The 518,517-nt window shown below is 40.8% G+C and overlaps 8 protein-coding genes and 2 long non-coding RNA genes across 28 annotated transcripts; 7 read left to right on the top strand and 3 right to left on the bottom strand.

The window, feature by feature from the left end:
- The first annotated feature begins 13,782 nt into the window (after positions 1–13,782).
- LOC138104731 (uncharacterized) lies at positions 13,783–19,687 on the top strand. The gene is made up of 3 exons (XR_011148239.1): positions 13,783–13,925; positions 16,936–17,089; positions 17,244–19,687. It is a non-coding gene; the product is annotated as an uncharacterized lncRNA (long non-coding RNA).
- A 12,502-nt stretch (positions 19,688–32,189) lies between these two features.
- On the top strand, positions 32,190–261,478 carry TBXAS1 (thromboxane A synthase 1). 9 transcript variants are annotated; one of them, XM_069003041.1, is made up of 15 exons: positions 68,545–68,626; positions 85,305–85,398; positions 88,061–88,150; positions 111,950–112,002; positions 122,245–122,464; positions 133,337–133,433; positions 160,583–160,699; positions 167,914–168,002; positions 170,436–170,584; positions 172,557–172,687; positions 194,702–195,016; positions 254,651–254,739; positions 257,159–257,296; positions 259,180–259,342; positions 259,951–261,478. In XM_069003041.1, exons 6-15 carry the CDS (start codon positions 133,356–133,358, stop codon positions 260,023–260,025), a joined length of 1,344 nt encoding a protein of 447 aa, XP_068859142.1. In that variant the 5' UTR covers positions 68,545–68,626; positions 85,305–85,398; positions 88,061–88,150; positions 111,950–112,002; positions 122,245–122,464; positions 133,337–133,355; the 3' UTR covers positions 260,026–261,478. The 9 variants fall into 9 exon arrangements, with proteins under 9 accessions (XP_068859138.1, XP_068859142.1, XP_068859143.1 ...); XM_069003042.1 differs by lacking the exon at positions 88,061–88,150; XM_069003040.1 differs by lacking the exon at positions 122,245–122,464.
- LOC138104730 (uncharacterized) lies at positions 34,145–38,087 on the top strand. Its single transcript, XR_011148238.1, has 3 exons — positions 34,145–34,229; positions 37,822–37,928; positions 38,034–38,087. It is a non-coding gene; the product is annotated as an uncharacterized lncRNA (long non-coding RNA).
- Positions 261,479–266,011: 4,533 nt separating the features above from the next.
- LOC138104168 (protein mono-ADP-ribosyltransferase PARP12-like) lies at positions 266,012–283,824 on the bottom strand. 2 transcript variants are annotated; one of them, XM_069003033.1, is made up of 12 exons: positions 283,217–283,824; positions 282,447–282,588; positions 280,476–280,770; positions 278,664–278,762; positions 275,764–275,887; positions 274,811–275,000; positions 274,080–274,200; positions 272,696–272,792; positions 271,651–271,729; positions 270,031–270,161; positions 269,239–269,390; positions 266,012–268,291 (listed from the first exon to the last, which is right to left on the bottom strand). In XM_069003033.1, exons 1-12 carry the CDS (start codon positions 283,822–283,824, stop codon positions 268,023–268,025), a joined length of 2,307 nt encoding a protein of 768 aa, XP_068859134.1. In that variant the 3' UTR covers positions 266,012–268,022. The 2 variants fall into 2 exon arrangements, with proteins under 2 accessions (XP_068859134.1, XP_068859136.1); XM_069003035.1 differs by having other exon boundaries at positions 282,447–282,582; positions 283,217–283,608.
- Positions 283,825–306,255: 22,431 nt separating this feature from the next.
- SPIC (Spi-C transcription factor) lies at positions 306,256–314,312 on the top strand. Its single transcript, XM_069003956.1, has 4 exons — positions 306,256–306,406; positions 308,024–308,136; positions 309,086–309,194; positions 312,826–314,312. The coding sequence occupies exons 1-4, from the start codon at positions 306,256–306,258 to the stop codon at positions 313,251–313,253; spliced, it is 801 nt and encodes a 266-aa protein (XP_068860057.1). The 3' UTR covers positions 313,254–314,312.
- A 28,020-nt stretch (positions 314,313–342,332) lies between these two features.
- Positions 342,333–413,318, top strand: MYBPC1 (myosin binding protein C1). 5 transcript variants are annotated; one of them, XM_069003029.1, is made up of 33 exons: positions 342,333–342,444; positions 361,783–361,815; positions 364,718–364,759; positions 370,715–370,750; positions 371,412–371,447; positions 373,725–373,829; positions 374,859–375,007; positions 375,367–375,484; positions 376,322–376,373; positions 377,926–377,982; positions 381,518–381,684; positions 382,799–382,931; positions 384,523–384,647; positions 385,725–385,830; positions 386,131–386,297; positions 386,907–387,069; positions 387,822–387,928; positions 389,170–389,303; positions 390,427–390,583; positions 391,545–391,649; positions 392,289–392,477; positions 393,086–393,220; positions 396,787–396,840; positions 397,944–398,111; positions 398,602–398,690; positions 400,065–400,260; positions 402,081–402,220; positions 403,963–404,122; positions 405,600–405,736; positions 406,638–406,824; positions 409,157–409,215; positions 410,649–410,688; positions 412,590–413,318. In XM_069003029.1, the coding sequence occupies exons 1-32, from the start codon at positions 342,420–342,422 to the stop codon at positions 410,667–410,669; spliced, it is 3,552 nt and encodes a 1,183-aa protein (XP_068859130.1). In that variant the 5' UTR covers positions 342,333–342,419; the 3' UTR covers positions 410,670–410,688; positions 412,590–413,318. The 5 variants fall into 5 exon arrangements, with proteins under 5 accessions (XP_068859130.1, XP_068859129.1, XP_068859131.1 ...); XM_069003028.1 differs by having other exon boundaries at positions 396,772–396,840; XM_069003030.1 differs by lacking the exon at positions 396,787–396,840.
- Positions 413,319–418,113: 4,795 nt separating this feature from the next.
- On the top strand, positions 418,114–439,626 carry CHPT1 (choline phosphotransferase 1). 2 transcript variants are annotated; one of them, XM_069003025.1, is made up of 9 exons: positions 418,114–418,442; positions 427,577–427,724; positions 428,572–428,713; positions 432,112–432,196; positions 433,853–433,984; positions 434,373–434,531; positions 435,400–435,525; positions 436,015–436,125; positions 439,442–439,623. In XM_069003025.1, the coding sequence occupies exons 1-9, from the start codon at positions 418,200–418,202 to the stop codon at positions 439,484–439,486; spliced, it is 1,191 nt and encodes a 396-aa protein (XP_068859126.1). In that variant the 5' UTR covers positions 418,114–418,199; the 3' UTR covers positions 439,487–439,623. The 2 variants fall into 2 exon arrangements, with proteins under 2 accessions (XP_068859126.1, XP_068859127.1); XM_069003026.1 differs by lacking the exon at positions 436,015–436,125 and having other exon boundaries at positions 439,442–439,626.
- SYCP3 (synaptonemal complex protein 3) lies at positions 439,437–447,184 on the bottom strand. Its single transcript, XM_069003027.1, has 8 exons — positions 446,875–447,184; positions 445,679–445,754; positions 444,648–444,682; positions 442,859–442,976; positions 441,792–441,891; positions 440,938–441,036; positions 439,657–439,761; positions 439,437–439,521 (listed from the first exon to the last, which is right to left on the bottom strand). The coding sequence occupies exons 1-8, from the start codon at positions 447,002–447,004 to the stop codon at positions 439,468–439,470; spliced, it is 717 nt and encodes a 238-aa protein (XP_068859128.1). The 5' UTR covers positions 447,005–447,184; the 3' UTR covers positions 439,437–439,467.
- Positions 447,185–448,960: 1,776 nt separating this feature from the next.
- GNPTAB (N-acetylglucosamine-1-phosphate transferase subunits alpha and beta) lies at positions 448,961–502,538 on the bottom strand. Of its 3 annotated transcripts, XM_069003019.1 has the most exons (22): positions 489,861–490,032; positions 485,686–485,771; positions 480,063–480,182; positions 478,370–478,411; positions 477,431–477,636; positions 476,686–476,750; positions 476,358–476,492; positions 470,263–470,424; positions 468,393–468,572; positions 467,169–467,339; positions 465,384–465,507; positions 464,471–464,674; positions 462,215–463,323; positions 460,958–461,157; positions 460,475–460,694; positions 459,316–459,429; positions 456,974–457,059; positions 455,999–456,097; positions 453,005–453,172; positions 451,360–451,450; positions 450,714–450,771; positions 450,130–450,216 (listed from the first exon to the last, which is right to left on the bottom strand). In XM_069003019.1, the coding sequence occupies exons 1-21, from the start codon at positions 489,975–489,977 to the stop codon at positions 450,724–450,726; spliced, it is 3,747 nt and encodes a 1,248-aa protein (XP_068859120.1). In that variant the 5' UTR covers positions 489,978–490,032; the 3' UTR covers positions 450,130–450,216; positions 450,714–450,723. The 3 variants fall into 3 exon arrangements, with proteins under 3 accessions (XP_068859121.1, XP_068859119.1, XP_068859120.1); XM_069003020.1 differs by lacking the exons at positions 450,714–450,771; positions 489,861–490,032 and adding an exon at positions 502,453–502,538 and having other exon boundaries at positions 448,961–450,216; XM_069003018.1 differs by lacking the exon at positions 450,714–450,771 and having other exon boundaries at positions 448,961–450,216; positions 489,861–490,030.
- A 106-nt stretch (positions 502,539–502,644) lies between these two features.
- DRAM1 (DNA damage regulated autophagy modulator 1) lies at positions 502,645–518,080 on the top strand. 3 transcript variants are annotated; one of them, XM_069003022.1, is made up of 7 exons: positions 503,262–503,517; positions 509,473–509,540; positions 510,747–510,889; positions 512,685–512,862; positions 513,888–513,946; positions 515,291–515,383; positions 517,579–518,080. In XM_069003022.1, exons 1-7 carry the CDS (start codon positions 503,360–503,362, stop codon positions 517,588–517,590), a joined length of 711 nt encoding a protein of 236 aa, XP_068859123.1. In that variant the 5' UTR covers positions 503,262–503,359; the 3' UTR covers positions 517,591–518,080. The 3 variants fall into 3 exon arrangements, 2 of the variants coding, with proteins under 2 accessions (XP_068859123.1, XP_068859122.1); XM_069003021.1 differs by having other exon boundaries at positions 516,755–518,080; XR_011147959.1 differs by lacking the exons at positions 512,685–512,862; positions 513,888–513,946; positions 515,291–515,383; positions 517,579–518,080 and having other exon boundaries at positions 502,645–503,517; positions 510,747–510,834.
- The last annotated feature ends 437 nt before the right edge of the window (positions 518,081–518,517 follow it).

The following is a 518,517-nucleotide window of genomic DNA, read 5'->3' as shown; positions in this document are numbered from 1 at the left end:
TCTCGTTTAGCTTACTTGCAGTGTAAATATTTAGCGGATGCATTTAAAATAAACATACGTTGTTGCTTTTAGGAGTCAGGTTGTGTTTTTGTTTTGTTTTGTTTTGTTTTTTTTTAAAAAGGAACCACATCAAAGAAGTGTTTACTAACTGAGATTGACAGCCTATTCTCCCCCTCCCTCTCTTCCCCCCCCCCGCCCCGTTTTTTTAAATTTTAAATCATCCATCTCTCCAGTTGAGCTCTTGCTGTAGGAGCACCAGCCCGACGAGCATCATCATTTTTGTCCGTGCATAGAGGAAAGCTGTAGGTGAAGCCACAGGAACCCCCTATGCCTGACAGGAGCTTTACAAAGGAAGGTCAGTCGCCAGGTACCCATTAGGCAGGCAAAGGAAGCTGAGACTCATGCAAAGCCTCTGGCAAAGGTGGAAACAAAACCTCGGGCTGTGATCCTGCATTAACAGCCGTCTGGATCTGACTGCCTGGAGCTCCTTACAGATGAGCAATCTGGGACTGGACCAGTGAAGGCATAAACTCTCTTTGTGCCTGCTGTTACTGCTGATCCCCCAAAACGCTGCCTCTCGCTGCTGCTGGTACCACCCAGACCTCTCCCACCGCAGCACTTGGTCGCACCAGGGCTCAACACCCGGCTACTCCCACTGATGCCTCGAGGACGAGGCAAGAGGTAACTTTTGCTTGGGAATTTCAGTGCGAGTCAAGCGCTCCAGCCAGCCTGGCCCTTGTCTCGGGGTGCTGCGGGTGCCTACGCTGGCAGATAAAAGCAGGCCAGGGAACAACCCATGCTGACCAGCCGATGGAGCAGGATGGCCATGGTTGCACTGCGGAGGATGTGATCCCCAGGCTCCTGTGGGCCATCTTGTTTGCAAGGTATCTTCAGTGTTTTGCATGATTTTTCTCCCTCCACTGAAAAATGCCTGAAACTACAGGAGAGCTGTCTCACGCCCCATTAGCATTCTGTTTGCAACATGAAGCTGAGGATACATTTTAAATGTGTCGGGGAGTGCCATTCAGGGCTGGTGGAGGTGATTGAGGGCTCAGAAGTGGGCTGGGATGGCACTGGGGGAGTATGTACACCAGAGGGAGCAAAACCTGCTCCCATCTCATCCCTGCTTCATTTTGAGAGTGATCCCGAGATCAACCATCACTAAATCTTGGAAAGAAATGGAGCTGCCTCCAGCTGGACCACTGGGGAAGTCCAGGCCAGAGGTGGAGGGCAAGTGTGTGGATGACAGCAGGCACAGAATTTGAACATGCTTCTTGTCCCTCTTTTGTTTAGCTATGGTGACCTGCAGGGTTCAGCTCTAGGCATGAGTCGAAAGCCTCATATTTTACTGAGACGTGTTTCTGGTCATTGTAATTCTGCACTGCTCTCTTCTTTATGATGGAGAACCCTATCTGCTTTCCAAGACTACTGATGCTTCTGATCCCAGCCTGCCTCCCTGCTCTTGATCAGAGCAGCAGCCATGGAGCCCTGTCTCAGAGAGACAGAGGAGATGTGGAGAAGTGTTGGAGAAGAGCAGAAGACAACAATGGAGGAGCAGGCTGCTACAGGAACCAGCTTCATGTCTTGGCGTTGCATTCTGCTGCAGTGTGGCTCCAGGTTAGTCACATCACCCTCACTCTCCTCAGCTGCAGAATGGGGGCAGATGTACCAGTCTCTGCTGTGTGAGACTGCACTGATAGTTTCTTCTCCTTTTGTTTCACCCTGACCTATCCCATAGCCCGTGGGGTCTGTGTTAACGCCACGTCCATCAAAACTGGCATGACACAGGAGCTTAAAATACAAACCAAACTCACTCCTTGCCAGAAGAAAAGGAGGAAGGGGTCATCAGTGGTGTCTGCAGGACTCACCATGTGTGGCCTGGGCATGGAAGTGGTGCCTCCTAGCCCTATGGCTGGCATGAAGGGGGACACAGGAACATCCAAACCTGCATGTGACATACTTAGGCAAATGCTAATGCTGTTGGCTTCAAAGCACTGGTTATTCTGCTTGTCTTAGGGAAAAGGTGCTGAACTTGATAGACTACTTGGCTGGTCCAGGACATCAATTCTTGAATGTCTCTCAGGTTCAGTATTGCCAAGGACATTACAGACTCTCATCCACCCACAATTTGTCCCAAGATAGGAAAATTAATGGGCATGTTTTTAACAATAAGGACTGTTCTGATCTTACGTATTTTTAAATGTTGTTGCCAAATGAGGTGATATTTGGTAAATAAAAACCAGCCCCAATATGTCCTGACCTTGGCCCAGACTGGCTGCCACAATGTGCTGCATAGAGGATGCTGGTGTTTTGTGGGCATGCAGGGGGAGCAGGGATTTGCCCAGCTGGGCACAGCCTCCCTCCCCAGCTCACACAGGGGCCTCCCCCTGAGTGTCTCTTTCAGAGAGAACTTAGGGCACATGATTGGAGCTAAGGGGGTACAACTCCTTGCTGTACTTCCCCACTGCTGTGAACAGATGGGGATGCACTCTGGAGATGGCCCACCTCTGAGCCTACAACCTTCTCTCCATTCTCCCCAAAACTGAGCATCCATGCAAGGATGTTACACCCTTGGCCATCCGGGCCCCTGAGCCAAGGCCAAAGCTGTGGTGTGAACATACCTGTGGTGTGAACATACATATGGTGTGAACATACCTGTCGGGAGCCAGTCGTCAGCAGTGCAGCTGCAACAGCCCTGGGGCGAGGCCATTCTGCTGGAGAGATCATGGTCCACTCTCTGCGTGCCTGAGACTGGAGGAGGTGTCACTGAAATTTTGAATCCTGAGAGACTTTCTAACCTTAACAGATTACTTCTTCTCTCTGTCCCCTTCACTTGTGAGAGGAAGGAAAACCAGCACTGGAGAAGCACCTTTTAATGCCTCATCTTCAGGTTTTTTCATTTCTCCATTTGCCTGTTTGGGTCTCCTATAAACATAGCCGTAGTCTGGGTACAAGTATGATGCTCAGCTGTGTCATGGAGTACCACCAAGGCAGCAGCATCCCCAGCTATGTCCAACGTGGCTGCTGGGTGGTGGTGGCAAACACTAAGCCAAGAAAAGGAGGGGTGGCCTTTTCACAGCATTGGGCTGGCACTCAAAGGGGCTCCATTTCTGCTCCACATTTTGGAGCACAAATTTTGGTGGTCTTGGCATGTAACTCACTTCTCCAGAAAGGCACATGGTGTTTCACTGGTGTGTCTCAGGGGCCTGCTGGCACCAACTGCAGCGGGAGCAGCAGGAGTTGCTGTTTCTTGCTGGAAATTGTGAGAGTTTGGGCTTTTTCGTCTTTTCTGTTAGAAATTACTATAGATTTTGAAAGTCAAGTTTAAGAAGGAAGGCAGATGAGTTTTAAAACATAGTTTTTGGTCATGATTCCCATTTTAGGGGGGTTGTGTGAGTGGACAAAAGAAGCCCTTTGGTCTCTCAGAACCAGAAACTCTACGGCACCTTCACCACCTCTTCTCTGGTGCCTCCGCCAAACCCTTGCTGTGCTAAGAGCATGCCAGAGGAATTGCCAGAGGTGCCTGCTGCTGAGATGCAATTTTTTCCTCTTTCCCCCAAAGCTGCGGGGTCTGTGCCTCCCAGCTTTCTTGGCTCAGTGTCCATCCACTGCAATTATTTCTTTGGAGAGATTGAGCCTAAAACTGTACTAATAAAAGACTGTATGGTACATTAAAAACAACGACAACAACAGCACAACAAACCAAAAAAACCCAAAGAAAAAGCAGAAGAGAAAGGCTGTAAGCACACAGGGTGAGCATGTTCCCTTCAGTGACAACCTTTCATACCTGTTTGTGTTCATGGTGGAGCTGGAATGCAGCAAGTTGTTAACAAGGATCAGGCTCCAAATCTTTCACATTAAGCAAAGCAAAATATTTTTTTTAAACACCAGGGGAAGGTTTCCCAGTGAAATACACACAGTTGTTTTCTTTTTAAATGTAAATCAGTGAGGGAATGGACAGTTTAATTAAAAGCAAAATTATTAGGTAAGTGCTGAGGGAATCTACATTATTTGCTAGGTACACTCACATATTTTTACTGGTGATTCAATTGCAATTTTTAATTTCTTTCCACCTAATAAGACCAGCTCAGAGAGTAGCCACTGTGATGTGGAATATTTGGGGAAGGATTTTTCCATGGATAGCAGAAATGTCTGCTCTGTGTGCAAGCTGTGGATGCTGAGGCAGCCTGCTATAGTATGTCCATTACATCTCTGCTAATCACAGAATATTCTGAGTTGGAAGGGACCCACAAGGATCCTCATTAGCAAACACTTGCTATAGGCTGCCTCTGTGGCATCACCTGGAGGAAATCCTGTCCTTTGTGACAGGGATTTTGGGTCGCTGCTAGTGACTGAAACACTTGGGCTTACAGCTGGCTGGATGCTAAGTGAAAGGTGCTACATTGTTAACTGACTTTACACCCTGCTGCTGCTCTGTTGCTGGACCCTGCTCCCTTCAGTGTCACCTGTCCCTCCACACACAAGCCTTTTTGCAGGCAGGTGTTTAGTGGAAGCCCCCTGCCCCTTCCCTCAAGCCCATGTGTCCCTTTTGTGCCTGGCAAATGATACAGACGGACTCCCAAGCACATCAGAAAATAGCCAGCACACTGGGCTGGGGCAATGACTGCTTATTTTGTAAGGTTCTGAGGGAAGGCCCTTATCTTTGAACACATATGGAAAATACGCTGCATACTTGAGTGGGGTGGGGGACTGATGGCTCTGTCACAGCTGAAGTTCAAAATAGGACCACAAAACCCTACAGCACAATTATCCCATGCACCAGCAAGTGGGACTCTGTAAGAACTCGGGTATTTTTACTCAGTCTGAACATCAGTGCCTTCCTCAATGCAGTTCACGTGATGTAAATGCCCCTTTCAGGGGGTAACAAATGGATTTACAGCGCAGACGTACAGAGGGATGAGGCTTAATTCCCAGTATGAAACCAGATGATGCTGATAAAACCTTAGTGGCTTCAACAGATGTACCCTGATAGAGACGGGAGTGTGGTGATGAGAAACAGGACAGATGTTGTAAAACGCTTTAGGTACTACGGATGGAGGAAAGGTGTGATGAAAGCACACAGCCTGATCAGTGCCCCGGGGAAGGCAGAGATCTGGGTCACCTCAGCCAGACCTACCACCACAGCTGATCACATTCCTGAGCTTGCTTCCCCATCAGGAGTATCACTGAAATAAATGCCCTAAAAATGATGTGGCCTCTCCGTTTGAGGGGTTAAACACAATTTCCCATCGTCGAGCTTTTGCAGTTGGCTCAGGTATTGTTGCAGGATCTTGGATCCTTCTTATTATTAATAAAAGAAACTTTGAAATATATATTAAAAAAGTGCTTATCAGATAATGAAATTCTAGCTGTGGTTGTCTTTCAAACAACCAGGGCCATGATTTAATTGGAAGTAATTATAGTCTTTTCTGAAGTATAATTTTTAGGGTATTTTTTCCCCTGACATTTGCAGTGTGGAAATTAAAAATAAAACGATGTCAGAATCATGAGATTTCAATCTGTCTTCAAACAATAATGTGGGCTAGTGTCAGAGGTTTGTCCTTGGCTGGAAGGAAGAAAAACTCACTGAAGAAAATCCTGGTGAAAATCACCAGTAGCACCTACTGGTGCCTTTGCTGTGCTGAGGAATTCCTGAGAGACTTCTGCTTCCCAGAGCTCACTAGAAACCCTCCTACCTCTGCTGCAGTGGGAAAGGGCACATCAGTACCTAGCTCCTGAGAGCACCACATCTGTGATGCAGGCTTTGTTAATTATTCTACCGGTAAAGCTGTATTAAAAGATACACTTAGAGCAAAGAAAAAAAAATTTCCATACTTCTTTTTCCCCCAATATTTTTTTTTCAAATTTTTGAACAGGAAATTTTTCAAATTATCTCTTTCTAAATTTTACCCTGTTTTCACTTTGCAATTCTTCATCTTCCTTCAGTGTAGACCCTAAACTTTGACTCACACTCTGTGTCTTACTGAAAGTGCCATTTCCAAAGGAGGGACAGTCTCTGCCAGCATCAGCTCAACCTCTTTGGTGGCCAGTGGCATCAGCAGGGCCCTGTGGGCAGAGGCTGAGCTCCTATCAGCCTTTGTGGCTCTATGGGTACTGGTGATGCTGTGATGCCCCTGGACACATATGCAGCTCTAAATACAACCACTCAGAGGACAGTTTGGCTCAGCCTCCTAAATCCCATTCTCCAGGCTTCAAATCATTCCTGTAGGGATGTGGATGCGCATGAGGAATCATCTTGCACTCCGAATTCTCCGCTTCTGGATCTGAAATTTTATATCTAATGCCCATTTTAAGTCCATTCCTGAACGTCAGTCAAAGGTAAAGGAAGGAACTATTTCAGATTAAAAGGGCAACACTTATAAAAAGCTACCTATGAGGCTATGATTCATTGTATAAAGTGCTGTAGAGGATTGTATGAGGGATGCTTAGTTCTGCAAAGTGTGTTGACTTTTTGATGAGACATTAGGTGAGGTCCCCTATCATTACAGACTCTATGGAGTTACTAACAGGATGATTTACAAGCCAAATTCCTACTGGGCAATGCCTGCCTGGCCCACTCATGTACCCCACCTCACTGCTCAGCTTTATTTATTCCATTTCACTGTTCACCTTAAAAAATCCCATTGTGTGATCTTTCCAGTGAAGAACATCTATGTTTCATCTCAGACAGGCTTCAGCAACAAGGGAAGGGATTTCCCTCTACTCTTCAGCCTCTGAAACAGCCTTTTCAAAGAGAAGTATTTTATTATATGGGGAAAAAAATTTATACAGACTGAGGTAAAATTTTGGTCAGGCCTTATAAAACAAACTCAGTGACTTTAAAATAATAAAACTTTCTGTGGCACTTTTCCAGAGCTGATCTTCTATACTATACGTCAGGGATAAGTACGGATGTGCTGACAGAAACCTCGTGGTTCCAAACCATAGGCTGTGTAGAGCCTCAAGGGATTTTCTGGAAAGCAACTGCTTTTTCAAAGTTAAACATTTTTATCCCCCTTCCCAAAATGGCCATCAGACCAGCAGTGTTTCACAGACGAGCACATGTGTTTACTTCCATGACTTTCATGCTGTCAACAGAAAATATTTGAAATTGCAGGCAAAGTTTCCAAGAAAGCAGAGATGGAGATTTTCTTTGCTTTAAATTTCTGAGGACCTTCCAGCAGTCCTTCTCCTGTCTTTGCACCACTCTCTTGCTCAGCTGGGAGCCTGGAGATCTGAGCCCACGACTTGAGCACAGATCTGTCTGGGGACTCTCGTGTGTTTAGGTGCTGTGGGCCAAGGAGTACCTTTGGTACATGCAGTGCCAGCCACAACACAGTGCTAAGCTTGGAGGGACCTTTCTGGACAGGGGTGGAAAACCCTTCTAATATTTACACTTATTTGGCTATGCAGTGGATATTATATCTTTTTCCAGCCCAGATCTCTATGAGAGCCAAACCTGGCCATGATGTTTGTCACTGTTAATGCTGTACCAATAGCTAAGCTATTGGTGAAAGGTTGACACAAAAGCATTGTGCCTTGCTGATTAGTCACAGCCTGTAACTATCACAGCTTTAAAAATTGTGATCATGAGGCCTTGCCTTGCGACCCTGCTGCCCACCCACTTTCACACAGAGAGAGACGAATAAATATTTACTACTTCTCAAAATAACACCCAGCCACACTCACCCTTACTGCTGCAGAGTAGTTCATCTAATTGAAATAAGAACATAAGTAAATTGTTTGTCAAGGCAGTTTATTAGGAAAAGATTGCTGTGTCAGGAGCTCCCTCACTGTGAGAGATGCTGCGTTGTCTCTCTTAATATTTAATGCAATTTTAATAATATTTCCCAGTTAGGGGTGCAGGCTGATGCTATAGACTAAAGCCTGCCAAAGTGGGGAGGAATAAAAGCTTGAGGTCAGCCTCATTCAATTGACTTTTCCACCTGGAGGCTGGGCAAAGAGCAGTGCTGCACTTTTTCCAAGGGATTCAGCCACTCCCAGGTACTTCTCTCATCAGCAGCTTTTATCTCTTATTTGTGGATTTTGCCTTTCACTCACTCAGAATGACACTTTAAAAGGTGAGGGCCATATCCTGAGGAGGTAGTTATGAGAAACCCACCTTTCTTCCTTTGACAAACCCATTTCTCTTTGCAATGTTGTTCTGCTTGGGCTCATTAATCAGACAGTACTATAAACTACTGAATTTCTCCCAAGCTTGTGATTGCATCTGCAGCTACAGCACTCCTGACTGTCAACAGCAAGTCTTGTTTTGGAAACCTCTGGGTTAAAATCAGAAGTGTTTTAGCTCAAGGAGTGGGGATATTCAGCTTAAGTATCAAAGGTCCCTGCTAGTAAAGTGTCCCCCGATGCTGCCTTGGTGTCACCCTCCAGTCCTCACAGACCTGTCTTGACTGCAAGGCTGCTGCACTGCTGGTGCCCCAGTCCCCATGCCATTCCTCCAGATGTCTTCTGGCAGCAATGCCCAGCTCAGGCTCTTCCTTGTTGTGAAAGACTCCTGGCTGAAGGACCATGGAGTCAGAGCCTTTTGAAGCTGCTGCATAATAAGCTGTATTCTTTTCCCAAACACCACTAGACAGTTCAATAATAATTACATGAACTTTGTAATCAGCCAAACCAGCATAGCCATCTACCTGACCTACAGGTTGCATTTGTGAGTAATTTTACATAAAGGGCAGGTACTTTTGTCCTTAGTGCACGGCCTTGTGCACAAACAGCTATAGAAGAAGGGCCCAATTATAAATAAACCGTCCTTAGTTGTCACTTTGCTGTCTCTGACTTCCCACGCATTCAAATGGTGAGACTGATTCATTTAATCTTACTCTAAAGCAACAAGCCACAGAGTCAGTTTCCTGACAGTTGCTTAAAAAAGTGTAGCTGAGCTCTCTTAAATTGTCTTCCCTTGTATTATATTTAGACATTGTGATTAGAGTATCTGTCACGATATGCTTTTACTTTAAGGCAGAAGTTCAAGCCGTTTTCTGAAAGCAAAGAGATGCTCCTGGGAGCTAAAGGGGCACGAGTGCTGGGGTTCATCATTTAGGAGCAGAGATCTTCAGCAGCACTTGTGCTGCTGGCTCCCCTGCACAGCCAGCCTTATGAAAACCTGAGTTTCCAAGTAAGTGCAACATTACTTACCATAATGAGACTACTGGGAAGGGTGGAGTCAGTGAAAGACTTAGCGGCTGTTTCCAAGGGTTTAGAAATATCAGCTGAGCAAGTGTTACGATCTTCCCTTCTCCCCTCCTTCCCTCTTCTCCCCCCCAAATCTTGTCAAAGGCTTGGATGCAAAATCTGGACACTCTTGTCTTATGAACATGCCTTTTATATGTTTGTGTCATTGCAAAGCAGATTGTAATGACTACACTTCATGCATTTTACCCTAATTAAGTCAGTGGAGGTTTCAATGCAGATACAAACTCGACGTGCAGCTCTGCCCTTGACAATTGCCTACCAAAGAGAATACCTGAAAGCTCTTGTTTTGCTAAATATGCTATTTAATATTTTGTAATGCTCGGGTAAATATAGTCAGTGAATGTAGAGTCTTCCACGTTTCTGTAGTATTGTGGAGGGGGTTATTACAGTTATGCTGAAGGAGGTTTCCTTGTTCCATGCTTTGGCAGAGCAGTTGTCAAATTCTGACCTGCAGGTTCCAGTCTGCTGACCACCGTTGGTGATGAGGAGACCCCCAGACTCCAGCAGACTTTCAGGCACTTCTCTGCTGGGAGGAGCTCGCCAGCAGCCTGGCAGATGTGACCAGAATCTGGCAGACAGGACGAAGTGAAAGACCCGCTGGGCTCTAAGGTACAAGGGGGGACAGGAAAGGCTCTTTGTAGAGGGGGAACAGCAGAGAGCAAATGCCATGCTTCTGTTGTGTTTTGTTAACCTGAAATAAATAGAGCTGTGGAATTTAACACACTGGACTGAAAGGTGAGTTTCTCCCATGTGCCGTGTATAGGATGCCTGTCTTCCTCTAGCTGATCTACAGAGATTTGTAAATCTATTATTGCTTCCACATACCCTCATAGAAACTTGTGCTTTAGGTTTAGTGTGTAGAAAACTTCAGGTCCTAGGTCCACATCCAAGTGTTTGTCTAAATGCGATTGGATTACCATTCCTTTAAGATTGGTCATATTCCTTTTCCCTCAGATAAAAATGTCATGCTAGAAGTTTACCACCATCCCTGTGTCTCTAGAGAGAATCTTGGAGACTTGAAGGTGACTTTTCTGAAAAATGGTCTCAATATAATTCCAAAAATACTTTATAATTTGGAACCTGCTCCTCAACCTCCAGCAGAGATCAAAGAGATCCCAGAAAAAAAATTAAGCACCATGCATTCCTAGGAGCTGAGCCTTTGGCTGTAATGAATCAATCAACTACCCTTTTATCAGCCAGGTATAAACTGACTTAGGGCATTTTGGAGCCAAAGGCTACTAGTACAAGGCTGCTGGTTTAGGCTTTGTTTTCATTAAAAAGTTTGACTCCAAAGGAAGGTCTTTGTTTTCAGATTTTTTTACATCTTCTCGTTATTTTCACCTTCGAGCTTGCTCAGCCAGTTGGGTATGCAGAACGTGTTCTTGCTTACTAGATTGTCTTCCTAGATCATCAAGATCATCTGTTGAGGGTATGTATGGGGTGATAATTACTATCTGTCATTGGTATTTATGGGGTTCCAATCACTACAGTACTGTGGTGCCAGGTACACTATTGAGATAAGCAGATAAGTTATTGAACCTGGACTCTGGTCTTCCCACCCTGGTGCTTGGCCCCTTTGACTTGGAGACTTTGTCCTCTCGCTCTTGCTCAGATGCAGGGCACCTGAGAAAAAGTGAGGTTTGTGCTTTGCTGTGAAACAGCCCTGGCCTGTGAACTCAGCTGGGCTGTACCTGGTGCCCATGGCTCCATCTGGGATCATATCCTGCTTCTGTCCCTCATGCTGACCCAAGGCACCGGTGCTGTGACCAGTGGCACTGGGAGCAGAGCCCACAGAGCCCACACCCTGCACGCTGGCTGTTGCGGAACTCTTTTCCATAGAACTTTTTCCAAAATCCAGCTAACTGTGGCAACTGGGAGAGCTGAAATCAACTGAGGTGCTGCTTCCCAGCCTGTGAAGGGTCACAGAAGGTGTCCCAGTCAGACAGCATGGAAAGCTTTGATCTCTTTGGACAAGGAACTGCTGTGAAGCAGACAGCTGCTGGAGCCTGGCTGGCATTAATATGAAGAATTTCTTCTGGCTACTGGTACTAAAGAGAGAGTTTGCTTCTCAGACAAACTCAACCCTTTGACCAACTTGACCACAGCTGTGGCCAGAGACTCAGTCTCAGCCTGATTCTGAGAAAAACACATGCCTGGAACTCCATTTCTACCACTACAGAGAAATTAATATGAACCCACAAGAAAGTGGAGATGAGATGAAAAAATGCAGGTCACAGTAGCAGCTAGTTCCTAAGTGGGACAGGCATAAATTTCTTTAATGTGGATATAGAAGGGGACTTATTTTGTTTCTATTATTACTTGATTGTGGGAGGCTAAAGGAAAATTTCCTCACAACCTCAAGAAAGAAGTGTTCAAAACAAGTTTTTAAAATGTGAAAATTAAAACAAAAAATTAGGAAGGAAACTGTAATGGAGGATCTGTGTAAAATTTTTTCCCCCTTCTTTTTGATCAGCTCTGATGGTTCTAATTGATGTCCAAGGAGAAAGCTTGATGATTTAGAGATGAAGAAGAAAGGAATCACACCCTTGGTAAGCCCTGCCTATGGGATGGCAACCCCGGGACATGCTGAAAATGTTTAAATAAGGAATGTGCCATGAGCCAACATTTATCTCCTGCTTACCCTTACAGCTATTTTCTTACCCTCAAATTTTCAGGAATGAGGAGCTATAAGGATCAGTAATTACGCTGAGACTTTTCCTTTATGTATCACTGCTCACTCAAGAATTTCAGCCCATTACACAAATAGCAGTGACGTGCTAGGCAGGGGCCCTTTGAAGCACAAAGTGCCATTGCTGCCAGCTTGGTTTCCTCAGCAGAAGAGCAGTGGCAGAAGGAGATGAAGGGATGGAGGCTGCAAAGCCTTCCTTGCCCTCCCAAGTCACTCGTGCCCTTCCTGCTTTGCCCCCATGGGGGTTTCTGGCCTCACAGCCCACCTGAGGCCAGGCTCTTTTGGGATGACAAAGCGTTTCCAGATGCTTAGGTGCACCAGGCAAACAGGGAATGGGCACCCAGCACCCAGTGCTCAGTGCCCAGGGCCAAGCAAGGCAGTGATCCTACTCCTTAATTGCCAAGAGCTGCTCCATGACGCCAGAAGGTTCACAGAGAGCAAACAGGGCTGGAGTCAGGTTACATTGACTCCCAAGGACCAGGCAGAGGCTTCCCAGGGAAAATACATGCCCAGGTAAATAAAGAGGGAAATAATTATAAATAAGTAATTACCTGAGCAGAAGTAAAAGTGGGAAGCTGAAAGACTGAAAGAAAAGAGAAGTACATGAGCTTTTTGTAGATGCAGAGGCTTGCATTTTACAGCTAAAGAAATACAGGAAGAAATTTAAATACATATTTAGGGAAAAAAAATCCAATGGGAAATGTGAAAAGAACCACTTTTATGAGGAAGCCTCTGAAGAGACAAAGGTATAAATGTACAATTCCAAAGATCAACTATTTCTTCTTCAACAGAAAAAAAACCCAAATAATTCATTCTGTACAGAGTTGAAGTAAACTCTTGGAAAAGCACCTGGGAACAGTGCTGGGAATTGCCCACCCAATGATTTTTGCTCCTGTCACTGGGAAGTGTAAGTGAAGTGCAATTTATTCCAAGAAACTTTGCATTCCTTTCTTCTCACCACTGTCTTGCTTATGGTCAGGTATATTTATAGAAACCTGCTCAAAGACCTGAGATGCACTGCCATCAGTCTCCCAGCACCATCCACTCAGTGGTCAGTGGAAGGATAAAAGACTCCTATCCAGGGAAATACCCTTTCCCATACAATCATAGAATGCTTCGTGTTGGATGGCACCTTTAAACATCATCTCCCCTTCCACAGACAGGGACATTTTCATATAGATCAGGTTGCTCAGAGGCCTGTCCAACCTAACGTTGAATGTTTCCAGGAATGGGGCCCCTCTCACCTCTCTGGGCAACCTGTGCCAGTATTTCACCACCTTCATTGTAAAAAATTTCTTCCATTTATCAAGTCTGAATCTATACTCTTTTAGTTTAAAACCCTTGCCCCTTGCCCTGTTGCTACTGTTCCTACTAAAAAGTCAGTCTCCATCATTCTTACAAGCCCTCTTCCAGAAGGCCACTATAAGGTCTCCCAGGAGTTTTCTCTTATCCAGTTGAACAACCCCAGCTTTCTCAGTCTTTCCTAATAGGAGAGGTGCTACAGCCCTCTAATCATCTTCAGATTAAGCAGAAAATGGCTTATCAGGGAGGCAGGATCTCACTTAGAGAGCTCCAGACTGAAAACCCAGTCTTTAACTTTCTCTGAAAGACAAGATGGAAAAGAGATATAAATATGCTTTCTTTGCTCAACCACCACAAGGTACCTTGTGTACCCTGCTCTCTCATGTTTCTGGACGAAAGAAAATTCAGGGGCAATTTATCACCAAATTAAGGTCACCACTATCAAAATCATTCTGGATCCCAAAGAGCCAAATAAATTTTATTGTACTTCTAGAAATGTATTTTGGGGAATGATAAGGAGCCTGGGCCAGCTGTTGCTCACTTAGCTCTTACATAGGCAACACCTGCATGGATTGCAGTTGGGGATGGCTGAACGAGGACTGGATGGGGTCATTGCAGTGCCATGAACTGAGCTGGAGATGGAGGGGCTGGTGCTTGGAGACTACATTACATTCCTCAGCTTGGGATAATCCAGAGTGCCCAGAGACAGGGCAGCCAGGTATGTGCTGCCTTTTTTTCCAGCCTGTCTAGGAGGTAACTGGAGTGATACTGTAGGGAAAAGATTCAGGCAATGGGATTGGAAAAAAAAAAAAAAAGGAAATAAAGTTCCTTTATGATTCCTCTATGATTCTGTGGCTCTCAGAGCACGCTGGGTGGCGGGACTGGAAGTGTGGAAGTGCAGCACACAGACAGACTTTATTAGCCTGATAAACTAGAAAGACTGGTGTGTTTTGGCACTCCATCACTGTAACTGGCCTTTGGTGAGACAGTGTCTTTGGCCAATGCTATTTTCAGGGAGGATTTCTCTGTCCTTATGTATACCCTGCCTATTGGGCACATGAGAGCTGTGCTATTTAACCCTCCTTCCCCTTGTTTATATTCCCCATTCCCACATGATCCGTAGGCAATGTTCTATGGCATTACTCCCCTCCCCCAAACTTTCCCTATTTCAGTTGGTGTCACCACAAAGGAATAGATTATTACTGACACTGATCCCAATTTAATCCTTCCAATAATCTGATTTTTCCAAGCCTATTTATATCCTTGAAATGACAGTAGGGTTTAAAGTGATACAAATACCTGAGCCTAAGCGCTAGTACTATCCACACCAGTCTGTTCCAGTTTTGACCCTTCAGAATAAACTGTAACCCCAAATATTATTTGATAAATCCCTTCCCAAGTGTTTGTAGTGCTAGACTGGTCCTTGGTTCCTCCTTTTGACTAGCTTTTTCAAATTACAGGTTTATTTTTCGTTACATTGGTATCAAGCTGAAGTCCCAGAATAAGTTTTAAAGCTCATATAAATGTAGAATTTCTTTTCCCTTTGTGGATTTTAATAACTTTCTGGTGTCTGGAAATGATCTAGAAGTAAAGCTTTCATAGCAGTGTAAGAAGTATAAATCCGTTCTAGTTTGTTATTTCATCCAGCAACTTGAGAACTTTTTTTATTTTCCTGGGCTTTAAGGTGTTCAGCCAATGTTTTCTCCCATCCCCAATCTCCTTAAGAAGCTTATTAATGTTTTACATTGAAAATAAAGACAAAGCAATCTGAAAGCAAAGCCATCCTTAGGGCTGCATACTGTAAATGTGCTTGCTGGACTATTTCCACTATTTGTAACCAATTCATTTTAATATTGCTCCTGCTTCTTGCTAGATCTGCAGAACTTCAGTTCACACGTAGCCAAGGAGTAGTTACACCAGCAGTCAGCAGGTTTTTGTTCTTTTTTCCCCCCCACTCTTATAATTCAATGCAATGACTTGTTTATATAACCGGATCCTGTTGTTTCTCCAAAAGGGACTTGGCTATTTCACTTGAGTGACAACACCCGTGGTAGGTGATGGTCTGTTTTTTCCAAAGCAAAGGCCTCAGTTTTCAGCAGAATTTACATTCCAGTAATAAATATTTAAAGGAATTATAATGGAACTGAAGCAAAGAATGTCCCTCTGAAGCACACACACACACACACACACACACACATATGTATACACACACACACACACAAATACATGCACACTCACTGTCACTTAGTCTGGGGTCCCTCTGGTGCAGATGGTGCCTCTGTTCAAACCCTGAGATATTCTGCTTTTTCAATTAGGAAACTTGGCCACCTTGGATTTTTAATACCCCATAAAAACCTTACAAAATATTATTCTTTACTGTCCGCGTAGCAGATCACTCAAACACCTATGTCAAAGGCATTTTCTGCAGCAGGATCTCTTTCTGCCCCTAAAAAAATGTAAACAAGAGTACAATCCATGCTGATTTCTTGGTGTCCTTTCTCAGGTATGAGCTTTAGGATTTTCAATCATCTCCATTTTATTCTATAATAGACTAAAATAAATGACACCAGAATGGCAGTTTTGGAACATACCAGGGCTAAACAACTATGTATTGGCTTCTAATGTGTAGATTATTATAAAGCAAATGAGACACTGATGTACTTTTCCATTTACAAAGCTTGGATTTTCCCCTATGGGCATAACACTAGGTGATGTCTTAATTAATGATGGTGACGATCATATATGTGACATAAACAAAAGAGCTGCTTTTTAACAATAATAAAAAAAGAACAAAATATTCCAACTCTTTTGAGAAGAACTGATGAATGAACTGATGAATGAACTAATTCCAAAAAGTAGAATAATGAAAACCAAAAGGCAAAAGCCGGAAGAATGCAACATAAATATTGGAGTTACCTGCAAATGTAACCTTTGCCAACCAGAAAATATTTATTCTGTATATTTTACCGTATCCTTGTCTCTTCCTGTGCACTGAATGATGCCCACATTAGCAGCACTACATCTGTATTAAACTGCCTGATTATAATGCTCACTGAGCACTGCCCACCCATCAGAGCCTGCTTGTCCTTTCTCAAGCCAGTGCACGTGCAATATTCATAAAATGACACATGGATCACCCACTTTGTCCACATTTACTACATATATATGTTTCATTATCTATGGAAAAAATAAGCATTGAGTCTTAACAATAAGTGCACAGAAGGGCAGCTTTGTTGTGAGGAGGCCTGCGACCTGCAGAGGAGTTACCTGTGCAAAACTGACCCTCTGACACAGCATGCTGAGCTGGACTCTGACATGTCCCTCTTCAAACTGGCAGATGAAAATGCAGCGGCCAGTGCTCCTCTTGTTCTCACCCCTGTGTGACCTGCATCTGCAGGAATCTTGGGATGGGAACAACACACTGATGGGTGCTTATCAAGGGACAACCATGATTATCTCTGACTTTGAAAGATTGAAACATATAGGATGTGTGGGAGCTGCAGAAGGACCTGTGTCTGACAATCTCACCAAAAAAGCAAATTGAAGGAATGAAGAAATGGGTGCTAGGGGTACTGGGAATTGGTCTTGGCTCTAAGGGTAGGTGGAGGGTTACATGGGGTTTTTCCATTCATTCCTGTGTCCAGGGCTAAGCAGCAAAACAGTACCTCTCCATTTCCCCCTATCTCTGTATTTTCACCTTTGGAATCTGGTTATTCTTCGCTCACTAGGTTTAATTTGCTGACCTGACATGAACATATCCATCTTCCATGTTGATCCTGGCTTAAACTCAACAGAAACGGAAGTAAGAGTGGAAAATTACCCTTCTGACAGCTAGAGACAATGACACAGAACCAGTTCAGGAGAAATGGAAGGCGGTCACAGGTATGTAGAAGGTCTCTGTCTACTCGAGGAAGTCCACACTTTAGGAGCGAAAGAGTGGGTGTTTGTTGATATGAGCATGGACATGCAGACACCAGTGGAGATGTAGGGAGGAATAGATGCTTTTATACTCATCAGCCCTCGTTGCTGTATTCAGCTTTCTGCAGACATCACTGCAGGGGAAGCAGCCCTGGCAGAAGCTTACCTTCATCGAGAGAGACCTTTGGGATGGATCCGCTGGCCAGGAGAGGGAACGAGAACCCTGCAGCAGGAAAGGGGAGACCATCTAGTTCAGGAGAAGCTCCTGGGAGAGGGGCAGGTGTGGATAGAGGCAGTAGGGCCTCCCGCTCCTGTCGCTCACCCTTCCCATGCCAGCCCTGCTCCATCTGCTGGCAAGAACAATGCGGAGCCGCTGCCGTTTGCCCGCCGGGATCCAGCCCCTCCTGTCCTCCTCCCCAGCCCAGATTCCCTCCATGTCTTCATTTCATCGGCCACAAGTGCCGAGGGAGAGAAGAGCAGAGCCTTCCCCAGACACAGGAGGGAGAACAACCCTTAGTTTTGGATCCCTGCTTTCCCATGAGCTTCCTTCTATTTTAGCCTCTAATATGTCAAAGTTACAAATTAAGTACTGTGCATGCCGTATATTTGCTATCTGATCTACTGGCTGGGAAGTTGACTTCTCTGCTCGCCCGTGGTCAGCAAAACCCAATGGAAATACCCTGCAAGTCCCCTGAGGCTGCACATTGGGATATTGATGGGAATGGAGTGCAATGGCAGCACCAGCTGCTGCCTCAGCCAAGCGCCCAGGAAACCAGGGTGCAGCTCTGAAAGGTGTTCAGGGGAAACAGGAGTCCTTTGGCTCTTTGCTTTGCTGCTCAGCACTTTGCAAGGGTGTTGTTTTGGCTCTGCTTCCATTTTCCCCTTGCCTGCTAGGTGTTTAAGAGAACATGCTGAGGAAAGCTCTGATTTTTTCAAAATATGGAAGCAACATGGAAAGCTTTTGCCGTGTGTGAGCCTGCATGACATTGTGAATTTGACTCACTCTTCTCTGTACATGGAGATGAAGGGTGTTCACAGTTCTCCTGTGAAAGGGTTTTTCAGTTCTGGCACCATGGGCGTTAAATGCTTTTTCCTCTTGTCCTGCCTTCTGCTTTTGGGAAATCATCTGCACCTGGAATTTGCATCTCTTTTCCATATGGGAAAAGAAATATGTTCATCCTGCTGTGGTCCTTACAGATGGCAACTCTTTCAGCTCTGGGTTACAGGCAGTCAGGTGAATGGGGTGGGCTGAGCTTCCCCATCAGTCGGCCCCTCAGGGAGCGAAGAAGGGCAGCCAGCGTCAGACCAATGTTTACAGAAAATTTAGTCTGCAGTGGATTTCCCTATTCCAGTGAAACAATAGGAGGGTCTTGTGCTGTATTATCCATGCTTCCTCTTTATTCTGATATTATCTGTGAATTCTTGCAAATAATAGATGACCGAGACCATTATTGTTCTGGGAAGTAGGAAGATGAAAACATTAGATGGACCTTAGCAGTTTCAATAGACTTATTCATGGTGTTTGTAGTTATGCAAGTCAGAAACTAGCAAAATACCTGTTGGAGTAAGTAATAACCCTGTGCATTCACAAAAGCAGTTCTCTTACATCTAGTTTTTAATAAGAGAGGCTGCCTCAGTCAACCAAGTGCTAGAGAGTTCAAAACAAAAGAAGAAAGCAAACATAATTCCACTCTTAATGCCACAAGACCTTGGGAAGCAATCCATTGCAGTTCTTCCATGTATCTGCTTTAATACAGGCATTCTGATATAAATTGCATGATTGTGATTAATAAATCTTCTATCAATTGAACTAGAAGTCAAAAGAACATATTTCTTTTTTTTTCTTTTTCTTTTCTAAACCTGCATTAAAATAGATTATTCAGAACTCTTGGAATGAAAAGTCCTAGGTCAAAACTCACATTTTTCTGGCAAGTCTATGAAAACTTACTATAAAAAGTCACATACTGTAGAATCTCAATTATCCTGGAAGGCTTATCCGGGTTATGGCTTAAGTGTGCTATTCATGTGCTGCCAATTTGTTCTAGAAGTACAAGATGAGCTGTAGTGCCTTGCAAAGCAACTAAACCCTTCCCTGGGCCAGATGGAATCCAGAAGCCATTCAATGGATTGATCTGGGTGCAGAAGTCCTGCAGCTTCCCTTCGGTCCCGCGCAGAACTGGGCTGTGCCTCAGAGCTGGAAGCCACAGAGCAGTGTGAGTCCTCTGCAGTTCTGTCAGGACTCAGTATCTGCCTCTACATCATCTCCTCCTCATCTGGGAAGTCTTTTTCATTTAGAAACGTTGCCCTGCAACTGGACAGAGATGGCCATGATGTGGTCCTGCACAGAAGCTAAGAAGTCTTTATGGGTACCACTTGTCTGGACACTAAAACCTCCTGCATCACTCATGTTTTATTATTTCCTATTACTTGCCTTCTCTTCTTCACCTCAAGTAAAGGGGACCTGTTGATATACCCATGGGTTTAATACCTACTGGTCTTGGAAGAACTTCTCTGGCTCATTGTACATTGTTGACATTTTTTATGCATATTCAATTAATAAAAACTGGGCAAAACTTTAAATCCTTGGCTATATTCTGGACAGATTAAAAATTTTATGTTCTCTGTGAAGAATTGCTAAAACTTGCTACCCACAAGGACTAATTAATAAGAGTAGATTTTACTCTGGAAGGAGAACCTTCTCTCCTCTGCACAGCCTTGTGTTAGAAAAACAAACATTCACAGTTAGGCAAATAGGGCCATGCTCCCAAAGGGGTTTTTTGTGAGTCTCGTGGTGTGTAGTGATCCTATTGATCTCCCAAATTCAGGGCAGCAGTGACTGTTGAGAAACTTCACCTCTAGTTTTCAAAAGAAATGCCTAGCTTTTGGGAACAAATGCCTAAATGAATGCTCAAACACAAGGTGAAAACAGAACATGCAATTTAGGCTCACCTTGCATGAGTCCATCCATGTGGGCAAAGGGAGCTTGTGAACTGAAAGCTTGAATAGGGCAAACTAGTTCAGAATAAAGCAGTGTTAGTGTGAAATACATGTCCAGCAAAGGGAAGGGGAGTTACGCAAGAGAAGCTATTCCGCAGTGACTCCCAATGTGGATAAGCCCTTAATTACTTTTAAAATCTCAGCATTACTAAGCCATGCTTATAATTTCTAGAGGCCCTGAGTTTCTGGAACAAGTGGAGTATGAGATTCAATTGCATTCCCTTCAGTGGAGGATACAGTTAAATATCGGCACGTTTGTAGGCTTGAGGCCTACAAATACCTTGCAAATTTACCTTGTGGTAAATACCTTGCAAAATTAACTAATTAGTGTGTGGGAACATTTAAGTTTTTCCCATCTGATTTTGCAAAGCTTTTTGGCAACACTGGCTTATGAGCTTTTATTTTTCACTTTTTCCCCTCTTTCTTCACAGCAAACCTAAGAACCCCCACCAGAAGCAGAAAGACAATTGGAAGTACGCTAACTTCCCGTTTCCCCCGGCTGGAGATAAGAATATTTGCTGAGTTTTGCGCCTTTTTTTTTTTTAATTTTTAATGTAGACATATATATATAGACTTAAAAAAAAAGAAATATATTAAAGGTTTCAGAGTATTTGCGGCCACGCAAAGCCTCCTTTCCTTGCAGGAGCATGTCAGTGGGAGAGGTTGGGGGTGGTGGCGGAACTACAGCCCCCAGAGGGCGTGGCGGGGGGCAGCCGAGGGGGACAGGGCAGGGACGCGCGGGGGCTGCTGGGAGCTGTAGTCCCGCGGCCCTGCCTGGCAGCTCTCCCAGCACCTGTCTGTTGTGTGAGGGGTGGCGAGGGCTCGGCGCCTCACTGCTGCCGAGGTCAGGCTGCTGGAGGGCAGCTGCTGGCAGGCACCCCAACCAGGAACCTCTGGAGGAGGCATGGGAGACCTCTGAAGGTAAAGATCTCCTGGGATTTTCTGTGTAAATCCTGTAGTCCATCCTAGTTCTCCTTGCCCCGTGCTTTTGGCTGGGAGGCTTTGCCATGTCTTTCCTGTGGCACATCCTTGGGCAAAGTTTGGCTTGGCTGGCGGCACTGTCTGCAGTGTCAGCATGTGGGATCAGGTAGAGAAGCCATTCTCCCCTGCAGCCATGGTTAGAAGTGTTGGCTCCTTTAGGTAAAGGTTAGTGGGATAAATAATCATTCAGTCTTAGAAAAAGTGAAGGTAGGAATCCCACTCCCTAGAGGGACTGGGAATCTTTCTCTAGTGAATAAGGGTCTTATAGCATCCAGCTTTTTGCTGAATTTAAGCTTGCTTTTTAAGTATTTTTTTCCTTTTAAGTTGATTTTCTAGGTCTTAGTAGAGAGAAATTGACAAATACACGTTTTGCATATGTGGCTGCAATAGGCTGTGTACATTTCCTTCTTCCTGTGTATCTGCTGATAGCTGAACTGGAGGCAACTCAGTTTCAGGCTGTTCAGACCACTACAGTGAAAATCCGTGGAAGTACTTCCATTTCACCCTGTTGCTTAATAAAACAGAGAAGTGGTGTTATAATTGAACTGACTTGAGTTGGTTTTCGTAGCTGAGAGAATGGTTAAGGGTTCCCTGTTAATTGTTAATTAGTTAACCACGTATTGGTTATTAATGGTTTTGTCGGTTGATTGTTAATTGTTAGGAAATTCGTTTATTAACCATTGCTAAGGGGAAGTAGTGTTAGGAGCATTTTCTGTATCGATGTTAGGATGTTGGGCGGGTATGCAAGTTGGTAACGAGGGAAAGGTCCAGAAGAAGGTCTGTGCCAGTCATGTCTCCTTAGCATAAGGAATAAATACCACCTCCTGATAGGACCGAGACCAGCGAATCACCCCAGTGACGAGAACCTGTCCCCTAGAGATGACATCCTGACAAGCCAATCGGACTATGGATGGTGGGAGAGCCTGGGGTGTAAGAGGGTGGTGCCTCCTGGGGAATAAGAGGCAGCGTCCCTGAGGGGACAGGGATTTCTCTGCCCGCACGACCATGAGTGGAGGTTTCAGCACGCGTCCTTTCTCTCTAACTGTTGGGCTAATTTGCCAAAGAGATTCTTAATCATCTCAACTTAAACATTAAACTCTAAAAAAAGACAATTGGCTGCTGTGGAGCTAGCAGAGACAGGAGAAATGGTTTTGTGTGCTTTGTGGGTAAGATAAAACACTTCTGAACATTTTGGCTGTGATCCTCTGGCAAGCAGGTGCCTGGGAAACTATTCCAGCCTTGCTGTTAGTCCTTACACCTGAGTATAAGCACCAACAAGAGAGCTGTGGTAAACACCTTGCAAAAGAACACACTGCACACCTCCCAGGGCTAAGTGTCCATGAGATAGTAATGCCCTGTGCATAGAGACTTGGTTCAGTGACACAATTAGACCCTGCTGGTCCTTTCCTACAAATAATTTACTAATTAGTCTGAAGACCTGTGATTTTTTGTATGCATTACTTATGGTCAGGGTCACTGGTTCTCAGCTACTGCTTCTGGGGTGAAGCAGCAGGCAGTGGGGAGGCTGAAAACTGTGGGAGCAGAGTGAGAGTTTTTAACTGAGGCTACTTGTGCAAGACCCTATTTAAACAAAAAAGGTTGAAGCTAAGACAGGAGACCCTCCTAGTAAAAGTGTCGCCCAAGAGAAGATGTGAAGGGGAGTTCTCAGTTCTGCTGGGAATTGCATTGCCCTTTTAATGGCAATAAAGTAGCTTTGCTGTTGGTCTTTGCAGATGTTGCCAAATGCTGAACTGAGCAGGTCTGGACAAGGAGGCAATTCCCTTCCTGTTGAGAGGCTTGGGAGCTCTGGGTCAGTGTGAGGTACGGCTTTTGGATATGTGGGGCTTGCACACCGTGGCATCAGGACTGCTGTCGTACAGAAAGGCAGAAAGCAGAAAGCTGAAGAGCTGGTGTCCTTCGTGAATCAAACATGCAGAAAGGTTAAACGCAGTGCCCTCAGATCTGAAATGAGGATGATATAGCTAGTGTTAGAGGTGTTGGTGAGAAATGCTAGACTTTCTACAAACTAATCCATTACCTTAAAAATCCCAGCATCTGTAACGGGGAGGTCTCACGGGCTGCTTTCCAGGTGAAGTTTTTCATACACCTCATAGACTGATTAGTGGCACTGCTGATATGTTTGTAATAGAAAATAACTTCTGGGCGCATCTGAAGTGGAATAGAAATTAATTTATGGGGGCATCTGAATCTGAAAGTGTTCCCTACACATTCCAAAAACTTTCTTAGATGTGAACAGCACTAGTACAAAAAGCAGGGATCATACCTGCATGCAGCCTTGCTGAGCTTTGAGTGTTTCTCTGTACGTGGACAGTACATATGGCAGCTTAAGCTTTGAGTGTTTCTCTGTACGTGGACAGTACATATGGCAGCTTAAGCCAGAGTGTCAGAACTCCTGCAAGAATGTCTCCAGAGAAGTATGTTGGCTGGGGATGCCACTGAAACCCTGGGGCAAGGCAGGTGCCTGAGGAAGAGGATGGTGGTGGCACCAAGCCCCGTGCAGGCAGCAGCAGTAATGGGGGCCTCTGCCCCCTCCCTCCTGGTGCTGAAGGTGGATGGAGCTCCCTACTTTACCTTTCCCCATCTGACAGTCAGGCTGCAGTGTTTAAAATAGGTGTGGATTTTCCTGTTTGCCCAACATCAGCACTCCTCCCAGCAATTGTGTCAGTTTTATTTTCCTTTCCTCATACACATCAGAAATCAAACAGTGTGATATGGCTAATGGGATTATATTGACCCACCTCTGCAGTTGCTATTAATATCTAAAGAAATCCTCAAATGCCTCAGCCACAGTGGTAGTACAGCTGCATGCCCATCTTTCTCTTACCAAACAGAGCGGGGTTTTTTACGTTAGCAAGCTAGTCCAAATTTCGCTTCTTGGTAGTGTTAAGAAGATAGGCACCAGATTATATGCAGAAGAGAATATATATAGAGTATCTGTTTTTGAATGGATAGCAAGCTGATTTGCAATGTCAATTTAAACAGCATCATAACAGGCAATTCTTTTTTAAAAACAAAGAAGGCTGAGGGGGTTTGAGGGGGCTCATGTCTTTTTCTTGCTGACCACAGAAACATAACCGACCCTTTCTGAAAAAAGCTCATTCGAAAGTCAACCCTGGTGCACAGGCTACTAAATTTCAATTGCTGGGTTTATGTCATTATTGCAGTTGCATTAACTCTAAAACACAAGAAGAAAGGTTGCTCTTTTCACTGTGAGCTCTTTCCATCCTCCACCTCCACAGCAAAGGTTACCCTAAGCAGTGTGTGTGTCTGTCTGTTGTAAGTGTAGAAATACATATTATTCATAACTTGCCAATGTGTATGCTGGAAAAGAAAAGCTGAATTTATAGCTATATTTCCTCTCTGCTGGGGTTTTTAGAGTTGAGTGTTTCAGTGTTTCCATTATAAACCCCTGTTTTCTGAGGTTTATAACAGTCTTGAAGAGCGGAGTGGTCTTGAACCATAATAGAAAGTGTGTAATGTTGCATTTACAGTACAGCTGTAACTGCGCATTAAGGAGTGTAATCTTCTCAGTGTACCCTCAGTGCTTCAGTAAGGTTCATTGGAGTTACATATACTGAGAGAAAAACAATATTTCATGTTTGGAGTTGGTGCTGCCCCTCCACAGAGCTGAGTGCATCACACGAGGACAGAGAGCATCTACCTGCACCAGACTTACAAAAATTCCTTGCTACACCCTTAGAATACTCAGGTGCATCCGCGGGGGCCCCTCTGAATTACAGCTCACCACAACCTCCCTCTGTCCCTGGGCTGTCTGAAGTAGACCCAGCTAGTCTGTCACGCATCTGGGTGGTTCCTGGCATTTCTAGTTAGCTTGAGCTGCCACAGAGCAGAGGCTCTGGAGGAGAAAGTTCCCTATACCCTGAGAAGGATACATATTTCCTTCTCGCACTAGCCCAGCTACAATATAAGGCCAGGCTTATCTGCCACTTGGTAGAAGGCATCAGAAGGTAGGAAGGAGGCTGGACTCTGTAAACTTTAGGCTAAGATCCCAACTACAGCACACTTTGAGAGATGAAGTTAAAAAGAGTGTCAGCAGGATTGAAATCTTTTTGAGACTAAGTTTTTCTTGCTGTTTCAACTCATAAAGTCAGGTTATTTAGTCTCCCACTTAACCTCTCTTCTCTTGGCTAATAGGTCAGCTTATTGGGTTCATGCCTTTTGCAAGTATTGCTAACCTCAAGCATTCAGAAATCACAAATTTACTCTCAGATTCATGAGACTGCAGGACAAACATACAATTTTTTAAATTGAGCAATTAAAATAGTTTAATTAGTATTTTAGCCCTGATCCTTAGAGTTTCACAGCTTTTGAGCACTTTTTTCCTTGCTTTGAGCTTGACAGTCTTTTCCCCCTGTATTTGTCCCAGTTGCACAAATGAACAACCAGTGCTGTAGGAAAAAAACTAAACCAAGACTTCAGAAAGAACTGGGGATTTGGAAGTGCTGGTTTTGTGATTGCATAATTTTTTTCTTTTTCCACTTTCTCTTTCTTTTCTCTCCCCTTACTGGTTAAGCATGCCCACGTTACAGCATATCTGCTGAGAATGAGATAGCTGAAGGGATTTCTGATTTGGTGAATTAGTGTACAAGCGGCCAGCAGAAAAGTCTGCAGCAAAAAAGCCCAATGAATGGGAAAGCACAAAAGACTGAAGTAAAGCTGCTCCCTGTATGTTGCATGTACTCCTCTGCTGTGTATAAGGGGGCTGCAGTTTGCATGTTAGTTATCTGTGCTCTCTTTCCTATGGGTAAGAAGGCCTTTGAGAATATTTGGCATGATCTACCAAGAAGTATTCATCATGTGATGCATACATTTAGGCAGCAAATATGCTCTGTATAGGGAGGGGTATTAGTGAAAATAAGGCGTTTCAGTATACTTTATATTGTCCTTGCGTTTGCCCCACAGTGTGAAGGTTTTATGTATCTTCCTGTCTCAGCTTTGTGTGTTTCAGTGCCCCATAAATTTTGTATTCTTACTGCCATCTGAAAATATTCATCATGGTTGTTCACAGTGCAGTTATTGTCATTTTGAAATGCTTATCATGGGGAACATTTTCAAAGGCAAGTGAGGCAACAGGGCAACAGCTTCCCCTGCCACACCTACAGAAGTCAGAGGAGCATTACCAAACCCTGCACCTGGTGTTCTTCAGGAGAGCGTCCTGTGAAGGGGTGTTTCTGCATCTTAAGAAGTGGTTCTGTAGATGCCACTAAAGAATTGCTGAAGAACTGGTCCTCAGTGATTCATTTTGCTGCCAGTTTGAGCTTCTTTGCAGTCAGGTTGCATTTCTACATGTGGATGTAAACTAATAGCTTCTGGGCTTTTTGAGGTATGAAAACCATTGCTGTGGCAATAGTATTAGTCTGACCTGCTTCATTGCCAACTTTCTTTCTCCTTTTTGCCAGTTTACTGCCTCTTCTGTGCCGAGACTAGTAGTGGTAGTGCCTGAGGTGTAGTACCTGTTCTGGTTTTGGCGTGTTTGTATAATCTAATACATTGCACATTCATTTGCTCTCTCTTTTTGCTCTCTAACTCATCTCAGAGGGACAATTGCATCCAAACCCTCTGATTTTAGGCAGTTAGAGGTAAGGCATAAAGAGAGAGCTGATACTGCCCACAGTTCCCAGATGGGAAGAATTCTAGCATTCTTGTCAGGCTGAAGGCCATAACCCATGGGCACATTTTCCATTCACATCTGTGGAGTTTCTTCTGGGAGCATGTGATATTTGAAAAAAGCAGTGGTGGACCTCAGGTGAAGAACACTTCTTTACCTTGTCTGAGGTTCAAGTTTTTTGAGACTGTTGGTGCCTTTCCCATTTGTGATTTTGAATTTTGACAGGGTATTGATAAATGTGTTGTATTAGTCAATAAGTTTGTTTAATTAAGTTATAGAACAAGGTACTTCTGTTAAGTTTTTCACAGTTCTTTTGACCTGTGATCCAGCACCAAAGCATAGTTTGGAGAATTCAAGCCTGGAGTTTGTTATCTACAGTAGGTTTTCAATCAGACAAATAAGGTTAGGTATTTTTCGTGGTGTTTTATGAACTGAGCTTCACCAAAGAAATTTTAACTTAGCAGTTCTTACCATAATATTTTTACAAAGGCAAACATTTATATGTCTCTCTGCAACTACAAGACTAGTCTAGGCAGGGTTTTTTGGCTTTCGCTGTGATTGTGGAGCTATTGATCCATGAACATAAATCCTTATTTATCTCCAGTCAAGTTTATAGGACAATGAAATTATAGGATTGCTTGAATCAATCAATGTTTCTACAGCAAGCTATAGAAATATAAACAAGTTACCAATTATTTAATAAAGTCAATTTGCTTAGAAATGCCTGGCGACAGGCAGCAGATGTTACACTAATTTCTGCTTTCTCTGGAATTTCACAGGGGCTGTAAGATCTTAATGTCACTATTAGCAAAGGTAACTTTATTTTTGAAACTCATTCCGAACTCTCACAGCAAGAGGAAGAAACTGTCATTCCTTTTGACCACAAAACCCGTGCTATTTCTAAGAGGAGTTCTTTGAAATAACTAGGATATCTCACAGCTTGTTGCTTTAGAGAGGACCTAGTACAGTGGCACTACATTTAGTTAGCATAATGAGTTTTTTTAGCCTCTAAGATACTGGCTGAGTTTGAAGCACCATAACTTCTAGTCACCTAAGATTAAATTTGTTAATGAAGTACAAGTTTGCATAATATTTTAGCTTTCCTAGAATTTTAAACTGTGTGCTTGTTTCCTGAGAAGCATTTAGGTTAATATAACCAGGTTCTGACTTGGCAAAACAATTTAAGTGTAGAAGTATGTCTTTCTGCTTCTCAGTTGGAAGTGTCATGAAAGTGGCCTCCTCAGTGTAGTTTTACCCTGTTTGCCTTTTGAGATCCACTTTATTGGAGTGACTTTTTTTCAAGGTGACTCAAGAATCTCCTGTGAGCTCATGGTGTCCTTTTGGTGCTCCTGTCTGTTTTGAATGTAGAGCAGGATCTTTATTAGTAGGCTCTGATGCCTTGGTGGTCAGTCTGTTGGGTAGTTTGTCATAGTTTATCATGCAGGAGTACAGAATCATCTGATTAATCTGCTTAATCAATCCTTGAACAGGGATAGTAATAATTAAGTCACAGATGGCCATTGTAAATCCTTCTATTCCAATACATTAATATTTCCAGTACTTTGGATATTAAGGTTGTTTTAAATTAAAAAAAAAGAAAAAGAAAACCTCTGTGCAAAGTACCTCTGGATTTTTTTTTTTTTGATTGGTCCACCTTCAAGACACTGAGAATTCATTTTGGCTCTGGAAAGGTTTTTGCTTTAAGGTAAATTATTTTCATATATACTTCCACATTTCGGTACATGGGCTTTGTTAAAGCTTATACATAAACTAGTCACTGATTAATCTCTTTTTTAAGCTGTTCTGTGGTATTTGTCTGCAGTATTCCGTGGCTAAGCTGTCTGTAGCAGGATTTTGTTGATCTGAAGACTGTGCTATAAATTTCTATAGACACAAACTGCTATAAAATTAAAACTCAACATCTTCCCTGACTTCCTTCATCTGTCATAAAGTTGGTGTGGCTCAGCCTTAATTAGATTATTATAGACCTAAAATATATGAGGTAGAATAGCACAAGAAGAATTGAATTTGGTCATTAGCAGGAGTGTGTGGTTAGTCTAGCTGGTGTAGTCAGTAGCTCCTGAAATATGAGACTACACTTTCCATTTGATATGCTTTGAAGACAGGTCAAAATCCTTAACGTGATTTAGGTTTACTGGGAAGGTCTATAGTCCTGCTTTTTAATAAACTCTCTATTTCATGTCCGAACAATACCTGTGTATGTCAGGCATTGCTGAGGCTCACAGCCACAGCTGTATTCCTTTGGAAGTTGAAATGCATTGTTTTGGAAGAGCATTTACAGAAAATATTACTGGACTCAGACAAGGCTCTAAGGCACGAAGGCTTCCTGTAAAACCTGGATTGTCTGGGTGCCAAGTTTTTGGTCTTTTTCAGCCGAGTTCATCTTCTCAGACTTTGAATGCAATTGTGTACTTCCCTGTTTAATAGCTACTGCTGCGAATGTGCGTGCAGGCTGCAGCTCTGGCTGTTCAGCATTGAAATCCTTCTGTCTGGGAGGTCTCTCATTTGCCAGGGAGCTCCCAGGCAGTGGTGGGGAATGAAGGAGAGATGGGTGTCTTCAGTGCAGGTTTTAGTCAACATCTGTGACGAACAGGGTGGTGGTTCCGTGGATTTTAATTGCTGCGTAAGAGAAGAGTGTGGATGGCACCGTGTCGAGGAGCTGCAAACCTTGGTAGAGGCAATCTTGAGGGAAGCCTTGTGGATTCAAATACAAGCAGTGCTGACTCACAGCAGTCTGACAGGAAAAGGCTCTCTTCTGCTTGTCTCTGGCTTCCTCCAGCATGCTGTTAGGGAGGAAGGACTTTGTATCTGTCTCCCTAGTTCTTTGATACCGTTACTATACTGGCCAGCGCGACTCCACAAACGGAACTTGGAGGTTGGTGAAAAATATCTGTGCTATTAACTATTAGTTAGGATGACATTTCTCATGTAAAAAAACTTGTAAAGAGAATCTCAGGATTGATAAATAGCTTGTTTTCATTGCTGTCTGCATCCCTGACTCCTTTTTTCCCCACCCTGCAAAGCATCATGTGGGTTTATGTGATTCCTCACAGAGCCTAGGTCCCTAACTCTGAAATGATAGCTGTAAGCTCCTCTGCCTGTGATGGGAAGTGCTCCAGGTAAGTTTTAGAGTCAATGCTTGCCACCCTTCTTAATGGTTGGTGGTGCCAAGTTAAAATCCTTCAGCAAGAAACAGGGGATGAGGCTTAAAAAGTAACACAAAACAAAGCCCAACATCAACAACAGAAAAGGACAAAAAGAAAAGAAAAAAAAGCTTGATTATGTGTTCTCTTCCAAACTGGAAACCCTATTTTCTTTCTTAAGTGTATGTTAAGAACTATTCATATGTCCTATGTCTCAGTGTGACTGGGAAAACACTCCAGTGCTTCTTGAAAAACAAGTGAGGTCTGTACTTGACCTGTGTGTGCTGATAGGAGTCATGCAGGTGATTTTAATAGGAAAACATCTGTCCTCTATGAACAGAAAAATGTCTTTTAGTAAAAAGCCAAGTAAATGAAAGTGAAATTGGAATATTATTTCTTGTCTTCTACCCTTGTGATGGTTGGTTTAGTTTTTTGGACACATATCAATGCTTGATTTTTTTTTCTTTTTCTGAAAGTCCCACAGGATTGGTTGCTGGTTGGGATTAGCTTGTGCCCACTGATAATTCCTTGTGTCACTGGTCTTGAATCTTGTTACAGTTGTTCTTGGAGAATTTGCCAGCAGCAGCAAGCCAGCAAAGCTGTTATTGACCTAGAATAGCAATGGAGTTGTTAATACATGAAGCAAGGTTTTCTGTGAACCACGTTGCTGTTCTGTGGAGCTGATGAGCTGGTTAACACCTTTTACTTACTCTGTAAGGATCTGAGGCTGGAAGGGAATTAATGCAGTTGTGAAGCACAGGGAACCAAAATAGCACTGATTCAGTTAGAGTAGAGCCAAATCTTCTTAAAATTAAACTCCATTGTGTTAGAGACTTTACTTTTTTGATACCTATATTATTAAGTTCTCTGATAAAAGCAGGAAATGTAATACAGTGATATTGGAGAAGCCTTGCACATTAAATCTAAGCTATTGTCTTGGGGTAGTAACAGAAGAAACCACTCTTCATCGGGTGTGTTGTGAGAATCAGATTTTACAGAATTTCTGATTCTCAAGGTTACCATATAATTCAAAAACTAAATTTTTGCATAACATTGATTTCCTTAACTTTCAAATATGTTTTTTAGGATGGGTGGGAACTCTGCAGCACATATATGAGTATTCATAGTTTCATAAGTAACAAACAATACTGGACAGTTCAGGGAATTTTGTCATGGGCAGAGGTGTTTACTTGCAAGCTGCTGCTTCTGATGTTGTCCTGAAGAGTTTCTCGCTCATGGAATTTGGTTACTTTACTGTATAGCAGGTTGGTGGACTGCTCTCATAGAAGTGCTTCAAGGTGTGTTTTTTGGTTTACCTTTCTAATTGGACTGGATCAGATGCTTAAAACAGGATTGAGGTTTGCAGGCAGGAAAATATGGAAGAAAGCTGAAGAATTCATATACGGAGAACAAACCATTTCCAGAACTGCAGTCAAAACTTGATGGTTGTGTGCAGGTTGTTCAAGGGGCTGTGGCAGCCTGACTGTGCCACAGTGCAGAGATAGTAGATTTGACCATATTGATGTTAAATCTGACACTAGAAATACAACCTAGGGGTAGCCAACATATCTCTGGAGAGACTGGTTAGTGATACCCCCAAGGGGGAAAGTGCACTGAGCCAGGAAAATTTGCTGTAGGACTCATGAACTTGAGATGATACAGCCAAACAGTGCTGTCAGTGTGGACTCATCAGTGTGGCAGATACTGACTTATGGATCTGGTACTACCCCAAAAAATTGAGGTTTTCTGCTCATTATTTCTATCTTTATATGCATTCTAGAAGTCACATTAGACCAGTTTTCCTCTAATTCCTCCTTTTGGTTGTGGTAATTTTAAGTTTACTTTTTTCCATTCTTACAAGGTATAACCAGCTTGGAAATTAAGTGCTAATGAAGTTTAATATTGCAAAAATGCTCTGTTTTTGTTACTTTAGAGAATGCCACTGTGTGTATGTCAGGGCACCCCTGAAGTGCCTTTATATTTTTCTCCCATGATCTGTAAGATGGTCAGGCTGTCTTCCCCATTACTTTTCCCCACACATTCCCCAGCTTCCCATACTTGAGGTCTAAAAACCTATTCAGCAACACTGATGTCTCAAGCGGTGGGTATGTAAATATTTACTGGCATGACAGTCAACAACAGTGGGAGGGGGGAAATTGCTACATTCTACCATTCAGGGAACCTTCAAGTTCTGTCTCAGAGTGTGCAGTTGATGAGAAGAGGAAAGGTTTGCAGTTTGTGCTTGACACGTTTTTGCTCTCTCGGTTCCTGTTTTGTTGCAGATGTCATTCATTTAGCTGTGGAAGGCTTTATCAGCCCTTGCAGAGGCTTTCCCCTGCACACACCACTCAAGGCTGGAGCTGTAGTGGAGGAAAATGGAGCCTGTAGATCTCCTGGCACTTGCCTCCCTAGAAATGAACAGTACCACAGTTACCCTGGCTTTGCTGGCAATCTTCCTGGTCCTGCTGTATTGGTAAGTGATAATGGTGATGTGGGCTGCACATCAGGCACAAGCCCTGCTGAAGCTCCACCAGCATCTGTAGAGTCTTTTATCCATGAGGGGAAACTGGAGGGTGATTGCCTAAGAGAGAAATGGAGGGGGAGTTGGTTTGGCTGCAGAGGGTGCAATAAATACTCAGAAAACTCATGATGCTTTTAGAGAATTTTCTCCTTGCAATACTGTCTTGTAAGTGCTTTACCAACTGCTAACAAAAATTAAGAACTTATTCTAAATTAAGAACTTATTTGTTGGTTTCTTATTAATTTCTTTGGGCAGCAGGAACATTGGTCCAGGTCAGAAAGAAAACAAGTACTTGTTGGTTCTCTTTTCTGTACTATGCTGCACTCTTGTTCTTTGGCTTAAGTGTACAGACACTTTAACTGCTGCTTGAATTTCCTCTCTTGTTCTTTCCACACTGACTTGTGGATACAAATCAGAATAACAGCAGCCCTAATGGTTAGCACCATTAGTATTAGGCATTGCAGTGAGCTGTGCTGAAATGAAAAAAACCCCACCCTCTCCTGACAGTTTATTTCAGAAATTAAATTACCTGAACTGGGAGTGTTTTTCTAACTTTTTTTACTTGTATGTCTCTTCAAATCCTGCCTTCCAGTAAAAGAATGGGGTTTTTTTCAGCTGTATGAGTGTTCAAGAAAAGGTTTCAGGGACTGTTTCAGAAAAAAAATCCAACAGAAATCCAAAGGTAATCTGGAAGAGAATAGTGGTGGCACCATGAGTTCAGCACAATTGTTGTAGCAATGTAATTGACAGATCGCTTTGCATATATTTTGTCATTCTTTCACCCTGTTGAGCTTTGTTCAGCTTCCTTCTGTGTCCAGGGAGGGTCTAGGGAGACTAAAAAGGGTCAAACCCATATTTGACGTGTGTTGCTGTATGAAATTGGTGGGTGAGCCTGCTTTCTTAGCAAGATCTGCCCAAATCATCACAAACATCCAAGTCCTACTTCCTCTGAATTTTACTGGGAAAAAGAATGGCAGCTCTAGGTCATTAAGTAAGACCATGCTGTTTAGCTGCAGACCTGTGCATCTCTGGGAGTGTAAGGGGGAGAGAGGGAGGACAGAGGCACATCCACAGTTCAGAAAAGCAGCAGATCAGCTGCTGAGATCTGGCCACCTGTGAGTCATTTGAAATAGCCTGATGCTTCCACATAGCACATGTCCAGATGTGCCAAGACCTCTGAAGACCTGGAACTGCTCCTTGTAAATGTCAGGTACTGTGTGCTTGCCCAGGGCCTCATTTTCTGGTTCAGTTTAGGGAAGGCTATTCCTCCCCTTAAAGTTAAGACATGGTGGTTTAGTGCACATTTGGTCTGGCCATTAACAAACATAGCTCTAATTGCAGAGTTAAACCAGACTCATGGCTGTGGTCAGTTACTGCTGAATGGAGTGCCTACCATAAAAGTTTCAAAAAGTTCAACTTAGCAGTGAGGTGGGAAATTGTCTAACAGTAGGGACACTCCATTCAGTGTGTCTGGTGGAAGGTGAGTTCTGTGAAAGCACCAAGAAAAGTATGCCACAGTTTTATGTGGGGAAAGTGTTTTATACTCTTAACTGCCAATGGTTATTACTAATCAATCTTGTTGATCTACAGATTCAAGTTGATTTTTAAGTAGCTTATTAAATACAGGTGTGTATAGATCACTCTTCCAATGGGAAGCTGGTGATTCTTAAACCTGCAATGAAATAAGCTATGGGCTGTTGGTGTTTGCCTGGTGGCTGAGCTGTTCAGATCTATTTATCTCAGTAAAATGCAGTGACTGAGCCCATAAGGTTGAAGTCTTGAAACACATCTGTAAGCATGGTAGTTGTTGTTCAAACTTGTCAGCTTTCTAATTTGAGTCTATTTTGTTAAAGTTTTTTATACTGCATGCTTGTTTAAACAAATCAGTAAAACTCAATGCATGCTCACATCTTCCTTTATTCATGACAATGACTGAAACCTTGGGTTCAAGGAATTATTTAAACAGTGTGTAAAATGGTTGCTAATAGAAATGCAGGTCTCTAATTCTAGGGAATGTTTTTATTACAGATCATGTTGCATACCTGATTATCTGGCTCTTCTAGGAGTTAGAAAACATGAGTGTTGTGTATGGCAGGAGTAATAATTAAGTAATAACTCTTAAAGTTCCTTTGAGGTTTTCCTTATAAGCCTTATCCTAATTTTTTAATAACTACTGAATTACTCTTTTTTTTAGCTTTTTCTGCCAGGATTGTATCTTTTTAGAAGGGCAATCCTGGGGAAAGGGAGGAATGAATATTTGCTATTGTAAATTTTGTTATGATTGTAGCTTATTGATCGGGGTCACGTTGTGTCAACTGTTGTATGAGTGCAAAGAACGGGCAGTTTGTCCACCTTATTGGCTGTGAAAGGCTTAGTAAGGCTCAACAGAAGGCAGCTGCAGGTAGGGGAGAGAGTCAAAAGTTCTAATGCACACTAGAATAGGAATGTGGCGATGGCAATGTTCATGTTTTTGAGCTCTTTCCTTAGCATGGTTTTTGTGGATGGGGGTACTCAGTGATTTAAATGACAGCCTTGAGCTGCTGTCCATTGGCTCAGCCTCAGTCCCTGTTCGTGTGTGTATTGTAAGGCCAGCTGGGATTTGTCACAGTTCAGCTGGCAGGTGGTATCTTGCTAAGCTGTGATAAGACCAATCTCTTCACATTTTTGGGTATGGTGAGGTCATATGAAAGAGGGAGAGAAGAAAGAGTTGATTGGGAAAGGGAGGAGAGGATGTAGCTGCATAAAATAAACTTGAAGTTATAAGTCTTAGGAAGAAACTTGGATGATTTGATAATTTTTTAGGCAGTTATTTATGGTACAATGAAGATCATCAAAAACTCTTTATAACAAATCATGTAATAGCACATCTTTGATTTCTCATGCGTTGTCATCAGTGTAATATGAAGGTATTGCTTGTAGCGTAATGTGTCAATTTTAAATCAGTGGAGCACCTATAACTTTTCAGTGTTTTTCTTCTACATGACCTTAAGTCAGCTCTAAGGAGAGGCTTTTTATGGTAGTTGATTTAATGTTGGGAGTAGAAAGAACTACAAAGCTTTTTGGGTACATAGTCTATTTGGATTTGAACGGGAAGTTGTTTTTTGGTAATCTGTTAAGAGGCTGCTCAAGCCTCTTTGCTATCCCCCGTTCCTGAAGGATTTAGTTATCTGCTTCTCTCCCCATTCTTACTACTTGTTCTCTCTAGGTAAAAGTCTCTTCTTGCAGATTTCTTATCATGGATTCTTCGATGTCTGCTGCTACATCATTATTATTGTGATCAACAGGCTGCTGCTTTATCGACCACAGAAAGGCATATTATGGCTAACTACCAAAGTTCAGTAATACCAGTGGAACAACAGTTAGCGCTCTAAAAAAATGTCTTGTCCATGTCCTGCCTTGTGATTTCTTCCACACAAACTGATTATCGGAGCAGTTTCTTTTAAGAGCACTTGCTTTCTCAGTTGTGAGCACTGCTGTCTCTATTTGCCTAATCTCTGTGAATCTCAGGGGGTTTTTTTAGGCATGAAATAAACCCAAACTCTTAAGGGAAGACTGAGCTTAACATTTACAAATCCTAGTGATATTCTCCATTGAAAAATACAGTAGTATATCTATGCAACATATTGTTCATTTTAATTTCAAACATATGCTGAGTTGGATATCCCATACTTGGCTGTAGCTGCAGACATTGCTTTGTGTCTTTCTTTTTGCTGTCTGGGTAGATGTTTGATAAAATGAAAGCAGGAGTTTATCTTGCTTTAAAGTTTAATGTACCATAAGCTGAGCATTATGAAGAAGCTGTCACAGCATTCAGATACCTGTGTTCAAACTGGATTATCAACCCCTTGTCTAAACAAACCTGGGGTTTTTTAGAAACATGGAGGTTGGATGGGAGTGTTTGTTTATGTTTGCAAGATCTGTGTCTAATTGCATGCTTTCAAACATAGCAAAACATAAACTAGTGGTGTTCCTGTCTGTTTCTGAAAAGCTAAGTAATTCAGAAAGATGTCATTTTTACATTGAAGTAATATTAATGATTGCTTGTGCTACGGACAAGTATAGAGAGACTAAGGGATTGGGGTCCCCGTGGATCAAGGTACTGTCCACCCAGTGCAGAACAAATCAATCCTGACCCAAAGAATTTGCAGTCTCTGATAAAAACGAATGAAAACTGAACTTAATATTTTTCCTCTTCTGACCTTAAGTGTAGACATTTGCATACAGGTGGATGGGGGACATTCTTAGACATGGGACACACATGTTAGAGTTTATCAGTTGGTGCCATACCTGTACTAACCCTCACCAGAAGTTGATCTCAGGACAAGGAAGTATTTCCATACAGGTGACTTCAATACCATTGCTTGTTTGGCATTACTTTGCGTCTTTGGTTTTGGAAAGGGCTCTAAAGGGAAAGTTTAGAGGTAATCTTTTTTCAGCAAAAGCTTAATTCTGGTTTTGCATAACCTTGCTCTTTGGGGTTGAGTTAGCTAAACCTTCTTTTTTTTCTAAAGTAAATGCCACCTAATACTAGACCTTGGACCAATTTTTGCCCCTCAAAAGATCACTGTTTATGAAAGATGTTTGACAGCTAGAGATCTAGGCTTATGGTCTGAGTGCAGGCATAAGAGAAGTAGATTATTCCCGCTAACACATCCAGATAATGCTTCTGGACAGATCCAGGGACAGGCAATACAAAACTTGGATTCTTTCTGGGTAGGTAGGCCCTAACTTTTCAGCCTGCCACTGCTGCCATCAAAGGCACAGGGCTGCAAGGACCACTCTGGCTGGAAACAGGCCTGGGTGTGGAGCATCAGCAAACACTCAGAAGGATGTACAGCTCTGCTCTTACATCAGGCTCTTTGAGGTGAGGGGTTCAGAGAGGCATCCTAATGCTCAGGTGTCAAAGCCTGCTCGTTTCTCTTTCTTGCAGAAGGCACAGCTCTGTAGGCAGCGAGTGCTCGGGGGCTGGTGCTCCTGTATTGCTCCTGGGCTCTGGCTGCTGGATTTGTCTCCATCTCCCACATCCTTCTGACCAGCAATGTCTGACCTCTGAGCTGGGACCTAAGGTTATGGTCCCTAATGAGTCTTCTCCTATGACAACCTTGTAGCTTCTCAGTTTGCAGTGAACCCAGCATCAGGTTTACAGGGTCAGAAGGCTGGGAAGTTTTGGGGTTTTTAATATTCTGTTAACCCCAGCTGGTGGTTGCTTTGGTTTTTTCCTAAAATGGCCATTATGTCAGTGGAAATCATTCTACTTCCCTCCTCTTTATTTGAATGTCCCATTAGAAAAGCTAGAAGGATCTGACTCAACAGGAAACATCAGCAAACTGATGTTGATGACATAAAAAACCTAAAAAGATTCTGAATTGTCTTTGTCATGCAGTTTCACATCAAGCAAATCTGGAATTCCCATGAATGTGTCAAACATAATTTGATCCCACAGCTGTGCAGTATATGGCCTTGTCTTTGAGCTAAATCAAGCATCTCTAGGTGAGCCTGAGGAGCAGAATTATACTGCTGAATTACTGAATTATAATTTGGAAAAGTGCCATACCACAAGTGACTAAACACTTTATTTCTCTGAAAACAAAGTAGATTTGATCATCCGGAATGAAGTTCACTCAGTGCCCTGATTATGCTGCTTTTAGGTAAGCAAAGTTATCTTACATTTTGGGGAAGAAGCAGAACAGTTTTCTGTTGTTGCTGTCGCAGCTTCAGAGCTAGGTTCTCTGGGATATCCTCAGAGGCTGTTATAACACCTTGGTTATCCAGACAAATGTAGCTGGGTCTTCAGTGCTGTGCAGCTTTGGTTTTCCTTGGTTGCACTGCACTGCAAAACTCAGAAACAGTCTATGTTCAAGTTTTGTTTTGTTTTCAATTTAGAGATTACATGTCCAGCAGTGTTTATTTGAAGGCCCTCAAGTAGTTGCTGAGCTTTTTGCTTTTGTGAAGGTGCACTTTACCCTAAAAACACTGTGTAAAAAAGTCAATCTCCGGCCTATTAATTCCTTGTGGTCTTCATTTTTCCCTGAACTTTTTCATGCCTTTCCCCATTAAATCCCAAATTAAAGCATAGTTTGATTTTAGTGTGTGGAGATTGGAGCCTTAATAGTATGTAAAGGCAGACAGGCAGGGATAGGATGGCTTCCTTTCACAAAACAAGTATATTTACCTGTGTTCTGCTGTAATCTCCAGATCCATGTCCAGTGGAACAAGCTGCAAAGCTGGATAATGCACACAAATGGCTCAAGAGCAAATAGGAGCTGGACACAGCCCTTGAGCCATCCCATTTCTGCTTCCCCCTCCTGTGGGGCTTGTAATGGCCTGGGTCTGGTCTCAGCTGGGTTGCACAGGCAGGAGAGACCAGCACGGGAGGGAAGTACTCTGACTTCTCCATCAGGCAACTTCTGCCTGAGAGTCTGCTCTGGAGCTTCACTGAGCTCTTCTGGACTAGCAGTTTGGGTTTAACTTTTGATTTGCTTTTTGCCTTCAGGCAGGTTGCTTTGTTTAACTTGGGGATATTTGGGTCCCTCTCAAACTCATTTTGGGTACTCCAAATGATCTTCTAGGAGCTCCTGCCTCCATCTACTGACAGTATTAGGAACATGAGGAACTTAATACCCTGCTGGTGGTGCTTTCAATGGAATTGAAATTAGATGGTGGGAGAAGGCAATGTAAACAACTTCCTCAGAGAGAAAGCTCTGCAAGCAGTGGGGCACTCCATCCCATTGCACTGGCGCTGTCCCTCGCTGTGTCTGTGCATTTAATTGCCAGGCTCACAGGGGCCTCTCAGGTCTGCTGCAAAGTCTTCAAACACTGCCATGAGCTCTGCTCTTCCCTGAACCTCAGGGGTGCATACTGGCCGTTCCTGTGATTGCCCTGCACTGGGGGGATTTGTTGTTCCCCCTGTGCTTTAAGGTGTGTGGATTTTTGTCACTCCACTTTCAGATAGCACACTAAGTGTCCTGCCAGCCTGCCTGTGTTCCCTCTTAAATGAAAAGTTAAAACAGTGGGCAGCTTTGACAGGTTAGAACTCCTCACAGTGCTGAAATACAGATCTATGTTCTCTCTTTTCTTGTCTCCTTTAACATTGCTCCCATCATTTAAAAAAAATTTCCCATATTCGTCTTCACTCCTTTTCTTCTTTGCATCAGACTTCATCCATGCCAGTGTTTGTTTTGTCCTGTCTGCTGGCTCACAGGTAATTTATGCCTTTGATTGCCATGCCTTGATCTTCTGTAGGGAAGTTTTTATACAGTATTTAATGGAGCTGTCTGAAAAATATTTTAAAATATTGACATATTATTGAGAGATTGTTTTTTATCAGTTCCCCTTGACATACCCAAAGTCTTTAGATGGATTTTTCTCTCTCTTATCTCCTTGGTTCTGTTTTTGTTTTTTTTTTTTTCTCTATTGAAAACAAAGTTTACTGTTCCATGAGCTCAGTATGTGCTAAGTACTGTGAGACAGCTGAAAGAGCTCAAAATATTTTCTGGTTTGGGTTTGGATATGCATTTATTTCACTTACCCAGGAATAGCGGAGGAGCTTGAGAAAATGATGTTCCATGTCTGCCTCTTCCTTCCCTCGCTTTCTATGCCATTGCTTACACTGTTGACAATTTCTTTTAAGCCTTACTTGTTTATTTGACGTGTTATCTATGACTGGAGTGATGTGCAGGTCAATAGGAATACAAGAGTTTTAATGAAGGGATTATCTAGCATGTGGGAGATTCTCCATATCCATTCCTTTGGTAGTTTCTTTCCTAGCTGGTTGCTGCTTTCATGGTTCTGCAGAACCTCTGAAGCTGTTGGGGGAGCAAGGAAGCGACAAACAAGGAAAAGGGCAGAACTTGTTATATTGCTTTTTTTGCTTGGGTGGGAAAAGAAGCTGGATGCCCAGCAATGGGTGGGAAGGGACTGGGAAGAATGACTGGGAACAGCAGGATATGACTCCATGTGAATTTGTAGTGGGTTGTTACAGATTGAGGTCAAGTATGTTTGGGTAAATTGAGGCTGGAAGAAAGGAGCTGAACTGAGATGTATGTTGGGAGTAGGAAATGGGGCAGTGGCTGTGTGCTTGCTTGTATGGACAAAGTAAAGTCTACTTCCTTGGAAGGAATAATCCCTTTCAGCTACTAAAAACCTTGTGATGCTCTTTATGAGTTGAGGGGCATGGGAAGGATGAAAAGGCAGTGGACTTTAGAGGAGATGAGTAATTGGTAACTGTCTGATCACAGGCTCCTGCTGAATGAATGCCCTTGGATGAGAACTCTTGGCGGAGTTCTGAACCTGTAACCCTCAGTATTGTTTTAACTTACTTGGTGGCAATAAATCTGATGTAATCTGTGCATGCATGTTTGTGGTTTTGCATCCAAAAAGCTCCAAAGAGCTTTTATGTAAACACCCTCTCAGTAGAGTTATAACAATTGAAGAGGTCGTCGAGGCATGTGGTTTGAAATGTGGGAAAGACATGAAATAAAGCCATCCTGGGAGAGGAATGAGCAGCTAAAGGATCTTCAGTGGGTTGCATGCTAGCATGACAGACAGAGAATGATGGTGGTCAAAACTACAAGGGCCCTCTTCCATCTTTGAAATATCAATATGATCTGTTTGTTCTCCAAAAACCTGAACAAATCTCTGTTTTAAGATTTTCTGAAATACTCATCATGGCTAGAGATGAAGCAATCTCTCCAAGAGAGTTCTCAGTATAAGCTTCATGGTAGCAAAACTGAGAAGCTGCATGTTTCTCTTAGGATAGATTTCAGTGACTATGACACTATTGTGCTGGATTGATTAATGTCTCTGAAAGCTATGATGAATTGTTCTCAGTATGGGACCCTGAGTTGACCAGTTGTTGCTCAGTAGCCATTCAGGTTAGAGCTCTGGCCAACAGCTTTAGGAAGAGCAAAAAACCTCTCGGTGGTTCCAGAAAGACTTCAGATCCCCTCTGTAGCTCATGAAACAGGGTTGTTCTGGAGTAATATTCAGCAGCCTTCACTTCTATGTGTCTGGCTTGCTCTCTCTCATCTCCTCTTCAGAGCTAGGAATAGGTGGTGCAAAGATAAAGAATCCTCAGTTTTAGGAGAATATTCCTAGCTATGGCAAAAAACCTCGAGCCTTTCCCATTTCAGAAGAATAGTATTTTAAAATTTGTTTCTATACTAGAAAGATTTAGTCCTCAGGTAATTTCTCACAGTTTTTGTAGTTGTGTCTCTCAATAGCTGTGTTTTAAAATTTTAAAAAGTTTAAATTTTTAGCAGTAGTTAAGTATTCAGTGGTTTCACAATATATTTTCTTTCCTGAGATACAACTTTTGTGTAACATAAATGGATGTGCTCTCAATTTGAGTGGAAAACCAGCCATCTGGTGTTCTCCTAGGACACAGAGCTCTGTTATTGACTGAAAGAGACCATCAGACCTGGGGTGTCAGGCACAAAGGAGTGAGGAACCTCCCCCAGCCAAGGTTTCAGAGCAAGCTTGGAATTTTAACTGTGGGCACAAGATGGTGGAAGGACTGTCGGAACCTGTGCCTTCACAGGCCATGAATCTTGTAAGGACAGGGGTATTTACAGTGTAAGTATGTTCATCCTGCCAGGACTCAGTCTCGGATTTGAGAGTTGGGATTTAGGTAGTTTATCCCTACCTGCCTCCTCAGATTTAGGAGACTCAAGCCACTAACAAACATGGTAAGGAGGCCTTTATTTCCATGGTAGCTGGTGACTTAGTTCCTCTTTCAAGCTGTAATTGTGTCACTGGTGGACATTTTCTATTTAATTTTTGACATTGCTAGGGATTCTGTGCAGTAAAGCCTTCTCCCTCCTTCTCCCCCTTTTTATTTACGTTCCTGAGTGAGAGCATAGCCAAGCAGTGAGCTCAGTGCCATGGAAGCATTTTATATTTTGAGCAGAGATAAAAATCTCATTCCTTCTATAAACAAAACAAATCAACAGATGATGCCCAGGAGAACCATTTCTCTATAGCCATTTTCCTCCAGCTGCTTTCTATTCCGTGCAGCTTGCAATGCACCATATGAAATACGTGTGTGCCTTTCTGTGTGTGCAAAGCACAGGTTTCCTCCAGACAGTGGCAGCTTCATCATAAAAAAACCAAAAACCACCCAAAAACCCCACTTTTTTTGTCTTTTACAGTGCTGTATTAATAAGATTACTAATAAAGTTGAGATGCTTGGTTGTTTAATAGTGTGTAATTTAGCAATGCTAGAGGATATGCTGGAGGAACTCTGCAGTCACAGCCACTGCATCTTCCCTCTGAATGGGTTTGGACTATTGTCTGTGGGAGGATGAGTGAGTCTGAAATAATCTGAGTGAGTCTGAGTGCCTCATAAACATGGCAGAGAGGAGAGTACAGTGAAACTGCTCAGAGTTTGCTGCCCTGTGTTTGCTTGCAGGTGTCCCTGTGTCAGCGAGGAGATCTCTCCAGTGCTGCAGCAGCTTTGTGACTGGGCACAAGCTTGTTGCAGGCATGAGACTGGTGGAAAGCAATAGGAATTGGCCCCTTCAGCCTGTTGTAAGCCCTTGGTTGATGGCACCTCTTGCTTTCCTATTTTAGTTTGGCCGTGGTGAACAGCTCAACGGCTCAGGTGGATGGCGAAGAATTGCAGGGGGGTGGGGGTTGAGACCGTGAAGCACCATGGAAGGAGATCATGCAAGGGAAAGAGCAGAGGGTTGTCTGGATGAGGAGCTGGTAGATAAAGTGTATGGCAGGAACTCAAGAAGGAGTAGTTGCAGGTCAGCCTTTGGCAGAGGTGCAGCTGGAGGTATATCTTATCTCAGCAGAATCTTTCTGCTCACCTCCCCCTCCTGAGATGTGCTTCTGTACAGGAGGAGGGTGGCCAAGCCAGATGTTCCTAAGCTGGAGCCTGGGGGAGTAGTATCTTGCAGAGGCAGAGAAAGGTGATAAAAGTTTGAACATTGCTAGGTTAATGGACTGTCTGTTTGCCATCAATAGTAGCCTCTGAGACGTGAAGGAACTTGGAACTAGTGGGGGGGGGGTAGGAGGGCAATAAAATTTGGCAACATTACTTTTGGTCATCTTGATAAAGCACAGTTTAGAACTGAGGGAAAATATTGTGGTTTCACATCCAAAAAGCTCCTGAGAGAGAGCTTTCATGTAAACACCTTGCAATGTATGTATACATTTACACCTATAGATAAATACATAGCGAGTGACTCAGAACAAACAGCTTCTAAGTAAGCAGCCAAACGTAACTGATCTGATCATTGGATAGATCATGTTCAGTGCCCAAAGCAACCCCCATATCCCATCTCCAGCCAAATGACTCCTGGCAGCTAAGGAAATAACCTTGGGTAAACCCAATAGGATTTTTATAACAGAGGCATTAGCTATTGGCCCTGAGTGTATTTTATGACGCTGCCTCAGTTTTGCCTTGTATATCTTCATTCTGGTGTTGATGTGTTGTTCTGTGTTTTTGAAAAACTGCGGTCTCTCCCCACCACTCCAGGATCTGTGACTGCAGCAGCCGGCTGCGGGTTCACACTCATCAGCACCGGATCATTCTCCAAGGCAGACCTCATCTGGACAGGGCTGGGCACATGACACCACTTTGATTTGTTTAACTGGAGTGCAAGACAAGTAACTGATACAATTTCTGCTGTGCTACTGGGAGAACAAAGGCTGTACCTGATCGGGTTTGAAGTTCAGTTTTCCATATTAACCAATTTCAGTTAAAAGAACTTTTTTCTACCAGATCAATTCTTTGGGTGGTATGGCTGAGATGGTTTTGATCAGAGGCTTCTTGCCCTAAACCTGAGTTTGCTGAATCATTGAAACAGGGTCTCAAATGTGTGTGAGAACTGAGTTCTGTTTACTTTGCTCAGTTGCCCTGGTAAAGTTAGGGAGCCGCAAAAAAAGTTGAATAGAAATTTCCCTGAATGATAAGTGCACATGAATCAATTTTTTTTTTTTTTTTAACTTATATTTGTGAAGGTACTTCCCAAGGATATTTGCTTATGTCTGAGCATTTAGGCTTGCAGCATCTATGGAGTTTGAACTCAGAGCTTTAAGGAAATGAAAGCTGTGTTGTAACATAGCTGACTTCTTCTTCTTTTTTTTTTTTTTCCAAAGAAGTAAAATATTTTAGGTGCTTAGTTCTTTCGAAAATCTGGATTTAAAGGGGGTGGTTAATAGTGGGAAATTTTGTCGCAATTGTTGGCAGCAGTGGCTGATTGTTTTTCTGTGTGACACTATTTTGGGTCAACTTACAGAGCTGACTGTAAGATGTAAAACCATTTTGGTAAAGTTTACATGGACAGCTTGTCTCATTAATTATCCAAGAAATTCTGAACTCTTAAATAACAGCTCTAAGCTGATTTACTAGTGCAAGCCCTTTAAATTCATAGGCTGAATTTGGCTTGCATTGCTTAGACCAGTAATAAAACAGTATTGTGGGGTTTTTTCTTTCTTACCTGAGAACATAATTCTCCCACCTTTCAACTTTCACACGGTCATTTTTCTGACTAAAAAATGTTGTTGAACATAATATTGATACAGTAAAAGAGCAACCCACACAGAAACCCAAGCTGCACCATAAATCCTTCTCTGAAGTTGCTCACACTGGTTATGTAAATAAAAGAAAATTGATGCTGTTTGCAGAATGTGATGATATAGGGGAAATTTCTCTTTCGTGATAGAAATTGTCTGTGTCTGTGTGTGCCCCTGTACCTGTCCCCCCACCCAGCTCTTTGTTGTTTTGGTTAGCTCTGTAGCTGATACAGACACCAGAGAACCACCCCCCGAGGCGGAAAATGTCCTTTCTCAAGGTTTCACAGAGGATCATTACAGTGACTGTTTTGTCTTTTCCTTGCTTGGGAAAGACCTTTTGACTGAAAAATATATTGTTCAGTTCAGGAGGAATTACTGTATGTAACCAGACACTAATGACTTTCCTTTGAATGTGGTGGGTTTTGGTTCCAATTCCAAATAGTGAATTGTATCTCTACGAACTAAGGGATGTTTCAACCCCCGTGACTGTTGATCCCCAAGGATGCAGCTGATCCATCTAGGGGGGGTTTTGTTTGTAAATTGCATTGCATTTGTAAATAGCTGGTGGCCAAAATCATTATCATTGTGTTAATTTAAAGATCAGTCAGCATTTTCAAGGGCTGGGCAGTTTCAAGAGCTTTCTCTGAGCAAGTTGGAGGCTTTGTCTTGGAGGCTGTGAACAAATTGTTACAAGACACAAGAGAGCTGGTAGGAGTTTGTGGAATCATAATTAATTGACAATGGTTTTTCAAAAATGACATTTTTCAATTTAAAATAAGCTGTTAAAACAATTTAGAACAGTGTTGTGATAGTCCCTTGACACATGCGGGGAGCTTTGGGTTAAACATATAAATAATGCTGAAAAGACTATATTTAGTTCCAGACTGATCCAAGGACAAGTGAAAAATTGAAGGTCAAATAACAAAACGAAGAAAAGAAAATTATAGCCCTCCTTGTTCTGTTCTGCAGCATGCTTCTTGGCAGCCGTGAAGGTTCAATACTGGGAAATTTGTCACATACAACTATTTATGATTTGTACTTCAAGCAAAGCAAGTAAGCATGAAGTGTATGCACTTATTGACAACAGCACATCACTGAGTCCTGTCACACTGAATCTGGAGAGCAGCTCTGAAGTACTGCAGAATTTTGGGGGGCTGGATATCAAAAGATCTATGAAAACACAATCAATCAATCAATCAATCAATCAGTCAGTCACAGCTTTCCCCATGCTCTGTCTTGACCCTTAGGCTCTAGCAGTTGCTTGGAACTGAGCTGAAGTGTAACCAGGTTCTAAGTGGTGGGCCAAGACCATTGCTTGTTTTACTGTTTTTATTTGTACAAGCTATTAAAACTATGGAACAGGAAGAAGTTCAGTTCTCTACTAGCTGGGGAGAGCTTTCAGACTGTGCTTGAGCAGGAGTTTGTTTATACAGCCCAAGCACAGAGCTCAGTGCTTCCAACTGCAGAGACAAGGCAATGAGCTTCAACCCATCTAAGTTATCCCTCTGGTGGTGGTAATGGTTCTTTTCCTCCTTTACGGACACACCTCGAGCATTGCTGAGCCGGTCAGGATCCGGGGTAGGTGCCAGGCTGTACTCCCTTCATGTAAGAATAGTACCTCACCTGAGGGGCTGCAGGTAGCACAGGCACTGTTGGAGCCGCAGCACCACATCTCAGCAGGTCATGCCTGTTTGTTCAGCTGAGGATCTGCACAAGAACGACGAAACTCTGAATGCTCAGCCTGCTGATGGAGATTGCCAGTGATACTATTTCTGCAGTCATGTTTATGTGATGTTTCACTTGACCTAATCTTGCCAAGCCTGATCATGCCTGCATGTCCTCTTGCACAGCTCCCAGCATGCCCAGAGCACTTTCCTACTGGCCAACCAGGCCACAGTCCTGGGGCCAGATCCCCTCCCTGGAGTATCTGCTGGCCACTTTGCTTCAGACATGTTCCGACTGTTCTGTTTTTATTAGGAGATCTTGGTAGTACATGGTGTAATTAATTATTTTCTGAGGCTTTATTTAATTTCAACTAGTCTCCCACTAGCCTTCCTCTCCTTGAACTGCTTATGAAACCTTATTCAGTTGAAACTACAGGGTATTATCTCACTGAGTAGTGCAGTCTTCAAATTGAATAATATACTTTAAATTAAATGCATGCATTGCATGGACAATGTCTATTCAGACAAAGCTTTGGCTACCATTTGTGTGAAAATCCGATGCATTTTTAGCAGTGTTCAAAAATGAGTAGGAATACATGTGGTCCAGCTTGGCTAGCAACTTGTCCCAAGATGGGTGCATTCAACTCTGAAACTGCAACATTCAGAGAAACAGACTTCTTTTTCTTAGATGGAAGCCACGTCTTGCATAATTTGTGTTTTTGCAATTTCACTTCAAATCTAGGCTTTGCCTGTCAGAGATAATGGGAAACAATTATTTCTTTCAATTACTAGCTGGCTGTCGTTTACATTTCCTATGAGCATCCCTCTCTCCCTCTCTCTCTCTTCCCTCTCTCTCTCCCCCCATTCCCTCCCTCCCCCTCTCTCTCTCCCTTAAAAATATTTTTGTGCATGCTTTATCTAAAAAAAAATCAAAGTGGAAGCCCAGTAATTAGGGTCATTCCTTTAGCAATGAGTTAATCTCTTTACAGAAGCAAAAAACAAATTGGGATTGTCCTCAGCTGAAGTCCCAGATGATGCATCATTTTTTGTCTGGTTGTTTCTTCAGCTCCTGAATTTATTATGTCTTTAATCTTGACTGTTTTGCAGAATAAGATGTAAACTCAGTTATGGCTTGGACTGGTTGAAGTCTTATCCTGGTGAGGGCCTGTATAAACTGAAACTTGAAATTTGGCCTAAGAAAGTTGTACAAAACACTGATTCTTGCAAATGTGTCTCTTAATAGACACGTTTCTAACAAGTGTTCACCCATCCTTTCTTTTAATATTAGAAGGAGCAGTTACATGAACAGTGTATCTTTTCATTAGGTCATTTGTTGTGCTATTCATTTATAGCTTTATTTCCCTTACCTCCAACTTTTACACATTATTTACAGAATAATTCTGAGTTCATAAACTTGGATATACAAACATATGATTTTTTTTTTTTTTTTTTAAACCACCAAGGCATTCATGGTTTGTGTGAGGAATTCCCTAGGCAGAACAGAAAGTTCAGCAGTGGCACAGGTAAATATGGGTACAGCTCTGGCTTTGCTTTAGTATATGAAGTTTGACACTTGGATATGAATGCACAAGAAGAGGGAGATAAATTACTGAAATCTTCATTTTCCCGACTGTTGACTACCAAAAAATAAATTAAAAGGGAACTCCCAGCCCTTACTATTTATAGAATGTCACCACAGCACATTTTGGAGTTGTTTTTGAAGGGTCATTAACCTCACTATCTAAAAGCAAGCAAGTAACCAGCATTCTTCTAGCTGTCAAATACAAGTTAAGTGGGTTCTTTTAAATTAGTTTTTGTCTCTGAAGAACATTTTGTTGTTTATGCTTAGTCTGTAAGGGTGCTCAAATTCCCCAGTTAAAGTCAGAGCCGGCCACATCAGGAGAAGTAATCTTTACACAACGTGGTATCTAGCTATGCATGCCTTTGTGATGAGTGGAATACACCTTTCCAACATGATCAAATAAGAAATACCTTAGCAGCATGGAAAGCTTGATTATGATCTTTATTACCTTGCTGTAAAGCAAGATCAGCACCGCTGAACTCCGTGGAGTTGCTCTAAATTGAAGTGTGAACTCTGAAATACAGAGCAGAATAAATTCACTTTATACCCTTTAGCTTGGAGAAGGCAAGTCAGTGTGGCAGTCCCAGCAGGATTACCAGCATTCAATCAGTTTCAGGGCTTGTACATCCCAGCATTGCAGGTAGGCTTGGGAAGCCTAGTTTGCAGTAGAAATGTCACTGCTCTTCCACAGAATGCTCTGGTAACAGCCAAACCTCCTAAATAATCATCATCCCTACTGTTAAGTGTGTGAATGCTGGGAACAGAAGTGTTGGGGGAATCTTTTGCAGTTCTGGCAGGAAATGTGTCTCTTGGAGAACGGGAGACTTTCCACTGGCGCAAGTCCTTGCTTTTCAAGACCTGTCTCTTTGCTGAGACAGCCATCTGGCCATCTCAGGGGGATGGCAGTTTGCAGTGCAGTGCTGCTGGGGGTGGGTGTTATCTTTCCAGGTGGCAAGGAAAGCCTCTTACACTTGCCATTGCTATCGGCAGAATGCACAACTGCAGGGTTTGAATGCTTAAATTCATTATTCAAACTCCAAAATATTGTGCAATCTTTTTACAGTTTGGTTTTTTGGTTTTTTTTGGCAAGGAGTAGGGGGGAACCCTAACCCTGGTGACTCCCACTTTTACTATTCATGCCATAAGCACGTCGGTACTTGCTCATAGGTTTCAGGACTTTGAGATTGCTTTTGGTTCTACCAAACAACCACAAGCCTAGAAATAAGCTCTGCTTAGGGCTCATTATCTGTGCCCAAACTTCACTTCCTTATGCAATCATGCAGTTTTAATATTGATGCTTTCAGAAAAATCCAAATAATGAGGGATTCATGATAAAGCTGTGAGATTTTGTTGCCAGGTTTATTGTTGTGGAGCAGAACTAATAAAACTTTAAGGAAGAAGCCTTAGCCAAGTTTTTAAAAGTAGGTTATTTTTATTGTGAAAAACAAAATTAAAAACAAAGAAAGAAACCCAAAGCTTGGAGATTGAAACTCAAGTTAATTTAATTCATGTGGTCAGTGAAGGCTTTTTGGTGAGCTGGAACCGGGCAAACACGTGTCAGGTGCACAGAAAACAAAGTAGTGTCAGTATGTTGGCTATGAACTGATCTTGGATTCCTCCTCCTTGCTTGCATGATATTACAATGAAAGTTGGCAAAAGGAAATATGATTGCACGTGATTAGATGTTGACAGCCAAGGAGCCTGACTTTCTGTTTACAGAGGGGAAAATGAGAAAAAAAACTGGGGAGTAAATCTTCCTATGTGTCTTTACACAGTCCTGGAAAACATGGGGTAAAAAATGTAAGGGAGGCTGTAATACCAATCTGATTAAAAAAAAAAAAATCTCCAAAGTGTTCTAATGAAAAAAATACTCTGATTCAGATTGCAAAGGAAAATCCTTTCTCCCTCCGGGTGTGTGCTGTATTCCAGAGCAATTGAAAAATGTATGCTAACAGGAGGGGGGGGACAAGTATTCCCCTTTCCTGGACTTTTGATATAATTATTTAGCCAACACTGAGAGAATCTCTGCATACTCTAAAACTTCAGTCATTTCTGAAATATTGATCTGGGAAGGTCACTAAATTCCAGAGCTGGTGAGATCAGGGTAATGAGATCAGGTGACAGGCCCAGCGGTACCCACTGATTTAGTTGTTTAGACACTGTAACCAAACCATGACCTTCTTGATCCACAGCCTCTTTGATCTAACTGTGTGAAAACACAGCTGCTTACTGGATATCACACGTTAGTGTGCATGTAGGCATTAGGGGAACTTCTCGTGACATTTATGTTAATTGTTCTGGTGTCAGTTTATAAAAATGAGTATCACCCACTGGCTGGGCACTAGAACGGGCTCCCCAGGGACGTGGTCAGGGCACCAAACCTGACAGAGTTCAAGAAGCATTTGGATAATACTCTCAGGCACATAGTGAGACTCTTGGGGATGATCCTGTGCAGGACCAGGAATTGGATTCCATGATCCTTTTGGGTCCCTTCCAACTCAGCATATCCCGTGACTAACCGTGGATCAAAGTCTCTTCTAATAGATGGGTGACTTCAGGTCACTGTGACTCGTGTGCACGGGCAGAGGACCCTCTGGCTCCCAGGCTTTGCGTGAAGGGACTGACGGATGCCCCATTTCCATGCTCAGTGCCAATTCCTCAGTGCCTGCTTTCCCCTGCACCTCTCTGTGCCATGCAGCCCATGTTACTGGTGTTGAGCAAAGAGGCCAAAGCCTCCAGTGTGGGACCCGGGTCTGCCCTGGGTTCCACTTCTGTGTAAAACTGTCTGTGGTCTGGGTCTGTTCAGGGATGAACCTGTGTTTTGCTATTTTTTTGTCAGTCTTTGTATTTCTCTCAATTTTGGGTAGCTGTTTGGTTTTCAGCGTCTCTATAACACAGTGGTTCCCTCTGGAGATACTCTGCCATCAACTCTCCACTGCCTGTGCCAGAGCCCACATGGCATTTCCTTCCCCAGCAGACAGATAGGTATGGAGCAGAAATTAAGCCTGCCAAAGCTGTACCATGCTCCCATGGAAATATATGCCCAGATCCATATGAGATCATACGTTGGAGCCCAGCTGCTTCCTGCCCCAAGTTTAAATACCGTGAGCACAATAGTAAAGTTCCATGATGTATGGATGTGACCTGGAATCACTTAGAGCAGAGGAACGGGATGGAGAATTTATGTCTAGCCCAGGGCAGAGCACATGGGCTCCTGGCTTTTGTGTACTGTTGCCTTTTCACTTGCACACAAGCTTATCAAAATGTTTTTGCAGGCATTCTCCAACTTTCCTGCACAGCTTTTAACTCTTCACTTGGGGACCTTTGTGAACTAAGCAGTAGCAGGCAGTGTGCTCAGAGAGGGTGAGTAGTGAGAGCCAGGCAAAAAACCCAGGCTGCTGCAAAACTTGGCAGGAGCTGGGAGCCCACAGCACTGTCTCTGCAGGCATGCTGGCTTGTCTCGTTTCCCCACAAGGCATAAGAGTAGATGCATTTAAAAATAAAGAGGAAGACAGTGTGGAGTGCCAGTGTTGTGTCCCTCTGAACATGATCTGAAACTACATACTAGGGAAGTTTAAAGTTGATTAGACATGTGGACTGCCATTAGAAATCTAAAGTGCATCCAGAGAGGCACCACAACTATAAAGTCAAGCAAAAATAATCCCATGATGCTTTCTCTCCCCATAAACAAACACGTCCATGGAGACTGTCTATGGGGTAAGCAGACCTGACTCCACAGTACTGAGTGCTAAACTAAAGATGAAAAGATGGCCTAATAATGTTGAATACATTGAAGTGCAGGTTAGTTCATAGTCTCTTTCATGTGCACAGTAAGCAACAAGTTACAGGTCCTTAAAGTATGTTTTGTGTTTATAGAGAGATGGTTGTGTTATTTGAGGAAGACAAGACATTACCTCAAGCTTTCATCCAAACTGTAGTAAAGAACTGAAGCACCTCCTTTTTATGATTTTTCTGTTTGTTTTTAAAAAACACTCTCACCCACTTCGTATGTAACATTTGCACAGTGCAGGAATAAAAAGTGATCAGGAGAACGGCCTCTGCAGGCACTGGCAGGTTTTTACAGTGTGCACAAAGGTCTGGAAGAAGCACGTTTGGGAACATTTTCCCCTGGCCATAAAATGCCGCTTATCTGCAGAAAAATGCATTACTTTAAGGTGGGAGCTTTTTATTTTTTTCATGAGTGTGTAGATGTTTTATCGTAAAATTAAGTAATTTAAATGCTCTGGGGTTTTTTTTCTTGTGTTTGGTTGTTTCTTGCTGTGGTTACCTATCAAGCACCAAACCAAAATGCTAAACCAAAGCAAAACTGCCAAACATAGTCCAAATTCATAGCAAGGCAACAAGTATAATTATTTTTTATTTTATTGTGGATATCTGAGGAATCAGCTGAACATTTGTAAAGTACCTCTCTGTGCTCTTATCAGGCTGACTTCTAATGTGGATTTCTATCAGAATTTGTATTATGAAGGTGTGTGGAAAGAATTATTTCTGCTGCTTAGCGTTATCTATATGAAATACTCACCTAGAACAGAAAACCTAGTTGAACATTTCAAAGAAAAATAGCTTTCAAAGCATGCACTTTCTCTCTTCTGGGTTAAAAGAATTATGTAGAGGCTTAAGTAGTTAGCTGTATTCTGCCCTTTCGTATAATGCAATAGGGAATGATAATTTACTTTTGTGTTTAATATTGTGCAGCTGTGGGTTGGCTGTAAAGTCTGGAAACATGCTTACACCCGTATGAGAGGCGTGCTCCAATTGCACTGTCTGTTAGAGAGATGGAAGAAGTATTGCTAGAAAACTCCACAGAGTGCTATAAAACTGTGTCAGGAGTGTGTTGCTTCAGGGATCAAATAACTAAACCTGCAAAAAGCTGCTGTCTGTTCTTCCGGTAGGATGCATGTAAATAATTGTGTACTTTCCAAAGAAAATTTTTAAAAGGCCAAATTTGACTGAGAGCGTAAAGTCACCTTGAAAAGTAATGAACAGTTTGTGTTTACTGGCTTTATTACTTGTATGCAAATTGGATACCCACACATACAGCAGGAAAGGTATGGCCAGAGCATTTTCACATGTGACTCTTGAGGTGTTAAATCAGCCAGCACCTTAAATGGCTGCAGGGCAGGAAATTGGAGCTGGGTCCTGGAGCATTGCAGGGTGAGGCTGGGCTGCCTAGGGTACTTCTCACGGGAGTCAGAGGGAGCTTTCATGGAACTCTCTGTCTGTAGCACATGGTATCATGGCACAGCATGAGTGAAGGAAATGGATTTCAAAGATGGTGTAGTCAAGGGAAAATTGGGAGAATCAAGGAAGGAAGTCAGTCAGTCAATACTGAGGTGCCTGAGCAAGTCACTGAGAAAATAGTGTTTCAGTAGAGGGTGTTGGGTAACTGTGGGGAATGCTGGTAGTATTTTCTGCGTTACTAAAGATGGAAACACTTTGTTAAATTTAAACTCCTCTAACTTTCAGCTATCTGGTTCTTATAGCAACCCAGTGAAGTGCATATGTGATACTGAAATGGATTAGATGGGTTGTGATGGAGTCTGTGGGATTAGAGTTCACTTTCCCACAGTGATCCTCTCGCTCTGGGCTGCATTTTTGCAGCCTGTACATCTGTACTTGGCTATGGGCATGCTTCTGCTCAAACGCTCCCTGGAGTTCAAAACGCCACAGTCTTGCTGCCATGACACTGCCAGCCGTGGGCACGTGTCACCCAGCAGGCTGTTGGTATACCTCCTCTTTTCTTGGGATCTTGGTGTTAGGCAAAAAGTAAACGCACAGTGGGAGCCAGGCAGGAGAGGGAGGGATGCCCAGCAGGGAGAGGGTGATGCTATGAGAGGTCACATTTCTGTAGGCTTTTCTGTGCACTTTGCTCTTCCCCAGTTTACAGGCTGTGCTGGGGAAAAGGGCTGATGTACAGAGAAGTCAGACTGTGCCAGAGCAGAGCTGTATTCTTACATAGCTCAGTATAATGCTGTATCTGGGAAGAAAGCCTGAATTATTCCCTCACTTGCATAACTGTGTGTAAGAGTGTTTATAATCAAGGACTTGGGCTCTGTCCATATTTATGAATGACCAGGGCTGAGTCTGGGCGTAATTCCAGCACTGATACTGTGTGTGAGTTGCACAACTGTTGTGAATACATGACATTGCTGCTCCATGCGAGGCCATGGGATGGACGGGACATCTGGCAGAGTTTGTGCTCCCTGCTTTGAGCAGCTCGTGCGCAGTGGGGACTGCTACTGTACAGGCACGCAAGCCCGGCACACTTAGAAGTCCTTGCACTGATTGAGCCACTGTCTTTGGCCAAAGCAGACATCCTTCTCCTTCAGACAATTTAACTAGTTACAAGTCACCCCTTGAGTTTACCAGGAGCCTATCTCCAGCAAAAATAATAATCCCCCCACTCCAGCTATTAACTCCCTTGAGTACTAATTGTTCACTCTTTTTGCCTTTTATTAATGGCATATGGATATAGGGTCTTTACTGTAGTTAATGAAATGTTGGGCAAAGTGTTGCAATTAGTTCCACAGCTGCTTTGGTCATCGATGTGAAACACTTGTACTTCTCTAGAGGCCACTTTAAATTGGAATCTGATCCAGTCCATTATTACCAACCTCTTTTGCTTTCACCTTCAGGTGAAGGAGTGGAAGCCTTGATGTTACCTTGGGGAGAAAATTAGCAAAACTGCTGTGTTTGTTTCACTCACACCTCAAGATTCTGCTCCGTAATGTGCTCTTCCCACACCCCAACTGGACTCCACCTCACAGGGGATCGTTCATCCCCTAGTTACCACTTTGCAGTGATCTAGTCACAGGCAGTCTGTTTGTTCTATTTTCCTCCTCTTCAAGTTCCCCTGTGTCAGGTGGCTGGGTGAGAGCCCCTGCTGACAGGACTAGTCCCAGAGTAGGTCTCCAGTCCCTCCTGGAAGTAATGAGGATCCTGTCAGGCCCCTGTGTCTGATTGTGTGAGGCACGAAGCAGCAAGGCCTTCCTGCTGCTTCGTGCCTCCTGCAGATCCTATGGTCTAGAGCAGAGGACTGCTGGTGCTGTTGTATTCACTCCTGGCCAATAGCTGTTGGCCAGTGTTCTGGATGAAGGCTCTGCCTGCTGTATTGACATCCATCCAATTTGGGTAAATGCTGGATTAAGCAAGAGCGGCAGTGAGAAAATGTCATGCTGATCTCCCAGAAGCAGTGTGTGATGTACAACTTCCTTGCTCATCCTAAATGAATTAACACTGGTGTAGAAAATGGAAAAAGCCCAAGCATCTCTATTCTTTCTCCTTGTACATAATAAGAGAGGGAATTTGCCTTCCTGACTGCATGTTGGCAAGTCAGTAGATCCCTTCTGAAATTACAAAGAATTAAGGATGTAAAATAATGTTCCTGTAGTTGCATCACACTCTAATTTCACTTCCCTACCCAAGGTAGTCTTTTCTCTTAGGAAATGCAATTTCAAGTTAGTGAGAAGTTCTCCTATTTTTTTCTAGCAACTGTGTGTAACTTTGGACAACACGAAGAGTTTGATTTAAGGAGGAAGCATCGTTCCCAATTGTAACATGTCATGGGTTACTTGGTCATAAAAATATTCTATTGTTTCTCTTCTGGAGATACAACAGAGTTCCCTATGTTGCTTCTAGAAACGTGCATGTACAAAACACACGACATTAGAGCTCTGAAGGAGCTCACCTTCCAAAGTAGTTGCTTATTCAGCTCCTTTTCAAGTATATTTTTGTCCAAAGCCAGGATACACGTTGCTCATGTTGCTCATGAGCTCTGCTTGCGGAGTTAAATTCCTCATAGTTCTCCAATGGCTGGATGAGGGCAGTATGGCATTGTCTGCATCTGGCAGCAAGAACACAGTCCAACCCTAAATCCTTGGGATAGTCTGTCACGTTACCAGGAATGGCACTTCTCTTTGAAGACTAACTCTCTTTGGGAGGAAGATGGTGGCTGCCATTTATAGAAAGCAAAAAGAAATGCAATTACCTTTACCGAAGGAAGGGAGCAGCTCTAACAGGATTTTTTTATCAGACTATTTTTTCAGACTATTTAGGTATTTCAGTGATTATTACTACACAGCTCTCTTTCCTTAGGGGATGCTAGATTGTTCCAAAAGCATTTGTTAGTTTACTTAGGCATTAAAGGGGTCCTTACGAATTTCGATTATCCTAAAGTACTTCAAAGTGTCCCTAGAGGCTCAAGCTGCTTTGAACTTAACCTTTTCTGCTCAGTCTTGTCATATGTGTGAGCCCAAAGATTTTAAGCAAGAGGTCAGTGATTCTCAGTCTTTTTAATACTTTGACCCATGTTATAACAGGAAAAAATAAACAAACCAGATTCATTCTGATCTATCCAGGAAGAAAGAGAGGGGATGGTTCCAGTGGGCCTTTGTAACCCTCTCCTGAACCTGCTAGCTCTCCTGACCCGTTAAATAGAACAAGCAGGAAAAAAACCAACAGATCCCAACTTTTAACACTCATTGCCTTGCTTCTAAGTGCTTTCCTTTAAAATGTCTTTGGTCCTCAGGGCACCTTGAGATCTTAATGGTTTCTTTATATAAAATTTGAATAATGAAGCATGTGAGACACTTGCGATTGGAAAAATATGAACTTTAATAAAGCTGGTCACGCTGCTTGTGAGCTGTGTATATCACACAAAAATGTGTGGCGAGATCCTCCGCTGGGACTGTTCAAAATAACTGCAGTGACTCCAGCAGTGCTCTGCTGATTTACGTGAGGTGAGAATCTGGCTCACATCCCGTATTATCTTGCAGTGTGACTGTGCAGCTGTAACACAATCTTATTCAGCTCTTTGGGTTTGGGGGTAAAAGAAGTGCCCATGGTTATTTTTGGAAAAACACGTCATCAGACGGGTTCATGTGATTGTCTCTCTCGTATATTTATTTTTTATTGCTGTTGACCTTCTGTTGTGGTTTGACCCCAGCTGGCACCTAAGCCTCAAGCAGCCACTCGCTCTTTCCCGCATTGGTGGGCTGGGGGAGAGAATCAGAAGAGTAAAAGTGAGAGAACTTTTGGGCTGAGATAAAGTCAGTTTAACAGGTAAAACAAAAGCCATGCACACAAGCAAAGCAAAACAAGGAATTAATTCACCATTTCCCATGGGTAGGCAGGTGTTCAGCCATCCCCAGGACGGCAGGGCCCCAGCACACATAACAGTGACTGGGGAAGACAAACACCATCACTCCCAACATCCTCCCCTTCCTCCTTCTTCCTCCAGCTCTATACACTGAGCATGGCACCACATGGCATGGAATGTTCCTTGGGACAGTTGGGGTCAGCTGTCCTGGTTCTGTCCCCTCCCAACTCCTTGTGCACCTCCAACCTCCTTGATGGTGGGTGGGATGGTGTGAGGGGCAGAAAAGGCCTTGACTCTGTGCAAGCACTGCTCAGCAATAACCAAAATATCCCTGTATTATCAACAGTGTTTTCAGCACAAATCCAAAACACAGCCCCATGCCAGCTACTGTGAAGAAAATAAACTCTATTCCAGTCAAAGCCAGCACACCTACATGAATTATTTTGGTGTTTGGAGACTTTAAAAAGAATAAGTCAGTATTTTTCTTCCCTTAATGGAGCTAGATAATTTGTCTTTTTCTTGTGCTTCATGGTGTTGGTAGCTATACAGGTAAGGCATTATTTTGCACATGATGCAACACAGCTCTTGCTTTTCTTGAGAGGTGTGTCTGACCGCACCTCTTTTCACTTTCTAGGTGTCTCGACACAGCCTGCATTCTCCTTCGCTGTTTAAAATAGAAATTGGACTGCTTGAGGGTTTTGTGGGTCACGTACTTCTCATTTTCCTGTCTGAAATATGAGCCCTCAGACCTTACAATCATCTTGGCTACAGATAATCTTGACAGTTCTTTTTCCCATTTTGATCCTTTGCTTCAGTCCCTGGGCTGCAAAGGGAGCATGAGGGCTACTGGTGTCCTTGATATCAGGGTCTACTACTGATCCAAAAGCCTCTTGAACATATGCATCCTGTTTGTATGCCAATGTCTCCTCTGATAGCGTTAGGCAGAAGGAAATGTGGAGAATCAGTTATTTTTATAAGCACAAAGCATTGCCTATTTCCCTGTAAGGGACAAGCAGCTCTTAAAGAACATTTGGAAGCATGAAGCAACAAGGTACAACTGGGTGTTATCACCAGCATTCTTGAAACTATTTTTATTTGCATGCGCTTTATCTGCAGCATTTCTCCAGTCTGAGAAGATCAAGCAGACGCCACATGTACAGTGTAGCCCAGACAGCCAGATGACACAGTACTGTTTTGATTTGAAAGTCAGACTTCTGCTAAGCATCAAGGGGCAAACCTTTATCTCTGCACGTAGTGCTGAGGGGTGTAGGGAAGAATTCATTCCCTCTGTCAGTGGAGCTGATCTAGACTTTCCATTGCAGTCTTTAACTGCGAGTCTACTTGCTACAAGGGTCTTTTCTCCAAAGCAGCTCTCAGACCCCTGCCACGAAATGGTAGATCCACCAGCCCTGTACAGGTTCCTCTCCCTCATCTCTTTCTCCTCTGAAATTCCATTGCTGTGAAGCAAGTGCAGGAGCCTCTCCTTGGTGCTCACATAAAGGCAAATGAAAAGGCTTTTCTTCCTTTTACTATCCCACACCTTAATGATGTGCAATCGTGACCTTGGTCCTGCTGGAATGAAGACTGCCAGTGCCCCAAGTTACTGGCTTGCTCCCAAGAAATATGTAAATGATAAACGTGGGTTCTTGAAATGAAGAACTTTGAAATAAGATGTTGTCAGTAGATTGTAATGTATTTAGTCATTTGGACTGACATAGGTTCTGGGTTGTAGCTTGCTGGTAAGGGCAAAGTCTTGTCCCTTACAAAAATCCTTAAAATAAAATTTATTTTAAAAGCATGAGGTCATCTTGTTCTGTGGAAAATTCGGTTCATTTGTCTTCTCTGCTGCAAGGTGTGCATAAATCAGACTGTGTTATGATAGAGGTGCTCACTGAAACAAATTCCTAATAAAAGAATAAACATGGAAGCAATCCATCTGTACCTCCACATTCCTCAGTGAAGCCTTGCTTGAATCACAGCCTGGAAGGGAACTGGTGGGGTTGATGGGGGTTACCACTTGCTAGTAAGCACTGAGAAACGAGGATATATGTTCAAGTTAATTCTGTTTCCCAAAAAGTAAATCAGATTCCCAGTATACTTTTATTTTGCCAGCCAAGCTAATCCAGCCCCCACAGGTCTTTGCTTCCAAAAGCTGGGGCACTAATGCAGTGTGGAAAGCTCCTTTCATTAACTCAGGTGTGTCATCTGGTCTTGTTGGTTGCAGTATAGTCTTGAATTTAGCTGTTGAAGCTGGCAACCCTGTGTATTTTTAAATACCTTTGTTAACCTCCTTCCCTGCTTCCTCTTTTCTCTGCTTCCAAGAAAATCCTGCTGTCAAAAAAACCCCACCTCATAGCATGTCCAAATACAAGCATGCCATTCTATCTAGGTTAAATTTTGCATAGGCTTTGCCTGGGTTTGTGTCTGGACTGCAGTCTGTCTTATCCAACCAGATTATATTTAAATAACACTTGATAAATGGATACGTATGGCAAATGTCAAGAGCTTACAAGGTATTCCTTGTAAGCCATGGAGGAAGCATAGGAGAGGTTTGACCAGTTTCATCCACATTTCCAAGTTATTGATCGTAAAAATTAAATTGACTGCAGAAAAGTGCTTAGATTTGAGAGTGTGGGGATTGAGAAAGAAGAGGGAAGTGGTTGTCCTGTAGGGAAGAGGAGTTACTCTAAAGGAGCCTTAGCATAGAATTGTACTTCTTATACTGGTTTCTGCAGTCCCTTTTGCTTTAAGACTTCTAAAGCTCAATAGACAAACCAGGAATTCTTGCAAGAGTGGTGTTTTTTCCATCTGAGGATGGGAGAGCTTGTACACAGAGAATTGATTTGCCACTGGTGCACAAGTCCACATCAGAGCTAAGAGTGGGCTCAAAATTCAGGCTTTCTTTGCAGTGTGCTAGCTCTTAAGCATTATATTGGACTTGTGTGAAGAAGGAGTAGCATGGAACTATTTCTCCTCCCCAGTGTAGCTGCAGTGCTTCCTGCATTTTGAAGACAAAGTGAATCCTCTAGAATAAATTCCAGGAACCTTATTTCAGTTGTTCTGGAGACAGTGATTACAGAATGAGGGGAAAGTTGTGGTAGCCACGAATGCCTTGTCACTGTCTGAAAGCTGCCTTGGCTTGTCTGTGCCTTTCCTGCCCTGTATCATGAGGACTCAGGCAAGTTCCTAGTGAGTTTGATGCATGTTTGGTCTCCATGCATATGATGTGAACTGCAAGGAAGAATACACAGTACTTATCCAAACTTCATGCCCATCCTGGGCTGTTTTTGAAAAGGCATTGCCAGCATTAAATGGCTGCTGTTAGAGAAAACAGATTTTTCTGATGTTTCACTGCCTGCTCATCTGCTGCTGCTCTGTGTGTCTTGTTTTCCCACAAGGGGCCCCGTGTTGAATGATTAACACAGGCATTTGCCCTTGCAGTCTGGGGCAGGTACCTGGAAGAGGTAGTCTGGAACCATGATGGGAAAAGGAGGAGGCTGTGGCCTGGGGTTTGCTGGTACACTTCATGCTTCTTCACCCATGTGAGTTGCCTAGAGGAGCCACCACAGACCCTCCAAGGTGTCCTTTGTGCCTGTCTCTGTCCTTGCTGGCTCTCGCAGCTCTGGCACATCAGTGCCCGGCCCTCAGCACCGAGGTGTGACTCCCAGCTGGGCATGAATCCTTTCCTTAGTAGGATCTGCTGGTGCACTTCCAACCATGCCTCATAGTACTGAGAAACCTTTCAGAAGCAGCATCTGTATGGGGTGGGGAGTGTGGAGGGAGAGAGAGGGGAGGGTTGTGTAAACTGTCTCTAAATAAAGATTTGCTCCCGCTGTCTGTGGTTAGTATTGATTTAACATATTTTTGCTACAACTCAATTTAGTCTTTACTCTCATCCAGCTGTGGGATCTTTGGTTTGCAATTGCCTGTGTGATTAATCCTTTTGTGCATTTCTTTCATTGTATGCATAGTGTCAACTCTCACCTAGCACATCACATGCTGAAAAAATCCAGAAACCTGCCTTGTTTTCATTTGCTCTGTTGCACATACATATCAGTGTATTGTTTTTGGTGGTTTTTTTTTTTTTCCCGAACAAAATTATCCATGGAAATAATGCTGTAGTGTTAAACTTACATCCCTCCTTCCTTCCCCTTCTCTCACACCCTTCCATCCTTCCTAAACCCGTTAAAGGTATACATAATCATTTGGCTTTCCTGGCCTACTGCCATATTTTTTACATGAACAGCAAGGCACAACATTAGCTGTGAGCCTTATAAAGGTCTTATTCATCTGACGGGCTTGTGTAGCACTCGGTGTGGAGAGGAGGAATACATGCAAACAGAGCAGGAGGAAATACTGAAGGTGTGCTTATAAGAGAAACTACGATGAGCACAGGACGTCGGGTGAGGGTTTGTTTGAGTTGAGGCCCTCTTTGTGTACTTTCTACTGACTGATGATGGCAAGTGCTCACCCCAGGTACCACCCTCAACTCTGCCACATACATGCACATTTGTGTCTATAGATCATTGTCCCCATCTTGTCCTGTCAGCTCTGACCACTGTCCTGTGCCTGCTGGGCAGGGACTATATCCTCCTGCTGCCTCTCGTGCTCGAGGGAGGTGGCAGTGGGACATGATGTCTGACTTCATGTGCACAGTCATGCTTGTGCATCAGCATTCAAACAGGACAGTAACATTTGTTGTGTTTTACTCCTCCTTTTTTTGCTCAAATAAATAGGGGATCATATGGACAGGAGAATAGTTTGTGGCAACTTTCTGTTTCTATGGGTATGCACATCCTGCACAGGTTTATCTTGAAGTTTGACATTCTTTATGCTGAATTATTAGTTGCACATTTTTGTTGGTAGTTTTGAGAAAACTTCTTGCAATTTTTTTTGTCTGTCCCTTTAAAGAAAGCCAAAGTGGTATAAATTAATCTAGAGCTGGTATGAAGGTGCCTGTATGATTTAATGTCTTGTCTGTAATGAATTTAATCAGTGTAAGTTTTATGTGAAGGACAAGACCTATTGAAATTAAATGCTCAACACTCCTCCTGTATTCTGCTCTGCTCTCAGTGTTTACATGCAGGTGACCCTTATTTTAAGATCAGTGAGATTTTTCTTGCTTGCAGAGAACATGATTAATTAACCGAGGGGCAGTAATTCTGTAATCAGTAACCAGTGCAGTGTTAACAGCCCAGATGAATCGGCCTGGTTGTGCATCCACAAAAGCACCATCATGGGCATTTCTTCTTCCACAAAGGGAGCCTGTGCTGGTGCTCTTGGGCACAGAGTCCATTTCTGGAAGGGGCAGTGAGATTGTGTTATGAAATACCCAAGGCAGACACTGGCTTTGCCAATGGGAAGCTGGGCCTGAGTCTGAAGCTCTGCAGTGATGCTTCACCCCTCTAGTGTGAGTTCAAACTTTGATGGAGGAGTATTTTAATTTGAGGCAAAGTGCTTAAAAGAGCTGTGGATTTTTCTTCCCCCTGCCAGAAAAGAAGTACCATCTAACTAGGGTAGCATGTGTCCCACCTTTTCATATCAGTGCTCCTCTCATGCTCTGGAGAGATAAACTGGGCTTAATGCATGATTCTGTACTACAAGATGGTGATGTGCAGGGAGTATGAAGAGGTCCTTTATGGACACAGCTCTGCTGTCAGAGCTTTGAGTGCTCTGGTTCCCTTGGTAGACCTCCCCTTGGTCCTGGGCACGGTGGCTTTACCATGCTGCAGTGGCACACAGCTTTGCCAGGGTAGGGTGTGATGCCTGAGATGAACCTAAGGCATCAGGTGTGTGGTCAGTTTGGTGTACAGGTAGTCCTGTAACAGTATGGATTTGGTCCTACAGTCATACTTTTGCCATGGCTGTTTGAGGTAGAACAGGAAAACAGTGTAGGTTGCCTCCCCTCCCACCCCAGGATCTGGCCAGCTGTAGTTGTGGGTTAAATCCTCAACAGACAAGGGGAGGCTGTGCTTTTTTAAACACAGTGTTAGATAATAGGAGGCTGTAGAGTTTTTTGAGAAGCAGTTATGTATTTCTTTTTCCTTTAAAAACATACCAGATTAATTTGTTTCCACAGAAGTCAGTGGAGCTCTGTTGCTATAAAATCCTATTAAGAAAGATCATACTTAAACTCTGGTCTCTGGTATTAGTGGGGTTTTCCAGGTCTTTCTAAGATTGTGTTCCTGTTGGTATGTCAGTAACACAGATGAGCATTTAGAATCTCATGTTGTTTAAGAAGCCTTGAAGGTATTTTCCACTGGATAAGGTCTGTTTTTGAGAACATAATGTGTTTATCACAGGTTATCAGATCAAATCCCTTATAATTTTCTCAAAAAAAACCCCAATTTTTTAGAATAAAATGGCATTGAAAAAAGAATTTGAGTGTTTCCTAATATAGTGCCCCTTAACCTATCTGTCAAAGTATTTTTTTCCTTGTAATATGTATTTGCATACTGCCTAAGTGCTGAAGTGCATTTTCCTAGTGTTATGGCTTGCATGAAATGTAACTCAGAAAAAGCACAGCACACCTTCTACAAAGGCTTAATATAAGACTTAAGCACTACTTAGAGTTTAATGTAAGCCCTGTTTTGATGGGCTGAAGTAGGATACCTGCTGGCTTTTTGCACAGTGATTAAGTTCACCTCTGAGGCTGGAGTCACAATTGATGTTGATAAGGGGATGGCTTACAGGGAAAGCAGGCAGCATGAGGACAAGTATGGAGGCCCTGCCTTCAACTGGATATGGTAAGAAGTGTGGTGGGCTAAATTGGACATGGCTTTCTTATAGCTTGTGATATATAGGAATGGGTAGGGTTGTGAAAATACAAATGAAGGCCTGTTTTCTGCTTTCTAATGCTTAGAATGCAGCAATAAACAGCAGTAAGAAAGTCAAAGGTATGGATGAGAAAGTGTCAGAGTAAGTCTGGGAACTCCTGAGATGCCGAGCCCAATCCCCAGCGACTGCAGGCACCTGAGTCTTTCCATAAACTCATAAAACTTTAAGGCTCCATCTTATTAGGTGAATTTGGCTCCTCTATGCAAATAAGCTCAGTTAACACATCCTTGTCTTCATGCCTCAGACCTCATTAATTTGAGGCAATTTATTTAGGAGACCAGTAAGAGGTGTCGTTAGGAAAGAAGGTAAAAGGGCCAAGATACTCAGTTTAGTGGGTGGATTTTGTGAAAACTTTTGCAGAGTTGTAGATTTCTTTCTCATATCTTGGGAAACAGGAAAACAAAAAAAGATGAGAAGACTGATGCCTTTGGAGGAGAAGAGAGAAGACACAAAAAGAGAGTAAGTGAAAGATGTAGGAAAGTGGTGTGTGATTTTTCACTCCATAAAAACAAAGATGAGAAGACTTAAATTTTTAATTCTGTTTGCAGAATATAAATACCACGTTGAAGGGGAGGGGGCTTTTAATTCACTGATTATAGCTGGAAACTCAGGCACAGTCTCATGAAAGCTGATCTTGGAGCAGAAGCCAGCACTGTGGGCACTTGTGTAATATGTGACAGCCAGCAGATACAGAAAGCCAACATCTGTTTCATTGCCCAGCACCCATGAGCCAGCTTCATGCCTGAAGAACAGGCCAGGGTCTGCATGTATATGGTAAGACTTTTAAATGTCACTGGCAATGGGGAAGGGAACATAGCTGAGGCTTCTATGTCACCTCCATGGAGTGGTACCAAAGTGGGGAGCATGCACCCCAAGGGATGTGCAAAATAATCCATTAGAGTGCAGGAAGAAAATACTTCTGTACCTCTAATTAAAACAAAAAAAAAAGGATTAATACATCTTTATCTCACGCTTTCTTAATTTCCATTTTTGTATATGGTTTATAATGTGCATAATTGTTAATAATGTACTACATGTATATAATTATAAATAAGTACCTACCCATATATTGGGGGGATGTGATCAGAAATGTTCTGCTGAGAAACAGGAAAAAGAACTAATTGATAAGATACAGTATGATGAGTTGGACAATGCATGTTTTAATGCAGATCTACAGTGTGCTGTGGACATTACTTCTCTGAAAGTCTTGCACAGGGATGTTCATCCATGAGAGAAGGACAGAGGTAAAAGGACTTCTTCAAACTGTTTTGGGATATGGCTGAGCACAGCAGTGAAACTGGAATGTTGGCATTGTCCATTTCTACATCTGGTTAAAGCATTATAAAGGAGAGGGTATTGGGAACAAGACCAGTGTTGTCACAGTAAATTTAAGAAGTGTGTTCAATCACTTATTTGGTAATTAGGAAGTAATCTTCATGTTTCCCAAATTATTCACATAATAATTCTTCACCTTCAGTCACTCTACTGCCTCTACAGCAAGGGCAAAATCCTGATATTGCCTTTACAATGCTTAAGCCTTATTTCTGCTTTCCAGAAATCAGATTTTGTCAGTCCTTCTAATGCTCTGCAATACTTTTTTATTCTAGCAGTACAGCCAATTAACACAACCATATCAAATGAGATTACTTGCAGAGTGGGTCTGATCCAAACCCCACTGTGGTCAGGGGAGGAGCTCCCGTGGTCTTCAGCACATTTGCTACAAGGCCCAGCATAAAAAGCTTGTTGAAATCGGGTGGTTGAATGCATCCCTATCCCTTTTCAATAGATTTGATTGAGCTGTGCTAACAATTTTTTCCCAACTGGGAAAAAACAGATAACAGCATGTTTGCATACGCGCTTGTGCTCCCCTCCTTCCTTTCCCCCTCCTCCCTGCGTGCACATGTATTTAGCACAGAGGCAGACGCGTGGTTGTGTCAACTCACTGACATGAAGCAGCACATCTCTGATAAAACTGGGACTCTGTTTGATGTAGTTGCAGTCAAATGTGCTTGATTTGAATAAGAGATTTTTTGAAATCTATTTTTATGCAGATTTTTAAAGCCTGCAAGGTAATGAGTCAATAAGACAGCTATTAACACTTCAATCTTTCTGATACCCAGGATAAGAGAAAGCGATGGATGAGATCTGGCTGTTGTAGATTTAGCCAGCTTTTTCATGCTTGGGTTCAGTTAGCCCTGGTTTTATATGCTGAGTTTTGTGTTTGAGTAGTTCAAGATTTTTGCAAATGTGAGGTTCAGCTACATGAAAGACTGTTTAGGTGTGCTGAGAAGTGCATCCTTCTTCCACTTCCACCTTTATATTTCTCTTAAAATGTTTGTTTTTTGAGATAATCACACAATAACTTTCACTGACCTTAAAAATCATGTGAGAGGACTGCTGCTCATGACTGTCCTTGTGTTTCCTCTGTATTGATCACAGCAGGCTTGAATAATGAGCTTCAATTTCTCTCTTTAGTGTAGGCCATGGAAACACCGTGTCCAATTATTTGAAAGAAAAAAAAACATAGAAAACACTTGATTATATATTTTAGAAAGAAATTTTCTTTTTTTTCATGGATGGTCCTGGCGTAAATGACTGACACTAAATATTTTGTTTATTTTGCTTGCCCCTTTCAGGGTATGATCTTAGTTATGCTCACTGAGAGTTGCCTGTGTACAAACACAGGATGCTATTGAATGTATGAAGTGTGCCTAACATTCCCATATTTATGAATACTACATGTTCAGACTCGCTAATTATACATGACAGTGCAGATAATTAGGGGTTCGTGTAGGCACGCACTTGGTAAAATGGTACAGACAGTTGTGAGTTTCAGCTGTGTGAAAATTGTGTCTCTACTCTTCAAATTACAGCTTTTGAGGGCTAAAGAAATTTTATACACAGAGCAGGTAGGGCAAACCCAGCAGTTCACTTGTTGCCTTGCAGACACGCAGCAGACAGGCAGCAGTCTGCTTCCTGCTGACTCGGCATTTCTCAGGGGTGACCTACAGGCCTGTGTGTTGGTGAGATGCTCTCTCAAAGCCCTGTCCCCCTTTCTAAGATGCAGACAAATCCCTCATTGTTCATCTCAGGCTTCCTCTCTTATATTTTCCCTTCCTCCTATACACTGTTATTTCTTCCTTGTGTTACTAGCACAGCAGCCAGCAGTTTCAGCTGGGTGTTTCTGTCAACTCTTTGGGCCAATGTGATCAAAACTTATTTCCTCTGCTACCTTCAGGTACCTGTGTTTGGACACATACATATACCTAATGTGATGATTTCTTTTTTTCTTCAGAAAAAGCTGTGTGCCTGCAACTTCCCTTTGTTTCTTGATAATTTCTGTGTGATACCTAATTAAGAGAGAGCCCCTGTATTTGGGTAACTGAGTGTTGATTTAGGAGATTTGTCTTTTGGCAGCCAAGTTTTAAAAATGTGGCTGCAGGCAGCAATGCAAACGATATAATCTTTCTCCTTTATAAGGAGAGAAACACTGAAATACGTTTCTAATAAGTGGGGATAATGGGATGTGGAATATGCAGCCTCTGGGTTATTTCTTGTTGTTTTTTAATTAAATCCAGGAAAGTTTGTTTTGCTTAAGATCTTTGTAAGCTGAGAGTTGTGGCGTACAATTTGTGTGCAGAACTGCTGTTTCGCTGCCTGAACAGAAACAAGACCACATCCAATTCACTGGCAAGGTGGATAAACTAGGGCAGCTAATGTGGATGCTGTAATTACTGCATACCTGGAGTTCCTTGGTTTCCTGAGCTGCCATACCATCTTCCATAAGCACTAAATTATCTTTAAAAACGAAGAAAAGCTGCCACATGCTTGCAGCGTTTGAGAGACGCAACCTATTTTATCACCAGCCACAACTTGCTAATGGAACAATAGGAACCACAGTAGCCTCGGATAACTGGTCTGAGGATGTTTCATAAGGGCCTCTGAGTCATCTCCCATCTATTTCTTGTAATGTTTCACCAACCAGGTGCAGGCAAGTCCCCGACACCCTTTGACCAACATGCCAACAGCTATAACTGTAAAAACCTCTTTTTTGTTAGCTCAGACACAAGTAATTCAGATAAGCCAGTTCCCAAATTTTCTCCCATTGCCATATATAGTGCATTTGAAAGCCTGTGCCAGTGGTCAAGCAACCAGAGGCACACCTGCAAAAAAAAGGGTTGTACTGTGCTGTAAAATACAACTGTTCAAATAGACTTGCTTCAGAATTAAAAAGCAACTCTTCTCCTGGCTTTGCCCTGTCAGGAGAGAGGAGTAATAACTCAGCTTTACTTTTCAGGAGGTTTAAGCCCACAGGTGGCCTGGCCATAGTAACAAGTCTCAGGTGCAATATAGGCTGCTAATAGAAAAATTGGTCCTGCTTGCCAGCGTCTTCTAGAGTAGTAAACCAGTGTAGGCATGGCTGCTGAAGGATATGTGGTCTCCTCTGGATGTTTGTGTTTTGAAGGTGAGATTAAGCCTTCTGAGGTCTAGTATTATGAGCAGGTTAGACCAATGAGCTGTTTCTCAGTTTGTAGTGGAGAGGAAACTTTCTTAGAGATTCACTATATCAATATGTCTTTTAGAAAGTGCTCTGTGTCCTGGACAATGTGTTTGGGTGTGCTGACTTTGGAATGGTAGGTTTTTGCCACTTTTTCTCTCCTTCTTTAAAAGGTGCTTTAGGTTACTGGCAGTTACTGTAAGTTGGAAATTTTTCTTTACAGCTGTTCATACATCCACACGTGCTCATTCCCCTGTACATCTAGAGGGTGGCACGGAATCCTCTAATGATGTGCTGGAGTGGTAAGCTTCAAAATGATGACTGCATTGTGGTCTGGTATCTCTGTCTGTGACTGTGCCCTTTAGTAATAAGTATTTCCCTGTGAGCATGAAGAAGTTTCTTTTGGTGTTTCCTCCCTTTTCTTCAAAAATTACTATTTCCAGTAGTTTTATTGGTTTTTGTTTTTTTAAATTTGATGATTATTGTTTATTTATTTATTAAAAATGTGAACGATTTGTGGAATGATTTGTTTCCCAAAGAAGCTTTATTTCATATGAGGAAGAGAGATTTGTCTCTCCTCCCAGAGGTTTTTGTGTTGTTTTTAGATAGAAGGCTACCTGTCCTAAAATATATTTAATGAAACTGTGTGTTACAATAAGGTAACAAATGCTAGATTCTAATAAATGTTTCAGTACAGAAAGGCTTAAATGTGTCTGGGACTGCTTGGCTAATTGTTAGATAGCTTGGTGTCTTTGCTTAGATTTCCATTCAAAGAGGCAAAGTATTTGTCTTTGCAGATAAGCTGTGGGCAATTTCTAGCCAAAGTCTTTTTGTTGCTGCCCTTAGTTGAGTGACAATTTTCCATTGCTGTGGAAGGGGCCAGTGCCATGACTTTGTCACTGATTTGTATTGGTAGCACAAACCCCTCCCTGATGGGAGAGGACAAAAATACTCCCTCTTCCATCAATAGCAAACAACAATTAGAGCAATAGTTAATCACTTGTTTATTTATAGACCAGAATGAGCTATGCTTCCATCTAGTTTGACTTCCTGTTTTTTAAGGCTCTGCATTATCCTTTAGACTTTGTAGGGGGAAGTGCTCTGTGGTGCAAGGTTTTGTTTGGTTGTACTTTTTTTTTTTTTTTTTTAAGAAAGAAAGGGGATTCTTCTGAAAGCTGCAGTGAGTCCATTAGCATCCCTGGTAAGCTGTTTTAGTCTTTACATTCCTCAACCCCAAGAAATGGCATCTGAATTCAGGATTTCATTTCTGTAATGTATATACCCAACTCTGAATATTTTGGCTTTGTCCTGGAAGATGGGGAGCTGCTTGCTGTTAGAGCTTGTTCCAAGTGTAAGTATTTGCAGGCAGCAGTCAAGGCACTTCCCAACTTTCTGTTCAATATACTGCACTGACATTTAATAACTTGTTTTTTATTTTCTTCCCTATCCTTAGAGCTCTTGAAAAATGCCCTTTGAGCTCCGCCCACTACTCCCATGTCTTTCCTGAGCAGTACTTTGTGCAGCAGTAGAGTGGTTCTATCACCAATGCTCTACATGTTGTTTCCTCACTTGCATCTGGTGGCCCCTTTTTGAAAGGAGGTTGTAGTGGAGTGGGGGTCTGTTCTCTCAAGGAACAAGAGATAAGACGAGATGGCCTCAGGTTGTGCCAGAGGTTTAGGTTGGGTATTGGGAACAATTTCTTCACCAAAAGGATTGTCAAGCACTAGAATTGGCTGCCTGGGGAAGAAGAAGAGTCACCATCCCTGGAGGCATTTAAAAGACATAGATCTGGTGCTTAGTGACATGGTTGGGGGTGGAATTAGTGGTGGTGTGTTGATGGATGGACTTGTTGATCTTGGAGGTCTTTTCAACAAAAACATTTCTATGGTTCTGTGACCTTTCCAAGCAGAGACTTCCATCCTGGACATAGGGTATATGTTCCTGCTTCCAAGATGTATCAACAGGCTGCCAGGTGACTTCAGTTCCCTGTTCTGGTGCTGAGGCATGTCCTTTTTTTTGTTTTGTGCTGTCTGACCCCTCTTCATGTCAGTGATTAACTTTGCCAGGAGAGAGCTGTAGAGCCACTGTGTTTAAGGGTAACATTTCACACAGTGGCTGAGCTGACCCTCATCACTTGCAGCTATCAAAAGGGGCATTCACCTTCCCACCACCCACTTCCTGGGGCTAACTCAGACACTCATTTGTGCCCTTGGGGGACCTATCCAGGTAACTATGTGAGTACTCCTCTCTCCTTCTAGATACAAAACCACCAGCAAAATATTTTCCTTTCTAGTTTGCTGGTTTAGTGGCTGCATCAGCTTCAGCAGGGGTCAGAAGAACATAGAGAAAGCAGTAGGAAGGAATATGTGGAGGTGGGCGGTATGGAGAAGGGTGCAACCTGTTTCAGCAGCAGTCAGCTCTCAGATTGTCTCAGCTGCCTCCTGCAGTCCTACTGTAATAGATGAATTGGACCCTTAGAAATGCCATGGCCAGGGTGGATTGGTCACTATTCAGGTGAGTGGGACCATTTCTGCTGGTGTTTGATGCTCAATAGCTATCAAACAGCTGCTGGAACAGATTTCCAGCAATCAAGTCCCATGGCCATGCCTATGGCCATGGCTCTATGGCAGCAGGATGCTGCAGACAGACCCTGGACATACTCCTCAGCACAGAAAATCTGGGGTCAGATTTAAGTGGCTGTAACTCATGATTCCTTTTATTAGTGTTTAAGAAACTGTCTGTAAATCCTCCTAGTAAGAGTCCTGTGGATCAATACCTCATGATTATGGGTCACATTTTGTTTTCAAGCATTGAACCAACTTTTAGCTTGTCTAGGTTAGTGTCATGTTAGTTCTCTGTGTAGTGTGCAAAATGTCTTTTGGGCAGGATGTTGTGTACTCTAGTGTTTCTAGCACACTGGACTAGCCCAAGCAGATTCTGTTGGGAGAGTTGTATTTATCAACCATACTCCTATACCTGTCAAGAAAACTAAGCCTAAACCCACCCCAACTCAAAATGAAAGGCTTGTTTGACAATATTGAAATGCATTAATTACATTCTCCTCAATTAATTATTCGCAAAATTCTTATGATAGTTTCATTACTTTATGTAAGGATGATGTCAGGCTTATTGTTACTTCTATTTTCTTCTTGCCCTTTTAGATTTTGGCATTATGCTTGTACTCTTTCAAAGGCTCTGAGTTGTGCTAGTGTTAAAGATCAGTATTGTTGGTACAGAGCACCTTAGCCATTTTGCTAGGTGTATGTTATGTGATGGTACTTAATTTTGAAAATGTTCATCTTCAGCAGGATGCTGCCTTGTTTTTTCTTCAGTTGTAAGTTGTGCCTTTTCTATTGTATAAGTGCAATAAATGATTTTGGTAAGTATTGTCTAAATGCTGATGCCTGTAGATACAAAAGAGAAATCAAATCAATCAGTCTTCTAAACCAATTCATGTAGGCATCCACCCAGTTCCTTCCTCACATAACTTCCATTTTCTTCTTTTCTCTTCTGATACTCTTTAAAGTTTGTTATCTTTTTTTCCTGTTTTATCTTGAGGACAGGGAAATTGCCACAGTAGGGAGCCTTTAGTCCAACTTGCAGGTCCCTAGGCTAATGTGTGGTCATGGGTGGGTTCTGGTCCTTTACATGGATTGAAAATAGAAAGAATTGAGAAGGAGGTTCTCCAGTGGGCAGCCCAAATAATAGAATAGAACAAAACTAACTGTAACTATTGGGACCATGACATGAAGATCTTCAGTCTTGTGTATTAGGCTTTCCTTGAGCATTGTTCAGTAGGGGAGCTTCCCAAGGGGGAGGAGAACAGTCCATTCTGGGGGGGTGGGGGGGAGATGGGGCAAATGATGTATAGCAGAGTATCATCCCCACCTCTGCTGCAGATGCATCTTCGAGGGATAGACTAATGTTAAAGATGGATGTTTAGTGTGAAAAACCCATCAGTGGTGTATAACAACTCTTGTGGAAAATGACCAGTGTCCAAAACATAAAGAATGTTTAAGTGTTCATTTTGCTCTGTGGGAAAATGAACAGATTTAGAGTGTGTGTATGCGTGCACATGAATGTAAATATATGGATATATAAATAAATACAGAAGTATGGTTTCTTAAGGGATTCAAAAGTATCTCAGCTTGAGTTAGCTATTCCTAGTGTAGTATCAAAGTAAATAAGGCAGCCACTGTGCAGTGTGGTGTGCCAGTATGGGACTGCACCACGTTATGTGGGCCTTTACATTGCAACCACAGTCTTCACTTATCACTTGAGGAAGAAATGAAAAGTAAAGATTATCTTCAGTGTTCTGGTAGTGGCCAGTGAGGGTCACCTTTTTCCAGGCTGCACATGGTATATTAGATATGTGCACCACTCTACTTTACATGGTTTGAGCAGATTGTGCTAACGTTTTCCTGAGTGTCTTTTTTCATATTCCTCCAATTCAAAGTTTTCTATCCGTTCCCTTTTTTTTGGCCATCATTGGATCTTCCTATCTAGCCTCTCTTACAGCAGGCACTAAACTTCAACTCCCCAGAGATATGTAAAAGTATTTTTCTTTAGACATCCAGCTTCATGTCTTACGGTTAGCTCCTTGGAGACAAAGTAAAGCTGGAAATAATGATGCAGGTCTGTAATGAGCCTTAAAAAAAAAAAAAAAAGATTGTTTTAGTTAGGACAAGAAATACACAAATTCCACTGCAATAATTAATGTATTTCATAATATCAGAGTTTCTCCTTCATATCTTGCTCAAGGTGGTGTTGAGATCTTGTATCTCCTTTCCAGTAGGTGACTTCTCTGAGACTTCATCTGCCTAAGAGGCTGTTTCCCTCAATGAGCCTCTTTCTTCCTGCCAGGATTCTGTCATTTGTATCACATCTTGCTCTCATTCTCTTCTGCTCTCAATCCCAGTTCTGTTGTCAGCCCTTTTATTTTTATAAACTTTCTAATCTCTTTTAAAACCCCTGTGTATCATCATCTAGTGTCTTTGTTCTGCCTTGGAAAAGATCACTGATCTGCACCCAGGTGCTTGCAGAGAGAGTGAAGAAAACTGGCTTCTCTGGGCTTCAGCTCTCCTCTTGCCTCTCTGAAGGTGAATTGCTCATGCTAATGACTCACTACCTTTACTTCCCTGTGGAATTTTAGTTCATTGTGGTAGTTAAAAAGTAATCGAATGACAGTGCACAGACTTCCCTCCACTTTAGGGGACCTGGTGCTGCTCATTTATCATTTTTGTTTCAGCAGGAGCTGCGAACCCCTGTCAAAGATCAGGGCTCTGCTGTGCACATGAAGGGTGTGGGATGTAATGGAAAGATGGTCTCTGTCTCAGTGAATTTGCAGTTGAGGCGTTGAAGTGTTTTGCTTTCATGTGCCGGGAGCATTTGAAGCTGTTTAACTGGAGGAGAGAGGGTGAGCTGGGACAGGGGTGCAATAGCAGGTCCTTTGAGAGATGCTGGGAAGGGGGTCCTTAATGGATTCATACGGTACATTACTCGTGCAGTGGTATGCCAGATGTTAAAAACCCTGGAGTCAAAGGGACGGGCGACAGTCATAGACTTTTCCATTGTTAGCAGGGAGCAATGACTACAAATTGCATCCAGGAGCCTGCCAGATAAACAGGTTGGGAGAGAACATGACCAATACAAGAGCAAAGAGTCTTCATTAAAATTAGTTCTTCCTGTCATGTGTGCAACTGCTGCACAGAGAGGGGGACTGTGGCTGTCTGGATTATGGAAGATCCAGACAAGTGGGCTGCAGAGTAAGCTGTCATGTGCTATGACACCGAGTAATGCAAATCAACTCTGTTCCAGGAAAGCCATTTCCACATCAGCCTCTACATGAAAACTATCTGACTTGAACAAGGGTTTCTTCATGAAGTTAAGAGAATTATTCCTAAGGATTGGAATTTGTCTCTGTCATGGAGGAATGGCCAGAATGGACTTCAAAGTGCAGTCAAAAGATGAGATAATGTGAAACAAGCACTTTTTTTTAATAGCCAACAGTCCAGAGAGAGGAGCATGTCAGCTTAAAAAGTATATTGCTGTCTGAACCATCCAACCTGCTGTTTTACAACTAATGCATAGCGTTACTGCATTTTTCAGTGCTTAAAGAAGGAAAATACCTCTCAGCCCATTCTGCTCAGGGCTTGACACTTCATGCATACCCAGTGTTGCTATTCCTGTGTGTAGTGGGTTGCTCAGTCTCCTTAAACTTGAATGGGTGATTCAGAGCTCCAGGAAACCCCAATTGCCTTTGTTTTGCTTTTAATCTGGATGGCACTTGGGAGTAGCACTTGAGCCTGCTTTTTTTAGGCAGTTTTTCAAGTTCAGAGGATCTCCTTGAAGTTTGCTTCCTGCAATACTTTCATCCAGTCTGTTTGAAATTCTGTTTTTCCTCTGGCTTTGTTTGGCATCTATTCAACTATCTTCTGTTTTGTAGGAACGATTTTCTGTCTTTGTTAGTGGCCCACGATAGCTTACTTGGGCTGGTGATGGTGGTTGACTGCTCAAGTACACTGAAAGGTGATTGAAATAATTTTGCTGCTCCTCCTGTCTCATGCCTGTGGTTGCTAAAGGGTATTCTGCTAGTCCTGGGGTAGGGAATATGCTATACATATTCCTTTCTTTGTCTGCTGTGTCTCTTTATAAGATGACCTCACATTATGAAAAGGACTGAATTACTCGTCTTCTCTGTGAGCTCAACTCTTGTCAGTCCACAGGTGCTCAAGAAGTCATGAATAAGATGCAAAGGAAAAAAGGAGGCTGAGTTTATTTTCTGTATTGCCACATTGCTTTGAATCCCACTTCTATACTTCCCCTCACTGTTCATGTGTTCATGAGCCCTGAGGTTGGAAGGATTTTCTCTTCTTCCCTTCAGAAATTAATGATGTTTCTCCCTAGTGACTCCAGTTCTGTGCTTTGCTTTTCATGAAAGGAGCTCCAGATATCCTTTACTTTAATTCTAGTGGTATTAAATCATGCAGCAAAGTAGAACTCTGGACTTGCACTATTTAGATGCATGCGTGGTAGCTTCTCTTGTTCAATTCTGAGGCTTTGGAGCCAGCACCAGAGCTATTTCGTAGCACGTTGCCATTTGTTCCCTGAAGCAGTCTCACTTCCACTGGGTCTTTCTATGCCGCTTCAGGTCCATGGCTCAGCCACCTGCCAGGACATGGGATCACTCCTCCAGAGGTGCTTGTGCTTCCTCTGTACCCTAAAGATGTGAAAATGAAATGTGTATATGTGAAGTATAATTTCACAGTTTGTGGTAATTTGGGGTGGTTGTTGTTGTTACAAGGAAAGATGAGAGAAATGGGGGAATGAAAAGCTGAGCAAGAAAAGAAAGATAAAGAGGCATCTTATCTCTGCATGGCATCAGAGTACTCTTGGTTTTCGAGTCATGGGGAGCCGGCAGTGTCTCCAGTATGAATTTCAAGTTTATCATATGCTGTCTGGTATGTACAGACATTCTAGCATCTTTCCTGTAATTAAGGGTCAGACAACGTTGTCATTGTCACCCCTGTACTATAATGGATTAGACCCTGCATAAAATAACTAGCTATGAGCTGAGATTTTATGTGTGCTCTCAGACTGAGAGCCAGCACTTCCTTTATTTTCAGTCTGGCTTAGTTAATTATAGGTGGGTCTGAGAGCACCACAAATTAAGGCTGTGTAATGCTCCCATTATACAACTCTATTTTAAATTGCTTATTGCTTTATAAAACTCCAGGCAGCCAGGATTGAAGTTTTCTGGGGCTGCTGTCTGTCTTAGGTAGAATTATTGAAAAATTTCAGTTAAGATGAGCTCTATAATTTCTGAGACAAATGCTAAGGAAAAATGTTTGGTTTTATTTTGGGAATCTCTTGGTGTTTGGGGTTTTTTTCTTTATTTTATTATTCTCTAGAAGTGATATTCTGATTTTTACATTAGCTTTAAAGCAGGGTTTCAATATTTGGTGAGAGGAGGTGGGCTTTTGTCAGTGGATGTACTTTTTACCTTTCTCATGCAAATTTGGACAAATGTTAAGGCTTTGAAAAATTACAGTTAGCACATGTTCACCGGAATCTCTTCTGTTTATACATAATTTTAAGCTAATGTTTTCTGATTCTGTCTTTACTAAGAATGTTCCCACCCTGTGTGTGTGTGGAGGGTTGACCAGGTTGGTTGCTCTGAGGGACTGAGAGAAGCCTTTCTCTAATGGGATTGTGTTGTTGTGTGATAGCATCAATGGGCTTGGGCGTGCAAGAACTGCAAGCAGGGAGCCTGTGCAGTCTGGTGGGAATGGGGTTAGGCAAGGAGAAACTGGGATAAATCGCTGCATGGAGGAGGGCAAATGGCTGATACAAACCAGGGTGGGACTGTGTTGGGAAGGGATCTTTTGGGGAGCTCATGATGCAAGGTGCTGCAGGGTCTGGGTGAGGGTGGCAGTACAGTCAGCTCCAGTGAGAAGCAGAGGCTGGGACTGGTGGCAGGTCCATGGATGAGGAAGAACAGGGATGTGGCAATGGTGCCAGAGTGATGCCTTAGGTTTTACCTTTTATATTTTTCAAACCCTGTACTGCCTAGTGTGTAACTCTGCAGTTTCTTGTAGCCTGTTAATTTCTGCTCTCTTGTGCTAGGTAGACATAACAAAGCCTCTCCAGGCCTGCTCTCCAAGAACACCCAGACCGTCCCAGGCCCAGAAAGTATAAACCAAAAGCTTCTAAAGAGGGGGCAAGCTTGGGGAAATTACATCATTAACTGAAGCTTTAACTGGAGAATTAACTCTGATATGCAAATGAACCAAGCCTATAAAAGTGTGAAGAACTCGTGACCTGTCGTCCATCTTGGTGTCCATCTTGGCAGTAGCCTCTGGCTCCCCAGGGGGTACCTTTGAAGGCCTTTCAAACAAATACCTACCTTTATTCCCTTACTCCTGTCTAGCCTCTGTTTCTAGGAGGCCTCTTCAGGCATCAGAGGAGCAGATGAGGGCTCACTGGTAAGATGTCAGCACCCAGAAAGACGCCTTGCATTTTGGTTTAGGAACTCATCAATTCTGCTGTTTTTTTCTCTCTGAGGAAGTATTGAGAGACTCTCTGGCACGCTGTGCCTCACAGCTCCCTTGTGTGAAAGACAACCTGCTTCTTCCATCAGCTCTTCCATTAGCTCACTTGGCAAAGGTCTCTGCCATAGTCTAGGGTCTTTTGATGACCCCTGTGGATGCAAAATGATGTATTTTTAATGAGTTTTTTTTTTTTAAATGAGAACTTGCAAAGAAAATTGCTTAAAGACACATTATTGAGGTCGTGAAGTCAAGCCCACACAAGTTAGGAAATGCAAGAACAAAGTTGGCCTGTGGACCATTAAGTCAGGCTCTTTGAACACCATGAAATGATCTCTGGTGCTCTGATCATGTATGTTTCTGGTCGATAGGACTTCTGCCACATTCAGTGCACTACATGGATGGTGGCTCCTTGGGGTTCACTTAAATAAATAGAATTAGTTCACGTGCTGTGTAATCATGAGGTCTGAGCATTCATCCAGAACTGTCTGCAGGGAGGTGATCTCTCCCTGCAGTCTGTCAATGCTGCTCAGTTGAGATTACAAGTGGGGAAGATGCCTGGAGTTTGCTCCAGTTACTTTGCCCCTGCTTTGGTACCTGCCATATATATACTGGTCTCAAAAAAGGGGATAGGAATGTGTTCCCCACCTCACCTTCAGTTAAGGGAGATGTCTCTGGCCCTAAAGCACTGGGAGGTATTGGGCCTCTTGAAGCTTCCCCCCCCCCCCCCCAGGGCTTTCTTGGCAGGGTGTGACTTCATGCAAACCTTGTGCCAGCTAGTTCTTAATGGCGCTGAGTGGCTCTGCATGTGCTGTTGCTGTTAAGGAATGTGGTACAAGACCTGAACTCCAAAACCAGTTCCCTGACAGCAAGAGACATCAGGCAAGTTGTGTGATAGACCACAACTGCATGGAATAAAATATGAAAGGCAGCTGAGGTAGGTCTAGAGGGAATGCAGTGTGGCTTTGCCTGCACAGCACATCACTACTTGATGTGTTGCTAAATAATATTTTGGGAGTTCAGCCACCATAGCACTGCAACTTCTTTTTGGCCTTATGAAATAATGGACCAGTGGCCTAGTGAGTACCTTCTTTATGTCAATGAGAAGCCAGAATGATCAGTCTCCCAAAAAGACTTTCCTTCCTCAATTTAAATATGAAACTGTATCCTGCATCCATACAATTCTTAAGGGTATGTAGGAATGGCTGAAGTGCATACAGAAACTGATGCCATGTTTTCTGCAAAGGGAGTTGGATCACTAGAATATGAACTCGCAGTACAATTAGGAAGGCTGGTAAGGTTGAAACTTCATGTCCTTTTAATTAAGATGTCCATTTGCAAAATTAAAATGTGTATTAGTTGAGGAGAGAGGAAGAAAAAAGTAATGAAATTTCACTATAGTTTCTGAATGCCAGGTTTCTAGCAGTGCACCTGTTTTTGCAAACTTCAGTCTTGCTGGCTGAAGCAAGAACATTTATGGCCTTGAGGCGGAACCATTTTCTTCCGTATGCCCCACAATATCTGTCTGAATAAACAGGCACTTGAAGAAATTACTCCCTAATAAAGGTATGGTGCCAGTGGTCCTAGGGAGTGAAAGGAAGGCTTGGTGTGTGGTTCAGGCAGCGGGGCTGGGACGTGAGCTGAGCTTAGCTATCAGCTCTGACCCAGGCTTCCTGCAGACAGTGTGTATGGCCTCATGGATGCACCAGACCTCAGATCTGCTGTGGACAGTCCTCCTGGTGAGGAGACTCCTCTTTGTGGTCATGTGGGATGAGGCTCCAGCCTCCTTTCCCAAGGTTATATATTGCTATAAGGAGCCAACAGCCTCTACTGCTGTTGACCTCCATCGTTTTGTTTAAAGGTGTTGAGCCAACAAAGAAGGGCTGAAGCTGTAGATTTATGACTCTTGTTCATTTGCTCTTCATTTGGAAAAGTCACTGCCCAGTGTGAAGAGGTTGCACTCTGAGAGAGGTGATGAAATATTGTCATTGACCTGCTGTACAGACCATCTGTCTCTCCCAGGGCTACTCTGGAATATGGTGAAGTGTTGCTTTTTCTGTGTGGGCTTTTTCATTTAATTGGCCTTGGTTCACTGCTAATTTTTAAGAACTTTAATCAAAGCAACCCCCAAAACTTTAAATACACTGTGACAACCTGAAGCCTTATTACAACCAGTCTCTTGAGACTTGGTTCCCTTAAGAGACACTAAGGAAATTGTTTGACAGACCAGAACGGTATGGATTAAAAGATGATTGTTAGAAGATAGATGAGGTATAAATTTAATATTGGGCATATAATTTTGCCTTTTCTGCACACTGCTCCTGATGTATTTGCAAATCTTTCAATGAAATAATGTCCTATGATAATTTAGGTTTTGCAGCTGGAAAACATCTGCCCCTGTGGAGGCAGATGGTGCAAGTGTGTGCAATGTCTTTCTTTTTCTTGTGCAATTATGTCAAAATTAAGGCACTGTGAGTGCATGCAAGTGATTAAGGAGAGCAAGTGTCACATGGAAGTTCTCATTATCCCTGAAACTGTTATTACAGCCCTACAAATTCATGGTTAAAAAGTATAGATTTGTTGAGCTTGAAAATTAAATTGCAGTACTCAAATATCCTTATCCCAAACTGACTAAAGTGTCTCTTGAAGATTAATTTCAGTTCATTCTTAGAGGCATACTTGTGGATATTCAATATCTCTTTTTGGAGGTATAGTAATAATTCTAATACTCTGAGCTTGATATTCTACACATCCAAGTGTATTTTTGTTCAGCAAATCCCTCCTTTTCCACCACAGGTACTGCTGGGTAACAGTAAAGGATAATTTGGTAACCTGTGTTGACCAAGGAAGAAGGATTTACTTTCCCCATTTATCTCTCTTCTGTTTTCTGAGAGAGTCCTTCACCTACCTGTCTTTTGGGGATGGACAGCTGATTTAATGTCGTGGTTTTTATTTTTCTTCCAATGAGTACACTTTCTGGAGGTGATAACCAGCCCAGGGTGTATCCTTCTGGGATGGTATCCACTTTGGCTGCAATACTCACCCACTTGCAAGACCTGATTTCTGTGTGTTCCTTTGTCAGAATGGTACCCGATAATGATTTTCTACCTTAAATATCCTGAGCAGCAGACAAGAGGAAAGGCTTAAGTAGTGGCAGCTCTCCAGTGACCCTGCTGCAGTATTCATAATGCAGAATTTCTCAGTGAGGGCAGGGAGCAGAAAGTCTGTAGGGAGCTTTGGGATGATATCAGTGTTTTAGTGAGACTGGGCTCTCAGGGATGCTTGTGTATTTTTTCATGAGCCATCATTGTAATGGTGGGAAGGCTACCTTTATTTTGTGTATCATCACTACTCTGTGAGCACACTACATCCCAGTGTTAACTGGAATCTGGTATGGGTATATGTAAATAGACACAAATAGGTAAAAATGCATGGTGATTGTCTCTCATTTGGCAGGAGTGATTTCTATTATCTCAGCAAAATACTTTGTTTTCCCACTCAGTCTTGCAAAATAATGCACCTCCCAACAATGAGATTAAATAACATCACTTTTTTTTTATCTCTGTGTCCCAGTTTATAGCTTTTCAGATATTATTAGGTTGTGTATTACTTAGATGTAGAAGGAATGACGCACTTTCTCTATTGAAATTTGGAGTAATTTCAACAGTACGTTGAACTCCACAGTGCAGAATTGGAAACTCTGCAATCTTGTCTGCTACACAAATTGATGACCCTGAATGGTAGACTGTGTAATACTTTTTCTCTCAGTACTGTTCAGTACTGACCTGGCTGGACAGATGGCTAGTTCTGTTGATTATATATCCTTCATGACTTATATTATCTGTTTCTTTTTTTTTTTTTTCTTTTTTCTTTTTTTTTTTTTTGCATGATGTTTTGTGGAGAGAAGTTAGTATTTCGGAGAGTTTATATCTGCCATGCTGGCCTACAGGAATGTATTTGGCACTAACTTTCTTTTAACAGTTGTGTTTAATATATACAGGGAGCATTTAGCTCTCAGAGGCCATCTGAACATCTTCAAAGGGTTATTGCATTGTTTATAGATCTACTTCATTACTGTTGTTCCTTGGTTCTTTTTGATGTCTTGTCACTTCATTCAAAATATAATGCCAAGCTTTTAAATTAATACTTGTGCAGGAAGCCACACTTGTGTAAATATTAGGGTGTGTTTCTCTTTTGAGGGAGAATGTGCTAGATTGTCCAGTAAGTATTGCTGCCATCAGAGTTTTATCCTTTTCATGCCCCTCACTTTGCACTGACTCATTCCTCTCTTCCTCTTAAGAAAGCTGAAGTGTCTGGGGTTTTATCTTTTAGGTTTTGTAACAGTCTAATCTCTTATTCTGCTATTAGAAGCTTACAGAGTAGTCCCCTGATTAAGAAAATAAATTTGATTAATTTCCTTTCCTTTCCTTTAATATTTTCCATGTATTTCTCTTACATTTGGAAAATTTACTAGCTAAAAGTGTCTGTTGATTCCCTCCCCCCACCCCCATTAATTTATTCTATCGCCTTTTGAAGCTTTTTAAACTTCTGGAGTAGACAATAGTCTGTGGCAAGGAGTTCCATAGTTAGTATATTTATTTCTTGGAAAAGTGTTTCATTTTTAATCCTGTCACCTGAATATTCATTTGTGGATTTTCATACTATATTTTTAATTTGTGGGTAATAACTCTTCATTTATTTTTTAAGCCTTGCAGGATATTAAATGTATTTGTCATAACCTGCATCAGTTGCTTCTTTTTTCCATGACTAAGATTATAGCCTGTCAGCTTGTACAGAAGTGGTTCATTATCTTTGGTTATCTTGGTCACCTCTTAGTATCTCTTCTATTTCTAGACTTGATTTAGCCTTTCTAGTCCACTGGTTGGTCTTCTACTGTCACTGTGTACCCACAGCAACAGCAGGAGGTTTCCTGATACCTGATTGATTTTTGTGATAGCGTAATATAGAAGTGTGTTAAGTGGCAGAGTGAGAAATAAGACTTCCCACTGGTGATAAGGCAGGCTTGGAACTGTTTCATTTAGATGTACAGCTTCTCCAGACAAATGGCTTTGCCTACAAGGCCACCCTTCCTGTATGCACTTGCCCAGCTTCTAGCCCCCTTTCCCTTCCCAGCAGCAAAACCTAGACACTGTTTTCCCAGTGCCCTTTGGATGCTGCTCTGAGTTAACTGGCCAAGTGTGTGTCATGGGGGTGCTGAGTGACCAAATCACATAAATTGGCCTGTATGAGTTATCAGCCTCTTCTGGCTCAAAAGGCAGAGGTTTGTGCCACAGAGCTGTCAGATTCATGTGTTGCTGGTGTTCACTGTGTGTTATACAGGACAATTTTTCTTTTCCCTTTTTCTTTTCCCTTTTTCTTTTCTTTTTTTCTTTTCCTTTTTTTAAAGAAGTCCATAAGCCACTCTTTCCCCTCTCTGTCCCCCACCCAAAATAATGAGAATGAGCTGAAACACTGCAGAGATGAGGGGAAGCTTTTAGTATTTAAGGTTGCAGAAAGTAAGCTGTTCCATTAGAAGTGGTCAAAGTTAAGGCTATGTGTGCAGTGTTAGATCCTTCTGTGAATGCAGGCCTGTCAGTCTCTGGTCACTTGCATACTGTTTTCTTCTCTGTAAAACATCAGGTATTTCAACAACACAAGAAATGTTGTAAAATCATAGAGTAGAGCTAGATATGTTTATTGAGATTTTTTTTTTCTTCTGCTGGCTTTACCCTTTTGTTGTCATATTTCAGTCTGTAGCTTGACCATACTGCTTCTCTCTCCCATCTCATTGTAAACTGTTGTTCCCTACCTTTCGAAAACCTACTTCAAATGCAACTGAATAAAAAGCAGTGGAGAAAACCACATTAGGAGTGGGAAAAGGAAAGCAAATCCTCACCTGTATGAAGCTGCCAGTAGTGTTCAGAAGCTGACAATGATGAACTGTTCATCTAAGCATAAATAGTCTTCACAGTCTCTGTGTTTCTTGCCTTGTGAAATGGTACTCATTATTTTTTTTCCTTTTTAAATATTTGGTGATCACATCATTTACTTTGTCTAGTGTAAGCCTCTGTTGCAGTCACTCTTCACTTTGCTGTACATGAAAACCAGGAGTCTACAGATGGTCTGGTGTGCAGTGAAATGAGCAGTTAACTGTAGCCCAGCCTGTTGTTTTGTTATCTGCCATGTATTTTACAGTGAAAAACATCAGGATAGAATACTGCAAAATTGACAGGTTTCCATTGACAGGGATTTTAATCTTTTTTACTGTTTACATACTGAAGATGAGGACTTTGCTATGACACAAAGACACTTCAGGAAGGTTTCAAACAGCAGCAGCAGCAAAAACAATCCTCTCTTTGAGGAAGAAAATGTATCATGTAGGCTGTTTTGTCATTTTAAAGTTAAAACATTTCTTTTCCCAAGAGTATTAGCTGAGGAAAACCTCATACTTTTTAAAGCAGTTAAGTAGCCAAGAAGTCAATAATATGTATAAAATGTGTAATAAACGTTGACTTCTGTGCCTTTACTCCCTGATACCTTGTCATACTTGACATAATGTCCCTGCATAGACTGAAGACACATCATTGCTGTTGAGAGGTTTGTGTTTGTGAAGGTTTGTACAGCCCCATTAAAAAAGGAAAATGATTGCTATTCAAAAATGATTAAACCTCTATCTCCTGATTATGATTTTTGTAAAATATCGTCACAAAAGAAAATCCATTAAGAAAATAGGTACTGTGCTGCAGGAAATATCAGCAAATGGAAGTGCACAACAAAAGTTGTGTCTTTGGGTAATCAAAGCTGCTGCTGTTAGCTCCTGCCCTTTCAGGTTTCACTAATTGAAGTCCATTGACTTAAATCCATTGTTTGTATTAAGAAAGGGGGAGGGGAGGAGAAAGAAAGGCTCTGGGGTTGGGTTTTTCTTTTTTCCAGTATTGTCCCTGTCAACATGCCACAGTTTCATCCGAAACAAGGGATGCATGAAGCCTTTCAGTCTGGGTTTTGTTTCCCTGTATTTTTTATATTTGTGTAATTTGCTGACTGGCAGCTCTAAAAAATCACTTCATCAGCATATCTGGCCCAAATACTAGACTTGACTTGAACATACTGACAGTGTCTTGGCTCATGGACAACTGAGACTGGTCTGAATTTTTATTCTGTGTATAGGTAGAGGTGATGGAAGAAGAAAATAAGTCTGAAAATCTGTCTTGTTTCTTTCCCAGCAGTGCCACAGAAGTCAAGTCCCAAATGCTTCTTTTGATCTCGTTTGTAACCTCATGTAGCTTTGGAGAGTCACTTCTGACTTACAAGACCCTCTGTGGGAAAAGGAGCAGCTCTCTAATTCCACTGCTCAATTTTGCAGGCTTGTGTTTGAGTCCCTTGGTCCTTTTGCCCTCTCTGAAGCACCAGTGTATTGCATTTACTTTTGTGACCGGAGGAGCTGCCAAGCAATGTAATCTCATTGGCAGTTCTGTTTGGCCAACAGAGAAAGCATCTTCTCCCTCTCTGAATCCAGGGAAGTCATCTGAACTAGTTACTGTGGCAAGTCCTATCATGGCAAAATCCAAAATTAATTTACTACCTTATCTTTTTTCCAGGTACTCCACATCTGCATTCTCCAAACTAAGCAGAGTAGGGATCCGACATCCTCCACCTCTTCCTTTCATTGGAAACCTGCTCTTTTTCCGTGAGGTAGGATATGTTTTTCTTTGTATCAATCAAAGTGATGGGAAGAGTGGATAGGAGGCAGGAGGAATTGAAGGGAGTCCTACAATTCACTGGTACCATCTCTTCAAGCATGCCCCTCTGGAAAGGTGAAGCAAAACTCAGTTTTTTGAATGAATGGGTAGAAGCAGTCATGTGTAAGCAGCTCTAATTCCAGGGTGAAGTAAACTTGAGGGAAAGAAAATGTGTAAGCTCCTGCAGTTAATAATTTGAGCTTTTCCAAGAAAGTTCATACCCTCCGTGAAACACACTTAGTTATGTGAATAGAGCAGATTATGTTAACTAGCCCCAACTGGTTTGTTCTGAGTGGTTTTGGCTCCTACAACCTTTCTGTTTGTTTGCACTTTTGCTGATTGTACACATTTATTTTAAAGCCTTTAATGTTGCTTGCTCCTAAGTAGTAACTGGAATTAGGTACTGCTGACTGTTTTTGCTCTGTGCTGCAAATACTAGGGCTGTGAGGAAGAGGTGGGATTTTGCCTCCAGATTTTATTCCCTTATTTTTCTCACCTATCCTCTTTCAATAGACTGCTAATGCTGTGTTTTGTTCCTTGTTCAATTTTGGTAATGTTGCTGAGGGTCCAAGGTACCTTAATAATGAGGAGCTGCCATTTCTCTGGTTGGATTTTACAGTAAAATCTCTCCAGTGTGTGTCTGTTGCAGCCCAACAGCTTTTGAAGAAATCTGGGCCAACTCCAGCTGCTGCCCAGTTTTCCCTTTTAAGTGCATGGTCATCAATATCCATGCTGAGATTTGAATTATTAATGAGAATATATTGCCTCTTACCTTGGTCTTCATGGTGATTGTTCTGTCAATATCTGACTCATTATTAGATAAAACCCTTTTAAATACCAGTTTTACATGTACATCTGATTTCATTTAGAAAATAGCATAAAAGGTAGACTTAATCCGCTCTAGATTAATTTGAACTGGAGTTGGCAGGGTAACTTTAGTTTACAAGGGATTCTGGTGGTATGGAATGCAGACCAGTTCACCTTCACTCTTCTGGTTTCAATTCAGCTGGATGGCAGAAAGCCACTCATCCTGTAGCTCCTTGGTGGTGAAATCCAGTTATCATTAGTCACCTACTAACACTTGCTGTTAGGTAAAGGTGCTAGAGACGAAGTTATTTTGGTATGTTCTAGATAGGCTTGCCCTGTACCAGCATACAGGTGTAAAGGTTTTGGGAAATGACCCAAAATGATCCTATGATCTTTTAGGCAAATTTCATTACTAGAATAACATTCATTAAATTAACTTAAAGCAGAGTAATGCAAAAAAGTTAACCTTGGTTTTGCTACCTTTTAGGAAGAAAAATAAAGTAAAGGTAGCTGAGAAATTGTATCTTGGGATACCAAGAAATAGCAATTTCAGACAGAGTTTTGAAACAGAGTCGAGTGGTAGAAAGCCCCAAGCACCACCAGGCTGGATGTCCAGCACTATGGCATTTCACCACCCGTCTTCTCCGCCACGCTATTGCTGCCAGTACAAATGGGCAGGGAGGAGTCCAGGTTCTTGGTAAATTTTCTTCTTTCCATTGTATATTTTGCCATTTTTTCTGAATCTGCTCCTGGGGCTGCTTTCTTAGAATAGTGCCCATAGCAATGTGCCAGTACTGGGAACTCTGCTTTTATACTGCAGGCTCTTGTCTAGGAGAGCATTTGCAGGGACATAAGTACTCTCACTGCAGTCAGTAGAGGACATCATCCACTTTCAGTTTCCCAGCAGGGGAGATCCAGGGCTTGCCCATCACCTTTCTGGACCTAGGGATGGTTTTAGGGGCTTAGCGCCCCTAAAACAGAGGGACACAGCTGTGCATGAGTAGTGGCTTGTTTACTATATATATATATATTTTTTTTTTTAATAGGAAATAGAAAAGGGTTGATTTGTTCTGTTGCTACACATGTAATATTAAGAAGTTCTTGCCCATCCATGTTTATGCAACCATTCTCTTTCCACTGAAGTAGCTGTTCAGAGAGTCTTGCTTTTAAACAGGCCAGCCCTTTCTTAGTATTGCTAATCTTGTGCGGGGAAAACACAAGATCCACACTCCCATTAAATCATCAGACTAGTGCTTTTCAACCATGAACATTTATTTCCAAGGAATTAATGAATGGTGACTAAGAGGAATGAATTGATATGTGCCGTATGGGAATCTGCATATGTGTGATTCATACATTTCCAGTGTCGAATTTGGTCTGCAAATTAGCACAGGTTGAAAAGCCCTGAACACAAGTGAGATTTGGAAGATAAAAGGAAATCAAGAGGCATCAACATATATAGCCTTGCAGTCCAAAAAGTGTCCTCATGTCATGACTTCAGGCTTTTCTCCTAGAATATGATTGCTAGAAATTTAAGGAAAAGAAATAAAGCAGGAGAGGAAGTCCCTTTGACATAACAGAGTAAATATAGGACCTGTGAATTTAAGAAAAAAACATTAAATATAAAAAATCTCAACAAAATTGTGTAAGCAGTATTTTACAATTTGTAATGGCATAAATTCAAGGATTTGCTTGTCTTTTCCCTTACTTGGGTGTAAATCACTTTTACTGAAATAAATGGAGTTTCCTGTTTTGCTGCACTGTACACGTGAACAGAGCTTCAGGCCTTATCCTTTTTTTTTTTGCAGTTCTTCAAATGGGCCTGAAAACAAAGGAACAGTGCAAGCAGGATTTGACCAGTAGTTCTGGGTTGTGGGGTACTTAATAAACTCTCAAAGGTATTTTAAATAAGAAAATATTTCGTTCATGACATTTTTTTTTTTTAAGAATTATTTCAGGGATTTCTTGAATTATATATTTTTTTGAGTAAAATAGTAGTAGCTGTTAATACAGTATCTCTGAGAGAGGAAGTGTGGAAAGTAAGGGGACTAAGGAAAATGCAACAGGAAAGACTTACCTCCATCATAGAGAAGCAGAGTTTAAAAGCTGGCTTGGGGAAAACCAAGTTATTTTACTGTAAGTCACCCCTTCTCTCTCAAGTACAATAGAGGGAGATAATCACACTCTGAAACTAAAACATATCCAAGTTAATCATCTTATCTCAACAATGAGAAGATAGGAAATTATTGCAGTTCTGCAGCTGGGAAATTATCTGAGTCCAAGATATTAGATTAAAAATTCTTCCATTGCATGAGAACAATTTCTGGTGGGTAAGTCTGATGTAATAGTAAATATGATTAGGCTGCTTAAAAAAAGCAGCATGTTCAATTTTTTCCAATAACTGAGCAGACTTGCAGCCGACAGGCTGCTGTTTTGCTACAAATTCCTGACTGTTCGCTCACCTCTCCATGTGCTGCGTTTTTCCTATGAGTCTGGAAAAAAGTGAGGGTTGTTTGTGATAGCTGTGTAATGGTTGATGCAGGGGTACCATACACGTACATGGACTTTCACACATGGGTCTGTATGGGCTTTATAGCAGCAGGTTGCAGAAAAACTAAGCCAAACTCTTTTATCAATTCCCAGGCTAATGATTTTATTACGTGACAAACGCTCTGAAAACCGAGAAGCCACATATCCGCATCACCCTTTCTCTCTGGCAAACACTTGACCTGTTGCTATGGCTGTGCTGTGCTTTTCTCCCCCTTCCCCATGCCTTTCCTAAAATGACAGCTGTGCTGTTTTTAAATGTCATTGGCTCTGACATTTGCACGGCCCTGGTCGCCTGGTGCTGTACCTGTGTGCACTGCTCCCTAGCCAGCCTCCTGGAGAGCCACGTTGTGCTGCAGTAGCCTCGGGGCTGGCCCCTGATGTTTTGGGGGGTTGGTAGGTGTGGGGGTTGCTGCCTTGTTTTGGTCCTTGGTAGGTGGGATATGCAGTTGCGTGCAGCTGAGTGATGTGCTCTGGGTCCTCATAATGGCGTGATCATGTGTTGCTTCCCTCCTATTACTCCTAGCAAGCTCCAGTGATGCTTTTGACTGTCTGTGTGCTTGCATCCCTGCCTTGCATGTTAATGAAAGACATAACTCTCTTTAGCCCCTCTCAGCTTGGACAGGATACTCTTTGTTTACTCTGTTTATTTCAGTCTGGCCTACTTGTAGATCCTGGGCTACCCCGGAGCGGCCCATTTCTGCTGAATGGAAGTGGGGGCTGTGTGGGTGCTTTGTCTTGCTTTCAGTTTGGGATCTGGCTGGGCTGTGTTGTTTTATGGCTGATGGGTGGGAGTAGAGAAGGGGGGAGTGCAGGGAGGAAGCAGAGAGCAAACATTATTTTTTTTTTTTTCACTACACATCTGCCAAAAGCATCCTTTGAGTTGGACGTAAAGAAAAATAAAAGGCAGAGTCCTTGCAGGAATGAAATTAACCCTATGTCTATTTTTTAGCCTAGAAAGCAATGTGTGGGTGCTTAGAGAGAGAGGCTGCAGTGTTTACTGCTCTGGAATTTAATGACACAGCATTCAAACCTAAACAAGGTTGGAGAGAGGCAAATGGTGAGGGGAGCAAAGAGGGGGGAAAGGAAGGAAAAGGAGCTCTCAGGCTCTGGACCTGGATTGAATTACAAGAATAATATGGCTTATATTGACAGTGAAAGCCTGCATATGGTTTTGTGTTTCTTTGTGCAGATAAACAAGAGAAGAACGAGATAGGGAGTGTGTGTTTTGCAACTTGATAACCCTTTGTGTGGAACCAGAAAGGATGGCTGTGGCATCACCAACCAACCTGTCTTTATCTCCCCCAGACGTCTGTGTGCATCTGCTGTGGGCTTCTGACTGCCAGAACAGACCTCTTGGGGTGATCCAGGTCTTCTCTTACGTCCTGGGAATGCCATCACCCTAGACTGGGAGGCATGTACATGCATGTGATGCAGATCTCAACCTAGCCATGTCACTGTCTGCAATATGACAGAAAACCTGGGGTTAAATGTGTGTTTATGTGTCTATTTCTACATCTATGAAGCCAGTCTTTCTCCCCTTTAAAGATGTGTATTTTCCTAGTTTCATGTGATATTCTGTGCTGCCTCCTTTGATCAGATGTTAGCATTGTCAGATAACCTGACAAAGTTGGTGCAGTGTCTGTTTGTGGGAACTGAAAGCTGGAAATCAAGACAACCGGCTGTTTCCCACTTGACTAAATGCTATTTGCAGCTTTCAGCAAGAGCTGGACCTCAGTTTCTGAGATGAGCATCAGGTAGAGCTGTGCTGTAGCTCACCCCAACTTCTCCCTGACCTGTTGGGATCTCATCAGGGTGAGCCTGTTTCTGGGGGAACAGTGTGTGTACCTTGGAGACCCTTCTTTAGAGACACAATTTCCCCAGCTTCTTTGCACTTGCAGTGTTTCCCATAACTGTGTTTGCAAGATACCCCTGAATGTGATGCCAACTTGAAGTAATATTTATGGAAGCTGAGACAGTATTAGGGTGCACAAAGCAACTGGTAGGTTTTATGTGACAGAAAAATGGGATGAATCATCACTGCCTTGCTGGTAGTGAATAATGGTGACCCATGCAATGAAGGTGGTAGTGGCCATGACAGATGCCTTTGCTCTTCTGGACTATACCATTTTTCCTTTGAGGGAAGAAACAATTCCTTTTTCTATTACAAGAAGTGGTGTGCTGGCTGTGCAGCTTTTGCCTGGAGCTGCTCTAACATCTGTTTTTGTGCAGGGCTGTGTGAATGCTTCCCATAGACCTCAGCAGCTTCCCCTAGAAGGAGATGCAGACTTCACTGATGAGCATCATCATGATTTTGGTACTCCTTAACCCATGTTTTGGTTGTTCCTTTTGACATACTTCATACTTGCTTTGTTAAATGCTGCATGAGGGGAAGAGGCAATGGCTGGGGCAAGTGGTAGCTGTTAAGTGGAAAGGGGATGATGTTGTTTGTGGCAGCACAGCAAGTGAGAAGAGACTCCCTAATCATGCTCTTGGCTTTCCTCAGACTCTCTGTGTGATTTTGGGCAAGTCTGACGGGGGAAAAACTTTCTTCTTTTCTGGGTACGCAAATCTCTTGCTTCACCTTGAGCCTCTTTTATCCACCTGCAAAACAGTAAAGATGGTGTTCTGGAAAAGATAGGTCTGCTTTTTGATTAGGTTATGGTGAAACATTTTGAACAACTTCTCTGGGGCCTGTTAGATTTAGGAAGGCTGATATCACTGCTGTCTTAAATGGATTGGGATGCTCAAGGCCAGAGGGAGTTCAAATGTTTTTGCAATATTCACAGAGCAAGTGGGGCTGTGAGTTAATGCCAGGCCTGAGTTCTGGCCTAGGAATGAAGGTATCTGAGTGTGGTGGGTCCCCAGCATAACAGCGCTGAAGGATACTTCTCTGCTCTTCTATGCTGTCCTTGACCACTGCCCTTTGATGGGTTTTTGGTGGCACCTGCCAAATGGCTACCCAAGATCTGTTAGAGCAGAGGTCTGCATCATTAAAATGACATCTGGCTCATGAGAATGGTGTAGGGGAACTTTGCCATGTGTTATGCCTTTTGGAGAGTATATTTGCACGCTCATCACATAACTCTCTGGAATTTGCTATGTAGCCTGCTCTTCAAGCAGCGTGTACTGCTAAATTAAAGCCAGCTCTGGCCTGACATGCAGCAGCAGTGAACCCAGACAGCTGAGCTACACAGTGTTTGGGCTGAGAGAATGTGTAGTTGCAAAGGTAGTAGCATGCAGGTAGAGCCTGTGGACTTTACTTTGGACTCCAGAAGAAGTCGGGACCTTCACCTTGAAGAGCAGCACAGTAGTGGTATGTTTGAACAGGAGGATTCCAGTAGCTGTTGTAGTAAACTCAGTGGGCTTTTACACGTGAACTTAAAAAACCAGGACTATTTCTTGGGTGTGACTGTCTTCTCTTCAGTTTTGTCTGTAGTCACACTGGCCTGGAAAGAATGAGATTGGAATAGATAAATTCTTTTAGTTCTTGAAATCAGGAAAGAAAGCAACAGAGTCAGGCTGTGACGAATAAGAGCAACTCTGTTATTTTACATGAAATTGTAATTTGCTCACATTACCTGCCAATTTGGAGTTTAGAAGCATCCTATGTTGTTCATCTTCTTATTGCATGTGGAGAACCCCACATTCAGAAAGCCAGTTCTTCTATGTCAGTAAGACCACTATGTATAATAATGGCCAGGTATCAGTTGTAATACTAAAATTTTAGCAGGCCCAGATTGGTTATTGTGAACAGTTGTTATCCATGAGCCAACAAATTTAGCGGAGTCTTAACTTCATTAGCAATGTCTAAATGCATTAGCCATATGCTCCTCAGCATATGGGTAAATACATAACAATTTATTTTCATTAGAGTTTTCTTACACGTGCTGCTAACCCAAGCTCCACTAGAAATGTTTACAGCATGACATGTCTTTTCAGATGAGAAGCTGACTTTCTGTACAGCAGGTCATCCTGAAAGGGTGACAAGCAAGATAGTTCCCTGTCCTTTCCGGGAATAGGTGGGTACAGCTGCTGTGGGTCTGATCCGCTGCATTTAGCTAGGCTTGGTTTCTGCAAGGCTTTATATTAAAATGAATAATAGAAGGCTTTGGAGACCTGCCTGTTCAAACACGTGCTGTTAAATCCCTCGTATTCATTGTGTGCTGCCCTCTGGTTGCCTGTGATGCACCTTGGGTGGCTTCATCACCTGGTAACTTCATAAGACTCATGACTTTCTGGGTTCTTCCCACTTCCCCGCTCCCCAGGCAGGATGTAGAGTCGAAATATAACTTCACTGAAGAGGGACCGAGCATGAAATTAGGTGGTACTCATGGCCTGTAGTCAAATGGATGCAGTGCTGGAAAGGCAGGGTGAGTTTGCAGGGTAGACACTGAGCAGGGCTGTGAGGGCTTCAGTAGCTGCACAGATGTAACCTGGCCATTGTGTGCTCAGGGCTCTTCTAATTTCTCAGAAATAAATGAAAAGATATTTTCTTGAGAACTTTTCTAAAAAAAATTTTGATAAGCATTTATTCAGCTTGATCCAGAAACATGAGTTGCCTAGAAAGACCTTGATGTGTAAGAAAGGACCGATCTTATTAGAGAGGTAGAAAGTTCAAAAGTTAATCTCTTGCTCCACAGTCTCAGAGGCCTCGGTGCATATCTAAATTTAGATGGTAATGTGAAACAAGAACCAACTGGAGTTGGATTCTAATCAGGTTTTTTTGAGACCTGACTGTTTTTTTTATTGTGTTTGGGTGGTTTTTTGGTTGGTTGGTTTTTTAGAAAACAAAAATCAACAGAAAGCCTAAACAAACCTGTGTGCTTTGAAAAGAAATGTTTCAAATTGCTGTATTTTCTTTTTGTCTTGGTCATCATGCAGTGCTGATGAATGGATGAGTGAACCAAACAGGAAGTCTTGGGTTGTCCTTGGACTTTTAAACTGTTCCTTTTGTTTATTAACTATAAGCCTTTTTTCCTGCTTAAATTTTCTAATTTTGTAATACTCTATGAATTTTAGAAGATTTATAATAAGGTAGAGGGAAAAGTGTTCTTTGGACAGTTGCACTGGGACAGTTAAATATTCAGGTACCAAAAACAACTCGCTGAGCATTGGTAACTTATTTTACCTTACTACAAGAAAATTGAAAATTACATGCAAGAGAAAAAAAGAAATTGAAACTGAGCTACATGTTTCAAAACATTCTCAAATATGTATTTTCATAATAAACTATGCAAGAAATAAACCTTAAAATAATAGCAAATTAGTCTTTGCTATTTGCTGAATTTCCGTAGTTTTTGTGCATTATATCTGATGGCTTTTTTTTGTTTCTGTGAGTATAGAAAACTGTTGGCTTTCATAGGCAGGATGATGCCTGGGGTGATTTTGGTAGGATTAGTGAAAGTTGGGCTAAAGGAGCCATAAGAAGTCACATTCAATGATGAGTTGAAATATTCTCTGTGAAGTTGAGTGGGACTTTAAACATGGTTGTTATTTTTCTGCCGAACAGTGCTTTTCCTGTTCTACTCAAAAGGGAAAGAGGGGAAAAATACATGGAAAGGGCAGGTGTTGAAAGGAAGTCTCTCTTTGGACACAGAGAGAAAGGGGATGGTGAGTCCCAAAGTCTTCACTTATTTGTCTCCATTTGCTTTTATTTCCATATATTGAGAGGAAACAGTGGGTGATAAGCCCTAGATAGGATTAGGGACGTTGTGGCTCTAGAGAGTAGTCTAGGAAAGAAGCACAAAGAGGTATGAATAAGAAATTGGTGCTTCATCCATGATTTTTGTGAAGGTGTGAACACCTCTGCCTTGATCTGTTAATACACTGCAACATGTGGTGTGTTGTAAAAAGCATGTGATGAGGCAGAAGGAGCAAGGGTAGCATTTGATTTATCCTTATTTTTGTTCCACTTCTGAAGGCAATCTAGGACAGGAGCACCTTGCAGCCAAAGTAGAATGGAAAAGGCACTTGATCACAGAAAAGGGGGAAATGGGAGAGCTTTGGGGGGAAAAAAAGCTGTTGGTGACCTTATACCGGAGGTCTCTATTTTAATAAAGAGTCTCATTAAGTTCATCACAGATAGAATCAGGGACCTTGCAAGTATCTTGTACTTATATTTGTGTTTATATTTTTCCCTACCTCTTTTTTTTTTTTTTTTTTCTCCCCAATGCCCCAGGGACCCATCTCTAAGACCTCATAAACGCGAGATTTCATTTTCTAATGCTATTTCATTTCCTGGATGGAGGACCTGCCACGAGAAGACCAGACCTCAAATTATAATAGCCCTATAAATAACTCCCTAAGGCAGAGGGGAAAAAGAGAAAGCCTTTGAAAGACAACCACAAATGCAAAAATGGGGGTTTTGGGTTCTTGCAGAACCAGACTAAGCAGTTCTTAGTTAGGACATGGTTAATTTTTGGGTTTCCCTGTTTATCTCTTTGCATTGTTTACTTACAAAATTATATCTCAAAAGTCCTCTGAGGTCTTTTGCTTGAGCTTAATTTTCTACAGTTTTGGTGCCTTTTGAGCTGTCTTTAGATCCTGCTAGAAAATGGAGTTTCCAGGTAAAATTGAAAACAATTCAACAAACTGACTAAAACAAATACAATGATGGATTGAGTAAAATTAGTCTGAAAATGCAACTTTTTCTTCTTTCTGGGTGAAGTTGTTTTAATTCAGCAGACCCAGACAGTCTGCCTGCTTTCTACTGGAAATCTGTGCAGAATTGGCACATCGACTAGAATAAAAACATTCCCGAGGAATCGGCGTGTTCTGTCAAAACATTTGAACAGCTCCTGTCTCCCAGAGCACAGCATTGCTCCAGAGCCGGCAAGGGAGCTCTGCAATGCGTGGTGCGGGCTTCCCCTCCAGCCTCCCATCTCAAATCCACCTTTCTGCATGAGCATGGGCCAAGTGTTTCAGGTTCAATTATATTTAGCTGTGGAGGTAGTAGAGAAGGCAGTTTACAAGAGCCCCTTGCACCATGGTGTGACCTGGGTAAGGCTGTCCTTCCTCTGCTCCCACTAAGGCTGTGTTGTACACGGAATCTTTCAGGTTGCAAAAGACTCGAGTCCAACTGTTAACCCAGCAGTGCTAAATCCACCACCAGACCGTGTCTTTAAGTGTCACATGTCTTTTAAATACCTCCAGGGATGGTGACTCAACCTCTTCCCTGGGAAGCCTGTTCAGTGCTTGACAGCCCTTTTGGTGCAGAAATTTTTCCTACTGTATGAGGGAAAAGTAATGAAGTTAAGGTTGGAGGATCCCAGTATCTTCCTGGAGCAGGCTGGGTCAATATAGTGGCTGGGGACAGGTAGGCTGGCAAATCTGAGCTCCAGAAGTCCTGCTGTGCAGGGATGGGATTCCCCCCTGACAGATGTCTCAGTACCATGTCTCTTGCTGCTGCATGACTCTGTTATGTGTGAGGCTACCCTCTGGCAGCAAAGTTCAACCTCTGTGTTGTGGAGTATTAATAACAATAATTTTTATGATTTGATCAATTAAAAAAAAAAAAATTGTAGAAAAAATTTGGCTAGAAAGTGGTACACAGCAATTACAGTGTTTAAAAGAGCAAAGTGTGATGAAACTCAACCTTTTCAGTTTGACACTGATTGCTTTACTTTTGCTAAGTAGTATCTTAGTCCCCCAGCACTGAGGTGAAGGGGGTCTTGCTAGTGGGCTCTGCTCGGTATGAATGAGACTGGTAAAATCAGGCCTGCAGACAATTTACTAGAGATACTGTCTGTCTGTTATTGAGACTAATTGCTTAGGAATGTAATTGTATCATTCCTGTTACCAAAATTGATATTCCCTGCCTGACTCCAGCTAAATGAGTTTTTATTTTTGCAGAATTTCTGGGCTGTTGCATGATAAGGCATTGTGGTGGACAGCCGGCAGTCAGTGTTTGAAACAAATTTCATGCTTGACACAGAGGTGTGTCTTAAGCAGTACTTTACTGTGCGGATGCACTAGCAGATGGTGTCCTTTAAGGCTGTACATGTGACAGTAGCCTGTTTGAATGAGTATCTATGCTGGTTTTAACACCAGCAGGAAAGCAAAGTCCAAATAAGCCACTTCCCTTCCCCTGCTCCTTCCGGTAAGCGAGGGACCAAAAAAGTGCCTGGCTTTTCCTGCTGAAAGCACTCCTCACAGCAATGATGTGGCTGGTATGGAATAACTGCGTGGTCACACCCATACGGTGCTGAAACTCTACACCCTTTCTGAAACCAGGGCAGTCTCCTACCTGCTTGCCTAAGCCCTGTCCAGCAGAAAAACCATTTATAAATTAGCATAAAAGTAAACAAGGTGGGGAAGGCAAGCAGCCCAATATATGGCTTAACTTTTACTCCATGGCACATGCCCAGAGAGCAATTCAGTATCGTGTAGGTACAAGTGGCATCACTGAGAAATGTGATGGAAGACAATGACCTGTGCCAGCCACATCAGGGAGGGCAGAGGTGGCTCACAAACCAGCTCTAGATCTGCATGGATTAGTGTCAGCACAGCAGACTTGCAGGGGATGGGCTGTGAATGTGCATTCCTAACTCTATTACTTATCCCCTGGGCCAGAGGGGCCAGATGTATTTCATTGCATAGGCAACACACATAATCTGTGAATGATCATTCCTGATGGATCCCCTCCAGACAGTCCAGAAGTTACATTACTGAGCTCCTTTGTGAGCCCTTCTACTTTGTGTAGAAAGACAAGACCACCCCATCCAGTTCCTTTAGGGAAGGGAGAAGGTGGAATTGCTGTGATTTCATATTTTATCAAGCAGCTGTATGCTCCATGGACAAAATGCTTATATACTAGTGTTTAACCAAAGGCAGCTAAAGCCATGCTTTGGTACCCAAAAGTGTAACCATATGATTTGTCACGGGAGTTAACAGGTGTTGGTACTTTTAAATGTTGCTATAACTCCTTTTATTTAGTTATGCAAAGTCTAGGCTGCTGCACTTAATTTTGTCTTAAGCATATACTATGCCGACAAAATACAGTCACCTTTGGGACTTAGGTTTCTAGAAACTGAGGTTTCCCATCCCTGAAAACCTGGGATAGGGCTCTGAGCAACCTGATCTAGTTGAAGGTGTCCCTGCTCATTACAGGGGGGTTGGCCTTTAAAGAATGCCTTTAAGGGTCCCTTCCAACCCAAGCTATTCTATGATTCTATGACCAAATAGATGAAAAGGTAATTCATCACAGGATGGCCATATGGGAGGGGAAAGCATGTTAAAATCCTTCTCTGAACAATTATGGTAAATACATTTTAAAAGGCTTTAAGACCTTGCACAGTGACGAGCCCATCTTTTCATAGGAGAGGTCACTGACTGCAACAACAGTGTCAGAATTGAAGCCTCTTGATATATTGTATTACTGTCTTGCAAAGATCTGAGACTCGGGTTTGTGCGGACTTACCGCTGTCCTAACACAGGGGCATTCCCTTGATATGCTGGAAGCTTATCATCTGGAAAGGGAGACTTGGAAGAAAGGAAGTGTACTTGCAGTTTTGTGGGCAAGGAAACTGAAGGCTGTGGCTATAACAATTTTGAATTTTTCACCACCCACTGAGATCAAGAGCCAAGTGCCCTCTGTCTTCACTGGGTGCATGGGAACAGGTAGCCAGTGATTCCTCTGAGCTTGTGCAGAAGAGGTTGTGACAAAGGCTGTGGACTGCATCTGCACCCAGTGGGCTTTGACACAGTGCCACAATTGATGCCACCTTCCCAGAGTCCCCTGTTGCTGCAGGAAAAGCTTATATTACATGGAGGAGGAGAATGCCTCAAAACATCCCCACTGGAATAAATAAGTACCTTAAGCTGAGAGTTCAAATCCAACTTGCTTTTCTACTACTTTTGTAGTCAGTCTGGTAATTTTCATTTGGCCTAGGAAAAATAGAAATAAGTGTTAAATTCATGCTTAAAAGACTGCCTCTCTTTGGAGAGATTTGTTATCCTTTTTCTCATTTTCAACAAGTAAACTTGCTTTTGCAGTGGAGATTTTGACATTAAGTGTCTTGATAGAATAATAGGCATGAGATGGATTGCAATCTATTGCCTCAAGACTTTGCCAATCATAAACTAAAATCAGTTAATGCATTGAGTTAAATCTTGCTATATTGGGCAATGTGCTAGTAGTATTAAAAAAATCAATCCAGAAAATATATTGATTATATTATCCCCATAGCAACAAACAATAATAGGATAATGTTAGCTTAATAATTGTGCTTTGTGAAAACCTTTCAGAATAATTACTGCATTGTGATCTTTTCACAATGTGGAATGCAATAACACTTCTTCCTTGACTGCAGTCACCATCAGCACTGCGTCAAGAGATGCTGTTTTTGTGTGCATGCATATGTATTCATGGGTAATTTTGCTCCGGGTGAAACAATTCCGCAGACTATTTTGGGATCCATTTTTAAATGGTCAAGACCACAAATTGGCAATTGTTTTCCGTGTGGCTTGTTTTCTCCCACCCCCTCTGACAACTGGCTACTGTAAAAAGAGGTCGTTAACATTCCTTCTCCTGCCTCTTTCTTTACAAGACACAAAGATTTTGGCATGTAACAAAACTAAATGTCCAGCTTCTCTGTTAAGGATTTGTGTGAGAGAGGAACTCTGCTCTAAAGACAGTGCTTCATATCTGTTCCTTTAATTGAATTTAATCTATCATCCTCTAGGAATGACTTGTTCTGCAGGAGCTGAGATATTTGCCTGTATTTTAGGGGACCTGGTTCTCTTGTGCATCCTAGATTGTCATATAAATAATAACCTGAGGTTGTTATGAATATATAGAGATACTTTCTTACATATAAGCAGGGAGGTGTACATATAACATTTTTAGCCTGAAATTTTGGCAGGAGAGTCAGAGGACTGATATATACACTCTTCATCTGGGTCTTGCTCTTTACTTCTACATGAACCCTGTAATTTATATCTTGAGTTAAAAAGAGGCATTAACACAAATCCATGATGAAGGACCTAAGTTTTTAGAGTGGCTCTGTGTAAGCTCTCCTCAGCAATAACAAAAACATCTCTATATTATCAACCCTGTGTTCAGCACAAATCCAGAATATATCCCTGTACTAGCCACTGTGAAGAAAAATAACTTGCCGTAGCCAAAACCAGCACAACTGGTAAAACCTCCCAGTTTAATCCATGAAGTTTAAGCAGGGCTTAAACCATCCTGCATCTGTGAAAGGTCTTGGGGTCCAGGCAGTAGATCCTGGAGTCCGTTCTCCTTCTGGTCATGCCAGTATTTCCTGCTGATCAAGGGCTGGGTTTAGAGATCAGCTGACACTGCTGCTAAATCTTGCACTGGCAAGAGCTTCCCTATGGCTTTTGCAGGGTGCCCTGTGCTATTCCCAGTGGTATCGTGGGATTGCCGCTTTACTTCCAAGGACACGAATAGATGTCACATTCTCTAGTGGTCACTCTTCCATCCCTTTTTCTGTGGGACAAACACTGATGTCAGACAGGTTAAACTTTTAGCACCTCTTCTAACTGTGCATCGTTTTATTTTGATTCTTAATTCTGGAGAGATTTTGTCATTCAAATGTCCCATAATTTGTCTTCTTACTGTTTAGCAAACAGGGATCCCCTTGTCTTCGAGGACCTTCAGGAGAAAGTCCCTGCTTTGAAAGCACTACCTACAATAAGTGACCCTCTTTGGACCTGGGAATGTGCAAACCCTCTGCTCTGTACAGGTGTACTGTGTACATAAGAAAAGCAGGAGAGTGCAAGAGTGCTGACAGTTTTCTGACATGACATCTTCATCAGGAGCTTGGTTGTGCTGTTTTCCTCTCCAGTCCCTCCGGGTGGTTGCTTTATGGGGAGGATGTGGTAGAAAGGTTGTTTTATATCCCTGGCAGTGGTTACTTTCTGCCACTAGCCCAGCCTCCTAGGGATGTGGTTAATTCACAGGGAGAGGGAGGAGCAGTGGTTGCTGTCGACTTTGTACCTTATGCCAAAGCATCTAGTCCTGCATAACTGTTGTACTGAATGAGGGTGCCAATCGCCTCGCCTCTCTCCTTTCCTGTGTGCAGATGAATTCAGTTATGAAAGGACAGCTAAATGCATTGGTTCCTCTGGAAAATATCTGGTATTTGCAGGTGTGTAGCATCATTCACTAAAAAAAAAAAAAAAAGCAAAAAAGAAAAAAAAAAGCAAGCCCAGATGGCTTGACAAGGTGTTTTTTTTCTGGTGCTGCTGCAGAATCCAGCCCTGAGTGATGATCTAGAAACAGAAATGAATGGCTGACAGGAGCCAATTCAATCCCCACCTCCAAACCTCAGTTCTTCTGTTTATGAAGTTGTCACAGTTGAAATTCTTGTGCATGACACATCCTGTGCTTGCCCTAGGTGCTGGCCAGTGATCTTACTGATTGCTGGAGCTCCCAAATTCTCATTCCACTGCAGTCTCCTGTTTAGTTTCCTTGTGCTATCTCAGCTCCTGATGCTCTCTGCAATCCTCTCTCCAGCCCACACAGGGATTGGCAGTGTGTGTTTCTGTCTGCCTCTTCCTAATCCCTTTCCAGGGAGGCCTGATACGGCTTTCTAGTGTTTCTGGTTTTTTTGTGCTCAGATCCTACCAGCTACCACATGGGTGGTTTGGGTCTTAAACAGTGTTTGGCTTCAAGACAGAAAAGGAAGAGTAACTTACCTTACGAAAACAAAGAGATTTTGCTAGAACAGTTATTTAAAAATAGGTGAAGAGTCAACTGCCTGCTGTAATGTGGTTGTTTGGGCCACAGCTTGTTGTATTCCCAAAGTGATAAAACTATTCTCTTCTGCACGGGATCCTACAGCACATCTCTGTCTACAGTGGTTTGGGGTAGGTGTGTCCTACCTGGTGGCATGTCACTCTGGGAGCAGGATGAAGCTCAGGGAATGTTTGTTCCCATGGCTAAGCTGAAGATACTGCTCCGCAGACACATTCCCCCTCCTGCCCTGCTGAATGTATGGGCTCACTTCAAGCCTTGCGTGTGTCAAGCTGACGTGTCTGCCCTTAACCTTGTGGCTTTTACAGAGGTGCCATGTGATAGATGGGAGTAAAAGGGGACCTGTCACGCCTATGCCTGGCCTGTCCATGCTGCAGATAGCAGCATGCCCTGTTCTCTGTCAGAGGCCAGTACAATCTATGGGGACATTTTTTCTGTTTTCATGCTTGAGAGCTGCATCCATACAAGGTGGGAATTAGACAAGAGGAAGCTAAGCTTGTCTGGCCATGTTAAAATACAGAAATAGTCCTAGTATCTTTCAGTAATGCATTAAGTGGCATGATTAATATCTGTCGCATGTAATGATCTTTCCAGGTCTCTTCCCTTGATGCAGTACTCTGCGTGCTGTCTAGTGCTTTGGTTTGGATACTGTTTTGTGTCTTAGCGTCCTCACAATAAAAGATCAAAATTTCAGAGCTGAATTTGTGATTTTCTTTTAGGTCTTTCAGGCGTATGTTTCATAATTTCAAACTCGGTGGTCACAGATAATTAAGTGGCATTGATTTTATAACCAGTTCATAAACAATGGCAGAGACTCCTAGCAGTATACAAGGGGAATGTCTCTGACGAGGCCAAGATACTGCCCACTGAATGAGTAATCTTGTGTCCCATAGATGAGGTTTTCTTGAAACCCACCTGTCTAAATAGTACCCACTTAGGCACTAATGAGCAGTATGAGATGGCCCAACGCTTGCATCAGAAAAGAAAGTTTAATCACTGTCATCCTAATTCTGTGAAGATGGAAGATTTGCACATGGATGCGTAGTTTTTGCAATGCTTATTTCAAAGTCTGCTTGCATTCTGTGGCACTCAGGACAGACTATTTCACAATGGGTTCAGTTAATATATTTTGTCCTTTAAAATGACGTTTTCATGGTCTGAAGGAATCTGCTGCTGATAGGTCTGAGAAGGAAGGGAACACTCTTTTGAAGTGGAAAAACTCCTTGGAGGAAAGAGTCCCTGTCTCCCTTTCTTGGGAGAGAAGTCAACTTTAATTTCTTCAAATGCCACTTTGTTGCCCCCTGAAACAGTGCTTTTGACAGAGTGCTCCCCAAACCTTTGTTTTCCTTTGATTTAGCTACTGTGTCTGTCTGTCTTACAAGAAGCTGTTTCCATTTCTTCGAATTACACAATGACTGTTTTGCTTCTCTTAAGGAAGGCCAGCAAAGAAAACTGATAAAGCACATTCACCTTTAGTGAGATGTGCTGAATGCTTATGCTAATCCATCTGAGACATTGAGCTCACAGTGAAAATCCAAATAGCAGTGGTCCCCTATTGTCCAGTGAATTCCCTCCTACAGAGAGCACTGTAATTCTCTCTTTTCCTGTTGTAGTTTGAGGATGTAGTAATATTAAGGCAACAAAGGTGGTTAGCCATCCAGTGGAATTACATGTAAGTAGAGATTGTGTAGGAGAGAATTACACTCAGTTTGGAAGGAAGACAACTTAGAAGACGTTTAGTGGAAATTACATACTTTAGTAAAAAAATAAATCCCTTGTTCCTTTCTATTTTTTTCTAGTTTCTCGAGTTATTATAAATATATGTTTATCAAAGGATCAGAAACTGCAGTGAGTCTGTAAGACCTCATATGGAGCCTTTCATGAACACACATTGAACAAATTGTAATTTTCTTTGTATGTGTCTTCTTAATGACATGTTTTCTGGTTTTGATAAAGGTTCCTAGAAGCCTGAATAGGTGTCATCTGTGACATTTACTATGAAGTAAAATAAGGGCCTAGCAGGAGTAAGTGTTATCTAGACAATAGTCCTAGTAAAAATAGTAAGTTTGCAATTATATCTCTATAGCAGGTATAAACAAGGTCTACGGTAACAGCAGGTGACTTTCAAATAGATAAAAAGAAATATTATTCAAGCCAGTGTAATCAGACTGGAGAATTCATCATTGCAATAATCAGGGAGTCGAATACAGCAGCTGGAATAATTTTAGGGTCTAGCTAATTCTATGACTAATTACATTTGTAGCTATGCATACTATAAGAGTAATTCAATCTTTAGCTAATAGTTGGATGAAGAAGAAATCTCCCTCTACTTAAAGCATTTTAGAGTTAGCCGTGCATATAGGGTTCTTTTCCTTATGCCTTTCTTCAAAGCCTCAGGCATGTGATATGTCTGAAAACTCAGAAACAGATAAAATTTGTTGATATTCCTTTCCTTTCTCATATACTGTCTGTGTTTCTGTGGCAGAGAAGGAATGTTTTTGTAAGCTACCAGGGAGGAGGATTGTGAAACCTTCAGCTTGTCTCTGGCTCTACCATTGACTTCTTGTGTGGCATTTGGCAAATTGCTTAATCTTGAGTACTTCCAACTCCCCACCTGTGACAGATGGGCATTTTAACATCCCAGAGATGTTGTGGAAATGAAGTTTGTAAAGTGAAATGAGATTGAAAAAAGAGAAAGACAAAAAGAAAGCAAGAATCTCATTGCAGTATGCCAAATTAATGTATGAGACTATATCTATATGAGAATGAGTTGGAAAGTTAAGGTGAGTCAACTGGAAGTGTGAATGCAGTGTGCACACGTGGAAGTGTAGTAAATCTTTTCCATGAGAAGAGTCCCTCTTATTCTAGAAGTGGCTGTAGATCTCCTTGAGGGACTGGTGTAGAGGAGCTGCGTTATTCATCCTACACTTCTTTTTTCGGAAGCATCCAAGTCTTGCCTCCTGTGCCTCAAAACCCTTCTTGAGGTTCTTGTCCCCACTGTTCTGACTAGAAGGCTGCTCTAAAATCTTGCTAGTTTCTTTGATAGTCAATAAATTTTAGATAATTTCAAGCAACATTTATCTACAGCCAGTTTGTACTACTTTGATCTTTTAGTAATGTAGGCCTCTATATTAAATAGCTATTTTTCTCTCCCTGGTGATTCCTCCCAGTACAGTTCTAGACAGCAAGCATGTCTCCTCCCTTTGGTCTCCTAAAAGGAACCTTTCGTTAGCTAAAATGGACTCTCCTAATTATGACTTGTAAGACAGGCCTTCTGTTCCCTGAAGATCCTTGTAACCCTTTTCTCCACTTGTTCCCTTTTAAATTCATTCCTTTTGAATGTGGCAGCTCATCAGATTTACAATGCAGCATTCCAGAGAAAGCCTATCCCAGATACTCTACATCTGTAGTTTCCATCATACTTTTTTCCGTCATACATTTTCCATCATCTTTATCTTATGGTTAATGTGTCCATCCAGGTTATTCATTTCTATCTTATTTTCAAGTAATCACCTGCTACTGCAGAAGTTCTTGGAGTTAACATAGTCTCTGTCTAAGGGTCTGAAGCTTTGCTTTCAACTAAAGACTCCCCTATTCTGCTGTTGTTCAGGTTCTTCAGATTATCCAATTCTTCTGGTATGACTGTCTCAGTTTCTCTGCTTGCTGAGGAAAGGATCTGTCTTTTTAGAACCATGAACTTCACTGAATCCTGACTACCTGTTGTGCTAAACTCAGTCCTCCAAACATTGAACAAGGTTTGTTTCAGGATTGACCCTTGAAAAAACTGTGGATTTCCTCCTTTCCTGGCTGTATCTTTTCTTTCTCCTCAGTCCATACTCACTTCCCTACAGCTTCAATATTTACTGTCTTTTCTCTTTTATCCTGATTTTCATCCTTTTGCGTGTGACGATGGTTCACCAGCCACCAGACCAAATGCATTACTGAAATCTTAGTGCATCTTTAATTGTTCTCTCATCTACAAAATACGTTATCTTCCCTAAGAGAGATAGCAAGCAGTGTATCCCATTTCCCATTCCTGTGACCCTCTTTCTGTTAAGTATTTGCTGTGAAGTGGGGTGCCATGGGGTGCCTGAGGGACTGTTAACTGGCTGGAGTTGCTCCATCCAGCCATGCCACTTGGGCAGTGCAGGTGCTTTCGACTCTGATGTTAAAAACATATGGTGGGGTTTGTGAGGAAAATCTGAGGACTTGGTCCCACTCACTGAGAAATCTTGCATGCTATTGAGGTCAGGCTTGCAACCGTGTGTTAGCTAGCTTGTCTTCCCCTCCTTCCAACTCTTCAGTTACCAGCCTATTAGAATCAGCCATTAACCTGGTCAATGGGGAGAAACAGCAAATACCAGAAAGAATGATGTGCTTTTCTTAATTCCCGTTTGGAAATCTGACTGGTTGAAATGGTAAATGTCTCAAGAAAAGGCTGAAAAGGGTCCAAAACATGTCTTGCTCTTGTAATGCCAACACACCCAGGTGAAGAAGGATGAGATGAGTACTTCGCTGGCAATTGGTCTTTGGGGGCAAGAAGGTAGTGCTCTGCCAAAGCTGCTGAGGTGGCTTTAAGCTGGGGTGCTGAATGGGCATGACTGAACTGTATTGTGCCATCTGATCCTTTTGGGTGATAGGATTGGTTGAGGTGATATCTGGATGCATTCTTATCCTTTTTGTGATACGACTTGAACCCAAGAACCTTGGCCCTTTCTGAGTGGGAGAGGTAACAGATGACAGAAGAAGAACAGGGTAATGAAAGGCACAGAGTAAGGGCAGAGAGAAAGGAAGAGCTCACACAAGAGGGGAAATAACCATGTTTCAGGGAGGGACTGAAGCAGTTTATCTGAAGTGAGACAACAGCTCTTTTTTAAGGACAGCAAGGACTAATACAGCACACAGTAATAAACCTGCCCACTTAGGTTTTATTAAAGATCTGAAAAGGTAGAAGGAAAGAAATTTACAATTTGTTTGGTGTTTAGTTCAGGTAATTTTTAAAAAAATTGTGTAATGAGATCACGTTGTCCAAATTTTCATATGCAGATTCAATTAGTGTTCAGTTAATTAGCCTTTACAGATGAGATTAACTTAATTACATAACACTAACCTCTCTTAATAACTATTAAGGGTACGAAGGCTGCCTTTAATAAATTTAGAAGGGCTATATGTGTTTTTTAAAATCTGAAATGACACACACATAAATTAAACCAAATTACACACAGAGGACAACCATTAATGGTAACGATCAAAGGAAACAAACTATGTACATTGCTCAGAATCAGGCTGCTTAGAAGTTCATGCTGTGTTCCTCCTCTTGTCTGCTGGCATCCTAGTGATTTCACTAGGATTATTACTGGAGATGATGTACAGTCTGGGGTCATTCCTTCAAAGAGAGTTGCAGACTGATACAAAGTTGCTCTAATTAAATGTTAGCTTGTGTTAAAAAAATAATTTTGGGTGCTAGGTTATTAGCAATTTTCTTTTTCAGGTGGTCTAAGGAAAAAAGACATGTGGAAGCCCATTGAAGGCTAAAAATCTGATCCATAAATGTCATTCATTGTCATTATGTACCATAAATAACTGTATAGATTTTTTATCTCTTGATATGAGGTGTGCACTCAAACAATGATGCTGTGCTTATTAATATCACAATGAAACAGAGCATCACACATCTGATATAGGGTAATAAGTGTGGCGCATATATGGGACTAGTTATGAGGTATGGCATCTTTGGCTTCTGAGTCACGAGTTGAATCCAGGGTGTCTTGGTAAAGTGACTGACATCAGATAGTATCTGACTTTTCAGAAGGCAGCAACAAAAGAAGCCTTTTTCCCTTGGCTGTTCTTGCATGGGTAATGTTTCCCACTTACAGTGAATTTTGATGGGCTCATCACATCCATCTCCCCAGAGCTCAGTAGCTTTTGTGACATTCAGTACACTACAAAATTCAAGGGCTACCCTCATTGCATTCTCTAGGACCCATTTCGGAGTCCAAATTTTGAGTAACTGTCAGGAGCATGCATCTGCTGGATCCCAGCTTTGTGGCCTTCTTTAAACCATTTTATCTCATGACCCTGAAGGACTATACTGAAGTTCATAAACCACATCATTTGTTTTCCACCTGCAGGAAGCTGAAATGTTCAAAGCATCCTCCATACAATTTGAGTCATTTTCCATTTGCAGCCACAAGATCTGCAGGTATTGAGCAACTAAAAGGAATAGTTTGGGTATGCCTCATGTTAAACACCCCAAAAATCAAAGTGCATTGCTTCTCTCTGAGATACTGCCTCTTTCTGAAAACTTTGGCTTAGTGCCTACAGCCATTTTCAGCAAGGAGGGAAGATGACATTGCTGCAGATTTTTTCCTTGCTGTGAGGAACTAGCAAGGTGAATATGCAATGAGGAGGAAATTGCTGAAGTATCTGTCTTGGAGTGGCAGCATCTATTGAAGAAAAGGAGAGGAGATACTTGAGCAATTGCAGCCCTTTCACGTATGCGGCTCAAGCTGAAGCTTCAACATTCAGTATCTCAAGAGAAATGCTTGGCAATTACCAGACTGTGCTCTTGTCTGATGCAGACCCAAATCTTGTTCTCTTCCATGGGGTTTGTACCTGTATCCCTGAGAGCAGGATTTGGCCTTGTGAGTGGTTCTATCCTCAGATGCAGCTGATGATACGTGCTCAGAGGAAAGGGAGAATGCAAATTTACTGCAGGGAGGCAACTGCCAGCCATGTAAACAAAGAACCTTCTGGGTGTGCAGCAGTCAGCCCACTTGAGCTGCTGTTTCTATGGTATACCAGATGCTGTAAAATATGCTTTCTTAAGGGGAAGAAGCTTTTCCTACTCCTGCATTATCTTGTTTGATGATGGACTGTCCTCAGGCTGGTACCTCACTGTATGGGCCACAGCGTGACAAGTCCCCACTGGCCCAACTGTTTTGTGAGTTGATGATGTTAATTCACATTCTGAAGCTTCCAAACAAAGAAAAACCTAAATGATTTTTTTTTTAAACTTGGAACATCATTGCTAACTATGATTTAATTGTTACTAGTGAGTGTTTAATGTGCTACAGTTCTTCCTGATGCCCATGGCGTCATACCATCATACTGTGTAGTGTTTTACTTTTCTGTTTCCTTCTTTTTTCCTAAAAAATCAGAATACATATTTTTCCCTGATTGTCCTCTTCCTAATACCCATGTTGCTTTGTTATGATTCCTGGTTTAGGGAGGTTAAAGCCACTGGGTACAAGCCAGCAGGTACCATTTCTGAATTTGACTGAAGACTACCCAGTGGAGAAATATGAGGAAAGGAAGCAAAGAGAGGTGGTCTCTACTTCCATTTTCTTGTAAAACAGCAGCTGATGGTGAGCTGGTGCTTGGTTATATCATAGATACTAAGTACAAGTGCAATTATAAACATTGACAGGTCTTCAATAATTGCTTGAAGCAAACCAACCTCAGCCAGTGTAAATAAGTTACCAAAGCACTTATGAGGCTTGCTGTGCTTCAGACATGACTCACAGGAGGAGGAGGATGTTTTTAGGGTGCCTGTCTATTGGAAGCTGTGTTTGGGGATGATGCCGCAAAACTGGCAGAGCTGTGTGCACGTGACATATCCCCTCACTCTGTTCTGAGTCCATGCAAGTTCATTGGCTTTCCTCATGGCTATCAAGAGCAAACACAGGTGCCTTTTTATGACTCCAGCTTCCTCCAGCTGAAGGGTGTGCCTTGGTGTGTAAGGGATACACGCACGTCCTCTCTGCCTTGCCTACACTCTGGCCACCACAGCTCCGTAGGGTTCTGTGTGTGCTGTTGGCTTCTCTGTCCCAGGCCTGCTACCACAAGATCTGCTACCAGGTGCTTACCAGGCCCCTGAAGGAGGCCAGGACAGTAGTGGGTCCCAGGGTGAACCTGGGAGGCAGGTAGTGGTGAGTGTGTGTGTGCAGGGCATGAGAAAGTGTCCTGGAGCATGGAGAATGAAAGCTGCTTTTACTCCTGAGGATGCTTTCTCACAGTCTTTCCCAGGTGCTTTTCAACTCCTTCTCTTCCCCCATCCTGCAGGCTTGTACTTCTCACTTTAGGGGAAAAAAAATTAAGTGTGGTTAATTTTAAGCCAGTGCAATTATTTAGGAGTCCTGGAGGTGGAAAACCGGTTACTGGTTAACAGACCTGATTTGAAATGTGTTCTGCCTGAACCCCCTACTGTAGTGAGCCAGAAGCAGTTCTTCCAAGAAGCTGGGTTTCTGGAAGGCTTTTTCACTGAATCATTTAAAGCCTAGGCTTCTTGAAAATGTTAATATCCTGCTGGCTCACTGGAATGCAGCTGGTGGGTACAGCAAGTGCAATACCTATGTGTGTGCTTGCAATCCAAAGCACAAGTGAGCAGGCAGGGTTCATGCTGCAGTGTGGGTGTCCTTGCTGAAGGCTTAGGCTAGGAGGGAAGCGGGCTGGAGAGCAGAGCTGATTTGGCATCGTCCCACAGGACTGGAAGTTCCTCTGCCCTGGCCAAGCAGTGCAGCTGTGATACAGCAGCGCTTTGCACCCCTTGTGTGACTGTGCCCGGTGACCTCGAGCTGTGCCCTGTGAGGCGCTGGTGCCGCGGCACGGCTGGAAATGTCAGCTGTGCTTGTGCAGGTTGGGGCTGCTCTCCTGGGCACAGCGGTCAGAGCGTGCCCATGGGCTGAGCCTGCTGTGCCAGCCTTAAACAGCCGCCTGGAGATCAGCGCTGCGGGAATTTGACCCCAGGATTCCCCCTTGCATCAGTAGACAACCTTTATAATGCTGAAATTATAGCAATTGCAGGCTGAAATCCTGCAGTGGCTGGAGTATCTCTATAGCAAAAATGCAGGTCGGTGTGAATGTATATGTGCCTTTTCCCCTCCTGCAGTGTCTGCAGATAAAAGCCTTTCTGAGTTAGCTGTATGTGTATTTGTGGTATTACAAAGGCTTTGTCCACCTTAGTTTGCTAATGGTTGAGGCTTTTCTGCTTACCTTAGTAGTAAAGAATTTTTCAGGGGAGAATGTATATTCTTTTCAGGCAATATACATTCTCCTCAGGATGTCATCTAATCCACCTCTTTCGTAATTTTATCCTTAGTGTGTCTTCTTACATGTCATCCAGTGGTTTTTGTAGCTAAAGGAAAACCTAGAGTTCTTACCTTAAGCTGGAGAGGTATTGTCCTGCAGAATAAAAGTATTACGAGTCCAGGATTTAAAAAAAAAATAAAAAGCACAACTGTAGTATAAGAAGAAAAAAAATAATTGAGGGTCTCCATGAGAGGAGGAGTGTAGGTGGTGGCAAGTGCTTTGCTAATTTGGACGATAAGTTAGCACCCAAGGATGCTAAGTCAGATCATTACCTTTGGTTACCAGATTTTCTTTTGCTTAGTGTGGTAAAATGCTCTCAAAGCATGCACACATGACATGGGCTTGTTTATCTATGTCAGCAGTAGATGTATTTACAGTAGTTTGTATTGTTCTAGCTAATATTCTGTGGTATGTCATAAAAACTAAGAAAGGTTCAGTATGAGACATAAGTATTCTACATTGTTAGTGAGTTTTCTCTGAAGAATGAAGATAGATCACGATAGTCTTTCTTCCATTAATATAAATGCAGATTAATGCAATCAAATGTGTTACTTTTTCCATAGACAAGTTACAAACACAATGGAGTATGGTTCTCAAATACTGAGGTTTCATTAAAACAGATTTTTTTATGTTCACTTTCGGGGATATAGTTTGCACACCTTCTCTAGATTGATCAATTAGAATTCATTTAAGACACTAACAATTTAGTATAGTGGCAGGTTTCTTTAGATAAATGGATACCAATTTTCATCAATTATGAAAATGAAACACAGTAAAAATACAAAAAATTTGTAAAAATTAAAGCTGTTTACTATTCTGTAGAGTGTAGCAGCTGACTGCCTTGTGCTAAACTCTGACTTGGCAGGTTTGGGATTTTTTTAAAATAATGTGACTAAAACCAAAACAAGATGACCTTGCCATATTCCCTGGGCTTCTCTTTTGTGTAGTAAGTCATATACTTATCCTCTTATTAATTTCTCTGTTAGTTTTCCACCCATTTGCATCTCCGAAAAACATTGAGTCAGGACCAAAATGATGAAATTAGTTTAAAAAGAATAAATCATGAAATGGTAACAGATTTTGGAGTGTAAAACCTTGATGAAAACATGCTTCATGGCTGTCCAAGTCTTTTTTGGGATTGGGATTTGTTTTTCCAGCCATCATTTCTAGACTCTATGTATGTCACACGTGGACAGTGATAGAAAGGTGAGGTTATGAGTTAATACCATGGTTCTCCTGGATGAGGTTAAAAGCTTTGTGTGTGTTAGAAACAGTGTGTAATAGAGCTTCTGCTGTGCACTTCTCTAAAATACTGTGTTATTTTTCTTTCTTCCAGGGTTTTTGGGAAAACCACACAAAACTCATAACGGAGTATGGACCTGTTTGTGGGTAAGCTTAGCAGTGCTATCAGCGTTCTTCTTTCTGGCTCTTGCTCTTTGAGTTTGTGGGGTGGGAAAGGAGAAAATATCAAGATGTTCATCAAAATGCAGAGTGCAGTGTTTCAGTCTCGGCGACAGAGGTGGAGGTGGTTTGATTACATGCAGCAAGTACTTTTGGCTTATTTTAGTTCAGCATTTGGCATTGGACTTCATTTTTTCTCTCTCTTATTTTAATTATGCACATAAAGTTTAGTCCTTTTCAGAACTGTACAAAGCTACCAGCCTTCAATATTCTCTTTTTATCTGCATATTCTTTATACTTACAGTGAACAGTGGAAATAATAATTTGTCATCTTAAAAACCCCTCAGTTTATGAAATAGTATGAATTTGATTCAGCTGTTGCTATCTATATTTATGCAAAATTCCTAAACTTAAAATACAATAAAGTACAGATTAGAAATAAGGCATTCCTCTCTCTATAGCTCAGCTGGGCTATCTTAGCAGTTTATTGGAAGTAAAGAGGGTTTAAGCAGTATATCTCTTCGTAGAAGCCCTTCCACATTTCTCTGAATGTCATTTCTGTTCCAAGAACTACTTACTTTCCAGTTGTCATCATTTAAAGTGGAAATGTAGTTGTTTTGTGGTATCTTCTATTGTTGTGGACAGTTGGTGTTTGTAGCATAACTATTATTTCAATATATAATTATCAGGCAATATCCAAAAAATATAGAAAATGTAGATTTTTTTCTTCCCCCCCCTGTGGTCTGCCAGGAGTTTAAGACACTTGTAAGGGAGCATGTATGAATGTCTGGGTGTGTACATATGTGATTACAAAAGATACCAATATGCTCTTTATGCTCTTCCAGCAAAAAAGCTCTAGCAGAAAGAAGTCAGGCTCAGGCATTTGATGCTCTAGTCACAGCCACCTTGTGGCATTTATGCTCAGCCCTAAGGACAAAGTGCTGCAAGAAGTGATGGAAATAATGAATTCCAAGGGTTAGGTACTTGTCTAGGAGAAAATAATACAGTGTCTTGGCTAGCCAGGAATGGGAAAAGATATTCATTAATGTGGTGGCAATTTGTATGTTGTGTAACAAATGGAAAGTGACTGAGGCTTATTATCTCCATGACCTTTGGTGTGATGCCCTTAAATGACAATAATGTAAGAACACTGGCATTCATTCCTCAGTATACTTCCTTCTTATTAATATCATCCCTATTTTTTCTAAGCTGCATTTGAGACAAGTTGCTATTTAGTCATCTGTCTGCTCACTCAGCCAGGCAAGGCTATGTCACTGGAGAAAGAGATGTATAATTACAGTGTGTGAGCAGATAGAAAGTTTCATTTCTCCAATCTACTTACAGACTGTTAGGGACTGAAACCTCTGTGAGACTTGTATGGACTGCAAAGCTGGATGACAGTGGTCGTGGTCAGCCAGAATAGTTCTGCCTCTTTGGGATTCTCTAGGTAGGAAGTGTGAGCAGATTGAGCATAAGTATGCTTCATTTATTGCATGCATGGAAAACTCAATTTGTGAGGCATCTAGGAGGCTAGCAGAGAAAAAATGCTGCTTTTTGATGTCTCCCAGGAAAACAAAGCTGGATGCAAACAATCCTGTGGTCGAGGCAAGGTCTATTTGTAGTTGAAGGAGGATGTTTTAAAACCTGGCTTGCGAGCTGCTGTTCAATAGGTGGGGTATGTGTCAGGGGGTATTTATCACAGTCCTGTCAATTAAAGAAATTCTTTCTCCTTCCCTGTAAGTCTTCAGTGTGATTCTTTCTGTGGTTCTTTGAAATAGGCAAATAAATGGTAGGTGTGTTTATGTGTATACTCCCAGCAAAGTATTGGATCTGGCAGATGGAAGAAGATGTGGCATTTTTCTTTTCCCAGATTGAAAACTGCTTTCCAATAAGCATAAAGAGCAATGATCTTTATTTCTACAGTGGTGAAGTGAGTTGAATACAAATCTTTGGAACTGAAGCCTTTTTTTCTTCCTAAGGTCACTTGAATAGTCTGAATGATACCATCACAACTGTTTTCTTTTGTGTGTGAATTGGTTTCCTTGACAACAGGATGTCAAATCAACTTTTCAGCTTTAATCAAGTCAAAACAATATATCCCTTCCATTCCAAAAGGCCTCAAGTCGGAGAGAATTATTTCAAGTAAGGCTTTTGTAGGTCACAAAAGCTTTTTTTCCCTTTCGCTCCCGTGTGCAAATCCAAAGGAGAGGTGAGGGTATTGATATTTTATAAAGAGAGACAATGCAAATAGTCCTCAGTTGTCAGTTTGTGTATGAAAACTGTTTTCATACAGAGGTGGCCCAAGATGGAGGCCAAGGCAGAAACAAACAGCTCTGGTTTGGTGCAGAAGCAGAGATGGAACATTTCTATTCAACAGGGGAATCCAAGCCATTGATGTGACTTTTGAAGAGGTCCTACAACAGAGTGGTAGTCTTTGATTTAGCTGTAATTTGGAGTACCTTCTATAAAAATGCTTCCTCTACAATATGTGTGCTATTTCATCATAGCAAAAATAGAGTTGAAAAAAATCCTACTTGGAAAATAATGTACTGATACATATTGAGATTTGCCTTGAATATTCTTCTATTCACATAGGAGTTCTGCAGAAGAGTAGCCCTGTTTGCTGTGGAAATTAGTGATTTACACCACTCATTTTTTGATGAATATTGATGATTTGATACTTTATTTTAACCTCCACCACACCCAATTGTTCCATTTCAATTGCAAGTTAATGGCTACTGTTTGCAAATAGATGATAAAAGCAGACAGAGAAATAAAGAGGGACAATATATTTTATGGAATCAGAGAAGCAACTACTACAAAGTGAGCAGAGGAATAGAGAGAGATAGTTTTACTTTCTGTATACACTTCATATGCATTTGACCACTCTACTGCAATTGCATCATTATGGCTTTACAGAACTGTAAGCATGTATGGCTGATTTGGAGTTAAAGAAATCTGTCAAAATAACTAATATATTCTTGGCCCAACAACATACTACCAGTGATAGTAGAAAATATGACACAGCCCCAGGTGGGCAACTGATTGCTCTGGGATGATGGAACTTATTCTGCCTTTGACTGTAGCAATGCATTTGGACATGGGGAAGAATGTAAGAGATCATAACACAGACCTCGCTGTGTGTAATCGAAGAGTGAGAACAGATTAAAATTCAGTGCCATTTGTGGGGTGACACTCTTTATGTTGTTTTGCGTCTGAAATAGCTTGCAGCAGGTAAAACCCTATTCTTACTCTGGCTTGACTTGAACACTCAACTTCAACCTGCTGTGAGAAGTCTGAAGATGTCTGTAGTAGAAGCTCTGTTTTGTCACTGGTGGGGCTTGGGGCTTTCCCCTTTAGTGGATGGAAGAGGGACATGTGTTTCTGGGATTTGGCATCTGGAACTTACTCAAAGCCTTTTCCTTCCTTCTGCCCTCATCAAATAACTTGGGACAAACCTAAGGTGGATAGGGCAGGATCTCCTCCTGCAGGGAGCAGCTGATGTCTTCATCATGTGCCGAATTTAACTGAAGAAACAATGTCTTTATTGCTATTTTAAGTTCACAAAGTTTTTTAACCCCTCTATTTCTAGCTTTATTCTGCTTTCTGTGGAAAAAGTAATTCCAGGACAAGTGTTCTCATCTTTGTTTCTGAAGGCTTACATGAAGAGAGAACTTAGTTTTATGAAAAAATTTTATCCTGTTTAATTTCCTCTTTTGCACTGGGGTGGTCAATGGACTCACTACCTCTCTTGTGGTACTTCCTTTAGTTTGATATTTTAAAGAATTTACTTTTAATATTTCAGCTAGAGAAAATCACACCTGGACAATTATAGGGAAAAACAAGCTTCATGTTGCTGTTTCATAGCTCTTCATAGTTTCTCTTTCACACGTAACATGACAAGAATTTTGGTAGCCTCACTTGCCTGGATTTTTGTTTTCTGAAAGAGCAGTATATTTTTTGGCTGGTGTCAGGTCTTTCATATTTCATCAAGATTTATTTTCTTCTCACTGTTTTTTCCTTTATGTGTTGTGATAAGGTTCTTTGACTCTATAAGATTGTTGACCAGCCCCAGAATTGCTGTTGTGGCTTAGAGTTATCTCTTTCTTTCATTAACTATCTGCAAATTGTACGGTACAGCAGAACCCCTAACTTTGAACACATGAGTAATCACATTAAAGTCAATGGTATTACTCAACATGCTTCAAGTTAACCAGAAGTCTGTCTAACTTGCTGAATCAGGTCCATAAAACAATTGCATCTGTGCCTTAAAAATATTTTTAGTGCTGTTGGTACACATAAACACCTAGTTCTATTGTACCTGGAAGAAGTTAATGGGGAGAAAAATATTTCTCCTCCCTCCCTACCCTCTTTTGATAGCACTTTGTATGTAGACAATTTAGTTGCTCTTCTGTGAAATGTGTTAGCCATTCCCTCTGAAATGGAAAATATTATTGCATAAATGGACAGAACAATAGGACAATCTTAATGTTTTTAAGTTAAACTTTCAGGTGCCTTTTTAAAAATTATTGTTATTATCACTATGAGGATTTGTTAATAGTAGCCTATTTTTTTAAAAGTTGTCTTTTAAAAAAGAACTGAAACCCAAAAAGAACTGAAACTCCTGGCAGAAACTCCAGGGCAGAATTCATGGTACAATGCTACATCTCCATCTGAATCCACACACTTAACCATAATTAGGTGTTGGTTATAGTTGGCTCCAGTGGTTAAATCAAGCTGCTGGAACAAGCCCTGGGAGTCACTTTTGGGTATATCATCATCAGCTTCTCCTCTTGTCTCTAGAGTTAATTGGTCTTAAAAACATAGCCTTCTGTGAGACTGATGCCTGAAGATTTACCCAAAAAGTGGCATACCACACTGTTCTGAGAGCTGGAATCCGTGTCACTGTTACAGGTGGAATAGTTTTTGTGGCTGCCTGATCATTATTGGAGTGTTTTACATACTGCATAAGCTGATCTGTGGGCTGCAGTTTATCGGCCAAATTTACAGTAAGTTAGTTGACTAGTTTAATTCTGGCGTGTTTTAAATGTACTTAGTTCTCTGGAACATTGCAAATTGATACCTAGTGTACTAGTAATGTCAAAGGTATTTATTAATGAGCAGCTCATAGCCACAGACAAATCTGCTGTGTAGACTGTGACCTCCCATGAGAACTGCAACTTGAGCTTGTGTACTCTGTGATGGTTCTTGATTTGTTACTGTAGCCTCTGACTGTCCCAGTAGGGTCCAGGGACATTTGTGTTCTATGTATACACAGACAGAACTCAAAAGCCCACCAATAAGTCACAGTTCCAGCCCTCAGGGCAGGGAAAGCCATTTGGGTGGAAACCTTTGGTGCAAGTGTTGATCTCTTCTGTGTGCAAAGCTCTCCCACTCCTCTCTGAGGCTCCAGACGTGACCCTGGGGTGGCTGAGCTGCAGGCATGTGCTCGCTGCAGCGCTTTCTCCCAGGTTTGTTTCCTCCATCCAATCCCTCCCCGACTCTACTGCAGCTGTTTAAGCCAATGTAAGTCAAAGACCTGATGTACTCTTTTACACTTCGGGAAAGAGAGTGCGAAGTCCAACTGTATGAGACAGGCGTTTTATGTGCTCTTGGCAAGGCAGCAAAGGACACTGCCTGTCGCCTGCATTGTGTTGCTGATGCTTGTTTCTGTAGTCACAGTGCATGCAAGCTGCTGTGGTCGTAGCTCCAGCAAATTACTGTTTGTATAGGGGAAGCTCTCCTGGTTGGTATGGCTCCACTGATGGATTTGGCCGGACATGGGATGGCTCTGAGAGACTGGCCAGAACTGTGTCAGCTCCTATGATTGTACCATATCTTAGCATCTGAGGAATCTGATTAAATCTTGGTCTGCTTCTGTGTGTGCATATAGCAGCCTTGGCTAGGAGAAGGTTTCACCTCCATTTTCTCCTGCAGAAGTGTTTCTTCTTGGTTCCTTGCACGCTGGTGCTATGCAGCATTTAGCTGTTGAAGCATAGTCCTTGTGAGCTCCCTTTTAGGATTATTTGAAAAGTGAAGTCTCTTTTGAGAATGTGCTAAGGAGTGTTTTACAGCTAATATACAGCACAGGTGATCTTTGATCTCTGCTGCCTGCTTCTTAGCTAATTAATGGTTAAAATCATCGTTTTAAAGGGAATGAGACTGCTAAACAGATTGCTTCTTCTTATCATGTTACACCTGCACACCACAATGTGTCATCCTCATTCAAGGAAGGGGGAGGAAATATTCTGAGTTACAAAAACTAGTTCCTTAGACTCAATTGCACATTGCGCTACCATCTTCATTATCTACTGGAGCCTGTATTTGTTAAACTTCTTAAGAAGGTGTAAAGTCCCCGTTGTCATTTCCCCCCCGCCCCTTTCCACCATTTGGAAAGAAGCAGGTGGGGAGCTTTTAAAACACTGAAAAATCTAAGGCATTATTTCAGTATACCAATCCTCCTAGAAGGTATGGGAAACAGCAGCGTTGTAGATTTAGCTGTGCATATTAAATGCTTTCATTAGAATTTCCTGCAGCACTCAGAAGTATTGATGCAAACCTAAAGCAGATACATGCAGTATGCCATGTTCAGTAGCTATTAATGGTCTCTGACTTCACTCACTGTGTATCTGATTATGAACTGGTGTTCCCAGTGTCATGCATGGTAATTTTTTAATGCATTTCCTGAATAATTTCCCCTCAGTCTGCATAGAGGGAGGAAAATGCATTATGCCTCCCTCTGTCTGTGTGTGTGTGTGTGTGTGTGTGCCCTTCCCATTCTTGGCAGCCTTTGAAGGAGATCAACTTTAATGCTCAATTCAGGTACTTCTCCTGCCTGCTTTGGTCACTTCACAGGAGAGTCAAATTACTGCCTCTCCAGGTGACTCCCTAATGCCAGTTTCCCCTTCTTTCTGCCAGCCCAAAGAAATCCAAAAGCAGCTTGTGACTGTTTTGTGACTGTGCAATGAGAAGCCTTGTGCAAAGGGGATTTCCCTTTTCCATAGAAGCCACACTGGAGTCTGAGAAGGATTCAGAGAAGGAACTGCAGATCAGCAGCCTGTTGTATTTGCCTGTTGTCTGCAAGCCTAGTACAGGCTGTAGCATCCATGGCGCTGTCCCCTTGTCATGCCACCTGCTAGGAGCTCCAGGATGCATGTGCTGGTTAGACCTTCTCTGCCCATGCTGGGGAGCTCATGGGGCTTCTTCCCCTTAGGACAACAAAGTGCTGCACAGGAATGGATTTGGGATGTCTATTAGTTTCTTAAAAATAGTTGTATTTTCCTTTGTGAGGATGACTACCCTTTTCCAGCTATCTACAGAGGCAGTTCCTATCAAGTGCTGCCCTCAATGCTGTTGCTCAATGGTGCCATCACTTCATTGGGGTTTGTTCTGGTTTTGGCTTTTTCCATTCACAACCTTGACTTGTAGGATCTGTATTTATGCTTTTTCATACTTTCTTCCCTCCCCCCACTAAATATTTGCTCTGGATTTTTCTTTCTCTTACTTCTCTCCATCCTCTTTAGCTCTATGCTATCTTTCCTCCATGCTCTAATTTTTATTCCTCCCTGTTTTTCTCTTCCATGTTGAGTTGAAAACAGTAACATGACCTGACAATTTTAACGTTATTCCAAGGTTTTTATGTAATTCCATAAATCTCTTCATTACTTTTTTATTGTTTTGTCATATATAGGTTTTAGTTTTTCCTCTACCTTATTAGTCTGGGGATCAATTTTAGTCTACTATATTTTATTAGTAGAAAGGGGAACAAAATATCTCCTTTTTCTTTATTGGTTTGGCACCATCTTAAAATTGCCCTTTTTCTCTGTTTGACTACCTCTCTTCTTTCCCTGGAGAGTCTGCTTTATGTCAGACCTTCTGCTGGCAGTGAACTGGGTATGATTTCATCAGGCGATAGGCAAAAGTATACCCCACTGCAGAGGAAGAAGTTGTTTTCAGCTGTTACTTTGTTCATTTGTTTTTTCCTGTCTTGGGGAACATGGAATGAGCTGAGCCACCATTACCCTGGGGATTGTGAATCTTTCTTTCCCTCCAGTAAATTGAGTGGCTAAACCTGAAGGCTTGTCTTGAAGGAGGATTTATTTTAGTCATACTGATAAAATTCTACAAGTATAATTAAAAAGCTATAGTAATGTCAAAAACCCTCCCATGCAGAGACACAGCAGGTCTGCAATGACAGACACTGCATCAGGGATAAGACTGACCATGACCCCCAGCAATTATAGGGGGATGCTCCCACAGGAGTTTTTTCTAGTCTAACTTTATTAAGATTCAAATCATGTCTTGTCCCAGAATCTCCTCTCTGCCCCATGCAAACAAGCCTGAAAACAGTGGTCTGGACCTTCAAGCTGTTGTTTACTTCAGTGTAGCTCCATTACAGGCATAGAGTCATGACTATTGGAGGATCTTTACCCAATGTTTTTAAGTCTCTCTCATGTTATATAACTTCAAACCTACTGAATAAAATTAGGTTTTGTACAGCAAATTTTAAGACATAACCAGACCTCTTAAAGTAGTTTACAGAAAAAGGAGTGAGTTGGGAGCAATGTTCTGACTGTGTAAGGTCTAGCAGCAGAAATTTTATCACTCAGCAATAATCCAAGCTTTTCTGTCAATGTTGGAATCTATTTTATTGAAAAAGGATCTTGGCAAGGACACTGGGAATTGCTGCAGAGTCTTTCAAAGTGACATTATGAGAGGATCTTGGTTCTTCGGGACCTTTTATTGTACAGAACATCTTATGAAATACTCTGTGTGAGGGCCAAAGTAAATGTTACCAAAGCTGCCTAACAATTTTATATGTTCACTGGCTGTCCATTTAGGCCAGTAGGAAATAAGCTATGTTTGGGGCAGGAGAAAGAGAAAGTAGGTCTTCAAGTGCAGTACAGAGACAAATGTTAAAGTAGGTCAGATGGTAATGTAACATCACATGGAAACGCATTCATTTTTAAATATTAAATTCTATTAAAATAATTTAAATTCTTATTTTTGAAATAGAGAAGTATATTACAAAATGGGGAGATTAATATTTGAATTACCTAAACTTATCCTTACTACAGACCCATATTTTCTCCAGTCTCAGTGGCATTATATTTGCTCTTGTCCTGTAACTAATACAACTGGATTTTCATCAGTAGTGAAGAACAGAAGCTTGTGAAACTACCATAATTTTCATCCTATTCATTTCCTAAGGAAAATATTTAAACAAACATGCAATCTGTAAGCCTTGGAACAGACCCTGACACCCCTTTGATACACCACTGTGTTTATACCTACTCACAGGACTGCTCTGGGCATTGCATTCAGTGTATTTCCCAATCTTTTGCCTCTTCTGGGCTCGCCATTTTGGATATTGGATTTCTGCAGGCACACATGCATTCCCTGCACTGGCTGGCACGTGCACATGGCTTCCCTGCACTCTGAAATCCACAGGCTGTCCCTGCTGCCGGAGGAGCGGAAGCAGTGGATCACACTGAGGTCAGAGGACAAGGGGTGTTGCTGGCAGTGCTAACCCTGCCATGCAGGCAGCATTGCCTATATACTGGAAGGTCTCTGCTGGATTTAAAAGGCTCCAGGTGAGAAGAGCCTAATCAATAATGGCAGATATTAAAAGTGGTGTCTTCTCGTGCTTTCCTACCTTTTTCCCCTTCCTTCTTTGCCTACAGGACACGAAGCATCTGAATCCCCCAGACGATTGCTCATGCATTTACATTTTCATTTGCTTGGTTTATAGCAGGATTGTTCCAGCTTTTGGGAGGGGCAGCTATCAAAGATGTACAGGCACTGCCATTGTGTTTTATTGTTCCAGTCTATTTTTCCCTGTGAATGTAGGTGGGAGTTTTTCAGTGGGTTGGTTTTCTGTTTTTTTTTACTTTCTCTTTCTTCTAAGAATTTATAACCCTTTTATTGTCAGTCTTCAATCATTTTTGATAGATCAATATATTTACTTCAATGATGGTTCATCCTACAGTTGTGCTTGTATTCTTTTTTTTTTTTTTGCTTTGTTTATAGGGGTTATGAATAGATTCAGGGATTGTATCTCTGCTATACCTCTGTCATTGCATGAAGATCAAGTTGCTTGAACTTGGTCCAGTATCTTTATATTTAGAAGGAATATTAGGTGTATACGTTTCTCTGTGTTCAAATTGACTGCTTTTTCCTTTTTTCGAAGTAGACTTTGAGCAATTAAAAATGCCTTTTTTTTTTTTTTAGAAATTTTCTCAGGATTCTTAAGTATGACTACTGGTGTTTCATGTACACTCAACTGTTTGGAGGCAAGGACTAGAGGAAACTGCTCCTACAGACTTCAGAGATCCAGAGGGTTTGGGGAGTAACATAGCAAGGCAGTGTGAATGATAACATGGACTCAAAAATGAGGCAGGTCCGTGGGAATCCTGTGGTCTCCAGCCAAGCAGCTATGACTGAAGCAGAGGTGAGATATTCTTGAGGCTACATGTCACTCATGTCCCCAGGCAGCCAGATGTGGGCCTAGGACAGCTGTTCAATGCAGCTGTGAAGAGAGCTGAGGAACTGAGGTGTGCAGAGCAGTGTCAGTGTGATTTGCTGTGATGTAGGTGGGGGTCAGTAGAAGGAGTGGGTGAACAGGACCTGCTGGTGAAGGTGAAAGGATACGCCTGTGGAAGAGAGGGCTACCTGTACTATTCCACCCCCAGGGATTTGGGTTGTTTCATGAGATAGTGAGGTATGTGCCATTTGTTATGCAATTGTCCCCTTCTCCCACCACAAAGAAGGGAACAGCAAAGGAAGTGTGTTTGTTACAGCTGATAATAGGTACAACATGGAAAACGGAAAATATGTCAGCTAGGCAGTGCTCTCACTAATATTACTGTTTGAAACATGATCTATATCTTATGACTACACATTAAATATGAGGAAAACCCCCTGAACCTGCACAGATTTCAGCGAGGTTTAATAATTTAAGCCAGGTGAGCATATTAGCTGTTTGTAGGATGTAATCCCCATAGTTGCTTTACCAGAGCCATATGCACTCTGGGGTTTGGTACATTCATTTTTAGGCTGAAATAATTTTCCATGTTATGAAAGCCGTGACTCAACTACCTCTCAGCAGCGCGTTGTCCATTTGTAGTAGCAGATTTTCCTGGAAGTCATTACTTTGGAGTGCCATTGTCAGCTGTACACATCACTCCTGCTCTTCTTGTCCTTTGTGGTGCAGATTTGCTCATTGTTGTTAGTGAGGATGTTACTGCTGATACACAAGCTATCAGGTTTTTCTGTTCGTTTCTTTCTTTTCTATCTCTGTTGAATTGCAGTTTCCTTTGTCTTCTGCGTGGTGCACTGAAAGAGGTTAGGAAATTTATCATGGTTATTTTTAATGGGTTTTTAAAGTCCCCCACAACACAGATTGAATTGATTCAGGAAAATTTCCTGGAGCTGTAGCATTGTACTATTAAAAATAATTTTATCATTGCAATTTTTCTGTAAGAAAATACATCTATTTTTTTCCTTCTATCTTATAACAAAGCCCTGCTTTCTAATGTTTCTACATGGTCAGATATTAGCCATTTCCCTAGATAATTTAGGTTGGTCATGTGCATTTTTATTGTAAAGAATTCTGCTAGTGGTTTCATGATAAATGCATCAAGCATTGGGAAATTACTTTTATTAGTGTACATTTAATAATGCATTAACAAAATAAATGGGTTTGTGTGTGTTTATCTTAAGAATGTATAGAAAAAGTACGTGCTGCTATAGGTAAAAAATTAATCTTTCCCGTGTGCATTTTGTATGCTGTAGCATAAAAAAAGTACATTCCCAAGAGCTCAGTAGGTGGTTACTGCCTTTTTTTTCTTTGTTTAGACATATTTTTTTTTTAGGCAGATTGTACAAGAAAAGCAAGTCCCAGTGACTGTCCCCCTCGTGGCCAGTCTGACAAGCCTTTCCTTCCCTGAGTAAGGCTGTGCATTGTTGGCTGGGATCTGTGTCTTTATTGCACGCAAACCAAATGAATGAGTTGCTCATGGCTTCCCACTTATGAAACCCTGCTTTTAAACTTCAGATATTTTCAGGCTAGTAACCATGACCAAGTTAAATGTCACTTCTTATTTTACAAAACAGTCTATTACGTGTGTAGTTACATGAAATTCAGTTTCGCTTACTCATTCCATCATGCTGTGTTTATGATGCAACCCCCCCATCTATTTAGTCCTATCTATTATTGAAGAATTAAAATATTCTAATATTAAGACAGTATTATTTCAGAAATGCATGCATCTGCATTAACATAAGCAGAGCAAAGGTATTAAGAGGGATAGTGTACAATATAATGTAACTCTCTCATTGATTTAAGATCAAAGTCCCAGTAAGAAAGAGTAGACTGAAAATTATGTACATGTTTATTTCAGATACATTCAAAAATAAAATATTGTTTTGTCCAGCACTGCTGATCCTATTTATAGGAGGCAGATGAGCTGTCTTGCCTATAAAAAAGTGAAAGATAAAGTGCAGAATTAAAACAAACAGAAACAGCCTGCTGATATTGAATGTCTCTGTTCTGAATGCTGCTTTTGAAGATATGTATGAGGACATGACTTTTTCAGCAGACAGGGGTACTTGGTGAGTTCTGAAAGCCTTTTCTTTCCTTCAGGGCTAAAATGGCTAAGCAAAACCAGAGAAGTGAAGAACTCCAGTTGCACTTGAGTTCTGGCCATGATAAGTAAAGCATACATGAGATGAAGGTCGCAGAAAGGCAGAGTTAGGGATGGCTTTTCTGTGTACCCTGATGTCAGGTCTCAGGGAGGAATAATAACACAAACCTCAATTTTATCATAGTCAGAAATGCTTTATGAGAGGCGGAAGTCAGATCACACGGGTTTTGTTTTAGTTGCCCTGAAATGTTTGCTTATGTGAAGTTTAGTGATGGGTGTGTAACTATAAACTTTATTACACTTGTGCTTTTATTGTAGTCAACCTGCTTTATCGCCTGCTGTATCTTGTGATGTCGTAGTATCACAAATGATATTTAAATCCTTTGACCGCCTTCCCATTTCATTTTCTCCGTATGGTCGCACATATGCTCTCCTCCTTTTGTCTCCTGGCCCCAAATTTTTCTTGGATCCTGCACAGTGACACACAAATGCTCCCCGGCTATCTGGGACGCTGAGGATCCTCCTTGGCTTCATGGACACGTGTTCAGATATGTCCCCCATACTTTGCTCCTAACTAGAAATGAGCATAAGCATTCAGCAGATCCCTATCCCTTCCTTATGCGGAAAAAAAAAAAGAAAAAAAAAAATTGAGAAAAGGTTACCCTTGTTTAGACCAAGTAACATTTTCTGCTTATCCTCCTCAGCCCTCTTGTAAGTTTTTTCGTTTCGCTCCACTGTAAAAACAGGTATCACTGTTGAATATAAATATTAGACTCATACAAATCCATACAAATGAACACTGTGTTCATAGTAGCAAGTAAAGTTTGGAGACACAGAAAGTTCGCTATCTTCCAGAGGTAGCCTTCCCTAGAAATAATAATCCAGTGTTCTGGAAATAGTAACCTGATGGGTTTTCCCTCAGGGTATGGCAAAGGAGTACTTTAGTAGTGAATTAGGTGCAAAGAGCAAGAGATGAGACTGTTCTCATGCTGCATCTCGAAAACCCCCAGAAAGGCCGGGCACAGAAATATGCTGAAACCCACAGGAAACGCCTGCTGCACCATCACATGAGGTCAGTCAGGCGTAGCGCACTTTAGTGAGCGCAGACAAAACAAGCTCTGGTGAAAATGCCACAGTCTAAACGCGAGTAACAAAACACAGACTAATGCAGCCCAAGCTTGGTGGGAAGCACCATGGGAAAAGATTTAGAAACATTCTTCTGGCACTCTTGCTGAGCTGAAGAGCTATGAGGACTTTCAGTGTCACCCAGTCACAATAGCACCACGCACCCACACAGGAGGAGTGACTGGTTTCTTATTAATATCACAGTACTTCTCATTTCCAGTAGCATCCTGTAAACGCAGTACCCTATTTACAGCTTTCATTTGGCATTAATGAAGTGGAATACTGATGCAGCTAATCAGCGCTAGCGGTATGATGCAAGCACGCGGAGCGGCGGCAGCAGTGGTGGCAATCATCTTAGCCCAGTTGGCAGGATAAAAATAACCCCTGCCAGCCCTGGGAAGCGGCAGCTCCCCGGCTATGGAGGAGCACAGCCCCACGACCCCGTGGCTCTGCGCTGCCCTGGAGCCCAGCTTCTGCTGCAGCCCACCTGAACAGAGAAAAGAAACAATTGTTATCCATGTCCATCCATTTTGCTGCTTCTCTCCCCAGCCCCTGAACGTGGGCATGAGTTTTTGTACTTGCACTTAGGTCTGGACTCAGATTGCCTCCAAAAATCAAGTGGATGTAGATTGCCGAATATGCTGTATAATTCAGAGGTGGGGTTTTTTTTCCCCCCCTCTTCGTGGCACTTTGTGAGCTTAATTTAATCTCTGTCATTTCTTATACGTGGGTAAATGTCATCTACTTCATTTCATGAATGAATTAACACAGCCATGCAGAGGCTGTGTCTCCTGCACTGCTCACTTGGAAGGGGGAAGGGATTAGTAAATGTGTGTGATACCCTCAAGCTGCTAAACCCCAGGGTTAGAGATGCTCAGAAACAGATTTCATTTGCACTCTGGTATAAGTTACTTGAAAGACTCTACCAGCTCTGTACCTTTTAATGGCCTCAATCAGCCCTCCTCCTTATTGTCAACCCCTAAATATATTACTTTCTTACCTCAAGTCTCTTACTGCACCTGACAAGGGAGGAGCTCCTTTAAAAATAGCTGTGCTTTTAGTGGTGGGGAGAAGATAAATAATCACAGAATTTTCTTCCCTTTTTTTGATACTTCCTTAAGCACGTCAGAAAGCAGAGGCCTTTTGGCAAGGTGCGAGTTGGAGATAGCGCAGAGGTTCTTGGTATGTGGAAGATAGCATTTTTAATCCCGGGTGTGTGGACAAAGAGTTGGGTGCATAACCATACAGAGCAGCGCAGGAAGTGTGTGTGAGCAAGCATTTTATGTTACGTGATATTTTTAATGCATCCAGGAATTAAATTAATAGTCCTATGTGCTTATTTTAAAGCTTTCACAACATGAAAAGAAACATAGCTCATTGAAAAAGGAAGTGAGGAATAATTTAGTCTTAAATAGAAATTGCTGTGGCCATGTCTCTTTTTTTTATGAATTTACACAATGGGTTGGATTAGTCTCTGGATGAGGTGCATGAGAGTGTGTGTGTGTGTGTGTGTGTGTGCGTTGGCAGAGCCGCGCTTTGAAACTTTTCTCTGTGCCTAAGACTTCTCAATGCTACCAGGGCTTCATTTGCATGTGCAGTAATTTCACCTGTTTCTAGGGTGTTGTGGTTTTGGGGTAGTTTTTTTGGTTTTTCTTCCCTTAAGTGTTAATGGGTGCTTCATGGTTCTCTAATCTGGAGATACTCAACTTGTGAGTGCTTTATAAAAATAGTCCAGGGAAGCACCTTGCCACGTAGAGTTACAGACTGGGATGCAGAACAAGTGGCACAGGAGTTAGTTCCCAACCTTCCCAAAGAAAGCTGGCATGGAATTTCCAGGTGTACGTAGCAGCTGAGAAGCTCTGTTCTCACAGGGTGTCAACAGGAGAAAAAAATGGTGATTGCTGGCAATTCCCATCTCCTTCACACCTGCCTGTCCCCCAGTCCCTCAGATGGAAAATGGAAGATGTTACTTGTTTTCCCCACTGTCACTCCAGGTTATTTAAGTTGTAGGCTCCACAGGCCTAGAATAAGATTTCTACTTATGAGTAACTCCTGTCAAATTAGGGCATGGGGATCTTGGAGACCTTTAGCTGCTAATATAACACAAATAATAATGGGATTTGTGGTACTTGACAAATTTGTCCCTCCCTTTCCCTTTCCCTTTCCCTTTCCCTTTCCCTTTCCCTTTCCCTTTCCCTTTCCCTTTCCCTTTCCCTTTCCCTTTCCCTTTCCCTTTCCCTTTCCCTTTCCCTTTCCCTTTCCCTTTCCCTTTCCCTTTCCCTTTCCCTTTCCCTTTCCCTTTCCCTTTCCCTTTCCCTTTCCCTTTCCCTTTCCCTTTCCCTTTCCCTTTCCCTTTCCCTTTCCCTTTCCCTTTCCCTTTCTTGTTTTGCAGCTGTTCATTATGTATTTCTTATTCCTACTCCATCTGAATTGCCTGCGAGCACTGAAAGGGGACAGTGCTATGACAAATCAATTTGCTGGCCTCTGAAATAATTAAGCAAGTAATGCTGGGCTTCAGGCCTATTTTAAACAAGCATTGTGCTATTCGTTTTTATGTTTCTCTGCCTGCAGTGAAAGGGTGTCTCTAAACAAAAGAGGCTAAGTGATTGAGGAACTTCTTTTAAGGAAAAGTGTCCTAAGAAAATCAGCCTTTTCCCACTGTATCTCTGTGTCTTTGTACTCTTCTCCTTCTCCCCCCTCTGCCTTTTTTTTTCTTTGTTCTTTGCTCTTCCCTGAAGAAAATAGTGATAATAACATATTCTATTTTCATATGGCTCTACAGATGATCTTTGTGTACTTAACCAGACCACAGCATTTAGAAAACAAAGCCTTGCTCATTGCCTAACAGCATATATATATTTTATGATTAATGTGTTTGTAATACATGGGACTGAGATAGGAAGATCAAAGTCTTCTGTGAATTGACAGCAGCACTGTAAACAAGGTGAAAGGGTTGCAGGTGTTTCCCACATGGATGTTATACAAAAACATATGGCCCTTTGCCATAAGGTACTGTATGTGCTCTCCACCTTTTCCTGTGCAGCAAGGCAGTATTGCTGCGAGCTTTGCTCAGAGAGCATGTCCATGGCTCAGGACCTGGGAGATGCTATTAGCAGCAGATGACCATGCAGTGTGGCTAGGATGATCTTGGGAGCATGGAAAGGCTAATGCTAAATTGGTCTTTTGAATTAAAAGTAGCTGATTGATCCTCTGTGTCATCTGAGAACAGAAATCTGCATTCTGGGGGGATCCCTGGCAAACATTGGGAAGGAAGATGATGGTCCTAAGTGTTTCAGGAGGGACCAAGCAGTCCAGTGTGCCCCTTGTCTCGTTGCTCCTACTTCAGCTCAGAGTTGGACTTGGCAGGCATCTCTTACCTCCATGGGTTATCTTCTGTGGCCGTGGCCATGGCAGGCACTAGGTGTGGGGTTGAGATACCTAGGCCACATCTCTGTAGAAAGCAACGGTGGTGCATGAGCAAAACTGCAGATATCATTGCTGGATTGCTGTTTATTCTTGGGGATAAAAGAAAAGTTGCATTTATTAAATTACTACATCATTGTAAATAGGACTGCAACATCCTGGGTTGACCCTGAACACAAGTCCATCATCTCTGTCCTTCTCATTAATTGCCTTGAGAGTGGTGCTTGTCTGCTCTTAGGAATGAAACTGCTGCAGCTGGGTGTGGTGGGTGTTTGTAGCCTCTTCAGTTATTAAAACACTTCTGATGAAGTTTAGCTTATTTTGTTCGGTACCCTGTAACATAACCCGCTCCTTCACCTGCACGCCCTTTGGCAATCTTTGCTTTTTAAACAGCTTCTGGGAATAGACCCATGCCCTCTGCTGAACACTTGTGAAAAGCTTTTTGCCTGGCCATCCCAGCCTGCTGGGGCAATGGCTCCTCATCCACACTTTAATCTGCTGGAGGAAGCTCACACTGTCCTTGTGCTGTTGATGTACTGGTATCAAGTCTTTCCTGCCTCACCTTCCAATGGAGCTAAAGCTACTAGTCTAAAATGTGAATTTCTTTCTCTGTTCTGGAGGGCTGCAGTTTAAACTGAAATATAATAGAAAGTGCCCTGCCAGCATAATTTAATGAAGCCATGCCTCATCTACCCAGGAAAATTTGCCTCCATATGTGGGTCATGAAATTTCGTTTTGCTGGTGTGGCAGTGCTACAGCTGATTTCCATGTGGACAGAGGTGCATCGCCCCAAGGGTGCAGTGCTACATGCATGAATTCTTGCTTATTTGCAGGACTGGGCTAGGTATTCCCAAGTATTTGCTTTCCACCCTGAAAGCCCTACATGAAAATATTATAAAGTATTGGGTCAAGCAGTGTAATGGTACTGTAGCCAAAGGTAGGACTTCTGTGTGTGAATGAGCTCTGTGAAAAGATTAGCCTAGGAAAAGTTAATAAAAAGTGCTGTCCTAAATTATTCATGAATCCATTTGTGATATACTTGCCCAGAGGCTTTTGTTTTTCTCAAACTCTTATTTATTAAAATCTGACAAGAATATCGGGTTTTGTTCAATAATAAATCTAAGTCTATTTGAGACTAGTGATATCCTCATCCAGTAATACAGCATCAAAATGAAGTTACATAGCAGGGGTGAATATGTTATTTACTTGGGAAGAATAGATTATTGTTCAGGAGGATTTTATCTTTTACTTGCTATTTTGAAACAAGTGAAAAAACCCCAAAACACCTAGTTGAGAGATAGCCTCTTGTTTTGTGACTGAGGCCTTGATCCTGCAAAGGATTTAAAATATATTAAAACTCAGTTAAGCATCTTTCTGGTGGCTTTTCAGGGTCTGAACCTGTGTTTGCTAAATGAAATAGCTCAGGTGATCTTGTTTTGTGTCTAGTTCTACTTGTCCTTTTTCCTTTACTTCAGGGAAAGACCATGGAAGTCATGCTTCTAGTGTATGGATTTTGACTTCCAAAGTGTGTCCATACAAAACCTCATTTTTTTGTGTCCTAAAAAAGGTTAGAAAGATTATATACAGCAAGTAGGAGAATGGAAAAAAGGTGGGAAGAGACCTTTTGCTGTTTGGGATACAATAACGTGTGTGCTTTATAGCAGTCATTTCTTTAAAAAGGCAGAACTTTGCTTAAAAATCAATTTAAGTTTGTTTGTTTTTTTTCCCCCCAGCATTTTCAATTTAGTAGTTGTAGGGGTTTTTTCCCCTCCCTTCTTCTCCTTCTCTGCCCTAATTTATAACTGGATAAAGAAAGGAAAAGCAGGTGCCTATAGCTAGAAAGTTAGAGAAGAGTAAATGAAAAAGAAAGCACTTAGCTGTGGAAACAGAACTGGGAGTTCGGGTGACTGGTCTGAGTTGGAGGATGATGAATAGATTTGTTGGATAAGCTTGGCTTGTGAGTCACTTTCTCATAAAAGCAGCTTGAGTAGATGCTCCTGTCCCAAATTTTTAGTCCTGAACTCTTTCAAGCACAAAGTGCTTGTGACATAAAGACTCCTGCTGTGAGTACCATCCTGTTATCCCAGTGGACAGGAGCTGGAGATTTGCAATTTCCCAGGTTTGAAATAAACTAGAAGTGTGTCTCTCCTACACACACATGTTTTGCATGATGTGTCATGGGGTGCCCCTTGCTGGTCAGAGTTAAGCTGTCTGGGTAGAAGACATAATCAGCTTCTGGTTCAAATTTGGAATCTGGTGTCAGGAAATTGGTCCCTGTGGAAAGCTGTTTGTTGCAGGACCATCAGTCACTAACCATTAAATGTGACAAGGAACTTGCTAAACTTGGAGGGAGGAAGAGAAAAGCAAGGTGTGAGCATGAGACGTCAGTATTTGTGGCTGGTCATCCTGGGTAGGTTCAGAGCAGCACGTATCTTTGCCTTGAGAGCTTGTGTTGCCTCTCTGATGCCAGAGAAACTGTACAAAGTACATGCAAAAGGTGCATGTAGGGAATTATCCTCTTTTGCTAAAGTCTGTGATCAAAACCCTCTTTAAACTGAGGCCTCAGCTCTTTCGTATGCACCTATGAGGATTCAGAATAAAAGTTTGACCATTAACAGACAGCTGCTTTTGCTGCGGTTGAGCAAACTGGGAAAGTTGGAAAAGGTTTACCTCCACAGACCACACCACCCATATCTAAGGTTCCAGTAGAGCCTGTGAGTTGAATTTGGGAAATAAAAGTTCCTTCTGGAAACCCACCAGAGAAGAAAAGATGATGTCTTCCCTCCTGAAGCACACTGTGTTCTTGTTCTTCTCTGCCATTCGTTTGTTACGAGTTTTGGTGGTAGGGAGGTCAAGTTGGACTGTGAAGCCTTGCTTTGGAATCAAGATATTTGTCTGATTTGTTTGCCCTTGAAGAAATCAGGCTGCTGCAGCCTCATTGCCATGGGAACCTCTAGTTACTATATTTAATTCAGCCTGGGGTTTGCTTGTCTGTTCAGTTGCTGCAGTGTAGACAGGTGATAAGCAATATATCAATACTGAGCTATATCATACCAAAACGATTAGGCACAGATATTACCACAGTATTGCAGCATCTGTGGTACTGCTCTTGTGTTCTGCTATGAGCTGCCTGGTCTTCCTGTGGCTGCCTCCAACCTCTTCTTCCTCTCTCCTGGTGGAGAAAAGACAGCGCTGCCTGAAGAGTCTTTCAGCAATCAACAAAGGTAGGGACTGCGAGCAACCTCTGCTTGCTGGCGGTGCTTCTTCCTCCCCCAGCAGAGCAGCCAAGCATCGAGTGCCTGTGGGCCTTGGAAGGAATGGGGCTGGAAAAGGGATCTCTGCACCCCTAGAAGTTGTAGGGTTGGGATGGGTCCCAGTACCTCTGCAGCATCCACAGTGGTGTGAAGACCCAGAAGGTCAGACTGTGGCTCCACAAGGTCATATTAAAATCAGGGCAGGGAGATAGAGGGTGTACAGGCAGAGACACCCCTATGACCCGTTCTTCTTCTGAAGTTTGACTAATTGCCTTAGACTTAGTAAAGCTTCTTTTGCCCCTTTTTTTTTCTCTCCCTATTAGTGTAACCTAAGATTTGTGCATGGCAATGCAGAACCAGAGTTGCACTCTGCTCCAGTGCTAGTAGAAGTGGTGGAAGTGTGCCTTTATTGCAGTCATGATGGGGGGACTTCTGGAAAATCTCATTAGAGACAGGGCTTAGCCATGAAAAGACATTTCATGTGGCTGATGTCAGGAAATTCAATTTTGTAGGTGTTTCATGATTATTTGAGTTGGTTTCTAATGTTTTACTCCTCTATAGTTTGGTTTAGCGATACTACATCACTTTGTACAGAATTCAGAGTGAGCACAGAGTGTGTAAACCTTTACGTTAAAATGTTGGCTGAGTATTGATTAATCAGTAAAAGATTTTAAGCTGTTTCCTTTAAATTCCAGGACCATGCATCTTAATTTAACAGTTGATAGGGCTGGGGAAAGATACTGCTTTACCTAAGGGAATACATTTTCTGTGGTATTTGTTCACAGCAAGTATATTCAAGCAAAAAGTGATGTTTTAGGGAAGGAGATGGTTCTCTGTGGTCACCATCTGCTAAAATGGTTCTCTATTTCTTTCTAGGTATTATATTGGTCGCCAGATGTTTGTGGTGGTCTCCTCACCAGAGATGATCAAGCAAATCTTAGTGACAGATTTCAGTAACTTCACCAACAGAACTGTAAGTACACATAAAAGTTGACTTTGTGGATGGAGTTGGTAGCATGGCTAATTTAAGCTCAGACCAAAAGTGGCTACAAGGAAGCCAGAAATAGAGAGAGGCAAAATTACAAGATGGTTCAATAAGACTTTGTTATATACACTCAATATATACATTCAGTCAATGACTCTTGTTACCAGTACACTCTAAGGATGAAAGGGAATGTCCTTAGAAGAGACACACTGTCCTTGTGACTGAAGCACCAGATGGATGTTGAAGAGAGAGGGTTTCAATATCCAGTTTTGCCACTGCCTTCCTGTGCAATCTTGGGAAAATCACTTACTAGCTCTCTTCCTCAGTTCTCAATCTGTAACATGGAGATGGTATTATTTGCTTTCTCCCACACATGGTCTGTTTTGAACTTTTAGACTTCACAGGGCAGGAGCAGTCTGCTTGGGACAAGGACATGTCTCCCACAGCTATTGTATATTAGTCATACCTGAAAATAATAAATAGCAAAGAAGGAAGTTGGAGTTACCAAGAATTTATACATATGCTCTTGGTTACACTCATCTTGGAAAGCTCATTTTCAAGAGCTGCTTAGAACAAATAATGAGGATGAATGGCCAGAGGGATAGTAAAGAGTTCCAGCAGTTGCTCAGGACTTTACAAGGAAATACTGTCACTGCGTGCTGCCTCGGTCCCATCCATTCCCTGCTTCCCTCTGGGCCCTTTGTATGCTCAGATAAACTCACATGTATTCAGGAGGGTTGTTTGTGCCCTCAGGGAACATTTCTTCTCTGATCAGCTGTCTGTCTTCTCTGTCCCTCTGATCCTGTCTGCAACCAGTCAGTTCGCAGTCTGCTTGTCTCCTTTGCTTGCTTCTTTTGGTACATGAGTTTCATCTTGTGACTGCCTATATCTGACTTAATAACTACTGGTACCAGTTGCCCCCCATTCTGCCCATAACTCACGCTTGAAAGCAAGAATCTGTTTTTAGACTTGTTAGGCTGAAGTTATTGTGACAAGGGGCTTTTCCCCATTTTCTCTATACTTGAAGAAATTTTCCGTTCCTTCCCTTCTTCCACCTCAAGAAAGAACCCTCTTTCTTCCTGTCTATAACTTGTCCATGCTTTTTTTCTTTATATTTGGTAGTAGTAGATTGTACCCCCTACTCCTAGCAGTATCTGGTGATCCAGTAACACCTCCCTCAAATGAGAGAGCTTTTTTTGAGGGGACACTCAGAGATTTGTTCTGCTCTTAACTTTAGTCAGCCTGGTTGTTTGGATATATCTTTCTCTGTATTGTCACCCTTCTCAGTTGGTGAAATTTTTCTTCCTCTCCAGGCTTTTTGTGTTCAGAGGTTTCTCTCTTTCTTGTGGCTGTATGTCCAGCTGTCATGGTCTGTAACATCTGTGTTACTCTCTAAAATTCGGGTAGGTTATGTCACTATAGCCACTCTCTCTTTCTCTCTCCTTTGTTTTTTTCTTCATCATGGATCTGTTAGGTATAGCTGTCTCTGCAGGTTCATATCTTGCCCTTATCACTTGGCTGCCCCCTGAATAATTTGTGGCTTTTCTGTACAACATCCTGCTTTATTGATGAGGAACTGAGACATTGACAGAGTGACATCCCTGCCACTAACCAGAAAGCCTATGTCAGATGAGAAAATTTAACTCCTAGCCTCCCTTTAGCAAAATTAGCAGTTTCCCTCCAGTGCAGGGTTGCTATTTCTCTCTTGCTTAATGCCCATGAGTCTAAATCAAGTGAACTTCCTTCATTTTATATGGTCTCATATGCTTGTTCTATGGTCTTCTCACATACCTACAATCTTTGATAATTTCTCACTTTCCACTTTGTTCTCCCCTCTTCCAGCCATTGCTTTTCACTTGTTGGAGACAAGCAGCCCTATGTTTCTGGGTCCTTCCACATCTAACCTGGGCATCTTTTCTCCTCTGGAGTTTTCACACTGGAAGCTGTCTCCTCTTTAATTTACAGTCAGCTCTGTTGGTGAAGTATTCAGCTATCCTTTACACTAATAATTCTACATGAATATAAATAATGCTGGATGGTACGTAAGAAAGGCCAGTGGAAGTTATTCAGATGTGATTTGGGTTGTATGCAAACAATGATTGAAAGGTGAGAGTGAGAAAAGTGAGAAAAGCACTTTCCAAGTAATAGAATTCTTTCTTATCACATTGACTGAATAAATGTCATTTTAAGACTTTTAATAGGGTTGCTTCTGTTTGTATATTTTAAAATTAGTCAAATGTTCCAGTTTTGTCAAATTTAGAAATACATCCTCTGAGAGAAGGCACAACCACCCCTCCCCCCACCAGGTTCAGGAAAAATAAATTTTCCTTAAAGGAAAGTGAAAGAGAGAAAAACTATTTATTTAACAAACACATGGGAAAAGGAAAATAATACTAAATAATAAAATCTTTTGCTGTGAAGAAAAAAAACCTGGGAAAGTGTTGGAGTCCTCCCTTTGGTCTCCTCGGAGCTGGGGCTTGGCCCAGGGCCAGGCCCTCTGTGCCTGGTGGAAAGTCCTCCCAATGTGTTCTGATATTGAAGCAGTCCACAGAAAAAGGGAAAAAATCTGAAATTCTAGGGAAGGAAAAAAAAGTTCAACTCTCAGTCTCTCTCCGGAGAAAAAGAAACTGAACAACTGGCTGAAAGCTGGCTGGAAAAAAAATGTCACTATCTGTGTGTGACCTTGAACAAGCTGCAAACTGCTTTGAAAAAGTTTTGCTCAGTCTTTTCCTTCCTCCTCTCAGGCTCAGTTTAAAGGCATAGAAAGGCACAAGAATTACTTTCTGGGCATAGGGCAGTGATATGGGATACGCATCATAGTCACCCCAAGACATCAAAGAAAGCTCCTCTACTTCAATTGAAGGCTTCTATTTGCTAGTGGGGAATTCAAAATAGTAAAGAGATCCCCCTGCTTTATTTTACCAATTCCTTCCCCAGTGATGAGTGGCTATAGACCTGACTTTGGAGTCAATGCTGTTCACAAAGCTAGGCTAATGTATTCCAGTCCAGACATGGCACAGGCTTATTATTTCCACCCAAAGTCTTTTTTTCAGCTTAAGAGTGTCAGCCTTTTAGGCTGAGAGGATGGGAAAGCAGGTGGGTTTGAACAGGTCTTAGGAAAACACACTTGTGCTTTTCCTCCCTCTCCTCCCCATGTGCATTTCCAAAATCAAGATTTGTACTTCATTCACCAGAGTGAAATGTGAGTTGTCTAATCTAGAATGCCTCAAACAGAGATTATTCTCTCTGTAGCAGTTGTAACTACTGTGACAAACTGTCACTGAGTTTCAGGATGTGCAGGACTAATTCTAAAAGCTAAATGTAGAAAAAGTTTATATTCCACGTTTCTTTTGTCGCTTTTTCAATTAATTGTAAAATATATACATATTTGATTAGGAGACAATGGGAAATTTAAATTGTGAAGGGATGAAAACAGTGGGTGTATTGGTAGAAGCCAGTAAGATGATGATTCAGTGAGTTCTGACAGCTTTTATTAAAGCTGTCTGTAATGTGGTGTTATGCCTTTGAGTGCTCGTAAGCAGGATGACTTTAATCTGGGATTGTGCATTTGTGGACTACCTTCTGGGAAGTCATCAGAAGGCCTTTATGGAATGAGAGTGGTTTTAATCTGCTGAGAGGATTCTTTTGGAAGCACCTTGTGTCCTGTCTCTACATCCTGAAAGACCTAGACCATTTGTGCACTTGTCACACATTAAACCTGTCTGCTCACTCATTATATAGACAAAGTAGATCTTGCATGTGAACACAAGCTAAACTATTCTTCATTTTATGTTTCCCTTTGATACTGTATATTTCATGTCTTTACTATGGATATCTTTTGAATATCGCTGTAAAAAGTCTTTTATATTCCCCTGCCATCTTCTCTTGTTTCTGAATTACTAGTTACTAATTCTTGCAAAAGAATTGTATGGTGACTGCAGATCAAATCTGCATTAAGGTTCACTTCCTTATAGAATAAGCAACCAAGTCTAGCACACAGGCTGTTATTGCCTTGTAGGCACAGGCTGTATGTATTGTTACCTGTATAATCACAGGAAGGCAATAATGACACTCTATTTTCCCATTTAATTTGATCTCAACTAATGTAAGCATTGTAGCCATTTAAAACCAAAAATGTCTGCTGTAATATACCTTCATACTTGAAGCATATGAAGCCTTTTCCCCATGTTTTAAATTATAGTTGAAGAAGAAAATATGAAAATTAGTTTATAGACCTTCTGCCAAAAAATGTGGAATTAATTTTAATTTAGGTTAACAATGGAAACCTCAGCCAGCATTTTTAGGCAGGGCTGTGCTGGAGTAAATGATACCTTTTTCTCACAACAGTGTTAAGTTGTCTCTTGAATAGAAGTTTCCTTTTAAGAGCACTAAGACCATTTTTAACTTCATTACTGTCTTGTGAATGAGAAGATTATGATGGTTGTTGCTTTCTTCCAGGTGGGATAATGATACATAATCTGTTGTCAGATTGTTTTCAATTTCTGCATTGAAAATTTGTTTTTCAATTAGTGCTTGAGAATCATTAAAGTGTACTTTTAAAAATGTAGGAGCAGAATGTTAAGATGGAACAATGTGAAGAGAAACATGACCTGGTACATAATTAAAATAATTCAGAAATTGTCGGTAAAAATATTTCCTAAAAATGTGGATTCAATGAGCCCTAAGGCAAAGGTAAGTACTGGCTAGTCAAGGTTTGCTAGGCTGCTGGAGCCAGTGCTCTGCCAGGATTCATGTGTCTACCACAAGTGAAAACTAGTGGTTGATTCAGACCAAATCCTTAAATCTGCCTGCCAACCAGCTGGGGGAGAATGACATTTTAAAATTCAAAAATCTACACCAATTCCATTTGCTGTAAGAGAACGTTGCTGTTTTCTCATCAGAAGCTTTCCTGCTACAGTGGAGCAAATAATAATGGATTAACAGCAAACAATAATGAAGTGGTAAAAATAAGAACAAAAAAGTACCAGGAATATAATGTGATACAAATTCCTTGTATCCCTTTTGAAGGAAAAATGAATTGCTTGAGCATCTTTTTGTTTTCGGTTGTGTGTTTGTCCTCATCATCTTCTAGTTCATCCACATAAGATCTGATTATTCTTTTCACGTGTAGAATTTGTCTGTTACACTAAGCTGTTTCATCATCACCACCTTTATTTTGGTAAACCTATAATTATTCAGGCTTACCTGGGGCATTAAACAAATAAAATGCAACCACCAAGTAGGAAGGAACCTCTTTTCTGCATTTTATTCAGTTGTGGTCCAGGATGCCTGACATAATCCTGAACTGGCTGTTCTTTCTGGTCTCTTGCTAGGGGAAAGAAAATTGTATAATACTGTATCAAAAGATCTATCTAAATTTGATACAAGATGCCCTCCAGAGGTCCCTTCTAAACTCAACTATCCTGTAATTCTGTGAATTTTAGGTCAGGCCCTCAGTCAACAGAAATCAACATATTAACTTTAGATGACTCTACACTGACTGATAATGATTATGTGTCTCCAGAGCAGGACTGGGGTGTAACAACTGGCTTCAAACAGCTCAGCTCAGGAACTGGTCTATGTGTGTGTCTGTGTTTTTCACCTTTTGCAAGTAAAGGACCACTTGCATGTCTTGTGCAAGATCTTTCTTGCTGCCTTCTGCCTTGATTTTTAGAGAACAGGCATCAGCCCCACTGATGTGCTGACTTTCAATAAACAGTGGTAATCCAGTTGTGTATCCAAACCTGGAGTCTGATCCAGTTTATGGGCTGTGCTGTTTCTTCAGTCTCTCTCTCACAAATACAGTTTTTATTTTGAAAAATGAACCCACCAACATACTCTTTTGGAGACATGTAATGTGAAAATAGTTAAGGAATGAAAAGTTCTATACTGTTGCCAAAAGACACACAGGCATGCTGTCTTGACCGTGTACCCCTTGGTTGTTTGGTTTAGAAATGTTTCTTTTCTTCCAAGTTAAGCTTCCTAGGATTATTTCCAGTTGTGTTGATGCCATCATCGTCATCCTTTCATGTGAATTTCTTTGTTAACGTAGAAATTGTTGTTGTTAAGTGCAATGAACTCAGCTTGTAAACAGCTGATGAATGAACTTTGCTGGAAGCTTACCTTTGCCTGGGCACACGGTTCGGAGCCCCAGTGACGCAGTATGACAGCAGGCAAGTCGGTACTTGGAAAATGATTCAAACAAATGAGAAAACATGGTAAATATATATATAATGAGGTCTTCATTTTTCCACCCTTTGAAATGACTGTTCAGTGGGATGGCTTAATACATGAGTGATGATCTGGGGTGTGTGAATAGTCTGATTGTGATATTTAGTTTTTGAATGCATGCTGGGTTTTGTGCCTGCAGAGAGAAGGAATGTGCTTTAAATTTTTTCACTGCTTATTCTGTTTAGATTTTTTTTTTATTTTTTCACTCCTTCATCCTGTTTCATCTTGGTTTTTGTTTGGTTCATATAGGACATGGAAGGTGACTGGCCTAACACCTCTGGAGCCACCATGTCCCATGATTAGTTGCTATGTCTGCATGTGAGCTTGAATACATATCTGTATATATTTATGGATGCACATATATTGATTTGGGATTTCCTTGTGACTTGAGGAGAGGCTGAATCTCTATTCCAATCTCTAGAGCACTGTAGACATCAGTTGTGCCATCTTATTATGGAAACTTCACAAAATATCTCTCTGTACATGCCATGGTGGCATTTCAGTTTGTGATGCAGTAAAGCCCTTGTGCCTGATGGCAGGCTGTGCCTTGAACATCCAGTTGTTTGTGATTTTCCTCCCTCCCTGGCTTTGTAGGACAAATCCAAGCATCAATCCTGCCACATGTACAATAAGCCTTGGTCTCACTGAGCTGAGGATATTCGGTGCTTCCAAAAATCATTCTCTGCCTTACAAGGATAAGTGAAAAGGTGTCCAAGCAGTGAATTTATTAAGACTTAAGTTTTTTGCCTACTGGTTTGATACAGCTTCTAGATCATAGTTGTTTTGAAATCTTGTCTGGTACAGCATCATTATAGAAAGGCAGTCATGTTAGCAGGGAATGCATTTGCCTGTATAGCACTTATCTGTTTAATATTAATTTGTTTGACTGCATATTTGTGGGTGCTGTTATACAGCCACGTGAGCCCAGATGCTTGAGTGGTTTTCCAGTGCCAGGAAGCTGAGCAAGGGCTCTTTTCCTTGTTTTGACCTGATGGCTCAGGAGCACTGAGGGTAAACAACCCTAATAGCTGCTTTCTTTCCCAAGTGTGTCTCCATGACTGTCTTCTAGACATACTAGAATACCTTTCTAACTTGGCCTAAATATATATATATATATATATATATATATATATATATATATATTGCTGCTTTCTATACCTCATAAAACAGCTTTTAATTCAGGATTTCTTTTTTTTCTTTCCCCTTTTTGCTTAGAGAGCTTGCAGGTTAATTTTTCTGAGCAATTAAATTCAGTTTTGTTTAAATGTTTTAAAGTAGCAGAGCTTATGCTTGCAATGGACACTTGAAAATTAAAATAATAAATATCAGGAGGGTCATTTCTTTCACACTATGTAAGTCTTTTTATACATGCACAACAAATTGTCCCTTATTCCCCATATGCTGAAGCTAATAGCACAAAACTAATGTCGTCAAATGATCACTGCTATTGACTGTAAATTTAATCAGACTTTGGCTTCAGTTACCCTTAAAGAAGGAACTGATATATTAGTAGACCATGTTCTGTGAACCACCTGTTTCTCTGAATCCCAGTGAGAAGAGGTCTGGTTTGGTGATTAGGGCTCTAGGTCAGGATTTAGGAGCTCTGAGCTCAGTTTTTGGCCTTGCTACAGAATTCCTGTGTTCACAAGGGCAAAAGCATTTAGGAAGTGCTTTGTCACCTTAATAAATGTAAAAGAGTATGTTGGGAATTTCCAGCTGAAGAGTATCATTAGTGAATGTGAGTGCTTCAGGACTGATGGCAATGGGTTGGGATTTAATTTATCTGTTAATTTAAATAGTTGTGGTGGGAGGGTTTTTTGTTTGTTCTTAAAAGAAGCTTCAGAAATGCAGATTTAAAGTTTTAATGAAAAGCTCTTTTTTTTTCCCTTTTAAGTAAGTTTCTATTTTGAAGTATTAAAAAAAGCTAAAGTAGGAAAGTTAGTATTATCAGATTTAATTGAGTGTTTGAGGATCATCATCTCAAGTTTGTAATTTTTATTTGTGATTCTAATTCAGAACAGGAAACCAAGTGAAACCTATGTCTTGTGAAGTGGGAAAGCTCATTTGCATTTACCTTTGGAATGCCTGGCACTTTTTCCTGCTGACCACTTGTGCTGGTTCTAGCCAGGACAGGGTTAAGTGTTTTGAGTAGCCAGGAGGGGGCATGGCCAGGACCCTGAGGTTATTCTATACCACATCATTGCCAGTTGTGGAGGAAAGGGACGCCCTTCCTGGGAGAAGGGGTTCCTTCTGGTCAAGTAAAGGTGGTGGAAGGAGCTGTCTGGTATTGTTTATTGTTGGAAGGGTTTCCATGTGAATCCTTTATTTTCTTGTACCCTCTCACTGGTATTGTTGCTGTTACTGTTCCTTTTCTTATCTCACTGCTGTTTCCAGTAAATTGCTTTCATCTCAACCCATGATCTTTACCTTTCCTGCCTCCTGTTCCCCTCTGCATCCCACCACAGGGAGAGGGGAAAGCAGGGGAGCAAGAGGGCCGCAGTGTGGTGTGGGGAGTCTCAGTGGGGGCACAGAATTGGGGAGTACGACTCCTAAACCAGGACTCCACTCTTCATAAAAAGATGTCAGCATTTGCTTACTTCTATGCACGTTCTTACTTCTCATTTAATTCAGTGGGCCATGACTGTATTTACATACTTATGGGATATTCCCTTAAATGGGAGACTTTTGTTTTTTTCTTTACCTCTCATGGAAAAGAGGGTGAACACAGTCTCTCCTCAAACATTTGAGTGTTCAATAAAGACTTGTGAAAGTTTAGGAAGATATAAATAACAGTAGACTGGAGTGCCACAGAACAGCTTACAAGCAGTCAGTCTTTAAACACTGTAGTTAAGTCAAATTCATTTGAGGATGGTCCTGTTGACTGACTTGGAGACACCCTCTAATTGACAATGTATTTCCTCTGAGTGGTGACTTAGGTAGTTTGCTGTTTGAGGAAGGTTTCCTGTGTTGTTGTGGCTGGGGGAAGCTCTCCGCATACTCCCCAGCAGTGGTGACCAGGCTGTAGCTGGGTTTGGAGAAAGCCACGCTTCCAGTGAGGCTGCTGTTTTCACTGGATAACATATTGTTGTCCAGGTAAGTCATATGAATTTGTTTGCTTGAGACTTATGAATCTCTAATTGAGTAAATGAACATTAATATTTGTCACATTTCCAGGTGAGATTGCAAATAAAACTGTCTGATTCCTCCTATATGAAGGGCTAGCAGCGATGGTGGAAACGTTACACACAGATGAAATACAAAATAAAAACTTCCCACTTTTTCTCTTTTCCGAATGTGGGTTGTCTGTTTTCAAATGCTATGGGCCATAAACCTTGGCAATATAAAGGGAATGCAATGCAATTGACTGTAAGGAGGCCAGAAGACTTAAAAACAAGTTTCCTCTTTCCTTGCCTCCCCATGAGGAAATGATGAGTCAGCAGGTTGAGACCACAGCTGATGTTGAGATTCACAGTCCTCGTATTTTTCACAAGAGTTATTATGAAATGAGTTGTTTTTCAGCTTGGGTCTAAGCGTTCAAATCTATCCTTGAGTCTTTCTCTGGTTTATTAATGGGCTGCAGTGCTGCCATCACCATGGTATCCTGCTACCTCTTCCCCTGTGAAGACTGCAAAACCACTTGATGAAATTTACATTTTTAATTCTCCACTCTCCATGCCTGTACATATAGAAATGATTTGCAAAACCATGGGAGAACACAAATGCAAGGACAATTCAGTATCAAGGAACGACTCAGGCTGCTGTGTGGTTTTGTTAGTTTTTCACGCTCTCCCTTTATGCTTTTATACTGCAGCCATCCGTGGTTCAATACCTGCTCCTAGGTAGACACCACAACGCCAGATGGATTACGTACTTTACAGCACTAATGATAGTGGCTGATAATGTGTGCAAATCTCCCTTTCACTGCTTGTTCAAGGCAGTCAAGAAATACTGAATACAGCTGTACATAATTACGCTTCTTTTGAAGCTAAATCAGCCTGTGAAATTTCTGTTCCTGGAAAATGGTCAAAATTAGTCAATAAAAAGCCCAACAAAACAAACAAACAACAAAACCCCAAACCCTTTGCATGTACTTAGTTAATGGTATATTGTGACATTCTGTTTCTTAAATACAAGGCTTCCCTGCCAAACTATTGAGATTTAAAGGGAGGGGGGCAGGGGAATTCTGCATAATGAAACTCTGAAAAGGTAGTTTTGCTGCAGGTGTAGGAAGATGTTGATTTGACAATATGCTGTGCGTGTGCACTTGTTTGTGCCATGAGGAGTTTGTGTAGGACTAAGTATGTGAGTGTCTTAATGTCTTGCAGGTATGTGAAGGGTCCCCCTGTCTTTTTACCCACTCTCTGTTTCTTTCACATGTTTCTTTGAGTTACTGTAAGGTCAACCTTTGAAATTATCTGTTTTGGCTTGTTTATCCTCACCTCTATTTTCTTCTTTATTCTATCATTCTGCAAGATTTCCTTTTCTAAGCAACTGAAGAGAACAAGATCAGAGTTTCATTAGGTTTTGCCTTCCCTTCCCCCAGTTTTTTCTCCTGTTGAAACTTGCCAATCACTTTTAAAGCCTACACTGGGCTTTTCTGCAGCACAGGAGATATCATTAAGGCTTTAAACCCACTAATGAGGGAAATGTGCGCTGCTTGAAGGCTCCTGCAATATTAACTACATCCAATTATGTTAGGTAAACGTATGAGTATAGTCAAAACAGGATGAAAGCATATCTTTCTATTCAGGCCAAAAGCAGTCTTCTGAGCCAATCTTTCATCAAACCTACATTGGCTATTTATTTACTGGGTTTGCAGCCCTTTTTTTTAATACTGAATAATAACATTGAAGAGAAACAACACTTACAGGCAGGAAAGGACTATCTGTTCCTAGGGCTCTGTTCCTTATTTAAAGAACATGTTCTACTGCTGGATAAAATATGTGAAATCTTAAGTCCGATGAATATTTTTTCTTGTTTAAATACTTTATTGCTTCCTTATCTAATCCTGTCCTTAGCTGACTGTGTTATGAGTAGGTGGAGTGCAAATGCAGATTGTGCTGGTCTTCGCTGGTCCTGACCTTTGATTTCTGTTGATTTGTTGGTTTTTTTGTTAGAGGGAAATTAAACTTATCCTACTTCTTTGGACATAGGCTGTGAGAATACTTTTTTGGGAACTTACTCAGTCTAATAGCACAGGTTTTTAACAGTCCCTCATTTCTGACTTCTGAAACTGTTACTTGACAGTAGCAGATTGGTTGTTTTGTTTATAGTTTTCTTAATTTTCCCTATTCTTGACATATAGTAGAGTGTCATGTCCTTTGATTCCTGCCTTTCCCAGTCTGCTTTTGTTTAGAAGAGTAATTAGTTTGTCACTTGTTCCAGAATTGACATAGGCTCAGATCACAGCATCTGAGTTGATGCTTGAGCAATCAGAGTTCAGACCCAGTGCTTTGCTTTGTTTTCATGTCTTTAACCACATTTGGAGGTAACTCAGCTGCTCATGTACAAAAAGTCCTTTTGAAGCATCTGATGATACAAGAACCCTCTTAAGCCTATGCAAGTGATGTTTCACAGCGCAGAGAAGTGATTTACATGTACGTACCTAGGAGTATGGTAGTTCAGCACTGGAGTAGATGTGACATGGCAATATGTGATATTTGAATGGTTGTCATGTATCATGCCTAAGATCTGTTTAGCCTGGTTGAGTGTGCTCTTCCAAAGGTGGCCAGCAGCAGAATTCCAAAGACTAACATAACAGCAGGACAGACAGTGACAGTAATCTTCCTTCTGGCTTATCTGCCCAGCCTCTGGCAACCAGTGCTGTGGTGACTTTCCAGTGCCAGATATTGCATCTGAGCATCATTTCTCCCATTCATTCCATTGGCTACAAGTCTGTTCCCACCCCACCCCACCCCATCCCACCCCATCCCACCCCATCCCACCCCATCCCACCCCATCCCATCCCATCCCATCCCATCCCATCCCATCCCATCCCATCCCATCCCATCCCATCCCATCCCATCCCATCCCATCCCATCCCATCCCATCCCATCCCATCCCATCCCATCCCATCCCATCCCATCCCATCCCATCCCATCCCATTTTGAGTCCTTTCTATTAACTCTTATGCCAGCAGGTAGGGGTTTTTGTTTTGGTTTGTTTTTTTCCATGGATAAGCTTTTTATTTTGAGTGTGATAGTTCTGTCTGGGAACTTGTGTGTGTGCACAAGTTCATTCCTCTTCAGTGAGAGTTAATGTGGTACATGTGGGCATTATTATACTAATCCTTGCAAGATTTTGCTCTTCATTTCAAGTATTTTAAAGGTAGCATTATATCTTCCAAATAGTGGGAATAATTCTCTCTTTAGACATTCATTCAGATAGCTTAATCAATTTGAATTTGCCTGCCTTTATGTTTATATTTGAGCTTAAAAGTATGAAAGGTCCTTTTTTTTCTTTTCTTTTTTTTTTTTTCTGATATAATGATAATGTTCTTATCTAGCCCAATGCTCACAACCTTTTGTTAAGATGTCTAAACTGGACTCAGCATTTCCACAGCAAGGCCTACAAAATGGATCAAATGAGCATTCCTCATCTGGTTCAGCTCAGAAGCTAATCCATCTTGGTTTATGTGTCAGTGTGGACTTTTTCAAAACTATGCAGGCTGACATAGCACTGAGGCAGATGAGTGCTCACAGGCGCTCTCCACCATCTCCATTTCAATGGTGGTTATCTCCAATAGATGGGGAGTGGTGAACAGCTGATGGGTTTGTAGCATCTTCTATTGATGCAGCTGGTTTGTAGTGGTCCTCTGACCAGAGCCTGGAAATTTCTCTTCTACCTAGCAATCACCTCTGGTAGATGTGTGCCAAGTGAAAAATTTTGCCACCCCCTTTTTTTTTTTTTTTTTTTTTTTTTTTTTTGCTTGTAATCTACACTATGAAACATTCAGTCTGCAAGAATGAAACCTCCACAGGAAAGGATATTCAGGGACTGTGCCCTCCTCCCCACTGGCAGCGTGTTACAGCTATAAATCTGGAGGATCAAAAGTGAAGAATGACTCGGCAGGTATTATTTTACTCTCCAGTGAGAATTCTTTATATAGTAACCACATATCTTGGCACCATTTGTTGTGAATAATTGATAGCAAATAGCTGGCTGATCCAAGCCTTGGGGAAGGGAAGGCGCTGCCATGTGTTATTGGGGGTGCTGTGGAAGCACAGCTCCTGACCATGACCAAGGAAAGTCTCAGGACAGTTGCCAGTCCTGCTGATGTATTGTCAGCATTTAATTCACCACACTTAGAAGGGAAAGGGAAGAAGATGAGGGGTGTAAAATTCAAGTTTTTACACTGCATGGCTCACTCACAGCTCTCCAGCATAATGAGTCCTCCTTACTTTGAGCACACCTGGGCACTGCACATTTTCATGTTCATTCATCTGTTTCCAAAGTGATGGCTCGAGGAGACTCCATTTAGCGTCACAGACAGATATTCAGCAACATATATACAGAGATCAGGAAACAGGTGTCCTGCAGCAAAAGTAAGGGATTGTCGATCATTGTTAATTATTTACTCCTGCCAGCCTCCTCCCACTGGTGTTAAGCAACAGAAACAAAAATAATGACATTCTTTACTGAAATAACATTCCATTCCTCTTCTTTTCCTTCCATGCTTGCTCTTGCAGTAAAGGGTTTGGGGAAATAAGTAGTAAAAACAAGAACTATCTTGCACTCTTCTCCTCTGCTAGATTCGTTGTAAGTTGAAGGTACATAAGATGTTACTTTTTTTCCCTTTTCAAGGCAATCGCAAATGACAGTTTCCCCATTTCCTTTTCCAGTCTCAGTATGTGCATTTAGATGAAGCTAAAATTGCACTCTTGCACTTTTCATGCAGCTTTCCTAAAATAATTCTGAATAATTTAACAATGGCTCAGAAACATTCCAGTTTAACCAGTCATTGACCTTCAGTCAAGTTTTAATGTCCCCGGGACTCTATTGGTATTTCATCAGTTCCAAAGAAGCTGTACTGTCACAGAGGCAATGGTGAGATCTATAATTAAAGTTGCCCAATGTCTCCCATTACAGTGTTTTCTTTTCAGTAGATTACCATAGTTTAACTGCTTCAATTAGTATTTTCCATTTACAATTTTTCAGTCAAAATGATCTTGCTATTTTGGAGATGATGCCTAGGGAAAAGTTCGGGTTATTTATTGATTGTGAGGAAAATAAACCCAGAGTCTATTTCTTTGGCTTTGGCTTTGTTCCCTCTAGTGTTAAGGGCTGGATATAAAAACCACTTTGAAAATCTGACCAAACTGCTTAAGTTTATAAGCCCCTAAAGAATCTCAGTAAACACAGACTCAACAAAAAATTATTAAAGGAGACTGACTTACTACTATCGCTCTCTGCTGACAGAACTCTACAGATGACTAAGAACTTCTACAAGTCATCATGTGAGCATTATGTCTGAAGGAGGAGAAACCTGCATTTGTGACTGATTCATTTTACATGAAAGGCTTTGGGGTTTTTTATGTGCAGTGTTAAATCGTTTCAGGATATTATTTTCTCTGGAAATCTTAAATTTGAGAAATCAAATAGAGATCCTGTGGGGGTAAAAATGGTATATGATAACATAACTGAAGAATTGGACCCATTTGGACCCATTTCTGCATATGCTTTAGGATATGAAGAATGCACTAAGCCTTAGATTTTCAAACCTCTTAATGCTTTATTTTGCTCTCTAGTATCTTCCTAATATGATTGTAATTGACTGCAGTAGGAATTGATGATATACTGCATTGTCAGCAGTAAGAATAATAAAAAAAAAAAGACAGCCTTACCTTAGTGATTTCTGAGATTTGATTAGGAAATGTGTGGAAGACAGAATTTTCCTGTCATATCTGATTTTGAAGAGTTGAAAGCCAAAATAAAAATAAAGAGTTGATTAAAATAATTTGTTTTAGTTACAGCTTTGAATGTAAACAAAAAGTGGTTTCAATTTACAAGGTAAGGTTATTTTGTTCCAAAAACATATTAAAAAAAGGTAGTTTCTTGGAACTTTTCTCCTCCTTTTCTTCCAGAAAGCCTAGAGAAAGAAATTGATTTTGCAGTATTTCCAGTTTCTTGCAAATCTCATGGCTTTATTTAAGTTTCTCTAACCGGCTCTGGTTTTATTTTTGTTTAATATTTGATTTGAATTTTTAAAAGGAATGTACCCTCCTTAGCTGGTGTTTCACGGTGTCATTTTAGATGTTCTTTAAATGCCCTGGCTGCTGGATGGCACTGCCTTGGTTTACCCTCCTTGTGGTCAAGTGGGGTAACTCTCATTTTTTCACTTTTTTCAACTCTTCCGTTTGCACTTGTGGTAGCATTTATATTATATTGGCAGGGGCAGTCACTCTTGGTTGTAAGAACTTAGGTTTGTCCTAGGGTTAAGATTTATTCCAAGTAAAAAAATCAGCAGGGTTTTAGACATGTCACAAGGGGTTATTTTTTTCAGTTTCAAGATCCCTTTTATTTTTCACGCTGCTGGGTGCTGAGGGTGTTCAGTGTGAACCTCAGGTGTGAGAGAAGCAGCTGTACAGATGCAAAATGAGTTCTCGTGATGTGGGAGTGTGTGCTGTGCTGGCCAACACTGATGGTTGGGAACTACAACTCCCACCCACCAACTACAACTTCCACCCACCAATAAAGCTTGGAAGTGGGGGCTTGGAAGTGCATCTACCAATAACTTGCAAGTAAAAATAATATGCTGGGTGTATGCAGTCAAGTGTGATGTGTGTGCTCAGTATGGGTACAGCCTGGCAATTTCACTGGTGTGTGGTCCTTCCAGAGAGTGAAGCTTCTTTCCTTCTTCATTTAGGAAACCCCAGCAGGCAGAGCTATGGCAGCCTCCAGTCAGGTTTCCCGTTGCCTTTCTGTGTGTGCCTGGCTGTCTGGGGGTTAATCCTCAGTGAAAGGTTGCAGGTGTCTCATTCTCATGGCTGCCACATGCTCCTTCCCTGGGCACTCGATAAAAGGGAATCTAAATCCCAAATCTCACTCTGTCCTTGCAGGTTTGCTCAGCTTCCAGCTTGTCTGTGCCTGAAATGCTGGTGCTGGCTTTTTGGGCACCATGAGTGGGCAGAATTCGGGCTCTGATCCATCCCTCTGATTTCACGTCATGGTAACAGTGCACTAAAACTGAAGCAAGAGTAGTGAAACAGGCCCCCCAAATGCTGCATCAGCTGAAGGAAGCCTGTTTGCCCAGAACGAGATCTGTGAGCTCTGTGGCGTGGACTACAGTTTGTGGGGGTTTTGTTGTTTGTAACATTTTATCTTATCCTAGAACTCTTAAGATAACAAGTTCTGGTGGTATGCTTTATGTTTCATAATCCGCACTACTTCCTATTATAAGTCTAAATGTTTTAGAATGCAAAAGTAGCTGATACTGTTAATTTATTTGAGTGAGGTACTTGCTGAGACTCAGAGGAATGTTCCAACCTTTCTCCTTGAAGAAATCAAATAAGAGTAATGTGAGCAACAGTCTGCTTACAGGTTGTTTGTGAAGTAAGGCTGTTTTACAGAAATTGTGAGCTCCAGGGAACTCATGATAAGTCCTGTAATGTTATCTGTGCGCAGTAGGACTTTATTACTGTCGAAATTATCTTATGACAAACATTTAATTCTAGATATGCTCAAATTAATTTGTAAGAGGCAAATGAACACACATTATTTCATATAAGCATGTCAAAACATGCTTTCATAAATTAGGATTGTTTTATTTATTTGATTGAAACCAAGCAATAACCACAAATGTGAAATCTTGGAAGATAAAATGCTGAAAGTGTGCTGTGCAAACTCCTGAGAAAGTTTTATAGCCTAGCTCCTCTTGAGGGACAAATAAGTGAGGAACAAAAGCAGCTACTGCTATCAAGAAAATGCACTAATATTTTGACAGATAGATGTGGAAATCTTAATATATGAAATTCGGATTTTTTTCCCTGATGTGTAAATATCCACTTAATGTAATTAGCAAGAATTGTGAAGTAGCAGGCAGGGAATTCAAATTCTTCCACTGAGCAGATACTGCAAATGTGATTTGTTTGACAGCTTGTCATTCTGCCATTAGAGCTGACCTGGGGTTTTCTTTCTGAATGACTTTTCAAAGGAAAAGTAACATAAAAAGTTAATTATTTAGCCAGGCAACGTCCTGACTTGGACTAGCAGCATATGCTTAGACAAAGAGCAGAACAAGAGCAGAGCAGTATTTCCTATAGAATATCCCTCTAACGTCTGACTGCCCATTGTCAACTTCCTAAGCTGAAAGCTGTATTCATGGTTTTAATTTTTAATAGCCCTTTTCTTCCAGTAGTTTGATTTAAATATCATCTTGAACCCATTTTTTTGTTTTTTAAACCTTTAGGAGGCTTCACAAGAAAACGTCTATCGGCTTCGTTTGACATTGTTTTGAAATTTTCTTCTTGGCATTGCGGGGAAAAGGTGAAATACTTCTTCCTTGGGTTGTTTTGCACATATTGGAGATCATCAGTTTGTAGTATAAGTCTCAAATATTCTGTTTCAAATTAGATAAATGACAGTTTGAAGTTTATTTTGAATATCAGGATGTTGTCACGTGGGAAATGGGGAATTAGGCAACAAGTTTGAGGTGCTACATGGGAACTTGGAAGACTGATAGAAACCTTTTGAAATGTCTTTCACCTTTTGGTCATAGTTTGCTACTTAGCCTCTTGTTTATTTTCAGTGTTTCTCAGTGCTTTGAGATTTTAAGCTAGCCAGGCCTGTATATAATTTTATTTCTGTATTGCAGCATCAGAGTGGAAGAGGTCAAACTGAAATTGTCAATAAAATATGAAATACATGAATAAGTGACATTTCTTATATACACTCTTCTCAGAATAAAAATGTTGCATTCAAGTGGTATTTTTAAACTAAGCCATTGGTAAACCTCCCCTTCACCTAGCTAGCTTACCTCTGCTAGTGAACAGAAGGTCCTAGGCATTTAACCCCTATCTGAGGAGCTTAATTTGACAATACAGATGTAAAACTCTTCCTCAGACATAGCTACTGTTCTGAAGTGCCTTGAATCCCTTGGAGATGCTGATTTCAGCAGCTGAAATCACCAAACGGAAGCTTAGCAGCTTTGACTCTTGTCCAAGGTAGGAGATCTATGAATATGATGTTTCGAGAGGAGATGGCCCTCACAGGTACCTTTGAAGCTGTTTGGCGGTTCAGGCACTTTAGAAAATGTGGCAGCAATAAACGTGGTTCTTTGTAAAACAAGGTGGTGGAGCCAGGCTGCTTTGGTACAGTCCCCCATGACAAGGGGAGCTGCCCAGAGTGCAAGAGCAAGGCTTTCACATATTTACCTGCTGGAAATCATTCCGAGGCACTCCTCTCATCTCTCTGTGAAGTGCCCTACCTAGAAAATTACAGGTGATTCTTTGAGAAGATGCACTTGTAACCTTATTTGTTGAATTGACACCACATTCTATGTGGTTTATCGCATTCATGATAGAGAAGTTAGTGAATCTCTGCAGCCTGATAGGTCTCAGACTATCCATCCCTCCCTCTAACCTGTACTCCTGCTGTAATAATTCTTATTTACTAACTTTTCTTCCTATCCTTATCCACAGGAAGGAGTTACAACTTTTTTCCTCCATTGTGAGTTTTGTTCTGTCAGTGACTGTTTGAAAGTGGGTTAATTCCATGACTTCTTTCACTTTGCAGTTGTAAGAAAGGGGGTGACCTCTCTTCTGCAATACATTTTGTTATTACGTTCATGTGAAGAAGGGTAGTGAGACCTTAAGGAAGTGTAGGACTCTTCCTATGTTCCTGTCCTGGCAGCTTTGCCAGCTCTGTGCTCATTTTGGTGAACTCTTTTTCTGAGGTATCTAACTCCATACCCAAGGTATTTGGGTCAGCAGCCAGGAGGACAAGCAGTGGGAGGCTGGGTAGTACTTACAATCTCTCTTGGTATTCTTCAGAAGCTTCAGGGTTGCTGCAAGTATGTGCCTGGATGAGCAGAGTATGGAATATGATGGTCCTGTGTAAATAAAAGGTCTAGCCAAAGTTCTTATGGGCATTGCCTGTCTTTCCTACGTATGCCAATGACTGAAAGCATGGCAATATATGTGTATCAAAAGTTACTGGGGACTGCTTTCTTCCAAATACTCCTTACAATCTGTAAAAGGAACTTTCTGGTCCTCAACCCTTCCTCAAGGAGAAGTGTGTATAAACAGAGAGGCTTTTAATAGTCTTATAACTTTATCCAATATTAAAATGGCCAGTTATGTCAGCTGGAAAGTGGATTTAAACATTTTTAAAAACTGCTTCTCAGCACAGCAGGAACTGTGTATGGAGTATGGCTTCTCTAGTACAGCCTGGGTTTGTTTATAATACCAAAATTCCTAATTAAATAAGAGCAAGTACTTTTTTCTTTGGTTTGATTGTTTCAACCCCAAATATGCAAACTAACCACCATATGCAAACTCATGAAGGCATGGACTTAATTTTGGTGTTGCTTACTCCAGCAAATGGAACGTGTGACTTGCATCAGTTTGGGTCAGACTGCAGGAGGCCATATGTGTTTATTTTAGCATTTATGAATGGTTATATTTACCTCATTGCAATGACTCGCTTTGGTTTCTATTGACAAAACCATGACTTAAGAGAATGTTTGCAGAGACAAGAACAGATGTTTCCAGGCTGTTTGCCACAGAGGGGAAAAAAACCCCAGTATTTGCTTGTAAGCTGGTTTTGGCTGTGCCATTTTTCCAATGAGTAATTAGGAATGGTAGTTATTAGTCAGTTGCTGAAGATCCTGACTTGATGACAAAAGAACCTGCTTGGAGATGCCTTTTGTATAGTCTGATCTATAGAGTAGAATGATAGACAATGGCTGTAATCACTGAAACCAATTCTACCTTGTCACACTCTCTTGAAGTACCTTAATGACCAAGGAGAACCTAAAAGCTTAATGAAATAGATAATCCATGGGCAGTTTCTCCTCTTCTCTGCAGGCATGTTGCTTTCAAATTAAGCTGAAAACTTTTACTAGATGCTTTTATGAAATTGCAAAGCAACATGAGTTTTTGGAGTTTGTTTGGTGTTTTTTTTTTTTTTCCCCTTCTGGAGCCATAAGATCACCTTATGTATCATACATACTAAAATCAAACTTGTTTTAAACAAAGAGAAAAGAGGGGACAAAAGTGTAATAGAGTATTAGCAGGGTTGGTGATCTGGGAGGGTTTTGAGTAACGTGTTTGTGAAGTAGTGTCTGTCCCCATAGTTTTAATGGGCAAGGAAAGACTGATTTCAGCTACCTGGGAGCAGCAGTGTGGGGTGTATGGCATCTGAGAATTTGGAAATGGAGTTTTGGAAAGGCAAGTGAGGAGCAAGCCTGCTTTGGGAGAGACAGCTCCTGTGTGTAGTGATTGCCTCGGGTGTTATATGGATGGGAGGCCCCTTGCAGGCACAGCAGAGGAGTGAGAGTGGCCCAGTGGTCTCCCACACTGGGACACAGCCCTCAGTGGGCAATGCCAGCCCTTTCCCCCCTGTGAAGGCTTTGGTCCTGGGGGGAGGAGTTGGGTCTTGCTCCATTGTGAGATGATGATTTATGAAGAGAAAAATTTTTACATGCTTTGAAGAGATGTGGCTATAACATCTGTGTATGCAAGGGCCTTCCAGATGGAAACAACCAATGAACTCCAGAGTATATGACATAAATGAACTCTATTTTGGGTTTTAAAAACATGCAACACAGTGCTTTCTTGGTTCAATCAAAAGCCACTACACAATATGTCATTGAATGTCATGAATACAGGGAGATCTGAGCATGACTTAAAACACCAAGGAAGTTGGAAGGAATATGCTGTTATCAGTTTACCAACAGGGAATTTTAAAATCTAATATATGGAGGCATCTCCTGCCTTCCCACTTTCATGATCTACTTACTGCAAGCTTGGTAAGATGTATTCCTGGAGATATCGCAGGGATTTTTTTTTCTGTTTCTTTTTTTAATAGCAAGTGTTATGTTGATCTGTTAAGTGTCATGCCACTGCCACTGACTGGATGAAATACCATATGGGAAGTTCATGGGTTTACTGGTTCCACCTGCTGGCTGGAGGTGATGACCTGTCAGTCAAGGGGAGCTGAATGAGTAATCTTAAGAGATTTTATTAATAGCTATTGTATGAGGTATGGGGATAGTGTCTTGTCTTCATGCTACACACTTTCTGTCTCTTTTTTTTTACTTTTTATTTAATTAAATTCAATTTAAAAATGCAATTTCTTAAACAGGATGGCAATGCCTAATCACAAGTGCATTTTTAGTGAGAGAAGGACAGCAACCCTTTTTGAAAATAAGAAGATGAACAAGTTAACCCAGTGATGTGCAAGCACTTCTGCCTGCTCATCGCTTCTGGAACTTGCCTTGGGGACAAAGCCATCCCCCACTAAAGCTCACACAGATAACTGCACGGCATTCATGACGACTGGGAGAACGATGACCCCTCACATTGAGAATATACCCCAAAAATTTCCCCAAAGAAGGAAAAGGGTGGGGGTGGGAGGAACCCAGAGTTAGACTTAACTCTGGATACTGAAGCCCCCATGGGTACCAAAGAAAGGCTGAAGGAGAGAGGAGCAAATGGCTCTCATTAGTGTGGGTTGTAGGGTTGAGATTAGGGCTGAAGTTCAGGGGATAGTCGGCATGGGATTCCAGTTAAAGCTGGATCCCGCAACAGCTGCGGGGCTAGAAGAAAGCTTACATGAAGGCAAATGGTGTTTGCTAGGGATGAGTAATGCCAGAATTAGTGCTGGAGTTACTGTTTGGATTTGGGATTTTTGGTGCTCTAGAGCTTAGTTCCTTGTTTGAATCTTAGCAGACTGAGTGCTGAGGTTTGACTCCTGCAGAAGTAAATTGTTTTTGATTGGTTTTGTTAGGAGTGTGGGGTATGATGAAGTCTAAGATAACAAATTGTCTGAGATCCCATTTTCTGGAGTTTCATTTCTCACCCTGTTGTCAAAGCACATGGAGAAGATAAGCAGCTGGTTCTGTGGAGGTGAATGGTTTTTAAAGGTCTTTAAAGGTACCTGTTAGGTTTTTTGAAGATTCGTCTATTCAGGATACTTAAAGAGTGCATGGCTGCGTTAACTGCCTTCTGATGGCCGCAAACCTTTATCCCTCATTTTTCTACCAAAGAAGAGGTGTCTAAGGGAACATCATGGTGCTGTTACCATTCTTTCTGCTCTAGGCAGTCATTGGTGGCTGCCAGAGGTTGTCTAGCCTGCTAGTGACAAACTTGGAAAAGGAACAAATATTGAAATACATAAATACTGAATCACGGAAGGCTACAGTTTTTCTCCAAGATAAAACAGGGACAGGATTTTAGTGCATGAATAGGTCCTACAGATGTTCATAGTGACACACTTCTTGGCATGGTTTTGTTGTGTATTGATTAGTTGTCCCCCAGGCACAGTCAGGAGCAGAACATGTAGCATGACCAGAAGCAGTTTGGATATGTCCATTCTTTTTGGGAAAGGGATTTAACTTTCGGGACAGGAGGCCTCTGAGTTCTACTTGGCCTCAGAGCCAGAGAAGATTCACTTGCCTGAATTATTTAGTAATACTGAGGAAGTCAAATTGACTAAGGGATGAACAAGCCAATAACTGGGTCTGAAGGGTCATCCTGAGGAACACCTTGTGGGGGAGGGAATTCTTGCATCAATTGCAGAGATGCCACTCATCTGCAAATATTATTTTGTTTTCTCTTTTAAAAGCAGTGATGTTTTAAAGGATTTGTTTACAAGCAAATCCCTGCAATTTTCCTTGTTGTGGTCGATGGCATGTCTATGATTGCAGGAACTCAGCAGCACTTGCAGGTAGACTGCAAGAGATAACCATGCTGCCAGTGATTTTCATGCAGCATTGCTGTACCAGAAATGGTTGATTACACAGGAGAAAGAAGCGCAGAGCAGTTGTTCAGTATTTAGATAATGCTAGATGGAGCATGATCCTGATTGCATTTGACTTAAAAGCAACCTCCTTTGCTGCCCAAAAGCTGAAATTCCACCCCTGAAAATATTACAGCTGCCTCTCACAGTAATCTTTTTTGTGATTTTTATAAGCTCAAGATTTTTTAGATACATCTAGTACTACATCCATTTGGAAAGAGGTGACACTTCATCTTTCACTGAGATACTTCAGACTCATTCTCGTACCAAATCCATTTTCATTCCTACTATATGAACCTGTAATGCAGGTTATGCAATTAGGAGGAAAGTGTTTGCAGAAACTATAAGGAAAACCTGGTAAATGAAATCCACTATACACTGTCAGTCATGCTGATGGTATTCCAATAAACACAAACGTATTTTTGCATGCCCAGTTTTAAAGGTACAGAGTAAAATAATTTATGCCCAAAGTTGTTTTTCCTTCCTTGCAGCATTTATATATATATAATACTGTACACACCAGAAATATGTTAAGGGAGCATTACTGACATAAAGTAGAGTGCTAAAAAGGTAATGCTATAGTTAATGTCATAGTTATAATATTATAGTTAGCAGGCTCTTTGTTCTGTAACTGGGTTCCTCTCTGTGAATGTGCTGTATACAGTCTTTATGCAATTAGGAGCACTTTTTAGGGCAAATGTTTGGTTTTAGGAAGGGAATTTGCTTTCAAGACAAATGCAGTGAGATTTATATCACATCTGTTATTATCTGAGTGGAGCTTTGTCTTGCAAAGGAGATTTGTCTTATAGAGTGCACAGTTTGGGCAGCCTTCAATTTAGGACTGGATGCAAAATACTTCTCCGAGTGTTGCCCTGTAATTTTTTCTGTTTTTCTTTTTTTTTTTTTCTGTATGCTATTTAAACCTTGCTTGGAAGATGAAATTGGTCATTTCCTTGTGGGAATTGTTATTCTGCTCTTTCACTGTAGTTGCTGAGTGCCTCAGAAATGTTAATGTATCGTTAGCATTTCTGAGGAGGTGATGTGATATCTCCACTTTATAAAGCAGAAGTGAAGGCTGGTGGTTGAAACACGGGTCTGAGAGTGTTTGCTAATTTGGGGGCTGCATTCAGTGACCTGATTTCTTGGACTTAATGCGTTTGCCAGGATCAAGGCACATTCCCTGTTGTTGATTTTGTTGAGTGCTCAGGAGCACTGCAATCTGGGCCTCAGGGTTTGAAATGAAGACCGAAAACATAAGGAAGACTCATTTAGTGACCAGCTGAGTCAAGATTTAGTGTAAAAGGCTGCTCTAGCAGCACATAAGAACTGTGAAGCAGAGGGTAGCATACAGTACTTTCTGACAGGATGACGCTCATTTCCAATTGTCTGGAGCCTCTTTCTTCTGATTCTCCTGTGCCTTTGAATATTTGTAACAAATGATGGAGCGCTCCACCGAGTGATGGTCTTTCTAGCTGCACTTCTGATCCTCAGGAGAGATACCTACTGACAAGTTAGAAAACAGATCATTTATTTAAAGAGGCTATTCAGAGAAAACAGTCCAAGATGTTTCAATTTTGACAGCCTGTCCAAGGTTTTCCTTGTTATTGTACAAAATAGAATAGCCTATATATACATTCAAAAAGTGCCCTTATTTTGTTTTACAGTAGTCATCTGATGACAGTACCTAAGTCAGTCTCTTCCTTCAGCTTAATATGTATTTTTCTACCTGAAAGCTGCTCATCTTTGCTCAAAACTGGTCGGTAGTGTCAGCCCGGTGACATTAGTTTACTACACTGGATGGTGTTGCTGAGAATGTAAAACTATCCCATTAGCCTGTTTGCAATATAAAATAGGCTTCTGCATTTTACAAGCTTATGCAGTGTAGTAAGAATTTGGCAAGTGTAAAGGAAAAAGGTGTTAAGGAGAGCTGGCAGCTCCTTAAAGAAACGATATTAAGTGCAAACTCTTCCAGTAAGGAGGAAAGTTAAGGAAGTGCAGTGGAAGACCAGCATAGCTAAATTGCCAGCTCTTCATGGCTCCTGAGGAGAAATTGTTTTTTTACAGAGTAGAAAGTAGGTCAGATTTCCAAGAAAAAGGATAAAAAAATAGCGTGTAGTGGCAATAAAATCAGAAGTATTGAGGCACAAATGAAATTAAAGTATCCAGGTGTGTAACAGGTCGTAAGAATTGATTTTTTCATGTACATTAGTACCTCCTGGTAACTGGAGAAGTGTACACCTTCTGCCCACACCCACTAATCTTAGTGTGGTTTTTCTGGAGGGCATTGCTGTACAATGCCTGAAATGTATTTTGGAACAGTCCATTGTTGGAAGGGAAGGGAGAAGCCCAGTGTGCCTTCTTTGCAGGAAGTATTCTGTACTTTTGTTAATGATTTAGATGATGGTATGGAGTGCTCTAACATTTCATGTAGAAAGCTGGTAAGGATAAAAGATGCTATGGAAAAAAGGGCTAAAATTCAAGGTGGGCTTGATCAATTGAACAAATAGTCATAAAGGGAATGGTCATAGTTCAAAAGGACATGTTCTAATGTGACTCTTGGGAGTAACCAGCTTTAATGATAAAGGCTGGGAATAACTTCCTAGAGAGTGATCATTCGGACAGAAGTCTGAAAGTTGCAGGGAACCACAAACCAGTACATGAGTACAGTGTCATGCTGTGGTATGTAATATTCTAGGGTGAATAGAGAACTGCAGAATGTCTGGAGAAAAAACATCCATCATTGCCTGGAGTACCATGTCAGGTCACAGGGACTGTTACCTTGAGAAAGAAGTAAATCAGCAAGACTATGCAGAAGAACAGTACCAACACTGAACAAACAGTCCTAGATAATATAACTGATAAGTATGTATTGAGTGAATTGGTGTTATGTGGGGTAGATGGCTGAAATATGCTTAGTGGTTATTATAGCCTTCTGTATGTATGGGTTGCTGCAAAGATGGGGAGAATAACCTGGTTTCTATGCCTGTGACAGCATAAAGACTAAAGTTCCAGCAAGAGAGAGAGATTGGGCTACCATGGTAAAAGTAGTACAGCACTGAAAGAGTTTGAGTGGGGAGGTTATTGAATTTCTGTTATTGGAGATCTTCAGGATCAATTAGGAAACATCTTCTGATAGAATATAAGATGTAATATTTTCTGCTGTGGGGCTGGATGTCTCCTGATGCTTCTCCCAGGCAGAAGTGTGTTGTTTTCTGACTCACTTTCTCTTTTGTCTTTTATATCTTTTTACTCCTTGGTGAATATCACTGTTCTCTGGACAGGAATTTCTTAGATGGCGGGGGAGGTTAAAATTTAGTAAATTCACAGTAGTCATTTTGGTACAGAACTTCATGGGGCAGTGCTTTGAGCTACTATATTTGACCAACTGCTGCAGCTGTGAGAGTCACAGGCCACAACTTCTTAGTGAGAGTGTTCCTTATCAACAGAGTAAGGACTGGGACTTGCTTTCTAATCAACATATTTTCTGAAGACTTTTAAAATGCATGTAACAATTTGACATACCAGCTGTCACCAGAAATTGTGTCCCCCACCAACACCGGCATGCGATGCGTTGGCACTCATGTCACACGGAGAGGGAGTGTTGACAAGTCCTCTTGCTAGTCACCTTAGAAAGAGAGGGAAGAAGCCAGGCTTCAGTGAAAGTGGTCTCAGGAGAACACCAGGAACATCAGAACCAGAGCAGTCTGAGAAAGGAGTTACTGGGTTGGTCCAGGACTTTTACAAGCCCAAGAGAAAATGAGTGCAGCAAAAGAGAAATTTTCTCTAGCCTCATCCATGTTTAGCTTGCTGTTTGGGACTGATTTGAACCTCTCTTCATGGGACAGCAGGTGTGATACCATTCCTGAGCAATCTTCCCAAGCTCCAGAGTCTTGAGTAGCTGTAGTTGCATTTGTGTTAAAACTGAATTATGTTTTCTGTCGACTTAGAAGCCGAACTTGATTTCCAAGCCAATGCTTGATAGCATCCTTTGTCTTCGTGATGACAGATGGAAGTACGTGCGGAGCCTCCTGACCCCAGCCTTCAGCGATACCAAACTGAAAGAGGTAAGGTGTAGACATTGCTGCTTTCATAATTTAGAAGACTTGTGCAGGCATCTGCTTTATGTAGGTCCATATTAAGGATAGGTAAAACATGCTACTTTGTGCCACTTTATTTAGACCTGAAGAGCACTGCGGCAGAGCTTCCATACGGCATGGTTCAGATCATAGACTGGTGAAAATCAGAATAGCTCATCTGAGGATATGATCCTCTGTCTTCCTCTATATAAGTCAGTTTGTCCATGAAAGTGTAGCATACTCGAGAAGGACCCTTACCTCTTCCTCTCCCGTGCCCTGTTAGGAGTAAGCTTAGGTCCAGGAGAGGTTATTGCTCCCAGTTGGAACATAGCTTTTCTTGATGTGCAGAGTCAGCAACTCTCATGTTAACACAGGAACTGCTGTCAGTTTGTTTTCATTTCTCCATCTCCTTCCCCTTCCCTCCTCCTTTTATTCTTTAATCCTTTCATATAATAAAATAAGTCACTGGAACAGAATGTCATTGCCAGATAAATACCTCTGACTGAAAATAAATGTCTCTGCGCTAACCTGCTGCTAATTTCCTATAAATGTATCAGCATTTGCTGAGCCATGGAAACCCATTACCCAGTAAAAAAGTCCTGTGATACGATATCTCTTAATTAAATGTATATAAATGATTAACTGGTTAAAGTCTTCTCTCTAAGAAAAATACAAAATACAATCCCACAACAAAAAAATCACCTCTTCCTTTTTATGTTTTATTCTGAAGGGGAACCATGCTCACTCTGGTGCCCAGTCCTGGGTTGTAAAATTTTCCACTGGGCAAACGCTTGTGTTGTTTTGACATGCCGCTGTCGAAATCCACAGTAACATCTAAATGTGTCTGGCTCTCCCAGCTCTATAGACAGCGGTCGCTTAGCAACGCCGGCTGTCACCTCCTTATTATGGTAAATTCTAATTGGCTGCGAGCCTGGCGGAGATGCTGATTAATCACGACTGACAATGCCATTGGTTATACGCCCTGACATTTGCTCTGTCACCAACTCCATCACGAAATTTCAGCAAGGCGAGGGTGTTTAAATATGCAAGCGATTAGTTGCACATGGCATGGTGGCGAGAGGAGAGTTTTGCATTTTCCTAGCGGAAATTAATCTGCCTTACTGCAGGTCATCGGCTCTTTGCTCGTGGACTAACAAAAGATTACGCCGCACTCCCCTCAATTTGTGGAGAGCAACCTCTGCCGGCACCAGCCGGGCAGGCTTGGCTGAGGAGCACGGTGAGGGCAAGAGAGGGGAGCCTCAGGGATCCTGCTCTGGGGCTGGGCACGCGTGGCTTTACAGGGTCTGGCTGATCAAACTGGGCTGGGAGGAGAAGTCATGGTACTCCCTTTGCATGGCTTGGTGGTGGAGCTGGAATGCAGGAATAGTGGTAGGAGGTAAAATGAAGGGCTGGCCAGTGCCTGGTAGCTGTCTTGCATGCAAAGATTGAGATCTTTAATTTTAGCCTGATAATCAGCTTTGCCCATGCTGCCTCTTTCAAGCTCTGTGGAAGGCATGTGTGCATGGGCTTAGGGTGACCTGGAAATTGCCACTTTCTCCTCCTATTCTACAGCAAGTGGGAAAAAGAGGACTGGGGCAGGTGTCTCTGAAAGGTTCAACTTTGCTTTTCTCTCCCATGCCTTCAACAGAAGTCCGTCCATCCCTACACAGACAGACACTTGCAGCAAGCCCATGTGAGATTAAGAACCGCTGTTGAACGGATGTGCTCCTCAGCCTTGCTTTTCATTTTCTACCCAAATACATTAGCAATCCTGGGATTTGAAGTTAATGCAACTTAAGTCCTTGCCCATGTGCTTTTCCTGCTGTTGCTTAATTTAGAAGCCATACCAACACTTCTCAAAGGAAATCAATGCTCATTAATTATGATCTCACTTTTTAACTCTCCCATATTTGGTACTCTCTCAGAACCTCTACAGCAGCATGGAAACAAAAAAACCATGTTCTAGTATTGGCCATACTGCAGAGTATTCAGCATTATCTGCAAGACATCCTGTTTATAATAAACCCTTCCTCTCTACTTTGAGTTACAAACACAAATTTGGTACTAATTTATTGCATAAAAACCTAGATATGCTATTTTATACATGTCTATAAATACTACTAGGACATTCCTTATTTCTTCTTCCAGGATATTAATTCCTCTGACAAAATCCCACACCAAAGTCTTCCACTCTGTTCACTCTGTCTCCCTTACCTTTGTTCCTCTATGAAGCTCCCCAGCGGTGCTGGAGAGACTGCAGACCTCGTAAGTGTCTTTGGAGAGTGGTTCCCCTTGAGTGCTGCAGCCCCTAGTGCCACTCCATAGACTTGTCTGTCTGGATGCTGTGAGAGAACTGGGAGCTATTAGCCTGTGACAGAGCAATAAATGTTAACAACTCTTTGTGCTCCCCATAGCAATCACTTCAGATGAAAGATGCACTGAGGGACAGAGAGCTCAGCGTAGGTTCCTGATGTCTCCATTTCAGAAACACAAGAAAGGACAGTTTCAGGGCTAGCAAGAGTGAGAAGTGAGAAGCCCCTTTGGCCTGGCTGCTGGAGGACAAGACCCAAGACAGAGATAATGTGTGTAGCTAAGATTTAACCTGCAGTGCTCCACAGAGGCACCTGCGGCTGTGGGCAGAGGCGAGCTTTGCCCTTGTCACTTCAAAGAAGCGGCATAATGTCACTGAGGAGTTCACTGAGCTTGAGGAATTTCCCTGTAGTTTGGCAGATATCTCCAACAGTCAGCCAGCAAATGATGAAGAGTTGATTCCAGAAATTTTGAATTTTTCAAAGTTAAAGGAAATGAACTAAGGTTATAGAAGAGGTTATAGAGTTGTTGGATAGCAAATATAGTGATTTCTGTGTGTCTACAGAGAGTTGTTTTTGTAACGTTTTCCAACAGTTTCTGACATCTTCTCCAGCTTTCTCTCTGTCTTTTCTCAATTTGTCTTTAAAAGCCATGTACTGTTTCACTGTTGCTTTTATGGATTTCTGTGTGTTGTGTGTTCTCCCTTTTTAATTTTCTTTTTCTAACAAGCATTAGTAAAGGAATCCACTCCAGCTGAAGGAGAGTTTGGCTCTGGATATCATTAAACACAAATGCTATTGTGGTGCTGAGCATAGCATAAAGCGATAGACTTGTAAGCTTGATTCTGCAGTAAGATTGGGTAGCATCCCACGTGAGATGGCACTGGAGTTGGTAGCAGATCTAATAGTAAGCTCTTTCCAGTAAGACCCCTGAATGAACCTCATAGTGCCATTGCTGTGGGAGCGCTAAGAATGAGAATTGAGAGACAGGAGGCAGGAAACCCAAGAAATGTCACTTCCAGCACTGCCACTGACTGCCTGTGGGTGGCCTGACAGAAGCTACTTAAATTCTCTGCACATGAAACAACTTTATCTGTTAAGTGGGAACAATACCAATCACTGAAAGTTGGTCCAAGATGTAATTCAGGAGGAATTGTTGAATTATAATACCTAGAGGCTCTAAGTAACAGAAACATTTCCCGGTGTTCCTGTCATGCTCCCCTCAGCTGTTATGTATTGAAACAAGCTGACATGTTAGTGATCTTGCTGTACCAATCTTGATTCTCTATTTAGTATTTCTTAATTTGTTCCTCTTCTTTTTGCTGTGGTGCCTGTGATGATCCTGCAGTTCTGGACCCCTTGTCAGACTTGATAAATAGCTTTACTCTCTTTTACAGCCAACACCAGCAGAAAACCTATTGATTTTTATTTATTCTGATGGTGCTGCAGTAGTCTTGTCATCTCATATCAGTGTGCCAGGGATCCTTTCCTCCATTAACAAACTATTTAAACAAAACAGAACACAAAAATTAAAGAAGAGAGCACAGCCTAATGTAGCATTGTCCTAAATAACCTGTGAAGTGGAGTTTGTGTTGAGGCATTTCTTTCAAACAAAGGGAGACACAAAGCAGAACTTATAATAGCATGGCAGAGCAGTGCAGAAAAATCCTCCAGTGTCACTCTCAGGCATGTAGATCTTTCATGTCCCACTAGGACATAAGATCTGACAGTCCAACCATTAAGGTTTCCTTGATTTGCTGTTAGAATGTACACATTGGTCAAAGGCATTTTGGGAGTGTCTCTGGAAATTGCTGTTGTTGGTGGACAAAGCAAGTGTGCTCACCTGAGGAAAAGCATATCACTAATGTAAAAAGTGATACGTGAAATGTGCATAATCTTGAGCCACAGGCCGATGTCTTGTTGAGTTGCTCATTGCGGTAAGTTGTGCCCAGGAATGGCAGAGCTCCACTCTCGGGTGATGGAAACAAATCCTCTCACAAAACATCTTTCTGACACTGCTCTTTTTCTGGTTTTATTCAGGGACTTGAAATCTGGAGGAGAAGCAATTCCTGTGTTAGGGATGAATTCTTTTTCCTTCTCCTTCCTTTATATTTCATAACATTTGTGGGACTAGAGGCCCAACACGACTTCTGCTTGCTGTATGTGAACAGTACAGTCTCCAGTGCATCTGTCTACAGTGAATATGATCCAGCCTTCTAGTTTTCAGTTTGGATGCTAATAATAAGGGGAGTAATAATACTGATGAATACTGAGGACCACATCTAACTAGAGGAACGTGACTCTGATGCCTTTGAACAGTGCAAACTTCCACATGCACTGTGCATACGCAGAATCAGAAGCTAATTGTTGTTATGTGCCAAATAGCATATTGGCAGGATTTATACAGCAAAGCCCCTGGCATCATGAAAACCCTAACCCCAAATGCTCTTCTTTGGCAAAAAGAAAGAAATTTGGACTCTGGGCTACTCTTGCTATTAGATAACTGTCAGATCAAATATTTACAGGGACCATATTGTTTAGATTTTTCTTGATCCTGTTACTCTCAGCCAATCTGAACACAGAGCAGCTGGGGTTTGTTTACCCACCAAGAACTGAATCTCAGGCAGGTTATGCAGGTTTTATGTTCTGACTGGCAAATGAGAATGTATGGGAAGTCACTGACACCCAAGGCAGTGTAGATCAATGTGTCTGTTTTTGTGCCACTTTCCTACGCTTGGTATAGTTCACGTCCCCTGACACTACTTTATTTTTCTTGACAATTGGACAAAGATTTTGGGGTGTTATGAGACTTGAGAATGTTTCAGTCTGTGGTCTTTGTAGTTTGCTATATTGGACTAATTTATGTCCCCCAGGGGAATAAAAACCCAAACCCAACCTAGGATTTCAGAGTCGATATACTCTGTAGCTTTCATATACAAATAATTGTTTTATTGTCATATCACGCTAACAGTAAATCAAATCCATGTCCCCCCCCCCTATTTTCCTGGTTATATTTACTAATAAAAATATCTTGTGGCTAGGAATGAATTGCAACAGTATTTCCAAAGGCTGGTGGAACGTGCAAAGTGCAGAGGTGCTGTGGGATGCCCTGGCCAGACGTACGTCCCCCTGACGTCTCTGCCAGCTGTTGAAAAGTGATAGCAACCAGCTGGCTGGTTACAGATCTAGTGATATGATGAGGAATAAAAGAGAAAATAAGGCAATAAAAGGAAAATCTGAAATGATCACCATCTGTTTCGGTAACATCATACCTGTTAAAAAATGGATTTTGATTTTGTTCTCCTTGGCTGGTTCAGTTCATTGGTGGGGCTGGACCTAGAGATTATGAAGTATTTCACCTTCATTCAATCTGTTGAATAAAAATGTATTAATTTTGTTGAACCATTTGAGAAGAAGCTTGCTGCAGGGGACCTTCTTTGGAAAACCAAAAAAGGGAAGAACCCTGCCACATAATGTGGTGTGCACCTCCCAAAAGCGTAACAGCTGCTTTTACCGAGCACTAATCTGGTATCAGAGTTGTCTTGTGAGACTGTGGCAAAGCCCAAATCGACCTGGCTTTGCAATGCAATTTCTCTCGTATAGACATGGGACCTTGAGAGCAGCTAGACACATTCTTGACTCAGACTTCTGCCTTCGGAAAACATATTGGATGCTCCCGCGTTGGCCTTTTGACTGCGTATAGTCTTGCCCATGTGTTAAGATGGCAGTGTGCCTGTGCACAAAGTGTTATGCCAGTTTCACAGAGGTAGAAGTGCCAAGCAAAATGGACTTGGCTGGGCAGGCTGCATAGCTCTGAGAGTGTGCTGTGAGGCTGCAGTAAGTCTTTTTTGATAACAAGAATGTCAGAGGAGTAGGATAAGTCTGTTCTCATGTTTGTTGACATCCGTATGCTGAAGGAGGTAGTTCAGGAAGGAAAGGCAAGCTTCTGTGTGTGCATTGCTGATGCTTGGCATAGTTGTTGAGGCAAGACTCTGGTATTAAGTTGTAGGCTGCTCTTGGTAGTCCATATGGGAAAGAGCCATAAAACGTAGTTCCTTTTGGCTCACGGCTGGAACCACATATTTGGTGTAATCAGGGAAGTGTCTGATTCCTCTCATACGTAGAAACTAAAGGGACAGAAAGAGAGACTTTATGAGGCCTTGATGTTTGCCTGTGCTATGGTTTCCACGAAGCCCTAAAGAAGAGACTATTGCACTGTTGGCTACAGCCAAGCTGTGGGTAAGTCTACCAGAGCAGCATGTGCCAGTGACTGGAAAGAACCCTTAGATGAATAATGATGCCATTTAATGGCATCACCACTTCAGAAAAGCCTTTCCTCGTATACCAATAGCAGTTTGCCCTCGGCAGCTTGTAGTGGTATCCAGGGTGGTCTTCTAGTGTACATGTTAGGTCCCTCAAACTGAGAGACAGCAGGGTAGAAGTGCCGGGTCTCTGATGCCAATGCCTTTACAGGACTTTGGAAAACATTATTCCTTCTGCCCTGGAGCATATGCAACCTAAAAGTCCATATAGAGATCATGATAAATCATTATTTGGAACAGGGAATGATTAAAAAGAGAGGGGGATATTTTTGCCTGATAGCTCTCCGTGTATGTAGCCACAGCAGGGCAAGAACCATCAGCCAGGTAAGTGACACAGCCTCTTGTATTTAGGCCCAGAGCTGCAAAGGCATCCCTGTATTGTGTAGGTTTATTTTGAGCTGAAAGTGCCAACATTTCATTTCAACTGTGCATAAGTGCCTAACAACACCTGCGGAGGCACCTGAAAGCTCTATCCCATTTATCAGATCAAAATAATTTTAAATAATTATTTTTGTTTTTTTTTTTCCTTAACATTTTATGTTTTTTCACAATTCAGTATGTTCCTTTCTAGATGACACCACTGATAAACCAGGCCTGTGACGTCCTGCTGTGTAACTTGAAAGTCTACGCAGATTCTGGCAAAGCTTTTGATATCCAGAGGTATGTTCAGCATGCCAAAAATTAGTAGCAGGTTAAAAAAAAAAAGCAGAAAAAAGTCAATAGCAGCAGTTATTCTAAATTCACACATACTGTATAAAAGATTTTTTTCCTTTCTCACTTTTAAAAGTGGAGATCATAGTTTAATAGAGGGTGTGTCTGATAAATGCCTTTTCTTCCTGGGGACAGCCATTGCATACTTGAAAAGTAATTTTAGTAAAGCATCTAATGTATTTCTGGCAGTTATTTAATGAAGTTTTAACAGCTGGAAGCACAAAGGAAGGCTGCATCAGTCCCTGTCCAGTCTGTTCTCTACAGGCTGCCAATAATGTACAAACACAAGAATTGATCTAGTATCAAATATATCTAGTCCTTCACCCTTTTGCTTTTTTTTTATATATGAGGTTTTTTTGAGCACTTAATCATTCTCATCACATTCTTCATAACCCCCTCTCACGGCACGCTATCTTTTTTTGTGAAATAATGGCATCAGTACTCCAGATGAAAATGCACCATTGATTTATAAAATGACATTTTAATATTTTCCATATTCTGCTTTCTCTCATTTGTTATGCATTTAATATCCTATTATCTTTTTTGTTGCTCTGTCATCAGAGGTCTTCACTGAGCTGCTCACAACACTGTCTAGTCCCTTCTCTGAGTAGATGCATTTCCTCTAAGACCCTGGGTAGTAATTCAAATACATCCTTTCTAATGGGCACTATTTTTGCTTCATTTTTCTTACACTTCATCTGCTGGGTCGGTCAGCACCCTCTGAGGTTCTTCATGATTTTCCCCAAACTGCAGCAGCACAAATAATATTGTTTCATCAGAAGAAATGGATATTTAGCCACAATTTATTAATCTTTTTTCAAGTACATGTGCACGTGCAAGTGTGTGTGCGCACAGAGATTGCTTTATTAAATGGCTGAAGAGATGCTATGAAACCTCAAGATACATTATACTAGCCTAGTGCTGGGATGAAAATTGACCTTTCCAGTTCTTCCAGCCTTTTCCTTTTTTTCCATTTGTCCTTTGACTGGGCTTTTAGCTATTAATCCATTATAGGGTTTCACCTCTCAAGAGACACTTTGGAAGAGACCTTTTGAAAGTATAAATGAATGATGTTGACCATCTCAGAACATGATCTTCCAGTTTTTTTTTTTTTTTACCATACTACCATTTCAGCAGGTTTGACGTATTTATAAATGTGATTTTCGTTCCACTACGGTTTCACAAAATTGCTGTGGGAGCTGGTTTTTTGGATGTAAAGACCCTAGCTGTAACCTCCTGTGACCTTAGTTGTCTTTAGCCATTTTGTGTTTTGCCAACAACTCAAGATTTAGTTTTTAAGGGTTTTTTTTTCAGTACCTTGGAGAGGTAGATATTATTGTTTTATAGGAATGCCCCCTCTTTTAATATTTTAACTTCTAATAATGCCTTTTTGTGTGTGTGTGTAAGAGTTGAAGACCAAAAGAAGTTACTTAGCTTTGCAGTATCGTTGTTATCTTTCAAATCTGCTCTGGTGTGATCAAAATGACAGCTCACAAAGATCATAGTTTAGAAATACTGATTCACATAATATATGCAGGATATAATGGGCCTGACTCCTGTTCTTCTCTTCATACATGCTCACTCAGGTTAAAACATCAGAGATTGATATTAGCCTTTTGTAAGGATCGTGGAAGTAGTCATTGCTTATTTTACCATAGATCAGAAGAATCAAATTCCAAGGATATTTTACATTCTTGGTCCACTTATCTCAAAACTTAATAGAGCTGCTAAAGCTCACTAGGAAAATAAAGATGGTAAGACAACTGGATAGATGGTCAGATGTGCAGGGAGTGATTCAGTAAATTCTGAAGTTTCTAAATCGTGGTCCACAGATCTTTTGTAGTTCTCAAAGCACTGACTGCTCCTCTGCAGAGATACAGATTTCACATAGTGTCAGTTCCTCTTGGTTTTATCCACAGGGTTACATTACAAAGGAGGCATGAAGAAGAAGAAGGAAATCCTTAAGCACCTCTTGTCTCTGAGAGTTTAGACTGGACAGGTAGTAGGTGTGGTTTTTGCAGTTTAAAATGACAAAGGAGTGATCTCATTTATTAGGATGCATACTAAGAAAATGCTCATGAATCTCTGATGTGTTGCATTTGATTTCTGGATAATAACAAATTTAATTGTTTTTAATAAATTTTTAGTGGATTGATTGAGCTATATGAAAATATGTCGCATTGTAGGTGTAGAGAAGGTGATCATTATCAAGCATCAGCATTTTTCAGAACGATGGAAACATCTCTTGTTGGCAAAGCTCAAATCTAAAACCAAAAGGAAACTCAGTGGCAAAAACTAATGCTATGTGATGTTCGTAGAAGCAAGATAGTAATGGATATGTGATTTGTAGATAATTATTTATCATTCTTCAATTAAATGCAGGTGTTACAACTGCTTTACCTTGGATGTTGTTGGTAGCGTAGCTTTTGGTACTGAGGTGGATTCTCAGAAGAATCCTGATGACCCTTTTGTTAAGAATTGCAGAACATTCTTCGAAATGTCTTTGTTTAAGCCTCTTCTCATTCTAATCCGTGAGTATATTCCACATTTGTCTGCTTTCTTGTCGTAATTTCCTAAAAGTCATTCTCAAATTGCAAAACATGCTGAAGCCAGAGCAGAAAGTTTTGTAGCTGACGTCATTTCAGAGGTGTTCAGAATGCAACCTACAGGCCAATTCTACCCTTGAGAGTTCCATCATATCCTCTACACGTCTTGTCACCATTAATGAAACTTACTCCAGAAACTGAGAGTCCAGGAACACAATGCTCCAGGTTCATCTGAGAGGAAAGTTTCTGGGTCCTGCCATTTCTACAATACTTGTTTTAATACACTTCTCACTAAAACAGAGTAACTGCCCTTCGGAACTTAAGTGTAAAGTTTCTGTGCACTTGGTTTGCTTAGTAGAGACTGAAATCCCATCCATTAGCAACCCACTAAAGAAAAGAGGTGGAAAAGCATAAAGAGACTGTGTAAGTACTCCCAATTCTTTTTTGAACAGCACGCACAGCCTGGTTGATGGCTCTAAAGGATAAAGATCACAAGTGTCATGAAGAGAATGCATTTATTTTAGATGAATAAATAGGCAATGCACGAGTGGAGTATAAAGCTACGTAGTTCTAGGGCACACAAGCTAAGGCTTTGTGGTGGTGATGGTCTTGTTACTTCAAGGGCAGTAAGAATCACATCTGAGGAAGTCACAGCATAATCAAGGCTTTTGAGGTTTTATCATCTTGTTATCTAGACCTGCACACAGTAATATCAGGTGGCAAAGTTTCCTGTGCCCATCTGATCCTGCTGGCATTACAGATTGCACCTGTACTCACAGTGCATCAACTGTTTCCTTCTGGAGTTGTGTATCCAAATTGCCCTGGGGTTAACGTTAACCTGATTGCAAAATGTGATTTGTGACCAACTTCTTAATGGGGCAGAAATGTGCCCCTATACATCTAAGAACATGTCCTTCATTAGAGAAAGTTTCTGTAGTGTTTGGAGTTGGATTCCTTGATTCATCTCTTTCTGCTCGCTCATTAATGTGGCGAGAATTCCCACAATGTATGTACTCTGTTGGCAGAACAAGGTTTTTCCAATGATTAATTTGTTAGTCTTAAGTTGTTCATAAGTTAATGAGGGGTTTATTTAGGATGTAAGACTTCACTCAGGCTCCTAGGTCGTGACTATAAAAGTCATGGACTGGAGACCATCCTTGTGATAACGTCCCACTTCCAGACTCTGTGGCCTATTTAGAGAAGCAAAATAAACAGAATCATAGAATAGTCTGTGCTGGAAGAGACCTTTAAAAGTCATCTAGTCCAATCCCTGCGATAAGCAGGGATGTCTTCAACGAGGTCAATTTGCTCAGAGCCCCGTCCATCCTGACCTTGAATGTTTCTGGGGAGGGGGCATCCACCACCTCTATGGGCAACCTGTACCAATGTTTTACAAGCTTCATTGTACAAAACGTCTTCCTTATATCTAATCTGAATTGGCCCTCTTTTAGTTTAAACCCCACAGCCTTTGTCCTACTGCAAGAAGCCCTGCTAAAGAGCCCCATCCTTCTTATAGGTCCCTAATACTGGAGAACTGTAAACAAGAATGGAAACTGCACTGTTTCATGGGTTGGTGCCATAAGCTGCTAGGGCAGTTCAAGATCCCCCACCTTCCCTATATAATTGTCTGAGTAGGCAGGGGAAACAATGCTCCCCTTTGTTGTGGTGGCTCCATGACATCAAAAAGCTGAACCAAAATCCCGAAGCATTGTGGAAACAAGCTTGGAAGGCATCTGTCTGGCAAGAGAGTCCTGGCCAGCAGGACATTTCTAAAAGGAAATCCTTTTTTCTTCCACCCCCATAGGCTGGTAAAGGGAGAGGAAAAGAAGAAAAATCGGTTTTCATAAAAGGAACACATCCCACTTGATAAGTTTTACAATATTAAGGAAGAGTGGGGCGGACTATTTTATGCCTTCAGAGTCTGATTCAACGTTTTCTACTTTAAAATCTCTTACAGTTTCTTTCCCATTCATAATGATCCCATTGCTACGCATTTTTCCCAACAAGAAACAAAAGGAACTGAATGGATTTTTTATCCAAACGATAAAAAATGCAATTGTCTACAGACACCAGCAAGATGCAGCTGAGGTAAGGCTATTTCTGTGATAAATATACGGATAAGTAAATATTCTGAGGAAAAACTGGAAGTGGCATAAGCCTCAGTTTCATTCCAGTATTGCTTCTCTTGGAGTAAGGATGCAGAAAAGTTACATCTGGGATGACTTTTCAGCTTAGTTTCTAGACCCAGAAGGAAGGATTCAGCCTGTGGAATTTTTTTCACATCTTAAAGTCAGGTGTCATGTCTGCACTACTTTTGTTTAAGGACCAGGGGAAAAGGAGCCCTCACTGAGTGTTTCAACTCAGTCATTCCCTAAAAGCTGAGGCGGGTATTATATAGTCCTGTGACAGTTTCTGCTGCTTTGGAACATGGAAAGAACCTGAACATCTGGTTAGAGCAGTCACTTGATGTTGAGATGGCTAAATTGAAAGGTAGGAAATACCACCTGAAGTATGCAAACAAATGGCTACCCATGGTTAGCAAATCATTTGTTACTTCTTTAGTTTGGACATAAGGCACTCTGAGGGGGTTTTTTGTGTTTGTTTTTAATCACTCTTGTGTTATGAAGTATGTGAAGGCACATACATTTTTATGAAAGTCTCTATTTTTGGTATACGAAGCATTTGGAACGTAGGCCTCTGCTTTGGTTCTGTGATACAGAAGTTCTTCTTTTGTCCAAAAAGACAAGCATGAAAGGAAATGAAATCCTAAGATCTTTTTAAATTTAATTTTATTTTTCCTTTCTTTTCCTTTCTTTTCATTAAGTTTAATTTTATTTCATTCCTTGACTTCTCATTTCATTCCTTTCATGAAATGAAATCCCAAGATTTCATTTTATTTCATTTTGTTATATTTCATATAATTTCATTTTTTAATTTCAGTTTTTTAATTTCATTTCATTTCATTCTTTGATTTGGCATTTCATTTCCTTTCACGATATGAAAACTCATTTTGTGAAAGGAAAGGAAATGAAATCTGGAGATTTCATCTAATTCCGTTTTGTTACGTTTCTTTTAATTTCCTTTCATTCCATTTCATTTCACTTCATTTCAATTCATTCCATTAAATTTAATTGACTTTTCATTTCATTTTCATTTATGACATGAAATCCCAAGATTTCATTTAATTTCATTGTTTCATTTAATTTCTTTTCACTTTTTTATTTTGTTTTTTCTTTTAAATTTCATTTAATTTCCCTTTATTCCATGATGTTTAATTTCATTTAATTTTATTATTTGATTTTTCATTTCATTTCCTTTCATGAAATGTAAGTTCATTTCATGAAAGGAAATGAAATCTTGAGATTTTGTTTAATTTCATTTCTTTAGGTTTCCTTTCATTTTTCTTCATTTTTATTTCATTTTTTTTCATTTCACTTAATTTCCTTTTATTGCACAAAGTTTCATTTCATTTCTTCTCATGAAGGAATATGGATGTGTAGTGAGAAACAAAGAATATCGGTGAGAATTCTATTTTTAAGGTAACTGAGACAAAGTTTTGCATAACAATTGACATGAAACACACAACATACACACGAAGGAAGCTGTTAATATTGAAGTGTAAGAGATGTTTCTTACCACTCTGAGATGAAGAGTAATGCTGATGGAGTTAACAGCACAGGTGAGAATGGATCCTCCCTACTTACTCTCAGAGCCTCGCCCCACGGCTGCCACTTTTCAGGATAAAATGGATTTTAGTTTACTCTACATTACTTCCAGGACACATTTAAAAATAAAATCTACATTTGAAGATATCACTGCTCTTTGACTTTTTCTGCAGTGATATCTCACTTCTCCATTTGTTGCCGTTTATCACTACATGCTGCTTGTTGTTCCTTCAGCCCACCTTCATCAGTCTTTGTTTTTCTTTACATCAAAAGATGGTAAGCACCACTGACTGGCCAAAACAACTCGTGATTCATAAACATGGTTCCTGGCCCAGGCTGAGTGCTGCAGGAAGATCTTCTGACAGTGATGATGTGTATAAACTGCTTGCAGGCACCTCATTTCTACTGCACAGGTCCAGTGTGAACTTTTAATGGCATACAGATGTGGCTTTGATTTTTAAATCAAAGATTTATGCCAAAGGGGGCTGCATGGAAAGTCTATTCTGTGGATCAATTATCAAAGGATAAAAGGGACAACAAAACAACCTAATGTGGATTAAAAGTGTTTGCTGTATTAACCATTACTAATAAAATGCAATGTGTTTCTGTGGCAGTAGCACTGAGGGGATCGATCATGGGCTTCTTCACTGTGCTAGAGCTGGTCACTCCCTTAAACAGGGGACAGCACAAAGAAAAGCAAGATTGTAGTGACAAGATCAGGAGGCAGAAATCTCTGCATAATGCAGCCTGTTTGCAGGTTACAGTGGTTGATGGACCAGAGGCTTAAGGTTCTGTTGGAAGGGATATTGGAGGTGCTGTAAGAGATAACACATGGCAGTAGCTGCCCAGCACCAGGACAACGTGGAGGAAAGTGCAAGGTCCATGTTTGCCTTAGCAGTGTATGCACAGCTCCATGACTGCCTGTGGACCCGTCTGCTCCTGGACTTTTGCCTAGATTGCAAAACTGGTGTATGGGAACTATTTCAGGTGCTGGGATTTAGACACTTAGGGCCAAATTTCTGAGGGCAAATTAAGTCCCCTTTGCAGTTCAGTGTCATTGTTGTTCAAAAGTGACTGGAAAGTTTGGAGCTTTCTTTTTTCCCCTTTTCACTGCCTGTCTTGTTACATACTCTTAGAATTTTAACTGTTTTAGGTTGGTGGTACATGAGTCTTGTTACAAATATAGGCAACTAGTATTTCCTGGACACATAAAAATGGTGTGTGAAGCAGAACAAAATGCAATTTTTTTCAATTTAACACAGAAATTAAATCTGTAAAGATTAGGTACCCCAGATAGCTGTGCATGTGAAGGAGAATTATGTCCTCTGTCCTAGGTCTCAAATGATGAAATGTACCCACTGAAACCAGTTGGAGTTTTGGCACTGAATTTTAATAAGGCCAAGATATAACTAGCAGTCACTGGTTCTTTGTGCTAATAATGAGAGCTATAAGCAAAGTCTTATGGTCTCCCTGAGGTGCATTAGGCCAATGGGTATTCCTTAGTTTGCCACATTCCTAGATGTTACATTGTGTGCATCTTTTACTCCCCATTGATTTTATCACCATTAAAAATGCTTTTGGGTTCTTTTCTTGAGGGGAGGGGGTGGGGAGGATAAAAAAAGCCTTTGGAACAAACTGTAAAACAATGAAAAGCTCCACGACAGTGATTCAGCTGAAGCTTGTCTTCCTCTCATCTGCAGCTAATGTGAACAAAGAATAAAGAAAGGCCAAAAAACAATGTGACAAGCAAAGTCAGCCTGTTATCATCCCTGTTCTATCAGTAAATGAAACAATGCTTCTGAATGCCTAAAGATAATCCCATGGGTAGATAGTAATTTTACAGCCAGGTTTACATCTAATAATACGCTTGCAGCTTATATGAGATCTGTGATGTCACTTTCTCTCATTCCATCGGTTAGTGGTGCAGATGTCATTTTAATTATATATTATCTTTCTGTGGTCACTTGAATAATTTTAGTCCTGGATATTCCACTCATTTGGCTTATGTAAAAAAACATTTAATGGTTGTACTTTGGAAATTTTAATATATTACATTTATTCATAGATTCAAATTATTGTAAAAGGCTTTTCCCACTATTTACAGAAGAGCAAATTTACCCTGCTCAGAAGAAACAGCACAAATTTAATGCACCACTTAACATCTACTTTAAAGACTCCAGCAAGATTTAAGTGTTCAAATACTTTATCCTGATTATCTGCCCAGGTTTAAATTTTTCCCTGAGGCAAAATGCTTCCAAAGACAGGGCAGATAGACTAGTTGTTTACTTCAATAAATGATACTTTGATAGATTTTCATTTAATAATCTGATATGCAAATCTTTTTCATGTTAAAGCTATTTTTATATCATGTTATAGCTCAGTTCTTAAGCTACTAGTTTCTTTTAAATTATGATGTCTAGATGAAGGAGTCTTTTATAGTGCTCAAAACTAAGACTCCTTTCTAAAACTGTGTTGAAACTAAGCCTGCTGTCAGCAGATTAAAGTCCAGAGTTTCATTTGTAATCCATAGTAATAACAACAATTGTAATGTAACAATTTAAGGCTATTGTAAAATACTGTTTTTGGAAAACCACCACAGATCTGTGGGAGAATCCACTATTGAAAATACACATCCTTTAACAAGGAGAATTGAAGAATTCATAGAGGCTTCAACACATTCTTCTGACATTGTCTGATTTTTCCAGTCATACTATCTGCTGTGAATGCATAATTCAAGGTCACACATCCATGCCAGGCTGGTAGTGATCTGATGATGTTTCTGATGACCATCAGCTGCTTCCTGGTGGTTTCAAGTCAATTTGGAATGAGAGGGTGGCAAAGCACAGGCAAGTATCACCAGAACTATTCATTGGCATTTCAGTTTGCAGTTCAGTCAATCTGGCTGCAGACCTATGGACTACTTGAGTGCTTTTAATGCAAATGCAGACCAGGCAGAAAGAACAACAGGAGAAGAGTGTGAAGGCTGTGCTGCTGTGAGCCACGCTTTCCATTGAGCCCCATGGTGTAAAGCCACACAGAAATTGTACAGCGTTGGCAGTCCTGGTAATGATCTGGCCCCCTTTTAATTGGTGTGGCTTTGGGATGCTCTGTAGTCTACTGTGCCCAGGTATAGATCAAAAGAGGCTGTCCTCTGATCAAGTTGCAACCCCCTCCAGTTTTCCCTGCTTGCCATCCTGGCCAGTCTTTTCCCTGATCACCGGTAGCTACAGTCAGTGGCTCTGCTTCTCCCAGGCTGCCTGTACACCTGGGCAGGCATGAGACATTCCTGGTGAGTGGAAGTCCTTTGCTTTATCAGCATCAGCCATGGGAGCCTAAAAAGGTCAGAAAACTGAATTTTGACTAACTCTGAAACTAAGGTATTTGAATACTTGCAAGGGCGAGGGGTGGGGGGGGGGGGGGGGGGGGGGTGGACTTCTCATGCTCTAGGGACTAGCAACAGAAATGTGTGATAAAGAAGGGGTATCTTTTAATATCTTTCTGGGAAATTATGGCCAGGTTAGAACTTTAATCTCTGGAACACTGATTCCCAGGGAAAAACATGCAATGATCTCCCCTAAGGGGAAGAGGGACATGTGTGTGTGTACCTGCATTCTGGAGGATAAGCGACAGTCTGAAAACCTAATTACTGTGACACTCTCTTCTTTTCTCTTCCTTCCCCAGTAGTTCCCTGGAGTCCTTCCTTTTCATGAACTAATGAACTATTTTATTCAAGAGCTGCTTGAAATGAGTTGAGCAGAGGTAATCCTCCTGAAAAAGTCTGATCCTCTCCTTGTCAAGGGAAAACTATACAATTACAAAGAAAACTTAGTTAAAAATTTGCTAAATACTATGTACATTCCAGGAGCTATGTGTGTGTTTGAACTGTGTAAATGCAGTACAGATGTTAAAAAGTAAATATTTTTCTACGGAAACAGCAGATGGGAGGATTAGACACCTAATAGTGTGCAGTATTCTTATCTTTGTAGAAAACCAGGCAAAATTTGTTTCTGTTAAGAAGGTGGTGTCCATTTAAGGTTACACACTATATGGCAATATTAAATAATCTATTTTTATTGATTAAAATAAGTCAGTAAAACTGAAAAACTAAAACTAAAAAAAGGAGCAGTCTGATCCTTTTGTTTTTCTAAGTCTGTTGGAGGAATGCTGTGATTCTGTTCTGCTGTGCTGTTCTCACAATTTGATCATCCCATTACCCGCTGCCTTTGTCAGGTGGAAATGTGGACTTTCCAGAAAGGTAAATGTGTGTCTTAAAGATACAGAGGAAATTTGGGCTAAATATGGAGATGAACACAACTCTCAAACCTCAATTCCTGCTGCTTTTAGCAGAATGGTATAATTGCTCTAGAATATGTTAAAAACCTTTTGAACATTAAATCTGGTATCTGTGCTTGGGCAGCACACAGTGACGAAAAGAATGAGGAGCATTATATTAAAAAGCATTTTAGTTATTCACCTTCTTCTAAAAGTCAAGCCATTTGCTTGTGGTTTAAATTGTGTTCCTTCCTTCCCCCATTTGAAATTTTTTTTTTTAATTATTTATTTAATTTATTTTTCTTAAAGATGTAATGAGTTTTATAACTTTCTCAGGATTTCTGAACTGGGTATTTAAACATAACAAAGCTACAAAACCTTGAATGGAATTGAACTTGAAATCCCTATTACTTTTGGGCACCAGCTGAACTTTCTTGCTCACCCCATTGTTGTCTTTCCAAGGAGGAACTGCAGACTTACCAAATGTGATCTTTGGGTTTCAGGCCTGGGCTGAAGTATCTGGCTGAGGTTCTTTCATCATGAAATGCAGCTCTGCAGTCTCTCTGCTCAAAAGAGAGCAAGGACAGAATAAGTAACAAGAGTGGTGTCTTTCTTGCCTCCCCAAGGCGTGCAGGAAGAGTTTTGCATTACTGCTGCATCTGTCCCAGTTCTACAGCTCAGAACACCTTTGAGCCCAGGGCTTTATGAGCACTATGGCCACAAGAAGTTAGCAAATGTCTGCTTGGTTACCTGCTGCCAGCAAGCACGTGGCAGGTCTGCTTGCTATTGCTCACCCTTTGCTCTTATGCACCATTTTACTGTTTCCTTGGTTATGGCTCAGAGTGCTTCATGGACTCTAGACAAGGAATAGGCAGATGGTATCATGTATGCTTTATCTGCCCCACTCCAGCAAACCCTGCAGCAACCCTAACAACATAATCTGGCATCTGTGATTCTCTCCACTCACTTTTGGTCTTTCTCAACCACTGCAGTGTATCTCTGTTTTTTCTTCTGGAGGTGACAGGAGTGATGTCTCTATCTCATATTTCACAGATCCCACCTCAGCTACACTCTGGAATTTGAAGTGCCATCATGCACATGAGCCATCTCCATGACTTCTTGGAGCCCTGCTCGCATAGAATCACAGAATTATTTAGATTATAAAAGGCTTTTAAGATCATTAAGTCCAACCATTAACCCAGCATTGTCAAGTCCACTCCTAAACCATGTCCACCAAGTGCCACATCTACATGACTTTTACATACCTCCAGGGTTAGTAATTGAGCCCCTTCCCTGGGCAGCCTGTTCCAACAACTGACCACCCTTATGGTGAAGAAATTTTTCCTAATATCAAATCAAAACCTCCTTTGGCACAACTTGAGGCCATTTCCTCCTGTCATATTACTTGTGAAAAAAAGACCAACCCCCACTTGACTCCAACCTCCTTTCAGGTGGTTGTCGGGAGTGATAATGTTCCCCCAGCCTCCTTTTCTCCAGGCTAAACAACTCCAGCTCCCTCAGCTGCTCCTCATCAGACTAGTGCTCCAGACCTTCCCCAGCTCTACTGCCCTTCTCTGAACATGCTCCAGCCCCTTCAAGTCATTCCTGAGGGGCCCAGAACTGAACACAGCACTCAAGGTGTGGCTTCAGCAGTGCCAAGTACTGTGATAACCATGCTTTAGTTTGCAAAGAACATAGACTTGTACTAAAGGACAGATACTAAATTGAAGCACCAGCATGTTCATGCTGATTAGTCTGGTTAAGTCTTTGCATACCCACAGTTGCCAAGAATGATCTTGCAGATAGTACCAGGAAAATGTGAGTATCCATGCAGGAAAAGCTAACTTCACTTTCTAAGAGATGTGTGGTGGAGCTCATTCAGAGGGCCTTCAAAAAAATTTTAGGTTTGCCCTTTCTGGGCAAAACAGGAGAGGTTCAGATACTCCCTGTAGCAGCATCAATCAGCAGGAAGTCACTAAGCCAACAGGATGCCTTCAGAGTTAAAAGGAGGAAGGACTTAAATGCTTCTGTCAATAAGTTTTGGCATGTATTTTCCTCCTGTTTTCACCAGCCGGTGTGGGAAGTGAAAATGGACATTTGGCTTTGCCAATGTACAGCATATGAGAAACATCTTTTATTGGAGAAGGTGGGATCTTTAGTGCTGAAAAAAAGCTTTTTTATCTAGACTGAAAATAAATAAACCCACATGCTCAGTTGTTGGTAATGTCAAGGTTTTTAGTGACTTTTAAAAATTGTGTTTGCATGGTAAAATCAATCTCTTAAAATACTGTTTACCGAAAATCCAGGTCAAAAGATAGCTTAAGGACTCTTCAAATAATGTTTGCAGTAAAACTTATCTGAAAAACTGAAAGAGGAAAGAATTGAAAGGCAGACCTGCCGTTTTCAAAGAAGCTACTCCCATCACTGAAAGAGAGATGAAAAGTCCTCTTATTTTTATTTTTTTCCTTCTTCTGGGTGCTGGTTGTTGTGGCTATATCCTGTTTCTCCTCTTCTTGATGCTGAAGGGCGTGAAGTGGTCAGAGCTCTATTTTATGTGTCTATTAAAATAAGGTGACCAAGAGCTCATTGTGCTTTGAAGGTGGGATCCAGAGAAAACTGGCCTTTGTTGCTGAGTTTTGTGGTGGCTTGACCAGCACAGGCAAAAAAACAGCAGATGAGAAAGCAAAAAAAATTAGGTGGTTGCTCCTTATAAGGGCCTGGGTCTCTTGCTTCTCCTCTGCAATGTAGACCTCGCCCACCTCATCATGAATTTTTTGCTTTACTCTCCTTTATGATCACAAAGGGACCCTGTGCTTGCTGTGCAGAGTGAGGTTCAAACATTGAAAATCCTGTTTATGCCTGTGGTAATTCCCTGTAGGCAATAACGTCAGTGCTGGCCACTTGTCCCAGCCTGATCCTGTGCTAGTAATGAGTATTCGCAGCATGCATTTCAGTGTCTGATTAAATCTTTCTGAAAGGCCATCTGTTTGAGGAGGATGTGGCATTGGCTTTAATACTTTTTATACCTAGTACTCAATGCTGCTCTTTCATGACCTTAGACATAAAGTTTGCCCCCTTGGTTAGTTAGCAACTTTCCTGATACTCTTATCAGAAAAAATAATTGAATCAGGGCTGTTGCAACCTGGTGGGTCACTGTATATATTTGGGGAAATGTGCATGCTCAAGCCACAGAAATTTCACTTACCCAATGAGACTTTGTTGTGTCCAGGGCTGAGAAAAAGGTCTCTGTTTTCTGGACAGGGAGTAAAGCACATCCAGCTGCCTTTCTTTTATAGTACTCAGACTTGAATCTGATGTGGTCATATATCTGTTGATACATGCCAAATCAGTAAGTAATCTGGCCTTTCTGCTGCATGCTTTCAACTGTGCAAAATAGCCAGCTTAAGCAGTGTTAAATCTGTCTTTCGGGGTCATCTTCCTATAGGCTTGGAAACACAGTTTCCCTTTGTGATTCTGTTGGCATAAAGCAAATCTTGCCCAGCCTATCTTTTCCCACTTCCTGCCATTTGTTTTCCTTCATGGTATGGTCTCAGTAGTCAGCTCTTCAGCTGAAAGGGAAAATTGTTACCCTGAGGTTGTGCACATTCCCTTTCTTTTGTAGTTTGTCTCCCTTACTGTTCTTCATCTCTTCTTTACGTTACCCTTTCAGTGTGCTCCCCAAAAGTTTCTCAGAAGATGCTGCTTGAGGTCACTGAAAGCCCTTTCTTTTCCTGCTTCATCTGTGATCTGGGTGTGGGGTTTTCAAACCAGCAAGCAAAAGGAATCTTGTATTGAATTAAATAATCTGGAGATTAACTTTCTGCACAGCAGAGTCTTTAATGCCAAGGTGGGATATAAGATCTAATCTTTGTTTACATAGTCTTTTTTTTGTTTTGTTTTTTCATACTCTTCATCTAAATCTGCAAGGGGCCTATTGACTGGGACCAGGAATTTCATGTATTAATTTCCCCTTGCTGTTTAGACCAATAGCATGTTTGGGCACTTTCCCACTACAAACAGGCTTTCTTCTGACATGTGTAACTAGAGCATATCATCTAAATTCTCAATATAGGAAAAAAAAAAAATCACGGATTTACTGACCTCATTGCAGCAACAGAGCTTTCCCCTTCTCTGTCAATTTTAACAATTTCAGTTTTGTCTTTCCCATTTCATCCTTTCTTTTTTTTTTCCTTCTGTCTGTTGTTGGTTCACCATTCTTCCTTACTGAGTCACTTCCAGAACCAGAAGGGGAGTTGCAGCACTTGTGGTATTAGAGGGTGATCTTTGAATTTGTCTCTTCGTCTTTCTGTGTCTCTGTTTGCCTACAGTGACCTCTCTCAGCCCCAAGCAACTGCCTCCTTTTTGCAATACAGTGTGACCTTTTCTGAAACAGTTATGAAAAAGCTGTTCCATGGTATTTCATTCTTGTTCAACCATCTTGTCCATCTTTTGGTGTGTTTTGATCTCTGGAGGTTTTTTTCTTGATCTGTCTCAGCTGTTACCGTCTACTTTGCACTCCTTTGATATTTCTCCCTTTTCTCTTGTGTCTACTTACCTTAGCAGATCCATACTCCTACTTATAAGAGGCACTGACAGTCCATCTTGCCAGCAGGAGAACCGTTTAAGTGGCCAGCATTTGGATGCCAAGTGCCTGAAGTTGCTTTTCTTTTTAACGTGATGACGAGTCAGTCTGACCGTCTCCGTGCACAAAGGCAACCAGCTTTGTTTGCTGGGGCAATTCTCTTCTTGCCACCGTGTCCAGGCTGCCCCAGGGGCTGCCTGTCTCCACCTGCCCTTCCCTCCCCCCAGCCTTCTGGAGCCAGCAGAGCCGGAGGCTTTCGCTAGACCCTGTGTCTGGATTTTGAGGAGAATTTAACATTCGCGTTCCTTATTATGGAAAACGACAGCTTGTCTGTCACGGGTAACCTCGAGGAGAGGCTTGCCGAAATGTGCCCTCGATGTCAGCCGGCTACAAGGCAGGAATCTCTGCATAGTGTTTTCTGTCTGCCTTTTGTTAAGAGCAGCCTGAACGACGGTGGTGATTCCCTCCCGAAAATCCACCTAGAAAATCCTGCATCCGTGGCAGTCAATGCTGCCTTGCCCTGGCTTCACAGCCTGTGAGTGTTCAGGGCTTTCTCTTCTTCCTTCACAGCAGCTACCCTTCATTTTTCCCTCCCGCTGGGATAAGCAAGCTATATCTAAGGGAGACAGAGACTAAAGGGGAGCTGAGCACCTCCTTTCTCTCTTCAACAGAAATTTACACTTTTTAATAATGTAATCTCAATTAAAAACATACCAATTAAAATGGGCTTTTTAGTAGCTCTCTGGGGAGAGGGAGCTATAATTCACATTAAAATGTAAAGCTTCAGAAGCAGGGAGAGCTAGGTGCATTGCAAGTGCCCGAATATTCAGTGATTTTAATTACAGTGGAAACTTGATAAATTGCTTTGTGCCACAATCCATTATTAACAGCTTAATGAATATCACTGCTGCCTCTTTTAAACTGCTCCACGGTGAAAATGATTGTCAGTATTTCAGTTGTGAACTCTGACTTTTTGGTGTGCCTGTATATTTGCCCCTTAAAGAGAGAAGGTTGGTGAAAGTCTTCAGGCTTGGCTTTGGGTCTGGGTGGGTTCTGCTGGCTGCAGCATCCTGGGAAAGAGAGACAGGTCGTAAGATGGGGCTTTGGTGTTTCACCGCTGTTGGGACTGGCCAGGGTTTAAATCTGCAGCTTGCCGTTTAGAAGCAATGTCTTTGAGCATGCAAAGAGCCAAAGAGGGATCAGCAGATCATGAGGCTGCCTTTACATGTGCTGTTTCTCTGCATAATGCACATCAGGTACAGAGGACTGCTTGGGGTGTCTGCTCAGGGTTAAAGGGAAGCAACAGTGTCAGCCCATGGTCAAGCATGCTGCTGCTGAGCTTATTTTGGAGTGAGCAAGGTGCCAGTTGGTTTGAATTTTCCAGGTTTTAGACAGAAAAAAAGCTGGTTTGAGGCATGGAATTAGGCAAGTCCTTTTGGAATGCTGAAATGTGACCGGTGATTGTGCTCAGCTTTGAACAGAGATAAAACAGTTATTTTTTTTTTGACAGTTATTATGTCTGTAATTGTGCCCATGCTACGATGCTAATGTTAAACATATTTATATGTGTATTTGTAGTGAAATGATACCTTCCCCCCACTTTTCAAAGCAGCTTAATGTTTCAAGGACAAAGGTTATTTTTAGGAATGATACTATTTTAGATGCTAACAGCAGGTATAGGAGGCTCATACTTGTGTCCCATTGAAGTGTTAAATCATGGGATTTTAAATAGCCATGGTCTGGCTTCCATGCAATTTATTATTTATTGTGGGTGTTCTGTTTTCACTTGATCATGTGGTCAGACCAGAGGGTTACAATCCCAAAATGGGGTTACTGCCAGCTGTTGACAGGATCTTGACAAGATCTGAGTGAGATGCAGGATAGATCTCAGGACAGAAATGACTGGGAACTGCTCTTTTAATTCAGAGAAGTCACAAGTGCCTGTATGGGATAAATGTGATTTTTCTGAGTATCTTGGGGGCTTGCTGTTATGATTCTAATTATGTTTTTCTGTAAAACAACAAAAATGTATTCACTTTCACCGTCTCAGAAATGCTGACATTACTCATGATGATGTTAACTTGCACCCTGCCAATTACACAGAACTCTTCTGGATCATTATATCGATAATTATTTTTTATTTTTATTTTTTATTTTTTTTCTTGTGGAAATTCTTCTGTTGACAGAGTAGTAATGATGCCTGTAAGTTTCTTAAGTATTGCTCAGTCAGGGATATGTAAGATGTGGGAGATGTCCTCATAATTTTGGGGAGAAAGACAGCTTGTGTTTGGCGTGCTGGTAATGTTTCTGTAGTTGTATTTTTTAAATTTTTTTTAGTTTTACTTTAGGAAGCATTCCAGGCTGTCATTTTTCATGCATCCCTGTACTGGCAGAGGACAAAGTGGCAGGCAGTATATAAAATGTCATCTAATTTTTCTTTTGTTCTTTAATTCACACACACGTGCTTCTTCTGTGTGTTTATCAGTGCGCACAAAATGCCTATATTTGCAAGATAATAGCTGTGTAAATATTAGAAAGTCATATTGAAACTCCGTGAAGGAAAGGAGAGCAGGGGGAGAATCCTTCCTGCTACTGAGGAGCCATCTATTGGATAAAACCCATAACTGAACCGAGCATCCATGAAGCTGTGGAGGATAACACAGTTTGTTATTGGTCACTGGTTAGCTGAAAATAATCCTTTCCTTCCCAGTGCTTTCTCCCACTGTGTTAGAAACCTGTATCCCTTCACGCACACAAGTCATGGGAGTCATATATAGATGTGATTTATGTACTTTAGGTAAAAGCCAGTTTAATATAGCTGAAAATCCGGGATAAATCCTAATGTAGGGTGCAGGTGTGATCATGAATGGATAAGCCGGCAGTAGGATTGCCTACGAGCAGTTGCTTGAAGAAGTGATAAAGACAATTCCCCCCCCCCCCCCGTATTGTTACTAGAGAATAAAAATAACATTAACTGTACTTTTTTTTTTTAGCAGTACGTGCCATTTATGTCAGTCTGAAAACCATGATTAGTTTAGTTAAAAAAAATGGTTTTGTAGTTTCCTGAAATTAATTAAGGGCATCACAAAACCAAATAATGAGCTGTTCCTTCCCTCAAAACATATGCAATCTATATGTTGTGTGATGCAGAAAGAAAGGATCTTGAACAAACCCTGGGGAGAGATGAGGGAGAGCAGGATGTGAGCAGTAAATTCCCTGAATGGCCCCAAAACATCCTGATGGCTCTTCAAAGTGAGTGGTGGGGCTTTGCAAGAATGTTAAAAGGAGCATATGGGGCAGGAAGAACAAAGAGTAAGAAAGAAATAATGAGATTCATGTGCATTTTCTTGAGTGTCAGACAACTGCTAAACCAAGAAATTATTATTAATCAGGAATTAAATATAAGCAAATAAAATTGTAATCTGTGGCAAGTAGAAAGGAACAGAGGACTGCCTGCAACCGTAGCCTTTAGTCAGCAGTTTGAGTCAGCAGAGGGTCAAGCTTCTGGGTGTCAGACACTTAGCCTAAAACACTCCCTTCCTGCATCCTCCCTTCCTCGTGCAAATAACAGAGGGGAGGAGTGCCAGAGGGTTTAGTGGGAGGCCAGATGAGCTTTGGGAGAGGATGCATGCATACAGTGTGAAGTAGGGTGGACAGCTTGCTGCTGGTTTGGGGTTGGGTGCCTGTTCCACATGCTGGCATGCATGGCAGTGCCTCGACCAAGCTGTTCTTTCCCCTCATCACTCTGTTATTTCTTGCCTTGTGTTTCCACACTGTGTATTCTGACAATCTCACTCCTCCCCCTTCAAGCAGCAAGACACATGTGGGGCAGGAGAAGCTCAGCTACCGCACACACAAATCCAGTATTTATTGTTTGCACTGTGATAATGCCAGGACTCATTATCAGAGTGGTGTTATCCTAAATGTTTTGCAAATACAGAATGAGGAGGTTGCTGTCCACTGGTATTTGCTGCCCATGTCTCTTGCTCACCACGATGCAGAGACTGGGAAAGCTGGATGGGACTCCGTAGCCACTGAATTTTGGGCTGCTTTCTGAGCCTTCCCCATGTGTGCACGTGATGGAGGGAGCTGTGCTGGTTATGCTGCTGTGCTGTGACCTGGGCTGAGGCTGCCAGCCCAGTGTGGCAGAGCTGCCAAGCAGCTGCCATAACCTGCAGGACACTTGTTTGCTATTAGACTGAATTTCATGGTGAAAAACTTAGTGCTTGTCTTAGATACCTGAGCCTGGTGCTGGAGGAAAACTCCCCAGAGTCAGAGACAATGGCCAGTTCATTAGGGGTGTAAATGGACCCTGCTGTAATCCCTTGATTTTACACTGAAGAGCCACTGGGAGGGTTTCCAGCTCTGTAGGCAAGCTGCATGTTTCTCTGTGGGCCCACACAGTTAATGAAACAACCAAATAGGACTGTATCTTCTTTCCCACCCATAACTGTAGTATCTCTTCATCCTACAGATCACTTTAGCCAAGTCAAGCCTTTGGCTAGGATCTTAAAACCAGTCTTCTCTTGGAAGAGTTGTAAACACCTGTATTAACATTATGTTAGCTACAAACAGCTCTTTGCTTTCTCCTCCTTCCCTAACAATTAATAAATAAAATAAATTCAAATTTATTTTCGTCCCTGGTTTGTGTGGGACCATCTGGAGAAGGAGGCTGCTGTCTTTCAAGATATGAGCCCTCTAGTGCCACTTGCAGCAGTATAAACGGAGGGGAGATAGGTCACTAACAAAATCTTGGATTTAAGAATTCCCTCCAGGTTTATTTTCAGGCTGAATTAGGCTTACCCATCTCTCTGTAAGCTACTAATGCTTTTACTTTAACTTTGCTTTTTGAAGGTCAGAAAGGTGCAAAATTTTTGAAGAAGAAACTATCAGTACCTGTGCACTCTTCTCTCCTGTGAATGGAGGCACTACTGTGTGAAAATAATTTTGTATTTTTCAGCAGTTTGATTTTTATGTTATCATCATGCTTTATTAAAGATATTTTGAATATATATATATATATATATGAAAACATGTACAGCTTGTGGAGTTGCAGACTTTATGGATGTAGCTGGTGAAATCTAATGATTTACAATATCTGTGGTAACTCACTGGAGGAGGGGAAACCTCTGCAGTGACGAAAAAGGTCCAGTGCTGGGGTGGAGTGCCTGGGGATGCTGTGGGAAGTCAGGGTTTGCTGGGTTTTTAAGAACAGGTTAGACAAACAGCTGTCAGTGCTGGTTTGGCTGATGCTGCCTTGTGGCAAGGGGATGAAGCGGATAACTTGCTGAGTTCCTTGCAGGGCTCCTTCCCCTCTATGATGATGCTTTTGCCTTAAACTCTTTGCGTGTGTGTAAATCTGTTTTCATCCTAGGTCTTAAAGGGTTTTCTGAGATCATCATTAGCTTCTCTTCACGGTGTTTTATAAGATTTGATGTCTGTTGTTCCGATTTTACAGATGGAGAAGCTGCACCAGATATAACTGTGCTTTACAGGCAAAAAAGGGAGTGCAGCCTAAAGCATATCTGTGGAAGGGCACTGCTTTAACCAGTAAATCAGATTGGCCACTATGCAGATTTAGTGGTAAACTTAGCCAATAAAACCCATATCATATTCTAATTTAGGGTTATTCTTGGTTTTATTTTTATCTTTTATTTTTTAGAACACTGGTCACATAGAGAAGATATGTTTTGTTGCCATGTTTAACATTTTCTATTGTCAGGTGCCTTCCTCTATTTGCTGACTTACCTACCCTTCCTGGGGGCAGCTTTCATTTTGCCTTTTGCAACACTATTGTAGGGACACTTTTCTTTCAAGTAGCAAGCAAAGGCATTGCTGTGGCTTCTGACATTGAATGCAATGTTATTGAATGCTCACAGGGTTCTCTTATAGATGTGAACTACGGTCAGCAGTTTGCATACAAGATTAGTGATGGTAAGATACGAAAATATCCAGTCCAAAGTTACACAAAATCATCTCAATCTGGGGTTTTATTATAAATATTAAAATCAGATCAGGCTGGCAAAAGGCTGCTCCACCTTCCAAGTCAGCACTCAGTGAGTTTTTCTTTTTTGCTTTAAATTTAGTAATTTTTTTAATGCGAGTTATATCACTTTGTAAGACCTGCCTGCCCTCAGACACTCAGCCCATTCACAATAAAATTATTGCAGTGTTTTCTTCTGCTGCTATTAGCAAATGCAAACAAAAGGGTTTTACCTGCCAGACTGAAACGTCTCCTGGCCACTCTTGAGCAATGGCCATACCCTGCAGTCCAACAGAGTCCAGGTCCTTCCAGAGCTGAGCATCACCTGTGAGAACACCTTGTCCTCAACCTTCAGACACACAAATTTGTGGGCCTCTCAGTTGATTTCAGCTTCCGTGTTCAAGCACAAGGCAAAAGGACATTCTCTCTGAAATGTTTTGGACTTAGATGTATTAGCAGAGAAACTGGGGTTTTTTTGTGATTTCACTGAGAAACCAAATCAAACCTGCAAGTGTTAGAGGTTGAATTTGATCCTTTCAAAGAAGTTTGGCAAAATGATAGTTTTAGTGGGGCTCCATTTTGTGCTTCCTTTTCAAAAGGATCTGGGTAGCTGCCACAGTGCTTTACTGATAACTTCATGGTGACACAGGTTTGTCTCACCTAAAATGAGGGTTGCCAAATCAAGCTTATAAAAAGCTTCCTGGATATACATTGATAGAGCAGTGTTTGTACAAGTTTGCTGAAATAATATGAGATGTGAGCTTTCTACCTGCTAGATAAGGATTCTGAAATCTATCTTTTTTGAGTTTCCATCAGATCATTTGAGAAAGACCAGGAGAGTCTGTACAGTTTATTGGGAATGGTATTATGTTAGCAGCATCACATTTGTAATACTTTCACACCACAGCAAGTGCTTTACAGACTACTGACCAATTATGTCATTTATTTTGATTCCTTGATTCATCATAAGGTAGATTTTTGTGTTTCTGGGTTCTTTTGAACTCAAAATGCAGATCTGAACTATCAGAGTGGTGCAAAATTTGAGCATAATTTGCAGAAAACATGACTGAAATCAAAGCATTAAGAACTAAAATTGTAACTGATATATATTTGGTAGTTTTCCTTAAGTAATTTTTTTATTTCAGCTTGCATAGAAGTCAAACAGCTTAATCTCTCTACCAAAAGCATGACCCAAGGGTCCCCATGATCCCCAAAGCATGGTGAATTTGCCAGAAGGTCAGCTGGCATGTCGGTCTTAGATATGAAAACACAACTCCCTGTTTAGGATGGAGAGAGCTGGAGACATCTCCCACCCCCCAGGACCCTGGCCTCCTGTGAGAAAAGTCACACTGAATCTCTCCTGTGAGCAGTACAGCTCTCATCTTCTGACAGCTGCAAAAGTTGCAAGCCGTGATTTGAGGAGGGGAGGTGGATTCTGGCGCCTGGCCTTCCCCAGCACCGCGCACGTCTATTCTTCCAGCACGGAGCACATCTCTTGTTACGCCTCTGTGCAGAGCGATTCCTCTGCATGGCCAGGTGATGTTTAAGGAGACTAATGAGAGGAATGATACGGCCCAGAACACCGGTGTCAGGAAATATATTGCAAGGTGTCTATCTTGGGGAAGCTGTAAGCGGGGCTTGTCTTATTATATATTTCAAAGGGGATGTCTGTGTCACCACCAAGTTAGGCATTCACCCTGTCCCACACTGCATTCAAATGATTTTTTTTTTTTTTTTTCAAATTGTAGCTTTCCATTCAATTATCATTGGCTTAATGACAGGGTCTGTGTTGTACAGGGGCAAATCAAGAGCCCATTGCATTAGCACGCCATTCTTTTGTGGCAGGAATTTGTTTCTGAGGCCATTGTAACATAACTATGCAAGTGTCAGAGGACAGGATGGAGGCTATTATGGGCTTCTGCTTTTTGTGAGGGAAATCAAACAAATGTCCCTGATGGAAAAAGGAAGCCAGCAGCTGGATGTGATGACCAAAGAATGTTTTTGTGCAGTGGCACTGTAAGTACTTGGTCTGTTGTCAAACTGAAAAAAATGCCTTTTAAAATTTTTTTTTCCTTCTGCTGTCAACCAAAGTGGAGAAACCCCCCCTCCCCCCGTGAATTTTCATGAGATGCCTTTTCCTTATTTCTAGCACTTAACAATCCAGTTCTATTTGGGTTTATGCTAGTATTTGCCTCTATTGCCATTGTTAGGTTTTGGAATCAGAGCGATTTTTCCATCTTGATGGTGCGGAAAAAAATATGTTTCATTATGACTTGTTATAACCCTGGAAATCTCTTCTCTCGCTTGGGTTGACGACGATTTTTTATGTAGCACTCTATACTGATGCCTAAAGTGAAGTAGAATGAAGCATAAGGGAGAGAAGCTTTGCTGAAATATCGCTCCTTCCACCGTGTAGAATTATCTCAGAAAAAAGCTTGCTTCTCCCTAATGTTATGCTTTTTTCCCCCCCTACTATTATTCAAGTAGTTTTTCCAAATGAATGTTGTTTTTGCAAGGTTTGTTTATGAGGCCATTTCTCTTAGCAACCCCTGCTCACCTGTGAGCAAATTACATGGCACAGATATCCAGTATCCGGTTGCTTCTGGATAGGATGACCTTAAAAACAGATTCTGCAACAAGACAAGCTTTTAAATTCCTAACCAAATATATTACGTGAGTAATAAAAAGAGCTCCTCAAAATGGCCACAGAGGCATTTCAGAGCACATTCCTGGGAATATCCACTTGTGCTAGTATTCATTAAGTTTGCTTTCAGCAAAAATTCTCATGAATGAAATTTTATTCACTAGTCATTATGATTATAACTTTGCTATCGCAGCAATAACCCGATGCTTTGTATAAGGCCAGGACCTGATTTTGTTTAAGGCTGGAAAAACATCTTACAGGGTCTCCAGAGAGTGTATTGTCTAAATATAAGACCAGGCTCATCTAACAGCTCATGACTGGGAACAGCAAACCCTCAGAGGGCAATGGGTTTGTTTACAAGAAAATTCACAGCTAGAGAAGGATGGATGCAGAACCATAGCAAATGTTACACCTTTCAAGCTACAGGATGCTCCAGTGTTACAATTCCACTGAATAGGAAGGTAATTATGCATTTTTATGTTGTAAAGGTAGTTTAGGTGATGGTGGCTAGTCTTGCAGATAAAGAGACTATCTCTACAGATGCAGTTCATTACTACATTGAGTTTATCCACACACTAATGAACGCACTGGAACTGGACTCTCTTGGTTGTTGATTTTTTTTTTTGGTTGGTTGGTTTGGTTTTTTGTTTTGGGGTTTGTTGTTGGTTGTGGGGTTGTTGTTGGTGGTGGGTTTTTTTATAATTTCACAAATGGCCTAATACAAATATATGTACCAGGGAAATTCCTGAAGCACAGGCTATGCCAAAGAGTTGGACTCTGAGTTGTGCAATACATGAACTCCCAGGGTGTGAATTCAGCCCTTCCTGGAAAAGTTAAATGGGATCTTTTAGCTATTCACAGCTGAAGTTTGCATGAAGTCTTGCTTCCTCCAATCTACAGGAACATAGTGGAGCAGAGGTATCCTATCATGCTGGTGGGAATTGTGCCTAAGTCTATGTTACAACGGGGATTACTGTAACATGCATATATCAAACCAGGAGTCCCGTGGGAAATATATATAGAGATTCTTGGTAGATGTTTCAGAGATGTTTATTTTTCCAGCCCCATGGCCGGGGCTCTGCCGAGGATCTCCCACAATCACGGGACCCGAGGGTCCTTGCCCACGCAGGGGAACACAAAACAACCAATGGGGAACGAGGCTGACCAGGGGCAGGGAAACCCCGTGTCTCCCTCAGGGCCCCTCTCCCAGGGCTACATGGCAGGGGGAGGAGACCCCGACAAGTCTAGGCACAAGGAAGTATTTTCAGAACTGCAGCTCATTTTCAGAGCACAATGTCTCTAATGTTTTTTGTGTGCCTTCACCTACTGTTGGAAAAGCACATCTCCCATGCCTTGGAGGAGATTCAGTCTGACTGGTGAATGTGTAGAGTCCTTCAGCCGGCAGTGACTGGCACTGGCTGCTATCTGGAGCACTGATTTTTGGGTGTACCAGGGTACAAGATGCTCATGGGTAGAAGGTACACAATGGAAAGGTTCTGTGGGGTGGAGGGAAGGAGCTGTTAAAGAGGCACTGAGCCAATCCCTTGTGTTATTCAAACCCCAAAATAGCCATTCCTCTCTGCCTGTAGATCGGTCAGAACAGTTTGTTGGCAGCAGAGCTACATACAGGACACTGAGTATTCTCTGGTTTTGTCTCACTGCTTTCTTTTCCCATGTCATATAAAAAATAAATAATCTGATTAAGCCGTTTGACATTTATAATTAATTAGTTCTTCCTTACTCTTATCTTGTTTGCCTGTCCTTTTCTCTGCCCATTCTTTTTTCTATTTTATCTCTCAATCATCAGATCCAAGAAATCATTCAAATGATTTATTTTTAACACATAAATGCAGCTTTACAGCATATTCTTTTCTTTTGAAGAAAGGCTTGGTCCCTTCTTTTGTCCATCCCACTGCACAAGTTGTCATGTTCTGGCACTGCAGTCACTTCTAAGTCCTTGAGCTATCATGTATTCTGTTGGTATTTGAGGAATTGAAAATCAATCACACAGCCTTATGGCTTAGGTTCAGCACAATTCTATTATGCCCACTCGCAAAAGTCAATTCAAACCTTTTGGGCTATATTTCAAAGCCTAATCAAGCTTGCTGTCCACACTGGTTTGGAGTCAGCTCACTCTTGGCCATAGGTCTGTTTATTAGAGCTTTTGTGTCAGAAACTAGTGTGAAAGAAAACAGTTCTCATAGCAATGGAATCATTTAGTGGGCATTTTGCAAAGGCAAACCACCCAAACAGGTTTAGTGGTAGGGGAATGCTTACTGTTTTAATATGCTTCTGCAAATATGTTTTTAAAAAATTAAATTATTAAAAAAAAAAGTTTTGAAACAAAGCTATCTTGGTAGGAGTGTTCATAACTGTACTTTCTCATAAAAAGATGTCCCAGTTTACTGAGATTAGATTTCAGTCCTGTCATGCTAAACTGGTACACAAAGTATTGTAGATGCAACCCTGAACTTAGATAATGACTTTCATGCCTTGGACCATATGAACAAATGAGGATGGTTCATCCAAGCAGATGGACCATCTCCTCCAAGCATGAGTTGTGCTGCCTCCATCTGGCAGGTGCACATGGGGCCTGCATGTACAGTGTCTGTGTCGGTCCCCCAATTTCCAGCAAGTGCCAAGAACTCACTCTAAGAATGAAAGAAGCTCTGGAATGAAAGAGCTGGCCGTTAGGAATCCTCTGTGAAGATATGTACCTGTTATGAATTAGGGGCGGATCAGTCTCATCTCACTGGGAAGAAAGCAATGACAGGCTCTTAGTTACAGCATTTCCAGCTGATTTATGGAAGTCTTCTCATTTGGTGAAAGGCTGGTGGCCGTTCTGTGGGAGCCAAGTGTATGCTGTAAATAGGAAGTAGCTCTCTGTTCTCATCCCTGTGGAAGGCATTGCTCTGTGACCCATTCCTCACATTCCTTGTCCTGCTGTGTTCTGCAGAGGCGCAGGGATTTTCTCCAGTGGATGCTTGACGCCTGTGATTCAGCCAACTCCCTGGCAGCCGGGTGCTCGGATGTGATCGGCCCATCTGCTGCTCCCAGACAGAATGAGGCGCCTCTGGTTGGCAGGGCCTCATCTGGAAAGGCTCAGAAGACGCTAACAGAGGATGAGATAGCAGGCCAAGCTTTCCTGTTCCTGATCGCTGGGTATGAGACCACCACAAGCACGCTGTCCTTTGCCACCTACTTGCTGGCCACCAACCCAGAGTGCCAGGAGAAGGTGCTTCGGGAGGTCGATGAGTTCTCTGCAAAACACGTGAGTATGATGTGCTGGCCTGGGGCTTCCTGCTGGGAGCAAGGTGATGTGACTGTATCAACACAAGAGATGGCCTAGAAACTTCATGTCATGGTGAATGCTTAGCCTTTAAGAAATATTTTCTGTTATTGAAATCAACCAGCTGTTGTCAGGCTCTAAAAATACATATTTCTATTTTTTCTCCTCTTGTACGAATGCTTTTACTGTTTTTTGTGGTCAATTTTATTTACTGATCTTCGTAGGAGCATAAATAGTGTTCTTACAAATTATAAACTTCAAATTTTTGCTTCAAATGTTCATAACTTTGTTTTCCTTTAGCAGCAGAATATATGTGTAAGCTTAAAAAAAAAAATCACTGTATCGAATTCTCTTATACTGTGTTCGAATTACTTCTCCTTCATTATCGGTATTTGCCAAGGGCATTTTTGTTTCTGGGACTGGAGTTATTTACTTGTTTCATTCATATATGGCAGGCCCAATTGTGTCCTCATGTCTGGCGAGTTCAGCTGACTTCCTTAAGGCCTGCCTAGACGTGGAGGTGCAGCCTGGCCTGGAGTATGGGCAGTTTACTGGGTACTGCTGGGGGCAGAGTTGCACACAGAACCTCCTGCTATGCAGCCCCAAGGAAAATATGCTTAATCTCCTCACCAGGTCCTGAAAGCTGACAGCCTAAGAAACCAAAGGGAAATTGCTGGGAGAGCTGTCCTATAGGATAGGTGTGTGATGTTGTTCGTATCTGTCTGTAGACAGGGATGTGAAATAGTAGTCTTTTCCATGCAAGTGAACAGAAATCTGAGTGCAATCAGTGATTAATTGTCTGGTTCCTGTAGTAGGGAACTGTAGGGAGTCCATGTGTATGGCCATGTCTACATTAACAAGTAGTGTGCTCCTGTAGGCACAGGTTCATCACCCAGCACAGCTGGTAGTGGGGACTGTTGGGTACACACTCTATGCACCTCAGGAGTTTATTCTGGGGTGGTTACAGTCTGGCTTTGTGAGTACCAAATTTCCCTTAGCTGTTGGTCTGGTCTAGTTCCAGTTAAAGGAGCCCTTGCTGTGCACTTGGAAACTGCAGTGTGAGCCAGTGCAAGAGGTTAAAATGTGGGTGTGCTTCTGATCCAAGCTAGAGAACTTAATGGACCCTGGCTTGTATATGGCCTGACTGAGCTGCCACTCACCATTGGTAATGTTTCAATAATAATCAAATTCAAGTGCTTAATTCTTGACTCTTTCAGCTCTCTATCAATATTTTTCTGATATTTTCAGCTTTTGCACTGTCTAGGAGAGGTTATGAAGCTAGGGACACTTGTGGCAGGGAAGTCAACGTAGAGAGTTGGCACTCAAATTAATTTCTGCACGTCACCCCTGTACAAAGTCTGTGTGGTGCCTCGAATCAAACTGGTGTCCTCATCCCAAATTGTGCTGTCCCATGTCATATATTGATTGGAAGCACCTTTCACATAACTTCCCTGTACTTTGTGAGTTGTCAAGTTTAGCTTTAGACGGTGCATATACATCTGCATGGCCAAGGAGAACAGAGAGAGAAGGATAACGATTTATCTGCAGTCCCTGATAACAGGAAATCCGTAGATCTGATCTGTGCAGCCCCATCCTTCAACAGATTTCCTTTTGTAAACAGTTCATGATTTGTCAGGGGAGTGGGAGGGGGCAATACACTGCTCAAGAAGCCCACCCCAGAATAAGGAAAAGGGTGCAGCAGTTCAGTCCCCTTAGTGACTGTAATTAACTACTTTTAGCCTAGAAAATGAGATCTATGTGAACGGTTTGCAAGTTACGGGAGCAGAAGCTATTTTGGAACTGGGTATATATAGATGCTGTGTTCAGTTGTCATGCAAGAGAGAGGGAGGGAGGGAGGGGATGCAGAAGCTACAGGCTCACAGTTAGTTATCAAGTCAGTTGCTAAGAAATTTGATTAGGTTATTGCTTGTACTCAGCACATCAGCTTTGCTCTTATCAAGGTGCTTTGCAATTTTCAGAAAGGAAGGGCTCTAGAAGGCCAAAACGGGGGAATGGTAGAGTCAGATTGTTTTGACATGTGGTGGAAGACTGTTTTGAATTGCAGATATGCAAGTATTAAACACAGTACCCTCTTCAGCCAAATGTATACTCAGGTAATTATAACTACAAAATGCCCTCCACCACGTCCCCCTTCCATCCTCCAACCACTTCAGTTGCCTGATGCAGCATGTTTTATTGCCCTAATCTGTGGTGTGGAGCTGCAGTCTGATTTTACAGCCGCTGCTGTGTATCATCCCAGAGATGATTGTACTTTGATGGTGAACAGAGTGATTTATATACTCATTTACCAAAGTTTATAAAGACATGTGAGAGCTATCTGGGAAAAGGTACTATAAATGACAGGCACAATTCCAGCTTTTTGGCACACCAGTCAGAAAGACAAAGCATGGCGACCTTGTGATAGCCAGTAATGGAGCAAGGTCCATCTGGGCATACAGCAGTATTTTGGTGGCTCTGGGTGTTGTATGTGAGGATACCCCTGCATTTGCTGTGATCTTCATTTGTCTGTCTTGCACAGCAGGTGCACTGGCAGGATGGGAGAGCATAAAGGGGATGGAGAAAGCTGAGACACTGTTGTGTTAGAGATCCCTGCGCAGGCGTGGTGCAGACTGCTGCAGTGTGGTGTGGAAATGCAAAGCTAGGTGCTGGAAGTGGTCTAGCCCCAGTGCTGGGAGTTGGGAACCCAGAATAGAGACAGGAGCATGTTGTCCTGCTCTGTTGTGTCCAGCTAAGTTTGTTTCAGAGCTGTCCTGGGAGATCTCATAGCTAATCTTCACCACAGAGCCTGAATACACTGTGGAGATGGCACTTCCAGGCAAGTGTCCTCAGAAAACAGTGTCTGAGTGAGCCATGGGTTGTCATTTTTTCTTTTTACCTCCAGGACCATCCTCATCTGCTTGCTAAAGGACTTTTTAGGTCTTTTCTTGACTGATAGCTAAGTGTCAAGGCTTCATGATGTCTCTTTCCCTCAAAGCGAGAAGACCCACCTGGCCCGTTTCAGAGCCTGGGAAGCAGGAGAAGCCTCTAGCCTCAGTTATTGTAGAGGGCCAGGCACACAGGTTATTGCCCCCTCACCTTTATCTGGGTCTTTAGGGTGTAGGGAAAGGGTGGGCAGAGCTTTTCATCTCCGGGGAAGCAGAGAGACAAAATACTCTGTGGTGACTACTTGTCCCCACACACTGCATCTTCCCATACTACTTTTGAATCCCTATGTCTGCTCCAACTGCACTGGAAAAGACAAACATAATTCTTCTAACACACAAATAAAAATTCAAATTTTAGAGACTTTGACCTGACCCTCTTCATAAATCCATTGGGAGTGTAGTATGTTCCCTGTGAAGGTCAGTCTGCTAAAAATAAGATGCACCTATTTGCTGCAAGCTTGTTGCTGGGTGTGCAGCTTGCTTTGATACCATGAAAGCAAAATAAACAAGATGAAAAGAGAGTTAAATATGAACTAGTGGGGGCAGGACGCCTACCTCTGTGTCTGTATAAAATAATATTACTTTCTGCAGAGGCCGCAGATCTGGGACAGCAGAGGGGGGTCACATCCTGAGATGGGTTAAACTGGTACATGTCTGGTATTGGTAGAGGTATGGTGATATGCATCAGGTGAGAAGCAAGCCTGGTATACACCAGTAAAGGAGGACATGGGGGGAAAAAAGGAAAGGTTGCTATTTCAAGACCAGATTATTTTTATAGCGTTTGTGGCTAACCATCCCTGAACTGTTAGAGGCTATACAGTTGTGAAAGAGATGTTTTTATCCACATTCACCAAGTGAGAAAGAATGCACCCATGGTCTTCACCTCTCTGTTTCAGTCAAAAATGATCCCTGTGTAGAGTTTTAACAAGCCCTTCACAAGACATATTTAGGAATGGGTTTTGCACTTGTGACTGATTATTTTATTGTAAAAGCAAGTTGACTTTTGTTTATTTGTGTGTGTGTGCTTAGCAAAATCATGGCAAGCCTGGAGCACACATTCATTCTGAGCAGATGGATGCTTGCTTCTGAGTGCTACTGTGTGCTCTGAGCTGCTCTGTGTGTTATGTTCTAAGCCACAGAGCTTAGGGCATGAAAAATTGCATCTTCTGTGCTGGGGATTCCCTTAATGGTGGGGCCTCTCTTTTTTACCTCTATTCCCATTTTAGCATTTAAATGTCTGTCTCTCTTCCCTCTCAAGCCTGAATCACTCACAATTATAAATTTTTGTTGTTGTTGTGCTACCGGACTGCGTAATTTTGGACAGGACGAGTAGTGGCACAAAACAGAGTGCAAAAACATAGGTGATCAAGCTAACTTCTCATAAGAAGTTGTTTGTTACCCTGAGGTGAAATGTGGTGAGTGGCTGTATGTATGTGCTCCTGATCTATTGCAAAGTAAACACCTCAGGTTAAACCAGTGAAACTAGGTCATTTTCTTGAGGGGGGAAAGCAAGCGTGCTAGGGACAGCTAAGGAGGCCAAAAGAGGTGTGAGAATGATCTGCTCTGTCTCCATGCAATAAAGAAATCCATACTTGAAGGTGCAGAGCATAGAAAAGCCTGGAGCAAGAGCTCCCTGAATTCTAATCTCACCTTCAGGAATAATTTACTGCATATTCTCAGTAACAGACAACCAAGCCTTGCATTAACAAATGAATGGACTTGGTGCTACAAGTTTTGGGATTTTTTAGGTCATATCTATACAAACCTATTGTTACTTAAAGCACCACAGAAAAAAGTTGCATTGAGGGGTTAGTGCTACATACAGAACTGGAGATGTGTTGCTGCACTGATACGTAAGGTTTCAGGTCTGGTGAAGGACAGAGTAGCAGCTCACAACTCCTTGCTGCTGATGCCTAGGAATACTTTCAGGAGCCCTGACAAAGGTGAAGGAGAGCACAGGAGTCAGGAGAAGTAAATAAAAGTGAATACATGAAAGAGCAGCTATTACCATAAAACATTCATTGGAGACTGCAGGATTAACTGTGTTTTCCATTCCATTTTAAAAAAGCTTTGTATTACTCTTATCACTGCTTGATATGACATTTAGAAACATCAGTGTGAGAGGAATGAAGAGCAGGATAAGACACAGCATGTCTCTACTCCATCCAATTTCGTATCCACACAAAGTACTAGTGTAACAATTCAGTGCTGGTGTGACATAGCAACATTTTCACCTCTGTCTAGAGACTGTAGAGAAACTTCAAAGTCCTGCCATACTCTCTCTCTCTCTATTTAAATGGAGACTTGGAGATTTTTCTTTATATTAAAGACATTTTCCTGATCCTATAAATACTTGGTTTTGTATAGCTTTAGGGCCTAAGGAATATTTTCAATATGTTTAATTGAAAATGTTGACCAGACTGTTCTATCTGTATTCTTTCTTGTCAAAAATATTGAATGATGCTACTCCAAAGTCATTGCAATCTGTAACTTTGTTTATGAAAATATACTGTTTAATTCCTTTTTAATTGCTGTGTGTAGTGAGTTGTGAATGGCCCAGGTTGAACTGGACTGATGCATAAACTATTTATAGCTGATGATTTTGGTGCTGTAATCCGTCACATATACTGGGTGTGGCAGTTGCTCATCTGGGGTAATTGTCATCGTTGACTTGAATGGAACTGCACTAAACTTTACACTGGCTTGTGATTCTGCTCTTCACACTGAAAAGCTCCTTCAATAATACCTCTGCAGTCTAATGGAGATGGCTTATTGAAAAGAGATTTTGCCATTTCAAAACTTTCCCTTCCCATAAAATTTCTCAAGCAGAGAGAGGTAGGACCATTTTTATGGTGTCTCTGTGCCTGATTGAGTACTTTAGATTTTTAAGCAGTCTATGCGGAGAGTCTCCTTGGTAGCACAGACGGTTTTCTCCGAGCATTAGTGAAAATGAGAGGTGAAAGTCAGAGAGATGTCACTGTCAGGGAATTACTACAACAATTTGCATGAGTTTGGTGCCTTTCATGCAGTATCTCAAGGCACTGTGCTCTCAGAAGCTTGCAACTACAGAGACTAAGCTTCACTAAGGAAATATTGCTGACAGTGAAGGCTTGCGTTTATCAAGGGAGACTGAATTGTAAATAGTGTGCAGAAGAAAGTCTACAGAAGAGAGTCACTGTTACACATGCATACACATACACACACAAAACATACAGAACCAGGAAGCACAAACAATATTGTGTGTTGTTGCTGTTTATTCTCTTGAAGGAAATGACACTCTTTGATTTCTCTATTTGTTTAAGAAGGTGTTGCAGAGCCTCGCATCATTTATGAATGTCAGCTGTCAGCAATCAGGTTTGTTTTAAACAAATAGGGAGATGCTTTTAAACATGTAGAGACTGAGGACTTAGGTTGTGTTTATGCAGTTCTTCATGCAGTTGCTCAGTGTCTGAAATCAGTTATTTTTCTTAGTCTCATGGTGCTTCTGTACATACTGGTCAAAGGTTGCTAAGTTAGGAGAAGACAATAAGCCTTTCTCTGAATTTCTCCTCTGCTGTAAGTATCTAGAATATACTGATTTGAAATGCAGGCTTTGGACTCAAGAGACCCAAAATCACTTCTTTTGGGCAGAGGTTATTTTGGCTTCTAACTTTCTTCTTCCTGACTTTCAGCCACTTAAGCACCTTTGAGACTCAGGGCTTTGGTCTCTTTACCATCTTGAGTCCCTGCTGTGTAAGGAGAGGTATTCTGAGAAAGTCTTGAGTCCAAGCCTGCCAAGTATGTGCCCACTTTGCCACAAACCTGTTCCTAGGCCCAAATGCTGAGGGGAAGCACTGAGGGGAAAGATCTTGGGCTCAGTTTTCTAACTGTGTGAGCCATAGCAGGTATCTCTTTGTACAGGTTGCTTTCCGTCCCGGGCACCCTCCCAGCACCAGCCAGAGAAGTTGTCCTAGAGGCCGGTCTGGAAGATCCCTGTTGCTTGTTCCTGCTTTCTGAAGCTGGGATTTTTAGGCAGCCCCAGTCACCCTTTGTCTGAAGCGTGAGCAGGCAGGGAGAACATGACCAGCCAGGAGCCACATGAGAGCAATTCTTCTTGCTTGCCATGTATTTGTAGTTCTTACACTGTATCCAGAGGTTCCTGCTCTCCAAAGGAAATAAAGACTTTAAAAAACAGATACTTTCTGGAGAGGCAGCTTATTTATGATATGCAAAGAGTTGAGTCAATCAATTGGTAAGTCAGGGTATCTTTTAGGAATGGTTTGGCTTTGCTACTTTGAAAAGTCTCCTGTTAGCTTATAGGAACAAATTCCACGTTTTAAACCCCAGTTGCATCTTGACATTGTAGTTCTTCCTTGACGTTTCCAAGAACCCTATAAAAACCACAATCTGAGTAGGAAAAAAACCTTACTTCTCTCCTAGGAAAATCCTCTTCACTGCTGAGAAGTGGTAATTCTACGTGTCCTGGAATGAGGTGTTGTTGAGATGATTAATGTACCTTTATTTCAAGGAACTTCTTGTTGTCGTTGACACTGTAGAGTTCATTTACCCCTTTTCACCCAAGTAAAAGAAATAAAAAGAAAAGAGAAAAAAAAACCTTTTATTTTTCCATTTTTTCAGACCTATCAGTCTCTTGCCCATGAAGACTAATTTATCTTTTGCTTGCAATGTCACATGTTGCTCAGTGACTCTGCCGTATTGCTATTCTTGAGCAAAACTGAGTCTCATGTAATGCATGCTAGACAGATACTCATTTTCACCCCTGAATTTTCCTGGTATTTTGCCATCCTCATAATGATTGACCCACCAGCACTGCTGCAGGGTTCTTGTTAAAGAATAAATTTTTCTAGTGACATGGAACATTTTATGGTGAAGATGTTAATAATGCAGCACTTTAAATGTGATTAGACAGATTTGTTTAAAGAGGAAGTAAAGGGAAGGATGCATCTTCCATGTCTTTCTATTCCTTCTCCCCATCCTTTCCCCCCTCTCACTCCAGGCTTTTACGGAGAAAAAAAGCATATTTGCTTTTAATTTAAGGAAAAATATCATGCTGAGCAAGAAACTGGTTACAGTTTTCTTCAGGATCTGTATCCCAACTGCTCCTGTATATGCAGTTAGCATGCTTCCTCCAGGGACAAAGTAAGCCAAATTAATACCAATATCAATGCCCAATCAATATTTATATTTATATCAGTGTTAACCTTTTAGCTGCAGATAGGTAACATCATTTGGAGGGTGGAACATAGTTCCAGGTAGAATTGGTAAATCAAATTTTTGCACTGGGCAGTTGATCCTTGCAGAAGGGAGCAAGGACATAAGCTCAAACCACAGTAAATATGACCACTGCTCCTCTCCATGACATTGGGGGACATACTCTCACCAGGCTAGCCAGAGAAGTTACGTATGGCAGGAAAAGAGGTGAACATGCCATGACTTCTCAGGAATAGAGATGCCTTTGCAGGTGTAAGTGCCTGTTCTTTGAGTGGTAGCCTGTCTAGCCCTCAGCAGTTTTTCAGTGTGAAGTAGGAGTCAAGCCTAGAAAGCTATTATACTAATTTATTTTTTTTCCCATGGGAGTTAGGCACTAAAAGTTTCCATAAGGTAGGTGGTGCTGTATCATAAATACTTAGCAAAGAAAGAGAGACCAGCTAGCAATAGGCACAACCTCAGTGCAAAAAAATCAGAGAAACTAAACCATCTGGCCCTTGAAAGAACTTACAAATGAGAGAGGGTGGCCTTGGACATCTGTGTCAGGACCCCCACTCTGTGTCTCAGCATTAGCAGCCAATTGTATTCATCAAGCAGGAACTTGTCTCCTGGGAAATAATAAATACTAAGCTAAACAAAGAAGCATGTTTCAAGCTTTATGTTAGTTAGCATTCATTTGGAATGAGATCCCTCTGTGTCCCCAGACTGACAGGCAGATTCTTCAGAGCATGAAGGTGTTGGCCCAGCCCTGGCATCCTCGTCTGCTGCAGGAATCTCCACTGAGCTGTGTACTTCAGAGAGGCTTTCAAGACCAAGGGATAAAATCTTGCTTTAATAGCATTTTGCCTTGTGAGGACAATAGTGACTCTTGAGACTGCAAAAACAAGAGCCACTTTCATGATAAGGGCTTTCCATGGAACCTCCTACAAGGGCCTGTAGTGACAGGGCAAATGGCTTTGAACTGAAAGAGGGTAGGTTTAGGTTTGATTTTTTACTGTGAGGGTGGTGAGGCACTGGAACAAGGTGCTCAGAGGAGCTGTGGATGCCCCATCCCTGAAAGTGTTCAAGACCATGTGGGATGGAGTTCTGAGCAGCCTGGTCTAGTGGAAGATATCCATGCTGATGCCAGAGGGGTTGGAATGAGATCGTCTTTATGGTCCTTTCCAAGCCAAACCATGCTATGCTTCTATGGGCAGAGGAAGAGAAGGACAAGTATTGGGGAACAGTTGATAAAACAAGTCCTGTTTGTGTACCTGTGGCTGCATGAGAGAGAGAAGGAGGGAGAGAATAAATGATGACTGATTTTCATCTGAAAGTTTCACACAGACTCCTGAATTGCACATATTATATGCATAAGGTGCAAAAGTTGAGCTGAGGAGAACACATGCCTAATTTATTAAGAAACAGCAAATCCCCAGCAGCAACCAAGAAGAAATTAAAATTGTATTCATCAGATTCATAGCTTAAAAATGATCTTAGCTTATATGAATGTAAGGTCAAAATGGAATTTTTCCTCCAGGTATCTACCTAAATTAGGAAGCATTAATAGGAAGTAACCAGTCCATTTGTTTGTCGGTAAGCATTCAAAGTGAAGGCTGAATGAGCTGGTGCCAGAAGGAATGGAAACTAGTTTGCATTTCATGATTATGTAAAGCAGTTTTTTGGTAGAATGAACTTATTGTGACCTCCCCTCCCTTTTTTTTTTCCTTCTTTACCACCCTGGCAGAACATATGTATGTAAATAATTTCCATTTCTAACAATATGTTTGTGCTACTTTTAATCAGTGTGAGATGTCATTTCTATTGTTTGCTCTGCTTCATCTTACGCTTCTCTTTTAATATGGAAACAAAGAAAAGGTGGTATTTCTGGGTGTGCCCTTGCTCTAGAAGTGTAGGGATCTTCCAGTGATACAACTGAACATTTCCTTACTTAACCAGATAGAAAGACTGGAGCAAAGGGAGTAGTCAGGAAAACCCAGAGAATTATAGGAAATGCATCCTGTCTGAGGACTGTTCCATTTCAAATCAGTTAATATATTTTACTGTCTCAGAGAACAATTTTTCACTAATATTTGTTGAATTGGTCAGGTTGGAAGGGACCACAGGTGAGCCTCTGATCCAGACTCCCTGCTCAAGCAGGGCCATCCTAGAGTGCAAGGCCCAGGATTGTGTCCAGATGGTTTTCGAATTATCTGCAGTGAGGGAGACTCCACACCCTCTCTGTGCAATCTGTTCCGATGCCTGGTCACCCGCACAGTAAAGAAGTTCTTCCTCAAATTCAGGTGGAACTTCCTGTGCTTCAGTTTCTGCCCACTGCCTCTGTTTTCCTTTTGTTATTGATGTATTTCAAAAACCTTTCCTTGTTGTCCTTGACATTCTTGGCCAGATTTAATTCTGGCCCCCAGATGGGCCTTGGCCTTCCTCGTCTCATTTCTACTTACTCTGATATCCTCTTTATATTAATTCTAAGTGGTCTGACCCTGCATGAATCTCCTGTGTATTTTCTGCTTATGCTTGAGTAATGAAAGGAGTTCTTTATTCATCCATGCAGATCTCTTTCCCCCTTTGCCCAATTTCTTGTTCATTCTTGAGCTTGGAGGAAGTGATCCTTGAATATCACCCAACTCTCTTAACCCCTCTTCCCTGTGGGGCCTGTTCCCAAAGGATTTTTCCAAGAAGATCCCTGAAGAGGCTGAAGTTAGTGCTCCTGAAGTCCATGGTTGTAATCTTTCTTATTACCAACTAATTTGATGTTTGGTTTTCATAAGACAGGTTATGGGACTTTTCCAAAATCAAATCCTTTAAAGAAACAAAATCTACCTGTACCTCAGTGTAACTGGTCATGTTTGCTTTGGTCAGTGTCCCACAGGGGTGTTTCTATGCAAGCAGTCTGGCCAGAAGTGGAATTTCACCACTGCAGTAGCCACTGGGATAGGCATCTGGGGCCTCGATCAGGGGAGGCTTAGAACTGTTTTACACCAGAAATGCCAGTTGCTAGTACAGACTGGAATGTTAGGCTTTTAACCAACACTGACTGGATGAAGAGATGCTTGCATGAAGGTTCATTTAGTAGCAGTCACCATCCTTAGTCAGGTCTCAGATGTAGTGAGACTGAGAACTCGGTTACTTTCTTAGTCCGAGGAATTACCCTTCCTGGCTGTCACTGAGGCATAGCACATTACGGCATCTTGTGAAAGCAATTCACTCTTTAGCCCTGTTGACTCAGTGTTTTCCACCTGTGTGAAATCTGTGCTTTCAGAATTCAACAAAGTATTAGTATTATTTTGTATGTAAAACATTTTATATGTAAAACATTTTGCTTTTACACACATCTTAACAAATGGATTTCAGAAAAGTCTCTGTTAATAAGCAGGAGGGAAAAAAAGGTTTGGGTCGGGCTTGTTTGTTTGCTTGGGGTTTGTTTGTTTGTTTGGGTTTTTTGGTTGTTGGGTTTTTTTTGGTTTTTGATGTTTTGCATACCATCAGCTTTAAAGATGGAATGCAATAAGATGATTTTGATCTTCTGATTCAACAGAGATTTTGAATAAACTTTAATATCTTTTTCAATACTCCTAGCTACACTTTAAATTTACAGGAGAAAATTGAGAAGTGAAAAAGTTCTGAACATGGGGCTATTATTCACAACCCCTTACTGCTGTTGATCTAAATGAAGGAAAAAGGAAGAAACAAGATGTCAGAAAGTCATTGCTTTGTGAACTGGAACAAAACATGTTTAAAAGCTCTTGCTTTTTGGAACTTGTTTCATCAAGTTCATGTGCACTCAGGATACAATAGGAAGACGATTTTGTGCAGTCACGAATTTAGATTTAATACCTGATAAGTACAGAACTTTACAGATAATTTCAAGGTGTTAATCTAACCTTGCTGTGCCTTTAATCTTTTGGCACAGCCAAATTCTAGAGAGTGAAAAAAACAAAAGCTGACTGTTTTAATATCACAGAGGAGTCACGGAGAAAAATTTCCTCCATCAGAGCAGCTTTTAAATAAATTATTACCTTTTTTTTCCCTTTGGTGGGGAAAAATAAATGTAAGATGAATTTAAACAGAAGTGAATTTACTGAATGTCCTGCATCTTTCTCTCTTGTTAATTAGTAACAGTCAAACGCTCTTGTTCTGCAGACAGTGACTACAAAGAAAAGGATAAAGAACTTGGGAAAGATTCTAGAGCTGAAATAATTAGGCAATTTATCATTCAGGGTAATTGGACTTGTACAAAGCAGCATTATTTACCATGGGTTTCCATTTCTTCTAACTGGTTGTGAAAAATACAGCTACATTGATTGGGAAATGTTCTTAGTGCTTTCTTTTTCCAATATGCATTGTGCCAGGGACGTTCAGTTCAAAGTGTGGTGTTCCTCCCAGTGATTTCTTTTCCCTCAGTGATCTTCAGAAGCAGCCTTCAGCTTCTAAAACCTCAAACCAAAATTAGATTAAAGTGCCCAATATGGGGTCAGAAATGGGAGGGAAAGAGAGAGGGGTTTCCACCGGGGAATTTTCACTTAACAAATGAAAGCTTTTGCTTTGTTTCAAAGAAAAAATTGCAAAGTGGAGGCACATCTTAATCACATTGGTAGCCAGCTGAGATGTTTATGCTAATTTCCAAAGGTATATAAGTATAGGAATCAGGGGGTCCAAAACTCCTGCCTCTCTAATGTGAAAAACACGGGCATTTAAGCACCACCAGCAGATAGCTCTGATGTTGTTTCAGCATCAGGGAAGGCGGGGGAGTAGTCACAAGGGGTTACTTGAATTTCACTGCACAATTTGCAGGCTGTATGAATGCCCCTTCACCCAAAGGTGAGTTTTTCCACTGTTTTTCTAAGGAGGAGAGCCCAGCTACTTTTTTGCAGTTTGTTGAGTTACAGCACTCTCCCAGCTTTGTGCTGTTCCCTTCCACTCTAGAAAAGTACATCTTTGCAACCGGCTCTGCTTGTGATGGATGTTCCAGAAATGTTCAAACTCCTTGGATTTCACCACCAAAGTCTCTGAATGTGTTGACCCCACAGCTGGCTTTCTGCCAGACCCCTGGGGTGGTCCAGGGTGTCACATCCTGCTCCAGCATATTTTGCTTTGAGATGTGGGTACTTTGTGGTGCTGGCATCCTAGTGTTCAGATATATGTCACCAGGCTTTAGGGCAAGGAATTCAGGTTGTGGGAGAAGTTATTATTTAGAAGTGATCTTGCTCAACCTGCTTGGTAGAAACCAGCCAGCGGAGATCCCTGCTGGGAGGAGCATCCACTGGGGAAATAAGATGATGTTTAAAAGCATTTTACTCCCTGCCTGTGATAAATTCACAAATATGCACTGCCAGGCTGTCTTAGGTGGGTGCTGAAAACATGCTTTAAGTCGCAGAGCTTGACACGAGTTGCATGGGTGTCTTCAGATAGTGTCACAGGTTGTGGGTTTTTTCCCAAAACGGCTTGTTATTTTAAAACTTTTGTGTGTGTTTGATGCCTTCTGTAATAAGAAAGTCATGACTACCAGCAATTTTCTATGAAGACATGAGGAGCAAGAAGTAGTTACTGAAAATACTGCCTGTTGCCTGAGCAAGCTCAAAGTGAGACAAAATGCACAATCTGTGTGCAAACTAGGAGTGCTTGTTCCCTTGCCAAAGGAGTGTTTGAACTCCTGTACTGAGAGGCGCACCTCTGTGGATGTGGCCACGTTGTCAGCTGAGAAAGATGCCAACATTTGTCACATTTTGTGCCATGTCGTAATTTGCTGGCTGTTCACACTGCTCACCTGCGGTGAGCTGAGCTGCTGGCTGAAATTTCAGGGCCTTTGGGTTGTTTGGCTTAGAGCCAAATATCTTTGACGTGACTCTACTTGTTTACAAGGACTGTGCGCACTCTCCTTTTGCCCATCCCAGCAGGAATTGAGCAGCAGGATGTGGCTCCTGTGCTCACAGCTCCATGGAGCAGCGTGGACCGTGGCAGTCCCTCACCAAGCCGTGTTTGCTGTACTGAGACGGCGCCTGGTGCTTCTTGTCTCCTTTGTTTTCCTTTTCTGATTGTTTCCCTTCCTCCCTGAGCACACGGCTCTGTGCAGAGCACTGCCTTGACAAACCACTCTGCCCGCAGGTGCCGTGCAGAAAACCTTGCCGGTCATTTTGCGTGGCAGCAGTCGCCAGCGACTTTGCACAGGGGCTGTAAGCCTCCTGACTTGTCCCTCTGGATAAATATCACAATCAGATAAGCTCCATTACAGAATCAAGTGGCTGCTTTTCCTACAGGTTTCAACAATGCTTAACCTGAACAGTCACTGTCACACAACTGAATTTTTTTTTTCTTTAGGTTTGGTAACCTGGTGCCACTTGAGCACAGCAGACAGTGGGACTTCTGACAGTGGGAGCAAAGATACCGTATCTTTTCTAAATAGTTTAGGTTATTTTAGCACTTTTCATTTGATAACATCCAAATGATACATAAATACTAACCTCCAAAAGTACCTACAAGCCTGTAATATTAATGGTCCTGTTTCTTCAGGAGGTATAGAGAATTTAAAAGTTTTGGCATGGGAAATAGAGAACTCATGGAGCAGTATTTGCATGATCTGGTTAACTTAGGTTCCACAAAAAATCCTTTGCAAGATCATTTGGTGTTTCCCCCATGGGTTTAAGTGAAAATACAGTGATTTTCATCAGAGATCTGAAATGCAAAAGTCAACAGATCTACTGGTGTGCACAAATTGAAGTATGTACATGCATCACCCTATGCAAGGACAGAACTGCAAATTGCTTTCAAGAGTGTTTTGAGTAGTCCCTACAAAGCACATTCTTCTTCACTCTGCAGTGGGGGAAAAAGTGTTATTGTCTATGAATTCATTAAATGATAAATTTTAAGTTTAGGAATTTGTTATTGTGCAGTCTAATCTTGTGTATAACCAAGGGCACAGGACTTTTGTGTTAATTAATTAGTATATCTGTTTAAGAAAAAAAACCAAAAAACCCCAAACCCTCCCAGTTGTTTTAATTAGATGGCACAAAATATCTTTCCTGACTTGAAAATGAGGGATCCCAAGAAGAACAAGCAAAACAAAATGCTTTAGTAATCTTTTTAATTGTTCTTGTTCAATTGTTGCACGTTTCGGTGTTCTAGAAATGTTGGGCAGAACTGTGTTTAACATACTGTTTTCATAAGACACCGAAGGTTTCTACCTTTTGCACTAATTAAACATATAAATCCTATAAACTGTATCCAGGGTAACTGCAAACCCAGATTCCCAGTTTACATTTATGCCCTCTTTCCTGTTCCTGTAGTGGGAACGGACCATGAAGGTGTGTGTACATCAGCCTCACCCTTCATCTGCAGCAGGATCATCATCTCCTCATTTCTGCTGTTACGTTAACAAACAAGGGCTTGCAACTTTGGCAAGGCCTGTTTCTGCTGCCCTGGTAGCACCTTAGTGAAACTGAGAATCAGGCTCCAAAGACACATCCCTTTGTTCTCACAATCCAGTTATTTAAAGGAAAGGAGCAATACTCATCATGCTGGCAAGGAGCACAAAGCAAAACCAGTTATTCAAAAACTGAGAAAGACAAAAAAAACATAACACACTCCATTAAGTTTTTCTCCTGTATTAATGGGAAGAGCATGGATGTTTTCATTGTGCTGTGTACTGAATTTGGTATAAGAGGAGTTATCCATGCAAAACAATAGCTTTTCTTATAGAAGTTAAAAATTGAGACAATTTTTTGATTCTTTTTTTGTTCACACCACCTACTTTCATAATCTCTGTTGGTTCCTCTGAAGTAGGAACGTTGATAGAGGAATGCAGATAATGTGATTAAGTTTTGGATCTTACCAGAGGTAAGGTTTACCTTGTGACGTAGAGGTACCTGTCATTTAGGAAATCTGCAAAGACTTGACCCAAAGCCTTGGGAGGATGTTGTTTTGGTTCAGATCTTAATTGAGAGCAGGGTTGTACTTTAATCAATCAAGAGGCTGCTGTTGCTGGGCTGAGGGTTGCAGTTGTGCCATCAGCCCCGGAGGACCAGCTGCTCTGCTGCAAATTCGGGCTGGTACTGAGGGGGAGTGAGAGGCACAGTAAACACACAGAGTAGCAGTAAATGACAAGAGGCTATGATATGTAACATTAGCCAGGCTCACTGTTTGCTTAGGTTGTGGAATGGTCTTTTAAATCAATCTTTTATTATCAGTGGAGCCTTAGCAGTGCACTTAAATGAGAGAACAATGCAAGGACACAGAGACTTGGTGCAAAGCAAACATCCTGCTTTCTTTCCTAGCTCTGATTTTACAAGAAAAACCATAGATAGACCCTGGCCACAACATTCAGAAGGAAACTTTTTAAATGTTTGGTGACCTTTGGAATTGGGCTCTGTTTTGATCCCCATTGCTGCTGTATGGGTTCATCTCACCACCAGTCCTGACATACTGCATAAAAATAGCTGGGAATATGTCATGCCCTCCTACTTCTGCCCTAATCTTCCTGGCAATGGTGAATTTACCACAGTTTTGTTTAATCTCTTCTCCTAAGTTAGTTATCCTTCTCCTAAATAAAGATTAGGATATCATCTGTAAACCACAGTGATACCACCTGTTAGTTGTTTCTTGTATTAAAACTGTACATTCCTAAAATTCTTTCTTTTTTAAAATTTGTTTTTATTTTTTTTAGAAGTTAGACAGTATATGTGCCTGCTTTCAGAGGTTCTCCTGTGGGTTTTTAACATCTTTTGGAAAAAATGTGGATATTAGAATTGGATAGAGTATTCTAAAAGAAGTTTTCCACTGGTGTGAAATCTCACTGGTGTGAAATCTTTGTTAATCTTATCTTACAGACCTGGTTTTCCTCAGTGGGCCCTTGTTTCAAGTGTCGTAGTTGTCATTGCAGTTAAGTGGTTTTAAGTGATGTTAGATCTTTTTGTCAATGTATTTATTCTCTACTTCTATAGTTCTATAAATGCACAAAGAGAAATTAGATGGGAAGTGTTGCCTCAAGTTGGGGGTTTTGTTTTGTAGGAACCAGATCTTTTAAAGCCAAAGCTAATTGCTATAGTGGCTGCTTGAAACTGAATAGAAATTTGAATACTGTCTTTCGCATTTTTAGCATTTCAGGTTAAGGAAGTAATAATTTTAATCCTACTTACACTCAGACTTTGCAGAGAAATGTGGTAGCCATGAGACCCTTGCTGTGCACATGCAGATATGCAAATTCTAAGCAGTGAGTGCATTGGCAAATGCCATCAAGCCCTCACGTGCATCTTTATGCATCTAAATATATGTACACTGGTATATCCTTCAACACTGGACTATGCTATGAGATGATAATTATAGACCAGGTCATTTTTGGTAGTACATTTTTTTAAAAAGCTTTTGGGAGAACTTTTTTTTCAAAGCCAGTGATGGGGAGAAGAGGTTTAATTTCAATGTGTTGTCCAAAGCGGACAAACTCTTCAGTGGCTCAGTACATCTTGTCTCCTGGTCCAGCTCTGCATTTCTGTCAGCAGTGCAGTAATCAAACCAAGGCATGGGATTTTAATTCTTTATTTCTGGACTGCAAGAGCCAAATGGAGAGTCAAATAAGCCCACATCACCAGCTGGAGCAAGCAGGTTTCTCCACTGTGCTAAGAGATACTAGACAGAATGCTGGTCCAGCCAGTGAACACTAAAGATCTTAGCTGGAGCTGTCTGAGTCTACTGCAGGGGGCAAAGCTGTAGAAAATGGATTTACATCCATTACTAGGAAACAGATCTCTAACCTAAAAGTCAAGCAGGGCTTGTATTCAGCCTGGATTCAGAGCAGGGAGAAGCAGAACCACTAAAGGAACACTCAGAGCTGTAATACCCAGTTAAACCCACAGCAATGGTAGGACTGGACAATCACTAGTTAAAGGTAGTTAATTATTTAAGAAAAAAAAATTATGAAGTATAAAATATTCAAAATGCCTGTGCCTGATGCATGCCATTGCCACAAAGGCATGCGCATCTGGGTTTTGAATTCTTGCCTGTTTATTACATTTTTCTTTTGAAGTAAGGATATTTTAATACTAACGATAAGATAATATTATTTGTGAAACATTAATAATAAACAAAATATGGGTGAGAAACTTTGCTATTTACTTCCTCCAGAGGGGAATATGTCTGCTTTCTTTAAAGTGAAAATAATTTACAAGGCTTCTTAGCTCTCTCAGAAATGAATAACTTACTAAGTGTTGTGATAATTGTGCAGAGAACCCGTTACGGTAACACAGTGTAACTACAAAGTGACTGGGAAATTGGTGCCTTGAGTCTGAAATTAGATGTTGCAGTTACCAGGCGTCATTCCAGATTAGCTGTACCTGTCTCGTGGGCAGCTCCTCGAGAGCCGCGCAGGTGACGCACAGGGACCCACCATTCCCCTCACTTAGGAGCTGGCCTGGCATAGATGGCTTAACTTAGAAACAAAGATGAAATAAAAATCAGGCTCTGCTGAGCTGTTGAGCCCAGAGACAGGGTCTGCTGGAGAGCTGGCTCGTTGGAAACCTCAGCAGAAAATAAAACCTGCCTCCTGCAAAAGCTTGGAGATGGTGTGAGGCAGCTCACATACCAGTGACGATTCTCGAGTACCTGGCACTCGCCTGAACTTGCTGTCGACATCTGTACACCTGCTCTTAGCAGGCAGAAGGCAGCATTTCTCTGACTGTACCTAAAAATGGCATTTCTCACAAAAAAGAAAAAAAAAACCTGTTAGTTGCGGTATCTTTGCCAAAACCCATTTACATGTTGGCTGCTTAAAGACCCATCTGCAGTGTCGATCGCCTGACACCAGTTCACTTCCTGTCCTGAATTGCTGAAAAATCCCAGTGCATAAACCGCTGGTGCCGTGTTCTTTTTGTCAAATCCGTGACCTTATTCCTCCCCACGTCTGCTGTGTGCTCTGTTGTCTCACCTTCCTGTGGCTTGCCCTTCTTGGGTGCCTGTGGTAGAGCTGAGTTGGCTGAGACCTCAGGACCTGGCCCTGCAGGCACCAAAGCTGGCACTTCCCAGCTTCTCTGCTCGCCATGCCATTTATACTCATATTTCTGTCGTCATGATCTGAAGTCCTCATCCCTAATTGGGAACCTTTGCTGGGTATGCGTGAGTAGTTCGAGTCACCTTGGGGAGTAGGGCTATGTAGAGGCACATGTTTTGAAGTGCACTGAGATTCTTCAGGGTATAAGTTTTATAAATGACTGATATTATAAATCCTGACTGCCTGATGGTAGGCACTAGAGTGGAACATTTTGTCATCAGTGCTTATTATCTCAAGATTCTTAATTAGTTTCATTGATAATTTTGTCGCACTTGAATGTTTCGAATGATTAAATATTTCAGTGCTTCTTTAGTGGCAAGTCTCTCCGTTGTGTACAGCAGGACATGGTGCCGATTCCAGACAGTCGCTGGTGCTCACTGTTCCTTTTGCAGACCCTCATGGGAGCTCCTCTCTGAGTGCTGAGGTTGGGTCTCATCATGGCCAGTTACAGAACCCTGAGGTGGGTGATTTAGGGGTACCAGAAGGAGGAACAGTGGAAATACCTAGTTTTTCCTCTCAGCTTTGAACGCAGTGTTTTTCTTCTCCTGCCTAGTCCACTATTCAGGTGTCCCAGCTGAATGCACAGGACTCGTTTGCTCTATTCCTGCAGAGAAAGATATTTCAGCTAGATGGGTTTCCCAGATTTAAAGAATTATACCTGGAGGAGGCTGCCTGCAGTTTTCTTTCCATCTCCTTCACACTTGTGCTGATGGCAGCAGGTTCCCGTGTCGTGGCTGTGGATCAGTGAGTCTCTTTTGCTGTGCGCTTCCTCGACTCTTGCCTACCCTCCTGGCCAGGGTGAGATGTGCCTCAGCACCTGCTGGGGGCCAGGCAGATGTTTGTGAGGTGGGTGTACACACACACACAAACCATCTCCCCCCCAACCCCACCAGCCAGGAGAGCACGGGCCATGTGCAAAACCCTTGAAACACTAACCACAGTTTATTTCTAAGATAAAACCTGTCAGGAATTACAAGGATTTTCAGCACAGCATGTGGTATGTCTAGTTCATATAAAAGAAAAAAAAATTGAAACAAAGCACCAAAACCCTTTAGAATACCACGTCTCATAACTATTTACTTACTCCATAGGCCTGAATGCTGAATGTGTGTTGTAAATTGGTGGTATAAATATTCTGTTTGCTTCACAAGACAATTTGGGTCTTTGTCTTGAGACTTGTAAGAAGATAATGCTTTTAACCTGTGGTTGGGAGGCACAGTATATTCATATCATTACTTTAATCAGATTATTGTTTCCATTTTTTTTCCTTCTTTTTAGGCCAAGTTGTAGGGCTTTTTACCAGACCCCCATTTCTTGAATGTTTCCCAAAGGCGGAATGTAATTAAGCTCCATTGGCATCTCCTCCTGCTGGGATTTAGGCTAGGGACAGATCTTTAGGGAGCATAAAACAAATAATGTGAAACCTTGTTGGAAGGTTTGCCAGAGAATTGGCTCTACTTCATTTACAAGCTGATAGTTTTGAAAATCTGCCCTTTCTCATTTTATGAATTGCTTTCTAGAAATTGTTAATCAATCATTTAAACACTGTGGGGGTGGGGGAAGCCTGTGAATCTTTTGTAGCTCTCACTCTGCTCATGTGCTGAGAGTTCACATGTCAAGAAGCACTTTCTGTCTCAAACCCTGGCTTTTACTTAAAATAATTTGACAAGGAAGGCTGCACCCTGGCAGTGTTGAGGATGGAAGGCTCTGAGAGCAATGGCAAGTGCAGTGGATACTTGAGCCCTCACCATACTGGTGTGACAGTGTCCTGTCCCCTGGGAAGCTCTCCAGGCTGAGGATGTGGAGCAGCTCCTTTCCCAGCTGGGTCAGAGCTTGTTCCCCTTCACGCAGGCCTGTGAGCACAGCCTTGTGCTACTCCTTTCTAAGAGGCTATTCCCATGTTGTACCTCAGCTCCCTCCAGCTGCAGAAATGAAATAAAATATGAGACCTACCTCTCGGTTCTAAGGGTATAAATATGGAATAACCTTGTCAGCTCAGGGGTTTACTGTGCTGTAACCAGGAGGAGAATCTGTCCCCAGGTATTGAATGACTAATGGCTGTCAAAGGCAAAAGTGAAGTGATAAGAATTTGGGATCAGTGCCTAGTGAGCTAATATCTATATTGCAAAACAAACTGTGGTGTAAGTTGGACTGCCTTTGGTGATCCTCCTGCCTTAGGATTTCAAATGTTCTCTTTGGAATCAGGAAAAGACCTAATGCTGGATGTGAGGTATTTCTCACCTGCCTGATGTAATACTGCTTCCAGTTTCTATATACTCTTGCAACAATGAAATGAGTCCTTACTTCTTAGTTTACCAAGTCTGCTGTTTGGATGTTGATGTGTGTGGTGGAGCAGATCTCTCATCCCGGTAGAGGAGAAAAATGTGCTGCTCTCCTCACAGAGCAGAGAGTGCAGTTGCTGAGATCCAAAGTGAAAAGTAAGTAATCTTTTAGTAATTCTTTGGTAGGTGGTGATGAGATAAGCAGTACTAAGAGATTTTTTTAATACCAGTTAGGGAAAAGCATACAGCATGCAATGTAATGGCTAGGAAGAGTAGTCAGTCAAAAGTATTTTTAGTAGTTTATGTATTAACTCTACTAACTTGCTTTTTTGCACCATGTTTTTTATCTATACCAATGGCTTTAGCATGTGGGTGTGGATATACAGGTGATTACCACACTGCTGTACTGTAAACAGAGTAGAAGTCATCACAAAGTCATTGCTTTCCCTTCTTCCCTCTCTTATCTGTCCTCACTTCCAAGCTCTGTGCCTCGTATATGCTCTCCTTTGTATTTTTGATCTCACTATGACCCTTCATCCATTAAGGTGCTGGGCTCTGATCTGCTCCCAGTTTGGTGAGGAAGCTTTCTTTGTGTCAGTCACATGTGGCATCAGAGTGATTACATAGGAGAATAAGAAACAGAATAGGATGTTCCCCTAATTGCTCTGATCTGAAATCACCCTCGCTCCAGAGACCACACATAATTTACAAAAAATAAGTACCCAAGTTCAATATGGATAAAACAGCCCAGTTTGTGCATCTGTTTGCTATTAGGAGTATTAGTTTTCAAGAGCAATCCATTATACTGTGAAGTACCTTACTTTGTTAGACAAACAAGAAAACCCACACTTTTAAATCTCCTGAAGCTTTTAATGGCATCACAGGATGCAGGTACTTGAGATACTGATACCTACAGCAGAGGAATGAAATGGCCTTAGCTTCTTCTTACTGCTGGCCTGAAACCAGCAAAAACAGAGCTGAGCCATTTTAAGAGGATTTTGCCAGCAAGGACATTTTTTGTAAGCACATCAGGTGCATGCACTTGGGCAATAAAGGCTATAGAAGAGAGAGAGGTCTGTGCTTTGAGTGCTCTGGATTCTCTATAACTGTGTGTTAAATTCAAAATAGCAGTCTAAAGAGTACCTTCATCAGCAGAGACTGCTGAAGGGGAGAATAAAGTGCTGTGGGAATTAACTGAGGCTCTGTCACCTCAGAGATACAGTGTGTGGGGGCCAGGGAGGCTTCAGCATCATCTGCTGAAGTATGGCAGGAGAAAGAACAGCAGCAAGCCGGGGAGGTGCTGCCCACCTCTCTGTGTAGCCAGAGATAAATTGCTGCAGCAAAATTGTGAGCAGTGTCTTGTAAAGAAAACAGAGGAGCTGCTCAGAGGCTGAGGAAGATGAGCTGTTTTTTAGGGCTGTCTGGAGCAGAGTGAGTTCAGGGTGTTCTGACATGTTCCAGCTGCAGCAAATGTACAAAATGGGGGCAAGCAGGCTCACCCACAGCCAGGCTATTATTATTATCATTTTATTATAAGTGGCTACACTTCATTAATTGTCTTTTTCTCTTTGTGTACAGACTGTTTTTGTGGCATGTGCACGGTGTGGGGATGTTTCTGTGCACACAAAGTGGTGAAGCCAGTGTTTTGCTGCCATGCTTCTGCATCTTCTCTAACGATTGCTGTAAATTTGCCTCTTCCCTTTTTCAACTATGCAGCCAGCACTGAAATAAAATGTTCTTTGTGAAGAGAATATTGAAGAGCAGAAGAGAAAAAAAGAGGGCATGGGTGTGCTTAATAAAAAAAGATTCTCTGCACTATCGCAGGTGCAGTTGATGCTGTTTAGAGCAGTCACTCATCTCACTCCAAATAAATAGTAATGACTGTTTCCTGTGACTGTGCTGTGAATCATACTCAGTCCATGCAGGGGAGTAGAAAATAAAGCTGCATGCAATCCACACGAGATGATGGCTCTTGTAATATTCAGCAGTTGGGCCTGGTTAGAAGCATTTCATTATCTCAGAATTAAGAGAGAGCTTCCTGCTGTTGCAAAAGCTTGTTTATTCTTCTGCCTTCCCTCCCTCCCTTCTTTCTTTCTTTAACATCTATCCCCTCTTCCTTTCTCCCATCTCTGAAATGTTGGCTTAATGTTTGTGAGCAGAACTGCAAGGTCAAATTAGGGACAGTGGCCCTGGAAGTACATTAGTCATTTTTAGCATGGTTTTTGCCTTAATAGGCGGGCACTTGAATTTTCTTTTATCTTTTGCCCTCTCTGCTTCTTTTCTTAGCTTATACTCAAAATTTATCAGGAGGAAGCAGAAGAAGCTGACCTTCTTTCCCATTTCTTAGTGAACTACAGAGTTTTTCCTTATCCTTGGCTTGCTCCAAAGTTAATCAGTGGAGGTCTTTCAGTGAACTGCAGTTGCTGCTGTTACCTTAAGCCACGACAGAGTCACCTGTGGCAAAAAGGTGTTCCGTGGGTGCAGGTCTGTTTGTGCTTAAGCTGGATGTTAGAGGTCAGCTAGCAAATGCATAGTGAAACCAGTCAGATTCCCTCCTTGACTGGAGGGCTGAGCCAGAACTCCTTGCCTAGACCCATCAGGAGGAGGCCAACAGCCAGAGCCTGCTGTTCAGGCTTCACCATCTCTGCAGAGTGGCAATGTGGGGTGAGTAAATCTGTGTGAGGCTTGTGTGAACCCTCATCATGAGCTGCCTTTGTAACTGGTAGGGAAAGGCTCCACTGCTTCTGAAGCTGTGGAGGATGAGACACATGCCAATTCCCAAAATCCCTGTATGTCCTCTTTAGCACAAGTGTGGATAATGTATCCCTGTGTGCTGTGCCTCACTGCAGTCAGGATTGCTGGGGCACCCCACTTGTGTGTATCAGTTCCAGTCAGCAGAAGCACACAGCTGGACAGTGGAAGGTCCATCTCAAACCAGGTGTGATTTATAAAGCATCTTATCTCAACAAGAGCTCTGATTCAGGTTTTCTCAACTGGATGATCACTTAGATTCCTTACGGGTGAAGTTGGTTGTGTATCCCTCCAACACAGCCCTGCTGTGTTTAGTGGCCAGCACATTAGACACTGAATGGGTGCAGCCGGTGTCTTTACAGGGTATCCAATTCCAGCTCATAGCTGGACTGATGGAGGGACCTGTGTGATCCTTCCTGGCTCCTCTCCAGCAAGTTCTGAAACTAGAGAAAGTGGTGTGCTACCTAAGGACACTGACTTACATGGACCGCGCCCTCCTGGAGGGTGAATCCGTGAATACTAATGAATTCATTAGACCTCCAAAAGCATCTCTGTTTCAGTAGTGTTTGCCTCAGCAGTAGTCAAGATGGTTAAAAGGCAATTGCAGCCACTGAAATATGTAGCAAAACTATTATCAGAAGATGTCATTTTTCGTAAATGTCAGTATGTAGATTTTTTATGGAGATATGGTGACAGGTAGTGAATAATTTAACATAAATTTACATAATATAGTGCAGCTGTTAATTTATGGCCATATTAGACTACAAGGTTATGTATCTAATGGCTTTTGGTCTCCTCTTTTTTTTCTTTTTTTAAAGTTAAAACTTTCCCTAAATTGTCCCACTTTACTCATAATTCATGAGACACCTGTCTTCCCTCCCTCGTGCCACACAGAAGGCTGTGCATGTCATACCCTTTTTGCAGCCATGTGATTCACAGCAAACTCATTCCCATCTCCCAGCCTCAATTATTTCAATTCAGTGTATCCCTGTTTTTATTCAAAGCAGGCCTGTGAGGGTCAAGAAGTGCTGTTGCTGCTGGTTGACTTGTATTCCTCAAGGCTGAGCCCTTGGATGTAGCTAGAGACACGCATTGCTTCCCCTTGTTTGAAAAGCTGGAGATGTGCAGCCAAAACTGCTCCATAGGTCAAGGTCTCCACCTGCCTTCCCTCTCCAAAACAGTCAGAGGAGCTGGCTTCCATTCAGTGCTTGGCATCTGCAATTGAGGATAGATTTTTTCCCAAACATTTGCTTGGTGGCTTTCCATGGTACAAATATTGGCCTAAATTTTACAGAGGTGTCCATGCAGGATGAAAGTACAGAGGTGAGGCTTTGTACTGGGTTTGCGTGACAAGGTTTTGGTAGTGGGGGGACTACAGGGGTGGCTTCTGTAAGAAGCTGCTGGAAGCTCTTCCCATGTACAACAGAACCAATGTTAGCTTGCTCCAAGATGGATCCACTGCTGGCCAAGGCCAAATCTGTTAGTGATGGTGGTAGTGCCTCTGGGATAACAGAGTTAAGAATGGGGGGGAAAAAAGCCTGTGCAATAGAAGCAGCAGTCAGACACAAGGAATAAGAACATGGAGAGGAACAGCTCTGCAGACACCCAAGTCAATGGAGAATGAGAGAGGAGGTGTCCAGGCACCAGAGCAGAGACTTCCCTGCAGCCTGTGGTGAAGATGATGGTGAGGTAGCTGTGCCCCTGCAGCCTGTGGAAGTCCATGGGGGAGCAGAGACCCACCTTCAGCCTGTGGAAGACCCCGTGCCAGAGCAGGTAGATGTGCCCAAAAGAGGCTGTGACTCTGTGGAAAGCCTGAACTGGAGCAGGCTCCTGGCAGGATCTGTGGATCTGCAGAGAGAGACGCCCAGGCTGGAGCAGGTCTGCTGGCAGGACTTGTGACCCTGCAAGGGATCCATGCTGGAACAATCTGTTCCTGAAGCACTGCATCCTGTGGAAGGAACCAATGTTGGAGTAGTTCATGAAGAACTGCAGCCTGTGGGAAGGACAAGTTGGAGAATTTCATGTAGAATTGTCTCCTGTGGGAGGGACCCCATGCCAGAGCAGGGGAAGAGTGTGAGGAGTCCTTCCCCTGAGGATAAAGGAGCAGGAGAAACAATGTGTGATGAACCAGCTGTAACCCCCCTTCCTCGTCCCCCTGCACTGCTGGGAAGGAGGTGGAGGAAGGGAACTCTAGGGTATTGAGCCCAGGAAGAAGGGAGGGATGGAGGAAGGTGCTTAAGCTTTGGTTTTACTTCTCATTATCCTACTCTGATTTGATTAGTATTAAATTCAATTAATTTTCCCAAGCTGAGTCTCCTTTGCTTATGATGGTAATTGCTGAGTGATTCCCCTGTCCTTATCTAGACCCAAAAGCCTTTCTTTATATTTCCCCCCCATCTAGTGGAAGAGGGGAGTGGTAGAGAAGCTTTGGGTGGGCACCTGGCAGCCAGAGGGGCTTAAGCCACCCGAGGCTTGAATCTAGAGGGGTTGTCAGGGCATAAGTGGTGGCAGGGCCTCTTGGAATACTTGATCTCTGGATCAAGTATTAATGGATTGTGTTGTTCATTCCAAGCCGGCCTGAAGCTGCTGATTCCAAGCCAGCCTGCTGCTGTTTTACCCAGGTGATGTCCAGCTTGTGGGGCAGAGCAAGAAAGGTATGTGCCTAGCTGTACTTGATGCCTCTGAAAGTTTTCTCCATTTAGGCACTCGAATGAGACTCGGGCTTTCAGGGGAGCTGTGTGCATCTAGCGCACAGTGATACCAGTGTGATACCAATATGCCCAGCTGTTTGTATCACAGGTCTTTGGCTGCCCCTTGCAGGACATATAGGTGGGAGGTGAGCTCTCTTTGGAAACCTTCTGCAGAAGTCAGACCACCTGAACGCCCAGGGCAAACATGGATCATAGTACAAACATGCAACTCAATAGTGAGGAATTAGGATTAGGAGTCAGTGTTCCTAATTAGAGCAGAGGTCCTTCTTGTGAGGCAAGTAAGTTTCCATCCAATGTATTGTGAATATTACTTGAAATATTTTAAAAATGTTCAGCTACAGCTTTCCTCCCCTCCATACACTGCCAGATGGATGTAAGGAAGCATGATTCATGTCCAGAAGATAGGTTGGCACCAATGTGTATTAGAATAAGGTTAAACTGTGTACAGTTTTACTCATAAACCTTTGCAAAAGGTAATTGGGGCAAAGGGTGGATATTTGTCCTTTTGTCCTGGGTAGTGGAGGGAAGGGTTTTTTTTTTTGTTTTCTGAAGAGAATAATAATAATCAGCTTTTTTTTTTCAGATGTTGTACAATGTGTCCAGTTGCACACCCCCTCTAGAGCAGTGACATACACTCTTTCTTATTTGGAAGCCTGTGTAATCCTGGAGGTGGGAGAAAAGACTGGTTGTTCCATTTCAGCTTTGTTCCTGCCTTCCTCATTGTGTCCTTCTGGTGGCTTTTCAGAATTGGAAAATCCTGTGCCATTGACCTCAGGGACTATGTCAATTCTGTATGGAATCACAAAAGAAGTCATTTCCTTTGCCAAGGCAGGTAAAACCCTAAGAGCAGAGTGACCACTGTTTGTCTTTCTGTACAGCACTTTGGGAAAGGGTTGGTGTTTAAAGAGCAAGTAAGAGAAGTGTAATTGTGCTCTACTGTGTTACAGAGGAAGGGAAAGCAAAGGAAGCATTTTGTTACATACAACAGGGTAGTTCATGTTCTCTAAAGCGAAATATTGTTCCTTTAGTTTCAAATTTCCAGCAGACACTGACTTCTTATCTCTCCTCTTCCAACCAAGAAGCAAGTTGCCCCATTTTGCCACAGTGGTTTTCCATATGCTTTGTTTCCTCATGAAATATGAAGCATCATGTGTTCTGTTACCTCTCAGAGTCTGAAATATTACACCGATGGCTGTCCCCCAGGCTCTGTGCAGAGGTAAATTGTGCCAGTGGAACTCCAGAGACCTTCTCTTGGAGCTCACCACAGTGTAGTGACAGCAAAGGAATGTCTATTGGCCTCTCTAGGAAAGGGTCTCAGTTAAATCCTCAGTATGTTCCTAATTGCTCCATCTTGCTGTCCCACCTCTGGTTTGAGCTTCTCATCACAGCCATATAGCAGAGAGAGAGCTGTGGTTAAACAAGATATCCCTGCCCCCCATGCCTGTTGTGTCTCCAAAACTCCCGCTTCAATAATGTATTAGCTTGATTCATAGAAAAGCAGTGGACCAAATGCCTACCTCTCTTCTCATGTTTCCACAAGCCTTCCAGGAATGAAAAGAATTAGTGCACAGACAGCCGATTTCCCTAGCACACCACAGAGCTGTATTTAGTGTGGCCTTAACCTAGACTGGATTCCCACTGGACACCATACAAATGTTTAATAATTAATATCTCTTTTGAAAAAATCAAAGAGGGTGAAAAGAGGTTGATCTATCCCAGTGATTCTTAACTGAGGGATGGCAATGGATTGAAGTAGCCTAAATTCTCCTACCCTCTAATATGCCTTGTCAGGAACAGTAAACAAGCCCCACATTTTTGGTACAGTGTTGCTCAGTGTTCCTGGAGCACTAATGGGAATATTAAGTATAAGACATCTGTGAGTCACTGTGGTTCTCATTCAAGTCAAAAGCATAAATAGCACTTCTCATATATCCATGCTGTGTCAGTCAAAGACACTGCATTTCCTTTCCCCTCTGCCTCTAATAAACATCCGCCGACCTTAAGCTGCTATATACAGGAAACAGCCTGTTGGTTATTGTGTAAAACTGATAAGGTCCCCTGGGATGCTTTATCTGTCTCTGTTGTGCGTATAAATTTAGCTTCAGTCATTGTAGGTTTTGTTCTTTTACCCTTTTTCCTCTCCTCCTTTTTTAATGCCTGCTAAGTAAACATGGCACTGTGGATAAGGGGATAAAGTAATTATCTAGCATAGTAAGATCAACACCCAGAGACTTAAGATTCCATCAATACGCTTTGCCTTTTGCTTTTTTTGCCTGCATTTTTCTTGCAAATAATGGGTTTCCCTGTTTTGAAATGTATACCTGTTATTTGTTACAGTACCCTCCCCACACCCCCATTTCGTGCAATTGTAAACTGCAGCAGACCAGAGTGCCTGTCACTATGATTTTACTCAGAGACATGATGGTATTTACAGAAATGCTGTATTTCCTCTCCATTTATGGCAAGTTATGGAGGTTTCTTGCTCAGCACAGTGCTGTGAGATGGTAGCCAGAATTATCTTTTAATGTAATGCTCTCGGGAAGTTGGGTTCTTGAAGATGGAGAGCAATTAACATTCTTAATACTTCCAGTGCTGGTTAAGGGTTTGGTGTCGGGAGGGTGGAGCTAAGGTTTGGATTTGTTGTTTTATATTTAGGAGAGTCCTATCTTTCATTCCTTATTATTGGTACACAAGCCAAAAATATAACCAGTGGTGTTTCAAAGGTGGCTCAAACTTCTGGGTGTGATCTGTGTGGTACAGCACTATTGTTCCTTACTTTTGTCTGCAGTGTGCTCCATACTGAAAACATGTTGGAGAGCTGAAGGATGTGTCTGGATGCAGTAATCCTTTCCTACTCTGCAGTCTGTTGGGGGCTGTTTGAGTTGAGTTTTCCTGAGGTGACTCAAGTTCTTTTTAAGATTCACTTACAGCCTTCTGCTATCACTCATCTTACATTCAGGAGCTGGTGAGCCTGATGCCCTGGAGTATGTCTTTTGTGTAATTCCTTCTTATGCAGCTCTGAGGTAAGCACATCAGGGTGCATTTTATGCTTAGCTTGTAAAAGTACAACAGTTTTGGCAGGGTGCTGGACAGAGGAGATTCAGGCCAGACATTTTACCAGCTTTTTCTTAAAAGCTGAAGTGGTAGCTGGGGAGACAAACAGGCATTCATGCCTTGAAATATCCCCTGCAATGTCCTAGTCTAGTTCTCACTAGTTACACACCCCGTGTGTGTGGTGTAGTGGCTGCAGCATAACCAAGAGAAAGGGTTTGCTTAGCTTTTGTTTAGCTGAGTGACCATGGTCCAGATGACAGGACAAGTTAATTACCGGAGCACTGCTCTAGTTACTCAGGTGAATTTCAGTTCTCACTGACCTTTCTGCTTCTGGTGTGGTTTCCATTACTCTTAGCTGGCTCAAAGCTGCCTCAGCAGGTACATCCACAACAGTAGTGGCCTTAACTGCATATAGACTGTAAGAAGCTTGGTGTGGTTTTCAGAACAAAGGGGATGGGATCAAAAAGTCTTTAAAAATTGTAAGCTAAAAAATCCCCGAAACATCCTTTTGGCACCTTTGCTTATTTCAGCTTCCGGCAAGGGCTACACCTTCTTTAATATTGAGAGACTTAGGAGATCCGACTGAAAACAGGATCTTCAGTAAAAGGCCGGATAAAGTCTTCACAGCACTGCTGCTTCACAAATTTCCTCTGCAAGGTGGTACTTGCATTTAGGCTTGCAAGGCAGTTGCTGGAGATCTTCCATAATGTTTGGATGAGGAATTCGTCCAAGCCAGCCAGGGGCAAGGATCTTGCCCCGCTTTCTTCAAAGATGATTTTGTCGTGAGTAGTACAAAAAAACGCATTAGCGCTTTTTGTCAGTAACGAACTTCCTTATTCATTAGGTTAACATTGGCTGCTGTCACTAGTAAGTACATTTTAATGAGGAAGAGAGCATTCTGAAATGGTGGAAACCTGGCACTCTCGGGTCTAATTCACAGCTCACTGAAGTCGGTGAACAGATAGACTCCCACCGAATTCAGGTCCCGTTCAGAGCAAGGGCAATTTACCCTGGCTGAGGACCTGCCCCTGGTTTCCCCAGTGGCTACTCAAGTGTAAAGTGCAGCTGCTGCTGGCAGGTTTTTTTCTTCCCTTTAGAGTTCTCAATCCATTCAGCATTATTTTTAAGGCAACAACACAGCAACTGAAGTTTTGTTCTACCTCCCCAAATTAAATAATTCTCTTACATCATTTACTTCCACTTGCTGGTTTGCTTTCATTTGACCTGCTAACCATGTCACACAGCATTAGCTTTGTAAATGCTGTCATGGACTTGGTTTGAAGGTTTGTGCCAGGTCAGTTGTAATTCCCTGTTTTTCTCTTGTGTGCCAGAACAAGCAGAGAAATGTATATTGTGGGTGCGAGCCCAAGTAAAATGAACTTTGATAATTTAAAGAGTTCTGTGCTGGTAAAATAAGTGACCAGGTTCTTGGCTACTGACATATTTTACATCTATTCTTTTGCTTTTAAGTCCCCCAAACTTTCTTTGTACTCCCATTTCTGGTGTTTCTGATTTAAAAAATACATATTTTTATAGAATGAGCAAAACCGCTTTTCACAGTAAATAGTTCTGTGAAAAAATTCCACTTGTTGCTTTGTGGAAAATATACGGATGTGTTTTTAAAAACCCCTTCTTCATTATTTCCTTCTCTTCTTAAATAACAATTGTACTTATTTTCATACATCTTCTTTTCCTGCATGGTACATTTTAATAATTTACACATCCCTGCTGCATGGGAACCAGAGAGCAAAGCAGACTTCCTGAGGGAATGTCTCTGCACTCCTTATTCCTGTGATTATTGCTACAGTACCACTGAGAATTTCCACCCTAGATCTGGATTTTATTGTAGCATATGATGTTCAAAAAACCTGATAGGACACAGATACATAAAAGCTTATGGTGTGTACTTAAACTGACAGAACAATGTGGATTTAAGATTGTATATTGCTGTTAGAGATGTTGACTTCTCCTAATACAGGAAAAGAGGGTGGGTGGGCCATTGCTCTGCAGTAAAACAACACTGGCCTGATTAGGACCCTCAACTAATGCTCAGACTTCCAGTGTGCCTTTTGTGGTATTAGAGTTTGGATATTTCTTAGGGTCACCCTCCCAGCTTCTGACTGTGGTCATGTATTTCTTTAGATGCACTTGAGCTGAATGCAGGACAGCAGCAGTTCATCAACCAGCCTTTTCACCTCCACCACAGTTTACATTCCCTTCAAACCTGCAAGCCCTCATAGTTGCGCCCTCCCCCCCCCCCACCTGCCTCAGTCAAAAGGACCCTATTTAGCATGAAGGAGTTTTAATTTAGTGTGAGACTTCATCATAAAGCAGCAGGGATTTTGGACTGAGTGGAGAGCAGATGTGCTGTGAGGTTCTGAGGGGCTGGTGGATGGACTCAAGGGTGGTGATGGGTGATGGAAGCAGTGAGTCCATCCTGCTCAGATGCACACAAAATGCAGTGTGCCCCGGGCCCAGCCATGCACTGACCTGCCCAATGTTCTACCACAGGGCAGCACTGCCTCACAAAGCTGCCTCCAGTGGCTGCCGTGGTGCACCCGTGGGAGCGTGGGCTGCTGAAATAAGTCCACTGCTCGTTCTGAGTAGATTCAGGAAGTTTAAGAAGAGATGAAGGGAAGGGAAATTGCAATCTTAGGCTTAAGAACCCAGGAAGAACACGTGGGTCATCATAGCATGTGCCTTCACAAGGAAGCAGACACTCACAATCTAACTTGAAAGGATCCACAAAGCTCCTTCTCCACACAGCACCAACATATTGTGGATTGTAGATGTCCCAGGCCTTCATAAACAACTAGAAACCTCTATTAAAACATCACTAGCTGCAATTATAATGTATCACAGGAAGAAAGGAAAAGAGATCAAGATCTCAAGTCCTGGCAGTAGCAGGGCATTTGTTAAATAAAACTCGTCTTCAATGATCAAAGCTGTTGTTAGTACATTGGTGAGTGCAGATATCTTTTTAATGGTTTTCATTTTCACATTAACCTTTAGATAGTGAGTGAAATCTTTCTAAACTAGAGAGAGAAATTATACATTCACAGCTTACCAAGTCAGTGGAAGTCATAAAAAGAGGACCTTTTCTGAGTGGTAATTTTTCTGAAAATTTAATTTCCAAGGTGCTCCCATTAGGCAATGGTGGAATCACACAATCCAAAGTCACTTCCCCAAAGCCATCAGTTTATGCAAGGTTTCCCTTGGATTCCCATCGACAGCTGCTGCAAAGGATTCTTGCTTAACTCTCCAGGCTCATGTGTTTTTTGGTTGTTCATTTAGTACAGCCTTGACCTCCAAGGTCTTCACACAGGAACAGTGCACTTCACAGTTGGGATATGTTTTCCTTAAGGATATTATATTGTGGCTCTTTTATATGAGTGGATTGAACTTAATTTAGGGGGAGCAGGAGTAGAATGAAAGGCAAGTTTCAGTTTCCTAAGGGAAAATGAAGTGAACTGTGTAATCTTAATGGTTTGTTTTAACTCTTGCCACCATCTCTGGCTTTCTCTAAAGAAAGTCCTTTGTCTTCTGGCAGTGACTGCAGAGTGGTTTATAACTTTCCATGCTTTAGCTTTGTGCCCTAGGAGCAGTGGTACATGTAGGCGGTGCTGTAGGCAAAACCTTTTATGTTGTGGTGGGGAGTGTTTTCTCCTTTAAAGATGTCAAGCTTAATACAGTGATGCAAAGGAGCGGGGCCTCCATTAACCCTCTCCAACAAGGAATGATCCCAAGATCCTACTAGTTCTTTCTTAGAGCAGTGGGGTTTCCCCATAAGGCATCATTTGTTATATTACTTCCACCTTTTTTTGTTGTTCTTGTTTTGTCTTTTTTTTTTTTTTTTTAATTATGTTCTGGGGAGGCAAGGGGAGGGAAGGGACAAGGTATGCCTCTGAATTAGTGTTTAGGGGGTGTGGGGAAGAAAGGAGCATAGTGAAATACTTTCCATCCAAACATAAGGAATAGAGCGGGCTCAAGAAGGAGAAATTGTCCTGCAGAACAAAAGAATTTTAAGAGAGGTTTTGAGTCAACTGCATCAGGGTTATTTTTTCAGCCAGATAAAGTGCTTTTTTGGAAACCTATTTTGTTCACACCTTTATTTTCCATGTAGTTGATCCTCTCTTATATTCTTGGGAGGGATCCCATGACTTGTTTCATTCTACAGACAGAAAGCCAGTGATGCTTCGTGCTAAATGAATGAACTGCTTTGTTGGCAGTGGTGAGATCTGTGGTGATGAATCTGGCATTTCTCTTCCCTCTTGTGAAAGCATGCTGAGGTTGTCAGGCTGCTCAAGGACTACTAAGACTGAGGACACTGATAATCAAGCCAGAATGAAGGAATGGATGTCTTAGGAAAAATAATGCATGTAGCATCTGTAAGCCTGAAAACATTTCTGAACAGCTTCTTTAGCCAGTATCAGAGTCCCTTCATGCCTCCTTTTGCAAGCCGAAATGAAAGCAACCTTTCAGAAATGAAAGCAAGGGATAAAACCCAGCCAGCATTTTAGCAACATCTGTCTTCGTAAGATGTTGACATGTATAAACATGGTCACTTCCTTTTTCCCTCCCTGGATACTATTAACTTAGATGTGGTACTGTGATGTAATGTCATATAAATCAATCTTTATGCATCCACTGTTGATCGATTAGATGACAACTGTTAACTATTTATCTGGTATTTTTCCATTGATTCTACAGTTTCAGCATCCAAGTTCCATATGAAGTGTAGATAATCTCAGTGACCTCTATGTATGCCCAGTTAAATTGATTTTTTTTCTGTATGTGTCACTGCTTTCAAAGGAGCTATGCTGATTTGCACCACTTGAAACTGTGTCCCAAAGCCTCAGGCTCAGAGGGTTCACAATGGAGAGGGATGTGTAGCCCAGAGGCAGAGGACTACCATCTTTACTGAGGCAGGCTTTGATTTTAATGTATTAGGAAGGCTTTTGAGATCTTTTAACTACTTTTAAAAGTCATAGTGTTGAAATAATGAAGTTTAACAGTGCATATTTATTTCTTCATCGTCATTGAAAATAATGAGTACTGGATCTTTAAAATCCTGCTAAGGTAAATTGTAATTAATCATGAGCCATTCATCAATAACTAATTATTCAATTACATTAAAGATAATCTTGTTTTCAAGGAATATCAATCATTAAATGAACAATTATTTATTTCTAATTCATAAGATCAACGCTATTACTTCTGTAATTGCAAGTGTCATGAAATGGCCACAGCATAACAAAGCATACCTGCCCTATAACCTCCATATTAAATCAGAATGTCATATTGACAGATACTGTGGCATTGCAAATAAGTCACCTTTTGCAGCCACCTTTTTCCAGTTGCAACAGCTGGCATTAAATGAGGAATAAATACTGTCTGTGTCCTAGTTAAGCCTGTTTGGAAAAGTCTAAAGAAGCAAACTATTAGTTAGCAGACTGATAATTACAGATGTTTAAAAATAGATACTCAGCTATATATGCTGTCTGAAGTATTAATAACTTTATTTACCTTTGGAATAAAGCTCAGCTGTGAGAGCCAACCCCATGTGACATTTCCATGTGGTAGCAGAGGTGGCTCTAATATTTTTAACTAGTGAAGATTTCACCAGCAAAGTTTGTGGCAGATCTTGTGCTTACATGCATGTACAAATAAAGCAACGGAGGTTTGAGAGAGCATTATTGTGCAAAACAAAAACATGCAGTTTATTCATTCATTATATTATTCATTCATAATATAATATTTTAAACAAGATGAGAATAGTTTGTTGTAATATGCTGGCAGAGAGAAAAAAAGGAAAGCCTTGTAAAGGAACTTGTAAGGTTCTGCAATGTGCCATGTTCACTCTCAGCCCGTGGTGCCATGTTTTGTCTTTATGAGCTTGGAAGTGGTCAGGGAAAACCCTGCTGCAGGCTGCTCTGCAAGTTCTACATCCTGCCCACTGTTGTGGTGCCAGGCTGGGTGTTACCAGAGGCACTGTATCCCCGTCAGGGGGAAAATGGGGCTTGCAAAGATTTTACGGAAGGTTATAAAGTTCTGGTGGGGTTGGACCTCACCTTGCTAAAAATAGGAGCCCACTCCATGGTGGGAGTAAGAAAAAGGTTGAATTCATGCAGGATTATCAGCATTAATCTGGAGGCTCAGGAGTTCATTCAGGTGAGAGGGACTTGCAGGTCAGGCGGATCTGAATCCCCAGAGTTCTGTTCCAGCTGTTTGGTGACCATAGTAGCAGCCCCAGCAGCACAGACAAGGAGGCCTCAAATGTCATCTGTTCAAAGGCTGGTGCCAGTGATCTTTTAATTCCTCCATGAAATTGAAGTAGACATACCCTTCAATGCCTGGCTTTGCTGCTTCAGCAAGGCAAGCTGTTTATATTATTAAAAGCTGGATATTTGAATTTGCAAAAGCAGTTTTTCCCTGTCTCATTCAATCTTTCTGCTGCAGCAGTTTTGGTCACTGAGCAGGATCTGTGTGTGTTGTTGATAGTTGCTCATGGAGAAGGTTGAAGGAGCAGAGGAGAGGGTTGTGGGAAAGGGAGGGCTGACCCTTTCCCATCCACAATCCCCATCACCGCAAACTGCTTTAAGCAAAACCAGCCAGATGCTACGTGGAGCAGCGCTGTGCTTTCCAGGAGCCATCCAGGACTGGTGTGCAGCACACTCCCTGCTCTGCTTGAGGGCACCTGCATGACTGGGGGAGTTCAAACCTGCCATTTGGGTTTAAACTATTGGAGCCAGTGGGCTCAGCAGCAACATAAGGATGGACAAAAATAGGGCTGGGAGGAAGTAGCTTCTTCTGTCCATTATGCTGTCTGTTTTCCAGATGAGATGAGATTTATCACTCTGTTAATGAGGGCTTAGTGCTTTCTCTGGGCCATGCTGCTGTAGTGGCAGGGGTTTGTCCTGGCCCCAGGTCCAGAAGGTGCCTCTGCATCCAGTACTGGATGCGTATCCAGTCAGATCATTGAATTAAATTCACAGATCTTCTTTCTTGCTCCCTGAACTAGTCAGAGCTAAAGCTCCCACAGGAAGAGCCCAGATGGTTTGCTATGGGGAAAGACTGCCTGGCAGGCCTGCAACTGCCCCTTGACTGACCTGGGGACAGTCCCAGAGACCTGGCAGGAAGCCCATCACACCCAGCCTTTCCTCCTGGCCAGAGGAAGGTGCCAGCAATGACCTTGAGTGGGAGTCTGCACACAGCTCTGGCTGTGAGTTCCTGGCAGTCAAACTCTGAGTGTATGGCTCCAGTGGGAAGAGTGTAAGATTTCGGGGGGGATAAACCCCTGCATCTTGAGTTTCTAGAGTGTGTAAGAAGTCACGTAGCTGTAAAGTTAATGATTGCTGAGACATCCCTTAGCTCTCTTCTCTATCTGATGCATGCCACTTTGGTGCTGTCGGTGTATCAAAGAACAACAAGGGCTTTGTTTGTTAGATTGATACAGCAGCATGTATTTTAACTGCTTAATCAACAGTACTGCTCCAGAAGCTGTAATAAGCTTGTCCTAGTAGCTGCACCCAGGTGGCATCTAAGTGATTAATCTTGATAAAGAGAGATGGTTGCCCAGCAGAGTGGCAAGTCAGAAAGCAGACCCACCATTTCATGGCTTAGTTGTAGGAAGTAAGAGCTGGAGTGAGTGACAGAGATAGAGGCATCTTCAGAGTCAGGAGAAGATGTGGGCCAGGCTTTTTGTGCATGACTGCCGCTCTTACCCTGTGCCAGCTGGCACTCAGATCATCAGCAGAAGCATATGTTTGACCAGCCCTCCTGCCAGGGGAAGGTGGTACCTTGGGCTGGTTTAAGGGGAGCGAATCGGGAAAGAGCACAGTGAGCAATACAATAATTTCCTTTGTCAGTATGAGGTATTTTTTAGTAAGCTCTACACTGAAAATATTGTTACCTTTTGATTCAGCTTTGGCATGCCCTCAGGCCTGACCGGGGCATCCATGATCATAGAATCACAGAATAGTTTAGGCTGGAAAAGACCTATAAGATCATCGAGTCCACCTGTAACCCTAACGCTGCCAAGTCTATCACTAAGCCATGGCCCTAAGTGCCATCTTTTAAACACCTCTGTGGATGGTGACTCGACCTCTTCCATGGGCAGCCTGTTCCAATGCTTGCTTTTCTCAGAAGGACCACAGGAAGCATGCTGAGAGTCGTGCTGAGAGTCATGGTGTTCCTCTACCTCAGAACAGAGAGGGAAAGGGAAATGGTAGTTGGCTAATGGTGCTTGAAGTCCTTTCTTTCTGAACTTCTGACTTGCTCTAAGACCACAGGCTGTTCATGTGGTAAATGAAGCATGCTTATATTTATCTTAATGGGTGTTTGAGATTCTCAGATAAAGGGCATTAGGGAAGAGAACATATTATTATAATTTTAGTATATCTCCTACTTTTTCATGACATTATGGAAAGCTCGTGGTAGTATTTCAGCATCAGCCTACACAAATAGTATTTAGCAGTGGTATTTTCAGTCATGGGTGCCTAAAATTAGTCCCCTAACTCTATATTTAGGCACCTAAATAGGTGCTTAAGTTTGTTAAAGGGACCAACCACCGGCAATCTCCACCAATGTGAATGATAGCTTTACACCTTCAGTGCCTTTAACACACACACAAAAAATATTTATGAGAGCTGTACCAATCTGGCATCTCACTCAAAGTTTGAATTTGGTATGTCATAGCTGATTTTGCATTCAGCATCCAACTGCAAAGAAACAATAGCTGAGTGTCAATGCAGTTTATGCAGTTATCAAAGACAGTTGGTGCCTCTTTGGGGCTTCTACTTAAGTCATCCACTCCAGGAAATACAATTCGCATGTTTAGCAGTCTTAATGTAAAAAATACTGTGTATTTTTGAATTAAGTCAGGCCCTGAAGTGTTTTCTGATTCTAGTATCACTTATCTTCCCCATCAAGGTGCACAGCAGAGAGGGCAGCCAGGCTGTTATTGCTTTTACTGTATTCTAAACACGCACAGGCGTACACACACATCTGTATCTTCAAAATCTGCCAAAAGTATTTGTTGTTCTCTCTAAGAAGGAGTAATGCTCTCCTACAATGTGCAATTTATAGGCACTAGTTTTTGCTGTTTCTTATTATAAAAACAATTCATCTCATTGCAGAATGTGTGCTTAATTATAATTTGCTAATGCCCTTGAGTTTTTTAAAGTCAAATTTATTGCTCAAGTGTACTGTAGCCAATATAATCTGGTGACAAAGCAAGGGAATTAGCTTAAGGAACTGATTTTTCTAGCACTGAATTTGTGATCTGTGACCTTATGCAAAACATTTTACCTTTTTCATGACTCAGCTTTCCCATCTGTTTTTTAAAAAATGGCTGGAGATTACTCGGTGAAAGGTGCCATATTTTTATTTTGTTAAGCACCAGAGCACAGGATACATTCAGCACATTATTTATAATGTATATCTCTGCATTCGAAACACCTCATCATATTTACACTTTTAATTTGGCTTTATTTTTGCCATGGTTGCTAAACATTAGCCACCCACACAGATTAAGGACACTGATGTTCATAGTAGTCAATTCAACCTAAACTTAGTGCTATAACCAGTCCAGTACTGCCAGTGGTCTTGGGGTTCCATCACAACAAAGCAGTGTGGAGAGTGAAACTCATTTTTCTCTTGGCTTCTGGTCGACACCAAACAGACATGAGCCTGCTCGTGCAGGGTCTGAGGCACATGGGCTGTGTCCATTTGGAATATGGGTCTTGTCTTTGCTCCTCATCAGCTCCAATGACCCTTTATCTGCTGTGCCAAGGGAAAAGAAAAGATGAGGATGCTGTGTACAATAGAAAGAAGAGAGGTCATTTTTTTCCTCCAAAGACATGAGTTTTCTCTAGTTTGTGGCGACTCCAAGGAGCGTGCTAACAAATCGGCCCTGCTGCTTCTGCAGCAGAGGCCCGTGGATGTTATGTCAGTGACTGCTTTCAGAGCAACCCCAGGGGTGTTTGAGCAAACATTTTCTCCAACTGTTGACATCTTGGTGGCCTCAGAAAGCTGGCCCCCTGTGGCTCATAATGGGATGGTGACTGGACGAGATGGAGCAGGGTGTTTAAACAAACCACTCTTGCTTTTCAGTTCTTGCTTGCATTCCTGCTTAGCTGTGTATGTATCATATCACATCACACATCTGCATCCTGTGAGGCATTCGTAGTTGATAGAAAAATATCTTTGATGGGAGTACGCAAAGAAACTCCACTGTTTTTTAAGCTAAACAGCTCCGAAAACTTTGTTTTGCTGCCCGCAGCACGGAGATGTTTTCTTTTACAGCTACAATATGAGTACCACTGGGAGAATAGTGTATGCCCCAGGGGTGCACATAAACTCCTGACCCTGCTTAAACTGTGTGGCACACAACACCGGGCACATGTCAGCAACATTTGTGTGCTCGGCACTGCCGTACCAAACCCTGTGTTGTGACACATCATTCACATCCAGCTGACCACGGGTCCAGCAATAATATTGCAATCACTGGTCCTGGTCACTTCCTGACAAATAGCAAACACAGCCTGTCCTCCCTAAAAATAGAGACCTTTCTCACTGCACTGTAATCCCAGTGCCAGCACCAGAACCATACTTCTCCACAGTCACTTTGAGCGATAAAAAAATTTTCTCCTACTTTCTTTCTGGCATAAAGCAGAGTTTGGGAAATCTATTAGGGCTATTAATTTTGTTTCAGGGAGCGCAGGGGTGCTAGTGTTTTATTAACACAGTAGCTCTGCTCAATGGCAACATCTGGTTTTCAGTGAGGTTTCAGGGTTGGTTTTTTTAACTCCATTTTCCAGCTGTGTTGACTCAAGTCAAAAGGCAGTCAGCCACTTGTGAGACTGAGGTCTCCCAACACTTAAAGAGCTGAGATATTCTTTGAAACCCCTGGATCTTGGAAAATTAGGGCAGAATCTGACAATACCAATTTTTCCTCCGGAGGCTTGCAGCATTCACAGTTCTGGTTCCAGCCAGGATCAGGAAATTAAAAATCACATGGAACGTTCTGCGGTGTTTTCAGGATGGCTGTAGGTTACATCTCCACAGAGCAAAAAGTGCAGGAGGGACACTTAGTTTTCCTAGGTCATTTGTTTTATGTTGTTCATGTATCCTGAAAGATGATTTACCTTGCTCGACAAAACATGTAAGTCAAAAGAATAAAATCTAGGTTGTCTGGAGCAAAGAATGGAAATACAGCTTTGGTGTCAAGGCATTAACAATTCATTAGGCTTACCTGTGTCCCAGCAGTGGGGCCAGAATGAGACACATACTCTTGTAGCTGACACCAGCTGCATTCTTGATGCGCGTTATAAATCCCATCCCTCTGGGACTTTTGTTAGCCAGGTGTGGGTACATGCCTGTGGCTTGAGCTCCCACACAGCAGGGTGTTGGAGCTCAACACCTTCTGGGTGGCCAGAAGGACCTCCATACCACTCCTCACCAGCTCTCCTGCTCTCTGCTCCCACCACAACCTGGACCCCAGCCTTCTCCTAGCCCAGGAGCTGTGGTTCCCTGCTAAATCTCAGGGGAAGGCTGAGGTACCTGAAAAGCTGTGAATGCTGTCAGGGTGGCTTCCCTGCCACCTCATCCACCTTTGCTTCTGTCCTTGCTTCCTTCCCTCCCTCCCACAGCACTCACTTTGAATACATCTCTCCTGTTTTCTGCTCCTGCATTATTCAGCTCTCATTCTCTGGCAGTGTTTTTGCCCCCCTCTTTTTCACCTCTCAGCTCCCCATGCTCTGTGTGCAGGAGGAAAACAGCAAGCCATGCAATACAGCCTTATGAGCCATGAGTAACGACAGATTGAAAGAAAGAGGAGGGAAGGCAGCCTTAATGCTTGGCATCCAAAAATGAAATGTTTGCTTTTTCTGCAGTCAGTTTTGTTAGAGGTGGTCAGGATTCCTTGTTCCTGTCCCAGTAGCCTGACTGAAGCAGGAGGCTGTGCCAGCTTGGGATGTGGACTTAGAGTCCAGACTCTACCTCTGTGGCACTGCCCAAGCCCAGAGGAGCTTCACTGATGCAGCAGAAATCTGCGCGGTGCCAAGCTGACATAGCTGGCATCCATAGCCTGATGCCTCATGTTTTAAGTATTTAATGTTGCCCTAACTTTTGCCCTATTCTCAGCCCTCTTTTTTTTTTTCCCCTGAAAAAAAAAGCCTGGCCAAACTGAGGGAAATCACTCTGTGAAACAGGAACCATTGAGTTGTTTTAGGGTTAAGTTACAACTGTGTTGTTTTTTTCCATGCATGATTTTTTTTTTTTTTCCTTTCCCAGACTGCTTGAGTCCTAAATTCCCTCTGTAAATCTGCTTTCTGTACCATCAGTTCTCAGAACAATGAACTGCTTGATATACCTGATAAGAGTTAACATGAAAAATGAATAAATCATTTGCTACTCCCTTCTTTTTTTTGCTGTAACTGGGTGTTGGTCTATAAAATGAAGGAAGTTACATTGAGCAGGAAGTTTAAAAAATGCTTAGACAGATGTCATTTAAAAAAAAAAATCAAACTTGGCTTCCTGCCAAGTGTCTGTAATTAAAATTATTCTTCTTAGTGAGAAAAAAGCAGATGCAAAGGGAGGTTTCCTGTCTCTCAAAGTAGGAAATACAAATAACTGTTAGTCTTGCCTTTGTGTGTGCATGTGTGCACGCATATGTGTTTGTGTGAGTGTACGTCGTGGTGTGGGACTCTGATGCTTATTTCTGAAGTGGCTTGTGATAGAAAACTTTAGTCAATACCGTGTGGATGGGTGCTTTATTATAATCTGTGCTCTTTTTGGTCTTGCTTTTAAATTAGATCTTTGTTGAAAAATACTGTATATAAATTGCCTTTTCCATATTCCACATTACAGAAATGGCTGGTCTTACAGAAAAGAATAGTGAATTTCTGTGTACGGTGTTGAAGGGAGAACAGGATGTGGGTGGGTGTACACATGTGTATGTAGCTATACTTATCTATACACATCATATAGCAGAGCTGATAGCTGTATTAACTTAGAAACCAATGCAGTTAATGTTGTGCAACTTCCCAGCATACGTGGAAGTATGCAAATATAAAACTGCTTCTATCAATGTAACTTCTTTCTTTCAGTACAAGCATCTTTAGTTTGATGCCTTTACATTGTATTTTTATTTTGTTTCTTGCCTGATATACAAACTCTGAAACAGTCTATTATCCAAATTAGGCAAGTCTACCATCAGGGAATGTGCTCTGTGGCTCTTTTCTGTCACCACTGTTTAAAAGGGGGCTGATTCCTTTTCTCTCCTATGCATAGATAGACTTACACAGGTTGAAGAAATTCTATCAATCCATTTACTGTTTTTTTTTTCAGATGTTGCCCTGAGGTTTGTAGTTTTGTGTCTTTTTAAAAATAAGCTCTTTCTGAGGAATGGCAGACAAGGCATGGGCACATGTTCCAATGCTGATCCATGAGAATGGGCAGATGCTGGTGGAGCAATACCCCTTGGTGGTAGCAAGGACTCCTACCTATTGCACTCGTTTGTGTAGTGTGTGTTCCATGTTTATATCTGGATGCTTTTTAGCAGCCCCACATTTACACAGGACAGATGTACCGTGTGGTTCTTCCACCAGCACTGGTGATGAGCTTTAGTTATTGTATATCTGCATTGAGACATACCATAGCATAGATACAGTTCCCTGGCAAAAGTGTTCTGGTAATTTTGTTTATTCTCCTTGCTATATTGGGATAAATGGGTCCAGGGAAAGGGGTCAGGAAAAGTGTACTTGTACTGATGTGGAATTTTCCTAATTTATTTTGCTATCCTATGCTTTCTTGCAGACTGTGCTTGAATTTGCCTCCAACTCTGAAAGTGAGGTATAGCCCCAATCCCATTGTACCAATCAGTACATACTGCTCTAACATATATCAGATGGCAATCAATACAAACATGCTGTATGCTGTACAAATAGTAAAGGGTGTAGGTGTGTGGGTGCAGGGCCTCTGTCTCATCTTAAGCACATGAAATGAGGAGAAGGAAACAGCAGATGAGATCCCTAGTGTGTTTTGGGTGGTATACCTCTCCTTTTCCATGAGCCCATGACAATACATTGGAATAGTTTAATTTTACTGCTGTTTTCTGCAGGACTCCACAGCTGCTTGGCTTCTGCTTGTGGGCTGACTGGTCTCAATGAAATTAGTTTCCTACAACAAGAACTACTACTTACATTGATAAACCCTGGCTGACCTGAGTATCAGGAGCTGGTTGGCATGCTGGTGCAGTGTGTACTGACCTTTGTAAACAACTCTTCTGTGATTCTGGCATCTTTGAGTGCTCCTGGAAAAACTTCTCTTGGAACAGATAACAGAACTCACTTCTGTACTTTGAGTTGCCAGATTATCTGGCAAGAGAGCTGCTAAAAAGAGGTTTTGAGAACAGCTGAAAAAGAGCAAGTACACACCTGCTGCAAGCAATAGAGCAACTGGTACCCACTGAGCCAGAGTAGTGGCGATCTGAAAACACAGAAGAGGAATAGGGACGTGTACCTCCTATGAGTGTTGCAGGGATGTGAGAACCAAAGAGTTCTTTATTGCTCAGAGAAATATGGAGGGCCTAGTCAGAATGGACAAGGACTAATGCAGGCTTTGGAGATGAGATCAGCTTACAAAAGCTAAGCCCAAGAATGCTGTTGGAAACTTTAGCAACCGCTAAGCTTACAGTTCTTTCAGAAAATGGAAAAGAAACATTTTAAACTCACAATCCACTTTATAGCACAGCCCAAGGCTATAGTAATCCATCTCTACCAATCCTAGGATGTCCTCAGTAAACACATGTTGAAAAATAGCTTTGCAAGAAACCTTCTTGTGTCCTCCTTGAAAAGAGATTGCTGTTTCTGTTGAAACCCAGAGATCCTATGAAAAGGTAGGGAAGATCAAATGTACAGCACCAACCATGAGAAATCCCTGGTTGTTTCTCCAGTCCTGACTCTGTGCTCTTCTGGAGGACAGTTTGCCTAAATGTAATCTGGCTGGGTTTGCAGTTATGTCTGGTATTCCTGGGATAAGACTACCAAATGCACTTTTCAGAGGCCCCAGGCACATAGCAGGAGAGGTTTTATTTCTGCTTCCCAAGTAGGAAGGGGAGCCACGTCAGGATTAAATGGCCTAATCTGTGGCAACACTTGCAGCTCCCAAACTCTCATCTGATACCCTACTCTCCTAATCAGCAAATGTTTAGACTCTTGCTTTACTTTAAGCTGCTAGGCCATTACATGGAAAAGATAAGGCAGTCTCTGCTGTTGGCAGTGATGATGTCTGCTCATGCTTCCCCCTGCAGTGGTGTGGTATGTCTGCACTTGGGGAAATGAGCTGTGAGGGGAAGGCAATGGGGAGTTTTACTTGGGCCAGGTGGAGGGAAGACTGATCCTTCTTGTACTAAGAGTGTCAGGTAAATACACCAATGGTTTTCACTCTTGTGCTGCTCTGCTGCAGACATTTTGCAAACTGAGAAGGAAAGCAATGGTTTTTTTTGTTGGCATCTTGACAAAGCATTTTCATGAGCATGGCTGCTCATGAAGACATCTGTTTAAGTTCCCAGCCCGGGATAGCAAACAGATCTGGGCAAATGTGTGGGACAGCATTTTTCCGGCAGGTTCACTAATGTTTCACACACGTGAATCCAGGACAAGTAGCAGATGCCCTGAGCAGGCTTAGCCAGTGCTTTCAGCTGAAATGTGTGTTTTGTGTCCGGCACATTCTCAAGGAGCTCTTTTGAGGAGTTCTGAGTAAACAATAAATCTCTCCACAATGGAATTCATACTGAGTGAATTATCAGGGTTAAAAAAATATTCTGTTGCTTTCAGCTCTTATCTTTGTTTACCGTATCGCCAAGGACAGTGACCTGCCTTTGTGCCCTAACACTGAACTGTCAGCAAGAGAGACAGGAAATGCTGCCTCCTCTATAGGCTCAGCGTATAGCTTAATGAGAAGAATAACATCTCAGCAGCAGCAGCTGTTGGTTTTGCTCAGTTTGGTTTATTCTCTTTTGTTGTCTTACTTCAGCAAACCTAGATAATCTTAGAGAAAAGCCTTTGTGCCAAGTTTCTGAACTCTAATTTAGTGACCTTCAGATATTTAAACATTATTAAGACCAAGTCAAGCTGACAAAAGAGTCTATATCCTTTTCATTTCCCACCGAACTGAGCCTGTTGCATCCTGTGTGGCGCCTGGTTGTGCACAGCACTCTGAACGTGAGCCATCTTTCAGCTTGAGGGAGGAGGGAGTGCACCAACCCCAAGCAAAACACTGGCTTCATCCCTCACTGTGGTAATGTTGGGTTCAAGGGAAGCCCCACCACTCCTGGGCCATATGATTAATAACTCCCCTTAATGAAGTGAGAAATGAATGATGGAAAAAATAATCAAATAGGAAAGTGCTGTCCAGAACAGAGCAGAAATGTGCTGGTAGTGCCGCACACAGTGGAGTGGCCCTGCCTTGTTTCAACAGCTGACCCTCTAGATTTTGGGAGCAGGGGGCATGAGAGCAGCATGAGCCTGGCTTCTACATCCCAGCACCGGCTGCAGGAACCCATCCTGGTGTCTGCTCAAGGAGCAGCTTTGGTGCAGCTCCTCTTCCACAGGTCTAATAGCAGCTGTAGTTTCCCTGCATGGTTCCTACTTCATAATTTGAGATGGCAGAGGTGCAGGGAGCAGGGAGAATTCCCATGGATCCCAGACTCTGTTTGGAACCCAAGGACATCATAGCTAGATAAATCTTCAGAGCAGATCCCTTAAACTTTAAATTGCAGCTATTTTTCCCATGCAAGTAAGCAAAGAGTGTGTTCCGTTGCTGGTGTGTGGGTGAGTGTACAACACACTTTACAACCGTTTTCCCCCAGCAATTGCATGTTGTAAAGCAAAGCATTAATGGCGGGTTAAGTTCACTTCTTTATTTACACAGAAGGAATGTGTAAAATTTCTGTTCTAGTAGTCTGTCCACAATTTTGTTTTCCATTCAGGATTTACCTTTATTTTGTATAATATTAGTATTAGCTGCCAGGGTTTACCTTGCTCATGACATAAAACCTTTTTTTAAAAAAAGCAGGGGATTTGTTGTTAGTACCATGTAATGATCAGGCTTTAAACAGGAGCATCATATGCTGCCGTCCTCTGAGCATGCCAGCAGTCTCCACACAATCTCATGATTAAGGTTTATCAGTCTTATTAAGAGTGGTGGAGGAGAGGAAAAATCTTCCAGAAATTTGCTTGGAAAGCTGCGTCAGGACTTGACCTTCTGCTAGCAGGCCCCGTGGTTTTGCCACACAAGGGCTACTCCCCGCACTCCTCCTGCCCTCGCAATAATGTGCCTGGAATCTGACCCCACATTTCCCGCTGTCATGTTGGTATCAGCTGGAGATAAATGAAGCCTTTTGTTAACTTGTTCCTTGCTTTGCAGGGTGCTCTTCTCTTCTGCTTTAAAGAAGAGCTAGTGGTGATGTGGCACTGAGGCAGAGCTACATATAGGCACTGTCGGCATGGTGTTTGTAATATACCAGCCAAAGCATCTCTTGTGGCAAAAATGAGACAAAACTCCATTATAAGGAACACAAAAGGGAATTTTCTATCAAGTCCATGGGAAGCAGGGAGCAAGCTGTCGTGTTCCCTGGCTCTTCAGCTCCCAGCCTGCGTCGTACCAAGGAGCAAAAGCGGTGATGTACATATGCAGAACACAAAAAAAGTCTTCCCACATCCTGACCTAGATAAATAGGACTTGGAATGAATTTTCTGACTTCACAGCAGTGACACTTTGAATCTTCTGAGATTTAAAGAATATATATATTATATATTTTTAGTCATTTTTATGCCACTTCAAATGGATGTGTTACAGAAAGTCCACATGTACACGTGTCCGTGCACATGCAGAGAGGCCAAAAGTACTAATACCAGTCTCTCTTACTGTGCCATAATGTGAAATAGGAAGTGAATGTGTTAGCAAAAGCAGTGGGTATGGACAGAAGTGCAAGATACTCTGGCTCTTCTGAGCTGTGTTGCAAATACCTTGGGAGCTGAGGCAGGAAAAGCCATGAGGTTGCTCTAAGTTAGGCTGGCAGAAGGCAGGTTGAAGTAAGCAAGGGGTGCAAAAGGGGATCACATCCACTCACAGTTTTTACCAGCACGTTTCTTACGAGAGGTGTAGCTCTGGCAGAATATGATCCCAAGTAACCTGCTTTCCAAAATCTTTTCTTCATAATCAGCCAACTTTCATGGCCTTTTTTTGGGTTTTTTGGTTTTTTTTTAGTGTGACATAAGTATTATATGACTGGGACTATGACTTGGGCTACCAAGATATTGCATGGTATTGTTTAAACTAGAGCAGGGAAGTTGGAATAGCAGCAATATGCCATTGGCTTTTTTGATCATCCTGCTGGTTCACTAGAGAGTATTAGAGTAGATTTCTTTAAGCACATAGAAGTCAAAGAAATAATAAGCACCCTTCATCCATCAGATAGTCTCTATTTATATATCAGGGTAGGTGTGAGAAGCAAGAAGTCCTGTCTTTTTCTCTTTTTTTTTCCTGCTAATTTTAATTTTTTTACTTTTTAATTAAATTTCCTCAATTAGAGTCACACAGCTGTCTGGGCTTCTGCCATAGATAAGTGGATCTTCATCTGACAGCAACAACCAGAATTTATCTTTCTTTTCCCTCTCTCCCCCTCACTTGCTCCCTTCCCCACCTCCCCCCTTGTACTCAGCAGAAACAAAATGCTATATATAAACTCAGCACAGTTTCCCCCCCAATTACTTTGTCTGCATGTTTCAATTTCGTTCTGTGTCAGGCTTTGCCAAGGTACCAAGTTTGGCATTTTCAAAAAGGGGTTGGATCATTATTCCTTGAGGCCCCTCTTGTAGTAACACCCCTCACACACCCCCGAAATGTGTGCTGCTGTACTCTAGGTACTCTGAGGGGCATGCTTGTCTGATGTTTATTCACATGAAGTTCCTGGTCTTGTAGACTTTTTTCTTTCTTTTTTAAAAAGTCTGCATGATTCTAGGTGAGTGCTAGCAGCAGATGGCCAAAGGACAAGCAGGGATGGCCCATGGTGCTCTGTAAATGGAATATTACCAGCATCCTGCCATCAGGCTGCAAGTCTCTGTTATTTGTTTTGTATTCTCTTAAATCACTCAACACTGAAGTCAGGTGTATAACTAGAATCTCACATTTCATTATGAAAACAAAAGACAACCAGTAAAGAAAAAATAAAGAAAAAAAGGTTTATCATTGAAAAGGTAAGACTGAAAACATGAATTGCAGTTCAGAAGCCAGAAGGCATATGAAGTTCAAAATACTGTTATTTGTCATAAATCTCATGTGTTTTGCAGCCAATTTCAAAGTATGTTGGGGCCTTGCTCATAATGTTTGAGCAATCAGGATTGGTAATATGCTAGCTGCTCTTGTGTGTGTGACAGGCCCTTTAGAGAAAAAGCCTACAGCTGTGTTTCGTCTCAGTACTCAGAAAATCCCTCCCCACAAATTAGCCCATCTATAGATATCTATAGATCTTTGTGCCTCAATTCATGATAAAAGGACAGAGGATACCATCCTTTATTAGGTGTTTTATATGGGTAAAATTGCTACTGAACCCCCTGCAGAACACTATGTTTTATGCAGTTTTCTGGGTTAAAAGCACTCTTTTGTGTTGAATGATTCTATCAAATGTGTCAGTTTGTGGGTGCCACCTTTGTGGCTCAGGGGTGTCTGGATCAAGTGGCCTACTTGTCAGGGCTGGCTCAAACCCAGCTGCATGCCCCCGTGTTGGCCAGGTTCCCCTGTACCCCAGAACTTTTGAGACTTGATGCTTTTGATCTTTGAAAAATAACGATAAAGGATAAAATACTGGGCATTAAAGTAGCGTGGCCATAAGTGAAATGACTGCACAGAAGCGAGGTGTTGCAAATTGTAAAAATAAGGGTAGTCTTGGAAATACAGAGATAAACAAGTGATGTGGCCAGGCACTGAGACAGGAAAGGGTCAGGTTCAAGAAGCAAAAGTATCTCTGAGAAGCAATAGAGAAAGAATGGCAAATTGGTCTTCACACCAGGACTGGTGTGGGACTGTGAGGTAATAAATAAATAAAGGCCAAAGCAGCTTACTCATAAAGCAGAAGAAATTGTGAGCAATACTTTCCATTTGCCTTCCCTGTAAAGCCTTATATCATCCTAAAACATGCTGGAAATGACCTTGTTCAGACTACAAATGCATTCTGTATTTTCTCACTGCTGACCCTGTGACTTCATCCTGCAGCTCTTTGAGTTGTTCTTTTGTTCCCCTTTGCTTCCATGTGCTCATGAGGGCCAGTGAGTCAGCACATGAGGGAGGGCTTTACTACCCCTGGCACTACGTGGTGCCCCCCAAACAGCTGCGCTTTTGAGGCTCTGTCCTCAGCTCCTGCACACGGGGGCAGGTCCTCTAACTCAGGGATTCAGGTATGTGCTAAAGGAGACCATGAAACATGTGGCCTCCTGCACTGAATACTGTTCTTTATAATCTGTTCTCAAATATACATCTTTAAACATCAGAAAGGCCCAGGCCTCGGTTTCTTTTCTTGTCTTCTCTTCATTTTTTGTGGATCACTTGGACACTGATAACTCCAAAAGAATTCCATATAAAAAACTAAGTTTTTGATTATACTTCCTGTGCTTAAGGACAGGAAGGCTCTCCTTGGGGAGGAGAGCCTTTTTCCTTTTTTTGATTGGAAATGTTCCCATAACTTGGGTACAGTTTGAGTGTCATTACAGAGGTCCAGTTGGCCCTCAAATAACCTACTGTGCTTATCAGTGTAATCAGGACCAAGCCATTGGGAGAAGTAAATCATAAACAGATGGACAGTCGTGCCATGCTGGTCTACGAAGGGTAGAGGAGAGCAAAGACACAAAACAGCGCCAGAACATGACACCACGATGGCTTTACTAAATCTAAGCATGAACAGGCTTAGGGAAATTTTTGTGTTCCCAGATGGAGAGAGATAGAGTCAGGGAATAAAAGGAAAGGGATCCTTGAATAGACATCTGCCAGGATTCTTTGCAGACAGCTTTATCTGAGTATCTAGAGAAGTTTGTCGTAGGTTAGTGTCATAGTAGCAGACACCCCTGCTCACAGCCAGCTCCCCACTGAGCTTGGGGTAGTGCATTTGGGGCCAACAAGCTGCATTGTTTTGGTTTTTTTTACTAAGATCCTTTTCTGGAGGCAGAAAACACAAAAGCTGTTTCAAGTGCTATCAAATCTTTTCACATACCAGTTGTAAATTGCTTTGTTGTACCCAAGGCAGTCAGAACTTTCCAGGGGGAGCAAAAGAGGAAAAGACACTGAATAGCTTTGGTTAGAATATACTTTTTTCCCCTTTCTTTCTCCATTTTTTTTATTTTCAGTTGAACTGTGAGAAGTTTCAACAGGAACAAACTTTTCCTTTGTGCCTTGTAGAAAGGGTACATGCTAAAATTTGGAGCTTGGACTGGACGTGGCTTTTACTGGTAAATTTTACCTGTGTTAGGTAGAAGGTGCAGAAGTCTATGCCAAAGAATTGGAGCTTTGGCACCAGAAGCACTTCTTTACCTTCTGTACTTTTAATACCATCAGTTCCTCAAGGACAGCCTGAACCGTGAGTTATGATTTTGGCAGCTGAAAGCAAACAAAGCTCCTTTTTGTTTAAGTCCTATTTAAATGCCATGCAATGGATTTCTTTCTTTTTTGGTCACTTTAAGTCTATGCATTCAGAGCAGCGCTTGTCTATTTATGAACAGGAGTCACATTGAGGTTGAAAAATAAAAATCAGGCTAGTTAGGAAGGCTTGAGCTGGTGGGTGCTCAACTCTTAAGGTTGTAAATTGATGGTCTCAGTCTTCAGCACCTTTGCTGGCCCCTTGTGTTTAGGGGAGGGATTATTTACCAGGAGCACCTCACACATGCATTTGGAAGATGACCAACTAATTAATGTTTGCTAAACGCTTCGCGAGCCTCAGGGGAAAAACAGCCATGGAAAGGCAAAGTCTTATTATTGTTGTGCTGCACCTAATGTACGTTACATGTTTTCAAGGCATCAGGCACTCCATAAATGTTGTGTGGTATTAAAACTGACCTGCCCTTGTCAGAGCAAATAATAATTATGCTGAGTGATGAGAGAATCTTGCATTTTCTCTGCTATGAATGTTTTCCTGTTTACTAATTCAGAAAAAGTCTCATCCAGCAATTGCTGAAGCCAGTTGACTTAAGCAGCCACTGGCTCAAGAAGGGCAAATTACAGAAGTAATTTATTTTGTGTAAAGCTCTGATCTCCTCATAGGTTGGACTGTGCTCTCTAGGGCATATTTCCCCAAACTGCATGCCTGGAGCTGAGTAACCTCTCAGTCCATAAGGCTGCCATGGAGATGGAGAACAACCAAAGACAGCCTCAGCACACAGACCATAAGATAGCCTCTATTTGCAGCATGAAAATTCATGCTGATGCCTTTTAATATAAACATAACGTGAGGAACATTTGATTAAACCAAACACACCTTTCATATACAAGGCCCTAGTTTAAAGCACTGTCACCTCCATAGAGAAAATACCAGCTGGAGCAGGAATGATTAAATTAAATCATCTGGCTCTTATGTGATACCATGAATGTCTACTGAGAGGAGAAAAAAAAAAAAGTCTCTCCTCTTTATTCCTGTAGATCTGCAGCAACTATCAAGAGACACTTCTGTAGCAGGAAGGATTAAGTCTTGCACAAACTTCAGTGGTTAATGTGCTTTGGACTGGTGACATGCCCTTCGGACAGACCTACCCCAGTTTTATAATTCTCTTTCTCAGCCTTTTGGGCCTCTGGCAGTCCTTTCTCCTATTTAATTTCCTCCTTGCTTCCCTCCCACTGGGATCCTTCACCATTCAGCGTTTCTGCCACCCAAGTAGAAATTTTGATTGTGTCAGACAAGTGTAGAAAGAGAGACTTTTGAGCCTCGGTGGGCTGTGGAGAGAACTGGGGCAGATTTCCTGGGGGGTGAGTGTTTTTTAAGGAGTCAAGAAAGATGCAGTCTCTGTGCCTCTGCTGAGCTTAGCCTGCTGCAGTGCATGGGCAGGGATTATACCACATCACAAATAGCTGGAGCAAGGCATGCATTGCATACAGGTAGGGAGCCACTTCTAGAGCGGAACTACTTTTCCCCATCCAACCTAAGTAAAATAATAAAAATTAGTATAGTGAGGGTACTTATGTATGAAATGCTGCCTGGCCTGGCAGTATCAGCACACTGGGGACCTGCACCTTCCTTTGTGACAGCAGAGCATCCCAGGCTCCCAGTCTCACAATTATTTAATTGATTTTCATTTGAAGGCACACACTTCTCTTGGCAATCTGGGACTAGGGGAAGCTGACAAATTTACAAAACCTAAACAGAAACAGATTTTATTTCTCTTTTCATTTGTAGCTTGCCTGGTAAAGTATTTCCTCATAGATTTTCTTCTTTTTTCCTGACTTTATTTTTTCTGGATCTTCTACCTGATGGCACGCGTTCTGTTCTTGCTGATCACCATGTGTCAGTAGTAATGTAGGTGGAAGGGAATTTCTGACTGTTTTGGTTGCAGCTTTTATGTTTATCGGTTTGGCTTTGGGACACTGTTCAGTTTCAGGAAGTATTTTTATCTCACAGAAGTTTCCTTGTGAGTAGTGATGCTACAAAGACCTTGTTTTAGCACTGTGGAAGCTACTGGAGGTAGTGCAGGTCTGTCTTCTGTCAGGAGCTGAATCCTTTGATTCAAAAAGCAAAGTAACATTAAAGTGAGTTGACATTGGTGTAACCTTATACCTTCTGGCTCTTTCCCCAGCGCTGTTTGGTACATCCTTAGAACTGCATTTTCCTCTCCCTTACACTGACACAGCCCCAGGGAGCTGTGTGGATTTGCACCAAAGGGGTGGAGGGAATTTGGCTGCAAGGTCTGTGTGTAATGTGGTTATCAGTGCGAAACTGGTGCGCCAGCCTTTCCCAGCAGCTCTGAACTCGGCCTGCAAATCAGCACCTTCCTCTGTGTGCGGTCAGTTGACTTGCATGGTGGTGAACCCAGAGAGAGGTGGAGTTGAAGGTGAGGGTGACTGGCAAGTGATTTGAACAAAAAGCTGTAAGATTAAATTTATTTGGCACTCACAGTCTTTAGGAGGAGCTGGGAGGAGTTTGTTTGAGGTGTCTGAAGCACTGAGTGTTGTCACATTTTGAGATGTGCTTCAATGAGCAAAGAAGCTTTGCCAAAGCCAGTGAGCAGCCACCAAGGGTGGGGGTGAGAGCCTGACAAAATTCCATTTGAATAACAACCCAAGCAGATGAAAAAGGTGGCAGGTGACCCACATGGAACAAAGAAATAAATTGAAAGCTTGGTAGTGAGTTTCGGATAGCTTTTTCTTGCTTCTGGGGAAAGATGCAAGAGGGGATGGAGCTGAGAACTTTAACGTTGATTTCTGAGAGCAAGTGAGAAGGCACAATGCTGATGGTAGATGCTCTGGTGCTACCAAGGTGTGCTCTAAGGCTTTGAGAGGTGCCAGGCAGCTCAGAAAGTCTCTTAATCTGGAAATCAGGCTTGTTGCCCCATTTTTCATTCCTGAACCTTGTCCTTAGTTCTGTAGTCAAGAACTTAATATTTTGCTAGAAGGTTCTGTAGGCCTCTGTCACTAGAAGTGGCCAACAGACACTTAGTGATTTTAGGCAGACTCTTCTCTGTCTTGAGGCCATGATTTGTCTCCCAGAGCAAGTGGGACTCAGGAGCTTCAGGGTTGTGTTTCCTGAGCAGCACAGACTAGTTCTGCCTGGTGCCTTGGCTCAGAGACACATCTCACCTGGCAGGTGCAGGCTGGACCACAGACAACAGAGAGGAGCAGGAAGTGTTGTATGAGGACTGCCTTAAGCATTTTTGAAGTGTTTGGTCCAAGTTCTGGGGATAAAGTTAAGAAATTTTACTTGATCAACTTGGTCCCTATCCTGCTGCCTGAGATCGTAGGGAGGCTTTGGTTTGGTGCTTTACAGGGGTTCCAGCATGTTGTCATGGAAGGGGTAAAACATGAGACAAGGTTTTTTTAAGTGAGTTAAGGATAGGTACCTGTTAAACCAATCCACCCCTTTGTTTCATTGATCTGCATTTTGAGTGCAGTCCTGTCTGTAACCTGTCCTTTGGTGATATGGTTGTTGGCAAAGTTGTTGTGGGGCAACCCTAATTTGACTTTCTTGTACTTAACATTCTTGCATTTTTTCCCCCTCTCTGAGGCTGAGTGAGGCACTCAGGCTCTAGTTCTGTTAGTGTATCCTAGAGGTGGCCAGAGAGGTCAAGAACCCAGGCAGATTCTTTGATCTATTTGCAGCTTTTGACCCATTTGATCAAGAAACACTATTGACCTGCTTGTGAATGGCTGTGGTCTGAATAGCCCTTTGGGCAATTTGAAAGGGAGTTGGGTGAGAGTAATTGGGGGGGTGATATTGGCTTTTTTTTGACTCCTATCCTGTTGCTATCCAAAGTCTACATTTTGGGGAGGAGCCCATGTGGGCTGTGTAGCTATGCATACGCAATAACTCATGGATCTGCATCTGTGCTTAAGCAGATCTGCACGTCATCTCTCTGACCTGGACTTTGTCACAGCCACACCTGCCCATGAGCCATTGGATTTGGATTGCAATTTCTCAGAAACCTCAGCTGGTTCAATATCAGGCCATGACTCAGCAGTGCTCCTTGTGAGGAATGTGGTCTCCGCAGGCTTTGCTGCTTCTAAATTGATTTCAGGTGCACGTCACACTGTCAGCTGCACAAAATTTTCTCTGATTTTTTTCATTCCTGGATGCTGAGCATCACTAGAGCATGGCCAATAGGATAAGTGGAAATCTCTTATTCACTGATGTGTACTTTGAATTACCATTCCCAGAACAGAGGCGGTAGAGGAGGATGATCATCAGCTACTTTGGGGAAAAGTTAGTGTCTCGTCTTGAGCTGTCACTGAAGATGGGTTCATGCTGGACGTTGTATGGAAGCTACTGAGGTGCAGGCATATGTTCCCTTCTGCTGACTTGGCTGTGGTGACACCAACCACAGCCAGCAAAGAAGAGCCAGCAACTGGGAACAGTAACATCTCAAACTGCAGCAGAGTGATTGGCCAGACCGCTCCTGTCAGCACTTGGATTCCCTTGCTGTTCATTGAGGAATTAAAAGTTAACTGAGGGCGGTGGTAAAAAATAGGTTTGCCTGCCTAGAAAACGTTAAAACCAATATTGAAAAGCAGAGGTGGATCTGAAGGTAGTTATCTCTCTTGGAGTTTATATGAGGATTAAAACACGCGTCATCCTTGTAGCACATAGGCAATTTTATAATCACTGCTGGTATTTCACCTCAGGGTACTCTGTGGGATGAAGAATTAATTTCCCATCTTTTTCCAAGTAATGGAGGCTTGTGATTTTCTGTCAATCATAAAGGAGAGTCTGTGGCCAAACTAGATGCCAGAAGTGATTGAACAATCTGGGATTGGTAAGGGTGTACCACCACCCTTCCAGAAACCAAACTGGGGAAACATGCATGCAGAGAAATGCCACAAGATGTTACATGGCCATTTCACTTCCACATCAACAGGAAAAGACACTACGAGGCTATGCAAAGCACAAGAAAAACTGCTGTGCAAAGCAGTGGCTGCAAAATTAAAATACAGGATGTTTTATTATATGCAATGTCTTTTTCCTCCCTCACACCCCCCCATCTCTGCTTGTTAAAGACAGGAATTTTTCTTAGTGAAAAAAACATCTCATCTTGAGTACAAGGCAATTTAGACAATTTTTTTTTTTCAGGGGGTTAAAGTGGCATGTTTGCACAACACCACCCTCACCCCAGCAAACCTGCCAGCAGTTGATAGATATAAATAGGGACATTTAGGGGAGAAAAGCATATTTATGTTCCTTTGAAATGTGCTTGGCTAAAGGCATATTTTTAAGAGAGGGAGTGGAAAAACAAATGGAAAATATTTTCTTTGAAAGGGGGAAAAAAGCAACAAACTGTCCTTCCTGAATAGAGATGCTTGGCTTGTGTGTACTTTATGCAGCTGCAGGTCAGACTTTGCAAACAACTACTAAATTAGGTCCAGCTACTTTGATGCTAAAAGCATGGAAGTGCCAGTAATTAAGTTGCATCAGATGTAGGAAATGACTGATGTGTCTGTCATGCTCATGATAGCAGAGTTCACTGCTGCCATTTGACTGACCCCTCCTTTTTTATGTAAGCAAAAGGAATTTTCTTCTAAAGAAAATCAGCTGATTTTACACCTTTGTTTTGTTTTCTGAACTGCTAATCCCCTGAAGGTATAGAAGCTATTTGAAAGAGCAAATCAAAGCTCCAATAATTTAGTGTTATATTATTCGTTGATGTATGGTTTGATTTAGTGGCTACTTATTATATCAGGTTACCATATAATTATCTTAATTATTGACTCCAGAAGTAAGTAGAGGGATTATGAGAGAGACAGGAAGGCCCAGTGGAAAGAGCATGGTTCAGAGAATCAAACCCATCTCGGTGTGCTCTTGGCTCCACCACTCATTTTCTCTGAGCCTGGACTGTTCTCTCAGCCAGCCTGGCCATGAAATCATGAGGGATTGCAGGAACAGGACTCAGATGCTGACTCAGGATTCAAAGAGATGCAGGAGAGCAGTATAAAAAGGACAGGGGAAAGTTCTGAAAGAGAGCTGTAAAATGGGCAAAAAAAATAAAAGAATGCACACCACAGCATGCATTTGCATTGAGGAGTGGAGCACCTCGGTGGGCATGGAGAAGGGGAGTGAAGACCTGAAATTTGAGACTACATTTCCAGCCTCTGCTACTGATTTCCCAGACAAAATTAGGCAGCCCTCAGATCCCTTTCTGCAAAACAAGGGTGACAAAAATAATTCTCCCAGCTTTGGTTTTAGTTATTGGAATTATTGGAGCACTGTTCCTCACACAGCCTTCAGCCATGGTTCTCACGTGGCTTTTAGTTTCCTGGTCCTTGGTCTGATAATCACTGACCTAAGCCAAAGGGTTGAGTTAGCAGGCACCACTACAAGATAAAAGCCACACTGCAAGACTGGCAATGCAGTCCATACTTCCTGTATTGATAATATTTGTCATAAACTGACAAAATACTTCATCTATTGACAAGCTGAGTTGCATTTTTCCCCCTGAGAGAGGAGCACACACACTGGTTCTACTCAGCCCGTGCAAATTACTTTCTCTGCTTCTGCTTTTCTTTCCTGAGCCAAAAAAATGGGGATAATAGAATGTATCTATTTCCTTCCTAGAAAAGATCAGTTAATGTGAAATGGTGCGTGGTGGCTTAGTGCTGAATAAGTGGGATACTCTAATCCAGCAAGGTATCCTTGTTCTATTGTATGCCTTTTCTGCATACCATCTGGAGTTGTTCTCTGCTCAGTATTTTCAGTATCTACCATATGTTTTTGCATGAAAATTCAATAAAATATGCATTATACATGAAAAGTGCTGTAGTAAATAAAGGAAGGATGGAATCCAGTCCCCTTTGTGAACGGCAGGGGCCCCAAATCTTCATAAAAGGTTTAGTCTAGTCTGACGTCTGTGCTTTTCTCCAATTTTCTCTGTGTCAGTCTTTAGGAGATGCTCTAATTTAAAACAAAACTCTACTTTCCTGATGAGGTTATTTGATGTTCTTCTGCTGCCCTCTGCTGAGAGCACTGAATAAAACAGGGAAGATGTCCTTTTTCCAAGGAAGGTAACAGTGGAAGAAATTCCCTGTTTGTCCGTGTGCTGAGTCGTGTCATTGCTGCTGTTTGGTGTCTCTCGTTGTCTGTTTATTGCCAGTCAGAGGGCAAAGCCTTCTGAGCTACAGCCCTGTTGGGGTTTTAGTGCCCACCACTCCTTGTCAAGGGCTGAATGGCTTTGTTGGATTGTGAAAATGTGGGCTCAGGCATTGACCACCATGAAAAATTAAGCAGCATTAAACAAGGGCTGGAGGAAACAGGCTTCTCTGCTCAGGCACTGTTGCAGTCCTGCCAGGTGGGATTTGAGCTATACCTCAGCACCTCCCTACCTGGCAGATCAATTTAGCACTGCTTGCTGTTCCTCATCGGGGTGCCAGCTCTTGCAGTGCCATCTCCATCCCTCCACAGGCATCACAGCACTAGCACTGTGCTTTATTTCTACAGCTGGGAAAGTGCAGAGGGGTTGTTCCAACTTCAACAGCAATAACTGAAGGACTTGCTGTTTCTTGTGAATGAAGTGTGAGCCGTGCTCTTGCCCTTGGGAAGAAACAAGGGTCCTGTGCAGATTTTGGTACACGTGTAAGACAATAGCTCTGTTGTAGCTGTTGATTCTGTCTGTAATGACCTGCTTTTAGTACTCCCTAGCAAGTTGATTTATTATTATATCTTCAGCTGGGCTGTGCACCAAAGCGTTTTGATGATGAAAGGAATGTTATACACACATTTAATTACTGCCCACATTTTTGTATAATTTTATCATTTACTGTTTTAGATGAGACATCGAGTTCTTCTACAGGAAAGATGCCCAGTAAAAAATAGATGATTTAAAAGCTAATCTGAGATGAATTTGGCACTTAACATGTGAGAAAATGTAATTGTTCCTTTCGTCCTGCCCTTTCAGATGGTCCCTGATTACCAAAATGTACAAGAACTCCCTTATCTGGACATGGTGATTGCAGAGACATTGCGCATGTACCCACCTGCATTCAGGTATTTTTTTTTTTTCCTTCTGATTCCACAGGATAGCTCTCTGGCTCTATTAAATGGAAATCTGATGTTGGAAGACCAATGGTCTCTCAGTCTCTGTGCCAACATCAATACTGCTTTGTGCATTTGAAAGATATAATGCAGCCTGTTGAAGGAAAGCTGGAAAATTCTGGTATTTCTAAAGCACATTTTTACAGTGAATTGGCCAAGGTTGCTTCCTCACCATTCTTCACATCCCCCAAGGTTAGAGGATGGAGCCATTTTGAAGCAGGTCTGGCCTTAGAAAGCCAGAGGCTGCTGCTTCCACGTGCCTCAGGCTTCAGGGATATGTGTCCCTACCCTGTTGGTTATTAAGGCCCTGACCTGTGGAAGGGTTGCAATTCAGAAAGTTGTATTTTACATGTGTGTTTAACTTTGGCCCATTCACACTTAGCACTGCATTACACTAATAGAGCTAAACTAATGGTTAACGTCCATGAACTTTCAAAAGTTTTGTCCCAATTCACACCAGACTAATTCAAGTATACTGATGAACTGAAAACAAGGGAAAAAGAAATTAGAAAACTGTTTGATTGTTAAAGTTCCAAGTTATCACAAGCATAAATACAGATATTAAGAAATAGAATTTTTCAAAGTGATCAGCCAGTTGCAATACTTCTCATGAAGCAAATTCATATGACTGGAAAGAAGTCGAAGCTGAGCTTGTTGTGAGAGCTTTTGAAAAATTTAACCCATGACTGCAAGCACCTTAAAAGAAAAAAAGCTTAAAATCATATTCTCTGCTATATGTTCATTAAGATTGGAAGTCAAGATTTTTTTCATGGGCATCTGCAGGATTGTTCAGAGACTAAATATCAAAGAGATCTGCTCCTGGATGAGATGATGGGGCTTTACTGTGTTAAACTTGGGGTACAGGTGGAAATGGTTTTGCTGGTTAAAGTGACAGGGGTCTTTGAGTTTGGGCTGTATCACTGGGAAACAATCTATGTTTGTCAGATGGGAGACAAAACTAGAATGGAGCAAAGTTGTTCTGAAGTTTTGTTTGGTGTTGTCAGTGCTGTTTATTGATCTGGCTTTTACTCTGATAGATGTGGAATGGATAGAACAGCCCAGTGACACTGAAAGATGGTAATTGCCTATGACAAGGCTAAAGCTGAGTTAGGGGAAAAATCAGCAGCAGCCAAGCTTGTTATAAAATGAGTTGGTTTTAATTTTTTTAAAATGAATTTGCTATCCAGAGAACTCTCTCCCCCAGAACTCATGTTTCTGTTATGACCAAATTCACGTAAGAATGAGAAGGGTAGCTTCAATCCTTTTTTTTTTTTTTTTTTTTTTTTTTTTGGCATGCCAGTGTTTTGTTCCAGGTTTGGAGCCTCCGTTATTTATTTGTCTATGAGAAAGAGAGATGAGTGACAGTGAGGAAAGAATGTGTTCCTGTAATGATACCAGACTGACAGCCCTGAAGCTGAAATCTTTGTTCAGCTTTCTAAGCAGAGTGTGGGAAGCAGCAAAGGAAGTTCCTGCACATTGTTTCGCCCCTGTGCTTGCAGCTGGTGCCAGGGAATAGCTCCCCGACTGAGATAGCAGGGCACCCACCTGGTCTGGGCTGATTTGGGATCTGTAGTGACCACCCAAGCACCAAAAGATCTGCATCAGAACCTACGACCACACATGCACACCGACACTCAGTCCTTTGTAAGGTTTACAGAGACAAGTTTGGCTTTAGCAGGCCGCGCTCCTGAGTGATTTTTTTGTCATTATGAGGTTCCTAAGGACACCTCTGTCACCTATCACCACAGGGTGGGAGAAGACTGCAGAGTTTTGTTGTTAACATCATGCCTCTCTTTGATGAGTGTATGTGAAATGTGGTTTTCCAAGGCTTGTGAATTGGTTGTATTTCTGGAGTAGCAGCAGCAGCAGAACACTCACCCCTAATATTGAAACCATCCCTTGCTAAGTTTCAGGTGCTGCACCAACAGGGGGAGCTTCTCAAATAAACAAACTCAAAGCTATATTTACTATCCTTTTTTTTTTCTGGAAGCCAACCAACGTGTTCTTTCTACCTGTCATTAGAGGTGACTGAGAGATTTCATCAGCAATTTTCATAAAGAATGAGTCTAAACCCAACTTCAACAGCAAAATTGCAGTTTAGCAGTTAATGCTTTGGAAAGCAGTACACAACCAGAAATGCTTTCTTGTGAAAAGGGCAAAAGTCAGCCAGCTGGGCTGGAGTTACGGACTTCTAAGTGGAGATGATTATAACCTGAGAAGACACTGGCATCAGCAACAGTTGTCGCATTTATCTATGAGGAATTGTTACCCCAGCAACTGTATGGTCAGATGAAGACAGATACTTTTATAGATCTCTCCTGCTGTGTTTTTAACCTTTTTTAATAATCTGGGATGCATGATGTTGTTGCAGATTCACTAGGGAAGCAGCTGGAGACTGTGTAGTGCTGGGGCAGCATATTCCAGCTGGAGCTGTCATTGAAACTGCAGTTGGACACCTTCACCACAACCCTGAGTTCTGGCCAGAACCCGAGAAGTTCATTCCTGAGAGGTACGTGGAGTAATGCTTTTCATTCTTAAGTTGAAGTCCTTACTTGGGCCTGTGGGCACAGAACTCCAACCTGTCCAGTGCAGACACCAGGTTTGGCTGCTCTTTCACAGCCACAGTCACCCACTATTCGTCCAAACCAGCATTACCACTAAGAGGAGCACAGATTCATTTAGACCATAAAAACATGTGATTTCTACTGAATCAGACAAGTGATGATAGTGGTGTATCCCGCAGAAGGTATGAGATTTGGTCAAGGTTGAACAGGTTTTCAGACCTGTTTCCAAATCAGATACTGTGAAATGTCACTTCTGGGTGCCAAAATTCTGAAGTGGGATAGTATATTCACCTGGGAATGTACCTGGGAAACTCATCCAGCTCCTGGCTCGTTTAGAGCACCCTTTTCACCTGAAACATAAGAGTGTGGCTGCTCTGTGAGTGGGGAATCTACCCCATCTCCGACTGGGAATTTGCTGTCTGTCTGTAAGTCAGGATCCTTGGTTCTTGTTTGGCAAGACATAGTTTCACATGGAGCATTTATTGTCTTCAGTGGGTGGGGAGAACCCTGTCAAGCTGTGGTTTTGTACATGCCCTGTGTTACAGGTGCTGCCTTGAGCTTACAGGGAGAGTTTCAGCTGATGTGGTGCTGTGTGGAAGCGCAATTTAGTCTTGTGGGCAGCTATATTTTTAAACTGTTTTGTGGGCAGATGCATTTTAAGCTACCACTACATTGAAAAGTTTATTAAAAAAAAAGTGCCTGCTCCATAAACAACTGGGTGTGAGGCAGGCAGCCCAGAACTATCTTTGCCAGTAAGACAACACGTGTGTGGTGTAGGTGGGTTTGCCTAATGCTCCTTCTGGAGCAAATCTAGGCATGTGCTCCATCAGACTCTTTTGGCCATGAAGAAGAGCAGTGCCAGGGTTAGAGAAGCCCAGAGATTTTGCTGGAGAGGAATCTTAGCAGTAACTGGAAGTCTGGGGTGGGTATTTTTAGTAATGCTTCTCTAGAAATGCTTTCTTAATTGTTTATTCACCACTTTAACAGTAGTATGAAAGGATAAAATGGTTAGTGGGGGCTGCAGTCCCTTTGACTCACACAGTGCTGTTCATTATGAATCTGAGATTAATTCCCTTTTGAACCTTCCCTGAGGAATGATGCATAATTACTAACACTCTGCTCAGCTTGTATCAGTTGGTAATGTTAGTAAGAATGATAAGAGCATAACAAAAAATAAAATAATTCAGCTACAACCCCCCCACCACCATTTCATTTTGAAATTGGCCGTAGAAGTTAAAACAAGGGAGACTTTAAATTTACCAGAATGATATATGGGGGTGAGCAAGGCAAGAACTGCCTGAACCTGTTTGTATGGGATATGCAACAGTGCTTAGTACATGAGTTAATGGTCCTTCAATCTCAAATTAGGGGCCTCTACAGTACTTTTTGGAGTAGTGTCTCAATCTTACTTAGGTTATCTAAGCATAGGGATGAAATTAGTGGAAATACACAATATTATTTTTCTCCAAAGCTCGAAATAGCTTGTATTGCCTCTCATCTCTTTCTACCCTGCATGAGTTCTCTGGGCTTTAGCAGTCTGAAGTTCTTAGAAAGTGAATCCAAAAAGATGAGAGATTTTCATGAAAGATAGATTGGAAGTAATACTCATGTCTCCACATCCTCTCCTGAAATCACCAGCTGACAAAGGCTGATGGCCACAAGTCAATTATCTGTTTATTTAAGATGTCAGGACATAATCTGTCAATAGTCCCCTTGAACTGTCCATTAAGATCAATTGAAATAACCAGCATTTGAGATTTGAATGAAAAACATGGAATCAAAAGAAAAAAGCATTTCTTGAACTGGTTTCCATCTCTGCATCTTTTAGGTTTACAGAGGAGGCCAAGAAGGAACGACATCCCTTTGCATACCTGCCCTTTGGGGCAGGACCCCGTGGCTGCATTGGCATGAAAATGGGTTTGTTGGAGACCAAAATGACTCTGCTGAGAATTTTGCAGAAGTTTCAATTCAAGACCTGCCCAGAGACTGAGGTTTGTAAATGCAGAGGCTTAAAGATCACGCTTGTTAACTTGAGGGAGTTGACAGTGTGTCTTAGGACAACTGATTTGCCTTTGTGACTTCTCTTCATTTGAGAAAATTGGTAGAGACACTTCCATAATAAGGAGGGATAAGAGGCCCGGACTGCATGTTTTAAGCAAAATATGATTTAAGATATACAATTTTCCAACAAAAGACCTGTTACACAGCCTTGCCTTAGTGGAGAGTAGTATGGCAGACCACAGGCAAAATGCCAGGATCCATAGAGGGTGAGAATGTGTGTACATATCTCACAGGAGCTCAGCTCTTCAGTATAGGCCTATTGCTATGGAGCTTGCACCCAGCTCTAGAGTTTACAGAGTTAATTTCTTTCCGTTCAGATCTACAGCATTCCTGGGTAACCACTGCCTCAGCCTCTGGCTGTAAATTCTATTTAATATTATACTACCACAGCTGACTGTAAAACAAGTACTTTACAGCTTCCACAGTAATCCTGGTATGAACTGGTCCTCCAGCAAAAATGTCTGTGTGTATGTGGGGCTGTCATACACACATAAACAAACACATACAACTGCACATAAGATGCCCTTTTTTCTTTCAGATTCCTTTGCAGCTCAAATCAAAAGCCACACTTGGACCAAAAAATGGAGTCTACATTATGCTGGAATCTCGCTAAATGGAAATGTGCATCCTGAAGCCTTCTGGGATGAGGCCCTTTGTTAGTGATTCACTGGGTATAATTGTTTTTCAAAACTCCAAGGACAGGTTGGAGCCTAAGTCCCTCTGATGGTCAGTAGATGCTTCCTCACTGCCCTCCTGTGGGACAGCCTCCAGTCACTTTTTAAAATGGGCTCCACAGTCTTTTTTGGAGGTTTTCAAATTGCTGTGAATGGTATCTATGAAGAAGCATCCCACTTTGACTTGCTTTTCTACATCACACTTCTTCTCACTTAATCTTTGAGAATGCTTTCCTCATGCTCGATTTCCACAATTTACAGTAGATTTTAATTTCAATTCATTGCATGACACATCCTTCTCATGCACTTGTGAGTCCCTTCTCTAGAGAAAGCCCCAAAGACACCACAGTTACAGCAGAAGACCTGGGATGCAGTGCATTGTATTTTATCATGAGCTCCACTAACAGTAAAAGCTGAGGCTCCTGCACAGTGCTTAATCTCTCCCTGTGTCTGTAAAGCAGGAGGAGTTGCACCTCCTTCATGCTTTGAAGAGATTTTCAATACACTTAGATTAATAATTTGCACTTGGCACATTCCATCGACATGACAGAAGAAGAATGAAGAGCTCCCTGGCTTACTAGTAAAGTTCCAATAGCTAAGACCAAAGAAATGAGGTGACAGCCATTTTGGTGGCTGCTGAACTGCTGTTAGAAAGGTGGCGTCAAAGAAGATATGAATTCAAAGCAAGCAGGAGGACTGGAGGAAATTTAAGGGTAATCAGAAGGTGTTGGTACATCTGCTTCATGGGGAGGCCTTTCCTTTCCAAGCATTGCAGCTGGCACCATCCCTGTCTAGCTCCTTGAATCAAGGAAATTAAGAGCATGCATGCACTAGAGCCAGTGGCAAAGGGGTGGGATCCAGGATCATCAGACCCAGCAGTTCTCTTGACTCTGTCTGAGACACTGGAGCAGGTCATGTCCCAAGTGCCTCACTCCCCTCAGGAAGGAACTTGTCTGATTTCCAGCTGCAGCAGCCCCGTGGATCTGTTCTAGCTGTGTGACTGTGCACGTGCATCTTCTCAGCCAAAACAGCCATACACTTCCATTCCTCACATTCCCTCTGTCCTACTCCTCTGCAAAGCCTTCACCCACCACACTGCTAGTGTTGCACAAGAAGCTGGGAGGGGACACAGCTGGGACAGCTGACCCTCACTGACCACAGGGACATTCCATACCCTATGGCACCATGCTCAGCACATAAAAGCAATGGAAGAAGAAGGAAGGGGGACAACATTCGAAGTGGATGGTATTTGACTTCCCAAGTCACTGTTAACACCTGCTGGAGCTCTGCTTTCCTGGGGTGGTGGAACACATGCCTGCACATGGGAAGTGGTGAATGAATTCTTTGGGTTTTGTGTGGCTTTTGCTTTACCTATTAAACTGTCTTAATCCATGAGTTTTCTCATTCTTACAGTTCTTTCCCTTATCCCACTGTGGGGGAGTGAATGAGCAGTTCTGAGGGGCTGAGCTGCTGGCTGGGGTTAAACCACAACAGAAGCATGAGAAGAGATTGGTGCAGTCAAGACCCTTTTTAAAATTTTATTTATTCTCATGTTTTTTCTTTAAAATTCTTGTATATAACAAAAATTCTTGCAGCATTATAAAAATAATGAAGCACCTTTGGTTCTTTGCAAGTCTTGACCTTCTGCCTGCTTGGCATAGTCTGCTTGAGGTTTCCTTAGGTACAGCATCTCTCTTGGTGGTGTGCACAGAGAAATGTTGCAGCAGCAGGAGGAAGAGACTGACTGCTCAGCTTCACTGCAGGGATGGAGCCATCTGCTCACTGATGCCTGGCTAGGTCCCTGAGTTTCTCTCCAGCAAGCATCTTTTGCTGCCTTCTTTCCACATGCTGCCTGAACACTGATCAAATTACTAGATCTTGTTCCTCAAAGATTGTCTCTTTCTCTTTCATGTGGTTTTTTTTTTTAAACATGTATCTATAGGTAGTAGTGGTGAAGTACTGACTGGGGCAGTCTTGGAATTGTTCCTTTTTCCACGGAGCATCTCTGGCATGCTAAACAGAAGTTCCCTGTTACAGACACACTGATTAAATGAATTGCTGATGGATAGATTGTTATTCATTTGAAATGCAACATGCTGTATTTACCTTAGTTTCTTCACATTATACATAACTTTTTCCCTCCTAAAAACAGTATGTTGGAGGCTGATTTACTGTGCAGCTTATACACAGAGTTGGCAAAAAGCTGGATGGGCCTTGCCTAAAAACTTCCCACCTGCCTGAATGAGCAGCAAGTTTATTCCATCTAAAGTCATCTGTCAAAGGCTTGTTTGTATTCCTTACATGAATTAGGAGGTTGTCATGTGCTTCATTTTTGACAAAATACTCCAAGCCTAAATCAAGCTTGTCCCTTTCTTACACATGATTTTGTATAAACTCTTCTTGCCAGTCCCTGCCTCTGCAACGTGGGTAGTGTGGCTGGAGCACTTAGCAGTGAAGACTGAGGCAGAAGTCATGGAATATATCAGCCTTCTTCATGTTCTGGGTAACCAGATCTCCTGTTTCCTTCTAGAGAGGGCCCACAGTTTCCTTAGTCTTCCTTTTATCACTGACATACCTATAGAAGCCTTTTTTGTCGCCCTTGACATGCCTGGCCAGATTTATTTCCATCAGGGCTTGCTTCAGCTTTCCTAACCTGATCCCTGACTGCTTAGACAATTTCTCTGTATTCCTCCCAGGGTACCTGTCCTTGTTCCCACCCTCTTTAGACTTTTTTGTATTTGATTTGTTCAGGAGCCCCTCATTCATCCATGAAGGTCTCCTGGTATTTTTGCCTGACTTCCTCTTTGTTGGGATGCATGACTCCTGATCTTGGAGGAGGTGATCTTTGAATATTAATGAGCTTTTTTGGGCCCCTCATCCCTCCCTTTAATCCTGACCTGTAAGGTCTCAGTCAGCTCCTCATCCATCCCTAGGTGGAGCTCCATGCACTACACCTGGTCACTGACAGAGGGTGACACCCCTTCTCATCTCCTCCAACAGTCCTTCCTCAAAAGCCTGTATCCTTCCATTCCAGCCCTCCAGTCACAGGAGCCATCCCACCATGGCTGTGTGATGCCAGTGAGATCACAGACCTGCAGGAGTGCACATCTCTAACCCCATTTTTCATTCTGCATGCTGCATGTGCATGCACAGAGACAGTCAAGATGGGCCCCATCTTACTGGCTGGAGTGGCTGGAATTCCCTTGTGCTGCTCTTCAGGTGATCTCCTGCTGATCTGTGATCCCTCTCCAGGCTCTGTGCATCTCTTGCTGGCACTGGCATCAAACTGGTACGACTGGGATGCATTGAGGTTCCTCTCCACCAGCATCATTTCAAATATTGATTCCACTGGAAAAAACCAGTCCTGCAGTGGCTGCAGCTGTGCATCACATTTTACAGGCTTGGGAAGTGAACCAAGAGTCTTTCCCAGCTGCATCCACGTTGAACATGGACAGTATGTGTGCAAGTAAACTCACTTGAGTCTGTGCTAACAGTCTTTCAACTGTTCTGCAGGCTTCTGGTTAGGAAGTGTTATGTGTTTTCACCTGTCAGTTTGTAGCACTGTGAAACAGAGAAATTATTTTTTGCATCTGAAGGCAGATTTCTGGAAGTGCATCAACCCTTGTTCTACATGCAGGCTGAGACAGACAGCTAGAGAAGACAGAAAAAAGGCTGCCAGCTTTCCAGTAATACAGGAAGAGCCCCAAGCCATTTGTTCCTTCTCAGTAACAGTTGGCGATACAGCCACCAGACACTGCAGACACTGTACCAGGACACTCAGGGGTGCTGGACCTCACCCTGGCTGTGTGAGCTCAGCAACACACCTGCAGAGTGAGCTCTGGCTGGGCTCAGTGAGCCTCTGGAAGCACACATTTCCAGAAAAACAAGGCATGAGACTGGCAGCAGCTGTCCAAAACAGAAACTGGTAATATTGCCGTAATCACAGTGTGTTTTTGCACCTATACAACATGATCCTGAGCAGAGCTGGTTTTAGAATTAATTAAAAAAAAAACCAAACTAAAAAAAAAAAAAAAAAAGCTACCAAAAAATCCCCCAAACAAAACCAAAACAATAACAACAAAAAACCCCACCCCCAGCGTTATGTTTATATTTGCAACAGCAAAACATAGCTTTATATCCTTAAGTAATGGTAACTATTTAGCATTTCTGGTACAACATGCTTCAGTCAACAGCAGTTGGGTCTAGGGAGGAACAAGGGAGCTGGTTTAAAATAATTCCTCTCCTCAGAAACAGCAAGTGTGTTGTCTTGCATTGCTGAGCTGTGAGTTTGTTTAAAATTTGGCACGTCTGTGTTAGAAAAGGGTTTTAGTCATTCTCTGACAGCTGATACCAAGCAAAGGCTGCTTGGTAAAGGAAAGCTTCTATTAAATGTCTTCTGGTCTTTGTAATGATGACAGAAAGCTGTCAGTGTAAAATGGTATTTTTAATGAGGCTGCTGATAGAAAAAAGGCTTTACAGTTTTGTACTTTATAAATAGTATTCCTAGAAAAACAGAGTTGGGTGGCAGAAATCATTATGCTTCGTGGATTGCAAATTTGAACTATCTATTCTGACCTGGCATTAAACTGCAGAATTTCCTCTCTGTGTGAGATACTTCAGGAAATGACCACCTTCTCATTTCCCTTTGTTAAACACCCTGGACATAGCTTCACCTGATACCAGACTCTTCCACGTGTTTACAGTAGAAAGCATGGTAAAAGAATTTAAAGCTGATTATAAATTGTTTCATTGCTTGGCTCATACTGGCCCCCCTCACTTTCTTCTGACCTTGAAAAATCTCATCCGTCTCCAAGATGTTTTTCTCCCTGCACTGCTGGGAGCTGGGGCTACTTTCAAGGAGGGAGAATTTCCTCATTTGCTAGGATTTCTGCAATAGAGACAAATTTGTGATGGGCCTGAAGCAAGAAGTGCAAGGGGAGCTATGGAGGCCATGAAGCCTATCCTTTGGTGAAACAGGGAAGCACCAGAAATGCTGCCCATGTAACACCCATGCCACCTGGATTTTCTGCTGGATGTACTCCAAGTTAAGCAGCATTTCTGCAACTCCTGCTTGCCCTTTGGCCCTAAGGCATCTCTGAGCATGGGTTCCTAGAAGCCACGCTCCTTCTCCAAGGCCAGCAGCACTGAGCACACCACCACAGCCGGTATGTGCCATCCACCCAAGTTCCTCTCACCCACCAGCCCTTACTTTACCAGGCTGCAGGTGTCTGCACCAGATACTGCCACTCCTTTGCTGCCAACACTTAGACAGGATTTTGACATCCACATCTTATAAAATCTAGTCAGAACATCATGAGAAAGCTGGCTACAGGTAAGCCTCCTTAAAGGGTGCAGTGTATTGCCTTTGGCTGGCTAGCTGCCAGCCCCCTTCCCAGCCCAGCAGGTGTGGGATCAGGGTGTATAAACCCCCATGCTCCATACCCCACTGCTAGCACAGCAAAGCTGTTTGGCTTCTGCTGGCTGTGCAGTCTGTCTTGCCAGGATGGACCTGCTACTGAAAAAGGAAACAATCTTCTCAGCTTATCTTTCTCCTCACATTGCATGGGAGTGAGTGACAGATTACTGCACTCTTCCTGCTCAGTTGCTTAAGTAGCCAAAAGAGCTCCTCCTCACTCAGAAAAGGTTCAATATTACTTTTTGTCCAAAGTTTGGATTTAATGCAAACATCTCTTTAATCTGTTCATTTCCAAATGCAATCCAAACAGCTGTAGCTTCCAAAAACTCACAAGTGTATTGAAACATTGTACTTTCAGTATTGTAAGAGAGAAAACTATCAGAAGGAATTTAGTGGTTTGAATACCTGTTTATTTACTATACACAAGAAAGTTACCCCTGCAGTTTCAAAAGTGGAAAACATGGCAACTTTTATTTTTCTGTGGTAATAGAGAAATAACAGATGACAAATTACTACAACCAGGCATTTTATTCGCTGTTTTACTTACACTCATACACACACACAAGCATACACACATCCTCTCCAAGAATCAAGTTAAACATTTTAAAAATACAATAAAAAATGTCAATAAAAATATCTCAACTTTCTTCCTTGAAAAAGGATGTTTGTTTCAATTTTCTGACAGAAGATTAACATAATTTTAGCTATCCTAGTTCTTACCTGAAATTCTGGTTATGTTCAGAGGAAGAAAGGCATACTACCAGTATTCTCATTTGCCATTAACATGTAGATGAATATGGGGGTTTTTTTGGCAGAAAAACCTTATTCTGCACAGGTAGGAAAGCTTTCCCACATAAATGTTATCCTCCTCAATGAATGTACTATTTGCTGACAAGCTCATTTGCTGACATGAGATTTATCATTTATGTTCTATTACAAATCTTTCAGAAGAAATAATACAGTCAACTTGCCTTTCCCTGTCCTGTGTCTTACTGGGATTAAACACAAATAGGAGTATTTTCCTTTAGGTATCATGCTGCTAGATTTGCAGGTCACATAAAAAGGGGTCTGCACAGCCTTACTCCAGCTAATCATGGCCGAGCTCCTGGCTCACAGTGCTGAAGTAATAGAGTTACCCAGTGTACACCTGTCAGTCATCATCCAGATGAATTAAAAAGAAGTACACAGAATGCAGCTAGAGATGAGCTTTTTTAGGTCATATAGAAAGTATTTTTTAAGGCTTTTGCAGTATACTATAGCTGACTTATAGCTAATTTAGCACATTAAACCTATGATAAAGTATCTATCTATGCATCAGCAACTTTAATCTTAAAAAAATATTTGCCAGCTCAAGTTTTTTGATTGCACACATGTAAGATGACTGCTCAACACTATTATCTTATACTGATGGGCATAATTAAATATTCAACCAGATCTTCACATTTTAACGGTTTCAGCTCTGTGGCTGAAGACCACTTCCTTAGTAAGCACATTTTTCCTGAAAAAACTCCAAAGATAGCTTGATTACACAGGAAGCCTGTGAATCTCCTGCACCCAAAGAGGCAGTACACCTGATGAGAGACAGTCACTCACCATCCTTCCCAACAGCTGTAAAGGAACAATAAAGTTCATCCACAGAAACAAGGTACCGATAATCAAGCAGGACAAGCCGTGTATTTCACTCCTAAGTATGGTATTAAATAACAGTGTGAGTTGCCTCCTCTGCTTCCTCCCCAGCACCTGCCAGCACTCTTTCATTTGTAGGCACAGTGAAAGTAATGAAAAACTTGTGTTCTCACAGACATAAAATACAGTATTTATTTGATAGAGTACATCAACTGAGTCACACAGCACCAAGCGACCCCTGTTATGCTTGTATCTTTGGTACTTGTTTCAAATGAGAAACTCAACAAGTGAAAATAAGTCTCTGTTCTTTTTCAACAAGCAAGTTTAATTTTTGAGGTTTTGTTGGTGCAGATTAAATGGGACAAAAAAGAAGAGTGCTACTAGTAATTTATGCAATGAGTTGAGCACAGAGATTGTACACTCATATTTGCAAACACCTGAATGTCTACTGTTACAGGAGGCAGATTACTAAAACACGTGTTTTATCCACTTTTGAGTTAAAAGATAACCAGGTAGAGGGACAGAGCCTCTGACCAATGAGCATGTGTAAAGATCCTGAAAGAGTAACTAAAAATTGTTTAAACTTGGCAGTCATGGCCAATCCTCATGCTACAACCATCAGCAAATTCTTCTAATAAATTTAGGAAGGGCTCTCATAATGCAGGGAAATGTGAAAGCTGCTAAAGATAGGATACAGACACAAGATTTTAGGAATTCTAAAACATCCTGTCTTTTTATGCCTTGTTTTCTCTTGCACAGAAAGGATAGAGAAAAAATGTTTCTGACCACTCACCTATCTGATCACACAGCTTCTTCGAAATCAGTTTCTCTCTCTTAAGCCAAAACTAAAAAAATGTTTAAACCAGTTAAACATAAGGATGACAGGCTTGGCTGCTATAGATATCTTGCTGATGCCTGGTATTCTATGAGATACTCTGGATAAATCTGCTGCTTCTCAAAGATGACAAAGATAGAAGGGTTTGAGGAGTTATTCACACAACTGTCATAGAAGTTTTGGCTGTCCTTCATGGGAGGCCGAACATAATCAGAACTACCAACAGTGAACTCCCCCACCAGCACTCGTGCCAGAAACATGGTCTTGGTGTGTGAGTCTGTCCCACAGTAGTTGTCAGAATAAGATGCATCCCTTGCAAAATAGCTTCCTGCAGAAGAGAAACCAAGACAGAGTTGGTAAGACATCAACATTGCAGGAACAAAATGATACTGTGTGAAAATGAATTAATAAACAAACCCATTTATGCAGTTCATGAGCAGCCTTTCCAAAGCCTTCACTTGTCCCGTATATGCCTCTATGTGAAAATGACCACTATGCATTACCTCCACTTTTTAGTTTTCACAGCACACGTATTAAAAAGCCATCCCAGCAATGTTTTAAATGTTATCACAATCATCTAAAGAATTTCCTCCTGATCCTAGATGTCCATCTTCCCCAATATCACCAAATTTCCTCTCCTGGCAGAGGCTACTAATATTCATCAGCACAGCTGTGGGTTCCATCCCCATACGGGCCATTCACTTAGGAGTTGGACTTGATGATCCTTGTGGGTCCCTTCCCACTTGGAATATGCTGTGATTCTCTAACGTTTCTGAGGGCTACAAAGTATTCAAGCAGAAAGGTGGGTAGTCAGCCAGGCAGCCTGTCTCAGCTATTCCACTCCGTGTGCTGGTAATTTCCTGTACATGGGACAATGTAAAAAGATATAATTTGCTTAGAAGGCAAAAAGCCTGTAACCAGAATGGCATTTACATTCCTGGGGGAGAAAAAAGAAAAAAAAAAGCCAGGCTGCTTTCTTATAGGAGTTGGGAGAAACTGGAACAGCACTAAGCCTGGAGTCTAGCAGAAACCGTCTCTACAGCTGACCTCCCCTAAGTCTGTCTTTTCTTGCAAGGACTTAGGAGAGCAGAGCCCAAGGCCTTTCAGTGTGCCTTAGCTCCAAATGACCCTTGTGAAACTCAGCTCTGTTGCCCACATCACAACAGAAAGAAGCCCAGGACTGGCCAAGTACTGCTTTCGAAACTTTACAATTCTGAAGTGAGTACTGAGAATTTTTTAGCAAGTCTAGGATTACTAAAAGAGGTGGAAAATAACCTTTGCCATAGACTGTCCCATGAAGGCCGCAGATTCTCCAGTCAAAGTTTTGCTGACAGATGGCATCAATGTCTTTTTTACTAGTCCCATGAAATAAAAATCGCTCATCTGCAGCCTTTCCACCATTGGTCTTCTGCATTAGGTCCTTCTGCCTGCAAGGAGAAGCAGAATCTTTGCAGTTCCACAGTGGCCGTCCCCCCAGGTTCCAGCCATAGGGGCACTCAAACACAATTTTACAGAGTATATTCTCAAAATCCTTACAGTAAAGCCTAATTTGGGCATACAAATCTTGCTGTCAGGCTGCATACAAATGTGCTTTCATTATACACAAATGCATTAATACTACAATGTTTTCTTTCATTCACTGCCTTTGAAGAGAGGGCGAAAAATCTCAGCATTTTTTTTTTTTCCCTGAACACAGGAGTTCATATTAAGGCTTGCCCTCCATGACTTTTCCATTTAATTTTGAAGGCTGTTTCACTTTTGACCAGCTGCAAAACATTGTGGTAGATGTGGCTCATTACCAGCTCCAAGGTTTCACTGGAAGGAAGCTGTCATGGACACAGGCCTGGCAGAAGTCAGGAGCAAGGATTCCTTCCACATAGCTCTGAATCTGACTATTTTAAGCTCTGTGTCTTGACAGAGTTTTGGGTTAGTTGATACTAGGCAGGTAGTTCAGTGGGAGAGTGGAAGCAGAGGCATTTCAGGAATGTGTGTGTCTAGCATACAGCACACAGCTAACTGCAGCAACAAACATCATGCATACATACCAGAGCAGTGTTTTACACGTACCATTGATACAGTTCCCAGAGGGATGGGTTCTGAACTCTACAAATCCTTTTAATAGCTGCTCTGGGCATTGTGCGTTGAAAGTCCACCTTGACTTTCTTGTATTCTTCAGAAGAACAGTCAAGCTCAATCAGCTGCAAGGAAAAGTTTGAAAAGCTACTCTCCTCTTTTATTTAATCATAACAAAGCCACCCTACCTAGTGCCCTACTCAGACTTTTAAAGTATTTTCTGTGAAGCAGAGGTATGAGCAGTAAAAATAATCTAGGAAAAAATGCAGATTGAAAATCCCCACTCTGGTAAAGTGAGCTCTAATCTAGGGAACTTGCAGTGTTTATGACACACAGGTTGCTCTCTCACAGGACAATAAAGGATCTGCATGCTTTTGTGCAGCCACTCAACCACTCTTAATATTTGGGTCAAGATATATTTGCATGCATCAAATGGTATCTAAATAAATAGCAGAAATGAGCACATAAATAAAAAAGGAGCTGAGAATTTACATTGCAGAAAACCAAAGAGGATTTTTTTAGTTTACACTCCCTACAGCCAGTGAACACAAACTGCACTGCCTGTTGTGTTTGTAGACCAATTAAAGAGGCTTTATTTGAACAATTTTAGGGAAGAGCATGATCACACTACTAAAAAATCAGTTCATTACATGACAGTCCTGAAAGGAAGCAAAGTTTACTTGCATGTTTTCATAGGAACATAAAAAATATCAACGTTAGTCTTCCCTATTTCTTAGTGACAACTTCTTGAGGATTTGCATTTTGCAAGATTTTTGAGCATCAGATAACACTTTTTCTGTAGGTACAGTTACTGGAGTTAACAGAGGAGCTGGTGGAAGCAGACCGGAAGTCAGAGAAGGTAAACCACGCAGGTATTAACTGGGTGTGTTACAAAGGTAAACAAGTTTTACTCCACTAGAGTGAATAAAATAATAAAAAACGTAATAATAAAATATCCGTAATAATAAAATAATGAAATAAAATATAACGTAATAATAAAATATAAAATAATAAAATAATAAAATATTATCTATTACTGAACAAGCTGCCCTGAGAGGTTGTGGAGTCTCTCTGGAGATACTCAAAACCCATCTGGACACAATCCTATGTGACCTCCTCTAGGTGAACCTGCTTTAGCAGGGGGGTTGGTCTCTATGATCTCTAGAGGTCCCCCCTTCCAAGCCCAGCCATTCTGTGTGACTTTGTGAAATCTGATGGTTTCAGCAGCTCTCCATAGACATACAACAGTCTACAGCTAAGAGAATGGCTACCCTGAAGTTCAGAGGCATCATTTACCTCTGATGCTTCAGCATGTGTTGGGACTTCAAAACAACAAATTTTGGGCACCAGTAGCAGTCTTGTTAACACAGCAAATTTGCCAAGGCAAGGGATTTAATAGTAGCCACAAAAGTCCATGTTGCCACTGTTTCACTACCACCATTTGTTTCACCTCAGGTCTGCCCAGTGTGATATCAGGCTCAAATTTACCAATACCTCTGTATTATGCTACATTAGAAACAGTCATTTACAAAGCCAGAAGAAACACTGAACTTGTAATGGAACAAACCTTACATGACAAAACTGACAGAAAAAAAGCCCCAAAAAGCTCCAAACCTTAAATCCCAGTTCAGGTAGGGCAGATTTGTCCCAGTGAGCTGGAATGTTCTTAAACCCTTCTGTATGTTTAAAGCCCCTGTAGATTATAAGACATTACAAAAAGACAAAATAAAACTAAACATGGCATTTTATGTACACATTATACTTAACATTTCTGTCAAGCTTAGGGAGACTACAGGCAACTGGACATATTCAAAAATATTTCAAAACTGTCATTTCTATTCAGCACATGAAAATATTTGTTTCAAGTCATCGTGTCAAGATTTATGTCAGGAAGCAAGATGCCAAATTAGAAAAAAAAAAAAGATATACTCTGAACTAAACATGTAAGGATTTCTCTTGCAGAGGTGAATGTATATATAAAAGCTCTGCTACACCGGGGTAGGTAAATACAAATGCATCCAGTATCACATCAGTTTGACAAAAACAGGATAGACACAGTCCTCCCCTCTACTTCCACCCCAATTTTAATTAGCGTGCTTAGCTGTTCTTTTCAGTGTTCAAGCAAGGACTGTGTGCTGCAAGGCAATGTGCATAAACTGGCTGTTACATGCAATTGTATTTCCTTGCAAGCTCCCACCTTTTGCTCTACCCTTAACAACTACTGCTTTCCTTTGATTGTCTGGCTGATCTCATACGAATTTTTCTAAACTTGCACTTAGCTTTGAAAATTACTCAATGTACTAGCTCTCAGAAAGAGCTAATACACATAAACATTATTGATTCCATCTGTATTCACTGTTCAAGTCAGCAGCTCCCTCCAACATTGCTACGTGTTGAATTATTTCCTACATTTCCACACTTCCTGTGGCCAAGCCCAAATTTTCTTCACTGTAGAGGTTCCTGAGTTGATTTGGGAACTGCTGGCCAGGCTGCAACACTACCCTGGCTAGACATGGTTGTAGGAAAGGTATGTCCCTTTCCCTCTCCCTCTTTCACAATTGCCTTAACAGCTATTTCTTCACCCTACTTGCACCCATGGAAGATTCTGCATTCACAAAGCACTAAACCCATCACCTGAGAATGAGCAGTTGTGGTTTACCTGGCTCTTGTGTTTTCCACCTCTGTCTGAGAGACAAATTTAGGTCTTCTGCAAATCTTTCTCTCTGTTCTGTAGTGAAGGTTTTTCTGCATCATGGCTGGGAAAAAAAAACAAACAGAATCCCATGAACAATCAAAGATGTTTTTGAAAGCCTTCACACTGCAGCCACATTTGCCTCTAAGTTGCTTTGTCAAAAACATCAACAAAAAGGCTCCTTCCTCCTCATTTTGCAACTGAGATACTTTCTTCCTACATTTATTTGTACATTTCAAACCCTGTAAACAGAACTCAACATCTATCACAGACCATTAATTTTTATTGACCACCAACAGAAACAAGTCACAGCAACCTATATTTTAGAGGCATTCCTTCTGGATCTTGGAACCTCTGCAGCTACTGCGACATCATACTAACAATTAAGAGTCAGTACCAGCCAGGACAATGAGGCCTCATCCTCAGAGACACTCAGAAAAACAAACAGACAAAAAAATCTCTTGGCATCATCAAGCCTAGATATTAAGTTTTGGAAGACATCTACACTGCATATTTTTGCCTAAGTTACTAAAAAAGCCCAAACCTTAGAAAAGGGACTGCTTTACTGTGCAATTTTCACTTCTAAGCCGGACAAGTTTTTCAGCATTGCTTTTGATTGAATCACAAAGAGCACACAACATGCCCTTGCTGGTTTTTTGGTTTGGGGTTTTTTTGTTAGGCTCCTTTTCACGCAGAACGAGATAGTAATGGAGAGCTGGATCAAAGACAACTACACCAAACTGACAGCCTAGGCAGGCTGATTCCCACCACTGTTCCCTGTAATTTTTGAAAAGGATACCAGAAAAGGCAACAGCTCAGGGATGACAGTGCCATCACTTTGGTGGCTTACATTTCCTGAACTCTTGGAAAACACTTCTTCCTACTTTGACATACTCAAGGTATTTTCTCAGCCTTTCCAGACAGGATGAAAAGAAAATATCTGCAAAAATCTTGCAATGCTGAGGATTGTCTGGACCCTACACCTTGTCCAAGCATTTGTTTTCCTGCAAACCAGTGATTAAAGCAGACCAGAAGCTGGCTTGTCATATCTTTCAGAAGTTCCTCACCATTTGTGTTGGTGCCAGCATCAGTGTCATACTTGGACTTTCTGGCAGACATTTTGAAACCTAGCACAAGAACTTCTCAAAAATAAAAGCTTTGAAGGAATAGAATGCCACTCTGCTTATGTGAACAGCTCTTATCCTGAGAACTTTGATAGAAGCTCTGCCTCTGTAGCATTGCAATTCAAAGTCCAAATTTCTCTCTTCTATCTTCTGTAAAAGATAGTTCAAAAACACAGGAGACCTAGGAGGCAGGAACAAAGCAAAACAACAAAACAAATGCAACCTACACTCAAAATTTAGTTCATATTCATGTCTTCCAGCTTTGAAGGTCATCTTTGGAGAACTTTTGGCCAAATAAGCCTTCTCCAGGTCATCACTGGAGACAGTAGCAGCTGCATGAAGATCATCCTGTCAGGCCAAAAATAGAGAAAAAAGAAGTTTCTCCTGGTCTGTTATAGACAAGGAAGTTTAAAAACCAACAACTCTCATATGTATTGTGGGTGCAGGATATATCAGCATATGAGAAATTCTTGATTTAGAGTGAGCACCACCTAACAACTAAAATCTCACTGTTTTTATTCATGTTATTCTAATACTAAATGCAAACACAGCACTGCACCAGCTACCAGGGAGTAAATTAGCTCCATCCCAGCTGAAACCAGGACAGACCACACATTCACCAACTAGACCAACAAAGATGCAGAGTATTACTGGAACTTCAGAGAAGGAGGCTTTACTCAGAAGCAATGGAAAGAATGTATTAATGTGTTCCTATCCAACACAGCTCACTGAATAGTTATCTGTTGATAATATTTGTGACTCACCAGTGATCAGTCCTCTACCTGAACCAATCAAAATCTCAGGGAAAAGACCCCATTAGGCCTTTAATGTCCATCTGTACAGTATGAGTGAGAGGAAGAGGGTGACAAAAGAGGGGGAGGATAAAAATGCTGTGCACTTTTCAGAGTTCTGCGCTTCTCACACAGAATTAGGAGTCTCCCCATTTCTCCACACTTACTTGTTTTCCATACTCCTGCCACATGTCATATTCATCTTTCCAGTACCAGATCCATTCTGTTGTAAGAATGAAGTGAGGGGGTTTGGTCACAGAGGAGGCTGTAGAAAGACGTCTGACTTTTGCAAACCCACAGCACATATTTTGAAAACCGACACAGAATGAGCCACTTTCAGTAACAGCATAATCAAATCTATAAAAAAAAAAAGGGAAAAAAATCGGAACTGTTTGTGAAGCTTTATTCATAGGTTCAGAAGCCCACTGCAAATTTGCAATTTAAGTTGATCTCACCCAAAAGCAGAACACAAAAGAACACAAAAGAACACTTTTCACAACAACGTGTGCTTTGCACTTTGCACTTTTCACAACTCTGTGTGCTAGCTCTGTTTTGTACTTGTACATATTTTGCATTTCAGTATTCTCTCTCACATTGGTTCTATGGGCAATAACCATAACCCACTCCTAAATTAGTGAGTTACAGAAGATAAACAGGAACGGTGGAAAACAGGCACTGCCTCCTTCTTGCTGACCAACTATATTGTAAAGAAAACACTGTCCTAACTTAAGAAGGGCTTCAAAGAGGCTGTAACAGAAGAGGAACAGGTAATTTTCCAGCATGGGACATGGCATACTGGTATGAGCCCCTTCCAATACTCTCTTCGTGCTACATAACGAGTTCCAAACTCTGAAAGGTATTGCCATATTTTTCATGTGCTCTGCACCCAAGAGTATATATCTCTCACTCTCTCTCCAGGTATTCTGCCAGTTCCATGATACGGACTGTGGGAAAAGGGGGAAGGAGGGCCAAATCTCATGCAAGGTGAGGTCAGCAGAAGAATGCCAAATGAAACTATTTATATAATGACTACAGTAGAATTGTAGCCATTTGTAGCCACTAAGGGCCTGGTACAATATAGCAAACTCCAAACATTATAAATTTTTGTAAGAGTTTGTACCTGACGTTCTTTGGGTCACAATATGCTTTTTCTATTTCTTCCATATTCTTGAAGTCCTTCCAGGTTTTACCATCAGAGACCTGCCATCTATATGGCAAGTGAAAATGGGTTCTGATACACTTTTCTGTAAAGGTTTTTAAAAAAAGAATTAGGAGATGCATTATTTTAACAGGCTATGAGAGAACTCCAACATTTCAGGGCTGTACACCTAGCTGGTGAAATCATCAAAAGGATAGTTAGGGGAAGTGTTCACCTACGGAACCATTACAAGCAGTAGTTCAGAATTTTTCAGCATAAGCAAGCAACACTTAATTTTTGGGCTTAGGTAAAAGGTCAGTTTCTGTACATACTAGATTCTCTTTGCACATTAAAATTGCACAGATCGTTCTCAGTTCCAGAGGAAAAAAACTAATAAAGATGACAGGCTCATACAAGGCTATTATTTCATAAATAGAAAAAAATGTATTTATGCTTAACAACTACATCACAAAGTGGTATTACTGAGGAAAAATCCAAAGCACAGCAGTGCTTAGTTTTAAGATAGGAGAAGGACTGCCATGGTCAGATGGTAACTAAGTACAACACAGCCACTTACTCCCATTTGCCCCAGCAAGATGGGGAGAACAGGAAAAAGGCAAAATCTGTGGGTTGAAATCAGAACAGTTTAGTAACGGAAATAAAGTACAATATAATATAAATAAAATAAAGTACAATATAAAGTGTAAGTAGAAGTATATATATGTAGATATACACCTTCATATGTCTATAAGGAAGTTAACAAAAAGCAAGAGAGGAATAAAGCCCGAGAAAGAGAAGCGATGCACACTACGATTGCTCACCACCCAGTGACTTATGCCCAGCCCATTCCCAAGCAGCAATCAGCCCCTCCCAGCCAACTCCCCACAGTTTATATGCTGAGTATATGTCTTGGTTTGAAAGACAGGTGTCTGCTAAGGAAGGCAGGAGCCTCCCTTGGAATGCGAGTTATTATAATTTTGAAGTCAAGGGGCTTTTAGGCGAAGATGTGGGAAATAGGAATAACAGTTCTTTACTATTATATATCTATATGTGTATAACCAGTCAAACAACCAACAATAACTATGGCAGTAACAGCAAACAAACACAAACCCAGTCCCAGCCTTCTCGGCTGTCGGGCCCTTTCCCCTCGGGTGCAGTTCCGCTCGCAGCCGGCAGGGATCGCTGGCGGCTCCCGGTGAGCAGGGCAGGTGCCATAGTTCCCCCGCGGCTGCAGGGGGCGCTCCGGAGCGAGCTCGGGGAGCACGCGGCACTGGGGCCCTGGGATCCCGGGAAGGATGGGACAAAGGCTTCACAAACCCCTGGGCAGCTGATCCCGGTGTCTGGCCAGACCCTCGGGAAGAGCAGGCTGGAGCGGCAGGGAGGAGCACAAATCCTGGGTGGCTGACAAGATGTCTCCAAACAGGGAACCCCCCGGAGGTCTGGGCAGGCAGGGTGAGAGGGGGCTACAATGTAGCGAAGGCTCGAAGCAGCGGTTGGGCAGGGCGGCCATGGCCCGGCTCCCATCAGGGCAGGGAAGGTGGGCTGGGGATCCTGGGGTTTTTCTCCGCAGAAGGAAAAGCAGCCGACAAAAAACAGCCTCCCTCTCCCTCTCCAGCGTTCGACTGCCCACACACCCAGGTGAAACAAAAGAGTAGCCAGATGCATCCCACCCCCAATGGGTAGCTCTTTTTTTCTTAAATACCCAGCAATTTGTCCCCCTAGCAACACGTATGGGGAAAATTCCTTTAACAGAAAAAAAACCCAAAACTAGGAGAATTCCTAAAACCCCAACAGCATTATATTCTAATGGTATGGAGTAGCCCTTTGACAAGTTCAGGTCAGCTATCCTGGCCATGCTCCTTCCCAGCTTCTAGTGCACCTCTTCATTTGCAAAACATGGGCAGCTGAAAAGTTCTTGGCTTTGGGTAAGCACTACTTAGCAACAACTAAAACATCAGTGTGTGTTATCAGTGTTTTTCTCATACTAAATCCAAACCACAGCACTGTACCAGCCACTAGGAAGCAAAGTCACTGTCCCACCATGCCTAGGTCCCATGCTTTCAATACAACCCAGTTAACCACCATCACCTTTCCTCTCTTTTGATAAATACACAGATATCATTCCATTAGTCTCAAAGTCCTTTGCCCTTCAGCAAATCTCTGAGAGGTCCAGGCCCCACGAAGAAGAACAATGGTAGCAGTGAGCCAGGTATCACAAGTGTTACTCAGAGTTCAAAGTCAGTGTGCAGTCACTCCTCAACAGGAGTGAAGGTGACATCACCAGCACACATGCACATAAACCCGAGGTCAATTTGCACAGCAGAACAAAAGGAAACTTAACTACAGGGAAAGTCAAGGAGAAACTGCACCACACAATTCATATGAGAAGGTGTGCAGTACTTCAGGGAGCTACCACAGGTCAGAACATCAAGAAGGAAAAGATGACACAAAGTCAACAAGAAAGCTGGCACAGCAGCCTTTTCCTGCACACCTTGGAACATTCTGAAAGGCAGACAGCTAAGACAGATGGAACAGAAGAGTACTAGAAGAAACAAGAGAGAATGCAGAATTCAGAATATCTTTTGTATCTTTCCTGTTTGGAAATGTGACTCCTATCATTCAGCAATCCCTTAGGTAAACACAGGTAGAGTAGCCAATCTCCAGCACGGGCAGATTCCAGAGCAAAACAAAACACTTCCTTTGTTTGGTGTGCCAGGTCAAACATTTCCCTACAGTACTCAAGACAGTGGTGAGATTTAATTAAACATAAATAGAAACTCTGAAGTTTCTCCTTTCTGTGAAAGATGTCTACCACTTCTTTATGAGAGAAGAAAAACAGGCTGGACTTGACACAGTCTGTACTGATACTTGAGACAACCTACCTTTAAAGCCACAACTTCTGTACAGATGATGTAAACATATCTGTTCTGGTTCATCATCGTTTGTAGCTGAGGAATTCCGTCTAGAACTGGGTTTTCTGTCTAAGGAGGGAATTATAAGACTTATTAATACACTTCGTATCAACAAGCCCTCTTAAAAGTGCTCCTATCCCTAGGGAAGATGCCTAAAGGCAGTGTTTGTAACTACCTAACTGCAGTCAGCTCCAGAAAGACACTGAAGCCTTTGATAACCTTGTATACTCCAAGTCTCATCCCTGTATCCATCCTTTCTGAACGTGACTTCCCTGTAACTGCTGACTTCCTCGGATACAGTTTTTAGCTATCATCACAGAATGAGAATAGAATCCAATGCCTTTACACTTCCAGATGGACTCAAGTTAACTGTGCATTCCACACAGCTGATCATACACTGGCAGCTATAAAATATGAAGTTTCAAAATTTGATATTCTATAAATTAAAGCACATTAAGGAAATAAAAAAGGGGAGAAGGAACTGCAGGCACAATAGTGGAGGTGAACATACACACTTGGATTCTCCATTTTGTTATCCTTTTTTTTTTTCCTGCTAAGCTATACTTAACTTACAATTCTAAAGAAAGAACTTCAAAAGAAAAGTTTAAACAAAATATCACACTTCTAAGAAGTGACTAGAATAGTGCCATTTGCGAATTCTTGTGCTAGACAATTGTTACATTAAAGAAAAGCAATTAAATAGTTTATAATCAGACAAGTAACCACCACTCCTATTCTTAAACAGAATACCTTTAGAACCTTTATTCTTAAACAGAATATACCTTTACATATTTTACCAAAGAAACCCCAAAATTATAGAGCTCCCTATTTCCAGTTCCTGTTATGCTTTTTTAACCCCAAATTTAAGAATTTTATGAACACCAGCACTCTATTTCTCAGGAACCTCTCCTGACTTCACTTGTCAAGACAAAGATCTCTGAGATAGGTACGAGGTTGCTCCTAAAAGACAAATCAAGATGTGCATACTGATTTGTTAAATCCCAATATCCACAGACAAAAGACCCTCTAACTAATTAAAGTTAGAAAGTGGTATGTTTATTCAGGCACTGGCGGGCGGCATGGGAGCAGCCTCCTAAAGACACGCCAGCAAAGTAAAGTACAAGGTTCTTCGTTCTCTATTTATTACACAAAGTTTTACATCTTCTACATATGTATGACCCCAGACCTCCCATCCTCCACTTCGTATTAAAATGAGATCATCAGTCTTTCACACATGCGCAGTTTGTCTCTAAAATTGGGTCAGTGGTCCTGAAAGATGAAGTCTGGTATGTCTTCCTCACGGTAACCTTTTTACCTTCGTGCTGTTGGCAGGCCTTCATGACCTCTTGGCACAGCCCAAGATCTCCTACTTTTGATTCATGCTGTTGGCAGGCCTTCATGACCTCTTGGCACAGCCCAAGATCTCCTACTTTTGATTCATTATTACGAAACCCAGGTGCTGTTCTTAGTTCTATTGGTTTCAATTAGTTTCAATTTGTTTTGATGACAGTTCATTTAGTCTGTTTCCTTCTACAAACAAAACTTAAAATATAATGGCAAATAATACATCACTTGGCTCTAGCTTAGGTATCTACTAATCATTAACTTGTCTTTTGTTTCTCTACTCTGTATCTTAATTAATATAAATCTTCTTTTAACTTTTAGCTAAAATTTTAACCTTTCAGAACCTTGACTCGATACCATTTTCTTAATGACACCTGGGAAAATATTAAATTCACTACAGTGACTCTTCTGAGGTATTCAAAAGATGGTATTATTTACCTTTGCATGGTGAAGACTTGGCATCTTCTATGTCATTCATGTTCCTGTTGCCATTTTTTATGTCATACATGTTTCTATAAATGGAAGGTAGTTTCTCAATAATGTCTGAGCTCATTCCCTGTCTCTCCAGTTTCTCAAAACATTCTGGATTTAATAAGTCATGGGACCGTTTGCAGTTGCTGCCAAATCTGCACTGGCCACGCAAAACGTACTGGCAAACATGCAGTTTGGTGCAGGATGTTTTAAAGGTACAAGATCCGTGAAGTCCATCACCTTTGTTATAATGCAAGCAGACCTTGGGTAGGAGAAGAAAAGAAGAATTTAAAGATTCAAGTACAATGTGCTCATTTAGACTGTTTGAATCCATGATTTTTAGTTTTGTATGGCTATGTGCATACATTTGCTTTTAAAAGATACATTTCTTCTTTCTTCTTGTTTTCCAAATGATTACTTGATAGCTTTTCCTTTGCCCTGCTAATGTTTAGAAAGATTTTTCAACAGACAACATTCTTACAGACATTCTCAAGCAGATAAGATTTAGTGCTAAGTCACATCTCCTAATTTTCTAGTTTTGGAATAGTGAATTTTTTTTGACCTGATTTTGATGGTAAGACATACTGGATCTGGCTGGGATGGAGTTAATTTCCTTCACAGCAGACCATACCGTGTTATGTTTTGGGTTTGTGACCAAAACAGTGTTGATAACACATCCCTTTGGTCTGTTCAGGTCAGCTGTCCTGGCCATGCTCCCTCCTGGCTCCTTGTGCAGCTCCTCACTGGCAGAGAATGGGAAGCTGGAAAGTCCTTGACTGAAGGTAAGCACTACTTGGCAACAGCCAGAATTTCAATGGGTTGCCAAAGTTATTTTCATATTAACCCCAAAACACAGCACTGCACATGGTACCAGTAAGAAAATTATGTCAGCTGAAACCAGAACAGATAAACACCACACAGCTCGCTGACTCCCTTCAGGGAATGTGGGAGAGAATCAGTAAAAAAAGTAAAACTCGTGGGATTCAGATAAACACAGTTTAATAGGGCATAAAAGAAAGAGGAAATAATGATGATAAAAGACTAGACAAAACAAGTGATGCACAATTGCTCCCCACTCACTGACCAAAGCCCAGCCAGTCTCCATCAGTGTGCTGCCATCCCTGGGCCACCTCCCCCCAGTTTTAGTGTTCAGAATTATGTCATATGGTATGGAATATCCTTTTGTCCAGTTTGGGTCAGCTGTCTTGGCTGCATCCCCTCCCAGCCTCTTGTGCACTCCCAGTCTATGGGCTGGCAGGGCAGTATGAAAAGCTGAAAAAGTCCTTGACTTAGAGCAAGCACTGCTCAGCAAAAACTAAAACATGAGTGTGTTATCAACATTGTTCTCATCCTGAATCCAAAACACAGCCTTGTACCAGCTACTAGAAAGAAAATTAACTCTATTCCAGCTAAAACCAGGAAACAGTCCAAACTGGCCAAAGGGATATTCCACGCTATATAATGTCATTCACCAAAAGTGGAAAAAAAAAATAGTGGGGAAGGGGACAGAGGGAAGGTGGAAGAAGGGGGAGATGGGTCTTACAAGGCAGCGCTTGCTCAGAGACTTGTTGGGCATCAGTCTGCTTCGAGGTGGTGAAGCAGAAGTGTTCCTTTGCAACACTTGTTTTCTCCCTGCTTTTCTCCACTTGCTACACTGTCTTCATCTCCATTCACAGGTTTTGTCACTTTTGTTCTTCTTGTTAATGCTCACCTCTTCTGCTTGTTACAAGGGAGCGAGGAGTGGGTGAGCAATTGTTCAAGAGCTTAGCTGCCAGCTAGGGTGAACCCACCACAGGCGAGAACAGAGGATGAAGATTTATTTTAAGATTTGCATTAAGCTAACTAGATTGATGTCCAACATCTCCATCTCTGTCAAGCGTTTTCCACTTTGTGCTGCTCACTGAAACAAGGCTCAGAAGCTCGCACAGTAATACTCACCTCTGGTAAGAGGGAAGGGTCGTTTTGAAGCAGAAGCTGGCAAAGTTCATCATGGTTTAATTTCTCAAGTCCATATTGCTTTAGAACACGGAGATTGTGGTCTGAGTAGAAGTTGTGAACAAACCTGCATTCCTTCCTAGAACTCAAGAAACCCAACAGCAAAAGGAGTGTAACAGACTGGCACTACTTTGCTACCCCATGGGCATTACACTGAAAAAGCACACCAAACTAGCTAGTTTCAGAAAAATCCCTACTGCTCCTCTATAAAGCCATTATGTGATTTGCAAAACAGAGTACATAATTACTCTGAGAATAATTGCCACGCTACTTCTGATTCGCAGTCATTATAGCCTTAGCGCAGTCTGACAATATCGGCATTTTTGACCTGCAGCTCACAACCACGAAACCACCAAAGCTCCAGAGCATCGCTCCCTCTGAGCCGATGAGTATATCCCCCCAGGGTCCCGCAGCACAGGGACGTGCGGGGACACTCAGCTTTCCCTTGGCACAGCCCTGCTCACGGGAAGGGAAGCGCCAGGGTGACGATCTGGGGAGGAAGTGCTGAGACCCAAAGCTGTGAAACCACCGCCTGTGTCTGCCTCCTTTGCAACAACACACGCGCAAATAAAAGGAGGCGGGCAATGCGCATTTCAGACGCGGAAAGGGCTGCGAGGCCTTTACTGAGAGCTCCTTCCCCCGAAGGAACACACCGTGCCCAAGGCCGAGCCCCGCGGCCGCCCGGCGATGGAAGCCGCCCCCCCGCCCCTCACCTGGCCAGCTGGTTGCGGCAGAAGCCCTTCAGGTGGTACTTGCAGAGGTGCAGCCGCCCGCACTGCCCCGGACAGCCCGCGCCGTTCTCCGGGCACAGCCGCACGGGGGTGGTGGCCACCACCACGGCCACCTCGGCCGCCGCCCCCGCCCCCGCCTGGCCGGGCCGCCGCACCAGCGTGAAGCGCTGCGCGTCCCGCAGCACGGCCGCCAGCTTCTCGGCCGAGGGCCAGCCCGGCAGCCGCCGCTGCAGCTCGCCCTGCTCCATGCAGCCGCCGCTGGCGCACAGAACCCGCAGCGCCTGGATCGCCAGCGCCATGACCGCGGCCCCGGGGCTACCGCGCCGAGGAGCCCCGCCCGGGAGAGCGACGGAAGCGGAAGCGAAAGTGAAAGGGCCCGAGAGGGAGCGGGGCCACCTCGGCTCGGAGCCTTGGCTCTGCCCCCGCAGGGGAGTGGCGTGCTCTGGGTGACCCGGCGGCGGGCAGTGAGGCACGGGCGGGGGTACCGGGACAGGACCCTTCGCCTCTCTCCGCTGCCTGACTTGGAGGATGTATTGACCGTTTCTAATCAAATGCCACCAAAAAGGGATGGCAGCTGGGAGATCACACATTTCCTGTAGGAAAAAGTGGGCGCAGGGATGAATGGAGCCATCAGCCGAGTCTCCTTCACCATCCTCAGTTACAAGCAGCAGGGAGGAGGCTGGTGTGCGACTTCTGCCGCCTTTAGGCACCAGAAAAACATCTCAGTTAAGGTTTCTGAGCTGTGCCAGTTTGATGGTGATACATCATGAAGGCTGCTCTCACACGCATTTCCTTTAAATATCTAATTTAAAAGCTCAGTCATGGTCAAACGTATCGTGGATACGTAACTGCCCTGCTTGCAGTGCTCATAGCACCGCCTGCTACACGGGTGTCACTGCGTCTGCCCACACAGCAGCCACGGCAACAGTGTGGCCAAGCAATGGTCACACCCTCTAGGAACTCACAACCATTCGGAAGGGTGCCCATCTTTTAATTAAGTGCCTTTGGATCATTTTGACACTCCTGGTGCTGCATTACATTCACTCAGAAGCATGCTTTAAATATGGCAGAACAATGATATAAAGTGCCATCATTTAAGTCAGACTGGCAGTGGAAGGCACGGGGACTCTCACTGATAGTGGTTTTCATTGAACAAAAATCCTGCCTCCTTCCTTCTTTTGCCAGTCCTGTTCTCTTGTGCCTTTCCCCATGTCTCGTCTTACTTCCTGCTTGCCCTGTGAGATCAGGAAGGGAATGACAAAATGAGAAGCTTGACAAGTGCACTGAACAGAAAAACTGTTACAGCGGGGATTCTGTAACACAATGTATCAAACCAGGAGGCCCGTAGAAAGAAGTATATAAGGACAGATTCTTGATAGATGTTTCAGAGATGTTTATGTCTCCAGCCGCATGGCCGGGATCTCCTGAGGATCTCCCACAGTCACGGGACCCGAGGGTCCTTGCCCGCGCCGGGAAACTCAAACCAACCCATGGGGAACGAGGCTGACCAGGGGCAGGGAAACCCCGTGCCTCCCTCAGGGGCCCTCTCCCAGGGCTCCATGGCAGGGGGAGGAGACCCCGACAAAAAACAGCTCTACTCAGTCACTTATAGGTTCATAGAGATCTATCTGTAGCTTGCCTGTGACAGGACATCAACAGATGCTTAGGAGACAACATGGGAGGCCGGAGTGTTACTGTCCATCATCTCTCCTTTCCAGTGTCCACTGATTAGCTTTCCTGAAACAAAGGAAAAGCGCTATTTTAGTCATTTGTTCTATGGAAGTAATTCCATAGCTTGGACTGTCTTTGTCCTCCTTTGTTTCTTAGGACAGTCTTTCCTTGAGGAGCAGGCCTGCAGATGGCCACATTTGTCACTGACGGTCACCTGGTAGGAAGGCACTTTTAAGAGAGAGATCACACACCACTGGTAGTGACTGACAGTATCACAGAACAGTTGAGGTGGAAAGGGGCCATAGGAGGTCATCTGGTCGAACCCCAAATTCAGCTGTTCCATCACTGGAAGAGAATATGGGTGGAAGACTCCTAATTTTGGTGTTTTGTCTAATGGTCTCAAATTACTGGATACTTATTGAATGAGGGCTTCGGTGAATCGATGCCACGTATATTCCACGGGATCCTTCATGGAGACGCTCAGGCAGCACTCTGCCAGCACCTACGAGTGCACACAATCTCACCTTTGCAGGTGGTCATGAACAGCCGCTCACACACACAGTCTGTGCACGAACCAGAGACAAAGAGGCGAGAGGGGTTCTCTGCGTGCAATTCCGAGGTGTTTAATGACAACACACCTGAAAGGTACAGAGGCATGAAGAACCAAGGACTGAACGCCCATGCCAAGGGGTTATCTGTGTTTTTTCTCATGTTCTCAGGAGCTGTTGTCAATGATCCAAGGTAGGGTTTGATATTCTTTCCCAGCACCCACTTCAAACCTGCTGGAGTGGAAACATAAGCATATCCCCTTCCCCAGGTGATGAGTAGAAAGGGTCCCTGAATTTGACAGCTCTCTGGATCCTTGACCAACACTGGTGGCTGTTCTTTTAATTTAGCCTGTGTTGAATTGGTAAAGTGTTGGAATACAGAGGGGATGGGTTCTGAAAAGGAGTTAAGAAATTGATGGTAAAGAGAGCCTTGCAGAGTCTCACAACAGGAGAATTAATCTCTGCACTGCGCCGGTTTTCTCCCGAAAACTCCCAAAGGCAGGCAGAGCATCCAAAACCAATAGTCTGAGGGCTAAGGGGCAGAGGCAAGGTTGAGTGACAAAACGGGGGCCAATGGCAAAAGGGATGGGGGGGGAGAGGGCCAGTGACCAGCAGAATCTAGACAAAGGGAGAACTTGCTAGCGCAGTGTTGTAGGGAGAGATCAGTTTTAGGGTAACTTGGGCGGTGTAAAGTGAACTTAGCCACCGCAACAGATACTGTATACTGCTCCGTCAGTAGGAGCTATAGTGGATACAAAAATGCTGCTGGCAAGGATTTTCTTGCTATTTTCTAAGTCCGTGAGAGACTTTTCTCTCTCACAGAAGAGGTAGCAAAGTTCTGTAAACAAGCAAACACCTGCAGCCTTGTTTATAGTACAGTAGAAAAATATTTTGACAATGGATGTTTTAGGATTTTAGCTAATCACCCCCAAGGGGTGGCTGGTCCTTTGTCCAATTAGACTATGAAGAAAAAAGTCTATAAAAGAGTTTGTAAAATAATTAAATAAATCAATCTTGCTGCACAATTCCTGCCTGCTGGATCTTCTCTCCTCCTCCTCCCTATGGCTGCGGGACACGGTAATACACCCTAGGGTTTAGGATTGCAGTAATAAGCTATATTGACTGAACCAAAACTCAGGGAACCCTTTAGCATAAAAAGCATTGAAGCAGGATTGTACTCAACAACTCTCATTCTCCCCACTATGCATCCATTTACTTTTTCTGTCCAGTGCCCAAAATCCATCCTATCAAATTAGCTCCCAACTTTTTACATCTTAAAGACCTGTCCCAGCATCACTGTGCTGTCCAGCTGGCTGTTTCAACTGTATCTCCCTTTCACACTTTCTTTCCTCATGCATCTGAAAAAACCCACTCATTTGGCAGAAATATGGCATTTTTTGGGATAAAATTTATATGAATGACTACGCCAATGTCAACATTATATAGAGAGGAGTACCAAGAAAGAAGTGCAGTGTAAGATATGGTTTGGAGGGATGTTTTCAGGTAGCTTTACACCATTACAATTCACTCCAAAGTGTTGGTGTGTGTATCACAGGGAAGTTCACATGGCTGTTCCTGCTTTGAAGGAACTCTTGAGTGAGTTTTTTGAGGCTCTGGAGTAGAGCTATCATTCTGTCTCTTTTCAGGAGAACAAAAGTAAAACTAGGAAAACAGGCAGTGATGATGCAGGGAGAAGGTTTGCAGAGCTGCCTTTGAATTACAGCACCTTCCCATCCCTGAATTCGTACCCAAAGTAAATCATAGCTTATTCTTTCTCACACAAGTTTCTTGTAGTTTGTTTTGTGCCATGTTCCTCAGGAAGAATAAAAGTACCCCTTTGATTTGATAGAACTTCCCCACCTATGAATTATATATAGGCAAAATTGTACTTTCTTCTTCAGAAGAAGAATTTTCTGCTTACAGAAAAATCAATTTTCATTTGTAAAATTAAGTGCCTCCTATGTATGAAAGTTACATTAGACATGAAGGGCACCTAAGGCAAGTGACTCCTCTTCACCTCTCAAATACTGTAATTAAAGGTAAGGCTGTTTTCCTAAATGTCATTGTAGCATAATTGCAAATGAGCTCTTCTGCCTACAGGTAATGACTGCTGTGTGCATTGGTCCTGAAATAAGCTCCCTCTAAGCAGTTCCTATGATTTCTGAACAGATGCTGAACTCAGAGCACATGGGGTTTTAATAATTGTGGGACTCCAGGTACTTCAATTTCAGTGAGCCACCTTTGTTAACATCTGATGTATTGCGCGGTGAAAACTTTACTCTAGAAATTTTCAGACGTCAGTCATTAGAGTAATATCTTTATTTTTAGGAACAGTTTATGGATAATTGTGTTAATTTGAACTGTGGCATAATTTCTTAATCTTGCATCAATCTTCAAAATGTAATAATGATTTTCCTCTGAATTTTTGTATGCATCTTTAAAGCATCCATAGTTATTATAATGCATGGTGTCTCCACTTCCCACTCCATTCACATGTTTCAGTTTTTCTCCTCCCTAGCATGGTGAAGCTCCTAGCTTTGTATAGTGTGTCATGGAATATAAGGATATATGGATGTAAGGAAAATGCTCACAAGAAGACAGAAGTGTGATATGTTTGCTTGCAGATGTTTTTGGTTGCCTCTCAACCTATATTTAAACACACATTTGAGAGTTAATTGTTGTCCCAGTGATGGTCTGACAACGTGGTTGAACACTTGTCTAAATTTTCCATAATTTTGTCTGCAACTGGATGGTTTATAATGGCTTGTATTTGCTGTTTGTCAAACATAGGTAATTTATATATGTTCCTCTTCTGGGTTAAGTATAGGTGGCCTGTCCACCTTGGTCACAATCAGTAGAATTTTGTCCCAAAGGGTTGATATGTTGGGATTAAATGTTTAATTTGTTCTTTGCTCAGAATTGTTTTGATCATTTTGTCTGAGGACCATGCAGTCTTTGGGCTTGTACACTTGGAATCAGTCCCATCAACCTGTTATATTATTTCTATGTACTTCTCTAATTAATTCACTTATGACTCGTATTTCTGAAATCTGTACTAATTAACAGCATATTGAGCTTACAGCTGCAATCCCAAGAGTTTCCTAGTGACATGCTAGCCTAAAAATCAACCATCCAACAGGTAACATGTGCACCCACAACTTGAAAGCAAGAAACAGGAAACTCCGTTCTGTTGCAGTATGTGAGTAGCACCAGACTGTGGGGCTGTTGGCTGTCCCACGGATCCTGCAGCCTCTGCAAAGAGCAGGATAAATCTTCATTTTTTGCTCTTGCCTCAGGATACAAATATAAACATATATTTTCTCATGCAAACAGTATAGTTTGGACAGGATCTACGACAAGCTGTCTGTTTTATAAGAATAAACCAGCCTAATATAACATGGAAGAAACTGTATTGTGTATAGTTTGGTTTGTTGCATAAGTATGTTTCAAGCGGTCTTGCTTGTGAAAATAAAAATAATTTGGGGCTGAAAATTCACAGTATAGTTAATGATGCTGGTATTTGTCATTGGCACACTCCTAGTCTTATTCTGCTGAACATTTTATTACTTGGTGCCAGTGTAAATGTCTGTTTATTGCATAAGCCTTAGGCTTTTGTTCTGTTTCATACCCTCAAAAAGGTAATATATTCACACACACCCATCATGGTGTACACTGGCTTCCTCCACCTTTCAGAAACCGCCTTAGAAGCTCCTTTAAAACTAGAGTGATCCTCAAATGAGCAGTAAATGAACCATATTCTGAGCAGTAGTGTTCTGATTCACCAATTCCCTGTGACAATGGTAACACATATGCTGATTACAGCTATATAGAATACCCTCAGCAAGTGGCTCTGTGTGATTTTGTCCTAATGTCTTGTCACGACCAATTTCATACCACAAAGTAATTCCTTTAAAGGATGGGGAAAACGTCATGATTGTGAGGGGGGTGGGGGAACCAAGTCCATTGATTTAAGCTAAGTTTTCATGTTCCTTTTTCTCTAAATATAGAATGGAAATTCAAGGTGAAACTCGTGCCAGGTGGAGGGGGAAAGCGTGGGAACTAACCAAAAGACACAAAGTTCATTGAAACATGAAAATGGAAGAAGCAAAGGGAGAAGGCCAAAGTCAGGAAGCCTATTGCTGCTCTCACAGTTTTGCCTGCATTTGCCACAGTATTATCCACTGTCTATATTATCTACTGTTCTAACATACTGAATCTCAGTGTGTCTGTAAATTCTTCCTTTAAGCATTCTACTTTCAGATGGGAGTGACCTCTCTTGGCAGATAGTGAACAGCAATTCTATTTTCTTTAATGTAGGAGTTGCCACCAAACCACTTATCTTTGTATCACGATGATTTGCTTAGCATGCATGCATTTAAATTAGCAGATCTAACAGTTAAAAGGTCCTTTCAAAACTCAGCACTTTTTCTAAGTTTCTTGTGAATAAAAAGAAAAGTAACTTGTCAGGAACCAGGACAGTTACTGAATCCTGTCACATTTTATTCTGCACTGCACTCAGCAACAATACAGAAGTTGGCCTCATCATGCGGTGTTCCATCCTGTCTTAGACAAAATATGAAATTCTATTGATAAGGACTTACCTCTATCAGCTCTATGAAGAGGTATGTTCGTGACAACATGAAATACTTAGGAATGAATATGCGATGTCTCCACACAGTAGCTCAAAAAAGCCTTGCTATTTTAAGGCTAGATGATTGTTATTTTTATAAGGTTAAACTGATGGGGAACACGAGGCTGAAGGGATCAAATGGATCCTCAATTCTAGCCATTCATAATCACAAGCAGCTAAGGTTTTAGACATCTGTTTCAGAAATGTCCACAGTATAATCCACAGACACCCTGAGCCTCAGAAAGCTCTTCAGCACTTTGTAACAAGTGTGAGACCTGGAGTGTCTGAGCACACCAAGGAAAAAGCAGGATCATTGTCACCATAGGAGAAGACAATATCTTTCAAAAGGAGTGGGTATGTTTCCCAAAGCCTTTGAAGATGGCAGCCAGCTGCATAAGGGAAAGACTGAAAGCAAATATTAAAAAAAAACAAACAAACAAAACCTTAAAACCACTTTTGCAAGAAATCAGAAACTTGTAGCTTTATTTTCCAGCTGCTAGTGCCTACTTTTCATTGAAACTTCCTCATTTCAGTGAAAACTCCAAAGTTTTCTTGTGACTTTTTCTTCTGTGAGTTAATTTTCTTCTCTCTGTGTTCACTGTCTAAATTCACAAATGTTCATGCACTGACACATCACCTAGGATGTCACAGGGATTGATTTGGAGATCAGTAGCAGCTACTTATGGTGGCAGGAAATAAACAAAAGGAACAAAGGATCCCATCAAAAGCAAGCAACAATCAGGTGCTTTCAAAAGCTTCTTGCAACAGTGTACTAAGATGTACAACTAACATGTTCATGTTATCTTAAACACCTGCCTCGACTCACAACTAGAACAGATGCTTGGTAAAGGGGGACCTCGCTTGCATATTATACTGAAGAGTGTATGGTTTAACTGGAAGTGTAGCAGTGAAATGGGAGTTTATTCAGAGATATGCATCAGATAAAGGGCTTTCTGCAGAAAAATACTTCAAGTAGGACCAAAGCCAATATGCTCTGTAACACACAGTTCACTGCTGGTGTAGAAAAAAGCATCATTTCAGAGGAGTCTGCTGCATTTTTGGTTCTTCAGTTAAATCATGACACATGAGAGAGGGTTTTTTCCTGGGTACCTATTCCAACCAACAAGATAGCCTTGCCAATATGAATTATCTGTGGTTGATCTGTGCAAGGCAAATGTTCTACATGGACCTAGAGCAAGCATGGTTATCAGCTAAATTGCTTTTAGTCCTTTTTTTAGCCCTCTTGCCACACTAGGGCAATCTGCCTATGTAATCCTTTATAATTTCTGTATAAAAATACATTCTGTATATTTTTGGCGTGACAATTGCATTTACACCTTCAAAAGCGTCTTAAAATAAAAGTGGTATGTCTGCTGAAATGTAGCATGTTAAAATACTGCTTTTGTTCTGCAAGGATTGTGCTACTGTATGTTAGCAAGTTTCAAGCTCTATTAAAAAAAGAGGAACTTATTTGCAATAAGCATTGAGTCATATAAGTCTTCTAAAAGTAGATTTACAATTGTTTCCTAGCATTCTCATGGGAATTCCGTACTTGCAACAGATATTATTTTAATCAAAGCTGCTGACGTTTTTCCAGGCTTATTTTCCTTTCATTTGGTGCCTTTCAGTTTCCAAGTTATTACTGGTCTGTGTAATTTTCTCAAGCAAATGTTTTTTTCATCAGTCTTTGTACTTTGAAATAGTAAAAAAAAAAAAGAACTCTGACAGGCCGCTTGTGGGATTTATTATCACTGATGCTTAATATTTAACTGTAGGTACATAGCAGTGAGTAATAGACAGTCTGATTACTCTGAAATTATACACAGAGGAAAAATCTGCTTTTTTCTGCTTTCAATTTTGCTCATAAAAAAAAAAACAACACCTTATTTCTCTCTTTCCTCATCTGTATATAAACTGATTGGTTTTGCACTACACATATTAAGATTTTTATGTCATGCTTGTGTTAGAAGGCATGGGGCTGCTGAAAATGAATGAAAACATGGAATATGGTGAGCAGAGAACTCTCTGGCTTCTTAGCCATGGGCACCTTTCAAGCTCCCACAGCATCCCATACCTAGCAGGAGTTTCTATGAAGACAAGAGGCTGTTTAATCCTGATTCCTCACATGGTGCTGCTGAGGGAAATTTATTTACAAGCTCAGCCCAGACCACTTCACAAATGGAACACTAGCAATCTTTGCGTCTGAGCTCCAAACACTCTCAGAGATTCCCCTTCCTACAGCTTTCTGGATTATGCTGTATGTGCTTTTTGCCTCTAATTATTCCGAGATTTTGTTGTATTAGTCATTTTTAGAGATGAGCACTGAATATCTGAGAACTGAGGGAGAGGAATTTTTAGCTAGTTACAATTTTTTAAATGTTTTATATGAATACATCTATCAGACTCAAAAATCTTCAAAACATTATAGGAAAAAATACTGCTGCTTTTAAAGCACCTCTGGTGAAGTCCTTGACTTTTTTTTTAAAGGAAGATGAAACTATATTCTACAGTAACAAACTAGTAAAAAAAATCGCAGCAGTCCTGTCTGTGCACACAGTGACATCTCCTTTAAAAATTGCAAATAAAGTGATCAAAAGTTAATTACAACATGGCCGAATTAAGTTGACTGGTATAGCTTTAATTTTTCCTCACTGAGTACAAGTGTTATGGCACTGTTATGACACGTTCACCAGCAGTTTCTGCTACGAGGCTTTCTTTCATTCAGTACATAAATGAGTAGTGCTCTCTTAGTGACTAATTAGCCAGTGGGATTTCAAACCTGATTGCACCCCCAGGCCTTATTCACTGCATGGTCAGACACCACTTTCAAGAGAGAATTGTTAACCTCTTTGTAGATTTTTTTTTTATGCTTTGTCCATTAAAACATGTGAATGCTACATAAGGACTAAGACATTTATAAGAGCATTGTGATGTGAAGATAGTTTTTTATCCCTGCTTTACAGGGATGATGGCACAATGAGATTAAATTGGAAAATACCCACTAATTTTGTGTATTTGATCTATGATACCCAAGAACTCCTGTTTTGGAGAGTTCAGCATTTGTGGGCAGTTTGTGGGGTCAGGCCAGTGCTCAGTAACTACATTTGCAGCTGGTCCTGCTCAGCATTTCTGCAAATCTGATACTGGGGTCTCAAGTCAGAAGTCCCAAAAATGAGGAACATACAGTAAGGGACCACCTGTGAAAGTTTGCTCGAAGGGACTTGCCTCACATCATTTGGGAACTCTGTGGTAGAGACAGGCTCAGAACCCAAACCCACTTCTCCAGGGTAGTCTTCAGCGACTTTAACTTTGAGAGCATCTTCTCTCTTCCTTGTTCACTAAACAGTTTATAACTTCTGCAACAGATGCAACAGGGTTTCTGCACGTGAAAGTCTCATTTACTGAGCAGTCCTACCTCACTGATAGAGCAAAATTTATTCCATGCACATTAAAAAATAGGGGCCTTCAGAGGAAAATGTTAAAATATACACTCATGGAGGAGGAAAGGGAGATGATTATGTTTTGATTTTATGTTTTCTGCCTTTGGAATGCTCCCATATTCTCCTGGAAGAGGACCCCTCATGCCTCACTTTCAGATGTCTCAATTAACAAAAATAACATTTAGAAAAAGCCTGGCATAGAAAAAAATTCCCTTCAGTCTGCCACCTGCATCTCCACCATTTGAGTTAACTGCTCAGCTGATGGCAATGACAGGTTGTTATCCTCTTGCTTCACTGGAGAGCTTCACCAAGATTTGCTGCAGCAGGGAAGCATTCCCAGTCCAGGTGAAATCTTGGCCTCCACTGTAGTCTTGGGAGTTTGGGAGTGGGAAGATGACATTGATCCTTCCCCCTCCATTCCCCAAGTTTGTTCCCTCCTTCCCTTATCTCTGAAAACTCAGTCTTCCCTTTCCACTTTTCTTCTTTCCCCCCTCAATCCAAGATATGTTGGTCCAATCCTACGCTCTTCAGCCAGGTCTCACAAAATTAGTGCAGATTCTCATATGAATCTCAGCCTTCTTTTTATCTTCTTGTCAAACAGGTTCAAATACTCTTTCCATAAATCCTGGTTATATCTCTTTCTGGCACTTCTCCCCATGATTCCACTGAGCACACTGGAGTTCAGAGGCAGTGTTTGTGCAATCATCTTGCAACTACGATGACCTCCAGCTCTCAGTCTTAATTCCCAGCCTCTTCTGCTCTTCCCATTATCAATCACAGTTTCCTTCTTGCTTCTCACCTGGTGTCCTACACAGCAATCTCTGGTACTGCTCTGGCACTGCTTCCTCCCAAATTTATCCCTTCTTGTGCCTGTGTTCCAGTCAAGCAGCTACTCATCCTGTGAAGTTTCAGTGCTTTCCAGGTGTCAGTAGAAGTTGATCTGAAAGAGCAGGAAAAAGACGGTTCTTGAACTGGAACCCAAACCCACTTCTTTAGCGTTTCTTTAACTCTCCTGTAACTGTGACACTTTGTGCCTCCAAGAAGCAGCATAAATAGAGAGTCCTAAAGGTGTTTTTTAAGGCCAAGGCCATTCTGCTTGCCATGTGTTTCAGTTAACACTGTTGAACAAATGTTCAACATGAGACACACAGTGGCATAAAAATGTAACATCTACTCAGTTATTTCTGTCATTATTTGTGCTTACAGACCTTTTCAACATATATTTAGAATCAACCTTATCCCCCATGTTGTTATAACTCCCTGACAAGGGATGGAGTAAAGTTTGATCTCTTAGGGTTTGCATATGAAATATGTAATGCTACTGTCACACTTAATTTAACTGAGTAGTCGCTATATTCCCTGAATCTGAAAGTTGTTCAACACGTATTTTGCACGTGAGCTTGGCTTAAAATGAGATAAGTATGGCAGACAGGTGAAAAATACCATTTGATTTGAAGATTGATGGGGAATGTTTGTCATTCTCCTGTGAGGCATTGTGTTAACGATGTAACTTGCAGGCTGCATTCTCTGGAATCCTATTTATATTTGTTTCTGGAAGGTGTTTGACATCATTTTGGGGAGCTATAATGCAAAGCATTGCCTCTTACCACACATTAATCAGGAGCTCAACTTGTCCAGGCATGTTAAGCACCTGCTCAGTTTTAAGTTAAAGTATGCTTCTGATTAGGTGTGAGTTTAAGATTATAGCTGAATGTTTTCTAGAACTGGGTCCCTTGCTCTAAATATCTTTGGAGTGATCTTTAAAGAAGTCACTATAAATCAAACCTCTCCTGTCTTATTAAAGATTTTTGTGTAAGACTGAATTAAGCACTAGGCTGCCCAACAGCTTAATAACAAGTCAGGAGTCTTAGGCTGTAAAGGATTTCACTTCTCAGTTTTTAAATTTTATGTTCTTTTGTATTTACCTTTAGCAGATACATTCCATAAAACATGAGGGAGCTAAACTCACTGAGATTACATAGATGTGGGTTAGGGGAATTGCATGGGGGACATTTCCAGGACATACCTAAGGCCAAGGTATGGTGTAACTGCCAGGCCTCTTGCTTTTTTGTTGAATTCAATAATTCAAAGTGCAGGAACCTCAAAGAGAAAGTGAAAAGAGTGTGAAGCCATTGTGACAGTTTCATTTGAAATCTAAAATTAAAGACCACTCAGCTTTGGAAAATCCTCTTTCGAAAAAGGTTACAGGCCAGGAAACTCTTTTACTGGCATGTCTCCTACCTTACCACCAAGATACAAGATTTCTGTAACATCAGTTTGTAAAAATCCCCAAAGCCTAAATACTTCTTCAGCACTTTCCTGATAATATAGGAAGCATTTATTTGCTAGTCATAGCACTTTATGCCCTCATCACTGTTTGCCTCATCAAAGCATAAAACCCCATTACTTGGGACAGCTGTTTTTCAGTCATCTTTAGAGTTTAGTAGTGACAGGAATTCTATTTCTAATGAATTTCCTTTACTGCTCTGCAGTTCCTTAAAGTGTATTTTTTAAATCTAGAATTCTGGCAGAAATCAGACCTCATTCTACTCCTTCAAAGACAGAATGTGCTGGATTTTTGTTTGATTTGGTTAGGTTTGGTTTTTGTTACATGACAATTATAACACCGAGAATGGCTGTAAATAGTTTTTGTATTCTAACTACTTTTACTCAAGAGCCTTTGATTGTAAGGTCAGATATATTTTTGCATTCCCAGGTGAACTTGGTCAACTGTTTACCTCCCAGAACTGTTTATTACCATCTTCCTCACAACCTTACAGCTTCCTTCATTTCAAATGGCCTGTTTTCAAGTCTTCACTACTTTTTTTCCATCTCAGTCCTGTGTGGGAAATATTTGCCCAACTCCCTGGTGGGACTAAATGTAGATGTCTGTCCCTGAAAATGGAGATTCTGTCAGGGACTCAAACAGCCCTGCTTTTGGTGGTTGCATGCTTAAACCTTTTCTTAACTTTGTGGTACCAGTCATGTAGTATGGTAATAGCTTCCATGGAGGTGATGTCAAAATGTGATTCCACATTTTCCTTTTAAGAGAAAAAATAAGAGCATATTTGCTTTGCAGTGGATCTGCCTGGGAAGGGCATCTGACCTTCCTGTTGCGTGTGGCAGAATTTGGTGCCGCCTGTCAGGGTACCCTATTTTTAATTATTTAAGACAAAAGTACCTGCAGCAGGAATAGCTGTAGAAAAATTCCTATGGAGCATTTCATGTTTTGGTCGAAAGCCCAAAACGTTTTCTCTTTTCAATTTTGAGGAGATTAATGCAAATATACAGTTGGTTTTTCTAATTCTTGGTCTTCTGATGAAATCACACATTTTCTGTGAAAGATGGTGCAGAAAACTTTTAACATTTCCTGCTCTTTTTAAATGGCAATTTATTTCTTTTATACTGTCTCATACAATTTCTACCTGTTTCAAGGTTATAAACGAAGTAAATATACTTCATAGGCCTTATGCTATAATCCTGCAGATTGTTGCATTTCATTTCAGGTGAAAGCTTTTATTCTTATAGTGAAAACAGCATGTTGTATTCTTATAATGCATAATATCAGTATTTTCATTAATAGTGACATGTTGTTTCTATCCCCAACAGACTTGGGAAGCCCAGGCTGACCCTGTGATTTACTTCCACTGCTTTTTCTTATGGGCATATTCCTCCATTGCTGGTAATTTACAGAGGATTTAAAGATAATTTAGCGCCTACTTAATAATGAATGTTGATTTTTCTTCCTGTTCAACAACTACAGATGCAGTGGTTCAAAAGAGGCTTACATGGTCTTTCTGCCTGAACTTGGGATGTATCTTGTCTTAAAAATGTTAGAACTCCATTACATTTATTCTGTTTGCTTCTATATGTCTGCTACAGGTCTTTTAAATGTGATTTTTTTTTCATCTGCTGCAGTGTCTATAACTTTTTTTTCCTTTAAATTTCTGTCCACTCTTTTTTTCCAATTACATATGTTTAGTCATAGCTGTCATCATTATGTCCAACACCTTGATGCAGGTTCTCTAAAGTCAATGATTCTGAGATTTGATAATAGCTATCAGTGATTATTCTGCTTTTTTTGTTTTAATGTTAGAGTAAGAAATTAATGAAAGCAAATATGTTAGCCACAAGGTCTGTGAGCAATTGATGACTGGAGGAAGATGTGCTATAGTCTGGATTTAACAAACAGGTCTGTTGTTCAGGGCCTTCTCCTGAATGGTGGGGAAAGTGAGGTGAAACTCCTGAAACTGAGGAGGTACCTGAACCCACATCACTGTTGTCTGGGGCAGCACTGTGATAACTCAAGAGTCATGCACATCACTGCCCTATTCCCCAGTGGGGCTTTGAAAGAAAAGAAGGGGCTGGGATCTCAGCATGTTTCTAATAAAGTGCTTTTACTTCCTGCATGGTGCTGATTCGATTTTGAGACACAAAACTGCCCCCAAGGGCTTCAAAGGAAAGTAAAGTTTTGAGTTTTGGAGACACCAAGGCACATGTAGTTCAGTACCTAAATTGTAAACTCTGGTTTTTATTGACCTGGACATAAGACTATGCAGTGGAAAGGCAGAGTTTCTAAATTGTAATATGGTTGCAGATGCTACAGCAGTTATTATATATCTCTTTTTCCATCTTTTCCAGAAACAGACACAATTGCTTCCTTCCATTCTTTGTAGTTGAAGAGGCTCTGTCACCTAGTCTTAACATTTTTCAACTCTCAGCTTTATGATTTAGGGGGAATGGAATTGAAATGGAGTGTTGAATTAATTCTGTGTGATTTCAGTGACCCTCAAATCTGAAAGTGTTTCTTCCACAAATAGCCCAATTACTTGGGAAATTGTTAGTTTATATTTGGCTTCCCCAGTTTCACTATTAAGGGTTATTAAAATACTGTGTTCTTCTTTATATTTGCTTTCTTTTTCAGGAAAAGACTTTCACTTTTACCCCTTACCAGGCTCATCTTTTAATCATAGTCATAGAATGGTTTGGGTTGGAAAGGGCCTTACAGAGGATCTAGTTCAAATCCCCTTGCAATGGACAGGGACACCTTCTACTAGACCAGGCTGCTCAAAGCCCCATCCAACCTGGCCCTGAACACTTCCAGGGATGGGGCATCCACACCTTTTCTGGACAACCTGTTCCAGTGTCTCACCCACCTCACAGTAAAGAATTTCTTCCTTGTAACGAATCTAAACCCATCTTCTTTCAGTTTAAAGGCATTCTCCCTTGTCCTATCACTCCATACCCTTGCAAAAGGTCCTTCTCCAGCTTGCTTGCAGGGCCCCTTTAGGTATAGGAAAGTGCTGTAAGTTCTCCATGGATCCTTTTGTTCTCCTGGCTGAATAACCCCAGCTCTCTCAGCCTGTCTTTGTAGCAGAGGTGCTCCAGCACTCTGATCGTCTTCATGTCCCTCCTCTGGGCTTGTTCCACCACATCCATGTCCTTCTTATGCTGGGGATCCCAGAACAGGATGCAGCGCTGCAGGGGCGGGTCTCACCAGAGCGGAGTGGAAGGGCAGAATCTCGTCCCTCCACCTGCTGGCTACACTGCTTTAGATGCAGCCTAGGACATGGTTGGATTTCTGGGCTGCATGCACATATTGCCAGGCCTTGCTGAGCTTCTTGTTTACCAACACCCCCAGGTCCTTCTCCTCAGGGCTGCTCTTGTTCCATTCTCCACCCCTGAGCTTTACATCCTCACCAGCCACTCCTTGGTGAGAACAAGATCTAGCATAGAGCTCGTTCCTTTGTCAATTGCTATTTTTATGAAATGCTCTCATATTATTCCCATCTTGCTCTGATAGTTTTCTGATGAAGTATTATTGAGTTTTATTTATCCCAATATTTGACAGTACTCATTTTACCTGTAAATTCAAAATTATTTGTTCATATTTCACTTCAGAGTCTTCTTTTAGTATAGGGTTGGTTCTTGTTCTTTTTCCGAATGCACTTTTGTTATTAGTTCCTTGTGCTTCTGTTGTGGTTTCTGGTTTTCTATCTCAACGGGGTTTCCCATCAGAAATTCACTTCCTTTGGTTAGATGAAGCCAAAGAAGAAGCTCCCTGAGAAACCTTGCTGACATGAGCATTTGGACTAAATATTGGGTCTAGTTGTAAAACGGGGGCTTTAGATGTGGGTTTTCCATTGAAAAGCTGATCTGCCCACTCATGCAACTTCAGCTTCCCTGCTGCTCTTCTCTTTTTAAGCCCTAGAAGAGGTAATTCTGTGCTTAGACCTAACCTCTGCAGTAATTTATCCAAATACATCATTTTATGACTGCAATTATTCAATGGTTCTTAGTGAAATTTATTACAGATCTAATATTAGCCAAATACATAAATCTTAAGGTTGGATCATAATTTACAATCCACATTGAATTCCACATTGAGATGGGAATCCAATGTGATATGCAAATGTTTCATATTTAATGGTAAGGAAATGAGTCTGATGGAGATAATCTCTCATTTTAGGCTTAAAATTCAATTGGTAAGACATTTTCAATATCTTTTGTCTTTCTTAAGGTATAAAGCTTCACACATGAGATGTACTTGGAGAGAATAGTTGGGCAAAGCTCTTTCAAAAAACGATGCCCAGTAAATAACTATAAAGAGCTCTTACGAGAATTAAAATGCCAAAAATGCCACTCTTTCTGGTAACCAACTGCAATGAGTTATGAGGTAGACAATTAAAACAAATCAAGAATTCAGGGAAGTCTGTGCAACATTAAGGCTGGCACAGCAGGTTTCCCCTTACTGTAGTGAAAATAAAAGTGGTGGCAACTCTGAGCCAGAACCTCTGTTTGCAGAAATCATCAGCGATCCTTTGGCTTTGGTGGCTCTACACCAATTTCCACCAGCTAAGGAAACGATACTATAACTCTACCAATTAAAATAAAAGTCTATATTTTGCATTGCAGAGAGTTTGACATTTGTAGAATTATTTGTAAGGCAAGTGAAGCATTTGAAATGATGAGATATCCTCCTTTTTTGGTATTTGAATAAACAACTGTGTGTTTTAATGTACAGACTAAACTTTTCCAACACAAATGGGAGACTTTTAGAGTCAGTTTCATAATCTGATTTGCTAATACGATATGATGCCATAATTGGATTTTTTGTTTGTTTATGTTCCTTTTCAGTTTGTTTGGGGTATTTTTGTATGTATTCTATGCTAAATTATCTGACCAAAATCATGGTAAACAATAGTACTTAGACTAGTACGAAGCTGCATTTATTTCCTTTTTGTGTTTGTTTGGAGGTCTGGTTTTGGTTGTTTTGTTGGGTTTTTTTAAAGGAGAGTTTTCTTTGTATTCCAGGGCTGGGAATGTAAATTTAGGGATTTTTCTCAGTGCACTGATTTGAAGTTCAGACTGCAGACTCATTCACTGTGAGATACTCATGCCTGGATTATCACTGCACACTACGTGTAAAAGAAGAGACCTCTCCTTGAGTTGATCCCTGTTCTTCCTGTGCAGAGAAAAGGCTTCATCCTTGCTGCAAGAAACTTCCCAGTTTCTTTCGAGCCTTGAATGGAGCATAATGGCAGAGATTTTAAAGTTTACTGGTCAGCATGGTTAGACTCAGGAGGTGAGCACAGGCATGTGATCTTTCAACCTTTCCACTTTCAGGGAGACAACAGCTGTGGTTGTGTAATTATTGTGAATCTACACCCATGAGGATTCATGGCAAAGGTTATTACAGAGCTGCATGGCCAGGAGAGGAGTGGCAAAGGCATCTGACAAGGGCCAGAACAAGTGTGGAAACAGAAAATCTCTGTGGCTGTCACATTCAGGATGGTTTTTTTTTATGAAGTGCCTTCTATTGTGAGGGGTCTATTTGGGCAGTTACAAATTGCCTGATGGTCAAAAAACTTCAAGAAATCTACAAATGCCTGGTGAGAAAACTTGCCATTTCAAGGTTTATATTCCTTTAGGAAGGGAGAGACTGTTTTTTATTCTATATTTGATCAATGCCTCATGCAAGAATCTTTATGCTTTCTCAAACTCTTTTACAAGTGCTGTAATACAATATTTAGTTCTGGATTTTATTCAGGGGTGAAAATGCTTCTACTGTACCATTACTGTGAGGTGTCTTTTAATGCCAAGCAGGGATGGAAGAAAATTCTGAAGCTTAAACAATCATTCTGTTGTTTGAAGTTTATTTTTAAAACATGGAGGAAGGAGAAGAGCTCGATGTTGTGGTTTCTAACGGATACTCAAATTTTGTTATCAGGCACATCAATTGTTTGAGAAATTAAGATGTGAACAGTAACTTCTCTTTCTCAAACCTTTATCTGGAATCCATCCTCCCATCCAATGCAAAAATCAAAGGAGGCTTTCTTCCCTAATATATTTCTTGGTAGAGGTCGTCGGGCTGCTGGCCTTGGCTGCACGGTGATGTGTTGAGGAGTGAGCAGTGAATGTCAGCTGACACTCAGTCCTCAGCTGCACCTTCCCCTGCCTCTTCTGAACACTTACAGAGAGGTAGGCTGAGCCCTTGCTCTAAGCTTATGATGGGACAGTTATTCAATGCACAAATGGGCTGCAGAGTTTAAAACTCCCCTATGAGACAGCATTTGCTCGCTGTGTGTTTGTGCTGTGTATGGCTCTCTCCCATTTCCTCTGAAAACAAACCTTTTGCTGACCTGCCTTCTTGTGTAGCCTGTCATTTGAAACGAGAACTTTCTAATAGAGCAATTTGATTCAGGAAGATGGATCATTTTAGTGGTGGTAAAACCATTAGCTTTCCTCTCTTGACCTTTGCCCAGCCAGCAGCCACACACCCACACAGCTGCTTGTGCACTTTGGGAATTGAACTTAACTTAACTGCTGTAATATATTTAGTTGCTGATTTGGGTATTGGGAAGCAGAGAAGATAAACATTAAAACATTTTTCCTTCCCCTTTCCCAGGCTCAATTGCACTCCAGATACATCTCCTCCCCTCTTGTTATCTCCACAGGTTACACTCAGTTCCTTTGGTGAGGCAATGAGTGGCACAGGGGTTTGGGGTCAAGACATAGTGGTTTCTCTCTGCTGCTCCTTGTTTCTCACCTTTTTCTTCCACTGCTGCTTCCTTCTTACTAATTTCCTCTACTCCACTGTGGTCAGTCTGTGGGCCACAATCTCTTTGGTGTTGTGGCCTCTCCAACTCCTCCTCCCTTGCTGTCCTCTCATTCCCTTGTTTCTCTCCTTGTCACATTCCCTCCCTGTCCCCTCTGGTGTCCCCTCCCAGGTTTGTCTTCTCCCATTCAGCACTTTCTGCCTTGTCCCCAGTATCTTTTCACAGAGGCAACTAAAGTGCCTGATGGGCTCTGCTTTGGCACGTGGTGGGTCCCCAGCAGAGCCAGCTGGAATTGGCTGGGGCCAGCACAAGACAGCCCCGACCTCCCTCCTCCACAGGGGCCACCCCTGCAGTTTCATGTCCAGGAGGAGTGGGGAGCACAGAAGGCCAGAATAGTATTTGCTCTGCTTCAGATAGAGATGTAAGACTAGGCAGGTCAGATTGCATCATCAGAGGACTTATTTGAACATAATTTACTAGGAAGAAACCCAGAAGGAATCTTGAAGCTCATTCATAATTTTAAATCCTATACATAATTCTACCTCAGGAAAGAACTGAACCATGAAATCTATGTTTTTCCATGTTGTAAAGTAAAGTTAACTAAGTGGAAAGGAAGTTGATTGTGTAGTTGTATTTTGGCCTGAAATTCAGTGCTGAGTCACAATTTGACATTTTAAAATTACAGTTGCCAGGTAATTTTCTTTTATAAGCCCGAGTCAGACCAGAGAAGTAGTGCAAAATAGAACCTGAAGTTCAAAAAATACATACATATATTAATTTATTTCACTACAAAAAAGATATCCTGAAACTTTTTGGTGCAAATTTTGAAAAGGCATCTTGCGTCTGAAAACAGCAGAAATGGTTGACAGCTTCATATTGCTTTTACTGAGCTTTCATAACCAGGCTAGTTCTTGACTAGGTTCTTGGTTGAGAGAATATACATAAATAATGTAAGAGCTGATTACTATTTTACAGCAGTTTTATGGCAAATGCTGAGGAAATTCTGCAAAATGTGTCTCTGAAAGACTTGGCTAGAAAGAGCTATGGCACAGGCTAGATTTTGTCAGCAATAAGAAGCTCTGAGCTGAAAACCACGGAGTTCTGTTCCTGTAGGATGCAACATCATGTCTTGGAGCTGCTCAGAAAGTGTTTGGCAAATCATCAACTACAGCTTGTCTGAATCTGTAGTGAATGCTGTAGTTAATGCTTTAGAGCTGGGCTTGGGGTGCAAACATGAGCTTTGAAGCAGAACTATGAAATTCCTTCAAACTCTTATTTTGAGATCTGGTTTGGTCCACTTGTTACACTGAGCTGACAAGGAGGTTCAGATAAAAGCTCCAAGTCCACTGCAGTCTATGTAGGGACAGATGAGGGATGTAGCAGTTTTCCCTGGATTCACCCTACCATGATACCAGTGACAGATTTGTTAGAAGGTGCTGTAGACAAAAGGAATCTCTCCCAGTGCTTATATCCCACGTTTTAGACAGTAGATAAAACATAGAATTTTATTTGTATCAGTATAAATCACCCTCTTTTGTGCAGAATGAAGGGACATGTTAGCAGTTTACCTATACTCTCAAAAAAATCCCTAGGCAAAACACTTCCCTAAAATCAGCTATTTAATGCAGCCCCTTTGCCAGCCCTTTGCTGTGGGAACTCAGTCTTTCTTTCATTTACAACACGAGACAGATTCTTGTTGTGTGGGTGGAACTGAATTTCTAGGTAAGTGTCCAGAATTTTTTTAAGGTTACTTAAGGTGTGCCTTTTTTTTTTTTGGTATGTATTCAGTGGTGTGAATGGCATGACCATTCAACAGCACCTTGCCTATACTTGTGCATTTTAGACTTTGCAAAGCATTGAAGTGACTGTAGATGTTTCGTTGAGGTTACCAGATGTTTGCAGTGTGAGCTAGAAAATATCAGTTTAAGGAGAGTCAATTACTTAAGATTACAGGGGAACTATATGGGCATCTTTACAAAGCAGAATCATGTGTTTAATTTCTATAGCCCTATGCCCCAGGCATCTGTGGCCACCACTGGAGCTAAAGGATTAACATTGCCCATTCTGGTTTTAGAATAGAATTAGATCAGATCATTCAAATACTCAGAGAGAAAAATCTCACTGATTTCAGTGAGGTGGTTTACTGTATTACTAAGATTCCACAATATATGTCTGGTTGTCAAGATTTAAAAAAACTTTTGCAAATTTTGACACTACCCTTACATAACTGAGGAAAATTTCCATCTTAGAACATTCACAGTTAATGTTGGATAAAATTCTTCCTCAGTAATTTTTTTGTATCCTGTCTCTCCCTTTTATTTTAAAATATCACACACAAAAATCAAATATTTAATGAGTAAAATACTGATATGTTGATTATTATATTTACAATTTTGAAATAATAATGTAAATGATAATGGGGGAAAAGCCTGCAAGGCAACAAAACCTGATTATGGTTTTCTTTAAGAAATATATATAAAAAAGGAGGTACTAACAATATGTTTCTGAGTAATATTGTTCATGTTAAACTGGCTGAAAATGTGTCTATTTACATTGTTTATTAAACAATCAAATTTGCCTGTGGAACTCACAATTAGTCTGAGTGTTTATGTATGTTCATATACAGTCATATGCTAATCTGTATTAGAAAAAAAACTCTAAGCTTGTTTCAACTGGCTGTGAACCAAAGGGACTTAAACACTTGCATTTAATGCAGGTCAGCATTTTCTTGGGGAAATTAGTATTTATGGTGACTAAGAATCAATGCCAACAATAACACATTTTCACTTCATAATGTCTTTAAAAATGTATTTGCAATGATGTGGATAATAATCCAAAAGTTGTAGTATTAATAAAACTGGAAACTTATTAACAAAAAATAATTTGAATTTTAAAAATACGATGTCACAAGTCTTTAATTTAATTTAAATATCACCTTATAATAATAAATCGCTTTTATCTGCGTTATTAAAAATATTTTGCTTTGTAACTGGAAACAATACTGAGTTGTTTCATTTAGTTAGTTTTATTTATACTCAGAGAATTATTTGTTTTGAAACATACAATTTAAAAAAATATTGGTTCTTTTAAACAGGATTCAAGTCTTGATATCTTAATAATGGTAAGTCTACAACGCCTTTATTCTCTTTCATTATTGAATGTTTCAAATATGCTACAGAAGACTCAGTCACACTCAAATTTGAGGATATCTTTAGCTTTTTACAACAAGGTGTTCTAAAATTATAATAATCAATTTTCTGAAAATCCACGCTTGGTTTCCTGTAGTGGCATAGTGTAGCATTTTCTCTGCAAAAGTGCTTCAGAAATTATGTGTAATTATTTTTGTCATGTCAATTTTATTGAATGATAACTGTAGCTTCATAAACCACTGGTGATACAAACATCTCTGTATTACAGACTATAAAACTCTCCACCAGCAGTAACACCCTTTATGTAAACTTCTGTTGCAAACTAAGGAAATGAACCTTGAAACATTTGACTGAGTGTGTTGAGTAATGTTGCCTGTGTGAATTGTCCCACTGACCTCAGAAGAGTGAAAACTTTCTCATAAGTAAAAGATTACGGTAATGCCTCGGTGCCTGCCGAAGATCTATTCCAGGAGGATGTGTATTCTATACCACCACTGTATTTACTTAGCATGGGCTGATTGACTATGTTGAAAGAACCAGCCTGGTCTTTTCTGGGTCCTGACAGAAAAATGTTCTTGCAGAGCTTTCCTGACCACGACGTGCTGGGCCAGGCTTTTGAAGATGCTCTAGAAGTGCTGCAGCAGCACTCTGACAGAGAAATGCAGTGTCCACCAGGTAACAAGCACCCTGATTCTACTTCATTTCCCAGCTCCTAGTTCTACAGGAAGGCACATCTTGAAACATACAGGTGGGAGAGTAATTTCCCAGAATTTGATTAATGGGATGTTTTGGGAGGATGAAAAGGAGGAAGACTATTTGGAGCGTTTCCAGCCCTCCATGAGTACTGTGGTGAATATCTTCCAGGTCACAGCACAGGAAAACTGTTGGACTGGCCCTGCTTACCCTCCCCCCAGCACCAGCCCAGGTGCACTGAGCTCACTTTTCCTATAATCAGAGAGTGTATGACTGTTGTGAAACAGCCTTTTCCCAATTTTAATGCTTTAACTTAAAAGTGTCCTTCTGCTCTGCCATGAATCCCAATGCAAAAGAATAATAATAATAGAAAAAAGACCAACAAGTGAAATTAATTTACTCATTTAATTTTTTTGTACACTAATATGTCTATCTTAATTTTTTTTTTTAATGCAGGAATGATAGTTTGAGTCTGGATAATTAATAGAAAATTGTTTTTCTTGGCTTCAAGAGTTGTATACTTTACAAAACTAAAATGCAAGAAAGCTGTAAATTGTTCCAGTTCTGGCAAGGTTTTGGTAACTAAATTACTATAAAATTTAAAATTTGTGCTTGTTTTTACACTCTAAGCAGAAATGCAAGGAAAATAGGAGGCTACCTCACAAACCCTCTAAGCCCAGAACAACGTACCTGCTGTCCTTTGCATGAAATACATGTCATATGAGGAAGTATTTTTTACGTATTATCTATTATAAAATGAAATGTAAATAAGACCAGTAGGGCTGTATCTTCAGCTGTTGTTAACAAAGTTTTGGCTCCACTGCACTGGTAGTTTACACATGCTGGAGGACTCACTCTGTATAATTACTTGCAATCTTCTTCCTTGTGTATGTTGTTAGGGCCCATGGAGAGAGTTATTAAACCCTTGCAATGCAGTGTTTAGACTGTCCCACAGCTGCACCCACATTTCCACTTGCAATAGATACCATACCCTCCAATATCTTCTTCTGACCACCTGCAGTGGGTAATTTTTTCTAAGTGTCTTTAGTCTGGTGTTTTCCTGTGCTTCTTTTAAGCATCCCGAAGTCTTGGGTTCCTTCTGTGTCATTCTTCAGGCACTGTAGATGTTCTGATGCTCCTTCATTTGTGATTGGAGACTCTGACTTGCATTGTACTAATGGCCTGCAGAACCGCCTGACAGTCCCTTTTCCTTTCTACATGTATTTTAGAAGTCTGTAATTATCCAAATCATTATGTTTGATGATCTGTATTGCCCTCTGTTATCTAGTAACCAAACAATTTCATGATGCTATGAAATATCTGACATTTTATCTTTTTAAAAATTGGTTTTGATCCTGAAGGCTAACAAAACCAGCCCAAGGGTGTGATCAGCAGTAGCAGTACAGATTTTGCTGGATAACTTGCTGATGTGGAACATCTTGGCTCTGGACACTTTATTATCTAGAAGGCAGCCATAGGATAAATGCTTTTTGACAGGCCAGCACAATGTTAAATTATTTGCTATTGTGGTTTTCTTTTTTTCCTTCTTCTTTTTTTTTTTTACTCACTTGGTTTTTGCTCCCTTCTCCTAATTCCCAGGTTATAAAAACTGCCTGACTTTGATCAACCATCACCACCACCTCCGAGCAAGTCCCAGTTACTGTGCAGCACCATCTGTGGAGGAGCAAGGGTATAGCTGGAGAAACGTGATTGTGAGTGAACTCATTGCTAGTAATAGTCAGACATAATTGGAAAACTGATTGCTCATTTGGGATTTCTGATACAAATCATTATGCTACCACTAACAGAAATTTGGTCTGGCCGAATTTCAGGCATGATTCAGATGAAAATACCTTGGGAAATATGATTGCAAATGTGGAAAATGTGATTGATAACATATTTTTAGGAGTCAGCTGTTTGCTTCTGGTGTTCTTTTGTGGTTCATCACATGACAACTAACAAGCAAAACTACTAGGGAATTAGTTACATGGGAAAGGGCTTCTTTGTATTGCTTGGTAACAAGCAGAGAACAACTTCCAACCCTGAGGTAGCTTCTGCCACTGTGAAAAAGAACCATGACTTTGATTTCTCCAACAGAAGTTGGCTTTAAAAGTTCTGGAAAGACCAGCATTATCTGGACTGAGCACAGCTTCAGCCATTAGAGTCCATATGCATTCTTAAAAGTACTGGCAGTGTGGTCTCCAGGAGTGATGGGAAATGAAAATTGCAGGGGAGATAATTTCAGGGAAACAGGTTCCACAAAAGCACATTTTCAACAGCAGATTAACAACAACATGGCATGGGAACTACAGAGCCATGTAGGGGTTACAAAACTGTCCAGGTGGTCCTTATCTTTTCCTAACTCTGAAAAATGCTCCTCCTCTGCTTCCAGCAGAAGGGTTGAAGGTCCAGAGTGAGGCAGTTACGCTGTTTTCCATCTCAGTTTCTCCTCTGGTGGGCAGCTCTTGCCCCTGGACATGAATTAGTGCTGCTTGTTACTGGTACACTACACTGAGTGCCTTCATGGCTGAGAAGAGTCTTCCACAGGTGACGTGATGAAAAGTTGCATTTTGAAGGCTTCAGGCAATTAATTACCACAAGTTTCTTTTTTTTCAGAGAATGTACTCTATTAGTAACTTTTTGTTGTCTTAATTCTTGAAGAACAGTGCAGCGGATTTTTACACAGATGAGACTGTCTACCATACACTGCAGAATACTCCAGAAAGTCAAGCTATGCATGCTGCTGCTGGCCAGCCAAAAGCAGGGAAAGGTCTGTAGAAAGATCATATCTTGATGGGTACATTATGCTACTTTAAAAAGTCTCTTGGTAAATCATGCTTCCTTCTTTTCCTATTTTTTTTTAACTTTTAACAGGAAAAAACATGTGAACATTTAATAGTGAGTAGGATACAACTGCTAATTCCCTTCTGCTAAATCTTATAAGATGTGATAAATCTATTATTAACTTGCCATCCATCTTAGTAAATGGAAAAACAAACCAGAGATTTTTTTCACTTCAAATCATTTGGGATGAAGTCTGATGCAGAGAAGTAAATCTAGCTAGCAATAACATCTTTATCCACTTCCACAGACTTCTTTTATTTTATTTTATTTTATTTTATTTTATTTTATTTTATTTTATTTTATTTTATTTTATTTTATTTTATTTTATTTTATTTTATTTTATTTTATTTTATTTTATTTTACGTGGCCCAACAAGCAGTGATTTTCTTAAAGGTTTTTTACATATGCAAATGTTTTTGCACACCTGATTTCATTTCTTTGTTTATTTTTTGAATCACATTTTAGCTTTTGTCACTTCCAGTGTGCATTTTTATGGCTATTTTTCTCCTCCTTCTGGTTGACTTTACTCAAATGGATATCTATTTTGCAAAGAATCGTGTGACATTGGTCATTGCAGTTCTTTATTTTTTTACTGCGTTCATTATTTGGGTTGTTTGGAGGGGAGGGACTCAGCATCCTTTCTATGACTTCTGGGTGAGAATTTCACAGCTTCCACTCTGAGCTGTTGTACCTACTTTTGACCATGAAGCCTTTTGAAGTAGCTTCCTGATTTAGCTGCTTTTTGAAATCCCCTTTTCTCAACTTTAACCACATGGTGCCAGTTTTTGGTGCTGTCTCTTCCCATTGATGCTGAACACTGGTCTCTGTTGCTTAATAGCTACTACTACTACTACTACTACTACTTCTACTACTACTGTTTCTACCATAGGCTCCTTGGGATGATGGGAGGAATAACCTCTCTTTTTAAGTTCTCTACTTCAGATATCTGAAATTCACCATTGCAAATGAAAACTTTTCAAATCCAGAAATGTTTCTTTTCCAAGTCTTACCCAGTGTTACACTGGAAAATTTTACATGTCAGTATCTGATTTGACCTTCAGATATTACTGCTCTGTTTAACTTCATTTCCTATTTCCTATTTCTTTTACACTGTCCTCAACCTATTTTTCCAGAAGACAACCTGCACAAATTTTCAGAGTGACTAACTATTCTTATGGTGCTATTTTGTGTCTTCTTACAGGTTTCTTTATGTCCATGGTGATATTCCTGCTAGAATCTGTGATTTGGGTGACTATTTCTTCTATAAATTTAGTCCTCCTAGTTTCTTATTGAGACATGAGAGGTTTTCTGTACACTAACAAGTGGTGTGGCCCTTTAGGAATAGATCTATAGATGAAACCATCAGCACTGAGGGTCCAAATCCCATGCTTAAAGTGTTTCACGGAAGTTTATTTAGGGCAATCTTTAGACTGGTCACAAGTTCTGAAGGGTACACTGACTTAGATATGCTTTTGGAAAGCATCTTTTGAGTTAAGTTTCCTCTGAAAAGAGTCCAGTTCGTTCACAACAAAACCATTCCATGATCTGAAGTCAAGCTCAGTGGAGGGGAGGCAGCCAAGAGAGGTACTTCAGAATTTAATTAGATGCATTGTCCCTGAGAGATTTAGGCTGCTTCAGGACAACTCAGCACTGAAATCTTACGCGGATACTCTGAAACACCTTCTGGAGGAACCTGCTTGTCTCCAGTCACCACACTAAGAAACCTGCAGGCACTCACCTGCTGGCTTAGACTGATGTTTAGGGCCTGCTGCTGAACAGCACTGGCTTATGCAATGAGGTGCAGTACAAAGATTTGTTAACTGACCCCATCTCAAGCTGGTGTGTAGCACTTTGGAGATAACAGCTGGGCTCTGGAGACAGCTGCATAAACACATAAGAGCAACTAAGCCAAGACAGCAGCTAAAGGTGATGTGGCTAGAAGTAAAAGCTTGGGCAGAAATGACAGCTGAACTAAGAGGGCAGACAGCACGAAATCAGGTGCTGCATAGACTACACTATCCTTTTGCAGCAGAAATTTAGTCAACAATAGTCTGTGGATTTTCCCCTGTTCTTACTTGTTCTACCATGGGTTTATAGGATAATTCAAGTTGGAGGGGACCTAAGAAGGTCACCTACTAAGAAGTGTCCACTGTGACAAGGCAGTGTCCTTCGCATACTATATGTATTTCTAGTAGAATATGTACTTCCAGTCACAGGCCAATTTTTATTTAGATAATGAAACTTCATTAATTTTTTGGAAAGTACCTCTGATTTCAGGCTCTTCTTCTTCCCAGTCCGACTGTTACTTCTCTCCTCTTTCCTTATGACCAGATACAGAATTACTGTCATCCCTGACAGATGTCTTGGCTTGCCCTCAGTGTTCCTTAGCAACTGTCACTTTTCCCCTGTTCCTAGTTTAAAATAGCCACACAAGACAAGACTTTATGAATTTTAGGTGCAGCTGCTTATTTCCACTTTGGTTAAAGTGGAAGATGTTCTTCTGCATAGATTCTCTCTTCTGCAAAATGTTCCTCTTTGTCTGATAATCTTAAATTCTTCCTCCTTACAGCAGCTTCTTGATCACCCTTAGCTTTGGAAAGGGAACTAGAAATACTTCATAGAGGAGGATCCACAAGATCTAAGTGAAACTAAAGCCTCACTAGGAAACTGAAGTTTGAGAACTGAGCCTGTGGAGAGAAGCATTTACTTAACTGGCAAATATTTCAGTACTAAGCTTGCTTTATTCTGCATGGGAATGCAAGCTGACATTTCTGCAGATTTTTAAAATATCACAGGGTACCAGAAGATCTAGCTCCTTTATGACTACATGAGGTTTCTGGTTAAAAACTTGCCTTCTTTTCCTGCCCACCCACTTGCCCTTTCTTTTATCAGAGACTACCTTGCATCCCCAAAACATTCTTGAAACAAACCTGACAAAACTGAGCCATCTCAAAATCTCTGAGTTTTGATTAAACAGGGAAAACATTTATTCAAAAACGTTCAGATTGGCTATCCAGAACCTCTCTCCTGCCCTGTCTGAGGATGTCATTTCCTAGTGTGAGTTCCTTGACTGTGCACCTGCACAGCAAGTGTCTGAAGACTGATGAAAGTCGCTTCTGAGACCTACCTCACAGTCAAGTCACCAGATACTTGTCATGATCCCCACATAACCTGCTCTTGAAACTCTGATGACCAAATCCCTTTCTTTCACCACAGATCTGTACTCACTTCAGAACTAGACCATGGTGCTGATAATGTCAAGGTTGTGGGTTTGATCCCTGTAGGGATCATTCACTTAAGAGTTGGACTCGATGATCCTTCTGGGTCTCTTCCCATTCAGACTGTCCCGTGAATCTGTGTTGCTCACATCTCTGTGATCCCATTTGCTGTTGCTGGTCTTCCACTGAATAATTTATACTGATCTTTTAATTTGGGACAGGGTACTAGGTTTAGCTATGCTTTTGCCTATAAGACCCTTTCCAGGAAAAAGACAACTGCTCATCTTTTAAAGCAAGCATGAGTTCTGTTCTGACCTTTTGCAATTTATTTGTTCATAGGTAGAAAAAAACTTCGCCTATTTGAATACCTCCATGAGTCTCTGTATGATCCAGCTATGGCAAACTGCATCCAGTGGGTAGATAAACCAAATGGTGTCTTCCAGTTCATCTCCAAAAACAAAGAGAAACTTGCAGAACTGTGGGGAGAAAGAAAGGGAAACCGCAAGATCATGACTTATCAGAAAATGGCCAGAGCACTGAGGAATTATGGAAGAACAGGTGAAATCATTAAGATCCGTAGGAAGCTGACATACCAGTTCAGTGCTGTTGTTTTAAAGAGACTTGCTCCGTCTTATTTCCTGGGGAGAGAAACAATTTATCATCCCTACATTCAGTCTAATCAAGAATATCAGTGTGCAGATGACTGGACCAGTTACAATAATTACATGTACAACAATGGTTATGCATTACAGCATGCTAACAGCTAGACTTACCTGTCACATAAACAGGCCTTTGTTATCCAGCAATACTTTACAGCACAGAAACTCTTTTCTGTACATAGCTTTTCCTTTAAGATATCATACAAACACGTGAAGAGGAAGGTTTAAAAATTGCATTGGCCTAGTTTTGTTCCTTTTGAAGTTAGTGGTATACAGTCATTGCCTGTTGAAGAAATCCAGCAGCTGTAGAACACATTCTATTCCCCATGATGCTAGTCAAAGGAATTACTGTAGTTTCAAGCAGGTATATTCAAGAACAGGATCAAGGCTTTTGTCTGTCAGTGGACATCAAAGATCCTATTGTGACAACACTCACTGGAAGTTTTATGCATATCTCCAATCAGAATTTAGATGATGTTGTACCATGGTTGCTGCACTCCCTAAACTAGAAAGGGAAAGATTTGCCAACTGCATGAAGATGCTGTCTGCTTTTTTCACCCATGTTCTTTATAAAAGGACATTTTCGGAGTGAATGCCTGGGTGAATGATAGAGTCCACATGCGGGTGCACCTGTTGACCAAGTTGTTAATCCTTAATCACTTAAATTAACATATCTTAGCACAGAGCCTGACATGTGGTATTAGGATTGCCAGGTGCACATTTTACTGTTGGTAATTGGGATCATGAGAGAGTTAGTAAAGGATTGTGCTTCTCACTAGGTTTTGTGCAGTTCTTCCCCAATAATATGAGAAAATCCACTTTTATCCAGCAGTTCTGTACTCACCTAACAAACATAGCTTTGCCATTTATTTTAGGAGTTATGACTTTATAAATAAAATTTCACTTCTCCAGCTCTTTTTCTAAATGGGAATGTAGCTGAAAGGCTCAGTGATTTTACACTCTCTTCCTGGGGAAGAACGAAATTTAGGTAAAGGAGTAGCCCCTTATGTCAGGATAATACCTATAAATCTATTTTTTCTCATACTTCTTTTACCTGATCAACTTGTATCATCATATGAGTTGTCTTTTGTGCTAAAAATATTTCCATTCAATTGTGTTCAGTTCCGAGTTCTGCATTTTGCAGTGTGTAGGCCTGGATATTAATAAAGACAAAAATATTTTGTGTGGAGAGGTATAAATGGTGGCCTCATATGTTTGATGAAACTCATTGACTTTAATAGTTGCCCCTTGCTCTGACTCCTGTTTACTTGTACAGGGTTGTAATTTTATGTAGTAGACCCAATGCAATGCACTCTGCCTAAGGAAAATTCAAGTTTTAGGGTTGGTACTTTGGTAAGATGAAAGTTGTCTGATCTTAGAATTATGAAGCTCGTTAAATAGCACTAAAAAGAGACCCAGACTTTAAGTCAGGGGGATTGGACCTTGGTGGAGTGAGCTCTGCCTCTGGAATGGGCGGTGGCTCTGGACCCACAAGATGGCACCAGTGGACAACTTTTCACACCGGGGCTGTGCCACTTGCAGACCTCCACATCATTTGTTCTCCCAATGTCCCTTTAGGTTTTTTTTTTCCTTCCCCACCAGGTTTTGGCTTTTTTATCTTCCTGCACAGCACTGCCGTAGATGTGGCAGAAGCAACACTGTGCCTTTGAAAATCACCACCTGTCCAGTTCCAGCTGTGGCAGATACAGAAGGTGTCATGACACAATGGTGACACGAAACCCACGAATTCAAGCAGATGGATTATGTCAGCAGATCACAGCTCCGTGCTGACCACCCTGGACAATGGTCAGTTTTACATGTGAAGCTCAACCTCTTCTCCAAAATAAATCTGGCTCAGCCAATATGGCTGAGGGTGATGCATGAGGAAGAAATAAAGCTGATTTTTCTGATTTAGACTTCAGGGCTCCTGCAGAAATTACATCAAGAGCCTTACAGACTCTGTGAAGGAGGCAGAACTTGAGCACTTCAGTAACATATTTTATCTACCCCATCTTGCCCAGCATATGCAGTACTTACATATGTGTGTGCTGTTCAGTAGACCAAAAGCAGGAGAGATTCTTAGCTTCCAGATGAAAAATAATTTGATTTAATTTAATTTGGCTTGAATTTGACTCCAGTGAAACTTTGTCACTTTGGCAGCACACTGAGCACCCATCAAGTACCTGCCTCCACCTTGTCAGACTCCAGATGTGCATTCTGGTGGCAGATGGGTCAGACTGCCCTGCCATCCCACATGCAGATGGAAGCTGTCTCACAGAGAACATTGGGTTACCAATTCCCACTGCTTACAAGCTGAGATCTTCTATCACATCACAGACCTGCATGTTTGTTTGTTTGGTTTGGTTGTTTGTTTTTTTTTGTTAGTGAGAGCTGCCCCTTCGTTCTTGGTAAGATCTAAACAACCAGAGTTAATTGCCTAATAGATGACTGACTGCAAACACACACTGGTGTATCAAGGTAACACTGAAGCTCAAGCTGGCTGTTCAGGCTACTTTCTAGCTATGTTTCATTTCATGGCAATTTCCCTAGTTTCCAAATTTTCTTTTATGGAGAAGGTCAAGGCAAAAGCCCACATTGTCTCTAAACTGCAGGAGCAGATTCCTACACCCGTGACTAAGCTGAGGGCAATGACATTGCATGTGCCTGCTGCTGTCTGCATGAACAGATTTGATGGAGAAACTGGACGGAGTCTGGGATCTGAAAACAAAATTTGCATTTGAACTATATTTTTGGATAATGGTCTTCAGTTTTCCTTTCACTCTGCATTTCAGACTGAAATATTTCCTGTAAAATTCCATTAAACACTGTGGTTAAGGTCTCACATATTTTACAGAAGACCTGGCAAACTGAATAGCGAGTGCACTATGCAGGGAAATCTCTTGTTGATAGTGACAGCAGAGGGCGTTTGCCGAGAAGCATCGTTTTCTTGGCCTTCTTAGGTCCAGCAGAGCTCCCTGAGAGTTACCAGCAGGCCTCCTGCAAGTGAAACTTCACAGACACTTCACTTCTCTTCACTTCCACCTGTGTGAGGACCTCTGATGAAATCTGCCACCGTTTTAGATCTTATTTCACTGAACTTTTAGCTGTCTTATCTGCTGACTTGCTGTGAATTTCATGTGGCATAATTTGGACCATAACCTGGCAGCAGTACCTGTGAACTCATCCTTGGTTTATAAATGTGCATCAACCAGCAGCACAGTGCCAATCTTACGATATTGTCCTGTCTTTTACTGTATCACCTTCACCTTTGCTGGTAGATTTCAAAGGGCTCTGTGAAAATCCCATTATCCCCATGGTATCTGCAGTTAGAGCAGGGCATGCATGAGGCACGGTCAGATGCACATGGATCAATGGCAGGTGAGGAGAATTCCAGCATCCAGAGCCTGTCCTGCAGCCAAAAGTAAGGCCTGCCATGTGCTGATCCAGTTTCCTGCTGTTTCTGAGGCATCAAAAGAAATAAGTGAAATAATTAACAGAATCCAATCCACGCATTGAAAGTGCCCAAGAGAGAAGTGAGCAGTGTTCCACTGACTCATGCAGCACACCTGGAGGCAGCACTGTTGGGGTTCCTCCCCCCTGGTGTGGGGTCCTGGGAGAGGTTAAGTGGTGCCATCTCCTCGCAGGGAGCCCAGGCCGGATCCGGCAGCACCAGCAGCTCCCTGGGATGGATCCCTGCTCCTTCCCCTCCTCCTCTGGCCATCAATTCCTGCTTGATCTCCACCCTGAGATGGTCCTTCTTCAGTATCTTCTGCAGGGAGGGAGGAGAGAGGCCTGGGAACATCTTCCTGGCCGTGGGATAAAGATCCCTCAAAAACATCTATCAAGAATCGGTCCCTATTTCTTTCCATGGGCCTTGCTGTCTGATACATGTTGCAGAAATCCCCACTGCAACACAGCACAGGCTTTTTGTGTAACTCAACAGCTCATATGAGATTTGAAATGTGGGATCATAGAATCATAGAATTGTTGGAAAAGACCTCCTAAATCATTGAGTCCAGCCATTAACCCAGCACTGCCAAATCCACCAAGAAACACCACATCCAAACGTCTTTTAAATACTTCCAGAGATGGTGACTCAACAAGTTCCCTGGGCAGCCTGGTCCAGCACTTGGCAGCCCTGTCAGTGAATAAATATTTCCTAATATCCACTCTAAACATTCCCTGGAACAACTTGAGGTCATTTCCTCTTGTCCTATGGACACCTTTTTGCCTGAGCAGAGAATTTCTTTTGCTTTTTTCTACTGAAGGAAGTTCTATCTGATAATGACAGTTGGGAACTTCAGACCAGGCAGCTTTGATGCTGGGCATACATTTTAAAATGCCACTCTCCCAAGGCAATCCAGCACCTAAGAGGCACCAGCCACCTTGTTAGGAAGTCACACATTGAACAGTCAGTGTTGATACAATGGATTATAAGGTGAATTACAGTGCAACCAGGCTGTATTAGCAAGATGCCATCAAACTGCACGCAGAGTGTAAACTGATGGACGGACAAGTAGATTCCTTATTTGACATTCCAGAAACACATAACCTGAGCCAAGAGTTCAAGAACCACAATGAAATAAAAAAGACAGGCAGCTGCTTGTTTGTCAGGATATCTCTGTGTAGAATTAGAGGCTTTAATTACATATGGGGAATATTAATAACAGTTCAAAGTGGAATGTAGCTAATCATTACAGTACTATCTCCAAGCAGAGTGATGGTGAAGCCATACAAGATATTTTTTCAGAGGAAATGAAAACTCAGCAAATCTATTTAGAGTACTAGCAGGGTGTAGTAGTCTGAGGATCAAGGTTGACTTTTTTGCCTCATTAGAGCAGAAAAATTCAATCACAATTAGAAGACACAATTCTTTACAGATTTGGCTAATCTCTCAAGTCATCCTGAGATCCAGAAAACACAGGAGATAGCTTAAAAACAATGAGAAGAAATAATAATAATAATAATAATAATAATAATAATAATAATAATAATAATAATAAATAGAATTAGGTGGTTTGCCTTCTAGTTCTTAACCTTTTTAATTTTATGTTTCCAGTCTGTACCCAGTAATGTTGAGGCCAACACCCTTCAGAAAGGAATCAACAGCTGGCAGAGCTGAGATTGTTGGAAAAGCAGCACAATTGAAGAGATGCAGAATAGTGAGGAGAACTCCATCTTTTGTACAAGCATCAACATGCTTCATAATGAGGCAAACTCATCCACTACCAGTGGTCATTGACTTGCAGAGAGGGATGAAGGAATTGCATCTTCAGGGTATTGTTTGGCATATGGGAAGCATTTAATTCCCTCTCTGACCTCTGTGCAAAAAAACCACATCTTACATAGCTCTGGTCTACAGAGCTGAACTATGTGCCAAACTTTAAATTTAAATCCCTTTTGTTACATCAGTATTTCTCTCTCCTCATGTGAGTTCTTATTCCTTGTGGGTCTCTGAGAAATCCACATTTACTCTGGAATATGCCTTCCATGAGTATACTGCCAGGGGTCAAAGGGGAGGACTTTTTTATCTGGGCTAAGCAAAGAAATGTTTTAATGAAACAGCTCTGCAGGATTTGGACTCTTGCAGGCTGTAAGTAACTGGAAGCATAAGTCTTTCTGCTTTTGGTATTGATTTCTCTCAGATACAGAATGCTTTAATTTTCAGTGTGTATCTGTCAGTTTGATTTCTTCTTGTATTTTGGAGCCCCCAGGTAGCTGTAATTTAGCCCTTGGCCTGCTCTCTGACATGGTGAGGACAGCAGCACACAATCAATGGCAGACTTGCTCCTATTAATCTTGTTCAGTAAGGGCCTGATTCTCCTTCTGCAAAGGGCAAGAGGACAGTTCACACCATCTTCAGAGTAGGCAGGAGGGTGTCCCAAGCACTAATGGCTTCAGCAGCAGGTGTTCCAGGGTACCCACATTAATCTTCCCCTTTGCTGAGATTTAGACTTTTGCCACCCTCTACTTGGCTTTAAGTCAGATCTCCATGAAACCTGACCCTCCAGCATAAGGTGTGAAAGGTGTTGCCACCTGCTATAAGCTCTCCATTCATTCTAATTGCAAGAAAAAATAACAACCAGCTCACTTGAAAAAATGACACCTTTAAAAGTGCTTAAAATTACCTTAAGCTCTTATATTAATGATTTTTTCATGAGACTGGAAGGAAGAAGAACTAATCTACCATGAGGAAAGTGAATTTCTTACTTTTCAGTGGCAAAGCTCTGCCATTCTAATGTTTTTTATGTTTCCAGGTACAGATGTTGGGTTTGGGTCAGAGAAATGACTCATCAGCCTGAGACTTGGGCCAGAACCTTTTGGAAGCAGAGGAACCCTCATCTGAGAGACACAGTCTGCCAAGGCCACGAATGCCTGCACTGGGACTGGACATGAACATGTGCCTTCATACTACTGTGTCATAGTTAATTTTTCAACAGCAGCTGTTAAAAGATATCCAGAGGCCTGGAATGCAGCACTACTTCCTGGGAAGGTAGATTAGGCTTCAGTCCTGCAGGGATTTCCACTGGTAAGTCTTAATTTTGTATGGTGGAAAACTCATTTAAGTCCTTCTAGGCACAGGCTTGTACAGAGGAGACCCCCTGGCTAAATGCAGTCCAGCTGGTCAGGAGCTCAAGAAATATGTAATTTATGTGATGACACAACCAAACATGACATTTATTTCATGTGGATTTTCAAACAGTTGGGGCATACATGTATGCCTAACTCAAGCACTCAAAGTGATGTGTTTGAAGTTTTTGTATATTTGCATCATTTATGTTGATTCATACAGGACATACGCATGCACATAAAAGTTTATGTGGGATCCTTGGATACCAAAATAGTAAATATTTAGATTTTCTGTATAGATTGAAACAGAGAAAAAGCATGGGCTATTTGAACCCTTTCTACCTCTTTAATATATCCATTTGTTGCTGTTCAATTGTTTGTGTGAGTGGTTCATCAGATAGGTGAATGACATCTCATGAAAATACTTTTCATATCATGTTGCCCTTTGAAAATTAGTCTATTTTTAATTTTTTGTATGATTTATGTGTGTTGGACAGGATAAATTTTTAATTTCAAGGTAATGAGATGTGTGAGTAGAGACACAGCAACTTGCTTACAGGTATTCATTCCAACTTCTAGTAGTACTCAGAACTGTTACTGTTTTAATTGTTTTGAGGACTTTGCATTATGGTACAAAAGGAGTAAAGCAACTCAAACTTTATTTTTACCTGTACTTTTGCTAATATTTGATGACAGATGAAAAACCTGTTTGTAGAATAGTTAGAAACAAAATGAAATATAATTAGATATTTGCCTAAAAGTTGAAGACAGTGCTGCTTTGAATTGGTTGGAAATAGTTCTACTCAAATGCAGGATAGAAGGGATGTTCTTTCTCAGTAAATACATATAAAGGAACCACTTTCATAACTAACAGACCCACTCATATCATCTTGCAGATAAAATATCTCAATAAAATTTGTGTTTTCGTAACTTTGTCCTGATTTTAACATAGGTTATATTCTTTGCAGTGGCTTAGTATTTCATTAGGAAATTCAGTTTTATTTCATGTTTCCCTCGGCCCTGCATTGACCCAAAGTGACTCCAGTCACCCACCTCTGCAGGGATAGGTCTCTCCTCATCCCAATTTGTCAGAAGTGTTGCTCCAGTTGATCAAGACTTTTGTAAGCTGGGAAATATTAGTCCAGGGCATGTTTTGTGAAAAAACACCTGCATGGGAGTTATCATGCTGTGCTTCATGCATCCACCTGTAAAGGTAAAATCATCCCCCTCTCAGCTGCGAGCTGCAGGAGTGCAGAAGAAGAAGGACACTGAGGTTCCCAAAAGCATGTCAATGCTCCCAGAGCATCCTGGTGGGGTTGGTCCAAGCAAGTACCAGGGTGTAGGAGTACAGGTTGTTTTTTTTTCCTTCCCTGTCTCAGTAGCTGTGACTGCCTTTCCATATTGCAATCAGCCCTCTTGACAGGATTGCAGAAGTCGATGGTGCTGCTGGGCCACTTCAGTTTCTAGTTTCCAGCAGTGGGCCATGCCAAATTCCTGGGGAAAGGTGCAGGAAAGGCTGGCATTGTTTGATGGTGAGGATAACCTGCCTTGCAGGGACACTTCTTCTTTGGTGCTGTTTGGTAGCTGCAGCATTGCAGGAGGGTTGGAGCTCTTACCCAGTCCCAGAGGAGTCACAAGTTTAATCAGAGCATTTCAAAAAGAGGCATGCAAAGGCTTCATATACTGCTTTGATCATGATCTGAATACTCCCAGTTAATTAATTATCATGTTATGACCAGTCTGGCCTAGGAGTCAAAAAATCGACGTTTCAAATTCCAAAAGGCATTGTAGCTTGTCTGCTCCATTTAGGGACAAGCACATTGGGAAGTCTGTGCTCAGACCCAGCTCCCTTGTACTCCATGAGAATGAGGGTCATTAAAAATTGGTGTTTGCCTTTGATTGTTTCTTCAGCTTAATGTTGCCAGGAAGCACTCTTTTGGGAAGGAGTATTTATTGCTGTTTGGTTTTCAGCCTTTTTCTCTCTTGTCCTGTAGGAACATATGTCATGCTCCTAATACCTTGCAAATATACTCACTAGGTAACAGAGAAACAATGCAGGCTCTTGCCAGTTGTCAATCATATGATCAAAAAACTTAGCACTGTCTGTCCCAGGTCAGTGATTAATTTATGTCCAGACTTGTCTGACACTTACTCTGGATATTAAACAGAGTATTTAGATGTGGAAAAACTGGACTCAGAGTCTTTGTCACCAACTTACGAGCTTAAGTCCTTCACAAGTTGCTGCAGAGATCAGTTCTTTTTTGTCTGAGCCAGGTAGAAGCAATGTCACCTTCACCACTTTACCCTGCATGTGACTTCAGTTGATCTTGATCCACAGCCAAGATGCTGAGTGCTAACTTTATGATTCAAGCTTTGGTATGCAGAAGATGGGAACAAAAGTGTAAGACTTCAGATTACACTTTGGCAAGGTCTCTAAAATTCAACACTAAACCCCTTTAAATCCTTTTGGTTAAAGCTTCATTTTTTAACGGTTAACGACCTTTTGATCACCAGAATGAGTTGCTGCTGCAAATAAAGGGCATAAATTAGATCATAGTAGAGTTATTAATATTCCTTTCATGCTCTTTGTACGCCATTTAAGATTTAGCTTTAAAAGATGGGTTTACTCACACGGACAGAAGAACTTGCTCTGCTATCCTCTTTAGGAAAAATGTGAGATGTCAGCTAATTGACAACCTCTGCTTGTAGGGAGCTGAGAGCTCCATTAGAAGTCATTGTCCAAGGACCTTGGGTTTATTGTATTTGCAGGAAGAACAGATAAGATGCAAACAACGCTCCTTAATTTTGCTGAAGCTTTATTTCAGAGATCTGGGAACACAAATACCTATGGGAAGGAAAGATTCCGCTTTTGGTATAAATCAATTGTGGCAGTGTTCTAACTGTGTCCATGAGCTCATACACATGGCATTTCTGTAAGGAACCTTAGGCCAGTGTGTGCTCAGCTCAGTGTACTGTTAACATAATTCCTAATGCCTTTCCTCCATCCTTTTCCCTCCTCTCTGGTCATCTCCTATATTTTGGCCCTTTCTAGTCCCATGTTCCTATCAGCCATTACTTGCTAATGTTATTTCTCTGCAGTCCTTCCAGAAGCTTCTAGCCTCACTGTCTACCAGCCTTCCATGGTATGGGTTCATGTCTTACATTGGATGGACCTAGAGAAAGTTTTAGCATGCCTTTGATCCAGGACAACTCCGTGCTCAGTGTGCTAGCAACACTAACATATCAGCTTTTCCCTTTTCCAGTAACTGTACCACATACCTGTGTGTAAAGCATATCTCATCTGTTTCCTCTTGCTAGACATGAATGTTTTATAGCTTTGTATAGAAATTTTTCAGCAATGAAAATAGAAACACTGATGTCAGTTCTTGATAAGTTGCTCGTATCAAATCACATCCCACTGGTAATGTGGCATAGCTGTTTCTTACAGAAGTATTATGTGAATGGATGCCCAAAATAACATTTGGTGTTATTAGGAGTATCAAGGTCTCATCTGTAATAACAATAACTACTGAAAATCCTGCAGGAATAAAACAGATGATGGTTCTTAAATAAATTTTAAAAATGGCATGAATTTCTTTTTAATTTCCTTGTGTGGCATGACTTACTGAGGTTGTTGCAACCTCATTGTTAAATGTCACCAGTGATAACATAAACTTCAGAAAAAGCAATCTTCATGAATGTTTCAGGTCTTTTCTCCAGGTAAAAATATTATATAAAAGTAATTTCCCAAATGCTAAGATAGAGTTAAGAGTCCATTACTTTCTTCCACAGTTTCCCTGTAAGTTTCCCTGAAAACATTTTTTCTGCCACCTAAAAGTCAGCATTCGCCACTATGGTACCAGGTAAATTAGCAAGCAAGATTCAATTCAGTTGTTAGGAAAAATTTTGGGAGCATGAGGACAGTGAAGCAATTCAGGACATCTCTAGGGAGAGTACACATTCTTCAGCCCTGGAGGTGTTTGTGGTCAGGTTAGGAAAAAAACCCCAGGAATGATGCGATGGTAGGTGATTTTGCCTTAGGGTAGGGACTGCGTGAAACAATCTTTTGAGATTTCTTTTAGCCCTGGTTTTTTTTACAATTTTAAGTTATAGTATTTGCTAATGCAAAAAATAATTATGGGAGTAATAAGTAATCTTAAGTAACAATTGCAGGACAGGAGCTGTCGATAAACATTGAAACCTGTAGGTACAAGAGAAAAAGTGTCAAAACTTCTGAAAAGTATGAAATAAATGATTACTGTGGCTTATTTAATTAAAATTGAATTAAATCCAACTGAAGGAAACTGAAATAAAATTCTGAGAAGACCATTCTAAACTTAGTGGTGCTTCTGTTTACCTCTAAGCACCCATTGGTACATGTGTGTAAATATTCATACAACATATGTGCATATGGATAGGGATCTTTATTTGGACTGGGTGTAACCGTATGAACATAGGTCCTGAGTGTCACCTTTGAGAATAGCTTCTCAAATCATAGGCTGGAGGAAAGAATATTTGGGTAATGTAGGTTCTGTCCTCACAATATGCTAAGGCCCTGCTCTGCTTAGCCGAGCAATACATGCAAGAGGAGGCTCCCTTAAGTCTGGCAGGGCTCTGACTGCTTCAGCACAGTTGGGAATCAGCTGGGGACGAAGCCTCGATCATTTGGGAAGGCATCGCTGCGCTCAAGCTTGGAAAACAAACTGATCCTACTTGATTTTGAGGATTTAATTTCCACCATTGGTCTCTGGAAGTGACAATGTGCTCTGAAGGAACAATTCTGATGCTCAGAAATCAAATAAGCCTTGGCAGAGAGGGGAATTGCAGCATACCTGTGTGGTTCACAATTCTTTCTCATTTAAGTGTTTGCAAGATTTTCTAGCAGGGGAAGAACTTCATGGTTTTTTTGCCAGCTTATTGTGTCTTTGGTTTCACTCGCAATTTCTGCAACAAAATCCCCATGCATGGAGAATTATTCAGTGCTCACCTCAGCCTCTAGCCTGAACTGTTGCTCTCAGTTTTGACTGAGTAGCAAGTCCCACTCTGAAACTGCTAAGCAAAGAAGGCAATTGTACATTCACACCAGAGCAGGGAGCACGACCTTTCCTTCATAAACCATTGCACATGCTACAGCTGTGACAGCTTCTCACACTGGGTCCTGCATTAAACACAAGGCAGGGAGAACTGCCCTGCAAACACTTGCTCCAGTCAAAATACTCATTCCCATGGAGAGCCATCAAAGCCAATTTTGCTCAGGATTGTCCTCAAGGAAGTAAAACTGGCACTCGAAGCAGCCTGGGTGAGCATGGTTCTGGGAGGACTCATTCTCAGAGCTCTCTGCAGCTCTGCACAGTGCTCACAGAAGGGACTGCATAAATTTTGCCGTGCTAGCAGGGATTAAATCCTCTGTGCCAGACACAGACAATTTTAGAACCTTATTCTTCAATATTTCTTTTTTTCTGCCCATCCTTAGATCATAAAGGGCAAAGACATTGATAGGCAGCAGTTAGGCACAGAACTATGCCTAATAAGGCAGTCTCTATGTATTAGATTTCCATATACAAATTCGTAAGCAATGGTGACATTTCAAGAATTTCCATAACCTTTCTCTCTGTATCTGCTGTGTATGCTAATGGACACATGAGTACATGAACTATAAAACCAACATTGCTGTTCTGAAATTATGCCTGTGGTCCTATCCATCCAGCCATTAGAGGCATCCAGAAATCCTAGAGAAAAATATAAAGCTCTCAGAATCCATCTGTGAAAAATTCTTAGAGCAAATATGTTGTGTCAGAGAAACTCTAGATATATGAGAAGCTCAGTTGCTCAGGAAGACTTAATAAAATTTATTGGATCTTGATCAAATGCACGTGCAATGGCCTTGCATTGCCAGGAGGAGAGAGCAAAGCAGAGTGCAGCAGAGAGAATGGGGACCTGCCAATGGCTGCTGCCCTGCTTTGTGTGGGGCATGAAGCTGTGCCACGACACACAGATAACGCTGTGCTCGAGGAGAGTGGGGAAGCGAGATCAGCCAGCCATGGATGAGCTGTGGCAGCAGCTGAGACCAGAACATTCCTTTTCAATTGGATTTTCCTGGCATGCAGCTTCTAATGTGTTCTCCCCTAGAACTGCAAGGAAAAATCAAAGTGGTTTTATTGCCTTCCAATTTGAAAAAAAGAGGAGACATTACCATGCCATGCCATTGCTTTGTTGGCTTATGGAAAGAAAGAAGAATTTCTTTTGATCCCACACAAGAAGAACCATGTCTGTTTCTCATTTTGAATTCAAAACCCATGCACAGGGAGAAGGAAACCAAACTTGCTGTAGCTCTGTCCAGGCAGGTCCTACAGGCTCTGTCCAGGTAGGGGCATACACATATCACCAGATTTTACCAAGAAATGCTTTCTAACAAGCCCATCCCATACATAGTGGAGTGGAGGAGGTCTGTTCTGATGCAGTTTTGAGTCACTTCAGTACTGCTATGGGTTTATCCCAGTAAAATGTTTTGTGTGAACATACTAATCCATAGGTATAATCCATTAGTAAATTAAGTACTGATTCCATCTCTTGAGACACTGAATATTGAGTTTCTCTTTCTTTAAAGTTCTTCTAAGTGTGCCCCTTCAATGTAGCTCATCTCAGCAGCCTGTGGTCAGCATTCCAACAAAATGGAAGGAAGCATGAAAGCATGACTTTATATGCAAAGCAGGTATGAGAGGGCAAATAGAGGAGAGAGAAAGAAAGGGAGAAATAGAAAGCGAAAATGAGAAAAAGAGAGAACAGGTGAAAGAGAAGGATGGAAGGAAGAGAGAGACAGGAGAGGAAAAGAAAGAGATAGAAATGTCAAGCAGGAGAGTCTACTGTATTTTACTATGTTTATCCCATTTTTAATTTCTGAATCTTGTGGATCAAAATCCATTTTGGGTTGTTATGAAGAATATTTGGGCAAAAAGATACCCTTTAAAGAAGTACAAGGACTTTCTGTAAGGACACTTTATGTGTGTAAAGTGTTTGCTTGTCACTTTATTGAATTCTTATCCAGGCATTATTTAAACTTTTTCCATAGGGCACAGGTCTTTTTTATAAAAAACCCACCCACTCAGATACCATATTAAAACAGGCTATCAGATTTCTTTGGCATTGTCTCATTCACAAATCCCCCTTGGCTTTAAGCCAATATATTTGTCTGCTTTATCCAAGTAAAAATAGATGCTCCTCTCCGGTTTTGCTAATATTCTACCTGGAACTGAAGTCAGGCTGCCAGATCTAGAGTTACCCAATTTTCTCTCTGGCCTGTTTGATGATCACAACATTTCTGTTCTTTTACTTTGTCTCTTTTCCAACTTTTGACATTTACAGAAGCTTTGACATTACAGAAGCTTTCTTCTGAACATGTGCACAAGTGCCAGTGCTGCTAGAATAGTTGTATGCTACCACCTCTTCAACAATAGCCTAGGCTTCTTTTTTTCATTATTGTACCCTTGTAAGAATTAAGAATTAATGAATTATAAATCTCTTGTTGCTGTTGTCCTCTTGCACCATTGCTATGCTGTGCTGTCCTCCTCTACAAAGTTAGAGTTTCCATCTCTTTTTTTCCCTTTCTCTTTTCCTGGTGTAACAGGACTAGGATGTAGCTTTTGTGCAGAGCTCTGAGGAACAAGGGATAGATAAGCTGGGCTGGGACAGGAGTGAGCTGGCAGTCTGAGTTGGAGGCAAACCTCTGAGCAGAGGGATCCTCCTTGCATCACCCTTGCTTCCAGGAGCTACAGCGAAGAGAGGAGGTAGTCTGTTACTAATCTGCTTTCTCATGCTAGCTTAGCCACTCTGCGGGGCAGACAGCGGTGAGGGGGCAGAGCCAGCCACTGCCTGTCTCTTCCTCCCCAGCTCTGAGCTGGCCCTACTGAAAGCTGCTCTCTGAATCCATGGACCCAACCACCCCCGTTGTGTGGAAAAGGCTTCTCGTTTCTCTGATACTTACTCTGAATTAGACAGCTAGAGAAGTGTCTAGTTGTACTTTAAATAAGTGCCAAAACTGCAGTGATTATTCATGTCTTGTCAGTGTCTTGGCTGGAGTTATCATGAAACCTCTCATTAAACAGAAATCCCGTGTTTTTGGCACAAAATATGCTTCTAGTTTCTAGCAGGGAAACAGCTGTCCTTCCTCCAGAGGTCTGGCCATAGCCAGCAGTGGGGAATAAAGAGATAAACACAAATTAAAGAGACCTTTAAAACAGCATGCAGGAGAGCCTCGGGCTGTGCAAAAGCTTGGACCCACTCCTGTTTTATCTGACTTTAGATATGTCCTCTCTGATTTCCAAGAGCACAGTGACCACTGTGCAAAGGAGCCCTTGCCTGCGGCTGCCCAGACAGCGGGTGTCTCCTGCCTTGCAATTCCAGGGATAGTATGAAGACTTCCATCGTGCCATCACCTTGACATCATCAGGAACAGCAACTGCTTGTTCTCCTTGTGATATATTACTCTGAAGCAACATAAATGTCAACTGGCTGCCTGCACATAATGCACTGGGAGAACACAGCATTGCTCTGAGCCTCCGGCTTCGTTCTGGGCCAGCTGAAATGCTGGTATCTTTAAATGATTAAGCAGAAGTAGAATATTGCAACGTAAGTAAGAGTCAAAATCAAATTAGCTTTTTATTTCTTGTGCTACCTCCTCTTTCACACTGCTAGGAGGATTTTCCGTGCATTAATACCTCTTGGTGCCAGCCAGTTTCACGTTGATTGTGCTGGTCCCGGTCATTGGCCTAAAGCTATATTCATGTGACTCAGAATTCTGTCTCAGAAAATAGTCCTAAATAAAAAATACTAAATGCTGCTTCCTCCCGCACTGCAGTGGGTGTCTTGAGAGAGTGTTTGGTTTTGAGGAAAATTGTTTATAAAGAAAGTGAGAGTCAGTCTTTGTATTATTGTTAAACATCAGTCAGAAAGGGAACCCAGGGCTTTTCTTGAATGACAGAACTATCCTTGGTGAAAAAATATATAAAAATTCTAAAATTAAATAGGAATCTCTGTATGCTTCAACAAAGAGTTGCTATTTTTCTGTAAGCTTTCAACAATTTTGTAAAAGATGAGTTCTTTTCACAGAAATGTGAGTTTGATACACCATAATTATATTAGTTTGAAATCGCATAAATAATTGTTCATGATAAATCTGGTTAATTTTGATGGAAGAACTTAGGAAAACTCAAGTTGTAGAGTTGTCTCTTAAGTAGGCATAACCCATGTTCTAGTCTTGACAGTAGACCTATTACTTTTCTTCAGTTCCTGGCTGGGGTGGTGGAAACAGATTTGTGGCTGTTCTCAGGACAATTCAGAAACAGCAGATTAGAGCTGAGCCACCAGATATTAAGAGATTAAGTCCATCCTGCCATGGCTGCAGTTTTAAGAAAACTATTTCAAGGACTGAATACAGTATAGTCACGGTAACACAGAGCTCTGTACAGCCTGCAAAACCCCTCCAAATATCCATCCAACCTCTTGTGTGGGTTTTGCAGCCTGTACTGTATTCCTGCCTGCCACAGCTAAATCTGCTACCACTACCCAGTTTAAATACAGGTGCACATCCTTTAAAAGGGTAAGTTTGCATGGCAGGACCAACAGTGCACTCATCACGAGAATGCAATTTCTTGTATTTAAGTTAGAGGACCAGTTCTTGCAAACCAAGTTATTCACACACTTACGTGTTCACTCGGTGCTGATATTGTGCATGGGGCTCTTTTTAATACACGGACAGAGTCAGCATTTTGCAGAGCTTGCATGTGCATATCTGTAAATTTGATTAATATGAAAAAGTGTGCTTACCATGCATAAAACTGGGATGTTAAGGCTTCCAGGAATAATGCTGAAGTAAGAAGTATTGCCTGTTATTGTCCTCTTAAGAAAAAAATTACAAATGAAAGGAGAAAATACTATACTCATGAAATGCTCCCATTGCACAGAAAAATAAATTCAAGTAATAGCAAAAGATTAAGTTGTAAAGATGTCTGCGTTACACTATGTGTTATACTGTATTTTGTGGTTCTGTTATATTTTCTGTCTAAGTAGTTTTTCTTTTCACCCTGCAACAGGGTGTTAGCTTTTGTTTTGTGGCTATGAATTCCTGTGCAATTGCTCTAAGTCAAATAAGCCTGGGGAATCATGGTCATACTGAACTGCAAGAGACTTCATTTTCTGTACCTTTCTTCTAACACCATGCAGGCTGTATTTACCAGAATAATTTAGCAAGCACAGTTTTATCATAAGGCTTCGAAGTAACAGCAAACCTCTGACAGCTGCAGCTGTTTTCAGACCCTGTAATGAAATGGAAGATGAGTCAGACTGACACTGTGCCAAGGGATACTGCCAGTGCAATACAACCTCCGTGATACCTCCAGTGAGGAAGGCAATGTCAGTGAAGAGGAGGTGTCTGGAAAGGTTGAGCCAAAATATGCCTCACTGACAGATCTCGAGAAAGCAGCTCCATCCCCCAGAAGGGAAGTCAGTAGATCTAAAGCTGTTCAGCTGGATTTGACACTATCAGCTTCCCAGGCTGAATGAGCAGCCTGTATCTGCTGCACAGCTCTCACTGGAGAATGTGCTTGAGGACGTGCAGGTCTGCTCGTAGCAGAATCAGCAGGTTTGAAGGGCCCCACTGACTCAGAGGTGCATCCTCCAGTGCCTTCTTCCAGCAGCTTCACTGCACAAAATGTTGTGAAATAGAAATCTGTGTGGACTGGAAAAGTGAGACATATGAACAGCATTAAAGTGATGGACTGCACATGCAAGGTAGCAGATTCTAAGATGGAGATTTTTTTTTTGCTTTAACAAAAAAGAGAAGGGAAAGTTTAAAAAGCAGCTGTGATAGGTTCCATCAATACCAGAACAGCATATAGGGAATTCAACCCATCAAAATCTAATGACACAATCCAGTAATCTTTGCTGTAGAGAAAATATAAGAAAAGTACAAGGTTTTGTAAGAGTATTGCTCAGCAAGATCTTGGCATTATAAGCTTTTATGAAATGGTACGGACAACCTGTTAAGAAGCTCAATAAATGTAATCCGAGATACACATGCAAATGTCCAAAGGGCATCCCAGATAGGGATTACTACAAATTTAGGTATTATGCTGTTATTAAGGAGGAGAGAGACCACATTTTGATCCTCCCCTTGTCATCTAAGTAAGCACATTTTGATATGCTCTCAGTTGCTGAGTAAGTAAAATAGTGCTTGGTGTGAGCTTGCTGACTCCTGGTAGCACCATTTACTAAATAGTGACAAAATTAAGGACAAGTACTATTAACAGTAGACCTTTCCCCAATAAGTTAATCAGTTTTTCCATGCAAAATGATAAGGGCAGAAAGGTTAATTTAATGTCTAGGGCAGATTAGAAACCAGCTTTATAAGTATACAAGAACCCTGCATTGTGTCAGAGCCCATTTAGTCTGCAGTGTTTGCTAGCATGACATCCCACAGACAGAGGGTTAAAATCTGGTTTAAGTCAATTTCTGGCTATCTGTGGGCAGTTGGATGTTCTTTAACATCTGGGAACACAATGGCTGATACACACTTATTTTTTAGCTTGTATAACTATGGATGAAACTATTTAGACTTCTGAGAAATGGGCAACAGAGACAGAGACAGCTGAATTCTTTTTTGACAAAACTTTTTCTCCCTTTGTAAGAATCAAGAGCTGGCCACTCTTGCCCTTCTTTCTGTAAGTGCTAGGAAATTACACCCTTACCTGGAGGGTAGAAGAGTTTCTTTGGGATGGATGATGGATTTTTGCATTCTCTTTGAATTCCCAAAGGGCCTCTTCCCACAGTCCCACCAGCACCTGCACCAGGGAGCACTGCTAGGTTCAGTGGGATCAGTAGCTGGGCAGAAGCACACATGTGTGTAAATGTGTACTCTTACACCAAAACTGTGATGAGTATGCCTGACTGAGCATGGTGGTTGTATCATGCTGCCTTACAGTAGAGCTATTTCACTTATTCAGTCATTCATATCATGTTTAGACTAAATATCCCTTTATGCTTTAACCTCATTTTGTAACCCAAGAGAAGCTTAAGTTATCAATAAGATCTCTCGAACCCTTGGTACTTTACACTGGTTTGAATTTTTCACTGATTTCTCCTCCCTCATCTTGCCAAATTGCATTTCATGTTCTCACTGTCCCAAGCCCTGAAGGTGCCATAATCCAGATTTAACTCTCTTTGCTTGCATCTCTGTCATCCTACCTATCACAACATCCAAATGTTTTCTTTCACAACTCCATCTTTTTCTGAGACCTCTTGTAGAAACAGAATTACAGCTTAGTTATAGTTCATGAGTCTTTCATCTTCTTGTTTAAAATCTTCTTTAAGATTGTTGTCCTGAAAAGACTATCTCTCTCTGAATTAAGACTATGTGTGCCAGTACACATTTTACAGACATCTGACTCTCAGGACAAAGACTGTCATCCTAAGATTTATACAACTCCCAGATCAGGATAAAATTGACCTGTGCCATGTGCCAGAAACCTGTGTGGCAACAGGGAGAAGAACACAGGATGTTAATTTTCTAATCCATTGTATAAACTGCTCAGTTCCTGAGGATGCCATATCTACTCCAGCTGTTTGGTTTATCATCTCTAAGTGATGAGGAATCCAGAGGTAGACTCCTCCCAGTTAAATGATTTTCATTATCAAGTGGAAATGGAGATTTTCACCCATTTTCCTCAGTTATTTAGGTATGAACACTACAACAGAGACTGGATTGTTCAGGGTGACAATGATAGAGGATGGGATTAGAAATTCTGCTCTTCATATTCACTATTAAGATGTATAAGCTCTCTTGGCATACCTGCTCATTTTCAGTACATTTTAGTGTTGAGCACTGTCCAGCTGAACTGGCCAAAATGTCCATAGGAATGGTTCATGAGGAAGAGTCATGAGGAAGAAACATTGCAACAGTCTGGGACTCTGGCTGCGTCCTTTTGGGCAGGGAAAGGGCTGGACTGCCACTGCCTGCTTGAGAAGTTTGTATAAAAAAGCATTTTCAACTGTTTAAATGATCAATTTACTGCTGAGATATTTCAAGCCACTGAATTTTTTTTTTTTTTTTAATTTAGCACTTGAAAGAAAGAAGTTTATCATGTTTGTTAAGGTGCCAGTAGATAGCACAAAGTATTCCTGCTTCTGCAGTTCATGTTCAGGGAAAAATTCCTGTGGAAGAAATCCCAGAATGGTAATTGAACTGGTAATAAGAAAGCAGTGGTGGCATAGTGCACAAATGCTGTCCAAGCCCATTTGGGCTTCTCATGTGTTTGTATTGTTATGGTTCCAGACTGCTAATACCCTAAGCCTCAGGCTCTAACTTGAGCAGGAAGGATTTATTTTTGGAAGAAGAATTTTTCCCATAGAGGAGTGCCTGCAATACCAACTTTTTTTCATAAAGCATACAAATTAAATCAAAAATTTGCCCCAAAGAATCGTTGTACCATTGAGAAAGGAATAGTCAGAGCCCTGACTGTAAAGTCTGTGAAAGGTGCATTGAGACATCTCTGTATGCCTGGATATCTCTGGAGCAGTGACAAATGGGCTGGTCACTGTAAGCAGTCTCACCATCAAATTCCAAAATATGAGCTACCTTATCCTAAAATTCTCTTCTGCATTGCCCTGTAAACCCCACTTGATAAGTGGTGGTGCCTCAAGATAGGTGTCTAGTGCCACCAGGGGTGCCTGCAGTTACTAAGTCATCTGAAGGAGATGGATTTGACACTGATGACCCATGTACTCCGCAGGGGCAATGGGAGCTGTGGCGGATACCAGAGGGCTCTCTCAGATGGCTGTGTGAGATCATCTCTAAGGAACTGAACTGAGACCTGTGACCAGAACTCCACTGCCTCCATGGCTGGGAAAGATGAGTTCAGATGCAGAAGCTGGCACTGCACTCAGCAAAACTTAAGCACAAGGGATCTCAGCCCAAAAGCAAGTGCCTGTTCTGAATGTCATATGTGCAGGCCAGGGCAAAAGTGAAATATATCCCCCTGGGATTACTCTTCCAGGTTTTAATTCAGGAAGCAGCGTATACCTCAGATTAGGGGTCAAGGACAAAGACCGAGAATCAGATCTCTGGGTTCCTGTCTTTGATCCAATACCTCACATGGATCTTCAAATACCATTGCTTATCTCTGTTTATTCCTTTATATATAAAATATTATTTCTAGATTATTTTAACCTGGCTGTTTAGCCTATTTTCACCAGGCTGTTTGTGAAGCTTAGTTAATGCAGTAAATCCTTGCTAACTGATTCTAACAAGTCTTTTTTAATTTTCAATCTTACCAATGCATGTAACTTTTTGAGCTACAGCCTATCTTTAAAATTAATGCTGGATGATGTCCAAAACCTTTGAGTCAGAATCTTCTACACATGGGGTTTTCCCCAAGGAAATCTCATCACTTATTTAAAAGACATCACTAATATGCAGCCCAGTGCTGACTCAGAGTGAATAGAGGTTACAAAGACTTTGGAAACACCAGCATAGAGACGCACTGCGTGAAAGCTGAAAGGTGCTCATAAATGCAGCTAGGGTGTTGCCACCACATTCTTGTCATTCAGCCATTTAGATTAAGTGTGTCACATAAAAGATGATATTTGTTAGTGCAGAAGGGGGGTATGTCATTCCTTTCATCACTTAATGTGCTTAGGAAGAAGGTAAATCACCAGCATCTGTCAAGCTCAAGGGGAACTACAAAGTTCTGAAGGCTCACAGAGCAAATGACAAAAACTGAATAAACCCTGGATTTTAGTGAGAAGGTGAAGGCCTCCACCAAGGCAGAGATTCAGAGCTGATTATTGCAGGTTCGCTTTGTGTCCTGCCTTTTCAGTCATGTCCCCTGCAGGCCATGCTCACTCTCCTCAGTGAATCAATAGGACCCCCCAGTGGTTCACTGAAGTTTGAAAGGAATTTGGCTTTTTTCATCCAATACAAAGGAAAAGAGATTTGCATAAATGAAGAAAATCTCTCCATGAAACAGATGTTTTTGGAGTTAAGAGAGCAGTATAGAATAATTCACACGTATCTCTATTATCTTCCGAATAGGAAGTGGATGTTTATAAACTGTGGACCTTGGACACAACAAGGATATAATTTCCTGTTAAACTTAGCACTATGTGTGTGTAGGTTGCAGCTAGGAGAGATAGTCCCACTCTCCTGCCGTGTGCTCCCTTTTCCTCATGTCTAGTGATCACAGGGCTGACAGAGGGCATTGCTTCAGCAGGCTTAGCCCACATAAATAAAGTACCTCCTGCTCCAAAAGAGCAGGATCCACTCAGACCAGTAAGCAGAACTGACTCCTCCTGCATAGCTCCAGCACAAGGAAAGGAACACGGCCTCCTGCCTGAAGAAGGAGGAAGAGGGAAGGGAAAGGAGAATGGGCCCATCCTGACTGCAGCAGTCCACAGCAGCACTGGATGATGTGTATCAGGAAACTATACTGTGAATATGTCAAACAAATTAGCTGAGTGTTATAACTATATGGCACTTATGCTAAGAACAAGTGTTTCAATAGATACAAGATAATACCAGCCCCAGCACTTGGCACCTTTTATTCCATCTGTTCATATGCAGCAGTATCTTTCAGGCATTGTAGATAGTAATAATATGGCATAGTAGCAACTAAGATTGAGGTTCCACTGTGCAAACTGGTACCAATGCACACTCCATAGGTTCTCAAAGGAAGCAAAGAAGGTGTGATGAGAGCTGTGGGCTGAAAGAATGGGATATCAACCCCAATCTACCAAGAGAGGACTAAGATATGTCCCAGTCAAGGAAGCTGCTTAGGAAGATGTGCATGAACTACTTTAGGCACCTGGGAATTGAATATATTTCTATTAAGTACCTTCATGGGATCATTATGACAAGGGTTACCTGAGATGGCGGTAATCTCAATAAGCACAGCCACAATAAGAACAGCCATTTTCACAATATTTCCAGGTTATCAAATAGTTAATTTCAAAGTTTTCAGCCCCTTTATGCTGGGATTTGGGTGTTTGTCTTTGAATATTAATGAATCATTCATTCTGAGTAGTTTAAATACGTATCTGCCTCAATGAAGTAGTAAAACTTGTAAGTCTAAAATAATTAAATTTCTAAAGGAGAATAAATAAAATAAATAAAGTTTGTTTATATCCATATATTTTTAATATTTTCATCCAGAGGCCTGGTGCAAGCATTTCCTATAATGGAGAGTGTGCATCTTTGGGTACAACAGGTACCTGCAGAATATTGGGACTGGAACATGTTAAATGTAACCAGTAGGGAAACAGACCTGGAAAAAAGAATTTGGGAAAATCTGTGCTATTTCTGGGATAGTTACGGATTTCAGGACTTTTCAGGGCTAAATTTCAACAACTATGTTTTTGAAGTTGTTCAGACTGCTAATAAAACACATCAAATGAACTGAAAATAACTTAAAATTAATCCACCAGCTTCAATGGCGAAATGCTATATGCATATTAGAAAACAAAAAAAAAAATTGCAATTGCAATTGAGAGAGGAACCAGGATCAGAGCCCTTGGTTTTCAATGGTGAAGGGATGTTTACCTCATCCCAGGCCTCATTGGCCAGTGCTGGACACACCATCCCAGCATGACACACCATAATCTGCTGGATCAAACCACATGCTCTTTATGAGCTGCTGAGGTAACTTCACATGCTTAACGAAGAGGTTAAACCAGGGCCAAAGAAACCTCTGCTTGATACCCTGCATCAGGCATTCCCAATCAGACAGATTCCAGGACACTGGAGCATGTAAACCCAGCATGGGTCTTGCTTACCTAGGCATAGCTCAGGTGAGGATCTGCTCCCAGTTTCACCTGTGGAAGTAAGAACAAAAACCTGGGCTGCAAAGTCTCTCTCCTCTCCTGGCTGCATGGTCATCTTTCAAATTTCCTCCTAAAACCAGAGTGAAATAAGGTCTGCCTCTCTTGAAGAGCAGTGGCAAAGTTCCCATCGCTTTTCCTTTCTTATCAACCCTCAACTTAACTTTTTCTGACTGATCCAGCCAAGCAGTTGACAGAAAGAAGCTGTTCTCCTTCTTTCTCCTGCTGTCTTGCCTGCTGCCCTGACCTAGGCACCAGCTCTTGACTTTGGTGTTGAGTGCCTCAGAGTGCTGGAATTTACTGTCAGAAAGGAAACACTCTGACTGCTATAGGACACCATGGGGCATGTGTTGCTTACACAGTAATGTCACCCTCTGGGTCACTGTAAGGCAGAAGGTAAAGCTGACAAGTGGTGTTTATCTGTCAACGACATCTTGTACATGCCTTGAAGTGTCTCCAAGCCAACTGCCTTGGAAAAAAAATCCAGTGTAGGCTTTAAAGTTTAATCTTCCCTCATCTTGCTAGATAGAGTAAGGCCCCATTTGTGGATGCTACATCAATACAGAAAGTATTTCTTAACAAAGGTCACGTCTCATTTACATGGAAGAAAAGTAGAGTGCAGGACAGGGTAAGAGAGGTTTTTTCCTGGCAAGTCTACAGTGCAAGGCTGTGATTAAATTGAGCTGGCCAGGTAAATCCAGGTGTCTTTCATCAACACTAGGAAGTTCAGCTAAGCTACCAGACAAAAAGGAATACCTTCACAAATTAGATGGGGACTTAAAAGGTAATAGATATTCTAATACACAACATTCTTCCCTTGTAAAAATACAAGTTCTGCATTTTTTGGTTGCTCATTTTTTGGTTGAACACTTCTAGCTTTCCACTTGCCAGCATGGTACAAATTCAAAAAATGGATTTTCTATTTTTATTGGTAGAAAAGAAAAAAATACCAGCAGATATCAAATATCATTTGTAACAATAAATGAATTCACCAAAATCTATAACGTCCTACCTATGATTTAAAGAGGCCGTGTGGCAAAGGCAGAATTGGAGCAGAAAATGTCACCACTATGATGCAATTCTGCTGTAGACATGGAATGTTAAGGAAACTTTCGCATTCTGACCATTCTTTTGCCTCGTGGGAGGGGATTTGGGACTGGGATGGGGCTTGGACACTGTCAAACCTCATTCCAGTGTCCCCCTGGATAAAGGTGTTTATGTGTTCCTCCTGATGGGAGGGGAAGCTCTTCTGCTACTGCTTTTTGTCCTTCATTCTTCTGTAAATAACTGTTTCCCAAAGGCTCCAAAGGTCCAGATATTAAGACTGATGAAAAATCACATTCTGTTACATGAGACTTCAGAACTCTGGATTCTTTATTAAGAACAGCCCAAGATGCTGTTTATTTTTTAATATAAACACATATTAGAGGACTCGTTCTCATCTTCACTGATAATTTTTGCCTGGCATTCTTATTTTAATTGATTGGCTTTTCTCAATAACAATAAAACTTATAAATTGAAAAATTTTGAATGGAGAATCTCAAGTTGGAAGGGTTCCATAAGGCTCACAAAGTCCAACTCCCTGCTCCTCACAGAACTACCTAGAACTAAATCATATGACTACCATTTGGTTAAATACTTTGGTCAAAGATTTGTCTCTGAGGCCTTCTGGGAGTGTTCTGATCCTTTGGCTTGGTGACAAGGTGAAGATTTTTCTCTGGTAACAAGCAGACAGGCACCTAATAGACTAGAGACTGAAGTAAGTGAGAGAGTTCAGTCCTTGAAATAGCAGCAAATATGAAGTTATTGATGCAGATCTAGCAGCTGCAACTGCAAATACAGCTCTGGATGTTTGACCAAGGGAATTTATTAAAAACAGACAAGAGAGAATGATTTAATTATCTGACGCCCTGATTGCAGCCATTTGGAAACTGCTCAAGGAGCTGGAGAGTTAAAATAGGATAGTCATGCTTTGGAAAGAGACCATAGGAGATTAATTGAGGCAGGCATGGAAGGGAAAGGCTCAGGGAGTTTCGCATGTTTGGCCCCTGAGGTGGCGGAGGAAGAGGGCTTATGGTGGTACACAAAAGCCACGCTGTGCTGAAGATAAATTTTGTTCAGGAGACATTCACTTTGTGGGACGGGTAAAATACAAGGGCACAAGGCAACGTGTGGAGGGACAGTAGGAAGTTATGAGAAGGGATGTTTCCATCGAGAGGCAGCCTGTGCAATAGTGTGAGTTAATGAAAGGATGGCGGGGCATGCCGGAGCCTTTCGTTCTGTCTGCTGAGGTCCAGGCAGTAGGCTAGGAACAAGGTGGAGCTCAGCTCTTTCCACCTCAGAATTTCTGTGAAGGCTTGCATCAGTCTTTGGTAAATAGGGTTGTGGCTGAGTCCAGAAGTGGTTTGTGGCCCTTTCACTTGCTCAGAAACCGCATGTTCAGCATTGAGGAGTTAACTGCTTCCTCTTCTGGTTCAGCTCCTTCACGAGATGAGTTGCAGTCAACTGAGGGGAGTGGTTGCCATACATAGGAAAGCAGAAGAGGATGGCAGGAAAAAATGGTTAAAAATTTAAACTTCATAAAATGAATAGACAAATGCATTAACAGAGAATGTACAGGTTGTGTGGATGGATAATTCTAAGTATGTTTAGACATCTCTGTGATCAAAGAAGCATAAGCTTAGAAATGACCACCAGGCATTTCCTTCTTTTCAGTATTTTTCTTTCTTTATTTTGGCAGTCTTAAAGCAACCTGGACAATTGTTGGCCAAAATCAACTCATCTTTTCTATGCAGTGATAAGGCAAGCTTGATGACTATCATGCAGTCTGCCAGTGTGGAAAAGACGTATAAGAATGGAAGTCCCAGTAGCACCAAAGTACTAATTGTTACAGCACAAGCAAGACGGGGTCACAGTTGTGGCAATATTTGTGCAGGCAGAAAAATGAACTGAAATGATTAAGTTGTCTTAGATCAGAGTATGAAATAGTTGTAGGTGCTTGAGGCATGGACTCATCTGGGAATTAGACTGAAACAAATAAAATATGGATTACTTTCTTAGGAAATAAACTACTTTCCCTGTCAACGCTAGTACTAAGGTACACTGAGATATCACAGTCTAAATCTACCCCAGCAGCACCTTCTATAAGACCACTACAAATTACATTACAGTACAGTTGCAACACAGGAATATTTTATCAGAGTAAATGAGAACATGGCATAAAGGCAATGAATTATGCAAGTATAATGTAAGGATAGGAAAGAATTAATGGACGAGCATATTTTCAGATGGCTGCTGCTCCACAGATTCAATTTACTTCATGCAGCTGAAGAGCCTTTTGCTTGCACTCACAGCTGGCCCTTATGAAACAGAGACCTGTAGAAGCCCAGATCTTTCCATTGACTGCAAAGGCAAATACAGTACTTCACTGTTTTTTCTACTCATAACCAGTCTTCGTCCCCTCCTGCCTATCAGAGGTTATAGAGCCAATTTAATTTTTCTATCTATGTCTATATCTGTAAATAAAGCAGGGCTAGGGCATGAGTTCAAGTGTTGACCTGTGACTATAACCCTGGGAGATGGTTAGATGCTCCCTGGTACCATTTTGGGCCAGCCAGCATTCTCCCACCTATGCCTAACCACAACACAGGCACATCCAGTAACCATTCCCTGTAGAGATTTTGACTGCAGTCTCACAATTTAACGATGGAGAAGAAGTTTTGCTGTGCAGATGAGAAAAACACACTTTCACTTGGTCCAGCAAACAGTCTCAGTACTGATTTATTCAGTAGCATGAAGGTAGGCTATGAATAAGATTTTCTTCCTGAATATCCTTCTTCCTCTTGCTGTAAAGGAATCCCTTTAAGGCTGTAAGGATAAGCAGCTGCTACCAATCCTTTCTCACCGTGAGACTGCGGTGGAGGTCCTCTCTAACCTCTCAGTACTAGAGTGTGACATAATTTAATCCTGTTTGTACTAACAGGAATCTCCAGAAGCACGATTCTCAGCACGTCTTGGCACATGATGGGTGGAATGCAAAGCAAAATATCTTTGCATCTTACAAAGGACCATTGAGGAGCCACCACGCTGGAGAGCATCAGCAGCTGCTCCTCATCCCCCTCTGGTTCCAGCCATCACAGAGTTCTGTGCCTGGATGTGGGCAGAAGAAAGGGGAACAATAAAAATGCATCTCTGCCATGTTTTTAGGTCTGTTCATACACTACTTCCCTACTGCCACCCCACTCACACAGAGGGACAAAATCCCCAGTTACCCTTCCAGGGCAGCACTCTTAGCTTTCCAAAGACAGGAATTATTTCAGTGATATAAGCAGCTTTACCTAGATAATGATGTGAAACAAAGGAGGAAGATAGCTTTAATATTCCTTGTTTAAGTTCTTGTAGGCAGAAGTCTTGCCTATGTCTGTATTTTGCAGGCACATGAATCAGTCAAATAATAAACACCACAACGAATAGAGCAGAAGAATTCAGATGATGGTCTTAAAAAGAAGGAACAAAATGCCCATCCTTTATAAGATGTCTAAATAGCCAGGAAAAAACAGATTGCAGAGGAAACTCTCATGCATTGGCTATAGAATATCCCAGCGCATGACCACTGTTACATCTCCAATTCCTATTCAAAGATGTAAGATAGGTTTTCCATAACATTTGGGTGTATTCCTACACTGAGCAATCTTTCTAGTAGTCTGGTTCTTACTGATACCTGATAATGGTATGAACATGTGCTTCAATAGCATGAAATCTTTGAGCACCATTTAATCTATTGTGCTAATTACTACACTTTTGTCTCCAAGTCCTAAAAGAGCATAAGAAAGTAAATCCTAGTACCCTCTGATTAACTTGACCTGCCTTTCTCTTGCCTACATGTTTGTAGTTTAAATGGGAGTCTAAGAGGACGGCAACCCTTAGTTTAGTGGTTCTGTGCATGTGCTACAGATAGGATTTCCATTCCTTCTGCCTGGTTTCCTGGCTTGGCAAAGGCAAGCAGTGTAGGATCTCCTGGATGAGTGGAGAAGAGAATAACTCAACTCTCAGCAGCAATCTCTCCAGTTAATGAATTACTCATGCTGAAAGGAACATTATAATCTCTACCAATGCCAAAATGAGAATGGCTACATGGAAAGGACCCAAGAAAGTGTAGGAAAGGACCTAAGAAAGTGTAGCAAATGTAAATAGAATGGAAGTATAGAGGATCTTCACTGCTGAAAAGAGCAATACAATAATCCTTTTCATTAGTACTGAGACACACTCTGCTTCTCGCTTTGTCTTTGCTTACCACACTCTCTTAAAGGAAGAAAATTAGGTTTCACTGCAGGCATGCTGTCTGTACCTGTACTTGTCACTTTTATGTTGTGGGAAGAGGCCTAAATGTATACAAGCATTTCCTATAAGTTTTGCAGGCAGGAGGGGCTCTTTAATAGCATGGCAGTCACTTTTTCAGCCTCTGTCTGCGTGTGCATACGTGTCTGCATGTTACAGAGAAGGACGCAGAGAGCAAGCTGTCCGGCTGAATTTAGAAAGTTATAGATGTTCTCATCAGCCCCATGCAATGCAGCAGAGATTCCTTCCAAAAGCCAAGGGAGCAGAGGCTGCAGACAACAGATGTGAAGGGTTTCCCATAACTGTCAATTTTCAAAGTGTTTGCATTGAAAAGAGAGGAGGTGCTATTTTGATTGATATTTCAGCCGCAGTATATAAAGCAGAGGAATTCTTCTTACCCTCTGCTTGTCACACTGATCTCACACACTCTCCGCTGGGCTTGGGGCTACTACTGGCTGCATCTGAAAGGCTGAAACTCTCTGGGAATAAAGAATCCTTGTAACAATGCCGGAACCCACCAAGAAGGATGGTAAGCATGACAGAACATTACCTGAGCATTTCTTAAATACAGGAATGATGAGTACGCTCACACACCAAACACCTTTTAGACCACCTTGCAGATATCAGCCACAAATAATATTGAGAACAACAGCCATGTAACATCACTGAATCATTAGAGATCACCAATCTTTTTAGATTAAGAAACTACCTTCAGGCAGGGCTATAGCACAAACTGTTTTAGACAATAAACTATGACTGTGAATGGATTTTGAGAAGCTACTTGATTGGGCAAATGCTGTATTCATTTTTTAAAGACTACAGGATTTCTGTAGTGCAATTTGTGGTTTCCCTCTTCTAAGCTATCTAAACTCTGGAAAAGAGGGAATAAGCATTTCTTATGATTTAAAGAGTCAGGACATTGATATGTTTTTTGTGCAGTTTTCTAATAGTTGTTGAATGGGAAGAATGTGCTTATGAAACAGTTTTAAGGTTCTGATGAAAATGTATTCTGTAGATCTGATGCATAAGTGAAGAATATAGTAAGTTATTCTGTACAGCTTGAACTGGAATGATTCATTCTGGCACATTACAGAAATTATTATTTTATGTTTCAGAAGGATGGATAAAGTCAGTAATGCTGGCCCCTTCTGTGGTGCTCTTAAGTTCATAGCAAAGAAACTGAGTATGTAGTCTGCTACTGAGACATGGAATTGTCCATTGGAGGCTGAGGAAAAAGGTGAAAAATATTCAGAGTCTATTATTTAATATTTTTTAAAAGCTAATATTTATTTTTCTACCGCTTTGAAAATTTAAGCTAAATAAGCTTCTTCTATTTACATTATTTCTATAGCCCTTCCTGTATTTTTCTTTCAAATCTGTACGTTTTGGTAAGAATTTTTGATTGTTATTTTTTGACATTTATTATATAAAGAGCTTTTGCAAAGCCATAATATGCAGCCTCTATATGCTTTTCAAATATTGGTGAAGGAAAGCTATACACACAGCCTCCCTAATTCATTCCCATATGCAAAACTGAATTTAATCTTTAAGGTATGGAAAGTATAGAAGTCATCAATTAACATTTATTTCCCATCAATTCTGAAAGACCTCCTGAAAGGCCAATGTGTGTAGCTTGAAAAGGCACATTTGATTTAACACTGACTTACCAATAGCATTGGCTTTTTACAAGTTTACAAACATTTTACAAGGGTTTTTTTTTTTTAATATTTTCTGGTTTTAGGGAAGGCAGGAGCAGAGCAACTGTCAGGAACATTACTCATTTTTGGCACCTTCTTCAGCTGGGCACACATGAAAACTAAACTTTTTGCACTACTGAGTCTTAAGCAAGTAGTGTTGACAGAACAGTGTGATCACTTTACTTACTGGCCCTCCTCAGTGCTCGAGGACAATGATAGATGAAGTAGCCTTCTGAAAATAGCTACACCAAGTGCACGTATTAATACAAGAGCCTAATCCTCCATATCAAACCTAGAGCCAAGCCCCTTCTAGAGTGTCTTATTTGTAATTCAAATTATTTACACATGTATTAAGTGTCCTTTTTATTTGATCTGTTATTTAAATGGGTATTATACACTTTAATCAGAATACATTCTGTGTCTGTCAGCTCGAAAAAAAGCCAACCCTAAAATATTTGTGCACTTTCAAAAGTTATGCGCTTTGAAGAAAATTAGTTTGGAGGCTCATGTTTCTTATTCTGTTTAAAATAAGATTGTTTCAAAGATGTTCTTACAATGCAGTGATTACAAATGCAGCTCCATGGTTGTGTTACAAAATAAGTTTAGCAGCTCTGAACAACATTATATTGCTGGTGGAACAAATGGGATTTTTGATGAGTCAATATTAAGGACCTAAAACATGCTGAAGCATTCTGCCTTAAGAGGGCTAGAATTCACAGGTAGTAGTGAGCTCTGGAGAAGTGATACAGTTGGGTTGTACACTGGTTGGTCCTTGTTGCACTCAGTTTATTTGCAGCCAGGAGATCAGGGGAGTAGCAGGTTTATATTATCATACTTTAGGGAGTAGCTGCTTCCTGAAGATTTTTTTGTTGATCAAGACTTTGCTTGAGCTTTTGGCAGCACTTGTATTGTAAGTGTGAGCACCTACTGTATCAGTGGCAGGAGAATTTGGTACCAGTAACAGTGCAATACTGCTACTCATGCAAGCCCCACTAATACCAGCTCTACCAGTAAGAATTCAGAACCTCACATGTTCATCCAATGCCTGTTCTCATGATAATTTCCAAGGCATCAAGGGCTGAAGGAAATTAATCAGTGAAGGTGAACCTCAGACTGACTGATTCTGGAGATTACCACTGGAAGGACTCTCTGAGAAACCTTTGGTGAGCTTGTTGGAGGACTACAATAGAAAACAAAGGGGGGAAAAAAGAGGCTTAAGGTTTCTGCATCACATGGGCACCTAAACAGTGTTCTTCTGACATTTCCAACAGAAGCAACCTACTTGAATTATCCCATACTCCTCATTTGCATAGGCCCTGCAAATTAAAATCAGCACACACAAGCAAGTAGTGAGAAATCAGAAACTGGCTAACACTTGAACATTAAGAAAATCTCAGCTTTGTGTGTTTTTTGTCACTACAGTCTTTGAAGTATGTAGCTTAATTTTTCAGAGGCAGTGCTATAGCAAGCTCCCAGGTTGTTTTTTCAGGCCAAATGCTCTTTGAGCTATTTTAAGATTATTAGATTAACAAAGTGAGAAAATTCCTGACTTGGTGACAGTGTAGCCTCACAAAGCACTCTTAACAAATAGGATCACCAAATTAAACACACCACTCAGTTCAGAGAAGTTGGCTGGAGAGCTTCAGCCTGATGGAATTTGTCACTGTAGAAACAGGCTTCCATGACCAATTATTTAAGGCTTTTATGGTACTCCTAAAAGTCAAGTCCTGTATATAGGATCAGATGTAGCTTCTTTGTAGATGGTCATGGTGTTGTAGGACAGTTTTTTTCTAGCTGCCTCAAAATATATGTGCAAGGTGAAGTTTACATCAATGGGTTAACTGATCCCAGTTAGTGACTAGGGTGTGACTGTGTTGCCAAAGACCTTAACCAGTGCATTTAATTTTAACAGCCTTTAGCTTTCCTGGTGACTAATAAAATAACCCTCCCTCACATAATTACTTCCTGCAATTTATTGCAATCACTCAGTCAATCTTTCCTCTCCCCCCTTTCCTTTAACCAATACTCATAATAAGAGCTGCTCATTAATTAGGTGCCCTCTTAAGCTGTCACAGGCCATGGCATTTGGATACGCTTTTGTAAAGGTGCCAAGTCTCTCAAGAGCAACCTTTTCAAACTATTTGTGGGCATCATCCCACAGGGACAGGTGCAAGTCTGTTCCCAGTAGGCAGCTCTGTAAATTTGCCTTATTTACTCTCCCCAATCTAGGAAATAACTCATGGCCATGAGTTAAGCGACCATTCCAAATTTTGAGCCAAAGCATTTATTGACTGTCTGCCAACTTCATTTTCCAAGTGTTTGCAAGCTCTGCTTGAATGATGCTGCCTGGAGCACCCACATTTTGGCAAGGAATCAAAATTAAAAGCAGTGTGTCTACTTCAGACAGAGTTTGAGTAAAATTTTATTCAATCTACAAATAGCATAGATGTAAAAGTTGTGAAGAAAACTGCTTGCATATACTGTCTGTTAGGAGAAAAATCTGTAAAACATGAAGCAATTTGTGAAAGGAGGTAAACAGACATAAATACCAGTGCAGACTGCTTTGGAGATATGGTAACACTGCTCCCCATGAAGACACCCAGTGGAAACAGCCTTTACTTCTATTTGCTTTTAAACATAATTAGTTTCGTTTCATTGTGAGATTTTTTTCTATCCTTATATTTGCATTACATTTACAATATTCTAAATAATATGACTGTCTGGTGTATCAAGTTAACAGTCACTGTCAAACAAGTCACTTAGACATATAAATCATATAAGTAGAACTGTAGATCAGCATTCCAATGAGAAAATAATCTAGGCATGAAGGTTGATTAAGAGCTAATTAATGTCAGATTTCTTTTAATATCATATTTTCAAGGCTAGACAATTTCTCATAGATGAAAAAAGAAGTTGAATGGGAATTCTGCTTTACTGTACAGATTTGGCTTGTGACAAAATTAAAACTGCTGATGGAAAGTTTTCCTGAAAGTTCAAGATCCCAGCATGTGAACATTTTACAACATTGTTTAGTGCTTTCCACGCAGAAGACTGGACCTGTATAACCATTTTATATGGCACCACACTGGGTAGTGCAGCTGTTCTCTCCTTGCTGCATAGTGGTGCAAAAGAAAAGCATACAGACTTCCATCTTCTGCAATCATCTTTGCTCCTCTGCAGAACTGTGGAATGTATTCCCATTATTTTTAACTTCCTTCAGTCTCAGAGCCAAACCACGCTCAAAGTCAGGTCCATATGTATCTTTTGCAAGCTCCGTATTCAAAACGCAGGTAAATGAGTTTTGGTGGATGATGAAAGACTGAAACCCTAACTCCTAATCTTATTTTCCCTCTCAATTCTTTAGAAAGTTTCTCTTCATCACCTGTAGCTAATAAATTTTAAGCCCTCCTCAAATGGAAAACAAACTTACGCCTCACTGTTGTTATCAGATCTGTGAGGGTGGGCTGCGCTCCCGTCCCGCGCCCCACGGAGCAGCTCCTCCTGCACAGATTGTGTTGCACGCTGGGAACTGAGTTGTTCTTAGATTGCCTTTGCCCTCCCATTGCTAACTTCCAAGTGTTGCTCCCACACTTCCTTCTGAGATGCCAGAGCATCTCAGATTTATTCTTTGACCTTCTGCCTCCATTGTTGCTAAGTTTCTGACAACTTTTTCAATCAGATTAATGTGACTGAAAATTCACCATGATTTATCTTTGTGCTTTTTTGGTTGGTTTTTTTTTTTGTTTTGTTTTGTTTTGTTTTTTGTTTTTTTTTTTTTTTTATGGTGTAAATTGAAGGCACTACTTTTTTTCTGATACAGTGCATTGACTTTATTTTAATACTGCTGTAGGAGGGTAATGCAAGATTGATCTGGCTTACTTGCTGTTGTTCTTACTTGAGTTGAAAAGCCTGTCCACCCTGTGTGAAAAACAGTGCATCTGTGCACAAGAATAAAATGTTTAATATGGTCACACTAAAATGAAAACCTCATTGAGTTTAGGAGGAAAGCAGGGAACAGTCTTTCAGCAGATAAAAGAGTGCTTTGTACTTGGCAAAACTGAATTTAGCAAATGCTGCCTTTGTGCCTCCCTGTACTGCACCTGTTGGGAAGATAAATAAAGGCCAACCCAGTTCTTTCCCCTCATACCTCCTAAATATATCACTTTAAGAGAGCTCTAAAAAAACCAACAATGCTGCAGTACTCCTCTCTTCCATGAAAAACTGAATGAGTTTTTTCATATTAATTTCAGGGGTCTACCAAACAAGGTGGTTGCATAACCGAAAAATGGCACAGAGATCTGGGGGGACTTCAGTTGTGAAAACATTTGTAGCTGCCCAACACATCAACAATCCTTGGAAAATAAGTCATGGAATGTATTTCATGTTTCATCAGGGGACATCCAGAGTGTTCCTTAAAGGGGAACAGCAAATCAAGTTTGAAAATAAATTAGCTGGGGAAATTTCCCTTGGGATAGGGATGAATACTAGACTCATCATTCATGGGAATGCAGAGATTCCAGTAAATTAGAGGTCCTAATTTAATAATTGCTCTAGAATGAAAAAGAAAAAAAATTTCTTATTCAGACACTAATGTGACTTTGCCCTGAATGTAAAAATCTGTAAAATGAAGGACAAGTGGATAGGATTGTTAACTTCAGTTGTAGTTAGAGTTTTCTCAGTCCCATCACAAGCAGTTTTATCTCTCGAGTCTGAGAAACTGTCTGACTGAGAAACAGCCCCTTCTTGTCCCACCCAGCTCACTCTCTCTGCTCTCAGTCACAAATTTCTGAAGATTCCAAACAAAGGTTTCTCTTTTTCACTGCTGTTAGAGAATCGATAGTTGAAGCTATTTTTCCATCATTCCATCATCGTTCACTTTATGACACCAGGAGGTTTTGTTCTTTTGCTTTGAAGAGTTGCTGGTGTTTTAAGCATTAGGGACAAGAGGAATTGACTGAGATTAATGTCCATGTTAGTTCGTTGAAAATGTTGGTAACTTTGCATCTTTGTAAAGATCCAAATGGTCTTTACACTGTCACAGAAGATCTCTGGGTTAGGAACCAGATACCCAACTGGAAGCATGTGCCAGTGAACTTGGTGTTCTTGCTGCCAGTGGAGTCAGGGTCAGACACTCATTAAAGTCAGAGGTCCGCTGCTACTCAGCTGACCCAGCAGTTGCCTAAACATAGGTGCCTCACTGCCACATAAGATGCCCTGGGATACACAGAATACCCATCTTGGGCTGGCAGATAGGACTCAGGACCTGTGGGAAGCCTGCAACACCATAGAACAGCAGCTAGAAAATAGATGGCCATCCTACAGGATCTGCGTGTCCTTCATCCCCTATGTGTATGAAGATCGAGCCATAAGCAGCTATTTCACAGTGAATAAAAATCTGATTCCATTGATTATAATGGCAGCTTGGACTCCCACTGCACATCATAGACACATTCATGTGCCTCCCTTTTTCTGAGCACCTTAGAGGTAAGTCTGCAGGGCTGCTCTACAGTTTATTCAACTGCTGTTTAAGGATTTTCTTCAGTGAGTAGTTTTGTAAGAAGACAAGGAGAGACCTACATTCCATTATTATTTGCATGTGATATTCAGATGCTCTTCCCCAATAAATAAGGGAGCACATTAGGCCCAGATTTCCTTGAGTAGAGTGCACCCTTCTGTAGGTAGTGCACCCTTTATTTGATAAAAATAAAATAATACCAATGAAGAAAGGTTCTACTGCCACTCTTTTGTTATTTTGGAGAATCTGATGCTTTTACTTGTTTTATTTTCATAAGAAGGGATCAATATCCCTTAGTGCGTGGCTGAGTGTTTAAATCAACTCAGCATTAAATTTTTGCTTTCCTTCAATGAGAGGGAACAGAAAGTTGCATTCCTGTTCAAATCAATAATAATTCATCTTCTTCCTTTTTTTACAAGCTTACTCTCACTTCCTCCAGCAGCTTCATGCTGTTAGATGAATGACTGGTTACATCAGTGATATTTGTACCTATGAGCAAAAAGCACTTTTAATGTTAAATAACGCAGTGTTTCTGAATATGCTACAAAGTGTCAACAAAACACATGTAGGAAACTCCAAGAATTCCTGTTTCTGGAACTTTCTAGTTTGTTTGGTGTGGTCTTAGCTCCTAGAGCTCACTGAACCAGCAGATGTTCAGCCAAGATGAAGCAGCTTAGAGAACAGAGTGAATTAGAGTAAGAATCCAGTTCTGTGTCCAACAGGACTTGATGTCCTAGGAAGCCATTCTAGCAGGCATGCTTTGGTGAAAGTTTCAGTTAATCTTCACTGGGATGCTGGAAGGACAGAAAGTTACTCTGGATTCAAGAAGTCTGAAGATAAACTTCTGCTCAGAAACCTCTCAGACCCTGAAATATGCAGCCTACACCAAAGGGAGTGGTTTCTCTTTGACTTCTCTCACCCATTTTCTGTGCCTGTATTGCTATCAGCATCTCCACAGAGGAGTCACTGGGACATAGACTAAGGTGATACAGGATGACTTACACCCACATGGCTTAGAACAGCCTCTTCTGAAGACCAATCACACCCACAACCCTCTCTTCTGGTTGGCCAAGTGTCTTTATGTGTATTTTCAGTTCAAAGTGACAAAATACTCTGTGGTCTCTGCTGCAGTTAGCCGTGGTGGTGTTAGATGTCATAATACTGAGATACTGCATGCCCTGCTCTCTCCTTGTGCTAGATGGAGGTTAATTCAGGACATTAGACCTCCTGCAGTAATGTTGAAGGGTTGCTGAACAGAAAGTCAAATATGACAGAGTCTCAGGAAAGTTCAAAAATTTGAAAAAAGCCACCATCTTAAAAATTGCTTCATGAAGTGAAGTTTGCCACAGAGTTGTTTGCTCCAGGAAAGGCCATCATCAATATGACAACTTGTAGATCAGTCAGTGCAAGTGTTTTCCAGAAGGTGGGAGCATGGTTGGGTAACTCATTTCAGAATTTAGAGCCCCTCCACATGCCCCCTCCATGTTTCCAAAAGTGTACAGACCGTGCAGCAAGAAGGAAATCCTGCTGTATTCTTGCAACAATGGAACATGATCAAGACAGTCATTGCTCTCCCTTCCCCGGAGATTAGGAAATAGGTCTCTCATAATTTGCCCTGTTACTAATTGAAAATGGTGTGTGATCTACTTCCTAGGGCAGTTGTCCTTATATGTGACAGCTCCAGCAAGTTATTTTGATCAGATGATTATTACAAAAAGTTCTGTTCTAATTTAATTCTCTGTAGGATCAAATGGTGGTTTTAGGAAGCATCTGAAAGCATTGTTCAGTAGCAGCATGATGCTTCCTGAGACGGATCTGTATTAAAATACATTCATCATGTCTTTGCAACCCCAGAATAACTTCCTAATTTTGGTCATATGTGCTAAGAGTAGGCTGCAGTCAGCCACAGATATAGATGAAGATTCCCTTTTCCTACAGATTTTGGCTTATAGATCTCACCTCTGTGTATTTAGACTTTAATTGCAGAGATGTTTGCTCTATATATTGACAGGATGGAACATGATAGGCAGTGATTGAGCAAAAGCAATTCACACCAGAGCACAATTACTTTTTTCTTAAAAGGGAGTCATCCTTTGCTCAGCCAGCCTGCAAATCTGGTCCAAAAGCCTATTCCAGATTTTTCCTTCTCTCAAAGCCCCGAAGTTGTGACAAAACTAAACTGAATACAAATGCAGCTAAAACTGAAAGAGACCCCAACTGAAAAGTTTATTGACTAAGTTGGTGGGAGAGGTCTTACTCCTTGATACTCACCTACTACAGAGTGTTGGTGGACTAGAAAGAGCAGTAAAACAGTTGTGAACAGCTGTTGAATTCCAACTTCCAGGTATTTTTGTGTTTATTTTCATAGCTCTCTGCCACGAGATCTTTTTGGTGGAAAAGAAATGCACCAATTATGGCCTCTAGTTCCAACAGTTCTAGAAGGAAGAAAATCTTCCTTTTATCAGTCTGAGCTGATTGTGTGTGTGTAGTAGGAGCTTTCACTGTTTCCTGAACTGAAATGAAACATGTCTAACCATTAGCACACCTCAATGTACATAGTATTGCATTTCCATCCTTTTTCAACAGCTTTCTTCATTTCCAGTGCCACTAAATCATTGTTCCTATAAAAATTGCAGCAAACACTTATTCCTGGTGGTGTGGAGAATATCTGTGGCTTGAGATATCTAGGAATGACCACATGAGAAATGTCATGCAGATGGAGTAATTTATAGACTAATAGCTTCTGGGTCTCATCCTGTGATACTCGTAGGTAGAGATATACATATGTACACTGTAGCACATTTGGTATGTTGTGTTTTTATAAGAACATGGTATCTAGGTCAAAAACCTTATTTTAGACCCAAAGAAAAGTGTAATTCCAATGGAGACTGTGGCTGCCACTCCCCCACAGATGCAGACTTCAGTGAAGGCACAGAGGGTCAGATGCCTGATGACATTTTTTCCATGGCATTCCCTCCAGCCTTACTAATCTTTCATCTAAGCTTTCCTTAGCCCTATTTTTAAAGGGGAAATCTGACCTCTGTCCTGTGCCCCTTTTTCTTTGCCCTTGTTTTGCATTTCCATGTTTTGCAATGAAGTTTTCTCTCTTACCCGACAGCTTTTTTTAGCTGGAGAGGAACCATATGCCGTGAGCTGTGACTGTAATTCACAACAGCATCTTAAATGCATTTTGCTGTCAGGCTTTGTAAGAGCTTTCTTTCATGCATATCACTTACTGATTTACTGATACAAACCCCCACAGCTTGTCTGCAAACATCCTGCTGTGTGCAAACGTTCCCTAAAGGCAGAGATAAGTGTCTTGGGTTTTTTTTTAAAGTGAATGCATAAAATTCTCACAGTTATCCTCATTGATGCAGGATGAGATCGAGAGGTAGAAAACGTTAACAGTGGTAACATGGAGGGATGTTTGTAATTCCATATGTGAACAGCCACAAAGGGACATACATGATTTCATGTAGGTCTCCTAAATTTCCACCTACAGAAAGAGTCCTTTCTTTCCACACATGCAAAACAGTCCTAAACGTTTCCCAGCACAAGGTTGAATCCCAGGAATATCTGAACAATGATAAATATTTACATACAAAAAAGTTTACAAAAAGAGAGAACTCCTTAAGTCAGTACACAGAAATCTCAATAAAGAAGTAAGTTTCTGAGTTTTAGGGCAATTTCTGATTCTTTCTGTGTTCCCTATCAGCAATACTGCAACTCTGATACAAAGCTTTCCTGTATTGCCAGTTCGGTTTTTTTTTAAATTCTTCTCCAAACTTAATTACAAGTCCACTTTGCTTAGCATGTACTGGGACATTGAAACTCACAAAAAGTAGTAGTAACTGAATTTTGTAGTCTGTAAGTTTGAGTTACCCTTAGCAAACTAAAAAGTGGATTCTACTACCCTCTTTTTCATCTTGAATGAAATGTATTCCACAAGTCTGATGACTGAAAGTCAGAATTGGATAGAAAATTCAGGGTGAAGTAAGTAATGGGTTATTAGTGATTAACTACTTGGAACAATCCCTAATCACGTAGGCGCCTGACAGCCCTGAGCCTGGGCTCCTGTTACAATCCCATTCTGTAAGACACTGCCTCTCAAGAGGAGGCTGAAGGCTGAAATGCAGATGACAGGAGAGTGCTCTTATCTGAAGAAGTCTAAGACTCTTCCTTCTTGAAAAGATCACAGAGTATCAGATTATCTGTCACCCACTGTCAAATAGAGTTTAGCAAATGTTTTTCTTATTTGGTATTTGGATATGGTTGTGACAATGTTTAGACCCAGTTGTAGCATATATTACTCTGACAAAGAGCTGATAACAAGCTGATATATTCAGTCCTTGGCAAATCCCAACATGTGAATGGCTGGTTTTGCCCTGACATCAAAGAAAAGTTTTTGATCAAAAATCACGGAATGGGAATACCAACGGGATTTCATTTTAAATCACTGAAATGTTTTCATCTGAATTTAAGTGAAAATGAAACCCATTAGCATGTCTCAAATGTTTCCTTGGGACTGACTGAAAGAAGACAGATTGCATGAATTCATGCCACCACGGCCTTATGCTGATGTCATTGCTTTCCCTAAGAGTCAATCTCCCTGTGTGGAATGATTTCCCACTCTCTGCACACAACCACATGACTCTCAGGATTACTCTGAATGCACTGAACATCAGGAGACAGTCGTTTGTGGAACTCACTACGATTATGCAGAACATCAGGTCCATGCTGTGATTTCCATAAAACAATACTGCAAATGATTTTCTTAATTCAGAGTGAAATATTTCAGAACAGCTCAGCAAAACAACTGTGTTGTGTTTTGGGTTGAGCAAGACTAAAGACATTTTTCCAAACTGGCAAATGTTTCCTGAGCTGGTCGGGAAATTATCTGGCAATCTGAAAGGAAGTTCATTACTGGTTAAGTACTCATCTCCTGAAAGAAATGACCTTTCACCTTTATTGCTGACTTTTATCCTATAATTAGAAGTGCAACTGCCATCGAAAATAAATTGTTAAATTTGAAGAATAGATTACTGTCATTCCTGAGCAGCAGTTCTGTGGTTTAGGAAGTTTTTTATGTGATAACCTTGTCTACTTTATTACCTTTTGAAGCTTTCAGAAAGGATGTTGGCATTAGTCACTGTACTTCTATCTCTGGTATTACACTGTGGTGTCTTTTGCTTTCAATTTGCCGTTGGGAATCTCTTGAGATAAATGAAAATATTTGCTTCTAGAAAAAAAATTAAGAAACTATTGCAAGGAGGGATAGGAAACTGAGAACAAAGGCTAGGTATTGTCATACTTTTTAATATGGGATCAGACTAGTCTGATGAGTGAAATTGATTTTGGTACATATGTATTGAAGGTGAATTAGGATTGGGTTATTTAAAAGAAGAAATTTATTTTGGTACATACATATCAAAGGTGAATTAGGTTTGGGTTATTTAAAAGAAGAATTTCTCGTGGCTGGAGTAGGAGTAGAAAGAAAGAAACCCAAACTACACCGAGCTCCTGCATTTTGTGTTTACTCAGCGCAGTTCCTGAGCATCGGGACTAACCTGGCTCGCTGTGGCTGGGCTGTCCTACGTCCCTGCGGATACTAAAGGGCTGAATTTCCCCTGGGAGCCGGATCCCTGGTTTTTCCCGGAGGCAGGAATCAGATCGCCCCCTGCGGGGCAGGAGCGGGCACAACGCCGAGCCCAGCCCCAGGTGGAGGGGGGATTGATTCCCTTCACAGACCTCAACCAGGCATTTTAAATACAAAGAGGCGGAGTAAATACTGGGCTGTGGTACAGGGCAAGAGGCTCTGCAAAGCTCCTGCCTCCAGCCCCTCCAGGAGCCTGTGCCGTCTCTTGAAACTAAGAGCAAGGGCTTTCAGGTATGGCACTGCTGGAGTAAATCTGTGAGGTTCACAAGTCCGGCTCATGTTTTTCAGGATTGCTTTTGTTGTTGTTGTTGTTGTTGTTGGTTTTACATGTAAAAATAGGAGCGTTGCTTCTGTCCTTCAGACATAAGCACCCATCTTGTTGGCGATATTTCCACAGCCAGCTTTCTCCTTTCTGTTTAACCAGAGCCAGAATTGTGTAGTGCATCCTGTGAAGCAGGGTTAAAGAATGGCTCAGATGACTGAAACAGGTAGGTGAGGAACACAGAATGTCAGGAGCTGTGAATCATTTCAGACTCACCTTAAGCTAGTGGCATACAAACTGAGATGGTGCCATAATAGAGGAAAATATGAGGCCCTCTATCATTTGTAGGAAGAAGCTGATTCTGTGTGGGATTTCCACCATTTTCACTGCACATTTTAGGAGGAAAATGCATACTAGGAGCTTCTTTCAGCAGCAGTTTTTTTCAACAACCTCATTGTATAACAATTTTTGCAGTGACATTTCAAAGTAGAATGTTTTTATTTCCAAACATGGAAATAAAATTTAACACATCAAGATGTGGAATAAAAGATAAATCAATGTCACCCTGAATAGTCTCAGACTCTGCAAGTGCAGTTGTGCTGACAAAGCCTTCTCATGAAGGTGTAGTAATGACGGTAAGCTGAATTACCTGAGTACAAGTCACACTGGTAAACACTGTAACACATTTCAGTGAAATCCTATTGTTTGGTAAGTGGTTAACAAGCAAAACTTTACCTACCAGATTTTGCAGGATAGATAACATCACAAAATTTTAGTCTTGGAAGTTAAAAACAACCCCACAAGTTGAGATTTTTGGTTTGGTATGGTTTTAATGATGAAATAAATTAGAAAACTGTGATTGTGAAAAACTCAGTGGAAAAAGATTTAGTCAAAAATTTCTATGATATTTGGCACTCAAATTGTAGTCTGTTCAGTGTGAGGTACCAGCATAGATACTCATTTTTTCTCTCAGCTGTACAAGTGCTCAGGAACTAACATTTATGGATTGTTTTCTTTGATATAAGGTAAGAGAAGAAAGATATCATGGAAATAGAACGGAATTCAATTACTCCATCCTGGTGCCTTGTGGACTGAGTAGGCTAAAAATGAGTTTAAGAGTGCAGGGGAACTTGATAACCAGACTATAGCCACTTAACTTTACCCATCTGTCTTAAATACTGTCAATGCTTTCAGCCCTCAAGTCAGGGAACATTCTTACACTTAGCCTGTGATGGTTTGATTTGCTCCGGTGGCTGATGAAATCTTTTATATGGAAAGTGTTTAGATTAGTTCTGAAATGGGACTACTCTCAGTGAGATTATATGCTGGGACTAGTTATTATCCTCAGGCTTTTTGGGTTTATTTGAATTTTAATCATATGCAAAACTAAATTTTTAAGCAAACTCTTTATTAATTTTACTTCGTCTTCAGTCCCTACGTAAAGATGCATCACTGGACTGTGACACTTTTAGCTGCTGGAATATAAAATAATTTCCTCTTCAGTGAACAAGCTGATTTGTTCACTTTGTCGCAATAAGAGGGAGTATTTAACATGTTGTTTTCACCTTTAAACACTGTCACAAGTCAAACCCAGCAGTTTATCTGTCCAATCCATCACTACAAGTGGAAACAGAAACTAGAAATACATTATGAATCAGTTTGGCTCTATCACACTGCTGGCCACAATAATAGACATTTGACCAGCCACCAGAGCACCAATAAGCCACCAGAGCTTATTTACTTCAGTCCTTTAGAGCAACTTTTGCTTTCAGGACTTAGGACCAATGTCTGTTTAGAACAATTTCTGTAGGTATATTTTAAAAACAACATAACAAATGTCCATGGAAATTCATAAAACGTGGTAATGATTTCAGCTGATATTGTAGCTCCTTGCTGCTGCTCTGATTGGGAATTGCCTGTGGAAGTTGCACACAAATCAGATTATTTCTCAGTGGAGAACAGTCTCATGAGGCACCAGGCAGACTCTGCATACATGACTGTGCTCTGTGTTTTGCAGAATGATAAGCATTGCTCTCTTTTTTTTTGAGTAAGAATTGTATTTACTTCAGTTTAAGTCCAATTGAACACACTTTTATTGATTATAAATGACTTTGAACCTAGCCCTCTTCCAGCTCTTTTAGTCTGGGATCTGCTAACTGTACTGTTTCCCAATGACATGTTCCTGATGTTCTGGCAATCTCTCTAGTTTGTCGAGTAAATTCCTGCCTTCCAAAAGGTGAGGCTATGGCTTTTACCCACATCACTGATGCCACTGTTATCTGAGTGAACTGATCCACAAAAAAGAGTCCAACCATTTTGAGCCATTTCTTTTCTTCAGAGCACCTTTTTTTCTGGGAATATAAGGAATGAAAGGAATAAGTTTTACTGCTTTTGTCTGGTCTGGAAATGAGGTCTGTCAAGCAGCCATTCCACATCTTAAGTCCTTCCCTGCCGACCTATTTCAATGGAGCATCTATCCCAGGAGAAAGCCTTGTGCCACAAGGACAGTTCTCGTGTCTTACCGGGGCCAGGCAGAAGGGACAATCCTTACACATGACAACTGCACTGGGGCTGAGGTGAGCCCTGCTCTCTCCCCAAACCAGCATTTTGTCTATTTTTGACTGACTAGCAGAGTCAGCACTTTAGGAATGCCTACGTAATAGTTATATTGGTCTGATCCCTCGAGGCTATGTCCACAAGATTAATCCACCTACTTAAATTTGACACAAGTTGACAGAGACAGGTCTTTGTGACAAAAAGCATTAAGTGACTATCCTCATGTTGTTTGACATATGAGAGTCTCTTTAATATGTTGCTGTTGCGGACAGATATCATACCTGTGTCTGTGATGGTGCAGCCATAGTCCTGCTTTCCAGGTAAAAGGGGGATAAATCCTCTGCTCAGACTGGGTGAGATCCTGAATCCCTTGGCTGTTCTTTGCTGGGTTGTAACTGATCTGTATACAGCTGCAAGGAGAAATGAATGCAGGAGACTTTCCTCCTCCTTCCTGTGAATGTTCCAGCCCAATCACGACGAAATGCTATCTTTAGTCTTTCTGCAAGCCCTTTCTGCTCTAGGTCATTTCCTTTACTTACCTAAGGAAAAAAAAACAAAAAACCACCCACTACTCATTATCTAAAATGATTGAAAGTTCTTAAGCCTTAAGCCTACCCAAAATAAAGCTGGTCATGAGAACAGAGTTGAAGGATGGAGAGTTATCCAGCCAGACCTCATTCCCAGTATATTTGCTGACAGGTTATAGTTCTTGAACGGTCTGAACTGCAGGACTTCAGGATACTTTGCTTTCAGAACAGCAGTAGAGTAGGACCTGGAGACTGTTTTAGAACAATCATCATGCCACATTATGATTGCACTCCAGTGTGAAAAGTAATATATGTGATGTCAGGGAGTTTCTATGCTTGGCGCTGTCAGAGAAGCCAGTGGAAGTGGGAATCCAGAGCCCTTGAGGACTGGCCACCACACACAAACTGACATCCATATGTCAGTTCCCTGCCAAAGCTTCTTCTGGCTGTTGCAGGTTGGATGCCAGTGCAACCAGACCTAAAATGGAGTTGAAATTTTAAATAATGATAGCCTCAATTTAACATGGTTCTTAAGCATTTCCATAACTTTAGCACATCAGTTAATCTCATGCAACTTTTTAAAGCTTTGTTATCTATATGCAGAGCAAAAGATTTTAAGTCTTATTTTATCTGAAGAACTGAACATAGTAAATGTGAAAAAAGAGACGGAAAACTGTTGGTAATGGGTCAAGTTGCATCTCCTGCTGAGATGTTTGCATGAGCGCGTATATAATTATAAATTACAAATAAAAATGTCTTGGCTCTAAGTGCTCATATCCTGTGTCAGACTGGATCCTGAATGCATCTCATGACATGGCTGAGGCATGAAAGCATTTCTGGAGATATTATCTAAGTGACAGTTGTGCTTTCATTTTATTTGCTCACTGCACTTAATACACTCAAATAATAAAATAATATCTTTTCTGAGTAGCTGTCTAGAGAGGACTGCTAAGTTTATTCCTATTCTTGCTGTAGAATCACATATAGCCAGTTAATTCCTACTCTTGCTGTAGAATTACATATAACCTGATGCATTGCCAGTTTCACAACCAGTGATTAAACCAAGGTCTGTGTTTAGCATGACACAACCCTCTGAAATGCAACATTCTCAGTTTCTCAAATAAAGAACTGCAACGAAGAGACCTTTTGTTTCAGAGACTCTGAAGTAGAAGTTAACTTTAGTTGTTCTGTAGACGGTGCACTTGACATTATGGTGTCAATTCAGTGGTAACTAGACCTTCAGCAGCCTCTTTTCCCTTTAGCTCAAGAGGCATCATTGCAACCCAGTGAACTGCACTTCTCCAAAGAGATTGAGGACTGCATGCTGGAGACCTTCTCCACCAGCAGCCCCCCTGACAATGCCGGGACAGAGCACCATATTAGGCAACAGGCCGCAGGGAATGGCATCTGGGGACTCCAGGGAGCATGCCTCCTAGGGAAGGAGCACAACCATAAGCTGCTGGTTGAGTGTGCAGAGCCCTGTCCTGGCTGACAAGCCTGTTGCAGAGGTCAGCCAGAGAGGGCTATCATTCTTTGGGGAGGTGGAAACTACTCGGAGCTATTAATGGTTTTTTTCCTGGCTGTCCTCAGGAATGGAACTGTAAGCCAGGCATGACCATGAAAGGGGTTGCACATGGCCAGAAGATTATGCTGAAGTATCTCCCATGTCTCTGCCACCCCCAGTGCCTGGAACTCTCCCCGTTTCTTTTTTCTTCCCACATTATACCTCAGGTCTCTCGTTTGAGATCCATTCTTGCCTCGGTTTTCTTAGCAACAACTTGAACAGTCTTGAATTATGGTTTAGGAAACAAACCACTGACTTCTTGGTCTGACTTCAGTCATCATCCCATCACAGAATAGCTGAGGTTGGAAAGGACCTTTGGAGATAGTCTAGTCCAAGCTCTCTGCTAGGAACAGGGTCCAATAGCGTAGGTTGCCTAGGAGAGTGCTCAGGTTTTGAATGTCTCCTTTTGTTGTCTGCATGCATGAGATGAAGTTTAGACCATAATAATAGTGTTTCAGGTCTGGTGTGTGCCACAGACTTTGGCTAACATCTGTGCTGGCTATGGCAGGACTTGTAAGATGTGTGATTGCTGAGCAGCAGTGCACTGTTGGTGAAGCCAGGGAATACCTCTCAAAAGGAAAGAAAAACTCAAGGCAAGTCCCTCAAAAGTCTCATAAGCCTTTCATCTGATAGTGGAAAGTGTTTTAGTGCTTTATTTGTTGAGTTTTCAATTAGAAATTTGTAACTCTTACTGGTGAGCCAGGGAGGATTTTCTAATCCAGTGTTCATAAGAACACTCCCTGTTTCTAACTATTATATTTCACAAGGAAAATTATACAATCAATAATTTTCTGTTATTACTTTTCCATACAAGAAACATACTTCCATGCCACAGCAATTTCTCAGCGGAATATTTTACTCTCAGTGGAAATAGTGAGAAATGTCATGGTAGCAAAGCAAATAGGTTCCAAGACATACTTTTTGTGGTGCAATTTTTATGTTTTCATATGAAAAATTTTCATATTTTTCTAGGCTTCAAAACAAAACTTAGTATGTCAGTAATTAGACCAGAAAAAATAAATTGCTATGAACCTAAGTAAAGATATTTTATTATTTTCACACTCTGTGTGTCAGTCTTTAATACACTTCCTTCCATTCTGTGTGATGGGTGCTGTGATCAGAACGTACAACACAAGCTCTTTCCTTGTAGCAAGGGATTCTCTTTGGAACCTCTACAAGGATTTGCTGTTATATCTGTGTATGTGATTGGTAGTTCCTAAACCATATCAAATCCACACAGTCAGCTTAAAATTATATTTGCATTAGAAATATCCCTCCCTTTTAAGCATTAAATGGATTTATTAAGAATGAGAATTATGTTTTAGCTGTATTTAGAACTGAGGGTAAAGGAATAGCCTTACCAGCATTTCTGTGTGACAGAAATTGAAATTTTGTTTCCTGAATCTGACCTGAGGTGGGGTCCCAAAGGTTAATGCTCGTAACATGACAAAGGTCAGTAAGAGCCATCTACTGTTACAGTTCAGGGTTTCGACCTTTTAAATCTTTGCTTGTTATAAGTAGTTAAACTGTAAATCAATGCACTAGTGCCAATAAATATTGCTGTTTTCAACGCATCTGGACTCCTAAAGCTTTTAAATGTTGAAAATAAGCTTCCTTCTCTGTTTTAAAAATATATTTTAGCTAGTCAATTTGTTCAATCACTGGAAGAGTTGCTGAGCACTGGAACAGGCTGCCTAGAGAACTGGAGTCAGCATCCCTGGAGGAATTTAGAAGATATATGGATGTGGTGCTTGGAGATGTGGTTTAGTGGTGACTTGGCAGTGCTGGGTTAGTGGCTGGACTCAATGATCTTAGAGACCTTTTCCAACCTAAAAGATTTTATGTTTCTAAGAATATTATCTATCTCCACACTAAACAAGTTCACTAACCTCTCTTTGCAGAACAAGAGCTTTAGATCTCTGACCTTGCCACTCTGAAGTTGTCACATGTTGTGTGCGTGAAAGCAAAATAAATTTCATAACTGCATTCAAATATTGAAGAACTCAAAGTCAACAAATGTATACCAAATGTATGAAAAAGATTCGCTTGGATTTGAAGCTCAATGTCTGTCTTCTTTCCTTATTTTTCAGAAACTGAAAATGAAAGTGCACCACCACCTCCAGGTTAGTGTAAAAAATGCTAATTTGAGCTGTGGCACTAACAACGGTTGCATGAGACTAGATACTGCATAGCCGTAGTATGGTTTGTGCTCATTGTCTCTTTGAAGGTAAGAGGACAGTAAGAGAAGTTTAAAAAGCCTGCCCAAGTAAGATATTCTCACTTCACTTTGCCTGAATACTGATTTTTCAGGCTCAGTTTTTGTTTGCGAGTGACTAGCTGTTTGCTTAACATTGCACGTGTCCTTCAGGATACAGGGAAATGATGGCCACTTAAATTCTGTGGCCTAATGGTGCTGTTCTCTTTGATGTTGGACAGCATCTAATTACCAAAATATTTCCTTTCATTTTGCCTCAAAGGTACACTGTGAGTAAAGTTGACAGAATCAAGCATGATATTCATTTCACTTAGTCCTTTGAAAATTATGTATCCCATCTAAGTAGTTCAACATTGCTCCACCTCTGACCAGCAGAGCACATCCTCCATCATCCAATGGGCATTTCCCAGATAACCTATCTAAAATGTCACTAGATATCTCTGTGCAGGCAATTGCCCTGAAGGGTCTGATTGTCTAGAATGGAGTGGCTGAGTTCCAGGAAGCCAAAGTTAGGTGAGGTGAAACTCATTCATCAGGCTGAGGGCTTCAGGTAAAGCTGAAGCTCTGCAAAGCACAAGGGTTCTCTTAAGTGGGAGCTGGAAAGGCAGGCAAGCTTTTGCCTTGTGCCATTGAGTAACTTGAATTATATTCTCAGATAATGGTTAATACATATATCTGCAATATGCATGTCTAATTTAACCATTTGGTGAGTTTAATTCTCTGTATAGCAACCTCAACAGCAATTCCAAACAGAACAAATATTCTCACTACAAGTGTTAAATTTGCTTTTACTTACAGTCTTGCTAACTGGCATTTCATGAGGCTGATTCAAGATGTCTTTGTTCCAACAATACACTCTTTCCTTAAAAATGACAAAGGTAGTAGTATCAATTGCCAGGAGGAGTTTCATGGTTAAATTATCCATATATTATTTTTATGTGATGAACTCTTTCATATCGCATACATTTGTAAAGAAAGTTAACTGGTATTTAATTAATGATATTCTAGTGAACCATTAAATTTGTACTGTTAATATTAAACTAATTAATTTCACCCTTAGGGTCTTACCTGATATACTTTGTACTGGAATTCATGTTTTTAATCAATCTTAACTTTCAAGAAGAACTGAAATGAGAAACAACATTTTGTACACAGAAAGGAATAGCATCTTTGAAGCATTACCTTAAAAATATCTATTAACAATTTCAAAAAATTAGCTTCTGCATTTCTATTTAAAAACACAGAATTAAATGCAAAATCACTTCTGTAACCTCTTTTCTTTTCTCCTTACCTGTTTTTCTTCTGAAAAATGAGTAGGGTGTCATTAGGCTTTTATGGTTAGGCACACACCAACTGGGATATTTCTAAGCTGCAAGTGTCAGTCACTTCTAGCTTCCTTCTGCCTGACTGAAGATGCTGTCATCTTGGATTATCAAGTGCTAATACACAAAGAGGGAAGTTGGTTTCAAGATTCCAAATTTTATAACTTATAAATATTTTATTGGCCATAATCAAGCATCTTGAACTGCACCAGGAAATTTTTGGGAAGTCATTGTGAGAGCTCCTTCCAGATCTTGATGTCAAGCCACAAGTGTGGAACACTTTGGCTGATGAAGTTTTCAAATGGGATGTAGACATGCTACCATCTGCCAAGAATAGTGAAATCTCCTATCCCAGTTCCTACTGGGAAAATGAAGTGTTACTGTGGCAAAAGCCCCATTAAAAAGGAACAGGTTTGACCATCTGGCCAAGATGGGGAACCTGACAACTGGAGCTTGGGAATTTAGGGAATCCAGACAGAAGGATCCAAGAGTCTGTCACACTACCAGAACATGGATTTTCCTATTAAGTTTCAGGTTTAATTTTCATAGTTACTGTGGCTGCACACACGTCAACAAGAAATCAGGATAATCAGAGAATCAACTGGCTCTTGCAGATGTTTCCTCCATGGAGCTAAAATTATCCTAACTCCATCCTGACAATGTTACTCTATTGACCATCACCCAAACCCATGTTCTGTCAGGCAGTTGACAAGTAAGTTTGCCACAGAAAGCCATAGTTCACAGGCAATAGAATATTGACCGTTTATACCTTGAAGACAGCACAATTCATGTGATTTGACAACATTCTAGATTACTTTGTATACAAATTGAATGAGGTAGGAAACAAAAAGGAATAGGAATCCTATCAAATCCTGAAATAGAGAATATGTGGAAATGGTTTTGTTCAAAGCAAGTCCAAGTTTTCTCATACATATGAGGCCAAAAATAATTCACCTTCACCTGCTCAGAGTAGAGGACAGGTTGGCAGTTCTGATCAAGAAAACTAAATACAAGTAGTCTTGGAAAGACTATGTTGATAATGATGAAGGTGATGATAAAGAATTAAAGAACATCCTCAATACACTCTCTGTAATTTTCCTTAAGGATAAACTGAGTGGCAGTAACTCATGTCTGATCCAATTTCTTTCCAATTAACAGTGATATGTAACTCATTTCAAAAGCTTTTACCAGTTAGCCCAAGAACAAGAGACTAACAATTGCTGCTTCTAAAAAGCCTAGCATTTTTTTTCCACTGAGTCCAGGAACATCAATCTTACACGACTTGTTCAAAACACAGAAATTGCATTGATATGCACAAGTTGTAAAATGCTTTACAGGATTGCAACTGTACATTACATATACACATGTATCAATCATTCTTTAAACTTGTTTTTCCAATACCAGCAGAACCTGTATTGTTTAATGCTGTGTAAGTCTTTCTTTTTACTTTAAGATCCTCTCAAAACTATACTTGTACTTCCTACACAGAAAAAACAGCACCACAGGAGGGTGGAAATGAAAAGGGTAAAGGTAAGTCTGAAACTATATTTTAAAAATGGGCAATTAAGGCAACATTCCTAAATGCTGTTCTGATGCTGGATTGTTTGAGCTTTAATTCAGGATTTTGATGCTAAATTTCAGAAGTGTGATGTGAGGCTTCCTAAATCCTTTTTCTGCATGACTTAGCCAGCACGAGGAAATTATGATACTTACGAGTATCTTCAAAAAATCTGCAAACCAGACTGATACTTTAGCAATATTTTTTTATATTGACTGTTTAATTAATGTCTCACATTACAAGTGATTTGCATGAGCAGAAAGCTGTGTTTAAATGAGCCTGGATGTCGCCCCTGACCAAGCTTGCTTAAACTCAGATACTTTAAATAAAGTGGACAATGTCCTACTGCCATTCTAAGCTGTTTCTGTTCTACCACAGAAACTTGATATTTTACCTTTCCGAAAGCTCCATAGATTTTTTTCATCTGAAATTAAAAATCACACGTTCACCTTTCTGTCCTTATTGGAGCCCAGCAGTTGAGCTCATTACAGGTTCTGAAAAGTGTGTTTGAGGAGTGTCTGTTGTGAACAAATAGATAGCTGTTCCACTAGCAATGCGTGCAAAACTCAGCTCCAGCTTTAATGTGTATTTTTGTGCTGCTGAGATTAGATTCCAGCTCTGTTGTCAGTTCTTCTGATTCCAAGGATATATTTTGAGGCAACTGGGCCAAATTCCCCTACTTTTTTGTAGGAGCCCTGCCAAAGTAGAAATAAAACACCCCATCAGGTTATTTTGAAAACAATAATCTTCTGATCAAAGGCTAAAACAGACCAAGATATGCTTACAACTGATGCAATGCTTGCTTTTCATCTGGCATGGTGATGCTTTTTCATGGCAAATCAAGAAATGGCTTGTTTGAAAAGGTATTCTGGCTTTTGGTCTCTTCCAAACAAAATCTTGTCCTTTAGACTGACTGGATGCATACTTGATACTTGAAGATTTATTTGGCAAAGGCATGCATGGCTATTTTTCTCAGCAGAGTCAAAATATAAATACTAAGAGTGTGTGATTCAAGTACCCTTTTGAAAATGAAAATGCTGAACCAGGCTTCAGTGCATGCTATTTTGCCAGTTATCCTTCCATCGAGCAATTATTTTGACACATAGAATTTTGTGTGAGTAATCAAATCTGTCAACTTGGTAATGGAAATGCAATTCAGAAACAATTTGCATGCCTAATGATAGGAAAAAAGATGAAGGTCTTGCCTCAAGCTATTCCAACAGTTAGTTCTGCTTGCTTTAATTTGGATATGAGAGAAATGTTTGTTCCCAAACTGAACATGAATAGTGATTTCCCCACTGCTTACAAGCCTACATTTCACTGAATAAAAACGAAAACATGGTAGGTAACTTATCCAATACTTCTGTTATCTTCTTATACATTATTATGTTTCTGTTTGGAATTTAGTAAGTATTTTCTAGGAGGAAAAATGTTCTTCCTGAGGGAAACCTCTCAGCACTAGGAGGATTTTACTACCAAAAAATATTGTTTGAGATCCTACTATGGAAATATTTTCCAGTTTCAGTCCATGATGGCAGCAGTTGCCTCTGTAAAAATTCCAATGAAAGTCTGAATATTAATACTTAGATGACCTTCTGCCATGCTCCAGTGAAACTGTCACCTCTGCAAAGCAAAGTAGATGACATTGCCAGACACTCAGTAGTAATACTTTTAAAAATTACTTACAGTGCAGTTGTTCCTATTAGCACTTGTTTTATTGCAGAATATCACCAAGCAAGGGAAAATATATTTTCATAGAGTGATTCCTTCATGTTTGTGTGCCAGAAGAAAAAACTCTTTGTAAGGGTGAGCATAACTCACAAAAAAGGAAAAGATTCCATTCTTCCAATCTGTCCAAAGTCATTTACACTTGAAAATTAACAGTTCAGCAAGCAAATTACTACAGAACCAGCTAGATGTTAGCTTTTGTATAAACTATATGTAAAACACTTTCTGCAGCCTCAGAAGTAGCAGATTTGGGTACTTCCCTGAGTGGGAATGAGATGGGAGAAATTTAATATCTGAATTCCACAACAATTCTACAATGCTTGTGTGTCAGCAGTTGTGACCTGTTTGCTGATAATTTATGAGATTGAGCACACTGTAGGAACCTGAGATGGGCCCCTGCTGTAGCACAGTCCAGCTGGGACAGTGCTGGAACCTGACATTTAGGAAGGGAATCTTGGTAGTCCATGTAAATCCCATAGTCCCTAATTTGCACCTCATCCCTAAGACAAAATTAAGAACAGAAGTTAGGAAGATGGAGTATACCTACCTGTGTGTCTGTTTTACTGTTTTATTTCTTTTAAGTACTTACTGTCTGTGTAAAATTACATATTTATATTCCTTTGTGTTCACTGTAAAGTTATGAAATGCAAAGCAGTGTAGTAAATTCTTTGTATCTTGTGGTTATTTTTCTGTAAATTAGTAGCTCAGAACAGTAAACATAAAATTTTCTTTCATAAAATAAACCATTTAAAAATATCGATAATAATGTTGTAAAAATTCAGGATATATATGATCATCCATTTTATTTTCAGAGAAAAAAGTGAATCAGCACAAATTCCTCCAAATTTACTGCATTATCTTATATTCTTTCAATTTAAATGGTTGTGTCTTTGTTTTTAATTTTAGCATTATCTTACAGATTGAATGTTATAATTTTGTTCCCACTTGCTGGAATAATGATAAAATTTTAATATAAATTTGCTCATTCCTTTTTTTAGGTCCCATCCAGCCATTCAGAGAGCTACTAAAATTTCTGCATGTTTTACTGATACCTTTCCTCTAGGTTTCTTCCAATCATATACTAAAATGTTCATTGCACGTGTCATCCTTGTGTTTTTCCAGGTTTCACTTACCCATTCATCTCCCTACTAAAACTTCCCTTCTGTAGGTATGTACTTCATTTACCATTTCCAAAATGCCAAGTCCCCTTGATGGGACTGCTGAACACCCTTTGAAAATCAGATTGGTAAATTGAAGTCAATTTGAAACTCTCAGTCTTACTGTGCTCTGTAATTTCAGCATAAACAATGGAATAGAAAAATAAAATAATATGCAATTAATAGGTTTTTGCCACTTCTGTGAAACATTAAGTTTGTCAACAATGTGACTGGTGGCAGAATAACAGCTTCCATTTTGTGTGGTTTGTTTCAGATCAGGGGAAAGTAGGTCTAAAGTTCTTGATACCAGCAGTTCATATATAAATAAGTAATTACTTTTATTTTTGGACAGATTTTTCTACATTTGCTGTGCTGCTAGTCAGGAATTTTAATATTAAGGTTACACCAAGTGTGAGTATAACAATATTTTAGGTTAGCTTCTTCTGAGAGATGGAGAGTTCTTTCATCCAACAAGACTCTATTCCTGATGAAGCTCAGTCTGCTCCACAGTTAATGGTATCATTTAGAAACAAGGAAAAGAAACATAAATGCAGTATATGTTAATGAGAATGTGCCAGAGACAAAGAATAAAGATTTATATGGAGTACTGCATCTTATCAACCTACTGTCAAATGAATCAGTTGATTTCTCCACACCAAACTCTTGTCATGCTGCAAAACATATTCCATTAAAAGTTTATTTGCAGAAGATAAGGATAGTGAATAAATTATCATACTTCTACTGACAGATCTGATATTTTTGCTATTTTTGTTATCTTTAAATAGACTTTATTGCTAGCATAAACAATCATTCATCACAGAAAGTGAATTGGCTATAGCTGTTGAACGAATAGTCAATCAAGTTTGTCCTAGGAGCCTGAGATATAAGGAATGATGGATTGATAATGACCCATTTAGCAAAACAATCCTTCCAGCATGTACTGTTTTCATACTCTTTCCATTTCTAACACGTTCAATTGGGCTTTCGTCTTGATACTTCTGAAATGTGTTTTTGTTTCCTTGGTTTGTCTTTGATGTTAACATTTTGTTTGAAAAGTGATAGATTACCCTGGAGAAACCCCAGCAATCCCTCTGCAAAACTAATAACATCTTTTTGGGTTTTTTTAGTTTTTCAAATGATTGAATGAAAGTGGAATCTGAGTGATCCTTTCATAACTCGATTATTACACATCATCATCATCATGTAGGATGCAGCACATCAAATGTTTTAGGCTGTTCTTAATTATTTTTTTCCAGCCAGATGGCTCCTCTAGCCATCATCAATCCCAATGGTGACATCATTGACAAAAAGAGCTGCAAGTACACTTGATGCTTTTAGGAAATATGGAGAAAGATTTGCAGTGGAAGCACACAGCCTTGCATCCATTTAGTTGCTAATACAGTATGTTCAAACACCTGACTTAATGGATGACTTAATCATTACTGTGCTTTTGCTGAAAATCAACATTTCCAACACCTCCTTATGGCATTGGATGATGCAGGTCATGAGAACTCTTCCACTATGCTTTTTTTTTTCTCTCTCTCTGTGATAAGAAAAGATACTTGCAAGATAACACATTAATCCTTCGTGTGTAGGCATACCTTTTACAAGTGTCATCCTCCTCCCAAGAGATCTTTAAAATGAAGTTTGATGAATCATGAAAAAGGAATGAGTAAAATGTTATGGCTAAGTAGATCTATTCTATTAACAGACTTTTAATTTGCCTTCAGTAGTTAAACAAACCCAAAAATTCAATATTGCCAGTGTTTATGAAAATGCAACTATATTTCATACTGATTTTGTCATAGTTATTACATTTTTCCTTGAAAAATATAGATACATTTTAACTTTCAGGTCAAAGTCAAAGGATAACTTCAGATTTAAAATGTGGTTATGGAAACACAAATATAAGACAGAAAAAAATCCAAACCTAAAGAAAAGTATCTTTAAAGATGTGGGTTAATATTTTTCAAAAGATGTTCTTATTCAATTCTGTTCTTCGTTCTGAGATGTTCTACAGATTATTTTCTGATACAGTATAAAACCATGTTATCTTCACATTCCTTATATATTAAATCCTAAATCGATCTAATTTATTCTTGCCTCTCAAAGGATACCTTGGTTATTTTCTTTCTTTTTCACCAGTAGGCTTTAAGACACTATTTTATTATCAAAGCTGGTATCTGAGGTTTCAACATTTGAAATTCAAAAAGATGTAGGTGACTCTTGTAGAGATGGTCTTTACCTTATTCTGGTTTTCTAATAATCATGATTACAGTATTTCATTTTAATGCCAGTTTCATGGTTTTTTTCAGGCTTTTGATTGATAGAAATATATGCCTCAATGTATTCTATGTTATTAAACATTTTAAAATAACTGGGTAACAATTGCTTATAGTTTTTTAATACCTGGTGACAGTCAACTTTTAGTGTGATCAAAAGGAAAATCCAGCATGATGATAATAGTTCTTTTTTAAAATTATTCTCCTGTTGATACGAGAAAAAAAGAGTTGTCTATTCCTTGCATTTTAAATTAATATTATAGTATAGAAATTTAAAAGTGTAAGTCCAGGAGACTAGTTTTAACTTTTTCATACCTTGATTTAATAATGCTGAATGCATATGTGGTGCACATTTTAATTGCAGACGTGGTCATCAGAGAAATGACATCTTCCTCAGGTTAGATCTGTGATTGACCTTCATTTCATTGTGGCTTTCTTATTGTAATCACTTTGGATTACATCTCTAACAAACAGAATCACTCCGCACCTCTCATATAAACTCATGATTTAATAATAGATCACAGTCCACATCTCATTTTTTTTTACTTGCTTGAAGCATTAAGGTTTACCATTTCAGCTACTGAATGATGCAAAGCTTTCCTCATCAGTTTGAATCTTCCATTGTGAATGCTCCTGAATATTGCAATTTATTTCCCTTTCTTTTGCAGGTTTTACATTTTCATGTGGTTGTTTTAAAGCAGATGATCGTCTGTGCTTTCAGTTTCTTCATGTGCTTTTTCATTTGTATTTCTTTTCACAGATGAAGATGACACCTCAGTTAGTACTCCACCAGCAGGTTAGGACTGTGAGAGTGCTTTGAGTGTGTATGTATGTATGTATTTTTCTCTTGACTATTATTGAAGAAAGAGTCCAAACCAGTGGATTGAACTCAAAACATGCCACTTAGAAAAAATTTTAAAGTGCCCTATATTATATTGATCTCTGTTCAGAAGTACAAGACCCTTAGAGCAGTTAAGTCCCTTTCCAATCCTCTCTTGAGGTCTTTAGTAGATCTTCTCCCAGTGGAAGATAAAATATTGGTTAGTAGACCCAAAAGCAACTCCAGATAAGTAAGTATCAGAAGTTTAAATTTAATATAAGTTTAAATAATCAAAATGCTGTCCCTCAGGTAAATACTGAACAACATAAATTCGTCTGTTAATGGAACTACACAAATCATGGAAAAAACATCAGCCTCATATAACCTTTTAAAGAACATCTTGAATGGAATTAAACTAATTTAGATTTTCTAGAGAAAAGTGGGGAAGATTTCTGTTTTTTTTTTCTTAGCTGTTCACTTTTTTCTGGTAGTCAACTAGTTCCTCATGGATATGGTCCTAAATATTTAGTCTAATCTTCTTGTATGAAGAATCAATGCTCTTAAAATCCCAGTGATCTGAGGTCAGTTAAGCTGTGATCTCTGAGCTGGTGTCATCTAAATTGCTCTTCCCTTTCAGATGGGATGTCTAAGCCAGCGGAAAGAAAAGATTCAGGTGAGACCTCCTGAAAAACATGATGAACACTCCCAAAATTCATAATAAAAATACTGTTTAGACTTTCTTTTTAAAAGATAATACTTTATTTTCATTGTCTAGACAGTAGCAAACTCCAGCTGTTGAAATGCGTCAAAGTACCAGGGCAAAGAGGTTTCTAGCAGCTAAAGCAGGAGTGAGAGAAGGCTCTGCTGCACAGAACAGGACATGTCTAGCAGTATTTGACACATACATACATACCTATCTATCTATATCTGTTTCTGTATAGATAGATACATAGCTGTTCCATTCCTCCTTCAGCCCACAGGAATTCCGTTCCTACATTCAGCCTCACCCGAATCCCACACGCAGGTCCCAGAAGACTGTAGGAGAATGGCTTCTTCTCACACCTCAAAGGACGGTGGGGAAAACTTAGCAAAATCCTCATAACCTCTTTCTTCCTACCCTGGCAGGTAATGCACATTGCACCCCCTCTTGTGGTTTCAGGATTTGCAGCCTCTGGAACAGAATGAGCAGCTGGTACTTCAACCATGGTTCTAGACCTGGCATAGCCGCCTATGCCAGCCCGCATCAAACCCACCTTCCCTTCTGTTTGCTTAATAAATAGGAAAGTGTTAATATCTAAAGGTGATGATAATATTTAGGTGTTCTTTTATGTGGTACCAAATTAATGACTCTGTGTAAGCTTTTTCCATTTATTAATATCCTTTTTCCATTTCACCCTGTGGCATGTTAGGTTTATTACTGCACGTGACCAGATCCTGTACTATCATCACTTCATCGTCTTCCCACCAATAACTTTCACTTGTTCTCATGTTGTTTCCATACATTGCCATGTTATAGTGATATAATCTAAACATTTAGATTATAGAGAGTATATATAGATATGTATCTATATATATTTGTTCATTTCTGTCTGTGTAAATCACTTCATATGTGTGTATATATATGTGTATATACGTGTGTGTATATACATGAATGTCTTTACCTGTGAGAAAAACTGTACAAGCAGACATACACATAAGAGGTGTTAGGCACACCATCCACAACTGACTGAAGGACAAAGATTTTATAGCAAAGCTATCTAGCATTTCAATACCTTTTTAAAATTCCTAATAGACTTTAGGATAATAAACCCAATTTGATTGCATTTTCCCATGGCTACCATGAGCTGTGTTGCATTTGTGGGTGGTGGAAATTTTCCTGAGTTCAAACGATTCCCACAGCAGTAATTGCTACATATCAGAAAGACTATTCTGACCTCTAATCAGTTTCCCCTCTGTACTGGCAAGAACTCCTCAAAAAATGGAGATGTGGCATTTGGACTGCAGGTTGGGATATGAGTCCTTTGCCTCTTTGCAGAAAGTGAGCAGAAAACAGAGAGGCATCCCAATCCACTGCCTTGCTCTCCTTGCACTTTCTGCTAGGAATCAGTTTTGACCATGGTTTTACCTGAGATGTCATGGCATAGCACAAAGCCAGGACTGTGCAGATAAAGAGGAAGACCAGAAACACACAGCTGTACAGTGCTCTGCCCTGGGGAGACCACTCATTTGCTGCTTCTCTCAGTACAGTTCCTTTTCAGTTCCAAAGTCCCAGTTTCCAGAAGAGAAGCTGCTGTGTCTGAGCATATGTCACAATCATTTCCATTTGACAAACTACTTTTCCCATAGAATGTCACCTGAATCACATGAAATGCACATGGCAGGACATGGTATTGCCCGATTCCCAAATTCTCTGCTTCTGTCATGACAGAAAAGAACAAAGTTCAGAAGTGAGCTTCATTCCTGCCCTGCTTTGCAGACATAGAGGAAGAATCAGCTTATACAATGGACTTAGTTTGGGTTGAGGGAGATCCACTGAAACTATGCATCAAATGTGGGGATTTTTGTGCTTCTAGCTGTTTGTGTTTTCAGAACCTCCATCTCCTCTGAAAAACAAAGAGCTGACCTTTGTGCATCGCCTCTGTAAAGCCTCATGGTTGAATGCTGGTGCCATTCAAGTTGCTCAGTGCCCATCCTGGCTGATCAGGTTCCCCCTCTTCCTCCCTGAGAGTTTAATTTTCTGTCACCACAGAGGTAGCGTTCTTGCAGGAACTGTACACAATGTGACAGCCAAGCAATGGATGTCAGTGTGAACAAAAGCTTACATATCTTTCAGGACATCTGAAGAGAAAGGTGCTAGGGCTAGAGAGTTTAGGAAGTTCAGGTAAGTGCACTTTGGCGGGAGTAAAACACCCTCAGCTGATTGATATTTCCCCCTCTCTCTGCATCTCAGTATGGTCTCTTGGAGAAGGAGCTCCAGAAGAGTCAGAAAAACGCGATGACACCCAAAGATCCACTTTGTTCATCGAGAAACCTCAGAGTGGGACAGTGAGTGTTGGTAAGTGCTTAGGAACAGAATCAAAAGCCACTGCCAGAGACACAGAGGCTGAGGCAGAGCTGGGAATGGTACCTGCAGTTCCTGTGTCACTCAGGTTCTGCCCTCAGCTGCAAGTACTGCCTCTGGTTTCAGCTGGATGTGAACTCCGCTCTGAAGGCAAAAGGACTGTATGGAGAGAAGCAAAACCCAGGGACAAGCTCAAAGTCTAATAACTTACTGAGCATAACAGTAAGGGGTATAGTTTCTGGAGAAGAAAGCTGGTTATCGTGACACTGTTGGCTGTACTGTTATTGATCTATCAGGAAGACCTTATGCAGGGTATCAGCAAGGATAAGAAGTTCAGTACAGGCTACTTAGTAGGTCTATTATCTCCTTGGATACACAAAGATGTGGTCAGATGTAGGGATTTTTTTATTCTTGCCCCTTATTTTTCTCAGTTTCTGAGTAGAAAAGAGGATTGGGGGAAAATTTATTTGGGAAAAAAATACAAGTAGTTGTATTTTCCTCTAGATGAATGTTAGGATGGAAATTCAGCAGGGGCTGTTCAGCGGTCTTCTGAAAAATGAGAACTTTTACTATTCCCAATTCACTGTTGAGAGATGATTCTTTCCTCTCACTTCTCAGCTTAAAGAATTAATGACAGAAGTGCATGAAGAGCTCTGGGCTTTCTTTTCCAGACTGCAGTTTATCCCTGGCTGGCAGACCCAGCACCTATGCTACTTTTGAGCAAGTGAAGTCAAATATTAGGAACAATTCACCCACGAGAACATGGACTTTTGCCCCAGATTTATCCTATTTCTCAGTACCTCAAGCTCCACACTGACACGGACAGAAAGCTTACAGACCCCAAATCATTAACCTCTGTATCACTGCAGTACTTTCATAGTTTGTGTGACTCCATCTGACTCTTAATGTTGTGATAGAACATGTGGAAACTGAATGGAGCAGAAGTGAAAGAAGCTCGTGGAGATATAACTGACCAACCACACGTTCCTCAACAGCTGCATTATTCTTTTCTCTTCTTGAAAGGTGGGAATATTACATTTATAGCCAAAGTAGAAGCCAAAGACCTTCTCCGGAAGCCAAATGTGAAGTGGTTTAAAGGAAAATGGATGGACCTGGCCAGTAAAGCAGGGAAGCACCTGCAGCTGAAGGAGTCCTTCGAGCGTCACACTAAGGTGTGTCTTTACTTTCCCTTCTTATGGGGGCAAAGCTCCAAAGGGAGATTAAAGACCAGTTTAAAAGAACAGGTGGAAGCTCAAGAGCAGTGGAGCCTAAGCCTGGCTTCCCCACACAGATTTCAGTGGTGATCTCTGACCCTCTGCAGAAGCAGACTTTTCTGCTCTCCCAGCACAGGACAAAGAATGGTGGGAAAATCAAAATTTTCCAATGCCATTTCTGGGTTCCAGTTTCTTTTCAGAGCCCATTATTTGAGTTATTCCTTCTTTCTGGTGCATGTCTGAAAGACTCATGTTTTAACTCCTGCTTTGTGAAAATGCATCCTTCACATGAATGAAAAACTATGCTTGATTTTTAGATTCACACATTTGAGATGCAGATCATCAAAGCTAAGGAAAACTATGCAGGGAACTATCGCTGTGAAGTATCTTATAAGGACAAATTTGATAGCTGCTCTTTTGACCTTGAAGTCACTGGTAAGGTTCCACTTGTGTCTGTAAAGATTTATAAGGATTTCTTTCTCTTTTTTCTTTCTTTTTTCTTTTTTAAAATTTGAAATGACACTTCATTTTGCTCAGACCCTTTAAATGAAGCAATGCTTAAAGTGAACATCTTTAGCACAGAGCTCAGAATACTTTCTTGTGTCTGTAATTTGTTGTCTAAATGAACACTGGGGTAGATACCATGTAAGACATTTATCCAAACATTAGAAAAGCCAGCAGGTAAAACTAATACTGAATTCAAATCAGGCTCTGGCACACGAGACTCGGGGCTGTGTGTGTGTGCTCAGAGGTCAGCAGCGTGGGGGCCAGCCTGGCTCCATCCACTCACCGGCTGTGGATCAGAACCATTTAATGTGATTCAGACTGTCCCAAAGGGGTAACTCACACAAGGAGGATCCCATCTTGGCCCGAGATTCAGTGTTAGTCCGTAGCTGTAGAGGAGACTGTCTCTGTCTCTTCCCTCTGATGCTGAGCGTACTGAGAGAGCACAAGGTGCCAGCAGGGAAGAAAGCGTAGGAAGTGAGAAGACAAAAAGGCCAGAGCCTGTGAATAAGGCAGGAAGGGGAATGGAGAGAAACATCAGAGCAACAGATCTCCTATGCAGAACTGCAGAAAGGATTTTAGAGAAATGGTACACTTAGCACTGAGTGTAATCTTTGCAGTTATCAGAACTTAATGCCAAAGGGAAACCACAAATGCTGGTCACTTAGCAGGAAACTTAAAAAGTTCATATTCAAAATTACACTGCTTACATAAATTATGTGAGCTTCAAATTATGTTTTTAATTCCTGTATTACTGTTATTTCATAGAATCTTCCCAAGCTGCTCCATCCATTGACATCAGATCTGCTTTCAAAAGAAGGTAACTTCAGTGGTCCTATCAAGCTGCTCAGTAATGGATACTGGTAGCATGCACAGAACTTGTGTCAGACAATTGTATCAAGTACTTTATAAAATTGTTTTTGTACATATAGATGAAAGAAGTGGAATTTCAGGTAATTGGTGGTGGGTAGAATTAAATAGTTACAGCACATAGTACATACAATATTAAATACCCCTACTGTGAAATTACAAGTGTCATTAATTAAAGGGAAGATTGAATATTTAAGGCAATTAAATATATGTTTCTTTAGAGGTTTTTAAAGATGTACTTTCATTCACTAAAAGAGTCTACTGCATGTTTCCTGAAAGCTGTCAGCCACAATACGAAAGTTCTGGGTCCCAATCCTGCACTGATTAAAAGCAGAGAGAAAATTCACATTGACTTCAAGAGGACAGGATATGACTTTGTAATCTTACAGTAAATAGTAAATACCATCAGTAAGGAAAAACAATAAAGGGTATATTACAGAGAATGTAAGAAAAAGCATTGTGTCTTAAGGTTTGTAACCTTTCTGATAAAGCAGCAGTTCTAACCAGTATAAGTGTCAGGTTTTTATGATGAAATATAAAAAATATATAGAATGAAAATATTTTACAAACACATAATGAATGCAGTTTGTTAATCTAGAAGTAAAACTGGGATTCAGAGATAACTGCTTTTATTTAGAGGGCTTTAATTTAAAGAGACAATCAAAAGATATTACCTTCAAGGTGCATTTCCTTCTTTAGCACATTCTAAAAAATGCAGTAACTACTCTGCCCAAGCAGATGAAGATATCTCAGTATTTTCTGGTTTTCTTAGTAATATCTTGATGTAAAGTCTCGATTAAACATTGGCATCATTTCAGTTAAGATGTGCACTATTTTGCCCTTTTAACAAATATTTAGGGCATTTCTTTTGTCTGTAGGTGCTCTATGATAAGGTAATTCTGCTAAAGATTACATTCTAGAAAGAAATGCACCTTCATAGGACTGTGATTTTATCTGTAGAAATGGACAATGTACTGTTTTATTTTTCTTTATAACTGTTTTCTCCCTTCATTTAGAGAAAAGTTAAATCTTTAAGGCTAAGTACTTTTCAATCAGTATTTGACAGAGCTATGCATTGTTAAAAGCACCACCCAGCAATGCAAATCTTTGTTTTGTATTCATATAGCAAGAGATCAGCACAAGCCCTTTGTTTTTACACATGTCCATTACGGAAATGAGAAACAAAGCTGCTTGTGATGAGTAGCTCACAATTGTTTGTGTTACTGAAATCTAACACAAACCTCGGCAAATTGATGTATGCAGTTACAAAAATTTGCCATCAGAGTATAAGAAGAAGCAATACAAACCTTTGTGTTATTTTTCACAAGTGCCTACAGAAACAAAATCCATGTGAAAAAGCATACAAGTTTGTGTTGATTTTATACAATTCTTTGTGTGTCTGGACTGTGTTGAGTATATGAGAAGTGTAGAATGTTTGCAATGTGTGTTGTCTGAGTCTTCCTGTATTAAACAAAGATTTGATCTTTTTCTGTCAATAACAGCGGTGAAGGACAAGATGATGCAGGAGAACTTGACTTTAGTGGTCTCCTGAAACGTAGGTGAGAACCAAGTGATGCAATGAGCAGGTGTGGATTGCAAACCATTAGGTTCACACACAGAAACAGTCAGGTGTAGCATTAATAACTTCTTAAGAATTTTATGACCTTTCAATTTTCTTAATGTTTCTAACTTATTGTTCTTATAGTATAATATACAAATGTTCAGTTAATTTTACCTCTAAGTGTGCAGAAAAGAAACCTCAGATTTGAGTGCTCTGGTAAAAAAAATGAGCCCCAGCCTAAAGAGGCCAATAACATTTAGTTCACTTGCTATTTTATTTCTTTTGTGTTTGCATGGAAGGCAGAGGGGGGAAATTTCCTACACAGGGATGAGCAGCTCAGAAAATTGAGTCTGGTGCAAAAGTAAAAAACCATCCTGATATGAAAAAATCATATTTTGTGTTTTCAAGTCCTAGATATTGGTATAATTCTTTGTAGCTTTTTTTTTTTAATATGTGCACACAAATGCTCAATCATGTTTTATTTGACTCAAGTGTTTTGATGGAAAAAACCTCGGGTGCATGTTTCTCTGGTTTGCCTTGAAAATCTGGTGTTATGATAGTTATGCCTCTAGTTCTTTCAGATCTTAAACCTAATTTAGTCTTTTACCAGATTAAGACAAGATGGTTAATTCACCATCTTTTAAAATCAAGCAGAGAAATTCTTTATGCCATGGAAATCAATGGCAACTGATCACAGAGAACTGGAAAAGGAACTACATCCTTTATCTCATCTACCACTTACTCTGAAAGAGGAAAATCTGCAATATTAATTACATGAAAAGGTCACAATGGGCTCATTGGCTGTGAGGGAGAGAATAGCATTTAAGCAACTAAAGCACACAGGAAAAACTGAAGCTAAAAGTAGACAAAAAATTACCTGAACCAATTCCAGTCCACCAGGTCTTTGGTTTTTCAATCTTCTCATCCCTAATTAGGATCTTCAGTTTGTCTTTTCATCCTACTAATACAACTTGCTGTGCTAGTTCTCATGACCACCTGCATGGTGTTTCAGTAGCCACATGACAGTTGCATGTAAGAGGTCTTGGTGTTTTTGTGGAAAGATAAATGTGGTTCAAGAGACATTATCACATCACATTACTAACAATTAACTCTTAAGATTTGTAAGATAAATACTGTATAGTCATATAAACATAGTATACCTATTGTGTGCTTAATGGATAAAGCAAATATTTCATTTTTAGATACCATTATTTGACTTTGGTCAAATTGGTTCACCTTTCTTCAGGCCTTGAAATGCAACTTCATATTTCTGAGCTTAATTGAATAAAATTGTTAATTAAGCCACAGTGTGGATATTAATATCCATGTCAGTGGATATTAACATCCATTATTTAGAAGACAAATCCATGGTTTCATTTCAATTTTTACAACAGGCAATGTTGGAGGTGCATTCTTTCTCCTTTTTTTTTTTTATGGTTGTATGACCAAGGAAAGACCTAGAACTTTTCACTTTTGGTTCATACTACTTGAAACATGTTTTTTTTTTTTTTTTAAAAAAAAAACAACCCTAAATGCATAGAATCAATAGACTATCTATTTTCCAATTTTCTGCTGGTTGGCAGGCAGACATATAGTCTTGTCTCAGTAAGCCACTCCATGACTGCATTTGCTTTGTCAATGCAATGGATCAGTAGCAGCACAAAGTTCCAAGAGGCATAAGAGCTAGAAACCACTCAAATATTTAAGTCTTTGTTTATTAAAAAAAAAAAAAAAAAGTACATCTTGCAACAAAACACACATTTTTAGGGAAGAGATCTGAAAATGATTTTGTGGTGAGGTCAGTCTGCTTAGGAAATACCATGCTCTGTTTGACCCCTGGCCTCAGCTCAAACAACTGAGGTGTGAGAACGAAGTTGGCTTGCTCTAAGCATCAAAATTCGTACTCCAGTTATACAAGAGAAAAGTGAGCCTGAAATTAATTCTTTCAATCTGGTTGAAAATCAGGATCCTCATTCTCAACCCCTGCCTGATTTAAAGGGGAGCTTTATTTTGATTGCCATAGAGTGCTCATCTCCTTGACATTGGGCAGACGCTGCCTGGTGAGCAGCCAGTCCTGGGGGAGGACAGTGCTGCCCCAGGGGGAATCTCACCTTTTACCAGTGTTTGCAAGCTGATCTCAACCTGCCCCCATGCAGAAGGAATCTCAATGAAATGGCAGCATTCGCTGTACAATCACCCTTGGGAAAGCGTCAGCACGGAGAAAAGGAACAAAATATAAAATGACATACCTGAGATTGTCTAACTTACATTGCTGTCTCAGAATTATTGTATTTGAAAGACTACTCAGGGGGAACCTCTCTTGCTTTTTAAAGTAACAGACATATTATGAAAATTAATAAACCTCATGGACTTAACAGCACAGCAGTTTCCATGGCTTCTTATCCAACCATGCAGAGATTCTCAGGGATCTTTAGTGCTATTTCTGCAGATGTCAAAGAAAATCCTCTGTTGGACTCCATAAAGCTCAGCTCTAACTGTGTCTAGGTGAAAAGCCTGGTATTTTTTATTTGTCAAAAGTTTATTTTCTCACTCTGTTCTCAAAAAGTACTGATTTTGATAGACAAGGTAGATCAAATTGGAATGTTCCTGGTCTGATCCTAATGATACTACAGGAGGAAAAATCTAGATTTGTTCTTCAGTTCCAGTATTGTCCTAGAAGTTCACTTTTTTGTGCTGAATTGCCAGTCTGAAAAATTATCATTTTGTTTAGGATGCTTCCATTTTTCTATCATTTAATGGCTGCCATTGTGAAAATAATTATACTTCTCTTTATTGGTTGTCTTATCCTGGAATTGCAGATAGTAAATACGATATTGAAACTTCTGTGTGAAGGTGATTCCTCACACAGGCCTCTGAAAACATTTCCTGCTCTTAAGACTGAGACACACATGGAAGCAAACAGATCCATCCTTCAAGTCCAAGCTGGTGTGGAAATCTTCAGTTCCTATTGATATGATAACTTTAAGTAATGCTGAGAAGCACCGGTGTAACTATAAACAGACACAGATTCCCCTGTATTTCAATGTCCTGTTGTCAGTCAACCCCAGTAGCACTTACAGGGACTCAGGATTTGAAAACACTTTTTAATTTTGAAATGTACAGATTAGACTCAGTGGTGCCATCATAAATTGTAATTGATTCCACTCAAGTTATAGCAGATAAAATTTATTTAAGTGGGTTTAGCCTGTATGCTATTAAATTTTCAAACTGCCTTTTTTTTTTTTTTTGGAAGCAATTAAGCAAAATAAAAAATCTCATAACTGATTGTATCAGAAAAGGCCAAATTAAAACTTACATCCAAATGCTGCCTTGAAGATGTGTAAAGTAAGGTGTGAATGTCATTCTGAGCTATTCCAACCATACTGGGTGAAATAAAAAAAAAGTATGATGGCAGCCTTCAAATTTTGGTTAAAACAATGCTAGCCTTACCATAGATTCAGCTTCACCTGTTTTTTATGGTGTGATAAAGCCTCGCTAACTCTTGTCCCATAACTGTATTTTGCTAACATAAGGGAGATTAAACAACAAGAGGAAGAGCCTGAGGTGGATGTGTGGGAACTCCTGAAGAATGCAAATCCCAGCGAGTACGAGAAGATTGCTTTCCAGTACGGCATCACTGACCTGAGAGGGATGTTAAAGCGGCTGAAGCGGATGCGCAGGGAAGTGAAGAAGAGTGCAGGTATGGCTGTGGCAGAATATTCCTGTGCTCATCCATCACAAGCAACCATTCACCTTAAAAACCCAAATAGACTTCACTTCCACGCAAGGGAACTTTCACACTCCAACTCAAGCCTCATTCCTACAAGGAGTTAATCAGAAGGCAGCTTGGATCCATGGTGGAAGTGTAAACACCTTATCCAACTTAGTGCTTACCTAAAGCATCCCTCCCTCTCAGACAAACATTGGTTCCATCTGGAACAATGTCCCCCAGGTGCGTGGAAAGGTGTTACCTGATCAAACAATGCTTGTGTTATCAATATCTTCTGCACTAAATAGAGGTCACTCCAAACACCTGAAGTGTTTGCTCTTCATGATTTCGTTTTGCACTTAATCTCCATTGCTCAGAAATCCCAGCTGTACTACAGACCCTCCATCCTGCACTGGGTGAGGACATTCAGGCTTGTCTTTCCCCATCTACCCTACCGAATAGTATGAGAGGTGTAATTACATACAGAAATATAAATATGTGTTTCTTTGTAGAAATATATAGATATGTGTGTGTGTATATAAAATAATGTATATGCCACGGAATATGTTTGCACACACATATAAATACAATACAGTGTCCATTATACTATTGTGGCATCTGCTTGTTCCTGGACAGCATTTCAGAACTGGATGCAATATATACATTTGCTGTGTCACTGGTTTCCTGGAGGCATCCCTTTTATGTAGGTGAAGTCCTCCACACATTCAGCTGTAATCCAGCTGCCTGATATACCCTCTCTCCTTGCCCATTACCTCATAACATATATTATGTTACTCGACATTAATTTTTATTTGTGTATTTCATTTGATGCACCTACTCAGTCCTATTTCAAATACAGTCACACTGCAAAGTCTTGAAGACATACCAGCTTGAACTTGCCTGGGATAACCAGACCTGCACAGCTTTGTGCTTATTCTAATGTTTCTAGATGATTCCATGCAGACTAGTGTGAGAATATCTTGTGATGCATAACTTTGTGTGCACGTATTCTGACAGCTTTGATGAGATTGATGCAATGTCATTTCAGCATTCATATTCTTGTTTTCTGATCCCATGTTAAAATAACACTTGTCTTCCACAACAGCTTTTGCCAAAGGCCTCGATCCCGCATACCAGGTGGACAAAGGAGGTAAAGTAAGATTCATGGTGGAGCTAGCAGATCCAACAGTGGAACTCAAGTGGTATAAAAATGGCCAAGAGATACGACCAAGTGCAAAGTAAGTGATCTTAGCATATGTATGCAATAAAATGGGTACACATGCATTCCCTTGACAAGTGTGTTGCACAGATCTCTCTCTTTGCTCAGGTTGCACCAATTTCTGAATTTCATTAGATGTGGAAGGCATGTAAATGATGCTACATTGCTCAGGACCCAGAAAAGTCCACTGTAGGCTAAATGTAATCTTTGTCTCAAGATAAAAGTATTAGAGATCCTCAAAAAAAATGTGGCATGATTTCCTACTCAGTAGTTTTTAAAATATCAGGAAGCACTGCGAGTAAATAGATCACTTGTCCTTGGTCCTGTGTCTGGAGGTAGACACAGTCTACAGTAATTATGTGCTAAGAGCAGAGATGTTGACATCACACACTTACCCACCTGGCTCATAAACCATCCAAGAAAAGGGGTGTGGGGTTTGTCTCATCTTCCTCTACTCATTAACTTTGACACACTGAAGTCAACAACCTGCACCATCAGTCACGGGCGACAGATCCAGCGTACACAAGCTTCTTCATCTGTACCACCTGCATATTGGTTTCTTCTCTAGCTCTTCCAGAAAGTGGTCTTTTAGGTGCAGACATTTTGAGTACTTGTAGAGCAATGCCTGGAAGTTGAGCCCAGTCCTTTTGTGGGCACACCCAGCTCTTTCAACCCGGTGCAGAAAACACCATTCCACAGTCAGACACAGCTGGGAAGGATGTACATAAAAATGTAATGCTGCTCAAATGTTTCTCAGCAGTACAAAATCCTAGCCTTTTTTCCTCTGACCCAGTGAAAAAAAATAGTAATTAACAAAAGCCCTCTTACAGAAACGAGGCAGATTTCCTTCATTCTGTTGCTGTAGAAATCAATGACGGATTTTGGTTAATATTCATGATTGACCAAAAAAAGGATAATAGAGTACCTTTTCTTTAGCCTCTATATCTGGCATGAGCACCTCAGAGCTGTTTTTCAAGCAGCTCTATGGATTCCTCTCCAGCAGGAGGGGCTGGATAAGGTGCTCCAGTGCATTTCTACCAGGCTGCTGAAGCAGCTGTCAGATGCTAACGAGCTTTGGTCATTACAAACCTGGAGCAGATCTAAACTGGTGACATAAAGGTGAAAGGCTCCATATCCCATTACCAAAACCCCATATCCCATTACTGATATCTTGTGCCATCTGGCCTACCAATAATATTAACTTCTTAACTTTGGCTATTATTATACTTCACAAAAATTTTGGAATGAGTGATGGTGTCCTCTTACTGCTTATTTTCAGCTTTCCTCATCTAGAGTTTCAGACTCCATTTTATTTGCCATCGTTCCACTCCAGCTTCTTTTTTTTTTCTTTTTTTATATTTCTTTTTTTCATATCACCCAACCCTGGCATCTTGGAACAAGCCAGAAGCAGCTTATTGTCACTCTACACCACAGCTCTTTTTGCTAGAAGTCTGACAGCTCTGTTGAAACTTGGAAATTGCTTCCAAGGACAATTTTTCCAGTACTGTGTAAACCCCAGAATTTTTGCCTCTAAAAATCCCTAAAGCATTTTCTACATAAAACAAAAGGGGTCCAGAAGTTTTGCTAATGTGTCTTTGCTGTTCAAACAGATACATTTTTGAGCACAAAGGTAACCAGCGAATTTTATTCATCAATAACTGTACGATGACAGACGATGCTCGCTATTACGTAACAGCTGGTGATGAGAAATGCTCCACAGAACTTTTTGTGAGAGGTAACTATGTCAGCCTGATGCTGTTTCAGCTGTGCTATATTTATGTGGCTTCTTTGGCTGCAACAGAAATTAACAGGGAGGACCTGGTTCGGTATGTTTTTGAATTTGTATTTGAATTTGTATTTGTATTGTTAGGATCACTTGGTATTTCTGTGATCCCTGGCTATTTTTTTCCCTCATCCTGTACTTAGCAGCTTAGTGAAAACCCTGAAATGAGCTTATAGTTGATTCCATACTGTGCATTGGGATCTCCTGGGGCTGTGGTCCCTTCATAATTTTAAGCCCTTTTGTAGGCTTTTGTGTTGTAGCACTGGCTTTCCCTAACACCACACTTGATACCTGAGGACTCTGATACTGTCCAAGTGCCCTCAGATCAGGCTTTCTAGAAGTCAGTTTTCATTCCATTTGCATTGACTTGAGGGAAGATTCTATCCAAAGTTATGAATGGGTGGCCATATCTTCGCTCTGTTTGCTCCCATGGTGTTGATTACCCCCACATGCACAACAAACCAAACAGAAAAGCAAAGCTTATAGTGAGAGAAAAAAATCTTCAAACATTTGAAAGATACTTTTAGAATAGCGGAGCCCATTGCCCCTGAAAACAGCACAGAGTAACTGTTGTACAGTCTTTTGCTATTAAATAAACTTGAGTTATGACATCAGGAATGGATTAAACAAATAGGTCACCACAATATGCCATCAGGTCATCTTATAATATGGGTATATATCTCGTAATGGGCTGTAGGACCTGATGAAAACACAGTTTTATAAGAGGGATTTGTGGGAAGCAAAAGGGGAATGTCAGCTTCTCATGTCAAGCTGCCTGGACAAAACTGTCAATAAAATGGGATGCAAAGCATGTATTAATATGAAGAAATGTTCTTTTTCTTTTATTGAGCAAATTTCCTACTAGCATACTAATGAGAAACCACTTTTCTGATTTAAGGCAGAGAAGGCTGCACTGATACTCATATTAGAATTTTAAAGTAATCTTGCCTTCTTCAGCATGATTTAGAAAATCTCTTCCACTTAGTTTTCCCTCTGAGATTGGAAATCTGTAACATTTTCTTCCCAAAGATCCTCCAATTTTGGTGACCAAAGGCCTAGAGGATACCAGCACCTATGTTGGTGAACGAGTGGAACTGAGCTGTGAAGTGTCTGAGGATGATGCAAACGTGAAATGGTAAGCCACACTTTGAACAGCTTCCTTGAGAATAAAGCCAAGAAGCTTTTAATCACGGGCAAAAACATGGGCAGCTTTTCCTACACCAGTAAACCTGAAAATTGTTAAGAAAATCTCAACAAAACTCTATGCAAAAATGTAGCAACAGCAGAAATACCCTTATACGTTCATGGATGAGTTTGTTTCATCTTTCTAGTGCCTTATAGTCTTGTAAAGTCTTCTCTGGGAGTTTCAGTCTATGGAGGTCTCATTTTCACAGGACTTCCTTTGGAAAAATAAAAATTCTTTGTTTCCCATTAGGTTTAGAAATGGTGTAGAACTTTCCAACGATCCTAAATCTCGGTATCGAATTAAGGTTGAGGGTAAAAAACACACTTTGGTCATAGAGGAAGCTGCCAAAAATGACACTGCAACTTACTCAGTAATGACAACTGGAGGGCAATCAGAAGCCAAGCTTTCAGTTGACTGTGAGTATCATCCACCTTGGTCTCGAATATCACAGAGTGCTGGCATACAGAAATAAACAATTTTCTTGCCTTTCCCTGGGGGTTTAAAAGGAGTCTTAACTTCCATACCAGTTTTTTAGCTGCAAATCTCCAGAACAGTGGCTTCCCTTTAGACACTGTTTCCAGTAGCAGGCCATGAACTAGTTCTGCTTGAATACCTCCTGTCACTCCATTAAGATGGAAAACAGAGCAATCCATGCAAAGATACAATAGGTCAACAAAGTGAATTTTCAAGGGAAGTATCTGCTTTTCTTCAGTCCTTCCAGGTTTTCACAGGAAAGTTAAATCTAGGCACAAGCACATGACTGTGTAGCCCCCTCACCTTTGTTTGTGCAGTATCTCTTTAAAATGCTTGTGTTTTCAAACAAAATGTATCTGATCCATCCTCTGAAGTTATCTTGCGTTCTGCATAAATGTACACTTTTATTTGTAATACTCATTCTGCTCTTGACTATTTTGTACAAATTGGCACCCTGAGCAATTCATGCTCTTTCATTATCAAGTTGGAAATTATTCCCCATGGTTACTGAGCTCCATCACCTTTCTTTAATCTGCTTCTGTTTCCCTAAGTGAGACCACTGAAGATATCACTTGCACTAGAAGACCAGACTGTGAGGCTTGGACAGGAAATCCACTTGAAGTGTGAGATATCTGAGAATGTGGAAGGGAAATGGTACAAAAATGGGCAGCTGATTGAAGCTAGTGACCGTGTAAAGCTTTATCACAAAGGAAGGTAAGCCTGTTGTGTATTGACTTGGCTTTGGATGGAATGACGCTGTGGAGATGTGCCGATATTTGGCTTACTTCACTAAAAATTATCTGCTAATCAAGCCTAACCTCTGTCCCTCAAGACATATTTATTTTTTGCCATTTTAAAAGCCATGTCTCCTTGCTCCCTTTAATCTTGTGTATTTTGGCTGTGGAGGACAATAATCAAATCCTTGATTCACCTAACTGCTAGCTATTGATTTTTCTTGACATTGCTGTTGCTCTTAGTATGGGACATTAGACAGTAAAATAAAATCATTGTTAGACACTTTTAAAAGTATACAGCTTTTAAATGCCTTTTTTTCTCATAGCTCCTGTTTGTATCAACTCACAAAGGTGGTCCAGCAAAAGTCAGAATATTCCCACAATGGGATCACCTACAGATTTTTTTCTTGAACAACTGAATTGCTGTTGAATGGCAGCAGCATAGAATCCCTGTGTCAAAGAGATTACACTCCTGCATTTTCCTTGTCCTGTGTTCAAACAAACAATATTAGAATTGGTTACGTTATTTGGTGGTTGTCTCAATGATATTTTGTACAAAGCACACAGTATTTAATTGTCTAAAATATCACTAAGCAACAAGCAAAGGAATTTTAGTCAGTAATTTTACGCACTTGCACAGATCTCCTAAAATTTTCACAGATTTTTCCTTATAGCTTCAAGCAGTCTTCAAAAATATAATTTACATCGATTTCTTTTTCAATTCTTTTACAGAATCCACAGATTTATTATACCAGTTTCTGCTGTTGATGATGAGGGTGAATACATGTTTGTGCCGGATGCCTACAACATTAATATTCCATGCAAAGTACATATTGTGGGTAGGTACACTGCACAGTGACCTGTATATAACATCTTCCTGGGACCCTTGGAAATTAAAAGCAGTGTGAAATACCCCTGATTACAACCACTTTGTATCCTCTGAGCAGGCATGCACCAGAGAGAGCAGACCTGCAGCTTTGGCAAAGTGCAGTAAAGCTGGTGGGAGAGTCCTTTGCCTGTGCTCAGGACCTGCTCCTAGTTTATGTGCTGGGGGGAGCTCCTGGGGGAGGTTTCTTGAGGCTGAGCTCCTAAACCATTATTAAGAGTTTGTGTAAAACACCTGCTGCTATCTACTTCTAGGATACACACTGCTATCTTTGAAGAACTGGCTTGCTGAGATTGCAAAGTGTGATTTAGTTTGGTAAAAGAGTAGTAGAGTAAATACATATTTACCTATTCACCAAAAACATTAAACGCTCTCTAGAGGGAAAATTGTTCTGCCCAGCTTTGATTCATTCAGCAAAGCAGAAGGCTTGTTAATGATCCCAGTAATTCAAACAAAAATAAAACAGGGCATTGACTCTTCCCACAGCAATACCTCACCAGCTTCTAACTGCAACCAGTAACTTGGAAGTCGAAAGGGGAGCAATATAAATGACCAAAGTTTTAGAAAACACGATCTTTAATTGAAGCTGAAAGAAGTGGGATATCTGTGTTAGAAAAAGTATTGGTGAGATTTCAGGAGAATGAAAAGGGAAGTGGTACTAGAGGGGAATGACCATTGTTATATTTCTAATATGTTAAAAAAAAGTTGCAAGAGGATATTAATCAGTTGTTCTCCCTGCACACGGAGTATAATAAAAGTGATAATTTCTTTTTCAGAAAAGGATTTGGGTTAATAAATTTTTAAACTGTAAGAAGAGTGAAGGCCTAAGCTTGGTAAAAGGTGCTGTAAGAAAGCCTGCAAATGAAATTTTCAAGAGCCACTTAGAGGAAATCTCTCTCAGAAGTTACCTGAATATACATAATTCTGCCTCAGGAAAACAGTTGTGGGTTTTTTTAATGTGGTCTTATTATTCCAAAATGTCTATGGTGCCATGATTTCTTTTTCATCAGACAACTCTTTTCTTAAATAAATTTTTCTTCACAAGTTTTCATTGAAACAAAATTCATTTGCTTAAAAATACCAAGAAAATAAAACAAAGGGCATGTTTCTGTGCGTTGCAGACCTGTGCCAGGTCACTGAACTGTCAGAGCAGCAGCTACATGGCAAACTCGGACAATCTCTCTCCTTTTTCAGATCCTCCTAAACTTCACCTGGATGGTCTTGGCGAAAATAACACTGTGACAGTAGTGGCAGGAAACAAACTACGACTTGAGATCCCCATCACTGGTGAACCACCCCCAAAAGTCTTTTGGAGTAGAGGGGACAAGGTACATTGTCATTGTACATGTATCTTTAGCTTAACAAGGAGCCTTTTTCTTCAAAAAAGAATGTTAGCCTTTTGAAGACATTGATTTTAATGGCATAAAATAAGTGGGAGATGTCCTCTATCTAAAAATGCTTCTTGCTCAAACAAGAAGGGCAAACCGGACAAATAGTATTTAGTATCTTTTGGATCTTTTTAAGAAAAGGCTGAAATTAATAAGGAAAAAGATATGGGTTTGCTATTAAAAAATGGTAGAGGACAAGGATATATGGGATGCAGAAGAAAACCTGTGAAAATTTACCAAATGGCTACTACTTCTATACATTCAATGCCCAGAATGGCTGCCAGGTTTGGGCAGGAAGCCATGATATGGTTTGGTTTTGGAAAATGAATGATAAATTCTAATGGAGTTCAAGTCTCAAATGAAACAATAGGTTGGGCAACTGGGCTCTTGCATCTGGTGTCTTAATGCAAAACTTTTGCTTAGAGCAATCCCTGGCTGTGTAAATACCAAAAAACTCACTTTCCACATTTAAATTTTCATTGAGCAATGTGGAAGCTGGGACATGTTGCTACTACTGCATTCATCAGACCTGTCTGGTCAAATCTGTGACCACTATTTTTCAAATATTAATTGTAGTGTCACCACTGTGGTCCTATCCAAGCAGGGAATTATTCTAGGAGAGCTCCCACTCCAAAATATGTGACAGCACTTGAAATCAGTGAGGAAAAAGTACTGACCATTACAATCACTCTGACCTTTAAAGTGAATGACTCAGATTTTGATCTGACTTTTGGAAGAATACCCTATTCTTTTTGCATCAAATTGATGATATGTGGTGTTGACAAAAGTGTGTCCCTGCTCACAGGAGAAGCCTAGTGCCTCATCCTGTCTGATGCAATGGCTCAACTGAGTACTAAACAGTTACTGTATTTTACTTATTTTAGTTATTCTGCCATTTTTGTCATTAGGTGACTAAAGTTCTGAGTTTTAGTGTGGGTTTTCTTACCTTGCTTTAATGTTTTTGTTGACGTGACCTGTACTATTTTGAATTTCGATCTTTTGAGTATTTTGATTCTCAAATCTAGAAAATACGACTTTTCCCTCTGCTTACTGTGCTTCCTAGATGGTCACAGACAGTGGAAGAATACGGGCAGAAACATACCCAGACAGCAGCTGCCTGGTCATTGATGCAGCTGAGAGGGAAGATTCGGGTCCTTTCAGAATAACTTTAAAGAATGAGGCTGGAGAGGACACAGCTCTAATCAACATTAAAGTGGTTGGTAAGTCATGTGAAACAGTGCCTATGAGCCACATCTTTTATCACCGTTGCAGATTCTCAGGAAACTTCCATTTCCTGATTTGTTCCCATTGTGAGGTGTGGAATTGAGATGCAAGGCTACTAAGGCTCGGTGTTACTCAAGGAGTAGGAGCTTGGCATGGGATTTAAGTAGGAGTTAATCATCACTGCTGCCAGGGGCCAAACTTCTCTGGTTGCCTCAGGCTGCCCCTCTCACTCCTGCTGATGCCTGAAGAGGCCTCCTAGAAACAGAGGCTAGACAGGAGTAAGGGAATAAAGGTAGGTATTTGTTTGAAAGGCCTTCAAAGGTACCCCCTGGGGAGCCAGAGGCTACTGCCAAGATGGACACCAAGATGGACGTCAGGTCACGAGTTCTTCTCACTTTTATAGGCTTGGTTCATTTGCATATCAGGGTTAATTCTCCAATTAAAGCTTCAGTTAATGATGTAATTTCCCCAAGCTTGCCCCCTCTTTAGAAGCTTTTGGTTTATACTTTCTGGGCCTGGGACAGTCTGGGTGTTCTTGGAGAGCAGGCCCGGAGAGGCTTTGTTATGTCTACCTAGCACGAGAGAGCAGAAATTAACAGGCTACAAGAAACTACAGAGTTACACACTAGGCACTACAGGGTTTGAAAAATATAAAAGGTAAAACCTAAGGCATCACTGGTTCTCCCCTCTCCCTGTGGCTGTGGGCTCTGCCTTAGCACATGCCCTCGAGTGCCTCTCAAGTGTCTTGACCACGCAGAAGGCCTTGGCATCCATCCACTTCTAACCACCAGCCAGGATCCACTAACTTTCTTTTCTCTCTCTCTCTCCTCATTAGGAATTCCTGTTTAACCTCAAAAATTATTCAGATTTGTTTCTTATTTGACATTTTTAATTTCAACCTATGCAAAAAGAAGAAAGATTTTTTTTTTTTAATAATATTTATTTTGTTGACAACAGATGTCCCTGATCCTCCTCAGGCACCAAATGTGACTGAGGTAGGTGAAGACTGGTGTATTATGACCTGGGAACCTCCAGCAAATGATGGTGGATCACCCATTTTAGGTACTCTTTTTTCTTTTTTTTTTTTTGGTGGTGATTCTCTAATATAGACAAAAGAAGCAAACCCTAAAGAGTGGATGCAACAGGATCAGAGTTTAGCTCAGGCTCTGGAGATTTGCACTGCAACTAGCATCCAGTTGCTAGAATGTTCTACCTACTCTTTGACTTTATCAGATACCTGTTTTTCTAATGCTTTGAGATTTGTTATTTTGTATGTTGTCACAGTATCAATCCCCCTACTCGAAAGACAACCTCTTGTAAAACCAAACTTTGAACTGTTATTAGCCTCTTTGAATGTTAGAAGGAATTTCAGAAACAATTTACTGAGTAAATTGGAATATCTTTTAATACACAGAACCAAGCAGAAGGTCAGAGGGGCCCAGAGGTCAGTAGAACCAGGCCCTTTTCACCCTAAACTAAACACAGAAGACTTCTAAGTCCAAAAAAAGCTCGTATATGGCCATGAAAGCAAAATAGGTGACTATATAATAGCTTGCAATAGGGAAAATTATCCCTAAATCACTCTGAAGCTAGAAGGGGATATTGAGATAAAAAAAGGTCATTGGGCAGTCAAAAAATAGACCCTTTATTACTGACCATTATGCCATCATTTATTCTAACAAAATCTTTTCTGGTCTAAAGGATATTTCATTGAGAGGAAAAAGAAACAAAGCTCCAGGTGGATGAGGCTGAATTTTGAACTGTGTAAAGAAACAACTTTTGAGCCAAAGAAAATGATTGAAGGTGTTGCTTATGAGGTCCGTGTGTTCGCTGTCAATGCCATAGGCATGTCCAAGCCAAGTATGCCTTCCAAGTCCTTTGTTCCTTTAGGTAAGTAGCCAAGAGCACAGAGATAGGTATGCATTTAGAAAATAACCATTAATATGCTATTATAGTAATCTAATGATACAATTTTTATATTAGTGTGAAACCTAGAAGGCTTTGTCATTCACACTGTGACAGTGGCCTTTTCACATAAAGAAACTGATTTTCAAACTATTGTGACAGCCACAAGTCCCTGGGTCTTGTTCTGTAGATAGCAAAAGGTCCCACCTTGCTCAGCAGCACCCCCAGAATACAGAGGAGGAGAAAGGAGGTGGCTGTTACAGCTCCAGCATCCTCCCTTCTTGCCAGAAAACACCTGCTGTGCTAGAATACACTGCTCCCAACTTCTCTGCTCTACCTTCTCCAGCTGTTTGTCCTTCCCTGTCCTCAGCAGGAGGAATTTATCTCTCGGTCAGGCTGTGAGCAGATATGGGATGAGGTAGCTGCTTCTCCTAGTGTGGTCCTAATTAGGAAAGACGTGCCAGGGATGACTGGAAATCATCCTGGTAGGCAGGATAGCCCATCACCTGTGACACTAAACTAGAGGAATACAGACCATAAACGTAAAGCTTTCATTGTAACACAGTTTTCTTCCTTCTCCCTGCTTGCTTCAGCTGTTACCAGTCCCCCAACTCTGCTGGCAGTGGACACCGTGACCGACACCACGGTGACAATGAAGTGGAGGCCACCAGACCAGATCGGGGCAGCAGGGTTGGATGGCTACGTGGTGGAGTACTGCTTTGAAGGAAGTAAGTGAGAACGCCCGGGGTACCTTACTCACAGTGAAAGTGGGTGAGACTTTCTCCATTTTTTCTCTACAGGTATCAGGTGCTCTGGCTGTCAGGCAGAGACTAATCAGGCAGAAAACCTCAAGCAGCAGGGTTTTGTGCAGGCTCCCTTTGGTTTGTATTCCAGATGCCATCCACTGACTGTAGTTCAACATATCTTACATTTGATTTGAAATCCAAATCAAAAGCCATATAATCTGTTGTAGTGTACCAAGTACCACGTTAATAACTATTCTCTTTTAGATGCTAAATGAGAGTCAGGGCAGTAAGGAGTTCATTGTTGGATGAAGGTGTAGGAAATAACGAATGGCTACAAGTGTGGCCCGAAATATGTTCAGGTTGGCTGGGTTTTAGGGACAGGAGGTCCTCAGTGTGGTAATCCCTATGCTGACATATTACTAACTGGCTACTTCAAGTGCTGCCTGCCCACGCTGAGAACAGCCTCTCCAATAGATCCTGTAGGTGTCATCTAGGCATGCGAAGTCCACGTCTAGATATTTAACTTCTCCAACATTTCAATGCAGTTATGGGGACCTTTAACTATGTCCATCTAAGATAAAAATATTTAAGATCTGAAGGAGGAAGATAAAGATATGAGAGACTGAATAAGCTTTTGAGAGTAAAGTAAGAAGGAACAGGGAAATATAAATTACATTTTACAACTAAGAGTCCTTGGTGATCAAGCAGCAGAAACTTAGTATTTTCCAGAAGACTTTCTTCTGAACTGGCATCAAATGAAGACTATTTTCAAAAGGTAAAATCCACCAGCACCTGGGTAAGTATCAAATAGCCTGGAGTGGTATGTGCAATACCCAGCCTCTGTGGACCAACAGCATCAACTGCAGCAATGTCATGGATGTGGATGAAGGGAACACAGTTATCTTCAGCTCCACTGCTGTTGCTCTTAACTGTGCTGTAAACCAAGCAATGGGTCGACTACCTTTTTTCCATGAAGGCATTTATTTCAATGAAAGCTTTTCATGAACACAGTCCATAGCCTGGAGACAAAAGGTAGAGGACAGAACCTGTCATTCATGCTGTCACATGTTTCAGATTCAGACAACCCAGGAAAACAGTAGGTCATAAATGTGGTCAGGTGCCACGGGATCAGAGTACACTCAGCTCTCTCTCAGGCGAGTGGGAGAGGGCGTGAAGAAGAACCACTGGCTTTTCTCAGGAGCACTCAGCATCTTGTAGTATTGAGAGGAATATCTTTAAGGAGCAGGACTGCAAGAAGCTCAGAGACCTGGAGAAGAGTACCTGAAGGCAGACACAGCTGGAATGGTAGGAAGGGTTTTCCTTATATGTTGGGAGGGAGCTGCGGGAACAGCTCAGAACAAGTAAGCGTGCAGTTTTCCCTCAAGATACAGTGTTCTTCTATTGTTTCCACTGCACAGGCCAGATGTAGGGGAATGTAAAGGGGAGTGTCAATGGGAGGACTTCAGTTTATGCTGTTATTATGCTTTGTTTAGCATTGGTAGAATGGCAGGGAAAAGTTAAAAGTGCTTGACATTACAGTATGTAATGTCCAAATTAGGCAGTAAGAGAGGATGAGAAATATGTTAATTCAAACTATGGTTTTCACAGGAATCTTCCAAATCTGTCTTTAAAGGGCTGTTAGACAGAAGAACATTGTGTACCTGTTGAATGGAACAAATTCTTTACTTTTTTTTCCAGATAGGTTTTAAACTCATGAAGATACAACAAAATGGCAGCTAAGTCTGTCATTTTACTGTTACTCACCTCAGTTAAAATACAATGGGTACAATGTATTTTACACAGTTTTGAGTGTTTATGTATATGTATATCTATATATGCCTCCTATATATGAATATACATCTATATATACACAATTGACATTATGTATATATGTAATGAAAATGCCTAGGAAGAAGCAAGAGAAGTAGAAAATACCAATTTTAAAATGCCAATTTTAAAATACCAATTTTAAAAATCATGTTATTGGATTATTCATCTTTTTCTCTCTGTTCAGCTGTTTATTTCCTTTTTTGCAATATCTTAGTGCCTCTTTTTCTCAGCCCTTTCTGCCTGTTCTGCCTCAAACTAATTTTTTCTGTAATGTTTAATAACTCTGTTTAATTTCAAGATACTTTTTATGACTGTCTCTATTCATTCTCCTGCTTTTTTCACTTAGTTTTCTGTTTGTAAACTCATCTGTCATTACATTCTCCATTCTTTCATTGTTGTCACTGAAGTAGCTTTAATGAAGGCTTTTTAGAGTCTTCCTTAACACAGCTATCATTGGGAGAAATCACAGGCTGAAAATAGGAAGACAAAAAAATATATAGAAAGATAATTTAGAAGAATAATGTATCCTAAACATTGGTTTGGCTTTGCAAAATTGGTATTTCCCTCTAGTCTGCACCTCAGAACTTGATCAACGTGATGGATTCTTGGACTCCTTAACTATGTACCACTTCTCACAGCTCTCTGTGCATGTTACTGAACTGGAGTCTCATCATAAGTATCCTGATCCAGCACTGCACAGTGTGAAGAACAAGAATATAGAATACATATATATAAAAATATATACAGAGAGAGAAATCCCCAGGCCTAGTTTACAACATCCAGCTTTGGCCCTCTTGCTGTGGTGATGTGGAGTAGACCGAATCCCGTTGACCCTGGAGAAGTCAGTCCTAGTAAAGTGTGCTGCTGACTGGTTCTTGTGTGGTATTTTGGGGGCAGCCTGGGGAGCATGACCTGAGTGTTCCCCATGATAATATCCATGATAATATGTTTATCTGCTTGTAGAGGCTATTGTACCTGCAGATGATCTGTTTTCATAGCTAGTAAATAAGCACATTGCAGAGTTTCTGTTGGCTGAGATCTTTCCCACCCTACTCATCCAGGACCATGCACAGATACCAGAAGAGTATTTTTATTATCCCAAAAATAGCCAGCTCCAGGATTACAGGATATCCAGGGCAGAGATAACTGTCCAGGAAATAAAGCCTTAGGGTTGATATCATATCTGTCATCATCCACGGGTTTGGTCTTCTTTAATCTTCTATCTATGTTACCTTTAGCTAAATGTGTTCTCTTCCTCTGTTTCTTTCAAGTTTTATTCCAAGACCTCTTTTTTCTGTCTTTCTTACTCAGAATTTATCTCTGAATTTCTTATCTCTTCTATGATGTGTTTTCTTCTCCTTCTACACTTTCTCCCATAATCATTTTGTTTCATTTCTCTCTTCCAAGTGTTCCTTTTGTCTCTTTTCATATTTCTGGGGCTATGCTCAGGCCCAAGAAACTCATACAACTTTATATCCTCCTCTTCTTTCATCCTTTAGCTTTCCTGTGGGCATCACACATAACTGTTCTGTGATCTAGATGCCCTCTTTCCATCTCTTCTCTCCCTGTAGTATTCCGAAATATGGGTTCTCTAAATTTCTAAAGCCCAGCATCTATCTTTGCATACTTACTAACAGAAATTGCTAACCACTGACAAAATGCTCCATCTGTGTGAAAGTGGGTGTCTCTGATTAATTTTAAAGATGGATTCTCTCAAGGTATATCGACAGATCTGTCTGAGGAATTGGGGGAGCCACCTTTTAACCTGGAAGGTACAGTATTCCACAAAGGATATAAGTCTTCTTTAATGAAAGAAAAACTCTCTTCATAAAAGTAAAGATAAATTCCTGACAGTGAATTCTAAGGGCAGCAGTCTACGGAATTTTCTGTGATATAGGTGTAAGGGGAGGGGGAGGTTCTTGGGAAACAGTCATTGATTGAAATCCTTTTCTGCTAGAAGCTTGAAGGAAAACTTAATTCCTAAAAGCAAGACACTCAGTTATGAAAATATACCACAGCACTACGCTCTACATCTGCAGGGCTCTCCAGTTTATAAGAGTTCTCTTGTCTTCTGTGCCCATTTTATAGGGCTATCTTTACATGAAGTGGAAAGTATCGATCCTGACTTGCTAGTTCCTAAATCCGGCTCCAGTGCCCAGGTGCCAGCAGTTAGGGCACTGTGCTGGGAGGACAGGGAGGATTACAAAGTATGGGTTTGTAACTGAAGCTATTCTGAAAGACTGTACCCTTATGATCTCTCTATGAATTTCATGTGACTGCCTGTGATAGAACTGAAAATCTGAGAATGCTGTAATTATGTGAATAATTCTGACACAGCCTTCCTTTTTTAAAGGCATGAGGAGAGATGGCATTTCATTGCAATGTGTAAATGTTCTGTGTTTCTCTTATTCCTCAGTTATACTTTCAAGGGTACACAGCACTGCTTGAAATTAATTGCAAAACCCATTTCTCTCCAAGGAAGCTGTTAAAGCAATGATGACTGCTTTTGGAAATATATTATTTGTGCCCCTTGTTTCATTCTAGCTGAATTAAAAAATCTAACCAGTTTTCTCTCTGGTACACTTAAATTACAGACATATTCTAATAGCATTTGTATCACTATATAAAGGCATATAAATATATGAATATACAAATATGTAATCAACAAAAACCCCTCAGGGTTTGAAACGTTCTTCCCACGTATGAAAGTGAATCTATATTGTGTTACAGCATAATTAGAAAAACAAAACAGAATTATTCATTAGAATCTAACGAATCTACTACTGTTCTGTAATTTTCTACATCCATTATGTGAATGTATTAATAACTGGCAATTCTTTGGATCTGTCCTCCTCTCTTCATTTCCCTAAATCAGCTGATGAATGGATCGTGGCTAACCCAGAGCTGACAGACAAAACGAAGTTTACTATCAGTGGCCTTCCAACTGGCTCAAAAATCCTTGTGAGAGTAAAAGCTGTGAATGCTGCTGGTGAAAGTGAGCCCAAGTACTACCCACAGCCTATTTTAGTCAAGGAAGTGATAGGTAAGATCCTCCTGCCTACACTTACCCACAAATACACTCTTCTTCCATACTGATACCTGCTTTTTTAAGGCTAATACTTACTTGTTATTGGTAACTGATGATATGGCCTTACGAAGCCATTGTGTGGTGGCAAGAAATCATGAAACCATCTCTAAAAAATGCATAATTTTTTTTTATTTAGTTCATTTTTGAGCCTTTATTTTTCAGGTTTTCTGGGCTTTTTTTTTTCTGCAGGACTTGAAGTTGATGGTGCTTTTTTTAAGTTGCACTAAGCTTCCCACCTATTCCTACCATCATAGCATTTGGTGTTATAAAAGCTGATGGTGTCCTGAATGTAATGCTGGGGGACCAAGAAATTTAAGACACCTCACTCGTTAGTCACTCCTGGGAATTGTAGACCACACTGTCATCTTTTTATATTGATGCACAACAGTGCTGCTTCAGTTAGAAAAGAAAAGAAGTGATTAACACAAGCTTTTGTTTTGTCCAGAACCTCCAAAGATTCGTCTACCAAGACACTTAAAACAAACCTATACTCGAAGAGTTGGAGAAACTGTGAATCTTGTTATTCCTTTCCAGGTAAGGACTAAAAACACTGACAGAAAAGTTCTCCTTGCTTTTTTTTCCCCTTTTTTTGGATACTGCTGCTTTTTGACTCATTTCTCTGTAACTTTGGCCAGAGAGCTGACTTAAGCAGATGTGGAAGCACTCTGGAGTACAGAGCTGCTTGAAAGTTTTCGGTTTGATGTGTATAACAAACGATGCTCAGCCAAGTAATGAATTGGGTAACTCAGTCATACTGAATGGTCACCTGTCACCCAAAGGACACTTGCAGATCTTCACAGGAGACATTGCATGTGAGATAATTGCTAGCACAATGCAAAGGCATTGCACTGGAAGCAGTTAAATATGGTTATCAAGAATGGAATGGTTGCATTTAATAATTTCCTCATCATGAGAGAGGAAGAGTGGGCAGACTGCAACTATTCAATCCTTGAGATCACAATTGTAATATGAGTATTTCTAAATACATAGCATGCTTTCCCACAGCATCATGTTAACCTTCATTCCCATATCTTTTAAACAGCAACGGCCTCTCTCCTTGCAGAGTCCTTCTTCTGAATACAAGAATCATGGAAGAATTCATTTCTGTTTCATGTCTGCACATTTAAAGATAGTGGGTTGGCATAACTCAGTTTCACAGAGGCTGTTAAAAGCCTCATAAAAGCTTGATCAGCAATATGCTGCAAGATATATTTCTCTTGAGAAATTAAAGGGATAGTCTATGGTTATTCTCTAAGATAAGGTGTTCAAAATGGTGTGAGATTACCCTTTTCAGACAGCAGCTGCAAACTGTTTGCCTGTGGAAGGAAAATCCCATGGCAAAGCAGGTGAAATTCACTCTACTTTAAGTACCTATATTGGGCACTTAGACACACAAAAAATGGCACACAAAAGAGATCAATCCAGCCTTCCTAACAGCTATTACAACTTCCTTTGCAATGAAAGAAGAGAGTTTAAAACCCCTGGAGGTTTAGTCTATTACTTTCCTCTTTCTGTGGTAGTGTAGAGAATTAAAGCATTTCCAGAGGGTGAAATACTTTGTTCTGTATTTTCTGTGGGTTATTTTTTTTTCTCCCTTTTCTTTCAAAAACTGGAAATTATTTGTCAAATTTAGCCAGAAAGATAATTATCCAAAATAGCCAGAAATTGCAAATATTTTCAGTCTCTTGGGTAAAAGAAAAAAAAAGGAAAGAAAGTTATATTTTAGGTGAATTGGCATGATTGTATCTCTAAATGGTGTATAATTTTAAAAAGAATTCTGTTTCTTTCAGGACAGTTTTTATTTCCTGTTTGGGAAAAATGGGAAATAAACCTGTTTTCTTCTCTTCCCTTTTCTCTCCAAAAAAAAAAAAAAAAATCAGATAAAAATTCTTTCCTGGCTCCTTGCAGGGAAAACCAAGAGCAAAAGTATCGTGGCAGAAAAACGGTTCTCCGATCGACAAGAACGAAATCAACATCCGCAACACGGAGAACGACACCATCATCTTCATCCGAAAGGCAGAACGGGGGCACTCCGGGGAGTACGACATGAAAGTGGAGGTGGAGAACTTGGTGGACAAAGCTACAATAGATATTCAGATCGTTGGTATGTTTGAAGAAACAGAAAGAAATCCAGCCGTTCCCAGGCTACAGGAAAACAGGAATCCCAAGGATCATCTTTCTTGACAGTGATAACTCTCCACATCCAATTACTTGGCTGTTGATTTGTGGTCTCTAGGGAAAGCTCCACACACAATAGCATTGTTGGAATGTGTCAGTCTCTTTTTTTCACTGTTATGCCCCTCATGGTCTTGTTCATCCAGGATGCAAGATTTTTCCTGTTCCCATAGACAGAAATGGCTGCAAATTCATAGTAAGTTTGTCACAAGTGCAATGTAGAATGTAGCGGGTTCAGTTCGTAACCGGGCAGAAACACAGTTTAGTGTAGTGGTTTGGCCCAAAATACTCATTACTGCTTATCTTCTGTGAGATAAGAATTAGGAGAAATGCAAAGCAGGCACCAAACTTGAAAGAATATAAAGAGAAGTTTATTAACAGACCTAAAAGAGGGGGGAAAAAAATTATACCACCTTCAGAACTCTCCTCCTCCCCCCACCTTCCTCCCACTGACAATGTAAAGACAACCCTTAAGATGTTCAGTCTGTTTACCACACTTCCATAATAACCTTGTTCAGTCCATTTAGAAAGAGAAGTCTCTTCTTGCTCGTGCTATGAAAACAGTATCACACCGAGACAGCCACCCACTTCCAAATATTGTTCAGTCCATTTAGGAAGAGGAGTCTCTCTGCTTGCGATGTGAGTCCCTTCCCCCGACTTGCAGCTTTTCCCACAACTGCTTTCGAGGGTCCACTCTTGAAGTTTTTGGGGTACAATTTTAAGGTTGAGCTGTTCAGAAACAAAAACAGAGGCCCTTCTCCTTCCCTGGGAGTAAAGGGTCTTCTTCATCTTTAGGACTGTCTCTGGGAGCATCTCTAGGAACTGAGGTTTCTCCTTTCCCATTTGGAGCAAAATTCCTCATTGTTTCCATCTCTCCCTGTTCAAACTGCTCATGAAATTACAGCTGCGTCAGCATCTGCCTATCTCAGCGCAGGTGCTTTTGCTTACAAGTTGAACACTCCACCCCCCAGATCTTCATGAAATTACAACAGGATACTCTGATATATCATAGCTTCACAACAGAATTTCAGCTTTAAGCATCTCCTCTTTCTCTTCCCTCAGGTTTTCAGCTCAGCTGAAATCTTGGCCGAAGTGGAGGAAGGGGGGGTTCTGAGCTGCTCTGGCTGCCCACAGCCCTGCTGGAGGGGTCATCCTGGAGCCGTGGCCCAGCCCAGCCTGGCCCGAGCAGGGGCTGGGTCCACTGGCCCCCGCTCGGGCCCCGCAGCCACCTGTCCCAGCACCAGAAATGAGAGAGAGCTTGGGGGGGAGTTTGTCTATTCTTAAGTGTGGATCACAGAGGCGGTCACAACTTTAAGTGGCTTAAAGAATTGTCCATATTCAAACTGGCCAGCTGCTGGGTTCTGGGGGGGGCGGGGGAAGCTGTAAGCACCCCTTGGCACAGACATCACTTCCGAGACTCAGCTTGCTAACCTATGAAAAGAAGAAATCCTAAATGCTGAAAGGACAGGAAGGTAGGAAAGACAGACAAGAAAACACATTTACTTTTTGTTTTTGCCATCTATTTCTTTACATAACAGGCAACACTGGCAGCACAACTTTAACTATTGAATTTATTTTAATTCTGATATGCCTTCACTTGGGAAAGTTTTATTTTGCAACCACATCTTTCTTTTGATGTTGTTTTTTTGTAAGAAAGAGAGAGAAATCAAACTAATTGGAAGATGTGTGTGGGAAAGAGATAGGGAAAGAAAACAGTAGAATATGTCAGCTGTCATATTTTTGTTACAGATCGCCCAGGCCCACCAGAGGTTGTAACTATTGAGGATGTCTGGGGAGAAAATGTAAACTTATCATGGAAGCCACCAAAAGATGATGGTAATGCTGCCATTACTGGGTACACTATTCAAAAAGCAGATAAAAAGAGTATGGTAAGTAATAAGGAAATGTTGAAAAGCTGGATGGGAATTCTCCCTTTTAAAAACAAAAAGCATTACATGCTTAAAATGATGTAGGTGGACAAAGCACTGATTTATCAGCATTCAAAAAATCTCCAAAGGCATCTCTAACAACTCTAAAAATCTCTTGTTCACTATAACTAAAGCCTAGAAATGGAAATATTTTCATATTATGCCAAAGAGGAGGACTAAAAAAGGAAAGGATAGGTGGATTTGAGAGAAGTAATTCTGCATTTTTCCTTTGCCTCAGTAGAGAAAATAAAACCCCAAAATATTAATTCTGAATTCAGTAGGCTGCTACTAGAACAAGTGTACCATTGCTGCTGTTTTCAAACCTGCAATGTCACGTTATGTAAGTCACTGCCACTCCTTAGTGCCCACGGCAAAACAGTACATACATCACTCCTAAACTGCTCTGAGATGTGCAGATGAAAAATGCAATACAGAAATGTTAATTATTTTTATTAAACTAACAAAAATTTTACACATTCTTAAAAGACAGTAGTTAGATTCTTAGATTTAACATTTACTGCAAATTTAAACACTGGACATCTAGGCCAATATTTTGGGAGTTGCCTTATCCAAGAGAATCTTTTGCTGTCCTTCTGCCCCTCACATTTATATGCTGGTCTCCTTCATGGTCTGAACAACTCATTCTTCCCTTCCCGTGCCACTATTTCCCTTTGCATCTTTTTTTTTTTTTTTTTTTTTTCCTCCTTCTCTCTCCCCTCTCTTGGGACTGTAAGAAGATACTGTCTCTGGTACAGTGACCAGAACAATGGCCCCTCTAAATTACTGTGATAAGGAGAAAATAGCAACAGCAGTAGTATCCAGGGTCCAGTGTGACATGGATCATTCAGGTCACTTCCCTCACAGCATCTGTGGTGGTCCATTTTGCAATTCTGCCACCACTGGTCTTCTGCAAAAAACTGTTTTCCCAAAGGACCTCTGGCTCTTAAAGTTGACCAAATATTAATGCAAACTGTGGTACAGGGAACTCAGCACAAGTTCATCTTTAGAAAAGCAAGAAAACTATGTAGGGCAGAGCAAAGGAAAGCAAAATCATTGCTGTGGTCATATTGCACTTTATATTGATTGCATTTTTAGCATTAGCCTCTTTCATCTCCTACTGTTGTTTAGGTATGGTGTAACGGGACAGAATTCACAGGTCCTGTTACTGCTGCAAGACCAAAGCACTAAAACCCACTTCCCCATCTCAGCCTTTAGATATCAGAGGACCACCAGCACAGAACTACATTTCTCATGAACACTCAGCCTGTGATAGAGAGGGCAGATTAGTGCAGTGGCCTCTTGTGAGTGCATAATACTGCAGAACAGCACATGCTATTGCCTTCCCCACAGGAATGCAGTTTTCCTATCTGCAACTGTACTTTCTCTGTCAGCAGCGTGGATTAGGAATGAGGGAGCGGAGCCTGCCTTGCTGGCACAACACAACCTTTGTAATACTGGATTTCCTAAAATGAACCCTCCTGGCTGCCAGTGTAACAACTCGTAGGGTTCACTTTCCATTCGGCCTTCACTGCTCAGCAGTGAACTCTGCAGTATTTCCATTATCGCTCGTTTCACTAATTATTGTTACCTATATTCTCTTCAGAGAAGAACCTACTCCCAGAAGCTTGATGATTCTTCCAGTGAACGTCTGGGAGGCGCAGGGTGCTGGGGGGGAGCTCACCCTCTGTGTCTGTGCCTTTCAGGAGTGGTTCACCGTGATCGAGCACTACCACCGCACCAGCGCCACCATCAACGAGCTGGTCATAGGCAACGAGTACTACTTCAGGATCTTCGCTGAAAACATGTGTGGCCTCAGCGAGGATGCAACCATGACCAAAGAGAGCGCTCTGATTGCAAAGGATGGTTAGTTAATTACCCGTTCTTTGTCAAAGGGTAAGGGGTGCTCAGAGGCGGGAAGGTGACTAAAGGTAAAGACATTCTAAAGCATTCAGAGGCACTCCCAGCCCCGAGGCCAGGTACAACTAACAGAGGGGCATTTCCTATTCAGACTTCGTGGTTTGTCCACCTAGTTCATAGTCATTGTTTTTAATCAGGAATGGGACATTTTTCCCATGATTTGATATTTTCTATGGTCTTGGATCGCAGACTCACGTCAGCACCAGCAGATATGAGGTGGCAAGAGCTGGAAGACAAGTAAAGCAGCTGTTCTGTTAGAAGCAGTGGGTCACTGCCCTCCACTGGAGACTTGGCATCAGCTGTGCAGGCGCTCCCTCCATTTCAGGCAGGATGCAACAGAAGAGCATAACCCCTGCTTCACATCTCTTGAGGGTGGGGTTGGGCAAATTCTGATTCTGCAGTCAAAAATGCTGACATTTCAGAAGTTGTCAGTTTGAAATGGCACAGCAAAATTAAAAAAAAAAACCAACTTTCCTGTGGAAAGGAAATTCTAAAAGCAAATCGCTTACAGGAAGCAAATCAAAGCAGTTTGTCTGAAAGGAAGGAATACATGACTGCCATGATGCAGAGGACAGACAACCTGTCCAACCCACGTAGCCGGGCTGAAAGACTGAAGGTCTTTTAGAAGGTCTCTTTTAGAAATGGAGTAATGAACAACAGAATGGCTACAGGAATTCTTTTTCAGCACTGCTTACTTGCCCTTCTCACGAGAGAAGTATTAGGCCTAAACTGCACTGAAGTCAGCATGAGAGCTTGAATCAGCTTTCAGTGAAGCAAAGCTGTTTAATGACACCTGTGCACAGGAATAGATGTCTGTTTGTCCAACCATTTTAAATGCCAGCTGACTGTGTGGCTGAAGAGGATTTATTGGTGGTAATCTGCGCTGCAAAGTGGGCATAAACTGGCCCATTACATTTTACTACCATGCTTTCCTTGTTCAGAAACTGCATCCATTCAGGTATCTCTATTGTCAGTACACCGTTTGAAGCAGAAAGAAAAAATGGATTTTCAGATACAGAGCCAGTTTGTAATCAGAACAAACTGTGAAAAATAATTGCCACCAGAGTGAACAAGGCTTGCCAAAGACAGGCATCCTGCAGCACACAGGTCAGGATCCATCCTGCTCTATAGCATGCAAGGCATGCAGGCACAGACATGGAATAAACACCTATTGTTTAGTGTACCACCTGCACAGGAAACAAAGGGAAGCTCTCAGACATCAATGCCATAGCATGACCAAGGGCTACAGTCACTGTGCAGCCCCACCTCCAGCCTCCCCTAAAAGTGCAATTACTGGAGTCACACTGGTACATAAAGCAGTGCAAATCAGAACTAACTCTCTGCAGCCATTTAATATGCTTGGATGTTTAGCTACGTGCCAACAGATGCTGATTTTATAAATGTTTGATTTTTCGTTTCACAGGTAAAGTCTACAAATACCCAGTTTATGATGACTTTGACTTCAGCGAGCGACCACTGTTCACTCAGCCCCTGGTGAACACGTTTGCTGTAGCTGGTTACAATGCCACCCTGAACTGCAGCGTCCGGGGCAACCCCAAGGTACTGCACAGCTCTGACAGCATCACTTGAAACATGAGAGAGTTTAACCTGACAATAACCTGACAATAACTTTTACCATTTAACTCCTGAGCCAGACTGAAGGCAGACATACTGGTGGGGGTTCTAAAGAATACAAAAAGAAGGGACCTGCTTACCTGTGCTATAGGTACTATAATAGTTAAGGCACAGATAACTCAGTGAAGGGGCAGAACCTCAGGAGAAGGCTGGGCTTTAATTGGGACCCTCACTGAGCTGTATAGTTAATGTATCAGTAAAAGTTGTTACTAAAATAAGGCTATAATTATTCTATAAAAAGCTAATTTTTCTCTAAGTAAGTACATTGCAGGAATGCTCAGTGTGCCACATTGCTTCTCAGACCCACTGCATGTTATGTTTTGTGGTTTCTTTTGAATTGTGTCTTTTTGAGATCTTTTTTCTGCTGTGAGAAACTGATCTGGCCTAGTAAAATGAGAAATCTGGAGTGCTGCTCATCCTTCACCTTCACAGTTTCTCGCTGTGCAAATTACTGTGGAAAAAGATGATTTTCTTATTGACTTACAGTAATTGGATATCAAAAGCTAATGATCAGATGTTTGCTATCATTACACAGTCCTTGTATTGCTAACAGGCTTGTACCTATGACTTTAATTAGATGATAAGAGCTGCACTGATAAAAAGAAGTGCTAGAAAACAGATGCATGATGCAGGCAATGCTTATCTTGAGTTAAGAGCTACAGTTTCTTTTCTATCACTACCTCATCTATTTTCTATTATTTCTGGATTACTCAGCTTTAACTGAACACCACAAAAAAAGGGATAAAGTATTTCAGTTCACAGGTTTGTGCATTGGGCTTTCTTTTGTTTATTTTTGTCTGTGTGTGTTTGTTTGTTTTTACCACAGCCCAAAATAACCTGGATGAAAAACAAAGTGCTTATAATGAACGACCCAAGGTACCGAATGTTCAGCAACCAAGGTGTCTGTACCTTGGAGATCCGCAAACCCAGCCCCTATGATGGAGGCACTTACTCCTGCCGAGCAGTCAATGAACTGGGAGAGGCAGAAGTGGAGTGCAAACTGGAAGTAAGAGGTAAGGGCTTTAAAACATTGCAAACACCCTGTTTGCCTGAGCATCACCTACATTGGAGTTGAAAAGATGCAAGGCAAGTGCAAAAGGGAGTTCAGCTTTCTGGAATTAAATCCAAATCTCTGTTAGAACAAAATGATATTGGTTGCTTCCTTTTGTTTTGTTTTCATTAATGGATAAATGTTATGACTTTCAGGTAGTTTAGAATTAACTGGGATACCATGAATGGCAACAGGACTTGGATTGGACTACTAATGAATAATCTCATGTTTTTCAGCAAATTACTTCCTAGGAAAATATAGGTTCATATTCTGCTGGACTAATTCCCACCAAAGGCTTAGTTTCAGCTGTGGAATAAACTAAGTATTGCTCAAAAAATTAATCTGAGGTTATAAGTAAGGAAAGCTGCCTAAAGCCAGCTGATAGGAAGTGTCCAGTTAAGGAATTTAGAGGGAATTTGGGTCATATCAATATGGCTCTAATTATATTACTTCCATCATGCTAGTCTATAATGAAAACCACATTTAAAATTTTTATGGATTGTATTGCGTTTATTTTCTATTTCAGTTTCCATTTTCTGTATTTTCTGATGTATCTTGTCCCACAGATCAAATTTGCCAGCAAGAAGACATTTCAATAAATGTTTGGTCTATGTTAAGCTGAACACTTAACTAATGTAATGAAAATATGCATAATGTATTTCTTAGTTTTTATTTTTTATTTTTGAGATACTGTCTTTAAAAGGTGATGTCCTCATCCTGGAAATAAGGTTTCTTTCCTTAATCACAAACTTTCTATTTCACAGCCTAACAGAAGACCTCTACACCTGAGAAGGTTGCTTTGTCTATTTTTCTTTGCACTGAAAAGTCAAGTTAGGTTGCTAAGTGAACACAGCAGCTGAAGCTTAGCAAACCAGGATAGGCTCAGGGTTTGCTCTAGGCAAATATAGGAAATTACTCTTAAACAGCCAGAGTATAAAGACATCATTCCATCTTCCATCTCTCTTCTCTCGACTTAGATGTTGATTTATCATCCCCTTAAGTTTCCCAGCCTGTTTGTTCATTTAGGAGGGCTCCCCAGATGACTGCTCCTCATGCTGTCGCAAAGCAGAGACCTGTGGATCTCAGACACTGGAAATGAATTGCAGCGTGTGTGTGTGTGTTTGTTTTCATGTGCATAGCTTTAAACTCCTTCAGCTTTATTCCTGCAAGTAACTATCAAGGTCTGGGTTTGTAAGATGATGAGATATAGCTGAATGTTGTCTGAATAAGACTAACAGGCTCAAGGCCCTGCTGCCTGCCTGGTAAATGTACAAGCTACAGTGCTATTACTACAGGTAGTAGGTATGACTTACTAGTAAGTCATGCAAGAGAGCTTTATGCCATGCCATGCAATAGTATTTATTATAGCAAGCTATGTTTCCTTATGCTTGCTAGAATTACTTTTAGCCATCTATCTGTGACATATTGGAAAACTTAAGTTTATTGTGCACACACAGATGCTCAGCCCCAAAAATGTCTGAAAAGCCTAGGATTTCCGAGTGTGCATAATATTGGAACAACTGACTAGTTAGGAATACTCTGGCTACGAATACTATCAGAATGCTACCATCGTCCACATTTTTAGCCATTTCCTTACATGATTTTAGGTGTAAAATTAACCCCCCTAGTTGCTGCTAAATTTAATGCTCGTTTCCTGAAAACATTTTAGGTATACTTATAAGCACAACAGTTAAAATAATAAAAACTTATGCTGTCCTCAGAAGAGGTTTTTCATGTAGTGATGTTATTTCAGATAGACAATATTTTGTTCTTTCGTTTTAAGTTTTGCTGAGTGAACTTAAAAATGGAAATTATGTAACCTGCTCAGTAAAATTGCACATAGAGTGGCTTTTTTTATAACTGTGTGTGTTTGTAAAAAGTCATGTAATAGATGACTCTTTCTCATCTATCTTGAAAGATCACAACATATGCAGAATCTCATTACGTTTCACACTACAGTAAATACCATCTATGTCTTTTGAGTTTGTTGAGGTAGATCCCTAAACTTGGCTCTAAATCTCCTCTTAAAAGCAGTAAAGAACTGATTCCTTATCAGCTTCACCAAGGTCGATGAAAAAAATTAGATACGGTGCTGTACTTCTTTTATCATGGAAAAAAACCGCTTTGGAGAACCTTTATCTTAGAAGTGAAATCAAGGTTGGTGATCACTCTAATAATAGGTTGGTGATAGCAAAGTTGCTGTGTAAGAAATATTGTTTTTAAAAGGTGTTAAGATCAAGTGGGAAGAATTTCAAATGCGAATAAATACCACTATAAATATTCTAATTCTGCAGTGATCTATCATGGAGTAATTAACCCAGGAGAACCACTCAGCTTGGCGGGGGATAATCAGGTTTATAATGCGCCTACTCCTCTGGACATTCCATTTCATTCCCATCCTCTCTTTCCACATGCAAACGCATTTTCTGCATGCAAAGTGTGTATTTCTTTGCTTTTTTAGATTAAACTAGCTAGTGTCTCATGGCATACATTGTCTATGTCACATGAGCAAAGAAGGCCAAATTAATCAAGACAATACCCAATCACATGGGTATTTAATATCAGAATTGCTAAGGTTTTAGAGATATTTCATAGAACTACATGTATCTATAAAGAATTTCTTTAATGGCTGTGAATATGTTTGACCACAACATTTAGACCTTCCCAGGAGAAACAAATATGCATTTCTAAAAAAACCCAAACTCTCAGTTAGTTTGTAGAATTATTGAAAGACCAGAAGTATCATAAAGTCATTTACTGCACTTAAAAGACATTCTTCATAACAGATCAGTCTTTGGTTACAAATTAGTGCTCAGAATGATAATGCCTGAACTAAACCTACTGATTTTAAGAATGAAATCTTGATTCTATTACTTACAAGCAGAAAATTTTACTTCATTTGCTTTATTTACCCTAGAACTTATTTTACATTCAAGTTCATTTGGGTTCAGAAAATTTAACTCTTTCTATAGAAATGTCTTTTTCCTTGCAACCTTGCCCAGAATCAGAATATTAACAGTGCAGTTTTAAAATGACAGTGATGCCCAGAAACTGGTCTGCAGTATTATTATGCATCCAGACATCCATTTCAGTCCTAAAACATGTTAGGAGATCAGACTGGATAATGTTTCTGTAGCTTTTGAAGTGTTGGGTTATTTTTCTTAGAAGGCTACAATAGGTACAAAGTTTAGTGCTTTCATAGACATACTCGTAGATAAGTGTATATATATGGGTGTTTTATAGAGTCAAAATGTTTAATTAAAGGTAAGGGCTCCTACAGAGTAAATAGCATGCTTTAAGTAATGTAAATGTGGATATATGACAAAGTGCATACTGTAGTGCACAGGTATATAATTAGTCTGTACTTGATAATTTTGCCTTACAGAGTTTCAACATATATATATATATATGCTTCAGTGTTATGTGTGTGCCTTTTTTTCCCCTGGTGGAAAATACTATATATATATATGTGTTAGCTTCTTTGAAGCTACGTTTGGAAACTTTCATCATAAATACAATTTGGTTCCAATCTATACTTTAGACTAATTAGAGGTTTTTATAGTTACTTGTACCTATTAATCTAGCTTTTACATATTAATGATAATTTTGAAGTGGAACTGGATCCCTACCTTTTACTCTTCATGTGCTTCTATTCCTACATATTTTACATGACTAAGGATTAAATGATCATCTTGACATAATTGTAATAATAATTTCACTCAACATTTTCTCTCCACTTTTGTGTTTGCAATTAAATTGTTACTTCTCTTTCTCTCTCTCCCTTAGTTACACAGTAAGGATTTTTGAATGTATATTGTCATCTAAGGTAAGCTTTCATATGGTTCTTGCATATGAAGCTTATGTCTGTTTATAAGTCATACAATGTCTGCCTAGTATGGCATGATTTTCATTATGTCACTTAATGAAAATGTTTTGATAAGTTAGCAGCATGATGGTTTTAATGCATATAAATTCAGAATTTAATAATTGCTTGTTACAGTAATTCTTAGTAGTCCATCCCATATCTTCTAATGGTGCATGGTTCAATGGAATTTAACAGTGCATGAGCTGGCATGATTCATTAGCACGAATAAAATGCAAGTAATAAAAAGAGCATTTTGTATTTACAGCAAGTTATTTTTTATAGGAATATGCCTCTCCATAAACAAAATATTTATTCCAGAGTTAACTTCATTTAAAAGTGAATGATTCGTAGCACAACTTGCACTCCATGAGCTGAAAGAATGCCAAAAAGCATGCTTTTTTTTTTTTTTTTTTTGTCTGTATTGTGCATCTACCTAAGGTTGGGAGCGAGCAGTTCTGCCACAATGATGGTGTTAGATGAGACAGCGCAGTCTCATAATCACTAGTAACTAATAGCATTTTAATTGAATAATCCTTGTGTTAATAAAGGTTACAAATTCTTAAAAATCTGTACTCGACAGAAATGTTGTATGTAAGTATCAGCTCAATTGCATTTAGCTGAAGCATTCAGAGAGTGTTATCTTCACCCTGGCAATGTACTTTTGCTTTAAAGCTTTTGGTGTGTTCCAGAAAAAGCTCAGAAGGTGAGTGCAGCTTTCAGTGGGTGGTTTGCAACTTGCAGAACACAATATTCATGCAGATTTGTAAGTGGAATAGTAATGGTATATAGCTTTCTTAAAGCAAATTACACCCTTTGTCTGGAGAAAGGGCAGATTCTAAAGTTTTTAGCAAAATATTTATCGTTTTCCTACTGTTTCTTCGAAATATCATTTGATTTCAATGAAATTAACAGAAATACTCGTGTTTAATTTCCATGGCTTTTATTTCAGTGGCATGGGATATCCACAACCTGTATGGGGAGCCTGTGCCAGGGTCTCACCACCCTCACAGTAAAGAATGTCTTCTTAGTATCTAACCTAAACCCAGCCTTTTTCAGTTTGAAGCCATCACCCCTTGTCCTGTCACAACAGGCCCTTGTAAAAAGTCCCTCTCCAGCATCCTTATAAGTTCCCTTTAGGCACTGGAAGGTGCTCTAAGGTCTCCCTGGAGCTTTCCCTTCTCCAGGCTGAACAACCCCAACAAAAAGAGAAATTTTGAAGTGAATTTAAAAGCAAATCCAAAATGTTTCTTCAGACTTCCCCAGCAGATGAAAGTTTTGGCTTTCATCGTCTCTCTCTCTGGAAACTAAGGGCACCTAAATCTAAAATCCTGTATTTTTTTCATATGATTCTTTCACATCTGTCATCCCACTTGTTATTTTCAAGCAACATGGTAAATACTTTGCTAAATACCTAGGAACCATTTTAAGACCCCAAATTAGAATAAATTGAATATCTCTGCATGTTTTCCACAACTCATCCCGGTTAGGTGTTTTCTACATTGTTCCCCCTGCACTGACTTCCATCTCTGACCATACTCCAGCCAGCCTGATGGAAAGCCAGGAGAGTTATTTGAAGTGAAATTTATCATAAACTATTGCATGTGGTGAGATAAATGACTGAATATATGATATGCTAGAAATAAAGTTCACCCTGCACAAGAGGACAGGAAAGGCCTATATAGTACCCATTAAGTAATGGTTAAGTGCCATGCTGGACTTTTGAGCAGGGTTGAATTTTACCACATCTCAAAGTATGTAATAGGGACTGACAAAAACTTGTCACTTATGCCAGAAAACAAAGGTAGAAAGCTGTTGCTCCAGGGTCCTTCAACCTGAAGATTACCTTCTTGTCTTGTTTGTAGGTGGGCTTTCGTTCTTCAGACTATTAATGGATGGAGTGCCTCCGCATATCATTGACTCGTATATGCGTGAAGTGCAGGCAGACAAAACTGAAGGGAAGTGAGAGTCCGTCCACAGTGTTTCCTCCCACTGCACTGGAAGCTGGTAGCAGAATCACAGCATTTTAGTTCTTGCAATGACAGAAAAACACGTGTGGTGGGGCATTTTATGACTTCTTTCCTTTTTCTCTTTTCTTAATTGTCCTTTTGTTTTCCCTACCTGCTCTTACTGAAAAGAAAGAATACGCATGGATTGCTTTGAGGTTGAAATGAAATGAACTGAAGACAACACACGTTTTGTAATGTTCGGCTTTATTTTCTGTTTGATATCGTGTTCTGGTTTTTAATGAGGAAAGAGGGGAAGCTGTGTAACAAGCATAAGGAGGCAGTCAGAGTCTGTACTCAGTGGTACAAAGCATATCTTTCTCAGACTGGAAGTACATGGATTAGCCAGTAGATGTGCAATAAGATCCTTGGAATACATACCTCTGATAATGTATCTTATTCACCTGAGAATTGTTTAACAGAATATGGTTTTACTATAATGTAACTAATGCATATGTAATTAATGATCATTTAAGCTGAACATATCTTCCTATAGAAGTTTTGATTTCCTAAATCCAACCCAGCAGTCTCTCAACTTAACTGAAATTGTTTTATTTCATGTACAATAAACATGAAGTGTTTAAGATCTATTAAGTTCTTGTTTAGTTTTTTTGTTTGTTTTCTTTCTCATTTTACCACATTTCTTGTTTCATTTCCACTTACAATGAAGCAGGAACTTGTGCCCACCACATTGAGTGGAAAACAGTATCAACAGTTACCTAACCCAGTGGGCTTACTTTAAGATACATGACACAGAATGTGAGTGAAGATAAATGCTACAGATACATGCAATTTTTTATCTACATGTTTTCAATATTTTAAAGGTTATAATTGCCAACCACGATGGCTTTCATCATTCTGGATCCATCCCCTTTCCCCAGCAATTCATGGAGCTCTTGTACGTATCACATCAAAAAAGGGACTTAGACATAGCAGTGGTGGGTTCACTGTGTGTGGCAGAAGTGCCTGAGATAAGGTAAAATGGCTGCATTTCCTCTCCAACTCCAGCATCATTAACCTCCAAGTGCTTCAGGAGGCGGGGTGATTGTCCCTAAGTCTCCAGCAAACCCTGAAGCATGTGAGACACAAGGTCACACATATTTTGGCCAGGCTGTCAGTTCCCTATTGCCCTGTCATTTATTTACCAGTTCTCACTCTTGCTGTACAAACAGGGCAGGTTATGTACTCACTGGCTAATGACTGATCTCCAGTTAGGGCTTATAAAGATAAAGGCCTACTTAGACCAATAGAACATGTTTATTTGATGTCAGTGCATTTTCAAACATTCAGCAGTCAGTAATTATGCAATTATAAAAGAATGTGTTACTCTGAACTGCCATGACTGAAGTGGGGTTTTTGTAGTTGCGTTCCCACTTCTTTTGCTTTGGGGATCTGAATGCATTTTCTCACATTGTTCAGTGAATCATAGGTAGATAGATAGATAGATTCTTTTTCTTTTCTCCCTTCATCTTTGTGATTTCTTCTGTAGTGCCATCTGTGCAGAGAAGCAATTCTGCATTCCCAGTGCTCCTGGACACTCCCCCACACCCCACCTGAATTTCACCCTGCTCCTGCCAAAATCAGTGCTCTCCTACACATTCACACCTACCCATGAAAGAAAGTGACACACCTACTAGGAAGAGAATTTCATACAGGATTCATAATTTCTGTTTATTCTGTATTTCACCAGTGAATTGGGACTCCCTCCATTTATTCTGGAGCACTGAAAGCTACAGAAGGTAAGTTCGATTAAATGCCACAGAAGTTTAGGCATTTAAAGCACATGGCCCTCATTTGAAATAGTATCAGTCTGTTATAGTCAGCACCGAAAGCTACAGTTATTGTGAGTTTGTGCTTGTCAGTAAGCCCAAAAATGAGGCACACAGCCACGTGTACTTTATATGAATAATGGTTACAGCTTCAAGCTTCTATCTATTTGCCTCCTCAGTCTTAATGTCCCACACATAATAACCTGGAAGCCGGCATAGCCTGAGCTTTTGTGGGCTCTCTGTCGATGGAATTAGCTACTCTAATTTCCACCAGATGGCAGCGGTGTTAAACAACAAGCTGAACTAAGCTCCTTGTCCCTGTGTGAACAGTAAGCGTTGTACTCAGCTGCCCTCAATTCCTCCCCACTCGCGCTGCCCAGCACTCGCCATTGGCTGTCCCTGCGGCTGGGGATGCACCAGGCCAGCAGGAAGCGCTGGGCATCAGGCCGTGGGCGGGGCTGAGAGCAGGGGGCATCAATGCGCTCTAAATTCATACTACACTGACTACGCCGAGCAGCCACGAGTCTGGATTAAGAGTTAACCGACTTTCAGAGAAATAACTGGATGGGGTGGGACAGGAAAGGGATTTCTAGTAGAACTAAAACAGGCTGCAGAACCTTATCTAGAGAGTAATAGAAGGTAAAGTTTTGATTTATAACAATCTGCCTAATGGGATTCCCCAGGGATGATGTTTGATAGATGCAATAGTGACCAAACCCACAAAGTTAAGAAAATGCTAGTGAAATCTGTAGCTAATACCAGCTTAGGAAAATAAAAAGGTACCAAAGGTAGCAGCTACAGGAAAAGCAACTTAGAGGGAATAGAAGCAGCAGAATATCATGCTGTAAAAGATGTGGCACAATGCTCCAAAGAAGAAATTTCTCCAAAGTCACAGGGACTTCTAGGTAATTAGTGAACCTAAGAGAGACCTAGGAGTAACAGAGGACAGCAAATACAACCTGGTCATATGAAATAAAGTAATAACAAAACACAAAAGCTCGTGAAACAGTGAAACTACTAGTACCTCATGGTTGTGCTGCCTGATGGCTCATAATACATGAAACCAGCTGAAGTTTTCAGATAGGTGCATCATTCATATTACGTTTGCTATGTACAGCCTCCATCTACTAGTACGTGCTGAGGTTATAGTTCAGTAGTACCTTAAATAACATTTTTCTTTCCTGAACACTTTCCTGTAGCCAGTAGGAATTCAGTATTCTTCAAAGCCCTGCCTTGGTGTTTCATTTGGCTTACATTAGCCAAAGAACATTATTGCTTGGACTAAGAAAGCAGACCCAAACATGTAAACACACATAGATAGACACACAAAGATGAACCAAAGTTAATTTTAAAAGTTTTCCTTTATTTTTAATGAAGCCAGAGGAAAATATTTGGTATTCTCTTGGCTTGCTCTCTTTGCCCATAGAAGGGTATTTGGCATATAAATGCAACAGTTGTGGAATCACAGATCCATTCTCAAATTGGGGTATGTAGAGCTTGGTACAGGCACTGCAGTAACCCATTTGCATTGAAAGATCACAGCTACTGCCAGCACACCTTTCCCTTACTGAAAACAATCTCACAAATATAAAGGAGAGGAAGAAAAAAGACACATGTAATCTTCTCAAGACTATTTAAGTTGGGATATACTGTTTATAAGGAGGTCTTTATGGAGAGTCAGAAATTTTTAAAAATACTCTTTTTAAAGAGATGTTTCAAGCTCCCTGAACAGCTTCATAGGGGAAAAAAAAGTGTAATATTGGTACCTTTTACAGAGCATTGTGAAGGGATCCCTTACTTTATGAAAGTCTTTTGTTTGCATTTTGAGATTCTGGAGCAAAAGGCATTCTATTTTAAGCACACTTGACTTTCGTGTCCTGCTTTCCTGACTGACAAGTAAAGCTGCTGCTTAGGAAGCAAAACTGTATCCTGAATACTGAGGAAGCACTGGAAGGCTAAACACACTGGACTTAAAATTCTGTGTTTTCTTGTTCTATGCTTTGTTGCTGAATACTTTTTAAATTAAAACAAACCAAACAAACCACTCCCCAAGCCCAGTGATAAACTCAGCAGAGAATCTGTTTCTTCCTCTAATGTGGCCCTTGCTTTTTATGCCACTTACTTCCCCCTCCACTTCTTTCCCTGGTTTCTCTTTTTTCCCTCCAGGTATCCAAAGAACTTGAGCAATCTCTCCATAAATACCAGTTCCATTATGTTCATTGACCACAGTGGTGCACAGGATATTAAACAAAACAAAGTTTTACGTTCTTCCAAATAGAATGATTTGGACTGGCGATCTGGCTGACTCTGAATCTGTCACATTTCCCTTTTGCCATTCTCTAGCTGGCTGTTACTGAACCTTTCTTTACTATATGTTGCCTTCTCTTTTGCTAGCAGTTCCTTTCTTCTTTGTTTTGGCCTCTAATGACAATTGCTGCATCATCCTGTTTTTAGTGATCTGTAAATGACATCAGCTGATGAATGATGTAGCAGTGGGAATGTCCCTAGCACATAGTGGGATTTGGAAACCACCATGTAGCATGTGTCAAGCATTCCTGACACTTGGCAGTAGAGAAACCTACTCAAGCACACGATAACTTTATCAGTTCAAGTGAATCACCTCACTTTGAATAACAGGACGTGGCTCTGTCCAGGAAAGTGTAGTGTCTGGACAGAAAGCTGCACCCTCTGGCTCACAGTGGAGTAACTTAAAAAAGAATTTCCAATAAGAAGATGCCATTGCAGGTTGTATTTTACACTTTCTACTTCAGCTCCACAAGGCCAACCTCTTCCTTGGCCTCACTCAGAAACCACGCACCTTCCTGGAGATTCAGGGATACATCTAAAATCCTCCACGTGACCAATTCAAGTAATTTGATGTGACATAATTTCCGAAAAGGCTCATTTGTTTGAAGCGCCCTCTCTAAGCAAGTCAAGGAGGTGCAGTAAGTCCTGTGGAACACCGTGCCAGCTGCTCCGTAACATGTTAAGACTGAACTCCCCAGGCAATGGGTCTCCTCCGGGTGGTGGAGGGATCCTTGGGTGATACAGGGGGTTCACCTCCGGGCAGGCACAGCTACCCCGTCCTGCTGGCTGCAGGGAGGTCACCTGCTGCTCACCCTGCCTTTATGCTTTGCTCCAGTAAAAATCCTTCTGCCCACCTGCTGCGTGCACCCCCGCTGTGGCCACTATCTGCATGATAAAACGTGTGAAAAGGAAATAAGCCGAACAAGGCAAATCACAGGGGACAGCGGGGTTCACCCCGCGCTGCCCGCCCCCCGGGAGATGAGAGGTGTGCGCACAGGCGCATCTCCCCGCTACAGCACCGGCCCTGACCGCCCGCGGCCTGCGGAGGCGGCGGGACGGGCCCTGCCGGGCGCACCCCCGCGGCGCCCGAGGGCTTCCCCGCCGCCGGGGCATCCCCAACCCCACGCGGCGAGGCGGGGCCGGCGGAGCCGTACCGCTACAGGGCCGGGACCGTCAGGGCGCCGCGCATTCGGGGCGGAGGAGCCAAAGCCCGGCCGGGGGCGAGGGCGTTCGCCCCGCGTTGGCCGAGGCGGGGGCGGCCGTTCCCCTCCGGCCAAGCCGCTGTTGGGCGTCGGCCTCTTCCGCCGCTGCCCCCGGCTCGGCTCAGCCCCGCCCCGCCCCGAGCGGCGGCGGCTCCTTGACCCCGGTGTCGTCCGTCGTGGTGGTGCGGGCAATGGTCGTGCCCTGGGCGCTGCCCGCGCCCCTCAGCCCGGCGCAGCTGAAGCGCCTGGAGCAACACCGCTACAGCGCGGCCGGGCGCTCGCTGCTGGAGCCATGGCTGCAGCCCTACTGGGGCTGGCTGGTGGAGCAGGTCCCGCGGGGGCTGGCGCCCAACGCCATCACCATGGGCGGCCTCCTGCTGAACTGCCTGACAGCGCTGCCGCTCATCGCCTGCTGCCCCAGCGCCACCGAGCAGGTACCGCCCGACACGGCCGCCGCCCCCCGCTGGAGCCGCACTGAGCCGGGCGCGGGGGCCGCGGCTCGGCCCCGCTGGTGCCCGCTGGCAGTGCCGGGGGCCGGGGGGCCGTGCCCGGCGCGGGGGCCGTGCCTCGTCACTTTGGGCTCCACCGCAGCGACGCGCGTGGCCCGTCCCTTGGCAGGGAGGGCTGAGGCAGCGCTGCGGGATTGCCCTGAGAAATCAGAGGAGCGGTGACGCGCGGCTCACCCTTTGGGGCAGCAGGGGTAGAGCTGGAGATGGGTGTTAAGGTCTGAATGCCCAAATGCTGTAGGGATCATGTGGAAGGACGAGGTTCAGCGGACGAGCTCTGGCCCTTCACTGCCCAAAGAGCCCCGTGGGGCCGGGGCTTTGGTGTGGTGGGCACCTGGCCTGCAGTGCACGCTGTGGTGCAGAGGGCACAGCCGGGCTCACCTGGTGCGTGGCACCCCCGCCTACCCCACGGAGCAGCCGGCATTCCATGTGTGTGCCTCTGCTTGGGCAGCTGGCTGGGAAGGGAACGGAACCCTCCTCAGGAGTGCGGCTGTCACCCAGGGGCCGCGGAGGTAGAAACAGCAGCTGCTCATGATGGAGGGTGCGGGATGTGCCCAGGAGCAGGGCAGGGCTGGCAGCGAAACGTGCCTGATGCCACCTGGGCATCGCTTAGGTCACAGCTGTGGCTGGCTTGTGTAGCAGATGTGTTAGCTGACAGTAGCTCCAATGTTTCCCGTCCTTGGGTGGGAAACAGTGAAGTGCTTTTAACTTCTGGAGGCTTGTTAACGTGGGCTGCTGCTGCTCTCACTTGAACTGCAGTGCCTACAGTTTCTCCCACAATTTCAGGACCTTTATCCGAGCTTCCCAGCCTGTTGCAGGTTTCCTGTTGCAGAGTGTTTATGGTAGTTAGGGTAGGAAATATCAGGGGAAAATTGCTTTATGTGGGTAAAATACCTTAAAAGGTGGCAGTTGTTTTTCTTGTGTTCTGGTGGGTTTAAATCCTAACAGCAGAGGTTGGCAGTTGGTTGGGACTTTTTTAATACCATAGATTTACCCTGGTGAGTGTTCTTGTCAGAAGAACATATCTTTTTCTCTAGTTGCTTTGCACTTTGTGTTCACAGAGGTGTTTGTGGCAGACATATAAGGAAACTTATCCAAATCGAAATTAACTTTGGGGTTTGATCTCACCCTAATCACCCCCCTGATATACATCACCAGGTAGAGGCACTCAGGTGTTGCAGGCAGCAGGAAGAGAGAGGACAGAGATGATAGCAAATGGCTGGAAACTACAGATGGTAATCTGTTAGCAGTTTCAGAATTAAAATGCCTGTAGACTGCTACCTTTAGCTTAGATTTGTGATAAAAAGATCAGTCATGTACTAGCTATGTGTCTGACTGCTCATTTTAGCTTTTTCTCTTTGCTATGCAAAACTAAAAGCAGAAAGTAAATTTTAAGTTATTTTTCCCTTGAGGACTCTTGTACAAAAAGAAAAACGTTGTTTTGCAGAGATCCAGGGAATTATTCCTTGCAGAAAAACTTAGGCTGGGTTTTAGGAACTTTTCTGTTTGGACTTTTTAATTTTTTTTTTTTTTAATTGTGGAAGCTGGATTTTATAAGAACCTATAGTTTGGACTACACTTTCTTGTTCAGGTACCAATCTATCCTTTCTAAATATGCAGTGTGAACCCAGACTCATCCTGTTGTTTTGTTTGTTGCCTCTGCTCTGTGAGAATAGTCCTGATTTTCTCTTGCTGCATCACTTAGAAGCATCATTCTCTCTCCCGCTTGCTTAATGACTCAGCTTGTCTTCTGCCTGAGGTAAGGTCGTGTTTCTGGACAGCTTTTTGAAAAAAGCTAAAGCTGTTGCAACACTTAATAGGTGCTGCATGCACTGTTGTAATACCTATTTCGTAGTTTTGACTTGGATTTGTAGGCTGGAAAGGGTAGGTGGAGCTGAAAATTACATTGAAGATGATTGAAATCACAGACTGAACTAATACCCTAGTGCACTTCAACAGCACCTCTTTCCATCATGAACATGTCTTGATTACCTGATGGGCAAAGAAGAACTTGTCATATTCTCTTGGATAGGGTAGGAGCACTGGAGACTTGGATAAAAGAACAAGCAGGTTTGGTTTTTGGTGGGTTTTTTTGTTGGTTTGGTTTTTTTTGAGTTGGTTTATGTGATTGTTTTCTATTCCCTAACCAGTCTTAAGTGAGCCATTTTGGTTAAGCCTTTATTGAAAACACAAAAGTATTGATGTTTGTACAAACCATCTAAAACAAGTAAGACTGGTCACTGAAATCCCTCGGAGAGTAGCTGCTAACAGATGCTTAGAAAAGAGATCTTTCTCCAGTATCCCTTCCAGCTGCCAAAAGACTGTGGTTTAGCAGTTTCTTTGCAAGGGATTCTACTTGGGTTACTTGCTAGAAAGCAGCTGTTGGATCTGTCTGTTCCCCACAGACACTTTCCACCTGATGGTTTTGCCATTTGAGTGAGTTGTTTCGAACCAATTCTTACTTTCAGCTTCCATTCTGTCCTATTGCAGTGATTTCCACAACTTCATACTGCTCGTTGCCAACCCCAATGCAGTTAATGTCTCGACCCACAAAATGCTCTCTTGTTCTCCTAACGTGGAGCCATTGTTTCCCTATACACTGTTCTTTTTATCTTCATCAGTATCAGTAGCCGCTAAAAGCCAGTTTGTTCCTGACTAGCACCGGATGTTTTGGAATGATAAAATATTGTCTATTTCAGTAATGTCTCCTTACCTAGTAGGAACGTGGTTGATATCACTGTCTCCTGCAAATGCATGTTTCGACATAAGCCTTCTTTTTTAGAGGCAAGCCCTTAGCAGGTTGCACCCCTCAGGCATTGTTGTAACTACAATCCATGTGGGTACATTTTTGTTGAGGTTTGTCCAGTTTCCTACTCTCTGTAACTTAGGACAGCAGTCTATAAAAATAATATACAGGTATGGTGGTGGAGAGAGCACCACCTGCACGTTTCATGTTTATGGAGTGCTGAAATGGCATTTGCACTGTGGTTGCAGCCTGGGTTGTGTTCTTTTTTTTTTTCTTTTTCCTTTTTTTTTTTTTTTTTTTGAAACTTATTAGGAATTATTTAGGAATGAAAACTCTTGCTGACATTAACTAAGAGCAGTGTGTATTTGCTGCATTAGAGAGCAAATGAAGCACTTTCTGGGTGAAGATTTCCATTTTATCCCCACTATAGGACAGTGAATTGTTTTGCTTTACTGCCAGCAGACTTCTCTGAAGCAGCTACAGTCAATTCATTAGGCTTTGCAGGGGAATCTTGCATACCCCTCCCCAGTTTGGGGACAACCAGGAAGAAAAGTGACTGAACATTTTTTAAAGGGAGAGGGAAACTTTGATGCTCTGCATTGGTGGTTGCTCGTGGAGGGGTCTAGCTTTGGTAATCCTTCAAGATCTCTAAAATCATAGAATAGCTGGGTGGAAGAGACTTTAAAGGCCATCCTTGCTTTCATCACCTAAATTGGGTTGCTCAGAGTCCTGTCCAGTCTCACCTTGAATGTTTCCAGAGGTGGGGCATCTATTACCTCTCTGGGCAACCTGTGCCAGTGTTTCATGACTCTCATCATCAAAAAAGAAATCTTGCTTCTATTTAGTCTAAATCTGCTCTCTTCTATAAAGTCATAGACTTGTAGAATGGTTTGAGAAGCTAGAATTTTAGACAGAAGCGCACATTAACCGTAATTATGACATCGTACTGAATTATAACTATTTGAAAAATAATCTTGTAGCACTTCGAGCATGATCTAAGCAAATCACTGGGAACAGAGGAAGACAGGAAGAGAAAAGTGTGGATCACGGATTTGCTGTTTGGGCAGTGATAGGAAAAGGGGGCAGGGGCCCAAGGGTTCTCCTGCAGAAAGCCAAGGGAAGGAAGGGAGGCTTGTGATGGCTAGCTCTGTCCAATTGTTCAAGAAATGGTGTAGTGAGTTTATAAAGGGTGTCATACCTTGCTGAAATGTGCTGTTCAGAAAGCCATGCATCTACTGAGACTGTGAAAAACGAGGTTCACTCTTTGTAAAATTTCAAGGAAAGTTTAATAAAAGGGACAATTAGGAGACAACAGCAAAAAGGGTCTTACAGCCAGGTGCTTCGGCAGAGATCCAAAGGCACACCTTTACATCCAAAAGATCATATTTAAAAGTACATCGCTTATTTCGTCTTCATCACCGTCATGCATAATTCATGAATTCTTTGGAGTTGCTGAGTATCATCAGTCTTATCTTTTTCCTTGGCTCCATTCCATCTGGTTTTGGGTTCTTTTCTTCTGATAAGATTTTCCAGGAATGTGAAGACCCCCTCCATCCTTCCCAAACTGACCACCCAAACTACAGACATTCTACAGCATTACATTACAGAACCTAGGCAAAGCTTTTCTAACATTAAGGAACATGAAAAAAATCAACCTCACAATACATTCATAACAATTATGGAACATGCAAAAAGCCAATACCACAGTACATTTGTAACAGAGACCAAAAAGCAGGGGAAGGTCTGGGTGACTTCACCTGGCTCTACTGTCAGTTGTTTGGAGGGAGAGGAACATTGGTGAGATGCTGTCTCTGCCTTTCTCTCTCTCTTTTTAAAAAACTTAAAAAACAACAGCAAACCCAAGCAAACAGCTGAATTGCCTTTAAAAGGAAAGAGGCCTGTCAGAGGGCAAAAATGAGGGGAAGATACTGACAGGTATCATATTATGTAAACAGCAGGGGCACAGCTGAGCTGTGTGGGAGAGGGAGTAGAGAAGTAGAAAAGACGTTGAACTGGAGCAGCTGGCATGAACAGGGATGTGTGTGGGAGGGGAGAGTGTGATGGAAAAAGCATTACCTGACTTGGAAGAGAAGTGTGAAGCACTGAGTGGAGTGGGAAATTCAGCCAAAACCCACGAGTGAGGAACAGAGTGATCAGTTGTGAATGGGAGAAGGAGGTTATTTGGCATGAAGTAAGAAGATCCAGGAATCCTGACACAGAAGGATGGGAGCTCTTTCAGACAGGGCTTGTTGGAGAGATGAGGGCGCTAAAGGAATGCAGAGAGTCCTTGGTATGCATGAAATGCACTTGGACTATGGTACAATTATTTGATTATTATTTTTATTTTTTCATCCATGCTGTCTTCCCTGCTCTAGTTCAGGTTTGAACAGCCCCTTCCCTTATCCTGCTATTAGTATAATTGCACACAGTGCTTTGTGCTGAAGTGTGGGAAATGATCCATGTTCAGGGGGAAGAAGAGGGGGAAGTCCAGTCTAAATGTCTCCCTCTATTCTGGATCTGATCCAGAGAGGGGCCATGTAAACTAGGGCAAAACTATTAGCCGTGGATTGAGGAAGTGAGATTATGGCTAAACGTGATGAGTAATTAAGGGAAACTGAATCTTTAAATACTGCAAGCGCTTGGCCTGTTGAACTTTCCAGACTTGAGAGCTTTGCTTGAAACAAGTTCTAAAGGATTCCCCTGATACGTGTAGTGTTTTGTAGCTGTCCGTGCTCTTTTGTGGGGTGGAATCATGGGAGGAGAAGAACGCCTGCTGTTCAACCCCCATTTTTTCCTGAAGGAGAGGCATGTCACACATACCTGTCAAACACTACATGTATATGGCTTTGTTTTGACATGCTCTGGGTCAGTAGATGACCAGTTCTACTGTATCAAATCTGTGTGTGACAGGATTCTGGGGCTGTATTATCTTCAGACATCATTTTGAATTGAAGCAGAGAAGCATCCCCCTCTCCCTCCCTGACTCCTTCCCCTCAGGTTTCTGTTCTCTTGTAGTTCCATGGGAGCAGCATCTAGCTCTGGCCAAATAACGCACTTGCTTAGGCAGGATATAACTTTGGGCAGAGATAATAAACACCTCATCAGTGAAAAGCTGATGATTATTGGGAGCCTCCTGACCTTTCTGCTCAGCCATGTCAGCATTCTCAGATGCTCCCACTTCTCTAATTTGAAAACTACTTGGGTCCAGCGTGGGAAGCCATCAGGGGACATCCCTGAATGGACAGCCAGGCACGTGAGAAGGCAAAGGAGGCAGCAACAGGAGCTGGATTGAGAGGGAAGATAGCAGAGAAAATCCATGATTATTAGGAACTTTTGGTGATTTGGAAAACTCTGTTTTTACCAATTAAAACATTAGAACATTCATTTAATCTGCTAAATGATAGTTGATCACAAGTGAATTTTAGTTCTTACCACTTTGGGTTAGATTTGAACTGACGGCCTAGGGATGAAATGCTCCAGATAGTGTTTCTAAGCTCTCTGACATATGTTGCTCTTACTAGGATCTTTCTCCTTTCTCTTTAACTGTAGGGATGCTAATACATCTGCTACAGGTGCTAATGGATACAGATGATCCTTACTGGCAGGCAGATGAAAATGTTCACCCTTCTTCCAGATCAGCAAGGGGCCGAGTGCTTTAGTTTTGGAACTAGAGGGACTGTTGCTTTGATTTGCCCCAGTAGGAGCTAATGCAAACAGACTTGGATCAGCCTGAATGATCATACCTGTACTATAACTTGCAACTGGACAAAAGCTATTGCTTTGTCAAAAAGACCTAATAGGAAAAGTTTGAGTTAAAGCTGATGTATTTGTTTATTTTTGCATATATTGTGTTACACTTGCTTTGCGAGAAGCTAAATGTAGATCTCAAGCTATCTTTTCATAATGAATAGAAGTATGTCGCAGTAAGGACACCTCATAAAACTCTGCAGGTGATCTTTGTGGCACTTCACAGAAATATTAATGATAAAATTGGCAATGGCTTTCAAATAAATAAAATTGGCAATGTCTTTTCACAACAGTGAAACTAGTGATTTCTCATGGCATTTCTGCTTATAGGTCTGGAGCTGCCATGTTTGAGATTCTCTGTTATTCTTCACATAACAAAGTTATTCTGAAAGCCAGTGTATACACTGTGGTGACTTTAGTGTGTGGATTATATCACAACTAAAATTATCTTAGCTTCAACAATGTCCTAACTGTGCTTTTACGTTCTGTAGTACCCGAGCAATGACTTAGAGCCCTCTGTTTTTGAAGGGTGGAAAGAAAGAGGAGGTAGCTGCAGCCCCTCTGCACAATGTGGGACCAAGTGAGACCTTGTGCCAGGAGAGACCCTTGAGTTCTCTGTGCCTCCATGGGGCTTTTGGTGATCCACAGTCCTGGGGTAGCCACAGTCATCTCCTGTTCTCCACAAGCTTTATCCTTTCCCCTTCATTAGAGGAGTGAAACTTTTTCAAATGGTGGCTAAAAATTCCCTCCCTGCTTTAACCCCATGCCCCAAGACAAGATTCCTTTGTGTAACTAGACACTAAATGGGAGAAGGTGGCTAAGTAACTCAACTAATTCCATCAGTAAACATCAAACATGTATTGCTGTCTTCACTTGACCTAAATTTCTATAGTGTGATCTTTGCAGGAATTATCAAATAACAGTATATTAAATGTCCATTGGAATAAGAATATCTCTTCATCCTCTTTTCCCTGTTTAAGACTTCTTACATGATCTGTGATAAAAATTTTTCTTGGTTTCCTTGGATTAAGGCAGAAGACAGCTTTGTCAGTTTTGAAGAATGTTTTGAGTTTTCTAGATTTTCATGTGCATACAAATCCAGACCTTGCAGCTAAAGCTGGAGTTCCTGATTCTTTGACTGTCTTTTCCTTCAAAGCTGGGTGAAGCAGCCAACCATTTGACTTTGATAGCAGTGTATCAGCCAGACTGGAATACATGAGGAATTCTTAAATAACAGCAAAAATGCTATTCAGAACTGGACCTTCCTTAAGCATGTTGCTGCTTTGTGTGTTTTGTGACCAGTCTAACTGGAGGTGTAACTTTCTAGCTCAGGACAATGATGATGAGACATCAGAATGTCTGGAGGAGCAACTCACCTCGTCTGCATTCTTACTGCTGCCTTTGAATGGACAGATGACTGCCATTTTCCCTTCTTCCCCAGCAGCAACACTGCGTTTAGTTGAGTGTGGACAAATCTCAGCACACTGAGGTCTGATCTGGTGGCTAAATCTGCTTAATAGCCTTTACTGGGCTTAGGAAATACATGTACACATGTTGAGCAATTTGTGTCGCAGGAGAGGAGTTGCAGAGATGTAGCAGCACCAGAGCAGCTGTCCCTGAGCAGGGAGTGGGAAAGGATTCAGCTCTGTGGCTGTCTGGCTGTTCCCTTGTTTAACCTGCAAGTTGTATTTCCAGCATTTTTACCTGATTTTGACTCTGTTTTCGTGAACAGTGCTTCTAAATACTAAAGGTACCTCTGGAAAGTACATGAGGCAAAAATGTTGCCTGTGCTTTTCAAAGTTCTTTTAAATAATTTTTAACAAAGCCTAATTCCTAGACAAAGCCGTAAGGCCTGTGCATATGAAAGCAGTGCTTTTGAAACGATTGTCTGCAGAACAGTTCCCTTGAAGCTAAGAGTGGTGTTAATGTAACAGCTTGGTTTGAAACTGATAGTGTATATTAAGTAGATAGTTTCTCCTTCATATTTAGTGAATTTCTTAATTTTTTAAGCCCTGTCCCAAGTGCCTAGGTAGTCAATTTTGTGTGTTGGAAAAAATATTTTTCCCTAAAGGCTGAAGCCTTTAGTAAAATATGTAGTGGGTTTTTATGTTTATATGCCGTAAATCTGAGCAAATCATTCAAGCACCTCTCAAATAAACTGCTGAGAGCTTTAGTAAGTGCCTTGCTACTACTTTCTTTTTTAAAGATGATTTTTATTTTTATAACATTTTTCAGCACAAAGAATGCAAATAATTATAGAAATACTGTGGGTTTAAGGTAGAAAAGTAAATCAGTTGATGCAGAAGAGGGGCTAAAGTTTTGGGATTGCTTTTGTTTAAATAATTAGAAGGACCTGTGTTCCACTGGTGTATCTGGAGTAGTTCATTGCAGTAGTTACTACAATTCATGTAGAAATTAGTGCAAGGTGTTTGGTTTGTCCATTAATTAAGCAAAAAAAAGCACAGTATAGTACAGTTTTGTGGTGAACATTATTTTATCTTTAATGAAACAGATTATCAGCTGAGAAATTGGGAACTACTTGGTGACCTTTTATATGAATCTCTTTCAGGCACCTTTTTGGGCATACATCTTGGGTGCAATAGGACTTTTTATCTACCAGTCTCTGGATGCCATTGATGGGAAGCAAGCCAGAAGAACAAACAGTAGTTCTCCTCTAGGAGAACTCTTTGATCATGGTTGCGACTCTATTTCCACAGGTAGCCTTAACCTACTGTCACCCATCCTAGTTTATAAAAGTTACCTGTTTTCAAGACAAGCTGATTAATCACAGATTTGTTGAAGGTGTAAAGGACCTCTGGAGATCATCTAGTCCAAACTCCTGTTTGGAACAGGGTCTTTTAGAATAACTTCACTATCTCCTGACCTTTGCATCCCTGGCCAGTAACAGGGGGGGTATTTCAGAAGTTCCTTTGGCAAATGTTGGGTAAGATGTATTCTGCTCCTACTTAACTGTGCATCTTCACATACTCCACTTTAGGAGTAAAGTGCCAAAGTATCGGTTTGGTAATAGGGTAGCCTGGCACGTAGGAGAAGGGTAATTTATATTCCCGAGAAGATCTAGTTTTTAAAAAGTTGTAAGTCCTTAAAAAGTAAGCCTTGCTCAGTTTCACTTTCCATATTTTGCTGCTGTTGGTGCCAATGCCTGTTGTTTTGTAAAGCTCAATGGCTGAAACAGTTGCCCTGGGAATTGGTAGCTTCTTTATGCCTTGCTTCCCAGAGAAGTGCAGCTGCCAGTCTCCCTGGGCTTGGCTCTTCAGCTGAAATTGTCAGTGTTGCAAAGAACACGAGATGACAAGGCCGGTAGGAGGGAGAACAACCACTGTAGGCTAGAGGGCGGGGCCCTGTCTTGGCAGGGAAGGAGTGCTGTGTTTTGGTCTCCTGCCAGGACTGTCCTTGAGGGTCAGCTACTCTGTAAAGTATCAGTCATAGCATTACGTTGTTAGAGTAATGTAAAATGTCCTGTGGTTTAGTTTATTTTTTTTAATTTCTCTTAACTTCAAGCTAAGAGGCTATATGACTAACATGTTCATTTCTGCTTTTCAGTATTTGTTGTCCTTGGATCCTGCATAGCAATCCGACTAGGAACAAATCCTGACTGGTTGTTTTTCTGTTGTTTTGTGGGACTTTTCATGTTCTATTCTGCTCACTGGCAGACATATGTATCAGGCATACTAAGGTTTGGAAAGTAAGTAGGTATCTTTAGAAGTACATATGCCTTAATGTCTGAGACTGCTAGCTCCTTGATTTCAGTTTCTTCTTGGTTTACTCCCTGCTTTCTCTTTCTCTCTCTCGCCTTCTTTCTCATCTCCCTACCAATCTAGCAGTCTTGTGTTTTACCTGACAAGCACTTGAAACCCTGCGTAATACTGAGAACTTTTTCTTTTAGCAGCTGATTTTAGCTCTATATGCTTTGTTTGCATGCATTTGGCACTTTAATCTGCAGATTTGTTGTCAGAACCCATACAGGCACCATGCAGGCTCAGGCCAGAGGGGTCTTGTTTACATTGCAGACAAGTGCCCTGTGTAGGAGTAGGGACAGAGCAAGCTGGGTACCTCCCTTTTTAATCTCCCAGCCACAGAACAGTTTCAGCCTCAGGGGACTCTAAACCACATGCATTTTAGAGAAATTCCCCTGCTAATGGGTTTCCCTGTCATTGATATCTTCAGTCTTCCTTGGAATGAACTCTCTGCACCCATTGCATCCTCAAGGAGTTCCACATATCATCTGGCAATGCTTGAAGAATTACCCCATATATATATGAGGGCCTTTCGTTTAATCTGTCTCATACTGGCTTTGATGTCCTTGAGGTTTTGTGTTAGGTCACAGTTCTAGAGACTGCTGTGGTGCTGTTCATGACTTGATAGAAATTTTATCTGTTTCACTGCAGCATAGGAGGAGAAGTCATGAAATTCATGTAGAAAATAATAATTTAAATTTAACTTCTAATAGGGTGGGGATTGCTGCACTCTCCTGTAGCTGTGGTGGTGCCTAGCCACGGCCTTTTGCTGTTTTTAAGCAATGAGCTTCACTTTAGTATAATTACTTCTGAAAAGAGGAAAAGGTCAGAGACTTCTGTGACAGCAAAACTGGAAATAAGTTTTGGCTGTCTTTCTACTAATCCCAGTCCCTTGCTAAGTCACCTGTTCACAGTCCTACTTAGCTCTGTCCTGTTAGAAGCACCTTAGCAAATCTGTGCATCCCCAAGCCCACATGGTGACCAGCTGTCCCTGCACAGTGCATCAAATGCAGGCTTGTCTCTGAGCTCTTTTTGATTTGCTCGTAATGCATTTTATCACACAAACTATAATTCTTCTGCCTGCCTGAACATCCTAATCTTTTTAATAAACTATAAACAAAAATAGGTGCTTTACAGTGATGGCTGAAATAGGATACTTTCTGTCCATGACAGTAGGCTGCTCTGAAGGGAGGTGGACTAGACCATGAGCTCTGGCATTTTGCAGACATGGCTGCTTTTCTGTGCCTTTTATTCTGCATAAAGCCTGAGAATGATTTCCCCACATCAGGAAGTCACTGGGACTCCTTTACCACATAAAGATTTTGTTAAAAACTTGGTGACTTCTACTTAAACATAATGATAGTGCATAGTGCAAACAGTTCAGAGTGGCCTAATGTTCAATGGTTACTGTTTTAAGTTAAATAGACACAACTTTTCTCCAAGGTAACTTATTTTTGTCCAGTGAAAACAGGTCACAGTTTTTTTCAAGGCTCCCAATTTTGTTTTTCTTAAGCATAGAGGTTTGAAGAAGGCATTAGTATAGTGCTCTAAATATCATGGTGCATAAGAAGATGGATGGAAGTTTTCACTGATGCTGTTCCTCAATTAGCAGCACTAGATTTTAGAAATAAATCACAAATGAGAGATTCCTAGTGCTGATGGGCAGGAAGGATCAGAGAGCTGAATAATGTGACACTGTCAGATTGTAGAATACTGCAGTGTCTGAGTAAAGTCTTTGGACTCTGATTTGGGCTCTGTTGTCACCAACAGTCTGAGCCTCTGTAAAATTAAGTATTAAACTTTGGCACATGATTCATCTTCAAGTTTGAGCCTCCTCCCACCCCCAGCAGCAATAATGGCAATGCAGATTAGAAATCCAAGTGTTAATAGTGCAGAGTGCAACCTCTGAACACTTGCACTCGGGTGCTTTTGCATGAGGTAACCGGCAAGTTCAGCAATGGCTGGGTGGATGTAACACTTCATCCCTGGCAGAGAGGGAAGAGCTCACTCCCAGCTCCACTGTCATTTGACTCAAGCCACTTCATCAAATGGGCAGAAGATGAAAAGCCTGCACTAGACTGACAAGCTGGACTGGTTCACCTGACAGACTGATGAGCACTACAGCAGATAAAGCTGAGGGAATACAACACCTTAGGAAGGACTCCCCATTCTCATGGTTTTAAGAGGCAATGAGCATGTCAGCTTATCATCTAACTGGAGTTTAAAGTCTGGATCCTCTACGAGTCAGACTGTGATGAAATTTGGCATATTTTATCGCCATCTTTCTGATGAAAGAAGAGAGTGTAACGTTACTGAGATTATCAACTTCAGATAAATGTTTTCCATTACCCAGGAGTTGATTGCTATCTCCTTTTAAAAATCCACTGTTTCCTGTGCAGACAGGTCATGTGCTAAGCAAGTAGCAATACACATTGACTTTGGTCATAATACCTTAAAACAGCAAATTTATTCCAACTGCTAAAAGAAATCTGGAACCTTCATTTTCACTGTTTGCTGGTAACTTTAGTATGAACATAAGGTACCTGTCTCAAAACTTTTGTTACCATAAAAGGTACCTTTGATATGCACTTTTTTTGGTTATTATTTTTAATTATTGATGTTAAAGCTTAAAAAGTATTGATTTTTTTTTTTCTTGAGCCTTGGTTTCATGTGAGGTTTCATCAATTAAATACAACAATAAAGAGTTGCCTATCTTGTCTGAGAACAAAAAAAGGTGAAATACAGAGTCTGGACTTCATAAGGCATACAAGGCCACCTTTTCCAAAGCATCTTTTATGGAGGAAAGCAAGATAGCAGTTATGTCTTCAGAAATAAGCCAAATGCTCAGCTATCCACTGACTTAGTCCTCCCTTGTTTTGCAGGCTGTATCTGTCAAGTTTTCATGATGCAAGGCTTAAAGAAATGCCTTCTTTCCCAGCCTGCTCTTTATAGTCTCTGCTTTTATATGCTGTGCTTTTAATGGAAACGCTTGATTGCATTTACTACGAGCTTGCCTTAAGCTTTGATTTGATTCTTACACATCAACAAGTCTGTAAATTCATACAAAATTTTCAAATAGTTATCAATGTATTCATTAAATATTCCCCTTATTAAAATTATATGTAGCTTGCTCCAGAAAAGGAGTATAGCTTTCATTTTAAATCTAGCTGGAGATATGTGCCTCTATACAGAGTAGCTTTCTCAGCCAAGGAAAGTAATATTCTATATATATTTATGTAATTTGAAGTACAGTTACTGGGGTTTTATTCCCCGCTCTCTCCACACACACTTTATACTTACAGCAAAAAGTCCTTTAACTAAATCTCTTTCTTTTTCCCCTCCATAGAATTGATGTAACTGAAGTTCAGATCGCCATAACAATGCTGCTCTTGATATCTGCCTATGGAGGAGCAGCGATATGGGACTATAAGGTGAGTGTGTTAAGTGCTCAGAGTTCCTGTTGAGTATTTTTGTAAGTGTCCACAGTTCTGTGGTATTTGAAGCTGCCCTGTACAAGTACCATCAACACCTACTAGTTGTGTAATGTTGTTTTAGCCTATTGTATGAGTGCTGGTTATCTTGATGTTGTAGTTTACTTAGATCATGTGACTCCCTATGCACAAATTTGTACCTACATAGAGGAAAAAAGACCCCATCTGCCACATACAAACTTCTGATCTGGCACTAATACTTCACACATACTTAAGCTTTAGCAAATAGTTTTTGTTCTTGTTTTCTAAATTTTGTATATTTTATTGCAAGACGTACATTACTGTTCAGTTAAACTATTTATCTTAAAATTTAAGGATGAAGTGCTTCAATCTAATGAAATCATGGGGTGAAACCAGGGGGTTTTGGTTAAGTTATCCATATTTGTGTCGATGCAGATGTACTGATTTTTAAGAATTATGCCACAGCCACATAAATGTAAATACTTATATTTAAAGAATTTTTTTCTTTCACAAAACTTTTTGATATCTGACTTCTATTCTGATCTTTAAAGATGCACTCTAGTGGACAGCATCAAAAGTATATTAGACTAAGATCTTCAACCTTTCTAGGGTCTTTATGCAGGAATTTATAGTTCTGACTGGTCATAGTGCAAAGAACTGAGACTTTTCCATACTAACCAATGACCAATGGAAATTAACCCAAATAGAACCAATAGAAATTAACCCAAATATAAACCACCAAGAAATGAAAACTATTTCAAAAGTTTACTAAACAATTAAGGAATGTTTAGCTAAACTTTGTTTCCTTTTCCTAGCCTGTAAGATGCTTTTTTTTTCTATTTTCAAAAAGCTTGTTTTCATTTTGGAAAATAAAGCCGGTGCATTAAACTTAAATTATGATTGACTTTTCCCTCACTATTAAAATCTATTGTAGTTATGCTGTATCTCAAAACATTGTATATTCAAAAATATAGTAAACAGTTTCAATTTATTACTACTTCTTTTTCTTAATCCTCTGCTGCCTTTGGAAGTTTCCTTGAAACTGCAATTGATTCCAAAAGGTAACTGTTCAATTAAAATTTGTATCTGGAGACTATTCATGATTGTCTCGTGATATGCAAAGATACAGCACACAAGTAACGTACCAAAACACACAGCTGGCAGATGGTGTTTGTGTTTCCTGTGGTTCAGTGTTGTTTCATCCAGTGAAATAGAAGGAAGTATCCCTCTTCCTGCTCCCATACCATGGTGATGGCAGTAGTCTGTGTCAAGTTTTTGCTTATGTAGTGAAAATATTTGAAGAACATATTAAGGAGGAACAGAGTAAGATGTAGCTGAATTTCAAGAACAGAATTTAAGTACTCTGAAGTGGAGTTTGAACATAACAAAAGATACTTACTGTGTTCTTAGTAAGGAAACAAATTTTAAACACTGTTGTCCTGAGATTGTTCCCAGGAAAGTGAGAATTCAAGTAAGACATTTGTTTAGTAGGTAAAGAGTGGCTTCTTTAATCACTTCTTAAAAAAGGTGAAAAAGGTGTTGTGTGCTTAACTTTTAATATTCTTCTCTTGTTTCGTTATTGTTTGTTTTTTCTTTTTTTTTTGTTTGGTTTGGTTTCTTTTGTGTTCTGCTAAGGTCCCTTTGCTGGGCTTAGAACTGAAGTTCTTTGCAGTTATTGGCATCCTGTGTGGAACAGCACTTTCTTTTCTCAATTACTTCCGTGTCATCTTTGGTGGAGGGGTTGGAAAGAATGGATCTACAATAGCAGTAAGTTGCTCTAAAAATCAAAATGAGGTTTGAATAATTTATGCCCATTATTTATTGCATTTCAGATAGTCAATAAAGGTTTTATTTGTTTAAACATTTAAGCAGACAGGCATGAAAGTGTTAGATGGCTAAAGCAAAGACTTCATTATCTACCTTCCCTCTGCCTGTTACTGGATTTTTTCTGTCACAGGAACGGCAATGAATTTTCTTACAAAATTGCTTAGTGGTCACTGCAAAAGGGTACTAAGAGCAGTGGGATAATGCTACTGGACTTTGCCAAGTTTTGACAACTCTGGTTTTGTTTAATGGGATTTGCAATATATATCAAATCGGGACTTTACCGTGTGACTGAAACTTAAGACAAATTTTCTGTCCCTTTTTATTTTAGGGAACAAGTGTTCTTTCACCAGGCCTGCACATTGGACTGCTTATCACATTGGCCATTACGATTTATAAAAAGTCTACAACTCAGCTGTTTGAAAAACATTCTTGCCTGTATGTCTTGACATTTGGGTTTGTGAATGCCAAAATCTCACAGAAGCTGGTAGTAAGTCAATCCTAAACTTCCTAAAACTAAACTGGTTCTTGGCTTAACACCTACTGGATCAGGGGGCACCATTTTCCTATTTTTCTTTGCCACTGTATTACCATATTCATTGGGATCAAGATACTGAACTAGACTCAGGGTCCTAGAGAGAGATTATATGTAACACTGATACAAACACATAATTGCTGTTGAATGTACTGGTTAGAACTTTCAGTTTTGTTTAACTTACTCCTAGAAATGCACTTACTGTCTGTCTTTAACGTCCTAGCTGTGGTCTCTTAAGCCGTACTAACAGTGCTGTAAATTCTGATTTAATTATCTGAAATAAGAATTTACTTTGATCATTAAAATGAAGAGATAAACTTGTCTTTTTTGCCTTTATCTTTTTTATACCTACTCAATGGATGAAAAAAACCAAACTGCCTTACTACATACTTGCTACCATCAGTAATCTAGCCAGATGATTTCTTTTCTCCAAGGATGACATTTTTCAAACACTAGAACACTAGACAATAGGTATTCTTCAGACTTTCTTACTAAACAGTGAGAACAAGTGTTGCCACTTAAGCAAAAGTCTGCTTCCTACTTAGCTTTTGGCTAGAGAAAGCCAACATTTTCAAGTTAGACTTGAAAACAATATTTCAAGTGGATAGTATTTCTTTTCAGTAATACGCTTGCGTAGTCTTACCCTTTGAATACAGTGCTGGAAAACTGGAGTGGGGAACCCCTGCAGATAGCTGAAATGCACAGGTATAAATGCAATTTCCAAGAGAACATTGCTGGGCAAGGATGTGATGCCTGTTTGCTCGTAGTTACACCAATCTTGCAGGGATGCACTTTTTAATTTTTTTTTTTTTTTTTAACATAGGTGGCTCACATGACGAAAAGTGAAATTTGTCTTCAGGACTCTGCATTTATTGGACCAGGACTTCTGTTTTTGGACCAATATTTCAACAGTTTCATTGATGAATATATTGTTCTGTGGATAGCATTGGTAAGTGTTTTATACTTTTTGTTTGGACCATACTTAAAGGAACAGATTGAGAATTGTCCCTGTCATTCTGCTCTGCCATTTCTAACTTGCTCACGTTTCAGCTGTCATTGTGGAGGGAGAGCCAGGGTACCATGTAAACATGTTTTTGGGAGCTGATGGGCTTGCTTTCCTTGGAACAGAGATGTGAAAGTAATTTCAGGAGAGATTTGTAAATTTATGCTTTAGTCCATGTGGGTTTTTTAAAGTTGTTCTGTGAACTGCAGATGAACCTTTTTTTATCAGATCTTGTAAGTGTTTAGTGCTGTTAGGATGTTGAAGTGTTGTGATGGTTTTGTTTGTAATTCTTAACTAGACCACTTTGTATGTTAAAATGATTGCTACACTTGACTTGGGTAAGTTCTGATTAAAGTATAGCATAGTTGTAGTAGGGACAATTGAGAAAAAAAAAAAAAGGATTTTTTTAACCTGTTCTGTTTTGTTCTTTTGAAGTTCATATCCTTGTTTGATATGCTGAGATATGCCAGTGGCGTGTGCCTACAGATTGCTTCTCATCTTCATATACATGTCTTCAGAATTTCATCTCATCGAGCTCCTGAGCAGGTTCAAAACCATAATGACTGATTAAAATAGGTCAAGAGAAGAAGCAGTTAGGGGAATGTTGAATGAAGCAGCCTCTCTGTTTTTGGGAAGACAGATACAGCTTTTGAAGAAAACAGTTTTATGAGAAAGTTCACTGTATTTGAGACATTACCAGATGTTAGAATTAGTAGATACAAAGTTCTGCAGATGATGTTGTGTCAATACTTTTGAACCAGTATGTATTTCCCTGTGTTTCAGACCACAAATCCTACATTTGAAAATGTTGCCATTTCCTGTTAGGTAACTTTAATTCTGTACTTCTGGTGAATGTAGAATGCAATCCAAGGTGCTACCAACTAGAATTTGAAGAGGAATTTCACATTTCCCTAACCCAAGTGTCTAATCTTGTAGCATTAATTTCTAAAGTTTTGTTGGAATTGCTCTGAAGTGGTTGTCAGATATACCAATGAATTCAGTTCTGCATTAAGACTGGTAAAATGAGGGCAGCCGTGAGATAAAAATCACTCAATCTCCTGGTACTTCTAAGGCACAAGCTGTTGGATCAGTAGATAAAGGAGGTACAGCTCAGGAAAATTTTCTTCTACTTCAAAGTACTGCTATGAGTGCCTTTAGAGTACTTGCATTCTCTAGTATCTAAGTACATAACCTACTGCTACTACATAAAACTTTAGGTTGTACTTTCTTTCAAGGCCAGTTTCTGGTTTTGTAGTCATAAGGTTAGTTTCATTGCACTTCATCCTTATCTAGACTACAGGTAGCTATGTAAGGAGAGGACTCTCACTTTAGGCACCCTAACTTGTATCTGTAAGACTATGGAAGCAAATGACAAAGTTCACTGATAAACTTCAATGTCTGTGGCTCCAGCACTGCAGCCCACCCTTCTGTATTTCCCTCTGTGGTGGTTTTGCTATCTCTGTGTTCATTTACCTTACAATTGATCCTATTGTCTCGTAGCTACCACTGTATCCAAACAAAAGAGCACAAAACTGAACCGTAAAGTAAAACTCTCCAGGAGCTCAGGCCCAATATCAGCTTCTCTCTTCCTTTAAGAACAGACCCACTGGGTAGCATGTCTAACAACAAGGCTGTTGCCATTAGAGAAAAGCTGAATCAAAGTAGTTTGTTATCTGCATGAAAAAATTATTACTTGCACACAAACCCTATAAGCTTAAGCTCCTTCAAAGAGGCACTACTTGAATATATGTAAAAAGCTGTTGAATGTAAGTGTGCATTACTACTTCTAGTTGCTGGATATGTACCTGAGCTCCAAGTTCATGGTCCTTCCTGAACTGTCCAATAAAGAATGCCATGGTTTGTTTTAAAAATAGTACCACTGCAGCTTCCTACCTGCTTATTAATTCAAAAATACTTTCTGAGGCATTCAAGGGACTTTTAAAGGGGTGTATTGTCTGCTAGTCTGGAGGGAATAAAATAGCATCCACCACACTCCTACCTAAGAAGAATAAAATAACTTTTTTGAGGGATAACTGTAGCAGTTACTGCTAGAGGACTACAACTTGAAGTGACTAATATCAGTTCAGAGTGAATTCTACTACTCCTGCTTGAGGCTGGAAATGACACAGCATCTGCACATGACTTTAGCCTGAACCCAGGCCATGGTCAAATAGAAAAGAAGGATGGTAGTGGCCATTTTAGTTTGGCTGAATACTGTAAGCAAATTAACCGCCGGATGAAAAGACACAGGCAATGTCTTTAGAGTTAGATGAGTGGGCTCTCCACAATGGTCAAAACTGTGTCATGGCATAGTAGGTAGAAGTAATTTTAAGGATATGTTTGAGGTATGTGGATGATAGGAAACTAATGCAGAAATCTCTCAGAAAACCAGAAACATGACTCAGTACTCACAAATAAAACCAGAACCAGGAGGCAATGCTAACAAATAAGCTCCTATTGAAGATCCGAAGCAGAACCTGTCTTTCATAAGAAAACAACTCTTTCATAGCCTCATGTAATTGTCCTTAGAGGACTGAGATTCAGTAGTTACAAATCAGCATTGTTATTGGTTACCCATGAGAGGCCCATATTGCCTCATGCATTACTGTAGCAGTGTAACTTCCATGTTTGCTCCTGTTCTGAATCCTAGCAGAGGCAGAACAAGTTAATCCATACTGGTTATTTGTTCAACATCAGTTGCAAGCTAACAGCTGAAGTTTCTGCAAGTTAACCATCACTAATCTGGCTTCCAAACCTGGAGAACCACCCTCAAATGACTTGACTCTGAACTAAAAAATGCTAGTAAGCTGAGAAGAAGAATATGGTTTTGAAACACATTGTTATGAAAACATCACATTTGTATGTGTGGGTGTGTGGATGGATTTTGTTTTAACTAATGTTGTATTAAATGAAAGCATTAAAATATGTTGGCAACTACTTAATTTGTAAAAGTGGACATTCTGGTGTAATGGTTTTCTGTAAAAACAAACTGCATGCACACTAAGCCAATTGTTTCATTTATACTTACTTACTGTAATGAGATACATAAAAGAGAAATGCTTTATCCTTAAAACTCTGGCCTCCCTAAATTGCTAGTCATTTGGGATTTCAAAAAGTAATATTCCATCTCAAAGGCTTGTAATAGCCTGTACTAAATAAATGAGGTAGATTTCTTCTAGCAGTGGTTCTACAAAAAGTATATACCCTAAAATGCATAATGTTTGTTTATTGTTACTTGAGCTGATACATTAAGCTCATCATTTAACTAAAAAGACCTGTTTTCTGGAAAAATTACAGCAGTTTATAAATCCCTTACTAATAGAAAGATAGTACAATGCCTAGACTAACAAAAGAGGTAACAAAATTTACTTTAATTTACCACCATACGCATCATTAAACAGTTCTATCTGAGGTATGTCATAGCCTGTGAATTTTTATAACTGCTAATATAGCAGCAGACTAAGTGTTGAAACTGTGAAAATCTGCAGCTTGTTAGAAATGCTTCTATTTGCATAATGTACCTAAAGGCCTCAAGTTATTATGTAAAATCTGGGTAATGCTTATTTCATTAATTCTTCCCCTTGGTACAATTTGACATTAGAAAAAGTGAAACAATTTAAACAGTCCAATGCTATTGAAAGTGGATATGAAATAGTTAAAAATTAATTGGACAGACAGTGAATGGTTTGGGGTCCATACTGCCCCCCAGTAATAAAAGTTTACTAAGATATGTTCTTACAACATTGACAGACAAGATTAGAACAATCCAGGAAAGCGTTTAATAGGAACCTTGAAACATTTAAATCTTAACATCCAAATCTTAACATCCTTCTAATGCCTGTACTTGTATCATGTTACTTAGGTACAAGTTGCTCCTCCACTGAGCCATCAGAATAACATGGACTGAAGAGACTTGCGAACAGTTGCCATCTCCTGCTGTTGCTGTCACAAGAAAAGGAGATAATGCTGAACAAATGCTGTATCAATATGATTCCTTTGAATTAAATGAATGTCAAATGACTTTTAATAGAATGTTCTATTTTTGCATTTAGCTAACTTCATAGATCTGATACTTACAGTGTCCATCATAATCTTCTTCTGCAACATAGCCATTTCCTTGCGAAGTTCATTTTGGGCACCAGCCAGAAGATTTTCATTGCTCTTCTCCAGCTCTTCCATGCTCTGAAGTTAAGGATAACATTAATTCAGAACTCCTCAGTGTCAAGGGGTTAATTTAAAACAAGCAGACAACCCAATCATTATTCATACTACAATTTAATTTTTACAGTGATCACTGATAATTGATGAGTTTGTCACAAACTTGGCAAAGGAATTATACAGGACTTCATGCTCTAGTCTGTATTCCTATTTAAACAATATGTACCCTGAGAAAAAAATAGAACTCTCCTGTCAGCCTCTGTGAGGTCTCAGCTACTTATTCTGCATTTCAATTAAGAGTAGTACAAGAGGAGATTGAACAGACATCTGTCAGGAATGGTCGGGGTTCCGTATTATGACAACCTTGCAGGACTTGAAGTGAGGAGTATAAACCCCAGTACATTTCTTTGCACACTTCTCCCCAAATAAGCCAAATAAAACTCCCTGGTTATCTTCCCTTTTTGTACATAAAATTACACCTACCTCTGTGCATATGTCTAGTTAGCATTTTCCTTTATTTGTATTAAGCTTATTTAAGGCTTGACTTCTACTGTTTGATCTTCTTTGAGGAGAAAAATCAAAGTAATATTTGACCTTCTGTTCAGTTTTTCCTCTTTGATTAAGACATTTTTGACATTTTGGAACTGCTGTTATTTATTAATGCTTCTGTAATAGATTCTGTATATTCTGACTATTTTAAACTAAGAGTTTCTCTATTTCAGATTTATTTATCTCAACTACCAGACTTGGAAAAAATCCAAACCAAACACCAAGCTTATCATAACTAACTGAAATTTCAAAATCAGCTAGGAAATTACTTGAACAGAAATTAAGATTTGTCAGAAACTGATGGACTTGAATCTGCCCTGTATGCTGGGGGCCATGTAGCTGGTGAGGCCACACCTGGAGTGCTGGGTCCAGTTCAGACTCCCCAGTACAAGAGTGACACGGACATAGAGGATAGAGCCCAAAAAAGGGTCATGAAGATGATTAAGGCACAGAAGATTTTCTCTTGTGAGGAAGGCTTTTAACTAAAAAGTAAAATTTTTGTTTGGTTGTACTCAAACCAAGTTTTTTGCTTGCTGTCTAGTGTGTTAGTTACTTTGTTAAAGAAATACCAAACAACTTAAAACACTGAATTAATGCAGCTTTCTTAAGTGGTATGATAAGGATCAGCTGCCTTCCAAGAAAAAGATTTACCTTTAGGAATTGCTCGTAGAGTTGCTTAATGGTTTTCAGTCTCTGACTTTGAACTATTCGTGCCTGTTGAAAAACTTTTTGTTGCTGACGAAGCATATTCTGAAGCAGAAGCAAAGAAAAACATAATTGCATCAGTTGTTAACCAGAGTGCTTGGACAGCACACCAGTGTCATTTTTCAGAATCAGAAATTCTGCCTTCACTGGAAATCTGTGCCTTGTAATGTCGATCTCTGCCTGGAGAGTTACCCTTGCTTTTATTAATGAAAATAAGACTGAAGACTGAATTAAGCCCCAAGTCACCTCCTGAGGTCTCTTGCAACCTGAATTATCCCTGTAAAATCCCATGAGGATTGCTATCCCCCACGGTTTCTTAGGGTATCCCAGAGGAATGTGCTACTTAGGGAAAAGCAAAACTTGCAAATGCATTGGAAGTACAAACACAGCAACATCACATGATTACATTCCATTGGGTAGCTCCTATCCCCTTTCAGTGATCAAATTCTCCTACATTTATTATATACAGGCATACTTTTAAGTAATATGTGCTAAAAGAAAACTACTTTCCTTTATTCCTTTGTTCCAGACCCAAAGACTATGGATGGACAGAAACAGCACACATCTTTCTTCTCCTTAAATGGTCTAGGCTTTTCTCAAGGCATATGCTGGCCTAGGGCATTACTTAACAGTGTTTATAAAGTTGCAATAAAGCTTATAAATGCACCCCTTTCTCAAAACTTCAACAATCATATATTTATGTTTAAACTACATAAAGTGTTTTCATATTTCTTGAATGTCTTAACAATATTCCCTCCTTGTGAAAATACAGTGAAACTCGTGCCATGCTGGAAACTCACTGCTAGTTTTTCTTCCTGCTCTTCCGCTTTTTGCACATCTACATCCCATTGCTGAAATAAAGTCAGGAACTGCTGGGAGAACTCATGATTGAGCTTCTGCCTATAAACAGATACTATCTGTAAGTATGACAAATGCTACAGGGAAAGCATTTAATAAATAAATCCTTAGCTACAGGGAAAGCTAAGGTTCAACACATGCATGGAATAGAATAAAAGCTGGCAGAGATAAAGAAATAGGCTATTTTGACATCTGACCCTATTTGAATACTGTATGTTTTGAAAAACTGAACACACAGTGGATGTGGAATATATCTATAAAGAGACAGCACTCCCATAAAATACTGGTTAAAAAGAAATTCTGGTTAAAAAGACACTTCCTAACAGTGTCAGGTTTTCTGAGATTTACTGTGTTTTTCTAACCCAAGTACAGATGTTTGCTTTAACACAAGCAGTTTATACTGCAAAACTGATTAGCTCATTTCTTAAAATTCTGTCCATACAAGTTTCAAATACATATAAATGTAGAACAACACCAAGGCAGTTACAAGTATTGCTGACTTCTAGTTTTCAGCTGTCTCATTTTTCAGTTTGCTCTACCTCTAGTATCAGATGTAGTAGTTAAATATGCCTTAAGAGGTGAGAGGAATGTTAAGCAAGGTGAAAATTATTTTCTTTCTTAACCAGAATGGTATTAAAGTTTTACTGAACATTTTTTAGTTTTCACCTAGAAACAGAAAAGTCCAATGTGGAAAACCCCCCAGACACATTGTTTTAAAAGACAAAAATAACATCAAAGGTCACTTTCCATAAAGATAAAAGGCCAGCTCTTTAACATACGTTGGTGTCAGAGTTCCAAATCTTAAATTTCTCTGTTCAAAAGAGAATGTGCTAAATTATTCCTGTCAGATTAACAAAGTGAACACAACTGGAGGCAGCAAAGGCCTTGAGCTGATATTTAACATTAGATGCAGTACTTGCTATTTAACTGCAAGATGACAGAGCAACTATCCATTCTGTGACAGAAGGGAATCTAGTTCACAGGCTTGAAAAGCAAGAGTAAATGTCACCTTTGCTCCTGCTGCGTTTTCCAAACATGTTCAATCTTCTGGTTACTGGTTTTGAGTGAGGCTTTTGTATACATTTCTAATCGTTTCCTCTTAGCTAAGAGAGCCTTGTTGATGTCAGCTGAAAGTCAAAGAATATTTAGAAATTAAGGATGCTGGATACATTGTGCCATGTATTAAAAATGCTGATGAGCTACATTTTGGAGAAGCAAATGAGGGGTGTTCTAATGACACTTGTGTGATCTGGACTGCTGTGGTGAGTGTCCCTCAGTCTGCTGGTGGCACTGGTGTGAATGCTACTTGCTTATGCCCCTCATACACCCTAGCCAACATCTGTTTCAAGGTATTATGCAAATTACTTGAACATAAGGAATGAAAAACTATTTTTTATACTTCAGAGAGACAGTACTTTTTAAGTGTTAATATAAGTTACTGTGTTTGTTTCACTTCAATTTACATTTGGAGATTTATCAAGTCACAGCTTAAAGTTAATACAGTAATTTCTCTTCCTTCTCACTGTAGATTTCAGGAAACATCTGTCAAACCTCTCTAATTTGCTGAGGCATCCACCCCTGCTAATGCCAAACCCACTATTTTATACAGACAGCATCCTCTCTCTGATCCATTCATTTTCCCTCCTTCCATCTTTCCTTTCTTTCCTTTTTTGTGTCTTAAATTACAAGCAATCATAACTTTTTAACATTGAAATCCTCCTCTTATCCTAATTGCCAGATTTCTAATACCACTCTAATATGTGATACAAAATATGTAATTTTGTGACAGCCAAAACTCCTAATTTGTGGATTAAGGAGCTACTTTAGCTCCTCTTTCACCTGAAGTTTGATATGCAAGTAATGACTCTGTACAGGTTTCTTTTATTACACACAATGAAAGTATTAATCAGCTGTTGAGTGTGTAATGCTGGCATTAAAATGGTTTCCCTTCCTTCCTTCTTTTTGATGTTTGCTTACTCTGTGATGGGTATTGTACATTCTTTATAAGTTAAAAATGTTTTTTCTCTAACCTGTCACTGTCTGGGATTCAGCTGGTAATTTAACTAGGTAAGGCCACCTGAGGATCTGATGATGACTATACTAAATCCTGCTAAGTGACACACACAAATCTCTTATCACTGGATGACTGGCATTACTTAGCCTCATTATCTGGCTATTCTAGAAACTCATAGTACTTCTGACTGCTGAAATTCTCTTGTCTGCTGATTCCCTGCTCTTTAGATTTCTGGAGGTGCTAAGTACAGACTGCTCTCTCATTCTGTATCACAATTAAACTCTACTTCCAAAATTGCCTGTCTAGAATTAGAACCATACGTTCTCTTTTGCTGCTTATGTTAACATTGACACACCCCTTATTTCTCACTCAAGTCTTGCTGGCCCCAGTATCCTCTATGTCAGTGTGACAAAAAATTGAGTGAGAACAACAGCAAACTGCTATTGTCCCTTTTCTCTACAATAAATTTACTACCTCCTAAACTTCATCTTAAGATTGGAATTGATTATCCAAAGTGCTTATGCATCTTTCCCTTTTCGTTTGTAATTATCTACACATAAAAGCTGTGACTCATTTATATAGTTATTCCCTCCTCTTCTTTCCCTTTGCTCTCCTTAGATATAACTTTTTTTTTTCTTTTCTGAAAACTGGCTTTATTCAGAAATGCTGAAAAATGCTACAAAACCTGGTCATTTTGTGTAAGTCTTGAAAGTTATTTTATGGTAAGTAACTACTTTAAACTCTGCAACTCTTTTTTAATTTATTAGAATGTGAGTGTACTTACCTCCAAATCTCTCCAACATATTCTGTACTTCACCCCTACAAAATAGTGTTTCAAATTTTTATTTGCCCATTTTCTGACTTAAGAGTAAGACTTGTTGTATATGCTTAAAACTAATTTTATTCACATGCCTAGTACTTTTGAGCAGGGACAGAACTGCTACAGCCATAAGATAAAATAATTACACTCCTTTTCTCCTCCTGTGAGAGGTTTCTTTTTCAGACTAATTTGCTTTTTTTTCTTTTTTATTAATGCTAGAATCTATTAGCTTACTCCCTAGTAAAGAGGTACTTAGGCATTTAAAGGGTCTTGAGTAAGGGCAGTCAGTTAATAAGATTGATTATTCCCTATAACAAGGAAAACAAAAAGGGTGTTTGTAACACCAAATGAAAACAAGTTCATCTCAGTTAGCATGACTGACACAGTAAAAAATCCAAGGCAAACAACATCAGGGTTGTTTTTACAGCATCTTTAAGATGGTAACACCAGTGTGTAAGGCAGTGTATAATACAGTAAAAACAGTTTCAACTCAACAGTTATAATCTGCTTGAAAACTATTTCAGCATATACTTTTTTATTACATTTACACTGCCCATGAATATTTTTTTTTTTAGAATTTATCTGTGAAGAGAATTTATTTTTCATGCAATATTTGGATGATTTAAAGTATTGCTAATATCTTCAAGCAATAAAATCAGAGGAAAAAAAATGGAATTTATTGAAATTACCAAAAACTTAGGATAAAAGAAATAATATTTTAAAAGATACAAAATTTTCTAAGAACTCACACAAATATATCAAATTTTCCTGCATGTTAAAAAGTACCTACAAAGAAACTGAAGAATTACCATTTTAAAATGCTACATTTTCTTTTTTTATGTACAACTACTGTATTATCTGTCACAATTTTTGATTCAAATACTAAAAAAAAATCAAACCCAAACAAAGCAAAAATGAGCGTAGTGAATAACTGAAGTTGGTATCTATTTAAGATCTGCTTATTTTGGAAAAAGCCCCCAAACATCTAACCTTACCCCACATCATCTGGACCCACATGCGTAGTCACCAAAGGTCTTTTCTTTCCATGCTTGTCCATTACTGGTGTGTCACCTTAAGAAGGATTATAGAAATATTTACAAAAATACATTTTGTGTTGGTTGAGTTATTAAAAGTGTAATTACTTTTCTCTAATGCCATTTCCCCAACCATATCTCATGGGGCTCAGTTCCTGTCAGTAACACAGGCAGCTCCTGTAAATTTGAGTCTGGAGTTGACAGATGGTGGTGAATTATTCTGCAAGGCCAGATTTGAGCTGGCATTGCTTTGAATTCTCTACACTGGTCCCAAACAGTTTTACTTTCTCTGTCCACTACTTCACCATTACTCCCAGCTCACAATATAAAAATCATCAGAAAGTAAAAATAACATAAAAATTTATAAAGTTCAATCTCAATTTTACCATAAAATAGGTACTGTAATTCCATACTTTAAAAATCAAAATCACAGATAGATACTAACATTATTTTGAAAATAAAAATCCTTGGTTGTCAGATTTCATTAATGAGGAATTTAGTCTAAATGAATGGAGGGGAGGAATTAATGAGAAACAAGCCCAGAGAGAACTGCTGAAAGGGAAAAATTCAGAAATGGACTTACACCAGACTTCACAAAAAACTATCATGTGATGATTGAGAACTGTATTTTTAAGCCAAGTCTGCTTTTTTGATGATATTCCCTCAAAATTAAACAAGAATCCCTCAGCTGATTTATCTTCTTTTTGCCTCAGCCTTCTCTACTTCTTTTCTTTGGTTCGGATCCCTTCTGAAGTACTCTTAACCCTGCTAGAACTCCAACAATCTTACCTGACTCAACGCTTCAGACAAGCGGGCAGAGCTCTCGTGCCCTGCCCTGCTCTTACAATGTTCTGTGCTGCCAGGTGACAGAAGGATATGGCATTAAAATAAGGGAACATAATCATGTGATAAAATTCTGCTCTGTTGAAGACTCCACCTGGAATGTCAGGACATAATAGTGCACTACACAGAGCTGTTCAATTGGGCTCTCTCCTCTTACCAATCAGAATTACACAGTAGGAGCCTGGTGGTCTCAGGAATTACAAACCATGCTTTGCTCAGTCCCTGGCTGACTCAGAATTCTTTCTTTCTATTCATATTCACAAATGTGATAAACTTCACATTTTACAAATGTGCTAAAAGAGTCATATAAGCACCTTCTCTAAGATCTTCCTCTGATCCACTCAGTTCCTTTCTTTCCTCCTCAAAATCATAGGCAGGTATGGTCTGATCTTCCTGTGCTGGTTTACCAGCTTTTCCTCCATGCTTTCTTCCCGATGGTGCCATGGCGAGATCTTTCCCTACTGAAACAGTATATTGTATTTGTCACATAACTTCCCCCACAATAAATTGAAAATAAATATATTTTCACGCTTACATGGACCTGTTATGGGTATCTCTTTAAAAGTCTGCACCTGTAAAGATATGCAAGCAGTCAAACTAGTTTAGTTTTGAGGTACTCCACAGCATTACCCATCAGGAGTGCTTTTAAGAACATGCTAAAAAAATGCCAGGACTATTAGGAACATACTTGATTCTGCTGGAAAAAAAAGATAAATTATCCATTGTCGTAAGATGTCTGCCAGCTTAGCGTCTATAAGGTTTATTATACATTTTGTCATATCCAGTACTGCATTCCCCAAAAGCTATACTATGCCAATATTCTACTGTCCAAAATAGAGAAACGATAAACCATAGAGAGCAATGTGATTCTACAAGCCATCCCACAGTGTAGAGACAAATATACATATGCTTATGCCATTTTTAAAAGTCTTGGGCAACTTCCAGGTTCTGGTCTATCTTTCTCTATAGCTATTACACCTCTGCATTCTGTAATGTAAGTAATTCCATTTCTACATTGGTAAACATTTTACTCATGCACTACCCTCTTAAAAAAATAGTCATTTATTTACTTTAGTAAACCTCTCATTCTGGACACAATTCAACACAGCTAGAAATATCAGTATGTTTTCCACTAGCCAGGGCACAGACAGACCCGAAAATTAAGTTACACACGGATATTGAGAATTCCATTAAAGATCTTTTGAATTTCAAGGGCTGTGAAGTCCCCCCAACATTAACAACTCTCTCACACACCTCAGGTTTCCTGTTTCTGGCGTTTTTTTAATTTTATTTTTCAATAGTTGCAAAATTTTATTTTTAATCCCAGATTCCATGGATCTATAAACATGGCCACACTACACTAAGGAAGGAACAGTGCTTTTTAATACCCAGCTTTTTCTGAGGTTGATGCTTCTCTATGTAGCATGAAGATTTTTAGACTTTACAAGTGTCTTGAAAAACAGGTGTCTTTATTGAATGGAAAATCAAAAGCCCTTGCATTAGAATTATCCTCAAATGAGAGAAAATTGTCAAGATTTAATCTGCTTTTTGACTACTTTGACTGTTGAGAACATGATGTAAAGGAGGAGAGTGCCTGGCCCTGCGCTGCCAAAGCACTTCAACTTTGAACTGTAAGTATGCATTTTATTTGACATAGACACTTTTCTTTGTACTAAAAATCAGTTTACAAAGTAGAACTGCTCAGTCCTCCTCACCCAGGTGTAAAACAATCCTGCCACCTCACAAGCCCACGCAGCCCTCACCCATCCCGTGTAGGTACCTGTTTTAGCCAATCTGAGTGCCTTCAATCCACAGCTGTGTATTTTAAGTGATTTTTTAGAGAAACTCACCTCCTTTTTTTTTTATTTTTTTTTTTATTTTTTTTTTTTTACCCTGCCCCAAAAAGATATGAAACAAGCCCATAGTTGTGTGGATTCCCTGTGTGGGGCTTTGCACCGTGGGGACCCACCTCAGAGCAGCAAGGGAGACTTGTGCCCTCAGCCGCCTCACCCTGAGGGGACGCACGGGCGGCAGGGGCAGGGCACCTCACACCCTCCTGCTGCAGCAGAGGGAACGCCGCTGGCCCAGACCCGCGGGGCCCCTGGCAGCCCTCACGCTCCTCCCGCAGCTCCCCGGGCCCGACGGGGCGCGGTGCCGCCTCAGCGCTTCCCGCCGCCGGGAAAGGGCGGGACAGCGCGCGCGGCGGGGACGCGGCGCTGCCGCCCTCAGGAGCGGGGCCGGGCCGGGCACCGCCTGCAGAGCCTCGCGGTGCTCAAAAGCTTCATTCCACTTTGGGAACCGATCCAGGCTTCACATTCGTATTAAAAATCATTACAGATGGAAGGTTTTTAACGGAAAAAATACAAACTTTTGACGTAAAGATTGATACAGATTCCTGGCTAAGTTACCAAAATGTGTGAGCTTTGTTTGAAGTAAACGACACACAAAACTTTCATCACATTTTAGTTAATTTCAAAGCAAGCCACGTATCTTACAATACATATCCACATACATTTTGTACATCATCCGGTTACAAAAATTAATGCTTTCTCAATACTGCTAATACAATTAAGTGAAGATACACCACAAAAAATTTCTGCTTGAAAAGATTCAGTACCCTTTCCCACATAAAACCACACTACTCCGATATCTCAGCAAAATACAGGGCCAAACCCTGTTAAATTGAGAAACACCACAGCTTTGTATGTCAGTAAAAATATTGTTTTATGAACTGAAACACTGCTCCCCATACTTTTCTACTTTGAAACAATTTGTTACCCATTCACTTATAGGCACTTTTACTTTTTTATTTACAATGCTTATAAAATATTTTACCTTGATCATTTTCATTTATTACAACGGTCTTTGTAATCAAGCCAGGAAATAACACCATTTCTTTGAGTATTCTTTGGACTATAATAACACCAGATATAAAACATCTTTCAAATAAACCATTAGAGGTTGTTACTGTGTAATTTTTTTGTAGCATACCTTTCTTTCAAATCCCAATTATACACTACAAATAAGGAAATGAATTGTCACTGTGCTTTAAAGAATGTCAACATCTATAAATGTATACTAAATTTAAATGACAAGTTACATAATTCTCAATTTTCCCCAGAGGGCTAAAAAAAGCAGCAATGACAGAAATTTGCAAAATGCTTTGGAATGCAAGATTAAGGACTTCTTAAGCTGATCCCAAACAACTTTTCCTTCCAACATTTTATCTAGTTGGCAACATCCACTGCAATAAATGCAGTTACATTTGTTTAGGTAACCCTTTTTATAAAAAAGGATAACATGGCCGTGAACTAAGAGTTGTAAAGTAAGCTCTGTTGAAAACTGCCTATGTACAGGTGTCCTGCAATTTGTTGTTGTTGTTGTTATTTTGCATTGCCACAGTTCCAGCAGCTTTTATATCACCAAGAGTACTGCAGAGATTCTAATGTAGGTGCATGATTTTTTTTTTCTTCATATCAATGTAGTTAAACAGCAAACCAGAAAAGACACTTATGAAAGAGACATTTAAAATGCTTAGTCACAGCTTGAGGTAGACTGATCTCCAAAATAAAGCTCTTCTACACTTTGATTCGTTCATGACCAACTTCTTTTTGGATCCTTCTCCTTGGAAAAATCTTTCGTTTAAGTGCAATTAGCTGAGGAGAGAAAAAAAATACAATATGTAGTCCTCTGCTGGGCTAAAGGTCCACAGCTGGTCAGGTTTTCATCCTAGAAACTATCAAATCTGTATCACCCATGGTAAATACTCAATACTGTACTATTTTTTTGTCATTGCACAAGAAAGGCATTTTTTACTCCAATTCATCTATTAGATATGCACATTTCCACTAGACATCTCAATAATCAGAATACAAGCAGAAAGTGAAAAATACACCATGCCTTCATTCTGATTATTTTAAAGGTTATTTGTGTATTTAAATTAGCACCGAGCTACATTCTGTTTTTAAAAGACCAGCACAAAGCTGGCATCATAAAATGGTATTTATATTCCTAACTGTACCACTAATCTGGGTATCCCCTTCCAAAACCAAGTTACTAATGGAGTTTTCTAATATATACAAAAGGCTGAAAATCAAGGGAAAGAGTCATGCAGAAGTTACAGGTGGGAAAAAAAAAATAATCAAAAGCCAACCTTTCAAGAATTACACCCTCTTCATCAGACCACGGAAAGTGTTACTTAAGGCCCCAACCTGCAAAGAATTACCCATATGATTTGTTCCATTGACTCCCTCTGAGTTTAGCAGGACTAATCACGTTCAAGAAAGCCATTGTAAGCTTGCAGAAGTGGAAGGTTTTTTCCCCTTGAGTCAGATTCAAAACCTTTTGAACTCAGTAGGAGTCTTTGCAATTACTTAAGAGAAGAGATTTTGATAAGGCCTTTAAGTAACTTAAGATTCCTTTCTGGACTAAGTTTCCTTCCTCTTAACTTACTATACGCTTCTACCAGCATGTATGTTAACAGACCAAGAATTTCAAAAACCATTACTGAATCTGAGCATCCAAATTCAGCAAACTGGTGATGGACCTTACTGTCACAAAGTATCTGAGAAGATGCCACTCTCCTTCTCCCCATATGACTCTCTTTTCAAGGAATCTCAACATGGTGACTTAAAAATTAAAGCAACCTAATCATGAGTCATGTAACATCTTTACTACTTTTAGGAGGAAGGAAGAATCCTAGCTACTCTTCAAAAAAAAAAAATCTATCCAATGTTACCCTGAAGATTCCACAATCTGTTAAGTGTTACACAGATTTGATAAGAAGACATTAACTTTACCTGTTCAGCAAAAAATGAGATGACTGTAAACACAATAAGTGTTACTAGAACACAGTGGGTCCAGAATTTGAGCTTGTCTCTATATGCCCTCCTGGACAAAGAAAGAAGGAAACAGAAAAACAGCTTCATATATCACAAATGCAAATATTTAAACTTTAAGAGTTTCCATGGAACATGCAAAGAAAGTTTTTTCAGGTTCTTAAAGGTTGACTAAAAAGAGGACGTAGGCTCTCTCTTCACAAAGAGCCACATAGAGAAGACATGGGGCAACAGCTACAAGTTGGACTGGGAGAGGTTTCATCTTGATTTAAGAAAATTTTTTTTACAGTCAAAACCATCATTTACTGGAGCAGTCTTCCCAGAAACATGGTAGAGTCTGCACCACTGGAAGTTTCCAAGATATGACTGCTCAGGGTGCTAGATCACAGAATTGTTTAGATTAGAAAAGACCTTGAAGATTGAGTCTAACTTAAGCTAACACTGCCAAGTCCACACCTAAACTATGTCCCCAAGTGCCACATCTATTTGTGGCAACTATGGTTTTGTAGTCACAAGTGGGGAAGGAGAGAGTCACACTGCGTATGTCCTTTTTGACCAACTGCAATTCCCTTATGTGCTACAGTCCTGTAGCCAGGACACTTGAGAGCTGGCAGGAGACAGTCTCATCTAAGCACCTTTTTCCATGAAATGTTGGACCAAATGATCTTTTTGAGGTCCCTGCCAACCTGGGCTGACCTGTGATTCTGAAAATACTTTGATTTCCACCAGCAATTTGGCATGCCTTAACCCACCCTGGTAGAATCATCTTTGGCTACAAACAAGTCAAAATAAAGCATGTTTTTGAAGCTACAAAAAGTCTTGATGGAGGGTCTCAAAAAGAGAGCCAACACTGTGTCTACTCCTCCAGCACAAATTTCTAAAGCTAACTGCTGAAATGGGTTTGCCCCATGCTCCCTCTGCCACTACTACAGCAGGGCTTGTAGCATTACAATCACCCCTACAATCCTGCTGATTCCTTCAACAGTTCCTCTAATATTTTCTATTTTCTTATTAACAGCTATTTCTCATGATTTGCTGAGGTTTACTTATATTAGTCTTGTGTAATTTTTGTTACTGTATTTGTCAACGTTTTGCTTGTCTTCTCAAGTCAACTACTCTGATTTCTTGTTATTTACAAAATGGCAAGAGATAAACACACAAAAAATTCATATATTATTAAAAAATGAGACACACAAAATTAAGAAAATTAATATTTTCTGATTATTATCCAGATGGTTATTGCTATATGACAGATTTTTAAAAAATCACTTAGTGAGAAATGTAACAATGGTTTGGGGGTTTTTTTTACATTTAAAGAAAGCCAGAATTCCTGATTTATTTTTTAAAAACCCAAACAAAGAACAAACCAACAACTTTTGTTTGCAGTAGGTTAGGACCAATTGATAAAATGTTAATAACTATTTAAGCACTTGAAAAACCTCAATCCTGCAGACCTCAGATTTTAGTCCATTCAAATCTTACCACACTATTTTCACTGTTAACTCTTTTCATGACACTACTGGGGGAAAACCAGCTTGTTACCAATATCTTAGGTAATTAAATATTACTGCAGTACAGTAACTTGAAAAGAACGTGTGGAACATACCATTCTTGGAGTTCATGCATGTGAAGGAAACGATTCCGATATTCTCTTGGCAGTTCAAATTGGGAAGGTATGGGAAACATCGACTCATAGAAATCCCTAAGCACTGCTTTCACTGTTTGTGCATCCTTATGATTGTGATCAATGTTGTCATTTAGGCAAACAAATTTTCTAGAAAACAAGATGACATTGTTAGACTATTTCCTTGATAATATGGCAAAGGTATTGACAAACCAATCACACAAACATAATCCTTTAGAACAAAATTGAAACCATATCCTTTTAAAACCATTTTTTTGTTATTGTTGCATTATTTTAAATTAATTTTATTTTAATTCTAAGAGCACTAGGGTTGAGAGCAAGTCAAAACCTCAGAGGAATCCCGTGACAGGCCACATCTTTAGTTATATAATGCTGCCATCTAATGGGCACTAGAGTGTGCACCATCCCAGAGTCCATTGAACAGAGAATTGCAATCTGGGTAAGGATTCTTACAGTTTTGAATTATCATGAGTAAAGTATCTTAAATAACAAAGTGAGCTCCACTGTAGGAGGGAAACATACTAAATTATTAATATTTTAGTGTGCATGCTGCATTCTTTAGAGAAAATCAACATAAAACTATTGAAGATTGTATAAGAGAGGGCAAAGTTTGGTCCCTAGGCTTTTGGATTACCGAGAACATTATATAAATTGGACAAGACATACCTCAAATCACAGACCCAAAACTGGACTTACATAATCAACCAAAATGCAAAAAACAACGATTTGAATAGCATTTACATGGAAATCACTGTGACCAAATAAGCATGCTCACAATAATGCCTCTTGCAGAGTGCTATTCCTCACATGAGGAACATGCAACTAAGGTACTGCAGATAATTGTAACTAAAGCAGCAGCTAGTGTGCTAGACTGCTATGTACCCCTGAACACTCTGACCTGGTGCTTGACAACAAAAATTCCCCTTCCCACATTTGGGCAAAGTTATGTGCTTTATTTATATTGTAAGATACAAGACCCCTACATTTTCCCTAGAGGCAGAAATCATATCTGGTGACATATGCCTTGTCACTGCTAACCTTTGTAAATAAGCAGTTCTGGTCAGCTGTATTCTCTGTAGTATGGTGTGCTATTTCAAAGAGCAAAGTTCAGACTTCCTACAGGAATCTGGAAATAAGCAGAACTCTGGAGCTTGTATATCAGCCCACACAGGGAATTACCACTGAATGGCAACAGACTGTATCTGGCCTAATCGGTAAACTTGCTCAAGATAATTACATGCAGAGGATAAACAGTCATTCAAATTGCTACATCTGAGAAGAAAAACATGCCTCTCCAAAAATGAGCAGGCTGTATCTCCTGTATCAAGTAATACTATGCAAAGCAGTTGGTTATGGCAATCACGGCTACACTATTAGCATTTCGGGAGTTCACTCTGGACTGTCTCTGACCTTGTCCCCTGGACTGGCAGCTCATTAGCCCTGGGAATGCAGCTGTACTCCTAGAGTGTATATCTGTGTTTTAGTTTCATCAAAAAGAGATGCAGCTTACAGACTGAGAGGTTGTTGCACACAGCAAACCAAAACAAAGTATGGGATTGATGAGGATATTAGCACATTTGTAATGGAAAGACTTTAAATTCATCCAAAAGAAACTAAACATGACATTCCTCTGGATATTCCACAATTAATGCCTAGATGATTAATGCTCACTTTGCCTTAAGGGTGCAAACCATTTTTGGGTGATCAGTAACTGAGTTACACTTTTAGTTCATTCCAAGACAGGCACTAAAAACCTGCTTTTAGAGACTGGTTATAATTACTGGTTTGTATGCAAGGAAAACATGGCAAAGAGAAGGAAATGGCATGCCTACATAACTGTGCCAGCTCTCCTTTGTTAACAAGATATGACTACAGCACTGCACTTTGCAGGAATACAGCCCAGGTAATCAACTCAGTCTCACTTCATGAACAGTGAAGGTGAGAAGCTTCTGTTACTTAGGCCTCTGAGCCTCACAAGACTTGAAATCACCCCTACCTTTAAAAAGAACCAACTCATAGCCAGCAGACAAAGAAACAGAGAAGGAAAAGGAAGCAGCAGGATAGGCTAGAGCACTGCCTACTTTTCTTTTAAAATGGATCATTGTGGCAACTGGAATGCAGGAGTTATGTGGCCAGAAGGCAATCTTTGAAAGGAACAGCAATAGACAGAAACTACCTTCAGCAGCTGTAAAATGTCTCAAGACCAGCATTTCCCTTTCTGAATAAATAACCTAGCAAAAGTAGTACAGTGTTGAGAGGAAAGTGGATATCTACTCTTTAACTACAAATACAAATTATGCTATAGCTTTACAGGCAGCTGAGATTACCCAACAGCTTTTTGTGAACAAAAGAGGAGGTTTCACTTTCCCTGGCCCAAGGTACCTGGTTCTACTTTCCTCCTTGCTCTGCCTTTTGACACTTGTCAGACCTCTTCTTACAGCCAAACTCATTAAACTGGCAGAAAACTCTGGTTTTCTGAAGATAGGAGCAAGATTCTTCCCATGTTGTGAAAGAGCATGAAAGCACAATGAATACATAAAACTGATTTCATAACAAAATAATCCACACCTAAGTCCTAGTATAAAATACCTGCACAAAGCAGGTCAAAAAGTTCTTCCTTTAAAGTAAAATTGCCTGCAATAAACTGTATGCCCTCTAGAACGGCAAAAATGAAAGCTTCAAAAATAGCTTAAGTTTCTAAGTTTTCAAAGATTTTAGATAAATAAAAATGTAACAAATTACTGAGATAGCCCCTGGCATAAAAGAAGGAGGAGTCAGCTTCAGTCAAACAGAAAATATCGGAAGCACTTTTGGTTCAAATTGGTCTTACCCTATAATATACAGTTTAGAAATACATGACAATAAATTATCTTTTAAATACAAAAAAAGTTTAAAGAATCAAACCAGAAAATTGAAACCATCTCACAACTTCACACAAATCACAAAACAGGGTACCTGGGATTTTTTCGTATGTCATCCAGCTGACCAACTACATGAGAAACATTTGTGCGAATCATTTTGAAGGCGATTTCCTCTTCTCCCATGATTTCAAACCTTATTGTTAAAATAATATTTATACATTAATAAAACAGCCTAAAGTCTGGTTCAATAAATATCAATCTTGTATTTAACATTATTCAGCAACATTTCTAATCTGACTGGCCAAACCTTCATTAGAATTTGCCATTTGCTGTTTATCAAGACATTTAAATTTTTCAGCTAATGCTCTTGCACAGAACCATTTTTCTGTAGATTTATTAGTAACCACCTATAAATCATAGATCTGAATTCTAAGAGAAAGCATATAAAATATGTGCATTTGACCCCAGGTTAACAGCCTTACAGTGGTAAGTACCACACTTATGTTAGGATAAGTAAGGTGACAAATGTAAGAAAGCATCCTGAAGGCTTCTTCAAGTCTCACCTGAAAACCTCCTCCATTTATAAAACTCATGTCACTGTCACTTCTCCATCTTGCAGGAAAGGTACAAGGTGGTTAAGACTAAAATGCTTTTTCTGTTCTTTTCTTTTTTTAAGCTTCAGTAGAAGAAAGAATGCAGTAGATTTACAACTTCTAGGACTAGCTCTTTCCTCTTTTATATGCTGCTTGTACTGCACTCACTCTCTAGCCATCCAAACATACTCTGGGGCTTACTGTTGTACAGCACAAATTAGGAAATGGCCCAAGATGACACAAGTAACACAGAAATATTTAGTCTACTAAATAAAGTATGAAAAAACCCACATCACTCTGCACAATGAGATGTGCATAAATTAAAAACAGTACATTTCTTTAGTTCCTCTGTTAAAATCGGTTGAGCTAAGATTTGTTAGCACACACATGCAATCTTGGGTTATGTGTGTATTTATCCTTCCTCTTATGGCTTTACAACACTAAGCATCTCTTTTCACAGGACTGCCACAACATACCTGTATTTGTTTTTGTCCTTGTAAGCTTTACGAATCCTGTCGGTCACAGGTTTGCAATTAGTCACTAGGCTTTTGGTTACTGGAGGCTGGAAGAAAACACTGTTTACATTATAGGTTACTGAAAATTACAGTTTGTTATGAAGGTGTACTTTGTAAGAGAACTTGTATTACAGCTAGGAAGGCCTGCATATACTTTACTCTCCTGGAATCAAAAGCAATAGTTCTCAATTGTTAAGGGAAAAAACAAAACTGGTACATAACATCACAATTTCCTATTCTACAAACAATATATGAATAATACAGATTATCTTCTGGCAAAAACATTGCAACTTCATTCTCAGTAAAATATTCAAAAATTCTAACCCACTTGACAGCTGTCTGATATTCCTCTGATAAAGGCCACCAGTAAAACTGGCCAGGCAAACTCTGCACAACAGCTGATACACATGTTGAAACAATTCTGGCAAACAAAAGCCCTGTTCTCAAGGAGTATTTCCATGGCAGTAGGTTAATTCCAAGAAATATAGCTGTTGCAGACAATAGATGTAAAACTGTGCTCAACACAAACACTATTTTGCTGCTATTTGCAATGACTAATGTACTAATGATTAGTACATTAGGCATTACTGCTTAGATTAGTAATATTTTACTAACTCTCCAAAAAGGTTAAAGTAATTTAACATTGTTCCCAACCACTGAGACTTATTTTTAACCCATCTTAAAATATATTAATGGCAGCCATCCTTTAATTACTACTATTCTTGAAAGGTTTTTACTTAAAAGTTTTTCAGAATTACTTGAAAGCAAAAAAAAAAGAGGAGAAATAAGATAAGGCTGAACTGCATGAAAGGTCCTCAGACTGTACAGGACTCTCAAATCCACACTTCTATTCCTTCAAATTATGCTGACGGAATGGCTTTATATAAAATTTTTCCATAATTCAGAATTAGGGGGAAATATTTAATTATATAATTATTACAAATAATTATATATATTTAGTATTTAAAACTTTATAACATAACCTGGTAAGAATATATGGTAGGATAAATATCTAGGGGGAAGAAAAAAAAGGAAAAAAGTCAGTGTTCATATACATTTATCTACGCACATTTTGCAGATCTCTGTACTGTGATTTGCATATGTTGGAGATTCATAGTGTCTTCTATTACATGAAAGTTCATGATCTATACTCATCAAAATTATTTTTGCCTTAATAATGTATTGATTTGAAACTGTAAAAAATGAGCTGCAAAAAATCATTTTGCAAAGTACTTCCACACATTTTATTCAAATGCATTGGTTGATGCAGGAATTATATTATCATTGTAAAAGCAATTTAGATATTAGTATCAGATCTAAAGTCCAGCAGGTTTTGATGAGGATTTAACCCCTAAAACAGGAATTTAGAACTTAAATCACTAAAGAACATTTAGTCCTAAGACCTCAGTGTTGACAGAATCACAGACTGGGTTGGGTTGGAAGGAATCTTAGGAGCTCAAGCAGTCCAACTTCCCTGCTGATGCAGGGCTACCTGGTAACAGCTGCTCAGGGCTATGTCCACGTGTCCCTCATACCAAGGAGCCTAGAAATGGATGCACCACTGCAGGTGTGGCCTTACCAGTGCTGAGTAGAAAGGAAGGGTGCATTTTTCTTGACCTGCTGGCAACACTTTGTGTAATGCAACCCAGGATACCATCACCCTTCTATATGGAAAGGGCACACTGCTGGCTCATGTCCCATTCGGTGCCCTCCAGGATCCCCAGGTCCTTTCCTGCCAAGCTGCTTCCCAGCTGGGCAGCCCCCAGCATAACACTGCTGCATGGGCTTTCCTTCCTAGGTGCAGGATTTTGCACTTCTCCTGGGTGAACTTTATGAGATTCCTGTCAGCTCAGCTTTGGATATCAAAATAACAGGCTGAAGCCTTCAAATTCTAGAGGTGTCCATCTGGTAGTTTGGTGGGTTTTTGGATTTTGGGGTTTCTTTTTTAGAATACATGGGTTATAATTCAGATAAAGACTTATCAGGAGGTTCTAGTCAGAGAGGTATTGGGCTTACTGTCTTTTTGGTTTACAACAGTAAATTTTCTTAACAAGGATGACTTTTTAAATCCCAATTATACTAACATTCTAAATCTCAGCTTTTCTCTGCTTTTAAGGAAAACTAAGGGTTTGTAAGTTAGGAAGCAGCCTGTAAAATTTTCATTTTATAACACTTACTTCATGTACACACAAGTAGTAATTTTTGTAAATACTTTCCTTCTAGAAATCAAACCAGCTTTTAAAGTAAAGTAAATACATACTCAGGAAAGAAAATAAGCATCTTTTAAGATTAATGTTTCTTACCAGATTTGGATCATAATACGCTTCCTGAGTTGGAGGAATAACATAGATCTGAGTGATGTTGGCAGGAAGAGCTTTGGAGCAATTTATTAGCATTTGTTCTAGACCTGTCAAATCCTAACCGAAAGAAAGGGGAAGAAAAAACATTTTAAATCCCGTTTTCTCACTGACATAGTTCTAAAAACCCAGGGTGCACAATCATGTTTAGTGTTATCTACATAACAAATTTCCATGCTACTGTCCACAAAAGAAGACTTAATATTCAGCAGACCCCATTTCAGTAACTAAGTCAGTGGGACTGCCTATACACATAAAGTAAAGGGAATGCTCAGTACAGAGTTGAATTGAGACCAGATAAATTATGACTTAATGACATTTTCATTTAAAATTAAAAACACACCTTTACTAATGCCAGGACAGTACGGAGTTCCCAAATTAACACTGGCATATTAAACTCCAAATTAAGCAAAAAAACCCAAAAGAGTGAACTGTGAGGACAGGAAGATTTTCTGATCAAGGTACAGGCCAGGAACACACTAAAGTAGGGCTGTGCTCCGACTACACCAACGATTTTGTGCCCTGTGTCACGAACAAATTGTTTCATTGGTTTGTGCCATTTCCGCTCTTGTAAAGCAAAACCAGTACACTTTGTTCTCTACCTGTATGTTTAAGACTGCAAGTCCTACAAAGACCATGTCTCTGTATATCAGGTTCCTAGAAGAACAGAAGCATGAGTCTTTGTATATGATCATACTACTTATTAGTATGACTTCCTTGCTATCCTTTTTCTCAGTTCTTTCTTTAGGTCACAAGTTCCTCAGGGCAAGAACTGTCTTTTACTGCATGCAGAAACTACAGTAAGCACAGCAGGAGCCAACTCTTGACAGTGACCATTTTTTTTGACCAACTCACACTGCTTATTTGAACTCAGACACCAGTGAGCCATTTTTCTGATGCTGCTAGAACTCCATTTAATTGCAGACTCCACAGAACAAGCAATGATAAGTAGAACACAATGCTATTTTCTTCAGGTAATATTTAAAAATTGCCAAATGTTACTGACACTACAAGCAAGGATAAAAAATCGACTCATTTTATTTTAACCATTTTGGACCTTAAAACTGAAGTTGTTCTGAAAGTTAAGTCAGTAATGAAAGAGTACCTGCAAACTTAATGGTAGCTCGTGGATCCTCGTGGCCAACGTGCGAATCTCTCGGTCAGACAAGATGCCTGACTGGTCTGTATCAACCTCATCAAAAATCTGAGAAATGTTCAGTGGCTGAACTGCACTCATAAGATAGTAGAAATATGAAAAAGCGAACTGCATATCTTCAGAGTGACGCACTTTGTGAAATGATGTCTTGTCAAACTCCTCAGGAAACCTAGATAAGAATGAAAACAAAGTAAGCACTCTAATTTCTTGAAGAAAACATTCCTTACCTAAAAATAAATTCTTATCTAGAATTTTGAAAGGGCCTCAAAGTCTCATTGTATCACAACTATCATGTTGCAAAAAATTTCTTATTTCCTTTTCCAAAATATAATTTTAATGAGTAGCCATTAATACACTGGAAATGGCTACAGCAAAGCAACAGAAAGGTAGAATTTCCCACAGATTAACATTATTCCAAACAAAACCACTCACATATCCTGGAGCTCTTGCATAACAGTACGGTCAATCATGTGAGGCATATGAGCGGGGACTTTACGAGATGTAAATCCAAACTTGCTGTTTAAAAGCTTATTTACGTATCGAAGGGAATCAGCAAATGTATCTTTCAGCTGCCTTCCAAAATGTTTACCTTCAGTAAAATATGACATTTGCTTGAGTAGTGACTCTTCTTCCTAAAGAGCAGGACATAAATCAAGTTTACATTACTGAAAAAGTCAGAAAACACTAGACACACAGGTAAAATGACATTTTAGCCAGATGCCAACTCTTTCCATATCTGAAAATGGGATGAGAATTTTTAAATATTTTTCTTCATAATCCTTAGTTCTTTCTTAGAAAAAAAAAAAAAAGATAAAAGGTAAGATTTTCCTTAAAGCTTTCATGCTTTGAGGAAAACTATAAAAGACTTCCTTAACACTTGTGCTCTGACACCTCCAACACACTAAGGTCCTTATTTGTCATCAGATTTATTTGTAATATTGCCCCTTTTTTGCAGGTTATTCATCCATATTTGATAAACTGAAATCCTATGAAAACAAAGATTCCTTCTGCAAAATTCCATCTCAGATGAACAGAGAGGGATAGTCTTTTAAAAACATAGTATGAGGAAAGTATAGGTATAGTACAGGGCATTGCATAGGTATAGTATAGGTACAGTATAGTACAGGGCAAAGCAGCTGCTACCAACTGAAGCACAGCCTCTTCTCTTCTAGAGGTTTTTAAAACTGCCAAAATGCTTTGGCTGGAAGCAGAGGAAATTTCCTAGACATTTTCTTGATACAGTGTAGATAAGCAGTTTCTTTGCAGACTTTCAGTGTAACTTTTAAAATTTAAGGATTTATCATTATACCTATTTTCTGCATTCTTTAAACACAAACTGAATCCATACTTGCATAAATGCAACAAAAACAAAATTTAAGCTTTCTGTTATAGTGCTATATATGTCTGAACAATAGCATTGTGACAACATACAACAAATAAAAAATGAATTTGACCAAGAAAAGGTAGTAGAAAGGGAACAGAAATAGTTATTTGGCTTTTACCACCTAGCTAAGAGAAGCCCAGATCATAAACAAGTCAGACTTTACGTGAAAAGCAGCTTTCAAAAAAAATCTCAGCATTTGCCTCAAAAGCAAAGCACATTCCAAATGTATAGATCATATTAACAGTATTCCAATAAATGCAGAAAGATGCAACTATTCCAGTAAGGAATGACATTACGATACTCACATCAAGAAGGTCCTGGAAATACTTCCTTTTCTCCCATGGCAAAAAGCCTTGGTAACTTCCAGCATAAGACTGTAATTTTCTTCCCACTAGCCCCTCCTTTATATTTGCATCCACCTGCTCCTGCCCTTTTCCTCCTTCCATTCCCTGTGCGCCTTCTCCAGTATCAGAATTCCCAGTATGTTTTGATTTCTGTGTTTCCCTTAATATGAGTGCATTCAATACTTTTTCTCGAGTTTCATTTTTTTTCCCCATGCTCTGGGAGGGCAGTGTGGCTTTAGGCTGCACTTTATAAATATGTTTATTTGTGCTCATTGTCACAACGGTCCCCTTTGTTCCCATAAGCCTCGAAGGAACTTCCTCATTTGCTTTCACTGTTTTTATTTTGCCATCATTTACATCTTTATAAGGCTTCTCCCAGCTGCTATGGTTCTTCTGATCTTCTGAATGATTATGCATGCCCTTCTTTTCCAGGCCTACAATACTCTTTACTGTGGTTAAAAACTGGAAAGGTCTCAGGAGAGCAGCCTTGGATAGGTTATATCCTTTCTGAGTTATATCACCATTTAGTAGTTTTAAGTCCAGTTTCTGCAGTGCTAGTTGGACATCTTCAGGAAGAAGAGACACATTTACTGATGGGATTATCACCTCTTCAGGTACGCTCTCTTTTGTGCCATTTCGACGTCTCCTGACTCTTGGAAAGCGTTTTTCTTCTGGAATATCCTCAAACAGCATTTCAGCTTCTGGTACTGAAGTAACACTTTTAAAATCAGAGTTAGGTTTTTGCACAGAAGTTGTGTTCAGTTTTGGTTCCTCTCTAGTATCAACTTCAACAGCTATTTGCATTTTAAACTCTTCATCATTTTTGTTTAGGAATGTAAGGTTAAAATAGATCACAGTTGTGTTCATGCCACTGTGCATGATGAGGTGGATAGTTTTCCATTTGTTAGCAACTGAAGCATGTCGGATAACTGGATTATCACTGTATGAACCCTCAATTCCTTTCTTGGCTATTTCACTGAAGCTGAAGTAGGGCAGACATTCACCTTTGGGAATAACATAGTAGGTCTGATTAAGCTGAAGCATCACCTTGTACATCTCTTCAAAGTGATCTGGAAAAAAAAAAAGCCAAACAAGAAACAAAACAAACTTTTGTCAATTTTCAGCATGACATTTATATTTCACTCTTTTTTTAATAGTAATATGCCCAGCTACAGTCACTATATTAACAGGGAGACAGCTTTGTGAAAGAACACTTACTCTAGTTTCCAGCTTCTGGCTCACTATCTTCAATAATGGATGACTAGAACACACTCAGATATATAAAGCTACCAGACACTCCCATGCTAATTCTAAAAGCCAGTATAATTTATCACTCTTTCAATCTCTACCTGAAGAGCCTACATGCCTCATTATCACATGTTGCTTAAAATTATGAATCAGTCATAAGTAGCTTGCCCATATTACACTTTTGCTGCAGTTTAGGAGAGTAATGTAACAACAGCTGGATTTCATTGCTACAGTGCTGCATCTTGATTTGAAATTTTCAAAATCAGATAGGCTGAAAGGAACTTCTACCTCCCACAGCAGAACACAGATTATCTGTCATCTCCCATATGAGCAAAACTTCACTGCCAGCAACAGAATCACCAGTAACACATTTGTCCCAGCTGAAACGCAGGGGAGCCTCTGCTCTTCCAGACAGGACAAGTTCTCCTGCATATACCAGACAGCACTTTCAATCACTTCATTCTCTCCTGCTAATCTTTCATATCCAAATGAACTTCAAACAAGTTCACTTGTGACTGAAAGTAGCCTTTGGCAAGAGCCCAGAGCCAGATTTGAACTCACACTGTCAGCATCAGAGAGGTTCTTTAAACTTGTAACTGCTACAGGCATCATCAATTCAACTGTCCTTAGTCAGGTAAAGACACTTTGCACAACTGAAATGGGATTTCCCCACTTAGAATGTCGGCTTCTTGGGGCAAGGAGTTTGATGCTTGCTGCTCCATAAGGTATCAAGCTCCCACCCATGCTTGATCAATAATAGCTTTAGTAAATAAAGCAGCAAATAATACTGATCCAGGCTTGGATTAGCGAGTACAAGAAACACCTGACTTTCTCCAGCTGCTAGAAGCTCTTTCCCACAGAACAGTACTGGACACCTTAGCCCAATCTGAGAGTAATGAGGAACCAAAAAAGGTCAGGCAATTCAAGAGAATCCCCATAGAAAGTTTATCAACAATACTTTTTACATACCCTGGCCACAGTCACCAGCATCAAATCCACATGAGAGGACATTGCAGGCCTGATCACAGAATTTGTCTGCTAGCCAGGAATTAGCACAGCCTTGGTTACAGTATGAAACACCACTTATTCCTGCTCCAAATTGCCACGGTGGGCCATTCCCAATGCCTCCAACTGCACCTCCACCAGCAACATAGCGATTACCCCCACTGTTACCTAGAGGAAAAAGAAAAAATAAGCCCACCAGAAATAAGAATTTCAAATAACCAAAGAAAGGCACATTTAAGCCACAATGTTAAAGCTAGACTGAAGACTCAACAATCATCAGTGAACTTAAAAAGGGGCAAATCCTAACTAGACCTCTGTGAGTTTATGCAAACTATAGATTTTATACTCAGTGTAGAAGTTTAGGAATCAAATGAAAAGGGTATCCAAAGTGCCAACATATTTTGTCTTAACTTCAAAAAGGAAGGCAGAAAACAGATTTACTATTCCTTGTGCTTGCAGTCTTGACTTTACAGCCTCCTAGAAAGGTATCACTTCCTCAATTCAGAAGTACCACTTCATTTTATTACACGGCAGTCCTGAAAATTTGATCTAAAAACTAATAGTGCAGCTTCACAGTAAACTATTGTTGGGATTCTGAGTCCAAATAATATATAATACTGTATATCATTATGAATATATAATAATTTAAATTTCAAAACCCCTCCTTTCAGCTAGTCAAATTTGATACCTAAAGAAAGATTACCCTCTGCCCTACTATTTTCTATGTCATTTTTCATAGAAATTTATAAGTCAACTTGTTTCTTTATTATTAAGGGAGGCAAATTCTGTAGTTCCATGAAAAAGACAAATTATATAATCATTCTTGTAAGGAAGAACAAACAGTTCACTTTTCCTAAATTCAACATTGCAGTCTTACCAATGCAATCACCTCCATCCCAATCACATGCTGAGTTATTACAGGCTTTATCACAGTAACCATCTTTAATCCATGAGCCAGGACATCCCTCGGCACAGTTTGGCACAGGCCAAGTCAAGTAAACCTGGAACAACATTACAGTCTGAGACAAGGACTGGCAAATAGAAGTCAACTCAGCTTGTTTCTTCGAATATGGAGACTTACAATAATTTCTCCCTGTGTACAGTGCCTTAAGATTCCAGAGAGCTTTACAAACAGCATTTAAACCCTGTTGCTTGTGAAGTAAATGCTACCCCTTTCAATCAGAAGGAAGTACTGAAGAATTCCCAAAGCCATACAGCAAAGCAGCAACAGCCAGAAATGGAGTAGGACTTCCCAAATCTACTTCTGCAAACCATATTCCAATGAAGACTAGCATCTTCTCTTTTTTCAGATAGGAAGGGTGAACATAAACTTTGAAATAGCTCTGCAGTTCACTCATTCTCCTGACTCAAAATGTTTCTTCATTACTAACCAGTCATGAGATAAGCAGCATGTGTTGAACATAATCCCTGAAGCATCTGATCCTCTGTGACTTAAATAATCCTAAGAATTGGCAGAATAAAAAAAAAAGTGTGTGTGTATTTTCAGCTGAGGAGGCATTAAAAACCCCACACATTTTCCTTTAGACCTTATTGTTTCAAGATTTTAGCAGCACATTTCCTACAGTAACACTTGCTGATCAGGTTATCACAAACAACACTGCACCTAAACTGACTTCATCATAACTGGGATGAATAACTAAAGAACAATACAAATGCTGTAACAATATGATTTTTCAGTTATATGCCTGCATCTTTAGAGATTTAAAACAACTAAAAAGCCTCCTAACACCCGGAAGTACTGAAGCAGTTATTTTAATTGTAGCTTAAACTAATTTTGTTCAACCCTTCTGTATTTGTGTGCAAGTGTGCACATCTGCCTGTATAAAACATTTAATTCAATGGTCTCTGGTGCCTTGTGTACTCACTGCTTTAATAGAAATAACATATATAAATCTTCATTTTTTTTCTCCATGTGACTCTTGTAGATCAAGCTAATGGATGAAAACCCTGCTGGCAACCAGTGTTGATGCATAACTATTGCTAATGTTTCCTCAGCCTGCTTTCCTTGCTTAACCCTAGTTGTTGATAATGGCTTTGTTGAAAGACTAAATTACTTTTCATTCATAACATGGAACAATATCTATTATTTTAGCAAATAATTATATACATTATACAATTATATATAGATTGGGCAAAGATATGAGTGTCTGGAACAGAGGCAATTAATGGTAAACTTAAATATTAGACCAGTTTAAATGTCATCTGAACTCGGTGCTCCCACAGAAAAGTTGATTTTTGTTTGAGTATTTCCCACAAAACAAAAAGAATTTACAAGGAAGGAAGTCTGGTAGCTGCCACACATATCAGTCTTACCAGTGCTCCACAGAGAGTAGGAGAATTAAAGAATAACACTGAAACTAAAATAAATCCTGACAGAGGAGCCATTATAACCCCTCAAACCTAGGAGTGAATATGAAAAAAAGTAATCCTAAAAACATCAACACAGCACACATACAAATACAGAGAAGAGCCTTCAATACACTGAACCTTTGCTAACAGTTCTTTAGTTAAGAACAATGAACCTTTAGAGATAAAAGGGGGAGTGAGTGCTCTCCCTTTCCAAGTAGCATTCCTTTGATTTTTATCATATTAGAGTAGAAAAGTTCTACTTCTGCTAAAATATCTTTTCATAATGGCTTACCTTTTGACCTTTCGAGTGACTGTAAAAATCATCAGGCCAAACATCCTTCCCAAACATAACATCATCATTGAGATAAATAAACTTCTGAGAAAGGCCACTGATACGATGAATATGACTTTCAATAGCGGGTGAACTGAAGGTAGGCAAGTGACTCGCATTCTGAAATATTTCCTAAAACAAGAAAATCCCCAACAACCAAAAAAAGTTTCAGAACACAGAAAACCAGTAATTAAAAAACCCGACAAAAACAAAACCATAAAAGGTCAGGCACCCCAGATATTTGATACGTATCTACTAAAAAACCAAAACATATCAAGAACAAGGATAGATACAAAAGAAAAATGTAAAGATATTTAAGCAAAAAAAAACCAAAACCCAAACAACTTAAATATCTCATTTTTCCCACACAAACCTCTTTTCAATTCTGCTGCTTAACTAAGAAACTGCACCTGGTTGATCACAAAGATGCAAACTTTCACATACTCCTCTTTCGCCAAGTACTGGACCAGGCTCAGTGTACACTTAAAATTCTCATGAACTGCCGGCTGCACAAAATTTCCAGCAAACTGAACCTGTTACAGCATTCAAAGATTCAGGACTGCTGCATCCCTTTCAAGTAACTTCACCAGCAGACAACAGAAGTTGAGTAAGTATCTCTTTAGCACTTCAGTTGCGCAGAGTTCCTATGGCATGTCCAAAGACCAAAATTACTTCTGAATTTGTAATAAGCTACTAGAGAATTTTGGTTTCACTTATTCAGGAAGCTTGAAGGATTTCCTTTCTCTTTTTAAGTAACACTTTTAGAATGCATAGCTACTTTTTTTTGTAGCCATTTTCTTTGTTCCAGTAATTGTAATCCATCCTGTCTCAGCACAAGCTTATTAAGTTATTACTAGCTCTGAGAGACTGTTTATAGATTCAGATTACAATTTCCTCTCCCCAGGTTTTTATAAATAGACTCTATAAGGAAATTAGACATGGGTATATGTTAGCTGAAGCTTCAATATTTGGAAAAGTGAAATAAATACAGGCTTGATATATATTCAATGACCGATTTAGCCAAAATATAAGGACATACACAATAAAACCCTGGGTGAGACAGGGAAGAAGTTGTCATTTCTTCCAAATAAATGCAGCCTTTGGCTGCAAGAGGATAACTGCATTTCAAATCAAACAGGGTATCTTTGCTGGCCCTTTCATAGTGGGAGCTTTGTTGAATTTTACCTGATGTGTGACTATAGTTATCCGAGGATTATCCAGGTTAAGCCAGGAAGGAATCTGCCCATTGGTGACGATGAAAATGTGCCGTACCCAAGGGGCGTGTCTCTCTATTGATCGCAGTGAGTACCGCAGCTCTTCGTTGTCCTCAAAGCGGCTGGCAGAAACATCTTCATCCTGCTTAGACTACAGAAAGGAAAAAACCCTTTCTAAGATTTTAAATAGAACACTAAATTTCTGACCCAGCTAGGTAAGGACAGCGTGCTTTGGCATATGAGTGCATAAGCACTTCAGGACTTACACATTCCAAAATAAAAAGTACATTGATAATAACCATGATTCTTATAAAGAATCATATTCTTCCAAATTACCAAGGTGAACAATACAATGTTCTGACGTCACTGGCTGATCACCTGGTATCATTAGGATGTCTACTGGCCATGCTGAAAGAAGTTCTTGAAGAATGAAGCAGAAAAAACACCCCCCTCCTGCATTTCAAACCAGCAACATCACCTTTCAGAAATCCAGTTTCAAGAGGCTAGGGCCTTTCAAGTACATTGCATCATAAGCTGTATATAAATGTCACCTAATATAGATATACTGGAAGTATCATGATGTAGTTGTTCTTCAATTATCCCCTGCTCTATTATTTTAAAGAATTTAAGCAGGAGAAAATGAACAAAACTTAGCCTAATATTCACTATCAAATAGCTATATGTTTCCCCATATATTTATTAGATAGAAAATGTTTCAGTTAGAAACTCATCAGTCAAGTAACAAAATTAGGTTATAGGACACCAAAACGTATGTTTCTTTTCACATTTATGAGAACTTAGTGACCTGTCCTAAAACCAGCAAGTAAGGCTGCCTAAAAGGAACTTTTGTAAAGTCCAAACAAAACAGAAGACTTGAGAAAATAGATGAATATTTAATAATTACCATTTTCACTGCAGATTCTACACACTGCACATAAGTTTTCTAATATGTACAGAAATACAGCTTTCACATTCACAAAAGAGTAACAACAGAAAACATTTTAGCAACACCAGCAGCCATTGGCTAGGTGCCCATTCACAAAATAAAGCATAATTTCGACATGGGAAAATATAAACTTTAAGCTCAGGGTTGGTATTAACCAGGAAGAATTCCCCAAAAGTCCAGGTCACAGGATATGAAGACAGACTGCAAGCTTTTCAGGAGTGGGTACATTAACCATGCCACTTGAGATTTACTGTAAAATTAAATTCCAGCACAAGGAAAATCCCCAGGATTTTAGAATCTCTCATCTTGAGACACCTTGCTATTTAATTTCCTGTTCTTAAACTAAACATCCTTCATTGTATCAAAAGCATTTAAAGTAAACCTCCTTTCTTTACAGACATCTGTATTTCAGGACTTCAACATTTTTGAAAGAGAAGTAATTAGCACTTGCTCAGCATAAATGATGCTGTAAAGCAAAAAAATGCCTAAGAAATATATTGGGAACAAGATAATCATGTTTGTTAAAAGAACCCTCTATCTCCCCACACAAGAAGCCTGCTTATCTGCCAGTCAGGATCAGTTAAGCCTTTCAGGACTTGACTGCACACAGCTTTATCAGAACATGTGCAGAGGGCAATATTTTTCACTTAGCAGAGAACATGAAAATTTAAATTAAATATCACACTGTTTGATCCTTCTTTCCCATCGATTTGAGAACTGGGCAGTGTTTTTGTGATGTTTTCTTACGAGCTAATAAATATTTGATTCTTAATTAGTTCCAAGCTTCGAAAAAATCCCACATTCCTTATCACTGACCCTTATCATTGACTAGTTAGCCTCTACTTGCAGTTTTTAAATGTTGTAACATTTACCTGCTGTAAGAGAATTCACCCACCTGACTGACAGAGCTGAGGTCCCACAGTAAATAAGCAGGATTAAGCGTCAGTTCTTTCCCATCTATAGTCATGTTCTTCTTTGCTTGCTTGCTCAGTTCTTGGAAACCCTTGGGGTTATTCAGTTGCAAGAGTGCCACACTGGCTTCTGAATAGAGCTGCAACTACACAAGCAGAGAAAACAACTCCAGCAGCACTCTTCCTTTTCCATCTTTTTCTTGTATTATTTTTCCTAAAGTTACTAATAAGAATGACTGGGAAGCACTGTTTTTAAAGAGCTACAATTTTGTAAAAACACAAAAAGAAGTAGTAAAATGGGAACTGAAAAACATTTCAAGATACAGAACATTATGCTTAATTTTCACTTTGCAAAATCAATGTCTCTTTACACAATGATCCAGCAACGGTAAACCTGTTCATGTTTTAAATAGTCCGGGAGTAAATGAATAGTAAGTCCCCATCCGTTCTCTATCACACAAAAAACAGAACTCATGTTTTATTAACACTTTATTATATGACTGAAAGAATTGGCCTTTTCCCCATCTTAAACAAGGAATGATTTTGCCAGAAAATTAAGGGCACTGATGCATCATCACTGTCAGAAGCGTGAAATGTTCAGAATGGTTTACAGTTAGTTCAACCTACAGCTCTGAAATCTGAGATACAAAGGGCTCCAGAGCTGATCCATGTGGGTCTCCAAGTCCTTAGTGCTGGTTGCCAATATGCTGCTAAGGTCATTTCTTAGTTGTGGACTGTTTGATCTGTTTGCTGTTTTTATCTCTTGCCACCAGTAAGTCTGTATATCAGATTTCATAATGCACAGGATCAGGGGCTTGTACTACACACCCTAACAGCGAGTATAGTTTACAGATTTCAGGGCCTCAAAGCATCTCCCTAGGAATACGGCATAACCCAGTAAATGCTGTGTTTACCATATGAAGTACCATGAGCAGACCCAATCAAGCTAAAAGCAGGACTGCCCTTTTGATTTTCCAAGTACATGAATTCAACAGCCTTATTAAGAAAAAAATGCAGTTAATCATTAATATTTATTTGATGCTATGCTTAATTTTTGTGCCTTCAGGCAACATAAGACAACCACGTCTACCAAATTTTCAGTATAAACGCAATTCATAAGCTATCAAATTTGAATAATCATGTTCAAAAAAAGCAAAAACATCACAGTTCCCTTCACAATAACTCAAAGTGGTTTTATTTCTTTATTTTTTTATTAAATCTGACCCTTTCTGCTTATTTTAAAACAACACTTGTCCCAGAGTTAGCAGCCCTTCCCTTAGCAAGACCAGCTGTTCCACTTGTGACATTTTAAAGCTGTTGATGCTTTGACTCACATGCTATTTGAGATTTTTCAATCTGACTTATGAGGCCTGTCATTAGAAAAATCTGATAAATCTCAGACCTTCCAGGGAATCATCTGAACCTATGGGTGGAAAGGATGGCTGCAGCAGCTAAATGGCTGAGGTATAGTTACGGACTGCAGGCAGCAACCTCCAAAAATATCGGTATGGAAATGCTGCAGATTGCAAAGCTGCCAGCACTGGCTATGTGCTTTATTTAGCAATACAACAGTGTTACACTGTCCCTTAGAATCTGTCTCGTAAATCATACATACAACAAACCAAAATACTACCATTTTCGAGCTTTGAAAGCATATAAGAACATTTAGTTTCTCTTTAACTCACTCCCAAACTTGGCAAAATAAGTACCTGTACTACAGACTCCAAACTAGATTTATTACAAACACTTCCCCCTCACTAACACTGCATATATGCTGTATTTTTTTTTAATTTGTAATATTCCAAACTCATACAAGAAGCAATGGAAAAACATGCACCATTTCTCAGCATCAGAGTTAATCTAATCCCTGCACTGAATAGATCATATATCAATGTGGTTTTTTTTCCCAGTAGCACCTTTTTAAGAAACCAGTCTTTTCCTAAGCAGAGCTATCAATAAAGTTAGACTTCAGTGATGTTACCTGGTGAAATAACTTACTAGATTCTAATAAATTGCAAGCTCTGCTCCAAGCATTTTGTTGCTGGTACATTCAAAATGGATTTGTCTCCTGGCAGATTTTTTAATGTCTCACAGGTATTAGCCTCCTCTCAGTAGGGATGGATGCAATCACCCATTCCCTTAAAATATTACCTTCCAGAGAACATCTTCATCTTGCCAAAACAGGCCAGCAGATCCAAAAGTATTGTCAAAACAGAACAGAAGAACAGGCAGGTAGATGCAGAGAGTCAGTGTGACCAGGTGGTCCTCTGCTAACACAAATGGGCTGAGAACACACCTTGCAGGCACGCACCCAGACCACCACTGCAACACATTTTTATCACGCACTTAAAAACTGCAGTATCTCCACCAGGTAACTTGAAATGCAGGTTCTCCAGCATGCAGCCAGCATATTTCACTTCTATCTTACTAGACTAGGAGCCAGATGAGCTCAGACACCCCATGCAGAAGTAAATATCTTCATTTCCATTTTCTCAAGGTAAGAAGCCTCAAGAGCATTTTTTTTTTCTGAGGTGGGACTTAGATTCCCAACCAGTCCTTAAATTATTACACCTTATCCTCTCAATGACCAAAGCTGATTATTAAGGAAATAAGAAGCTCCTCTTTTCCCACGCCAGTGTAGATATTGGGAAAACTCAATATAGATCCCTACATAGCAAGGGAAAGGAAGTGTTTGTTGCATTAAAGAGTCACAAAAAGCTTTACAAATATAAAACACTGTTGTCTTTACAAATGCCTCAAGTTGCCCTCATAAGATGACATAGGAGGGTCATCTTTGAGTCAAAACTAATGCAATGCCTTCAGGTTTTTTTCTACAAAGCTTACTTACTACATCTGTGTGCTCACACACCAACTCCTGAAGCCACCTCTCTGCTCCAGAAACACCAATGAGCAGCAGTAAGAATCCCAGACCCCACATCTCCAGTGAGGACAACAAACACCCAACATCACTGTGCCTGCAGTTTCCCATGTGGATTTACTTCCACTAGTAAGACAAGGTCATTAAGACAGCCCTAAGTTTCTAACATTTATGTATGTGTGTGTGCACGTGGATTAAAGGAGATGGTATTTTACAAAGAGGGAGATCTACAAGCTCTTAGCTGTCCTTGAAGCCATCAGGATATTAAATCTTGAAGGAAAAATCAACTTTCTCTAAAGATTTTCACTACTGTGTATAATTTCAGTGAAAAACTGTTAGTGTGACAGTCTCAAAAAACCCAAAATCAAACAAATCAAATCCCCTGGCCTTGGCAATCCTTTCCTTGTCAGTCTTTACATCACCACACAGTTTTTAAGTTACAAGCGTCTCTTTAGGCTGAACAATACTTTCCTTTAGAAATGTAGTTAAGGGGGAGGGAAGGTGGGGAGGGAAGTAAAAATGAAATATTCAGTTGTTCTTCATGTATAGGTCCAAGGTAAGGTCTTTGGAACCCTTAAAGAAACAGCTCAGCAGCCATCAGCTGCACAACCAGAGTAACACCTCCATCTAGTGGCTTTCCAATACTTGGTTAAGAATACATGGACAATAAAAGCTGGCAGACGTAACTTTCAACTTCATCTGTCATAACAGACAACCTACAACATCAAATGTGACCAGCAGACACACTGATGCTCAACTTCCATCTTGAAATAAACTTCTGTATCATTACAGTACAGTGCAGGCCCTAAGTACAAAAATTCAGTAGACTCAAACAGATATAATTCATGTCGCAAAAAGATCCATTATATCATGAATCTTTACATTTTAATCACCTCTAGTCGAGTTCAGCTGCTTTGCTCAGATATTCAGATTTTTAGAAAAAAAATCTGGTCTAGATGAACAATTTTTGGTCCTCCTTGGATTTAGAAATTATTTCAACCAAACTGAAGCAATCCAACTAAAACAGCATAATTAACATTCAACACAAATGCACCAATAACTACACTCCTCTCTTTCTCACCTTTCTTCCCTTCTAAGAGCAGAACTGTCCAAAATTTGTATTATTATTTCTTTACTTGTAGTGTTGAACTAAAACAGCCACATAAAGCACACAGAAACCCATTAAGCATCAGGAAGCATCTATGAACAGACACAAGTCTAGTTCAAGCTCGGTGCAACTTTCTTCCTCTTCACAAGACATCTCACACCACTTAAGAGATTCCAGAAATGATAGCAAGAGAGGAATTGCTGCAAATGTCAGTGGAGACTGTAAATAATAACCTTTTTTCTACTTAACTGTAGCATTAACCTAACATCTCCCTTTGGTAAGAAGAAAACCACACTTGGCTGTGTTTACTGTTACTGCCTACCTACAATATCCACTGAAAGAAGAACTGACTGAGCTCAGAACCTACCAAAGGCTTCTATAGAAACAACCTCATCCACACTTGATATGTAAAAATGTTTATGCATGAAAATAAAACATTTCTTACATTCACATACATAAGTTTCTTTATAACATACATGACTTGCTGCTATCAAAAGTAAGAGGAGTGGCTGGGGAAGAATTCACTGCTATGATCACACAGGGTATAACAATCCCAATTTAATTGCTCTAAAGCATCCACCAGGAAGAAAAGAAACACAGACAGGAAAGCTGACTTGAAAGAAAACTGCAGAATGTTGTGGATGCCTGAGAAAAAACTGTGTTTACACAGAGATATGCCCAACCAAATTGAGGAAGAGGAGTTCTTAGGAACAGATGAGTTGATCACAATGGCAACGTTGACATAAAGATAAGAACACACCAAGGAAAAGGGAATCAGCACAAATAGATGACACATGACTGATGACAAATTAAAAAACACAACCAAGACAGGGTAAGGGAAAATCATACAGAAAGATAATAGGCACAGGATGTCACTTCCATGAAAACAAACAAGGAGATGGGAAACATATCTAAGACACCCCTCAGATGCAGCCTTTATGTTCATCTGGATAGCAATGAACCATATGAACATCCACTGTTATTTAACTGCTGTGACACTTGAGATGCAAAGGCAAAAGAAAATACCTATTTAAGCTTAAGTAAGTGTTTAAAAGCTCTCTGTATTCATCTGTTTTAGAGCATGTAGAAAGACAGGTACATATGTGTTTATTTTGCAAGGCTTCTGCCATTAGCAAGACTCCCAGTCAGCTAACACAAGTTGAGACAAGAAAGAAGAATTTCAGCTTGCATTATGTTGGAGTGTGACCAGCCTATGAAAGGAATTACACAAGATAATTTCTGCAACAGAGTACATGAGTTGTTAGCTCAGCCTGCCAATAAAAAAAAAAAATGGGAACAGGACCTCATGTTCATTTGAGCGCCAAGAACAAGTCATAAAGTGAATTAGCAGATGCTACAGGTGGACATCAGAATAATGAAGACAAATTACCTATGGATTGCCATCCCATTTCGCCTGCTAACTCCTTCTCCTCCACAAATTCCTTGGCCTCAGTCCTTTTCACACCATGAATCACATCCTCTCCAGTACAAAAGCCAATGTCTTCAACAAACTTTTTAAACCTTCACCTATCCATTAAACCTGGCTGTAACTCTAACAGGTGTCCAAATAGCAGGGGAGAACAGAAGGCACTAAATGGCAGTCTCACAAGTTGTTTTCTGTTGCCTTGCAGGTGGGTCAGCTGAAGGGCAGCTTGCTCAAGACCCCAGAGAGTATGTGGCAGAGAGAAACACAGCATTCAGTGCTGTTACTATTAAGAGAGCTAAGAGGGAAGAAAAAAGCTAAGAAGCTACATAAAAAAAATTCTGTAACATTAAACAAGCCAGTGATCCAGAATCCTACAGCCAGAAAACAGGCTCCAGCAAATGGCTGAGAGAAACTGGTAAGGCTGCCTTTTAATCAGCTGCAGGGTAGCAAATGTAATGCCTAATAACTTGCAGTCACAGAATGGACAATTGGTCTTTTGCAGGCAACTCTGAGTCACTATCTGCTTCACCACTTCAGGAAGAATCACCCAAAAAAAACCCACACTACTCTCAGAAACATCCTAAGTCTCCTAGGTGGGTGAGATTCCATACGTGAGCCATTCCAAAAGACCAGTACAACTAAGGCACTCATTCCTCCAGAGCCTTACCAGCTTTACTTTAGAGGCCAGGTTCTCTGGTAGTTTTGTTCGTAGCTGGTTTGTTTCTTTGAATGTAGCTGGAAATCCACTAAGAAAGGCTAAGTCTTGCATTAATACCAGACCCGGCACTTCTTTGTCTGTAGTCTAAAAATAAGACAACAGGGTATAAAGATCTTTTTAAACATAAAATAATTCTTGTAACAATAAAGGTTGATCTAAAAGCTTTCACTTTTTACTACATGTGAGTTATGGAAAGAATAGCACAGAAACTTTATAAAAATGTACAGAATATTTAACACATAACAAAAGCTAATCAACAGATTGTCAAAGTACATACCAAGTAACCCCTCCATGCTATCTGTTTGCTGTTGTCTTTTAACATTCCAGAATGGGCAGCTTCAACTAGAATACAGAAAATTGCAAATAAAAAATTATTTCAGTATAAAGTCACTTCTTTTCTATATTCTAGTAACCAAAAAATATTTTTGCAAATTAAAGATACTTGAATATTTATGGTGTGAAAAATTGTCTTTATAAATGGTAAATAACTCTTGGTGGTAAAATAAAGACAGTGGTTGGACCAGTAGTCAGGCACTACATATTCAACAAAATATGAAATTCATACATGCTCTAAGACCCTACTTATATATGCTGAACACATGAATGATTGTTTTACAGTTGGCAATCCTTTGAACAAGGGCAGAACTTTCTGCAAATTATTCAAACTAGACTTCACAGCAATTAAAAGAGGATCTAAAACTAATCTTCCTCAATCTAAACCCCAGCCTCTTGAGATTATCAGAGAAACACAGATATTCAGATATCAAACCTGTTTTGCAATAGCCTTTTAAAGCACAGAACTCTAATCATCTGTAATCAGTTGTCTGGGAGGTAAGCAAACAGTATCATTAATGTAATCATTTGGAGAAACAGTTTGAGGGCAAGAGAGATACTGAATGACTTGCTAAAGTCAAACAGAAAATCAGCATTAAAAGTCAGTACTGGAGGAAAAAAACCCCAACCCTAAAACTAATTCACAGCAGCTTACTACGACCTTGCTCTAAAAACAAAGAGCTTCTTACCGTCCTTAGGGCTATCAAAAACAATTACAGTCACATTGGTAGAAGGATTTTTTGGTTTTGCTACAAAGAACATATTGTTAGCAGCTTGTAAAGCAGGATGAATGGACGGCAGGTCTTTCAGTGTGACGTTGGCAGGTAGCGCAGGATCCAGGACAAGCATGGGCACTTTGATGCAGTGTGTCAGCAAACACTCCAGCTGCTTCTCACTACAGCAAAATACCAAAGGCATATTTAACACCACTAGAAAATTTAAGACAGAAATCAAATCTTGGATGCAATGAGAAAAGTTTTTGTAAAATCTGATCAATTATTTGAAACATTTGCTGTAACAGGGGGAAATTACTGAAAGCATGCTTATCTTCCTGCAGAAGGCAAATACGGGACTGGTAGTGTTTAGTTCATTCCCACAACTGTTTTTTGCAAAGTTCCAAGATTTCCAAGTCCACCCACTGAAGAGACCTTATAAAAATCTCTAAATAACAGAAGGACCAAGCCAAATGACTGGGACAGACCAGATCCTGCTGCTTCCTGGCAGCAGAGCCACAAGAGGCGTGGACCCTCCACAGACAATTACTTGCAGTGCCACGAATACAAATGGCAGGTGAAAGCAACACTGAACTTTTAATGCATATCTACCTGGAGTCTTATGATTCAAAAGCATGAGCATTTTTTCATGGGGCTATTCCTAAACAGTGACAGGGATATGCATTCCAAACTCCAGAAACTGTTTTGTTTTAAGAAGCTCCTTCATATATGTCACAATAACATTACTTTTATTCAATACATATATTATCATGCTGTCAGCTCTTGAAGTGGCATAGGAAAGCCTGCATAGGCTATAGAAAACCAAACCGCCCCCCCAACCAGCATCTGCTTTCACCTAACAATGAGTGGAATATAATTTATCCCAATTTATGCCCCAAAATCACAAAAACTCACCTCTTCTTTGTTGGTTCTGTTGCATTCTTTCCAAGGATTTCCCTATTACAAAGTTAAAACAAGCATATTAAATAACATTTAATTGACAGTTTTAAAAGAACCAAGTCTAATTTCAGATTGTTAATTGAGTCAGGGACACGCTGTCAAAGCACCAGTAACCCAGATAAAGAGCTGCCAAGGCCTTGCCATTGGCCTTGCCATTGGCCTTGCCAAGGTGAGCACAGGCTGACACTCATGCCCTTCTCTGCTCACCCCCATGCAGCACAGAGCTCAGAAATTTGTGGCTGTGCTGAGAGCTGTGGCAGCAGGACTGTTTCTGCTACAGGAATTTATGGAGTTATTATTAGGCTACTTAACAAAAACAATATTGATGTGAAAAACACTGGTAAGAAACCAGAATGAAGTGACCTGAAACTAGGTCTTGATTGTTTTGCCTAACATAAATATTCTGATAAGGTCTATGGAACAGTTCTTTTTGCAATAGCGGTCATTGACTTCAAAGCCCGTGAAAAACAGGGAGAGAACCAGGTGTCCCTGCAGATAGCAAACACAGTATGGACACGAGTCTTAACTCATAAGCTTAATTTCAACTTTCCAAATCAGTGTTATGGAAAAAGACAACGTGTTTTTCCCTGCTGAAACAGGAATCACAGCATGAGTGATGACAAAGCTAAACCCACTAATATTAGCTATGTGAACTGGTAGGAAAATATTAGCATAAATCTGAAAGCTTTTCAGAGCAGAGACTATGTTTAAGATCAGTGAATTTAAAGTTCTACTAATACTTTCAGTGTTTAGGTAACAAAGAAAAGATCCAGAATTTCCCTTGAGATCATACTGTTAGTTGTACCTAAATTGCAAGACATAACAAGCCAAAACTCAGATCAATCCACTTACTTGTGGATTTCTCATTATTCTGAACTGAATTATTATAACCCTTAAAATACAGACTTGCCCTTCCATTTATCATATTTAATGGCCAAAACAGATCATGTGAGCAGAGTTACTTATCAAAAACTAAATCGACGGTAACAAGACATAATCCAAGGTATCTTGGAAACAGCAGCCCCTCTTTGAAGGCTTAGATCAGTAATTTTGCAGAACTGTATAGTGCAATCTACAAAAACAGATGCGGAAATACATGTCTTTGCTTCCTTAGCTAAAGGCCAACTCATACCTTTATAACATGCATAAATTATTTTCCCATTTCTCAGTTTCAGTGTTCATGAGACTATTAATCTAACTAATCTAAAAACAAGAACTTAAGAAACATGCTTAAGATTTTATGAAGCCCATTATAAAAGAAATGCGAGGGGGGTCAGGAGAGAAAAAAGGGTTGAAGAGAGGTTATATATTTGAGGCATAGTTTTATTATTTTTATTTACAAACTGAGTTATAGAAATCAATACAAAATGACATACACAATGCACAGTTTTCCACACGGCATTTTACAAATTCATGACAGAACAGCCTTAATTCTTATGCCTATCTTAAACAATTTTCTAATTAGACAGTACTTGACAGCTAAAAGTAGAACTGAAACAAAGTTTTGGGAATAATCAAATGAAGAGGTGAGAAAATGTGCTTTGAATTTTCATCTTGAGTAACATGGGAAAAAATGACAACAAAGAAAACTAGTACAGCATTAGATTGCTGCTGTCAGCTAAAGGGAAAAAATATATAAGATTATTACCTCATTATTTTCTGTTCTTCCTCCATCTGTTCCCTGACCTGTTGCAATTCTTTGATCAGTTCAACATCTGTGCCATTCACCCAGGTGTATACCACATCAATTGGCATGGGTAAACAAAGCCTACATAATTCAAAGGAAAGCTACATGAGCTGTTTAATATTACATTACAAGTGTTCATGGCATCCTACAATAGCAATTTCTGTCTAACAACAGAAATAGTTGGTGTCTGGGCTGCAAACAAGACAAAGCAAAAAGACTCTCTTTAGCTATATATATCATGTCTTGATTATACACAAGCCTTTGACAAAACAGCACAGACATCAACCAGAAGGACACAAAGTGGTTTTAACTGTTCAGTAACTAAAGGAAATTCTAACTTTATGCTCTAAATTTCACTGACACCAACTCCTTCAAACCCATAAAATTTTTTCAAGTCAGTACCAGGACCCGAGCACATTCTTAATTCACCAACTACTTTAGACAGGACAGCATGAAGCATAACTTAAATCATACTTACTGTTATTTAATTGCACAGAGCCAGTAGATCTCAGCAGGACCAGGTCTCTATCCTAGGAATGTCTCTTAGATTATATTAACAGGGTATTTCATAAACCAACAATCTAATTTGGGTACATGGATTCAGACTCCAGACATGGCAGACAAATTAATTCTTGACACAACTGAATATCCTGGAGCTGTTTCTAGAGAGTTGCATATTTCCTAGCATGCATAAGGCAGGGGCTTGGGTACATCTTTCCTATTTTTTTTATGATGAGCTCCTCTACAAGGCCCACAGCTTTGTGTCAGCAGGTACTCCAGGCTGCTGCCTCAGGTGAGTCTCTGAGTCCTGTACAGCAGGAGGATACCCCAATTATTATTTTGTAAAGTTCCAGTGTCAAGCCATTTAATACCTTCCTAAACTGTAGATGGCCTAGCAAACACTGGAAAACATCATTGTGTGACCCCATGGATCCCAGCATTAGAGAGGTTCAAAGGTGTTCCCTCTCCACCCACGGCATCCTTCCAAAAGCATTCAAAGAGAAGCAGAGCTTACAGGCAGGTATTTCATCCACCTTCCCTTGCACAGCATGCCACGCAGAGAGCTTGCACCCAGCTTCACTTTCTACTGGCTCAGTAACTGAAGCACAAAATTTGGTAAAAGGTCAGCCAGCAGCTCGTCACAGCACAGTGGGCAGGAACATTTTGTACTCAATTTACCACTGTTCCTAACTGAGCTGCAACACTCAGAGGATAACAGTGGGTCATTCTGAGACAGTTTGAACATCCCAGCAGCAGTGCTGCCTTCCCCAGCAGCACCACCCAGAAAGTCTCTCACATCTGCAGGGGGCTACTCTCCTACCCAAAAAAAGTCAATTTACTGAATACAATTACCCTTCTAATTGATTATTTCACTTTTTTCTCCAGAGATGACTAGCTTCTGGTTCACTTGCAAGGCATGTTTTGAACAAAAATGTCCTCCAGAGGAGTAGAAATTCAATGGCAGGAGCTCCTCCAGTTTTTCTACATTTGTTGTGATGGGTTAAATTACTGGTTTGACGCTCCCTGGAATGCTACAGCTTGGAAAGGAGTGTTTTAGGTGGAAGCACCTGACTCAAGTCAGTGGATTTCAAAAATGCCCAACCTTCAGCCTTCTGGGCAAAGTGCAGAATTATTTACCCAGGCTTCATTGAAGAACACAGTATGTCCGAAAGAACTCTGACTCTTTCTATGATGTGAGGCAATTTTGACTTCTGTGAAGCCTCTCTCCATTTTCCCATTTCCTAAAAGTGTGTCTCTATGCAGTAGCACATACACCTACATACACTATGCCACATACAGCCAAATGCTAGTAAATTCCACAGAGGAAAAGCATTTTTGGTCAGATGCAGGCATGTTAACTCAATTAACCCTGGCATGGTGAGCTCATTCTTCATTACCAGTGGCAATAGAGACAGACCAGTAAAAAAAAAAGGGAACTGTCTGCAGATCCACTAGTTTAATTGCTTAAAATTAATCCAAATACTGAATAAATTTTCTTAATGTGCCTTTACAGCATACATTGTTTCAGAAAGAAATATTTATCAAACATAATAATAAAAATCAGATATCCCAAGTCAATTTGTAGTTTCCAATTAAGCAAAGTAGCACTGTTAAGACTGTACCTTTCTGGACTTGGCCAAAGCTTTCTGGCTGGTTTCACGGCTTCCTAAAATATCCTGCGAGTTTATATTTTCAGAGGTATGTAGTGGAACTTTGCTGTAAAAAAGTTTAAAATTAAAAGGAACAGATACTACACTTCAGTAGTATTGTTCCCAAACACTCTCTTAATATGCAGAGTCTTTTGCAAATTGTTGAAGTTCAGAGAAGTTTTTTCATTCAGAAACTGTCTCTCAAATTCTGTAGCTGTGTTTCCTTCATATGGATTTATACATTCGGTCTTCATCAGAAACACCAGTCTGGCAAACGGGTTAAGCCCAAGCTGAGCTGAGCTAATTTACTAAATACAGCCACCCTTCTAATCAGCTATTTCCCCTCTTTGACATGACTAACAGATGTGACTCAAAGGTGCACTTTGATTCCAAGTGGAAATTATCTTAACACCATTCTACAGAAAATCATCTCTTTGGAAAATTCCTTGGAGGCTCCCAGATAATTAATTAAGGTGAGGTTTTACACTTTTCTCTTTCAAAACCCATTTTTTACTTGCAAATCTAAAAACATCAATAGGATCCTGCTTGAAGACAAAACCAGAGCCACCAGCACCCCCAGATAGGACAGGGGACCCGTCACTCTTGCTGGGAAGAATTTCCCATACCCATGATATGTTTACATAAGAGAACCATTGTCACAGCTGAGATTGTAGGTAGAAGACAAACTTTATTGTCTCAACATCCACTGTTGCTGAAGGAGTACAGCAGATTTTGGATCTCTCCCAAGCTACCATACGGTGATCTCCAACCTTGCTGAGCCTCTTTATGGACAATAGAAGCCTAAGCTGCTCATAGAAAACCTCCCAGCCCTCCAGCCTGTTCCAGCTCTGTAATTATGCACTAACAGTAAGTCAGTTGTTCCATTGCTTTTCCTGCTCCCTCATTTGTGTGTCTTTTCCTCTCTCCAGCCTCCCTAAGCTCGACAGTTAATGGCTGGCCAACCACTGATAGCTCTCACTTGCTGCACCCTACTGAAATCAGTCTGCACATTTAAAAATCTGAGGATTGTTCCTTCACATCTTTCCATATATATTTTTGAGTTTTAAATATGACATCCTGGAATAACAAAGTTACAGTAAGTAAAGTACACTTACTATACCACTTGCAAGTAGAGTAATAAAATGCAGTCCTCATCCAAAACACTCATGCATGGAATTCCATTCTTTAGTTTCCTTTTCTCCCTTCTTATTTTCATGTCAAAAATGGGTTTGGATAATAGAGTGACTTGGTAAAAAGCCCTGGAATGTCTACTCCACTCTCTCAAGGTGTTGTAATGTAAGTAGCTGAGCAATCATGTAAGTACCAAGTTTAGCAGCTGATGTGGCTATCTGAAAAGTACCACAGGTGGGATGCCAAGGGTAATTAACAGGAAGGTAAAACAAGCCAAAGCAATTGCTAAACTTCAAGGCAAAACCAGAAGTCTGCTTTGGTCTGGCAGAGTACAGTGTTCAATAGGTGTAACTAATGATGTCATTGGTTTTGTCTGATGAGCTTTTTAGTTTATCGTCATAAGGAGCTTGCCCCCATACACAAATTTGTCTACATTCCACAGTGAGGTTTTTTCCATAGAAGTTTACAAGTCAACTGTTACACAAGAACAGAGAATTTTAGCTGCAAAGCTCCTAGAGAACAACACAACTCAAATTCAATTGAAGGCCCATTAATATTTTCCAAGGGTCATGTAGTTTTTAGTTTCCACAAAGCAGTACACCTGCTTAATTTTCCTAACCAACAAGCCTCCTGTTCTCCAATTCTGAGTATTTTTCTCTAGCACTAAAACAGGAACTGATTAAAATCATTGTACAAGCTACATTCAATCTGGAAGTCCACAGACCTCTGTTTATGTGTAGCTCTATATGTTGCATTGACACCAGTCTAAAAAACTCCACCAAACCACCACTGATGTGAGTGACTGCTGCAAGACAGGGACCATTACTGCATTTGTGAAGTTTGATAATAAAAATAAACTGAACCCCTGACAAGGGATGTCTAAAAGTCAAAAAAATGCCTAAAACTGTATCTCTGCAAAGACTTCTTGTTGGTATGAATTTTTAGAGGAAGCTGGTATCTGCATGCCAATGTCACAGCAAACATCCCTGTTACTCCTGACACGAGATTGTTAAAGGCATACGGGTGAACTGGAATAATTTAAGCACCCATCATAAAAACCTTAAGCTTTTGATCAGGCAGCCAATAGTTCCTCACCAGGCACTGGATGTTTTGCTCCCAATCCCCAGAAATGAACACTAGCGAAGGAGTGCTTTACACAACCAAAATGAAGTAAGGAAACACTGCAGAAATGGGAAGTGACTATATCTACACCACAAGAGTAAGATTTGTGATTTTGTTTTGGAAAAAGTCAACAGTTTTATAAAAACACTGCAGTCAATTAACACAAAGTCAGGCATTTTAGTACTGACAGGACCAAACTGCCATGTTTTACTTCAGTGCTGCTAAAACATGTAAACATTAAGCTATTCATCCATATGAGCTGTATCACTCTGCTTTTATCTGTCATCCTTTGGAAAATGGGGGAGAGGAGTAGAAGAGGAGACTATAAAAGTTCATGGTATTCACCAACACGATGCAATGCACTTTTACAGAGTTATCTCACACCAGCTAAAGCGTGACAAATTGATCTGATCATTTCTCCTGTTCCAAGACGCAACAAACCTCAAGGCAGATTTAAGCATCTGCTTTCAGGGTTAGTTTTTTTCCCAGCCAAGTGTATCAATATTAAGAGTTTGATGACACCTGCTTAGTTGCTTTCTTCCACCTACCAGTTCACAGTCCACTTACTCCCTGAGCAACAGACCCCATGGCTATTCAGACATGAATGATGAAACCACAGGAAGTCATGTAGCAGTTAACACAACTGAAATAAATGACCAATTGGTTTCCAACTTGCTGTGAGAGATTCTCCCAGGCACTCAGATTTTAAAAGCTTCTTACTAGCTTTGTGACTTTTCTGCTAAATAATGACCCACATAAGACATCACAGAAAACACAAGGTAACTTAAAAATAACTTCTTGAAAGACTGAAAATTGAAATTTTAAGCACATAGGAACAGTACTTATGTTTTCCTATCTTAATACGGAAAACATGTCATTCCCTCCCTTCATTGCTAACATTGTCACCATATTGATGTTTCATTAGAGACTGGATGAATTAAACACATTTAAAATGTAAATTTATTATATGATTAGAGCTTTCAAATGCCAATCTTCCAAACTGGGAGATCATGCACTAACTATGCAGTATATTTAAGCCACTAAATTTAAAAATTGCTGCAGATTTAGAGCCCATACAAAAAGGTCTACTCAACAGTATGTAACTTCAGCTAATATATTTTATTTAAATATTTAATTAGACAATAAAATGTGCAATGCTGTCAAGTGCAGGTAGAGCTTACCGATTCTGAAATGATTTACCAGCGACGTTGTCTCTGTATGAATCAAACATAACATGATACTGGTCTCTACTCCACTCCAAGACAACCTGCAAAGAAAAAAAACCAAAACCACTTGATGTCACCACCTTCTAAAGTTAGGTATTTAAATTTCATGCTTTGAAATCTTTAACCACAACTGATTTCATTCAAATCGATCTATGCATTAATAAACAACTGAGCAGACCAAAATCCCAACTAAATTATGACACTGAACCAGCAATCAGACCCAGAACAGAAGAGCATGCTTAATTTAAACAAACTCTGCTTTTCTCTGCAACAAAGGATTTCATGATTTATGCACACTCTTTTTAAGCTACTTTTTATTTAGGTCACCTCCCCCTTGTCTCTCAGTATTTAAAAGTTCAGGAATGTTTTCCCAAAATTGAGACCTAAATCAAATATACTTTGATACAAGCAGGAAAGCCCTAACACACACACCCCCCCGCACAGTTTTGCTCATCTTTATTTCTATTCTCATACAGGACATATTGAAGTATACACGCCTCCAAAATCTGAGCTTTGCAAACAAACAGCCAGGAAAAACACCCACAATTTTTCAACACTAAAAGTGGTAACTATGCTTTGACATAACAAAGAAGTCCAAGTATTTTGAGATAAAAGCAATATAAAACATACAGGTTCTCCTCTGAGATAAACTTGCTATGACATCTTTTCCAGTGAAAGTCCAGCCTTGAAAACTACAGTGGCATTTTGTGCTATTTTAGAGTTGAAGGCACAGTGGCTTAATTTACTGGGATAAGTACATATTTGTATGCACTGAAGAGGGAAAAAAAAAACAAAACAAACAAATGAAAACAACAAAACAAAATGAAAGGAAATCAGGAAAGGATAGTATTTTACTATAGTAGTTACTTTGATAGGTAGTAGATAGTTTTTTATGACAGTTACTTTACATCACTCTTCCTAGATTTAAATGTTATTATCGCTTATTTCTTGTATTGTGGGAACTATGAAATACACCATTTCTCTAAGGTCACACTCAAAACCACAAACAAACTTTCCTCCCTCTTAAGAGGATACACATCTCTCTTCCCCCGTTGCCACTAAAGCAAATTAAAACCTTCCATAGAGCAGGGAAGCTCCATCATGTGCCTGGGTGACAAGAGCAGACACACAATTCCTGCCAGAGCTGCAGATGGTCTCTTTGTAACTAAGATCACATCAGCACACTTCCATTCCCCTCACACAAAGGACACAGATTGCCCAGGTAGGCATAAAAATCTCCTCCCTTAAATACCAAGGTCAGGAATTGTCTTAAAACCACACACTACTACACTTTCCTATGCATAAATCATTAAGTCCTTCTGCCAAATACCAGGTTTAATACAGTACACACTGGAAGATCGTATCCATGTGGAAACATTTGCTCCTACTGATAATGATGAAGTGACACACTGTGACTGATCTGTGTCTAGAAGAAATACAGAAGTATTTGAGTAAGAATATATTACATGAATAATATGTCTCTCCAGAAGGAAAACACTAACCATTCCAGCCTTTTGCTTTGTCTTTTGTGTAACTATAGCCAAAAAGAGCAGAGGACAGAACTCTTAAGAACCCATCAAGGAACAAAGTTAAAAACTCTTTCTACCTGATACATTTTTTCCCCAGCAACTGTTTCCTCCTGACACATTGGGCATAGTGCAATAATGCCTAGAGGCTCTTTTGCTTCAACTTTTCATACTGATATTATAAAACCACCAGAGGAACATTAAAAAACAAGGTGAGAGGCACCTCCTATAAGGAGCTACTGTATCAGACAGATGATAACAGTGGCTCTGGCATGGTCTGGCTATAAAGCATTTTCCAAAGCAGAGCTACCTACAGAAGGATGGCCAAGAAGGGTTTATAATCAAACTGCCCTAATACTTAAAGCTCATCTTACAAACAGGGAGCAGCATTGACTTAGACCTGGCTACCTTGTATGCTTTTGCAGAAATATTTCTGAATCCTGCTCAATGTCCTAGTATTTCACTGAGCTCAAGATTTTCCTTCAAATGAAGATCATTTTCAGCTTCTGGCTGTGAGAACATTATTACCAGTCTCAAATTATTTGCCCTAACCATCCATTTTTACTCACCAGTAATATTGAGATTAGCACGAACCCAAGAAATCAGATCTAATTTTGCCTACTAGAACAAAAAAAAAAGCTGGCTCTAGGGGTGGGGGAAAAGCAGAACTGCAAATGCTGTTCAGACACCAGGGTCTGATAAGCGTGGCCTCACACTCCTTTTTATTGCTTCAGTTTCCCACAGATGGCTAAAAATGGTTTAGCTGTTAATTTCTAGAAAGATTTCTTGGTTTCATTTTCCAAACAGTTCTACATTTTTTTATTAGTTGCTGCCTTGCAGACTCTGTACTGAAGAAGAGAAGCATTTTCCATTCCCACAATAGTTATCGGAAGAGGTCTAACAGTGCTCATTCTCACAAGCCTTGTCTCTCCTAAATCATTGAACTACCACTGTTTACCAATATAAAAAGGCAAAAGCAAAATGCATGCAAACATGTCTTACCAGGCTTAGTTTCATTGGTGTGTTTTAGCTTGTTTTTTCTAAAAACATTGCTGGTCACTTTTCTTTTTTCTTAACATGTAATTTGGAAAATCTACTCCTACCTGATTCTCCCAGTTCTTTTGCTCACTCTCTAAATTGTATCTAAGCTTTCCAAGTAGCTTTTAAAGGGCTGGAAGCAGCAAACTAAGATTTAGGAGGAAACTCTGAGCAGTGATTTTGACTGATTCTCACCAAAATCAGCCGTAACTTAGACAACTACTGAAATATTTTTTAAAACCTTCAAAGTTCTATGATATCCTAAAGCTGGGTTTTAAGTCCCCATTCTGAAGAAATGCAAAACTGTGCTCAGTTTCACAGCACCAAAAAATCTGCACCAATCCAAGTTGATACTCATGTGCAAACAGGTGCCTATGAGTACTTTGCAATTACTTAATTTGCTGATGGCTTGGAAGTGTTTCAGGAACTTGTGGTCCCCGCAAGACAGCAGAGATTAAGGACTTTAAGCGAAGATGCGTTGGTATACAAAGTTTTGATTGTGCTACATCCAAGAGTTTCAGATAATACTCTTTATGGATCTTCTTTCCCCCCCCCCCCCCGTATCTGAAAGAACCCATCAAATTAGAATAGAGAAGGGAAAAAAAAAAAAGGGGGAACAACTTAGGAAATCAGGAAATTCCAGTCTGTTTGCATTGAACACTGCCATCCTTTTAGACTGACAAAAATACTTGAATTCCCTGAATCCTTACTATATTCACAAACACTGCACTGAAGTAGGATTAATTTTTTCCTCTCCAGATCCCTTCATTGACTTACCAAATCGATAGGACAATGTGAAATGAAGATTTAAACGTACAACACATCCGTGTAAAACCATATCTAGAAAAAGTGTAATTACAAGGCATCATTTACAAACTAAATGCGGGCTAACTAAGTAACAAGTAAAGAGCAAAGCAGACTATGCTGCGCAGCTTGGAGGGAGGATACATTTAACTCCTTAAACTCCGGAAAGGGGAGAGATTCTGTCACTCCCAGTCGACATGTGAAGGTGACATCCAGCACAGGCTTTAAAAGACTCAAAGAAAAACACAGCACCAGTAAGTCACCTGATGAGGGAAGCGGAAAAGAACTGCACAAGAGCAGCGAACACCAGCTGCCCGAGCACGCCGGTCTGTGTCACCTGTTAGACCCCAGCTAACCCCCGAGGGGACACGCGGCTCGCTGCCACCGCTCCCCGCAGCCCAACAGGTGGGGACAGGGCGGCCTGGGGAGCGGGAGCGGCCGCAGGGCTGCGCTCCGGGATGCGGGCACAGCCCGTCCCCGCGGGCACGGCGGGCCTGCGGCAGCGCCCTCGGCACAGCGCGGACGGGGCACCGCGATGGGCGGGACCTGTCACCCGCAAGGCGCCCGGTGCGGAACCTCGCTGCTCGCGGGACAGCACAACTACCCGGCTCCCCAGAGGAAAAACAGCCCCAAACCCCCCCGGGGCCGTGCAGCCGCGGGGCTGCGCCTGTCCCGCCGGCACCGCTCCGCTCGGCACGGAGGGAGGGAGGCAGGCAGGGGAAGGGGGGCAGCCACGCCGCGCCGGCGCGGCACCGTACTGACCTCCCCGAACTGCAGGGCGGAGACGATCATGAGGACGAGGCCCCCGAGGCAGAGGCAGGGCCCATACCTGTGCGACAGGCAGGTATAGGTCTGGCGCTGCAGGAGCTTTAGCAGCATGGCCCGCCGGCGGCCGCCGCCCCGCACGGCCCGGCCCGGCCCCGCTCCCCGCGCTGCCTGCGCCAGGCGGGGCCGCCGGCCCAGCGCCCGCCCCGCTTCCGGCAGCGCCTGGCGCCGCCTGGCGGTGGCGGAGGGCCCGCGCCGCGCCCGCCCCCGGCCGCGCTGAGGGAGCGGCTCTGCCGGCCCTCAGGGCGCGACGGGGAATTGGCTGTTCCCGTTGCGGAGAGACGTCGGGAGGGCTTGAGGACATCACACAGACACAGCCGAGCTGCGTGCTGAGATTTCATTTAAGCAGTCTATGCGTGTTCCGGCGCAGAAATGAAGTGCGGGGGTGTGTTCGTGGAATGGGAATCAGCAGGCTAGAGAGGATTACTGATGGAATTCTTCAAGGACAGCTCTTGAGGAAAAAACATGACAAGGAACTAGTTAGCGATCACTAGCTGACAGCACACTCTGGATTCTGCCATGAAGTTCAGCCACCTACATAGGACGGACGCTCTTGGTAGCGCCGCTGTCAAGCATTGATCAGGCGGAGGCACCGCTGGTGGCCACAGCAGAAGGATGGGGTGGCATAGGCCTGCAAGAGGCCAAGCATAGTAGCACCCATCTCTGTAGTCTATCCCTGCATCAAAAGGTCTTTTAAGTATTTCTTAAAACTGACTGCAGTGACTTTTCTGAGTAATAAACACCATCCTTGTGATCCTTTATTTCCTGTGTTAAGTAACAGTGGCTGACCCTTTCCAGAACTTTGTCCCAGTATATTTACACAGTTGTGGTGTGAGAGGACTGCACCTGGCTGTACTTTAAGAAGGCACAGCTCTTTGGCACATCTCTCCCAAGCCACTGAGCCCTTCTCCTACTTACTTTTTTGTGTCACATTTTGTCTTTCTCCAGGGCGAGAGGAATGCTAATGTCCTTACAAAGAATTTGATGGGTGAAGGTTTGGGTGTTAAGGTCTTTGGAATGGCTCTTAATGTCTCTGCTAACTTTGGGCAGCAGGTTTGTTGCAGAGCCAGTTTGGCTCCTGAAACAGACAAGGTCCTGCACAAGACTGAGCTTCTGAGCTTCGGGGTAAAACAGTAGCTTCAAGGGGGGATATGTGGTAGGCGGTTCGGGAAGGCTGTACCTTCCCTGTACCTCAGCCAAAGGGGAAAGGAACAGGGCACCATGTGGCCGGGAGTTTAGGATAGAAGGAGGCTGTGCCCTCCAAAACCTCGAGAGAGAAAACCCCATGGGTGTGTGCCCCGGTGGGCTCTCTCCCTTTATTCGAATAAAGTTGCAGGACTCCTCTGTCTCCTTTTTGGACATAAACCTCTGGCATTTGTGGATTTTCCTGACAATGGGCCATGGGACAGGATGGCGAATTACCTGCAGAGCCTCAGAGCCCACCCCATAGTGCTGTGTTCCTCCTCCTTATGGTGTGTTATCAGCCTGATAGTACTCATTTGGCCCTTCATGGTAACCCAGCCTTCCAGTCTTGGTACACAGAAAATTTCTCAGCTAGCTAAATTTCTCTCCTGTTGTGCACAGCCAGCACTTTCTCCTTCACATGTTCTCACCAATGTGCCAAAGTACGACCCTAGGGGAATATAATCTTTACATATTCCCTCACCTGCCCCTCCTGCTCAAGCACTGTGCTATTATTATTAAGCTATTATTACTCAGCTATTATTACTGCCTAGCAGCATCTCTTTACCACCGCCTACAGCACTGTGCCGGCAGTGATGGCCTGGAATTCTGAGTCAGCAGACTGAGGTTTTCATTGAGAACTGAGGTATAGCACACATGCAGATTATGAGAAGAACCCCTATTTCTGGTCAAAAAGATCTATTTCTGGTCAACAATCCAGCATAAATGCAGAAATGAAAGTGAATGTGCTGAAAAGATGAAGCTGAGAGATATATCACCAATGAAAAGCAGAAACCAGTCAGGGGAAGCCGAATTTCTTCAAGGCCTTGATTACTTATTAAAACAAAGTGTGAGATGATACATTTATACAGACCAATAAATACTTCCATATGACACCAATATGATAAAACCATTAAAATTCACATAATCTTTGAATTATTTTAGAAAGTATCAGACAAAGTATACCAGTAGACACAGAGATATAAAAAGGTGCTGAACAAATCATGACGGCGCTATATCTGTCCTTTCTTGTAGAGTACTTATATTCAAGTATATATATTTAAACTGAAATAGGTGCATGAAAAGGAACAACCAGACCCTTCCTTCTAAAAAGACACTAAAATGTTTTGACTTGTTCACATCACAGAAATGAAGATCACAAACTTACTTAAATTAAATGCAATACTGTCACCAGGTTAAAACAAAACAAAGGAAAACCCAAAGGAAACAAAACAAAACAAAAAGGGGAGACAAAATCATGTTCTGGAATATATTTCAAATAGGAATAGCAGGAATACCTATCAAGCTTTGAGAGACAGCCTAACCAGCTTGTGACAGGAAACAGGACTCTATACTCCAGATGTTCCCCTATATTCCATTTTTCCATGGACTCATACACTCTTCCCGTCTTCAGTCCACCCAAGGTTTAATTATTCCAGAGAAACAAGGTTGTTTAGTCAGGAGAAGAGGAGTCTCAGGAGGGATCTCATTGCTCTCTACAACCATCTGAAAAGAGGTTGTAGTGAGCTGGGAGTTGGTCTCTTCTGCCATGTCTCAAGTGAAAGAATGAGAGGAAATGGCCTCAAGTTGTCCCAGGGGAGGTTTAGATTAGGTATTAGAAAAAAATTGTCTCTGAATGACTGGTCAGACACTGGAATAAGTTGCACAGGGAGGTATTAGAGTCATCATCTCTGGAAGTGTTCGAGGCGTCTGGATGTTGCACTTGGGGGTGCATTTTAGGGGTGATTATGGTGGCTTGATGGTTGGACTGGATGATCTTTAAGGTCTCTTCCAACCCTGATGATTCTGTGATTCTGTGAAAGGCATGGAAAATGGATGAAAACAAAGCCACCCTCAGCTTGCTAATGAACAGCAAGCTATTAAGGTACACATAGCAGATGCAGCTCCAATACCTTCTGAGACAATCTATCCAAGGTGCTAGGATTATTCTATGTCTGTCACTAGAAATTATTTCCAAGATCAAAACCAGGAACCAGATCAGGGGCCTTGTTGCAGCTGTCTTTGTAGGCATGTGTCTGAAAGGAGCAGGGCTTAGGCCAAATTGTTCTGTTTTCACGTTTTATCCAATGCACTGCTTACGCAATTCTCCAGGTGAGAACTTTATCATTGCATCCAAGAGCAGAATATTTAACTTCATCCATTTCTCCCAGCCACTGTAGATGCAAATGAACCCAGACATTCTGCTAGGAGCAATAAATTCCACTAGATGTCAGGATATGTAAAAATTAGGCACTGCCCTTATAATCCAATGTATACTTAAGGGCCTTGCCAAGTCATTATCCATGTAAACCATTGGGCTCTTGGGATAATCTACTTGACTGTTCTTGTATTTGTATTAACTCAAAGGTGCACGTAGCAGCACTCAACACAAAGGCATGCCTCCTGTGGATTATGATGTAATCTAAATAAACTGTCAAATAGCTATAAACACACTTTATCTTGATCCTGATTTTCTGCAAGTTGCCTTCACCAACATTTTTTCTCTCTTAGCTCTTAGAAATCTCTGAATTTTTGATGTTTTTCTTACTACAGTTAGACCCTTCTAAGAGGGGGTAGAAGCTACTTTGAAAAGGAAAGTAATATCTACTTTCTTTCAACAGGAATGGAGATTCTGTAATGCTCAAAATCTTGAGGAAGGCAGAACTTGTTACTGGGCATGGTAAACTTGTCCAGTAATAGCTCTTTCCAGGTCTTTTGAATTCTAATTTGATGGGAAAGGAGAACAGTAAGAGCTAAATATCTGAGGTAACAGTGTCATTATCTTTGGTTGAAGCAGAAGACCAGAAATAATCAACAAAGCATCTCAAGCTTCTCTGTTAGCCAAGAATATTATTCACTGCACATTCCATGAATCTTGTTCTAAAGAAAAGAGAATTAACATCATCAGAGGTTTCCTGTATTCATCTCTGTATGGTCTCTTTCATAAACATGAATTAATCTCGCAGCACTTCTGCGAGAAAAAAATTACTGACCGCAAAGGTAAAGACAAAAATCAGCAAGTTTGATGCCTGTTCCACTTTAAGTCTGAATTTTCACAATACAGGAGGTAACTCGTAGTACTCTGAAGGCTCAGCACTTCACTCTTAGGGATTTTGGTTTCCTTTCTGAATGCTCTAAACTTCTGAGCATTCTGTCTCAAGTCAGGCAAGTAAAAGTTCAGAATAGAAGGGTAGTGACTCGCCTGTGGAGAGTTTGTTTGAAGTAACTTGGCTATCATCAGAGAACAGTTTTGCATCAGAGACAGGGGCCAATTTATATTTGCTTATTGTATTTATGCAGCCATCATTTGTATTCCTGCCCTATTCACTAGATAGATCTACAATAGATCTACTAAGAACTTTTTCTAAATCCTAGAAGTTCTTCTACACATCTGTGAACTTGCCCCATATACTGAAGAATGGAGAGGAGGAAAAAAGCCAGTTATTTCACCACTCACTCTTGTAATGCACATGCTCAGAAGGATTAAAGTTTTCAAAAGCTCACATAAAAGCATCTAAATTCCTGTTGATTTTAATGGCAATCTAGAAAACTGCCTAAACATCTGTTCCATTATTACCTTTGTGCATTTGGTCTGAAAAGTCTTTATTTCGTAACATTTAAGGAAAAAAAATGTAATAAAAGCTGTTTTATTAACATAAACATAATCTAGAATCCTAATTTTTCCTTGGTTGTCAATAACTACCATTGAAGTTACATCTCATCATCATGCATGAATGGCACATGTGAGTATTCAGGGGAGCTTTGTCCTGTTTAGCAGAAGATGAGTACCAGTGAAGCCTTGCTAGTGCAGACATCAGGGCAGGTTACCTGAGCTCCTGGGATGAAGCACAGAGTTGATAACCCACACTGAAAACTGTGTTGCCAGATTTTCACAACTCACACAATCTGCAGCAGCTGGGGTAAAATTAATGTGACATTTTGGCAGCCAGAACCTACAGCCCCTCTCCACAGCTCTGACCCATTTCTTTCCTGCCAAAGCCCCCCAAAGGTTTCTCTGTTACACTTTCATGTTCATTTACTATATTAACATGCTCTCAAGGACCAGGTTCTCCAAGCATTTAAGTATTTTCTGTGCACCTGGGAGCCAACAGAGAACTTTGTAGAGAGCTAGGCCCTATAGATCAGTCATAACAAGCTGGTGTCCTTGCCAGTACTTTGAAGAGCTGCATGAGCACTTTCTATGGAAAGGAACTGGGGGATAATAGGGCCTCCTAGGACTTCTCTCCCTGCCACTCCACCCCTGCCAAAAACTGTAATATCTATGCTTCTGAAATTTAAAGCAGTAGCCTTAGGCATACTGGAATTAATAGCTTGGTATGGCACTGTGAATTTGGTAGTACCACTATCCATCAAATACAATAATTAAATCACATTAGTCACTCAGAACATAAAAGAATAAAAGACAGTGACTGAGCAATGTTCTATCCTTCAACATATAATCTCGTTTTGACTCCCATTTAGAGCTCTCAGCCTTTGGTGAGACTCAATCCCACTGATATTACCTCTAAAATATATATTGAATATAAGTGATCGGTTTCTGAGAGACACTGTTAGACTTTGCTGCTGTGTCTTGTAATGGATTATCTCTTAATTAGTCTGCAGTAATTTTAGCTTCATGAGCAAATGCATTCTAATTATATGCAGCTAATGAGAGTTTTCACTTCGTACTGCAGCAAAAGTGGAGATTTTAAAGTCATGCTCAGTATTTCAGTACTTTTGAAAATCCTCAGATATTCAGCTCCCAATCCTCTGGACAGGTATGCAAGGAACATTTATGACTCGTTACTTGAAAATTGTGTTGATAAAATATTTCCACTGTCCCCATTTCTTTACAGGAAAAAAATTATCTCTTAAACATCAGTTCCTACCCTTTCCACTTCCTTTTTGTTTGTGCAGATACTAGAAAGGACATTTACAATAATCTGAAGAGCATGGCTGGTAAAAATGAGGTATAACTAAAGAGAAAACAGTATTATCTTAGAAACAGATGAAAAAGCAGTGCCTAGAGAGCAAAGGACTGGAACAATGCCATTTCAAAAATCTCTGAAAGTGAGCATCTAGATGCAGCTGAGGCAGCATGTGCACCTGGCAGCGAAATCAGATTTTCTAAGCATAATATTCGCCAACATTTTACTCTCAAAGATCTGTTATTTCCTGCACACTTCAAACTAAAATAATAAATGCTTGTAGAAAGCCAGAAGAAACCTTTTGAAACTCTGCAGAATCTGGCATTTGCTCTTGCTTTTGGTTGGTTTGGGACTTTTTTGTTTTTGTTGGGGTGTTGGGTTTTTTGTCCTTGGTTTTCTTTATAGAAAGCCCTTACTTTTTAAAGAGATATGCTCTTAGCAATGGTAAACTAAAATTTAAATAGAGTGTGGCCTTCAAACAAAGTCATATCTGTATGTCTGTTTCCACTAATGAAGTGGATGAAAGACCCTGGAAAATCTCCCCAGGCTGAGTTTTAATATATTTAATGTATATTAGAACATATATATTATATGAATGTAACCTTATTTTCTAAATATTAGATTTCATAATTCTTTTCAAAAACATAGAGTTCATTATCTTTGATATTTAATTATCATTCTAACTAGAGTAGAATAGAATAGAGTAAAATAGAATTTCTCACAGTAGCTAGCTCTATGAAATGTTGGATTATTCTGAAGAGTAAAAAGGTATTATTTTTTATTTTAACATTAGAAACACAGGGCCTTTAGTACACTGATGGCATTGTCCTATGATAGTGATGGAATTTATGTTTCTTTTGTTAATCCTGCCAGGTTGCAGTGGCAGAGAGAACAGACTGTATAGATTTGATGGTTGGAATGGGCAGGGTGGTCTTTTAAATCCACTCAGCAGCACACAGAAGAAAATAATGAAGGTGCTTTCAGTGAAGAACAGTGGTCAGTAAGATTTTGTGGCCGTATGAAATAACATGTACCTTTTACATCACAGTAGTGAGATGGAGGCTCAGAACATTAGAAGAGCATCTAATTTTGGTTAGTTAGCTCTCCATCATTTGGTATGGATCACAGTATCAGACAGAAGGATTAAATAGTTAAAGGACCTCTTTAGGATGAACCATTTCCTTTGATGGTTGAAAATATACCTTTTATGTTTAAAAATGCTTAAGAGACTACATAGAGAGTAGAGTGGAAATAATTGCTAAAATATCTTTTTGGGAAAGCCATATTAACTGTTGCTCTTCACATTCATTTTATTTCAGAACATAGAGACATAGAATCGTTTAGGCTGGAAAATACCTCTAACACCATCGAGTCCAGCTGTTCATTGCTGTTCATGAGTGTGAAGGAGCTGGTACAGACAAGACATGGGTATAGTTCATGATCTTTTCTCTGGGACTCCTGGGTTGCACCCACTTTTCCTCAATCCAAAGTTTCGCAAACAAATAAGAAGCAGTGATGCTCCCACAGGTTATTGCAGTGCTACAAAGCTGGCATGATACTGATTTCACTGCGTTTTTACTGAACAAGAACAATCCTTCTGTCTTTATTCCATATTATTTGTGGTCATAAAGAATTAGCTATGCAGCATGAACCTTTGATGCAGAAGAACTATGAAGGCCATGGACAAAGGCCAAGAAATGATGGAAAGAACAGTTTGTTAAAAGTGAAAAGACAAAATTGGACACAATATTTAGGTTTTGTAAAACTACATTTCACTAAGTGTGTATGTTTGCTACACATATGTATCAGCTGGAATCAAGCAGTTCCAACATAGAGATTTCACAATATTACCCTGAAGCACTCCCTCTGTATATATATGTGTACAGCAGCTCTCTCTGGCCCTGTTAGACCTTGGTGTCAGCTGGGGCCAGACACACAAGAAGGAAGCTCATGAAAGAAGCAAACAGTAATTCAGCCAGCAATGTGCGAAGCACGGTATACAGGAAGAAATAACTGAGTGCCCTGTATTTAGCAGGATGATGTTATAAAAGTAGACAAACCAACACCCATAAATTGTGCTGGTAAATCTAGATTAACATATGGAAATAGAATCTGATTTTTCAGCAGTGAGTACTCCCCATTTTCAAGAGGTTTTGTGTTGGATGTAGCCACATCATTAGCCACTTCTGATGTTGAGAAAAAAGGTATTTTGATAGCTTTTCCTAGGATTGATCAAATTCTCTCTGTTTAGAGTCTGAATCCTTTAATCCCTTTGCATTCTAATTTGACTCAGGTCATGAATTTCATTACTTTCTCTTAATCTTCAGCAAGCAACTTACTGTCAGCTACTGTGTACCACTAAGAAAACTGCAAAGGTATTTCTTTCAGATGGCAAGGCCACATAAAAAGCTCCCATTTCACTTTGAATGATTTCCTTTTCACTAAAAATGTGCTTCTACAAAAATGTACTGCCAAAATTATCAAAATGCCAGAGCCAAATTCTCCTACTAACTGCTTCAGCATGTTCACTACCTGATTTACAATGAAGGATAACAAAGCCACTGAAGAATGGTTCATTTGCAGCTTAACAGTCTCTTTCTTGCCCTTTATATTCCATGTCAGCCTACAGCTCATGCATTCTGGAAACAAAGATTTCTCCCAATAAACATTTTATTTAAAAAATATCCCCCCAAAAGTAACTGAAAATAGACAGTGGAGTGTGGATACAAATATGCTGCTAGCAAGAATTTCTCTTGCTTCTTTCCAGTCCCATGAGATATTTTTCTCTCTCACAGAAGATATTAGTAGAATTCTATAAGCTATGAACACCTGTGACCTTGCAAAGCTTTGTTTATAGTACAGTAGAAAAATATTTTGACAATGGATGTTTTAGGATTTTAGCCAATCACCCCCAAGGGGGGTGCTGATCCTTTGACCAATTACACTATGAAGAAAAAAGTCTATAAAAGAGTTGTAAAATAATCAAAATAGATCAATCTTGCTGCACAATTCCTGCCTGCTGGATCTTCTCTCCTCCTCCCTACCACTGGAGGACAGTGATAGTGATAGCGGAGTAGTAAAAAAAAAAAACATATTGAGAACTAGTCTTCTCTAGAAATTCTGGAATAAACCTTTTCACATTTTCACACCTCATCATTATTGCAAGATATTAATCTGCCCTGCACCAGAGGAAGTTTCTATTCCTTTTTTTTTTTTTTTTTAACAGATGAAATTACACAATTTCAACCCAGTAGTTACCTCTCTTCATTCTTAAGGGACCCACCAATTTTTGACTGGTCTGATCATTTTGACAGTTGAGACATCTTTTACCTGCATTTTGGTTAGACATATAGATATAATCTAGCTGGCTACAGAGGAGGCCCAAAACAAATGGGACAAATTAAACCATCTTTTAAACAGTAACACCTGAAAACTGCTTTATAACTAAATCACTTTACCTTTTAGAAATATTAACATCATGCCATGAATGCCTCACAGTGTAAGATTTCACAGATGTTGTGGGTTGTTACTACTGCTATTCCAAACTTTGTGTCAGAAGTGAGAATAGTTTACACATGCTTTTGTTACTGAGAGAAGGTTACAGATATTGGCACGTGACCAAAGAGGAAGGAAAGAGATACCACAAACCAGCTTGAACTCTTCACACAGTAATCTGAAGAAATTACAAGTAGTGTACTTGATTCCTTCTGTAAATGCATTTCTGGCGCAACCTGTGTTAATAAACCAGTTCATAACCAGTTGTTAATAAAAATTATTTAGGCATTACATTCACAGATTAAGGCTGTTTTTTTCCTAGTGCTTGTGTGTAGCAAAAGATCTCAAGAAGTAACTGAATTATGTCTCTCTTGCTCTTGTTCCAAACTTTATTGCTTGCAGTTTTCTTGTCTCACTTGTTCTTCCATCCTTCCCTCTTCCAGCAAGTTCTTTACCAAATCAGGGAAGTAAATGCTACTGTAACTGTTCTGCACAGTTTCAATGTAAACACCATGCAGAGATATAAAGACCAACATGTTTGGGGAAGAGGAGTCTTCTAACTACATCTTTCATTTTACAGGTAATTTCATGATGAATGAGTTTGGAAAATAGCCTTGTGATAAAGAATACTCATATATAATAAATATAAAATCCATAGAAACCAGATTTTGATTGAAACAGGAGAAAAGAGGGGATAGAAGTACCAGCAGTATGGGCTATTTTAGATCTTCCATTATTATTTCCTTTACTTTCATATGTTTTCCAGTCACTGGCATGGAGGTTATTATTTGCACATATTGACATATCTATTTTTCTAATAATTCCGATTTGAAGGAGTCTGACCATTTTGTTAAATGACAGAATCATAGATTCACATAAGGGTTTGGTTTAGGAAGGACCATAAAGACGTCCAAGTTTCAATCCCATTCCCATGGACAGGGACACCTTCCATTAGACAAGATTGCTCAAAGTCCCATCCAGCCTAGTGTTGAACACTTCCAGGGATGGGGCATCCACAACTTCTCTGGCAAACCTGTGCCAGTGCCTCACCACCGTCAGAACAGAGAATTCCTTCCTAATATGTAATCTAAACCTACCCTCTTTCTGTTTAAAGCCATTTCCCCTTGTGCTGTCACTACAGATCTTGGTAAAAAGTCTCAAGCTGTCCTTCTTCACCCCATTTAAATAATGAAAAAACACAATGTGTTGTCCCTGGAGCCTTCTCTCCTCCAGACTGAACAACCGCAGCTCTCAGAATCACAGAGTCAAAGAATCACCAGGTTGAAGAGACCTCTAAGATCATCGAGTCCAACCCATGCCCTAACACCTCAACTAAAAGGTGGCACCAAATGCCACATCCAATCTTTTTTTAAACATAGCCAGGGATGGTGATTCCACCACCTCCCAGGGCAGACAATTCCAGAACTTCACCATTCTTTCCATGAAAAACTTTTTCTCTCTCAGCCTTTCTTCAAGAAAAAAGGTGCTCCATCCCTCTGATCATTTCTGTGGTCCTCCTCTGACCCAAGGCCCATGTCTTTCTTGTGCAAGGGACCCCAGAGCTGGATGCAGCTAGGTGGGATCTCACCAGAGCAGAGCAGGGGGGCAGGATCACCTCCCTCAGTCTTCTGGTCATGCTTCTGGTGACACAGCCCAGGATACACCTGGTTTTCTGGACTGTAAGTGCACACTGTCAACTTGTATCTAATTTTTCATCTAGAAAATCCCATGGAGCTAAATTAAATCCATAGTTATTTTATATTTTTATACTGCTAGGGCTTTAATATAACTTATTGAAAGCAAAACAGATTAAAATACATAAACCTTCTTTGAAATACCACACTAGTGTTCTCAAGTCCAGTAAATAAAATGACTCCCCCCAAGTTTGTGAGTACCCTGTATTTTTTAGTCTGTGCAGCTTCTAATGATCTTTAAAGAACATACTAATGCTTCTGATAAAAACCGATTAAAGATCACTGCTCAAATTATGTTGTTACTGACTACCTTCTACAACAAAATCACAAAGAAAAAGAAACATCCCATGAGCTGCAATAAATGTTTACATAGCAACAAAGAGCCTTTGCTAGTGATCACCAAACAGTAAGTTGCCACCTGCTTGAGCCAAACATGTGTCTTTTTCTTTCACTCCAAATAGTGTTCAGGCACTTAAAAGTCATGTGAGTAATAGAAATACTCAACTCACACTTAAGAGTAATTTATTTACTACTTACAAAACTAAAGGAAGTACAAAGAACTTGCAGAACTGTGGATGGAACATTTTTCTAACAATGTGACTTAAATGTTGATGCAGTAAAATAAAGTGAATTCCATCCTCTTTCTGCAAGGGACCAAATCAGAATACTAAATTACTGGCACACAAAAAAGTAAAATTCTACTTCTGTAAATATAATGAACATAAAGGTGTTTCTGCAGTTCATGTATTTACCAAAGAGACTAGATTTATTTCCTGTATACTATTTCATTGATTTTCTGTTTCTAGAGGAAAAAAACCCAAGATACCTGATATTGAGGCATAATTAAACAAACATTTTTAAAACAGCATATTAAGACAGTTCAAATATTAGTTATCTTCCATTATTTTTGCACCTTTAACGTAAAGAGAAATAAACCCGTTCTTTCAATCAGAAATTTCTGTCACTCAAAACTACTAGAAGACAGATTAGCTGTGGAAATATGAAGTATGAATTTGTGGTGTGGTGTGAACTATTACCTTCAATTTATGTGTTAAGAACATGAGCAACTTGCTACTGCCAAGAAGAAGGCTGTAGAGGACCTCCAGTCTTAGTGGTAGAATAATTTTTTTATTACTTTTCTATATTTGCATTGAGATATACTATCCCTAGTCCTTTTATTTCATTTATATCTCCCTTCCTAATACCTTCAAAGGCATGCCAAGTACTCACCTTGTGTGCATCCACCACGGGGAATGTGCACCGAAGGCAAGACTCTCAATACATTCTCAGGGAGAGAGGCAGAGCATGCACATACATGTCTTGGCAGCAGAATGGTGACCTTGAGTTCAGATGTTGGTTTGGAAGGCAGATAACTACAAACAGTCGAAGAAAACAGAAACAACCTTGACAGATTGTCCATGGCTTCGGGTTAAACCAAAGCGAAAATGCTGAACACAGCATGATTTTGAATTAAACAATGGTTTCCTGCGAATCATGTGCAAAAGTGAATCTCACAGAAGATTTGCAAATCAAGACTACATCATGTGTTTGAAACGAAAGTCCAAGGCGGCTGAGGTGTGTGCAGGACCCCGTAATGGGACCTCCCCAGTTTCTGACCCGGTTTCCGTGCCCCCACGGCCGCCCCCCGGCCGTCGACCGGCAAAGAGCCGCTGTACTCTCATGCTGGACCCCGTTTTTAGCCTTTTTAAAGACAACTGTGAAGGCACTAGCCGCCGGCACGACCCGCAGACCCCGGCGAGCGCTGCCCGGCGGCACCTCACCGCCCGCCTCCCTGCCCCGACGGGGCGTGTGCGGCCCGGAGAGCCGGCAGCGACCGGGACACGGCTTGTGGAGAGACTTTCTGCAGTCAGAAACTCTCCGGAGCGCTTCAGGCGCCGGCAGCGGGGAAAGGCGAAGGGGCCGCGGCTGTCCCCGGCTCTGCGCCGCCGTCGGGGGCGGGGAGCGCCGGGGAGAACCGAAAGTGAAGGGAAGCGAGAGCCCGGCGGGGCATCCCCGGGGCTGCGGGAGGCGCAGCGCCGCTGCCCGGCGGGGACAGCCACGCGTGGGGGAGCGCGAATGCGCCACGCGAGTCCCCGCTCCCGGGCCGTGACTCCAGGGCGCTGCCGCCCAGCTGCCGATGCCCCGGGCAGGGCAGCTGCCGGCGATGCTGTGCTGCATGCCCGGCGTGGCTTTCGTCCCCGCTTTGCTCGTCAGCTGGTCCTCGGCCGCCTTCATCATCTCCTATGTGATCGCCGTGCTGGCAGGGCACATCGAGCCCCTCGTCCCCTACATCAGGTGAGGGGGGGGGCGCTGAGGGAGCGGCCGAGGTGCGGGACTTCTGTGTGTGTGAGCATGGGCGATGTCCTGAGGGGCTTCCCGGAGCGAGTGGGGGGTCTCCAGGGGAGGAGATGCAGTGCGGATCCTCCCCGTGGCAGGGGGACACGCTGGGCACTGTCGGCACCCATCACACCTCTAGCACCTCTGAGAGCCGCAGGACACTGAAGCCACAGATGCTGGAAACACGATGGAAAGGACATGAAAGTTTTCTGCTGCAGCCAAGGCAGGCCTGATCCTAGAAAAGCTTTAGAATGACACGGTGGAAGTGTAATTTTGTGTAACTTCAGAACTAGGCCAAAGTGCACCAGATGACAGGACTCGAAGCCCTGTGATGGCTTTTGCAGTACACATATCCCCACAAACATGCATTTTTTTGTATTTCACTATAGAACCAATGGGTTTAAAAGACTTCCCAAGAGATGCCTGGCATCTCTTTTCTATAGCCTTAGTCATTTAACTGCAATTCTGTGTAAATCATTCTTTACGTGTGGCTTATGTTAACATTTAAATCTAAACTATGAAAATGTTACTATTTATCTCTCAATAGATTAAAGGTTAGCCAGAAATCCAAGAATGTCTCTGATATACAGAAGATCTAAACAAGGTTTTAAAATATGTCTTTCAAGATACATCTAGACCTAATTCCTTGAAGGACTTTTTGGACATGCATAATTTCAGAAAACTGCTAACCTGATTGGCACAAACAAGAAAATTTGATTGAAAATTAGGGTTTGTCATCATAGGCAAGAGTAAATGACACCACAGCCCACAAGACAGCTGAGCTTCATTCAAACTGAACCAGAGAAAGTTGGGCTTCTTGCTTATATTAGCAAAACTTTTTAAGACTCTCTGCACAAATCTGGAAAGCTCTTGGAAAGCCTTATTCTTGTACTTGAACAAATACCCTACTGCTCATCCTTGATTACATACAAAACTTTACTGACACAAAAGTGCTTGTGATCAGTGCAATTTATCCATTATTAACTAACAAAAAACATTTGAGATAACTGTACATGGTTTGTGTTCAGAAATATTTTGAGATCCTGTAGTAAGAAGTTTGACAAATTACATTTCTTATGTTGAAGCCATGTCATAGAATAAAATATATGGGACAATAGGATGTGGGTTTTTTATGTATAGTTTTGTTTGCAGTTAAGTTCTTGACAGCCCAGGTATCTTAATTGTGTCATTCTTTTTGAAAGAAATAGGCCAAACCTTCAAGCCACAACTGTACAACTCTAATGAATGTATCACAGCTGCCATAGTTATATCAGCTTAATGGAATAGCTCCCAGAAAACATCATTCTTATCCTTTAGCTATGGAATCACAATAAATGTCCACATACTCTAAAATAACCCAAACAAAGATGTAAGAGGCTGCACCAGCGATTCCCACTCACATTTCAGGCCCTCTGCATTTACTAGTAAAGTATTTTAAAAGCCTTGTGTATATTGCATCCTTTTAACACCACATTTGGACTAAGGATATACATTGCCTTTTGGTGAAGAATGCAACAATTCTAAAGGCAACTGGTCTAAGCAAAGCATAAGAACTTCATAGAATATGGACTTGGGAATAATACAAGGTTTCTTTCTAAGTACTCAGGCCAATAGTCACACCATAGTTCATACTCTTAATTTGCAGGTCATTGCTTTAGCTTAAGAATCTGAATCATGTGATTTAGTAAAACTAAGAGTGATTAAAAAGAGGAAGAATGTTGCAACATTTCAGTTGTGCAATATCTTAAAATGAACTATAAAAATTAAATAGAGCTCATATGGGGAAATTCCAGTTACACAAAGGAGAAGAATATTGACAATTTTTAGTTCAACATTTCTGTAATTCTTACATACATTCCCCAAGGACTCTGTGTATGCCTTGAAGTAACATTAATTTTATTTGTCTACCATGTAGCAGCTGTCACAGTGAGAGGCCACACCCATATTTGTCATTGAGGCTGTGCTAAGGTCTCATCAAGTAAACCATACAAATACATTTCTGGGCAGAAAAAATGAATATAATTTTGTGTTTTCTAGCAGCTAAGTCCTAAAAGATGACAAGGTTGTGCCCAAATTAGTCCTGTTACTCCTACTACTCCTACTACTCCAAATCCAAACCAATTTGCATGTGCTGGGGTGGCTGTTTCCTGGTTTGAATTCTCAGTGAAAGAGTAAATGGAATTTTCCTGAAGGTATTTCCTACCAGTTCTCCTCAGGAGAAATCAGAATTCCTGTAGATAAAATAGAATCTTCCTATTTTTAAAATATGGGACTTCAGTTTGAAGAGAAATAGTTTACGATGGCTCTGAAGAAAATTCAACGATGAATCTTTTAGCCCTAAAATATTTATGCCTTGTCTCCTTCACCTTCCTGTCTTTCCACTCTTCAGAAAACTGTTTTCAAAATTCTACTGCATGAGATGGTGACACAAAAGCTGCCATTTTCATACAGGGTTCCTCATCTTTTCCATGGTGGTCAAGCTCACCTATACACCAGCCCAAATAAGTGAGCACATTTTTGTTTCAAATATGCCATTGGCTTTTTTCTTTTTCATAAAAAGGAAGGGACTGCCACCAATACTTTTTTTGCTAATCTTTTTTTCCAAGGCAGCAGACTTGAAGAAAAATTAATATGAACCCAAGTCTTCATTTAGCTTCAGGGATTTTTTAATGGAAAATACAACATTAAGAAGATTGTGTCCTTAAAAGTCCAGTGCAGTACTTTGTAAATAGATTGTAGATGTGATATAGTATTCCTGGTATGGATTTTCTTTAAAGAATCATCTAAGACTGTTGAGTTTAAGAATCCACAACAACAAAAATCACCTATAAACCTTTAGCTTGAGAAAATCTTTTGTTAAAAACTGGAGTTCAGTGCAATTTCAGGTTATTTGGATTGCTCTTATGATGTGTTCCAAGAACTTCAAATGGCTTTCTATGTGTGTGCCAATTCCATTCTCTTCTCACCTAAAACCCTTCAATAGCTTTGAAGTGATTACAGTCCTGTACTTACCACAGAGCAGTTTCTGATTTGAGAAAGTCCTTGAAGGTTGTCACAAGTGGCCCACTTTTTAAATGGACTCCTTTGTCATGTTAATGAAAACACTCCAGAAACAAAAGGAAAAGATGAAGTTCAAGATTTAAAAATGGGCTAAATGAAACATGAATTAACATTATTTTCAGGTGTGTCAAACAAACAAAAAAGACTTAATTTACTGTTTTCATCAATTTCACTATCGAAGTGAAACAAGATTAATACAGAGTACAAGTTGGAACAAGTCTTTTGAAAGCATTACAACAAGAAAATTCAGGTGAAAAGGTATTCCTAATGCCTGAGAAGTTGTAAAAACTTGTCTAAAAGCCCGGTCCAAACTTTTCTGGTCTGAGAATTTGGAACCAACCTAGTAAAAATAAATATATGAATTTTCTCTATTTTTTTTTTTTTTTTTTTGCATCAGCTTTTCATAGAAAAGGATCATTCCTTTAACCTAAGCTTCCTCCTGTTGTTGATAAACCATCTTAGCAACTTTTGTTACACAAATCCTTCTGTAACACAGAAAGGGTTGGAGAGCAAATATGAATTTCTAAAATAATCAAGTCATTTGAGATGGTCATACTCTTCTTTCCTGAACTTAACAAAATTGTCAAAATCCTTGAGAGTGATTGCTTAAGTAGAGAGTGCTTTCTCTTTTGGGTGTTGAGAACATTCATGCTGAGGTCATTTTGGCTGTACTCAGTGGTAGCTTCAGAATCTTAGCACTGAAACCTAATCCAGCCTCACTGCTGGGATAAGGAGTATTCATCTTCTTCAATTGCATTAAAAAAATCTCTAGCTAGTACCTACTTTTCCCATCATACACAGAATCACAGAATCACTGTGATTCATCAAATGATTAGGTTGGAAAAGACCTCTGAGGTTACTGAGTCCAACCTATGGCTGAACTTCATCGTCAACCAGACCATGGTACTAAGTCCAGGCTTTCCTTTACTATTTCCAAAGACAGTGATTCCATCATCTCCCTGGGCAGTCCATTCCAATGCCTAAACACCCTTTCTGTGAAGAAATTTTTCCTAACATCCAATTTAAATCTCCCCTGGCACAACTTGAGGCCATTTCCTCTTGTTCTATTGCTTGTTACCTAAGAGGGTGACCCCCACCTGGCTACAGCCTCCTTTGAGGTGGTTGTAGAGAGCAATAAGGTCATCCCTGACCCTCCTCTTCTCCAGGCTAAACATTCCCAGGTCCCCCAGCAGCTCCTCATCAGACTGGTGCTCCTGACCCTTCCCCAGCTCCCTTGCCCTTCTCTGGACACACTCCAGCCCCTCAATGTCTTGTAGTGAGCGGCCCAAAGTGACAACAGCACTCAAGGTGTGACCTCACCAGAGCCAAGAACAGAGGAACCATCACTGCCCTGGTCCTGCTGGCCACACTATTGCTGATCCAGGCCAGGATGCCACTGGCTGCCTTGGCCACCTGGGCACACCCTGGCTCATGTTCAGCTGCTGTCAGCCAGCACCCCCAGGTTCTCTTCTGCTGGGCATCTTTCCAGCCACTGTTCCCCAGCCTGTAGCACTGCCTGGGGTTGTTGTGGCCAAAGAGTAGGACCCAGCACTTGGTCTTGCTGAACCTCCTACCACTGGTCTTGGCCCATCAATCCATTCTGTCCAGATCCCTCTGCAGAGCTTTCCTACCCTCCAGCAGATTGACACTCCCACTCTAGGAGAAAGGTTTGTTCTCAGAATCTTTGCTCGGTTTCCACTAAACTTTGGCATTAGCTAAAACCCTTACATGTTTACATTTCTGACAGTAGAGTTCTTTGGGTGCCTCTGTTCAAATGCACTGTCCTGCCTCTTGGTGCTGCCCAGTAACAGGAAACTTAGCTCACACCCAAATTATGTAAAGATTCAAGAGCTAGATGTTTTCCATTGGCTTGACCAACAGAGCCTGATCAAATAAATATCAACTGGCTGTACATTAAAAGAAAAAATAGACATCAGAGAAGAAAAAGTAGTGCAAAGAGGTGACAATATCATAGTACTGTTCTTTCAACAGAGCACTCACCTTCTGTAGAAGAGCTCTGCTTGAGAGAGCTTGAGCCCCCGTACTGCCAAGAATATGTTCATTCAGTGAGGAAGGGGCATTTTTGGGGTGGGTGTTTGCCCATATGTAGGGAAAACAGGGAAAAGGATTCTATGGTGAAAGTGTTCCATTTTCCACACAACAAACATTTTGTATATATAACATTTTTCATATATATATATATATGCATGCATATACATATGTATATAAATTCTGTAGATATTCTCACACTCATGTTCCCCCTCTCTGTCCCAGTGAACTTCTAATTATCCCCTATAAGGGTGAAGTGTTCCATCAGAAGGGACTTGCAACACCTTGGAGATAGAGTACTCTTAAGCTGTACCTACATTAGTAAATTAAACAGTTGTTAGGAACACTCCGGGGCATTGGAACACAACTTCTCTCATAGGGTAAAGTCCTTTCAAGGAAGTTAAACCCAATTCTCTCACATCTTAAGATAGTGACTGCCATTAGATAGATTTTGCTCTATCACAGTGTTAATTCAGTAGAAAAAAAGAAACATAATTTCTAAAATGTCATTTATGTAATCATGTCATTCCTGAGCAAAGTACAGGTCTGTCACATCTTTGCATATTGCATACAGAAAAAAGAAGAAATACAGTTCAAAGAGTATGCTTTCAAAATATGCTTTCTTTTTGAAAAGAAAGATTCTCTACTACAAATGGAGGCTAAGTGTGCAGCAGCAGATGAATTGCTTTGCACACACAGCAGCAGTTCACACAAGTTATATTTCTCTTGGGATTTCAATTGTAAGTCTCATTTATGTTTCACAGGTCTCAATTAACTTTTAATTTCTCTCTCTTCCTGCTTTAGCGACACTGGAACTAAACCTCCAGAGAGTGGTGTCTTCGGTTTTATGATTAATATTTCAGCCCTTTTAGGTATGTATAAGCTCTTTGGGTTGACCAGAATGAAGAAATGAGAATTACTGAAAGCTGCCTGCTTAAATTGCAGAAATGTATTCAGTATTCTGCAGAAAAACTACTCCACAGCCAAATGGCAGTATCAGGTAGATGTAAGTGATACCTGGAGAGTCAGGTCCTCAGGAGCAGTTAGTGCAGGCTTAGAGGCACTTGTGTCTCTTCAGAGCACCTCATCAGTGCAAAGTAGTCAACATGCTGGAAATAAAAGTGGAACAAAGATAGCATAATCACTCTGCAAAAGCTCTGATGTAGGGGAACTTTAGGTTCTAAAATGCTGCAGCAAAGGGAAGAATAGTGTTGAAGGAACACCTGGTTTTCTCTGCAACCTGCCTACCTCTCTACAAAATGGCTGATGTGAGTCAGGAAGTTTGGCATTTTCTATAAACTTCTAGAGGATGGAGGGTCAAGAGCTGTGTACCTCTGTATACATGCAGTATTATGGCATTAAGGCAAAGTCAAAATCATGTATTTTACCTTTTCTAAGGGCCTCGTTCAGTCACACTATCTTGGTGTGTTTCATGTAACCTCATAGTGCCTGGGCAAAGTTACCCGATTAATTTTTCCAACTGTGGATAGATTGAAACCATGTTCTGTTTTGTGGAACTGTGGAATCCAGTCTACAGCTTATTATAAACTGAAGAACCATGATTTCCTAATTCAGTACAGATGTTTGTCAGGAGTGAACTGCATATTAAGGTCATGCATGCGGTGACTCTGCAAAAACGAATTAATTCTTCAGACCATCCATTATAAGGAGATGTAGTTCTGGTACAAGACTGCATCTCAGAGCAGAATAAAACCTCCCACTTGTAGCTTATGGTTCTTATCTCCCTGTAACATCTGTTCCTAATGTGGAGTGGCAATGCCTCTGTGCCCAAAACACACAGGAGAATGGGATTTAAATTAGTGTTTTCCTTGAACTGATGTGCAGTTAGTTCTAGATAGCAATAATGTGCAATTTTAAGAGGAAGATAATGTTTAAGTTCTACCTGAAAGTTCAGCTGAAAATCACTACCTTTCTTCTTCATTCCAGTAGAGGTAAAGGTAATATTATTTACTGTATTATGCTTATAATTTTATTCTGCATGTCATGTGTTACAGGAAAAGGTGTTAAAATGTAAGCAATATATGACATTGAACATAACACTTTTTTTGTTTTTTCAGCTGCAATTACAATGTACATCAGATATTTATTAACAGAGAAGCAAAATGAGACATCACACTTCGTTACGTCTTCATGCAATATGTTTATATTATGTATTGGATTGATGGGCTGCACTGGAATGGGCATAGTTGCAACTTTTCAGGTATGATCATAAATTTCATAACAAAAATGAAAATAAGATTGTTTTACCATTAAAATTTTCAACTAGATAACAGTGGTTAACATTATCCCCATGTGGATACTTGGAAAATGGAGTAAGAATTTCTTGTGCTTGCCTTTTTTCATTAGCTTTACAGTGACAGATTTGTTTCCCTATACATGAGAATTTTTGCTTAGGCAGTTATGCCATTAAGGGGTTTTCTGTATGCTTGTCTTATAACAGGTCTGTACTATATGGATTTTTTTGCTGGAAAATTTTTACTATGAAGATTTGACCGTAAAAAACTTTGCTATTCCAAGTTTAGTTTGCTTATAATCAAGCAGGGCAGAATAAATCAGACTACCAAAAGCATCTGCATTTTTGACTGAATGATGGCACACTCACTAGCAGCATTTTCTACAGAATAAAGTAATCTTATCTGATGGGTTAGAACACTGAGCACAGTATCAGCCTGTTCTTTTGAGTCTGTAGGAGATGGCATAACAGCATATTAAATCTTTTGATAGAGACATGTAGAACTACTGCTTACTTTGCCAGGAAGGATTAGGCATCTCATTACAAATCGAAGTCCACCCCTCAGTGTCTGAAAGAAAATTCAGTAGACAGAAAAATACTGAAACAGATTATTCACTTTACCTTTTCTAGTGAGGAAGTATATAATAGGGTAGATTCTGACACAAGTATTAGGACAATTGTACTGAAAGCTTCAGCCTAGAATCAAGTTAAATTTAATAGGCAGGCAGCTTGAGATATTGCTTTAAAATCTGTGGAAACAGCTACATTATTTATTTTAAAGGATGGTCTAACTTGGAACATTTTGTTAAATATTATTGTGCTCATATAGTGACATGATAACATACAGAGAAAATGAAAATAAAGATTGTCAGGGCTTCAGCAGCCAGTACAGTTTTACATGTAATGGATATGGTATTTTCAGATTAAAAAACCCTCTGCCTTAGGATGATAACTTGCCCTTTTTAGCTTTGCATCCAGGCAGTGTGTGTGGATTGCAAACACCATAGGTACTGCAGTCTATTCTAATCACACTATTTTACTTTTAAATGTCTGTGTTCTTATTGGTAAGATTTATATGTGGCACAAAAAAGAGCTGGATGATGCCTGACTGAAAGAGAAAACAAACTTGGCTTCAACAAGGAAAAGACAAATCAAGAATGCAAAATAATTTGTGAGAGTCAGGGGAGCAGAAACTTTGATCCTGAAGTTTCCAAAGGAGTTCCTTGACAGTTATAATACTGGTTCTTATCTAATCTCTGTTGTGTCTCATTGCCATTTATTGTCCATAAACTCCTTCCTCACCTAAATTCTATTTCCTCTGCTTAGACCCTGCTTTCCATGTTAAATGCAGTTTGTAGAAAGGGTTCTGAGCACGATAAAGATCTTATCTAGCTAAGTATCTGATCCAGCAGATTTTCAAGCATGCTTAATTGCCCAGGAAGCTGGAAATGGTGTCTTGCAAGCCTTCACTCTTTTCACTGTATATGTACAACTAGTGAACAGTTGTACAGTAGTGATACATTCCTATCCCCATTTGCCAATAGAATAACCGAGACATGAAGAGGATGTGAGATTTGCTCAGGGTCAGGCGACTGTTTCAGGTCAGGAGATCAAAGCAAAGCTGGATTTAGAAATTCTTTCCTTAGTGTTCAGTCTAGTTCCTCTAATCAGTATGTCATGCAGAAGATTTGCATTTGTGTGCACTTACCTGCTAGTTTCTTCAGATAGCAGCAGCTAATCATTGTGCTGATTCTCTTTCCAGGAGCTGGCTGTTCCCAGTGTCCATGACATAGGAGCTTTGGTGGCATTTGGCTCGGGTGTTGTATACATTACACTTCAGTCCATAATCTCTTACAAGTCCTGCCCACGATGGAACACTTACTTTGTGTGTCACATAAGGATGGCCATATCTGTAATATCATGCATTGCTTTCATTCCCAGTATCCTTTATGGTGTTGTCCCATGGTTTTCCCTTTCTGTGTTCATGGTTTTCCTTTTAAGTTAAATCACTGATGATAAAGAATAAAAATGAGGTCACACTCCTTACTTAGGGCTCTCTAATATATATAATATAGCACATTGAGACACAATTAATAGCATAAAGATGAGTTTTGGGGGCTTCTGAAAAGCTTTATCTCTTAATTCAGTGGTATATTTAAAAACAATGCCCCAGTGTTCTTCACAGAATCATATACTAGCAAAGCTAGAGCAACTTTCCCACCTCCTTCACTTGAAGGGGAGCAGGGAGGAAGGCCTGAAAAAGGGAGCCACTGCTTCTACAGTGAACCAAACATACAGAAGTTAAAAATACAGTTGGCAAACAAGCCTAAGAAGATGAGTTTTATCATGCTGCTTGGTGCTTGGCCTCAACAGTCGCCTCCCTTAAAGTCACACTGCACAACTTCCTGGCTTTTCCCTTGGCATGCTAGAATTAGAGTCTTCTCACTGATTTTATTGGCCTTGGGTGATCTGCCAGTGTTGAAAACTGATAGTGGCAGCTCAACACATGAGTCAGCCAGCTCCAGCCTGCTTTTGGTTTCAGTAGCTGTGAAAGGGCTTTGAAAGAGGCCCTCAGTCTTGAGAGGAAGTTGTACAAACAGACCAAGGCACCTATTGTGCACCACTGGGAACCAACACAGTTCCACTTCCAGCAGTGCAGGACTATGCTCCCACAGTTCTTGATCACAAATCTCACCTAAGTTTTGGAGTGTCTCCCTTACTGTCTATACTCTGAAAGAACCCACAGAAACCTTCATTTGTGCAGAAATGTGTTTTGATTGCTGCTACCACCTACCTTGTAATAATGTGTTTCATTTACTTGTTTTCTAAATACCTTGATTTGACATTCTGGTTGTTTAGGATCTCCTTTGCTACAGAAGGGGAAGAAGGGGTTTTTTTTTGTAAGCAGACGTTTTCACTTTTACTCACTAATATTCTATAGTTTCCTTTACACTGTTTTTCCCAGTGATTGTGTTCGCTTCAAAAATTTCCATGACAAAAATTGATTGGACCCCAGGTGAAAAGGTAAAATCTTATTAGGCAGCCAAGTTACCTTGTATCGTATTATTTGGGGAATGCTGTTATATTGATCTTAAAGCATTGCAAACATGTCAGAGACTTCAAACAGTACATTATCATGAACAGATTTGTGCAATGCTGGTTTCCAGTTACATCTTCACTAGAAAGATGTCTGTGGTGTGGGTAAGAAAATTCGTCACGGATGATCAGTCTTCAAAGAGTTAGACTTTCGCTTTAACGAAGAATTGCAACTTTCCCATAGAAAAAGACTACAGAAAAAAATATTCTGGAAATTAGTTGTTCTACTTCCTTTTATAATCAATTTTCTTGCAAATGAACTTCTCACATGAAACAAAAGTGGACCAATTTGATTCTGTAGTTTTTGAGGTTTTTTACAACATTAGTTTTCTCAGCTTTTTCACCCTTCTTTATTAAAGTCTTTGCTACTGTCATAAATATTTGCATCTGAACTAAGGCATACTAAAGTGGTATCTGAGTTGATTTCAGTGTTTTCAGAATGACAACTATGAAAACTAATTTTTCTTTTTGGACAAACTTTGAACTTTCTTTTTGGACAAACTTACCTCTTGAAAAGAGGTATGCAAAAACCAGGTTAAATAATGCAGACAGTGCATCCTGCTTGAAGAGCTTAATAAAAGCACACTTAGAAAATGTACTTCAACAAAGCAGTGGCAAGGCAACTGTAGATAAATCTTTGCAAATTAGACAGTCTTAGTAATATCTTCAGGGATTTTGTGGGGTTTTTTGAGATGCAAGGATGAAAAAATGTTTTTTTACTGAAACAGATGGCCTATTTGTTGATGGCATGCTAAGAAACATTTTGCATTCTGTTTGTGTCTTGTGACATAGGTTTTCTATGACAGTCTTAACAACAAAACTCTTGTTAGGACTTTTTGGTCATAAAGGGTCATAAAGGGTAGCCCTCTATTTCAAAACAGGATGAGAATTCTCTCAGTATTACTGCGCTCAGTGGCTCTGAATGAAAGCTTGGAACATGGGCACTTTGGTAATGTTAACATAAGAACTCAATGTTTTCACATTCATATTATGTTCAAGCTTTGTTTTGATACTGTGCTAATTGTAGTTTTCTTGTACTGCCTCTAATGTTACTGCACAAGACTTCATGCAACACATGCAACCTTGATAAATATACTCACCACTCTGTAAAAAGAAAATGTGAATTGACTTTTACACAACGGGGTATTGGGATGATGAGTCATAAATCTTACAGTACTTGTTGAATTTACAGAAGGAAATGTCTATATCATTCCACACTTATTTTGTTTAGCTGTTTTATCTGAAAATTTGTTTTATGTCTCACTCCATCAGGATTATACTTACCACTTTATGAGTGCAATCTGTGAATGGACGGTGGCCTTTGGTTTCATCTTCTTCTTTTTAACATTCATTAGAGATTTTCAGGTTAGTATCTACATATTTTAGCAGTGACTAAGTGCTATGAATTGTATAAAAACAAATGCAATAGAAAATTACCATTCTTTACCTCAGATAGACACATCAAAGTTATACAGAAACACATTTTACCAATCGCAGAACTGATTTCTGTTTACATAATGAATATTCTCCCCCTTGATTTCAAAATCTAGAATTCAGTTTGATAGTTCAATGTGTCTTTTCTTGGAAATTAAAAGCAGTCAATTAATATGTACTTATTTACCAATCTTTTTATAGAAAGAGGCCCCCTAAAAGTGACATAATAACAAAAAAATCATGCAACTAAAACTGCATTTCTTTCTACCTGAGGGATTTTATATAATAATCCAAAGCATTTCAACCATTGATGTTTCCTTTCTTTTTAAAAACTACACATTTTGCTATATGTTTCCTCACAGTGTAAAGAATATGAAATACCCTTTGGAAAAGTATTGACAAAAGCTTCTGGTTTGGGTAGCTGGATTCAGAGTTAACATATATTTTTCTAACCAATAGCAAACATTTCTATGTCTGTTTAGTTTTGACTTAGTACTGAATAGACCATGGCTGTAGGACTTTTCCTTAATTAAAAAAAAATTAAATTAAAAAAGAATAAAATTTAAAAAGCTAGGTTCAGAAGTAAAAAATCTCTTTTTGGAAAACAAGGTAGTTGTGCAAAATTATGATCAACACACGATCTTAAAGGTATATAATTGCCTTCTAAAACTGACAGAATTATTGAAATACCTTTCAGAAACATATGCATCAATTAATGCATAATTTTTGGAGGGAGGTATTTATTGCTAATCCATCACTCTCTGATGTCTGTGCATATGATTGCAACTTTTATCAAAGCTCAGACTCTTTCCTTGGAGTTAGAGATTTGCCGGACAATGCAGCAGCTCTCAGAATATTTATCAACAATCCTTAGTTGATAATTCTCCTTCATTGAAAGGAGAATTCATTCAAACATTGAAAGTTTAACTAAATATAAATATTGTGAATGTAACAAATAAGAGAAAGTGATGGAATTAAACAAAATGGAAATGCAGACAGTTTAAATTACAGGCTATAAAATAGCACGAGATCCAATGTTAGTGTCTCACAATGACAGAAAGATTTTTTTAGATTCTCCCCTCTTTTTGTCCCAACCAGGGCTCAGAGAAAACCAAACTATTAATTCAGTAAAAACCCCCTGCCATACTCCAAGAAAAATAAGAATTTTTTTTTAAATTTTCTACAGTATTTATTTCATTTTAACACATTTTTATTTTGGTTTGTCTCATCTCCTTGTACTTTATATCACAGAACTGCAAAATTAGCTTACCTTAAGCTGGTCTTGCTTTATTTTTCTTTTAGGGATTTTCTTTAAGGATATCAACAGAAATACATGAAGACTGCTGATAGTGAAAAAACAATACTTTATATCTATGAATATTCTAGGTTTCTTTTGACTTTTGACTTTGACAGAAAATGTGGCAGAGGGACAGGGATTGGTAAGGTTGTATGGAGAACCCATGCCATTAACTCTGCAACAGCAACCACTAAAAGATTTTAAAATCTCACAGCAAAGTTCCTGCTGCCTTTTTGCAACATTTTGTAATTTTAAAAGGTTTGGTACATTAAAAATACTGTAACAAAAGCAATATCTAAAAGCACTGGAAAATCATTCAAGGACTTGATCTCCTCAGCTCTTCCATTTTGGACATATCTGTACTTTTTAATTTGCTGTAGTGTGATTAGTAGCATTAGTTTTAAACTTGAGAATGTACATTTTGCAAAGAGGGAAGTGTAAAGGCAACGGAAATCACTAGGACTGAATTCCTACTCTGTTAAATTGCAAGGGCTGTAGAGGATGGTGCAAGCAAGAATCTTTGTTTCAAGACTAGAAATTTGAACTTAGTAGGTGGTAACACTATGCATATTTCTGATACTGGGCACTGTAATGCAAATGCAAATCCTGAGAGAAATTTAAACTATATTGCTTGGAAAATGTTATCTAATCATTACTGCAATACATGTTGTAAAAATCCACCCCTTTTTTCCTTTTATACACTGATGGTCGTAAGAAACATAAAACAGAAGGGAGAATAGAAAGTAAATTAAATTCAAGTGTTATGTATTAAAGAGAAATCTTATTGCAATTTGGTTAATATATAGCAGTCTGTATTAATATTTTCCAGTCTGTATTTTAATCTAGAATGGAGTGAAGAAGGTCTCAAAAAAAGTCTTTGGGAATGAATGGAAAATAAGAAGAGGCACCAGCAGTTTTCAGTTGTTTATATATATATATTTTTTTATATATATAAAACTGAATTAAAAAACAAACCTGGAGAGCATCTGTAGTGAAGATATTTGCTGCTATAGAGTTACTTCTGTGATGAATGACTTGGAAAGGAACTAATTGAGAAGTCAGATGTTACAAGTATCTGCAGGCAAAAGGTTTTTTCATGAACTGATTCACCACTTCCATTCAGTGCATTAACCTCTTGGTTGTCAATTAAGTACTCTGAAAATTACATTTTCCACACTCTATCACAGTTTATGCAGAAATATTGATGATTTTCAGTTGCTAATATCCAAAAGATAAAACTAATGTGTGTTTTGGGGAGTGATGTCATCTGTCGATATTTCTTTTAATGTGTATTTTAAACTGTAATAAATTTAGCTGTTTCACAACTTAAAGAGTTGATGTTTTCTTTATAAGTTCTTCCAGATAAAAACAGAAGAAGTGTTTTTCACTGGCAGATTTGCTTTCCATAGTACCCAGGTTATCTTGCAGAGGTTCACAGCTACAACCAAGTTAAAAATCAAATCTAGGACTGACTACATGAAGGACCTATGTCTTGCTGATTTGGTGTCCTGTAAGGGACACACATTGATTCAAGTGAAGATCATAAAGAAAATGTATACCAACCACAAAAAGTGACATCTTATTATTTTCAAGGCCCTGTTAAGAAAATACCATATTTCTTAGTGCATTGTGTACTATTCTTTTACTGCTTTTCATTCTTAGCTTTCATAAACTAAAGTATAAGAAGCTTGAAGTTGTTATTTCAAATGATAGCCAACCTTTACAGTGCTTACAGTATCCGAAAATTTTAGAGAAAGTGGCTGAATCA

Source organism: Aphelocoma coerulescens, chromosome 1A, assembly GCF_041296385.1.
Source record: "Aphelocoma coerulescens isolate FSJ_1873_10779 chromosome 1A, UR_Acoe_1.0, whole genome shotgun sequence".
In the NCBI taxonomy this organism is placed as follows: domain Eukaryota; kingdom Metazoa; phylum Chordata; class Aves; order Passeriformes; family Corvidae; genus Aphelocoma; species Aphelocoma coerulescens.
This window is presented reverse-complemented; position numbering and strand designations above follow the sequence as displayed.

Coding starts and splice junctions, on each gene's coding strand:
- DRAM1 (XM_069003021.1), top strand. CDS start 503,360: ATGCCCCGGGCAGGGCAGCTGCCGGCGATGCTGTGCTGCATGCCCGGC. Junction 509,541..510,746: donor TAATATTTCAGCCCTTTTAG/GTATGTATAAGC, acceptor TTGTTTTTTCAG/CTGCAATTACAATGTACATC. Junction 510,890..512,684: donor GCATAGTTGCAACTTTTCAG/GTATGATCATAA, acceptor TTCTCTTTCCAG/GAGCTGGCTGTTCCCAGTGT.
- SPIC (XM_069003956.1), top strand. CDS start 306,256: ATGTTGAAAGAACCAGCCTGGTCTTTTCTGGGTCCTGACAGAAAAATG. Junction 306,407..308,023: donor AGAAATGCAGTGTCCACCAG/GTAACAAGCACC, acceptor CCTAATTCCCAG/GTTATAAAAACTGCCTGACT. Junction 308,137..309,085: donor ATAGCTGGAGAAACGTGATT/GTGAGTGAACTC, acceptor TAATTCTTGAAG/AACAGTGCAGCGGATTTTTA.
- CHPT1 (XM_069003025.1), top strand. CDS start 418,200: ATGGTCGTGCCCTGGGCGCTGCCCGCGCCCCTCAGCCCGGCGCAGCTG. Junction 433,985..434,372: donor AGAATGGATCTACAATAGCA/GTAAGTTGCTCT, acceptor TTTTTATTTTAG/GGAACAAGTGTTCTTTCACC. Junction 435,526..436,014: donor TTGTTCTGTGGATAGCATTG/GTAAGTGTTTTA, acceptor GTTCTTTTGAAG/TTCATATCCTTGTTTGATAT.
- MYBPC1 (XM_069003028.1), top strand. CDS start 342,420: ATGCCGGAACCCACCAAGAAGGATG. Junction 392,478..393,085: donor CAAGTCCTTTGTTCCTTTAG/GTAAGTAGCCAA, acceptor TGCTTGCTTCAG/CTGTTACCAGTCCCCCAACT. Junction 398,691..400,064: donor ATCTTGTTATTCCTTTCCAG/GTAAGGACTAAA, acceptor GGCTCCTTGCAG/GGAAAACCAAGAGCAAAAGT.
- SYCP3 (XM_069003027.1), bottom strand. CDS start 447,004: ATGGCACCATCGGGAAGAAAGCATGGAGGAAAAGCTGGTAAACCAGCA. Junction 445,755..446,874: donor AGAGGAAGATCTTAGAGAAG/GTGCTTATATGA, acceptor ATCCTTCTTAAG/GTGACACACCAGTAATGGAC. Junction 441,037..441,791: donor AGCAGGAAGAAAAACTAGCA/GTGAGTTTCCAG, acceptor CTTCTGCTTCAG/AATATGCTTCGTCAGCAACA.
- LOC138104168 (XM_069003033.1), bottom strand. CDS start 283,824: ATGTGTGATCTCCCAGCTGCCATCCCTTTTTGGTGGCATTTGATTAGA. Junction 280,771..282,446: donor ACCCTTCCCTCTTACCAGAG/GTGAGTATTACT, acceptor CTCCTACCCAAG/GTCTGCTTGCATTATAACAA. Junction 274,201..274,810: donor GGCAGGAGTATGGAAAACAA/GTAAGTGTGGAG, acceptor TTGGCCTGACAG/GATGATCTTCATGCAGCTGC.
- GNPTAB (XM_069003018.1), bottom strand. CDS start 489,977: ATGCTGCTAAAGCTCCTGCAGCGCCAGACCTATACCTGCCTGTCGCAC. Junction 465,508..467,168: donor GTCACTCGAAAGGTCAAAAG/GTAAGCCATTAT, acceptor ATGTTGTTCCAG/GTTTACTTGACTTGGCCTGT. Junction 453,173..455,998: donor GACATACGAAAAAATCCCAG/GTACCCTGTTTT, acceptor CTTGTTTTCTAG/AAAATTTGTTTGCCTAAATG.
- TBXAS1 (XM_069003037.1), top strand. CDS start 32,293: ATGGAGCCTGTAGATCTCCTGGCACTTGCCTCCCTAGAAATGAACAGT. Junction 172,688..194,701: donor ACCAGCAAGATGCAGCTGAG/GTAAGGCTATTT, acceptor TGTGTTCTGCAG/AGGCGCAGGGATTTTCTCCA. Junction 254,740..257,158: donor ATGTACCCACCTGCATTCAG/GTATTTTTTTTT, acceptor ATGTTGTTGCAG/ATTCACTAGGGAAGCAGCTG.